General features: G+C 46.5%; 1 protein-coding gene across 2 annotated transcripts; it reads left to right on the forward strand.

Moving 5' to 3' along the window:
• The first annotated feature begins 247402 nt into the window (after positions 1-247402).
• On the forward strand, positions 247403-467140 carry C12H16orf78 (chromosome 12 C16orf78 homolog). 2 transcript variants are annotated; one of them, XM_078669856.1, is made up of 6 exons: positions 247403-247689; positions 345246-345389; positions 396304-396454; positions 421316-421426; positions 451093-451462; positions 466898-467140. In XM_078669856.1, exons 1-6 carry the CDS (start codon positions 247585-247587, stop codon positions 467046-467048), a joined length of 1032 nt encoding a protein of 343 aa, XP_078525982.1. In that variant the 5' UTR covers positions 247403-247584; the 3' UTR covers positions 467049-467140. The 2 variants fall into 2 exon arrangements, with proteins under 2 accessions (XP_078525982.1, XP_078525983.1); XM_078669857.1 differs by lacking the exon at positions 345246-345389.
• The last annotated feature ends 109576 nt before the right edge of the window (positions 467141-576716 follow it).

The following is a 576716-nucleotide window of genomic DNA, read 5'->3' on the forward strand; positions in this document are numbered from 1 at the left end:
TACAATTAACCTTCTGGCCCCACAAAAAATAACTAAACATCCCCCGGTGGTCAAGAGAGAGATGTGGTATACCGAATCGCTAAAATTAGAAAAACAAGGGTGTAGGAAATTGGAAAAACTCTGGAGAAAAACTCACACCAGCGACAGTAAGGCAAATTACCTAAAGGCCATGTCCATCTACTATAAAAACATCAAGAAAGCAAGAAAGAATAGTCTTGCATCACAATTAGCTGAAGCTGGCAACTCTACTAGAGAGCTGTATAAAATCTTGCAGACTTTTACAAAACCATTGGCATGTGAAAGTCCAGATGAATTTTCCCAAATTCTGTGTAATAATATCTCCCTATTTTTTTAGGACAAAATTGAAACCATTTACAAGAAATTTACTTCAGCTAAATGCCCTAAGGACACTGAGGCCCCCAGTATAATCCACTTTGAGACACAAGGGGACACCCTACTTGCTTTTCCTGAAGCCAGCCATAGTGATATTCTGTCACTAATAAATAATATGAAAACGGGTTCTCCCCTAGATCTGATCCCAGCCAAACTGACTGCCACACTGAGCAAGACACTTTGTCCAATGATTCATAAGATTCTGAACCTCTCCTTTAAAGAGGGGCAACTTCCTCAACAATGGAAGGAGGCAGTTGTGAATCCCATAAGAAAAAACTCGGCACTGCCATGGACAGAACTTTCCAACCTCCGTCCCATCTCCTTGCTGCCTTTCCTGAGCAAGCTGGCCGATAAGCATGTAAACATCCATGTTTCCAGTTTCATAGAGGCGACAGGGGGTCTGGAGCCTTCACAATCTGGGTTCAGGCCCAACTACAGCACCGAATCTGCACTCCTCTCCGTGACCGATAACATCAAGATGTCACAGGATAGAGGAGGGTCGATGATTCTGGTGCTGTTAAACCTGTCTGCCGCCTTTGATACTGTGTCTCATGACATTCTTCTTGGCTGTTTGCAGAAGATGGGTATTGGAGGTGTGGCACTGTCCTGGCTAGAGAGCTTCCTCTCCGGCCACTCACTATCTGTCAGCTTGGGCCCCTATCGCTCCACCTCTAGGTTGCTCACTAAGGGGGTGCCACAGGGCTCATGCCTAAGCCCCACATTATTTAATGTGTTTGTGGCCCCCCTCGCTGAGATTGTGAGAGAGTATGGGTTCACACCGGTGTCATACGCTGATGACACCCAACTCCTCTTTCCTTTCCACTCTCTTACTTCTGACGTTAAGAACAACTTTGCCGAGGGCATGAGAGCAGTGTCCAACTGGATGGCTTCCAACTGCCTCCAGTGCAATGTCGGGAAGACCGAGGTAATGCTTTTTGGGAAAGCCAGTATACTCTGGTCTCCCGACTGGTGGCCCTTAGATCTAGGACCTGTACCCTGCCCAAAGCCGTCAGTCAAAAATCTGGGAGTGAAGCTCGACCAGAATCTAACCCTAAAGGAGCATGCAAATTTTATTACAGGAGCATGTTTTCGTACAATTGGTCTGTTGAGGCGAGTCTTCCCTCTTCTACCTGACATCTACAGAAAGACCCTAGTACAGGCCTTGGTGATAAGCCGGTTAGATTACTGCAACGGCCTTTTAATATCAGCTAATGAGGATGCATTGAACCGATTGCAGGTGGTCCAAAACACGGCGGCTAGATTAATTCTTAATGCCCCCACAAGAACTCCGTCTAAACCCCTCCTGAGGGAGCTCCATTGGCTACCAATACGGCAACGTATTAAATTTAAAATTTGTTGTACAGTGCATAAATGCCTCTTTGGAGATGGCCCCAAATATCTTGCTCAAAAATTTCAGTTATACAAACCGGATCGTCTTCTACGATCAAGCAACCAACTTCTACTGGAAACTCCATTAATTAAGAAGACCAGACAAGGAGGTCGTGCCCTATCATTTATAGGACCGACTCTGTGGAACAAACTTCCCATCCGTCTTAGACAAATCACCAACCACCTCTCCTTTAGGAAAACCTTAAAAACACTACTGTTTCAAGAAATATAATTCCTCTATAGCTTTCCCGCAGAAGCACTGTAGTCTGTTATCCACGGCGAACAAAGCGCTGAGATACCCCTTACGGGGTCGAGTCCTGCGCGATACAAGAAATAAAATAAATAAAATAAAATGATTTAGTAGGTGCATGACTGGCTATATAAGTGATTAATCGTTTCTTACTGAATGCATGGGTTAGTGACTTAACTGTGTGAATGTCTGTATCAGTCTGTCAGTTGGTGTGTAAGCGGCTGCATGGGTTGGTAAGTAGCTACATGAGTGTCTATATGGGTTATTGACTAGTTATCTAAATATCTGTATGGGTGCCTGAGTCTCTGTGTGGGTGGGTGGGGGTGTGTGACTGTGCATAGATGTGTGAGTGAGTGATTCACTGGGTGTATGGGTTCAAGAGTGCATCTGTGAAGGACTGTATGGGTGGGTGAGTATGTGTATGGGTGTATTGGTGAGTGAATGGATGTCTCACTGGTACATGTGAGAGTAACTAAATATGTGAAAGGGAGTGTATGTGAGTGTTGGACTATATAAATGACTATATGTGAGAGTGAGTGATAGTGAGAGTGGCTGTATGGATGAGTGTGTGCTTGTATCAGTTATTGTATAAGAGACCCATTATGATATCAGGTGGATTGCCACTGCCGCTCCGGCGGTGGCGATCCACCAGCTAAATGTCCCTAGTTCACCCCCGCCATATTAGCATGGTGAGGGGCACCGCTGTAGACAGAAAGACCGTCTGCCACTTTTCCACCGGTCGGAATGCCGGCAGGGCAGAAAAGGGACTCAATATGGTGGCGGTGCCTTGCAGGCACCACCATCCATATTAGGATGCAAGCCTTTCCATGGTGGAAATTCCGCCATGGAAAGACTTGCGGGAAATCATCATGGGGGCCCATTGAGGGCCCCCAGGGGGGTGTGGATGGCTGCACTGGGGGTACCCATGGTACCCCCATCATTGCCATGCACAAGGTGGCAGGCAATGCACGGTGCCTGTCACCACCACATGGGCTTTAACATTGTGGTTGGTGCTGCTTAAAGCACCGCCCGGCACAATGTTAAAGTTGAGGATGAGCCCGCCAGCATGGCGGGTGCATCCTAATTTGCCTAGCGGGACCGCCGCAACTTTGGCGGTCAGTCCCGTGCTCCATTACGGTGGTGGGCAGACAAAGTCGACCCGCCATCGTAATAGGCCCCTTAGTATGTGTTAGTATCTACATGAATAAGTGAGTTGGTGTCTGTATAACTGTAGAGATGAGTAAATGGGAGTGTGATTCCAAACTGGAATGGCATGGTGAGAAAAAAAACAATGGATTTAGACCCAGATCTCTGTACTGGGGTGAATGTATGACATTGTTCTGCATTCTGTCCATCAATTGTTCTTTTTGCATTTGTCACCCCGAGTGGGACGGGTATGCCCAGACGTGGGTCTCGTGCTCTCCATGCCACTGGAGGCAAGCTATCCTGGCTGATGAGGGCTGAAAGCTCGAAACCGGTCCTAGGATGCTTGTTTACAGTCCAGGGAGGACCTGGCCTGGCAGTTCGGGCTGGACTGTTCCCATTGGGCGCAGGATCAAGACTGATTTGCACATGGCTAGGCCCAAACTTGAATGGCATGGTGAGCAATAAAACGATCAATTTAGGCCCAGATCTCTGTACTGGGGTGAATGTATGACATTGTTGTTCATTCTGTCCTTCAATTGTTCTTTTTGTGCGTTATGATGCTTTGCATGACTGACTAGGTGTGTGAGTAACTCTATGGATGAGTGGTGGTGTTTGAGCGTCTTTATAGATGTAAGAGTGCCTTAAGGAAGGCTCAGAGAGAATATTAGACTGCTATTAGGGAGGCTAAAAGCAGCTATTATGCTCTCAGAGTTTTTTAACTCCCAGCGCTGAAGCATTACCCTTCCTGCCTCTGCGGCATGGAATTTTGGGACCAGCTTCCCAGGGCAAGCAGGGTCTTCCATTCTGAATATCTCAGTCTCTAATCTGTCTGTTTCCCCTTTGCCCTACTTGACTCACTGTCTATCCTTAAATCTTTGAAATTGAGCTCTCCAGCTGACCCGTGTCTGGCTAAGCTGCTAGCGCCGGCTGAGGTGGTCAATCCTGAGGATAATACCATCATAAATATGTCACTTCAGACTGCCACAGTCCCACCTGAGTGGAAGCCGGCTAAACTACTACCGCTATTAAAATAGACTTCTCTAGATCCTGCTATGCTAGCCACCAATCAACCTATTTCTCTTCTCCCGGCCGTGGCAAAGGTGTGTGGAAAGTGATCTATAAACAGCTGGCCACCTTTGTTGAGCCATCTGGCTCCCTCCACCCTGCCCAATCGGGTTTTATGGCAACTTATAGTACAGAGACCGCCCTCGTTGAAATGTCAGAGGGGATAAGAGAATGTTTGGATGCAGGTGGCAGAGCGGCTCTGATTTTGTTGGATCTCTCTGCTGCCTTTGATACGGCGCCCCACCATCAACTACTTGCTCATCTTTCACGCATTGGCGTATCAAGACTGGCAGTGGACAGGCCCAAAACATTTTTAGAGGATAGAGCCCAGCAGGTATGATTGCTGCCGTTCTACTCCGCCCCTAGAAAGGTGACCACAGGAGTTCTGCCTGGGTCCGCTTCCTTTTAATCTGTATGTTACTCCCCTGATTTTTCTAGCAGAGGAGCTGGGAGCTAAGATCATAGCTTATGCTGATGATACTCAGATCCTCTTCACTTGGAAGGCAAGTGACTTATCCCTGGATCAAGCTAAAAACTGTCTTTCTGTCATTTTTAAATGGCTTGCACTGGTGCAGCTTAAGTGCAACGAGGACAAGTCGGATGTACTTCTGTATGGATCCTTCCCCCTCATTTTAGGGAGGCTCTGTGGCCCACAGAGTGCCCAATTCTGTCAGCAATCCTGTTAAGAATTTGGGGATCTGGTTCAGTGAGGACCTTAGGTTCTCCACACAGATAAAAAATATTTGCTCGAGTGTGATTTGGCACTCAGAAATTGCTCAGAAAGTTTTTCCTCTGCTACTCAGGCCAGTTATGGAAATGGTGACCCGTACCCTTATCCTGTCATGTATTGAGTATGCCAATGCACTGTATATTGTCCTGCCTGGATACCAGTTAAAAAAATTGCAAACAATGCAAAATGCAGCAGCTAGAGTTGGCATCCAGGAAGATCAAGTATGAACAACACCTACGGGATCTACACTGACTTCCTGTGGCCTGTTGTGTCTAGTTTAAAGCACTCATTCTTGCTCATGGAGCTCTACATGGATCTGGGCCACCCTATCTTAGGAGACGCTTTGGCTTCTTCGTGGTTCGAAGAAAATTGCGTTCAGCTGTGCAGCGTCTAGCAGTGGTTCCCCTCTTTCGCCTCACCCGAATGGGGGGCAGCTCTTTATCCTTTAAGGCAGCAGAAGCTTGGGATTCCCTCCCTTTTGAACTACAGAGGACCCAAGACCCCAGGCTGTTTAAGAAGCAGCTAACAACCTTGCTTTTTAGTTAAGCTTAGATGCTCTCAGCTCCATTGTTTTTGCAGATGCCCCCCGCGCCAGGACACTGTTGAGTAACCGTGCACGATACAAGTGCCGATAACATAACATCTGATAGTACTGTATTGATGAGTGACTGCATGTATGAGTGATTATATGGGTAAATGAGTGGATGTGTGTGTAGACCTAGGAATCAATGAGTGGGTATATAGTAACTGGTATTGTTGTGTCTATGGTTTCGAAAATGGTAGTCTGTATTTTAGAGTGGGTGTATCAAAGGTTATATTTAGGCCTGGGCTTAGTTTGCACAGTTTTGTTAAGCGAAACTCAGTGAAGTTGCAAAAAAACTCTGCAAAGTTCCACAAGTGGCGGAGTGCAGTGCCTACTACTGCAGTTTGTGCTGGTATTCCTGCCACTTGGGTAAAAATTCTACCCGAGCGTCAGCTCGCTCTCTGCGAGCGGGGAAAAAACTCTGCTGCACATCGCGAAGCGGAGTTTTTGGGACTCCGCGAACTCCGCAAAGTGAAAAAAATTCGGCAAACTCTGCAAACGGAGCCTAGTTCACCGCCCAGACCTAGTTATATTAAGGTGTGAGGAGGTGCATCAGATTATCACGTGGATGATGTCATCAGTGAAGTCATCAGTGATGTCATTTGAGATGTCATCAGTGATGTCACTGACAATGTCATGAATTATGTAATATGTGACGTCATCAACAGTGCATTGTGGGGGTGCGAGTTATAGTTAGCTCAACTAACTATAAAGACCAAATTTCTCTGGTTTTGTATGAGTAAAATGTCTAACTAACTATAACGTCTCAGAAACCTATGTTGTTTTCTGTGAATTGCAAACGTTTTTTAAATGCAAATTTTTACCTATATCGTCCATGAACCTATGTTTTTTTAATGAATTACAAAGGCTTTTAAATGCTTATTCCTAACTATAATGTCCTTGAAACCTATGGCTTTTCAGTGAATTTCAAAGGTTTTTTTAAATGCTAATTTCTAACTATGCCTACAGAGGTAGGACATGTGTAGAAAGAGGAAGAAAAGCGCAGAAAGAAACAAGAGAAATGCAGAAAGAGGCAACAAAAGTCCAGAAAGACGAAGAAAGGTACAGAAAGAAGCAAGAGATATGCAGAAAGAACCAAAAGAGGTGCAGAAAGAGGCCTTGTTTGAAAGTCATCTTGTGCCCCCAACTTTTTGCTGACTGGTACTGGTGGAAACTGACTCTGACTAACCAGACCCAGAGCCAGTCCTATGCTGAAAGACACTTCGAATACAGTGAAAACACCTACATACATTAGGGTACACTATGGGTTGGGGTACCCCTGTGATTGGCATGTCCTCCCATGTAAGGCCCTAGTACATAATAGGGCAGGGGGATTAAAACTACCTCTAAGTCAGAGGTGCAGAAAGAGGCAAGAGAAGTACAGAAAGAAGCAACAGAGGTGCCGAAACAGGCAAGAGAGGTACAGAAAGAAGCAAGTGAAGTGCAGAAAGAGGCAAGAGAGGTGCACAAAGAAGAAACAGAGGTTCAGAAAGATGCAGGATGGGTGCAGAAAGAAGAAAGAGAAGTGCAGAAAGAGGCAATAGAATTGCTGAAAGAAACAACAGAGGTGTAGGAAGAAGCAAGAGAAGTGCAGAAAGAGGCAAGTGGGGTACAGAAAGAAGCAAGTGAGGTACAGAAAGAGGCAACAGAGGTGCACAAATGGGCAAGAGCGGTACAGAAAGAGGCAGGAGGAGTGCAGAAATAGACAAGAGAATTGCTGAAAGAAGTAAGTTAGGTGCAGAAAGAAGCAAGAGCAGGGTAGAAAGAACCAACAGAGGTGTAAAAAGAGGCAGGAGGGTTGCAGAATGAGGCAAGAGTAATACAGAAATAGGCTCTTGAGGATCAGAAAGAGGCAAGAGAGGTACAGAAAGAGGCATGAGAAGTGCAGAAACAGGCAAGAGAAATGCACAAAGAGTCAAGAGAGGACAGAAAGAGGCAAGAGAGGTGTAGAAAGAAGCAAGAGAAGTACAGAAAGTGGCAAGTGAGGTGAAGAAAGGCATGAGAGGTAAAGAAAGAGGCAAGGGAACTACAGAAACAGACAAAAGAATTGCTGAAAAAAGCAAGTTAGGTGCAGAAAGAAGCAAGAGCAGGGCAGAAAGAACCAACAGAGGTGTAAAAAGAGGCAAGAGGGTTGCAGAATGAGGCAAGAGTAATACAGAAATAGGCTCTTGAGGATCAGAAAGAGGCAAGAGAAGTACAGAAATAGGCATGAGAAGTGCAGAAACAGGCAAGACAAATGCACAAAGAGTCAAGAGAGGACAGAAAGAGGCAAGAGAGGTGTAGAAAGAAGCAAGAGAAGTACAGAAAGTGGCAAGTGAGGTACAGAAAAAGGCATGAGAAGTGCAGAAAGAGGCAAGTGAGGTACAGAAAGAGGCAAGAGAGAGACAGAAAGAGGCAAGGGAGGTACAGAAAGAGGCAAGAGATCTGTAAAAAAAGCAACAGAGGTTCTGGAAGAGGCAAGTGAGGTACAGAAAGGGGCAAGAGAAGTGCAGTAAGAGGCAATTGAAGTGCAGAAAGAAGACAGTGAGGTGCAGAAAGAAGCAAGAGTAATGCAGAAAGAGGCAAGAGAGGCACAGAAAGAACAGAGTTTTGTGCACCATTAGTACCAGTTTAACACCCACATTCTGCAATAAGTAACACGTGACGATTCAAGCTTTGCAAAGGGCCTTCCACCATGTTGTAACAAGTGACACTGCATTTTTGGGAACATTGGAGCCGTTTGAGCAAGAAACAAGGCCTTTTTTGTTCAAATCTGCAGATTAGACAGCAGATGATGGAATATTTGGAAATGCGGAAAATGTGTAATTATGTGAAAATTGGTGCAGCAGAACAGTCTCATAATTCCAGTGGCCCTGCTCATACCTCCTACTCGGTCCATAAGTGCTCCTCAGTGGTTCCTTATTTTATTGTGTCTCATTGAGTTTATAGTTTAGCTTCTATGTAAACAGTACAGAAATAGGCATGAGAAGTGCAGAAACAGGCAAGACAAATGCACAAAGAGTCAAGAGAGGACAGAAAGAGGCAAGAGAGGTGTAGAAAGAAGCAAGAGAAGTACAGAAAGTGGCAAGTGAGGTACAGAAAAAGGCATGAGAAGTGCAGAAAGAGGCAAGTGAGGTACAGAAAGAGGCAAGAGAGAGACAGAAAGAGGCAAGGGAGGTACAGAAAGAGGCAAGAGATCTGTAAAAAAAGCAACAGAGGTTCTGGAAGAGGCAAGTGAGGTACAGAAAGGGGCAAGAGAAGTGCAGTAAGAGGCAATTGAAGTGCAGAAAGAAGACAGTGAGGTGCAGAAAGAAGCAAGAGTAATGCAGAAAGAGGCAAGAGAGGCACAGAAAGAACAGAGTTTTGTGCACCATTAGTACCAGTTTAACACCCACATTCTGCAATAAGTAACACGTGACGATTCAAGCTTTGCAAAGGGCCTTCCACCATGTTGTAACAAGTGACACTGCATTTTTGGGAACATTGGAGCCGTTTGAGCAAGAAACAAGGCCTTTTTTGTTCAAATCTGCAGATTAGACAGCAGATGATGGAATATTTGGAAATGCGGAAAATGTGTAATTATGTGAAAATTGGTGCAGCAGAACAGTCTCATAATTCCAGTGGCCCTGCTCATACCTCCTACTCGGTCCATAAGTGCTCCTCAGTGGTTCCTTATTTTATTGTGTCTCATTGAGTTTATAGTTTAGCTTCTATGTAAACGAGGAAGACTAAACCTGAGATTACCACTCCACAGACTACAATACTACACAATTACTCTTCAAAACACAGAATCGCACTTCACATAATTCCTATAAACTAAATACCACATACTTTCTATTAACATAATTACACTGCACAACATACCACATAACTCCACTACACACAACTTACACCCACTCTACACCAAAAACATTAGTAAAAAATGTTTACATTTACAACACCAATAGCTCTAACTCTCGCAAATGCGAAACCTATTACATTGCAAATGCTTCTTTAACTAGTAGTCGTGTTTATAGAGTGGTGGAGAAAGGGCGCTGGGTCTCCGACCAGCAATCAGGAATTCTGCTGCAAAGGACTTACAGGAGGTACTAAGAGGGCTTCTTTGCCCCCAACGTCCCTCAGGAGTAAAGTGGACTTCATCCCCATCCCATAGTCTGCCAGGAGTCGCGTTTGTACACTGCTGGAGAAATAGGGCGTGACCTCCAAAGACGTCTTAGTAATCCCACTGTGTGGGACTTACTGCAGGTATAAAGAGGGGTAATTGGCCCCCAAGGACATTTGGGGGCCAATTACCTCTCTTGTAACTTACCTCCAGTAAGTCCCACACAGCAGGATTGCTAAGTTTTCATAGCAGACTATGCCCCCTTTGCCCACCACTCTGCAAACGCGCTCCCGGGTGCACTCTTGGATGGAGATGTGTTTCGTCCGCATAAGATATGATGTTGAGGCCATGGGTTCTGACAATGTTGGCTAGGAGAGTCATGTAAGTATCGAATAGGGTGGGGCTGAGGGATGATCCTTGAGGGACGCCGCAGATGATGCTCTTGGGTTTCGAGGTGAAAGATGGTAGGTGGATTCCCCCGGTTCTTCCTGTGAGGACGCAGGTGATCCATTTGAGGGAATCTCCTTGGATTCTGATGTAACAAAGTCTTTTAATAAGGGTGTGGTGGCATACGATATCACCGCTGAGAGGTTGAAGAGGATGAGGACTGCTGTTTCCCCCAAGTCAAGGAGGGTTCTGATGTTGTCGGTGGCAGAAATCAGGGCAGTCTCTGTGCTGTGGTTGGCACATAAACTGTATTGGGCGGGCATCCAGCAGATTGTTGCTCTCCAGGTGTTCAGTGAGTTGGAGGTTGATGGCCTTCTTGAGGACTTTGGCTGGGAAGGTGAGCAAAGAGATGGAGTGGCAGCTCTTTAGTTTGCTGGAGTCACGGACGGTGTCTTGAGTAGGACTTTGACCTCTGCGTGTTTCATTCAATGGTATCAGTGGCTGTGGTGATTGATGTGTTGAAAATGAAAGTGAGTTTGTTGCTGATTTCCTTGCTTCCTAGGTTGAAGAAGTGGTGGGGGCAGGGGGCAGTGGGTTACTCCAGAATAGTCAGTTGTGGGAGGCCGTAGTTGGTGTGAGGATGCTGTAGAGGTTGGTGGTTTGGGGTTTGAAGATTCTGTAGATGGAGAATATCTTGCTGTGTAATTGTCCCAAGAGTGTCGCAGAGTTCTTATGAAGGGGAGATCATGTACGCAATGGCTTATGGGCAGGAGAAGTCTTTCATGATGTTGAAGAGTTGCTTGCTGTGGCTGAAGCTGGCTTTGATGCAGTTTGCAAGGGCGCATCATTTTGTGTCTTTATGGCATTGGTGGTATTTGTTGAGAGCTGTCTTGAAGGTGGCACAGTCCATGGGATTCTTGCTGGTGTGCCATCTCCTTTCAAGACCCTTGCAGTTGTGTTTCAGGGTCCTAAGTTCTGGTGTATACCAGCTGGCTTGTTTGGTGGACCTCGTGGTCTTGGTGGGCTTGAAAGGGGTGACTCCTTTGGCACAGTTGGTGATACAGGCTGGGAAAGTGTTCACAGGCTATACAAGGTTTGTTGCGGAGTCGGAATATCTCCAGGCGTCAGACTGGATCTGTAATTTTGTTTTGCAGCAGCACCTCTGTGCGCCGGGTGATGGCGCCACAAGACCCCGCCCTAACATTGTCCACGTACATGACGTCAGCGAGGTCATATAAGTCCCTCCCAGCGCGCTGACGTCAAATTCCTTCTTTTCCATGTGCAACGCGGATCCGGAGTGAGCGGTTCCCCTGGCCTGTTTTCAGGCCTCCTTTTCGACGCTTCCCGTCAGGAACAGTGTACGATGTCTTCGGCGTTAACATTTGTAATTACTGTTTGTGGCAGATGTCTACGACAGATCCGCATCTTATTTGTATGTGGTATCTGGGCAAGCACCATGACTCCACGGACTGCGAAGCCTGCCAACACCTGAAGCCGAAGTCTCGGAGGGTGCGCCATATGAACATTCTCTCAGCACGACTGTCACAGTCGGAGTCGTCTCGCCCCCTGGCCTCTTCATCAGCGGCAGGTCCCTCTACTGTCCGGTTCCGCCGTTGATCGCCCTCTGGGGGCAGGGGTCGTAGTTTAACACTTGGTAAGTCAAGGCCCTTGTCACCGAGGTCTTTGCCCTCCCCTTCTTCTGTTGTCAGAGGCACTGGTTCCCGGAACATTCCGGAAGTGTGCTCCCGACAGTCACCCCCCCCCCCTATCTGCCCTTTCCGGGTGTGGGGGCGACTCTGGCCCAGATGGAGGCATATGCCGCGGCTCTGCAGGCCTCCCTTGGGTCCTCTCCATTCCTGGGGCGTCCTCGTGGGCCTCCGCTTCTTGTGGGATCCCCTACGGACTCTCCGGCAGGTTCACCCCTGGCGTCAATTGAGCATTTGCCCCCCAGGAACGTCGGAGATGTGGTGTCATTAGGGCGCGGTCCAGTTGGGTCCCCCTCTACGGTCCACATGGAGTTGTTGGCTGAGGTGCAGCAGCCGGGGTGCACAGGTGCAGGCAAGTGATGTTCCCGTAGCTAATAATCTAATCTCTGCGGGAGGGTTTAGGTGCATCAGCCTGGCTGCGCAGGTACGAACAAGCAATGTGGCCGTCCGTAATGATGTGATCTCTGACCTCATTCAGTCACATCTCTGTCTCATTTTAATGACCTGCTGGACTGTACTGTAGGCCTGAGCCAGCGGGCAGCGCTAGCCTACAGACACGTGTAGAGCGCAGTACTGCGGGAGGGGTGGGGTGCTTCAGCCTGGGTGTGCATGTGCAAACAAGCGTTGTTGCCGTGCGTTTTGATGTGATCTCTGACCTGATTCAGTCTCATCACTGCCTCATTTTAAGGACGGGCTGGATCCTACTGTAGGCCAGAGCCAGCGGGCAGCACTTCCCTACAGACACGTGGCGTTGGCTTTTAGGGCATTGCAGTGAGCTCATTACTAAGTGTACATGCACACAGGCTTTCGCCACTGCATTACACACGCACATTATGCTTCTAGCATGCACTTGAAGAACTGTAATCTTCATTCTCAGGGGTCTCACTAATACAAAAGAACTTGGCACATAAGCTGAAATATGAAAAGACATCTTTATTAAACTTAATTAAGTGAGACTACGTCACACAGAAGCTTTTAGCAACTGAATGAGGCAGTCTAAAGAATACAGAACACAGAGGTCTTTTATATGCTTAGGATTACAAACTCAGCATAAAAGAAAGGGGCAGTCCTAGCTTCTGCAAGCATACAAAATACCTAATATGGACATACAAGATCTGCAAAATATTAGCCAATAGAAAAACATCATGTAACCAGAATGTCTCCCTTACGTCATGTTTCTGCCCAACCCATAAGTAAATCAATTACAGCACTTATAGGTCAATCAGTAATGGCAGAACGTGTCTGTATGCAGTTAGGGCAGCAGGTGTCTGAGACTGATTTCAAAGCAAGGACAGAGGGGGGTTTTCAACACGTTGCAGTCCAAAGGGCAGAGACACTTCATGAATAGAGCAGCCTGTGTAAAGGCAACGCAAATTGATGACAAATGTAAGATGGAGTCAAAATTAAAGAACCTCAGACCCTCCTTTTGCCATTACACAGGCAAATCCGAAAATTACTTTGCAAACATTATGTATTTCAGTAACTATTGACAATGCCAATAAAACAATAAGAATCAGTCTCCAAACACCCATTCTATGCAATTGCATGGGAAATACCCAGAGTCCGTCAAAGCCTCTCTGGCAGACTTCTATTGTCCATCAAAATCCGTTTCTGTTGTTTTCCTCCGCATGGGCCTCTTCATTCAGGCCTTTCATGAAAATGATGTTTCTCAGTATCCGTTGGAGTGCCTTCCTGGCAAAGACTCACAGCTCACTTGAAAGTCTCAATGTCTCAATGCAGTGCACCAATATTTCCTGTGCTGCAGGCACTACAGATAGTGTGCTCTTCATTGATCATGGGCACAGACCATCTCATGCAGACCCAAGTACTATCAAACGGGAAAGAGCAACAGACTGTCACTCTCAGCAACACTTTCAGGCTCAACACTCTCTATTCAGTGTCAGAGAACGCTCAGGCTGCTCTTTCACTTAATCATAGGTACCACAATGTAGTGACTTTTGCCAATCCTGGATCCTCCGGTGCACTGCACTTCCATTGGATCAAAGAAAAGGGGGGGTGTGGCCAAAACTCAGGCCAAGGGGCTCAAGGGACTGCACACTGTCAGAGGTTACCAGCACATGACAGGTCGCTCTTTTGCACTGAAACTCTGGTTCTGTGGCAAAACCAGCTCCTCCTTCTTTTCTGATGTTCAACGCCTTCTGATGAAGCAAGTACAATACGTTGGAGATACCACTGATGGCACGCTGGCGATCGCTGTCTGGGTGCTGGGACTTTTCATCTGTTAGCTGTCACTGATGGGATTGTGGGTGAGTTCCGCAGGTTATTATGACTTAATCCCGCAGAACGTAGTGACGTAGGAAATGTGACACAGTTTCCTTCAATTAAGTACAAAAACAGTCCAGTGTTTTAACAAGGGGATTGCAAGCAGGTGGCCTGCAATCTGCAAGGGAGTGGCCATACGCCATGGGACAATTCTGGTCTAGAACACACTGTCATTCTCAAAGGCAATACAAAGACAAAGGCAGTAGGAAAAACAGTGTCTCTAGCCTCTTCAATTGGGTTTCCGTGTAAGAGTATATCCTCTACCATTTAAGGGTAGATAGCGACATGGGAATTCTATCTAAATGGATGTCCTCACACATGGTGGCATTGTCTAATGGGGTAAACACATTTTTTCTCTCAATGATTACATATAGGTGTTCCCTAATTCCTTATCTACAACACCTCAAAAGAGAGATCACGGGGGCGTGGCCAAGACTGCAATGTGATCGGACGTGCCACGGGCGAGCTCTGTCGCCCCGTTGCCTGCATAAGCCTTTAACAGCGACATTTGGGGGCCACCGAACGGAGTACCTGCGCAGCTGCTGGCGCCTGGAGCGCGGGACAGTCACTGGCGAAACGGACCCGGCGAGGGAGACCGGAGAGCACAGGCCAGAGGGCTCGGAAGTTTTGCCGCCGGCGGGCCCGCCCGCCATCTTGGTCCTGTGACGGGGGACCGGCGCCTGGGTGACTGCGCCTCAGCGGATGCCCTAACCCCTGGCAGCGGCTGGGGATCGCGGACTGTGCTGTCCCACCCCGCGGGGTGCCCTCCGGTTACCGGGCTTGAGCCCATGCATGCCTGGGAGCCGACCTGCAGTCTCCTCGCGCTCCGGCAGCACATGAGGCCAAGATGGCGCCGCCCCATAGCTGAAGACTAGCCTGACGCCGAGGGCTGGACTGGACCCCCCAGGCCAGCGGGAGGCCCCTGCGGGACTGCGGGGAGGAGAGGAGCGTCCGGCCAACACCTTCACCCGTCCCTGAGGTGAGGGTCCCTGGGGTGAGCTGCAGCGGAGGGCCGGAGCCGGCTGGCCTTGCCTGACCCTAAGATGGCGGCGGTTCCCGAGGCCCGCGGTGACCTGCAGCGCTGCATCTAGCGCCTCCAACCCAGCGCTCGAGACGCCCCTCTGGCCCATCCTGCGCGAGGAGGGGAGCCCTTCGGACCTGCCCTGGCGACCCGACTGGGGGTGACGGGGGACTGCTGCCCGGCGCTGCTGGACTGCGGCGGGGGCCACTGCTCACGCCGCCTGCCGACTTGAGGCTCCTGAGTACACAACATCTGATAACTCATTAAAGGAGGTACAAATACTTACTGTGAGGCTCCTGGACTGGGCACTGCTTGGCATCCTGACCCCTCCGGCCGCTGCGACCACAGACATCTGTGCCCCCGGGACTGGCCCGACCGGGCTGGAGCGAGGGACCAGGGCTGCGACATACCAGTGAGTACCCCCGCGCTGACTGTGGGCCCCGGGGTGATCAGAGCTACTCCCCGAAGGCGACGCCATTCCCCGAGGGACGGAAGGAGTGACACCCGGAGCCCGAGGGGGGGCTGACCTGTGAGGCGTGCTGGTGGCGACAAGAGGACCCGGGCCTGCACCCTGTCTTGCGGACAGAGCGAGCTTGCACACCGGGGAGTGCTTGGGTGGGGAGTGAAGGTCTGGTGGCGCTCTGCACTATCTCCACACCCCGGCGACGCTATCGAGGAACTGCGCCCGCGACGAGGGACACTGCGCTCCGGGTGGACGATGACCCGAGGCAGAGGAGGGGGCAAGGCGGACCCGGCGACGGCGTCTAAGGGCACGTCGGTGGTGGCCATGTGGGGCAAAGCGGGGGCGTCGGCCCCAAACGAAGACACGCCGCCACCTGTCACCGACTCTCCCCCGGTGACCCAGGCCTTCATGTCCTCCTTCATGGCAGACTTAAAATCCGAGATAGGATCCCTGCGGGCGGAGGTGCACACCTGCGTCCAGGAAATGCGCAAAGAAGTCACAGAACTGGGAGACAGGGTCGATGGACTTGAAAAAATTGTCGACACACGCACTGAAGATGTCGAGCAGTTGTGGCAGAGGGTGGCGGCCCTAGAGGAGCAAAACATCGAGCTCCAGGTCAAGCAGGAGGACCTTGAGAATAGGGGGCGCCGCAACAACCTCCGAATCCGTGGCGTACCACTCGGAAAGGAAGGGACTGACATCATGGCCTACACTGCTCAGCTCCTGCACGAGGTGCGAGGCGGAGAGGGGGCCTCCCTGCCAATTCTGGACCGCGCACATCGAGTCTTTAGCGCGGGAGGCAGGACGGGCCTTCTCCCAGATATAATTACCCGAGTACACTATTTCACGGAGAAGGAGGCTATAATGAAAGCGGCAAGGGACAAACAGGACCTGCAATTCGGAGGGCATAAGATCCAAATCCACCAAGATCTGGCACCTAACACGCTACATAGAAGGAGGGTCTTCCGTCCTGTGACAGAAAAACTACGGGCTCTCGACATCCCCTATCAGTGGGGGCACCCCTTCGCCCTGATCTTTCGCTGGGGTGACAAGCGCAGGGCACTCCGCTCCTACAATGAGGCGGCGCAACTGATTGGGCTCTCGGAATCCCCGAACATAGTCCACCTCACCCCAAGCGACAGGAGAGACCCCCGGCTCGACCGGATTGGACCACAGTGACCCGGCGTCGCCGGACGACCCCGAAGGACGACCTCTCCACATCCCAGGCCAAGCAAGACATCATTGACCACATTCGCTCCCTTGAGAGCGACCGCGAGGAGCACCCCGCGAAACCGCATACACTGTGACCCCTGATGGGCCAGTCTCCACGTCTAGATGACCACCGATCGCCGAGGGAACTGCCACTGCAACCACGTGTGCGGGAATGGGGACTTCTGCGTCCGCACGCTCACTGATGGACATTCTGGCACCACCTGCATTCCTGCGGCTTGCGCGTACTCCCACACCCCGGCGACAAGGGGGAAGCGCATGCTTGGCCCTACACCCTGCCGAATCTCTACAGGGGGTCAACTGAACAATAGTGGCGGCTCGGAGGGGCTGTCGAGGCCATGGCCAGCGGTTGGGCCCCTTGGGGTGATCGAGAGGATACGCCCTGGCGGACCTTTGCTGCAGGACTTTGCCCCCGTCACTGGATCCAGGTACTCCTGTTAAAGTTATTCAACCTTCCCCGTTTTTGAGATACACTAGACTCACTTCCCCTGAACCCGCCCTGAGGCAACGGGGCAGACGGGCTCCGTGGCTACCGGGACCTTCATTTTCAACAGAACCCCCCCCACTCTGTCCCGTAGGAAGTGACATTCCTGAGATCATCCAAACCTTCGGGTAGAGGATGTCCGGAACATGGGACATTGTGCTAGGGCCCTGTTGGCCCGTCGTGATTCCTATCTCTTTCTGTTCTCTTTGTTTTCCCACTCTGCCTACTTATCCTACTTTTCTCCTGAACTGTCCCTATGCTGTCCCCTCTTCTGCCCTCGGGTGGGGTGGCAGTCCCGAGACCCTTGCAGATGCATATCTGGAGCTGCAGCAGTGGTGGCGGAGGGGGGTGATTCTTCCCACCCATGCGGGGTGGAGGGTGCTGGGTGATAAGGCGGCAGTATCCCCCCTAGTGTTATGGCGGTGAATGTACCCAGGCCCCTAAAGATCCTATCGCTCAATGTCAAGGGGCTGAACTCCCCCAACAAAAGGAACCAGGTATGGCGCTACCTTCTCCATCACTCCCCAGACATTATATTTCTGCAGGAGACGCATCTCCTACGGGGGGACACTAAGCGCATGGCACACCCTAGATACCCCACACAGTTCTGGGCATCGGCTGACACCAAGACGGCAGGGGTGGCGATCCTGTGCAGAGCGGGCTGTAGGCAGGGGCCCACCAAACCATACAAGAGCAGTGATGGGCGCTTCATCCGGGCTGCGGTGCAGTTGGGGGGGTTACAATACACCCTGGGTAATGTATACGCACCCAACCAGTGGCAGGACAAATATCTCCAGTCACTCCTGAGGGCCCACTTCAAGTCTGACGAACCGCGTACAATCCTGGGTGGTGACTTTAACCTAGTGTGGGACCCAGATATAGATCGCGGGGAAAACGCGGGTGGCGGCGCGGGAGCGATGTCCTCTGCGCTCAGGTCACAGTTCGCGGACTTGGGACTGGTCGACGCGTGGCGCTACCACAACCCGGGGGTCCGAGACTATACTTTTTACTCCCACTCACACCGGACATACTCGCGCATTGACTACATTTTCACCTCCCTAGACCTTGCTCGGGACACGCTGCAAGCTGCCATTTCGGATATCTCGCTGTCGGACCACGCACATGTGGAGCTTACGTTGCAGGACCCCCTGGCGTGCGGCCCTCGGGAGCGACGCTGGACTCTCCCACCGGGTGTCCTCCGAGATCCGGACGATGTGAATAGCATCCGCGAAGCCATAGACTCGTACTTCACCGTCAATGATCTGCCTGAGACACCCCTCCCGGTAGTATGGGACGCCTTTAAGGCCACCATACGGGGGCACATCACGTCCCTAGCGATCGCAAGACGACGGGAGACCCACAAGCTGGAGTCTCAGCTTACGGGCGAAATCAAGCAGGCGGAGACACGGGACAGGACTAGATCTTCCCTAGCGTCCAGAAGGGAGCTAGCTAACCTCAGGGGACAATTGCGTCTCCTACGCACTAACAAGGCAGAGTACTCCTTATTAGCGTTGAAACAAAAATATTATGAGGGCGGAGACAAGGTAGGGCATATGTTGGCCAGACGGCTGAGAGCGAGAACAGCCAGAGCCCATATCGCTAAACTCCACTGTCAGGATGGCTCCACGGCCGTCACGGAGAAGACAAAACAGGACGCCTTCGTGGCTTACTACACCTCACTGTACGCGGGGGCACCCACATCGCAGGAGGCGCGAGCGGCGGTCCTTGACGATTACGAGGGGACTCCGTTACCGCCGGCTTGTGCTGCGGAACTGGAGGAGCCCATATTGGAAGAGGAGATTTCGGCGGCCATTAAGGAACTCCCCACCGGGAAAACCCCAGGCCCGGATGGCCTCCCGCTGATCTTTTATCAAGTGTTCCTAACCCAGCTCCGTCCCTATCTGCTCAGGCTTTACCACTCCTTCTCTGACACGTCCGGCCCGTCCTCCGACATGGGAATGGCGGAGATTGCGTTGATCCCGAAACCCGGAAAAGATCCTGCGCTCTGTGCTTCCTACAGACCTATCGCCCTCTTAAATACGGATCTGAAGATCTATACCAAGATCCTGGCCAAGCGATTAGACCCCTACATGCCGGGGCTTGTGGACCCGGACCAGGTGGGTTTCATTAGGGACCGACAAGGGGCGGACAATGTACGCCGACTGGCACACCTGGTGGGCAAGACACGACACTGGGACATTCCGGCTTGCCTTCTCTCGCTTGACGCGGAGAAGGCCTTCGACCGGGTGGACTGGACCTTCTTGAGAGCGGTGCTCCGGAGGCTCGGTCTAGGTCCTAGAATGATAACTAGCATTATGGCCCCGTACCTTGGGCCGCAAGCCAGGGTCAGAGTGAACGGCCAACTAACACTGCCGCTGCAGATCCAAAGGGGCACGAGGCAGGGATGCCCGCTCTCGCCGATCTTGTTCGCCCTCGCGGTGGAACCACTGGCAGCACTCATACGACGCGACCACAGAATACATGGAATAGCCCACGGGGGGAGGGACAACAAAGTGGCGCTATTTGCCGACGACTTGCTCCTCACTCTCACACACCCCAGTGAATCCTTGCCTGCGCTTCACGAGGTACTGTGTTTATATGAACAGGCATCGGGCCTCAAAATAAACCACGACAAGTCCTGGGCGCTCAACCTCACTATACCCGCTGACGAGCTTCAACCGCTGAAGGCGGCGGTGCCCTACCAATGGGCGGAGGGCCAAATTAAATACCTGGGCCTCACACTGACCCCCTATCTGGACTCCTGGTCTTCGGTAAACTGGACGGAGTGTCGTAAAGCGGTTCTGGAGGACCTCCGGAGGTGGAGGCCTCTGATGATTTCCTGGCTGGGGCGCCTAAACGCGGTCAAAATGTCGATTCTGCCCAAAATTTTGTACGTTTTTCAGTGTCTGCCCACCCCGATTCCGCTTCACTGCATCCGGAGCCTCCAGCGAGAGATCACTTCCTTCATCTGGGGCGGGAAACGCCCCCGGTTCTCGCAGAAAATCCTTATGGAACCAAGGGACAGGGGCGGCCTGGCATGCCCCAACTTGGTTCACTACTACTGGGCAGCACACCTGCGCTTCGTAGTAGAGTGGGGTGCTCGTGCAAGTGACAAGCACTGGTTCCACATGGACCGGGCGGTCACGGGACGCACTATATGGGACCTGCCGTGGCTTCCGCGGGCGGCGCGCTCCAGGAGCGCCTACATAGCAGTCCCTACAAAAACGGTCCTGGATATATGGGACAAGATTGCCGTGCCCAGGGGTCTCACAACGTTCCCATCCCCGCACACACCGATAGTGGGTCACTCGCAATTCCCTCCGGCCCACAAAACACGTGCGTTTGAAGAGTGGACGCAGGGAGAATGCAGAGTCATTGGGGACCTTTTCCTCGGGGGCCTGCCCAAGACCTGGGAGGACTGCAGGGAAGAGTTCAGACTCCCCCCGTCGGCTGGTTTTCAGCACACCCAGCTACGTCATTGGACCGCGGGGGATGAAGTATATCAGGCGGCCACCAGGGCTTTCACACCCTTCGAAAAGCTGGCGCGCTCTCTCGGGGGGCTGAAGAGACTAATCTCGCAAATATACCACATACTGCAGCACCCTAAGTCAACCCCCGCACACCCGTATCAGAAGCAATGGCAACTGACGGCGGGAGCGGACATCGAGCCCTCCCAGTGGAGCAGGCTGTGGCGCGATATCCCCAAAATCTACCGCAGCGTCCCGCAGCAGGAAAATGCCTATAAATTGCTCACCCAGTGGTACTACACTCCGCTGCGCCTTAGCAAAATGTTCCCTAAAACCTCGCCGATGTGCTGGAGATGTAGCTCTGCGACTGGTGACTTTGTGCATATATGGTGGGCGTGTCCAACCTTGACAATCTTTTGGAAGGAGGTACTTAGCCATATCAGAGGGGTGCTGGGGTTCCCCATACCTGAAGAAGTGTCCACAATACTACTCGGCATTTTCCCTAGCACACTCAAGGCACTTACCCGCAGCGACTGGGTACTTGCACTCCACATGCTAGGTGCGGCTAAGCAGCTCATAGCCCTGTATTGGAAACGCACTGAAGCGCCGCCCATAGCATCCTGGTTTGTACGCCTTTGGCAGGTACTCGCGCTGGAACTGCTCACGGCTAGGCTACAGCTGAGAGACACACGCTTTACAGCAGTTTGGAAACCCCTAGTGCGATACCTCTGTTCGATACAACATGCACGACACATGCCCCCTAGACTCCGCACGCTACGCCTCTTTGAGGACGCCATTGCACCTGCGGACCCTGCCAGGCTGTGTCCTTGAGTGTTAGACACACTACGGTGTCCCGCGCTGCAGAGCAAGCCCCCCCCACCTTGCCCCCAGACACGCCACCCACAGCCACTATCCCTTCCCCTCTCTCTACTCTCTGACCTCAGATTCTCTTGCTCCCTATACTTTCTTTCCTCCTACTTGCCGCTCTGGCCTTCGTCTCGCTCAGAGACAGATGTGCCCTGTTGGGCTGTTTACTACGGTTGGGCTCGTTGCCCGCTATATACCTCCTATGACTAGTGGGCGTATGTCCGTGTGTGATGAGCCTCTGTCTACTCCTCCATAAGCCTCGCGGCCGGCTCTCCTGAGAGAGTTGTAGGCACGGCGCTGTGTTAAGGCTTTGAGCCGGCTCCAGTTGCTCCGCAAGCATAAGAACTATTGCAAACGCGGCCGGCCTCTACAAGAGGTTGTAGGCCTAACGCTGTGTTTCAGATAAATAAATGTGGCCTGTATGGGCCTGAATATAAAAGAGAGATCACATAATACAGATTATCAGGGAAATGTAGATACCTCACTTTTAATAACTGTGCATCAGGTGCACTATATAATACAAAGGCTAATGATCAAATGAGGAAACAAAAGACAAGAACTAGAGAGTCCTGGTATTTCCATTATTAAAACACATCTGGGCCATCAAAAATTAAAGCAGCAGAAAAAAGGAACTAAAAACCAAATTAGAATAGGCATTGAATTTGTCATATTCAAAAAAACGTAAGGTGTCTCCTATTGAGGTGGAAAACTTGTCTTACTATAGTAGCAAGTCAGTTAACCAGTCCATCACTACCCTGACAGTCAGACTGGAAAACATCAAAGTAGGCCTAAGGAAAATTCTTTTTTTTAAAAGTCTGGTTATACAAAAGGGAATTATACATAATATGGGGGTCCATGGTACATTACTGCAATCTGGAAGTGTGAACCTGAATAATACACCAACAATAAAAAATGGGCTAACTGGTGAAAGGAATATGGACAAGGGAAATGGAACTAGGACACAGCTAAAATCCCCAATAACTGGGCACAATGTGACATCAATCAGGGGAGAAATGGCAAAATAAAAATCTATAGGAAGAACAAGAAATTACTCAGGTGATAGTCAAGTTTGTGACACAATACCAAGAGTATGGGTGATACACAAAAAGTCAAAATAGTACACAAATTTAAACTCTACCGCTGGCCGCTACACCATATACGGTAATCTCAGCTAATGTTCCAATTCCTTTTTCAGGGAAAAAATGAAAAGTTTAGGTCACCTTAGCAAGAGCCACAACCCAAAACAGAATATTCAGGCCTGCTTAATTTGTCAGGCTTAACATCCTCACCCTCCTTTTGACAGCAGATCACCAGTTAGTGGAGATTTGGCTGTCAAATACAACTAACTGTGTGGCTGCTGACACACAGGAGCAGCAGGAACAATTCATAAAAGGATAAAATGCAAAAATATGTAAAACACTGCACATACACAAAATATCAACTGTTACCAACCATCTTTTGAAAACATGCTAAACCACCCCAATTTCGACGCCCCAAAAACTCTTTCACATACACTCTGCGTGTCCCGTGCGCCAACACCCTTTGAGGCCCTGCTTTTCCAAGCAATCATTTCTCCATCTGTTTACACTGACTCCTATCCTACCTCACTGACCTTAAGGTCAAAATCTGCCTTGTGGGCTCCTCAGCCCTCTAACTCTTCCTCACTCTTAAGGCTGAAAAAGACAAAAAACCTTCCCAACTCTTTCTAACCTGCAATAACCAACCCTATTTAAAAACACATGATATAAATAATACTCCTGTTAGGGGCTACAATTTATTTCTATACTTAGATTATTAAAACATTTACTGTGACTAATTCGCAAAACATAATAACACACATACCAGTTTTTAGAACAAATGCTTGTTTGCAATGGTACTCATTTCATCAACCTTAAATGGATGAAGGTCTGAGTTAGGTCCAGCAAAAGTTAAAACCTTCCACCCTGATATTAAACTCAAACCTCTGCACCAGGCACAGTGGCTTACTGAGCCATTTAAAAGCAAACCCAAATGGGAACAACCTGCAAATTTGTATTATACCCAAATATATGCATTTACTGAAGCCTAAAGCACTTTAAAGCTATTGTAAATGGCAAAAATGCCCAAATTTTACCCAAATTCGACTTTGATATTTGGGGCACTTAAAAATAAAGATCCTACAAGTGCATTACTTATTAATCATCCTCAGAATGTTCTTTACAAATTGCAGAGATTGGACATTAGACATATCTCATGCAAATCCTGAGAAAAATGAGTTTTTCACGCCTGCGCCAAGTGAAATTCTATATGCTAATGTCCTCATTATGCAGTATACCATAACTTAAATTAAATTATAATGCTTGGAGGTCACAGTATAAGTATTAAGCTTCATGAATAGTAAACATATTAAGGCTCATATTAAGGCTCTGTAATTCCTCGAATCTGACTTCATTTATTTTTTTTTTGTTTGTTTTTTGCTCTGTGCCACGTAGGCCTGCAAAGAACAAGGTGGCCTGGCCTCCCCAGGTCAGGTACACATTAACCAGTTTTAAACTGTAAGAAACTGACCTCTTCACCCGAAACTGACCTCGCAAAACCAATTTCCCTGATTGATCTTTATCTGAGATTGCCAATCAATGTTCAAGACATCGTTAACTTTTTAGTTTCCTTGGACTTACCTTATCTTGTTTCAGCATCTGTTACTGTTTCTTTCTTTTTAAATGTTTCTTCATTACATGGGTTAATTATTATTTAGCAACTGAGCCAAGAATATACTTACAGAAATGCTTAAAGAGAGGAAAACCCTTAATTGAAATGTCTTCCTATAATACAAAATAATGAACCTTAGTTTTGGAACCTTTTTAAAACAACATTCTGAAATGCAAATTTTCACCCATGCAACTGAGGAGAAAGTCCTGGCTGAATAAATATTCCTGTTTATGTAGCTTGTCTCTCAAGGTTTATAACATAAGCACGGTGGCTGTCTATTTAAAACTAAAACTAAGACATTTCAAGTTTCAAAATGCGTGTGCAATACAGCAAGGTCCAATGTATTCAGATAATGTGTTTGCCTGTTAATATCTAATACAATATATCTAAGGAAAATGCTGTAAGTTTATTTATTTTTTGCAAAACACCCAATTTCGTTTTTGGGGCATTTTTAATTCCTAGTGAATGTGAATTTACATTTTAGTTTTTAAGCATTTAGACATTTTTGCTTAATAGACTGAAAACATCAAAAAGAAACACAAACACACATTTGAGCTAATTTCAGACATAAACAAAAAGGGGTCAAACACTCAGGACACACAATACGGCACGCTTTAGCCATGCATTTCATAAATAGCGCCAACGCTATTCACTTACAGAAATTGCACTAATGGGAAAACCACATAAACATTTAAACACACATTTAACCCACAAACCAATACTCAGAACAGAATCAAAGTACAGCCCACAGACTGTACTTAAACCAAACCATTTGTAAATACTAGTTGTAAGTCATATTTACAAGAAGTGCTTCTCAATTGTGTTCCAAAAGACTGCAAAAACAGCCCAACAGACTGATGTATGTCCAAGAAGAGAAAATACACTCAATTCACTAGCTTTGGCTAGCAGAACACCAAAAATCGCTCTGCATATCTTCATTCATAAAATTGCACAGAACAAAGGATCCTTGTATGTATTATGTCCATATTTTAATTCCCTGGGGATACAGAATCACCAAGGAAGAAATATGTTTGTATACCTACCTATTTAGGTATTCCTTCTAGGAGAGCAGGCTAATTAATTTCACATCACAACATGGTACCTTTCAAATAAAGCCACATTCTTCTTATGTGAGCTTTGAAACAGGCATGAAACAGGAGAAAATTCTCCTCATTACCTGTTCTACACAAATTGCAATTCGTATATACAAACCTATACAAATCCAAAGTTGGCCAACACAAATTCCAAAGTTCTCAAGGCTACAGTAAGCGTTAATAAACTACCTTACTCTTACCAATCAAAAGGTTATCCAAATTCTAACTGTCAAGTTCTAAATGACCTAACGGTCTCTTTTTTTTTTTTTAATACTCATGCCAAAAAGGTTCTCAGTCAGGAGTGACATCATGTGGAGGATCAAAATCAGGAAGAGCAGAAATATACTGGGCTGCAGAAACGACGAATATCCAGAATCCCCGTGCACAGAGTACCTTCTTAGTAGAATCCTGTTCTTTCCTCCTCAGTAGATTTCAGTCTTCTGACAAGATCACTCCCACAGAAAGTCACTTCTCTGATGAAGCCCGCGTTGGCCGCGCCATCTGAAGAACTGTAATCTTCATTCTCAGGGGTCTCACTAATACAAAAGAACTTGGCACATAAGCTGAAATATGAAAAGACATCTTTATTAAACTTAATTAAGTGAGACTACGTCACACAGAAGCCTTTAGCAACTGAATGAGGCAGTCTAAAGAATACAGAACACAGAGGTCTTTTATATGCTTAGGATTACAAACTCAGCATAAAAGAAAGGGGCAGTCCTAGCTTCTGCAAGCATACAAAATACCTAATATGGACATACAAGATCTGCAAAATATTAGCCAATAGAAAAACATCATGTAACCAGAATGTCCCCCTTAAGTCGTGTTTCTGCCCAACCCATAAGTAAATCAATTACAGCACTTATAGGTCAATCGGTAATGGCAGAACATGTCTGTATGCAGTTAGGCCAGCTGGTGTCTGAGATTGATTTCAAAGCAAGGACAGAGGGGGGTTTTCAGCACGTTGCAGTCCAAAGGGCAGAGACACTTCATGAATAGAGCAGCCTGTGTAAAGGCAACGCAAATTGATGACAAATGTAAGATGGAGTCAAAATTAAAGAACCTCACACTCTGTTACTTTGTATGTAAACGTTGGCATAACATATTTTTATTTAACCTTCTGTATTCTCGTGCACTCCAACTCCTCTTTGAACCATGATTACCACTAACAGTTGGTAGATCGTACTTCTAAAACGAAGGATGCACTCAACTGATGTTTTCCATTAAGCTTGAAATAATCCTTCATTTACCCCCAGATATTTCCACCACTAAATTATTTCACCCTTTTCAGAAACTGAATTGATTGAGCCAAAATGGGCGGAGAGGGTACTCACCCAGTCATGATGCCCTCGGCATTCTGACGCCTTCAATCGTGGTATCAAGACACCGTCCCCAACTGGACACCTGCTCTCCCACCCTACAAAGGTACCCCGAACTCGGAGCTTGCACCAACACTTCGTTGGACACATTGATGGTGGCAGGTAAGCAGTGTGGGTGAAGGTGCTGGGGTGCAGCACCCTGGGTGCACAGGTGCAAGCAAGCGATGTTCCCATAGCTAATAATGTAATCTCTGGCCTCATTCATATGTTTCATTTTAAGGACTTGCTGGTCCACACTCTTTCTCACGGACCCCAGCGTCCTAGGCAAGCGGGTGACGGTGCTCTGTCTCCTAATCCCTCTGTTCGTTTGACTCTCCCTACCTTCTCCCTTCCACCCACTCCCTCTCCCTCCCATTCTCACTATCTTCCTTTCATTCAGGTTACCTTTTTTTTCCTCTTCCACATGGCACATATACTTATGTTCCATTTTTGTCTTGCAGGTTTTGTACGCTGCTTCCAGAGGAGTCCCACCCACGTATTTCATGTTATACTGTTGTTTGTTCTGATAAACTTGCATTTTAATTTATTTGTGTTGTTTTAATAGAGGTTATCTTTTTTTCTCCAATAAATAAGTGAGTGTATAGGTCTTCTTTTTCTGACAACACATGTCTGTAGTTTATTGTGAAAATCATCTGTTTATAGGACGTTATGATGGTAAACATTTGTAATTTTGCTGTGCACCTACCAAATATAAACCAACCGACTATTACATAAATTAAGCCTGCGTAACTCTACAACTGCAAGGGTTCTATGCGTGTATCACTTTATAACACCGTGAGTACTGCCCGTGTGATTACAGAACCAAAACGTCACTGCCTAGGACCACCGATGCTCCAGTGACTGCCGAGTCCCACCCTGCACATTTAAGTAAAGCCCGGAGGGTGGCAATTCCCGGACTTCAGTTGGCCTTGAAGCCCCCCCGAACAATTAGTAAACAATACCCGGGAAGGTGGCGATCCCCTAGGCTGCGAAAAGTCTCTGTGCCCTCCCGAGCCTAATTTACATGTGACATTAAGATCCCCAGTCCTACAGAGACCCAGCAATATAATAATAGGATTGGCCACGGAACATTACCTACCAGGGGTCTCATTTCCATCTCCTTGCGAGAAGTTTCATCCTATCAAATTTTCAGGAAACATTTAAAAGCCTTCCTTTATTAAGGCCTCCCCTTTCTTAGTTTTCTCCTAGGGCTGTGTTCTTAGTAAGCGCCGAGATGCCTCACGGTGATTCTTTGCACTATAAAAGAAAGCATAACATAACATAACAACAACATAACATTTAAATGAACGGGTGAGACCCCGCGTCTCTTTTTTTTCATTTTTACCATCTAGATCCGCTCTATTAAAGCGATACAAGGTTTTCCTCCCCTCGCTTCAACTAGTCGAACAAGGATTTGCCATAACAGGGTGGAAGCCATGCACCCGCCCTCTAATAGCAAACATAAATGTACTGCGGATGCACACCCCGGGACATTGTATGAGCTGCGCCTGGGAGGTTGCGCTTCCTCAGACCATGATGCATTGGTTAATATAAATGCATACTAACACTACTTGCACACGTGAAGTACAGCGACCAGAGTGTAGTGAAGAGACAGAGGAAGTGCAAAATCTAAAAATATAAATCCTACCAGAGGTCGGATGACATAGTTCACATAGCCAACGACCCTGGGGTGAGTAGGAACAGCTACACAAAGAAAATGGGTCTTCAGCACAACGCAAGCAACTTTGAAATATTGGTGAGTGATGCCTTCTTTTTACCTTTTCCTTCGCATTGCCAAATTTATGTAGTGAAGAGGCAGACAGCAGTGGATCCGATAACTAGATTCATTGCAGTAAAAAAAGACACCTTAAACACCCACCAACAGGAGCAGACAGCAAGGCAACCGTCTTCTCAAGCACTATGTAGAAACTCCCCAAGGTTCCCCTCATGACAGCCCTACATTCTAACATTAGATACTTACATTCTAGTAAATTACATACTAACATTCTACTATGACTTACATTGGAATACTACACATAGCACATGACTTTACAGTAATGAGCTCATGCTTTCATCCAGAAGTCTTGAGACTGGTAGGGGTGAGTAGTTCGCTTCCCACTCCTGGTATTATATAAACGCAAATTAACACTACTTCCACAGGTATACTACAGTGCCCAGAGCACATCACTTGACAGCAATGAGCTCATGATTTAGGCTTACGGTTTAATCACTGAGTCTTCAGACCAGTAGGAGAAAGTATTTTGCTACCCACTCCATATATACTATAAACTTATACTAACACTTCTTACACAATTATCCTACAGCGGCTAGTATCCTACAGTGCCCAGAGCCCATCACTTTACAGCAACCAGCTCGCTTTGATCCCTGAGTCTTCACACCGGTAGGCGTGAGTAGTTTGCTTCCCGCTTCCTGTATAGTATAAACACACGGTAGCAGTCAGTAGTTCGCTTCCCACTCCCGGTATGATATAAACGCCTACTAAACTACTTGCACACATATACTACAGCTCCCAGAGCCCATCCCTTTACAGCAATCACATCGGTTTGATCCCCAAGTCTTCACACCGGTAGGCGTGAGTACTTCGCTTCCCGCTTCCAGTATTGTATAAACGCACAATAGAGGTCAATAGTTTGCTTCCCAATCCCTGTATGGTATAAACGCCTACAAACACTACTTGCACACGTATGCTACAAAGACCAGAGCACATCACTTTACAGCAATGAGCTCACGGTTTAGGCTCTCTGTTTCATTCCCGAATGTAGCAGCATATCATCTCAGCACCATGTCACTCTGAGCAACACTGCACTTTCAGACCGGTAGGAGTGACTACTTCACTTCGCACTCCCCCACAGAGGTTACAGTGCTGCTACCCTCCTTTCCTACTTTTTTCGCCCTTTTTTACCCTTACTTGCTTCAACGGAATCACAATGGTGGCCAACACTTCCTAGTAGCAACCTCTTGCAGCGCTCGCAACCAATAAGCAGGAAGCTCGTGCTCGTAACGCCTCAGCCAATCAGATGGCAGAATTATCAAAAATCAATATCTGTAAATTTCAATATTTCTCCAAAACTACTGAATGGATTTACATCAAATAAACAAAAGTGTGCTTTCTAGAACAAGACCCTTCTCCCTGCCAAATTTGGAGTAATTCCGTTCACCCGTTCGACCTGTAGCCTTGTCTAAAGTTTCCCATGGAAATTAACATTGAGAATACACGTTTTGGGACCCCCCTTTTATCTTGCCCCCCCTTGACCAATCACTACCAAACTTTCAACACAGGAGCTGATATGAACAAAGAATTAATTTTGACGACGCCAAAGTTATAAGCAAAAAAAAAATGCTCTTCCTATGGAAACTTGGTCCTAAATATAACTATCTACTGGCGACCGCGCATGCGCGCCTTAGACTAGTGTTCCAGTCATTGCTCAATTGTAGTGCGCGGGACTCGCGCATTATTGGCCCCACTTTACCAACAATTATTCACTTAACCAATTACTAGCAGCGCTTAATAGTCGCACGAAACAGGATCCGGTTACCTTCACTCCCACTCGGACGCTGGTGTGAGGTACCGACGGAAAGGTAGGCTCCGTGACAATGGCTGTGATTTAGGTCTACATGTTAGCCGAGGAGTACTCTTTTCCTCTTTTCCTGTTTTTCATTTTAATTTCAATGTTTCTCTACATGAGAGTTTACTTGATTTTTCTACATGAGAGTTTACTGGGGATTATGTTGTAGCTCTGCCTCAACTAATAATTCGACTTGTGGAGTAAGAGCTATACTGGATCTTTATCAAACTCTGCCTTCCCAGCCTAGTTGCAGCCATTCTTGTTTGTTGGGGGTTAGTCTTCTTTTTATAAAACAACTGGCTTATGTTAGTTGATTATGGTAATGAGGGAGCAATGTATCTACACACCTCTGAAAAGTTTTTTGAGGTTGTTCTTTCTTTATATTTTCCATTTCCACTCTAACAGAGCGGGGCCTCATTTTTTCCCGAGCGGGTGCCGGGCGAGGTGAGGTTACTTCCCACAAAATGCTGGGTAAGTAGCACATTATAAAGAATGTTTTGATCACTTGTATCAGATTTACCAGGAGAACCATGAGCCTTCTGGGCAGTGTTGAGAATTCTCTTCGCTATGTTTGTGTTAATGGGTTTTTTCTTGTTATCACCGAGGGACCATCACACATTAGTTTATAGTATGTTTTGTGCAATTTCTTCTCTTACAGGATAGGACAAATTATTCAATATCCACCAGCATACATTGGGGATCCAAGTTCCTGGTAGGAGTAATTGAATGTGTCATTGCACGATATGAGTATAATTATTTTCACAACTTTCACATTTCTGTAAATGTTTGTCTTGCAGTCGCTATTTATTATCTGGTCCTAAAGAAAGCTGGACAGTGTGTCCATTAGAGCTGAAACATGTTGACCCCACTGCACTGTGCCATTGTATAGTTATAATTTCAAACTATCAGGCGTTGTTTTAAACTTTGACACTAGGACAATACTTATTAAACACATTTTTTGCCCTAGTAGCCAATTTTATTTTTCATAGTTTTTCACTTATCTTCACCAGCACTGCACAACATCAGCACCATCTGAAATACACTGTGGTTAGAAAAGTATTTCGATAATCCATCTCAGCATCATTACCAGATGCGCTGGGCGAGATTTGGATTTACCATTCGTATCCCACATGACGAAATTCCGCCTAAAGGGTGGGCTGATGGGAATTTTTCAACCCAGTGTCATTTCTTAATGTGTTCACATGGTCCTTTGGATTTCTAGTCTGAATACAGCACACAAATAGGTTCCTGGACCAGACATCTCTTAGTTTTTTCTAGTATATGTTGGGTTTTGAGATGTCGTGGTCGTTAAACAACCCCTCTTGACCCTCCTCATTCTTTTTCTTAGTATATATATATATGCCTGTTTGTTCAAATCAGCAGCTTGCTCGCCTTCAGGAACCGCAGCATGAAAAGAAACGGAAGACCCAGGATGCAGGTGAGTTTTTTATTTAGGCACACCTCGTCAGCATAACGTTTCGGCCTGCACAGAGGCCTTGGTCACATGATATATACACACACACACACACATACACTTTACAAATAGACCGTTTGGCGCCTGAATTGATACGTGGCCTTCTCCAACCGGCCAGCCACATAGAGTCCAGTGTTGCAAGCTCCTTATTGACCCCTCAAGCTACTGGGACCTTCCGGCTATGCACGTCACCCGAACGCAAAGCTGAAATCTGAAGAGTGACCCTTGAGGTGCCCACCAGGGAGCGCAGCCAGGATGTGATACCCCTGGACTAGACAGTAGGAACACCCACCTCACAGGGCGGAGTCGAAGGGGGATAGGTCTCACCCGGAGTCCACATCGGAGAAGGAAGGGTCCCGCACAACGCCCGCCAGACCCCAGAACCGCGATATGCAGACCCAAGAGGGACTGCACATTCCTGGAGGCACGATGGGGAAACCCAGGGCCACACAGGCCACCACGGTCCCAGAGACCGCGCCGGAAAATATGCCGCACCCCAAGATGGGGACAAAGATGATGACAACCACACCAGACCTGTCCATACTGGACAAGCTGGACTGCGTGTTGGCAGCCATCAAACTCTCCAGGGTGTCAATGGAAGAAAGGCTTGGCACCCTGATGACCACCATCAGCCTCATTAAGGACGAAAACCGCAAGCTTGCTGGCAAGGTAAATGAAGGGGGAAAGATCATGGCGCACTTGCAACCAGCAGTCAAAAACCAACTGAAGACGCTGTGTGATGTTCTAACCCGCCTTTCCACAATGGAGGAACGGGTGGTTGAACTGGAGGGATGGTCAAGGCGCTGTAATATACGGGTGATTGGCCTGCCGGAAGAAATTGAGGGACAGGATCCGGTGGGGCACATGGAGGAGTGGGTAAAGTTCTTTACACCAGTTGCCAAACCGATCAGTCTTCTTCTCTATTGAGCGCGCCCACAGAGTCCCGGCGTGAAGACTCCAGCCTGGAGCACCCCCAACCGATGCTAGCAAAATTCCTGCACTTTAGAGACCGAGATGCAGTGCTCAGCGCTGCCAGGCGATCAGGTCCCCCTCCGGGTTGAGGACAAGCAGGTGATGATCTTTCCGGATTATGCGCGGGCGGTGCAGCAACAGAGGTCAATCTTCTTGGAGGTGAATCGTCGACTAAGGACAAATGACATCCAATACTCTGTTATTTCCCGCCAGACTCGGAATTATCTACAACGACTATGCCCTGTTCTTTACGTGTACGGAGGAGGCAAGAGAGTGGGTGGACCTGCACTGCCCACAAACCGCCTGGGTCCGGAACTATGCGAGAACCGAGAAACAGAGCGCCTTGACCTAGAAGGCGCAACACGCGCAGGGGGCACAATGGCGTGACTGCGACACCGTGAGGCCCCGCACTAGATTCCCCGGATTTGGAGCAAATCATGCAGGAAGTCTGAGATGTGCTGTTAGATGTAACAGCGCTACAGGCCTCACCGCCTTCAGATGACATGGACAGAGCCCCACGTCTGTTCTCCTCAGCAGGTGAAGACGACAGCGACGATGCATCATCTAAAGGAGACTCGGTTACCCTGCCCCGAGTCACCCCCAGACTGCAGATCTCATAAGTTAGGAAACATGCAGGGCTGTATTTAGGGGACTGCCATAGGAACATTGTCCTCAGTCTCTTGCAGCACGTAGGTGAGGGATGGCCCTGAGTGCTGAGGGACGGGGCCCCTGACACAACCGTAATCCTCTCACTCCATGCATGTACCACTGTTTCGACACAGCTAGGTAACAGATGACACACACTGATCCTTCACGGACCTGCCCAAGGATGACCCTCGCATACACGTACCACCACCCCATAGTTGTTAATTTCTTGTGCTCGCTCTCCTTCCTCCAGGGCGCCAGTTTGGACGTATCGCTCCCAGCGACAGGTCTCCAGTATTGAGAATGATTCCCGGCCCCAGTTCTTAGTTCACTTATCCCACATACCATGATCCCTTGCGACCTCCCATATACCGGGAAGGGGCGCATACTTACAACCTCACATAGCTCCACATGCGACATCCATCGGCTAGAGATGGTGGATTCTGCTCCCCCAGTGACCCAGCGACACCAGGGCGCGTCCTTGCTTCCACCATGGCACACACAGACTTCCAATTTTTAACCCTCATGGGATGCACACCGCCAGGAAACGCAATGAAATTTACGCGTTTATTTAGCGGCAGCAGGCACAGATCATTTCCCTCCAGGAGACCAACATCACTAGGGATGAATTGCACAAACTCCAAAAGAAATGGTGCAGCTCTTTTGCGCCACTACCTACTCCACCTTCGCTAGAGGAGCGCTGATCTGGATTCGGCCCGGAGTGCCCTTTCGCGAAACTGTCAGGAGGGTGGATACCGAGGGCCGCTATAGGTTACTGGAAGGATTATTAGATGGGCAGCCCATCCTCGTAGGCAGCATATATGCCCCAATACTGATCAGACACCATTTTGGTGGACCCTAACAAACACCCTGGCGGGATTCACATACTCCCCATGGATGCTAGGTGGGGATTACAATTGCTCCCTGGATCTCATACTGGATAGATCCTACCCCCCCATGCAGTTCCCAGCCCACGGGCATACAGCCGCATTCCGCACCTGGGCTGCCCACTGGTCCCTAGTAGACACGTGGAGACATTCCCACTGTGCCACCAAACTATATTCATTTCACTCGACACCTCACAACTTACGAGTCCGCCTAGACCGCTTCATGTGCTCTCAGTCTCTGCTTCCTCGCATCAGACACTTGGACTATCTGGGCAGGGCCATCTTCGATCATGACGCACATATCGTGTCACTCACATGGCGACCCCCCATGTCACCGATCCCTACCTGGGCCTCCCCAAAGACTGCCGCTGAACCCTGTGTTCCACCGCGAACAATCAGACACCATTCAACACTACTTTGCCGACAACACGGGCACTACATCGACCAGGTCCATAGAATGTAGACTTTCAAAGTGGTCCTCTGGGGAGCATGCATCAGGCAAATCACGGGTGTGAAACGCACACTAGAGAGGGCGGTTCACAACGCGGAACAACAGGTGGCGCAACTATCTAAAGCGGCCGATCAACGGGGGCTCCCCACAGCTGGCGGAGGCCAAAACCAAGTACGAGGAGGCGTGTGCCGATCTATGGCGCTATAATTTTCACACATACACCACTAGGGTCCCCCAGGAAGGAAACTGCACCGGTACCTTGCTAGCTTGGCTCATTCGTCAGGGCACGCTAGCACAACCAATCAAAGGCATACGCAATGCCTCAGGGGAGGAGGTTTATGCGCCGGCGGACATTGTATCGGCTTTCCATGACTACTACACCACGCTTTACAGGGAGCCGACTCAGAACAGGGGGTAATACAATCGGAACATACTTACCACAAACACCATAGTTCAAGTCACAGACGAGCTACGCACGACATTAGATGACCCACTCACACAAGCAGAGATTAAATCCGCCATTCACCGCCTAGTCAAAAAACAAAGCTCTGGGACATGACGGTTTCCCGATAGAACTGTACTCCACATTCTCCCAGACATGGTCCCACAGTTTGACACAGTCTTTTGGGACGAACTGGACGTGTGTCTACTCCATAAGTTGATGCGGGAATCGGTCTTGTTGACATTCCCCAAACCCGATCGGGATCCTCTGCTCCGAGCTTCCTATCGCCCTATCACCCTCCTAACTACGAACTGTAAGATCCTAGGGAGGATCCTAGCAGATAGACTCACAGAAATTCTCCCCAGACCGGTGCACACAGACCAGAGCAGATTTGTCCCCGGGAGAAATACCTCCCAGAATATACGTCAGCTGTTCCAGGTCCAGGATGGGGTACGGGGCAGGTTCCCGCATGGGGCGTGCCTCGTACTGGATCTTGAGAAGGCTTTCGACACCCTGGCGTGGCAATACCTCTTTGAGGTGCTCCGAAGAGTGGGTATAGGGACCCAATTCATAGCGTACACCCGCCTGTTGTATATTGACCTTACCACAAGGGTACAGATAGGCCACTATGTCTCCTCTCCCATCCCGATCATGCGTGGCACCCACCAGGGGTGCCCCTTGTCCCCCGTCATCTTTGCCATCGCAATGGAGCCACTGGTGGCATGACTGCAGGAGGTGGGCGAGCACTGGGGCATCCCATTGGGAGGTCGCACACATTGCGCCTCCCTATATGCGGATGATCCCCTCATTTATGTTAGAGATATCTCAGCAGACCTCACCACCCTATGGACCACGCTTGCAGAGAGCTGCAGGGTTACGAGTGAACTGGGAGAAATCCTCGATCTATCCTCTACAACCTAATACCCCACACAGGGAAATTCATCTGGGAGAGGCCTCACTGGCGTGGAAGGGCAACACCCTGTGATACTTAGGTGTCAGACTTTACCATGAGCCCTGTGACCTCCTAGAAGGCAACGACTACTGGTCCTTCCGAGGACTTAAGAGTCAAATCAATTTTTGGAGGACCCTACCTCTGGCTCCCATTGGGAGGGTAGCCTTATCCAAAATTATCATGGTGCCCAGGCTTCTTTACTACTTCACTAATATCCCAGTTATCCCACCGCGAACCTTCTTCCAAGAGCTCAATTCATTACTAATCTCACTGATCTGGGGGAGGGGCTGCTGCAGAGTGGCCCTATCGGCCCTGCAGCTGCCACGGGACAAGGGTGGGATGGGAGCCCCGTCATTCGAAGCCTATTTTTTAGCGGCGCAACTACAGTGGCTATCTCGCTGGACAGCGCACCGCAACTTCGGGGAAACGGCAGCACAGGACAGACGGATAACAGTCCCGGAGTTGACCCGAATGCTCCTTCCAGGTACCAAACCCAACCCGGCTCATCCATTATTGGTTAAAACAGCCAGAACTTGCACCATGCGGATTCACTGCATGTCCAAGGGGACTCCGGTATACTCCCTGTTACTGCCACTAGCGGGACTCCCTAAAGGCCGTGAATTCTACACAGCGGGAGAGCTTAGGATTTGGACGGAATACCAGCGTACCGAAACTGAAGCCCTATTCTCCGACGGCCAACTGCTCCCGTTCACAGACCTGGCCAAAGGAAGTGGGCTTCCAGACGGCCAATTTCTGCTGCACTACTAGTAGTGGATTGCAGAAGGATCTGGGACCTAGGGGATGGGGAACCCATGACTCACCCGGTAGTGCACACACTACTACATATGATGGCTGGCAAACACCATATTACATGGATTTATAAATTCATCATGGAACTCACGCGTGCACCACTGACACAATTGCGACTCCGCTGGGAGGAGGACTTCGGGCGCATTTTCCATGATAGGGAGTGGCTGACAGCCCTAGAACACCACAAAAAAGTGTCCCACAACCAAAGATTAAAAATGTCCAGTTTAATGTACTACACTGGGTTTATCTTACGCCGGCGCGGTTGAAGCGCTTCTACCCGTCCTCCCCCTTTGAATGCCCCCGCTGCCACACTACGGAAGCCCCATTTAGCCATATGTTTTGGACTTGCCCCGTGATACAAACCCTCTGGACGACAGTACACACTACACTCCAAACAGTCACAAGCCTAACAGATTTTCACACATGGGAGGCAGGTGCCCTGGGCATCTTTAAACTCATTAAGAGGAAGAAGTTGGAGACCAAATGCGCCCTGCTAGCCATACTTCTAGCGAAGCGCAGTGTGGCAATGCACTGGAGAGTCACAGAGGGTCTCCCAATAACGGCATGGTGGGGGGCGGTGAAGAAATGGGCTGCGGCCGAAGAAGACCTCATCCGTCAGGAGGAGGCTTAAGGCATATGGCGACGTCCCATTTTGCTAGAATGGGCAATGCTCCTGCATTACTTTCAGCAAACGCATGCTAATAGCGTGGATCCCCCGCTAGACGCCCGGGTGGCATCGGGATCAAGTGCATCCTAATCTGCCTACACACTCCCCCTTCTCCCCCTCCCACCGCTACACCAGCCCTCCAACCGGACCACCCTCTGGGACACAGGATATTGCACAGAATAGGAATACGGCCCCCAGATGATGGAACATCATGGAGCTCCACCATGCGAGCCCCCATATTATGCGACCCCATGCCCACCCTCCTCCCTCCCTGACCCCTCATTCCCCGAGTTACAGTTACCCAAGTTCAGTTTAGAACCTGGATTGCCATTTGTTAACACCCCTTGCGGGAGATTATAAACTAGAGACTGTCATACGGTTCGGCGTGACGCGATAACCTCACCAACGGCCACCTTAGCGTTGCCTCCTGGCAGCTCTGACGGAGTTGGTCGGGAAATCTCCATCTATTGATTGACTAGTTAGCTACTTGATTTACCACCCCAATGCGCATTGTCACAGCAATGTTACGGTTGATTGTAATTCTGCAGCAGTCAAGTATGAAATGTGATTAATGTATGACATGTTTAATTATAAAATCCAATAAAAAGGTTTTTTTTAAAAATTGGTTGAGAGGGTTGGAAGCCCACTAAGGCAACAATCACAATCCTAAACAGGATGAACCACAAAGGTCACTAATTAATTAAATTAACCTGTGCCTAACCCTCTAGTAGACTGGCACAAACACAGTCATGCTTAACCTACAGGCAATGTGTAAAGTATTCATGCAGCACACAAAGAGCAATAAGGTGAAAACACAACACAATAATCCCAAACCAATTTAGTAAAACAGAGTACATTTTAATAAATAGAATTATACCAGAATAAGAAATATCCAACCAGTGGAACAAGAGTTGTGCAATGTTAAACTTTTAGGTAAGTGTGGCACCTAAAAGCACAAAGGGCCACTCACAGTCATCCTCCAGACTTGAATTGACCACTACATACTCACATGAATGGACTTATAAGCCATCTACATAGGGAAAGGATTTCAAGCGGGATTCTTGGCAATAAACCTAGTTTGGTTGAGTAGTCTCCACATTGTCAAAGGTCACCACTGGGTCTCAAAAATATCACTGTGACCCTTTATGACAGTATACTGGTGGTGTTTTTAGACCTAAAAGAGTCTTGGAATAACAATAAGCAGGGGTGGCTGCTCCATAAGGCAGACGAGCACCCCCCCTCTGCTCTTAGAGCAGTGAAAAAGAGAACAGTAAAAGGATAATAATAAAGTTATTTTCATTTTTTTGTTGTTGCTGTGGGCCTGGGTTAGGGTGGGGCAAGGCTGGTGGCTCAAGGAAGAGTAGAGATTTGTGTACACTAAGTGCACATGACTGCTTGGACGGCCGTTTTGGGCCGGCCAACCAGTCATGCACACTTTGCATGTTCCCCAACAGGCTGTAATGTACAGCCTGGTAAGGAACATGCACAGGTTCCTTGTCCCCATCTGATCGCCGATCCACAGCACTCAGACCAATCAAGATGCTATATTGTGATTGGCTTAGGGGAACCTGTTTGTTTCCTGCTTCTTCCGGACTGGATTAGGAAGAGAAGAGGAGGTGACAAGGAGAGATGGCGGAAAAGGTGTTTAAAAAATATTTATTTTTCAACCCCCATCTCCTCCCGACACCGCCACCCCCATTCCCTACGAGCCGCTACTGATAATAAGTCTGTATATCTTGCGCTTTAAGTACCCCTTGTTTAAATCCTTGCTTAAAGCATTGTTTAGATTAAATATGAATGTAGTTATTTTAAGACAAGCCATATTAAAAGGCCCGGGTTGGATATTGTATCTACCAATCCACTAACTTTTATGATTTTTGGTTAAATGATTCCTTCAGGAATACTTGTGTTTGTATATCTGTGCCCAGCATATTGAGGGATTATTAGGTTGCCATAGTGTGCTACACACCAGGAAAAAGTCACACATCCAGACTGACTGCAATAGAGTGTGGGTTAGATACAGGGGCAGGTTAGTCCTGCTTAAAAAGATACCTTCTTGCTGTCCGACATGAAGAGTATTATTCACAGTCGAGGAGGCTGCAAGGAACAGGGAGAGCATTGCAGATTGTTGCCAATGTAGCGTGGAGATCTGGTCAGGGATTGTTTACATTTGTTACTTGAGATTCACATTGGTGGTCACTGCGGATTGTCGTTGTTATAGTACAAAGAGCAGATCTTGCATTGCCTGTCATCACTGCCAGTCCCTGTAGGGCAAACAGTCAGTTTCACTGCAGCTGCGTGCTGGCAGACATCAGGGGCAGCAGAGCCTTGCCGTCATCGGGCTCATTTGTATTTGCAAAGAGCCCAAAACTTCAGAATTTCTCCCTTTCCTGAAGGAGTGCACTATAATGCCAGCCAATAGTCCAGGACCTGTGGCGGTACCTATGGAGATCAGGGACTCACTCTAGCAGAGACCAGCACATTTCAGGAAGCTCAAGTTGCAGGTCCAGGCAAACTGTTACAGCGGGTCAGCTGGGAAGTGTAAGGGATGCCTCTGGAGATTGTTGGGTCCCTGTAGCTCAAATGAGGAGGCTGGCCAACTGACCCTTAGAATCACTTGGTTAACCTGGAGTGAAAAGAGCAGGGCTTGTCTTCCTTCTCTGAGAGGAGGGCAGGCTTCAAGCAGCAGGGTAGCCCTCTGGCAAGCAAGGGAGGCCTCAAGCAGCATGGTAGTACTCTGGGGAACATGGCAAGCCTCAAGCAGCAAAGCAGTCGTCTCGTAGCAGCAGTGCAGTCATCTGAGGAATAAGCCAGGCCTCAAACATCAGGGCAGTGCTCTGGGGAACAAGATAGGACTCAAGCAGCAGGACAGTCCTCAGCAGAACAAGGCAGGCCTCAAGCAGCAAGGCAGTCCTCATGGAAAAAGGCAGTCCTTCGTCTGTAATGTCTGCAGGTCTAGGAGTATACTGAAAAGTGTCTCAGATGGTCCAAATATTTATACCTGGTGCCATACTTTGAAATGGGGGAATTTTCTAGGCTCACCCATATAGGGATCTGGAAAGTTCTTCCTTTCCCCTGCCAGAGCTCCAAGAAGTCTGGAGGGGACAAGAGACTAGTGTCAGGTTCTTTATGTGTGCTGGAGACACACCCTTTGAAATGTATGTGAAGGTAGGCATAGAATTAAAAATCCTAGCCATTGTTGAAGCATTCTGGGCCTTTGAGTGTGAAAAAAAAGAGGTGAATGAATGTATCCAGTCTGTATCCGATGCAAAACATCATGGCCATAAGGTGGTCAATCTTGAATTATAATTCTACTTGAGAATCTCAGCTGTAGTGACCTAAAAATCATACAGTATTCAATAACATTAAAGGAAGTGGATTGCAAGACTTAGGGTTTGATTTAGATCTTGAAGGATGGGTTACTCTGTCAAAATGGTGACGGATATCCCTTTCGCTGAAATATAAACTCCACTATATCCTATGGGATTTATATTTCGGCAGCCGGAATAGTCATCACCGCTGCAATGGATTAACCCTTCCTCCAAGATCTAAATCAGGCCCTTAGTTTTGTTAGACCATTTGAATTGTTAAATAAGTGTCTAACCAATTAAAAAAAGACTAAGGGAAATATACAGTTGAAGCTTAAAAGAGTTACAGGTTCTTCAGTAACAGAACCCATCAACATCAGCAGTAGATGTTCCAATTCCTTAGAAGGCCAACAATATCACAGATAGTAAGTTCATAATTATAAGACATTAACTTTGCATAGTTTTCAGTAAGACACACTCTTAAAAATTAAAAAATATTTACTATAATTTTCTGGGAAATCTGGGAGAAGGCCCCTACTGACAAATTATAGCCAGAGACTGCACCAAATTCTGAAGTTATAGCTTCTGTTGCCATCATTGCACTGTTTGTGACCAAACATTATTGAGCTACACCAGGATGTTGGATTCATCACTTGGTGGCAATATCAGCACTCTTTTGTAACATTCAGATCAATCGCTCCATGTAAAAAGCATAGGAAAAGGGAGAAAGAGAAGGGCTTGCCGGGATCCTCAAAGTATGGCAATGTTGCATAAGAAAGGAAATTGATACACACAATGGCCTGGGGGAGTCACACAGAGAGCCAGAATTCATCAAATCAACTGATTGGGAAATTCACAATGTTGCATCACGATCCAGAGAAATTACCAATCTGCCTGACAAAAGGCTTTTTCTATAATGAGAACTACAAAGGCAAATGGTTGGAGTTCAAATTAAGCCCAATCAGCTGCTGCAAGTAAGTATGGCCAATGGTATTACTTCCTGGGAAACCCTATGTTGGCATGAAGTAACCAATGAAGCAATCAATTTACTTATCGGATTTGTGACTAAGGGGAATTATTTCAATTTTCAGAACATAAAAAACAGCCTATATGAAGCTGGTATCCAACAATGTTGAACTTCTTGGGAAAATACTGTGATATGTGCTATTTATTAGTAGTTTGTATACTTCTGCAGGTAAACCAATAACACCAGCAACTTTGCATGTAGGGCCTCTATGAGTAGCCTCTTAGAACTCTTCTAGTAAATGGAGCTGTCAGCTTGAAATATTGTGCCTGGGACAATGATGGAGGAGAGATTGATTCTAATGTTCAAGCACCACTAAATGTGCTTCTTCCTCAATAAGCTCCTAGGTTTCAAGGTTTTTATAGTGTCATTAGAATATCACTATAATATCAGAAGATTTAAAGCAAATATTGCATTCACAGTTCTGAATCTCTTTTATTTTATTTTATTTGAAAACTTTTATAGAGCGCTGACTAGACCCGGAGGTATCAGAGTGAGGATCAACGACAAACATGATACAAAGTTACATCAGTTACTAGTGGCAGTTCATTCATGGGGCGCAGGGGCATTGACCCCCCCCCGCTGTGAGCCACAGGGAATTTAATTTAGCCTGATTCTCCATTCATTGTATTTCCTTAGGGGGCGGGGCTACAGAGCTCACAGTAGGTGAGCCAAGCAGCTGAAGCAGAAACTGAGCTGCGCAAGTCATGTTGGCCACATGGTATAGAATGTGTTGTCTATTACAAGTATCCCATGTCAATATAATGTTTGCAGATCTCCTGCCTTATTACCAAACTCAAACATATGGAACCTAGAGGACTGATTGTTGGGCATAGGTTTCATACACAGAGCTACACAGATTTAATGTTAACTCTTTTTAAAACAAGGTTTGTGGTGCATCCTCCTCAATGTGTGCTACCTGCACAGACACGCTGTAGACATCTGAGACCTCCTCGACACCCTCTCGCCAGATGTCACCTTCTTCACAGAAACTTGGACCAACTCCTCCTCCGTCCCTGATATCTCCACCGCCATCCAAGATACAAGATCCAGAGGAAGGACCGCCCCAACCGCCCAGGAGGAGGACTTGGCATTGTACACAAGAGCTCCCGCCGACTTAACACCTCGAGCTCAAGCCACAGCCCACTCACCACCGAACGCCTCCATTTCCAGATCCAGACCAACCCCAGAATGACCCTAAGAGATACCCTTGCCTTACAATATTATAGAACGGTAGTGATGTTTAACACAGTCGCACATCAAATTCTATAAGTGGCTTTGTGATACCCATTTCCAATCTATTTAATATACCTAGATTACGGTGCCATTCAAGGTTACAAAAGCATCACACTACCAACGATGCCACATCAACAGATATAAAATACCTGCTGTACAATGTTTTATAAGAAATAGTTGTACCTCGGCACTCTAAATTGTAGATTTAACAGTATCCGATTTGGATTACGCTAAATGGCCAATACTGAAAGTCATTCAATAGTAATTATTGCATTAGTGGAGAACATTACAAGTCTATTGAATAAGGAGAGAAGAGAACATCAAAATATCGAGTATTTTTCAATTTAATATTGCTGTTCAATCTTTTAAGATAATAGTTGGCAAATAATTTTTGGGGAAGCATAACATTCCTATATTTTTTGTAATTCAGAAAACAGTACATAAAATAATCATATTTTATGCATCTATGACAAATCAATCGATCACTATGAGCCTGGTGAATACTAGTGGCCCAACTGGAGGTCCTAATCGTAGGGCCTTCCTGGTCAAGGTGGTTGGTGAAGAACCGTTGACAGCCGACACGTGTTTCGTTACATGAATGTAACTTTCTCAAGGCTTACTCTCTGTATGTACAGTAGTTATGGCATAGAAACATTGAGGCATAAATTCTGGACGTTATGTTAACTTGTCGGAAGTATAGTCTGAATTCGATAGGTCGTATAGGTCTCCCAGAAATAATTTGCGGTTGTAAGACTAGCCGAACCGAGCATCAGGCGATTCCTAAGGAGGCTAGATGGGAAGAGGCTGATTTGTCAGCGGAGGAGGTTGGTTTTGTTCCTGGGGGTTGGTTTTGCAGAGGTGCTGCATTATCAGCCCCCGGTAACGAAAGCAGCAAGCAAGCATTTCCGGCCTCCGGGGGCCAGGCATGCTTTCCCATGGGCTGGTTCGAGAAAATTGCTAGGGCTGCTTTGGGTTCCAGTCTGGCCCTGCTTTCAAGCTCTCTCTAGGTTAACTTTCTTTGTCAGAAAGATTCTAGGAGAGCTCGGGATAGGAGGTAACACTGCAAGCTAATGTTTGACTCTTTCAAGATATGTTGGTATCTACTGTCTTAGTAATCTCGCCCTATCCACTACTATCTTCCACTTCACCTTGGGTATTCTTCCATCAATTTTAGGTTCTTATGTACTTTTGCTTCACATTTCTGCAGCATTTTCTGTTGAATTGCTTTCAGTGGCTTCCACTTGATTCTTGTATTAATCTCTAGCTCACATTGTCTGAACATGTTTGGTTGTGACATCTTATTTCCTCCTATATAAAATCCATTCTGGGGCCACACCATTCAAGATATACTCCTAATTACTAGTAATCCATTTTAGGTCCATAAAATTGAATGATAATGGTTTATCAAATGCTATCACAAGGAGAAAGATCTATTCATATCTTGCACTAGAATGCTTCAGTTATAGAATGTTTTCAGTCCTCACACCTTTACCCCACTGAATACAAGAAACTGAAGACAGTATTGATGTACAAAGTGGTTAGCAGTAGCAGATCATCTTTTTCACTCACCCCGCCACAGGAAGTGCAGAGTGGGCCAACTGATCAGGAAAAAACTCCCTGTAATGACCTTAAGGTCAAGACGTTCCAAAAATAGAAACTGTGGACCCCAAGTGGATTGCAAGACTGAGTCTACATCCAAATGGCAGGAAAACAAGTTGCTTTTCTATGTTATCTAGACTGTTCTAAGAATCCGGCAGGCCATGCATCATCTTAGGAAGTAAATGTAACATTGCCTTTGACCCTTTCTGGTCAGATCTCACAGCCGTAGCACACCTAACAATAATGACAGAACCCTGCTGAGAGACATTGAAAATGGATATAACCTGCTTTATCTCGCGAGGTTAGTTCACTCAATGGGCAAAACCTTTGTATCCTGTTACATGGTACAGCTTTCAGAATTTACATTCTTCACTCTGTGGTTCACTGCTGTCCAGCACTACTCTCTGAGATAAGCTAGTGGGATTTCAGAAAACAACTTAATACTGGTTGGTCTCACCCCTGTTGAAGAGATGCTGAATGAACACATCATAATAACTAAGTCACCAAATAAAAGACTCTCCTCCGAGATGCAGTACTATTTGGAAGAAAGTAAGGGTTTGGTCTATTACACTCAGACATTTTAGGTGACAGAGAAAGTGTCTTTGAACGTAGAGATAAGGGATTTTGCCCAAAGAAAGAATAGGGAAAACAATCCACAATGCACTCTCTTAGCAATATGACCAAATACTACAATAGAAAGCCTTCCAAAGACTAGGCATCTGCCTTAAGAAGAAATTTGAACTTATCTCCCCCTATACCTCCGAAGAAAATATGACTTCACTAAGATAAAATTGATTATTTGTGAGCATAGCAAGAAGGCAGCACTGTTGAGTCAACAATGCCTGAGGTTTGTATTGCATGAGGCAACTTACAATCTCATCCACTTTCTATTACAAACATTTTTGTTGCATTCTTTAAAGTATTTTAGAACTTTGATCACAAAGAAACAACTGGAATCGAAGGGACATTTTTGGAACTCATCTCTCAGCTGAAGGTAAAATCTAGGCCAGGCGACTGCTCAAAGGTGAGATTCTGTTCACTGGATTTGCATCCAGTATATGTCTTCTGGGAAGCTGTCTAGCAGGCATGGCATGCCCATTAAATTGTATTCTATTGGTGATCACTAATATTCCCAAGCTTGGAAAGCCCTTTTGTCATAGCATTGTAAAGGAGTACAAAAACAAGCCTTCCAGGTGAACAGTCCAGCAGAGTGTCTGTCCTTGATGCAGAACATCAGATCCTTTGACAGAGTCAAGTTGCAGGTTCAAATGTGTCTGATTTGTTGGGGTCAGAGACGTAGTATTTATACCCAGTTGTGTCTTTGAAGTGGGGGTGACTTCAAAGAAGGATCTTTTAAGTGCACATGGGTCCTTTCTTCCTAGCTATGGGTCCACACTGTCATTAGGGGATATTCAGCCATTTGTGTGGGGACAGAGCACTGCCTATTCAGGTGTAAGTGTCAGCCCCTCTGTTAGACCTGACCCTTTCTGCAGGGTTATTCCCAAAGTTTTTTACTTCCCCCACCTAATTTTCCGACCTTCTTTTTGTTTACTTTAGGACTGTGGGCACTTTACTTCTGCTAATTATTGCTAAAGTGCATGTGCTCTCTCCTCTAAACATGGTATGATTGCTTTACACCTGTTTGAAATATTTATTTACTTGTAATTCCCTTGTAAAGTGGTATCCCATATACCCACAGCCTGTACATTAAAAGCTACTAGTAGACATGCAGCACTGCTTGTGCCACCCACAGAAGTAGGCTTTCAAGCCTCTCTCAAGCCTGCCACCGCAGGGCCTGTGTACGTAGTTTACTGCCACTTCAACTTGGCATTTAACGCTAGTTGGCAAGCCTTAAACTCCCTTTTTATTATGCATAGGTCACCCCTAAGGTAGGCCCTGGGTAGCCATATGGACAGGGTGCTGTGAAGGTAAAAGGTAAGACATGTGCCTTTTTGTATAGCATGTCCTGGTAGTAACAAATAGCCTATTTCATTTTTCATTGCTGTGAGGCCTACTCCTCTCATCAGCTAGCATTGGAAATTTCATTATCCCGTTAACCGCGGCGTAAATTCAGCCATACTGCGGGCGTTCGATTGCGCGGGTGGGGTCGCTTTGGCCAACGGACGTGCGCAGCACTACGGAGGTAGTGCTCGAAACGGCCGTTGGCCGACGGGCACAGCAAACGGATAAAATACTTTTAAGTCGCAATTCTTCATCAGAAAGGAGTGGCAATGTCATGTTTGGTATGTTTAGAATGGTGGGGATACATAATACTTACTGGTGTAGTTGGATTTTATACTGCTGTCAAAGTAGGCATTTCTCTGTACTTATGACTCTTTGTGCTTTGCAGCCGGACTCCAATGTGTGGGCTGGGTGACAGCTACACTTTGTGCATAATTTCTAGATAGCTACAAATTAGAAAGGGCTGGATGTGACAGGGGATACTTCTGCATTCATCAGTATACTGATAGTCTTCCTGGACTGGGAGAGGGAGAGGTGATTCACACTGAATCTGAATAGGGTGTGTCCTGACCGTCATACCAGTACTGATTTACCCCCTACTGACCAACTGGAGCCATGGTTTGGCTGAAAGGGATTGTTGTGCACTTCTGAGGGTTCCTTTGAAGTCCCCCCTTCATCAAAGACATTTTTGAGAATAAGTACTGCGGCTCTTACTCCATGTTTTTCAGGTACTGCGTGAGACTTGTAACCAAATGTTGCTGACTCTACATTCTGCACATTGCCAGGACTGCAGTGCTGCCAGGAGGAACTGCCATTTGGACTACTTGCAATTTTGTGCTGGCCAGCAGCCTGCTGTGAGGCTGGAAGGGCTACCACTCTGCAAATCGACTGTATGTGCTGGCCTGCCTGCCCGTTGCTCCCTGTGTGCGCCAAGTATACTTCAAAGGTTTGTTTGCTTTCCCCCTGATCTTCTGGGATATCAGGGCCATTAAAGACACCTCCCCTCCTGCCTAAGCCATGGTACTCTGCAATCGGTGAGTCCAGAGGTGGGGCTGTTGCTCAATCAGCACATGGCTGATCAATCATTTGTACAAGGATAAATCAGGTGCTTCTTGCAGTGACAGAGAGCTTCAAGAAGGATTGGCAGTTGTATTGTGCCGAACTCACACTGCACACGCTGTGCACGCCGAGCCCCTCAGCTGCATTCTTTTTGGGCGCATTGCCTGGACAATGGGAATTACTATGACAATGTTAGCCCCACCTTGTTTGGCAGAAGAAATAAATGCTGCCCTTCTGTTGCAGCCCCGAACGAGGGACCTTGCTGGGAACAAGAGACCCAGCTCAGGGATCGTGCTGTTGTACGTACGGGACCGCTGAGACTGCCTCAGTGAGTGAGGGTAGTACAGCCTGGTGAGCCTGTCACCCCGTTGACTCAGCCAAAAAGAAAGGTACTAAGATTGGAAATCAGTCCTCTGTGGTCCCACTGAAGCCACTCCTCACTCCTTTACAGGAGGCAATATTCTTGCCAGAAAGTTATGTTGCCTCTTCTTTGCAGAGGCACATAGGGTACTGTGAATGGAAACTGGACCCGGTAGGCCCCATCAGCCGACATGCATGCTTGCGGTTGGCTGGGAACCGTCAGAAACCCTGGTCCAAGGGAAACGTGGAGAACTGTTCATTCAGTGCCGATCAAGTATTCTTTTAGACCCCCTCTCCATACTGTGTTGATTAGGAGGGTTGTTGTAACACCATGTTCCCTTGGGAGTAGGACGTGGGCCCTCCCACATGGAGGAAAGCTCCTTTGCTTTCCTTAAACTTACCGTAATTAACCTAAGAGAGGCAAATATATTTCAAACACTATGATTACTTGGATGCATTTAATACTTTGAACCAGTATAACTAAAGAAAAATACTTATGGGATTATTGCCATGTTTATCTTGTTTTGCTCAGGATAACGAGTGCTATATAGAACTATGCATATCTTGAGAAATGTATACTGTAATTCTATTAATTATGTCCTAATGTGTTTATAATGTAGAAGACTATTTTTATATACACTGGTGTTGAGACTCTTCTGTAGTGTATTCATTATGTTGCTGTGTGAGTGTGTTGCACAAATGCTTTACATATAGCCTCTGATGATAAGCCTGCCTGATCTGTACCAAGCTACCGGAGGATGAGCTTAGGTTATCTTTGGTGTGTAACTGACTTGCCCTGTCTAGAGTAGTGGGTTCTGCCTGGCTTAGGTACATACCTTAGCCAACCAGAAATCCCATTTGTAACACCCTCCCAGCCTTCCTGAACCGAAAGAGCCATCAGAATTCAGATGAGTGCTCAGACACACCTAACCTTCCTGTGTTTGTGACAGTGTAGAGGTAATGCGCAAAGTGTAGCTGTCACCCACCCCAGACGTGTATTTAAGACAGACTGCTGAGCCCAACAGCGGAAAGAGCAGAGAAATTTCCACTTTCTTAAAGTGGCATTCTAAAATAGTAATCTTAAATCCAACTTTACCAATAAAGAGGATTTATCATTACCATTCCAAAGATATGAAACATGATACAGCTAATCCCTTCTAATCAGGAATTACAGCTTAAAAGTGTGTTAAGGAATTCCCAATTTAACCTGTGTGAGGAGTAGGCCTCACAATAGAAACAAATGTAGGTTGTTTCCCCTAACTCGACATGCAATACTTAAAAGTACATGTCCTACCTTTTACTTACACAGCGCCCTAGCCTATGGGCTTCCTAGGGCCTACCTTGGGGGTGACATGTGTGTAATAATAAGTAAGGGGGTTAGGGCTTGGCAAAGAGTTTTAAATGCCAAGTCAAAGTGGCAATACAACTGCACATACAGGCTCTGGAGTGGCAAGCCTGAGACATGTTTAAAAGGACACTTGTGTAGGTGGCACAATCAGTAATGCAGGCCTATTAGTAGCATTTAATTTACAGGCCCTGGGTGTATAGTATTCCATTTTACAAGGTACATAAAAGTAAATTAAATATGGAAAACAGGTGTAAACCAATTATGCCATGTCTTTTAGAAGAGAGAGCACATGCACTTTAGCAGTGATTAGCAGTGGTAAAGTGCTCAGGGTCCTAAAGCCAACAAAAATAATTTTGCAAAAAGAAAAGGAGGAATGCAAAAGGTATGGGGTGACCCTTCAGAGAGGGCAATTTTCCAACACCAGTCCATGAACATACCTGGAATAGCAACTTGTATGTTTTCAGAAAACTCTATGATATTGACAAAGGCACACAAATCAATATGGTGGTCCCAAAACCTCCATTCCACATTTGTTGCCCCTAATTGGAAGCTTTTAAGCCTCCTCCAAGTAAAGAGTAAATTAGGAAGGAAGCAAGGGACTTCCAATAACCAAGCAGGTGCTAACATTGCAAATTTCAGCTTCCTCATAGTGTCATATATGTTGACATGCTGATTGACAGACGCCTGGATGTCATGGTGGCTTACAACGTGAAATCATTGATGGATCATACATGTTGCCACTGCATATTCCACAAAAGATGCTGTATTCTATTGAGCTAGACATTATAGGTTTCATGTATAAGGATGCTGCCCAAGACACAAATCATCCAAGCTACATGTGAGCATGACACTGGGAAGCCCAGAGCACCCAACAATGAAGCTCTACTACAGAGACCATCATCTCTGACAACTTATCTACATGTTGTCTTTTTTTAAGATATTTTATTGATTTTCTTAACGTTACAACCTCCATACCCATTGGTAAACAGTATATTGAATCTACATCAATTATCCAATCAATAAGGCTGGAGAAATATAATAAGCATCAAGTCAAATATCTCCTGAGCCGGTGGCATAGTACATCAAATTTAACATGTTTAGTACAATGTATTTCTGTGCCCACCTTCAGTCATTGTTCCAGCCTATATATAACCGGTTATAGTCACAATAGGAAACTAATCAGTCCACTCCCCCCGTATCTGAACACAACACAGCTATACCTAACCCCCCTAGACTCAGTTTCCCGTGATTGTACCTTTGTCAGCCAGCATATCAATATATAGCATTCGTAATTTGAGACACAAATACAGCAAATGGTTCATGCAAAAAGTCATAATGATACAACATCCTGATCTTTTCTTCAATAAATTGTGCCACCCATGGTGAGAAGAATATACTACTGATTCTCAGTGGCCTGAACCTCTGTTGCTATAAATTCCTCTAACATCACATTCCATTCCATTGAAATAGGTTTTTTTATGCAATCACCTATTTTCCTTCCTTTTTAATTCCGCACCTTCGGCATTGCCCCACCTAAACACCTCATTGTACCAGTCTAACGCTGCTGGTGCCCTCGCTGTCTTCCATCTCATGATTATGTGCGCTTAGCTAGTATCAATGCCAAGTTTGCAAATCTAGTTGTGGGGCTGCATTTCCTGCTACTAGGATTTAATCCCAGTATACAGCACTCAAATGGTACCCCCCTCCTCCCTGGAGCCACATCACTTAATATACTTTGCACTGTTCCCCAGTAGTGTGCCAATCGTGGACACCCTTGAGAGAACTTATCCTTATCTTAGTGAGAATTTCTATAGATTGGATCATTATCAAAATGAACACAATTCCAAATTTCAGAAAATAAATACCTTTTCAGATACATCTGATTCCGATGGCGAAAATAGTTCCAATTATCATGACCAGGAAAGCTCTTATAACCCCCCAAATAGTCATAGAAATATTCGTCAACCTTGTTTAGGACAGCGCGGAATGAGATGGGGCCGTCCACGAGTGAGATTCCAACCCCAATCCAGAGGGAATTACCAGAGCCACCAATACCCGTCGGATCCTCACCAATACTTAGAAACACGAAGCAAGCAATATTGGAAACAAGGAATGTAATTCCAATATTCAACTTATCCATTCACAATTTAGATACTGCTAGCATGTCTTTATTATCAAAAGGACTATCTTTTGTCCCACATGCGAATGCCAATATATTTGAATTGTATCAAGATATTCATTCCTTCTTTAGAAAAATCAGATTGAAAAAGTTTTTGGAGAATGAAGTAACTATTGACTTTGATAATAGAACTGGCAATATAGTATCCTTACCCTCCACCTTCACACCTACCTTGGAACAAATAGGCCCTGAAATTGCAATATTTGAGAAAGTTGTTCTTAAGCGCTTGGATCAAGCTTTGCAATTTATTCCAAAATCACTTTATAATATCACCAAGGATGAATTTCAATCCCTGGAAAACTTTAGAAATGATAAAAGCCTTTCTAAGGCAAGATGGCCGCGGATGAGTTGTGCTGAGAGGTCGCACATCTCCCTCTCTCCAGCATAAGCCGATTTCAGGGCTTACAAGCTGCGAACGGCTAGATGGCTAGATGGATGGTCTCAGTTGGTATAAGATAGCCCTAAAGGAATATACCCAGTTGATAAAGCGACTAGCCGGCTGCAAGTGGTCCTGGGCTCGACATTGGCCAGAAGTGAAGTGGCTAACTGGGTTGGAGAGCGGACGCCTGGGCTCGCTCCTTGAGATGTCCCTCCGAAGCGCCAAACCCGACAAAAAAAAAGGAAACACCGGTTCAGGCGGCAACAGCGATGAAGAAGAAAACGGCTCTTCCAGGTACCCCAAGTGTAGATCCTGGCATGGGTAAAACCGGGAGATCAACAGGGGCGGCACTGAAGAACCCGGTGCCCCCACCTCAAGCTACCAGAAGAAAGATGGAGCCGCGGGAGAAACCGGGAGTGATTGCGGGAAGCGTGGTTTCAAAGTCTGCTGAAATCCGCGCTCAGAAAGGGGCCAGAGCCGAAAACGCCATGAAGGGAGTGGAGACCCATAAGGTTAAAGACTCAATCATGCGACAACCCACCTTAAACGAAGTCTTCTCTGCGAGGGCCCCCGAGCAGATCGAAGACGCGAGGAATCACCAGATACAGCAGGAAAGCAGCGAGAGCGTCCTCGAGGACGCAGCGATGGAAGCCGAGAGCTTGGTTGCTAGGCGACGCTCGAGTCCCGAGCAGGGCAAGCAGCGCGCGCAAGGTGAAGAGAGCAACCAGACGCCCAAGCAGCCGCCTAACGAAAGGAACACTCAAGGTACTATCTTCGGGGGGGCGCCAGAAGTACGGACTGAAGCTGTGGAGGAGAACACGGGTGACCCCAGGGCCGAAGTGAGTGAACTGGGAGAGGGTGGCAGCAATATGGTGACAGGAGGTAGAGAACAGGGAAATAAAGACATGCTAGAGGTGATACTCTCAGTAGAAGAGGAGATGAAACGGGGAAAACGTACATTACAGTCGAACAATACAGAGTGGGGCAGAGATAGTCCCAGCACCAAAGAAGGGGGCAAATGTGTGTCACTGGAGGGTGAGTGCTTTTTTTCCGTGAATGAAGGCACAGAGACAGAGTCAGAGCTAGAATCATTAGTATCAGAAAGTTCAGAGGAGGAGGAGGAGGGGGAAGAAGGCTCAGGCTCAGGTTCAGATACTTCAGGAAAGAACTCTACCCAAAGGAAAAAAATCCCTAGATTAAGAAGACGTGGCACGGGGTCCCCCATGCAAACTGAAAGACGCTTGGAGTGGGACTATTCAGCTACCTTGCAGGAATACCAGGAATACCAGGATGATGGTGGAGTAGGAGCAGCTGGCGGGCCCACCCAGAGTGACTCCTTTGGGATTTTATTTTCCACACTAAAGCAAATGCAAGCTGAGGAGAGGGCCGATAGTCACAGAGCTAGACAGGATACGAAGAAAATTCAAGGGTCCCTCAGGAAGATCAATAAACAGTATAAAGCAATAGCAGACAGAGTGACAGAAGTGGAAGAACGCACTGGGAAGTTAGAGGACGATGTTGGGACATGGCATTCCTTCAAAACTGAGCATGAGAAAATGACGGAAGATCTACGATGGAAGATCGGAGACTTTGAAAATAGACAGAGACGGAATAATGTCAGAATTTTGGGTGTGGCTGAAGGGATGGAAGGGCAGGATATAAGACAATTTGTTGTGGATTTGTTAAAGGGGGCCTTTCCAGAATCCCAGTGGCAGTGGGAAAGGGAGATCCAGAGGGCGCACCGGTTCCCGTTCACTATAAGGAAAGGACAGGCCGGTGAAGCTAGAGAGGTCTTACCCAGGGCAATTCTAGTTAACATTGGAAACTATCTGCTAAGACAGGAACTTATAGACAAAGCAAGGCCCAACAAAAAACGCACATTCAAAGATGTTACTTTCTTTACAAGACCTGATTTCTGCCATACGACTGTAGAGCGCAGATGGAAACTGAGGCAGATGATAGTTCCATTCCAGGCTCTAGGGGTGGAAGCATACCTCCTTTACCCCTCTAGACTTAAGGTGGTGTTAAAAGGGAAAGTTTGGATGTTTGATTCAGGGATTAAAGCCTAGCATTTCTTGGAACAACTGAAGGATAAGAAAGTAGAGTAGAGAAGGGGGCAGATGAAACTGATTTAAACAATAATTGGATATGAAAGGTTATGTATGGTGATTAATTAGATGAAAGACAGTTCACTCTCAACTTCCAAGGGAATTCTTTTTGTTTTGGGCGGTTTTTCAAAGGGGAATTTTTTAAGTTTGCACTTAAGCTAAAGCAGCACGGGAATAGTAGGAATAAGCTGGAGGGGGAGGCGATGAGCAGAACTCAACACGGTCACATATAGGTCAGCAGACCTATTTGCCTGTAAAGGGGTGGGAGGGTGGGGGGGAGATAAAGAGGGGGGAGGGAGGGAAGGATTGGGGAGGGTAAAGGGGGGGAAGAAAAGAGGCTCGAAGAATGGAAGCTTTAAGTTTGGCACAGCGCACTGGGATAGGAGGAGACATGATGAAATACTTGTATGACATTCAAGCTGGACAAGATATACATAATAAACAGTTATATTTAGCAGTTATAGTTGTAGCAACTTCACGGTTAAGAAAATACATAGAGGTACCCACTGGGAATGGTAATAAAGCTAAAATCCAATGTCATGTAGGATAGGATCAATAAATGTGTGTGGGTTGAATGACATAAATAAAAGACACAGAGTAGCTGCATTGTTAAATACTTTGAAATTAGATTTGGTGTGTTTACAAGAAACACACATAGAAGGTAAAAATGCATCTCTTATGGAACAGCTGGGGTTTGCGGTGTTGGCAAAAACTAATCAAGGGACAAAGACTAGAGGGGTGGTAGTGTTGGGCAGAAAGAAGGACACGGAGGTAAAGAGGAAAAAGGAAGATCAATGGGGAAGATGGGTGATTTTGGAGCTTGCATTTAAAGGAGAGACAATAACGTTGGTCTCAGTGTACGGGTCTACTGATGACGATCCGGATATTTTTCAATACCTGGATGTAGAATTAGCACAATGGCAGGAACCAATTATATGTTGCGGCGACTTTAACTTACACGATCCTGGCAGCTCGTTTACACAACTAGGGTTTCAGTACCAAGGTAGCAAGAAAAAAACCTACAAAGCCCTGTCAGATATGGTGACAAACAACGCATTGCTGGATCCATGGTTAAAATGGCACCCGAATTTGGTTGGTAGTACCTTCTTTTCGGCCCCACACCAGGTTTTAGTCAGGCTTGATTACTTCCTTATTTCAAACAGCTTGGCAACAGGGTCGGAAATAGAAAAACACCCACGTATCGTATCAGATCATAGCCCACTAGTACTAACAATTAAATTAGGGCAATCCCAAAGAAAAGAGTCACAGTGGACCTTCGAAAGAGCTTTGCTGCAGGATCCTGAATATAGAACGGTCATGACAAACTGGATTAGGAGTTTCTGGGGGATAAATCGAAATACCGCACCCCCAGGCATAGTCTGGGATACATTTAAGGCGGGAGTAAGGGGGGAGACAATGAGTTATGTCTTCTCGAGACAAAAAAGGGAAAAACTGAAAATAGAAGAAATAAATAGAAATATTCTGAGAGTAGAGGGTGAGTTAGAGTTGGCTATTAGACATCAATCCCCACTAGACCAGATACTACTAAAAGGCATAGCACTAAAGGCAGAGGCTGTTGAAGGGATTGCTAAAAAGACAGTAGAGAAATATCTGGCAAGAAAAGAGAGTGTTTATGAACTTAGTGAACGGGTCGGGCACATTTTGGCTGTTCGAACAAGGCAGAGAGGGGCCACATTAGATATCAGGGATATTAAAGACACCCAAGGGAATATGGTTCATGAGCCAGCTCAGATAAGAGAGGTATTTAGGCAGTACTACTCAGGCCTTTATGATACGGGCGATGCAGCAGGATCAGAGGAGGTAGAAAGATACCTGAGAGACATACCACCTCCAGCATTATCAATAGAGGAGGAGGCTTACCTTGAGGAGGTTATCCACCTTAAGGAGTTTGGGATAGCATTAGGAGAACTCCCGGCAGGGAAAGCCGCTGGCCCAGATCAGATACCGCTGGAGTTCTACAAAACCTTTAAAGAAACTCTGGAGGGGGACATGTTCAATATAATGCGGCAGGCACAGAAAGGAGAGTCGATACCGGAATCATGGGGAGGGCGGTCATTATTGTAATTGCAAAGAAAGAAAAACCTACGTTCAACACAGGCTCGTATCGGCCAATTACTCTAATGAACTCAGACGTAAAAATGTATTCCAAAATACTGGCCAAAAGGTTATCAAGGGTGATAGAAAGTATGATCTGCCCCTCCCAGCATGGCTTTATTCCAGGGAAAGGCTCAACACAACACATAAGGCAGGTCATAACGATGCTGGATGCAGCAAATACCCTAGGAGACCCTATGGCCGCGTTATTCCTAGATGCTGAAAAGGCATTCGATAGGGTCTCCTGGGAGTATTTATGGTCAGTTATGAGGTGGAGTGGAATAGGTGACAGTTTTATTAAGGCCATGCAAACTCTCTACATGAACCCGTCAGCCAAGATCAAAGTTAATAGAGGGTATTCTGAAGAAGTTATAATAAAGAGAGGAACAAGACAGGGTTGCCCCTCATCTCCCTTGCTATTTGCCCTATATCTGGACCCTTATCTGCAAAGGTTAGAGCGTAATCCGGATATTCCGGCAATGAACTTAAATAGCAGCGACGTTAAAACACTGGCATACTCAGACGACGTAGCCATATTAACACCTGATCCCGGAGCGGCTATCAAGAAGGTGGAGGAGGAAGCACAGTGCTTTGGGCTGGTTTCAGGGTATAGCCTCAATAAAAGTAAAACCCAGATTGTGGTGAATAGTTGCGCCACTTGCCAGGACAGCAGAGTTGTTAACTCCGCAGTATATCTGGGGGTCTCAATAACGGCAAATTTAGATTCAGTGGTGGGGAACAATATGACACCGTTAATTACGCAAGTAAAAGGGGATTTGGAAAGAATGAATAACCTGCATTTGTCACTGGTGGGGTGTACAAACGTCATAAAAATGTTAATTTTACCTAAGTTTCTCTACCTTTTTAGATCAATTCCTTTATTTTTTGAGGCTACGTGGTTTAATACTCTGGAGGCAATCTGCAATAAGTTTATTTGGGCCCATGCCAAGACACGTAGAGCCTATAGATTCATGACCTTACCTAGAGAGCGGGGGGATGGCGCGCTCCGGATTTCAGGTTGTATTATATGGCCGCGGCACTCCAATATATGCAGGGATTAATTGGTGGGAATGATGGCGACCCTAGGATCAGATGTTTTTCTACGAAAATATATACAACGGTAGCAGGGGAGGAGGTGGGAAACTGTTTATTAAATTGTATAAACTATGGTTACTTTAAAAGAACGAGATTCAAGACACTACTGGCTGCTGTTAAAATATGGAATGCATTTTGTAAAAAGTGTAAATTGGGGAGATATAATCGATATGTAAGATTGTACAAAAACAAGTCATTCCCCCCGGAGATATTTGGGAATCAAACTATGTTGAATTAGGTGGAAAAGAGGATTGTACAAATTATCGATGTCTTGGGATCAGAGGGAATGTTACAATTTGTGGATTTAAGAAAGAAATTTGATTTGAGCAATAGAGACTTTTTTAAATACCTCCAGATTAGAAGCTTCTTAGGTGGTAAACAAAGGAGGACCAGGAGGTTTCAACAAGAACGAAATTTTGGAAAAAATAAGATTAGCAGGGGATCGTTCGATTCGATCAATATACGCAAGTTTGATAAAAGAGAAATCTGATGATTTAGAAAAATACAGCAATAAATGGGAGGCAAAATTACAGGGAGAAAGTGGTTGGTTTCAGGAGTCATTGGATCTAGGTCGCTCATTATTGTGTGCTTCCTCCCTTCAATCACAACACTACAAAACGATTTATCTGCTCTATATTACTCCTTCCAGGATTGCACAATGGGGAGGGACTGAGGGAACGTCCTGCTCGAGATGTAATGCCGCCGAGGCAGATAGCATACATATATTTGCCACATGTCCGCAACTCCACACGCTCCTCAAAGATATAGAAAGGTTTATGGACAACACATTAGGGATTCGGATAAAGCTTACCCCATCTTGGATCTTATTAGGAGTAGGCAGGGTTAATGACGGGATGCAGCAGGAATTTATTTTCGTGGCGATGGCGGTTTACAGACTAATGATAGCCAGGGCCTGGTTAGATAAGAACCCACCAACGCTACAGTGTTGGTTGGCTAACTTATTAGCGTCTTACAACATAGAGAAAAATATCTATGCTCGTAAAGGAAAAAGAGGGAGACTGATGGGATTGAGGATCTGGGATCCTATTCTAAGATGGAAGGAGGGAATAGGTTGACCAAATAAGTTGCTTGATTTTGCTTTAATTCTGTTTTAATAAAATGCTGGCATTATAAATGAAGAAATACAAGGAAATATAAGGAACGGAATAGTTGGTTATAGTATATCTTTGCTTTATATCTGATATAAGATATTAATTGAATGTGGAACAATGCATAATGTATAATGTATAATGTACAAAGTGTGACTAACTTTTGAAAATAAAAAATACATTTAAAAAAAAATTTAAAAAAAGAAATGTAAAAGCCTTACCATAAAGAGCTGTGACAAAGGTGGGGGGGATCGTATTGATAGATTCAAATGACTATGAAAGTAATATGTTAAAAATGCTTAATAACCGAACCTTTTACAGTAAAATTAACATCAATCCTACTGCTAAAATCATTAAAACCATTCAAACAATAATAACTAAAGCGCTTGAATTAGGCATTATTACCACCAAAGAGCATGATTATCTTAATAAGTCTGACAAGAAAATCTCCTGTATCTACGGGATACCGAAGATTCATAAAAATCAACAAGATCCTCCTTATCGCCCTATAGTTTCCACCATAGGCACACCTACAGAAGCGATATCTAAATATATAGATAACATCCTGAGGCCATATATCCCCCTTACCACCTCATATATTAAAGATACAGGGGACATTATTCTTAAAGTAGAACATCTACCATTTAATCCATCCACAGATATTCTAGTGACCCTAGACATCGAATCATTATACAGTAACATTCCACAGCTAGGAGCAACTGAAACTGTGATGTGGTTTATAGATAAATACCAAATACCATGCTATAAGACATTCATTTATGAATGTCTCGATCTAGTCCTGAAGCAAAATGTCTTTGAATTTGGTAATGTTATGTACCTTCAAACTAAAGGAGTTAGCATGGGGGCATCTGTTGCCCCATCTATAGCTAACATCTACATGTCACAGTTTGAGGCAAAATTCATTTATAACGAAATTGCACCCTTCTATGATCTGTTTCCCATTGGTATTGTTTCATTGACGATATATTTTTTATCTGTCTGGACGGATGGGGAACAAACTCTAGAAGAATTCTTGGTCTGGCTCAATCTGACAGATATTAATCTAAAATTCACTCCACACACCAATACTAATCAAGTAGAATTTTTAAATATTCTCATCAAACATAATCAAGGTAAACTCGAGGTAGATTTATATATCAAACCTACAGCAAGAAACACACTCTTACATTTTAAGAGTTATCATCCTAGATGCCAGAAAAATAGTATTCCGTTCTCGCAGATTCTTAGAGTCAGAAGGAACTGCACAAACCTGCGAGACTTCGATGCCCAAGCTGTGGATATGAAAAAGAAATTTTTAGATAGAGGCTACCCTCACCGGCTGGTGAGGGAGTCATACAAAAGAGCCCGATACTTTGATAGGGATCATTTACTTAATTCTAGCAAAATCCTAAAAGAATCTAAGCTTGTATGCATCACAAAACATTCCACACTTAATTCCAAAATTAAACAAATCATGTATTCAAATTGACATCTTTTAAATATTGACCAGAATCAGAAACAGATTGCTAAGCCTCTTTTTGCCCATCGCGGCAATAAAAATTTTAAAGACATGATTGTTCATTCAAGACATACTATGTCCACTACTAACTGTCCTTTCATTCAAAAGTCCATTGATGGAATGAAACCCATCAGAGGTACGATTAGATGCACAGCATGTCAATCATGCACTGGGGCGGACTGGGAACCAAAACCGGCCCTGGCAAAGTGCTCGGCCGGCCCCCCCTATCCCCCAGGGGGGTTGGGGGTGCGACCGCGCTCTTTGCCAGGGCCGGTTTTCGGCTGATTTTGTTACAGGGCCGTTTTTTGTAGCAACGCTGCAAAAATGGCCCTGTAACAAAAACGGCCGCCAGGGGCCCAAAACTGGCCCCCACCCTTGCGGCGCACCAGGGGATTGCCCGATGCCCGAAACGGCCAGTCCGGGCCTGATCATGCACCAGCATCCTTACAGGAGAAGAAATTACTTTTAACAAGTTTAAAATACAAGCAAAAGAACTGTGGAATTGCAACACACGTAATGTCATTTATTTCATTGTGTGCCCCTGCAACCTTGGTTATGTAGGGGAAACATCTCGAGCAATTAAAACTCGGTTGACGGAACACAGATCTGCCATAAAAACATTGAAGGTTTCAGCCCCACTAGTTAGACATTTTATCGATTTTCAGCACTCCTCCACAGATTTTAAATGGCGAATACTGGAAAAAATAAACATTCCCAATGAGAATGGTGGAGAACTGATTTGGATCTTTTCTCTTGATACCTTTCAATATGGGTTAAATAATGAATGCCCCTGGGAAAATGCAATTATGTAATGCAGTGTTCCTTAAACATTGCAAGACAGATTGTTGTGATATTATTAAAAAAACACCCTCTGAGATATCTTTGCATAAATTAGTATATCTATTATGTCTGCATAAAAGCTGTCAAATTTGATAGAATACATACTGTATGACACCCGTTTTTTATCCATATAGCATTCCACATTTAGTCTACCCTCAAAATAGAGATAAAGATTGTATCTCTTTAAAACAAGGTGAAGCCCGTAATGCTGTCCAATCACCGGTGTCGTTATATAAATGAGAGAGTCACACAGTAACTAGTTTTTGCAGCTGAGTTAAGACGAGGAGGCTGCTCTTGTCCCTCGCAGGTATGCTTGAATATTTTAAACTTCCATTGTAACGAGCTAAGGTCCCAACCTTTTAAATACCTGGGGCACTCACTGTTATTTTATTTCACTTTCAACAGACACGCGCTTATCCCGATAATCAACAGTTAGCGCGTCCTTCACATTAAGTCAACATCGTAACTGCAACACTTGTGTGTAGTATTTCGTTGAGGAGGCGGTTTATGCCCCTCTTAGGTATGTTTATCACCTTTTTTTTATTAAAAAAAATGAAAGGGTTTTTATTAAAAAAAAAACCTTCATTTTTAATTCCCCCTTTTTAGAAAACAGCCCATCACGAAAGAATTATGGTTTTCATGGCTTCCGTGTTTTATCTTTAACAGTTACGCGCTTGTATCCACAATCAACAGCCAGCGCGTCCTCCATATTAAGTCAACATCGTAACTGCAACACCTGTGTGTAGAATTTCGTTTTTCAGTTCCCTGGTGATGCCGTTATCGTGCACACATTTGAAAAGTGCATTTCGCTAGAGAACGTAAATGGCCCGTCTTATTCTTCATTCATAGGCCTCTAACACAAATTAACAATATTTATAGAATATATTTTGACACTCGGTTTCGTCTATTTTACATTTCAGCAGAGTTCACGCGATCTATAGTCTACATTCAAGAGAGACACGTGTACTTAATTAAAACGTGAAAGTCATTGGAACTTTCATTCTGCAACAGTTTCTTTTTAATTAAACAACCTCTCGGTACATCCTGCCTCATTGATTATACACATGCAGCTAATATATATTAGTGAGAAAGATATTAGACTTATATAATTGCAATTCTTTCCCCTATATTCTACAGTGGAATCTTTCAAGTTTTGGCAATAGAAAAGCTATCCACCGGGCAGTAGCGGTTTCTTTAATACATTCAAACCGCCCTCAATTTTTATATTTTATTTTTTATCTTATAGTACAGCTAAAATGATCTTCAATTCAGTCAAATGTTCAATGAAAAACCCTTTTTAGCGTACTTTCATTATCATCAGGAAAGGTTTATACCAACATTCAGCAACTGCAATGGTTGTTTAGACCCGATCACTACTTTTGAGACTAAACGATAAAATTAGCATTTCACCACTACTAGGTCTCTCAATTTCCTTCAAGCCTTTACCTTTAAGCATATCTATTCCCCCCTCTCCTCTTTTTTTGTTTATTGATGCATCTGTAATTGTTTATAAAGTTACTTTTAGTTAAGTGTTTGTCAGCGGCTCTTTAGTTTAATTATTTATTTATTTGGCAATGTTTCAGTAAAAATCAGCAATAATTTGTAAAGTGGTGTCATCTTTTATATATTTTTCAAATGTTTTATGAAATCGATTAAAATTTGTGATTTTTAACTTTTAAATAGTTTTGCGATTTTTGTCTTATTACATTGCCTGTTATTTCATGTCAAACATTGCCTGGGCTTGTTATTTGTCATTGTCCAATCGTGGACAATCCCATAACATGTGTAACAGATTTGCATTGGAGGCATGGCATCTAGGGCAAGCATCTGCTGTATCGGGCAACATCCCATGTAATTTATGAGGAGTCAAGTAAGCACGATGCACTATCATGAGCTGTATGAATTTTAACTTCAGCTTACGCGACGCCTTTCTTGGATACCCCAATATAATTCCACACTCTTTATCAGTCAGGTCACAGCCTAAATCAGCGGTCCATTTTTCACGGAGTGTCTGTAATGATACTGCAGCATGTGTACGGATCCCCCGGTACAACCACTTGGTCAAGTGACTGCCATTTCCTTATACTGCATGTAGACCATCTCGTGCGGAGGGAGCTCCGTCCCTTCCGGGGCCCATGTAGACCACACATCTAACAATATTCACAAGTAGAAGAAATAGTGTATATGGCACTCCCTGTTCCCTTGTAAATGTATCATGGTTCATCAATGTGTTATCCATAAACAACATGCCTATTGTGCTTACTCCTGCTTCCACCCAGGTGGATACATGCCGTAACGTGACTATCTCCATCAGTTGAGGGAGACCTAGGAGTGGAATATTGGGGCAAATGGATTCAGTGCCTTTGTGTAGCGCAGTGCCTGTTTCCAATACCACAATGCAATTTTCAGTAATGGGGACACGGTTATTGGAAGCCTACTATTAGGCAGTAACAGTGTGTGAAGTGCCCCCCTTTCACATTCACACTGAGTCATTCCAAGCTCCTGTAAATTACGTCCTGCGATCCAATACGTGAGCCACTGCAGCCGACTTGCCTAGCAATATGCTTTTAAATCTGGGACCCCCAAACCCCCATTCCTTGTATCCAACTGAAGTTTTGATAATCCTATTCTCCTACAGCCCGTCCCCCAAATCAATTCCACCTGTAGGGTATCCAGTATTTTAAACACACGAGCTGGGACCATGACTGGTAGATTTGTAAAGTAATAGAACAGTCCGAGGAGCATTACCATTTTGGCAATAGCTACCTTGCCTGCCACTGACAGCGGAAGGGATGTCCAGAATTTTATTTGAGTTCTAGGAGCTGTAGTAGCCCGGGTCAAGTTACCATCTAATATAGCTCATGTCTCTGTATAAATGGAAACCAAGATATCGAAAGGTGACTGTCACTGTTTGAAATGTCCAGTAACCAAATCGCAGTGGGTCTTCCAGTGCAGTTTCTGTAAAGAAATACGCATATGACTTGGTCTCGTTTATAGTAAGCCCTGAAAGCAATTTGAATTGATGGAATATTGGGGGAATTGGTTCATGATTGTCCATAAGATTATTGAAATATAATATTAAATCATCCGCATATGCTGAGATAAGGTGTGTGTTATTTCCGGCTCGTATGCCCTTATGCTCGGCCATGGTACGGATTTTGATTGCCAATGGTTCCAGAGCTAGGAGGAGTTGGGGAGAGGAGTTGGCCTAACGGCTAGGGCGATCGAACTCCAATCTGGGGAACCGGGTTCGAGTCTCGGCGATGACGCTGAACATTCTGTGATTCTGGGCAAATCACTTAATCTCCCTGTGCCTAACAAACATGAATGTGTCCTTATGTAACGCAACTGGTGCTATGTAAAGTTTTCTGATACCCGGTACCAGGTTAAGTTTGCGCTATATAAAACTCTGTAAAAAACAGATGAATAGCAAAGGTGAAAGCGGGCACCCTAGTTGAGTACCTCGCGCTACTGTCTACTGCTGTGAAATAAGCACACATGTTTGTGCGTGTGCCGTGTTGTTCGTGTACAGAAGGTTAACCCACTTCACATATCCATCCGGAATTCTGAATTTCGGAAGAGTGCGGAGCATGTTGCTCCAGTGCAATGAGTCAAATGCCTGACGAAGGTCTAGTGACACACAGCCCTGTGCATTGGTAGGGTGCTCTCTTCATGACCTGCTGTAATCTCCCAATATTAAGGGTCGTGCACCTCCCAGGCACAGATCCACACTGATCCGTGTGGATGAGTTTTGGTATGAATTGGAGTATCTTATTTGCTAACAACTTGCTTAAAATCTTATAATCCATGTTTAACAGCGAAATGGGGCGATATCCTGCCATGTCCTTACTGTCCCTGCCAGGTTCAGGCAGCAAAACCACTACTTCCTGCAGTATTGTATGCGAAGGGAGCCCGTGTCTATTGAATCTTGGTACAGTTTCTGTAAAAGGGGGAACTAGTAATTCCGAATACATTGCATAAAACTCTATCGGGAATCCATCCATACCTGGGGTTTTATTACGGGGTAATGCCTTAATCACTGCTCGTATAGGCCTCTCTGGCTCTTCCTTGTGATCCACCAACAATTGTGGGAATTGCAATTTCTCCAAAAATTGCTCATTTTCAGCGTCACTAGGCTCTACTCGCTTTTCGTATAATGTCTCGTAGTAATTTTTAACTGCTGTGTTGATCTCTAATTGAGTGCGAACGACAGTGCCCTCTTGAGTAGTAATTTCATTCAAGAAGCTGGCCCGCTCTGTCAGCCTCTGCATGCTGCTTTTGTGTGTATAGCCGGTGATCTATATTGCCAGGTTCCTCCAAGAGTTCCGCATATTTAATATGCGCCTCTTGTAAGTCTATTTTATGCGTGACACTTGTTACTGCTGCCCTATCCAGATTTCCCAGACTATTTTCAACTTCCACTAGTCTTTTGACTAGAGAAGTACGGGGCCCCACTCGTGTGCCTATTGCAACTCTTTGTATCACTGTTTTAAAGGTGTCCCATTCTACTTGGCGCGTACTAGCAGTGTCTGCATTTTCAACAAATTAATGCACAATCGCTTCGGAAAGGGTGTTGCTAAACACCTGGTCTTCAAGGAGCAAAGGTTGTAATTTCCAGGTCGGAATTGGGTTTCCCCATGTTAGTGGGACTTCAAGGGAATTGTGATCCAATAGAGTTTTACCTAAGTATGTGCTGTTTGTTACATTGGCAATTGAATGAATTGAACAAAAGATTCTGTATATGCAGGTGTGCAGTCCATGAGGCGGTGAAAAAAAAGAATATTCTTTACTAGTGGGATGAAACATACGCCATGCACCACCCTTTTTCCACCCCTCCGCTAAACCCTTGAGTGTGTCTGTTTGTTTTTTGCAACCAGTACCCAGTAGTGGTGGATGCAATCTATCTAGGTCTATATCTAAAACTGCATTAAAGTCACCCCCAGTGCCCAGGGATACTCCTCCCAACCTGCCAGTGCATTAGTAAGTATCTCTAAAAATGTATCTTGCTCCGAATTCGGGACATATATGCTTCCCACCACTATGTGTTCCCCATTTAACATCCCATGCAGAAGTACATAACTGCCCCTTTGAGTCTATCCTTTGTTCCAATAGTGCAAAAGGGATACCACTTCATATCCATATCGCGGCCCCTCGAGCAAACGCAGAGTAAGATATGAAGAATAGTTGGCCTCTCCACTCCTTTTGTAATTTAATGGCCTCTGAATGTGTAAGATGCCACTCTGGAATAAAAACAAAGTGTGCCATCCTGCGGTTAATCTGCACCAGAATTCGGTGTCTTTTGTGCACTGAATTGAGCCCCCTTACATTCCAGGATGTTTATGTATATGTACTAGATTGTGCCATTTCTTACTACCCAATATTGCATGACATGGGCCCTCGTCCCGGCCTGCTGACTGAAGAAAGGATTAACTGCAATTGCGCCTTTACCTACATATCCCATTATAACACCCAATATCAGGTTCCCCCATAGGAATTTAGAGGCCCAAACAATGAAAAAAATTCAACAGGAACTCCACATAATCTATACCATAGTGAAGTCGCCACTTGGGAAGCTGTAACCACCAATCTCTGAGCAAACATTATATGATAACCAACGTTTACATTCGCAGAGCCTCAGCCCAGGCCCTATCTCATTACAAATACTAGATACATCAGGGCCATACAGTGACCAATGTTAGAGCAATCCATACTCCTCTGATGAAGCTACAGACCAGCATGCAACCATTACAGCTGTCAACCCAGATATTCATTCGCAGTTTGCGGGGAGAACAAAGGAAACAGCACCATACTACTGTCAGAATCCGAGTGGGCGTTGGTATCATCCGAGGAGTCAACAGTTTCGACATTCGATTTCGCAACTTGGCCCACCAGTGCTGCCACAGTCAATATTATGTTATTCTGACTTTCTGTAATTTGTTCCTAGGAGTCATTTGCACTGTAGCCAGTGCGATTTTTCGGAATACGATTCATTTTTATTCCTTTTAATTTGTTGTGGCTTGGGTTGTTGTCGTCTTCCTGCTTGTGTCGATTCTTGGGACACATTAGGAGTGAAAGTAATTTCTGCCCATTCCGTCGCCTCATCCGGGTTATCAAAAAGCAAGGCTTTTTGTCCATAAATGACCTTCAAGCGGGCCGGGAAGAACAGAGCATACTTCAGGTTATGGGCTTGTAGCATTTTTATCACGGCTTGGAATGTGGCTCTTGCTCTCTGGACCGCCAGCATAAAATCCGTATATGCGGAGATAAGTTTATTTTCAAATTGAACTGACAGTTCGCAAGATCGTGTTGCGGTCTTTATAATTCAATATGCATACTATGATTGGCCTGGGTGGCGCATCTGGGAGTGGTGGTTTAGGCAGGACTCTATGTGCTCGTTCCACACTATACAAGTCAGTAAGGCCTACCAGTGTAATGTGATCTCAGAGCCATTGTTCTACAAATTGGGTGGGATTGGATCCTTTGCTCCATTCTGGAATGCCTAAAATGTGTACATTATTGTGACGGGATCTTCCTTCCGCATCCTCCACCAAATCTTGTAGCCCCTTCAGTTGTCTCCGCAGTTGCTCTAATTGAGAACTGTGAGCTGTTTGTTATGGCACCAGATCATTTATCACCATTTTGTTGGACTTTTCTGCTAGTTTTGCGTGGTCCGCCTTTAACAGAGTGAAGCTAGTAGTCAATGCCCCTACTTAGTTTCTATAGTCTCATATTTCCTTCAGAATCAAGTCCAGCTTATCACTAGAGCCTCCAGGTTCCGTGGGTGGCACCACGTCTTGATCAGGACTTTGTGGCCGAGCACTGGGTAGCGTGGGGCCTGAATCCTCTCTAGGTGGGGGTCCGGTTGCTTTGTTTTGGTGCGCCCCATTCTAGGTGTAAACAAAGAGTAGTTGCATCTCTTGGTCAACAAATCGTAGCTCCCCCTCCACACACCCCACCACTTTGTGTTCATTGTGGGTGACCTACTGCTAAGCACTGGCACACTCTCCAGTATATCTTTCACCAGGGATCCTGAGATTGATTAGGTCACACCGCTCCCAGCTCGTAGGTGTGTGTTTCTTCCTTCTGTGGTGTTGCCCACCACAATAACTGGGCTCACAGCGCCTTATATGAAGGGTTATGCCTGAATTCCCATCTACAGTTCCGCCCTCATACTTCCTGTTATTTATAGGCCAGTGCCCGCTGTTACTCGCTCATCCTCTGCTCCCTTGTGCTTGCAGTGCCAAGCGTTGCACCCCTATTCACTCTGCTCTAGGCCATCGCCCCAAATCCGGCACTTCCAATGCCCATGCCATCTGGATTAACCTATCATTCTGCGCTGATTCCACTCACCCAGTACTTTGTTACACTTGCAGTGTCTATAGGCCATTGATCAGCACAATATATGCGAACCTGTATTCGTGTGAAGGTCAGTTAACCCATTATCAGCGCCTCCTATTGCCTCCGTTCCCAGCATGGTGTTTAAGTCAATAAGCATACCCTATATTCAGGGCTGTCCCTTAATCGTTAGGATTTAAGGACACGGAGCAGAAAACCTTCCCCTTCCGTATCCCACACTCGATATTTAACTTGCTTGCCTTTGTTACGAAGTTCGATTATGACGTGTAGAGGCCACACTCCTCTCGAACTTGCCTGGTGCAGCTAATATATTCTCTGGGTCGCTGGTGCAATCTACTTTGCAAGGTACCACTTAAAGGGGCCTCTTCTCCCTCCTGATGCCGTCTACAGTCTTCACTCACTTCACAGCCCCAGGAAGATGCCATCCACCATTTTGTATGTCTTTGGGACTTCCCGTACCTGTAGCTCTTCACTCCCGAGCACAAAGTATTTGCGCTCACCGTCAACCATCACAGGAGGCAGTCAGGCTTGCTGGGCTCTTTGATTACTGGTGTTGTGCTGTCACTACCCGTATCGGAAGGCGCACACAGATACCACCAGGCCATCCCGTCTATGCCCATCACACAGCCCGGAGAAGCTCCGTTATTTGCAAGTCGGAGTCTGACACAGGCTCACTTTTCTGGGTTTGCTGCCCTCCTCAGCACCCCCGCCGTGCAGTGCGCCGCTGTTGGAGCTCTGATGGCCATCCGATGTCAGGATAATTGCCACAGCGTCAGGGCCCAGCTCGGAGCTCCGCTAGATCGTGTCCACCGCAGGGGCGGCTGGTGACATTTGAAAGTGGTGCGGCGTAAACTAATTTGCATATTGCACCGCAGCGAGCGAGCCCGAACCACCTTGCATCCATCCATACATCATTCATGCATCCACCCATCATCCATCCACCCACCCAACCATCCTGCATCCATACATCATTCATTCATGCATCCACCCATCCACCCATCATTCATGCATCCATCCATACATCATTCATGCATCCACCCATCCATCCACCCACCCATCCATCCTGCATTCATACATCATTCATTCATGCATCCACCCATCCACCCACCTTTCCATCCTGCATCCATCCTACATCCATCATTCATGCATCCATCCACCCATCATGCATCCACCCATCATGCATGCATTCATCCATGCACCCATCCACCCATCCACCCACCCACCCATCCACTCAACAATCATTAATGTACCGACCCTGCATCCATCCATCATTCATGTATTTTTATGACCATATAACTTGCACACAGCTTGTCAGTGTTCAAAACTTCAGCACCAATGATACATGATTAATATTAATTGTTTTTAAAACATGTATTTATTCGACACCAATTTCACACCTTAGTCGGAACATCATTTTCATTTGTTTTTTAAAACATCTATTTATTTAACACCAAAGTCATGTATAAATTTGTATGGCTCGATAATATTCTCGAACCTGGTTTCACAGCACCAAAGTCGGCGCGCTAACCGTCAGACCACATCCTCTCCCCTTTGGTGTGGCCCTGCAGCTTTGATGGTACATATTCACACAAGTCATGTATACATTTTTACAACTTCACACCAAAATGGGAACATACATATTGAGCCCAAAGTCGTGTATAAATTTCTACAACTTCACACCAAAATTGGAATCCCCGCTTTCTCCCATGCGAGCTAATTTTGTAATGCGCTGATAGTCACTGAAGAGGGCAGCGTCTCATGCTGCTTGGGAGGCACAAGCGAACCCTCCCCCCCCCCCCCCTCCCCCCACACACACAGTGTGACATATGTACTTAATGTATGTTACTGTAGCGGATGGCGCGAAGGATATGGCTCGCTGCGAGCTCCGTTGGGTTCTAAGAATGTGTGGGAGTGAGGCGTGGGCTGGGGAGTCACCTCCTCGGAGGCGGCAGAGGTGGCGTAGGGGCACGATGAACCTCATTAAAAAAAATCCCTGCTACTTGATGAGGGTCTTTCACTTCACACTTACAAGCGCGGCTAAAACTATGGCAACTGAGCCAAGGTCAGCAGGTCACACGACGAGGCCGAGCCTCGACCATTCTTTTGCCTCGCTCGCTGCACAAAACCTTTTCATTTATAATGATTAAATCCACGTAGCCAATAGTCGCCACTGCAACACCAGAAATGTTTTTGTACTGCACGATCAAAAAAGCTTGCTCATTGCAGTTTTATAGTTTTAGGTAGTAAGGCCATTGTTTTTGGTTTTTGCTGAGAAATTAAAAATTAGGTTACTCCGATCAGATCGTGTGTTGTTACTTGAATAACAACATTGCAAGAAAAACGGGAAACATTGCCTTATATAATGCACTGTGGCCTTACCTGTACCGTGACGGTGAGGCGGGAGTCACACACGGTCTGCTGCCTGCGCACGAGGCGAGCTCCAGGCTAGAGATTAATTTAAGAGTCGAAGTCACAACGTCACAGCGGCGGGCGTCCCGATGTCACACAGTGATTGGCCTGCACGTGGACCACTGGACCAGCCAATCCTGGCACTGCATGCAGCACCAGGATTGGCTAGTTGGGCACCATGACTGCTCGCCCAGTCGCCCTTTGCAACCCTGGGGCCTGCGGCCCGCCCCCTGATCCTCTCTCTAAGGGGAACTTCAGCAGGGAATCTATCTGCGCATGCTCGGGCTAGTTTCTGCCCAAACATTCATTTGCGCAGTACTGCTGCAGCTGAGTGGACTGTCACTCAAGCTGCAGCAGGCCCAGCCCCCCCCCCGTGCACTCTGGAAAAGTCGGGTGTCTCCCGGATTCCTGGCCGGCGGGTAGCGCGATCATTCTATATTTTTATTTTTATTTTAGTGACGACGCGATGACACGGTGGGTCCATGGGGCTTAGTGGGGCCATGCCCCTACGCCCCAATGGACGCACCGCGCCTGGTCCACCTTCCTTGCGGTTCGCCAAGCCCCCATTTACATGTTGTCTAAATTAATATTGTACCCCACTTAGTTAAAAGCGTGTAAGACAATAATGAGAATGCAGTGTTCTGGGACTGTTATGTAGCTTCAGGAACCCACCATTGTTAACCTTCAATCTGATCCTGTTTTGCATGTTTGAGTCATGGGCCTCTGCTCGTGAAACATGGATCATTGATAAATGTGTACATATTAATGCCCCCATATTAAACAAAGCCTTCCGGATTGGGGACCACACCTTAGGTTGGATGTCATTTGCCTGCGCATGTATTTCAGTTCATGTACTGAAAGACGGCTACACTTCTATTTTATTATATACTTGGAAATTCATTATGCAGTCTACACCTGACATAACACAGATAAATAAATCACTGGTGAATAGTCATATTTTCTATTTTTGTATGGAGTACTTCAATACTCTAATTATTTCTTTGGTAAATACCATAGTAAAATCTAGTCTTTCATCAATGGTACTTTGCATGAGAAATTCTAAATGTATTTTCCAAGGAGAGCATTTAGCATAATGCACTTCTATTTCCAGGGCACACTCGTCATTGGAATAGAATGGAAACCATCAGGATTATGGTTTCAACAGCTTTTCTTAAGATGGAATCAGGATGTGGTCCGGTCTCAGCAAATCATCCTAACTGTGTCCTTGTGCTAGTACTGAAACATAAGAAGTGGAACCGGAGACTTCAAGGAATATTACAAGTATATACAGAAGTACTCCTATGGTAATATTTCACTGTTCTTAAACATGTCATTCACAATGACGCAGGTGTAAATCCACTTCTAACCTGGTTCTTTCTCTTATATGTTGAGTTCTCCAGGGAGAGTGTGTTGAGCTCTGTACATTTACAGGCACATGCATCAACCCTTAAAAAAAATCACAAAAATTGTGATTCTCAAAAATAACCCATTTGCGATCACAAACTACCCTGCAGCAAATGCGTGAACAAAAATATAGAGAACATGTTTTCGCTAAAATAAGGAATCACAAATAATTCTGAGAATTGGATTGCAATTCTGTAATTGCATCTCCCAATTAGAGATTTGCAATTAAATTATCGCAATTCTATGCATGGAAAATCGCAAATTGCGTTTTTCTTGAAAATCGCAATTTAGCAAGTGCAACATAAGAAGGATAACAACCAGATGTAATCATGAGTGCAAATTACATGCAGCTCAAATTCAACAGAAACTTACTTAAACACACCCAGAATGCCACAAAACATTTCACAATGGCAGCGCTTTACCTGATGGCGAGGAGGATGAGGCTCCAGGCTGCAGCACACAGAAGGAGGAGAATACAGGAGCACATCTTCAGAGTCTGCATTACATTGCTAGGACAAAGAGAAGAGGAGATATACGACAAGTATAGGCTCACTGCTGCAATGATCATTGATGTAATCAATAAATTGGATCCCATTTTGCAGCATCAGACACGTAGGACCAATGCAATACCCACACATGTGCAGGTCCTATGTTGCCTGCACCTACTGGCGTCAGGCAGTTTTCAGAGGGTCATAGCAGTAGCTGGAGGTGTATCTCAAAGCACACTATTATGTTTCTTTAAAGCATTCCTTAATGCCATGATGGTCCCGGATCAACTCCCACAATAGCTTCCCCACAATCGCACATGACCTGACCAAGACCAAACGGGAATTTTATCAGATATCCCGCTTCCCACAAGACTTAGGTTGCATTTATTGCACCCATGTAGCAATATGTTTCCCTGCAAGTAATGAATACATATATCGGGATAGGAAATGTTTTCATTCCCTATACATACAGGTGGTATGCAATGCAAAACACATAATAACTGACATTGTGGCTCAATAACCAGGAAGCACCCATGATTGCTACATATTATGCCAGAGTAGCATACACACTCATCTTGTCAGGGGTGAATTTGGGGCGGGACATCTGCTTGGTAAACATGTGTTATTAATTCTCACAGACATTGTACGTATGCCATTGCATTACCGCCACTGACCCTTTGCTTACTTCCATGTAGGTGACAACGCATACGCCTTGCGGAATTACATCATGACGCCGTACCTAAATCCTACAACCCCAATGAGCAGAGGTACAATGCTGTGTATATCTCCACCGGGAACATAATTGAGCGCACATTTAGGCTGTTGTAGAGCCGCTTCAGATGCCTACACAAAACAGGTGGAGCATTACAATACAAACCAGAACAATGCTGCAGGATAGTGGCTGCATGTGCCATATTACACAACATTGCCACAAGGGGAGGCATTCCTAAAGAGGTGTCTAACAGTGAGTCAGATGACAGGCAGCAAGTGCCCCACCGACGTGCAGCACATGGGGCAGGCACTGCAGAATGGTGCAGGAGACGCACAGAAATTCCACAAAATCATTTCTGAGGTGAGTAATGATGAGACAATACACAGCTATTTCGATCAAAGTTTGTTTATCTCAAGTTAAAAAGATTTTAGTGTTGAAGCACACATCAGGTGCCCGGTAGCACATGAATAGCATTAATGACCAAAAAGAAATGGAAATAATATTATGACTTGAAAGTCATTCACAACTGTTGTCTTCGTCAATGGTTACCTCACCATGTCTGAATGTCTGTGGACATGCCAGTCTATCTCATCCTCCCACGCACACCCAGATGCCTTTTGGCAGCTGCATCTCCATCCCTCATGTTTGCTACAGAGGGTGTACTGCTGTGAGTGGTGCACCTTCTTCCAGTGCTGACAGGTATTGACAGACTGCTGAGGCTTGAGGCCTCTTCACTCCCCTCTTCCACCATCACATTTTCAGACCCAACTGTGGCAGCATGCATTTGTTCCACTGTATTTGTTACCTGGCCCAGTGCCTTGGCCACATCCCCACTCCAATGGGACATCTTAGTCTGCATTGTGACAGACCTACGTGCCAGCAGTGCAGTGTTGGTGGCCAGCCTATTTGATTTAGCATACACCTGCATGCGCTGCATCAACTGGCGATGGTGTCTTGTCTGTGACACATGTCCCTCCTTCATCAACCTGGTCAGTCCCCTCACGCAATCTGTCAGAACAGTGATGTTGCCTGACATCATTCCAATTTGTGCCTGCATTGACCGCATGTTTTTGCCTGCAGGCGCCGCATCCGGAACATCTGGCCCTATAGACCACCCCAGACATCAGTAGGGTGGTCCCCCTGCCATGTAAATTGTGACATCGCTCTCTGCCGCCTGCTTCGGACTGTGCTAATCCGGACCTGTGCTTGGGGTGTCGGTGTGGGTGTTCATTGAGCCTGGCTGGTATCTGGTGTTACATGTGCCACATCCTCTGTTTCCATAGTCTGCAGTGGTGGGACTGTTGCCCTGTGTGTAGTAGGGGCACGTGATGGTTGTCATGATACCACAGGTGTGTTCATCTCATCTACTGCGGTAGTATCCTGTGTCACTGTACTCTGCCTCTGCTTGTTCTGCATCTGTGATGTTAAACAGTGCAAATCAGCATTAATTTATGTCTGTGATGTAATGTCACATTAATCATTATTTTCCTGCAATTAAATATTTTGCTGTTACACTACTTTTGAGTCGTTTTATTTCTAATTGTGTGTATGCCAAAGTACCTGCCTGACCTGCCTTCATCTCCCAGAATGCACTTTTATGTGTTTGGAAAATTTGGAGTGGATTTGCATAAAAGACACTTGTGCTGTACTGAGGTGATGTGATACTTTTCATATGTAAACCAATGGTCACTTGCATGCATCTTACTTTGAGATGTGTTGGCCACTCCAGAGGTGTCCAGTTGTGTCACCCCAAAGATAGCTTCAGGCTGGAGTGTGGACTCCACCATGTCCTCCATGGGTGTGTTCCCAGTCTGTGTTGGTCTTTCCCCTCCTGTCTTCCTGGCTTCCTTAAGCCTCTCGGCAATCCTTTCTTCAGCACGACTGCGCAGGTCATACCATCACTTTTTTTATTCATCAATGGAGCGGTGTGTGACCTCCACAGCATTTACTTTATTTTGGATCTGGATCCATATTTCCCTTTTTTGTTGCTTAGGTACTTTCAGAGACAATTTGCCAAACAGCTTGTCATGGTTGATTACCACATCCTCAATTAGTGTCTCTATTTCCTTCTCTGTGGTTGCATCTATTTTGGACAAGGGACAGGTGTTGTTCAAAGGTTTTATTTCACTACTATTCAGCTCCTGCAGTCAGCTTCCTCCTCTCACTATGACTGTGCACTGACTGAGGCATGGGCTGACTTCCTGGTTGTGATGTCATCAATATGCATCAACTGTGCGACTTCGCAATTAGCGATTTCCCAATTTGCGATTTCCCAATTAGCGATTGCGCTACTTACTATATTGCAATTAGCGATTTCGCTACTTGCTATATCGAGAATTGCGATTTATAGCGATTCCCTTCATATTCTCAGAATTTATGATACATGGCTATTTGCGAATCCTTATTTGCGATTCCTTAATCACAATTTAATGTTTTAATGCATGTGCCTATTAGTCCTCTTTTTTAGGTGTATTGTGGAAGTGGCAAAGGAGAGTGTCAACATAATGGGGAATATCAACTACAAAGTGGGAGGGAGGATTAGGAAATTAGGAATGCGCATGTGGGTGGACACGCAAATTCAAAAATACACCTACAAAAAGGTAGGTCAGTTGCAATCCACAGTTTATATTGGATTTACTCCAGAAGTACTGCAATCCAAAGAGACTCAAATGCACTCAAGCCTCTCATGGCCACTCATGGGTACTGCAATGGAACCACATAGAAGTCAGTGGAGTCCGTGAACAACATTTCCAGCACAAAGCCCAGGAACACAAAACTAAAATAAAGAAAATACAATTTGAAAAAGAATGGTTACATACCGTTAGCCACAGCAGACAGTTACATACATCACATTGTACAAATGTAAAGCAAACATTTTTTTTTTAAATCAATGTAAATATTATTAATCGATGGGCATATAATGCAGACATTTCTACAGATTACATTATAACAATTTTAATGTGACTGATATGGTTAAAAATATATAAATTGTTAATGAATTCTAAAAAACAAATGGCTAATCTCACACTACTCTATACACACCTTACCGCAAGATGCCTCATAACTGCTTGCATTTCCCAAACTCACACCGACACACACAACACATTTTGCAAACCAAGCAGAAGAGGGCTTCTTGACTTATATGTTGCTGGTTTGTTCCTGTTAGTAATGTTTCCCAGATGTGTATTACGTTCCTCAGGTACTGATTGTTTCCTAGTCCGATATAATCTAAACAAGGCTCCCTGACTACACTAAATAGAACTACATTTGGTGAATTTCTGCCTAAAATAGACCATTCATTTTAATGGAAGTAATTTTACAATGGTATTTTGAGCATTACAAAAGAGTGTGGAGACATGTCCTCCAAATACGGAATGTAAACCTCCACGTGGAGTTAGTGAATTGCATTTAGCCGGAGATGTACAAATGTTTTTGTCGAGTTTATATTTTGTTCATTTATAATAAAATGTGCAATATATTTCCACACATGCTTTCTCATACATAAACTAAATTAACATAATAACAACTGAAACTAATTTCTTCTGATGCATAGAAGTGAAGTTATTAATATGTTTTGTTTATGCCACATATGTGTATCCCTCGTATACATCCTCTACCCCACAGGATCCTCAAAGCGAGGTCAAGCTGATGTTAGAATTGTTTTTTCCACAATTGTAGTTCCCCTGCTGGTGTTCAATCTTCCATAATGAGGATGTAGAATTGATATGTGTCCAGGATTTCTGTTCCTTAATTGATTCTTTTGATTCAGAGAAAGTCTTATTGGTAAATCGTTCATATTTGAACATCTCCGGATGACACTAATACAGAGGGTGTTATATAATTATTCAGAGAATTGGGATGGTGCTATGTGTTAAGGTAATGATGTTTATTATTCTTCTGTTCTGATTTGCTGATACTTTCGCTCATACCATGATGAATTTGATGAACCTTTCATATTTTCTGAGATATTTGTGTATAAAAAACCCTTGATTTTGGAAATCAGCCAGAATTTAGAGAAGAGATTCCTATTGTACTAGGGTATACTAGGGATACTGTTCGACTATTTCCTGATTTTGGGACTTAGAATAATTTCTGATTTTTACATACTCAGTATAACACTGTTTGTGAGAGACTTCATGGCATATATTCTGTATGGCCTATTTTCAATTTTGTATTAAAAACCTTTTTCATTTTTATTGATCGTGAACTCTGTAATTGAGTAATACCATCTCCAATCCAGTAACCTATTGGAGAATTGAATGAGGTTCATTTTGGAGTGTCAAAATCTGCAGTGCAGTTTTGGTCCCACTGAGATATCTAAGTGTATAAACAGAATTTCTTGCCCATAGCTGTACCGTTGTGACTTGTGCCCATCAAGTTTCTATTGCTGAGTAGTATCAAAGACGATTAATAGAGTCCAAAAGGCTACATAATTTTGTGATTTGAGTTCTGTTACCAAGCTATAATCTTTGTGCCTGAAAGTGTCAGGCTTAGAAAAACCCTTCAAAGATTAACCTGCAGTTCCGGGAAGTAGGTATAGTTTGAAAAGTCAGCAGCAAATGACCAAGTTTCCTTTTTTGTTCGGAAAAAAGTATTTAATCAACTTATATCTTTATAACAAAATGTCCAAAGAGCATTATACATAATATAAAAAATGAGGTGAGAGAATTTACAACTCTGCCGTAAATCTATTAATCACATTGCTCTGGGATCAGTGAAAGAAAATTAAAGTTGCTTAACATAAACTCAGAATTACAAGACGCTCTGGTTGCTTGCTGCTGGTGGAGACTACAGCCAACAGAATGCATTGGAGATAAGAAGACAGGCTCACAAACTTTAGAACGCCCTTTAGCTCTCTTTGACCTGCGAGCATGGGACGCGCCCGGGACACTGAACGGCCAAGACCGGGCCTGTCTGTGCCAAGCCTGGAGGTTACTGGGCTAAGCCACTCCCCTTGGCTTCTTTTTACAAACTTAGGTACCTTTGGCTTCCGTTCTTTGTGTTAAACCCTCCTTTTGTGCAACTTGTGCATCTCACTCCTAGCAGCAGAGGCTGTCCACTTACCCTCCAAATGAACCAAAGAAAAATCACTGGTGCCCATCCAACATCCGCCCCCTGTGACATGTAATTCCATTGATAGGATGCTGGAGAGGGTTATCAGTACTGAAATCGCCCTACCTGAAGACATACTCTCTATGAGCATGAACTCTGCGATGACTTCGCCAGTGTATACTTTGATTTCCAGCTTGATGCTACCCTCTCTCCATAAAACCTCAATTGCAAGAGCCACAAGTATGGGCAATTCAGCCATAACAGACAATAATTGCTCCCAGCCGGTAGCCAACATCAGGAGGGCCAGGCAGGTTACTCTCAACAAACTGAAAGAGGTTTCCAGCCAAACATGCCAATCAATTAATCAAATAATCTTTATTTGATCATTTCCCAGATGATCATAAAAGACGTACATGATTTAAAATACACATAGATTAATATAAAAAACAATCAAATATTTAAAAAAAATTACAGAAATGCATCAATAAAAATAATTAATTTTATGGCCTACAATGTCTAATAGAAAACTTTGCCCAATATATGACTATCATAGACTTACAGCTGAACTTAAAAAAAACATTTGTAATGTCATGCGGAGGCATGCGACAAAAGAGTAGACCGCATCACGTGGGAGGGGTTTTTATGAACAGAGCTCCGACCTTTTCATATTCGGGATGCTATTCTGTGAAAACAGCTCATGGAATTCACTCATAGAACTATGTAAAATGAAATTTTTAAAGACATCTGAGGGAATTTTTAGATTTGCGGCAAAACTTAGGAACAAACATTTACGCGAAATTTTTAATTTATTTAGGAGTAAGTGCGTCCCAGCTGTCAACTATAGAGCTGCGATATGGGGGAGAGCAAATACGATAACCCTCCAAACTATTGAAAATAAGTTTTTAAAAAGATTATTGGCAGTCCCTAGTGCAACTGCAAATATGATTGTACAGAAAGAACTGTGCGTGCCATATTTAAGCGATTCCTTGAATATTGATGCACTTACCCTTTGGCACAGCATATGGACAAAAGGAGAAACACAATTCTCCAGAGACCTAATCACAGACTGCCTAGCCTTAGATCATTGCAAAAACAACAATTGATGGACAGAATGCTGAATAATGTCATACATTCACCCCAGTACAGAGATCTGGGCCTAAATCCATCGTTTTTTTCCACTCCACACCACCCCAGGTCAGACATGGCCATATGAAAACAGCCTTGACCCTGTGCCTCATGGTAACAGTCCAGCCTGAACTGCCAAGCCATGTCTTTCCTGGACCGGAATCAAGCATCCAAGGACCGGTTTCTGGCTATCAGCCGTCATCAGCCTGAATAGCTTGACTCCAGTGGTGTGGAGAGCATGGGACTCACGTCTGAGCATACCCATCCCACTCGGGGTGACAAATGCAAAAACAACAATTGATGGACAGAATGCAGAACAATGTTATACATTCACCCCAGTACAGAGATCTGGCCCTAAATCCATCGTTTTTTTGCATTCCACGCCACCCCAGGTCAGACATGGCCATGTGCAAATCAGCCTTGACCCTGTGCCTCATGGGAACAGTCCAGCCCGAACTGCCAAGCCATGTCTTTCCTGGACCGGAATCAAGCATCCAAGGACCGGTTTCTGGCTATCAGCCATCATCAGCCTGGATAGCTTGACTCCAGTGGTGTGGAGAGCATGGGACTCACGTCTGAGCATACCCATCCCACTCGGGGTGACAAATGCAAAAACAACAATTGATGGACAGAATGCAGAACAATGTCATACGTTCACCCCAGTACAGAGATCTGGGCCTAAATCCATCGTTTTTTTGCACTCCACACCACCCCAGGTCAGACATGGCCATATGCAAATCAGCCTTGACCCTGTGCCTCATGGGAACAGTCCAGCCCGAACTGCCAAGCCATGTCTTTCCTGGACCGTAATCAAGCATCCAAGGACCGGTTTCTGGCTATCAGCCGTCATCAGCCTGGATAGCTTGACTCCAGTGGTGTGGAGAGCATGGGACTCACGTCTGAGCATACCCATCCCACTCGGGGTGACAAATGCAAAAACAACAATTGAAGGACAGAATGCAGAACAATGTCATACATTCACCCCAGTACAGAGATCTGGGCCTAAATCCATCGTTTTTTTGCACTCCACACCACCCCAGGTCAGACATGGCCATATGCAAATCAGCCTTGACCCTTTGCCTCATGGGAACAGTCCAGCCCGAACTGCCAAGCCATGTCTTTCCTGGACTGGAATCAAGCATCCAAGGACCGGTTTCTGGCTATCAGCCATCATCAGCCTGGATAGCTTGACTCCAGTGGTGTGGAGAGCATGGGACTCACGTCTGAGCATACCCATCCCACTCGGGGTGACAAATGCAGAAACAACAATTGATGGACAGCATGCAGAACAATGTCATACATTCACCCCAGTACAGAGATCTGGACCTAAATCCATAGTTTTTTTTTAACTCCACACCACCCCAGGTCAGACATGGCCATATGCAAAGCAGCCTTGACCCTTTGCCTCAAGGGAACAGTCTAGCCCGAACTGCCAAGCCATGTCTTTCCTGGACCAGAATCAAGCATCCAAGGACCGGTTTCTGGCTATCAGCCGTCATCAGCCTGGATAGCTTGACTGCAGTGGCGTGGAAAGCATGGGACTCACGTCTGAGCACACCCATCCCACTCGCGGTGACAAATGCAAAAACAACAATTGATGGACAGAATGCAGAACAATGTCATACATTCACCCCAGTACAGAGATCTGGGCCTAAATCCATCGTTTTTTTGCACTCCACACCACCCCAGGTCAGACATGGCCATATGCAAATCAGCCTTGACCCTGTGCCTCATGGGAACAGTCCAGCCCGAACTGCCAAGCCATGTCTTTCCTGGACCGGAATCAAGCATCCAAGGACCGGTTTCTGGCTATCAGCCGTCATCAGCCTGGATAGCTTGACTCCAGTGGTGTGGAGAGCATGGGACTCACGTCTGAGCATACCCATCCCACTCGGGGTGACAAATGCAAAAACAACAATTGATGGACAGAATGCAGAACAATGTCATACGTTCACCCCAGTACAGAGATCTGGGCCTAAATCCATCGTTTTTTTGCACTCCACACCACCCCAGGTCAGACATGGCCATATGCAAATCAGCTTTGACCCTGTGCCTCATGGGAACAGTCCAGCCCGAACTGCCAAGCCATGTCTTTCCTGGACCGTAATCAAGCATCCAAGGACCGGTTTCTGGCTATCAGCCGTCATCAGCCTGGATAGCTTGACTCCAGTGGTGTGGAGAGCATGGGACTCACGTCTGAGCATACCCATCCCACTCGGGGTGACAAATGCAAAAACAACAATTGAAGGACAGAATGCAGAACAATGTCATACATTCACCCCAGTACAGAGATCTGGGCCTAAATCCATCGTTTTTTTGCACTCCACACCACCCCAGGTCAGACATGGCCATATGCAAATCAGCCTTGACCCTTTGCCTCATGGGAACAGTCCAGCCCGAACTGCCAAGCCATGTCTTTCCTGGACTGGAATCAAGCATCCAAGGACCGGTTTCTGGCTATCAGCCGTCATCAGCTTGGATAGCTTGACTCCAGTGGTGTGGAGAGCATGGGACTCACGTCTGAGTATACCCATCCCACTCGGGGTGACAAATGCAGAAACAACAATTGATGGACAGCATGCAGAACAATGTCATACATTCACCCCAGTACAGAGATCTGGGCCTAAATCCATCGTTTTTTTTGCACTCCACACCACCCCAGGTCAGACATGGCCATATGCAAATCAGCCTTGACCCTTTGCCTCATGGGAACAGTCCAGCCCGAACTGCCAAGCCATGTCTTTCCTGGACTGGAATCAAGCATCCAAGGACCGGTTTCTGGCTATCAGCCGTCATCAGCCTGGATAGCTTGACTCCAGTGGTGTGGAGAGCATGGGACTCACGTCAGAGCATACCCATCCCACTCGGGTGACAAATGCAAAAACAACAATTGATGGACAGAATGCAGAACAATGTCATACATTCACCCCAGTACAGAGATCTGGGCCTAAATCCATCGTTTTTTTGCACTCCACACCACCCCAGGTCAGACATGGCCATATGCAAATCAGCCTTGACCCTGTGCCTCATGGGAACAGTCCAGCCCGAACTGCCAAGCCATGTCTTTCCTGGACAGGATTCAAGCATCCAAGGACCGGTTTCTGGCTATCAGCCGTCATCAGCCTGGATAGCTTGACTTCAGTGGTGTGGAGAGCATGGGACTCACGTCTGAGCATACCCATCCCACTCGGGGTGACAAATGCAAAAACAACAATTGATGGACAGAATGCAGAACAATGTCATACATTCACCCCAGTACAGAGATCTGGGCCTAAATCAATCGTTTTTTTGCACTCCACACCATCCCAGGTCAGACATGGCCATATGCAAATCAGCCTTGACCCTTTGCCTCATGGGAACAGTCCAGCCCGAACTGCCAAGCCATGTCTTTCCTGGACTGGAATCAAGCATCCAAGGACCGGTTTCTGGCTATCAGCCGTCATCAGCTTGGATAGCTTGACTCCAGTGGTGTGGAGAGCATGGGACTCACGTCTGAGTATACCCATCCCACTCGGGGTGACAAATGCAGAAACAACAATTGATGGACAGCATGCAGAACAATGTCATACATTCACCCCAGTACAGAGATCTGGACCTAAATCCATAGTTTTTTTTTAACTCCACACCACCCCAGGTCAGACATGGCCATATGCAAAGCAGCCTTGACCCTTTGCCTCAAGGGAACAGTCTAGCCCGAACTGCCAAGCCATGTCTTTCCTGGACCAGAATCAAGCATCCAAGGACCGGTTTCTGGCTATCAGCCGTCATCAGCCTGGATAGCTTGACTCCAGTGGTGTGGAGAGCATGGGACTCACGTCTGAGCATACCCATCCCACTCGGGGTGACAAATGCAAAAACAACAATTGAAGGACAGAATGCAGAACAATGTCATACATTCACCCCAGTACAGAGATCTGGGCCTAAATCCATCGTTTTTTTGCACTCCACACCACCCCAGGTCAGACATGGCCATATGCAAATCAGCCTTGACCCTGTGCCTCATGGGAACAGTCCAGCCCGAACTGCAAAGCCATGTATTTCCTGGACTGGAATCAAGCATCCAAGGACCGGTTTCTGGCTATCAGCCGTCATCAGCCTGGATAGCTTGACTCCAGTGGTGTGGAGAGCATGGGACTCACGTCTGAGCATACCCATCCCACTCGGGGTGACAAATGCAGAAACAACAATTGATGGACAGCATGCAGAACAATGTCATACATTCACCCCAGTACAGAGATCTGGGCCTAAATCCATAGTTTTTTTGAACTCCACACCACCCCAGGTCAGACATGGCCATATGCAAAGCAGCCTTGACCCTTTGCCTCAAGGGAACAGTCTAGACCGAACTGCCAAGCCATGTCTTTCCTGGACCAGAATCAAGCATCCAAGGACCGGTTTCTGGCTATCAGCCGTCATCAGCCTGGATAGCTTGACTGCAGTGGCGTGGAAAGCATGGGACTCACGTCTGAGCACACCCATCCCACTCGCGGTGACAAATGCAAAAACAACAATTGATGGACAGAATGCAGAACAATGTCATACATTCACCCCAGTACAGAGATCTGGGCCTAAATCCATAGTTTTTTTGCACTCCACACCACCCCAGGTCAGACATGGCATATGCAAATCAGCCTTGACCCTGTGCCTCATGGGAACAGTCCAGCCCGAACTGCCAAGCCATGTCTTTCCTGGACCGGAATCAAGCCTCCAAAGACTGGTTTCTGGCTATCAGCCGTTATCAGCTTGGATAGCTTGACTCCAGTGGTGTGGAGAGCATGGGACTCACGTCTGAGTATACCCATCCCACTCGGGGTGACAAATGCAAAAACAACAATTGATGGACAGAATGCAGAACAATGTCATACATTCACCCCAGTACAGAGATCTGGGCCTAAATCCAGAGTTTTTTGCACTCCACACCATCCCAGGTCAGACATGGCCATATGCAAATCAGCCTTGACCCTGTGCCTCATGGGAACAGTCCAGCCCGAACTGCCAAGCCATGTCTTTCCTGGACCGTAATCAAGCATCCAAGGACCGGTTTCTGGCTATCAGCCGTCATCAGCCTGGATAGCTTGACTCCAGTGGTGCGGAGAGCATGGGACTCACGTCTGAGCATACCCATCCCACTCGGGGTGACGAATGCAAAAACAACAATTGATGGACAGAATGCAGAACAATGTCATACATTCACCCCAGTACAGAGATCTGGGCCTACATCCATAGTTTTTTTTAAACTTTACACCACCCCAGGTCAGACATGGCCATATGCAAAGCAGCCTTGACCCTTTGCCTCAAGGGAACAGTCTAGCCCGAACTGCCAAGACATGTCTTTCCTGGACCAGAATCAAGCATCCAAGGACCGGTTTCTGGCTATCAGCCGTCATCAGCCTGGATAGCTTGACTGCAGTGGCGTGGAAAGCATGGGACTCACGTCTGAGCATACCCATCCCACTCGGGGTGACAAATGCAAAAACAACAATTGATGGACAGAATGCAGAACAATGTCATACGTTCACCCCAGTACAGAGATCTGGGCCTAAATCCATCGTTTTTTTGCACTCCACACCACCCCAGGTCAGACATGGCCATATGCAAATCAGCTTTGACCCTGTGCCTCATGGGAACAGTCCAGCCCGAACTGCCAAGCCATGTCTTTCCTGGACCGGAATCAAGCATCCAAGGACCGGTTTCTGGCTATCAGCCGTCATCAGCCTGGATAGCTTGACTCCAGTGGTGTGGAGAGCATGGGACTCACGTCTGAGCATACCCATCCCACTCGGGGTGACAAATGCAAAAACAACAATTGAAGGACAGAATGCAGAACAATGTCATACATTCACCCCAGTACAGAGATCTGGGCCTAAATCCATCGTTTTTTTGCACTCCACACCACCCCAGGTCAGACATGGCCATATGCAAATCAGCCTTGACCCTGTGCCTCATGGGAACAGTCCAGCCCGAACTGCAAAGCCATGTATTTCCTGGACTGGAATCAAGCATCCAAGGACCGGTTTCTGGCTATCAGCCGTCATCAGCCTGGATAGCTTGACTCCAGTGGTGTGGAGAGCATGGGACTCACGTCTGAGCATACCCATCCCACTCGGGGTGACAAATGCAGAAACAACAATTGATGGACAGCATGCAGAACAATGTCATACATTCACCCCAGTACAGAGATCTGGGCCTAAATCCATAGTTTTTTTGCACTCCACACCACCCCAGGTCAGACATGGCCATATGCAAATCAGCCTTGACCCTTTGCCTCATGGGAACAGTCCAGCCCGAACTGCCAAGCCATGTCTTTCCTGGACTGGAATCAAGCATCCAAGGACCGGTTTCTGGCTATCAGCCGTCATCAGCCTGGATAGCTTGACTCCAGTGGTGTGGAGAGCATGGGACTCACGTCAGAGCATACCCATCCCACTCGGGGTGACAAATGCAAAAACAACAATTGATGGACAGAATGCAGAACAATGTCATACATTCACCCCAGTACAGAGATCTGGGCCTAAATCAATCGTTTTTTTGCACTCCACACCACCCCAGGTCAGACATGGCCATATGCAAATCAGCCTTGACCCTGTGCCTCATGGGAACAGTCCAGCCCGAACTGCCAAGCCATGTCTTTCCTGGACAGGATTCAAGCATCCAAGGACCGGTTTCTGGCTATCAGCCGTCATCAGCCTGAATAGCTTGACTTCAGTGGTGTAGAGAGCATGGGACTCACGTCTGAGCATACCCATCCCACTCGGGGTGACAAATGCAAAAACAACAATTGATGGACAGAATGCAGAACAATGCCATACATTCACCCCAGTACAGAGATCTGGGCCTAAATCCATCGTTTCTTTGCACTCCACACCACCCCAGGTCAGACATGGCCATATGCAAATCAGCCTTGACCCTTTGCCTCATGGGAACAGTCCAGCCCGAACTGCCAAGCCATGTCTTTCCTGGACGGGAATCAAGCATCCAAGGACCGGTTTCTGGCTATCAGCCGTCATCAGCCTGGATAGCTTGACTCCAGTGGTGTGGAGAGCATGGGACTCACGTCTGAGCATACCCATCCCACTCGGGGTGACAAATGCAGAAACAACAATTGATGGACAGAATGCAGAACAATGTCATACATTCACCCCAGTACAGAGATCTGGGCCTAAATCCATCGTTTTTTTGCACTATACACCACCCCAGGTCAGACATGGCCATATGCAAATCAGCCTTGACCCTTTGCCTCATGGGAACAGTCCAGCCCGAACTGCAAAGCCATGTCTTTCTTGGACTGGAATCAAGCATCCAAGGACCGGTTTCTGGCTATCAGCCGTCATCAGCCTGGATAGCTTGACTCCAGTGGTGTGGAGAGCATGGGACTCACGTCTGAGCATACCCATCCCACTCGGGGTGACAAATGCAGAAACAACAATTGATGGACAGCATGCAGAACAATGTCATACATTCACCCCAGTACAGAGATCTGGGCCTAAATCCATAGTTTTTTTGAACTCCACACCACCCCAGGTCAGACATGGCCATATGCAAAGCAGCCTTGACCCTTTGCCTCAAGGGAACAGTCTAGACCGAACTGCCAAGCCATGTCTTTCCTGGACCAGAATCAAGCATCCAAGGACCGGTTTCTGGCTATCAGCCGTCATCAGCCTGGATAGCTTGACTGCAGTGGCGTGGAAAGCATGGGACTCACGTCTGAGCACACCCATCCCACTCGCGGTGACAAATGCAAAAACAACAATTGATGGACAGAATGCAGAACAATGTCATACATTCACCCCAGTACAGAGATCTGGGCCTAAATCCATCGTTTTTTTGCACTCCACACCACCCCAGGTCAGACATGGCCATATGCAAATCAGCCTTGACCCTTTGCCTCATGGGAACAGTCCAGCCCGAACTGCCAAGCCATGTCTTTCCTGGACTGGAATCAAGCATCCAAGGACCGGTTTCTGGCTATCAGCCGTCATCAGCCTGGATAGCTTGACTCCAGTGGTGTGGAGAGCATGGGACTCACGTCGGAGCATACCCATCCCACTCGGGGTGACAAATGCAAAAACAACAATTGATGGACAGCATGCAGAACAATGCCATACATTCACCCCAGTACAGAGATCTGGGCCTAAATCCATCGTTTTTTTGCACTCCACACCACCCCAGGTCAGACATGGCATATGCAAATCAGCCTTGACCCTGTGCCTCATGGGAACAGTCCAGCCCGAACTGCCAAGCCATGTCTTTCCTGGACCGGAATCAAGCCTCCAAAGACTGGTTTCTGGCTATCAGCCGTTATCAGCTTGGATAGCTTGACTCCAGTGGTGTGGAGAGCATGGGACTCACGTCTGAGTATACCCATCCCACTCGGGGTGACAAATGCAAAAACAACAATTGATGGACAGAATGCAGAACAATGTCATACATTCACCCCAGTACAGAGATCTGGGCCTAAATCCAGAGTTTTTTGCACTCCACACCATCCCAGGTCAGACATGGCCATATGCAAATCAGCCTTGACCCTGTGCCTCATGGGAACAGTCCAGCCCGAACTGCCAAGCCATGTCTTTCCTGGACCGTAATCAAGCATCCAAGGACCGGTTTCTGGCTATCAGCCGTCATCAGCCTGGATAGCTTGACTCCAGTGGTGCGGAGAGCATGGGACTCACGTCTGAGCATACCCATCCCACTCGGGGTGACGAATGCAAAAACAACAATTGATGGACAGAATGCAGAACAATGTCATACATTCACCCCAGTACAGAGATCTGGGCCTACATCCATAGTTTTTTTTAAACTTTACACCACCCCAGGTCAGACATGGCCATATGCAAAGCAGCCTTGACCCTTTGCCTCAAGGGAACAGTCTAGCCCGAACTGCCAAGACATGTCTTTCCTGGACCAGAATCAAGCATCCAAGGACCGGTTTCTGGCTATCAGCCGTCATCAGCCTGGATAGCTTGACTGCAGTGGCGTGGAAAGCATGGGACTCACGTCTGAGCATACCCATCCCACTCGGGGTGACAAATGCAAAAACAACAATTGATGGACAGAATGCAGAACAATGTCATACGTTCACCCCAGTACAGAGATCTGGGCCTAAATCCATCGTTTTTTTGCACTCCACACCACCCCAGGTCAGACATGGCCATATGCAAATCAGCTTTGACCCTGTGCTTCATGGGAACAGTCCAGCCCGAACTGCCAAGCCATGTCTTTCCTGGACCGGAATCAAGCATCCAAGGACCGGTTTCTGGCTATCAGCCGTCATCAGCCTGGATAGCTTGACTCCAGTGGTGTGGAGAGCATGGGACTCACGTCAGAGCATACCCATCCCACTCGGGGTGACAAATGCAAAAACAACAATTGATGGACAGAATGCAGAACAATGTCATACATTCACCCCAGTACAGAGATCTGGGCCTAAATCAATCGTTTTTTTGCACTCCACACCACCCCAGGTCAGACATGGCCATATGCAAATCAGCCTTGACCCTGTGCCTCATGGGAACAGTCCAGCCCGAACTGCCAAGCCATGTCTTTCCTGGACAGGATTCAAGCATCCAAGGACCGGTTTCTGGCTATCAGCCGTCATCAGCCTGAATAGCTTGACTTCAGTGGTGTAGAGAGCATGGGACTCACGTCTGAGCATACCCATCCCACTCGGGGTGACAAATGCAAAAACAACAATTGATGGACAGAATGCAGAACAATGCCATACATTCACCCCAGTACAGAGATCTGGGCCTAAATCCATCGTTTCTTTGCACTCCACACCACCCCAGGTCAGACATGGCCATATGCAAATCAGCCTTGACCCTTTGCCTCATGGGAACAGTCCAGCCCGAACTGCCAAGCCATGTCTTTCCTGGACGGGAATCAAGCATCCAAGGACCGGTTTCTGGCTATCAGCCGTCATCAGCCTGGATAGCTTGACTCCAGTGGTGTGGAGAGCATGGGACTCACGTCTGAGCATACCCATCCCACTCGGGGTGACAAATGCAGAAACAACAATTGATGGACAGAATGCAGAACAATGTCATACATTCACCCCAGTACAGAGATCTGGGCCTAAATCCATCGTTTTTTTGCACTATACACCACCCCAGGTCAGACATGGCCATATGCAAATCAGCCTTGACCCTTTGCCTCATGGGAACAGTCCAGCCCGAACTGCAAAGCCATGTCTTTCTTGGACTGGAATCAAGCATCCAAGGACCGGTTTCTGGCTATCAGCCGTCATCAGCCTGGAAAGCTTGACTCCAGTGGTGTGGAGAGCATGGGACTCACGTCTGAGCATACCCATCCCACTCGGGGTGACAAATGCAGAAACAACAATTGATGGACAGCATGCAGAACAATGCCATACATTCACCCCAGTACAGAGATCTGGGCCTAAATCCATCGTTTTTTTGCACTCCACACCACCCCAGGTCAGACATGGCCATATGCAAATCAGCCTTGACCCTTTGCCTCATGGGAACAGTCCAGCCCGAACTGCCAAGCCATGTCTTTCCTGGACTGGAATCAAGCATCCAAGTACCGGTTTCTGGCTATCAGCCGTCATCAGCCTGGATAGCTTGACTCCAGTGGTGTGGAGAGCATGGGACTCACGTCTGAGCATACCCATCCCACTCGGGGTGACAAATGCAAAAACAACAATTGATGGACAGAATGCAGAACAATGTCATACATTCACCCCAGTACAGAGATCTGGGCCTAAATCCATCATTTTTTTGCACTTCACACCACCCCAGGTCAGACATGGCCATATGCAAATCAGCCTTGACCCTGTGCCTCATGGGAACAGTCTAGCCCGAACTGCCAAGCCATGTCTTTCCTGGACCGGAATCAAGCATCCAAGGACCGGTTTCTGGATATCAGCCGTCATCAGCCTGGATAGCTTGACTCCAGTGGTGTGGAGAGCATGGGACTCATGTCTGAGCATACCCATCCCACTCGGGGTGACAAATGCAAAAACAACAATTGATGGACAGAATGCAGAACAATGTCATACATTCACCCCAGTACAGTGATCTAGGCCTAAATCCATCTTTTTTTGCACCCCACACCACCCCAGGTCAGACATGGCCATATGCAAAATAGCCTTGACCCTGTGCCTCATGGGAACAGTCCAGCCCGAACTGCCAAGCCATATCTTTCCTGGACCGGAATCAAGCATCCAAGAACTGGTTTCTGGCTATCAGCCGTCATCAGCCTTGATAGCTTGACTCCAGTGGTGTGGAGAGCATGGGACTCACGTCTGAGCATACCCATCCCACTCGGGTGACAAATGCAAAAATAACAATTGATGGACAGAATGCAGAACAATGTCATACATTCACCCCAGTACAGAGATCTGGGCCTAAATCCATCGTTTTTTTAGCTTGGCGGTTCGGGCTGGACTGTTCCCATGAGGCACAGGGTCAGACTGATTTGCATATGGCCATGTCTGAACTGGGGTGGCAGAGTGGGCTAAAGAACGGTGATGGATTAAACCCAGATCTGTTGACTGGGTGTGAGTGTTTGATTGGTTCAGATGCTCCGTCCCTCACCACCCCCTTTTGGACCACTTTGTTCGCCATAAGTTGGCAGGGTATGCTCAGACGTGAGTCTCTTGCTTACTTTGCCACTGGATTCAAGCAAGCCGGGCTGAAGACGGCTGAAATGCCAGGAACCGGTCCTCTGAAGCTTGTTTCCGGTCCAGGGAAGGCATGGCTTGGCGGTTCGGGCTGGACTGAACCCATGAGGCACAGGGTCAGTCTGATTTGCATATGGCCATGTCTGAACTGGGGTGGCAGAGTTGGCTAAAGAACAGTGATGAATTAAACCCAGATCTGTTGACTGGGTGTGAGTGTTTGATTGGTTCAGATGCTCCGTCCCTCACCAACCCCTTTTGGACCACTTTGTTCGCCATAAGTTGGCAGGGTATGCTCAGACGTGAGTCTCTTGCTTACTTTGCCACTGGATTCAAGCAAGCCGGGCTGAAGACGGCTGAAATGCCAGGAACCGGTCCTCTGAAGCTTGTTTCCGGTCCAGGGAAGGCATGGCTTGGCGGTTCGGGCTGGACTGAACCCATGAGGCACAGGGTCAGTCTGATTTGCATATGGCCATGTCTGAACTGGGGTGGCAGAGTTGGCTAAAGAACAGTGATGAATTAAACCCAGATCTGTTGACTGGGTGTGAGTGTTTGATTGGTTCAGATGCTCCGTCCATCACTACCCCCTTTTGTACCACTTTGTTCGCCATAAGTTGGCAGGGTATGCTCAGACGTGAGTCCCTTACTCACTTTGCCACTGGATTCAAGCAAGCCGGGCTGAAGACGGCTGAAATGCCTGAAACCGGTCCTCGGAAGCTTGTTTCCGGTCCAGGGAAGGCATGGCTTGGCAATTCGGGCTGCACTGTTCCCATGAGGCACAGGGTCAGACTGATTTGCACATGGCCATGTCTGAACTGGGGTGGCAGAGTGGGCTAAAGAACGGTGATGAATTAAACCCAGATCTGTTGACTGGGTGTGAGTGTTTGATTGGTTCAGATGCTCCGTCCATCACCACCCCCTTTGGTACCACTTTCTTCGCCATAAGTTGGCAGGGTATGCTCAGACGTGAGTCCCTTGCTCACTTTGCCACTGCATTCAAGCAAGCCGGGCTGAAGATGGCTGAAATGCCAACGACCGGTCCTCGGAAGCTTGTTTCCAGTCCAGGGAAGGCATGGCTTGGCGGTTCAGGCTGGACTTTTCCCATGAGGCACAGGGTCAGACTGATTTGCATATGGCCATGTCTGAACGGGGGTGGTAGAGTGGGCTAAAGAACGGTGATGGATTAAACCCAGATCTGTTGACTGGGTGTAAGTGTTTGATTGGTTCAGATGCTCCGTCCATCACTACCCCCTTTTGTACCACTTTGTTCGCCATAAGTTGGCAGGGTATGCTCAGACGTGAGTCCCTTACTCACTTTGCCACTGGATTCAAGCAAGCCGGGCTGAAGACGGCTGAAATGCCTGAAACCGGTCCTCGGAAGCTTGTTTCCGGTCCAGGGAAGGCATGGATTGGCAGTTCGGGCTGGACTGTTCCCATGAGGCACAGGGTCAGACTGATTTGCATATGGCCATGTCTGAACTGGGGTGGCAGAGTGGGCTAAAGAACGGTGATGAATTAAACGCAGATCTGTTGACTGGGTGTGAGTGTTTGATTGATTCAGATGCTCCGTCCATCACCACCCCCTTTTGTACCACTTTGTTCGCCATAAGTTGGCAGGGTATGCTCAGACGTGAGTCCCTTGCTCACTTTGCCACTGGATTCAAGCAAGCCGGGCTGAAGACGGCTGAAATGCCAGAAACCGGTCATCGGAAGCTAGTTTCTAGTCCAGGAAAGGCATGGCTTGGCGGTTCGGGCTGGACTGTTCCCATGAGGCACAGGGTCAGACTGATTTGCATATGGCCATGTCTGAACTGGGGTGGCAGAGTGGGCTAAAGAACGATGATGGATTAAACCCAGATCTGTTGACTGGGTGTGAGTGTTTGATTGGTTCAGATGCTCTGTCCATCACCACCCCTTTTGTACCACTTTGTTCGCCATAAGTTGGCAGGGTATGCTCGACGTGAGTCCCTTGCTCACTTTGCCACTGGATTCAAGCAAGCCGGGCTGAAGACGGCTGAAATGCCTGAAACCGGTCCTCGGAAGCTTGTTTCCGGTCCAGGGAAGGCATGGCTTGGCAGTTCGGGCTGGACTGTTCCCATGAGGCACAGGGTCAGACTGATTTGCATATGGCCATGTCTGAACTGGGGTGGCAGAGTGGGCTAAAGAACGGTGATGAATTAAACCCAGATCTGTTGACTGGGTGTGAGTGTTTGATTGGTTCAGATGCTCCGTCCATCACCACCCCCTTTTGTACCACTTTCTTCGCCATAAGTTGGCAGGGTGTGCTCAGACGTGAGTCCCTTGCTCGCTTTGCCACTGGATTCAAACAAGCCGGGCTGAAGACGGCTGAAATTCAAGAAACCGGTCCTTGGAAGCTTGTCTCCGGTCCAGGGAAGGCATGGCTTGGCGGTTCGGGCTGGACTGTTCCCATGAGGCACAGGGTCAGACTGATTTGCATATGGCCATGTCTGAACTGGGGTGGCAGAGTGGGATAAAGAACGGTGATGGATTAAACCCAGATCTGTTGACTGGGTGTGAGTGTTTGATTGGTTCAGATGCTCCGTCCATCACCACCCCCTTTTGTACCACTTTGTTCTCCATAAGTTGGCAAGGTATGCTCAGACGTGAGTCCCTTGCTCACTTTGCCACTGGATTCAAGCAAGCCGGGCTGAAGGCAGCTGAAATGCCAGAAACCGGTCATCGGAAGCCTGTTTCTGGTCCAGGAAAGGCATGGCTTGGCGGTTCGGGCTGGACTGTTCCCATGAGGCACAGGGTCAGACTGATTTGCATATGGCCATGTCTGAACTGGGGTGGCAGAGTGGGCTAAAGAACGATGATGGATTAAACCCAGATCTGTTGACTGGGTGTGAGTGTTTGATTGGTTCAGATGCTCTGTCCCTCACCACCCCCTTTTGTACTACTTTGTTTGCCATAAGTTGGCAGGGTATGCTCAGACGTGAGTCCCTTGCTCACTTTGCCACTGGATTCAAGCAAGCCGGGCTGAAGACGGCTGAAATGCCTGAAACCGGTCCTCTGAAGCTTGTTTCCGGTCCAGGGAAGGCATGGCTTGGCAGTTCGGGCTGGACTGTTCCCATGAGGCACAGGGTCAGACTGATTTGCATATGGCCATATCTGAACTGGGGTGGCAGAGTGGGCTAAAGAACGGTGATGAATTAAACCCAGATCTGTTGACTGGGTGTGAGTGTTTGATTTGTTCAGATGCTCCGTCCATCACTACCCCTTTTGTACCACTTTGTTCGCCATAAGTTGGCAGGGTATGCTCAGACGTGAGTCCCTTACTCACTTTGCCACTGGATTCAAGCAAGCCGGGCTGAAGACGGCTGAAATGCCTGAAACCGGTCCTCGGAAGCTTGTTTCCGGTCCAGGGAAGGCATGGCTTGGCAGTTCGGGCTGGACTGTTCCCATGAGGCACAGGGTCAGACTGATTTGCATATGGCCATGTCTGAACTGGGGTGGCAGAGTGGGATAAAGAACGGTGATGGATTAAACCCAGATCTGTTGACTGGGTGTGAGTGTTTGATTGGTTCAGATGCTCTGTCCATCACCACAGCCTTTTGTACCACTTTGTTCGCCATAAGTTGGCAGGGTATGCTCGACGTGAGTCCCTTGCTCACTTTGCCACTGGTTTCAAGCAAGCCGGGCTGAAGACGGCTGAAATGCCTGAAACCGGTCCTCGGAAGCTTGTTTCCGGTCCAGGGAAGGCATGGCTTGGCAGTTCGGGCTGGACTGTTCCCATGAGGCACAGGGTCAGACTGATTTGCATATGGCCATGTCTGAACCGGGGTGGCAGAGTGGGCTAAAGAACGGTGATGAATTAAACCCAGATCTGTTGACTGGGTGTGAGTGTTTGATTGGTTCAGATGCTCCGTCCATCACCACCCCCTTTTGTACCACTTTCTTCGCCATAAGTTGGCAGGGTGTGCTCAGACGTGAGTCCCTTGCTCGCTTTGCCACTGGATTCAAGCAAGCCGGGCTGAAGACGGCTGAAATTCAAGAAACCGGTCCTTGGAAGCTTGTTTCCGGTCCAGGGAAGGCATGGCTTGGCGGTTCGGGCTGGACTGTTCCCATGAGGCACAGGGTCAGACTGATTTGCATATGGCCATGTCTGAACTGGGGTGGCAGAGTGGGATAAAGAACGGTGATGGATTAAACCCAGATCTGTTGACTGGGTGTGAGTGTTTGATTGGTTCAGATGCTCCGCCCATCACCACCCCCTTTTGTACCACTTTGTTCTCCATAAGTTGGCAAGGTATGCTCAGACGTGAGTCCCTTGCTCACTTTGCCACTGGATTCAAGCAAGCCGGGCTGAAGACGGCTGAAATGACAGAAACCGGTCCACGGAAGCTTGTTTCCGGTCCAGGGAAGGCATGGCTTGGCTTTTCGGGCTGGACTGTTCCCATGAGGCACAAGGTGAGACTGATTTGCATATGGCTATGTCTGAACTGGGGTGGCAGAGTGGACTAAAGAACGGTGATGGATTAAACTCAGATCTGTTGACTTGGTGCGAGTGTTTAATTGGTTCAGATGCTCCGTCCATCACCACCCCCTTTTGTACCACGTTGTTCGCCATAAGTTGGCAGGGTATGCTCAGACGTGAGTCCCTTGCTCACTTTGCCACTGGATTCAAGCAAGCCGGGCTGAAGACGGCTGAAATGCCAGAAACCGGTCATGGGAAGCTAGTTTCTGGTCCAGGAAAGGCATGGCTTGGCGGTTCGGGGTGGACTGTTCCCATGAGGCACAGGGTCAGACTGATTTGCATATGGCCATGTCTGAACTGGGGTGGCAGAGTGGGCTAAAGAACGATGATGGATTAAACCCAGATCTGTTGACTGGGTGTGAGTGTTTGATTGGTTCAGATGCTCTGTCCATCACCACAGCCTTTTGTACCACTTTGTTCGCCATAAGTTGGCAGGGTATGCTCGACGTGAGTCCCTTGCTCACTTTGCCACTGGATTCAAGCAAGCCGGGCTGAAGACGGCTGAAATGCCAGAAACCGGTCGTCGGAAGCTAGTTTCTGGTCCAGGAAAGGCATGGCTTGGCGGTTCGTGCTGGACTGTTCCCATGAGGCACAGGGTCAGACTGATTTGCATATGGCCATGTCTGAACTGGGGTGGCAGAGTGGGCTAAAGAACGATGATGGATTAAACCCAGATCTGTTGACTGGGTGTGAGTGTTTGATTGGTTCAGATGCTCCGTCCATCACCACCCCCTTTTGTACCACTTTCTTCACCATAAGTTGGCAGGGTGTGCTCAGACGTGAGTCCCTTGCTCGCTTTGCCACTGGATTCAAGCAAGCCGGGCTGAAGACGGCTGAAATGCAAGAAACCGGTACTTGGAAGCTTGTTTCCGGTCCAGGGAAGGCATGGCTTGGCGGTTCCGGCTGGACTGTTCCCATGAGGCACAGGGTCAGACTGATTTGCATATGGCCATGTCTGAACTGGGGTGGCAGAGTGGGATAAAGAACGGTGATGGATTAAACCCAGATCTGTTGACTGGGTGTGAGTGTTTGATTGGTTCAGATGCTCTGTCCATCACCACAGCCTTTTGTACCACTTTGTTCGCCATAAGTTGGCAGGGTATGCTCGACGTGAGTCCCTTGCTCGCTTTGCCACTGGATTCAAGCAAGCCGGGCTGAAGACGGCTGAAATTCAAGAAACCGGTCCTTGGAAGCTTGTTTCCGGTCCAGGGAAGGCATGGCTTGGCGGTTCGGGCTGGACTGTTCCCATGAGGCACAGGGTCAGACTGATTTGCATATGGCCATGTCTGAACTGGGGTGGCAGAGTGGGCTAAAGAACGATGATGGATTAAACCCAGATCTGTTGACTGGGTGTGAGTGTTTGATTGGTTCAGATGCTCTGTCCCTCAACACCCCCTTTTGTACTACTTTGTTTGCCATGAGTTGGCAGGGTATGCTCAGACGTGAGTCCCTTGCTCACTTTGCCACTGCATTCAAGCAAGCCGGGCTGAAGACGGCTGAAATGCCAGGAACCGGTCCTCGGAAGCTTGTTTCCAGTCCAGGGAAGGCATGGCTTGGCGGTTCAGGCTGGACTTTTCCCATGAGGCACAGGGTCAGACTGATTTGCATATGGCCATGTCTGAACGGGGGTGGCAGAGTGGGCTAAAGAACGGTGATGGATTAAACCCAGATCTGTTGACTGGGTGTGAGTGTTTGATTGGTTCAGATGCTCCGTCCATCACTTCCCCCTTTTGTACCACTTTGTTCGCCATAAATTGGCAGGGTATGCTCAGACGTGAGTCCCTTACTCACTTTGCCACTGGATTCAAGCAAGCCGGGCTGAAGACGGCTGAAATGCCTGAAACCGGTCCTCGGAAGCTTGTTTCCGGTCCAGGGAAGGCATGGCTTGGCAGTTCGGGCTGGACTGTTCCCATGAGGCACAGGGTCAGACTGATTTGCATATGGCCATGTCTGAACTGGGGTGGCAGAGTGGGCTAAAGAACGGTGATGAATTAAACCCGATCTGTTGACTGGGTGTGAGTGTTTGATTTGTTCAGATGCTCCGTCCATCACTACCCCCTTTTGTACCACTTTGTTCGCCATAAGTTGGCAGGGTATGCTCAGACGTGAGTCCCTTACTCACTTTGCCACTGGATTCAAGCAAGCTGGGCTGAAGACTGCTGAAATGCCTGAAACCGGTCCTCGGAAGCTTGTTTCCGGTCCAGGGAAGGCATGGCTTGGCAGTTCGGGCTGGACTGTTCCCATGAGGCACAGGGTCAGACTGATTTGCATATGGCCATGTCTGAACTGGGGAGGCAGAGTGGGCTAAAGAACGGTGATGAATTAAACGCAGATCTGTTGACTGGGTGTGAGTGTTTGATTGTTTCAGATGCTCCGTCCATCACCACCCCCTTTTGTACCACTTTCTTCGCCATAAGTTGGCAGGGTGTGCTCAGACGTGAGTCCCTTGCTCGCTTTGCCACTGGATTCAAGCAAGCCGGGCTGAAGACGGCTGAAATGCAAGAAACCGGAACTTGGAAGCTTGTTTCCGGTCCAGGGAAGGCATGGCTTGGCGGTTCGGGCTGGACTGTTCCCATGAGGCACAGGGTCAGACTGATTTGCATATGGCCATGTCTGAACTGGGGTGGCAGAGTGGGATAAAGAACGGTGATGGATTAAACCCAGATCTGTTGACTGGGTGTGAGTGTTTGATTGGTTCAGATGCTCCGTCCATCACCACCCCCTTTTGTACCACTTTGTTCTCCATAAGTTGGCAAGGTATGCTCAGACGTGAGTCCCTTGCTCACTTTGCCACTGGATTCAAGCAAGCCGGGCTAAAGACGGCTGAAATGACAGAAACCGGTCCAAGGAAGATTGTTTCCGGTCCAGGGAAGGCATGGCTTGGCGGTTCGGGCTGGACTGTTCCCATGAGGCACAAGGTGAGACTGATTTGCATATGGCCATGTCTGAACTGGGGTGGCAGAGTGGACTAAAGAACGGTGATGGATTACACTCAGATCTGTTGACTGGGTGTGAGTGTTTAATTGGTTCAGATGCTCCGTCCATCACCACCCCCTTTTGTACCACTTTGTTCGCCATAAGTTGGCAGGGTATGCTCAGACGTGAGTCCCTTGCTCACTTTGCCACTGGATTCAAGCAAGCCGGGCTGAAGACGGCTGAAATGCCAGAAACCGGTCATCGGAAGCTAGTTTCTGGTCCAGGAAAGGCATGGCTTGGCGGTTCGGGCTGGACTGTTCCCATGAGGCACAGGGTCAGACTGATTTGCATATGGCCATGTCTGAACTGGGGTGGCAGAGTGGGCTAAAGAACGATGATGGATTAAACCCAGATCTGTTGACTGGGTGTGAGTGTTTGATTGGTTCAGATGCTCCGTCCATCACCGACCCCTTTTTGTACAACTTTGTTCGCCATAAGTTGGCAGGGTATGCTCAGACGTGAGTCCCTTACTCACTTTGCCACTGGATTCAAGCAAGCCGGGCTAAAGACGGCTGAAATGACAGAAACCGGTCCAAGGAAGATTGTTTCCGGTCCAGGGAAGGCATGGCTAAGCGGTTCGGGCTGGACTGGTCCCATGAGGAAGAGGGTCGGACTGATTTGCATATGGCCATGTCTGAACGGGGGTGGCAGAGTGGGCTAAAGAACGGTGATGGATTAAACCCAGATCTGTTGACTGGGTGTGAGTGTTTGATTGTTTCAGATGCTCCGTCCATCACCACCCCCTTTTGTACCTCTTTAGTCGCCATAAAATGGCAGGGTATGCTCAGACGTGAGTCCCTTGCTCACTTTGCTACTGGATTCAAGCAAGCTGGGCTGAAGACGGCTGAAATGCCAGAAACCCGTCCTCGGAAGCTTGTTTCCGGTCCAGGAAAGGCATGGCTTGGCGGTTCGGGCTGGACTGTTCCCATGAGGCACAGGGTCAGACTGGTTTGCATATGGCCATGTCTGAACTGGGGTGGCAGAGTGGGCTAAAGAACGGTGATGAATTAAACCCAGATCTGTTGACTGGGTGTGAGTGTTTGATTGGTTCAGATGCTCCGTCCATCACTACCCCCTTTTGTACCACTTTGTTCGCCATAAGTTGGCAGGGTATGCTCAGACGTGAGTCCCTTACTCACTTTGCCACTGGATTCAAGCAAGCCGGGCTGAAGACGGGTGAAATGCCTGAAACCGGTCCTCGGAAGCTTGTTTCCGGTCCAGGGTAGGCATGGCTTGGCAGTTCGGGCTGGACTGTTCCCATGAGGCACAGGGTCAGACTGATTTGCATATGGCCATGTCTGAACGGTGGTGGCAGAGTGGGCTAAAGAACGGTGATGAATTAAACCCAGATCTGTTGACTGGGTGTGAGTGTTTGATTGGTTCAGATGCTCCGTCCATCACCACCCCCTTTTGTACCACTTTCTTCGCCATAAGTTGGCAGGGTGTGCTCAGACGTGAGTCCCTTGCTCGCTTTGCCACTGGATTCAAACAAGCCGGGCTGAAGACGGCTGAAATTCAAGAAACCGGTCCTTGGAAGCTTGTCTCCGGTCCAGGGAAGGCATGGCTTGGCGGTTTGGGCTGGACTGTTCCTATGAGGCACAGGGTCAGACTGATTTGCATATGGCCATGTCTGAACTGGGGTGGCAGAGTGGACTAAAGAACGGTGATGGATTAAACTCAGATCTGTTGACTGGGTGTGAGTGTTTAATTGGTTCAGATGCTCCGTCCATCACCACCCCCTTTTGTACCACTTTGTTCGCCATAAGTTGGCAGGGTATGCTCAGACGTGAGTCCCTTACTCACTTTGCCACTGGATTCAAGCAAGCCGGGCTGAGGACGGGTGAAATGCCTGAAACCGGTCCTCGGAAGCTTGTTTCCGGTCCAGGGTAGGCATGGCTTGGCAGTTCGGGCTGGACTGTTCCCATGAGGCACAGGGTCAGACTGATTTGCATATGGCCATGTCTGAACGGTGGTGGCAGAGTGGGCTAAAGAACGGTGATGAATTAAACCCAGATCTGTTGACTGGGTGTGAGTGTTTGATTGGTTCAGATGCTCCGTCCATCACCACCCCCTTTGTACCACTTTCTTCGCCATAAGTTGGCAGGGTGTGCTCAGACGTGAGTCCCTTGCTCGCTTTGCCACTGGATTCAAACAAGCCGGGCTGAAGACGGCTGAAATTCAAGAAACCGGTCCTTGGAAGCTTGTCTCCGGTCCAGGGAAGGCATGGCTTGGCGGTTCGGGCTGGACTGTTCCTATGAGGCACAGGGTCAGACTGATTTGCATATGGCCATGTCTGAACTGGGGTGCCAGAGTGGGCTAAAGAACAATGATGGATTAAACCCAGATCTGTTGACTGGGTGTGAGTGTTTGATTGGTTCAGATGCTCTGTCCATCACCACAGCCTTTTGTACCACTTTGTTCGCCATAAGTTGGCAGGGTATGCTCGACGTGAGTCCCTTGCTCACTTTGCCACTGGATTCAAGCAAGCCGGGCTGAAGACGGCTGAAATGCCAGAAACCGGTCATCGGAAGCTAGTTTCTGGTCCAGGAAAGGCATGGCTTGGCGGTTCGGGCTGGACTGTTCCCATGAGGCACAGGGTCAGACTGATTTGCATATGGCCATGTCTGAACTGGGGTGGCAGAGTGGGCTAAAGAACGATGATGGATTAAACCCAGATCTGTTGACTGGGTGTGAGTGTTTGATTGGTTCAGATGCTCTGTCCCTCACCACCCCCTTTTGTACTACTTTGTTTGCCATAAGTTGGCAGGGTATGCTCAGACGTGAGTCCCTTGCTCACTTTGCCACTGGATTCAAGCAAGCCGGGCTGAAGACGGCTGAAATGCCTGAAACCGGTTCTCTGAAGCTTGTTTCGGGTCCAGGGAAGGCATGGCTTGGCAGTTTGGGCTGGACTGTTCCCATGAGGCACAGGGTCAGACTGATTGGCATATGGCCATATCTGAACTGGGGTGGCAGAGTGGGCTAAAGAACGGTGATGAATTAAACCCAGATCTGTTGACTGGGTGTGAGTGTTAGATTTGTTCAGATGCTCCGTCCATCACTACCCCCTTTTGTACCACTTTGTTCGCCATAAGTTGGCAGGGTATGCTCAGACGTGAGTCCCTTACTCACTTTGCCACTGGATTCAAGCAAGCCGGGCTGAAGACGTCTGAAATGCCTGAAACCGGTCCTCGGAAGCTTGTTTCCGGTCCAGGGAAGGCATGGCTTGGCAGTTCGGGCTGGACTGTTCCCATGAGGCACAGGGTCAGACTGATTTGCATATGGCCATGTCTGAACTGGGGTGGCAGAGTGGGCTAAAGAACGGTAATGAATTAAACCCAGATCTGTTGACTGGGTGTGAATGTTTGATTGGTTCAGATGCTCCGTCCATCACCACCCCCTTTTGTACCACTTTCTTCGCCATAAGTTGGCAGGGTGTGCTCAGACGTGAGTCCCTTGCTCGCTTTGCCACTGGATTCAAGCAAGCCGGGCTGAAGACGGCTGAAATGCAAGAAACCGGTCCTTGGAAGCTTGTTTCCGGTCCAGGGAAGGCATGGCTTGGCGGTTCGGGCTGGACTGTTCCCATGAGGCACAGGGTCAGACTGATTTGCATATGGCCATGTCTGAACTGGGGTGGCAGAGTGGGATAAAGAACGGTGATGGATTAAACCCAGATCTGTTGACTGGGTGTGAGTGTTTGATTGGTTCAGATGCTCTGTCCATCACCACAGCCTTTTGTACCACTTTGTTCGCCATAAGTTGGCAGGGTATGCTCGACGTGAGTCCCTTGCTCACTTTGCCACTGGATTCAAGCAAACCGGGCTGAAGACGGCTGAAATGCCTGAAACCGGTCCTCGGAAGCTTGTTTCCGGTCCAGGGAAGGCATGGCTTGGCAGTTCGGGCTGGACTGTTCCCATGAGGCACAGGGTCAGACTGATTTGCATATGGCCATGTCTGAACCGGGGTGGCAGAGTGGGCTAAAGAACGGTGATGAATTAAACCCAAATCTGTTGACTGGGTGTGAGTGTTTGATTGGTTCAGATGCTCCGTCCATCACCACCCCCTTTTGTACCACTTTCTTCGCCATAAGTTGGCAGGGTGTGCTCAGACGTGAGTCCCTTGCTCGCTTTGCCACTGGATTCAAGCAAGCCGGGCTGAAGATGGCTGAAATTCAAGAAACCGGTCCTTGGAAGCTTGTTTCCGGTCCAGGGAAGGCATGGCTTGGCGGTTCGGGCTGGACTGTTCCCATGAGGCACAGGGTCAGACTGATTTGCATATGGCCATGTCTGAACTGGGGTGGCAGAGTGGGATAAAGAACGGTGATGGATTAAACCCAGATCTGTTGACTGGGTGTGAGTTTTTGATTGGTTCAGATGCTCCGCCCATCACCACCCCCTTTTGTACCACTTTGTTCTCCATAAGTTGGCAAGGTATGCTCAGACGTGAGTCCCTTGCTCACTTTGCCACTGGATTCAAGCAAGCCGGGCTGAAGATGGCTGAAATGACAGAAACCGGTCCACGGAAGCTTGTTTCCGGTCCAGGGAAGGCATGGCTTGGCGGTTCGGGCTGGACTGTTCCCATGAGGCACAGGGTCAGACTGATTTGCATATGGCCATGTCTGAACTGGGGTGGCAGAGTGGGATAAAGAACGGTGATGGATTAAACCCAAATCTGTTGACTGGGTGTGAGTGTTTGATTGGTTCAGATGCTCCGTCCATCACCACCCCCTTTTGTACCACTTTCTTCGCCATAAGTTGGCAGGGTGTGCTCAGACGTGAGTCCCTTGCTCGCTTTGCCACTGGATTCAAGCAAGCCGGGCTGAAGACGGCTGAAATGCAAGAAACCGGTCCTTGGAAGCTTGTTTCCGGTCCAGGGAAGGCATGGCTTGGCGGTTCGGGCTGGACTGTTCCCATGAGGCACAGGGTCAGACTGATTTGCATATGGCCATGTCTGAACCGGGGTGGCAGAGTGGGCTAAAGAACGGTGATGAATTAAACCCAAATCTGTTGACTGGGTGTGAGTGTTTGATTTGTTTAGATGCTCCGTCCATCACCACCCCCTTTTGTACCACTTTCTTCTCCATAAGTTGGCAGGGTGTGCTCAGACGTGAGTCCCTTGCTCGCTTTGCCACTGGATTCAAGCAAGCCGGGCTGAAGATGGCTGAAATTCAAGAAACCGGTCCTTGGAAGCTTGTTTCCGGTCCAGGGAAGGCATGGCTTGGCGGTTCGGGCTGGACTGTTCCCATGAGGCACAGGGTCAGACTGATTTGCATATGGCCATGTCTGAACTGGGGTGGCAGAGTGGGATAAAGAACGGTGATGGATTAAACCCAGATCTGTTGACTGGGTGTGAGTGTTTGATTGGTTCAGATGCTCCGTCCATCACCACCCCCTTTTGTACCACTTTCTTCGCCATAAGTTGGCAGGGTGTGCTCAGACGTGAGTCCCTTGCTCGCTTTGCCACTGGATTCAAGCAAGCCGGGCTGAAGACGGCTGAAATGCAAGAAACCGGTCCTTGGAAGCTTGTTTCCGGTCCAGGGAAGGCATGGCTTGGCGGTTCGGGCTGGACTGTTCCCATGAGGCACAGGGTCAGACTGATTTGCATATGGCCATGTCTGAACCGGGGTGGCAGAGTGGGCTAAAGAACGGTGATGAATTAAACCCAAATCTGTTGACTGGGTGTGAGTGTTTGATTTGTTTAGATGCTCCGTCCATCACCACCCCCTTTTGTACCACTTTCTTCTCCATAAGTTGGCAGGGTGTGCTCAGACGTGAGTCCCTTGCTCGCTTTGCCACTGGATTCAAGCAAGCCGGGCTGAAGATGGCTGAAATTCAAGAAACCGGTCCTTGGAAGCTTGTTTCCGGTCCAGGGAAGGCATGGCTTGGCGGTTCGGGCTGGACTGTTCCCATGAGGCACAGGGTCAGACTGATTTGCATATGGCCATGTCTGAACTGGGGTGGCAGAGTGGGATAAAGAACGGTGATGGATTAAACCCAGATCTGTTGACTGGGTGTGAGTTTTTGATTGGTTCAGATGCTCCGCCCATCACCACCCCCTTTTGTACCACTTTGTTCTCCATAAGTTGGCAAGGTATGCTCAGACGTGAGTCCCTTGCTCACTTTGCCACTGGATTCAAGCAAGCCGGGCTGAAGATGGCTGAAATGACAGAAACCGGTCCACGGAAGCTTGTTTCCGGTCCAGGGAAGGCATGGCTTGGCTTTTCGGGCTGGACTGTTCCCATGAGGCACAAGGTGAGACTGATTTGCATATGGCTATGTCTGAACTGGGGTGGCAGAGTGGACTAAAGAACGGTGATGGATTAAACTCAGATCTGTTGACTTGGTGTGAGTGTTTAATTGGTTCAGATGCTCCGTCCATCACCACCCCCTTTTGTACCACTTTGTTCGCCATAAGTTGGCAGGGTATGCTCAGACGTGAGTCCCTTGCTCACTTTGCCACTGCATTCAAGCAAGCCGGGCTGAAGACAGCTGAAATGCCAGGAACCGGTCCTCGGAAGCTTGTTTCCAGTCCAGGGAAGGCATGGCTTGGCGGTTCAGGCTGGACTTTTCCCATGAGGCACAGGGTCAGACTGATTTGCATATGGCCATGTCTGAACGGGGGTGGCAGAGTGGGCTAAAGAACGGTGATGGATTAAACCCAGATCTGTTGACTGGGTGTAAGTGTTTGATTGGTTCAGATGCTCTGTCATCACTACCCCCTTTTGTACCACTTTGTTCGCCATAAGTTGGCAGGGTATGCTCAGACGTGAGTCCCTTACTCACTTTGCCACTGGATTCAAGCAAGCCGGGCTGAAGACGGCTGAAATGCCTGAAACCGGTCCTCGGAAGCTTGTTTCCGGTCCAGGGAAGGCATGGCTTGGCAGTTCGGGCTGGACTGTTCCCATGAGGCACAGGGTCAGACTGATTTGCATATGGCCATGTCTGAACTGGGGTGGCAGAGTGGGCTAAAGAACGGTGATGAATTAAACCCAGATCTGTTGACTGGGTGTGAGTGTTTGATTTGTTCAGATGCTCCGTCCATCACTACCCCCTTTTGTACCACTTTGTTCGCCATAAGTTGGCAGGGTATGCTCAGACGTGAGTCCCTTACTCACTTTGCCACTGGATTCAAGCAAGCTGGGCTGAAGACGGCTGAAATGCCTGAAACCGGTCCTCGGAAGCTTGTTTCCGGTCCAGGGAAGGCATGGCTTGGCAGTTCGGGCTGGACTGTTCCCATGAGGCACAGGGTCAGACTGATTTGCATATGGCCATGTCTGAACTGGGGTGGCAGAGTGGGCTAAAGAACTGTGATGAATTAAACGCAGATCTGTTGACTGGGTGTGAGTGTTTGATTGATTCAGATGCTCCGTCCATCACCACCCCCTTTTGTACCACTTTCTTCGCCATAAGTTGGCAGGGTGTGCTCAGACGTGAGTCCCTTGCTCGCTTTGCCACTTTATTCAAGCAAGCCGGGCTCAAGACGGCTGAAATGCAAGAAACCGGTCCTTGGAAGCTTGTTTCCGGTCCAGGGAAGGCATGGCTTGGCGGTTCGGGCTGGACTGTTCCCATGAGGCACAGGGTCAGACTGATTTGCATATGGCCATATCTGAACTGGGGTGGCAGAGTGGGATAAAGAACGGTGATGGATTAAACCCAGATCTGTTGACTGGGTGTGAGTGTTTGATTGGTTCAGATGCTCCATCCATCACCACCCCCTTTTGTACCACTTTGTTCGCCATAAGTTGGCAGGGTATGCTCGGACGTGAGTCCCTTGCTCACTTTGCCACTGGATTCAAGCAAGCCGGGCTGAATACGGCTGAAATGCCAGAAACCGGTCCTCGGAAGATTGTTTCCGGTCCAGGGAAGGCATGGCTTGGCGGTTCGGGCTGGACTGTTCCCATGAGGCACAGGGTCGGACTGATTTGCATATGGCCATGTCTGAACTGGGGTGGCAGAGTGGGCTAAAGAACGGTGATGGATTAAACCCAGATCTGTTGACTGGGTGTGAGTGTTTGATTGGTTCAGATGCTCCATCCATCACCACCCCCTTTTGTACCACTTTGTTCGCCATAAGTTAGCAGGGTATGCTCGGACGTGAGTCCCTTGCTCACTTTGCCACTGGATTCAAGCAAGCCGGGCTGAATACGGCTGAAATGCCAGAAACCGGTCCTCGGAAGATTGTTTCCGGTCCAGGGAAGGCATGGCTTGGCGGTTCGGGCTGGACTGTTCCCATGAGGCACAGGGTCGGACTGATTTGCATATGGCCATGTCTGAACTGGGGTGGCAGAGTGGGCTAAAGAACGGTGATGGATTAAACCCAGATCTGTTGACTGGGTGTGAGTGTTGGATTGTTTCTGATGCTCCGTCCATCACCACCCCCTTTTGTACCACTTTATTCACCATAAAATGGCAGGGTATGCTCAGACATGAGTCCCTTGCTCACTTTGCCACTGGATTCAAGCAAGCCGGGCTGAAGACGGCTGAAATGCCAGAAACCGGTCCTCGGAAGCTTGTTTCCGGTCCAGGGAAGGCATGGCTTGGCGGTTCGGGCTGGACTGTTCCCATGAGGCACAGGGTCAGACTGATTTGCATATGGCCATGTCTGAACTGGGGTGGCAGAGTGGGCTAAAGAACGGTGATGGATTAAAGCCAGATCTGTTGACTGTGTGTGAGTGTTTGATTGGTTCAGATGCTCCGTCCATCACCACCCCCTTTTGTACCACTTTGTTCGCCATAAGTTGGCAGGGTATGCTCAGACGTGAGTACCTTGCTCAAATTGCCACTGGATTCCAGCAAGCCGGGCTGAAGACGGCTGAAATGCCAGAAACCGGTCCTCGGAAGCTTGTTTCCGGTCCAGGGAAGGCATGGCTTGGCGGTTCAGGCTGGACTGTTCCCATGAGGCACAGGGTCAGACTGATTTGCATATGGCCGTGTCTGAAAGGGGGTGGCAGAGTGGGCTAAAGAACGGTGATGGATTAAACCCAGATCTGTTGACTGGGTGTGAGTGTTTGATTGGTTCAGATGCTCCGTCCAACACCACCCCCTTTTGTACCACTTTGTTTGCCATAAGTTGGCAGGGTATGCTCAGACGTGAGTCCCTTGCTCACTTTGCCACTGGATTCAAGCAAGCCGGGCTGAAGACGGCTGAAATGCCAGAAACCGGTCCTCGGAAGCTTGTTTCCGGTCCAGGAAAGGCATGGCTTGGCGGTTCGGGCTGGACTGTTCTCATGAGGCACAGGGTCGGACTGGTTTGCATATGGCCATGTCTGAAAGGGGGTGGCAGAGTGGGCTAAAGAACGGTGATGGATTAAACCCAGATCTGTTGACTGGGTGTGAGTGTTTGATTGTTTCAGATGCTCCGTCCATCACCACCCCCTTTTGTACCACTCTGTTCGCCATAAGTTGGCTGGGTATGCTCAGACGTGAGTCCCTTGCTCACTTTGCCACTGGATTCAAGCAATCCGGGCTGAAGACAGCTGAAATGCCAGAAACCGGTCCTCGGAAGCTTGTTTCCGGCCCAGGGAAGGCATGGCTTGGCGGTTCGGGCTGGACTGTTCCCATGAGGCACAGGGTCGGACTGATTTGCATATGGCCATGTCTGAACTGGGGTGGCAGAGTGGGCTAACAAACGGTGATGGATTAAACCCAGATCTGTTGACTGGGTGTGAGTGTTTGATTGGTTCAGATGCTCCGTCCATCACCACCCCCTTTTTTACCACTTTGTTCGCCATAAGTTGGCAGGGATTGCTCAGACGTGAGCCCCTTGCTCACTTTGCCACTGGATTCAAGCAAGCCGGGCTGAAGACGGCTGAAATGCTAGAAACCGGTCCTCGGAAGCTTGTTTCCGGTCCAGGGAAGGCATGGTTTGGCGGTTGGGGCTGGACTGTTCCCATGAGGCACAGGGTCGGACTGATTTGCATATGGTTATGTCTGAACGGGGGTGGCAGAGTGGGCTAAAGAACGGTGATGGATTAAACCCAGATCCGTTGACTGGGTGTGAGTGTTTGATTGTTTCAGATGCTCCGTCCATCACCACCCCCTTTTGTACCACTTTGTTCACCATAAGTTGGCATGGTATGCTCAGACGTGAGTCCCTTGCTCACTTTGCCACTGGATTCAAGCAAGCCGGGCTGAAAACGGCTGAAATGCCAGAAACCGGTCCTCGGAAGTTTGTTTCCGGTCCAGGGAAGGCATGGCTTGGCGGTTCGGGCTGGACTGTTCCCATGAGGCACATGGTCAGACTGATTTGCATATGGCCATGTCTGAACTGGGGTGGCAGAGTGGGCTAAACAACGGTGATGGATTAAACCCAGATCTGTTGACTGGGTGTGAGTGTTTGATTGGTTCAGATGCTCCGTCCATCACCACCCCCTTTTTTACCACTTTGTTCGCCATAAGTTGGCAGGGATTGCTCAGACGTGAGTCCCTTGCTCACTTTGCCACTAGATTCAAGCAAGCCAGGCTGAAGACGGCTGAAATGCCAGAAACCGGTCATCGGAAGCTTGTTTCCGGTCCAGGGAAGGCATGGCTTGGCGGTTCAGGCTGGACTTTTCCCATGAGACACAGGGTCAGACTGATTTGCATATGGCCATGTCTGAACTGGGGTGGCAGAGTGAGCTAAAGAATGGTGATGGATTAAACCCAGATCTGTTGACTGGGTGTGAGTGTTTGATTGGTTCAGACGCTCCGTCCATCACCACCCCCTTTTGTACCACTTTGTTCGCCATAAGTTGGCAGGGTATGCTCAGACGTGAGTCCCTTGCTCACTTTGCCACTGGATTCAAGCAAGCCGGGCTGAAGACGGCTGAAATGCCAGAAACCGGTCCTCGGAAGCTTGTTTCCGGTCCAGAAAGGCATGGCTTGGCGGTTCGGGCTGGACTGTTCCCATGAGGCACAGGGTCAGACTGATTTGCATATGGCCATGTCTGAATTGGTGTGGCAGAGTGGGCTAAAGAATGGTGATGGATTAAACCCAGATCTGTTGACTGGGTGTGAGTGTTTGATTGGTTCAGATGCTCCGTCCTTTACCACCCCCTTTTGTACCACTTTGTTCGCCATAAGTTGGCAGGGTATGCTCAGACGTGAGTCCCTTGCTCACTTTGCCACTGGATTCAAGCAAGCCGGGCTGAAGACAGCTGAAATGCCAGAAACCGGTCCTCGGAAGCTTGTTTCTGGTCCAGGGAAGGCATGGCTTGGCGGTTCAGGCTGGACTTTTCCCATGAGACACAGGGTCAGACTGATTTGCATATGGCCATGTCTGAACTGGGGTGGCAGAGTGAGCTAAATAATGGTGATGGATTAAACCCAGATCTGTTGACTGGGTGTGAGTGTTTGATTGGTTCAGACGCTCCGTCCATCACCACCCCCTTTTGTACCACTTTGTTCGCCATAAGTTGGCAGGGTATGCTCAGATGTGAGTCCCTTGCTCACTTTGCCACTGGATTCAAGCAAGCCGGGCTGAAGACGGCTGAAATGCCAGAAACCGGTCCTCGGAAGCTTGTTTCCGGTCCAGAAAGGCATGGCTTGGCGGTTCGGGCTGGACTGTTCCCATGAGGCACAGGGTCGGACTGATTTGCATATGGCCATGTCTGAAAGGGGGTGGCAGAGTGGGCTAAAGAACGGTGATGGATTAAACCCAGATCTGTTGACTGGGTGTGAGTGTTTGATTGGTTCAGACGCTCCGTCCATCACCACCCCCTTTTGTACAACTTTGTTTGCCATAAGTTGGCAGGGTATGCTCAGACGTGAGTCCCTTGCTCACTTTGCCACTGGATTCAAGCAAGCCGGGCTGAAGACGGCTGAAATGCCTGAAACCGGTACTCGGAAGCTTGTTTCCGGTCCAGAAAGGCATGGCTTGGCGGTTCGGGCTGGACTGTTCCCATGAGGCACAGGGTCAGACTGATTTGCATATGGCCATGTCTGAACTGGGTTGGCAGAGTGGGCTAAAAAACGATGATGGATTAAACCCAGATCTGTTGACTGGGTGTGAGTGTTTGATTGGTTCAGATGCTCCATCCATCACCACCCCCTTTTGTACCACTTTGTTCACCATAAGTTGGCAGGGTATGCTCAGACGTGAGTCCCTTGCTCACTTTGCCACTGGATTCCAGCAAGCCGGGCTGAAGACGACTGAAATGCCAGAAACCGGTCCTCGGAAGCTTGTTTCCGGTCCAGGGAAGGCATGGCTTGGCTTTTCGGGCTGGACTGTTCCCATGAGGAACAGGGTCAGACTGATTTGCATATGGCCATGTCTGAACGGGGGTGGCAGAGTGGGCTAAAGAACGGTGATGGATTAAACCCAGATCTGTTGACTGGGTGTGAGTGTTTGATTGTTTCAGATGCTCCATCCATCACCACCCCCTTTTGTACCTCTTTAGTCGCCATAAAATGGCAGGGTATGCTCAGACGTGAGTCCCTTGCTCACTTTGCTACTGGATTCAAGCAAGCCGGGCTGAAGACGGCTGAAATGCCAGAAACCCGTCCTCGGAAGCTTGTTTCCGGTCCAGGAAAGGCATGGCTTGGCGGTTCGGGCTGGACTGTTCCCATGAGGCACAGGGTCAGACTGATTTGCATATGGCCATGTCTGAACTGGGGTGGCAGAGTGGGATAAAGAATGGTGATGGATTAAACCCAGATCTGTTGACTGGGTGTGAGTGTTTGATTGGTTCAGATGCTCCGTCCATCACCACCCCCTTTTGTACCACTTTGTTCGCCATAAGTTGGCAGGGTATGCTCAGACGTGAGTCCCTTGCTCAAATTGCCACTGGATTCCAGCAAGCTGGGCTGAAGACGGCTGAAATGCCAGAAACCGGTCCAAGGAAGATTGTTTCCGGTCCAGGGAAGGCATGGCTTGGCGGTTCGGGCTGGACTGTTCCCATGAGGCACAGGGTCAGACTGGTTTTCATATGGCCATGTCTGAACTGGGGTGGCAGAGTGGGCTAAAGAACGATGATGGATTAAACCCAGATCTGTTGACTGGGTGTGAGTGTTTGATTGGTTCAGATGCTCCGTCCATACCACCCCCTTTTTGTACCACTTTGTTCGCCATAAGTTGGCAGGGTATGCTCAGACGTGAGTCCCTTGCTCACTTTGCCACTGGATTCAAGCAAGCCGGGCTGCAGACGGCTGAAATGCCAGAAACCAGTCCTCGGAAGCTTGTTTCCGGTCCAGGGAAGGCATGGCTAAGCGGTTCGGGCTGGACTGGTCCCATGAGGAAGAGGGTCGGACTGATTTGCATATGGCCATGTCTGAACGGGGGTGGCAGAGTGGGCTAAAGAACGGTGATGGATTAAACCCAGATCTGTTGACTGGGTGTGAGTGTTTGATTGGTTCAGATGCTCCATCCATCACCACCCCCTTTTGTACGACTTTGTTCGCCATAAGTTGGCAGGTTATGCTCGGACGTGAGTCCCTTGCTCACTTTGCCACTGGATTCAAGCAAGCCGGGCTGAATACAGCTGAAATGCCAGAAACCGGTCCTCGGAAGCTTGTTTCCGGTCCAGGGAAGGCATGGCTTGGCGGTTCGGGCTGGACTGTTCCCATGAGGCACTGGGTCGGACTGATTTGCATATGGCCATGTCTGAACGGGGGTGGCAGAGTGGCTAAAGAACGGTGATGGATTAAACCCAGATCTGTTGACTGGGTGTGAGTGTTTGATTGGTTCAGATGCTCCGTCCATCACCACCCCCTTTTGTACCACTTTGTTCACCATAAGTTGGCAGGGTATGCTCAGACCTGAGTCCCTTGCTTACTTTGCCACTGGATTGAAGCAAGCCGGGCTGAAGACGGCTGAAATGCCAGAAACCAGTCCTCGGAAGCTTGTTTCCGGTCCAGGGAAGGATGGCTTGGCGGTTCGGACTGGACCTTTCCCATGAGGCACAGGGTCGGACTGATTTGCATATGGCCATGTCTGAACGGGGGTGGCAGAGTGGGCTAAAGAACGGTGATGGATTAAACCCAGATCTGTTGACTAGGTGTGAGTGTTTGATTGTTTCAAATGCTCCGTCCATCACCACCCCCTTTTGTACCACTTTGTTCGCCATAAGTTGGCAGGGTATGCTCAGACGTGAGTCCCTTGCTCACTTTGCCACTGGATTCAAGCAAGCCGGTCTGAAGACAGCTGAAATGCCTGAAACCGGTACTCGGAAGCTTGTTTCCGGTCCAGGGAAGGCATGGCTTGGCGGTTCGGGCTGGACTGTTCCCATGAGGCACTGGGTCGGACTGATTTGCATATGGCCATGTCTGAACGGGGGTGGCAGAGTGGCCAAAGAACGGTGATGGATTAAACCCAGATCTGTTGACTGGGTGTGAGTGTTTGATTGGTTCAGATGCTCCGTCCATCACCACCCCCTTTTGTACCACTTTGTTCACCATAAGTTGGCAGGGTATGCTCAGACATGAGTCCCTTGCTTACTTTGCCACTGGATTCAAGCAAGCCGGGCTGAAGACGGCTGAAATGCCAGAAACCAGTCCTCGGAAGCTTGTTTCCGGTCCAGGGAAGGCATGGCTTGGCGGTTCGGACTGGACTGTTCCCATGAGGCACAGGGTCGGACTGATTTGCATATGGCCATGTCTGAACGGGGGTGGCAGAGTGGGCTAAAGAACGGTGATGGATTAAACCCAGATCTGTTGACTGGGTGTGAGTGTTTGATTGGTTCAGATGCTCCGTCCATCACTACCCCCTTTTGTACCACTTTGTTCGCCATAAGTTGGCAGGGTATGCTCGACGTGAGTCCCTTGCTCACTTTGCCACTGGATTCAAGCAAGCCGGGCTGAAGACGGCTGAAATGCCAGAAACCGGTCCTCGGAAGCTTGTTTCCGGTCCAGGGAAGGCATGGCTTGGCTTTTCGGGCTGGACTGTTCCCATGAGGAACAGGGTCAGACTGATTTGCATATGGCCATGTCTGAACGGGGGTGGCAGAGTGGGCTAAAGAACGGTGATGGATTAAACCCAGATCTGTTGACTGGGTGTGAGTGTTTGTTTCAGATGCTCCATCCATCACCACCCCCTTTTGTACCTCTTTAGTCGCCATAAAATGGCAGGGTATGCTCAGACGTGAGTCCCTTGCTCACTTTGCTACTGGATTCAAGCAAGCCGGGCTGAAGACGGCTGAAATGCCAGAAACCCGTCCTCGGAAGCTTGTTTCCGGTCCAGGAAATGCATGGCTTGGCGGTTCGGGCTGGACTGTTCCCATGAGGCACAGGGTCAGACTGATTTGCATATGGCCATGTCTGAACTGGGGTGGCAGAGTGGGATAAAGAATGGTGATGGATTAAACCCAGATCTGTTGACTGGGTGTGAGTGTTTGATTGGTTCAGATGCTCCGTCCATCACCACCCCCTTTTGTACCACTTTGTTCGCCATAAGTTGGCAGGGTATGCTCAGACGTGAGTCCCTTGCTCAAATTGCCACTGGATTCCAGCAAGCTGGGCTGAAGACGGCTGAAATGCCAGAAACCGGTCCAAGGAAGATTGTTTCCGGTCCAGGGAAGGCATGGCTTGGCGGTTCGGGCTGGACTGTTCCCATGAGGCACAGGGTCAGACTGGTTTGCATATGGCCATGTCTGAACTGGGGTGGCAGAGTGGGCTAAAGAACGATGATGGATTAAACCCAGATCTGTTGACTGGGTGTGAGTGTTTGATTGGTTCAGATGCTCCGTCCATCACCACCCCCTTTTGTACCACTTTATTCACCATAAAATGGCAGGGTATGCTCAGACAAGAGTCCCTTGCTCACTTTGCCACTGGATTCAAGCAAGCCGGGCTGAAGACAGCTGAAATGCTAGAAACCGGTCCTCGGAAGCTTGTTTCCGGTCCAGGGAAGGCATGGTTTGGCGGTTCGGGCTGGACTGTTCCCATGAGGCACAGGGTCGGACTGATTTGCATATGGTTATGTCTGAACGGGGGTGGCAGAGTGGGCTAAAGAACGGTGATGGATTAAACCCAGATCCGTTGACTGGGTGTGAGTGTTTGATTGGTTCAGATGCTCCGTCCATCACCACCCGCTTTTGTACCACTTTGTTTGCCATAACTTGGCAGGGTATGCTCAGACGTGACTCCCTTGCTCACTTTGCTACTGGATTCAAGCAAGCCGGGCTGAAGACGGCTGAAATGCCAGAAACCGGTCCTCGGAAGCTTGTTTCCGGTCCAGGGAAGGCATGGCTTGGCGGTTCGGGCTGGACTGTTCCCATGAGGCACAGGGTCAGACTGATTTGCATATGGCCATGTCTGAACTGGGGTGGCAGAGTGGGCTAATGAACGGTGATGGATTAAACCCAGATCTGTTGACTGGGTGTGAGTGTTTGATTGGTTCAGATGCTCCGTCCATCACCACCCCCTTTTGTACCACTTTGTTCGCCATAAGTTGGCAGGGTATGCTCAGACGTGAGTCCCTTGCTCAAATTGCCACTGGATTCCAGCAAGCTGGGCTGAAGACGGCTGAAATGCCAGAAACCGGTCCTCGGAAGCTTGTTTCCGGTCCAGGGAAGGCATGGCTTGGCGGTTCGGGCTGGACTGTTCCCATGAGGCACAGGGTCAGACTGATTTGCATATGGCCGTGTCTGAAAGGGGGTGGCAGAGTGGGCAAAAGAACGGTGATGGATTAAACCCAGATCTGTTGACTGGGTGTGAGTGTTTGATTGTTTCAGATGCTCCGTGTATCACCACCCCCTTTTGTACCACTTTGTTCACCATAAGTTGGCATGGTATGCTCAGACGTGAGTCCCTTGCTCACTTTGCCACTGGATTCAAGCAAGCCGGGCTGAAAACGGCTGAAATGCCAGAAACTGGTCCTCGGAAGTTTGTTTCCGGTCCAGGGAAGGCATGGCTTAGCGCTTCGGGCTGGACTGTTCCCATGAGGCACATGGTCAGACTGATTTGCATATGGCCATGTCTGAACTGGGGTGGCAGAGTGGGCTAAACAACGGTGATGGATTAAACCCAGATCTGTTGACTGGGTGTGAGTGTTTGATTGGTTCAGATGCTCCGTCCATCACCACCCCCTTTTTTACCACTTTGTTCGCCATAAGTTGGCAGGGATTGCTCAGACGTGAGTCCCTTGCTCACTTTGCCACTGGATTCAAGCAAGCCGGGCTGAAGACGGCTGAAATGCTAGAAACCGGTCCTCGGAAGCTTGTTTCCGGTCCAGGGAAGGCATGGTTTGGCGGTTGGGGCTGGACTGTTCCCATGAGGCACAGGGTCGGACTGATTTGCATATGGTTATGTCTGAACGGGGGTGGCAGAGTGGGCTAAAGAACGGTGATGGATTAAACCCAGATCCGTTGACTGGGTGTGAGTGTTTGATTGGTTCAGATGCTCCGTCCATCACCACCCCCTTTTGTACCACTTTGTTCGCCATAACTTGGCAGGGTATGCTCAGACGTGAGTCCCTTGCTCACTTTGCTACTGGATTCAAGCAAGCCGGGCTGAAGACGGCTGAAATGCCAGAAACCGGTCCTCGGAAGCTTGTTTCCGGTCCAGGGAAGGCATGGCTTGGCGGTTCGGGCTGGACTGTTCCCATGAGGCACAGGGTCAGACTGATTTGCATATGGCCATGTCTGAACTGGGGTGGCAGAGTGGGCTAAACAACGGTGATGGATTGAACCCAGATCTGTTGACTGGGTGTGAGTGTTTGATTGGTTCAGATGCTCCGTCCATCACCACCCCCTTTTGTACCACTTTGTTCGCCATAAGTTGGCAGGGTATGCTCAGACGTGAGTCCCTTGCTCAATTTGCCACTGGATTCCAGCAAGCCGGGCTGAAGACGGCTGAAATGCCAGAAACCGGTCCTCGGAAGCTTGTTTCCGGTCCAGGGAAGGCATGGCTTGGCGGTTCGGGCTGGACTGTTCCCATGAGGCACAGGGTCAGACTGATTTGCATATGGCCGTGTCTGAACTGGGGTGGCAGAGTGGGCTAAACAACGGTGATGGATTAAACCCAGATCTGTTGACTGGGTGTGAGTGTTTGATTGGTTCAGATGCTCCGTCCATCACCACCCCCTTTTTTACCACTTTGTTCGCCATAAGTTGGCAGGGATTGCTCAGACGTGAGTCCCTTGCTCACTTTGCCACTAGATTCAAGCAAGCCAGGCTGAAGACGGCTGAAATGCCAGAAACCGGTCCTCGTAAGCTTGTTTCCGGTCCAGGGAAGGCATGGCTTGGCGGTTCAGGCTTGACTTTTCCCATGAGACACAGGGTCAGACTGATTTGCATATGGCCATGTCTGAACTGGGGTGGCAGAGTGAGCTAAAGAATGGTGATGGATTAAACCCAGATCTGTTGACTGGGTGTGAGTGTTTGATTGGTTCAGACGCTCCGTCCATCACCACCCCCTTTTGTACCACTTTGTTCGCCATAAGTTGGCAGGGTATGCTCAGACGTGAGTCCCTTGCTCACTTTGCCACTGCATTCAAGCAAGCCGGGCTGAAGACGGCTGAAATGCCAGAAACCGGTCCTCGGAAGCTTGTTTCCGGTCCAGAAAGGCATGGCTTGGCGGTTCAGGCTGGACTTTTCCCATGAGACACAGGGTCAGACTGATTTGCATATGGCCATGTCTGAACTGGGGTGGCAGAGTGAGCTAAAGAATGGTGATGGATTAAACCCAGATCTGTTGACTGGGTGTGAGTGTTTGATTGGTTCAGATGCTCCGTCCATCACCACCCCCTTTTGTACCACTTTGTTCGCCATAAGTTGGCAGGGTATGCTCAGACGTGAGTCCCTTGCTCACTTTGCCACTGGATTCAAGCAAGCCGGGCTGAAGACAGCTGAAATGCCAGAAACCGGTCCTCGGAAGCTTGTTTCTGGTCCAGGGAAGGCATGGCTTGGCGGTTCCGGCTGGACTGTTCCCATGAGGCACAGGGTCGGACTGATTTGCATATGGCCATGTCTGAAAGGGGGTGGCAGAGTGGGCTAAAGAACGGTGATGGATTAAACCCAGATCTGTTGACTGGGTGTGAGTGTTTGATTGGTTCAGATGCTCCGTCCATCACCACCCCCTTTTGTACCACTTTGTTCGCCATAAGTTGGCAGGGTATGCTCAGACGTGAGTCCCTTGCTCAAATTGCCACTGGATTCCAGCAAGCTGGGCTGAAGACGGCTGAAATGCCAGAAACCGGTCCTCGGAAGCTTGTTTCCGGTCCAGGGAAGGCATGGCTTGGCGGTTCGGGCTGGACTGTTCCCATGAGGCACAGGGTCAGACTGATTTGCATATGGCCGTGTCTGAAAGGGGGTGGCAGAGTGGGCTAAAGAACGGTGATGGATTAAACCCAGATCTGTTGACTGGGTGTGAGTGTTTGATTGTTTCAGATGCTCCGTCTATCACCACCCCCTTTTGTACCACTTTGTTCACCATAAGTTGGCATGGTATGCTCAGACGTGAGTCCCTTGCTCACTTTGCCACTGGATTCAAGCAAGCCGGGCTGAAAACGGCTGAAATGCCAGAAACTGGTCCTCGGAAGTTTGTTTCCGGTCCAGGGAAGGCATGGCTTAGCGCTTCGGGCTGGACTGTTCCCATGAGGCACATGGTCAGACTGATTTGCATATGGCCATGTCTGAACTGGGGTGGCAGAGTGGGCTAAACAACGGTGATGGATTAAACCCAGATCTGTTGACTGGGTGTGAGTGTTTGATTGGTTCAGATGCTCCGTCCATCACCACCCCCTTTTTTACCACTTTGTTCGCCATAAGTTGGCAGGGATTGCTCAGACGTGAGTCCCTTGCTCACTTTGCCACTGGATTCAAGCAAGCCGGGCTGAAGACGGCTGAAATGCTAGAAACCGGTCCTCGGAAGCTTGTTTCCGGTCCAGGGAAGGCATGGTTTGGCGGTTGGGGCTGGACTGTTCCCATGAGGCACAGGGTCGGACTGATTTGCATATGGTTATGTCTGAACGGGGGTGGCAGAGTGGGCTAAAGAACGGTGATGGATTAAACCCAGATCCGTTGACTGGGTGTGAGTGTTTGATTGGTTCAGATGCTCCGTCCATCACCACCCCCTTTTGTACCACTTTGTTCGCCATAACTTGGCAGGGTATGCTCAGACGTGAGTCCCTTGCTCACTTTGCTACTGGATTCAAGCAAGCCGGGCTGAAGACGGCTGAAATGCCAGAAACCGGTCCTCGGAAGCTTGTTTCCGGTCCAGGGAAGGCATGGCTTGGCGGTTCGGGCTGGACTGTTCCCATGAGGCACAGGGTCAGACTGATTTGCATATGGCCATGTCTGAACTGGGGTGGCAGAGTGGGCTAAACAACGGTGATGGATTGAACCCAGATCTGTTGACTGGGTGTGAGTGTTTGATTGGTTCAGATGCTCCGTCCATCACCACCCCCTTTTGTACCACTTTGTTCGCCATAAGTTGGCAGGGTATGCTCAGACGTGAGTCCCTTGCTCAATTTGCCACTGGATTCCAGCAAGCCGGGCTGAAGACGGCTGAAATGCCAGAAACCGGTCCTCGGAAGCTTGTTTCCGGTCCAGGGAAGGCATGGCTTGGCGGTTCGGGCTGGACTGTTCCCATGAGGCACAGGGTCAGACTGATTTGCATATGGCCGTGTCTGAACTGGGGTGGCAGAGTGGGCTAAACAACGGTGATGGATTAAACCCAGATCTGTTGACTGGGTGTGAGTGTTTGATTGGTTCAGATGCTCCGTCCATCACCACCCCCTTTTTTACCACTTTGTTCGCCATAAGTTGGCAGGGATTGCTCAGACGTGAGTCCCTTGCTCACTTTGCCACTAGATTCAAGCAAGCCAGGCTGAAGACGGCTGAAATGCCAGAAACCGGTCCTCGTAAGCTTGTTTCCGGTCCAGGGAAGGCATGGCTTGGCGGTTCAGGCTTGACTTTTCCCATGAGACACAGGGTCAGACTGATTTGCATATGGCCATGTCTGAACTGGGGTGGCAGAGTGAGCTAAAGAATGGTGATGGATTAAACCCAGATCTGTTGACTGGGTGTGAGTGTTTGATTGGTTCAGACGCTCCGTCCATCACCACCCCCTTTTGTACCACTTTGTTCGCCATAAGTTGGCAGGGTATGCTCAGACGTGAGTCCCTTGCTCACTTTGCCACTGGATTCAAGCAAGCCGGGCTGAAGACGGCTGAAATGCCAGAAACCGGTCCTCGGAAGCTTGTTTCCGGTCCAGAAAGGCATGGCTTGGCGGTTCAGGCTGGACTTTTCCCATGAGACACAGGGTCAGACTGATTTGCATATGGCCATGTCTGAACTGGGGTGGCAGAGTGAGCTAAAGAATGGTGATGGATTAAACCCAGATCTGTTGACTGGGTGTGAGTGTTTGATTGGTTCAGATGCTCCGTCCATCACCACCCCCTTTTGTACCACTTTGTTCGCCATAAGTTGGCAGGGTATGCTCAGACGTGAGTCCCTTGCTCACTTTGCCACTGGATTCAAGCAAGCCGGGCTGAAGACAGCTGAAATGCCAGAAACCGGTCCTCGGAAGCTTGTTTCTGGTCCAGGGAAGGCATGGCTTGGCGGTTTGGGCTGGACTGTTCCCATGAGGCACAAGGTGAGACTGATTTGCATATGGCCATGTCTGAACTGGGGTGGCAGAGTGGGCTAAAGAACGGTGATGGATTAAACCCAGATCTGTTGACTGGGTGTGAGTGTTTGATTGGTTCAGATGCTCCGTCCATCACCACCCCCTATTGTTCCACTTTGTTCGCCATAAGTTGGCAGGGTATGCTCAGACGTGAGTCCCTTGCTCACTTTGCCACTGGATTCAAGCAAGTCGGGCTGAAGACGGCTGAAATGCCAGAAACCGGTCCTCGGAAGCTTGTTTCTGGTCCAGGGAAGGCATGGCTTGGCGGTTCGGGCTGGACTGTTCCCATGAGGCACATGGTCAGACTGATTTGAATATGGCCATGTCTGAACTGGGGTGGCAGAGTGGACTAAAGAACGGTGATGGATTAAACCCAGATCTGTTGACTGGGTGTGAGTGTTTGATTGGTTCAGATGCTCCGTCCATCACCACCCCCTTTTGTACCACTTTGTTCGCCATAAGTTGGCAGGGTATGCTCAGACGTGAGTCCCTTGCTCACTTTGCCACTGGATTCAAGCAAGCCGGGCTGAAGACAGCTGAAATGCCTGAAACCGGTCCTCGGAAGCTTGTTTCCGGTTCAGGGAAGGCATGGCTTGGCGGTTCGGGCTGGACTGTTCCCATGAGGCACTGGGTCGGACTGATTTGCATATGGCCATGTCTGAACGTGGATGGCAGAGTGGCTAAAGAACGGTGATGGATTAAACCCAGATCTGTTGACTGGGTGTGAGTGTTTGATTGGTTGATTGGTTCAGATGCTCCGTCCATCACCACCCCCTTTTGTACCACTTTGTTCACCATAAGTTGGCATGGTATGCTCAGACGTGAGTCCCTTGCTCACTTTGCCACTGGATTCAAGCAAGCCGGGCTGAAGACGGCTGAAATGACAGAAACCGGTCCAAGGAAGATTGTTTCCGGTCCAGGGAAGGCATGGCTTGGCGGTTCGGGCTGGACTGTTCCCATGAGGCACAAGGTGAGACTGATTTGCATATGGCCATGTCTGAACTGGGGTGGCAGAGTGGACTAAAGAACGGTGATGGATTACACTCAGATCTGTTGACTGGGTGTGAGTGTTTAATTGGTTCAGATGCTCCGTCCATCACCACCCCCTTTTGTACCACTTTGTTCGCCAAAAGTTGGCAGGGTATGCTCAGACGTGAGTCCCTTGCTCACTTTGCCACTGGATTCAAGCAAGCCGGGCTGAAGACGGCTGAAATGCCAGAAACCGGTCATCGGAAGCTAGTTTCTGGTCCAGGAAAGGCATGGCTTGGCGGTTCGGGCTGGACTGTTCCCATGAGGCACAGGGTCAGACTGATTTGCATATGGCCATGTCTGAACTGGGGTGGCAGAGTGGGCTAAAGAACGATGATGGATTAAACCCAGATCTGTTGACTGGGTGTGAGTGTTTGATTGGTTCAGATGCTCTGTCCATCACCACCCCCTTTTGTACCACTTTGTTCGCCATAAGTTGGCAGGGTATGCTCGACGTGAGTCCCTTGCTCACTTTGCCACTGGATTCAAGCAAGCCGGGCTGAAGACGGCTGAAATGCCAGAAACCAGTCCTCGGAAGTTTGTTTCCGGTCCAGGGAAGGCATGGCTTGGCTTTTCGGGCTGGACTGTTCCCATGAGGAACAGGGTCGGACTGATTTGCATATGGCCATGTCTGAACGGGGGTGGCAGAGTGGGCTAAAGAACGGTGATGGATTAAACCCACATCTGTTGACTGGGTGTGAGTGTTTGATTGTTTCAGATGCTCCATCCATCACCACCCCCTTTTGTACGACTTTGTTCACCATAAGTTGGCAGGGTATGCTCGGACGTGAGTCCCTTGCTCACTTTGCCACTGGATTCAAGCAAGCCGGGCTGAATACGGCTGAAATGATAGAAACCGGTCCTCGGAAGTTTGTTTCCGGTCCAGGGAAGGCATGGCTTGGCGGTTCGGGCTGGACTGTTCCCATGAGGCATAGGGTCAGACTGATTTGCATATGGCCATGTCTGAACTGGGGTGGCAGAGTGGGCTAAAGAACGATGATGGATTAAACCCAGATCTGTTGACAGGGTGTGAGTGTTTGATTGTTTCAGATGCTCCGTCCATCACCACCCCCTTTTGTACCTCTTTAGTCGCCATAAAATGGCAGGGTATGCTCAGACGTGAGTCCCTTGCTCACTTTGCTACTGGATTCAAGCAAGCCGGGCTGAAGACGGCTGAAATGCCAGAAACCCGTCCTCGGAAGCTTGTTTCCGGTCCAGGAAAGGCATGGCTTGGCGGTTCGGGCTGGACGTTCCCATGAGGCACAGGGTCAGACTGGTTTGCATATGGCCATGTCTGAACTGGGGTGGCAGAGTGGGCTAAAGAACGATGATGGATTAAACCCAGATCTGTTGACTGGGTGTGAGTGTTTGATTGGTTCAGATGCTCCATCCATCACCACCCCCTTTTTGTACCACTTTGTTCGCCATAAGTTGGCAGGGTATGCTCAGACAAGAGTCCCTTGCTCACTTTGCCACTGGATTCAAGCAAGCCGGGCTGAAGACAGCTGAAATGCCAGAAACCAGTCCTCGGAAGCTTGTTTCCGGTCCAGGGAAGGCATGGTTTGGCGGTTCGGGCTGGACTGCTCCCATGAGGCACAGGGTCGGACTGATTTGCATATGGTTATGTCTGAACGGGGGTGGCAGAGTGGGCTAAAGAACGGTGATGGATTAAACCCAGATCCGTTGACTGGGTGTGAGTGTTTGATTGGTTCAGATGCTCCGTCCATCACCACCCCCTTTTGTACCACTTTGTTTGCCATAACTTGGCAGGGTATGCTCAGACGTGAGTCCCTTGCTCACTTTGCTACTGGATTCAAGCAAGCCGGGCTGAAGACGGCTGAAATGCCAGAAACCGGTCCTCGGAAGCTTGTTTCCGGTCCAGGGAAGGCATGGCTTGGCGGTTCGGGCTGGACTGTTCCCATGAGGCACAGGGTCAGACTGATTTGCATATGGCCATGTCTGAACTGGGGTGGCAGAGTGGGCTAAAGAACGGTGATGGATTAAACCCAGATCTGTTGACTGGGTGTGAGTGTTTGATTGGTTCAGATGCTCCGTCCATCACCACCCCCTTTTGTACCACTTTTTTCGCCATAAGTTGGCAGGGTATGCTCAGACGTGAGTCCCTTGCTCACTTTGCCACTGGATTCAAGCAAGCCGGGCTGAAGACGGCTGAAATGCCAGAAACCGGTCCTCGGAAGCTTGTTTCCGGTCCAGGGAAGGCATGGCTTGGCAGTTCGGGCTGGACTGTTCTCATGAGGCACAGGGTCGGACTGGTTTGCATATGGCCATGTCTGAAAGGGGGTGGCAGAGTGGGCTAAAGAAGGGTGATGGATTAAACCCAGATCTGTTGACTGGGTGTGAGTGTTTGATTGTTTCAGATGCTCCGTCCATCACCACCCCCTTTTGTACCACTCTGTTCGCCATAAGTTGGCAGGGTATGCTCAGACGTGAGTCCCTTGCTCACTTTGCCACTGGATTCAAGCAAGCCGGGCTGAAGACAGCTGAAATGCCAGAAACCGGTCCTCGGAAGCTTGTTTCCGGCCCAGGGAAGGCATGGCTTGGCGGTTCGGGCTGGATTGTTCCCATGAGGCACAGGGTCGGACTGATTTGCATATGGCCATGTCTGAACTGGGGTGGCAGAGTGGGCTAACAAACGGTGATGGATTAAACCCAGATCTGTTGACTGGGTGTGAGTGTTTGATTGGTTCAGATGCTCCATCCATCACCACCCCCTTTTGTACCACTTTGTTCACCATAAGTTGGCAGGGTATGCTCAGACGTGAGTCCCTTGCTCACTTTGCCACTGGATTCCAGCAAGCCGGGCTGAAGATGGCTGTAATGCCAGAAACCGGTCCTCGGAAGCTTGTTTCCGATCCAGGGAAGGCATGGCTTGGTGGTTCGGGCTGCACTGTTCCCATCAGGCACAGGGTCGGACTGATTTGCATATGGCCATGTCTGAAAGGGGGTGGCAGAGTGGGCAAAGAACGGTGATGGATTAAACCCAGATCTGTTGACTGGGTGTGAGTGTTTGATTGTTTCAGATGCTCCGTCCATCACCACCCCCTTTTGTACCACTTTGTTCACCATAAGTTGGCATGGTATGCTCAGACGTGAGTCCCTTGCTCACTTTGCCACTGGATTCAAGCAAGCCGGGCTGAAAACGGCTGAAATGCCAGAAACCGGTCCTCGGAAGTTTGTTTCCGGTCCAGGGAAGGCATGGCTTGGCGGTTCGGGCTGGACTGTTCCCATGAGGCACATGGTCAGACTGATTTGCATATGGCCATGTCTGAACTGGGGTGGCAGAGTGGGCTAAACAACGGTGATGGATTAAACCCAGATCTGTTGACTGGGTGTGAGTGTTTGATTGGTTCAGATGCTCCGTCCATCACCACCCCCTTTTTTACCACTTTGTTCGCCATAAGTTGGCAGGGATTGCTCAGACGTGAGTCCCTTGCTCACTTTGCCACTAGATTCAAGCAAGCCAGGCTGAAGACGGCTGAAATGCCAGAAACCGGTCCTCGGAAGCTTGTTTCCGGTCCAGGGAAGGCATGGCTTGGCGGTTCAGGCTGGACTTTTCCCATGAGACACAGGGTCAGACTGATTTGCATATGGCCATGTCTGAACTGGGGTGGCAGAGTGAGCTAAAGAATGGTGATGGATTAAACCCAGATCTGTTGACTGGGTGTGAGTGTTTGATTGGTTCAGACGCTCCGTCCATCACCACCCCCTTTTGTACCACTTTGTTCGCCATAAGTTGGCAGGGTATGCTCAGACGTGAGTCCCTTGCTCACTTTGCCACTGGATTCAAGCAAGCCGGGCTGAAGACGGCTGAAATGCCAGAAACCGGTCCTCGGAAGCTTGTTTCCGGTCCAGAAAGGCATGGCTTGGCGGTTCAGGCTGGACTTTTCCCATGAGACACAGGGTCAGACTGATTTGCATATGGCCATGTCTGAACTGGGGTGGCAGAGTGAGCTAAAGAATGGTGATGGATTAAACCCAGATCTGTTGACTGGGTGTGAGTGTTTGATTGGTTCAGACGCTCCGTCCATCACCACCCCCTTTTGTACCACTTTGTTCGCCATAAGTTGGCAGGGTATGCTCAGACGTGAGTCCCTTGCTCACTTTGCCACTGGATTCAAGCAAGCCGGGCTGAAGACAGCTGAATTGCCAGAAACCGGTCCTCGGAAGCTTGTTTCTGGTCCAGGGAAGGCATGGCTTGGCGGTTCCGGCTGGACTGTTCCCATGAGGCACAGGGTCGGACTGATTTGCATATGGCCATGTCTGAAAGGGGGTGGCAGAGTGGGCTAAAGAACGGTGATGGATTAAACCCAGATCTGTTGACTGGGTGTGAGTGTTTGATTGGTTCAGACGCTCCGTCCATCACCACCCCCTTTTGTACAACTTTGTTTGCCATAAGTTGGCAGGGTATGCTCAGACGTGAGTCCCTTGCTCACTTTGCCACTGGATTCAAGCAAGCCGGGCTGAAGACGGCTGAAATGCCTGAAACCGGTACTCGGAAGCTTGTTTCCGGTCCAGAAAGGCATGGCTTGGCGGTTCGGGCTGTACTGTTCCCAAGAGGCACAGGGTCAGACTGATTTGCATATGGCCATGTCTGAACTGGTCTGGCAGAGTGGGCTAAAGAACGGTGATGGATTAAACCCAGATTTGTTGACTGGGTGTGAGTGTTTGATTGGTTCAGATGCTCCGTCCATCACCACCCCCTTTTGTACCACTCTGTTCGCCATAAGTAAGCAGGGTATGCTCAGACGTGAGTCCCTTGCTCACTTTGCCACTGGATTCAAGCAAGCCGGGCTGAAGACAGCTGAAATGCCAGAAACCGGTCCTCGGAAGCTTGTTTCCGGCCCAGGGAAGGCATGGCTTGGCGGGTGGGGCTGGACTGTTCCCATGAGGCACAGGGTCAGACTGATTTGCATATGGCCATGTCTGAACAGGGGTGGCAGAGTGGCTAAAGAACGGTGATGGATTAAACCCAGATCTGTTGACTGGCTGTGAGTGTTTGATTGGTTCAGATGCTCCGTCCATCACCACCCCCTTTTGTACCACTTTGTTCACCATAAGTTGGCAGGGTATGCTCAGACGTGAGTCCCTTGCTTACTTTGCCACTGGATTCAAGCAAGCCGGGCTGAAGACGGCTGAAATGCCAGAAACCAGTCCTCGGAAGCTTGTTTCCGGTCCAGGGAAGGCATGGCTTGGTGGTTCGGACTGGACTGTTCCCATGAGGCACAGGGTCGGACTGATTTGCATATGGCCATGTCTGAACGGGGGTGGCAGAGTGGGCTAAAGAACGGTGATGGATTAAACCCAGATCTGTTGACTGGGTGTGAGTGTTTGATTGGTTCAGATGCTCCGTCCATCACCACCCCCTTTTGTACCACTTTGTTTGCCATAAGTTGGCAGGGTATGCTCAGACGTGAGTCCCTTGCTTACTTTGCCACTGGATTCAAGCAAGCCGGGCTGAAGACGGCTGAAATGCCAGAAACCGGTCCTCGGAAGCTTGTTTCCGGTCCAGGGTAGGCATGGCTTGGCGGTTCGGGCTGGACTGTTCCCATGAGGCACAGGGTCAGACTGTTTTGCATATGGCCATGTCTGAACTGGGGTGGCAGAGTGGGCTAAAGAACTGTGATGGATTAAACCCAGATCTGTTGACTGGGTGTGAGTGTTTGATTGGTTCAGATGCTCCGCCCATCACCATCCTGTGGTAAATAAATAAATAATACCTCTATTTTTGAATGGATAAATGAATAACAGATAGCTCAATAAATAAGAGTCAAGATTCGAGGTAGTAGGAGTTTTGCAGGTTTAATACAGCATAAGGACAGGAACAGGGCAACCTGCACAGGAATAGGATGGCAGCGCTGCCGGGGGCAGGATCGGAATCGGCGTAACATTTAATAACAGTGCACGATCATATATACTAAAACAGTTGCATTACAATACATACGATAGGCGGAGCAGTGGGTGGAGCAAAGGGTGTGACGCGTAGTAGTCGCGAAAGATAAGGGTGAAAGTGGGTGTAACAGAGGCGTATACATAGACATGTGATGCAAACGTAACAGAATATGTCATGAACGGGGCGGAAACATGGAGGGGGCTACCTAAGGAGCCGGGACCTCTAACCTGATGATGCGCGCAAACTGGCAAAGACGTGTTACTAGGAGAAGCTGGGGGCTACGAACTCTGTGCTAGGAGCAGAGACTGAAGTCTGGAGAGTCAGGGCGACATGTACCTAAACAGTATCTAGTATCTGATGTTTAGAGAACATGTTGATAGAATCCAAAAGTTATCGGGGTAAAGGCTAACAGACTCTAAGACTGGAGCATGCATTATTCTACATGTAGTGCAAGATGAAGAATATTAAATGACCATAAATACAGTATTTCTCTTACATGGAGACGTAAAGGCTAGACAATGACGGAAACTATTGATGCGATTCAGTAACTTAGGAATGCAGAAAAGGAGGGCTGAACTGATAACTAGAATCATAACATACTCTTGGCAGACTCAGAGGCAGAGCCAGGCTGAACCGGGCACTGTGAGGCAGGAAGTAAGTGAAGGGTCGAGGATACAGGTGGGGGCTGTATCGCTCCTCAGCGAGGCTCAGGAGACAGGAGCTGAATCTGGTGTCCAGGCCCTTTTGAGGCCTAGAAACGGGAACTTTACAATGGAATAACGTGCACACTGAGAAACGTGGCAACGTAACTTTACATAGGCCTGATATTCGTAGTATTCACGAGAACTGGAAATTGACATACTAGAGATGGACACAACTATAATTGCGTCTTTAATCGAACATGGGGAATACATATGCATATTAATCATGCACAGATAACATATGATAGAGGACGCGTAGGGACACAGAACATGGCAAAATTTACTTTTCCACATTCCCTCCTTGTCACTACGTTTCCATCAGGAAACATCAATATTCATGATACCATCTATCATTTCATACAGTATCATTTGCTCGTCTCGAATTTTCTTGGAACGGGTTTTAGAACGGGGCTTGGGACTAGGAATACAAGAGGTAGCACAAATGCCGCAAATCGCAGGGCCACATTGTATACAGAGGCAGCAGCCGAATATGATCGCTACTGCAATACCTAAAAAGGACAATACTTTCCATCCCCAGGCGGAAATTATATTCCAGAACCAACCGGACCATGTCCAGGTGCCTGGGTCTTGGTGTAACAGATGGGCAATTTTATGGAGTCTGGTTATAGCTGAATAAACAGACTGAGCGTTACTAGGAATGAAAATGCAGCAACTAGATCCGATGACTCTACAGGCCCCGCCCCTATCGGCCAATATGACGTCAAGGACGAGACGATTCTGTAAAACGACAAATCTAATAGCAGATTGCTCTTCAGTTAAGTTACCTAGAGCAGAGGCAGTCTCATTTACTACAGCTTCAAGGGTTCTTGTTAACCTACGGATTAGCTTACTATTCTGGATAGGTCCTATAAAGAAGAAGAAACCTCTATTGAAATCTGTATACTGTTCTAGAGCAGTTTCAGTATAATCGACAATCGGGGACTCGATCTCCCTTCTATGTCTAATGTGTACTAGATGTGTGTTTCTATGATAATCAGGTGGGGCTAGGAAAACAGGTGGCAGTAGGAAGGCAATGTAACAGGTTCCCTCCCAATCGAGGGGCAGACTAACATATGCGGTTTGACCACAAATAAAATAAGAATGACGTGAAGCTTTAAAAATAGATTTCCCACTGTCACTATACTTGACAATAGTAGTACAATCACTATGTCCTACATGTACGGAACCATTATTTCGGACACATAATTCGCCTTTGACTGGTAATACGGAAATAGCAGGTAAGTCTGGAGTAGTATCAGACTGGACATTCAGGACCATACAATTCGAAGAATAATTACCTAACCCTGTTCTGTGGGGAAGACCTTGCTTGTCTGGGAAACATGTACTGTTGAGGAAAGACATATCTGTTGAGGATGACGTTAACGTGGACCATGCTCCACACGAACCATTATGTGAAAATGGATAAGGAAAGAGTGGCAGAACTCCCTTCGGTGTCTGGAAAGGGGGGAGTCGACCACACACCCAACAATTAGTGGCATTGCTGGTCTGGTGTGAGTAATGTAACATGCGGATAAAAGAATTGTTACGCATAGCGAGGCGGTAAGAGAGTTCATGAGGAGGCAGATCACTAAACGTGTGCTCTACTGTAACTTTAGAGGACTTATTTACATGAGAAACTGGAAAATACAAGTAAAATGCATAACTGGTGCAGGAAATCATAATGCTGAGAAATAATATGAAACTTAGAAAAACGATACATCGGATTGAGTTTTGACTAACTCTCTCACTATGGGGGTCTATTTTATACATGTCAGAAACCGGTCTAACCGTTTCACCTAGGGGAGGACTTAGACAATCAAACTGGCTGACTTATTTTACTAGACCTTAACTTTAATTTATACTCCTGTTGCGGAGTTTTCTCTAACAGGGAGGGTGCAGTAACAGTGTCTTTTGCGGGACAGTCCTTAAGAATAGTACTTTGGCAGTCCTTTAAATCCTCGGAAATGTTCTTTGAAACTGGTTTCAATCCATAAAACCTTTTGATATGCGAAAGATGCACCCAGCCTTTGCGTCCCTCCAACTTCACGGCTGTACGGGTGGCCAGGAGGACCTGTCGGGGCTCCTTCCAGCGAGGCTCCAGCGGACTTGAGCGATCAAAATTTCGCACTAGGACCATGGATCCGGGAACGATTTCATGCGGTGCCACCTCGGTATTGTCTGGAAACGTGGCAGCAACCTGTGAACGACAAGAGTTGAGGGCAGACATCAAGGAAGCTAGGTAATCTGTCAGCATATTACTTGAAACATCGGTAATACTTCGAGGTCTAGGTGTACCCCACATGTTAGGGGGGCGACCGAATACGACCTCATACGGGGACAGACCTGATCTGGAATGTGCGACCATGCGCATATAGAACAGAGCAACTGGCAGAGCTACTAGCCAGTCTACACCTTTCTCTTTACATACTTTGGCGATGCGAATTTTCAGGGTCTGATTATGTCTCTCTACGAGACCGGCTGCTTCAGGATGGCGTACACAATGGAACTTCCACTGGTACCCTAACAGAAGGGAAACATGCTTCATGAGTTCAGATGAGAATGGCTGGCCGTTGTCAGAATATACGACTCTAGGGAGTCCATAACGGGGGAAGAACTCACGAACCAACTGCTTGGCAGTGGTCGCGGCTGTGTAATCTGGGACTGGATATGCTTCTGTCCACCTGGACAAAGCGCATACAACTAAGAGGACATACTTGAAACCTCGACATCGCTCCATCTGAATGTAATCCATCTGGAGGACTTCAAAAGGGTGGTCAGGGGGCTGGAATCCACCTTGTTCCACCGGGACACTTTTACCTGGATTAAACTGACAACATATCATACAGGTACGGACTTTCTGCTTGGCTGCAGCTCGTAAATGCTTGTTGAACCAAATGTTCTGGATACTGTTTAACATAGCTTTTTCTCCTAAATGTGCTGGACTATGTGCGGTATTAATAATGACTTGAACCATAGAGTCGGGGAGAAACCATGTGGCTCTACCCTTCGTTAACCATCCTTGATCTGTCTGGACCCCTCCTTGTTCGGACCATTTCTTGATTTCATCGGGAGTAGCATGTAACTGGATATCTATGACATCTTGAGTAGGGTCCTTAACTGTCATACAGGTAGTCGGATCTGGAGTATGTGTCTGTGTCAGATTAACTGGAATGTCTGGAGTCTGAGCTGTAAGCTTGGCTGTGCGATCTGCTAGATCATTACCCTGGGAAATAATGTCAGTAACTTTCGTATGTGCTTTGCACTTCATGATAGCAATGGATGTCGGTAAATGTATGGCATCTAACAGAGCTTGAATAAGGAGACCATGCTGAATCTTGGTTCCATGAGAAGTCATGAAACCTCTCTCCTGCCAGAGCACTCCAAAGTCGTGTACGACTCCAAATGCGTAACGTGAATCTGTGTAAATATTAACTTTCAGGTTCTTAGCGTGTATGCAGGCTTGTGTCAGAGCAACTAGCTCTGCTGCTTGAGCAGACAGGGTGTCAATGCGGTGTGTCTCTATAACTTCAGTGTCAGTAGTCACTGCATACGCGGCTACTAGTTCTCCTGTACTGGTTCTCATGCATGAACCATCCACATAAAGTGTCAGGTCGGGATCTGGTAATGGAATATCTGTCAGATCTTGTCTTGGCTTTGTCATGATGTTAATTACTTCCACACAGTCGTGTGTGGCAGGATTCAAAGTAACTGACGGTAACAGTGTAGCAGGATTTAGAACGTTGCAGCGTCTGATTTCTATGTGTGGCTGGAACAGTGTCAATTCATAACCTGTTAAACGTGCAATTGTCAAGTGCTGAGTTTGTGTTCGGTTTAAAAGAACTTCCACGGAGTGTGGAACTTGTACTGTCAGGGAGTGTCCTAAGACTATGGAATCACTTTGTCTGATAGCTAGTGCTGTGGCTGCAACTGACTTGAGGCACGCAGGCAGAGCCTGGGCTACAGGATCTAATGTGCTCGAAAAATAAGCACAGGGCTTGTATTGTCCTGCTTGATCTTGTGTGAGAACAGATAATGCTGTACCTTCACGTTCAGTGTCGAAAAGTGTAAAAGGCTTACTGTAGTTCGGTGTAGCTAGAACTGGAGCTTGGCATAGGGCTTTCTTTAACTCATTGAAACTAAGTGTATGTTCAGATGTCCAAGGGAGGACAGTCGATACGGCTGCCTCCTGTGTCGTTAACTGTATCAGTGGCTTGGCTAGAAATGCATACTGAGGAATCCATTGTCTGCAATAAGAAGTAAGGCCGATAAAAGCACGTACCTCCTTCTGGGTCTTGGGCTGAGGAAGACTCGCTATTAACTGGATACGGTCAGGTGTCAACTGCCTACCCCACTTGGACAGTAAGTGGCCTAAGTAGATCACTTGCTGGACACAAAATTGAAGCTTCGAAGGGGACACCTTGTGCCCCATCTCGGCTAGGAAATACAAGACTGTAAGTGATGCTTGCTCACAAGCACGTTCAGAACGGGCTGTGATCAGGAGATCATCGACATACTGGAGCAGGGCAGTGTCAGTTGGCATGTGAATGTTGTCCAGTTGTCTCTTAAGTGCTTGACTATAAATACTAGGACTTTCTGTGAAACCTTGAGGAGCTCGTGTGAACATATAGCTCCTTCCATTTAAACAAAATCCGAAAAGAAACTGGCTGTCTGGATGAATGGGGACACTGAAAAACGCATTCTTGAGGTCTATGACAGTGAAAAATGAAGCTTCGGAATCAATGGCTGTCAACAGGGAAGAGATATCTGGGACAACCGGGTACTGGGGAATAATACATTTATTAAGTTCTCGAAGGTCAATCACTAATCGATATACTGGAGGTGCATTTGGATCAGTATGTTTCATGACTGGAATGATCGGAGAATTACATACATTGGAGTCAGTTTCTACAACTACTCCTTGAGCCATGAGCTCGTCAATAATTTTGGATAAGGCTGCTACAGCCTCAGGTGGCAATCTGTACTGTCTGATTCGTGGTAACACTACACCTGGCTTGAGAGTCACACGATGGGGTGTGATTTGCATAAAACCAACATCAGTTGAACCTTGTGCCCATAGATGCTGTGGGACATTGGACAATCTCGGATCAAAATCTCGTAATACATAGTGACCCTTGAAGTCACGTAGGAACAATCGTATTCCCTCTGGGGAGCAGCATATAACTGCACCTAATTCTTTCAGTGTTTTAATGCCTAACAAATTTTCTGGACATGACTTAGTAAGTAACAGATCAGTAGTGCGGGACAGTGGACCTACTACTAGGGTAACTGGCTTTGATATTTCATTTACAATAGGTTTTCCTGAAAATCCAAGGGAAACATTTCTAGAGCCTGAGAGCGGAGCCCCTGGAACTTCGGCGTGACTGATGGTGGTCCTACTTGCCCCTGTATCAATCAGAAACTTTCTATCTTTCCCTAATACTTGACTATGAACATAGGGACCTTCTTGATCTACAGGTATCTCGATGAGAGGCAAGCCTACCTCACTCTCTAGGCTGTTTCATGAATATGGCTGATACTCTGGATACTCGGACTGTGCATACTGGTACATCTGCTGGGTAACATGCTGTGTTGCAGCGATGGGCTGCGGTACAGTAACTGTCTGTTGTGCATTCTGTGGCTGAGGAGTCTGTGTAACTTGTTCTTGTCTAGGCGGACGTGGTCTTTCTTTAGTCTTACCGGTAGCTATGTTGTGTTTCAGAACTGCACACTCGTTTATGAAATGACCTGGCTGTTTACAATAATTGCAGTTCCCTTTAACGGGAGCTGCAGGATGACTGGCTTGATTCGGACCCCTCTTCTGACCGTCTTGTGGGACAGATTGTGCAACTAGTACTTTCATTTTCGTGTCTTTCATACGTTTTCTCTCGTGATCTTGCTCTTCTCTGATTCTATTCTGGTGGTATTGAAGCATCTGTAACATTTGGGACGGGGTATTAGCTTGCCAGGTACTTTCGACTTTCAAAACTCGGTTTTTAACTTGTGGACTTGAATTCTCGACTAGTTTAGTAACAAAAAGATGAGGGTATGACTCGCTACTTGTCTTGAGGCCACTGTTTATAATAAAACATTTCTCAAATCTAGAGTAAAAATCACTAGTGTCTTCATCTTGTTTCTGTTTACAGGCTGAGATTGCATCCCAGTCTTCCTTTTTAGTTGCTAATAGTCTGGGCAAAACTTGTATTAATAATTCTGGTAATTCTTTACATTTATCTCCAAGACCGGTACCTGGTACTCGTGCCTTGTCTTCAGCTTCTAGGACTGTCCAATCGATCTTTTTCTCTCCCACCTCCCATTCTTTTTCTTTGAGTTTCTCGTATACCCCTGCGGGCAACAGGACCTTTAACATTTTAATAATATCTGGATACGTGTATTCTCCCATACGGAGCATGTCTTTTAATTCTCGGTGGAACCCTGCTGGATCTTTATCATGACAGGGAATTAACTTTTTCATCTCTAAGAGTTCCATCTTTGTAATCTGGGTGTAAACAAACACTCGTTGCATTTCACCACCCTCTGTCTTAACTGGATGCACTTCTCGTAACGGATTCTGTCTGTCTATGTAAAAGGGTTTACTTTCTGGGGGTGAGACATGAACAAAATGCGGGTTCAGAAACATACTATATTTGTGGCGCTGTTCTAGAATAACACTAATTAAATCGGTACCTAAACCTTTCCATTTATACTGGAGTAACTCGTTCAGGACATCATGTAACGGACCTGGATCAGAATGTTGACCCTCATACAATGTAATGAGGTGCTGAATCATGTACATACCCGCCAGTCGTTGCTCGGCTGGGGGCAATTTCAGAAACATTTGTGCCACTATTTCGTCTGGAAAAGTGGTAGAATCAGTAATCCATCGGACTGCTGATCGGACTAGTTCTTGTTCATGCATAGTACTTAACTCGCTATAACCGATTCGTGATTTCAGAATGTGGTCGGTAGCTTGAAATATTTGTTCTAGAGAACCTTGTTCTGGTGCCGGGTGATGGAAAGTTGGCTTGTGTTCTAGGCGTAAATGGCGATCTGGAAATCTAGATTTTCCTACATACGCTATTCTAGTGGGATTCTCGTCCTCTACCTCTTCAGTAGAAGAGTCATTTTCTTTCTCGCTTACTTGTGCTGCCTTACGTTGATCATGTAACCTTATTATTTCCTTACGAATTTTCTTGTACATACTCTCTATACTACTGATAGTCTTGTGCTTACCCTCGGCTATATTATCACTCCACCTTGTCAGAATTTTCATTTCGGCCGGATCTTTAGTCGGGTAATCTTGTTCTCTTATTAGACAATTAATCAGAAACTTTAATATCATGAGCTGGATCTCAGCTTTCCTTTGAGACATGACGTCACTAATACTTTCTGGATCATCCCCTGTACGGATGAAACGATATATTCTGTCTAGATCTTCTTTCATATCTGGTAGGGTGACTAGATACTCGGTCACCTTTCTTACGCGTAATGAATATAAAACCATATTATCCTCGCCTGGAACTGGATCATAACAGCATTCAGTAAGAGCTCGCCTGATTTCTGCAATGGACTGATATTTAGGCGTACGCTGTAACGCACGTTCATGTAACTCGACTGCTCCTGGACGTCTATTTGGCGGCGGGGTCTGAGGAGGACCTCCTCCTGCGGCCCCTAAACTGGAACCATCGACTGATGCTCTTCGTGCTGGCAGAGCGGGAATTTGAAATACAGGCTGGACCGGGGGTGCCGTAGCAGGTACTGCAAGGGGTGCCCCGGTGTCTGGAGGAGCAGGAAGTGCCTGATTTACAGGGACTGGCGGAGCGGGATTTGCATATTCCGGGACTGTGTCGTCCAAATAGGACGAAATGAATATATCAGCTGCGGTCGGTTTGTGACGTAGCTTGGTCGGAACTAATGGTGGCGGAAAATTACTGGATGCCTCCGGGGTCGCTTTTGGCAAGCCCTCGGCAAGAAGAGGATACATACCCTTAATGAGGGCGTTCCTCTGTCTGTCTGACTGTTCGGTTTTAACTCGTTCACCTATCTCAATTAATTCCCTTTCTTGGGCTCGCTCTAAGGATTCTCTACTTAGTTCTGACTTTCTGATTTCTTTTTCGGTTCTTTTATGAGATTCTTTGCGCCATAACTCGATGGCATCTTTCTGTGACTGTCTGGCCTTCTTTTTCCATAATGCTTCTTCTACTCTCATGATGCACTCGGCATCCCATGTACCTGATACGGGCCATCTATATTTTTCCTCTAACTCTTTGGTATACTCTACCCATAAATCTAGATATAGTATGGCACTTATGCCATGCTTTTGATACATAAAATGACCTGGACTGTCCCTAGGCGGGACAGGAACTGCTTCTTCTAGCAGACCCTTTCTAGTTTTTAACTGACGTAATCTCGAAAAGAGGGACATTGCAAACTTGAATCTGAACACAATACAATACACGAGGAACAATAACAATTGAGAAAACAATTCAGGCATACCACGACATTGAAAATACATTGAATAACATTATGAAGCAACAGTTCGGACAGAATACTACCTGGAACACTGAGAACAGAAAACACATGAATTTCTCGAGAACGGAACAGGCTAGAATTACTGGATGCGCTGCTGAAACAGCACGGAACATACCGGTCCCATAAAGGGATGCATCAAGACCCGTATCCACCTAGGTGAACACTTCGTTTCAGATCTGCGTACCCAGACCCATCGGACCAGAGACAATTTAGATTGACCCTGTCTAGATACTACCCCAGTAACGGTACTCACCGGGCAGCAAGAACGGAAGGCCTCGGACTGGACTGGACTGCTTCGACGCCGGACGGACGAACTTCGGACTTCTGTTACGGGTGGGCCTCCGGATACCTCGGACCTTGGACTCTCGGCTTGGGCTCTGGTCGGGACTCGCCGCGTTCCTCCACCGTCTCGTCTGGATGCTGGACCGCCTCCTCCGTCTCCTCCGTGGGCCTGAGGGATACTTAAAGCAGAAATATCTGCCGGTGCGCAGAAGAGTTCCGTCACGACTGCAGAGGGTCAGGGGGTCGGCGTGGCTTCACCGACGCGTGGGGAAAGGGCAAGTCCCTATTCGGGCGCCATTATGTGGTAAATAAATAAATAATACCTCTATTTTTGAATGGATAAATGAATAACAGATAGCTCAATAAATAAGAGTCAAGATTCGAGGTAGTAGGAGTTTTGCAGGTTTAATACAGCATAAGGACAGGAACAGGGCAACCTGCACAGGAATAGGATGGCAGCGCTGCCGGGGGCAGGATCGGAATCGGCGTAACATTTAATAACAGTGCACGATCATATATACTAAAACAGTTGCATTACAATACATACGATAGGCGGAGCAGTGGGTGGAGCAAAGGGTGTGACGCGTAGTAGTCGCGAAAGATAAGGGTGAAAGTGGGTGTAACAGAGGCGTATACATAGACATGTGATGCAAACGTAACAGAATATGTCATGAACGGGGCGGAAACATGGAGGGGGCTACCTAAGGAGCCGGGACCTCTAACCTGATGATGCGCGCAAACTGGCAATGACGTGTTACTAGGAGAAGCTGGGGGCTACGAACTCTGTGCTAGGAGCAGAGACTGAAGTCTGGAGAGTCAGGGCGACATGTACCTAAACAGTATCTAGTATCTGATGTTTAGAGAACATGTTGATAGAATCCAAAAGTTATCGGGGTAAAGGCTAACAGACTCTAAGACTGGAGCATGCATTATTCTACATGTAGTGCAAGATGAAGAATATTAAATGACCATAAATACAGTATTTCTCTTACATGGAGACGTAAAGGCTAGACAATGACGGAAACTATTGATGCGATTCAGTAACTTAGGAATGCAGAAAAGGAGGGCTGAACTGATAACTAGAATCATAACATACTCTTGGCAGACTCAGAGGCAGAGCCAGGCTGAACCGGGCACTGTGAGGCAGGAAGTAAGTGAAGGGTCGAGGATACAGGTGGGGGCTGTATCGCTCCTCAGCGAGGCTCAGGAGACAGGAGCTGAATCTGGTGTCCAGGCCCTTTTGAGGCCTAGAAACGGGAACTTTACAATGGAATAACGTGCACACTGAGAAACGTGGCAACGTAACTTTACATAGGCCTGATATTCGTAGTATTCACGAGAACTGGAAATTGACATACTAGAGATGGACACAACTATAATTGCGTCTTTAATCTAACATGGGGATACATATGCATATTTAATCATGCACACATAACATAAGATGGAGGACACGTAGGGACACAGAACATGGCAAAATTTACTTTTCCACATGTTCCCATGAGGCACAGGGTCAGACTGTTTTGCATATGGCCATGTCTGAACTGGGGTGGCAGAGTGGGCTAAAGAACTGTGATGGATTAAACCCAGATCTGTTGACTGGGTGTGAGTGTTTGATTGGTTCAGATGCTCCGCCCATCACCATCCCATTTGTACCACTTTGTTCGTCATAAGTTGGCAGGGTATGCTCAGACGTGAGTCCCTTGCTCACTTTGCCACTGGATTCAAGCAAGCCGGGCTGAAGATGGCTGAAATGCCAGAAACCGGTCCTCGGAAGCTTGTTTCCGGTCTAGGGAAGGCATGGCTTGGCGGTTCGGGCTGGACTGTTTCCATGAGGCACAGGGTCAGACTGATTTGCATATGGCCATGTCTGAACTGGGGTGGCAGAGTGGGCTAAAGAACGGTGATGGATTAAACCCAGATCTATTGACTGGGTGTGAGTGTTTGATTGGTTCAGATGCTCCGTCCATCTCCACCGCCTTTTGTACCACTTTGTTTGCCATAAGTTGGCAGGGTATGCTCAGACGTGAGTCCCTTGCTCACTTTGCCACTGGATTCAAGCAAGCCGGGCTGAATACGGCTGAAGTGCCAGAAACCGGTCCTCGGAAGCTTGTTTCCGGTCCAGGGAAGGCATGGCTTGGCGGTTCGGGCTGGACTGTTCCCATGAGGCGCAGGGTCGGACTGATTTGCATATGACCATGTCTGAACTGGGGTGGCAGAGTGGGCTAAAGAACGGTGATGGATTAAACCCAGATCTGTTGACTGGGTGTGAGTGTTTGATTGGTTCAGATGCTCCGTCCATCACCACCCCCTTTTGTACCACTTTATTCGCCATAAGTTGGCAGGGTATGCTCAGACGTGAGTCCCTTGCTCACTTTGCCACTGGATTCAAGCAAGCCAGGCTGAAGACGGCTGAAGACGGCTGAAATGCTAGAAACCGGTCCTCGGAAGCTTGTTTCTGGTCCAGGGAAGGCATGAGTTGGCGGTTCGGGCTGGACTGTTCCCATGAGGCACAGGGTCGGACTGATTTGCATATGGCCATGTCTGAACTGGGGTGGCAGAGTGGGCTAAAGAACGGTGATGGATTAGACCCAGATCTGTTGACTGGGTGTAAGTGTTTGATTGGTTCAGATGCTCCGTCCATCACCACCCCCTTTTGTACCACTTTGTTCGCCATAAGTTGGCATGGTATGCTCAGACGTGAGTCCCTTGCTCACTTTGCCACTGGATTCAAGCAAGCCGGGCTGAAAACGGCTGAAATGCCAGAAACCGGTCCTCGGAAGTTTGTTTCCGGTCCAGGGAAGGCATGGCTTGGCGGTTCGGGCTGGACTGGTCCCATGAGGCACAGGGTCAGACTGATTTGCATATGGCCATGTCTGAACTGGGGTGGCAGAGTGGGCTAAACAACGGTGATGGATTAAACCCAGATCTGTTGACTGGGTGTGAGTGTTTGATTGGTTCAGATGCTCCGTCCATCACCACCCCCTTTTGTACCACTTTGTTCGCCATAAGTTGGCAGGGTATGCTCAGACGTGAGTCCCTTGCTCACTTTGCCACTGGATTCAAGCAAGCCGGGCTGAAGACAGCTGAAATGCCAGAAACCGGTCCTCTGAAGCTTGTTTCCGGTCCAGGGAAGGCAAGGCTTGGCGGTTCGGGCTGGACTGTTCCCATGAGGCACAAGGTGAGACTGATTTGCATATGGCCATGTCTGAACTGGGGTGGCAGAGTGGGCTAAAGAACGGTGATGGATTAAACCCAGATCTGTTGACTGGGTGTGAGTGTTTGATTGGTTCAGATGCTCCGTCCATCACCACCCCCTTTTGTACCACTTTGTTCACCATAAATTGGCAGGGTATGCTCAGACGTGAGTCCCTTGCTTACTTTGCCACTGGATTCAAGCAAGCCGGGCTGAAGACGGCTGAAATGCCAGAAACCAGTCCTCGGAAGCTTGTTTCCGGTCCAGGGAAGGCATGGCTTGGCGGTTCGGGCTGGACTGTTTCCATGAGGCACAGGGTCAGACTGATTTGCATATGGCCATGTCTGAACTGGGGTGGCAGAGTGGGCTAAAGAACGGTGATGGATTAAACCCAGATCTATTGACTGGGTGTGAGTGTTTGATTGGTTCAGATGCTCCGTCCATCTCCACCGCCTTTTGTACCACTTTGTTTGCCATAAGTTGGCAGGGTATGCTCAGACGTGAGTCCCTTGCTCACTTTGCCACTGGATTCAAGCAAGCCGGGCTGAATACGGCTGAAGTGCCAGAAACCGGTCCTCGGAAGCTTGTTTCCGGTCCAGGGAAGGCATGGCTTGGCGGTTCGGGCTGGACTGTTCCCATGAGGCGCAGGGTCGGACTGATTTGCATATGACCATGTCTGAACTGGGGTGGCAGAGTGGGCTAAAGAACGGTGATGGATTAAACCCAGATCTGTTGACTGGGTGTGAGTGTTTGATTGGTTCAGATGCTCCGTCCATCACCACCCCCTTTTGTACCACTTTATTCGCCATAAGTTGGCAGGGTATGCTCAGACGTGAGTCCCTTGCTCACTTTGCCACTGGATTCAAGCAAGCCAGGCTGAAGACGGCTGAAGACGGCTGAAATGCTAGAAACCGGTCCTCGGAAGCTTGTTTCTGGTCCAGGGAAGGCATGAGTTGGCGGTTCGGGCTGGACTGTTCCCATGAGGCACAGGGTCGGACTGATTTGCATATGGCCATGTCTGAACTGGGGTGGCAGAGTGGGCTAAAGAACGGTGATGGATTAGACCCAGATCTGTTGACTGGGTGTAAGTGTTTGATTGGTTCAGATGCTCCGTCCATCACCACCCCCTTTTGTACCACTTTGTTCGCCATAAGTTGGCATGGTATGCTCAGACGTGAGTCCCTTGCTCACTTTGCCACTGGATTCAAGCAAGCCGGGCTGAAAACGGCTGAAATGCCAGAAACCGGTCCTCGGAAGTTTGTTTCCGGTCCAGGGAAGGCATGGCTTGGCGGTTCGGGCTGGACTGGTCCCATGAGGCACAGGGTCAGACTGATTTGCATATGGCCATGTCTGAACTGGGGTGGCAGAGTGGGCTAAACAACGGTGATGGATTAAACCCAGATCTGTTGACTGGGTGTGAGTGTTTGATTGGTTCAGATGCTCCGTCCATCACCACCCCCTTTTGTACCACTTTGTTCGCCATAAGTTGGCAGGGTATGCTCAGACGTGAGTCCCTTGCTCACTTTGCCACTGGATTCAAGCAAGCCGGGCTGAAGACAGCTGAAATGCCAGAAACCGGTCCTCTGAAGCTTGTTTCCGGTCCAGGGAAGGCAAGGCTTGGCGGTTCGGGCTGGACTGTTCCCATGAGGCACAAGGTGAGACTGATTTGCATATGGCCATGTCTGAACTGGGGTGGCAGAGTGGGCTAAAGAACGGTGATGGATTAAACCCAGATCTGTTGACTGGGTGTGAGTGTTTGATTGGTTCAGATGCTCCGTCCATCACCACCCCCTTTTGTACCACTTTGTTCACCATAAATTGGCAGGGTATGCTCAGACGTGAGTCCCTTGCTTACTTTGCCACTGGATTCAAGCAAGCCGGGCTGAAGACGGCTGAAATGCCAGAAACCAGTCCTCGGAAGCTTGTTTCCGGTCCAGGGAAGGCATGGCTTGGCGGTTCGGACTGGACTGTTCCCATGAGGCACAGGGTCGGACTGATTTGCATATGGCCATGTCTGAACGGGGGTGGCAGAGTGGGCTAAAGAACGGTGATGGATTAAACCCAGATCTGTTGACTAGGTGTGAGTGTTTGATTGTTTCAAATGCTCCGTCCATCACCACCCCCTTTTGTACCACTTTGTTCGCCATAAGTTGGCAGGGTATGCTCAGACGTGAGTCCCTTGCTCACTTTGCCACTGGATTCAAGCAAGCCGGGCTGAAGACGGCTGAAATGCCAGAAACCCGTCCTCGGAAGCTTGTTTCCGGTCCAGGGAAGGCATGGCTTGGCGGTTCGGGCTGGACTGTTCCCATGAGGCACAGGGTCGGACTGATTTGCATATGGCCATGTCTGAACGGGGGTGGCAGAGTGGGCTAAAGAACGGTGATGGATTAAACCCAGATCTGTTGACTGGGTGTGAGTGTTTGATTGGTTCAGATGCTCTGTCCATCACCACCCCCTTTTGTACCACTTTGTTCGCCATAAGTTGGCAGGGTATGCTCAGACGTGAGTCCCTTGCTTACTTTGCCACTGGATTCAAACAAGCCGGGCTGAAGACGGCTGAAATGCCAGAAACCGGTCCTCAGAAGCTTGTTTCCGGTCCAGGATAGGCATGGCTTGGCGGTTCGGGCTGGACTGTTCCCATGAGGCACAGGGTCAGACTGTTTTGCATATGGCCATGTCTGAACTGGGGTGGCAGAGTGGGCTAAAGAACGGTGATGGATTAAACCCAGATCTGTTGACTGGGTGTGAGTGTTTGATTGGTTCAGATGCTCCGCCCATCACCATCCCATTTGTACCATTTTGTTCGCCATAAGTTGGCAGGGTATGCTCAGACGTGAGTCCCTTGCTCACTTTGCCACTGGATTCAAGCAAGCCGGGCTGAATACGGCTGAAGTGCCAGAAACCAGTCCTCGGAAGCTTGTTTCCGGTCCAGGGAAGGCATGGCTTGGCGGTTCGGGCTGTACTGTTCCCATGAGGCGCAGGGTCGGACTGATTTGCATATGACCATGTCTGAACTGGGGTGGCAGAGTGGGCTAAAGAACGGTGATGGATTAAACCCAGATCTGTTGACTGGGTGTGAGTGTTTGATTGGTTCAGATGCTCCGTCCATCACCACCGCCTTTTGTACCACTTTGTTTGCCATAAGTTGGCAGGGTATGCTCAGACGTGCGTCCCTTGCTCACTTTGCCACTGGATTCAAGCAAGCCGGGCTGAATACGGCTGAAGTGCCAGAAACCAGTCCTCGGAAGCTTGTTTCCGGTCCAGGGAAGGCATGGCTTGGCGGTTCGGGCTGTACTGTTCCCATGAGGCGCAGGGTTGGACTGATTTGCATATGACCATGTCTGAACTGGGGTGGCAGAGTGGGCTAAAGAACGGTGATGGATTAAACCCAGATCTGTTGACTGGGTGTGAGTGTTTGATTGGTTCAGATGCTCCGTCCATCACCACCCCCTTTTGTACCACTTTATTCGCCATAAGTTGGCAGGGTATGCTCAGACGTGAGTCCCTTGCTCACTTTGCCACTGGATTCAAGCAAGCCGGGCTGAAGACGGCTGAAGACGGCTGAAATGCTAGAAACCGGTCCTCGGAAGCTTGTTTCTGGTCCAGGGAAGGCTTGGCTTGGCGGTTCGGGCTGGACTATTCCTATGAGGCACAGGGTCGGACTGATTTGCATGTGGCCATGTCTGAACGGGGGTGGCAGAGTGGGCTAAAGAACGGTGATGAACTAAACCCAGATCTGTTGACTGGGTGTGAGTGTTTGATTGTTTCAGATGCTCCGTCCATCACCACCCCCTTTTGTACCACTTTGTTTGCCATAAGTTGGCAGGGTATGCTCAGATGTGAGTTCCTTGCTCACTTTGCCACTGGATTCAAGCAAGCCGGGCTGAAGACGGCTGAAATGCCAGAAACCGGTCCTCGGAAGCTCGTTTCCGGTCCAGGGAAGGCATGGCTTGGCGGTTCGGGCTGGACTGTTCCCATGAGGCACAGGGTCAGACTGATTTGCATATGGCCATGTCTGAACGGGGGTGGCAGAGTGGGCTAAAGAACGGTGATGGATTAAACCCAGATCTGTTGACTGGGTGTGAGTGTTTGATTGGTTCAGATGCTCTGTCCATCACCACCCCCTTTTGTACCACTTTGTTCGCCATAAGTTGACAGGGTATGCTCAGACGTGAGTCCCTTGCTTACTTTGCCACTGGATTCAAGCAAGCCGGGCTGAAGACGGCTGAAATGCCAGAAACCGGTCCTCGGAAGCTTGTTTCCGGTCCAGGGTAGGCATGGCTTGGCGGTTCGGGCTGGACTGTTCCCATGAGGCACAGGGTCAGACTGTTTTGCATATGGCCATGTCTGAACTGGGGTGGCAGAGTGGGCTAAAGAACGGTGATGGATTAAACCCAGATCTGTTGACTGGGTGTGAGTGTTTGATTGGTTCAGATGCTCCGCCCATCACCATCCCATTTGTACCATTTTGTTCGCCATAAGTTGGCAGGGTATGCTCAGACGTGAGTCCCTTGCTCACTTTGTTACTGGATTCAAGCAAGCCGGGCTGAAGACGGCTGAAATGCCAGAAACCGGTCCTCGGAAGCTTGTTTCCGGTCTAGCGAAGGCATGGCTTGGCGGTTTGGGCTGGACTGTTTCCATGAGGCACAGGGTCAGACTGATTTGCATATGGCCATGTCTGAACTGGGGTGGCAGAGTGGGCTAAAGAACGGTGATGGATTAAACCCAGATCTATTGACTGGGTGTGAGTGTTTGATTGGTTCAGATGCTCCGTCCATCACCACCGCCTTTTGTACCACTTTGTTTGCCATAAGTTGGCAGGGTATGCTCAGACGTGAGTCCCTTGCTCACTTTGCCACTGGATTCAAGCAAGCCGGGCTGAATACGGCTGAAGTGCCAGAAACCAGTCCTCGGAAGCTTGTTTCCGGTCCAGGGAAGGCATGGCTTGGCGGTTCGGGCTGTACTGTTCCCATGAGGCGCAGGGTCGGACTGATTTGCATATGACCATGTCTGAACTGGGGTGGCAGAGTGGGCTAAAGAACGGTGATGGATTAAACCCAGATCTGTTGACTGGGTGTGAGTGTTTGATTGGTTCAGATGCTCCGTCCATCACCACCCCCTTTTGTACCACTTTATTCGCCATAAGTTGGCAGGGTATGCTCAGACGTGAGTCCCTTGCTCACTTTGCCACTGGATTCAAGCAAGCCGGGCTGAAGACGGCTGAAATGCCAGAAACCGGTCCTCGGAAGCTTGTTTCTGGTCCAGGGAAGGCATGGCTTGGTGGTTCGGGCTGGACTGTTCCCATGAGGCACAGGGTCAGACTGATTTGCATATGGCCATGTCTGAACTGGGGTGGCAGAGTGGGCTAAAGAACGGTGATGGATTAAACCCAGATCTGTTGACTGGGTGTGAGTGTTTGATTGTTTCAGATGCTCCGTCCATCACCACCCCCTTTTGTACCACTTTGTTCACCATAAGTTGGCAGTGTATGCTCAGACGTGAGTCCCTTGCTCACTTTGCCACTGGATTCAAGCAAGCCAGGCTGAAGACGGCTGAAATGCCAGAAACCGGTCCTTGGAAGCTTGTTTCCGGTCCAGGGAAGGCATGGCTTGGCGGTTCGGGCTGGACTGTTCCCATGAGGCACAGGGTCAGACTGATTTGCATATGGCCATGTCTGAACTGGGGTGGCAGAGTGGGCTAAAGAATGGTGATGGATTAAACCCAGATCTGTTGACTGGGTGTGAGTGTTTGATTGGTTCAGATGCTCCGTCCATCACCACCCCCTTTTTTACCACTTTGATCGCCATAAGTTGGCAGGGTATGCTCAGACGTGAGTCCCTTGCTCACTTTGCCACTGGATTCAAGCAAGCCGGGCTGAAGATGGCTGAAATGCCAGAAACCGGTCCTCGGAAGCTTGTTTCTGGTCCAGGGAAGGCATGGCTTGGCGGTTCGGGCTGGACTATTCCTATGAGGCACAGGGTCGGACTGATTTGCATATGGCCATGTCTGAACGGGGGTGGCAGAGTGGGCTAAAGAACGGTGATGGACTAAACCCAGATCTGTTGACTGGGTGTGAGTGTTTGATTGTTTCAGATGCTCCGTCCATCACCACCCCCTTTTGTACCACTTTGTTCGCCATAAGTTGGCAGGGTAGGCTCAGACGTGAGTCCCTTGCTCACTTTGCCACTGGATTCAAGCAAGCCGGGCTGAAGACGGCTGAAATGCCAGAAAACGGTCCTCAGGAGCTTGTTTACGGTCTAGGGAAGGCATGGCTTGGCGGTTCGGGCTGGACTGTTCCCTTGAGGCACAGGGTCAGACTGATTTGCCTATGGCCATGTCTGAACTGGGGTGGCACAGTGGGCTAAAGAACGGTGATGGATTCAACCCAGGTCTGTTGACTGGGTGTGAGTGTTTGATTGGTTCAGATGCTCTGTCCATCACCACCCCCTTTTGTACCACTTTGTTCGCCATAAGTTGACAGGGTATGCTCAGACGTGAGTCCCTTGCTCACTTTGCCACTGGATTCAAGCAAGCCGGGCTGAAGACGGCTGAAATGCCAGAAACCGGTCCTCGGAAGCTTGTTTCCGGTCCAGGGAAGGCATGGCTTGGCGGTTCGGGCTGGACTGTTCCCATGAGGCACAGGGTCAGACTGATTTGCATATGGCCATGTCTGAACAGGGGTGGCAGAGTGGGCTAAAGAATGGTGATGGATTAAACTCAGATCTGTTGACTGGGTGTGAGTGTTTGATTGGTTCAGATGCTCCGTCCATCACCTCCCCCTTTTGTACCACTTTGTTCGCCATAAGTTGGCAGGGTATTCTCAGACGGGAGTCCCTTGCTCACTTTGCCACTGGATTCAAGCAAGCCGGCTGAAGACGGCTGAAATGCCAGAAACCGGTCCTCGGAAGCTTGTTTCCGGTCCAGAAAGGCATGGCTTGGAGGTTCGGGCTGGACTGTTCCCATGAGGCATAGGGTCAGACTGATTTGCATATGGCCATGTCTGAACTGGGGTGGCAGAGTGGGCTAAAGAACGGTGATGGATTAAACCCAGATCTGTTGACTGGGTGTGAGTGTTTGATTGGTTCAGATGCTTTGTCCATCACCACCCCCTTTTGTACCACTTTGTTCGCCATTAGTTGGCAGGGTATGCTCAGACGTGAGTCCCTTGCTCACTTTGCCACTGGATTCAAGCAAGCCGGGCTGAAGACGGCTGAAATGCCAGAAACCGATCCTCGGAAGCTTGTTTCCGGTCCAGGGAAGGCATGGCTTGGCGGTTCGGGCTGGACCGTTCCCATGAGGCACAGGGTCGGACTGATTTGCATATGGCCATGTCTGAACTGGGGTGGCAGAGTGGGCTTAAAAACGGTGATGGATTAAACCCAGATCTGCTGACTGGGTGTGAGTGTTTGATTGGTTCAGATGCTCCGTCCATCACCACCCCCTTTTGAACCACTTTGTTCGCCATAAGTTGGCAGGGTATGCTCAGACGTGAGTCCCTTGCTCAGATTGCCACTGGATTCAAGCAAGCCGGGCTGAAGACGGCTGAAATGCCAGAAACCGGTCCTCGGAAGCTTGTTTCTGGTCCAGGGAAGGCATGGCTTGGCGGTTCGGGCTGGACTGTACCCATGAGGCACAGGGTCGGACTGATTTGCATATGGCCATGTCTGAACGGGGATGGCAGAGTGGGCTAAAGAACGGTGATCGATTAAACCCAGATCTGTTGACTGGGTGTGAGTGTTTGATTGGTTCATATGCTCCGTCCATCACCACCCCCTTTTGTACCACTTTGTTAGCCATAAGTTGGCAGGGTATGCTCAGACGTGAGTCCCTTGCTCACTTTGCCACTGGATTCAAGCAAGCCGGGCTGAAGACGGCTGAAATGCCAGAAACCGGTCCTCGGAAGCTTGTTTCCGGTTTAGGGAAGGCATGGCTTGGCGGTTCGGGCTGGACTGTTCCCTTGAGGCACAGGGTCAGACTGATTTGCATATGGCCATGTCTGAACTGGGGTGGCACAGTGGGCTAAAGAACGGTGATGGATTAAACCCAGATCTGTTGACTGGGAGTGAGTGTTTGATTGGTTCAGATGCTCCGTCCATCACCACCCCCTTTTGTACCACTTTGTTCGCCATAAGTTGGCAGGGTATGCTCAGATGTGAGTTCCTTGCTCACTTTGCCACTGGATTCAAGCAAGCCGGGCTGAAGACGGCTGAAATGCCAGAAACCGGTCCTCGGAAGCTTGTTTCCGGTCCAGGGAAGGCATGGCTTGGCGGTTCGGGCTGGACAGTTCCCATGAGGCACAGGGTCAGACTGATTTGCATATGGCCATGTCTGAACTGGGGTGGCAGAGTGGGCTAAAGAACGGTGATGGATTAAACCCAGATCTGTTGACTGGGTGTGAGTGTTTGATTGTTTCAGATGCTCTGTATATCCACCCCCTTTTGTACCACTTTGTTCGCCATAAGTTAGCAGGGTATGCTCAGACGTGAGTCCCTTGCTCACTTTGCCACTGGATTCAAGCAAACCGGGCTGAAGACAGCTGAAATGCCAGAAACCGGTCCTCGGAAGCTTGTTTCCGGTCCAGGGAAGGCATGGCTTGGCGGTTTGGGCTGGACTGTTCCCATGAGGCACAGGGTCAGACTGATTTGCATATGGCCATGTCTGAACTAGGGTGGCAGAGTGGGCAAAAGAACGGTGATGGATTAAACCCAGATCTGTTGACTGGGTGTGAGTGTTTGAATGGTTCAGATGCTCCGTCCATCACCACCCCCTTTTGTACCACTTTGTTCGCCATAAGTTGGCAGGGTATGCTCAGACGTGAGTCCCTTGCTCACTTTGCCACTGGATTCAAGCAAGCCGGGCTGAAGACGGCTGGAATGCCAGAAACCGGTCCTCGGAAGCTTGTTTCCGGTCCAGGGAAGGCATGGCTTGGCGGTTCAGGCTCGACAGTTCCCATGAGGCACAGGGTCAGACTGATTTGCATATGGCCATGTCTGAACTGGGGAGGCAGAGTGGGATAAAGAACGGTGATGGATTAAACCCAGATCTGTTGACTCGGTGTGAGTGTTTGATTGGTTCAGATGCTCCGTCCATCACCACCTCTTTTGTACCACTTTGTTAGCCATAAGTTGGCAGGGTATGCTCAGACGTGAGTCCCTTGCTAACTTTGCCACTGGATTCAAGCAAGCCGGGCTGAAGACGGCTGAAATGCCAGAAACCGGTCCTCGGAAGCTTGTTTCCGGTCCAGGGAAGGCATGGATTGGCGGTTCGGGCTGGACTGTTCCCATGAGGCACAAGGTCAGACTGATTTGCATATGGCCATGTCTGAACTGGGGTGGCAGAGTTGGCTAAAGAACGGTGATGGATTAAACCCAGATCTGTTGACTGGGTGTGAGTGTTTGATTGGTTCAGATGCTCCGTGCATCACCACCCCCTTTTGTACCACTTTGTTCTCCATAAGTTGGCAGGGTATGCTCAGACGTGAGTCCCTTGCTCACTTTGCCGCTGGATTCAAGCAAGCCGGGCTGAATGCGGCTGAAATGCCAGAAACTGGTCCTCCGAAGCTAGTTTCTGGTCCAGGGAAGGCATGGCTTGGCGATTCGGGCTAGACTTTTCCCATGAGGCACAGGGTCAGACTGATTTGCATATGGCCATGTCTGAACTGGGGTGGCAGAGTGGGCTAAAGAACGATGATGGATTAAACCCAGATCTGTTGACTGGGTGTGAGTGTTTGATTGGTTCAGATGCTCCGTCCATCACCACCCCCTTTTCTACCACTTTGTTTCCCATAAGTTGGCAGGGTATGCTCAGACGTGAGTCCCTTGCTCACTTTGCCACTGGATTCAAGCAAGCCGGGCTGAAGACGGCTGAAATGCCAGAAACCGGTCCTTGGAAACTTGTTTCCGGTCCAGGGAAGGCATGGCTTGGCGGTTCGGGCTGGACTGTTCCCATGAGGCGCAGGGTCAGACTGATTTGCATATGGCCATGTCTGAACTGGGGTGGCAGAGTGGGCTAAAGAACGGTGATGGATTAAACCCAGATCTGTTGACTGGGTGTGAGTGTTTGATTGTTTCAGATGCTCCGTCCATCACCACCCCCTTTTGTACCACTTTGTTCGCCATAAGTTGGCAGGGTATGCTCAGACGTGAGTCCCTTGCTCACTCTGCCACTGGATTCAAGCAAGCCGGGCTGAAGATGGCTGAAATGCCAGAAACCGGTCCTCGGAAGCTTGTTTCCGGTCCAGGGAAGGCATGGCTTGGCGGTTCGGGCTGGACAGTTCCCATGAGGCACAGGGTCAGACTGATTTGCATATGGCCATGTCTGAACTGGGGTGGCAGAGTGGGATAAAGAACTGTGATGGATTAAACCCAGATCTGTTGACTGGGTGGGAGTGTTTGAATGGTTCCGATGCTCCGTCCATCACCACCCCCTTTTGTACCACTTTGTTCTCCATAAGTTGGCAGGGTATGCTCAGACGTGAGTCCCTTGCTCACTTTGCCACTGGATTCAAGCAAGCCGGGCTGAAGACGGCTGAAATGCCAGAAAACGGTCCTCGGAAGCTTGTTTCCGTTCCAGGGAAGGCATGGCTTGGCGGTTCAGGCTGGACTGTTCCCATGAGGCACAGGGTCAGACTGATTTGCATATGGCCTTGTCTGAACTGGGGTGGCAGAGTGGGCTAAAGAACGGTGATGGATTAAACCCAGATCGGTTGACTGGGTGTGAGTGTTTGATTGGTTCAGATGCTCCGACCATCACCACCCCCTTTTGTACCACTTTGTTCGCCATAAGTTGGCAGGGTATGCTCAGACGTGAGTCCCTTGCTCACTGTGCCACTGGATTGAAGCAAGCCGGACTGAAGACGGCTGAAATGCCAGAAACCGGTCCTCAGAAGCTTGTTTCCGGTCCAGGGAAGGCATGGCTTGGCGGTTCGGGCTGGACTGTTCCCATGAGGCACAGGGTCAGACTGATTTGCATATGGCCATGTCTGAACAGGGGTGGCAGAATGGGCTAAAGAACGGTGATGGATTAAACTCAGATCTGTTGACTGGGTGTGAGTGTTTGATTGCTTCAGATGCTCCGTCCATCCCCACCCCCTTTTGTACCACTTTGTTCTCCATAAGTTGGCAGGGTATGCTCAGACGTGAGTCCCTTGCTCACTTTGCCACTGGATTCAAGCAAGCCGGGCTGAAGACGGCTGAAATGCCAGAAACCGGTCCTCGGAAGCTTGTTTCCGTTCCAGGGAAGGCATGGCTTGGCGGTTCAGGCTGGACTGTTCCCATGAGGCACAGGGTCAGACTGATTTGCATATGGCCTTGTCTGAACTGGGGTGGCAGAGTGGGCTAAAGAACGGTGATGGATTAAACCCAGATCTGTTGACTGGGTGTGAGTGTTTGATTGGTTCAGATGCTCCGACCATCACCACCCCCTTTTGAGCCACTTTGTTCGCTATAAGTTGGCAGGGTATGCTCAGACGTGAGTCCCTTGCTCACTTTGCCACTGGATCCAAGCAAGCCGGGCTGAAGACGGCTGAATTGCCAGAAACCGGTCCTCGGAAGCTTGTTTCCGGTCCAGGGAAGGCATGGCTTGGCGGTTCGGGCTGGACAGTTCCCATGAGGCACAGGGTCAGACTGATTTGCATATGGCCATGTCTGAACTGGGGTGGCAGAGTGGGATAAAGAACTGTGATGGATTAAACCCAGATCTGTTGACTGGGTGGGAGTGTTTGAATGGTTCCGATGCTCCGTCCATCACCACCCCCTTTTGTACCACTTTGTTCGCCATAAGTTGGCAGGGTATGCTCAGACGTGAGTCCCTTGCTCACTGTGCCACTGGATTGAAGCAAGCCGGACTGAAGACGGCTGAAATGCCAGAAACCGGTCCTCAGAAGCTTGTTTCCGGTCCAGGGAAGGCATGGCTTGGCGGTTCGGGCTGGACTGTTCCCGTGAGGCACAGGGTCAGACTGATTTGCATATGGCCATGTCTGAACAGGGGTGGCAGAATGGGCTAAAGAACGGTGATGGATTAAACTCAGATCTGTTGACTGGGTGTGAGTGTTTGATTGCTTCAGATGCTCCGTCCATCCCCACCCCCTTTTGTACCACTTTGTTCGCCATAAGTTGGCAGGGTATGCTCAGACGTGAGTCCCTTTCTCACTTTGCCACTGGATTCAAGCAAACCGAGCTGAAGACGGCTGAAATGCCAGAAACCGGTTCTCGGAAGCTTGTTTCTGGTCCAGGGAAGGCATGGCTTGGCGGTTCAGGCTGGACTGTTCCCATGAGGCACAGGGTCAGACTGATTTGCATATGGCCATGTCTGAACTGGGGTGGCAGAGTGGACTAAAGAACGGTGATGGATTAAACCCAGATCTGTTGACTGGGTGTGAGTGTTTGATTGGTTCAGATGCTCCGACCATCACCACCCCCTTTTGTACCACTTTGTTTGCCATAAGTTGGCAGGGTATGCTCAGACGTGAGTCCTTTGCTCTTTTTGCCACTGGATTCAAGCAAGCCGGGCTGAAGACAGCTGAATTGCCAGGAACCGGTACTCGGAAGCTTGTTTACGGTCCAGGGAAGGCATGGCTTGGCGGTTCGGGCTGGACTGTTCCCATGAGGCACAGGGTCAGACTGATTTGCATATGGCCATGTCTGAACTGGGGTGGCAGAGTGGGCTATTGAACGGTGATGGATTAAACCCAGATCTATTGACTGCGTGTAAGTGTTTGATTTGTTCAGATGCTCCGTCCATCACCACCCCCTTTTGTACCACTTTGTTCTCCATAAGTTGGCAGGGTATGCTCAGACGTGAGTCCCTTGCTCACTTTGCCACTGGATTCAAGCAAGCCGGGCTGAAGACGGCTGAAATGCCAGAAACCGGTCCTCGGAAGCTTGTTTCCGTTCCAGGGAAGGCATGGCTTGGCGGTTCAGGCTGGACTGTTCCCATGAGGCACAGGGTCAGACTGATTTGCATATGGCCTTGTCTGAACTGGGGTGGCAGAGTGGGCTAAAGAACGGTGATGGATTAAACCCAGATCTGTTGACTGGGTGTGAGTGTTTGATTGGTTCAGATGCTCCGTCCATCACCACCCCCTTTTGTACCACTTTGTTCGCCATAAGTTGGCAGGGTATGCTCAGACGTGAGTCCCTTGCTCACTCTGCCACTGGATTCAAGCAAGCCGGGCTGAAGATGGCTGAAATGCCAGAAACCGGTCCTCGGAAGCTTGTTTCCGGTCCAGGGAAGGCATGGCTTGGCGGTTCGGGCTGGACAGTTCCCATGAGGCACAGGGTCAGACTGATTTGCATATGGCCATGTCTGAACTGGGGTGGCAGAGTGGGATAAAGAACGGTGATGGATTAAACCCAGATCTGTTGACTGGGTGGGAGTGTTTGATTGGTTCAGATGCTCCGTCCATCACCGCCCCCTTTTGTACCAACTTGCTCGCCATAAGTTGGCAGGGTATGCTCAGACGTGAGTCCCTTGCTCACTTTGCCACTGGATTCAAGCAAGCCGGGCTGAAGACGGCTGAAATGCCAGAAACCGGTCCTCGGAAGCTTGTTTCCGGTCCAGGGAAGGCATGGATTGGCGGTTCGGGCTGGACTGTTCCCATGAGGCACAAGGTCAGACTGATTTGCATATGGCCATGTCTGAACTGGGGTGGCAGAGTTGGCTAAAGAACGGTGATGGATTAAACCCAGATCTGTTGACTGGGTGTGAGTGTTTGATTGGTTCAGATGCTCCGTGCATCACCACCCCCTTTTGTACCACTTTGTTCTCCATAAGTTGGCAGGGTATGCTCAGACGTGAGTCCCTTGCTCACTTTGCCGCTGGATTCAAGCAAGCCGGGCTGAAGGCGGCTGAAATGCCAGAAACTGGTCCTCCGAAGCTAGTTTCTGGTCCAGGGAAGGCATGGCTTGGCGATTCGGGCTAGACTTTTCCCATGAGGCACAGGGTCAGACTGATTTGCATATGGCCATGTCTGAACTGGGGTGGCAGAGTGGGCTAAAGAACGATGATGGATTAAACCCAGATCTGTTGACTGGGTGTGAGTGTTTGATTGTTTCAGATGCTCCGTCCATCACCACCCCCTTTTGTACCACTTTGTTCGCCATAAGTTGGCAGGGTATGCTCAGACGTGAGTCCCTTGCTCACTCTGCCACTGGATTCAAGCAAGCCGGGCTGAAGATGGCTGAAATGCCAGAAACCGGTCCTCGGAAGCTTGTTTCCGGTCCAGGGAAGGCATGGCTTGGCGGTTCGGGCTGGACAGTTCCCATGAGGCACAGGGTCAGACTGATTTGCATATGGCCATGTCTGAACTGGGGTGGCAGAGTGGGATAAAGAACTGTGATGGATTAAACCCAGATCTGTTGACTGGGTGGGAGTGTTTGAATGGTTCCGATGCTCCGTCCATCACCACCCCCTTTTGTACCAACTTGCTCGCCATAAGTTGGCAGGGTATGCTCAGACGTGAGTCCCTTGCTCACTTTGCCACTGGATTCAAGCAAGCTGGGCTCAAGACGGTTGAAATGCCAGAAACCGGTCCTCGGAAGCTTGTTTCCGGTCCAGGGAAGGCATGGCTTGGCGGTTCGGGCTGGACTGTTCCCATGAGGCACAGGGTCAGACTGATTTGCATATGGCCATGTCTGAACTGGGGTGGCAGTGTGGGATAAAGAACGGTGATGGATTAAACCCAGATCTGTTGACTGGGTGTGTGTTTGATTGGTTCAGATGCTCCGTCCATCACCACCCCCTTTCGTACCACTTTGTTCACCATAAGTTGGCAGGGTATGCTCAGACGTGAGTCCCTTGCTCACTTTGCCACTTAATTCAAGCAAGCCGGGCTGAAGATGGCTGAAATACCAGAAACCGGTCCTCGGAAGCTTGTTTCCGGTCCAGGGAAGGCATGGCTTGGCGGTTTGGGCTGGACTGTTCCCATGAGGCACAGGGTCAGACTGATTTGCATATGGCCATGTCTGAACTGGGGTGGCAGAGTGGGCTAAAGAACGGTGATGGATTAAACCCAGATCTGTTGACTGGGTGTGAGTGTTTGATTGGTTCAGATGCTCCGTCCATCACCACCCCCTTTTGTACCACTTTGTTCGCCATAATTTGGCAGGGTATGCTCAGACGTGAGTCCCTTGCTCACTTTGCCACTGTATTCAAGCAAGCCGGGCTGAAGACGGCTGAAATTCCAGAAACCAGTCCTCGGAAGCTTGTTTCCGGTCCAGGGAAGGCATGGCTTGGCGGTTCGGGCTGGACTGTTCCCATGAGGCACAGGGTCAGACTGATTTGCATATGGCCATGTCTGAACTGGGGTGGCAGAGTGGGCTATTGAACGGTGATGGATTAAACCCAGATCTATTGACTGCGTGTAAGCGTTTGATTTGTTCAGATGCTCCGTCCATCACCACCCCCTTTTGTACCACTTTGTTCTCCATAAGTTGGCAGGGTATGCTCAGACGTGAGTCCCTTGCTCACTTTGCCACTGGATTCAAGCAAGCCGGGCTGAAGATGGCTGAAATGCCAGAAACCGGTCCTCGGAAGCTTGTTTCCGGTCCAGGGAAGGCATGGCTTGGCGGTTCGGGCTGGACAGTTCCCATGAGGCACAGGGTCAGACTGATTTGCATATGGCCATGTCTGAACTGGGGTGGCAGAGTGGGATAAAGAACTGTGATGGATTAAACCCAGATCTGTTGACTGGGTGGGAGTGTTTGAATGGTTCCGATGCTCCGTCCATCACCACCCCCTTTTGTACCAACTTGCTCGCCATAAGTTGGCAGGGTATGCTCAGACGTGAGTCCCTTGCTCACTTTGCCACTGGATTCAAGCAAGCTGGGCTCAAGACGGTTGAAATGCCAGAAACCGGTCCTCGGAAGCTTGTTTCCGGTCCAGGGAAGGCATGGCTTGGCGGTTCGGGCTGGACTGTTCCCATGAGGCACAGGGTCAGACTGATTTGCATATGGCCATGTCTGAACTTGGGTGGCAGAGTGGGCTATTGAACGGTGATGGATTAAACCCAGATCTATTGACTGCGTGTAAGTGTTTGATTTGTTCAGATGCTCCGTCCATCACCACCCCCTTTTGTACCACTTTGTTCTCCATAAGTTGGCAGGGTATGCTCAGACGTGAGTCCCTTGCTCACTTTGCCACTGGATTCAAGCAAGCCGGGCTGAAGACGGCTGAAATGCCAGAAACCGGTCCTCGGAAGCTTGTTTCCGTTCCAGGGAAGGCATGGCTTGGCGGTTCAGGCTGGACTGTTCCCATGAGGCACAGGGTCAGACTGATTTGCATATGGCCATGTCTGAACTGGGGTGGCAGAGTGGGCTAAAGAACGGTGATGGATTAAACCCAGATCTGTTGACTGGGTGGGAGTGTTTGAATGGTTCCGATGCTCCGTCCATCACCACCCCCTTTTGTACCAACTTGCTCGCCATAAGTTGGCAGGGTATGCTCAGACGTGAGTCCCTTGCTCACTTTGCCACTTAATTCAAGCAAGCCGGGCTGAAGATGGCTGAAATACCAGAAACCGGTCCTCGGAAGCTTGTTTCCGGTCCAGGGAAGGCATGGCTTGGCGGTTTGGGCTGGACTGTTCCCATGAGGCACAGGGTCAGACTGATTTGCATATGGCCATGTCTGAACTGGGGTGGCAGAGTGGGCTAAAGAACGGTGATGGATTAAACCCAGATCTGTTGACTGGGTGTGAGTGTTTGATTGGTTCAGATGCTCCGTCCATCACCACCCCCTTTTGTACCACTTTGTTCGCCATAATTTGGCAGGGTATGCTCAGACGTGAGTCCCTTGCTCACTTTGCCACTGTATTCAAGCAAGCCGGGCTGAAGACGGCTGAAATTCCAGAAACCAGTCCTCGGAAGCTTGTTTCCGGTCCAGGGAAGGCATGGCTTGGCGGTTCGGGCTGGACTGTTCCCATGAGGCACAGGGTCAGACTGATTTGCATATGGCCATGTCTGAACTGGGGTGGCAGAGTGGGCTATTGAACGGTGATGGATTAAACCCAGATCTATTGACTGCGTGTAAGTGTTTGATTTGTTCAGATGCTCCGTCCATCACCACCCCCTTTTGTACCACTTTGTTCTCCATAAGTTGGCAGGGTATGCTCAGACGTGAGTCCCTTGCTCACTTTGCCACTGGATTCAAGCAAGCCGGGCTGAAGACGGCTGAAATGCCAGAAAACGGTCCTCGGAAGCTTGTTTCCGTTCCAGGGAAGGCATGGCTTGGCGGTTCAGGCTGGACTGTTCCCATGAGGCACAGGGTCAGACTGATTTGCATATGGCCTTGTCTGAACTGGGGTGGCAGAGTGGGCTAAAGAACGGTGATGGATTAAACCCAGATCGGTTGACTGGGTGTGAGTGTTTGATTGGTTCAGATGCTCCGACCATCACCACCCCCTTTTGTACCACTTTGTTCGCCATAAGTTGGCAGGGTATGCTCAGACGTGAGTCCCTTGCTCACTGTGCCACTGGATTGAAGCAAGCCGGACTGAAGACGGCTGAAATGCCAGAAACCGGTCCTCAGAAGCTTGTTTCCGGCCCAGGGAAGGCATGGCTTGGCGGTTCGGGCTGGACTGTTCCCATGAGGCACAGGGTCAGACTGATTCGCATATGGCCATGTCTGAACAGGGGTGGCAGAATGGGCTAAAGAACGGTGATGGATTAAACTCAGATCTGTTGACTGGGTGTGAGTGTTTGATTGCTTCAGATGCTCCGTCCATCCCCACCCCCTTTTGTACCACTTTGTTCGCCATAAGTTGGCAGGGTATGCTCAGACGTGAGTCCCTTTCTCACTTTGCCACTGGATTCAAGCAAACCGAGCTGAAGACGGCTGAAATGCCAGAAACCGGTTCTCGGAAGCTTGTTTCTGGTCCAGGGAAGGCATGGCTTGGCGGTTCAGGCTGGACTGTTCCCATGAGGCACAGGGTCAGACTGATTTGCATATGGCCATGTCTGAACTGGGGTGGCAGAGTGGACTAAAGAACGGTGATGGATTAAACCCAGATCTGTTGACTGGGTGTGAGTGTTTGATTGGTTCAGATGCTCCGACCATCACCACCCCCTTTCGTACCACTTTGTTCGCCATAAGTTGGCAGGGTATGCTCAGACGTCAGTCCTTTGCTCTTTTTGCCACTGGATTCAAGCAAGCCGGGCTGAAGACAGCTGAATTGCCAGGAACCGGTACTCGGAAGCTTGTTTACGGTCCAGGGAAGGCATGGCTTGGCGGTTCGGGCTGGACTGTTCCCATGAGGCACAGGGTCAGACTGATTTGCATATGGCCATGTCTGAACTGGGGTGGCAGAGTGGGCTATTGAACGGTGATGGATTAAACCCAGATCTATTGACTGCGTGTAAGTGTTTGATTTGTTCAGATGCTCCGTCCATCACCACCCCCTTTTGTACCACTTTGTTCTCCATAAGTTGGCAGGGTATGCTCAGACGTGAGTCCCTTGCTCACTTTGCCACTGGATTCAAGCAAGCCGGGCTGAAGACGGCTGAAATGCCAGAAACCGGTCCTCGGAAGCTTGTTTCCGTTCCAGGGAAGGCATGGCTTGGCGGTTCAGGCTGGACTGTTCCCATGAGGCACAGGGTCAGACTGATTTGCATATGGCCTTGTCTGAACTGGGGTGGCAGAGTGGGCTAAAGAACGGTGATGGATTAAACCCAGATCTGTTGACTGGGTGTGAGTGTTTGATTGGTTCAGATGCTCCGACCATCACCACCCCCTTTTGAGCCACTTTGTTCGCTATAAGTTGGCAGGGTATGCTCAGACGTGAGTCCCTTGCTCACTTTGCCACTGGATCCAAGCAAGCCGGGCTGAAGACGGCTGAATTGCCAGAAACCGGTCCTCGGAAGCTTGTTTCCGGTCCAGGGAAGGCATGGCTTGGCGGTTCGGGCTGGACTGTTCCCATGAGGCACAGGGTCAGACTGATTTGCATATGGCCATGTCTGAACTGGGGTGGCAGAGTGGGCTAAAGAACGGTGATGGATTATACCCAGATCGGTTGACTGGGTGTGAGTGTTTGATTGGTTCAGATGCTCCGACCATCACCACCCCCTTTTGTACCACTTTGTTCTCCATAAGTTGGCAGGGTATGCTCAGACGTGAGTCCCTTGCTCACTTTGCCGCTGGATTCAAGCAAGCCGGGCTGAAGGCGGCTGAAATGCCAGAAACTGGTCCTCCGAAGCTAGTTTCTGGTCCAGGGAAGGCATGGCTTCGCGATTCGGGCTAGACTTTTCCCATGAGGCACAGGGTCAGACTGATTTGCATATGGCCATGTCTGAACTGGGGTGGCAGAGTGGGCTAAAGAACGATGATGGATTAAACCCAGATCTGTTGACTGGGTGTGAGTGTTTGATTGGTTCAGATGCTCCGTCCATCACCACCCCCTTTTCTACCACTTTGTTTCCCATAAGTTGGCAGGGTATGCTCAGACGTGAGTCCCTTGCTCACTTTGCCACTGGATTCAAGCAAGCCGGGCTGAAGACGGCTGAAATGCCAGAAACCGGTCCTTGGAAACTTGTTTCCGGTCCAGGGAAGGCATGGCTTGGCGGTTCGGGCTGGACTGTTCCCATGAGGCACAGGGTCAGACTGATTTGCATATGGCCATGTCTGAACTGGGGTGGCAGAGTGGGCTAAAGAACGGTGATGGATTAAACCCAGATCTGTTGACTGGGTGTGAGTGTTTGATTGTTTCAGATGCTCCGTCCATCACCAGCCCCTTTTGTACCACTTTGTTCGCCATAAGTTGGCAGGGTATGCTCAGACGTGAGTCCCTTGCTCACTCTGCCACTGGATTCAAGCAAGATGGGCTGAAGATGGCTGAAATGCCAGAAACCGGTCCTCGGAAGCTTGTTTCCGGTCCAGGGAAGGCATGGCTTGGCGGTTCGGGCTGGACAGTTCCCATGAGGCACAGGGTTAGACTGATTTGCATATGGCCATGTCTGAACTGGGGTGGCAGAGTGAGATAAAGAACTGTGATGGATTAAACCCAGATCTGTTGACTGGGTGGGAGTGTTTGAATGGTTCCGATGCTCCGTCCATCACCACCCCCTTTTGTACCAACTTGCTCGCCATAAGTTGGCAGGGTATGCTCAGACGTGAGTCCCTTGCTCACTTTGCCACTGGATTCAAGCAAGCTGGGCTCAAGACGGTTGAAATGCCAGAAACCGGTCCTCGGAAGCTTGTTTCCGGTCCAGGGAAGGCATGGCTTGGCGGTTCGGGCTGGACTGTTCCCATGAGGCACAGGGTCAGACTGATTTGCATATGGCCATGTCTGAACTGGGGTGGCAGTGTGGGATAAAGAACGGTGATGGATTAAACCCAGATCTGTTGACTGGGTGTGTGTTTGATTGGTTCAGATGCTCCGTCCATCACCACCCCCTTTCGTACCACTTTGTTCACCATAAGTTGGCAGGGTATGCTCAGACGTGAGTCCCTTGCTCACTTTGCCACTTAATTCAAGCAAGCCGGGCTGAAGATGGCTGAAATACCAGAAACCGGTCCTCGGAAGCTTGTTTCCGGTCCAGGGAAGGCATGGCTTGGCGGTTTGGGCTGGACTGTTCCCATGAGGCACAGGGTCAGACTGATTTGCATATGGCCATGTCTGAACTGGGGTGGCAGAGTGGGCTAAAGAACGGTGATGGATTAAACCCAGATCTGTTGACTGGGTGTGAGTGTTTGATTGTTTCAGATGCTCCGTCCATCACCACCCCCTTTTGTACCACTTTGTTCGCCATAAGTTGGCAGGGTATGCTCAGACGTGAGTCCCTTGCTCACTCTGCCACTGGATTCAAGCAAGATGGGCTGAAGATGGCTGAAATGCCAGAAACCGGTCCTCGGAAGCTTGTTTCCGGTCCAGGGAAGGCATGGCTTGGCGGTTCGGGCTGGACAGTTCCCATGAGGCACAGGGTCAGACTGATTTGCATATGGCCATGTCTGAACTGGGGTGGCAGAGTGAGATAAAGAACTGTGATGGATTAAACCCAGATCTGTTGACTGGGTGGGAGTGTTTGAATGGTTCCGATGCTCCGTCCATCACCACCCCCTTTTGTACCAACTTGCTCGCCATAAGTTGGCAGGGTATGCTCAGACGTGAGTCCCTTGCTCACTTTGCCACTGGATTCAAGCAAGCTGGGCTCAAGACGGTTGAAATGCCAGAAACCGGTCCTCGGAAGCTTGTTTCCGGTCCAGGGAAGGCATGGCTTGGCGGTTCGGGCTGGACTGTTCCCATGAGGCACAGGGTCAGACTGATTTGCATATGGCCATGTCTGAAATGGGGTGGCAGTGTGGGATAAAGAACGGTGATGGATTAAACCCAGATCTGTTGACTGGGTGTGTGTTTGATTGGTTCAGATGCTCCGTCCATCACCACCCCCTTTCGTACCACTTTGTTCACCATAAGTTGGCAGGGTATGCTCAGACGTGAGTCCCTTGCTCACTTTGCCACTTAATTCAAGCAAGCCGGGCTGAAGATGGCTGAAATACCAGAAACCGGTCCTCGGAAGCTTGTTTCCGGTCCAGGGAAGGCATGGCTTGGCGGTTTGGGCTGGACTGTTCCCATGAGGCACAGGGTCAGACTGATTTGCATATGGCCATGTCTGAACTGGGGTGGCAGAGTGGGCTAAAGAACGGTGATGGATTAAACCCAGATCTGTTGACTGGGTGTGAGTGTTTGATTGGTTCAGATGCTCCGTCCATCACCACCCCCTTTTGTACCACTTTGTTCGCCATAATTTGGCAGGGTATGCTCAGACGTGAGTCCCTTGCTCACTTTGCCACTGTATTCAAGCAAGCCGGGCTGAAGACGGCTGAAATTCCAGAAACCAGTCCTCGGAAGCTTGTTTCCGGTCCAGGGAAGGCATGGCTTGGCGGTTCGGGCTGGACTGTTCCCATGAGGCACAGGGTCAGACTGATTTGCATATGGCCATGTCTGAACAGGGGTGGCAGAATGGGCTAAAGAACGGTGATGGATTAAACTCAGATCTGTTGACTGGGTGTGAGTGTTTGATTGCTTCAGATGCTCCGTCCATCCCCACCCCCTTTTGTACCACTTTGTTCGCCATAAGTTGGCAGGGTATGCTCAGACGTGAGTCCCTTTCTCACTTTGCCACTGGATTCAAGCAAACCGAGCTGAAGACGGCTGAAATGCCAGAAACCGGTTCTCGGAAGCTTGTTTCTGGTCCAGGGAAGGCATGGCTTGGCGGTTCAGGCTGGACTGTTCCCATGAGGCACAGGGTCAGACTGATTTGCATATGGCCATGTCTGAACTGGGGTGGCAGAGTGGACTAAAGAACGGTGATGGATTAAACCCAGATCTGTTGACTGGGTGTGAGTGTTTGATTGGTTCAGATGCTCCGACCATCACCACCCCCTTTTGTACCACTTTGTTCGCCATAAGTTGGCAGGGTATGCTCAGACGTGAGTCCTTTGCTCTTTTTGCCACTGGATTCAAGCAAGCCGGGCTGAAGACAGCTGAATTGCCAGGAACCGGTACTCGGAAGCTTGTTTACGGTCCAGGGAAGGCATGGCTTGGCGGTTCAGGCTGGACTGTTCCCATGAGGCACAGGGTCAGACTGATTTGCATATGGCCTTGTCTGAACTGGGGTGGCAGAGTGGGCTAAAGAACGGTGATGGATTAAACCCAGATCTGTTGACTGGGTGTGAGTGTTTGATTGGTTCAGATGCTCCGACCATCACCACCCCCTTTTGAGCCACTTTGTTCGCTATAAGTTGGCAGGGTATGCTCAGACGTGAGTACCTTGCTCACTTTGCCACTGGATCCAAGCAAGCCGGGCTGAAGACGGCTGAATTGCCAGAAACCGGTCCTCGGAAGCTTGTTTCCGGTCCAGGGAAGGCATGGCTTGGCGGTTCGGGCTGGACTGTTCCCATGAGGCACAGGGTCAGACTGATTTGCATATGGCCATGTCTGAACTGGGGTGGCAGAGTGGGCTAAAGAACGGTGATGGATTATACCCAGATCGGTTGACTGGGTGTGAGTGTTTGATTGGTTCAGATGCTCCGACCATCACCACCCCCTTTTGTACCACTTTGTTCGCCATAAGTTGGCAGGGTATGCTCAGAAGTGAGTCCCTTGCTCACTTTGCCACTGGATTCAAGCAAGCCGGGCTGAAGACGGCTGAAATGCCAGAAACCGTTACTCGGAAGCTTGTTTCCGGTCCAGGGAATGCATGGCTTGGCGGTTCGGGCTGGACTGTTTCCATGAAGCACAGGGTCAGACTGATTTGCATATGGCCATGTCTGAACTCGGGTGGCAGAGTGGGCTAAAGAACGGTGATAGATTAAACCCAGATCTGTTGACTGAGTGTGAGTGTTTGATTGGTTCAGATGCTCCGTCCATCACTACTCCCTTTTGTACCACTTTGTTCGCCATAAGTTGGCAGGGTATGCTCAGACGTGAGTCCCTTGCTCACTGTGCCACTGGATTGAAGCAAGCCGGACTGAAGACGGCTGAAATGCCAGAAACCGGTCCTCAGAAGCTTGTTTCCGGTCCAGGAAAGGCATGGCTTGGCGGTTCGGGCTGGACTGTTCCCATGAGGCACAGGGTCAGACTGATTTGCATATGGCCATGTCTGAACAGGGGTGGCAGAATGGGCTAAAGAACGGTGATGGATTAAACTCAGAACTGTTGACTGGGTGTGAGTGTTTGATTGCTTCAGATGCTCCGTCCATCCCCACCCCCTTTTGTACCACTTTGTTCGCCATAAGTTGGCAGGGTATGCTCAGACGTGAGTCCCTTTCTCACTTTGCCACTGGATTCAAGCAAACCGAGCTGAAGACGGCTGAAATGCCAGAAACCGGTTCTCGGAAGCTTGTTTCTGGTCCAGGGAAGGCATGGCTTGGCGGTTCAGGCTGGACTGTTCCCATGAGGCACAGGGTCAGACTGATTTGCATATGGCCATGTCTGAACTGGGGTGGCAGAGTGGGCTAAAGAACAGTGATGGATTAAACCCAGATCTGTTGACTGGGTGTGAGTGTTTGATTGGTTCAGATGCTCCGACCATCACCACCCCCTTTTGTACCACTTTGTTCACCATAAGTTGGCAGGGTATGCTCAGACGTGAGTCCTTTGCTCTTTTTGCCACTGGATTCAAGCAAGCCGGGCTGAAGACAGCTGAATTGCCAGGAACCGGTACTCGGAAGCTTGTTTCCGGTCCAGGGAAGGCATGGCTTGGCGGTTCGGGCTGGACTGTTCCCATGAGGCACAGGGTCAGACTGATTTGCATATGGCCATGTCTGAACTGGGGTGGCAGAGTGGGCTAAAGAACGGTGATGGATTAAACCCAGATCTGTTGACTGGGTGTGAGTGTTTGATTGGTTCAGATGCTCCGTCCATCACCACCCCCTTTTGTACCACCTTGTTCACCAAAAGTTGGCAGGGTATGCTCAGACGTGAGTCCCTTGTTCACTTTGCCACTGGAATCAAGCAAGCCGGGCTGAAGACGGCTGAAATGCCAGAAACCGGTCCTCGGAAGCTTGTTTCCGGTCCAGGGAAGGCATGGCTTGGCGGTTCGGGCTGGACTGTTCCCATGAGGCACAGGGTCAGACTGATTTGCATATGGCCATGTCTGAACTAGGGTGGCAGAGTGGGCTAAAGAATGGTGATGGATTAAACCCAGATCTGTTGACTGGGTGTGAGTGTTTGATTGGTTCAGATGCTCCGTCCATCACCACCCCCTTTTGTACCACCTTGTTCACCAAAAGTTGGCAGGGTATGCTCAGACGTGAGTCCCTTGCTCACTGTGCCACTGGATTCAAGCAAGCCGGGCTGAAGACGGCTGAAATGCCAGAAACCGGTCCTCGGAAGCTTGTTTCCGGTCCCGGGAAGGCATAGCTTGGCGGTTCGGGCTGGAGTGTTCCCATGAGGCACAGTGTCAGACTGATTTGCATATGGCCATGTCTGAACTGGGGTGGCAGAGTGGGCTAAAGAACGGTGATGGATTAAACCCAGATCTGTTGACTGGGTGTGAGTGTTTGATTGGTTCAGATGCTCCGTCCATCACCACCCCCTTTTGTACCACTTTGTTCGCCATTAGTTGGCAGGGTATACTCAGACGTGAGTCCCTTGCTCACTTTGCCACTGGATTCAAGCAAGCCGGGCTGAAGACGGCTGAAATGCCAGAAACCGGTCCTTGGAAGCTTGTTTCCGGTCCAGGGAATGCATGGCTTGGCGGTTCGGGCTGGACTGTTTCCATGAAGCACAGGGTCAGACTGATTTGCATATGGCCATGTCTGAACTGGGGTGGCAGAATGGGCTAAAGAACTGTGATGGATTAAACCCAGATCTGTTGACTGGGTGTGAGTGTTTGATTGGTTCAGATGCTCCGTCCATCACCACCCCCTTTTGTACCACTTTGTTCGCCATACGTTGGCAGGGTATGCTCAGACGTGAGTCCCTTGCTCACTTTGCCACTGGATTCAAGCAAGCCGGGCTGAAGACGGCTGAAATGCCAGAAACCGGTCCTCGGAAGCTTGTTTCCGGTCCAGGGAAGGCATGGCTTGGCGGTTCGGGCTGGACTGTTCCCATGAGGCACAGGGTCAGACTGATTTGCATATGGCCATGTCTGAACTGGGGTGGCACAGTGGGCTAAAGAACGGTGATGGATTCAACCCAGGTCTGTTGACTGGGTGTGAGTGTTTGATTGGTTCAGATGCTCCGTCCATCACCACTCCCTTTTGTACCACTTTGTTCGCCATAAGTTGGCAGGGTATTCTCAGACTGGAGTCCCTTGCTCACTTTGCCACTGGATTCAAGCAAGCCGGGCTGAAGACGGCTGAAATGCCAGAAACCGGTCCTCGGAAGCTTGTTTCCGGTCCAGAAAGGCATGGCTTGGAGGTTCGGGCTGGACTGTTCCCATGAGGCATAGGGTCAGACTGATTTGCATATGGCCATGTCTGAACTGGGGTGGCAGAGTGGGCTTAAAAACGGTGATGGATTAAACCCAGATCTGCTGACTGGGTGTGAGTGTTTGATTGGTTCAGATGCTCCGTCCATCACCACCCCCTTTTGAACCACTTTGTTCGCCATAAGTTGGCAGGGTATGCTCAGACGTGAGTCCCTTGCTCAGATTGCCACTGGATTCAAGCAAGCCGGGCTGAAGACGGCTGAAATGCCAGAAACCGGTCCTCGGAAGCTTGTTTCTGGTCCAGGGAAGGCATGGCTTGGCGGTTCGGGCTGGACTGTACCCATGAGGCACAGGGTCGGACTGATTTGCATATGGCCATGTCTGAACGGGGGTGGCAGAGTGGGCTAAAGAACGGTGATCGATTAAACCCAGATCTGTTGACTGGGTGTGAGTGTTTGATTGGTTCATATGCTCCGTCCATCACCACCCCCTTTTGTACCACTTTGTTAGCCATAAGTTGGCAGGGTATGCTCAGACGTGAGTCCCTTGCTCACTTTGCCACTGGATTCAAGCAAGCCGGGCTGAAGACGGCTGAAATGCCAGAAACCGGTCCTTGGAAGCTTGTTTCCGGTTTAGGGAAGGCATGGCTTGGCGGTTCGGGCTGGACTGTTCCCTTGAGGCACAGGGTCAGACTGATTTGCATATGGCCATGTCTGAACTGGGGTGGCACAGTGGGCTAAAGAACGGTGATGGATTAAACCCAGATCTGTTGACTGGGAGTGAGTGTTTGATTGGTTCAGATGCTCCGTCCATCACCACCCCCTTTTGTGCCACTTTGTTCGCCATAAGTTGGCAGGGTATGCTCAGATGTGAGTTCCTTGCTCACTTTGCCACTGGATTCAAGCAAGCCGGGCTGAAGACGGCTGAAATGCCAGAAACCGGTCCTCGGAAGCTTGTTTCCGGTCCAGGGAAGGCATGGCTTGGCGGTTCGGGCTGGACAGTTCCCATGAGGCACAGGGTCAGACTGATTTGCATATCATGCATTGCATGTCTGAACTGGGGTGGCAGAGTGGGATAAAGAACGGTGATGGATTAAACCCAGATCTGTTGACTGGGTGGGAGTGTTTGATTGGTTCAGATGCTCCGTCCATCACCACCCCCTTTTGTACCAACTTGCTCGCCATAAGTTGGCAGGGTATGCTCAGACGAGGGTCCCTTGCTCACTTTGCCACTGGATTCAAGCAAACCGAGCTGAAGACGGCTGAAATGCCAGAAACCGGTTCTCGGAAGCTTGTTTCTGGTCCAGGGAAGGCATGGCTTGGCGGTTCAGGCTGGACTGTTCCCATGAGGCACAGGGTCAGACTGATTTGCATATGGCCATGTCTGAACTGGGGTGGCAGAGTGGACTAAAGAACGGTGATGGATTAAACCCAGATCTGTTGACTGGGTGTGAGTGTTTGATTGGTTCAGATGCTCCGACCATCACCACCCCCTTTTGTACCACTTTGTTCGCCATAAGTTGGCAGGGTATGCTCAGACGTGAGTCCTTTGCTCTTTTTGCCACTGGATTCAAGCAAGCCGGGCTGAAGACAGCTGAATTGCCAGGAACCGGTACTCGGAAGCTTGTTTACGGTCCAGGGAAGGCATGGCTTGGCGGTTCGGTTTGGACTGTTCCCATGAGGCACAGGGTCAGACTGATTTGCATATGGCCATGTCTGAACTGGGGTGGCAGAGTGGGCTATTGAACGGTGATGGATTAAACCCAGATCTATTGACTGCGTGTAAGTGTTTGATTTGTTCAGATGCTCCGTCCATCACCACCCCCTTTTGTACCACTTTGTTCTCCATAAGTTGGCAGGGTATGCTCAGACGTGAGTCCCTTGCTCACTTTGCCACTGGATTCAAGCAAGCCGGGCTGAAGACGGCTGAAATGCCAGAAACCGGTCCTCGGAAGCTTGTTTCCGTTCCAGGGAAGGCATGGCTTGGCGGTTCAGGCTGGACTGTTCCCATGAGGCACAGGGTCAGACTGATTTGCATATGGCCTTGTCTGAACATGGGTGGCAGAGTGGGCTAAAGAACGGTGATGGATTAAACCCAGATCTGTTGACTGGGTGTGAGTGTTTGATTGGTTCAGATGCTCCGACCATCACCACCCCCTTTTGAGCCACTTTGTTCGCTATAAGTTGGCAGGGTATGCTCAGACGTGAGTCCCTTGCTCACTTTGCCACTGGATCCAAGCAAGCCGGGCTGAAGACGGCTGAATTGCCAGAAACCGGTCCTCGGAAGCTTGTTTCCGGTCCAGGGAAGGCATGGCTTGGCGGTTCGGGCTGGACTGTTCCCATGAGGCACAGGGTCAAACTGATTTGCATATGGCCATGTCTGAACTGGGGTGGCAGAGTGGGCTAAAGAACGGTGATGGATTAAACCCAGATCTGTTGACTGGGTGTGAGTGTTTGATTGGTTCAGATGCTCCGTCCATCACCACCCCCTTTTGTACCACTTTGTTCGCCATTAGTTGGCAGGGTATGCTCAGACGTGAGTCCCTTGCTCACTTTGCCACTGGATTCAAGCAAGCCGGGCTGAAGACGGCTGAAATGCCAGAAACCGATCCTCGGAAGCTTGTTTCCGGTCCAGGGAAGGCATGGCTTGGCGGTTCAGGCTGGACTGTTCCCATGAGGCACAGGGTCAGACTGATTTGCATATGGCCATGTCTGAACTGGGGTGGCAGAGTGGGCTAAAGAACAGTGATGGATTAAACCCAGATCTGTTGACCGGGTGTGAGTGTTTGATTGGTTCAGATGCTCCGACCATCACCACCCCCTTTTGTACCACTTTGTTCACCATAAGTTGGCAGGGTATGCTCAGACGTGAGTCCTTTGCTCTTTTTGCCACTGGATTCAAGCAAGCCGGTCTGAAGACAGCTGAATTGCCAGGAACCGGTACTCGGAAGCTTGTTTCCGGTCCAGGGAAGGCATGGCTTGGCGGTTCGGGCTGGACTGTTCCCATGAGGCACAGGGTCAGACTGATTTGCATATGGCCATGTCTGAACTGGGGTGGCAGAGTGGGCTAAAGAACGGTGATGGATTAAACCCAGATCTGTTGACTGGGTGTGAGTGTTTGATTGGTTCAGATGCTCCGTCCATCACCACCCCCTTTTGTACCACCTTGTTCGCCAAAAGTTGGCAGGGTATGCTCAGACGTGAGTCCCTTGTTCACTTTGCCACTGGAATCAAGCAAGCCGGGCTGAAGACGGCTGAAATGCCAGAAACCGGTCCTCGGAAGCTTGTTTCCGGTCCAGGGAAGGCATGGCTTGGCGGTTCGGGCTGGACTGTTCCCATGAGGCACAGGGTCAGACTGATTTGCATATGGCCATGTCTGAACTAGGGTGGCAGAGTGGGCTAAAGAACGGTGATGGATTAAACCCAGATCTGTTGACTGGGTGTGAGTGTTTGATTGGTTCAGATGCTCCGTCCATCACCACCCCTTTTGTACCACTTTGTTCGCCATACGTTGGCAGGGTATGCTCAGACGTGAGTCCCTTGCTCACTGTGCCACTGGATTCAAGCAAGCCGGGCTGAAGACGGCTGAAATGCCAGAAACCGGTCCTCGGAAGCTTGTTTCCGGTCCCGGGAAGGCATAGCTTGGCGGTTCGGGCTGGAGTGTTCCCATGAGGCACAGGGTCAGACTGATTTGCATATGGCCATGTCTGAACTGGGGTGGCAGAGTGGGCTAAAGAACGGTGATGGATTAAACCCAGATCTGTTGACTGGGTGTGAGTGTTTGATTGGTTCAGATGCTCCGTCCATCACCACCCCCTTTTGTACCACTTTGTTCGCCATAAGTTGGCAGGGTATACTCAGACGTGAGTCCCTTGCTCACTTTGCCACTGGATTCAAGCAAGCCGGGCTGAAGACGGCTGAAATGCCAGAAACCGGTCCTCGGAAGCTTGTTTCCGGTCCAGGGAATGCATGGCTTGGCGGTTCGGGCTGGACTGTTTCCATGAAGCACAGGGTCAGACTGATTTGCATATGGCCATGTCTGAACTGGGGTGGCAGAATGGGCTAAAGAACTGTGATGGATTAAACCCAGATCTGTTGACTGGGTGTGAGTGTTTGATTGGTTCAGATGCTCCGTCCATCACCACCCCCTTTTGTACCACTTTGTTCGCCATACGTTGGCAGGGTATGCTCAGACGTGAGTCCCTTGCTCACTTTGCCACTGGATTCAAGCAAGCCGGGCTGAAGACGGCTGAAATGCCAGAAACCGGTCCTTGGAAGCTTGTTTCCGGTCCAGGGAAGGCATGGCTTGGCGGTTCGGGCTGGACTGTTCCCATGAGGCACAGGGTCAGACTGATTTGCATATGGCCATGTCTGAACTGGGGTGGCACAGTGGGCTAAAGAACGGTGATGGATTCAACACTGGTCTGTTGACTGGGTGTGAGTGTTTGATTGGTTCAGATGCTCCGTCCATCACCACCCCCTTTTGTACCACTTTGATCGCCATAAGTTGACAGGGTATGCTCAGACGTGAGTCCCTTGCTCACTTTGCCACTGGATTCAAGCAAGCCGGGCTGAAGACGGCTGAAATGCCAGAAACCGGTCCTCGGAAGCTTGTTTCCGGTCCAGGGAAGGCATGGCTTGGCGGTTCGGGCTGGACTGTTCCCATGAGGCACAGGGTCAGACTGATTTGCATATGGCCATGTCTGAACAGGGGTGGCAGAGTGGGCTAAAGAATGATGATGGATTAAACTCAGATCTGTTGACTGGGTGTGAGTGTTTGATTGGTTCAGATGCTCCGTCCATCACCTCCCCCTTTTGTACCACTTTGTTCGCCATAAGTTGGCAGGGTATTCTCAGACGGGAGTCCCTTGCTCACTTTGCCACTGGATTCAAGCAAGCCGGGCTGAAGACGGCTGAAATTACAGAAACCGATCCTCGGAAGCTTGTTTCCGGTCCAGGGAAGGCATGGCTTGGCGGTTCGGGCTGGACCGTTCCCATGAGGCACAGGGTCGGACTGATTTGCATATGGCCATGTCTGAACTGGGGTGGCAGAGTGGGCTTAAAAACGGTGATGGATTAAACCCAGATCTGCTGACTGGGTGTGAGTGTTTGATTGGTTCAGATGCTCCGTCCATCACCACCCCCTTTTGAACCACTTTGTTCGCCATAAGTTGGCAGGGTATGCTCAGACGTGAGTTCCTTGCTCAGATTGCCACTGGATTCAAGCAAGCCGGGCTGAAGACGGCTGAAATGCCAGAAACCGGTCCTCGGAAGCTTGTTTCTGGTCCAGGGAAGGCATGGCTTGGCGGTTCGGGCTGGACTGTTCCCATGAGGCACAGGGTCGGACTGATTTGCATATGGCCATGTCTGAACGGGGGTGGCAGAGTGGGCTAAAGAACGGTGATCGATTAAACCCAGATCTGTTGACTGGGTGTGAGTGTTTGATTGGTTCATATGCTCCGTCCATCACCACCCCCTTTTGTACCACTTTGTTAGCCATAAGTTGGCAGGGTATGCTCAGACGTGAGTCCCGTGCTCACTTTGCCACTGGATTCAAGCAAGCCGGGCTGAAGACGGCTGGAATGCCAGAAACCGGTCCTCGGAAGCTTGTTTCCGGTCCAGGGAAGGCATGGCTTGGCGGTTCAGGCTCGACAGTTCCCATGAGGCACAGGGTCAGACTGATTTGCATATGGCCATGTCTGAACTGGGGAGGCAGAGTGGGATAAAGAACGGTGATGGATTAAACCCGAGTCTGTTGACTCGGTGGGAGTGTTTGATTGGTTCAGATGCTCCGTCCATCACCACCTCTTTTGTACCAACTTGCTCGCCATAAGTTGGCAGGGTATGCTCAGACGTGAGTTCCTTGCTCAGATTGCCACTGGATTCAAGCAAGCCGGGCTGAAGACGGCTGAAATGCCAGAAACCGGTCCTCGGAAGCTTGTTTCTGGTCCAGGGAAGGCATGGCTTGGCGGTTCGGGCTGGACTGTACCCATGAGGCACAGGGTCGGACTGATTTGCATATGGCCATGTCTGAACGGGGGTGGCAGAGTGGGCTAAAGAACGGTGATCGATTAAACCCAGATCTGTTGACTGGGTGTGAGTGTTTGATTGGTTCATATGCTCCGTCCATCACCACCCCCTTTTGTACCACTTTGTTAGCCATAAGTTGGCAGGGTATGCTCAGACGTGAGTCCCTTGCTCAGATTGCCACTGGATTCAAGCAAGCCGGGCTGAAGACGGCTGAAATGCCAGAAACCGGTCCTCGGAAGCTTGTTTCTGGTCCAGGGAAGGCATGGCTTAGCGGTTCGGGCTGGACTGTACCCATGAGGCACAGGGTCGGACTGATTTGCATATGGCCATGTCTGAACGGGGGTGGCAGAGTGGGCTAAAGAACGGTGATCGATTAAACCCAGATCTGTTGACTGGGTGTGAGTGTTTGATTGGTTCATATGCTCCGTCCATCACCACCCCCTTTTGTACCACTTTGTTAGCCATAAGTTGGCAGGGTATGCTCAGACGTGAGTCCCTTGCTAACTTTGCCACTGGATTCAAGCAAGCCGGGCTGAAGACGGCTGAAATGCCAGAAACCGGTCCTCGGAAGCTTGTTTCCATTTTAGGGAAGGCATGGCTTGGCGGTTCGGGCTGGACTGTTCCCTTGATGCACAGGGTCAGACTGATTTGCATATGGCCATGTCTGAACTGGGGTGGCACAGTGGGCTAAAGAACGGTGATGGATTAAACCCAGATCTGTTACCTGGGAGTGAGTGTTTGATTGGTTCAGATGCTCCGTCCATCACCACCCCCTTTTGTACCACTTTGTTCGCCATAAGTTGGCAGGGTATGCTCAGATGTGAATCCCTTGCTCACTTTGCCACTGGATTCAAGCAAGCCGGGCTGAAGACGGCTGAAATGCCAGAAACCGGTCCTCGGAAGCTTGTTTCCGGTCCAGGGAAGGCATGGCTTGGCGGTTCGGGCTGGACAGTTCCCATGAGGCACAGGGTCAGACTGATTTGCATATGGCCATGTCTGAACTGGGGTGGCAGAGTGGGATAAAGAACGGTGATGGATTAAACCCAGATCTGTTGACTGGGTGGGAGTGTTTGATTGGTTCAGATGCTCCGTCCATCACCACCCCCTTTTGTACCAACTTGCTCGCCATAAGTTGGCAGGGTATGCTCAGACGTGAGTCCCTTGCTCACTTTGCCACTGGATTCAAGCAAGCCGGGCTGAAGACGGCTGAAATGCCAGAAACCGGTCCTCGGAAACTTGTTTCCGGTCCAGGGAAGGCATGGCTTGGCGGTTCGGGCTGGACTGTTCCCATGAGGCACAGGGTCAGACTGATTTGAATATGGCCATGTCTGAACTGGGGTGGCAGAGTGGGCTAAAGAACGGTGATGGATTAAACCCAGATCTGTTGACTGGGTGTGAGTGTTTGATTGTTTCAGATGCTCCGTATATCCACCCCCTTTTGTACCACTTTGTTCGCCATAAGTTAGCAGGGTATGCTCAGACGTGAGTCCCTTGCTCACTTTGCCACTGGATTCAAGCAAACCGGGCTGAAAACAGCTGAAATGCCAGAAACCGGTCCTCGGAAGCTTGTTTCCGGTCCAGGGAAGGCATGGCTTGGCGGTTCGGGCTGGACTGTTCCCATGAGGCACAGGGTCAGACTGATTTGCATATGGCCATGTCTGAACTAGGGTGGCAGAGTGGGCAAAAGAACGGTGATGGATTAAACCCAGATCTGTTGACTGGGTGTGAGTGTTTGAATGGTTCAGATGCTCCGTCCATCACCACCCCCTTTTGTACCACTTTGTTCGCCATAAGTTGGCAGGGTATGCTCAGACGTGAGTCCCTTGCTCACTTTGCCACTGGATTCAAGCAAGCCGGGCTGAAGACGGCTGGAATGCCAGAAACCGGTCCTCGGAAGCTTGTTTTCGGTCCAGGGAAGGCATGGCTTGGCGGTTCAGGCTCGACAGTTCCCATGAGGCACAGGGTCAGACTGATTTGCATATGGCCATGTCTGAACTGGGGAGGCAGAGTGGGATAAAGAACGGTGATGGATTAAACCCAGATCTGTTGACTGGGTGGGAGTGTTTGATTGGTTCAGATGCTCCGTCCATCACCGCCCCCTTTTGTACCAACTTGCTCGCCATAAGTTGGCAGGGTATGCTCAGACGTGAGTCCCTTGCTCACTTTGCCACTGGATTCAAGCAAGCCGGGCTGAAGACGGCTGAAATAGCAGAAACCGGTCCTCGGAAGCTTGTTTCCGGTCCAGGGAAGGCATGGCTTGGCGGTTCGGGCTGGACTGTTCCCATGAGGCACAGGGTCGGACTGATTTGCATATGGCCATGTCTGAACTGGGGTGGCGGAGTGGGCTAAAGAACGGTGATGGATTAAACCCAGATCTATTGACTGGGTGTGAGTGTTTGATTTGATCAGATGCTCCGTCCATCACCACCCCCTTTTGTACCACTTTGTTCTCCATAAGTTGGCAGGGTATGCTCAGACGTGAGTCCCTTGCTCACTTTGCCACTGGATTCAAGCAAGCCGGGCTGAAGACGGCTGAAATGCCAGAAACCGGTCCTCGGAAGCTTGTTTCCGGTCCAGGGAAGGCATGGATTGGCGGTTCGGGCTGGACTGTTCCCATGAGGCACAAGGTCAGACTGATTTGCATATGGCCATGTCTGAACTGGGGTGGCAGAGTTGGCTAAAGAACGGTGATGGATTAAACCCAGATCTGTTGACTGGGTGTGAGTGTTTGATTGGTTCAGATGCTCCGTGCATCACCACCCCCTTTTGTACCACTTTGTTCTCCATAAGTTGGCAGGGTATGCTCAGACGTGAGTCCCTTGCTCACTTTGCCGCTGGATTCAAGCAAGCCGGGCTGAAGGCGGCTGAAATGCCAGAAACTGGTCCTCCGAAGCTAGTTTCTGGTCCAGGGAAGGCATGGCTTGGCGATTCGGGCTAGACTTTTCCCATGAGGCACAGGGTCAGACTGATTTGCATATGGCCATGTCTGAACTGGGGTGGCAGAGTGGGCTAAAGAACGATGATGGATTAAACCCAGATCTGTTGACTGGGTGTGAGTGTTTGATTGGTTCAGATGCTCCGTCCATCACCACCCCCTTTTCTACCACTTTGTTTCCCATAAGTTGGCAGGGTATGCTCAGACGTGAGTCCCTTGCTCACTTTGCCACTGGATTCAAGCAAGCCAGGCTGAAGACGGCTGAAATGCCAGAAACCGGTCCTTGGAAACTTGTTTCCGGTCCAGGGAAGGCATGGCTTGGCGGTTCGGGCTGGACTGTTCCCATGAGGCGCAGGGTCAGACTGATTTGCATATGGCCATGTCTGAACTGGGGTGGCAGAGTGGGCTAAAGAACGGTGATGGATTAAACCCAGATCTGTTGACTGGGTGTGAGTGTTTGATTGTTTCAGATGCTCCGTCCATCACCACCCCCTTTTGTACCACTTTGTTCGCCATAAGTTGGCAGGGTATGCTCAGACGTGAGTCCCTTGCTCACTCTGCCACTGGATTCAAGCAAGCCGGGCTGAAGATGGCTGAAATGCCAGAAACCGGTCCTCGGAAGCTTGTTTCCGGTCCAGGGAAGGCATGGCTTGGCGGTTCGGGCTGGACAGTTCCCATGAGGCACAGGGTCAGACTGATTTGCATATGGCCATTTCTGAACTGGGGTGGCAGAGTGGGATAAAGAACTGTGATGGATTAAACCCAGATCTGTTGACTGGGTGGGAGTGTTTGAATGGTTCCGATGCTCCGTCCATCACCACCCCCTTTTGTACCAACTTGCTCGCCATAAGTTGGCAGGGTATGCTCAGACGTGAGTCCCTTGCTCACTTTGCCACTGGATTCAAGCAAGCTGGGCTCAAGACGGTTGAAATGCCAGAAACCGGTCCTCGGAAGCTTGTTTCCGGTCCAGGGAAGGCATGGCTTGGCGGTTCGGGCTGGACTGTTCCCATGAGGCACAGGGTCAGACTGATTTGCATATGGCCATGTCTGAACTGGGGTGGCAGTGTGGGATAAAGAACGGTGATGGATTAAACCCAGATCTGTTGACTGGGTGTGTGTTTGATTGGTTCAGATGCTCCGTCCATCACCACCCCCTTTCGTACCACTTTGTTCACCATAAGTTGGCAGGGTATGCTCAGACGTGAGTCCCTTGCTCACTTTGCCACGTAATTCAAGCAAGCCGGGCTGAAGATGGCTGAAATACCAGAAACCGGTCCTCGGAAGCTTGTTTCCGGTCCAGGGAAGGCATGGCTTGGCGGTTTGGGCTGGACTGTTCCCATGAGGCACAGGGTCAGACTGATTTGCATATGGCCATGTCTGAACTGGGGTGGCAGAGTGGACTAAAGAACGGTGATGGATTAAACCCAGATCTGTTGACTGGGTGTGAGTGTTTGATTGGTTCAGATGCTCCGACCATCACCACCCCCTTTTGTACCACTTTGTTCGCCATAAGTTGGCAGGGTATGCTCAGACGTGAGTCCCTTGCTCACTTTGCCACTGGATTCAAGCAAGCCGGGCTGAAGACGGCTGAAATGCCAGAAACCGGTCCTCGGAAGCTTGCTTCCGTTCCAGGGAAGGCATGGCTTGGCGGTTCAGGCTGGACTGTTCCCATGAGGCACAGGGTCAGACTGATTTGCATATGGCCTTGTCTGAACTGGGGTGGCAGAGTGGGCTAAAGAACGGTGATGGATTAAACCCAGATCTGTTGACTGGGTGTGAGTGTTTGATTGGTTCAGATGCTCCGACCATCACCACCCCCTTTTGAGCCACTTTGTTCGCTATAAGTTGGCAGGGTATGCTCAGACGTGAGTCCCTTGCTCACTTTGCCACTGGATCCAAGCAAGCCGGGCTGAAGACGGCTGAATTGCCAGAAACCGGTCCTCGGAAGCTTGTTTCCGGTCCAGGGAAGGCATGGCTTGGCGGTTCGGGCTGGACTGTTCCCATGAGGCACAGGGTCAGACTGATTTGCATATGGCCATGTCTGAACTGGGGTGGCAGAGTGGGCTAAAGAACGGTGATGGATTATACCCAGATCGGTTGACTGGGTGTGAGTGTTTGATTGGTTCAGATGCTCCGACCATCACCACCCCCTTTTGTACCACTTTGTTCGCCATAAGTTAGCAGGGTATGCTCAGACGTGAGTCCCTTGCTCACTTTGCCACTGGATTCAAGCAAGCCGGGCTGAAGACGGCTGAAATGCCAGAAACCGTTACTCGGAAGCTTGTTTCCGGTCCAGGGAATGCATGGCTTGGCGGTTCGGGCTGGACTGTTTCCATGAAGCACAGGGTCAGACTGATTTGCATATGGCCATGTCTGAACTCGGGTGGCAGAGTGGGCTAAAGAACGGTGATAGATTAAACCCAGATCTGTTGACTGAGTGTGAGTGTTTGATTGGTTCAGATGCTCCGTCCATCCCCACCCCCTTTTGTACCACTTTGTTCGCCATAAGTTGGCAGGGTATGCTCAGACGTGAGTCCCTTTCTCACTTTGCCACTGGATTCAAGCAAACCGAGCTGAAGACGGCTGAAATGCCAGAAACCGGTTCTCGGAAGCTTGTTTCTGGTCCAGGGAAGGCATGGCTTGGCGGTTCAGGCTGGACTGTTCCCATGAGGCACAGGGTCAGACTGATTTGCATATGGCCATGTCTGAACTGGGGTGGCAGAGTGGGCTAAAGAACGGTGATGGATTAAACCCAGATCTGTTGACTGGGTGTGAGTGTTTGATTGGTTCAGATGCTCCGTCCATCACCACCCCCTTTTGTACCACTTTGTTCGCCATACGTTGGCAGGGTATGCTCAGACGTGAGTCCCTTGCTCACTCTGCCACTGGATTCAAGCAAGTCGGGCTGAAGACAGCTGAAATTCCAGAAACCAGTCCTCGGAAGCTTGTTTCCGGTCCAGGGAAGGCATGGCTGGGCGGTTCGGGCTGGACTGTTCCCATGAGGCACAGGGTCAGACTGATTTGCATATGGCCATGTCTGAACTGGGGTGGCAGAGTGGGCTAAAGAACGGTGATGGATTAAACCCAGATCTGTTGACTGGGTGTGAGTGTTTGATTGGTTCAGATGCTCCGACCATCACCACCCCATTTTGTACAACTTTGTTCACCATAAGTTGGCAGGGTATGCTCAGACGTGAGTCCCTTGCTCACTTTGCCACTGGATTCAAGCAAGCCGGGCTGAAGACGGCTGAAATGCCAGAAACCGATACTCGGAAGCTTGTTTCCGGTCCAGGGAATGCATGGCTTGGCGGTTCGGGCTGAACTGTTTCCATGAAGCACAGGGTCAGACTGATTTGCATATGGCCATGTCTGAACTGGGGTGGCAGAGTGGGCTAAAGAACGGTGATGGATTAAACCCAGATCTGTTGACTGGGTGTGAGTGTTTGATTGGTTCAGATGCTCCGTCCATCACCACCCCCTTTTGTACCACTTTGTTCGCCATAAGTTGGCAGGATATGCAAAGACGTGAGTCCCTTGCTCACTTTGCCACTGGATTCAAGCAAGCCGGGCTGAAGACGGTTGAAATGCCAGAAACCGGTCCTCGGAAGCTTGTTTCCGGTCCAGGGAAGGCATGGCTTGGCGGTTCGGGCTGGACTGTTCCCATGAGGAACAGGGTCAGACTGATTTGCATATGGCCATGTCTGAACTGGGGTGGCAGAGTGGGCAAAAGAACGGTGATGGATTAAAGCCATATCTGTTGACTGGGTGTGAGTGGTTGATTGGTTCAGATGCTCCGTCCATCACCACCCCCTTTTGTATAACTCTGTTCGCCATAAGTTGGCAGGGTATGCTCAGACGTGAGTCCCTTGCTCACTTTGCCACTGGATTCAAGCAAGCCGGGCTGAAGACGGCTGATATGCCAGAAACCGGTCCTCGGAAGCTTGTTTCCGTTCCAGGGAAGGCATGGCTTGGCGGTTCGGGCTGGACTGTTCCCATGAGGCACAGGGTCAGACTGATTTGCATATGGCCTTGTCTGAACTGGGGTGGCAGACTGGGCTAAAGAACGGTGATGGATTAAACCCAGATCTGTTGACTGGGTGTGAGTGTTTGATTGGTTCAGATGCTCCGACCATCACCACCCCCTTTTGTACCACTTTGTTCGCTATAAGTTGGCATGGTATGCTCAGACGTGAGTCCCTTGCTCACTTTGCCACTGGATTCAAGCAAGCCAGGCGGAAGACGGCTGAATTGAAAGAAACCGGTCCTCGGAAGCTTGTTTCCGGTCCAGGGAAGGCATGGCTTGGCGGTTCGGGCTGGACTGTTCCCATGAGGCACAGGGTCAGACTGATTTGCATATGGCCATGTCTGAACTGGGGTGGCAGAGTGGGCTAAAGAACGGTGATGGATTATACCCAGAACGGTTGACTGGGTGTGAGTATTTGATTGGTTCAGATGCTCCGACCATCACCACCCCCTTTTGTACCACTTTGTTCGCCATAAGTTGGCAGGGTATGCTCAGACGTGAGTCCCTTGCTCACTTTGCCACTGGATTCAAGCAAGCAGGGCTGAAGACGGCTGAAATGCCAGAAACCGTTACTCGGAAGCTTGTTTCCGGTCCAGGGAATGCATGGCTTGGCGGTTCGGGCTGGACTGTTTCCATGAAGCACAGGGTCAGACTGATTTGCATATGGCCATGTCTGAACTAGGGTGGCAGAGTGGGATAAAGAACGGTGATGGATTAAACCCAGATCTGTTGACTGGGTGTTAGTGTTTGATTGGTTCAGATGGTCCGTCCATCACCACCCCCTTTTGTACCACTTTATTCGCCATACGTTGGCAGGGTATACTCAGACGTGAGTCCCTTGCTCACTTTGCCACTGGATTCAAGCAAGCTGGGCTGAAGACGGCTGAAATGCCAGAAACCGGTCCTCGGAAGCTTGTTTCCGGTCCAGGGAAGGCATGGCTTGGCGGTTCGGGCTGGACTGTTCCCATGAGGAACAGGGTCAGACTGATTTGCATATGGCCATGTCTGAACTGGGGTGGCAGAGTGGGCAAAAGAACGGTGATGAATTAAAGCCATATCTGTTGACTGGGTGTGAGTGGTTGATTGGTTCAGATGCTCCGTCCACCACCACCCCCTTTTGTATAACTCTGTTCGCCATAAGTTGGCAGGGTATGCTCAGACTTGAGTCCCTTGCTCACTTTGCCACTGGATTAAAGCAAAGCGGGCTGAAGACGGCTGAAATTCCAGAAACAGGCCCTCGGAAGCTTGTTTCCGGTCCAGGGAAGGCATGGCTTGGCGGTTCGGGCTGGACTGTTCCCATGAGGCACAGGGTCAGACTGATTTGCATATTGCCATGTCTGAACTTGGGTGGCAGAGTGGGCTAAAGAATGGTGATGGATTAAACCCAGATCTGTTGACTGGGTGTGAGTGTTTCATTGGTTCAGATGCTCCGTACATCACTACTCCCTTTTGTACCACTTTGTTCTCCATAAGTTGGCAGGGTATGCTCAGACGTGAGTCCCTTGCTCACTTCGCCACTGGATTCAAGCAAGCCGAGCTGAAATGCCAGAAACCGGTCCTCGGAAGCTTGTTTCCGTTCCAGGGAAGGCATGGCTTGGCAGTTCGGGCTGGACAGTTCCCATGAGGCACAGGGTCAGACTGATTTGCATATGGCCTTGTCTGAACTGGGGTGGCAGAGTGGGCTAAAGAACGGTGATGGATTAAACCCAGATCTGTTGACTGGGTGTGAGTGTTTGATTGGTTCAGATGCTCCGACCATCACCACCCCCTTTTGTACCACTTTGTTCGCTATAAGTTGGCATGGTATGCTCAGACGTGAGTCCCTTGCTCACTTTGCCACTGGATTCAAGCAAGCCGGGCTGAAGACGGCTGAATTGCCAGAAACCGGTCCTCGGAAACTTGTTTCCGGTCCAGGGAAGGCATGGCTTGGCGGTTCGGGCTGGACTGTTCCCATGAGGCACAGGGTCAGACTGATTTGCATATGGCCATGTCTGAACTAGGGTGGCAGAGTGGGCTAAAGAACGGTGATGGATTAAACCCAGATATGTTGACTGGGTGTGAGTGTTTGATTGGTTCAGATGCTCCGACCATCACCACCCCCTTTTGTACCACTTTGTTCGCCATAAGTTGGCAGGGTATGCTCAGACCTGAGTCCTTTGCTCACTTTGCCACTGGATTCAAGCAAGCTGGGCTGAAGACGGCTGAATTGCCAGAAACCGGTCCTCGGAAGCTTGTTTCCGGTCCAGGGAGGGCATGGCTTGGCGGTTCGGGCTGGACTGTTCCCATGAGGCACAGGGTCAGACTGATTTGCATATGGCCATGTCTGAACTGGGGTGGCAGAGTGGGCTAAAGAACGGTGATGGATTAAACCCAGATCTGTTGACTGAGTGTGAGTGTTTGATTGGTTCAGATGCTCCGTCCATCACCACCCCCTTTTGTACCACCTTGTTTGCCAAAAGTTGGCAGGGTATGCTCAGACGTGAGTCCCTTGCTCACTTTGCCACTGGAATCAAGCAAGCCGGGCTGAAGACGGCTGAAATGCCAGAAATCGGTCCTCGGAAGCTTGTTTCCGGTCCAGGGAAGGCATGGCTTGGCGGTTCGGGCTGGACTGTTCCCATGAGGCACAGGGTCAGACTGATTTGCATATGGCCATGTCTGAACTGGGGTGGCAGAGTGGGCTAAAGAACGGTGATGGATTATACCCAGATCGGTTGACTGGGTGTGAGTGTCTGATTGCTTCAGATGCTCCGACCATCACCACCCCCTTTTGTACCACTTTGTTCGCCATAAGTTGGCAGGGTATGCTCAGACGTGAGTCCCTTGCTCACTTTGCCACTGGATTCAAGCAAGCCGGGCTGAAGACGGCTGAAATGCCAGAAACCGTTACTCGGAAGCTTGTTTCCGGTCCAGGGAATCCATGGCTTGGCGGTTCGGGCTGGACTGTTTCCATGAAGCACAGGGTCAGACTGATTTGCATATGGCCATGTCTGAACTCGGGTGGCAGAGTGGGCTAAAGAACGGTGATGGATTAAACCCAGATCTGTTGACTGGGTGTGAGTGTTTGATTGGTACAGATGCTCCGTCCTTCACCACCCCCTTTTGTACCACTTTGTTCGCCATAAGTTGGCAGGGTATACTCAGACGTGAGTCCCTTGCTCACTTTGCCACTGTATTCAAGCAAGCCGGGCTGAAGATGGCTGAAATGCCAGAAACCGGTCTTCGGAAGCTTGTTTTCCGGTCCAGGGAAGGCATGGCTTGGCGGTTCGGGCTGGACTGTTCCCATGAGGCACAGGGTCAGACTGATTTGCATATGGCCATGTCTGAACTGGGGTGGCAGAGTGGGCTAAAGAACGGTGATGGATTAAACCCAGATCTGTTGACTGGGTGTGAGTGTTTGATTGGTTCAGATGGTCCGTCCATCACCACCCCCTTTTGTACCACTTTATTCGCCATACGTTGGCAGGGTATGCTCAGACGTGAGTCCCTTGCTCACTTTGCCACTGGATTCAAGCAAGCTGGGCTCAAGACGGCTGAAATGCCAGAAACAGGTCCTCGGAAGCTTGTTTCCGGTCGAGGGAAGGCATGGCTTGGCGGTTCGGGCTGGACTGTTCCCATGAGGCACAGGGTCAGACTGATTTGCATATGGCCATGTCTGAACTGGGGTGGCAGAGTGGGCAAAAGAACAGTGATGGATTAAACCCAGATCTGTTGACTGGGTGTGAGTGTTTGATTGGTTCAGATGCTCCGTCCATCACCACCCCCTTTTGTATCACTTTGTTCGCCATAAGTTGGCAGGGTATGCTCAGACTTGAGTCCCTTGCTCACTTTGCCACTGGATTCAAGCAAGCCGGGCTGAAGACGGCTGAAATGCCAGAAACCGGTCCTCGGAAGCTTGTTTCCGGTCCAGGGAAGGCATGGCTTGGCGGTTCGGGCTGGACTGTTCCCATAAGGCACAGGGTCAGACTGATTTGCATATGGCCATGTCTGAACTGGGGTGGCAGAGTGGGCAAAAGAACAGTGATGGATTAAAGCCAGATCTGTTGACTGTGTGTGAGTGGTTGATTGGTTCAGATGCTCCGTCCATCACCACCCCCTTTTGTATAACTCTGTTCGCCATAGGTTGGCAGGGTATGCTCAGACTTGAGTCCCTTGCTCACTTTGCCACTGGATTCAAGCAAAGCGGGCTGAAGACGGCTGAAATTCCAGAAACCGGTCCTCGGAAGCTTGTTTCCGGTCCAGGGAAGGCATGGCTTGGCAGTTCGGGCTGGACTGCTCCCATGAGGCACAGGGTCAGAATGATTTGCATATTCCCATGTCTGAACTTGGGTGGCAGAGTGGGCTAAAGAACGGTGATGGATTAAACCCAGATCTGTTGACTGGGTGTGAGTGTTTGATTGGTTCAGATGCTCCGTCCATCACCACCCCCTTTTGTACCACCTTGTTCGCCAAAAGTTGGCAGGGTATGCTCAGACGTGAGTCCCTTGCTCACTTTGCCACTGGAATCAAGCAAGCCGGGCTGAAGACGGCTGAAATGACAGAAACCGGTCCTCGGAAGCTTGTTTCCGGTCCCGGGAAGGCATGGCTTGGCGGTTCGGGCTGGACTGTTCCCATGAGGCACAGGGTCAGACTGATTTGCATATGGCCATGTCTGAACTGGGGTGGCAGAGTGGGCTAAAGAACGGTGATGGATTAAACCCAGATCTGTTGACTGGGTGTGAGTGTTTGACTGGTTCAGATGCTCCGTCCATCACCACCCCCTTTTGTACCACTTTGTTCGCCATAAGTTGGCAGGATATGCAAAGACGTGAGTCCCTTGCTCACTTTGCCACTGGATTCAAGCAAGCCGGGCTGAAGACGGTTGAAATGCCAGAAACCGGTCCTCGGAAGCTTGTTTCCGGTCCAGGGAAGGCATGGCTTGGCGGTTCGGGCTGGACTGTTCCCATGAGGCACAGGGTCAGACTGATTTGCATATTGCCATGTCTGAACTTGGGTGGCAGAGTGGGCTAAAGAATGGTGATGGATTAAACCCAGATCTGTTGACTGGATGTGAGTGTTTCATTGGTTCAGATGCTCCGTCCATCACTACTCCCTTTTGTACGACTTTGTTCTCCATAAGTTGGCAGGGTATGCTCAGACGTGAGTCCCTTGCTCACTTTGCCACTGGATTCAAGCAAGCCGGGCTGAAGACGGCTGATATGCCAGAAACCGGTCCTCGGAAGCTTGTTTCCGTTCCAGGGAAGGCATGGCTTGGCGGTTCGGGCTGGACTGTTCCCATGAGGCACAGGGTCAGACTGATTTGCATATGGCCTTGTCTGAACTGGGGTGGCAGACTGGGCTAAAGAACGGTGATGGATTAAACCCAGATCTGTTGACTGGGTGTGAGTGTTTGATTGGTTCAGATGCTCCGACCATCACCACCCCCTTTTGTACCACTTTGTTCGCTATAAGTTGGCATGGTATGCTCAGACGTGAGTCCCTTGCTCACTTTGCCACTGGATTCAAGCAAGCCAGGCGGAAGACGGCTGAATTGAAAGAAACCGGTCCTCGGAAGCTTGTTTCCGGTCCAGGGAAGGCATGGCTTGGCGGTTCGGGCTGGACTGTTCCCATGAGGCACAGGGTCAGACTGATTTGCATATGGCCATGTCTGAACTGGGGTGGCAGAGTGGGCTAAAGAACGGTGATGGATTATACCCAGAACGGTTGACTGGGTGTGAGTATTTGATTGGTTCAGATGCTCCGACCATCACCACCCCCTTTTGTACCACTTTGTTCGCCATAAGTTGGCAGGGTATGCTCAGACGTGAGTCCCTTGCTCACTTTGCCACTGGATTCAAGCAAGCCGGGCTGAAGACGGCTGAAATGCCAGAAACCGTTACTCGGAAGCTTGTTTCCGGTCCAGGGAATGCATGGCTTGGCGGTTCGGGCTGGACTGTTTCCATGAAGCACAGGGTCAGACTGATTTGCATATGGCCATGTCTGAACTAGGGTGGCAGAGTGGGATAAAGAACGGTGATGGATTAAACCCAGATCTGTTGACTGGGTGTCAGTGTTTGATTGGTTCAGATGCTCCGTCCTTCACCACCCCCTTTTGTACCACTTTGTTCGCCATAAGTTGGCAGGGAATACTCAGACGTGAGTCTCTTGCTCACTTTGCCACTGGATTCAAGCAAGCCGGGCTGAAGACGGCTGAAATGCCAGAAACCGGTGCTCGGAAGCTTGTTTCCGGTCCAGGGAAGGCATGGCTTGGCGGTTCGGGCTGGACTGTTCCCATGAGGCACAGGGTCAGACTGATTTGCATATGGCCATATCTGAACTGGGGTGGCAGAGTGGGCTAAAGAACGGTGATGGATTAAACCCAGATCTGTTGACTGGGTGTGAGTGTTTGATTGGTTCAGATGCTCCGTCCATCACCACCCCCTTTTGTACCACTTTGTTCGCCATAAGTTGGCAGGGTATGCAAAGACGTGAGTCCCTTGCTCACTTCGCCACTGGATTCAAGCAAGCCGGGCTGAAATGCCAGAAACCGGTCCTCGGAAGCTTGTTTCCGTTCCAGGGAAGGCATGGCTTGGCAGTTCGGGCTGGACAGTTCCCACGAGGCACAGGGTCAGACTGATTTGCATATGGCCTTGTCTGAACTGGGGTGGCAGAGTGGGCTAAAGAACGGTGATGGATTAAACCCAGATATGTTGACTGGGTGTGAATGTTTGATTGGTTCAGATGCTCCGACCATCACCACCCCCTTTTGTACCACTTTGTTCGCCATAAGTTGGCAGGGTATGCTCAGACGTGAGTCCTTTGCTCACTTTGCCACTGGATTCAAGCAAGCTGGGCTGAAGACGGCTGAATTGCCAGAAACCGGTCCTCGGAAGCTTGTTTCCGGTCCAGGGAGGGCATGGCTTGGCGGTTCGGGCTGGACTGTTCCCATGAGGCACAGGGTCAGACTGATTTGCATATGGCCATGTCTGAACTGGGGTGGCAGAGTGGGCAAAAGAACGGTGATGAATTAAAGCCATATCTGTTGACTGGGTGTGAGTGGTTGATTGGTTCAGATGCTCCGTCCACCACCACCCCCTTTTGTATAACTCTGTTCGCCATAAGTTGGCAGGGTATGCTCAGACGTGAGTCCCTTGCTCACTTTGCCACTGGATTCAAGCAAGCCGGGCAGAAGACGGCTGAAATGCCAGAAACCGGTCCTCGGAAGCTTGTTTCCGGTCCAGGGAGGGCATGGCTTGGCGGTTCGGGCTGGACTGTTCCCATGAGGCACAGGGTCAGACTGATTTGCATATGGCCATGTCTGAACTGGGGTGGCAGAGTGGGCAAAAGAACGGTGATGAATTAAAGCCATATCTGTTGACTGGGTGTGAGTGTTTGATTGGTTCAGATGGTCCGTCCATCACCACCCCCTTTTGTACCACTTTATTCGCCATACGTTGGCAGGGTATGCTCAGACGTGAGTCCCTTGCTCACTTTGCCACTGGATTCAAGCAAGCTGGGCTGAAGACGGCTGAAATGCCAGAAACAGGTCCTCGGAAGCTTGTTTCCGGTCGAGGGAAGGCATGGCTTGGCGGTTCGGGCTGGAATGTTCCCATGAGGCACAGGGTCAGACTGATTTGCATATGGCCATGTCTGAACTGGGGTGGCAGAGTGGGCAAAAGAACGGTCATGGATTAAACCCAGATCTGTTGACTGGGTGTGAGTGTTTGATTGGTTCAGATGGTCCGTCCATCACCACCCCCTTTTGTACCACTTTATTCACCATACGTTGGCAGGGTATGCTCAGACGTGAGTCCCTTGCTCACTTTGCCACTGGATTCAAGCAAGCTGGGCTCAAGACGGCTGAAATGCCAGAAACAGGTCCTCGGAAGCTTGTTTCCGGTCGAGGGAAGGCATGGCTTGGCGGTTCGGGCTGGACTGTTCCCATGAGGCACAGGGTCAGACTGTTTTGCATATGGCCATGTCTGAACTGGGGTGGCAGAGTGGGCAAAAGAACAGTGATGGATTAAACCCAGATCTGTTGACTGGGTGTGAGTGTTTGATTGGTTCAGATGCTCCGTCCATCACCACCCCCTTTTGTATCACTTTGTTCGCCATAAGTTGGCAGGGTATGCTCAGACTTGAGTCCCTTGCTCACTTTGCCACTGGATTCAAGCAAGCCGGGCTGAAGACGGCTGAAATGCCAGAAACCGGTCCTCGGAAGCTTGTTTCCGGTCCAGGGAAGGCATGGCTTGGCGGTTCGGGCTGGACTGTTCCCATGAGGCACAGGGTCAGGCTGTTTTGCATATGGCCATGTCTGAACTGGGGTGGCAGAGTGGGCAAAAGAACAGTGATGGATTAAAGCCAGATCTGTTGACTGTGTGTGAATGGTTGATTGGTTCAGATGCTCCGTCCATCACCACCCCCTTTTGTATAACTCTGTTCGCCATAGGTTGGCAGGGTATGCTCAGACTTGAGTCCCTTGCTCACTTTGCCACTGGATTCAAGCAAGCCGGGCTGAAATGCCAGAAACCGGTCCTCGGAAGCTTGTTTCCGTTCCAGGGAAGGCATGGCTTGGCAGTTCGGGCTGGACAGTTCCCACGAGGCACAGGGTCAGACTGATTTGCATATGGCCTTGTCTGAACTGGGGTGGCAGAGTGGGCTAAAGAACGGTGATGGATTAAACCCAGATCTGTTGACTGGGTGTGAGTGTTTGATTGGTTCAGATGCTCCGACCATCACCACCCCCTTTTGTACCACTTTGTTCGCTATAAGTTGGCATGGTATGCTCAGACGTGAGTCCCTTGCTCACTTTGCCACTGGATTCAAGCAAGCCGGGCTGAAGACGGCTGAATTGCCAGAAACCGGTCCTCGGAAACTTGTTTCCGGTCCAGGGAAGGCATGGCTTGGCGGTTCGGGCTGGACTGTTCCCATGAGGCACAGGGTCAGACTGATTTGCATATGGCCATGTCTGAACTAGGGTGGCAGAGTGGGCTAAAGAACGGTGATGGATTAAACCCAGATATGTTGACTGGGTGTGAGTGTTTGATTGGTTCAGATGCTCCGTCCATCACCACCCCCTTTTGTACCACTTTGTTCGCCATACGTTGGCAGGGTATGCTCAGACGTGAGTCCCTTGCTCACTCTGCCACTGGATTCAAGCAAGCCGGGCTGAAGACGGCTGAAATGACAGAAACCGGTCCTCGGAAGCTTGTTTCCGGTCCCGGGAAGGCATGGCTTGGCGGTTCGGGCTGGACTGTTCCCATGAGGCACAGGGTCAGACTGATTTGCATATGGCCATGTCTGAACTGGGGTGGCAGAGTGGGCTAAAGAACGGTGATGGATTAAACCCAGATCTGTTGACTGGGTGTGAGTGTTTGACTGGTTCAGATGCTCCGTCCATCACCACCCCCTTTTGTACCACTTTGTTCGCCATAAGTTGGCAGGATATGCAAAGACGTGAGTCCCTTGCTCACTTTGCCACTGGATTCAAGCAAGCCGGGCTGAAGACGGTTGAAATGCCAGAAACCGGTCCTCGGAAGCTTGTTTCCGGTCCAGGGAAGGCATGGCTTGGCGGTTCGGGCTGGACTGTTCCCATGAGGCACAGGGTCAGACTGATTTGCATATTGCCATGTCTGAACTTGGGTGGCAGAGTGGGCTAAAGAATGGTGATGGATTAAACCCAGATCTGTTGACTGGATGTGAGTGTTTCATTGGTTCAGATGCTCCGTCCATCACTACTCCCTTTTGTACGACTTTGTTCTCCATAAGTTGGCAGGGTATGCTCAGACGTGAGTCCCTTGCTCACTTTGCCACTGGATTCAAGCAAGCCGGGCTGAAGACGGCTGATATGCCAGAAACCGGTCCTCGGAAGCTTGTTTCCGTTCCAGGGAAGGCATGGCTTGGCGGTTCGGGCTGGACTGTTCCCATGAGGCACAGGGTCAGACTGATTTGCATATGGCCTTGTCTGAACTGGGGTGGCAGACTGGGCTAAAGAACGGTGATGGATTAAACCCAGATCTGTTGACTGGGTGTGAGTGTTTGATTGGTTCAGATGCTCCGACCATCACCACCCCCTTTTGTACCACTTTGTTCGCTATAAGTTGGCATGGTATGCTCAGACGTGAGTCCCTTGCTCACTTTGCCACTGGATTCAAGCAAGCCAGGCGGAAGACGGCTGAATTGAAAGAAACCGGTCCTCTGAAGCTTGTTTCCGGTCCAGGGAAGGCATGGCTTGGCGGTTCGGGCTGGACTGTTCCCATGAGGCACAGGGTCAGACTGATTTGCATATGGCCATGTCTGAACTGGGGTGGCAGAGTGGGCTAAAGAACGGTGATGGATTATACCCAGAACGGTTGACTGGGTGTGAGTATTTGATTGGTTCAGATGCTCCGACCATCACCACCCCCTTTTGTACCACTTTGTTCGCCATAAGTTGGCAGGGTATGCTCAGACGTGAGTCCCTTGCTCACTTTGCCACTGGATTCAAGCAAGCCGGGCTGAAGACGGCTGAAATGCCAGAAACCGTTACTCGGAAGCTTGTTTCCGGTCCAGGGAATGCATGGCTTGGCGGTTCGGGCTGGACTGTTTCCATGAAGCACAGGGTCAGACTGATTTGCATATGGCCATGTCTGAACTAGGGTGGCAGAGTGGGATAAAGAACGGTGATGGATTAAACCCAGATCTGTTGACTGGGTGTCAGTGTTTGATTGGTTCAGATGCTCCGTCCTTCACCACCCCCTTTTGTACCACTTTGTTCGCCATAAGTTGGCAGGGTATACTCAAACGTGAGTCTCTTGCTCACTTTGCCACTGGATTCAAGCAAGCCGGGCTGAAGACGGCTGAAATGCCAGAAACCGGTGCTCGGAAGCTTGTTTCCGGTCCAGGGAAGGCATGGCTTGGCGGTTCGGGCTGGACTGTTCCCATGAGGCACAGGGTCAGACTGATTTGCATATGGCCATATCTGAACTGGGGTGGCAGAGTGGGCTAAAGAACGGTGATGGATTAAACCCAGATCTGTTGACTGGGTGTGAGTGTTTGATTGGTTCAGATGCTCCGTCCATCACCACCCCCTTTTGTACCACTTTGTTCGCCATAAGTTGGCAGGGTATGCAAAGACGTGAGTCCCTTGCTCACTTCGCCACTGGATTCAAGCAAGCCGGGCTGAAATGCCAGAAACCGGTCCTCGGAAGCTTGTTTCCGTTCCAGGGAAGGCATGGCTTGGCAGTTCGGGCTGGACAGTTCCCACGAGGCACAGGGTCAGACTGATTTGCATATGGCCTTGTCTGAACTGGGGTGGCAGAGTGGGCTAAAGAACGGTGATGGATTAAACCCAGATCTGTTGACTGGGTGTGAGTGTTTGATTGGTTCAGATGCTCCGACCATCACCACCCCCTTTTGTACCACTTTGTTCGCTATAAGTTGGCATGGTATGCTCAGACGTGAGTCCCTTGCTCACTTTGCCACTGGATTCAAGCAAGCCGGGCTGAAGACGGCTGAATTGCCAGAAACCGGTCCTCGGAAACTTGTTTCCGGTCCAGGGAAGGCATGGCTTGGCGGTTCGGGCTGGACTGTTCCCATGAGGCACAGGGTCAGACTGATTTGCATATGGCCATGTCTGAACTGGGGTGGCAGAGTGGGCTAAAGAACGGTGATGGATTAAACTCAGATCTGTTGACTGGGTGTGAGTGTTTGATTGCTTCAGATGCTCCGTCCATCCCCACCCCCTTTTGTACCACTTTGTTCGCCATAAGTTGGCATGGTATGCTCAGACGCGAGTCCCTTTCTCACTTTGCCACTGGATTCAAGCAAGCCGGGCTGAAGACGGCTGAAATGCCAGAAACCGGTTCTCGGAAACTTGTTTCCGGTCCAGGGAAGGCATGGCTTGGCGGTTCGGGCTGGACTGTTCCCATGAGGCACAGGGTCAGACTGATTTGCATATGGCCATGTCTGAACTAGGGTGGCAGAGTGGGCTAAAGAACGGTGATGGATTAAACCCAGATATGTTGACTGGGTGTGAGTGTTTGATTGGTTCAGATGCTCCGACCATCACCACCCCCTTTTGTACCACTTTGTTCGCCATAAGTTGGCAGGGTATGCTCAGACGTGAGTCCTTTGCTCACTTTGCCACTGGATTCAAGCAAGCTGGGCTGAAGACGGCTGAATTGCCAGAAACCGGTCCTCGGAAGCTTGTTTCCGGTCCAGGGAGGGCATGGCTTGGCGGTTCGGGCTGGACTGTTCCCATGAGGCACAGGGTCAGACTGATTTGCATATGGCCATGTCTGAACTGGGGTGGCAGAGTGGGCAAAAGAACGGTGATGAATTAAAGCCATATCTGTTGACTGGGTGTGAGTGGTTGATTGGTTCAGATGCTCCGTCCACCACCACCCCCTTTTGTATAACTCTGTTCGCCATAAGTTGGCAGGGTATGCTCAGACTTGAGTCCCTTGCTCACTTTGCCACTGGATTAAAGCAAAGCGGGCTGAAGACGGCTGAAATTCCAGAAACAGGCCCTCGGAAGCTTGTTTCCGGTCCAGGGAAGGCATGGCTTGGCGGTTCGGGCTGGACTGTTCCCATGAGGCACAGGGTCAGACTGATTTGCATATTGCCATGTCTGAACTTGGGTGGCAGAGTGGGCTAAAGAATGGTGATGGATTAAACCCAGATCTGTTGACTGGGTGTGAGTGTTTCATTGGTTCAGATGCTCCGTACATCACTACTCCCTTTTGTACCACTTTGTTCTCCATAAGTTGGCAGGGTATGCTCAGACGTGAGTCCCTTGCTCACTTCGCCACTGGATTCAAGCAAGCCGGGCTGAAATGCCAGAAACCGGTCCTCGGAAGCTTGTTTCCGTTCCAGGGAAGGCATGGCTTGGCGGTTCGGATTGGACTGTTCCCATGAGGCACAGGGTCAGACTGATTTGCATATGGCCATGTCTGAACTGGGGTGGCAGAGTGGGCTAAAGAACGGTGATGGATTAAACTCAGATCTGTTGACTGGGTGTGAGTGTTTGATTGCTTCAGATGCTCCGTCCATCCCCACCCCCTTTTGTACCACTTTGTTCGCCATAAGTTGGCATGGTATGCTCAGACGCGAGTCCCTTTCTCACTTTGCCACTGGATTCAAGCAAGCCGGGCTGAAGACGGCTGAAATGCCAGAAACCGGTTCTCGGAAACTTGTTTCCGGTCCAGGGAAGGCATGGCTTGGCGGTTCGGGCTGGACTGTTCCCATGAGGCACAGGGTCAGACTGATTTGCATATGGCCATGTCTGAACTAGGGTGGCAGAGTGGGCTAAAGAACGGTGATGGATTAAACCCAGATATGTTGACTGGGTGTGAGTGTTTGATTGGTTCAGATGCTCCGACCATCACCACCCCCTTTTGTACCACTTTGTTCGCCATAAGTTGGCAGGGTATGCTCAGACGTGAGTCCTTTGCTCACTTTGCCACTGGATTCAAGCAAGCTGGGCTGAAGACGGCTGAATTGCCAGAAACCGGTCCTCGGAAGCTTGTTTCTGGTCCAGGGAGGGCATGGCTTGGCGGTTCGGGCTGGACTGTTCCCATGAGGCACAGGGTCAGACTGATTTGCATATGGCCATGTCTGAACTGGGGTGGCAGAGTGGGCTAAAGAACGGTGATGGATTATACCCAGATCGGTTGACTGGGTGTGAGTGTCTGATTGGTTCAGATGCTCCGACCATCACCACCCCCTTTTGTACCACTTTGTTCGCCATAAGTTGGCAGGGTATGCTCAGACGTGAGTCCCTTGCTCACTTTGCCACTGGATTCAAGCAAGCCGGGCTGAAGACGGCTGAAATGCCAGAAACCGTTACTCGGAAGCTTGTTTCCGGTCCAGGGAATCCATGGCTTGGCGGTTCGGGCTGGACTGTTTCCATGAAGCACAGGGTCAGACTGATTTGCATATGGCCATGTCTGAACTCGGGTGGCAGAGTGGGCTAAAGAACGGTGATGGATTAAACCCAGATCTGTTGACTGGGTGTGAGTGTTTGATTGGTTCAGATGCTCCGTCCCTCACCACCCCCTTTTGTACCACTTTGTTCGCCATAAGTTGGCAGGGTATACTCAGACGTGAGTCCCTTGCTCACTTTGCCACTGTATTCAAGCAAGCCGGGCTGAAGATGGCTGAAATGCCAGAAACCGGTCTTCGGAAGCTTGTTTCCGGTCCAGGGAAGGCATGGCTTGGCGGTTCGGGCTGGACTGTTCCCATGAGGCACAGGGTCAGACTGATTTGCATATGGCCATGTCTGAACTGGGGTGGCAGAGTGGGCTAAAGAACGGTGATGGATTAAACCCAGATCTGTTGACTGGGTGTGAGTGTTTGATTGGTTCAGATGGTCCGTCCATCACCACCCCCTTTTGTACCACTTTGTTCTCCATAAGTTGGCAGGGTATGCTCAGACGTGAGTCCCTTGCTCACTTCGCCACTGGATTCAAGCAAGCCGGGCTGAAATGCCAGAAACCGGTCCTCGGAAGCTTGTTTCCGTTCCAGGGAAGGCATGGCTTGGCAGTTCGGGCTGGACAGTTCCCATGAGGCACAGGGTCAGACTGATTTGCATATGGCCTTGTCTGAACTGGGGTGGCAGAGTGGGCTAAAGAATGGTGATGGATTAAACCCAGATCTGTTGACTGGGTGTGAGTGTTTCATTGGTTCAGATGCTCCGTACATCACTACTCCCTTTTGTACCACTTTGTTCTCCATAAGTTGGCAGGGTATGCTCAGACGTGAGTCCCTTGCTCACTTCGCCACTGGATTCAAGCAAGCCGGGCTGAAATGCCAGAAACCGGTCCTCGGAAGCTTGTTTCCGTTCCAGGGAAGGCATGGCTTGGCAGTTCGGGCTGGACAGTTCCCATGAGGCACAGGGTCAGACTGATTTGCATATGGCCTTGTCTGAACTGGGGTGGCAGAGTGGGCTAAAGAACGGTGATGGATTAAACCCAGATCTGTTGACTGGGTGTGAGTGTTTGATTGGTTCAGATGCTCCGTCCATCCCCACCCCCTTTTGTACCACTTTGTTCGCTATAAGTTGGCATGGTATGCTCAGACGTGAGTCCCTTGCTCACTTTGCCACTGGATTCAAGCAAGCCGGGCTGAAGACGGCTGAATTGCCAGAACCGGTCCTCGGAAACTTGTTTCCGGTCCAGGGAAGGCATGGCTTGGCGGTTCGGGCTGGACTGTTCCCATGAGGCACAGGGTCAGACTGATTTGCATATGGCCATGTCTGAACTGGGGTGGCAGAGTGGGCTAAAGAACGGTGATGGATTAAACCCAGATCTGTTGACTGGGTGTGAGTGTTTGATTGGTTCAGATGCTCCGTCCATCACCACCCCCTTTTGTACCACTTTGTTCGCAATAAGTTGGCAGGGTATACTCAGACGTGAGTCTCTTGCTCACTTTGCCACTGGATTCAAGCAAGCCGGGCTGAAGACGGCTGAAATGCCAGAAACCGGTCCTCGGAAGCTTGTTTCCAGTCCAGGGAAGGCATGGCTTGGCGGTTCGGGCTGGACTGTTCCCATGAGGCACAGGGTCAGACTGATTTGCATATGGCCATATCTGAACTGGGGTGGCGGAGTGGGCTAAAGAACGGTGATGGATTAAACCCAGATCTGTTGACTGGGTGTGAGTGTTTGATTGGTTCAGATGCTCCGTCCATCACCACCCCCTTTTGTACCACTTTGTTCGCCATAAGTTGGCAGGGTATGCAAAGACGTGAGTCCCTTGCTCACTTTGCCACTGGATTCAAGCAAGCTGGGCTGAAGACGGCTGAAATGCCAGAAACCGGTCCTCGGAAGCTTGTTTCCGGTCCAGGGAAGGCATGGCTTGGCGGTTCAGGCTGGACTGTTCCCATGAGGAACAGGGTCAGACTGATTTGCATATGGCCATGTCTGAACTGGGGTGGCAGAGTGGGCAAAAGAACGGTGATGAATTAAAGCCATATCTGTTGACTGGGTGTGAGTGGTTGATTGGTTCAGATGCTCCGTCCACCACCACCCCCTTTTGTATAACTCTGTTCGCCATAAGTTGGCAGGGTATGCTCAGACTTGAGTCCCTTGCTCACTTTGCCACTGGATTAAAGCAAAGCGGGCTGAAGACGGCTGAAATTCCAGAAACAGGCCCTCGGAAGCTTGTTTCCGGTCCAGGGAAGGCATGGCTTGGCGGTTCGGGCTGGACTGTTCCCATGAGGCACAGGGTCAGACTGATTTGCATATTGCCATGTCTGAACTTGGGTGGCAGAGTGGGCTAAAGAATGGTGATGGATTAAACCCAGATCTGTTGACTGGGTGTGAGTGTTTCATTGGTTCAGATGCTCCGTACATCACTACTCCCTTTTGTACCACTTTGTTCTCCATAAGTTGGCAGGGTATGCTCAGACGTGAGTCCCTTGCTCACTTCGCCACTGGATTCAAGCAAGCCGGGCTGAAATGCCAGAAACCGGTCCTCGGAAGCTTGTTTCCGTTCCAGGGAAGGCATGGCTTGGCAGTTCGGGCTGGACAGTTCCCATGAGGCACAGGGTCAGACTGATTTGCATATGGCCTTGTCTGAACTGGGGTGGCAGAGTGGGCTAAAGAACGGTGATGGATTAAACCCAGATCTGTTGACTGGGTGTGAGTGTTTGATTGGTTCAGATGCTCCGACCATCACCACCCCCTTTTGTACCACTTTGTTCGCTATAAGTTGGCATGGTATGCTCAGACGTGAGTTCCTTGCTCACTTTGCCACTGGATTCAAGCAAGCCGGGCTGAAGACGGCTGAATTGCCAGAAACCGGTCCTCGGAAACTTGTTACCGGTCCAGGGAAGGCATGGCTTGGCGGTTCGGGCTGGACTGTTCCCATGAGGCAGAGTGTCAGACTGATTTGCATATGGCCATGTCTGAACTGGGGTGGCAGAGTGGGCTAAAGAACGGTGATGGATTAAACTCAGATCTGTTGACTGGGTGCGAGTGTTTGATTGCTTCAGATGCTCCGTCCATCCCCACCCCCTTTTGTACCACTTTGTTCGCCATAAGTTGGCATGGTATGCTCAGACGCGAGTCCCTTTCTCACTTTGCCACTGGATTCAAGCAAGCCGGGCTGAAGACGGCTGAAATGCCAGAAACCGGTTCTCGGAAACTTGTTTCCGGTCCAGGGAAGGCATGGCTTGGCGGTTCGGGCTGGACTGTTCCCATGAGGCACAGGGTCAGACTGATTTGCATATGGCCATGTCTGAACTAGGGTGGCAGAGTGGGCTAAAGAACGGTGATGGATTAAACCCAGATATGTTGACTGGGTGTGAGTGTTTGATTGGTTCAGATGCTCCGACCATCACCACCCCCTTTTGTACCACTTTGTTCGCCATAAGTTGGCAGGGTATGCTCAGACGTGAGTCCTTTGCTCACTTTGCCACTGGATTCAAGCAAGCTGGGCTGAAGACGGCTGAATTGCCAGAAACCGGTCCTCGGAAGCTTGTTTCCGGTCCAGGGAGGGCATGGCTTGGCGGTTCGGGCTGGACTGTTCCCATGAGGCACAGGGTCAGACTGATTTGCATATGGCCATGTCTGAACTGGGGTGGCAGAGTGGGCTAAAGAACGGTGATGGATTAAACCCAGATCTGTTGACTGGGTGTGAGTGTTTGATTGGTTCAGATGCTCCGTCCATCACCACCCCCTTTTGTACCACTTTGTTCTCCATAAGTTGGCAGGGTATGCTCAGACGTGAGTCCCTTGCTCACTTCGCCACTGGATTCAAGCAAGCCGGGCTGAAATGCCAGAAACCGGTCCTCGGAAGCTTGTTTCCGTTCCAGGGAAGGCATGGCTTGGCAGTTCGGGCTGGACAGTTCCCATGAGGCACAGGGTCAGACTGATTTGCATATGGCCTTGTCTGAACTGGGGTGGCAGAGTGGGCTAAAGAATGGTGATGGATTAAACCCAGATCTGTTGACTGGGTGTGAGTGTTTCATTGGTTCAGATGCTCCGTACATCACTACTCCCTTTTGTACCACTTTGTTCTCCATAAGTTGGCAGGGTATGCTCAGACGTGAGTCCCTTGCTCACTTCGCCACTGGATTCAAGCAAGCCGGGCTGAAATGCCAGAAACCGGTCCTCGGAAGCTTGTTTCCGTTCCAGGGAAGGCATGGCTTGGCAGTTCAGGCTGGACAGTTCCCATGAGGCACAGGGTCAGACTGATTTGCATATGGCCTTGTCTGAACTGGGGTGGCAGAGTGGGCTAAAGAACGGTGATGGATTAAACCCAGATCTGTTGACTGGGTGTGAGTGTTTGATTGGTTCAGATGCTCCGTCCATCCCCACCCCCTTTTGTACCACTTTGTTCGCTATAAGTTGGCATGGTATGCTCAGACGTGAGTCCCTTGCTCACTTTGCCACTGGATTCAAGCAAGCCGGGCTGAAGACGGCTGAATTGCCAGAAACCGGTCCTCGGAAACTTGTTTCCGGTCCAGGGAAGGCATGGCTTGGCGGTTCGGGCTGGACTGTTCCCATGAGGCACAGGGTCAGACTGATTTGCATATGGCCATGTCTGAACTGGGGTGGCAGAGTGGGCTAAAGAACGGTGATGGATTAAACTCAGATCTGTTGACTGGGTGTGAGTGTTTGATTGCTTCAGATGCTCCGTCCATCCCCACCCCCTTTTGTACCACTTTGTTCGCCATAAGTTGGCATGGTATGCTCAGACGCGAGTCCCTTTCTCACTTTGCCACTGGATTCAAGCAAGCCGGGCTGAAGACGGCTGAAATGCCAGAAACCGGTTCTCGGAAACTTGTTTCCGGTCCAGGGAAGGCATGGCTTGGCGGTTCGGGCTGGACTGTTCCCATGAGGCACAGGGTCAGACTGATTTGCATATGGCCATGTCTGAACTAGGGTGGCAGAGTGGGCTAAAGAACGGTGATGGATTAAACCCAGATATGTTGACTGGGTGTGAGTGTTTGATTGGTTCAGATGCTCCGACCATCACCACCCCCTTTTGTACCACTTTGTTCGCCATAAGTTGGCAGGGTATGCTCAGACGTGAGTCCTTTGCTCACTTTGCCACTGGATTCAAGCAAGCTGGGCTGAAGACGGCTGAATTGCCAGAAACCGGTCCTCGGAAGCTTGTTTCCGGTCCAGGGAGGGCATGGCTTGGCGGTTCGGGCTGGACTGTTCCCATGAGGCACAGGGTCAGACTGATTTGCATATGGCCATGTCTGAACTGGGGTGGCAGAGTGGGCTAAAGAACGGTGATGGATTAAACCCAGATCTGTTGACTGAGTGTGAGTGTTTGATTGGTTCAGATGCTCCGTCCATCACCACCCCCTTTTGTACGACCTTGTTTGCCAAAAGTTGGCAGGGTATGCTCAGACGTGAGTCCCTTGCTCACTTTGCCACTGGAATCAAGCAAGCCGGGCTGAAGACGGCTGAAATGCCAGAAACCGGTCCTCGGAAGCTTGTTTCCGGTCCAGGGAAGGCATGGCTTGGCGGTTCGGGCTGGACTGTTCCCATGAGGCACAGGGTCAGACTGATTTGCATATGGCCATGTCTGAACTGGGGTGGCAGAGTGGGCTAAAGAACGGTGATGGATTATACCCAGATCGGTTGACTGGGTGTGAGTGTCTGATTGGTTCAGATGCTCCGACCATCACCACCCCCTTTTGTACCACTTTGTTCGCCATAAGTTGGCAGGGTATGCTCAGACGTGAGTCCCTTGCTCACTTTGCCACTGGATTCAAGCAAGCCGGGCTGAAGACGGCTGAAATGCCAGAAACCGTTACTCGGAAGCTTGTTTCCGGTCCAGGGAATCCATGGCTTGGCGGTTCGGGCTGGACTGTTTCCATGAAGCACAGGGTCAGACTGATTTGCATATGGCCATGTCTGAACTCGGGTGGCAGAGTGGGCTAAAGAACGGTGATGGATTAAACCCAGATCTGTTGACTGGGTGTGAGTGTTTGATTGGTTCAGATGCTCCGTCCTTCACCACCCCCTTTTGTACCACTTTGTTCGCCATAAATTGGCAGGGTATACTCAGACGTGAGTCCCTTGCTCACTTTGCCACTGTATTCAAGCAAGCCGGGCTGAAGATGGCTGAAATGCCAGAAACCGGTCTTCGGAAGCTTGTTTCCGGTCCAGGGAAGGCATGGCTTGGCGGTTCGGGCTGGACTGTTCCCATGAGGCACAGGGTCAGACTGATTTGCATATGGCCATGTCTGAACTGGGGTGGCAGAGTGGGCAAAAGAACGGTCATGGATTAAACCCAGATCTGTTGACTGAGTGTGAGTGTTTTATTGGTTCAGATGGTCCGTCCATCACCACCCCCTTTTGTACCACTTTATTCGCCATACGTTGGCAGGGTATGCTCAGACGTGAGTCCCTTGCTCACTTTGCCACTGGATTCAAGCAAGCTGGGCTCAAGACGGCTGAAATGCCAGAAACAGGTCCTCGGAAGCTTGTTTCCGGTCGAGGGAAGGCATGGCTTGGCGGTTCGGGCTGGACTGTTCCCATGAGGCACAGGGTCAGACTGATTTGCATATGGCCATGTCTGAACTGGGGTGGCAGAGTGGGCAAAAGAACAGTGATGGATTAAACCCAGATCTGTTGACTGGGTGTGAGTGTTTGATTGGTTCAGATGCTCCGTCCATCACCACCCCCTTTTGTATCACTTTGTTCGCCATAAGTTGGCAGGGTATGCTCAGACTTGAGTCCCTTGCTCACTTTGCCACTGGATTCAAGCAAGCCGGGCTGAAGACGGCTGAAATGCCAGAAACCGGTCCTCGGAAGCTTGTTTCCGGTCCAGGGAAGGCATGGCTGGGCGGTTCGGGCTGGACTGTTCCCATGAGGCACAGGGTCAGACTGATTTGCATATGGCCATGTCTGAACTGGGGTGGCAGAGTGGGCTAAAGAACGGTGATGGATTAAACCCAGATCTGTTGACTGGGTGTGAGTGTTTGATTGGTTCAGATGCTCCGACCATCACCACCCCATTTTGTACAACTTTGTTCACCATAAGTTGGCAGGGTATGCTCAGACGTGAGTCCCTTGCTCACTTTGCCACTGGATTCAAGGAAGCCGGGCTGAAGACGGCTGAAATGCCAGAAACCGGTACTCGGAAGCTTGTTTCCGGTCCAGGGAATGCATGGCTTGGCGGTTCAGGCTGAACTGTTTCCATGAAGCACAGGGTCAGACTGATTTGCATATGGCCATGTCTGAACTGGGGTGGCAGAGTGGGCTAAAGAACGGTGATGGATTAAACCCAGATCTGTTGACTGGGTGTGAGTGTTTGATTGGTTCAGATGCTCCGTCCATCACCACCCCCTTTTGTACCACTTTGTTCGCCATAAGTTGGCAGGATATGCAAAGACGTGAGTCCCTTGCTCACTTTGCCACTGGATTCAAGCAAGCCGGGCTGAAGACGGTTGAAATGCAAGAAACCGGTCCTCGGAAGCTTGTTTCCGGTCCAGGGAAGGCATGGCTTGGCGGTTCAGGCTGGACTGTTCCCATGAGGAACAGGGTCAGACTGATTTGCATATGGCCATGTCTGAACTGGGGTGGCAGAGTGGGCAAAAGAACGGTGATGGATTAAAGCCATATCTGTTGACTGGGTGTGAGTGGTTGATTGGTTCAGATGCTCCGTCCATCACCACCCCCTTTTGTACCACTTTGTTCGCCATAAGTTGGCAGGGTATGCTCAGACTTGAGTCCCTTGCTCACTTTGCCACTGGATTCAAGCAAAGCGGGCTGAAGACGGCTGAAATTCCAGAACCCGGTCCTCGGAAGCTTGTTTCCGGTCCAGGGAAGGCATGGCTTGGCGGTTCGGGCTGGACTGTTCCCATGAGGCACAGGGTCAGACTGATTTGCATATTGCCATGTCTGAACTTGGGTGGCAGAGTGGGCTAAAGAATGGTGATGGATTAAACCCAGATCTGTTGACTGGATGTGAGTGTTTCATTGGTTCAGATGCTCCGTCCATCACTACTCCCTTTTGTACCACTTTGTTCTCCATAAGTTGGCAGGGTATGCTCAGACGTGAGTCCCTTGCTCACTTTGCCACTGGATTCAAGCAAGCCGGGCTGAAGACGGCTGATATGCCAGAAACCGGTCCTCGGAAGCTTGTTTCCGTTCCAGGGAAGGCATGGCTTGGCGGTTCGGGCTGGACTGTTCCCATGAGGCACAGGGTCAGACTGATTTGCATATGGCCTTGTCTGAACTGGGGTGGCAGACTGGGCTAAAGAACGGTGATGGATTAAACCCAGATCTGTTGACTGGGTGTGAGTGTTTGATTGGTTCAGATGCTCCGACCATCACCACCCCCTTTTGTACCACTTTGTTCGCTATAAGTTGGCATGGTATGCTCAGACGTGAGTCCCTTGCTCACTTTGCCACTGGATTCAAGCAAGCCAGGCGGAAGACGGCTGAATTGAAAGAAACCGGTCCTCGGAAGCTTGTTTCCGGTCCAGGGAAGGCATGGCTTGGCGGTTCGGGCTGGACTGTTCCCATGAGGCACAGGGTCAGACTGATTTGCATATGGCCATGTCTGAACTGGGGTGGCAGAGTGGGCTAAAGAACGGTGATGGATTATACCCAGAACGGTTGACTGGGTGTGAGTATTTGATTGGTTCAGATGCTCCGACCATCACCACCCCCTTTTGTACCACTTTGTTCGCCATAAGTTGGCAGGGTATGCTCAGACGTGAGTCCCTTGCTCACTTTGCCACTGGATTCAAGCAAGCCGGGCTGAAGACGGCTGAAATGCCAGAAACCGTTACTCGGAAGCTTGTTTCCGGTCCAGGGAATGCATGGCTTGGCGGTTCGGGCTGGACTGTTTCCATGAAGCACAGGGTCAGACTGATTTGCATATGGCCATGTCTGAACTAGGGTGGCAGAGTGGGATAAAGAACGGTGATGGATTAAACCCAGATCTGTTGACTGGGTGTCAGTGTTTGATTGGTTCAGATGCTCCGTCCTTCACCACCCCCTTTTGTACCACTTTGTTCGCCATAAGTTGGCAGGGTATACTCAGACGTGAGTCCCTTGCTCACTTTGCCACTGTATTCAAGCAAGCCGGGCTGAAGACGGCTGAAATGCCAGAAACCGGTCTTCGGAAGCTTGTTTTCGGTCCAGGGAAGGCATGGCTTGGCGGTTCGGGCTGGACTGTTCCCATGAGGCACAGGGTCAGACTGATTTGCATATGGCCATGTCTGAACTGGGGTGGCAGAGTGGGCTAAAGAACGGTGATGGATTAAACCCAGATCTGTTGACTGGGTGTTAGTGTTTGATTGGTTCAGATGGTCCGTCCATCACCACCCCCTTTTGTACCACTTTATTCGCCATACGTTGGCAGGGTATGCTCAGACGTGAGTCCCTTGCTCACTTTGCCACTGGATTCAAGCAAGCCGGGCTGAAGACGGCTGAAATGCCAGAAACAGGTCCTCGGAAGCTTGTTTCCGTTCCAGGGAAGGCATGGCTTGGCGGTTCGGGCTGGACTGTTTCCATGAAGCACAGGGTCAGACTGATTTGCATATGGCCATGTCTGAACTGGGGTGGCAGAGTGGGCTAAAGAACGGTGATGGATTAAATCCAGATCTGTTGACTGGGTGTGAGTGTTTGATTGGTTCAGATGCTCCGTCCATCACCACCCCCTTTTGTACCACTTTGTTCGCCATAAGTTGGCAGGGTATACTCAGACGTGAGTCTCTTGCTCACTTTGCCACTGGATTCAAGCAAGCCGGGCTGAAGACGGCTGAAATGCCAGAAACCGGTCCTCGGAAGCTTGTTTCCGGTCCAGGGAAGGCATGGCTTGGCGGTTCGGGCTGGACTGTTCCCATGAGGCACAGGGTCAGACTGATTTGCATATGGCCATATCTGAACTGGGGTGGCAGTGTGGGCTAAAGAACGGTGATGGATTAAACCCAGATCTGTTGACTGGGTGTGAGTGTTTGATTGGTTCAGATGCTCCGTCCATCACCACCCCCTTTTGTACCACTTTGTTCGTCATAAGTTGGCAGGGTATGCAAAGACGTGAGTCCCTTGCTCACTTTGCCACTGGATTCAAGCAAGCTGGGCTGAAGACGGCTGAAATGCCAGAAACCGGTCCTCGGAAGCTCGTTTCCGGTCCAGGGAAGGCATGGCTTGGCGGTTCGGGCTGGACTGTTCCCATGAGGAACAGGGTCAGACTGATTTGCATATGGCCATGTCTGAACTGGGGTGGCAGAGTGGGCAAAAGAACGGTGATGAATTAAAGCCATATCTGTTGACTGGGTGTGAGTGGTTGATTGGTTCAGATGCTCCGTCCACCACCACCCCCTTTTGTATAACTCTGTTCGCCATAAGTTGGCAGGGTATGCTCAGACTTGAGTCCCTTGCTCACTTTGCCACTGGATTAAAGCAAAGCGGGCTGAAGACGGCTGAAATTCCAGAAACAGGCCCTCGGAAGCTTGTTTCCGGTCCAGGGAAGGCATGGCTTGGCGGTTCGGGCTGGACTGTTCCCATGAGGCACAGGGTCAGACTGATTTGCATATTGCCATGTCTGAACTTGGGTGGCAGAGTGGGCTAAAGAATGGTGATGGATTAAACTCAGATCTGTTGACTGGGTGTGAGTGTTTGATTGCTTCAGATGCTCCGTCCATCCCCACCCCCTTTTGTACCACTTTGTTCGCCATAAGTTGGCATGGTATGCTCAGACGCGAGTCCCTTTCTCACTTTGCCACTGGATTCAAGCAAGCCGGGCTGAAGACGGCTGAAATGCCAGAAACCGGTTCTCGGAAACTTGTTTCCGGTCCAGGGAAGGCATGGCTTGGCGGTTCGGGCTGGACTGTTCCCATGAGGCACAGGGTCAGACTGATTTGCATATGGCCATGTCTGAACTAGGGTGGCAGAGTGGGCTAAAGAACGATGATGGATTAAACCCAGATATGTTGACTGGGTGTGAGTGTTTGATTGGTTCAGATGCTCCGACCATCACCACCCCCTTTTGTACCACTTTGTTCGCCATAAGTTGGCAGGGTATGCTCAGACGTGAGTCCTTTGCTCACTTTGCCACTGGATTCAAGCAAGCTGGGCTGAAGACGGCTGAATTGCCAGAAACCGGTCCTCGGAAGCTTGTTTCCGGTCCAGGGAGGGCATGGCTTGGCTGTTCGGGCTGGACTGTTCCCATGAGGCACAGGGTCAGACTGATTTGCATATGGCCATGTCTGAACTGGGGTGGCAGAGTGGGCTAAAGAACGGTGATGGATTAAACCCAGATCTGTTGACTGAGTGTGAGTGTTTGATTGGTTCAGATGCTCCGTCCATCACCACCCCCTTTTGTACGACCTTGTTTGCCAAAAGTTGGCAGGGTATGCTCAGACGTGAGTCCCTTGCTCACTTTGCCACTGGAATCAAGCAAGCCGGGCTGAAGACGGCTGAAATGCCAGAAACTGGTCCTCGGAAGCTTGTTTCCGGTCCAGGGAAGGCATGGCTTGGCGGTTCGGGCTGGACTGTTCCCATGAGGCACAGGGTCAGACTGATTTGCATATGGCCATGTCTGAACTGGGGTGGCAGAGTGGGCTAAAGAACGGTGATGGATTATACCCAGATCGGTTGACTGGGTGTGAGTGTCTGATTGGTTCAGATGCTCCGACCATCACCACCCCCTTTTGTACCACTTTGTTCGCCATAAGTTGGCAGGGTATGCTCAGACGTGAGTCCCTTGCTCACTTTGCCACTGGATTCAAGCAAGCCGGGCTGAAGACGGCTGAAATGCCAGAAACCGTTACTCGGAAGCTTGTTTCCGGTCCAGGGAATCCATGGCTTGGCGGTTCGGGCTGGACTGTTTCCATGAAGCACAGGGTCAGACTGATTTGCATATGGCCATGTCTGAACTCGGGTGGCAGAGTGGGCTAAAGAACGGTGATGGATTAAACCCAGATCTGTTGACTGGGTGTGAGTGTCTGATTGGTTCAGATGCTCCGACCATCACCACCCCCTTTTGTACCACTTTGTTCGCCATAAGTTGGCAGGGTATGCTCTGACGTGAGTCCCTTGCTCACTTTGCCACTGGATTCAAGCAAGGCGGGCTGAAGACGGCTGAAATGCCAGAAACCGTTACTCGGAAGCTTGTTTCCGGTCCAGGGAATCCATGGCTTGGCGGTTCGGGCTGGACTGTTTCCATGAAGCACAGGGTCAGACTGATTTGCATATGGCCATGTCTGAACTCGGGTGGCAGAGTGGGCTAAAGAACGGTGATGGATTAAACCCAGATCTGTTGACTGGGTGTGAGTGTTTGATTGGTTCAGATGCTCCGTCCTTCACCACCCCCTTTTGTACCACTTTGTTCGCCATAAGTTGGCAGGGTATACTCAGACGTGAGTCCCTTGCTCACTTTGCCACTGTATTCAAGCAAGCCGGGCTGAAGATGGCTGAAATGCCAGAAACCGGTCTTCGGAAGCTTGTTTCCGGTCCAGGGAAGGCATGGCTTGGCGGTTCGGGCTGGACTGTTCCCATGAGGCACAGGGTCAGACTGATTTGCATATGGCCATGTCTGAACTGGGGTGGCAGAGTGGGCTAAAGAACGGTGATGGATTAAACCCAGATCTGTTGACTGGGTGAGAGTGTTTGATTGGTTCAGATGGTCCGTCCATCACCACCCCCTTTTGTACCACTTTATTCGCCATACGTTGGCAGGGTATGCTCAGACGTGAGTCCCTTGCTCACTTTGCCACTGGATTCAAGCAAGCTGGGCTGAAGACGGCTGAAATGCCAGAAACAGGTCCTCGGAAGCTTGTTTCCGGTCGAGGGAAGGCATGGCTTGGCGGTTCGGGCTGGAATGTTCCCATGAGGCACAGGGTCAGACTGATTTGCATATGGCCATGTCTGAACTGGGGTGGCAGAGTGGGCAAAAGAACGGTCATGGATTAAACCCAGATCTGTTGACTGGGTGTGAGTGTTTGATTGGTTCAGATGGTCCGTCCATCACCACCCCCTTTTGTACCACTTTATTCGCCATATGTTGGCAGGGTATGCTCAGACGTGAGTCCCTTGCTCACTTTGCCACTGGATTCAAGCAAGCTGGGCTCAAGACGGCTGAAATGCCAGAAACAGGTCCTCGGAAGCTTGTTTCCGGTCGAGGGAAGGCATGGCTTGGCGGTTCGGGCTGGACTGTTCCCATGAGGCACAGGGTCAGACTGATTTGCATATGGCCATCTCTGAACTGGGGTGGCAGAGTGGGCAAAAGAACAGTGATGGATTAAACCCAGATCTGTTGACTGGGTGTGAGTGTTTGATTGGTTCAGATGCTCCGACCATCACCACCCCCTTTTGTACCACTTTGTTCGCCATAAGTTGGCAGGGTATGCTCAGACGTGAGTCCCTTGCTCACTTTGCCACTGGATTCAAGCAAGCCGGGCTGAAGACGGCTGAAATGCCAGAAACCGTTACTCGGAAGCTTGTTTCCGGTCCAGGGAATGCATGGCTTGGCGGTTCGGGCTGGACTGTTTCCATGAAGCACAGGGTCAGACTGATTTGCATATGGCCATGTCTGAACTAGGGTGGCAGAGTGGGATAAAGAACGGTGATGGATTAAACCCAGATCTGTTGACTGGGTGTCAGTGTTTGATTGGTTCAGATGCTCCGTCCTTCACCACCCCCTTTTGTACCACTTTGTTCGCCATAAGTTGGCAGGGTATACTCAGACGTGAGTCCCTTGCTCACTTTGCCACTGTATTCAAGCAAGCCGGGCTGAAGACGGCTGAAATGCCAGAAACCGGTCTTCGGAAGCTTGTTTCCGGTCCAGGGAAGGCATGGCTTGGCGGTTCGGGCTGGACTGTTCCCATGAGGCACAGGGTCAGACTTATTTGCATATGGCCATGTCTGAACTGGGGTGGCAGAGTGGGCTAAAGAACGGTGATGGATTAAACTCAGATCTGTTGACTGGGTGTGAGTGTTTGATTGCTTCAGATGCTCCGTCCATCCCCACCCCCTTTTGTACCACTTTGTTCGCCATAAGTTGGCATGGTATGCTCAGAAGCGAGTCCCTTTCTCACTTTGCCACTGGATTCAAGCAAGCCGGGCTGAAGACGGCTGAAATGCCAGAAACCGGTTCTCGGAAACTTGTTTCCGGTCCAGGGAAGGCATGGCTTGGCGGTTCGGGCTGGACTGTTCCCATGAGGCACAGGGTCAGACTGATTTGCATATGGCCATGTCTGAACTAGGGTGGCAGAGTGGGCTAAAGAACGATGATGGATTAAACCCAGATATGTTGACTGGGTGTGAGTGTTTGATTGGTTCAGATGCTCGGACCATCACCACCCCCTTTTGTACCACTTTGTTCGCCATAAGTTGGCAGGGTATGCTCAGACGTGAGTCCTTTGCTCACTTTGCCACTGGATTCAAGCAAGCTGGGCTGAAGACGGCTGAATTGCCAGAAACCGGTCCTCGGAAGCTTGTTTCCGGTCCAGGGAGGGCATGGCTTGGCGGTTCGGGCTGGACTGTTCCCATGAGGCACAGGGTCAGACTGATTTGCATATGGCCATGTCTGAACTGGGGTGGCAGAGTGGGCTAAAGAACAGTGATGGATTAAACCCAGATCTGTTGACTGAGTGTGAGTGTTTGATTGGTTCAGATGCTCCGTCCATCACCACCCCCTTTTGTACGACCTTGTTTGCCAAAAGTTGGCAGGGTATGCTCAGACGTGAGTCCCTTGCTCACTTTGCCACTGGAATCAAGCAAGCCGGGCTGAAGACGGCTGAAATGCCAGAAACCGGTCCTCGGAAGCTTGTTTCCGGTCCAGGGAAGGCATGGCTTGGCGGTTCGGGCTGGACTGTTCCCATGAGGCACAGGGTCAGACTGATTTGCATATGGCCATGTCTGAACTGGGGTGGCAGAGTGGGCTAAAGAACGGTGATGGATTATACCCAGATCGGTTGACTGGGTGTGAGTGTCTGATTGGTTCAGATGCTCCGACCATCACCACCCCCTTTTGTACCACTTTGTTCGCCATAAGTTGGTAGGGTATGCTCAGACGTGAGTCCCTTGCTCACTTTGCCACTGGATTCAAGCAAGCCGGGCTGAAGACGGCTGAAATGCCAGAAACCGTTACTCGGAAGCTTTTTTCCGGTCCAGGGAATCCATGGCTTGGCGGTTCGGGCTGGACTGTTTCCATGAAGCACAGGGTCAGACTGATTTGCATATGGCCATGTCTGAACTCGGGTGGCAGAGTGGGCTAAAGAACGGTGATGGATTAAACCCAGATCTGTTGACTGGGTGTGAGTGTTTGATTGGTTCAGATGCTCCGTCATTCACCACCCCCTTTTTTACCACTTTGTTCGCCATAAGTTGGCAGGGTATACTCAGACGTGAGTCCCTTGCTCACTTTGCCACTGTATTCAAGCAAGCCGGGCTGAAGATGGCTGAAATGCCAGAAACCGGTCTTCGGAAGCTTGTTTCCGGTCCAGGGAAGGCATGGCTTGGCGGTTCGGGCTGGACTGTTCCCATGAGGCACAGGGTCAGACTGATTTGCATATGGCCATGTCTGAACTGGGGTGGCAGAGTGGGCTAAAGAACGGTGATGGATTAAACCCAGATCTGTTGACTGGGTGTGAGTGTTTGATTGGTTCAGATGGTCCGTCCATCACCACCCCCTTTTGTACCACTTTATTCGCCATACGTTGGCAGGGTATGCTCAGACGTGAGTCCCTTGCTCACTTTGCCACTGGATTCAAGCAAGCTGGGCTGAAGACGGCTGAAATGCCAGAAACAGGTCCTCGGAAGCTTGTTTCCGGTCGAGGGAAGGCATGGCTTGGCGGTTCGGGCTGGACTGTTCCCATGAGGCACAGGGTCAGACTGATTTGCATATGGCCATGTCTGAACTGGGGTGGCAGAGTGGGCAAAAGAACAGTGATGGATTAAACCCAGATCTGTTGACTGGGTGTGAGTGTTTGATTGGTTGAGATGCTCCGTCCATCACCACCCCCTTTTGTATCACTTTGTTCGCCATAAGTTGGCAGGGTATGCTCAGACTTGAGTCCCTTGCTCACTTTGCCACTGGATTCAAGCAAGCCGGGCTGAAGACGGCTGAAATGCCAGAAACCGGTCCTCGGAAGCTTGTTTCCGGTCCAGGGAAGGCATGGCTTGGCGGTTCGGGCTGGACTGTTCCCTTGAGGCACAGGGTCAGACTGATTTGCATATGGCCATGTCTGAACTGGGGTGGCAGAGTGGGCAAAAGAACGGTGATGGATTAAAGCCAGATCTGTTGACTGTGTGTGAGTGGTTGATTGGTTCAGATGCTCCGTCCATCACCACCCCCTTTTGTATAACTCTGTTCGCCATAGGTTGGCAGGGTATGCTCAGACTTGAGTCCCTTGCTCACTTTGCCACTGGATTCAAGCAAAGCGGGCTGAAGACGGCTGAAATTCCAGAAAACTGTCCTCGGAAGCTTGTTTCCGGTCCAGGGAAGGCATGGCTTGGCAGTTCGGGCTGGACTGCTCCCATGAGGCACAGGGTCAGAATGATTTGCATATTCCCATGTCTGAACTGGGGTGGCAGAGTGGGCTAAAGAACGGTGATGGATTAAACCCAGATCTGTTGACTGGGTGTGAGTGTTTGATTGGTTCAGATGCTCCGTCCATCACCACCCCCTTTTGTACCACCTTGTTCGCCAAAAGTTGGCAGGGTATGCTCAGACGTGAGTCCCTTGCTCACTTTGCCACTGGAATCAAGCAAGCCGGGCTGAAGACGGCTGAAATGCCAGAAACCGGTCCTCGGAAGCTTGTTTCCGGTCCAGGGAAGGCATGGCTTGGCGGTTCAGGCTGGACTGTTCTCATGAGGCACAGGGTCAGACTGATTTGCATATGGCCATGTCTGAACTGGGGTGGCAGAGTGGGCTAAAGAACGGTGATGGATTAAACCCAGATCTGTTGACTGGATGTGAGTGTTTGATTGGTTCAGATGCTCCGTCCATCACCACCCCCTTTTGTACCACTTTGTTCGCCATAAGTTGGCAGGGTATGCTCAGACTTGAGTCCCTTGCTCACTTTGCCACTGGATTCAAGCAAAGCGGGCTGAAGACGGCTGAAATTCCAGAACCCGGTCCTCGGAAGCTTGTTTCCGGTCCAGGGAAGGCATGGCTTGGCGGTTCGGGCTGGACTGTTCCCATGAGGCACAGGGTCAGACTGATTTGCATATTGCCATGTCTGAACTTGGGTGGCAGAGTGGGCTAAAGAATGGTGATGGATTAAACCCAGATCTGTTGACTGGATGTGAGTGTTTCATTGGTTCAGATGCTCCGTCCATCACTACTCCCTTTTGTACCACTTTGTTCTCCATAAGTTGGCAGGGTATGCTCAGATGTGAGTCCCTTGCTCACTTTGCCACTGGATTCAAGCAAGCCGGGCTGAAGACGGCTGATATGCCAGAAACCGGTCCTCGGAAGCTTGTTTCCGTTCCAGGGAAGGCATGGCTTGGCGGGTCGGGCTGGACTGTTCCCATGAGGCACAGGGTCAGACTGATTTGCATATGGCCTTGTCTGAACTGGGGTGGCAGACTGGGCTAAAGAACGGTGATGGATTAAACCCAGATCTGTTGACTGGGTGTGAGTGTTTGATTGGTTCAAATGCTCCGACCATCACCACCCCCTTTTGTACCACTTTGTTCGCTATAAGTTGGCATGGTATGCTCAGACGTGAGTCCCTTGCTCACTTTGCCACTGGATTCAAGCAAGCCAGGCGGAAGACGGCTGAATTGAAAGAAACCGGTCCTCGGAAGCTTGTTTCCGGTCCAGGGAAGGCATGGCTTGGCGGTTCGGGCTGGACTGTTCCCATGAGGCACAGGGTCAGACTGATTTGCATATGGCCATGTCTGAACTGGGGTGGCAGAGTGGGCTAAAGAACGGTGATGGATTAAACCCAGATCTGTTGACTGGGTGTGAGTGTTTGATTGGTTCAGATGCTCCGTCCATCACCACCCCCTTTTGTACCACTTTGTTCGCCATAAGTTGGCAGGATATGCAAAGACGTGAGTCCCTTGCTCACTTTGCCACTGGATTCAAGCAAGCCGGGCTGAAGACGGTTGAAATGCCAGAAACCGGTCCTCGGAAGCTTGTTTCCGGTCCAGGGAAGGCATGGCTTGGCGGTTCGGGCTGGACTGTTCCCATGAGGAACAGGGTCAGACTGATTTGCATATGGCCATGTCTGAACTGGGGTGGCAGAGTGGGCAAAAGAACAGTGATGGATTAAAGCCATATCTGTTGACTGGGTGTGAGTGGTTGATTGGTTCAGATGCTCCGTCCATCACCACCCCCTTTTGTATAACTCTGTTCGCCATAAGTTGGCAGGGTATGCTCAGACTTGAGTCCCTTGCTCACTTTGCCACTGGATTCAAGCAAAGCGGGCTGAAGACGGCTGAAATTCCAGAACCCGGTCCTCGGAAGCTTGTTTCCGGTCCAGGGAAGGCATGGCTTGGCGGTTCGGGCTGGACTGTTCCCATGAGGCACAGGGTCAGACTGATTTGCATATTGCCATGTCTGAACTTGGGTGGCAGAGTGGGCTAAAGAATGGTGATGGATTAAACCCAGATCTGTTGACTGGATGTGAGTGTTTCATTGGTTCAGATGCTCCGTCCATCACTACTCCCTTTTGTACCACTTTGTTCTCCATAAGTTGGCAGGGTATGCTCAGACGTGAGTCCCTTGCTCACTTTGCCACTGGATTCAAGCAAGCCGGGCTGAAGACGGCTGATATGCCAGAAACCGGTCCTCGGAAGCTTGTTTCCGTTCCAGGGAAGGCATGGCTTGGCGGTTCGGGCTGGACTGTTCCCATGAGGCACAGGGTCAGACTGATTTGCATATGGCCTTGTCTGAACTGGGGTGGCAGACTGGGCTAAAGAACGGTGATGGATTAAACCCAGATCTGTTGACTGGGTGTGAGTGTTTGATTGGTTCAGATGCTCCGACCATCACCACCCCCTTTTGTACCACTTTGTTCGCTATAAGTTGGCATGGTATGCTCAGACGTGAGTCCCTTGCTCACTTTGCCACTGGATTCAAGCAAGCCAGGCGGAAGACGGCTGAATTGAAAGAAACCGGTCCTCGGAAGCTTGTTTCCGGTCCAGGGAAGGCATGGCTTGGCGGTTCGGGCTGGACTGTTCCCATGAGGCACAGGGTCAGACTGATTTGCATATGGCCATGTCTGAACTGGGGTGGCAGAGTGGGCTAAAGAACGGTGATGGATTATACCCAGAACGGTTGACTGGGTGTGAGTATTTGATTGGTTCAGATGCTCTGACAATCACCACCCCCTTTTGTACCACTTTGTTCGCCATAAGTTGGCAGGGTATGCTCAGACGTGAGTCCCTTGCTCACTTTGCCACTGGATTCAAGCAAGCCGGGCTGAAGACGGCTGAAATGCCAGAAACCGTTACTCGGAAGCTTGTTTCCGGTCCAGGGAATGCATGGCTTGGCGGTTCGGGCTGGACTGTTTCCATGAAGCACAGGGTCAGACTGATTTGCATATGGCCATGTCTGAACTAGGGTGGCAGAGTGGGATAAAGAACGGTGATGGATTAAACCCAGATCTGTTGACTGGGTGTCAGTGTTTGATTGGTTCAGATGCTCCGTCCTTCACCACCCCCTTTTGTACCACTTTGTTCGCCATAAGTTGGCAGGGTATACTCAGACGTGAGTCCCTTGCTCACTTTGCCACTGTATTCAAGCAAGCCGGGCTGAAGACGGCTGAAATGCCAGAAACCGGTCTTCGGAAGCTTGTTTCCGGTCCAGGGAAGGCATGGCTTGGCGGTTCGGGCTGGACTGTTCCCATGAGGCACAGGGTCAGACTGATTTGCATATGGCCATGTCTGAACTGGGGTGGCAGAGTGGGCTAAAGAACGGTGATGGATTAAACCCAGATCTGTTGACTGGGTGTGAGTGTTTGATTGGTTCAGATGCTCCGTCCATCACCACCCCCTTTTGTACCACTTTGTTCGCCATAAGTTGGCAGGGTATACTCAGACGTGAGTCTCTTGCTCACTTTGCCACTGGATTCAAGCAAGCCGGGCTGAAGACGGCTGAAATGCCAGAAACCGGTCCTCGGAAGCTTGTTTCCGGTCCAGGGAAGGCATGGCTTGGCGGTTCGGGCTGGACTGTTCCCATGAGGCACAGGGTCAGACTGATTTGCATATTGCCATATCTGAACTGGGGTGGCAGAGTGGGCTAAAGAACGGTGATGGATTAAACCCAGATCTGTTGACTGGGTGTGAGTGTTTGATTGGTTCAGATGCTCCGTCCATCACCACCCCCTTTTGTACCACTTTGTTCGCCATAAGTTGGCAGGGTATGCAAAGACGTGAGTCCCTTGCTCACTTTGCCACTGGATTCAAGCAAGCTGGGCTGAAGACGGCTGAAATGCCAGAAACCGGTCCTCGGAAGCTTGTTTCCGGTCCAGGGAAGGCATGGCTTGGCGGTTCGGGCTGGACTGTTCCCATGAGGAACAGGGTCAGACTGATTTGCATATGGCCATGTCTGAACTGGGGTGGCAGAGTGGGCAAAAGAACGGTGATGAATTAAAGCCATATCTGTTGACTGGGTGTGAGTGGTTGATTGGTTCAGATGCTCCGTCCACCACCACCCCCTTTTGTATAACTCTGTTCGCCATAAGTTGGCAGGGTATGCTCAGACGTGAGTCCCTTGCTCACTTCGCCACTGGATTCAAGCAAGCCGGGCTGAAATGCCAGAAACCGGTCCTCGGAAGCTTGTTTCCGTTCCAGGGAAGGCATGGCTTGGCAGTTCGGGCTGGACAGTTCCCATGAGGCACAGGGTCAGACTGATTTGCATATGGCCTTGTCTTAACTGGGGTGGCAGAGTGGGCTAAAGAACGGTGATGGATTAAACCCAGATCTGTTGACTGGGTGTGAGTGTTTGATTGGTTCAGATGCTCCGACCATCACCACCCCCTTTTGTACCACTTTGATCGCTATAAGTTGGCATGGTATGCTCAGACGTGAGTCCCTTGCTCACTTTGCCACTGGATTCAAGCAAGCCGGGCTGAAGACGGCTGAATTGCCAGAAACCGGTCCTCGGAAACTTGTTTCCGGTCCAGGGAAGGCATGGCTTGGCGGTTCGGGCTGGACTGTTCCCATGAGGCACAGGGTCAGACTGATTTGCATATGGCCATGTCTGAACTGGGGTGGCAGAGTGGGCTAAAGAACGGTGATGGATTAAACTCAGATCTGTTGACTGGGTGTGAGTGTTTGATTGCTTCAGATGCTCCGTCCATCCCCACCCCCTTTTGTACCACTTTGTTCGCCATAAGTTGGCATGGTATGCTCAGACGCGAGTCCCTTTCTCACTTTGCCACTGGATTCAAGCAAGCCGGGCTGAAGACGGCTGAAATGCCAGAAACCGGTTCTCGGAAACTTGTTTCCGGTCCAGGGAAGGCATGGCTTGGCGGTTCGGGCTGGACTGTTCCCATGAGGCACAGGGTCAGACTGATTTGCATATGGCCATGTCTGAACTGGGGTGGCAGAGTGGGCTAAAGAACGGTGATGGATTATACCCAGATCGGTTGACTGGGTGTGAGTGTCTGATTGGTTCAGATGCTCCGACCATCACCACCCCCTTTTGTACCACTTTGTTCGCCATAAGTTGGCAGGGTATGCTCAGACGTGAGTCCCTTGCTCACTTTGCCACTGGATTCAAGCAAGCCGGGCTGAAGATGGCTGAAATGCCAGAAACCGTTACTCTGAAGCTTGTTTCCGGTCCAGGGAATCCATGGCTTGGCGGTTCGGGCTGGACTGTTTCCATGAAGCACAGGGTCAGACTGATTTGCATATGGCCATGTCTGAACTCGGGTGGCAGAGTGGGCTAAAGAACGGTGATGGATTAAACCCAGATCTGTTGACTGGGTGTGAGTGTTTGATTGGTACAGATGCTCCGTCCTTCACCACCCCCTTTTGTACCACTTTGTTCGCCATAAGTTGGCAGGGTATACTCAGACGTGAGTCCCTTGCTCACTTTGCCACTGTATTCAAGCAAGCCGGGCTGAAGATGGCTGAAATGCCAGAAACCGGTCTTCGGAAGCTTGTTTCCGGTCCAGGGAAGGCATGGCTTGGCGGTTCGGGCTGGACTGTTCCCATGAGGCACAGGGTCAGACTGATTTGCATATGGCCATGTCTGAACTGGGGTGGCAGAGTGGGCTAAAGAACGGTGATGGATTAAACCCAGATCTGTTGACTGGGTGTGAGTGTTTGATTGGTTCAGATGGTCCGTCCATCACCACCCCCTTTTGTACCACTTTATTCGCCATACGTTGGCAGGGTATGCTCAGACGTGAGTCCCTTGCTCACTTTGCCACTGGATTCAAGCAAGCTGGGCTGAAGACGGCTGAAATGCCAGAAACAGGTCCTCGGAAGCTTGTTTCCGGTCGAGGGAAGGCATGGCTTGGCGGTTCGGGCTGGACTGTTCCCATGAGGCACAGGGTCAGACTGATTTGCATATGGCCATGTCTGAACTGGGGTGGCAGAGTGGGCAAAAGAACGGTCATGGATTAAACCCAGATCTGTTGACTGGGTGTGAGTGTTTGATTGGTTCAGAAGGTCCGTCCATCACCACCCCCTTTTGTACCACTTTATTCGCCATACGTTGGCAGGGTATGCTCAGACGTGAGTCCCTTGCTCACTTTGCCACTGGATTCAAGCAAAGCGGGCTGAAGACAGCTGAAATTCCAGAAACCGGTCCTCGGAAGCTTGTTTCCGGTCCAGGGAAGGCATGGTTTGGCGGCTCGGGCTGGACTGTTCCCATGAGGCACAGGGTCAGACTGATTTGCATATTGCCATGTCTGAACTTGGGTGGCAGAGTGGGCTAAAGAACGGTGATAGATTAAACCCAGATCTGTTGACTGAGTGTGAGTGTTTGATTGGTTCAGATGCTCCGTCCATCACTACTCCCTTTTGTACCACTTTGTTCGCCATAAGTTGGCAGGGTATGCTCAGACGTGAGTCCCTTGCTCACTGTGCCACTGGATTGGAGCAAGCCGGACTGAAGACGGCTGAAATGCCAGAAACCGGTCCTCAGAAGCTTGTTTCCGGTCCAGGGAAGGCATGGCTTGGCGGTTCGGGCTGGACTGTTCCCATGAGGCACAGGGTCAGACTGATTTGCATATGGCCATGTCTGAACTGGGGTGGCAGAGTGGGCTAAAGAACGGTGATGGATTAAACTCAGATCTGTTGACTGGGTGTGAGTGTTTGATTGCTTCAGATGCTCCGTCCATCCCCACCCCCTTTTGTACCACTTTGTTCGCCATAAGTTGGCAGGGTATGCTCAGACGTGAGTCCCTTTCTCACTTTGCCACTGGATTCAAGCAGGCCGGGCTGAAGACGGCTGAAATGCCAGAAACCGGTTCTCGGAAGCTTGTTTCCGGTCCAGGGAAGGCATGGCTTGGCGGTTCGGGCTGGACTGTTCCCATGAGGCACAGGGTCAGAGTGATGTGCATATGGCCATGTCTGAACTAGGGTGGCAGAGTGGGCTAAAGAACGGTGATGGATTAAACCCAGATCTGTTGACTGGGTGTGAGTGTTTGATTGGTTCAGATGCTCCGTCCATCACCACCCCCTTTTGTACCACCTTGTTTGCCAAAAGTTGGCAGGGTATGCTCAGACGTGAGTCCCTTGCTCACTTTGCCACTGGAATCAAGCAAGCCGGGCTGAAGACGGCTGAAATGCCAGAAACCGGTCCTCGGAAGCTTGTTTCCGGTCCAGGGAAGGCATGGCTTGGCGGTTCGGGCTGGACTGTTCCCATGAGACACAGGGTCAGACTGATTTGCATATGGCCATGTCTGATCTGGGGTGGCAGAGTGGGCTAAAGAACGGTGATGGATTAAACCCAGATCTGTTGACTGGGTGTGAGTGTTTGATTGGTTCAGATGCTCCGTCCATCACCACCCCCTTTTGAACCACTTTGTTCGCCATATGTTGGCAGGGTATGCTCAGACGTGAGTCCCTTGCTCACTTTGCCACTGGATTCAAGCAAGCCGGGCTGAAGACGGCTGAAATGCCAGAAACCGGTCCTTGGAAACTTGTTTCCGGCCCAGGGAAGGTATGGCTTGGCGGTTCGGGCTGGACTGTTCCCATGAGGCACAGGGTCAGACTGATTTGCATATGGCCATGTCTGAACTGGGGTGGCAGAGTGGGCAAAAGAACGGTGATGGATTAAAGCCAGATCTGTTGACTGGGTGTGAGTGGTTGATTGGTTCAGATGCTCCGTCCATCACCACCCCCTTTTGTATAACTCTGTTCGCCATAAGTTGGCAGGGTATGCTCAGACCTGAGTCCCTTGCTCACTTTGCCACTGGATTCAAGCAAAGCGGGCTGAAGACAGCTGAAAATCCAGAAAACGGTCCTCGGAAGCTTGTTTCCGGTCCAGGGAAGGCATGGCTTGGCAGTTCGGGCTGGACTGTTCCCATGAGGCACAGGTTCAGAATGATTTGCATATTGCCATGTCTGAACTTGGGTGGCAGAGTGGGCTAAAGAACGGTGATGGATTAAACCCAGATCTGTTGACTGGGTGTGAGTGTTTGATTGGTTCAGATGCTCCGACCATCACCACCCCCTTTTGTACCACTTTGTTCGCCATAAGTTGGCAGGGTATGCTCAGACGTGAGTCCTTTGCTCACTTTGCCACTGGATTCAAGCAAGCCGGGCTGAAGACGGCTGAATTGCCAGAAACCGGTCCTCGGAAGCTTGTTTCTGGTCCAGGGAAGGCATGGCTTGGCGGTTCGGGCTGGACTGTTCCCATGAGGCACAGGGTCAGACTGATTTGCATATGGCCATGTCTGAACTGGGGTGGCAGAGTGGGCTAAAGAACGGTGATGGATTAAACCCAGATCTGTTGACTGGGTGTGAGTGTTTGATTGGTTCAGATGCTCCGTCCATCACCACCCCCTTTTGTACCACCTTGTTCGCCAAAAGTTGGCAGGGTATGCTCAGACGTGAGTCCCTTGCTCACTTTGCCACTGGAATCAAGCAAGCCGGGCTGAAGACGGCTGAAATGCCAGAAACCGGTCCTCGGAAGCTTGTTTCCGGTCCAGGGAAGGCATGGCTTGGCGGTTCGGGCTGGACTGTTCCCATGAGGCACAGGGTCAGACTGCTTTGCATATGGCCATGTCTGAACTGGGGTGGCAGAGTGGGCTAAAGAACGGTGATGGATTAAACCCAGATCTGTTGACTGGGTGTGAGTGTTTGATTGCTTCAGATGCTCCGTCCATCCCCACCCCCTTTTGTACCACTATGTTCGCCATAAGTTGGCAGGGTATGCTCAGACGTGAGTCCCTTTCTCACTTTGCCACTGGATTCAAGCAGGCCGGGCTGAAGACGGCTGAAATGCCAGAAACCGGTTCTCGGAAGCTTGTTTCCGGTCCAGGGAAGGCATGGCTTGGCGGTTCGGGCTGGACTGTTCCCATGAGGCACAGGGTCAGACTGATGTGCATATGGCCATGTCTGAACTAGGGTGGCAGAGTGGGCTAAAGAACGGTGATGGATTAAACCCAGATCTGTTGACTGGGTGTGAGTGTTTGATTGGTTCAGATGCTCCGTCCATCACCACCCCCTTTTGTACCACCTTGTTTGCCAAAAGTTGGCAGGGTATGCTCAGACGTGAGTCCCTTGCTCACTTTGCCACTGGAATCAAGCAAGCCGGGCTGAAGACGGCTGAAATGCCAGAAACCGGTCCTCGGAAGCTTGTTTCCGGTCCAGGGAAGGCATGGCTTGGCAGTTCGGGCTGGACTGTTCCCATGAGGCACAGGGTCAGACTGATTTGCATATGGCCATGTCTGAACTGGGGTGGCAGAGTGGGCTAAAGAACTGTGATGGATTAAACCCAGATCTGTTGACTGGGTGTGAGTGTTTGATTGGTTCAGATGCTCCGTCCATCACCACCCCCTTTTGTACCACTTTGTTCGCCATACGTTGGCAGGGTATGCTCAGACGTGAGTCCCTTGCTCACTGTGCCACTGGATTCAAGCAAGCCGGGCTGAAGACGGCTGAAATGCCAGAAACCGGTCCTCGGAAGCTTGTTTCCGGTCCAGAGAAGGCATGGCTTGGCGGTTCGGGCTGGACTGTTCCCATGAGGCACAGCGTCAGACTGATTTGCATATGGCCATGTCTGAACTGGGGTGGCAGAGTGGGTTGAAGAACGGTGATGGATTAAACCCAGATCTGTTGACTGGGTGTGAGTGTTTGATTGGTTCAGATGCTCCGTCCATCACCACCCCCTTTTGAACCACTTTGTTCGCCATATGTTGGCAGGGTATGCTCAGACGTGAGTCCCTTGCTCACTTTGCCACTGGATTCAAGCAAGCCGGGCTGAAGACTGCTGAAATGCCAGAAACCGGTCCTTGGAAACTTGTTTCCGGCCCAGGGAAGGTATGGCTTGGCGGTTCGGGCTGGACTGTTCCCATGAGGCACAGGGTCAGACTGATTTGCATATGGCCATGTCTGAACTGGGGTGGCAGAGTGGGCAAAAGAACGGTGATGGATTAAAGCCAGATCTGTTGACTGGGTGTGAGTGGTTGATTGGTTCAGATGCTCCGTCCATCACCACCCCCTTTTGTATAACTCTGTTCGCCATAAGTTGGCAGGGTATGCTCAGACCTGAGTCCCTTGCTCACTTTGCCACTGGATTCAAGCAAAGCGGGCTGAAGACGGCTGAAATTCCAGAAAACGGTCCTCGGAAGCTTGTTTCCGGTCCAGGGAAGGCATGGCTTGGCAGTTCGGGCTGGACTGTTCCCATGAGGCACAGGTTCAGAATGATTTGCATATTGCCATGTCTGAACTTGGGTGGCAGAGTGGGCTAAAGAACGGTGATGGATTAAACCCAGATCTGTTGACTGGGTGTGAGTGTTTGATTGGTTCAGATGCTCCGACCATCACCACCCCCTTTTGTACCACTTTGTTCGCCATAAGTTGGCAGGGTATGCTCAGACGTGAGTCCTTTGCTCACTTTGCCACTGGATTCAAGCAAGCCGGGCTGAAGACGGCTGAATTGCCAGAAACCGGTCCTCGGAAGCTTGTTTCCGGTCCAGGGAAGGCATGGCTTGGCGGTTCGGGCTGGACTGTTCCCATGAGGCACAGGGTCAGACTGATTTGCATATGGCCATGTCTGAACTGGGGTGGCAGAGTGGGCTAAAGAACGGTGATGGATTAAACCCAGATCTGTTGACTGGGTGTGAGTGTTTGATTGGTTCAGATGCTCCGTCCATCACCACCCCCTTTTGTACCACCTTGTTCGCCAAAAGTTGGCAGGGTATGCTCAGACGTGAGTCCCTTGCTCACTATGCCACTGGATTCAAGCAAGCCAGGCTGAAGACGGCTGAAATGCCAGAAACCGGTCCTCGGAAGCTTGTTTCCGGTCCCGGGAAGGCATGGCTTGGCGGTTCGGGCTGGACTGTTCCCATGAGGTACAGGGTCAGACTGATTTGCATATGGCCATGTCTGAACTGGGGTGGCAGAGTGGGCTAAAGAACGGTGATGGATTAAACCCAGATCTGTTGACTGGGTGTGAGTGTTTGATTGGTTCAGATGCTCCGTCCATCACCACCCCCTTTTGTACCACTTTGTTCGCCATAAGTTGGCAGGGTATGCTCAGACTTGAGTCCCTTGCTCACTTTGCCACTGGATTCAAGCAAGTCGGGCTGAAGATGGCTGAAATTCCAGAAAACGGTCCTCGGAAGCTTGTTTCCGGTCCAGGGAAGGCATGGCTTGGCGGTTCGGGCTGGACTGTTCCCATGAGGCACAGGGTCAGACTGATTTGCCTATTTCCATGTCTGAACTGGGGTGGCAGAGTGGGCTAAAGAACAGTGATGGATTAAACCCAGATCTGTTGACTGGATGTGAGTGTTTGATTGGTTCAGATGCTCCGTCCATCACCACCCCCTTTTGTATCACTTTGTTCGCCATAAGTTTGCAGTGTATACTCAGACGTGAGTCCCTTGCTCAGTTTGCCACTGGATTCAAGCAAGCCGGGCTGAAGACGGCTGAAATGCCAGAAACCGGTCCTCGGAAGCTTGTTTCCGGTCCAGGGAAGGCAAGGCTGGGCGGTTCGGGCTGGACTATTCCCATGAGGCACAGGGTCAGACTGATTTGCATATGGCCATGTCTGAACTGGGGTGGCAGAGTGGGCTAAAGAACGGTGATGGATTAAACCCAGATCTGTTGACTGGGTGTGAGTGTTTGATTGGTTCAGATGCTCCGTCCATCACCACCCCCTTTTGTACCACTTTGTTCGCCATACGTTGGCAGGGTATGCTCAGACGTGAGTCCCTTGCTCACTTTGCCACTGGATTCAAGCAAGCCGGGCTGAAGACGGCTGAAATGCCAGAAACCGGTCCTCGGAAGCTTGTTTCCGGTCCAGGGAAGGCATGGCTTGGCGGTTCGGGCTGGACTGTTCCCATGAGGCACAGGGTCAGACTGATTTGCATATGTCCAGGTCTGAACTGGGGTGGCAGAGTGGGTTAAAGAACGGTGATGGATTATACCAAGATCGGTTGACTGGGTGTGAGTGTTTGATTGGTTCAGATGCTCCGACCATCACCACCCCATTTTGTACAACTTTGTTCACCATAAGTTCGCAGGGTATGCTCAGACGTGAGTCCCTTGCTCACTTTGCCACTGCATTCAAGCAAGCCGGGCTGAAGACGGCTGAAATGCCAGAAACCGGTACTCGGAAGCTTGTTTCCGGTCCAGGGAATGCATGGCTTGGCGGTTCGGGCTGGACTGTTTCCATGAAGCACAGGGTCAGACTGATGTGCATATGGCCATGTCTGAACTGGGGTGGCAGAGTGGGCTAAAGAACAGTGATGGATTAAACCCAGATCTGTTGACTGGGTGTGAGTGTTTGATTGGTTCAGATGCTCCCTCCATCACCACCCCCTTTTGTACCACTTTGTTCGCCATAAGTTGGCAGGGTATACTCAGACGTGAGTCCCTTGCTCACTTTGCCACTGGATTCAAGCAAGCCGGGCTGAAGACGGCTGAAATGCCAGAAACCGGTCCTCGGAAGCTTGTTTCTGGTCCAGGGAAGGCATGGCTTGGCGGTTCGGGCTGGACTGTTCCCATGAGGCACAGGGTCAGACTGATTTGCATATGGCCATATCTGAACTGGGGTGGCAGAGTGGGCTAAAGAACGGTGATGGATTAAACCCAGATCTATTGACTGGGTGTGAGTGTTTGATTGGTTCAGATGCTCCGTCCATCACCACCCCCTTTTGTACCCCTTTGTTCGCCATAAGTTGGCAGGGTATGCATAGACGTGAGTCCCTTGCTCACTGTGCCACTGGATTGAAGCAAGCCGGACTGAAGATGGCTGAAATGCCGGAAACCGGTCCTCGGAAGCTAGTTTCCGGTCCAGGGAAGGCATGGCTTGGCGGTTCGGGCTGGACTGTTCCCATGAGGCACAGGGTCAGACTGATTTGCATATGGCCATGTCTGAACTGGGGTGGCAGAGTGGGCTAAAGAACGGTGATGGATAAAACTCAGATCTGTTCACTGGGTGTGAGTGTTTGATTGGTTCAGATGCTCCGTCCATCACCACCCCCTTTTGTACCACTTTGTTCGCCATACGTTGGCAGGGTATGCTCAGACGTGAGTCCCTTGCTCACTGTGCCACTGGATTCAAGCAAGCCGGGCTGAAGACGGCTGAAATGCCAGAAACCGGTCCTCGGAAGCTTGTTTCCGGTCCAGAGAAGGCATGGCTTGGCGGTTCGGGCTGGACTGTTCCCATGAGGCACAGCGTCAGACTGATTTGCATATGGCCATGTCTGAACTGGGGTGGCAGAGTGGGTTGAAGAACGGTGATGGATTAAACCCAGATCTGTTGACTGGGTGTGAGTGTTTGATTGGTTCAGATGCTCCGTCCATCACCACCCCCTTTTGAACCACTTTGTTCGCCATATGTTGGCAGGGTATGCTCAGACGTGAGTCCCTTGCTCACTTTGCCACTGGATTCAAGCAAGCCGGGCTGAAGACTGCTGAAATGCCAGAAACCGGTCCTTGGAAACTTGTTTCCGGCCCAGGGAAGGTATGGCTTGGCGGTTCGGGCTGGACTGTTCCCATGAGGCACAGGGTCAGACTGATTTGCATATGGCCATGTCTGAACTGGGGTGGCAGAGTGGGCAAAAGAACGGTGATGGATTAAAGCCAGATCTGTTGACTGGGTGTGAGTGGTTGATTGGTTCAGATGCTCCGTCCATCACCACCCCCTTTTGTATAACTCTGTTCGCCATAAGTTGGCAGGGTATGCTCAGACCTGAGTCCCTTGCTCACTTTGCCACTGGATTCAAGCAAAGCGGGCTGAAGACGGCTGAAATTCCAGAAAACGGTCCTCGGAAGCTTGTTTCCGGTCCAGGGAAGGCATGGCTTGGCAGTTCGGGCTGGACTGTTCCCATGAGGCACAGGTTCAGAATGATTTGCATATTGCCATGTCTGAACTTGGGTGGCAGAGTGGGCTAAAGAACGGTGATGGATTAAACCCAGATCTGTTGACTGGGTGTGAGTGTTTGATTGGTTCAGATGCTCCGACCATCACCACCCCCTTTTGTACCACTTTGTTCGCCATAAGTTGGCAGGGTATGCTCAGACGTGAGTCCTTTGCTCACTTTGCCACTGGATTCAAGCAAGCCGGGCTGAAGACGGCTGAATTGCCAGAAACCGGTCCTCGGAAGCTTGTTTCCGGTCCAGGGAAGGCATGGCTTGGCGGTTCGGGCTGGACTGTTCCCATGAGGCACAGGGTCAGACTGATTTGCATATGGCCATGTCTGAACTGGGGTGGCAGAGTGGGCTAAAGAACGGTGATGGATTAAACCCAGATCTGTTGACTGGGTGTGAGTGTTTGATTGGTTCAGATGCTCCGTCCATCACCACCCCCTTTTGTACCACCTTGTTCGCCAAAAGTTGGCAGGGTATGCTCAGACGTGAGTCCCTTGCTCACTATGCCACTGGATTCAAGCAAGCCAGGCTGAAGACGGCTGAAATGCCAGAAACCGGTCCTCGGAAGCTTGTTTCCGGTCCCGGGAAGGCATGGCTTGGCGGTTCGGGCTGGACTGTTCCCATGAGGTACAGGGTCAGACTGATTTGCATATGGCCATGTCTGAACTGGGGTGGCAGAGTGGGCTAAAGAACGGTGATGGATTAAACCCAGATCTGTTGACTGGGTGTGAGTGTTTGATTGGTTCCGATGCTCCGTCCATCACCACCCCCTTTTGTACCACTTTGTTCGCCATAAGTTGGCAGGGTATGCTCAGACTTGAGTCCCTTGCTCACTTTGCCACTGGATTCAAGCAAGTCGGGCTGAAGATGGCTGAAATTCCAGAAAACGGTCCTCGGAAGCTTGTTTCCGGTCCAGGGAAGGCATGGCTTGGCGGTTCGGGCTGGACTGTTCCCATGAGGCACAGGGTCAGACTGATTTGCCTATTTCCATGTCTGAACTGGGGTGGCAGAGTGGGCTAAAGAACAGTGATGGATTAAACCCAGATCTGTTGACTGGATGTGAGTGTTTGATTGGTTCAGATGCTCCGTCCATCACCACCCCCTTTTGTATCACTTTGTTCGCCATAAGTTTGCAGTGTATACTCAGACGTGAGTCCCTTGCTCAGTTTGCCACTGGATTCAAGCAAGCCGGGCTGAAGACGGCTGAAATGCCAGAAACCGGTCCTCGGAAGCTTGTTTCCGGTCCAGGGAAGGCAAGGCTGGGCGGTTCGGGCTGGACTATTCCCATGAGGCACAGGGTCAGACTGATTTGCATATGGCCATGTCTGAACTGGGGTGGCAGAGTGGGCTAAAGAACGGTGATGGATTAAACCCAGATCTGTTGACTGGGTGTGAGTGTTTGATTGGTTCAGATGCTCCGTCCATCACCACCCCCTTTTGTACCACTTTGTTCGCCATACGTTGGCAGGGTATGCTCAGACGTGAGTCCCTTGCTCACTTTGCCACTGGATTCAAGCAAGCCGGGCTGAAGACGGCTGAAATGCCAGAAACCGGTCCTCGGAAGCTTGTTTCCGGTCCAGGGAAGGCATGGCTTGGCGGTTCGGGCTGGACTGTTCCCATGAGGCACAGGGTCAGACTGATTTGCATATGTCCAGGTCTGAACTGGGGTGGCAGAGTGGGTTAAAGAACGGTGATGGATTATACCCAGATCGGTTGACTGGGTGTGAGTGTTTGATTGGTTCAGATGCTCCGACCATCACCACCCCATTTTGTACAACTTTGTTCACCATAAGTTCGCAGGGTATGCTCAGACGTGAGTCCCTTGCTCACTTTGCCACTGCATTCAAGCAAGCCGGGCTGAAGACGGCTGAAATGCCAGAAACCGGTACTCGGAAGCTTGTTTCCGGTCCAGGGAATGCATGGCTTGGCGGTTCGGGCTGGACTGTTTCCATGAAGCACAGGGTCAGACTGATGTGCATATGGCCATGTCTGAACTGGGGTGGCAGAGTGGGCTAAAGAACAGTGATGGATTAAACCCAGATCTGTTGACTGGGTGTGAGTGTTTGATTGGTTCAGATGCTCCCTCCATCACCACCCCCTTTTGTACCACTTTGTTCGCCATAAGTTGGCAGGGTATACTCAGACGTGAGTCCCTTGCTCACTTTGCCACTGGATTCAAGCAAGCCGGGCTGAAGACGGCTGAAATGCCAGAAACCGGTCCTCGGAAGCTTGTTTCTGGTCCAGGGAAGGCATGGCTTGGCGGTTCGGGCTGGACTGTTCCCATGAGGCACAGGGTCAGACTGATTTGCATATGGCCATATCTGAACTGGGGTGGCAGAGTGGGCTAAAGAACGGTGATGGATTAAACCCAGATCTATTGACTGGGTGTGAGTGTTTGATTGGTTCAGATGCTCCGTCCATCACCACCCCCTTTTGTACCCCTTTGTTCGCCATAAGTTGGCAGGGTATGCATAGACGTGAGTCCCTTGCTCACTGTGCCACTGGATTGAAGCAAGCCGGACTGAAGATGGCTGAAATGCCGGAAACCGGTCCTCGGAAGCTAGTTTCCGGTCCAGGGAAGGCATGGCTTGGCGGTTCGGGCTGGACTGTTCCCATGAGGCACAGGGTCAGACTGATTTGCATATGGCCATGTCTGAACTGGGGTGGCAGAGTGGGCTAAAGAACGGTGATGGATAAAACTCAGATCTGTTCACTGGGTGTGAGTGTTTGATTGCTTCAGATGCTCCGTCCATCCCCACCCCCTTTTGTACCACTTTGTTCGCCATAAGTTGGCAGGGTATGCTCAGACGTGAGTCCCTTTCTCACTTTGCCACTGGATTCAAGCAAGTCGGGCTGAAGACGGCTGAAATTCCAGAAACCGGTCCTCAGAAGCTTGTTTCCGGTCCAGGGAAGGCATGGCTTGGCGGTTCGGGCTGGACTGTTCCCATAAGGCACAGGGTCAGACTGATTTGCATATTGCCATGTCTGAACTTGGGTGGCAGAGTGGGCTAAAGAATGGTGATGGATTAAACCCAGATCTGTTGACTGGGTGTGAGTGTTTCATTGATTCAGATGCTCCGTCCATCACTACTCAATTTTGTACCACTTTGTTCGCCATAAGTTGGCAGGGTATGCTCAGACAAGAGTCCCTTTCTCACTTTGCCACTGGATTCAAGCAAGCCGGGCTCAAGACGGCTGAAATTCCAGAAACCGGTCCTCGGAAGCTTGTTTCCGGTCCAGGGAAGGCATGGCTTGGTGGTTCGGGCTGGACTGTTCCCATGAGGCACAGGGTCAGCCTGATTTGCATATGGCCATGTCTGAACTGGGGTGGCAGAGTGGGCTAAAGAACGGTGATGGATTAAACCCAGATATGATGACTGGGTGTGAGTGTTTGATTGGTTCAGATGCTCCGACCATCACCACCCCCTTTTGTACCACTTTGTTCGCCATAAGTTGGCAGGGTATGCTCAGACGTGAGTCCTTTGCTCACTTTGCCACTGGATTCAAGCAAGCCGGGCTGAAGACGGCTGAATTGCCAGAAACCGGTCCTCGGAAGCTTGTTTCCGGTCCAGGGAAGGCATGGCTTGGCGGTTCGGGCTGGACTGTTCCCATGAGGCACAGGGTCAAACTGATTTGCATATGGCCATGTCTGAACTGGGGTGGCAGAGTGGGCTAAAGAATGGTGATGGATTAAACCAAGATCTGTTGACTGGGTGTGAGTGTTTGATTGGTTCAGATGCTCCGTCCATCACCACCCCCTTTTGTACCACTTTGTTCGCCATAAGTTGGCAGGGTATGCTCAGACTTGAGTCCCTTGCTCACTTTGCCACTGGATTCAAGCAAGTCGGGCTGAAGATGGATGAAATTCCAGAAACCGGTCCTCGGAAGCTTGTTTCCGGTCCCGTGAAGGCATGGCTTGGCGGTTCGGGCTGGACTGTTCCCATGAGGCACAGGGTCAGACTGATTTGCATATTGACATGTCTGAACTGGGGTGGCAGAGTGGGCTAAACAACGGTGATGGATTAAACCCAGATCTGTTGACTGGGTGTGAGTGTTTGATTGGTTCAGATGCTCCGTCCATCACCACCCCCTTTTGTACCACTTTGTTCGCCATAAGTTGGCAGGGTATGCTCAGACGTGAGTCCCTTGCTCACTTTGCCACTGGATTCAAGCAAGCTAGCTGAAGACAGCTGAAATGCCAGAAACCGGTCCTCGGAAGCTTGTTTCCGGTCCATGGAAGGCATGGCTTGGCGGTTCGGGCTGGACTGTTCCCATGAGGCACAGGGTCGGACTGATTTGCATATGGCCATGTCTGAACTGGGGTGGCAGAGTGGGCTAAAGAACAGTGATGGATTAAACCCAGATCTGTTGACTGGGTGTGAGTTTTTGATTGTTTCAGATGCTCCGTCCATCACCACCCCCTTTTGTACCACTTTGTTTGCCATAAATTTGCAGGGTATGCTCAGACGTGAGTCCCTTGCTCACTTTGCCACTGGATTCAAGCAAGCCGGGCTGAAGATGGCTGAAAGTCCAGAAACCAGTCCTCGGAAGTTTATTTCCGGTCCAGGGAAGGCATGGCTTGGCGGTTCGGGCTGGACTGTTCCCATGAGGCACAGGGTCAGCCTGATTTGCATATGGCCATGTTTGATGAACTTGGGTGGCAGAGTGGGCTAAAGAACGGTGATGGATTAAACCCAGATCTGTTGACTGGGTGTGAGTGTTTGATTGGTTCAGATGCTCCGTCCATCACCACCCCCTTTTGTATCACTTTGTTCGCCATACGTTGGCAGGGTATGCTCAGACGTGAGTATCTTGCTCACTTTGCCACTGGATTCAAGCAAGCCGGGCTGAAGACGGCTGAAATGCCAGAAACCGGTCCTCGGAAGCTTGTTTCCGGTCCAGGGAAGGCATGGCTTGTTGGTTAGGCTGGACTGTTCCCATGAGGCACAGGGTCAGACTGAGTTGCATATGGCCATGTCTGAACTGGGGTGACAGAGTGGACTAAAGAACGGTGATGGATTATACCCAGATCGGTTGACTGGGTGTGAGTGTTTGATTGGTTCAGATGCTCCGACCATCACCACCCCCTTTTGTACAACTTTGTTCACCATAAGTTGGCAGGGTATGCTCAGACGTGAGTCCCTTGCTCACTTTGCCACTGGATTCAAGCAAGCCGGGCTGAAGACGGCTGAAATGCCAGAAACCGGTCCTCGGAAGCTTGTTTCCGGTCCAGGGAAGGTACGACTTGGTGGTTCGGGCTGGACTGTTCCCATGAGGCACAGGGTCAGACTGATTTGCATATGGCCATGTCTGAACTGTGGTGGCAGAGTGGGCTAAAGAACGGTGATGGATTAAACCCAGATCTGGTGACTGGGTGTGAGTGTTTGATTGCTTCAGATGCTCCGTCCATCACCACCCCCTTTTGTACCTCTTTAGCCTTAGATCATGGTAAGAAAATACCATGGCTGTGTCACATTTTTAAACTTCTGACAAAATGTGAAGTAAACACAGATAAGCCCCTAAGCATATGGGAACACAGCAAAAGTGACTTGAAAATAAGATATATCAGTGCCATAGAATATGATAGGGATAGGAAGGCTATGAAAAAACAGACAGTGGCAGCCTACTGTGAACGCCCATACACGAGAGGTACCCAGCTATATCTCATCTTGGTGCCGAACGTACAGCACAGATTTTATCTGACAAGATTAAGGATGAGCACCTTACACTATTTAATTGCCTTCCCAAGCACAGAGAAATGGCAGAGAATTTTGCCACCCTGCCCGTGTGATGGTAAAACTTCACAGTCCACCTTACACTTTATTCTCTTTTGCCCTTTTCATAAGGATATTAAAAAAACTGTATTAAATCCGCTCTTTTTAAAAAATATGCTTTTTAACTATAAACACGCATTTCATTTTATATGCAGCTTGGATATAATGAAACTTATTAGCTCTGCAATCCGCTTCATACAACAATCAATTCGAAAAAGAAAAGACTATGGACTGTTGGATGGTTTGCTGTATGAAAAAGAAGATGATTAACTTCTTTTTCCAACCGTATATTCTTGCACTGTTTGCACTTGCACTTTACTGTATGAATTGGAACAAGAAAGGGAACAATGTGAGTTGGCAGCAAGAGGGCGCGGACGAAACCGACCCCAGAATGAACACCAGAAGCATGACCGGTGCCCTCCAAAACCAAGCATCCACGAGCAAGAGAGGGACCTAGTGGTCAACATCACCCCCTGGCCGCTCATAGACATACAGAACCATGTACTAAACAAAGGACTTCGCTATGTTCCAACCAATAGGCTGAATTCTTTCAAATTACATGCATAAATACAGGAGTTTATCAGGAAAATCAAACTCCAAACCTTTTTTCGCAACCAAGAAACCCCCCAAAGCAACTCAGACACAGGTCTAAAACCAAAGTCTACCTTCACCCCACCAGATGCCTCACTACCAGTGGAAGTGCTGGCATTTGAGAAAGCGCTAATGCATGAGTTGAGCATTTTAAACACTTCTAATTCCAACTGCTATCAAAATACTAGCCATAAAGAACAAGAAGCTATGAAAGGACTATCAGCAAATAAAGAACTGACAATCAAGCCCGCAGACAAAGGCGGTGCGATGGTGGTACATACCACGGCAGCCTACAACAAGGAGTGTCTGAGACTCCTAGCTGATAGGAGGAACTACAATGTGTTACCATCAGACCCCACTGAAACATTACGTATCAGTATAGGGGCCATGGTAGAAGAGGCACTGTCACATGAGTGGCTTTCTAAAAAAGAGGCAGAATTCCTTATCCAAAAGAACCCAAAGACTCCATACTTCTACTATATCCTAAAGATACACAAAGACCTTGAGCACCCACCGGGGAGACCGATAGTCTCCTGCATCGGCTCTATTCTTGAGCCTTTGTCGAAATTCGCAGATGCTTTCCTACGACCCCTGGTCCAAGCCACCAGCACGTATCTTAAGGATACCAAAGCGGTCCTCCAACTACTTAAAGACTTACCATTCGATCCAGCAACTCAACTACTATTGAGCCTTGACGTGGAAAGTGTCTACACTAGTCTGCCTCACGATGAGACTCTTCTCATCATAGAAGAGGTCCTTTTTTCAACCACATGGTGTTTCCAGACACCACGAAGTGTGGTCATGGAATGCATTTTCATAGCATTGACAAAAAACTTTTTAGAATATGAAGACACGTTGTACCTCCACGGGACCAGCATGGACAGCACCTTTGCGTCGAGCCTGGCCGGACTCTACGTCCACCATCTAGAGTCCACAAAAATCCTCAATCAAAACAACCCTTTCAGAAACAAAATCTTGATATGGAAGAGGTACATAGATGATGTGCTGGTCATCTGGCAAGGGGATTCACACTCAGTGACAGAATTTCTCACGTGGCTGAACGAACAGAACAAATTCCTAAAGTTCACACACACAGTATCGAATGAGACAATGGTTTTTCTAGATTTAAATATCTATAGCAAGGATGGCTACCTCCAGACCATGACGCATTTCAAACCTACGGCAAGGAACTGTCTGTTACGATTTGACAGCTTTCACCCTCGGCACCTCCGAGAGAACCTTCCGTAGAGCCAGTTTCTACGACTACGTTGGAACTGCAGTGATGTAGGCCAATACAAAGTACACGCAGATGATCTAAAAACCAAACTACAATGGAGGGAATACCCTGACAGAATCATAAACTCCGCTATGAAGAGAGCTCGCAACAACAATCGCGAGGCCCTACTAGAAGACAAGATCAACAATGAAACGAACAAAAACAGACCAGTCTGTGTGACTACATATTGTACCCTTTCTAACGAGGTATCAAAGTTGATTAACAAACACTGGTGCATTTTAACTAGTGGTGAACTTGACTTTGAGAGACCACTTATCGCCCACAGACGGGGAAAAAATCTAAAAGACATTTTGGTGCATACCAGACCACAGAAAAAACACCAACAACAAACCACACTGCATGGGATACTGGGCCACCACCCTTGTGGCAACTGTAGCAGTTGCCACCTCACCAAGAAAAGTCAAGAACTGACTTTTAGGAATGGTAGCAAATGGGAACAACGCAGATTAACCAACTGCAACAATAAGAATGTGGTGTACCTGATAACATGTCCCTGTGGACTTGAATACATCGGAATGACCACCAGAGCAGCCAATATAAGAATAAATTAACACAAAAGCAATATTAGGTGCAAAAAAAGCACCACAAAAATGGCAGCTCATTTTCTGCAGGCTGAACATTGTGTTAATGACCTCAACTGGACAATAGTTGAACAACTGCAATCTGAAGTAGGACTATTCGAGAAGGAACAGAGATGGGTGTTCCGTCTGGGTACAAACAAGAATGGCCTCAACGATGAAATTCCTTGGGGGCAATTACGCTGAACCCCCTTTTGACCACCATCCCTTTCTACATACGGCACCTGGCAGCATAATGAATCCACAACTTCCTTGGGCTGCAACAATCCTTTTCCACTGGTTTGCTAACTACATCTTGTGTACCCCAGTGGCTATCACACCCCCATATGCCCACTATTTTTGTAGATTAATTGTCAAGACCATGATTTTCAACTTGTGAAAATCGTTTTTTATCACCTTAGGTAAAAGGAGTGAGCTCTTCCGAAATTTTGTTTACTAGATCGGAATAGATCTTGGAATAAATCCATATGCTAAACCTTAATGTTTTGAAACCTTTTGCCCAAGCAGCACGATTACCGCAAAATAGGACGTCCTCCTACAACAACCGCACATGCGCACCCATAATAACCTGACTATGCGCATGCGCGGTTACTCAATCTCGGGAACCAACTACCGCGCATGTGCACAGAGGAATCCACAGCTCCTCACCACGCACGGGGCTAAACAATTACCGGCATGCCCTTGTTTGGGCACTATACCTGACCCTTCCGCCTTCTAAATTACCGATAGATTGGCAATCAACTACAGTTTGCAGGTATAAATAGGGCGCGGCCCGCTCAGCAACCCATTCCAGCGGAGCAGTGTCGAGGGGAGGGAGATAGACCCAACTTTCAGTAATCGTGAGTACCTAACCGACAAGGATGATGGTATCAACAGAACCCTGTAAGTAAAAACCTTGAGCCCTAATCCTTGTTTGCCCACAGGTTGCATATTGGCCCGATTGAACCCCCAAGAACACTAGGAGGCTCATGAGGTTTATCAAGCTCAATACAGTAAGTAAGAACCAACTAAACAAACCTCCAATATTCATTGACCCTCCCAAAAAAACATAAAACCATGGAAGAAAGTTAATATAGAAGCGTGTGCTTTTTGTTTTGTGTGTTGTTTGTCCTGTCCTTGTTCCTTTTTTTACAGGGGGCACGATCACTAATAGAATGGCAAATTTTGTCTAGATATCGACTTCCCATCACTTTGCTGTGGACACTTTGCCAGGAGAACCGTGAATAGTTTTGTAATTACATTACTTTATTCCCTCCTTTTTCTTTACAGCATCGCCAACTGGGCGAGAAACTTAGAATACATTGTGAATTAGGTACAAATAGTCCCTTTCACTTTTCTGTATAATACACTTTTTATCTCATGTGAGTAAGGTGGGGATTTGCGCAACCCCGTCCTGAAGAAGGAGTTTTAGACTCAGAAACATGTCGACGCACTGGTGAGGTTAATGTACATCACTATACATTAGTAACCTCACACCACACCGATTTTAACAATACCAGCCGGGGACATATTAAAAAATGTTTCTTTATCCCACGGCCAGGTATTTTTTAATAATCACTTATCACTTCCAAACCCCACTACTCACATAAAATCACCACCCTACACACACCACACATAGTCTGTGTATAAGTGCTCCCGCGTAGCCGTAGGTAGTAGCACGCCGCATCCCGTAGAGGGGTGCGAAGACCCCTATGATGAAGCATGACACCAAGGGTCCTTTTGGTGTGTGAGGGGTATTTTAAAAACACTGAGTGCACCCCACCATTGTAGGGGCCACTGTAACTCCTAAGTGGATTCTGTTTTGTTTATGAAATTTGTGGCTGATCATCTTTTTATAAAACTTTGGATAATCGGGTTTGTCATTTTATTGTACATTCTCCTTACGAAGTCCAAGCCTGTATATATATATATATATATTCACTGAAAAAACCATAGGTTATAGACCATATATAGTTAGGAATTAGCATTTAAAAAACCTTATTTTACTCACACAAAACCATTGAAATTCCATATATAGTTAGTTGCACTAACTATATATCGCGCACCCGCAATTCACTGCTGATGATGTCACATATTACATCATTCATGACATGGTCAGTGACATCACTGATGACATCACTGATGACATCTCAAATGACATCACTGATGACATCACTGATGACAACATCCAGTGACTGTATGTTTCTGTAAAGTTAAAATATGTCTTACATATTGAAGAATGAGTAGATGTATAAGTGTCTGGACGAAGGATTTAGTAGGTGCATGACTGAATGTATGAGTGAGTGATTAAATGTGTCTCACTGAGTGCATGGGTTAGTGACTAAACTGTCTTAATTTGTGCATCATTATGTCTTTTGTTCTGTAAACTGCTGCATGTGTTGATCAGTAGCTATATGAGTAACTATATGGGTTATTGATTGATTGCCCAAGTATTTGTATGGGAGACTGAGTGTGTGTGTGGCTGCCTGGGAGGTGTGTGACTCTGTGCAGATCAATGTGTACTTGTATCAATGATTGTATAAGAGAGTAAGTATGTGTTAGTATATGTTTGAAAATGTAAGGTGCTCTATGTTTAACTGTATAGATTAGAAAATGGAAGTGTGATTGATTCTTTACAGGACTGACTAGGTGTGTGAGTAACTCCATGGATGAGTGGCAGAGTGTGAATGTCTGTATAGGTGTATGAGTGCATATGATAGTGTTCTAAAGATGAGTGATTGTATGTATGAATGATTGTATGGGTGAATGAGTGAGTGTTTGTGTAAACATAGGAATCAGTGAGTGCGTATGTAGTAACTAGTATTGGTGTGTCAATGGTTTAAAAAATTATACTCTGTATTTAACACTGGGTGTAACAGAGGTTATATGAAAGTGTGAGGAGATGCATTGTATTGTCACATGAATGATATCATCAGTGATGTGACCAATGATGTCAAATGAGTTGTCATCAGTGATGTCATCAGTGATGTCATTTGAGATGTCATCAGTGATGTCATTTGAGATGTTATCAGTGATGTCATTTGAGATGTCATCAGTGATGTAATCAGTGATGTCATTTGAGATGTCATCAGTGATGTCATCAGTGATGTCATTTGAGATGTCATCAGTGATGTCACTGATCATGTCATGAATGATGTAATATGTGACATCATCAGCAGTGAATTGCGGGTGCGCGATATATAGTTAGTGCAACTAACTATATATGGAATTTCAATGGTGTTGTGTGAGTAAAATAAGATTTTTTAAATGCTAATTCCTAACTATATATGGCCTATAACCTATGGTTTTGTCAGTGAATTTTCAAGGTTTTTTAAATGCTAATTCCTAACTATATATGGTCTCTAACCTATGGTTTTTTCAGTGAATTTCAATGGTTTTTTAATAGCAAATATCATAAGCTGTCGAATGTCAAGTACATGGTAAGTAAAAACATTTTCGTGTTTATGCACACTGATCTGCTTTGAATGCTGCCCCCCCTCCCCCTCATTTCTATTAGGAGTACTCTCTCTTTGCAGATAGTGAAGGGTAGTTAACGCAGGCCTTTGCCCCCGTTGTAATCCGTCGTGCCTGCTTCTCTCTCCATTTGATTGATTGTTATCCAAGCATTTACTGTTTTAGAATTGGTTCTCTTTGGTTCATTCTCTATTTACAAACAAGCACAGAGTCGCAATACTCTGTTTAGTCTTTGCAGATAGTGAAAAATCGTGTAAAAAAACAAAAGGAATCGAGCAAAATCAGTAGGCCACTAATGGGATCTCTTTTTGACCTCGTTAAAATAGAAACATTAGGAACAACCCCTCATGAGAAATACGAAACTAGTGAGATGAACTGAGCTCCACACCATGATGGCTGCAAGACAGCGCGGCTCCGCCACCCACCCCGCCCAAAATAACGATAAACTCTATGCAAATATTACAAATATATACAACACACCAGCAAAGTAACAGGGTAAAACATTTTATTAAATAACTATTTACATAACTATTTTATACTTTTTGGTGCCCGATCCGGCTAGCTCAATCGATCGAGCATGAAACTCATGCACTCTGATAGTTCAAAGTTTTGAGGAGTGCTTGTAACACTGTCTGAAGCTTATTTGCACTTGCTACAGCTTCACTATTCTCAATGTAAGTGGGGGCTGTTTGAGGACATGACTGCATTTGAAAACAATGTGATGCGGTGCCACCCTGAACCGCTTGACGGAGGCCCCCGAGGGACGGTGTGATGGCGCGGACTCGGAGGTGGCGCTTGGCTCCGGCCCCCTCCCCAAATCGTGTTGCCCTGGTGTGGCCTGAGATAGCCCCCGACATAGGTGGCCGGCTCCCGGGGTCAAGCGGAACTTTTTGCCTTTTGGTGACTCTTCCATTCTTGACCTTGTCCCACAATCCGTTTCACCTAAAGACACGCTGTAGTGGGGCGCCCCTTTACCGTTTCAGTTGACATTCCGCCCGCTTTTGCTACACTGTGCCTCTTCCGCTATTCAGCTGTTTACCGCCCGCTCTTTCGACTACAGCGTCTCGCTCACCATGTAGTTGAGTTGCTCCCGCTCTTGCGGTGCAGCGATAGGCGGCTGCCACAGGACTCTCAAAATGGCGGCCGGCTCTTCAGATTTGGCCGTGGTCCACTAAAATGGCCCTGCGACACCTTGGAACTCGGACGCTTGTCTGCTAGGGCTTGGGCTCCATTCTCGAAAGCGTCCCCTCAGCCTTGAAGATTCTACAAAAGTCTTGGGGGCCCCCGACTCCCGCAGGCTTCTGGTGGGGAGCGGCTGCCATGATTGCTCGTGGAATGGCCACGACAGAGCTACGAGATGGTGGTGCTCTCATGCTGATGCCAGCTTCAGTCTGAAACATCCAGAAACACTGTAGACTACCAATTCGATCAGTTCCGGTAGCGCCCCAACGTGACCCGGTAGAGAAGAACTTGCCCTCCCCTCTTTGACTGATGGTTCTTGTTGCCTGTCCCTTCTGTTGTCATTTAACAGAACTATTTAGCCTGCTGAAAGGGGTTGTGTTCCGACCGCTGGTTGGTGGAGACATTTTGACTATATTCTGGACCTGCGTTGTCGCGTAATGCGTCATATGACGTGCCGCGTTAGCGCATCCGGAAGTGCTCCGGTGCGCAAAGCGCAGCTTCCCGGAAGCAATCCGGGGCGCGGCGCGCAGCGCGTAACGTAAGCATAACAGATCATGTGACTTGTTAATAAAACTTTTCACTGGTTCATTTACTTTTCTTATTCTAATGATGAAAGGCTTGGTCATATGACCTAAAAATTACGCTTTTTATTACTTTCGAACATTATTTTTTCTTAAACATATGTTATAATGTTCCAGGCTAATGTACTTTCCCGGAAAATTTACAACTGTTCTGCAAGTAAAATATATTCCTTTTTCGAGAAAAAGGGTGTTTCTTCGTCCCATGACGGAGCCGTTGAGCAAAAGAGGCTCGGCCTGCTGTCTTAGTCGCCGATACGCCTGAATATCAGATTCTTATCGATCACTTTATGTTGCAGGAGTAGAAAACACAACAGCCCTTGACCATTTATCTTTACTGCGTTCCTGCGTATTATACCTTTTACCCTTCATGTAATTGGACTGCTTTATTTCACTTGCCTTTTACTGATTCTAAAACAGTGACTATTATTAAAAACTTTACCAATGTAAATACTACTACCATGTTTTCTTTTAAAAACCTTTATTGTGAAAATGTCAGTATACAAATACGGGCCTATAACCACGTGGGCCGGCCACGGAGCAAACTGTAATCGTATATGATGAGTAGACATTTACACTGTAGAGGAACGTAACGGGCGGGCCATTAGGTTGCAAGAACTAAGGTGTCTAACAGTTGCGGAATCGGTGGACGTACATTTTATAATTAAAATACGACAGGGCCAGTTACAATAAAATTATCTAGATATACATTTGCGGGAAAGTACCATGGGTGACGTTAATTCGAACTTTCAATAGTACAGTAATCAATAACACATCAGAACTTAATATCAATAGGGATGTCGAAATATTCAATCAATTCTCGTCCCCGCCCGCCATGTGCTTCAAAACTGCATACGTATCTCGTGATATCAAGGTTGTGCAACCAGTACACAACAAGGAGTTACGAGTCCCATTTATTCCGGCGCCATTTTGGGCGAGGACGGGCAGGTCCAGGATATAGTCAAAATGTCTCCACCAACCATCGACTATGATGATGTTCATATGCTGTATTTATTAGAGTAACACTCATCTGTCCACATGAAATTAATTTGCCACAATCTAAACATGTCATTTTAATCTTTCCAAAGTTCTTCTAAATATTTGGGACCGTTTCCCTTGCCTCTGATGCTGTCAGTGCCACTTCTTTGGTGAATGTACTGGCAGATCGGGGGTTCTCCTCCAAATCTCTCTTTTGTGCAGCACTATAATTAATCGGTGCCACCTCTCCATATGACGATGCATGGTATAATTACCATAACTATATTTTTTTTCGGTTCCTCTGGAGAGTACATCGTGGCAGATGAGGCAGGTAACGTACCGGGCATTTACCTTTTTTGCATGTAGAGGAAAGGAAAAAACAATTTGAGCGTCCGAGTTCTAAGGTGTCCCAGGGTCATTTTAGTGGACCAGGCCCAAATCCAAAGAACAGGCCGCCATTTTGAGAGTCCTGTTGCAGCCGCCTGTCGCTGTAGCATCAAGAGCGGCCGAAACTCAGCTGAATGGCAACTGAAACGGGCGCCCCACTACAGCAGACGAGCCTCCACCTGGGGAGGCCCGTTCACGCTGCCTCCCCCCCCCTTCGGGCACCCCACGCCGTTATTCGGAGCAGCATTGTAGGATGGCCACACCAGTGCGGCAACTTGCTAGACACCACCTCGGTGCCAACCGAATCTCAGCGCCTTGTGGTGTCTTCCATTCCGAAAATATTGTTGTGCTGCCTTCGGCCTATTCGCCGCAAGTGCGCACGCAACTCAGCTGCATAGCGAGTGAAACACCAAGGGCCGCCCCACTGCAGCCGAGGAACCTTCATCTTGGGGGCGACGCACAGCATCACATTGCTTTCCAATGCAGTCAGATCCTCAAACAGCCCCAACTGACTGACGCCGCCTCACAGGCCAACGGGGCGCCCCACGCTGACTTTCGGCGCAGCATTGTAGGATGGCCACACCAGTGCGGCAACTTGCTGGACCCCACCTCGGTGCCATCCGGATCTTGGCGCGTTGCGCTGCCTTTGGCCCTATTCGCACATCGGTCCGCTACTGACGCCACCTCACAGGCCAACGGGGCGCCCCACGCCGACTTTCAGCGCAGCATTGTAGGATGGCCACACCAGTGCGGCAACTTGCTGGACACCACCTCGGTGCCATCCGGATCTTGGCGCGTTGTGCTGCCTTCGGCCTATTCGCACATCGGTCAGCTACTGACGCCGCCTCACAGGCCAACGGGGCACCCCACGCCGACTTTCGGCGCAGCATTGTAGGATGGCCACACCAGTGCGGCAACTTGCTGGACCCCACCTCGGTGCCATCCGGATCTTGGCGCGTTGTGCTGCCTTCGGCCTATTCGCACATCGGTCCGCTACTGACGCCGCCTCACAGGCCAACGGGGCGCCCCACGCCGACTTTCGGCGCAGCATTGTAGGATGGCCACACCAGTGCGGCAACTTGCTGGACCCCACCTCGGTGCCATCCGGATCTTGGCGCGTTGTGCTGTCTTCGGCCTATTCGCACATCGGTCCGCTACTGACGCGAACTCACAGGCCAACGGGGCGCCCCACGCCGACTTTCGGCGCAGCATTGTAGGATGGCCACACCAGTGCGGCAACTTGCTGGACCCCACCTCGGTGCCATCCGGATCTTGGCGCGTTGTGCTGCCTTCGGCCTATTCGCACATCGGTCCGCTACTGACGCCGCCTCACAGGCCAACGGGGCACCCCACGCCGACTTACGGCGCAGCATTGTAGAATGGCCACACCAGTGCGGCAACTTGGTGGACACCACCTCGGTGCCATCCGGATCTTGGCGCGTTGTGCTGCCTTCGGCCTATTCGCACATCGGTCTGCTACTGACGCCGCCTCATGTGCCAACGGATTTTCTACGCTTTTTATACCCTATGCCGCATAACAGGTCATGTGACTTGTTTATAAAACTTTTCATTGGTTAATTTTACTTTTGGTTTCCTAATGATGGAAGGCTTGATCATATGACCTAAAAATAACACTTTTCATTGGATGAAAACTTTTTTTTTTCCCAAACGATGAAAGCCCCACCTTGTTTCTGGATGTTTCAGACTGAAGCTGGCGTCAGCATGAAAGCACCACCATCTCGTGGCTCCGTCGTGGTCATTCCGCGAGCAATCATGGCAGCCGCTCCCCACCGGAAGCCTGCAGGAGTCGGGGGCCCCCAAGACTTTTGTAGAATCTTCAAGGCTGAGGGGACGCTTTCGAGAATGGGGTCCAAGACCTAGCAGACAAGCGTCCGATTTCCAAGGTGTCCCAGGGCCATTTCAGTGGACCAGGCCCAAAAAGGAAAGAGCCTGCTGCCATTTTGAGAGTCCTGTGGCAGCCGCCTATCGCTGCACCGCAAGAGTGGGCGCAACTCAGCTGAATGGCGGATTTTGGCACAGTGTACCAAAAGCGGGCGGAATGGCAACTGAAACGGTAAAGGGGCGCCCCACTACAGCAGGCGAGCCTCCACCTGGGGAGGCCCGTTCACGCCGCCTCACCCCCCCCCCCGGGGCGCCCCACACCGTTATTCGGAGCAGCATTGTAGGATACCAAAACCAGTGCGGCAACTTACTTGACATCACCTGGGTGCCATCCACATCTCAGCGCGTTCTGCTGCCTTGGGACTATTCGCACAACAGACCGCTACTGACGAGCCACCCCCCGGGACGCCCCACGCCGTTATTCGGAGCAGCATTGTAGGATACCAAAACCTGTGCGGCAACTTACTGGACATCACCTGGGTGCCATCCACATCTCAGCGCGTTCTGCTGCCTTGGGACTATTCGCACAACAGACCGCTACTGACGAGCCACCCCCCGGGACGCCCCACGCCGTTATTCGGAGCAGCATTGTAGGATACCAAAACCTGTGCGGCAACTTACTGGACATCACCTGGGTGCCATCCACATCTCAGCGCGTTCTGCTGCCTTGGGACTATTCACACAACAGACCGCTACTGACGAGGCCACCCCCCCGGGACGCCCCACGCCGTTTTTCGGAGCTGCATTGTAGGATACCCAAACCAGTGCGGCACCCAGGCAACATCACCTGGGTGCCGTCCAGAACTCAGCACGTTGTGCTGCCTTGGGACTATTCGCACAAAACACAGCTACTGACCATTGTTGCTTCTTTTTTCCTAAAAATGTTTAAATGTTTTTACTGTTTTTGTTGCGTTGTATATATTTATAAGTTATTAAAGTTTTATAATCCTACTACTTTGTTGGAGTGCTATATATTTTTTATGTGACACATAATTGTAAAAACTTTGATGTACAAAGAGGCATCCCTCGAATCTTCCGCTTCAGGCTCGGTCCCCTCCCCAATCACAATACAGGATGGTTTTCGGATAGTAGGAACGCGTGTGGTGTGACGGATCTCATCGGGTGGGGGCCTTGATCTACTGTAACTCCTTTGAAGAGGGGTGATTCTTTACAGCTGGGGCCATAAACTACATCTGCAGGGCTAGGTGATAGCCTGGGACCGGCCTGGACAATCGGACACAGAGGAAGAGGAGTTTCAGAGGGTGCGGTAGTGAATAGGGCGAAAGGGAGGTGTCGGTCGGGCACAGGGTGTGATTCTCAGGGAAGAGCAGCGCAGATGGGGGGAGGTTTATTGCCCATGCATAAGACAGAGAGCGGGGGTGACCAGTGCCTGGGGGAGATGCTTGCGAGGGTGGGGAGCCATGCTAAGGATCGACAGCGTGCAGAGAGTGGGTCTGGTCAAGGCATCTAAAATGGCTGCCGTGCACGACAAAAGTGTGGCATTTGAAAAAAGGCAAGATGGCGCAGACAATGTTTATCAACACTTCCTGATTTCCTTCGAATCGAACGTTAACAGACGTTATCTCTCCCACACTACCGGTCCCCCTCGGCTTAAACGCCGAGATGGTAGGGACTGCATCCCGTGGAGATAGGCCGAGACGTCACTCAGCAGAAAAAAAAGAAAAAAAAAGTCTATAAACATACAATAAGTTAAAAGTCAATCATTCTTGTTTCCTTGTAGTACGCTCCCCAGTCCGCTTCCCGTTACGCGAACCGGGCGCACCCCACGAAAAAAAAACGATATTTTTTTTTTGCCCCGCGGAGCCCTTTTAAAGCCTCCACATCAAACCTAGGGGGTCAGGGAGGATCTACTATGCCCCCTTATGATCATTTGCCCCTTCGCTTTGGCCTCCTCTTGTCTCTCGATCCTACCGAGAGACAAGATGGCGGCCGCTCCGTACTGTTTGGAATGTTTACAGACACCGGAGAGCCAATCAGCTTCGCTTCGCAAAGCTCCGTAACGCGAAAAGTACGCGAAACGGAGCGCTACCCGGGACGCTGTCACAGATATATATCTTTTTTTAAACGTTAATTTCTCAAAATCCACTGGAGCACATTTATTGAGACCCAGCAAAGGCACATCGGGCTACCGGTCCCTACAATTTTGCCAAGTTTCATGCAAATCCATTCAGCCGTTCGATTTTTTTTCTTTTTTTTTTTTGCCCCGCGGGGCCCTTTTAAAATCTCCACATCAAACCTAGGGGTCAGGGAGGATCTACTATGCCCCCTTATGGTCATTTGCCCCTTCGCTTTGGCCTCCTCTTGTCTCTCGATCCTACCGAGAGACAAGATGGCGGCCGCTACGGACTGTTTGGAATGTTTACAGACACCGGAGAGCCAATCAGCTTCACTTCGCAAAGCTCCGTAACGCGAAAAGTACGCGAAACGGAGCGCTACCCGGGACGCTGTCACAGATATATATATTTTTTTGAACGTTAATTTCTCAAAATCCACTGGAGCACATATATTGAGACCTAGCAAAGGCACATCGGGCTACCAGTCCCTACAATTTTGCCAAGTTTCGTGCAAATCCATTCAGCCGTTCGGGCTAAAAGTGAGGCCAACCGCCCTATGCAAATTAACATGGGAAAAACGCGTTTTGGGACCCCCCTTTTTTCTCGGCCCCCCCTTGACGAACCCCCCCCCCAAATTTTCAGGGGCTGCTCAGAAACAAAATGTTCCATTTTCCTGAAAATGTCAGCCAATTCCGTCCACAAACGCCAAAGTTATTAGACATAGAATTTTCAAAAATCCCATAGAGAAAAAATCCTAACTATATATACCTACTGGCGACCACCAGTAGGTAATATATATATTTTTTTAATTATTGCATATGAATATTAATCCAATTGTATTTTTCTTTTCTTGATATAAAGGTGTTTGTATGCTTTTATGGTGCTTGTCTTGTTGTCACGAATAAAGCTGTTTTGAATTGAATTGAAATAGAATACACACCAGTCACAAAATGATTAAAAAAAGACCTGATCTAAAAATGTGAACTAATGTAATCCAATACAATCACAAAAGCCAGTACTTACGGTACAAGTAGAATTGAGCGGTCATTGTTTAAAATAACTTTTCATTTCTCACACGTAAAATGCCCTTCAAAAAATGGCCAACCAAGAACAGGTATATTGGTCATTTAGCTGCTGTAAGAAGCATAAAGCAGCTTTGCATTTAGTACATTTGTGCCTATGTAACAGAGGCAATAGAACTTTACTGGTACAAAGGAGATAAAAATTACAAAAGAGAACAAAGTGCAATAAGTTCTGGTTTGATTTGCTCATCACACAGGCAAATCCAGATAAAATTTGGAGAGTATTGCCCTAAGGGGAAACACAACATCCAGAGTATTATTGCTCATCTAAAATGAGACAGTAAGTTGTGTTTGTACATGTTCTGCACAAATATTAGGTATGCTGCGACTCCGGGTCATCTGAACCAAACGAATAATCTCTTACAGACTGCTTCACCACTTCCACAGTCTCCCTAGAAGCCTGTCTGTGTGTAGAAAAGCATTCCTGGATCCAGCTTTTGTCTTTCTTGGTGATACTTTCCGGGTTCTTTAACACGTGTGTACAACCCAGAGCCCAAGTGATATCGCTTATATACTTTAGCCACAGAATGTACAATCCATGGTCGCAAGCGAGACAATCTCTAACAACTGCACAGTAGAGTTTGGCTTCCTTATATGTCCAAACGGAACATCAAAGGGCTACAGGGGTGGCACAAATAAGGTCCTGAAAATATTTAAGGCCTAATTAAATATTTATAAATAAATATTTATGTCTATTTTTTCCCTTCAATCAATTGGGTACTAGTTTTGGTGTTCCTGGGACCACACACCATAACAAACCTCAATCTTTGACCCTGGGACAGATTCATCTCCCTCTCTTAACCATGGCAGGGGCTGAGAGTGTTTCAACATCAAGCTCTCTCAGCATTGAGTGATTCATGGAGGCACTTCTACAAGCTGAGCTTTCTCCCCTTATTAATCAATGAAACACTATTGAGTCTTATCTTGCAACTTTTTCTGGACAGCCACCTCGAATTTCCAGTGGCGTGGATGAGGCTTCTGAGGATACCCAATCTATAGCTGCATGTCAGCCTAATTCTCTCAGCTCCATTTTTTAATAAGAGCCCAGGCATATATTATCCAGAAGGAGTTGCCTTAGCCTTGTATCTCAGGCCCTGGGCCCAATTCTTCTCTTGGGTCCCAATCACTTGCTCCAAGATAGGTTACATCTAATCCAATGGGAGCTAATCTACACCCCACTAGGTATGTGGCAAGCGGGTTTGTTTTTAACCCTAGTTAGTCAGTTATCAATCTTCCTCCAGCAGCTTGCCCGATGATTCTTGCTGGAGTTCACCATTTAAACAGGTACCAGGGAGAGACCCGAGAGAAACTTCCTAACAAAGTCTTGGGTTGGCTTGTTGGACATAGGGTTTTTTTTCTTTTCCTCGCAGGCCATATTTTATTCACGTGGAGGGGCTGGATAGATTGGGGCTGGTTCAAACGATACCCAGCGAGACTGTTTCATCATAAGTGTTAGATCTCCCCACTTGGTGCAGAGTTTGTTGTTTAGCAGCTAGAGCAAAGTATTTGCCAAGAGTATATAACCCTAGTACCACTAGAAGAAAAAACAACGCTTAGAATAAATTGCTCACCTGTACATCAATGGAAATCACCATAGCAAATTAATTTTCTTACGCTATATATGTTTATGAAAATACTGAAATACTGAACTAGTTAACTTTCGGACTATAACTCCAGCCACATGGTCAGATCACCATTTGCTTGCTTTCCAACATAAAACAACACTAAGCAACTCACCTAAAACTACCTTACATGCATCCACCTATCAACCATGGAACAAACTCAATTTGGAACACGCAGAAGCACAACAAACATCCAGTACAGATCTGAAAATATTAAATTCTGTTCAAAAATTATATACCTGGCTACAGGAAGCTTTTGACATCCTGATACCACTTAAAATCACACAACAGAACAAAAGAAAAAAAGCACCTTGGAGAAATATAGAGATACAAGACATACAACAGCAAATTAGAAAGCTGTACGTACCTGGCTCCAAACAAGACAAACCACATATAGAAAATTAACATATTATGCAACTCAGCAATCAAAAATGCTAAATGTGCAAATAAAGAATTCTAAAAAATACTCAATGAATTTCATAAACCAAATTGCCTAGCAGGAACTCATCCCGTTACTCAACATTTCACAGACAAACTGGCAAATCATTACACGGACGTAGCAGACACGTTGGACTCATACTTAAAACAGAGACAAAGCACCAGCAGTAACCCTTTCACATAAGCAACAATCCAAGAACACTCTAACCCAGCCTCTCCGTTCCTTCTAACACATCTCGCACAATACATATATGGACCTGCTCAAAGCAAGCAGGCCTGTCGGCAGCCCTTCTGACCCGTGTCCACCGCATACTTTCAAGACAATTCTTTTAACAACCTCTGCTGCCACTCCAGTAAGAAGAATCATCAACAATTCCTTAACTGTCAGAATATTTCCAGAAGAACTCAAAAAGTCATACATACGCCCTTTACTGAAGAAAACAAACTTGGACCTGCTAAACCCTGACAACTACAGACCAATTATAAACTGATAGAAAGAGCAGTGTTCGATCAGATGTCACAATTCATTGAAGAGAATGCCATACTTTCAGACTTCCAAACAGGATTTCCTCCGGGAAGAGGCACAGAATCTGCCCTCCTTGTCATCTAGGATTACCTGAAAAACACAGTTGACTGCAACAGGGTTGCTGTGCTACTCCTCTTGGACCTCTCAGCTGCCTTTGACACAGTTGACCATGACACTCTGAAACAAAGACTCTATGAAGCAGACATAGAGTGGACTGCTCTAGACTGTATCACGTCCTATCTTAGAAACAGAACTAATGTCATCCATACCCCACCTTTCTGGTCCAAACCAAACTCCACAAAAGAAGGGGTCCCTCAAGGCTCTATCATCTTGCCCATGCTTTTCAACAACTACATGAAGTCATTACAAGTACTGATCAATCAATTTCACCTCACATGCTATAACTATGCAGAGGACACACAAATACTCCTTCAACTGGAATGCCCCTAAGATATTGGAAATTCTCCAATTTCCAGTTGTCTCAGAGCCGTAGATCAGTGGATGACTTGGAGCCATCTCAAATTGAATGCTTCCAAAACGGAAATACTCACATGTGGCGATTGGAAACATTGACCCACTTGCCGCCTGACCTGATGAACTGGGATTACCACCTAAAGCATCAAAGGAAGTAAGAAACCTCAGAATGACCATGGACTCCAAGCTATTGATGAATGCCCAAGTAGACAAACTAGCAAGATCAAGCTTTGTCACTAAGAAAACTCTGTGACTAATTTTCCCCCATTTGGGTTTTCCACACAAGATCCAAGCTACCATCTCGCTTGTTCTGCCAAACTTGATTACGCCAACAGCCTCTTCCATGGATCACCTTTAATGACCATGAAAAGACTACAACGGATTCAGAACACGGCTGCCAGACTACTCTTGCATATCAAACCGTGAGACCACATCTCACCTGCCTTGAAAGGCCTGCATTGGTTACCAGTTGACAAAAGATCCACGTGCAAGCTGCTTTGTATCACCCACAAAGCAATACATCTCTATCTATCAATATATCCTCTACATCCACGGTCTCATTTATCCCAAACCCCATACCACTACTATGATCTCCAAAATAACCCTTGCTAGACTCTACCCCTCCTTGCATCATGTGACATCTTTTTACCAAACTGATCCCCCAAAACAAGCCTTTCTAAACCCTCTCACTCTTCCCCTCCACATCCCTTTTTACTCATCCCAAGCCTCCCACTACTGCTATGACCTCTCAAAAAAAAAGGCTAAATCCTTCACTCTTCTATCCCTCCACTAGCCTTTTCAATCAAAATATAAGACTAACAAGTCCAATTCTCAAATTTTATATTTCACTATACTAATTCTCAACACTAATCCTTTATGGGTTCTGGAGTGCATGCTACTTTCCAAAAAAGCGCTTCAACACCCCATTAGGGGTAACAAGTGCTATATAAATTCAAACCTTTTTTTCCTCTTCTATCCCTCCGCTATCCTTCTCACGCCAAATAACTGACTAATATCCACCACTCAAATGACTTTCATATTTCACTATACTAATTCAACACTAATCATTAATGGGCTCCAGAGTAGGGTGCTACTCGTCGAAAAAGCGCATCCTAAAGGGGTAGTAAGCGCGTAAGCGCTAGATAAATCCAATTGTAATACAATACAATACACCACATCTCTCTTTTGTAAAATATAACCTATATACCCTCTCCGACCATGCACGGAAAGTCAATCAAAACAGAATTTCCAGTTAAAAGTAATAAGACGAGAATCAATACATCAAAAATGTGTATTCTTTTAACAAGCTGTCAATTCTTTAATAACGACTCAAAAACTGAGTCAGATAAGGTTACCAGAAACAGCATTCCAAAATGGCGGACCACTGCATACAAATTCCATCTCATTATGATGTACTTCGAGCTTGTAAACTTCTCACGATCTTTCAATCCATGTTTCACCTGACCTGTGATGTCATAGCCCACTCGAAGGTCAATATGTTTACATTCTAGTTGCTAGGAAGCATCTTTGATTCTGTTTCTATGTAAACCCAGTGTGCTGCTGCTTCGAAGAGTCGGCAGTTTGGTGCCAGGCTCTGTGAAGTGCTTGGCTGATTTAGCTCCTTTTCCCAAAGACCCGTTTAAGCCCCGCTTTGTAACCATGACGTGATCACAGCGGACCGCGCTGCCTTTAGGAAGCTCGGATTCACTTAGCGGGAATCCTACTTCGGGATGTAACCTGCCGTAGCATGTCAAGCCTGGGCAGGAAGAAGTCGGGCAGCGCGGTTGTAGACTGGTTAGACAGCAAGCAAGCCAAGACCTTACGGGTTTCAAATGAAAGAGAAACGTTTCACGTGGGTATTGTTGATCCTATTTTACTCAACTTTGCACCTTGCTGACCTGCGCGAATGTAAAATGCCATGATTTGCTTTGAAAGTAACGTCGGGCCTTTCACTCTTCCAAATTATGTGCTGTTAATTTACGGGAGTGGCTGACGATTAGGAAATTCGTCTAATTTGCCTTAGATCACACAGTGTCAAATAAGTGACCGTCCACACTCCTGGTTTCAAAATCAATGTTTTGAAAATGGTCATCTTACTAAAGATACTATATATTTTTAGGACAGTCCCATTAGAAACTAATAGAAAAAATGTCTATCTAGCCAGGAGAAAATATGTTCTAGAAGTTCGTGGGGGTATCAGAATCCAAGGCAGGCAGACAAATGCATGATTTTGCCAAATATTATGGCAGGGTGGTCACTCCTGAGTTTCACTTTTTATTACTGGGTTTGTTTGATACAACATATGGGCATATTGATCACGGAGAACAGGGGAGAGACAAATCCTGCAGAGACCCCTTTGATTTATGAACGGATCTTGGGGCATGAAGCAAAAAGCTTTTTAGCTAAGATAAGATTACTGTACCTAGCTATTACAAAAAAGACAGATTTAAGGTTCTAAAGGCTGCATACATTGTCTACAGGTTACATGTTTAGCCAGTATTCCTAAAGCGAATGTGTATACCCCTATGATGGCTTCAGCAATGCTCCCAATAGTGTTTCAAAATCAAGTGACATCTAGATGGGTGCAGAACCGGGTGACATTTTTGGGGAACTTATATATAAAAGGCCAACTCTGCTCCTTTGCGAAATTGAAAGAGCGGATTGGCTTGGGTAGGGGGGATTTTTTTTAAGTATCTACAGCTCCGAGGTTTCCTCCTTCAAAGTATGAAGGATTCTAACACAGTGATCCAGATTTCTCTGGTGGAAGCCATAAAACGCAAATATAAGAGAGGTACTCTTTATCAGTTATCATTACAGGAACTGCCAGATGATTTGGAGATACAAAATGCTAAGTTTGAGATCAGGTTAAAGGTTGAGGGCCCTATATCTACCAGTCATATGAGCTAAAGAATAAGACTCCCCTAACATCTAGTTTGAAAAATCAACACTTTATTGCAGCTTTTAATTTGTATTATACACCAGCAAAGGTGGCAAAATGGGGAGGTGTGGGGGGGCAATTGCAACAGGTGTGGGGTTCAGCTTTCAGATAGTCTCCACATGTTTTTGCATGCCCAGATTTGAGGATTTATCGACAAGAAATTAGGAGGTTCAGTATTACGTGTTCAGTTTCAAATAACTCCTGTTTTGATAATCTTGGGGGGTTACAAATAATACTTGTAACATCGAAGTAGACCCACAGTGGACATCTCTTTTATTTTTATCTATGTCAATTACTCAGCTATGTATTACATCCCAATGGGTAAGTCCGGAGCCTCCCACCTTTGCAGCTTGGAGATCCAGGCTATTTGTGATATATAATACGGAGGTTTCTTTGTATGACCTTAAAGGGGCTTGGAAAAGAAGTCTGGAACACAGAATCTGGGCACTGATTACCACCTGGACGAAGGGGATAGAAGGTTAAAAAAAAGAATTCTGAAGGACCTGCTAACTATGGAGATCTGGATTTGGAAATTTAGAAGGATATGATCATTTTCACATATTTAAAAGCCTGGGGGGTCCTTTTCTCTGTGTTTGTTTTATCTGTGATATTAACTTAAATGAATTTGTGGTTTCTATGAGAATACTACTCTACTTCTATCTATACTTAATGTAATGTGTTATAACACATATTTTATAGAGTAGGACTGTAATGACATTTCTTTGGAACTTACTGTGTATATTTATGCTTATAAAAGTGAATTTTTATCATGGGAAGCAACCATTAACACATTTTCCAAAAATGGAAATGTCACATTTAGAAATTGCTACAAACAAATGATGGACAGAATGCTAATTAAATCATACATTCACCCCCAGTCAAGAGATTTGGGTAAAAATTCATCGTTCTGGCTTGCATCATGTTTTCTGAAGTCTCAAGGGACACAAAAGGCTACCTACAATTATGCTGGACCCTGCGTTCTGTGAGTGCTACTCTTGCTTGAGATGCCCCTCCAAGCTCTGGGCCTCAGATGTGGGTTCTGCAGCTGTTTTCCTCAATAACTGTCGTTTTGCACTGACTGCATGACAAATTCCACTGCATTGCCCTTTTACGCCCATGCTGAGGCTGCTCAATGATGGCGTACCACTGGCTGCGTAGTGAGATGACTACGCTCTGCATGACTCAACAACAAAATATTGCATTCACTTTAACGGAGCTCAATGCTGACGAGGGACCCCCTTCACATGGCTTGACGTCGACACAGGAGACTCTTGACATTGACAAAAGTTCTATCCAATGTGTTTCTTCAGTGGGACCTGTTTGGATCCTATAGCCAGTCTGCCGTTGATCGCCCTTGGACTTAACTTTGGATATGCATCATTCCCTCACGATCTCAAGTATCCTTTTAACCGCTAATGACGTCTAAGCATTATTTTTGGTTTGTTCTTTAAAAATCATATCTCGACTTTTACTTATTGAACATTTGTTGTTTTGGTCTTGTTTTACTCAGATAAATATTCACTCTTTTTCAAAACCTGTGTAGTTATCTTATTTTGTTTTTAGCTTAACCTGACTAGAGAGTTGGTTCCTGCCTGGCCTGGGTGCATAACTCCGATAACTGGGAATCCCATGTCTAACACTGGCTAACTAAAGCCCCTCTGAGTTACTGATATCAAGAGAACTGGTAACTCTGGAAGCCTGGAGAAACCTGGGGAATACAAGTGGAACTCTGAAGATTCCCTTAGACACGAGGAACTACTGAGAACATTAGTAATGCAGGGTCGAATTCCTCCAGAAATTCCTTGTGTCTTTTTGGACTTTCACATGGAGATTTTGTTTGCTTTCACATGTCAAAATCTCCCTGTGGAAATAGACCGATTAACAGTGTTTCTGAAGATCTCATAATTCCAAAGCAAAATCAGGTCTAGGTAAACCCACTCATCAAACTAGCCATAAAATAATTTCCTTCAAAAACTTGGGAGCCACTCATTGAACTAGCCATTAAAGTATTGCTATCAAATACGTGGGAGCCTTCGTTTCACCAAATTAAATTATATAACCTCGGGCCCAATTTATTTATTGTACCAATGATCTACAAGGGCAACAGAGCAAATTCCCCTGTCACCACTCCAAAGGTCCCGATTGACAGGTTTATAAATAACCACCAAGCTGGTCGTCATTTATAAAGCATTGCCAGGACCTGCTGTGATGCTGTTTGGGCCAGGGATACATTAATATGACAGAGCCTTGCAACAAATATTTTTTTTTGCAAAAAGAAAATATGGAAATTGGTTTTTCTGTTTTGAAAATAAAAAGTTAATAACCCTCCGTCCCATGGAAGTAATCTCAAATGGCGAGGGGGCCTTTATTTCTTTGTTACTGCCCCTTAATGCAGGGTTTTCCTGATGAGGACAGATAGTTAAAAATATGGATAAATGTCCACTCATCCTAATTCCAGGGATGGACATATTGCCAACTCTCCCACAGCCCTTACTCTGTTAGGCCATCAGAGGAGTCTAACCATGATGGAGACGGAGAAGTCTCTAAAAACAAAGTTCCCTTCTCCTGTTAATATAGTTGGGAAGAGATTATCTCCTCCAGAGTCTCTATTCTCCCACGTGATAGAGGTGACTAAAGTGTAAGATAGAGTCTTATCCAGGTTACCAAATTTACAACCTATTAATTCACTACTTTGTGATTACACAATCAAATGAACCAACTACACAAATGCAAAGGAATGCAATGTTTACCTATTTTATTAACCAGTATATTCTTCATTATTAATCCATATCAATTAAAAATACTTTTCCATTGTTATTTATTAAAATATTACAATACAACACATAATAAAAAAAAAAATTTTTTAAAAAGACTGTCGACGCAGCGTTTTAGTGTTCTAAAATATCATCACCTTCTTTAGGACAATTTCAAGTTTAAAAACATCTAAACATGAACATTGAGTCATTGTAAAGAAAGTACCCCATGTACGATGGGTGTACGAGCCGTACCCCATGTACGATGGGTGTACCCATCGTACATGGGGTACGGCTCGTACACCCATCGTACATGGGGTACGGCTCTTACACCACATGATCGCAGGGGTACGGTGATCTTCTTCAGGACAATTTCAAGTTTAAAAACATCTAAACATGAACATTGAGTCATTGTAAAGGAAGTACCCCATGTACGATGGGTGTATGAGCCGTACCCCATGTACGATGGGTGTACCCATCGTACATGGGGTACGGCTCGTACACCCATCGTATATGGGGTACGGCTCTTACACCACAAGATCGCAGGGGTACGGTGATCTTCTTCAGGACAATTTCAAGTTTAAAAACATCTAAACATGAACATTGAGTCATTGTAAAGGAAGTACCCCATGTACGATGGGTGTATGAGCCGTACCCCATGTACGATGGGTGTACCCATCGTACATGGGGTACGGCTCGTACACCCATCGTACATGGGGTACGGCTCATACACTACATGATCGCAGGGGTACGGTGCGTACCCCTGCGATCATGGGGGGTACGCACCGTACCTGGGGGGCCGTTCCGTACCTGTTTCGGCGCGAACTCTGCTTTTACGGCTGTTTTCAGCTCCCGTAGAAAAAGAGTCATACGGTACGTACACGACACGTATCGTACTTGCTGGGTCGTAAAAACCAGCCGCGAACCGTACAGATGTCACGTACAGCGGGTTCCGAGGGAGAATCGTACGGAGATTAGAGTCGTACGGTCTCTGTACGACTCGTACGGAGTATGGCTCCTGGTACGAATCGTACTTCATCGTACGTGCGGGGGACGTTGCAGGGTACGATTTGTACGGGAAAAACGCTCCGAACGGCTATTCAGAGCGGTTTTTCCCGAATCAGAATCGGCCCCTTAATGTACCCACTCACAGATCCAGTCAGACAGTCATATACTTACAAATGCACAAAGGCACTCAGGCACCTACTCACAGACTGGCTGAGTAACTCATGCAACCAGGTTCCTCGCAGGAGCTGGAGCAAGATCACCGCTGACCAGCTCACCACCTCCCTCAGCCTGAACCCTCCCGCCAGCGCAACGGACCCCAACGAAGCAGCCCGCACCTTCACACAGTGGCTCACCAACTGCGCCGATGACCTCGCTCCACTGAAGAATCCTCCCTGCAGGACCGGCAGCAAGAAAGCCTCCTGGTACACCGACAAACTCAAAACATCCAAGAAAAACGGCCGCACCCTTGAAAAAACCTGGTGCCACGACCAGACCACAGAAAACATGACTGCCCTCAAGAACGCCACCCGCAAACACCACCAGCTGATCCGCACCACCAAAAGGACAACATTCAAAGAACGACTGGACAACAACACCCACAACAGCAAGGAACTCTTCAGCATCGTCAGAGAGTTCTCCAACCACAACACTGGAAACAACATCACACCCTCGCAAGACCTCTGAGTCTCACTCGCCACATTCTTCCACTGCAAGGTCGCCGACATACACAACAGCTTCGGCGCACATACCACGCACCCAACCGCCGAACCAACGCCCACCACCACCACCCTCTGCAACTGTACCCCGGTCAGCGACAAAGACACCACCCGCACGATGAACACCATCCACTCCAGATCACCAACCGACCCCTGCCCCCACCACGTCTTCAACAAGGCCGACTCCATCATCGCACCCCAACTCCGGGACATAATCAACATCTCCTTCAACACAGCCACCTTCCCGGAGAGCTGGAAACATGCTGAGCTCAGCGCCCTCCTAAAGAAACCAACAGCGGACCCCACCGACCTCAAGAACTTCCGCCCCATCTCGCTCCTCCCCTTTCCTGCCAAAGTCATCGAGAAGACCGTCAACAGACAGCTCGCCGCCTTCCTCGAGACTAACGGATCCCTCGACCCTTCGCAGTCTGGCTTCCGAGCCAACCACAGCACCGAGACCGCCCTCATCGCAGCCACTGACGACATCAGATCCCTGCTCGACAATGGTGAAACAGCGGCCCTCATCCTCCTGGACCTATCTGCGGCGTTTGACACTGTCTGCCACCGCACTCTAGAACAGCACCTCAGCAACATCGGTATCCAAGGGAAGGCTCTGGAGTGGATCATCTCGTTCCTCGCCGGAAGAACCCAGAGAGTCCGCCTCCCCTCCGTTCAGATCCCATCCCTCGCCACAGCCACATCTCGACCCACCTGAGAGACCTGCACTGGCTCCCCGTCAACAAGAGGATCACGTTCAGACTCCTCACCCACGCACACATTCGCCAATATACTCCTTGGAGTGGAAGCTGCTCGGTAGATATGCTCATTACATTACATTACATTACAAGGCTCTCCACGACATGGGCCCGAAGTACCTCAACAGCCGCCTCACTTTCTACACACCCACCCACCAGCTACAATCGGCCAGCCTCGCCCTCGCCGCCGTACCACGCATCCGCAGAGCCACCGCTGGAGGAAGATCCTTCTCCTACCTGGCGGCCAAGACATGGAACTTCCTCCCCATCCACCTACGGCTGACCCAGGACCACCTCTCCTTCAGGAAACAACTCAAGACCTGGATTTTCGAACAGTAACGGACCCCCCTCAGCGCCTTGAGATCCTACTGGGTGAGTAGCGCGCTATACAAATTGCTGATTGATTGATTGATTGATTGATTGAACCAATCACAGACCCATTGAGATACTGATACACCCAGTCATAGATGCACTAAGACAGTCATACAGTTCATTACAGAACCAATGCTAGACTCATGTACTGTCTCACAGATCCACTCAAATACTTATACAGTAAATAAGACACTTACTGATACAGTGAGGCATGAAGTCACAGATTCCACTGAAAGAGTTATACACTGTGTTATGGAGATATTAAGGGAGTTATGCATGCAATTATGGTGTCTTTTAGACAGTAATGTGTTTAGTGTATTGGTTATACGCTATTTTGCAGTGATAAGTTTTGTATGTGGTTGTGACTATTGAATGTGTCTTTTGTGTTTTTCATATTGCAATGTATTCATGGTGAACGCGGGTACAGATATCATCGTGATAACACAAAATTTGTTTTAAAGATAGTTTTTATACAAACATCTCTAGAAAAAATATGATTTTAAACAGTGCACTATTAAACCCCTTGTTAGACCTAGATTACCCAAGCCTACATATGGTAGCTTGGCACAGTAGTGGTCTACAGCTAACTCAAGGCGTTGGCTAAGTACTTACAAGTCTCCCTCACAGTAACTCAGTAATGAACCACTAAAATAAAGACACAACACCTCTGTTTGGAAAAATACCGTTACCTTTTATAAAAATAATATGTTTTTCTGTTATGCTATTTAGTCAGGGATGAAAGTCAATCAAATTACACCTTTTACATGGAATGCAAATCACACTTCAATATTTTTCCTGTTCAGAATTTAAGAATCAAAGGTACATTTAAGGTTTAGAATTATTCAGGACACAATACACTTCACTAGAACTTTACAGAAGGAAAATGCAGCCTGACAGTGCAATATGTATTTAAAGACTCATTAGCAGGTACATTACCCCACTCTCTAAAGCACTGCTCAACTCACAGAATGACCTGGATGTAGTTCTTCACTGCATAACCAACCCGCAATGTGACTAAAAAGGGGAGACACAATAATATTAGCCAAGTTCCACACACTCTAATTTAAAGGCTCAATTTGCTAAAAGGAGATCTATTCCTCCAATTTACCAAGAAACTACAAGGGTTTCTCCCCCAGGAACCCTGTAATTCCCTACACCGCTTCCTCCTCTTTGCTCCAATTACTTTTGGGCCACTGTAGTTATGATTAGGCTGAACACAAGCCCGTTTTCTTCACTTGGGCTTCCTGGTGCAGTTCAGTCTAAGTCTCAGTTATAGCCCCACTGTCTTGTCTCCTTTCCCTGGTGCTGCTGCCTCCCTTTCCCACACTACCAGCTTACTTGTAGGCTTCTGGGTGTGATGCGAGGGCTCTCCCCGCTCGCGCTGAAACCTGGCAGCAATCGGCGGTCGAGGAAGGTTGAGGAAGGCTTCCCTGGCCCCCAGGCTCCTTGCTGTGACGTCCGCTGTGGCGCTGGCCTCGTAGAGAGCGCTCGCACGCAGGGGGGGTCACTGTGGACGAGGCGGCGCCCTTGGGGATCTTCCGGCGTCTCCTCAGCTAAGCCGGCAGTCGCGCTGAACCTCCGGGCATGCGCAGACGTTCTCGTACCTCTTCCGCCTCCGCACTCGCTCATAGGAAGGACGCTGCTCCTCACGTTGACGCTGATCTCCTGGGCCTGCCCGACCCTAGGCCCCTCCTGCTCTCGATAGCGGGCGCGCTGGGAGCATGCGCAGAAGCACTACCTGCTCTGCTTGACGCAGCTGGTGCCCCCGGGGTCCCGCAATCCACTAATACAGCGCCGCTGCTCCTCCTCAGTCACCTACAGCTCCGGCCTCTCAGGAAGGTTGCGCAGACACGGCGCCCTCGCTCTTCAAGGCGCTAAGGTGCCACAGACGCCCACCTTTCCTACAGCTGATCCACAATACCGGTAAGCACAGCGCTGGATATGGTCAGTCAGGAATACCCACAGTTAAGGGTGTTCTGGGTGGTTTTGCTGAGGCCGCTGAGATAAAAGGATCTTCTTCTTTCAGTAGTTCGATTTCTTTGTTAGTAGGGGTTGTCTTGAGAGAGGGATCGGTCAAAGGCTGAAGGGGGAACAATCCTCTGAAGTAACTGTCAGCCTCAGTGACAAACTAGCTGCTCTCAGTGTGTCCACCTCCTCTCACCACTGCCTCACTCCTCTACTCTGGGGTCAGCACAAAATGGCTGCTGGTCACTGGCCTTATATAGGGTGGCCTGAGACCTGCAGAATTCTCTAGGGTATTCTAGAAAGTTCCCTAATGTTAACCTATGGACCTGTCCTCCAGTGGTGTCCGTTATGGCAGTTGGTGGACACCATCTTAGGTCTCTGGAGATTCCTAGATTTTCAAGGGGGCTGACTAGGCCTCACAGGTTATGAGGGAAAAATGGCGTCATCGCCAAGGAACACCTAGCCCCCTGACAGCATTAAAAAATTCCTGATGGACATATGTAAAAATAAAAATAGAAACTCTGGGAGGCTAAGGGGGACAAAAATAAATCACGATGGTTAGAGTCTTCCCAGAAGCAGACAGGTCTAACACGCGTCCCCCCCAGCTGAAAGTGGGGAGAACTACCCAACCCCTTGGGAGTCCTCATCACTAAGGCGGAAATATCTGGATAGACCGTCTGCGTTGGCATGGTCTGCCCCAGGTCGGTGTTCCACCCTAAAGTCCATTCCCTGTAGGGAGATGGACCACCTTAACAACTTGGGATTCTCCCCCTTCATTTGCATCAGCCAACGAAGGGGGCGATGGTCAGTCTGAACTAGGAAGTGCGAACCAAACAGGTATGGTCGCAGCTTCTTCAGAGCCCAAACCACCGCAAAGGCTTCTCTCTCAATTGTACTCCATCTCCTTTCCCTGGGGAGTAGCCTTCTGGACAAGAAGACCACGGGTTGATCCAAGCCCTCATCATTTAGCTGCGATAACACTGCCCCAATGCCATGTTCTGACGCATCTGTTTGGACAATGAATTCTCTAGCAAAATTAGGGGCCTTGAGAATGGGAGCGGAACACAATGCTTGTTTCAAGGTCATGAAGGCTCGCTGGCAAGCCTCTGTCCAGACTACCCGTCGGGGTTGCTTCTTGGAAGTAAGTTCAGTGAGGGGGGCCACGATAGTGCCATACCCCTTCACGAAGCGACGGTAGTATCCAGTGAGGCCCAGGAAGGCTCGGACCTCGGTTTGAGTCTTGGGGGGCTCCCAGGCGATGATGGTCTCAATCTTTGCCTGGAGGGGCTGCACCGTCCCTCTGCCCACCAAGTGACCTAGGTACACCACCGACCCTTGTCCGATCTGACACTTGCTGGCCTTGATGGTCAAGCCAGCCTGTTGCAGGGCATGAAGAACAGCTTGCAGGTGCTGCAAATGGTCCTCCCAGCTGCTGCTGAAGACAGCAATATCGTCCAGGTATGCAGCAGAAAAAGCTTCCATTCCCGAAAGGACCCTGTTCACCAGCCTCTGAAAAGTGGCAGGGGCATTCTTGAGCCCAAAGGGCATCACACGAAATTGGTAGTGTCCCTCAGGTGTAGAGAAGGCTGATCTTTCCTTCGCCTCCTCAGTAAGGGAAATCTGCCAGTACCCTGAAGTCAGGTCAAAGGTACTTAAGTATTGGGCAGCTCCCAGCCGGTCAATAAGCTCATCCGCCCGTGGGATAGGATGTGCATCAGTTTTAGTCACGGAGTTCAAGCCTCGGTAGTCCACACAGAATCTCAATTCCGGTGTGGTGCCTGGTGGGGCAGCTTTTGGTACCAAAACCACCGGGCTAGACCAAGGGCTACCAGAAGGTTCAATCACCCCTAGCTCCAGCATCTTGGCGACTTCACTTTTGATGTTGGCCTTCACCTTGTCCGACAGCCGGTAGATTTTAGATTTCACAGGTGGGCTGTCTCCTGTGTCCACGTCATGGGTACACAGGTGGGTCCTACCTGGGACAAGGGAGAACAGGGGAGAAAATTGCTCCAGGATCTGGCGGCAATCGCTTTGCTGTTCAGAAGTCAGGGATGGCGAGAGAATCACTCCCTCCACTGATCCATCTTTTTCTTTGTACGAGAGAAGATCAGGGAGAGGTTCACTTTCTTCTTCCTCTGCTCCATCGGTCACCAGCATTAAGACAACCTCGGGCCTCTCATGATGTGGCTTGAGGCGATTGGCATGCAGCACCCTGAGGGGCTGCCTCGGGGTCTTAAGATCCACCAAATAGGTAGACTTCCCCTTTTTCTCTAAAACCTCAAAGGGGCCTGTCCAACGGTCCTGGAGGGCATTTAGCTCGCCAGGTTCCATTACCCACACTTTCTGTCCAGGCTCCAGTTCCACTGGGTGAGCGTTGTGGTCATACCACTCTTTCATAACTGCTTGGCTGGCCTCCAAGTTGTCTGAAGCCTGCTTCCACAACTTAGCCATTTGGCTCCGGAAGGCCAGCATGTAGCTCACCACGTCCTGGGGAAGCTTCCTGGGAGTCTGTTCCCATCCGTCTTTCACCAGGCTGAGAGGTCCCCTTACAGGGTGCCCATACAAAAGTTCGAAGGGGCTGAAGCCCACTCCCTTCTGTGGCACTTCCCTGTAGGAAAACAAGAGACAGGGTAGGAGAATGTCCCATTTCTTTCGCAAGCTCTCAGGAAGGCTCCGTATCATACCTTTCAAGGTTTTGTTAAACCTTTCCACAAGACCATTGGTTTGTGGGTGATAGGGAGTAGTAAACCGATAGGTAACGCCGCACTCCTTCCACATGGCCCGCATGTATGCTGAAAGGAAGTTAGTCCCCCTGTCGGAAATGACCTCCTTGGGGAAACCCACTCTGGTGAAAATCCCCATCAGGGCCCTTGCCACTGCAGGTGCAGTGATGGTCCTCAGAGGTATTGCCTCTGGGTACCGGGTGGCATGATCCACCAAAACCAGTATGAACCGATGTCCAGCTGAAGTTGGTGGATCCAATGGCCCTACAATGTCGATGCCCACCCTCTCAAAGGGGGTGCTAACGACGGGTAGTGGTTCCAGGGGAGCTTTTAGCTTCACCCCAGTTTTCCCACTGGCTTGGCAAGACACACACGTCCGACAATATGTATCCGACGCCACTTTCATTCGAGGCCAGTAGAAATGGGGGACAAGCCGGGCAAAGGTCTTGTCCTGTCCCAGGTGTCCTGCCAATGGTATCTCATGAGCCAGTTCCAGTAGAAAGGCTCTAAAGCATTGAGGGACCACCAAGGCTCTGGCTGAACCGTGACCAGGTGTCTTGGGCTCACTGTAGAGGAGTCCATCCTCCCAGTAAATCTGGTAGCTCCCTTCAATGTTTCCCGCTGCCTGGGCGTTGGCCTGTTGCCGCAGCCCCTCGAGAGTAGGACACTCTTCCTGAGCTTTGCAGAACTCTTCCCGGGAAGGACCTCCCTCCACATGCCATTCAGTTGGGATGGGTAGGTTTTCCAGGGAAGCAACATTCTCCCCGGTGGACTCCAGATCCACCTCCGCAGGTGGTCCAGTTGTCTCACGAGGTGGAGATGTCGAGGCCGGGTCCTCCGGCCTCCTGTCCTTCTCCTCTCTGGCAGTCGGCTGGGCCATTGTTCCAGGCTCCAGCTTCAATGAACTCCCCCTTCGGGCAGTCGCGGACCTGGTGCTGACGCAAGTCCAGTCAGGGGGTCCCAGCATCTCAGAGTGAGTCTGGTACTCCACCCTCCTCCAAGCATTGTGCTCCATATCATTCCCTAACAGGCAGTCAACAGGCACGGCAGGGCTTACGGCAACTCGAAGTGGACCTGCAACCCCTCCCCACTCAAAGGGAACCTCAGCCACAGGATAGTGGCCCACTCTGCCGTCAGCCATTACGGCGGGATGGAGTACATCTGGGATGACCTGCTCTGGAGACACCAGCTGACTCCTTACCATAGTCATGCTGGCTCCTGTGTCTCTCAGAGCCTCCCCTCTACGGCCATTGATGGTGACCCACTGCTCATACTTAGTAGTATTAGAGGGCAGCTGGGTCTTGGGAACCATCTCCTTATCTCCTAGGGACACTAAGGTGACACCCGCCCGCTTCCCTCCATTAACCAAAGGCATCTCCTCCCCGAGCACTACACTAGTGATTCCCGGGGCTTTTCCTCCAGTGGGAGGGGGTGGTCTTTTTGGGCACCTCACATCTCCTTTATAGTGTCCCACACCACCACACTCAAAACAATGAACAACCCTTGGCTGCTGGCTTTGGCCAGGGGTAGGGTTGCGAGGGGGGTTACTCTTGGGGATGAATCCTCTGCCCCTTCCTTGCGAAGTATTTTGTGGCCCTTTTGAGAACTCCCTCTTAGTTTCCCCTCCCTCTTTCCTCTGGGGGGCGCCCTGTCCTTGCTTCTGGGAATTCCCTCCAGTCCCCTTAGTCGACACCCGGGTACTAACCCAGATGTCCGCCTCCTCAGCAAGCTTCCTGGGGCTGGTCAGCTTGCTGTCCACCAGATGCTGTCTTAGTTCGGGAAGACACTTCTCGAGTAGGTGTTCCTTGAGTATGAGGTCATATAGTCCCTCATAGTCTCCTACTTCGCTGCCTCTTACCCAACCCTCCAGGGCCTTCCTGGCGTAGTCCAAGAAATCTACCCAGTTTTGCGTGCCCAGCTTGTAGCTACCCCGGAACTTTTGCCTATATTTCTCAGGGGTCAACCCAAACTTCTTGAGCAGCGCTGATTTCATAGCCGGATAGTAGGTCTGTTCACTCTGGTCAAGAGCCAACAAAGTATCCCTGCCAGTGGGGGGCATGTATTTGTACAACCCACCTCCCCAGTGGACTTCCAGAATCCCATGGGCCCTTAGCGAGACCTCGTAGGCGGCTAGCCACTTAGCAATGTCGTCACTGGGTACATAACAAGCCATAATATCTTTTGGTAGGTACGGTCTAGGTTCTTTGATGTTGGTCTGGGTATCGCTGCCACCATTCTCTGATTTGGGGGATCCTCGGTTTAGGGCTTGTAAATCCATCTCTTTGATGGTTCGCTCATGTGCCAACCTCCTATCCTCCCTTTCCATGTCCATCCTGGCTAGTTCTATTTTCAACCTCCTCTCCTCCCTCCTATCCTCCAGCTCGGCTTCGGTTAAGCCCCTGTCTGAAACACTGCTGCTTGCCCTTGAAGGTAGCCTGGGACCTGTCAGAAGATTCCCTCTCCCCATTTGATTCAGCAATGCAGCCTCAGTAACAGTGTCCCCATCACCCACTTCCATTTCTGGTTCCTCCCTTAGGCGAGCTTCTAACCATGCCCTTATGCTTGTCAGCAACTCTCCTTTCTTGGCACCTTTATTGAAAAATACCCCGTTCTGCTGACACCAATCCCTGAGTTGGGCCACAGTATTGGCTTCCAACTCTTTAAGATTCACCTCCAGCTTTGCCATGGTATAAAATTACTCACAGGAGAAACCCACGAAGTGACTTGAGGTTAACCTCCACCCACCACCAGAAGTAAATTTAGAAAAATCAAAAATATAAATTAGGAGGGCCGCAGGGAGAAAACTCCAGGTGAGGTCTTGTGGTTAGCACTGCGTTACTAATAAGTGAGTGTAAGTACAAATCCGTGATCCCACCGCTGAAACACCAATTATGTTAGACCTAGATTACCCAAGCCTACATATGGTAGCTTGGCACAGTAGTGGTCTACAGCTAACTCAAGGCGTTGGCTAAGTACTTACAAGTCTCCCTCACAGTAACTCAGTAATGAACCACTAAAATAAAGACACAACACCTCTGTTTGGAAAAATACCGTTACCTTTTATAAAAATAATATGTTTTTCTGTTATGCTATTTAGTCAGGGATGAAAGTCAATCAAATTACACCTTTTACATGGAATGCAAATCACACTTCAATATTTTTCCTGTTCAGAATTTAAGAATCAAAGGTACATTTAAGGTTTAGAATTATTCAGGACACAATACACTTCACTAGAACTTTACAGAAGGAAAATGCAGCCTGACAGTGCAATATGTATTTAAAGACTCATTAGCAGGTACATTACCCCACTCTCTAAAGCACTGCTCAACTCACAGAATGACCTGGATGTAGTTCTTCACTGCATAACCAACCCGCAATGTGACTAAAAAGGGGAGACACAATAATATTAGCCAAGTTCCACACACTCTAATTTAAAGGCTCAATTTGCTAAAAGGAGATCTATTCCTCCAATTTACCAAGAAACTACAAGGGTTTCTCCCCCAGGAACCCTGTAATTCCCTACACCGCTTCCTCCTCTTTGCTCCAATTACTTTTGGGCCACTGTAGTTATGATTAGGCTGAACACAAGCCCGTTTTCTTCACTTGGGCTTCCTGGTGCAGTTCAGTCTAAGTCTCAGTTATAGCCCCACTGTCTTGTCTCCTTTCCCTGGTGCTGCTGCCTCCCTTTCCCACACTACCAGCTTACTTGTAGGCTTCTGGGTGTGATGCGAGGGCTCTCCCCGCTCGCGCTGAAACCTGGCAGCAATCGGCGGTCGAGGAAGGTTGAGGAAGGCTTCCCTGGCCCCCAGGCTCCTTGCTGTGACGTCCGCTGTGGCGCTGGCCTCGTAGAGAGCGCTCGCACGCAGGGGGGGTCACTGTGGACGAGGCGGCGCCCTTGGGGATCTTCCGGCGTCTCCTCAGCTAAGCCGGCAGTCGCGCTGAACCTCCGGGCATGCGCAGACGTTCTCGTACCTCTTCCGCCTCCGCACTCGCTCATAGGAAGGACGCTGCTCCTCACGTTGACGCTGATCTCCTGGGCCTGCCCGACCCTAGGCCCCTCCTGCTCTCGATAGCGGGCGCGCTGGGAGCATGCGCAGAAGCACTACCTGCTCTGCTTGACGCAGCTGGTGCCCCCGGGGTCCCGCAATCCACTAATACAGCGCCGCTGCTCCTCCTCAGTCACCTACAGCTCCGGCCTCTCAGGAAGGTTGCGCAGACACGGCGCCCTCGCTCTTCAAGGCGCTAAGGTGCCACAGACGCCCACCTTTCCTACAGCTGATCCACAATACCGGTAAGCACAGCGCTGGATATGGTCAGTCAGGAATACCCACAGTTAAGGGTGTTCTGGGTGGTTTTGCTGAGGCCGCTGAGATAAAAGGATCTTCTTCTTTCAGTAGTTCGATTTCTTTGTTAGTAGGGGTTGTCTTGAGAGAGGGATCGGTCAAAGGCTGAAGGGGGAACAATCCTCTGAAGTAACTGTCAGCCTCAGTGACAAACTAGCTGCTCTCAGTGTGTCCACCTCCTCTCACCACTGCCTCACTCCTCTACTCTGGGGTCAGCACAAAATGGCTGCTGGTCACTGGCCTTATATAGGGTGGCCTGAGACCTGCAGAATTCTCTAGGGTATTCTAGAAAGTTCCCTAATGTTAACCTATGGACCTGTCCTCCAGTGGTGTCCGTTATGGCAGTTGGTGGACACCATCTTAGGTCTCTGGAGATTCCTAGATTTTCAAGGGGGCTGACTAGGCCTCACAGGTTATGAGGGAAAAATGGCGTCATCGCCAAGGAACACCTAGCCCCCTGACAGCATTAAAAAATTCCTGATGGACATATGTAAAAATAAAAATAGAAACTCTGGGAGGCTAAGGGGGACAAAAATAAATCACGATGGTTAGAGTCTTCCCAGAAGCAGACAGGTCTAACACCCCTAGAGTCTAAAATACTTCGAAAGGTGTGCATATATGCGTTTTACACTTTATTAAAAAAAGGCACGGTTGTCACGACCACCAACATTATCGTGACTCTCCAGTGTCGCCGTGAACAAGGAAAATGCATTTCAAATATCGTTTGTTTGGCAAATGAATACAATGGGGAAAGTTAAGAAACCTCACAATCACGGGATGATGTCATCAGTGATTTCATTTGAGATGTTATTTGAGATGTCATCAATGATATCACTAACCATGTCATGAGTGATGTAATATGTGAGGTCATAAGCAGTGCATTGCAGGGTACGAGTTACAGTTAGCTCAGATAACTAAAACTGCTAAATTTCCCTTCTTTTGTCCGAGTGAAATGTCAGCCTAAATATAACATCCCTTTAACCTTTGGTTTTTTTCAGTAAATTTCTAAGTTTTTTAAAATTCTTTTTCCTAATTATAACATTCCTGTAACCTTTGGTTTTTTTCAGTGAATTTCAAATGTTTTTTTAAAATTCTATTTCATAACTATAATGTCCCTGTATTTTTTCTATAATTACATATTGAACATTACATCTTCACAGTGCACCACTTATTGTTGTATTTGTAAACTATTTATTTAAAAAGTCCATTATTCATCTTATTTAAAGATATTTTTGATTTTCATGATGATGTAATTGCCAAGGACATTTCGTGAATACTGTGTGTTTTTGGGAACGTGTAAAACACATACATAGACTTACTCTATATAAAGTTTCAGTGTAGCTTTTTCTCAAGATACTAAATGAGCTTTTCCCTTTGTATTCATTTATCAAAAAAAGACATAAAAATGTATTTTCCTTCTTCACAACTACACCAGAGGTCACGATGATGTCAGTAGTCATGAATACAAATGACAAAGTATAAAATAGATATATTTATAAACATATTTTGCACACGAGTCTGGCTGTTTAGTAACATATTGGTTTAACTTTATTTTAACAACACATTTGTAAAAAATAACAGTTTCAAACAATAACTTTCAACATAGGAACTAACGAATAGAACATAACTACCAAACAACCATCAAACGAACTATTGTAACCCAAGCAAATTTAGAAGAATTGTGCATTTTTACATTTTTGGGGGGCTATTTCTACAAAAATAAAATGGCCTCAGAAGAACTAGAGGAAGACCTACAACTGGTTAAAGATGGTGAACCCCAGGAGGTCTCCACTACACATGAACAGACTTCTGATGAAGAACCAGCAATTGAAGGCAGGTTTTGCCGGAGAGCCCAGCGAGTCGGGGGTTGTACCTGGCAGGTAGGCGGAGCAGATGAGTCCGGCCTAAGGCCAGTAGGTAAGACAAGTGAGTCCATAATAGAGACAGCTAAGGCCTTTATATCCAACCCAAATCCCATTCCTGAGCTCGATAGCGGTGAGATCAAAGATTTTACTTCCCCCTTCAATTGGACCCACTTGCTCAAGGGGCTGCCTACTGAAGTAACCTTTGTATGTGTGCTAGAGCTATTAAATCAGTTGCAACTGTGCAGATCAGTGCCCTCTTTCCAAGATTTACTTGTGTTGAGTTTCCATTTCTGTTTCACAGGAGGTGAGCATGACCCCAAGTGTGCACCCGCCTTTGGTTTAACCAAGCCCAAAGACGGGTCATTTCAGACCTTGCCAATGTAGCTGATGTCAAGCTGTTGTTGGCCTAGAGTGCCAATAGCCCTTCATGCCCTCCTTCAATGGCCTGAGGTGGTTCCATTGCAGCTGTTTGGGCTAGGAGATGAGTGTTAATAATGGGCATACCCGCCCCAGAGTTATCTCCTTCCTGGCTCCCAGGGCTGCTGGATCTGCCCTTCTCGGACCTCCTATATCAGAGATATCTGTCATAATAAACCACGGTGCTGGATCCCCTATTGAGGCCCTAGCCTTAAACTGGGAACCTTTACAGTTGCTACCAGCTTTATCTAGAACATTGTTTCCAACCTCTTGCAGCATGTCAGTTAGAAACATTGTATCTCCAGTTTTAAAATCCTTCCCCATGCGTCAAGCCACCTCTGCTCACTCAGATCCCTCCGAGAGCCAGACTGAGGGCTCCTTTTGGCTAACTGCGGTGCCTGCGGACACTGCTGGGATTGCCCCCAGAAGTGTGTCAATGATTTTGGACCCCACAGTCAGCTCTGTAACATCACTAGATAAGAACAAATCCGCCGCCTTTCCAGACTGCAGTAACTTCATCGCTGCTTACCGACACAGGAGGGTTCTCCTTTTGCTGCAGTCTCCTTCAGTGTTCCTGGTGATGGAACCTCTGTTCCTGCAAGGCAAGGCAGTTTCTCCCGGCATTGCCGAGACTCAAGCTGCGCTGCCTCCTCTTGCTGCAGTCTTTGGAGCCATGCCCCCACCCAGAGAAAGAGCCGGGGCTGTAACCAGGCCAGTCCAGTATATTGTTGAGGGGTGTGAGCCGGCAAGCCAGCAAGCGAGTCAGGGTGAGAGCCAGACCGCCTAGAAACCCCCGTCACTGAAGTAAGAATCCGCTCGTATACCAAGTTAATAAATCTTGTTTTTTCCTCTGTACTCAATTCTCTCTCTTCCCCTCCTGACGCCCTCACATTCTCATCCTGCGGTGTAAAGAGAACGGGAGCTGCTCCCGGTGCCTGTGAGCCGTGGCGTCAGTATCCTGCCGAGAATCAACTGTTAAAGGACACTTCGAGCACTAAAGAGCCATCACTTTCTCTAATTATACAGGCTCTGCAGGATCAAAGACTGGAGTCACACAAACACTACGCGCAAGCTAGAGCACATAACCTCAGTATCCAGCAGTCTCTAATTGAGGTGACAAGTAAGGTGGGGCACTAACAAGAGATATAGCAGAGCTGCAAAAACGGGTTGCGGATATGGAAGAGACTACTACCTCAACCACCAGAGTTGTACAAGTCCATGACGATTAGATATTAGCTATGCAAACTAAAATAGACAATTTAGAGAACTGACAATGTCGCAGTAGCTTGAGATTGTTCAGGGTCCCTGAAGTAAAGGAGGGCTCTGACCCTCGCACTTATGTGGTCCAGCTATTCCAAAAGGCCTTCCCTGACCTGGCAGACTGGGATTTTTGAATTCAGCTAGCTCATAGATAACCAGTATTCCTGCATAAGCTGAACCTTCGCTATTCTAGACCTTTGCTGATCTTCTTTGGCAACTTCTTATTAAGACAGGCTATATCTATTAAAGCTTGTCCCAATACCCCAGTAGTAGTCGATTCTCTCTCTATCTTTCTTAGATCACACCTGTGCAGAGCCCCCATGGATAGACGCTGGAAGTTGAGACAGCTTATCGATCCATTAAAGACAGAAGACGCTCATGTTTTTTTACAAGAGCCTGCTTCATTAAAGGTTATAAAAGGTGGACATTCGCAGTTCTTTCTCATTTAACAGAAGGCTAAGCAAGTGTTAAGCGAATGGCAACTGGATGGAGCCTCTAAAAAGACTTAGCAGCTTAAGACAATACGCGCTTTAGCTCTGAAACATGGCTTATTGATACATGTTTTTCCTTTTTTCACTTTGATTTTCTTCTTTTTTTCTCTCTCTTCTCTGCTGCTCATCCTGGGGTCGGGTGGGCACGGGGTCACTCTGGGATGCACTGCAGGCCAGTAGCTGTCAATCCAACGGCATCTCACAAGGAGGACGATTCCTTTTCTGTGATACTGTGTGAGTGGGGTTGTAGGGATTTCAAGAAGGGATTGAGGTGGCTTCGTAGAGGAAAAGGTCAAAAGGGCACACACAAGTGGGTATGGAGGGTGGCAGGGAGCAGTATTAGGGAACATAAAGACGGCTTGAGGCTAGATTATAGGCTCACACTCAAAGCACATGGTAGTGGCATAAGGTACCAACCCCCCATGGCTCTGATTAGATGTATGGCCTAGAAAGTTTAAGAGTATAAATAACAGAGTCAAGCACCAATTAGTTCGGGAGGAATTGAAAGTGTATTGACCTCACATTGTTCTTCTTACAGAGACACATCTAGCCTATAAAGATCGAGGTCTTCTTAAACCACTTGGTTATCAAACAATTATTTGTACATCCCAGAGTGCTTCTATAAGGAAACTGCTATATTGGTGGGTAAGACATTTGACCACAGAGTCCTTAAGAGCAGCTCGAGATAAAGGGTTCTAAGTATGTGTTCTGTTCAATATATGGCCCCAATGTCGACGACCCTGCTGTTTTTTAGTTTGTCAGCTTAGAGCGACTAGACTTGCAGGGGGAGCGTCTCATCAGGGGGGATTTCAACTGCGTGGTGAATTATGCTATCAATTCTACAAACTGAGCAGCTACTTCCAGAATGGGGAAGGTGAGAGTTTCAATCCTTGAACTGGGGTGGCTGCAGTCGCTTGGAGATCACTTTACCCAGCTTCCCCTGGGCATACTTACTACTCTGCTCCACATAGACAGTACTCTAGAATTGACATGGCTTTTGGTCTCTGACAACATATTGACATCTGCTTGTATGGAAGTATGTCCTAGGAATGCCTCTGATCACAATCCCATCTTACTATCCTTTCAGGCTGAGACTGTGCTTAAAACACCTCTACCTCATCATTCCCACACTATTTACTCACCAACACTGATTATTCAGCTTTCATTAATAAAAGATTAGTGGACTTCCTTGAAGATAATGTGGGGACAGCTTCCCCTCATATAGTATGGGATGCGATAAGACATACATTAGGGGGTCACCCAACAGTACATCTGGCAGCAAAATAAAGAATGGGAGGCTGTGGCTAGAGCCGCTCTTCAAAAACTATTAGTCATCGAACTACATCATGCAGATACAATCCGGTGAGGTGCCCTAGATTAGGACCTGCTGGTCACTTCCTTAATAGCAAGCGATTGTCTATAAGCAGGTCTCACAGAGAGAAAGCTGCTGTGAGCTATAACAAGCACTGGTCCTTAAAATATGAATATTATGACCGAATTGGTAAGGTGCTCTCCCATCAGCGAACAGACAAATGAGCTAAACTCCTGATAAAGGTCATAAAAGCGGAGAATGGCACATCACATATGCACCTGCAAGCAATAGTTGAGCAATTTCCCATCTTTTACCAGAAACTTTATACACAAAAGGTATCATTAGATGAGGAAGGACTTCAGAAATATCTTAAGGGGAACAACTTGCTGCTCTTGAGCGAGGAGGACTCGGTCCTGCTGGAACAAAATCACACACGAGTAAATCAGTGAAGCGCTATCTAGGTTACCATCAGGGAAGGTGGCTGAGGAAGACTCATTCCCAGCTGAATTCTATAAATCCTGTAAGAGTGTCATTGTCCTTCTGCTGGGAGAGGTCATTTAACTCATAGGGTCTAGGGGTCTGGATCCTGAATCATTCAACATGACAAATATAGCCTGTTCCTTAAAAAAAATAAACCACCTGAGGAATGCAGCTCTTACCAGACTCGAATTGCTAAGATCTTCGCTAAAATCCTGGCCACCCGCTTGGCTCCCATGATGCCAGGCTTAGTATCTAGCCAGCAGCATGGCTTTATTCCAGGTAGAGATACTACGGCTCATGTTAACACGGCAGTGGGGGCCTTCGATCTAACCAGGAAATCAGCGGTGAGTTTGAGCATGGTCCTGCTAGATGCCAAAAAGGCTTTTGATCGGGTGGCTTGGGAATATCTGTGGGCAACACTTTCATCATGTGGCCTAAGAGGGAGATATAGCAAATGAATGCAAGCTTTGTATAGTAGACCCCAGGCTAAATTGTCCTATGCCAGCTTACAATCATCTCCTTTTCTGATACAGTGCGGTACCAGACACAGATGCCCCCTTTCCCCCCGCTATTTACGCTATACATTGAGCCATTATCATGGTATTGCATACTGACTACAGGGCTGCACCAGGTGAAGGTCACTGCTTATGCAGATGATATAGCTGTCTGTAATAGATTCTATCGAAACTAAAGGAAATACATTTGGCCCTCTTTCTGACTACAGGCTAAACTTAAAGAAGACATACGTGTTTCTTAATTTCCAGCCTGGTCGACCTACATCAGGGGCCTGTCTGACAGCCACTTACTTAGGGGTACATATCTCTCCACAAATTGAATGCATACCTGCACTAAACTATGATCCTTTGTTGGAAGCTATAACCGAGAAATTGAGAAGCTTGCACAAGCTCCCAATCAGTATACTGTGGGGGTGCAACATCATAAAAATTAAGGTGCATCCAAAAGTTTTATATTTATTCCGGTCAATCCCACTGTGTGTTCCTAACTCCTTTTTCAGGAAACTAGATGGGGTATTAAGTAGTTTCATGTGGGGGTACAAAAAATCACGATAGGTCTAATGAAATCCGATAAAATCAGTGTGGGTTAGAGCTCCTGTATTTTAAAATGTACTATTGGGCAGCCTTCTTGGGGTGCCTTCATAGCCTCTTGGACCCCGAAAAACAAGCTTTCTGTCATCTTCTGGTCTTGGGGCCTGATAGTCGAATGTTTTTATATAAAATTAGTGACCTAACTATTTTAAACAAGTCAGTTTTAAGACCATCAGGGATAGCTTACATATATGACAGGGAATTGTAACTAAATGTTCTAGCTCTCTTTTCCTATAATAATCTCCCTTTATGGGGTAACCCCATGCTCACAGAAATATTTCAGGAACGTGCTGGTAGATGGTGGGCCAGCTATGGGATTGACCGTCTTGGCCACTTGAATGACCATAACGGCTTCCATTCATTTGAAAGCCGACAACTTATATTCGATCTCCTGTGTCAGATGTTTTTAAATACCTCCAGATCAGGGATTATTTCATGAGACATCAGGCACTATTAGCAGCATCAAGCACCGCGGTATGGGAATGTCTGCATGGGCAGAATCGGAAAGCTGCAATTAGTACCATGTACAAATGCTTGTGCCAGTTTAAGCCGAACAGCTGTGAAAAACTGGCTGCAAGTTGGAGTGAGACCCTGGGGATAAATGTTACTTCTGAAGCAATTAATAGTGTGCTAGGTACTATAGATCTATCGACACATTCTGTCAGCCTAAAACTGCAGCAGTTCAGTACGATCTGCACACTATATTACACTCCAGAGAGGATTGCTAGTTGGGTTCAAAGGGGGGAGGTCAAGGAGGGGTCCATAATAAATGCCGCAAATGCGGACTGTATGCTGCCAATATCGTGCAGATGTTCGCTACTTGTCCTGACTTAGATACATTTTGGCAGAAGATAACCCATGCCATGAAGCTAAGGCTAGGGCCGATTATTCTCTAACAGTGGTTGAAATCATGCTGAGCTACAAGGAGGATAGTCATAGACACCTTATTTTAATCATGCTGGTGTCACCTCGTTTCGCTATTGCCAGGGCTTGGATCTCACCCAAACCTCCCTCAGTAGCTGAATGGTGGGCAATAGTGAGAGAAACTTTTGAAATGGAGAAGGCTTTGGGTAAAGCTAGAGGAATTCGCTCCCTGAAAAGATTTGACTCCGTATGGGTTCGCTTAAAAGGCACTTACGGCACCAGACTAACCTGGGGTACTTATCCAAATATAGAATGGTAACCATGGGGGCGTAGATGGTTTTTGCAGTAAGGATATATAATTTAACTTACCTTACATTATGTTTTGGAATGTATTATTATTACTGTTTCCTGCTATGCCACGTTATTAACAAAAACTGTATTGTTCCTCCTTTTTTGACATTAACATTTTTTCAAACAAGAAACAGCAATGAAGAAACAAACTGTATCTTGGGATTTTTTTCTCTATTTTAGCTGGTAAATCGAAGACCACAACTAAATTGGTGAAATGCAGCATATCTGAGAAGATATTATCACAGGACACAGCAAAAAAAAATTCATGTGGTACAGCAAGCATGTTGTACAGCTTGAAAACATACCAGAAGAAGCAACTTAAAATTGCACAGAGAAAAAAAAAGGAGAGGGATCATGAGTCTCTAGACCTCCAGCCCCTGCTTCTGATGACATAGTTCATGCAGAAGGTAGCAAAATGTTTTTGTTCTGGTGACATTTCACTGCATCTTCTCTCCACTTAAGCTGGAACTTTAACACCATCGTAACAGCCAGGCAGCAGTAAGAGGATATCATTTTGCAGAATGTAAAAAAAACATACTCATTTTTTTCTTGTTTATTCCAGCAGTACAAGCATTGTGAAAACATATAAACAAACAAAAACGTATTAGGATTTCATTTTGAACATTACACAACCAAAATAAGATACAATGGTGAAGTGGAGAAGGGTCTTCTTAAATGCAACTTAAGGCTGCTGGTATTATAGTACCTCCATTTAGTTTGTATCTGTAGTAACAGAATATAGTCCTGTAATGTTTTATAAATTCCTTACCTCCAGTTAAAAAGTGTCTTACATTTCTATTACCTGCTGTAGACAATACCCCTAATAGGCCAGTTAATGTCTTATAACCTCATAATTATTATACATGTCAACATAATACCACATTTTGTTATCCTAAATTGTCCTTAGAACTTCGATTCTTGAAATAGGAGATATAGGTTAGGTAACTTTTATGTAGTCTTGATTTGAATGGCGTTTCTATGTCCTTTTACTCTGCCCATTCTTTTTCACATCTTAAATATATTGTTTTGTAGAGGTTATATTAACTCCTTCATGAAATATGATTGCTATAGTTGTGAAACTTCTTTTTGAAATGGAAATGTGTCCAGCTACAAAGTGTGTAATTTCAGTTTCTAATTTAGTACCCTCCATTTTGCATCATTGAAGCATGTCTATGACATATTTCCCATTACCTTTGTAGTAACAATGTGCACCTAATTTCTAATCTGCAGTTTGGACATGTCATATCTTGATGGGCATTTTGGTTACATTTTCAAAGTCCACAGCTTTAGAATCTGGTAACGTCAAGTAGAGGAATACATTTGAGTGCTAGAGGTGAATTCACAATGTTCACAGTTATGGTTCCATGTATAAGTTAAGCCAAATAATGTTTTCATATTCACATCCTCTTCCTCTAATAGTCCTGGCATTACTATTAAAAATTATTTAGCATCTTGGTGAATATTTGGAGAAAACACCATTACACTACTCTACCTTTTAGACCTTCCTGCAGCTCTTTTGGTGGTATATTGACTATATTTGGCACCACACATACTAAAGCCTGAAATGAAAAGTATACTTTGGAAAGAATTGACTCATAAACATTTAAACCTTGAAGTGGTTCTGGAATGGGAACCAGTACTAACTTGTTAAGCACCATTCTAGCAGGCATTTTATTATCCTCTAATTTATTGTAACAGTACTTACATATAACTTACTGTGTGGACAAGACAAAGCATTCCTCTATAAATAAGTAAACAGCAAACATTTCTTAGTTATAATTTTTTTTTCCTTTTCGCTTTTTTATCTCAAGTTAACAGTCCGTGTTTTTATCTTGTAGTGGGTGTGTCGACAACATACAGAAACATACTCTGGATTTTCAAGAGCACACTGTGTTAAATTTTGTAATCTCTTCTTCAAACTACCAACTATAGTACCTGTGTCATGTTCTGCAACTCCTCCTGTTATCAACTCTTCACTTTCTGTAGTGTACTGTTCTGGACAAAAGTAATGAAACCACATTATCACAAACCTCTGCTACAGTACCATGCAAAAGTGCTCTATTAATTTCTCCTAAACATAACAAAGGAGTTTTCACATAGTAAAGCCTCCTAAATAAAGTTTGCATTGTTTAGCGGTGTAAAGCCTACATCCTGCAATGATGAATGGTTCGTTGACCCACTTTCCGTTTTAAACAAGGCAGTGAGTGACTCTAAAAATGTGTGTGCTTTCTAACCTTGCAAGCATCCAATCCTTGTAAAGTACTCATTTTGTTTTTTAAACTTTGTCTAGGGAAGATATGTAGAATTTTTCTTAGTATATCAATGGATTGCTGTTGAATACTACAAACACTACCACAATGCCATTTATATACAGGGCCTGACTACATCCTCACCGTACCTCTTCTGCAATAACTTCTTCCACATTTCTAGTTACCATCACGTCTACAGCCATAGGAGTGCCATTTTTAATTTCAAAACATCATCCTCTTTAATCAATAACGTGAACTAATGTGTTATCCTGGAGATAGCTTTCTTCATTATAGAAAGAATCTATAGTAAAAGTATGTATCCATTTTCCACCAAAAACTGTACAAAAGTTACTTCTATTCACTAACCTTTTCTTCTGCTTTGTTCTCCCCATGTACAACACCATTATGTGAAGAGTCTTCATTCTATTTAAAATCAATAGGAAAAGCTTCCTCTTCAGAGCAAAAACCTTATCAATTACTCCCTCAACTTGTTCTTTCTGTTTCAGTGCCTCCCTCCTTCGTCGATAGTTCTTCATATGTCTCAGTAGATTTACAACCCCTCTACTACGAAACATCCTGGAACTGATTTCCTTAAACTATTTCTGTCTCCTGGTTAAGGTGTGTTCATCTTTGTTTCATTCTTTCCTGTTCTTGTAATATAGATTTTGCCCACTCTTTCTCATAGTTTGCATTTTATATTCATTATTTTATAATCTTTGCAGGTGTCCACATATACTTTTAAGAAATGACTGTGTCCTCTTACTATTAGGTCTTTTTTCTTTCACCACTTTTTCAGCATTTTCTCCCTTTTGTGTTTCAGTTCTGCAAAGATACTGTAGTGGCATCTGTTGCTTTTTCTTCCAATCTTTTGTAGGCATTCCAACTGTCTGCAGTTATGTAGATATTGTTGTGCAAAAAAAATAATATTTTAATTTTTACTTTAGCCAACGTAACAACTGCTTAAGCTACTGACTTACAAATAATACAAAAACTGTTTTTATGGTATGTTGCAGTTTAAAATATACAGATAAATCTAGCTATATAACTGCATGCACTTACTTCAATATACCAAAGCAAAGCTTAAAACTTGATTTATTAGTTACCTTTTAACATTATAGCACCCTTTCCTACAGCACAGCTGAACCATATCTTAGTTCTCAGTTATATATGGAAAAAGACCAGTTTAACCCTTCATTAGTACAACATCCATTGGCAATGCCGATGGTAGTGTTAGACAGATATCTAACACGCATTCCTCTCCACAAAGCAGGCATCGCCAGATTGGTCTGAATGACAGGACCCATGTGGTATTCAGATCTCTCAAACGAGCCAAGCCAAGGATCTGTGTTATTCTGTCACGATACCCAATGGCCCGGAGCGCATTTTCCATGCTGACTTGGGTATCGCTGGTGGCCGGATTTGCCATAACGGAGCAGGAGGAATAAAAATAAGATCCCCGCTAAGAGTCCCAAAATGAGAGGCAGGCCACCAAACACAGAGTGTACGAAGTTAGAAAAAATGCCCAGGACTGCTTCAAAGGGTGCTAACAGTCCTGAAAAAATTGTCTTAAATATATGTACAATACCGCTGGTATCAGATATGTTTAAAATACGATCTAACATTTCTGCGAAATGTACTGGGCAGTTTCTTGATAATAATGCATGTATCGCCTGCAGAAGTCCTTGCAACTTGCAGATCATACGTCTCTCTGGATGAGGTCAGTGGCACAGTTTTTTGCAAAAGAATGTCTTTCATTCTGCTTAAAGTATCAATTCGTATAGAAGAGATGTTCAGTGGAGGCCATAGCGGCGACTCCCCATCTGTCATGATTTTTGGAAACAATACCTGCATACAACAAGTGACCCTGGCTGACACAGTAACGAGGTAGACTATTCCTGGCATCATTCTACGACAGCTGTGATCATTTAACATAATGTAGCTACCATTGGAAAGCTTCCTAAAAATTGGATCTATCGCCGCTGCGGGCGAAACTTGGAGGTGGCAAGAAAGGTTATTGGAAGAACCCTCGCAGGCTCCGTGCAAATTAACACCTTGACATAATAGTGTACCGCTTAGTGAGCTTTTACAATTTTTACCGCAAAGAAATACCTCCTTTCCACCACGCCAACATTTGTGTGTGTATGGTAAATCCCAGGTCGACTTAATGTATTCTTTACCCAACCTTTCATACAGTCCTGCTGGTATGTGTTTTAAGCAATACTGAAACTGGAAAATCGTCACTGGTATCATGATGGTGCCATGTATTATCCATTCAACTGATGGTTTCTCAGAAACGGTCAATGGTAATCTCTCCAGTTTTTCTATGCTCAGCACGGTATAGTCTGCTCCCCTCTGTGCCAAAGAGATTTGTTTACCTGTAAGGTTAAATACAGTAAACAATGACGTAGTGTTGTTTAGAGGCCAAGGCACATAGCCAGAACGAAGGTTTTGTAACGTCCAGCCTAACAGCATTATAGAACGTAATTGAGACTGGCCATGTTGGAACATTAGCAAGTCCTGTTCCATTAGGTCAATGGCAGAGGGTACAATGCTGTCCAAAGAATAAATTCTAGACGACAGAGTTGTTAACCCATTGTCAACTACAGAGAGTGCTTTCTATAAATTAATACGATCAATTTCTCGTATTCTTTCAGCTGTTTCCATCTGCGTGACTTTCCATTCTTCATTGTATGCATCGTATATACCGGTGTATATGAAAACTTTATGACGTAGATTACGAGGTCCCAGTAAGAATTCTCGTAAATCAATGCCATCTTTAAGCAAAGATAAGTGTTGCTTTATTTCTGGAAGTGTGGATTTCTGCAGCCACTCAAGGCATAGTTTTCCTACACTATAAGTTGTTATTATCCCTGGATCTTGTCTTTGGATATATCTTGGATCTGGCAGAGTTACTGTAAACCCTTGTGTCTTGTTCAGGAATCTATCTTGACAGATATTCGTGTCTGTGGGCCAGATTAACCATTTTTCCCATTCAGGATTTGTTCTGTTTTGTAGTAAAATGTAATGTACGTCTACCTCCTCATCTGAAGTTAAATTACTATCAGGTGTGGGCTTAGGTATGGACGGTTTGTTTAAATCTTTTATCTTAGCCAGGCCAAGACAAGATGTCTGTTTAACAGTGTCATTTAAGAACATCATTTGTTCTGGGTGATGCAGGCTCTGAACAATGCTTCTAAACCTTGTACCTGCCAGTCTTTTGTGCCCCAAACAGTTTTTGTCTCAATGTTGTTTTTCCAAAAGTCAAAGCCTAAGGTGAACAATTGAGCAAAAAAGGCAGCAGAGTAAATTTGTTTAGTATTTGTCAACATACTTTTCATGCCAGTCTTATTAACATTTTTAAAGTAAAAACTTTCTGGGTTTGTAACATTAAAACCTGTAAAATATGGACATTTTCTTAAAAAATTTTTTAGAACTACCTTTTGGAGGTGTTGGACAATGTTCCCATTTATTATAAGTTAAAACATTTCTAGGATTTGCAGATTTGTGCAAGTAATGATGACCAAAATGATTAAAACAATAAATGTCTTCATAATTAGATGAACCTTCTAAGTATTCATGTTTTCTAAATTTTGCTGACATTTCTAAGTCTGCCATCATGTTATTAACAGTTTCAGAGTCCCAATCATCAGAAAATGTGCTGGGTGAAACAAAATCACTCAAGAAAACCTTAAATTGGTGTGGAATGTCATAATCAGTTGTATCCCAAGCTATTCCACCAGGTAGAGGAACTGCTGTGATGTTTACTGATGACAGGTCTCGTTGTTCATGATGAGATGATTGTGTGGCTTCAGAAGCAAGTTTTCCATCTATTAGCTTTCCTGAACTCAAAACAAGAATGAGCCATAGCAGGAGATAAAATACACCTAATCCAATCCAAAATTCATCCCATGGTGAAACCAGATGTGTTTTTGCAAGCTCTGGACCAAGTTCCGTTAATTTTTCCTTAAAAGTTTTATTTGCTGGCGTTGTTTCAGGTTCACTGGGATCCTCAGAAAAGTTATCAAAGTTGATAAAGTAGCCAGAGGCAGTTCTGTCAATAGTTGGTATTGCATCCGGATTCTTTGAAATCGCTGGAGTTGCTTATTCCCTTGACATGTTTGAATAGTCAGATGCTACATCATTGTAGACGGGAGTTTCTTGACAAACTGTTTTTTAGTTTTAAAGAGGCACAAGTTCCATGGCTTTGTTGCATAGTCCTTCTTTTCTTACTTTAGAATCTGCAAAGGTGATGAGTCTTTCAGTTTGAACCTCTTGGATAGTAGCAATATTTGGTCGTCTGCTACATCGTGGGAGCCCACTGGGCCTACTACTTATTATCGGCCACATGGTGTGGTTTTACCAGGTCAATTGATACAGACCGTTTCTCCTTTCTTCCAGCAAGGTGCGGCAGCAACACTGTTCTTGATCCGTGAACTGCTCGAACTGGTACTGGTTTTCTGTAAGAAGGCCCAAATTCCTTCTTGTCTGCTATTTTTTCCCTGAACAGATCCCCAATCTTTGGAATTCAGACTGGTCTTGCTGGGACAGGTGGTTTTTCTTCAGTGGTCGTTGGCTTTTTGCTGGTGTTGCTTAGACTTCTTCTTGTTTCATTTAAGTCCTGTAAAACAGCCAAACTATCTTTGATGTCAAAGGGTATTTGTTCCACCACTGAAGTATGATGATCGAGGTCTTCAACCAACATTCTAGTATCAAAAAGGAGTTCATATGGAGTGATTCCACCCAGAGAATTTCTTGGCAGGTTATTAAGACTACGTTGGACATTTATTAGATGTTTGACCCACCCGTCACCGAACCTAATACCCTAGTTGTTATAGATTGCTTTACGTCACGTTTTTTTCTCTCCACAACCGAATTTCCCTCAGGATGGATTGGACTCGAAACAGACGCTAGTGGTTTATCTGAAATCAGAAGGGGCGTCTGCGCCGGGCGTTTCACTGTTGAAACTTTCATTTTCTGGCAGATTTCACATTCCAAAACATAATTTCTGGTTTGTTTCCTCATGCGCAGCCATCAGTATCGTTTTTTTAATAATGAAACTGAAACTGTGGCAGAAACACCTGCGTGTGCAGAGGCAAGCCCTTCGTGTACTGCTAAGATTAGTCCTAACCTGTGTTCCAAGTTTGGGATTACTCTATCCCCCACTCCAGGGATTCGAGCAAACGGAACATTATTTGCATCAGTGATATATGAGTTTTTGAGTGGAAAGCCTTTTGGTAGTGTTTTACCACTGTCTTTTATTGAAGCAGTGACTGCTTGCATTATTTCGCTGTCTATTTTCGTTTTTGAATGAGTGATTGCAGCAACGGAAGCCGTTTGCACAGCTACCTTCGCGGCTTCATCTGCCAATGAATTCCCTTCAACGTGAACGCCATCATGCTGATGACTCAGTGTATGGATCACGTGAGTCTTTTGTAGTTCTTTCTGTAAAAGAACTACTTGTTCCCAAAACATTTTATGCTTGATTGTGCCACCTTTTGCGACTTTAAATCCATTTTGAACCCAGTTCTGCAGATATTCATTGTAAGAGTGGACGCAGTAATACGAATCACACACTATGAGTGTGGGGAATTAGCAATCAGTATTTTCAAGCACCATCTTGGAAGCCTGCAGTTCAGCTCGCTGAGCTGTACAGTCTCCGAGATATTGAGTTTTTGTGACCATAGGTCTGAATTTACCATCGCGCCAGCAACCTTTAACAATCGCACATGCAGCGCTATAAGCTTATTTACCCCCAATCGCGGGCTGTGCTGATCTGTCTGTATATATTATACAGCCGTAATGTTCTAGAGGCAGAATTTCAGTAGGCAGAGGAGATTCTTGTTCGTATTGGAGAAATTCTTGTGTAAGTAAGGGTCAAAAACGTTTTCAACGTCTGTTGCAGCAAGAGAATTAACCCATTGTATCCATCTTGGATGTAGAGCTTTTGCATTTGGAATGCTTACCTTTGTCACTGCCTCGAAGGCAGGTACAGGTGTAACGACTTTAATGCGTTTACCCTGTACGAGTGCTCTCACCTTTGCTACCGCAGTTCGAACCACTGTCAGAATGTTTTCTGTTGAAGTGAATTTCATTTCAGCTTGTGTGTACAAGTGTGATTTGTAAGCTATTGGAACCTTTTCACCTTCATTATAGGTTAGGTATGTTAATCCGCATCTCCCTGGGATGATTCGGATGACAAGGTTGCGTACATTGTCGCGTGTTTGTAAATGTTTTGTCGCTAACATGTCTGTTTGTACTGAACGCAAAGTTTCTGTGTTTTAGATTCCAATTAGTATGTTTGAAATCAGGTTTGATTAGTTCGTATAGAGGTTTAACCCTTTCTGCGTAGTTTAAAATGTAAGTTCTTCCGAAATTCAGGAATCCTAGAATTGACTGTAAGTTTTTCAGCATTTTTGGAGGTTGGAGCAGCTCACATATTTCTAAATAATTTGCTGCCCGGCTTTTGCCTTCACTTGAAAGTTCATATCCCAAGAATAGGATGTTGAGGTGGGCAATTCTTGATTTTTTAAAGTTGAATTGATACCCTTCAGAGGCGAATCTAAGTATTAGTCAAGTCAAGTCAAGTCATAAAATTTGTATAGCGCACTACATACCCAGAGGGTTTCAAGGCGCTTAGGAAGGGGAGGAGGATTATTTGTCAAATATCCACGTTTTAAGCTGCTTTCTGAACGCTAGGTGGTTCTGGGTGAGGCGAAGGTAAGCGGGGAGTGAGTTCCATGTTTTAGCAGCCAGGTATGAAAAGGATCTGCCTCCCATGGTGGTCTTGTTGATGCGAGGTACAGTGGCGAAGGCTTGGCTGGAAGAGCGTAGTTGTCGGGAGGGGGTGTAGAAGGACAGTCGAGAGTTGAGGCAATCTGGTCCGATGTCGTAGAGTGATTTGTGTGCGTGGGTAAGCAGTCGGAAAGTGATCCTCTTATTGACGGGTAGCCAGTGGAGGTCTTTAAGGTGACCGGAGATGTGTTCGTTGCGTGGGATGTCTAATATGAGCCTGGCTGAGGCGTTTTATTATGGTGTTCACCCTGGTCAAGTGCCTGTCCAAGTCATCATCTGTAAGATAGATGTAATTGACATAAGATAATGCCTCATCTTCATACGTTTGTAGTAACTCTGTTACTCTGCTGGCTGAAAATTATCCAGGACTGTTCTTGAATCCCTGGTGGAGACTACAAAAGAGTAGTTGTGTCCCCATTATTGAGAAAGCGGTCAATTACCTGCTTTCATGTGCACTGTTTTGACAGAAGAAACCGTTTGAAATATCTAATGTTGTTTTGTATTTCTTGCGATCGATGTTATTCATCAGTGCTGCACTGTGTGAATTTTGTACTGCAAAAGTTTTGCAACAAGAGTTTAAATGTCTGTAATCCAAAACTAGACGATATGTTTCGTCTGTTTTGGAGACAGGAAACAAAGGATTGTACATTGACGAGGTGCATGTTTCAATTAGCCCTTGGTATTCAAGTTGATCTAAGATCTCCCTGACCTGTTTTTTAGCTTGTTGCTTTACTGGATGCTGCCTCTGAGCAGTAGGTTGATTTTGTAACTGGGTTTTATGGTGAAGAGAGTCCTCATCCCATTCCACATTATTTTTATATATTGCTGGAGCCTGGGCCACAGCGCATTTTCTGGAATAGGTGTATTTTTTATGAATAGGAATATGATTAGAGAAGTCTGGCATAATGATCTATTCGCCATGTGGGCACTCCCTGACAAATTCAGGTGGCCAGTCTTTTTCAGCCAGAAGAATATCCTAACCCTTTTCTCAAAATAGTGCTTTTATTTTCCTACGTATATCCCCCTCTGTTCGGAGTGTTACTTCATATAACTTATGGGGTACACTAACCCTGGTGTCGGCAGTTTCAACCTGAATGCATCTATTCAGATCCACTGTCTCCAGATGATATTTCAGGATCCTGCAAGCAATGGTGACCTCTGCTGCGCTGTCCAGCATTGTCTGGGCGCACTCCCCATTCTTGAGTTGTGTCCTCAACATCCTTGGCATGTCTGATTTTAACACTTGCTACCTTCTTTTTGGAGAATTGAGTTTTCTTATTTTTTGTAACGTGTTGAACGTCTTTGGACTTCACTCGTTCTTCTTTGTGTTCTGATCGTCCTCTTCTTTCAGATTTCTGCAAGGAAGTCTAAAAGGTACCAGAGGATCGTGTATCAGTATCTTGAAAGCTATCAGGTTTTCTTTCTTGAATTATCCCTATTTCTAAGGTTATACCTCTTTTCAGAGTGCTCCTTTTGAGGAGATCTACCTCTGGACTGAGAGCGCTTCTCTTTAGGAAGTGACTGCCTACTTTTTTCCCATTTCTTTTTAGGAGTAGTTAGATTGTTTTTGATAAAAACTTTTTCAGGATTTTCTGTTAGTTCGGCTTTACAGGTTTCCCTCCCAAACTATCTCTTCCTAGTTCTTCATAGGATTTTTCAATAATTCTGGCAAATTAATTCGGCTGCTCAGTAATATCTAGTTCTTTTAATTTGTGGCGGATTGCCACCTATTCTGCTTCACCTTTAATGTTAGCTAATAGAATAGCCGAGACCTGTTTGAAATCTTTCAGTAATTTCATACCAAGATTCAAAGCTGGTTCTGGACCGTATTCATTTTGAATCTGTCTCAGAATGTCTGGTATTACCGCCATAGATGGGACACCATGTGTTTTTGTGTAGATTGAAGCAAAGACTGTACCCCAAGTGTCACAGTCCTCCACGTGTGGTGCTATCCCCATTGGTAAACAGATTGTTAGAATCCTATGTTTCTCATGAGGTGTACTATCGGGAAATACTGCCTCTATTTGAGTAATTTTCTGGGCTAACCAGAATGGAATTAGTTCCCTTTTTTGCAGGCAACTTACCGATGACTGACTGTATAGTCTGTGATGTGATTTTGTTTGTGTTCCCCTGATGAGGGGTGTGCTGTGGAATTCTTATTGCAGGTTGGACTGTTAAAGTCTGCATGACATATTGTACCAATTATCTATGTATTTTAATTAATTGTTTTAGCTGAGCTAACAGTTCTGGACCTGTCATTTGTTCTATGGCAGGATGTGGTGTATAGCTGGCTAGTACCGGCCATGTTGCTCCTGGTCTACCTAGTGGACCGAGCCTGGTAATGTGATTTTGATGTTGTAGTGCGCCTTTAATGCTTTAACTGCGGCGTTTTTCAGCCGCGGTGCGGGCGTTCTGGAGAGTTGGCCGGGCTGCGTCGCCCGTTGGCCGACGGCAGCACTGGGGAGCACAGAAGGGTTTAAACCAGAGCTGATGCTCTTGGTAAGTTAGTGGAATTTCAACGTCTTCGAAAGGAGCGTATTCCGCTGGAGGTTCCTCCATCTTGTAGAAGTGGAACACATGTGTTGTTGGATTTGCTTGTGGAAAGATAATCCATGAATAGAATACCTCTGTCTGCTGATATTTGGTATACACTCAAACTATCGAGTTTTTAATATCGAGTTACATTAATATCGAGTTAAAAATATAGAATGGACACAATATCGAATGGACAGAATATAGACTCCAAAAATATTGAATAGAATAGCATTAATATCGAATCAAAAATATAGAATGGACAAAGTATCGAATGGACAGAATATAGACAACAAAAATATAGAATGACAGAATATAGAAAACAAAAATATAGAATGGACAGAATATAGACAACAAAAATATCGAATTTGAGGTAAGTAAGCTAATATTAATTTTTTAAGTACTTTTTATGTTAGTATATGTGTGAAAAGTGTATATTCATTTTATAATTTATTTTAATTAATTATTAATAATTTTATGGTATTTAATTTTTGCGTAATATAATTCTGTAGCGGGTTCTGGGTTTATAGGGGAATAGGGTGGGAAGTAATTTAATTATAATTAATTAAATATGTTAATTGATTTATTGGTATTTATTTTGAATTAATTGTTAATTAATAATTAATTGGTAATTGATAAAAAAATAATTGGTAATTATTTTAATTAATTGATTAATTGATTATTATGTTAATTTTATTAATGTATTTTCTGTAGCGGGTTGTGGGTTTATAGGGGAATAGGGTGGGAAGTAATTTAATTATAATTAATTAAATATGTTAATTTATTTTTTGGTATTTATTTTGAATTATTTGTTAATTATCAATTAATTGGTAATTAATTAAAATTTAATTGGTGATTATTTTAAATAATTGATTAATTGATAATTATGTTAACTTTGTTAATGAATTTTCTGTAGCGGGTTGTGGGTTTATAGGGGAATAGGGTGGGAAGTAATTTAAATATAATTATTTACATTTGTGAATGTATTTATTGGTATTTATTGATATTTACATTTTTAATTGGTAATTAATTAAAAATATAATTGGTAATTGATTTTAATTAATTGATTAATTGATAATTATGTAAATTGTATTAATTTAATTGTAAGCAATTAAATATTGTTATTTATTTATTGGTTTTGTTTTGTTGTAATTTTTAATAATTTTTTAATTAATTAATTAATTGGTAATTGGTAAATAATTAGTATTAATAGGTAATTATTTGTAAAAAAAAATTGTATATTTAATGTATTAATTATTATATTATATATAATTGTTAATTACTTTTAATTATTTTTTTATTTGGTATTAATATTTAATTTATTTTTATTCATATATGAAGTATTTACTTTCCCTACTGTTGCACTCTCCGGAGTGTGAATACTAATTTTTACCCCTACGCTATCCACCGCTTTCCCTACTGTTGCACTCTTTGGAGTGGGAATAGTTATTTTTACTCCTACGCTATCCAATGCTTTCCCTACTGTTGCACTCTTTGGAGTGGGATTAGTAATTTTTACCCCTACGCTAGCCAACACTTTCCCTACTGTTGCACTCTCTGGAGTGGGAATAGTAATTTTAACCCTTCCGCTATCCAACGCTTTCCCTACTGTTGCACTTTCTGGATTGGGAATAGTAATTTTTACTCCTATGCTATCCAATGCTTTCCCTACTGTTGCACTCTTTGGAGTGGTAACAGTAATTTTTACCCCTACGCTATCCAATGCTTTCCCTACTGTTGCACTCTTTGGAGTGGGAATAGTAATTTTTACCCCAACGCTATCCAACACTTTCCCTACTGTTGCACTCTCTGGAGTGGGACAAGTAATTTTTACCCCTACGCTATCCAACGCTTTCTCTACTGTTGCACTCTTTGGAGTGGGAATAGTAATTTTAACTCTCCCGCTATCCAATGCTTTCCCTACTGTTGCACTCTCTGGAGTGGGAATAGTAATTTTTACTCCTACGCTATCCAACACTTTCTCTACTGTTGCACTCTTTGGAGTGGGAATAGTAATTTTTACCCCTACGCTAGCCAACGCTTTCTCTACTGTTCCACTCTCTCGAGTGGGAATAGTAATTTTTACCCCTACACTATCCAACGCTTTCCCTACTGTTGCACTCACTGGAGTGGTTATAGTACATTTTACCCTTTCCTCTATCCTATGGTAAAAATATGGACATTTTTTATTAATATTGTGTTTATATATATGTGTATTAACAAATCAATTTGTATTATTTATTTTTTTACTTACATTAATTATTTATTAATTTTAAGGTTATTTAACTATTTTAAGTATTTTTAAGTTAATTATATTTATTTTGTAATACATTTTTAATTAATTTAAAGCATTTTAAAAAATTTGATATTTTGACTAACTATACTTTTTACATTGATATTTTTGATTCGATATTTTTGTACTTACATGTTTGGAGATAGGAGATTGATATTTTGGTATTCTATATTTTTACCTCGATATTTTTGTAACTCGATATTATTGACCTCGATATTTTTTCAGTGATCCCTGATATTCATGTTCCTCTATGACAAATATGACTCTACCACCTCTTGGTGATAGGCCATTTTCTATAAGCTTTATTGCTATGGCTTTCGCACATTTTCCGGGATGTTTATAGCATCCACATCGTCATGTCGGAAACCTGTAGTGTCAAAACCTGGTTGGTTTGCATTTACTGCAGTTCCACTGCCCCCAGGATTGTCATCGTCTGACATTTTGTTAAGAAGTTCTGCAGAGCAAGTTTCAAGTAAACGAAGATAAGGTGCACAATATGTTGGAACACTGTATCCTTCAACGTTACCCAAAACCAAAACTAATACATAGGATTTTTCGTCCTGCTCAGTTTATGGCGGATATTTTATCCTTTAACCCACCCCAGACATCTATTGGAGTTTTTACGGGATAAAGGGGTCTCTGTGAAAAGCACAACTGAGTTACTCTAGTATCTAGCATTAAATTAGTGCCTTACCAAATGTTGGGCACCATGTAGTGTAGTTCCTATATTATTAATAGGCTCAGCGCATTGGAATATTATATCCTATAGATGTGACGTAGGACTTATGTCTACTAGGTCTCTATTGAACATATTAGACTCAATTGTGAGTGCCAGCTAGCTCAGAGGTCACTAGAAACTTTCTCGAATTCACAAGAAAGATTAGTCTCTGACAACCGCATAAACATGGCAACTTTGTTTCCCCAAGATAAAACGTATCTTCAGAGTCGTGGAAACAATCGATAGATATTTCACTTAGTCAATCGTGCATGCTTCGTTTCACCAGAGGTGCAGAGAAAATAGAAAGACGGGCGTTTTCAATAAAAGGATTTATTGAACAGTCTTCTTTCTCAAGCATAAGAAATGAACTGCTACAATCATAAACTGGTTGTAAAATATAATGCATACAGTAGAAAGAGTAGAATAAAATAACACTGTAAGAGCATTGTATGGTTATTAAACCATAAATAAATACATACATAAATAACAGAGGCTAAAAGTACTCAACTGGTGCTTCTAAAATACGCCTACCGCGATGTACCTAACCTAATCTTAGTACAAGGGAAGAAGTAAGTGAGGTGTAGAATAAATAGATTATTCTTTTGCCAAGAATCTGTCCGAGATGTCTCTTAGGGTCTAATCCGCTCCATACCTTAATTTGGAATGAAGAAGGTCAGGCTAAGGACTCGATTTCCCAACAACCCGCAAGGGTAGCTTGGAAACACTGGAGCTGGATTTCTCAGCAGGAGAAAAGACAGCATCTCTCTCCGTGCGTCTGCTGGGGGGTTGGCTTCCTTCGGCACTTAGCAGGGCGCGTCGGGCAAGTAGATAGTCGAACCGTTCCAAACCACTGTGAGTTTGCTATGGCAAGTGTGGGCATATTAATACCTTGAAGTTGCCGAGTTTGACGTAAAGGTGGACATAATAACGTAATTAAAGACTCTCAGTTCTTTGAAAACACCATGAGTTCTTGGGCAAGTCAGTATTCGAGCAAGGGGAAGTCCCTAGTCATTGAAGCTGAGTTTTCCAAGAAATCGTTGTAGATTTTCTGAACTAATGGAAGTAGCCCTGCCGTATTTGGACTGCATGAGCTATGTCTAAATATGGTTATGATTCTTATGCCTATATAAGGACATAGTGATTTATACCTATATAAGGGCACGAATCTGGAAATTTTCAATAGTGTCCTAAAATGGTTCACAACAGCATCAGTCCATCATTAAAACGTGAGTGATTAGATGAAAGTGAGTGTTCTGCTTGGGTGATTATATTAGTGCAAGAGACACAATCAGAAGGAACAAATGCGGCTGACCAAGGCTTAGCACCTCAATTTCTTAATTAATTGAATTTTTGAATGTCTGTGCAAACACATCCGGAGTACGCCGCACTTTTACTCCACTGGAACCCAGATAATGCGATTCAAAAGAAGGACGGTGCACAAGGATGAAGTCAATATAAACCGTGTGTATTCCAAAAATAGGTTCTTTATTAGATTTTCAGTTAAAAGTATGGATATCAGCCACTGATGTCCATACTTTTAATTGAAAATCTAATAAAGAACCTATTTTTGGAATACACACTGTTTATTTTGACTTTATCCTGGTGCACCGTCCTTCTTCTTTTCTATTAGTGCAAGAGTATTGCCTCAGTATTTGAATGAGTGCATAGGTACTGGAGGGGCGATAGGTTCACTCCAGTGGTATTCCCTGTGTATTTAGGTGAGTGCATGCATAGTGCCTGAGTGTGTGGATGAGTGCATGTGTTGTGCCTCAGTATTTTGATGAGTGCATGAGTTGTAATTGGGTGTTTGGACGAGCACATGGGTTGTGCTTGGGTGTTTGAAAGCCTGCATAGTTTCAGCCTTGGTGATTGTATAAGTGAATGGTTAGTGCCTGGGTGATTGGATGAATGCAAGGGTAGTGCCTGCATAGTTCAATGATTACATAATTAGTGCCTGGATGATTGCAAGAGTGCATGTGTAGTGCCTGAATATTTGAAAAAGTGGATAGTGTGTGAGTGATACGATGACTACCTGAGTAGTGGCTGGGTGATTAGATGAGTGCATGAGTAGTGTCCGGCTTACTGTGAAAGTACCTCTATTGCTGTTAGATACATAACAGTTGTGACTATACCTGTGACTCATTGTTTAAGTCCTTCTGGCAGTCTCAAACTACCTGTTTTAGTGTATCTATTCTTTTCTACTGAGCTATCTGTGTGAGTGAAGTCTAGATAGATATTATACTTGTATATAATTGGATGCATGGCTCTCTAGCAACATACATTGCTCTGTTACTCAGCATGCACATGAATCGGTACGTTTCTAAAACTGAAAACAACAACTCTCACTTTTTCAAAGCACAAAATCATTTCTTAATGGCATACCTACATCATTTCTCAAATATTTCCTGTGTCTTTTAAATATATATTCAGTATTTCGCAAAGAACATTACAGACCAAGTGAAGCTAGCACAAGATCTATCAAGAGACATTCTGCACTATTAACCCTCCTCAATTTTAAACACATCATGTTTAAAGAAATAATACCTCTCTCACCATATACATGAGAATACAATAGACATGTAAATCAGCCATGTAAAAGTATATATGATTTCATAATAGACATACACCTTCAGGCCATCTTTCCAAAAATATATAGTGCTCTACATCTTTAAGTAAACTCAACAACCTCATTGTACATATAAATATCAGCAACCAGAAAAACAATACCTCACAATATAAACATATGCAAACCAGTTGCATAGGTTAAAAACCACATCGACAAATACTTCCTAATACATACCTAACAAGTATTACTACTTTATCATTAAAATACAAGCGCAAAACATTGTTTTATTTTTATTCATGACTACACTACTCTTGTTTAATAATGTGACTAAAAGTACTACAATTCCCAGAATGCAAATAACATAGATCAGTCTGTTCTGCACATGATGCGTACACATTTAAAACATTGTACTTTTGAAAGGCATTGATCATAGTAACTTTCAACAGTACTAACATCTCAAACACAAACCCTTTATCAGAAACAGTTCATTGATATATATTTTTTCATATTACTGTGATACTCTTTTTTTATCAAACTCCCAAACACATCTCCATTTAAAAAGTTATGTGAATACCAGTGAATTGAGTTTGCAAATTATACTGTTGTTTTAGCTCTTTCTGGATAGTTTTGACACAGTTAAGATTTGTAAAAACTAAGCATAAGGATGGTAGACCACTCTCATGCAATGCAACTATAAAATGGCAACCCTTACAACTTTTCACTCTATGATTATAAGAAATACAGCAAATGAAATCATGTCTTTCATTTTAGACTACTCTATCTCCACTTGTGAATGGTTAGCATCTGTTATCCCTTTCCCTCGCTTTCAATATGAGATTTCTGTCTATACGTTATCGTGATGTTTGCATGATCATCACAGAGAAATCGTGAAAAAATGGGAGTCCAAACCTATATTTAGCTTCAGTTTTTTTAAATTGAAATAATAAACAACAGTTTATTACATAGTTGAGAATTGGAAATTAAAGTTTACAGTTACTTAACTTATGTCATAACTTCTCAAGGTAAAAAAAACGTTCTGTCTCTTTAACACCCTTCCCCCAATACACTTGTAGCTCAGTGTATCTAGCAACCATTGGAACCAGTAGATCACAAGTTCACAGCACATTCTAGAAGGAACATGCTACTTCCAAATGAGATACAGCAGGTGTAGTTTACTCCACAGATTGAAAAGCATATCCATGTCTGTATAACTTTCTTTGTTTAAACAACAGACAATAGGACTTCTTGCTAATGCATCCAAACACACTACCTACTTTTATTCACTTACATGCTGACAGCATCCAATGAAATATATTGTTTGTTTAAAAAAGAAATCACCTTAATTTTAACTGTTTTTCATTTGGAAAACTGCCTAATTCTGCTCCATACTTCTCCTGACTGCTATTGCTGGTTCACTTCAAAATGCTTAGTGTGGATTGTTGGCCACAGCTGTGTCTATTGGCCTAAAGAGGCTGCAAAAAAGAGAAGTATTGACAGGGAGTTGGGTTTGCCAAATGTGGAGATTACTTGGTTTGGCCAGAGAGGGTTAAAATGTCGTCAGTTGCTGGCTTTGGTCAAAACCTTTGTGGACTGCAAAGCTCCTCATTTCATGATTGTGCACTGTGGTGGCAATGACCTAGGCATATTGACTGGGGTAGGACTGGAAATCCTAATGGAAGATACTTTTGCACCTCTCGTGAGATTCTTCAGATCAGAGTACAGAGGCAAGATGGCCGCAGCTGGACTGTAGCGAGCAGTCCCATCCACTTCCTCTCCCTCCTAGGAAGATGCTGGAGTATTGAATAGGATGCTGTGCTCCCCTGATGGGCTTGAAAGTTGGATGCAAGCGGGCCTAAAGCAGTACAGAGAATTCAAGCGGCAGATATCCCCATTTAGCTTGGGTCTCGTCGGGCTAAAATTTAGTTTGAGCAGATTGATCGCCATTCTCTCCCGCACAAAGCTGGCCTTTAAAATGCCCCACGGCCCCACAAGCATGAGAAGGAGAAGGAGCAGCTGGAATCAATCGCAGCAAAACCCGCTGCAGAAAATACGACAAAGAAGGACCCACCGGCTACAGGTCCAGTGCAGCGGTCCCTCGGAGCAGTGCGGAAAACGATAATCCCCACTTTGAAGAAAAAGGTGGAGCCGTGGGGGAAAATAATAGTTTGGGGCAGCACGGAGGAGGTACGGGCCGCATTGCTGCAGAAGCCCGGGAAAGAGGGCAACAAGCAGAAAAACAAGGATTTCACAATGAGGCAACCTACCCTGGCTGAAGCCTTCAACCCGAAGCCCGCAGAGCAGCCGGACATCAACGCGACTGGGGCCGTCCTCGAGGACGCTGCGAGCGAGGTTGCTAGGCAACGCCCAGGCTCGAATTCAGGCTCAGCGGCGGGAGATCCCGCGGCAAGGCAGGCAATAGGGAGGCGATGATCGATGCAAAGAAAAGGGGACCCGGTGGGATTGAGGTGGCGCTGAATATCGCAGATGCTGGAAACGCAGGCAATACTGACACGCTGAGCGCTCTAATGTTGGGGGAGGCCGGATTGAATACTCCGCGCCGAAAAGTGGGTACATGGGGGAGCGATATTAGCTTGGCAGACAAGAAGGACATGTCAAATGATATTTTTCATGAGGGCCCGGAAAGAGGGGGTGGAGGCTCGCCAGAAGGGGACTGCTTTTTTTCGCTGAACGAAGACTCAGAGTCTCTACAAACCAGCGAAGTGAGCTCTGGTGAAGGGTCAGACACAGGGTCTAGTATCTCTGGCAATAAGGAAGATCCAAAATAAGGATGCATGGCCCTGGGTCCCCAGCAGGAATGGATAAAAGGCTACTTTGAGATTATTCCGCCACCTCACAAGTATATCAGGACGGAAACAACCTACCACTCACACCAGGGAAGGCTCCTGCTAATACCCCACCTTGCAGCATGCTTCACTAGACTTATTGTTTAATACCCTCAAACAGATGCAGGGGGAAGCAAGAGCAGAAAGACGCAGAGCTAGACAGGCTACAAAAAAAATCCAGAACACACTAAGGAAAGTGCATAAACTCTATGACAAAGTGGCGGACAGAGTGACACAGGTTGAGGAGAGAACGGGAAAGCTGGAAGACGACGTGGGTAGCTGGCAGTGCTTTAAAACGACGCAGGAGAAACTGGCAGAGGACATTCAGTGGAAACTGGAGGACTTCAAAAACCGCAAGAGGTGGAACAATGTTAGACTGTTGGGTGTGGCAGAGGGGGCAGAGGGGCAGGATGCCAGACTATTAAAGGGATAATTTCCTGATGCTCACTGGCAATGGGAGAATGAGGTGCAAAGAGCACATAGGTTTCCATTTGCGATGAAGAAAGAACGGGGAGGGGGAGCTGGCCAGGGGAGCATGCCCAGGGAAATACTGGTGAACGTAGGGAACTACCTGCTCAGACAGGAAATCATTGACAAGGCGAGGCCAGACTCCAAACAATCATTTAATGGCACCACCTTCTTTGCCAGAACCGATTTCTGCCATGTCACGGTGGAAAGAAGGTGGAAGCTCAGGCAGCTAATCACACCCTTCCGGGCCCTAGGTTCAGAGGCTTACCTTCTGTTCCCTGCTAGGCTTAAGGTAATTACAAAAGGGAAAGTAAGGATGTTCTTCTCAGAAATTAAGGCACAGCAATTTATGGAGGAGTTAAAGGGCCAGAAGGGTGGCTAAGCGTGTTAGTCCTGCTCACACGACAAGACAACCCACCACTTCAGTTGGTTGTGTAAATATGGCCCTTCACTTTAAATGCTGTGGGTAGGTGGTCATGATGCACAAAGGGGGTAGCACAGCAGGTATCATAGCGTTAGGGGGAGAGGGATGCGATAGTTGCAATTCAAAAGCGGTCACACATAGGTCATGTGTGATCTATTTGCCCGTAAGGGAGAGGGGGTGGGCTCAGGGTGGGGCAGGAGGGGTTGGGGAGGCGAGGGGTGGGCTTCAAGGGGGGGTGAAAGGTATATACAAGGTTGGCTTACACAGCACATCACAGCACAGCACAGCATGGTACAGACTGGATATGTATTGGTATATATTTGTTTGATAAAACTGGCATTAGGGTGGCAGGAATGCAACACAATATTTGTTAATGAGTATTAGAATTGCTTCGATAAATGTTTGCGGCCTCAATTACGGGAATAAAAGGCAGAGAGTAGCTGCACTTCTAAGAACAATGAGGTTGGATATAGTATGCATGCAAGAGACACATATTGAAGGGTCTAAAAGCTATCTTTTGGAACAAATGTGCTTTACAGTATTAGCTTTCACAAAACAGGGGACTAAAACTCATGGGGTGGCCATATTAGCCAAAAGGGGAGTCACTATTGTAAAAAGGAAAAAGGAGGATCTATGGGGGAGGTGGGCACTTCTTGAGTGCCGTATTAAGAATGAGACATTCACACTGGTTTCCGTTTATGGGTCCACTGAGGATGATCCAGATATCTTTGAGTTTCTGGACTCTGAGCTCCCCCTTTGGCCAGAACCTATAGTGTGCTGTGGCGATTTTAACATCAACGGCCTGTCTGGTTTAAGCACAGAGGATGGGCAGGTCTATACTGGCCGCAAGAGGCGGACCTGCCAAGCAATACTCAATTTGGCATACCACAATTAACTAACGGACCTATGTGCACGTTTGAATCCAGTGGGTTCTGGCAGTACGTTTTATTCAGCGCCCCACAGGATCTCTGTTAGTTTGGACTACTTCTTGATCTCAAATTCCTTAGTCACAAGGGCAAGGATTGATAAACAACCCAGAATTATATCTGACCAAAACCCTCTAATACTTTCGCTTAAGCTGGGGAGAGTGGAGGTTAAAGAAAATAGCTGGCGTTTGAGAGGGCTCTACTGAAAGACAAGAACTATGTTAAGCATATGCTCGTATGGTTCACTACGTTTTGGAAGGTCAATAGAGGTAGTGCCCCCGGGGGTCGTCTTGGACGCTTGTAAGGCCGGTATCAGAGGTGAGACATTAAGCTACATACTACACAGAAGTAAGCAGGATAAAAGTAGGATAGAAAGAAGTACAAAAAAATCTAGCAGAATTGGAGGAAGAGCTGAATATAGCTATAGAAAGGAAGGCGCCCCTGGAGGACATCCTCCTCAGGATCACGGTAAGCAAAGCAGAGGCTTGTGATTGTATCTCTAGTAAGGCGGCTACTAACTACTTAACTAAAAGAGAAAACTGCTATGAACTCAGTGAGCAAGTAGGGCATATTCTCGCGATCCAGACAAGACAGAAATTGGCGGCTGGGGAAATCAAAGAGATCTCGGATGGCAAGGGAGGCGTGACTTCAGACCCACTGGAAATAAGGGAGGTTTTTAGGCCTTTCTATGCGGATCTCTATGATCAAGACCAGACGGCAGATATAACACTTATTAAGGAGTACCTTGAAGGTATTTCAAACACGGTTATTTCTGAAGAGGAAAAAGTTGCACTGGACCTTCCTATAACGCTACAGGAAATAGTCACAGCCCTGGAAAATCACCCCTCTGGGAAAGCAGCAGGCCCGGACCAGATCCCGGACGAATTTTTTAAAGTTTTTAGAGAGTCGCTAGGCAAGGATATGTACATCACACTGGCACAAGCACAACACGGTATATCAATTCCAAAATCCTGGGGGGGCCGATATAAATAGTTATTTTAAAAAAGGGTAAACCTACCCTGGATCCCGGTTCTTATAGACCCATTACACTCATGAATGCAGACGCAAAAATATTCTCTAAATTACTAGCAACAAGGTTAGGCAAGGTGATTGGGAGTCTGGTCAGTTCCACACAGCATGGCTTTATCCCCGGAAGGGGTACCACACAGCACATAAGACAGATGACAACACTGTTCGATGCAACAGAGGTCTCAGGGGACCCTGCCTCTGCTATAATGTTAGACGCAGAGAAGGCCTTCGATGGGGTCGCCTGGGACTACCTGTGGATGGCTATGAGGTGGTGCGGAATAGGAGAAGGGTATGTAGGGGCGGTGCAGGCCCTGTATAGAAATCCGTCGGCTAGAGAAAAAATTAATAAAGGCTTCACCAATTTGCAACAGATTAAGCGGGGGACCAGGCAGGGGTGCCCCTCCTCTCCACTACTATTTGCCCTATATATGAATCCTCTGCTGCGCAGGCTAGAATATAATAATAAGATCCCACCCATCGTTATGCACGGATAAGAGTATAAAACACTTGCGTACGCAGATGACATCACCATCATTACGTCGTCCCCATCTGAGGCAGTCAAGGAGATTGAACTGGAGGCCAGGGGTTTTGGGGTAATATCAGGTTACGCGATCAACAGGGCTAAAACTCAGATAGTTAGAACATTGCCACTCCTTGCAATGACGATAGAGTGGTTCCTTCGGCTGTATATTTAGGGATAAGGATCACATCGGACTTAAATAGCCTGGTAGAGCAGAATATGGAGCCACTATTAAAGAAAGTTAAAGGGGACCTTGAAAATCTACATAATTTACAACTAACATTAGTGGGCCGCACAAATGTTATAAAAATGCTCAAAATGCCGAAATTCCTCTACTTGTTCAGGGCAATACCGCTGCTATTTGAGCCCAAATGGTTTTGCAGAATAGAACACATACTGAATAGGTTTATCTTGGCCCATGGCAAAATAAGGAGAGCTTATCGCTATATCACTCTGCCTAGGGAAAGAGGGGGCTGGGGGGCCCCAGATTTCAGAATATACTACTGGGCGGCGGCACTCCAATATATGCAGGGGTTAATAGGTGGAGCAGAGATAAGAGCAGGGGACTTGGGAAGCAGACCCAGGTATACCAATCTATATGCTATCCTGTTGGGGAGTGAAGCAGGGAACGGCTTTTTAAATTGCATTGATTTTAGCTACTATAAACGCACAAAGTTTAAGACATTACAAGCGGCGTATAAAATCCGGCCAACTTTCTCCAAGAAGTTCAGCATTGGGAGGTTCAATAGATACACTCGTATCTTAGCAAATGTCTCCCTGCCAGTGGAAATATTTAGGGACTCAGTGATGTCGGATTGGGGGATGTGTGGTATTCAGAAAGTAGGAGATATCCTGGGCCCTAACGGACTGCTTCAGTTCTCGGAAATACAGTCTAAGTATGGTATAGATAGAAGGAGCTTCTTTAAATATTTACAGGTCAGGAGTTTTATTGCTAGCAAAAACAGTGGACTCTTAGGGTTTGGCCACAATTGTATTCTAGACACTATTGAGGGCAGGGGGGACTGCACGATACGCCGGTTTTACTCAGAACTGATTGCAGCCAAATCAGACGACCTTGAGAAATATGCTACAACATGCAGAGAAATTAGGCATCACTCAGGAGGGGTTTCAGGTCTCCCTGGGCTTGGGGCGAACCATACTGTGCTCGGCCTCCCTATAAGCAAAACATTACAAGACAATATATTCTTTGTATTACATACCTGCAAGGATAGCACAGTGGGGGGGGGGGGGGGGGCAATTCAGGCATTACCTGCACACGCTGTGACTCCAGTGAGGCGGACATAATTCATATTTTTGCGACATGTCCACAGCTCTATACACTTCTTAGGGCGATTGAAAAATTTATGGACACCTCATTGGGGATCAAGATCACCCTCACAGCGGATTTAATCATACTGGGGGTTAATGCAGAACATGGGGGCCCGCATGCAGAATTTCTTTTCATGGCTATGGCGGTGATATGCATATGTATAGCCAAGTATTGGTTAATAAGATACCCCAAACTTTTCATCATTGGCTAGCCAGGTTGTTGGCCGCTTATAACCTAGAAAGTGCAATCTATGCCTGGAAAGGCTGCAGGGGCAGAATACTAGGGGGGAAAATCTTGAATCCCATCGAGCTGTGAAAAAAGGGATTGAACAGCATACCGGGTTAGGGATGTCTATCTCTCTTTATCAGGGGGTTTGTTTTGCAAGGTATGCCGATGGCGTTAAACCGCCCCTGTATTTGTAATTTGTAATTTTTTTTCCCTTGTTTATAATCTGCATCGACTCCCCTTTGTCGATTTTCCCTTTTTTCTTTTCTGTTTGCTGTCTTACTTGATTGAATTTGCAATGCTGTGCCTAAATTATGTAAATTGTGTTTAAATTGTGTGTAATATATGGAAAATAAATTATAATTTGAATGCACTGTAAAGTATTCTGCTGTGTGGTGTGCTGTAACACCAGGTGAAATAATTACTTAAGAAAAATTATTTTAAAATAAAATAAAAAAATTGAAAAAGGAAGATACTTTTGCAGAACTGATGTAACTTTTCCCTCATACTGTCTTGGTGTACTCTAATATATGTCAAAGACGGAAATGGAAGAGGTCACATAAATTTTGTCCACAGATTGTCAAAGCCAGGAAACATGTTAATAAAACTGGTTCTCGGGTCTCGGCTCAATCTATAACAACAAACTATGTTTTGACGTGCATGGAATTTATAGAAATGATGGAGTGCACTTTACAGACAAAGGCAACAGGGCATTTCTATGTAACCTGGAACTCTGCATCCGGTCTTGTGTAGCTGTCTTATACACACAATCAACACAACCGCTCTTGTCAGAGCCACCCTACTACCCAAAATATTTTTTTTTTTTTCAAAGATCCTTTTTGTTGTAGTTTTTGGGAATCTTTGTGATGACATTGCAATGGTTGTGAATAAGTCACAAAACAAAACCAGACATTCAACGGCCACCATTACAGTATTGTCTAAAGTCATGTTTTTCTAGTGAGTTTCTATAAAAACCATCTCTAAAACCAATTTTCTGTGTTTGTGGTGATGCCGGGAGTCGCAATGATGTTGGTAACCGCAACAATTGCATCTTTTTCGCCGACCGAAAAGCACATATATGTTCACATATTATAGTGTTTTTTACATTAGGGAATTATTACTGTACAGTCCAAACTTGAGTTTCTATAAAAACCAAATCTAAAACCTATTTTCTATTTTCGTGATGACGCCGGGAGTCGTGAGGACGTCGGTTCTCACGATCACCGAGAAGACGTCGTGGAAATGCAAAGCAAAAGCAGAAGTTCAGTAGCCACCACCGCATTCAAAATGTATATCTATATAAATGTTTCTGATTGTGTATGTAAGTGGGTGTGTGAGTGGAAGCATAGGTGTCTCAGTGCTTCTGTGTGTCAGTGCTTGAGTATCTGTGTGGGTCTGTGACTGTGTGCATGAGTCTCTGAGTGGATATGTGACTGGGTGTATCAGTCTATGTATGTGAGTGGGCGCATGAGTCTCAAAGTGCATCTGTAAATGAGGGCATGAGCCCATGAACGCTTATATGAGTACACACATGGGTCTCTGAGTGAGTGACTGCATTAGTTTGAGTGGGTATGTGATTGGGTCTATGAGTGTCTGAGTGAAATATGTGAGTAGGTACATAAGTCTGTGAATATGACCAACGAGGGTAGGTATATATATATATACACCTGGTCTCCTTTTGCCGAGCATTGGCGAAACAGGAACATTGTTGGATATATATATATACATATATATATTAGCTACTGGTGGTCGCCAGTAGGTAGTTATAGTTAGGATTAAGCATGGGTGGATTTTGCGAATTGCCAATCCGCGAACTTGCGTATTTACGGATTCGCAATCCGCGAACTCTCGCGAATTTGCGGATTTTTTTTTGTTTGTGTTCGCAAGGGTTTCTGCCAGTTTGCGAGGGTTGTGTACCAGTTCGCAATTGGGAACTTACTTGTCGGCTCGCAACGGCCGCGACTATGTTGTTTCAACGTCTGGTTCATCATCACAGGTTCACAGCACCCTCTGTTTCACCACTGCCACCCTCTGGTACACCCATGCCACCCTCTGGAACATCACTGCCACCCTCTGGTTGGTTTATCACTGTAGATTATGGGGGTGAAAAAAAGCAAGCACACCTGCCCTGCTTCAACTGACATGAATTAATTTGGGGTTGATTAATGTGTCACTGAATTTAAACTTCCAGTCTGGCTGGCACCTGCTTCCTTATCTGTAATTTGCTTTCTGTTGCAGTGCAATTTTTTTCACAGGACCTTTGTGGCCTACTTGTAACTATTCTCTGAGCCTGCTGTGAGGGTCAGAGCAGGGTCATAGAATAGTTGCTAGTAGGCAACTGAACTCTGAAGGGGCCCCTCAGGAAGCACTACAGGGAATGGTTACTAATGATAAGATTGAACTTTTGCACCTGCTGAGTGCTTTCGGTTTTGCAAAAATCCAAATATCCAGCAGCATCCACAAAAAGTAACCCTTCCAGGTCAAGATCCAAATCAAAGTGACCAGCACATGAAGAAAGCACTGGGAGAAGCCTGCTGGACAGGAACAGGAAGTTGGAGACTGTGGGGCACTTCCTTCCTCCCACCCCCCCCCCCCCAAAATGTACTCCTTGCAAAGAAAAAGTGCAGGCAAATGTCAACCTGAGGAGTTATTCTGATAAAAATCATAATTTTCAAGGTTTATGCTGCCTGCTGGTGGATTTCTTGTGCGAAATTGCAAATTTTGCAATCTCGCAATTGCGAGATTGTCGCTGCCCGCCGCCTCTACGTGTTCACAAGTGTTTACTCCCCGCGAAATTGTATAGTATTCTAGTTGGCAAGTGCGACCAAGCAAAAAATCCGCTTCGCACGGATTTTACGAATTTTCGGCAAGTTCGCGAGAGTTCGCGGATTGCGAATTTGCCGAAAATCCGCGAGCGGAACGGATTTTACGCCCATGCTTAGTTAGGATTGGCTACCATAGGAAATCCGCAACATTCTATTGGGAACAGCTCTGGCGCCGGTTGAGGAATTTGTGTGTAATTTTCCAAAATTTGGGCCAGCTCCGCTCTGCTCCTTCCCTGGACGTTTCGGGGGGATTCGTGAAGTGGGGGCTGAGAAAAAAGGGGGGTCCCAAAATGTGTTTTCCCATGTTAATTTCCATAGGACGTTCTGACACGGCTACAGCCCGAACCGCTGAACGGAATTACGCCAAACTTTGCAAAATTGTAGGGACCAGTACGCAGATGTGCCTTTGCTATATTTGGTGAAAATCCCTCCAGTAGTTCCTGAGAAAATCAAAAGAGAAAAAATATATATATCTATAGCAGCTTACGTGTAAGCTTACTGTAAGCTTACCTTTCCGAGCATGAGCTGCATTCTGACTGGCTGCCAATGTCTGTCAACACTCCAAACCAGAAAGTGTTGGCAGCCATCTTGTGCCTCAGTAGACTGAGGCACAGGAAAGCAGAAAAACAAACATGTAGAACTCAAAAAGGGGGCAGGGTAGAAGCAACCTGACCCCCTAGGCCTGCTCATGGGGTCCCACAAGGACCCCCAAGGCAACAAAAAAATTGTTTTCAAAATTCAAATTCTTCATCCAAGAAGTGTTGGCAGCCATCTTGGGACCAATATACACTTCCAAAGCTTTTCCAGACCTACCCCAGTCAAAGTGCCCAGGTCATTTCCACCACAGTGCACAATTATACGGTCAGGGTGTGGTAAAAACAAAATTGAAAATTCAAATTCTTCATCCAAGAAGTGTTGGCAGCCATCTTGGGACCAATATACACTTCCAAAGCATTTCCAGACCTACCCCAGTCAAAGGGCCCAGGTCATTTCCACCACAGTGCACAATTATAAGGTCAGGGTGTGGTAAATGCATAAAGGATTTTATCAATGGTATCAATTGGTGACTCCTCAATCCTCTCTGTCCAATCCATACAATGTCCACATTTGGTAAATCAAGGTTGTAACAAAGTAGTGCATCACAATGTTTGCATTTGATTGAGGCCTCATTAAAAACAGGCTGAATATTTGGGATCAGCTGTTCTGGTCGCCCCCTCACCGATGCAGTTGCTCCTCCAGTTGAAGTAGAGGCACCATCCCTTGGAGCCTCTCGTGCCAGAGCCCTGACACTCTCCCGGGCATAGTTCTGGTGGTGCCTCCTCTGGACGTGCCGAATCATAGTTGAATTACCAAAACTGTACTTCCTTATGGGATCTCCTCGGGAAAGTACAGTATGGCAGATCTTACACTCCACCTTTGAAGCATTTACTTTTTAAGTCCCTCAGGTATAGAAAAAAATTTCCAAATGAAATGTTCTTTCACCTTCGGCTGAGGAGGCTCTTCATCTATGAAACCATCTGACTCCTCACTGCTGCTGGATGCTCTGGCAGCCATTCTATCCACAAATTGTTAGCACAGAAAAAAAGAGGTCTTGCTCTCACTAAAATGAAAGAAGAAGTGAAGGAAAAGGGTGGGGTTTTCATTCTTTGTGAAAAAACTGTTAGCAACCAATGAAAATTGTTATTTTAAGGTCACATGACTTGACGCGCTTACGCTGCGCGCACCAGAGCGCTTCCGGGGGCGCTTAAGCAGCGCGAACGTAGGCGCTTCGGGGGGCGCTTACGCTGCGCGCCTGAGTGACGTTTTGGTAGCTTTACGGAAATGCAAAATCATTTTCATTCGGAAAATCAAAAATACTGCTTTTATAAGTGTGGTACTGAATGTCTTGCATTATTATTTAGTTTTCATACATATTTTTTTACGAATGCAGAATTAGCGCTTTCGCTGCGCTCTCAGGAGAGCTTACCGGTGCGCGAACCCTGAGCGCTCAAATACCATATGATGCGGGTAAGCTTACCGGTGCGCGCACCGTGAGCGCACCAGGAAAAAATTATAAAAAAATATATATACATTGAACAAATAAATATAATTAATAGTTATAAAAAACAGCTAATAAAAAAATTTAAAGAAATCGTAGGTTACAAAGTCGATATACAAAGGAATTAGCTTTAAAAAAAACTATGAAATTCACTGAAAAAAACATAGGTTTCACAAACGTTATAGTTAGGTATTAGCATTTAAAAAACCTTTGAAATTCACTGAAAAAACCATAGGTTTCACACTCGTTATAGTTAGGAATTAGCATTTAAAAAAACCTTTGAAATTCACTGAAAAACCATAGGTTTCACACCAGTTATAGTTAGCTGAACATTTTACTCATACAAAACCATTGAAATTCCCACGTTATAGTTAGTTGGACTCACTATAACTCGCGCGCCCGCAATCCACTGCTGATGATGTCACATATTACATAATTCATGACATGGTCAGTGACATCACTGATGAAATCACTGATGACATCTCAAATGACATCACTGATGACATCATCCATGTGAAAATACGATGCACCTCCTCACACTCTAATCTATTCTTTGATACACCCAGTGTTAAATACAAACTACCATTCCTGAAATTATTGACACACCAATACCAGTAACTACATACGCACTCACTGATTTCTAGGTCTACACACACATCCACTCATTCACCCATACAAACACTCATACATACAGTCACTCATCAATAGAACACTATCATATGCACTGATACACCTAAACAGACACTCACAAGCTGACACTCATCCACAGAGTTACTCACACACCTAGTCAGTTATGCAAAGAATCAATCACACTCCCATTTCCTCAACTACACAGTTATACACACTAAACCTTACTTATTCAAACATATACTAACACATACTTACTCTGTTTCTCAATCACTGATACAAGTACACATTGATCTATACAGTCACTTACGCAATCACAGGCTCTCACGTATAGTCATTTATATATGCCAACTCTCACATGCACTGTGTTTTACATATGTACTTACTTGGATATGGAGCACTGAGATAGCAATTCACTCACCAGCACACCCATGCACACAGTCAACCACCCATACAGCTCTTTCCACATGCACTCTTGAACCCATATACCAAGTGAATCAACTGCTCACACATATATGCACAGAGTCACACACCTCCCAGCCACCCACACACACACTCACCCTCACATTCAAATACTTGGGCAACCAATCAATAACCCATATAGCCACTCATATAGCTACTGATCAACACATGCAGCAGCTTACACAACAACAGACATACTGATGCACACATTCAGACAGTTTAGTCACTAACCAATGCATTCAGTAAGACACATTTAATCACTCACTCATACAGTCAGTCACACACCTACTAAATCCTTCATCCAGACACTCATACATCCACTCATTCTTCAATATATAAAACATATTTTTACTTTTCAGAAACACACATTCACTGGATGATGTCATCAGTGATGTCATCAGTGATGTCATCAGTGATGTCATTTGAGATGTCATCAGTGATGTCATCAGTGATGTCATTTGAGATGTCATCAGTGATGTCATCAGTGATGTCCCTGACCATGTCATGAATGATGTAATATGTGACATCATCAACAGTGGATTGCGGGCGCGCGAGTTACAGTGAGTCCAACTAACTATAACGTGGGAATTTCAATGGTTTTGTATGAGTCAAATGTTCAGCTAACTATAACTGGTGTGAAACCTATGGTTTTTTCAGTGAATACATATATATATATATGCATTCGCCGCCATCAGTTCTGTAACCGGGTGAATAAAGGCTGCCTTTCCTGTTCTCCTCTGGGCTTCCGACTGCTTCTTCTTTCCTAGTTGAAGCATTTCCTCACATTGTTCGTGCGGTTTCCAGTAACGCACTTCGGACAGCCCCTGCCACGTTCTGGGTTTGGACTTCTAGTGGTGTGCTTCACGGCATATTTCGCTTCCAGGTATGGATCAGTCCTTTTCCCGCCACCCGCGCTAAAGGAGAGGAGCAGTGGAGGTAATTTACCTCTCTCGTGGGCATTCTGCACTCGCAGTTTAGCCCCTGTACTATTGACTTTGGCGCAGGAGGCTGTGGCAGTTTGAGGAGACCCGAGGGGAGTCCGAGTACACTTGGGACACTGTAACATGACATTACCCTGCTTATTCAGTGCATTCGGCTGTACCAACATAACCCCCCACAGATTCATCTCACCATTCCGGGTTACCTGCATTACAAGGCATCCTGGGAGTTGCAGTCCGGAGCATGGAAAACGGACTGCACCAGCTGAGAGGCATCATTTAGGGGGAGTGGCGAACTTGTGCACACCGTGAAAACGGCAACAGGGAAGAACTTTGTGTCATGCTGATGCTGGGCGCTGACGAAGGCACACGCCGAAATGCATTCGCCGCCATCAGTTCTGTAACCGGGTGAATAAAGGCTGCCTTTCCTGTTCTCCTCTGGGCTTCCGACTGCTTCTTCTTTCCTAGTTGAAGCATTTCCTCACATTGTTCGTGCGGTTTCCAGTAACGCACTTCGGACAGCCCCTGCCACGTTCTGGGTTTGGACTTCTACTGGTGTGCTTCACGGCATATTTCGCTTCCAGGTATGGATCAGTCCTTTTCCCGCCACCCGCGCTAAAGGAGAGGAGCAGTGGAGGTAATTTACCTCTCTCGTGGGCATTCTGCACTCGCAGTTTAGCCCCTGTACTATTGACTTTGCCGCAGGAGGCTGTGGCAGTTTGAGGAGACCCGAGGGGAGTCCGAGTGCACTTGGGACACTGTAACATGACATTACCCTGCTTATTCAGTGCATTCGGTTGTACCAACATAACCCCCCACAGATTCATCTCACCATTCCGGGTTACCTGCATTACAAGGCATCCTGGGAGTTGCAGTCCGGAGCATGGAAAACGGACTGCACCAGCTGAGAGGCATCATTTAGGGGGAGTGGCGAACTTGTGCACACCGTGAAAACGGCAACAGGGAAGAACTTTGTGTCATGCTGATGCTGGGCGCTGACGAAGGCACACGCCGAAATGCATTCGCCGCCATCAGTTCTGTAACCGGGTGAATAAAGGCTGCCTTTCCTGTTCTCCTCTGGGCTTCCGACTGCTTCTTCTTTCCTAGTTGAAGCATTTCCTCACATTGTTCGTGCGGTTTCCAGTAACGCACTTCGGACAGCCCCTGCCACGTTCTGGGTTTGGATTTTCTACTGGTGTGCTTCACGGCATATTTCGCTTCCAGGTATGGATCAGTCCTTTTCCCGCCACCCGCGCTAAAGGAGAGGAGCAGTGGAGGTAATTTACCTCTCTCGTGGGCATTCTGCACTCGCAGTTTAGCCCCTGTACTATTGACTTTGGCGCAGGAGGCTGTGGCAGTTTGAGGAGACCCGAGGGGAGTCCGAGTGCACTTGGGACACTGTAACATGACATTACCCTGCTTATTCAGTGCATTCGGTTGTACCAACATAACCCCCCACAGATTCATCTCACCATTCCGGGTTACCTGCATTACAAGGCATCCTGGGAGTTGCAGTCCGGAGCATGGAAAACGGACTGCACCAGCTGAGAGGCATCATTTAGGGGGAGTGGCGAACTTGTGCACACCGTGAAAACGGCAACAGGGAAGAACTTTGTGTCATGCTGATGCTGGGCGCTGACGAAGGCACACGCCGAAATGCATTCGCCGCCATCAGTTCTGTAACCGGGTGAATAAAGGCTGCCTTTCCTGTTCTCCTCTGGGCTTCCGACTGCTTCTTCTTTCCTAGTTGAAGTATTTCCTCACATATATGTATATATATGTATATATATGTATATATATGTATATATATATATATATATATATATATATATATATATATATATGTGAACCGAACTCCCGGAGACCAGGAGAAGAAGGGTCGCATACGCCAAAGGATTCCGATTGCTTATTTAATTTTCAGATTTGCATGATATCGGTTCACTCGGCCAGACGAAACAAAAAGCCGACGCGTTTCGCAGCAGCCGCTGCTTCATCACGGTAACTTACAAACAAACAGTTACTATTGGTTTACATATGTTTGAAAAGGTGTAACATCATTTCCTGCATATATATATGTATTTATTTTTTCCAGTGAAAAAACCATAGGTTTCAGGGGCGTTATAGTTAGCTGGACATTTCACTTGTACAAAACCATTGAAATTCCCCCGTTATAGTTAGCTCAGCTAACTATAACTCGCGCACCTGCAATGCACAGCTGATGACGTCTACCTATCTCCGGTGCTCTGGGGATAGGTAGATCACAGCTTTGGGTCCGTGGTACAGGGGTAGACAGCCTGGTGCTCTGGGGATAGGTAGAGCACAACTCGGGGTCCAGGGTACAGGGGTGTACAGCCCGGTGCTCTGGGGATAGGTAGATCACAGCTTGGGGTCCAGAGTACAGGGTTGTACAGCCTGGTGCTCTGGGGCCAGGTAGAGCACAGCTAGGGGTACAAGGGTATACAGCCCGGTGTAGTGCACAGCTCAAGGTCCAGGGTACAGGGGTGCACAGTCCGGTGATCTGGAGCTAGGTAGAGCACAGCTTGGGGTCTGGTGCAGAGAGGTACAGCCTCGTGCCCAGGGGATAGAAAGAGCACAGCTCGTGGTCCAGGTTACAGGGGTGGGCAGCCTGGTGCTCTGGGGCTGGGTAGACCACATCTTCGGGTACAAGGGTGTAGAGGGGTGGACAATCTGGTGCTCCCGGTATAGGTAGAGCACAGCTCAGGGTCCAGGGTACAGGGGTGGACAGCCTGGTGCTCTGGGGCCAGGTAGACGACAGCTTGGGGTACAAGGGTGTACAGCGGTGTAGAGCACCGCTCAGGGTCCGGTACAGGGATGTACAGCCCAGTGCTCTGGGGATAGGAATATCACAGCTTGGGGTACAGGGGTGTACAGGCTGATGTAAAGCACAGCTCGGGGTCTGGTGCAGGGAGGTACAGTGGGGTGCTCTGGGGATAGTGAGAGCACAGCTCGGGGTCCAGGGTACAGGAGTGGACAGTCCAGTGCTTTCGGGATAGGAAGAGCCAAGCTAGGGGTCAGGCACAGGGAAGTACAGCCCAGTGCTCCGGGCATAGGTAGATCACAGCTTGGGGTTCGGGGTACAGGGGTGGACAGCCTGGTGCTCTGGGGATAGGTAGAGCACAACTCAAGGTCTGGTGCACGGAGATACAGCATGGTGCCCATGGGATAGATAGAGCGCAGCTCGGGGTCCAGGGTACAGGCCAGGTATTCTGGGGCTGGGTAGACGAAAGCTTGGGGTACAAGGGTGTATAGCCCCATGTAGAGCACAGCTCAAGGTCTGGGGTACAGGGGTGTACAGCCCGGTGCTCCTGGGATAGGAAGGGCATAGCTCTGGGGTACAGGGTGTGCAGCCTGAGGATCTGGGAATAAGTACAGCACAGCTCAGGGTCCAGTACAGGGTTATACAGCCCTGAGCTCCAGGGACAGATACAGCTCAGCTCGGGTCAGGTCCAGGGGTGTACAGACTAGTGCCCTAGGGATAAGTAGAGCACAACTTGTGGTCTAGTACCGGGATGTACCAGTGCCCCGGGGATAGGGAGTGCACAGCTCGCGCTCCACCATACAGGGTTATACAGCCCTGTGCTCCAGGGACAAATACAGTGCAGCTCGGGTCCGGTGAAGGGGTGTACCGCTATGGAGCTGTTGGAGCAGTTACTGTAATACATACCATACCTTTCCCATATAGGGGTGAATTTACAGCCCAGAACTCCGAGGTATGCGCTGCAGTATCTAGTACAAGCCGGGTACCTTATAGAGTATACAGCATAGAGCTGTACAGTTAGGTTCTGCAGTGTATAGCGCAGCTCATAATCTGATATAAATGTGAATGCACTCCCTCCGGCTGCAGGGGTCAGTCCTGCAGTGCATGGTGCAGTCCGGGCGGTGGTACATAGGTAGCTGCCTGCACCACCCAGAACTTTGGGGCTCGATACTGCACCATGCAGCACAGTCTGGGGTCCAATGTTGAGATGCACAGTCTGTAAATAGAACCTGCAATATATAGAACAGCCTGGGCCCATATAGGGATGAATGCACAGCTTAAAGACATCTCGGGGGCTGCTCATGTACACCTATCCATAGCACTGCTGGTTGGTGGTATATGGACATACAGTCTGGAGCTAGGAGGCTAGATAGTGCTATATACAGCACAGACTGGTTTGTGTACGTGTGTACAGCTCGGAACCGCAGCACTGCAGGCCTAGCACAGCCAGGGTGCTGCGTTACAGCCCAAGCTATGGGGCAAGATAGCACAGTATTATTTAGTACAGACTGGTCGGTATGGATATTTACAGCTCGGAGCTACAGCACAGCAGCATGTAGCACAAGATAGGGATCTGATACTGCAGCGCTCAGTACAGCACTCCAGGGTATAGTGCTGTATAGCTTGATTCCCTCAGATAGGGCTCTTGTGCTGCAGCATGCCGTGCAGCCCCTGAGGTCCAGCATACAGGCTGACCCCATTGGTAGCACGCAGGTACTGCAGCACACAGCACAACCCGAAGGGTGACGTATAGCGATGTACAGCCGGATCGCATCAGTAGTGTGCTGATAATACAGCACAGAGCACAGCTCTCATAGGGGCCAGTATAGCGATGTAAGCCAGGTCCTAATACTGTAACACATAGCACAGCCCGGACCTGGAGGTGTGGGTTGAATACCATAACTTATAGCACATCCTGACTCTGGAGGTTTAACTGAAAAGCCCCGGGGGTGGCAGTCCCCGGGGCTTGGGGGGGACTGTGAGCCCCCCTGCACTTATTTTTTTAAAAGCCCCAGCGGTGGTGGTCCACGGGGCTCCCTTTACTATATAACAATTGCCCCCGGGACTTGGCACACCCGGGGGCTAAATAGTAACGAAGCACGGGAGCCCGCACTTTTTTTTTTGCGTGGCCGGATCCACGGATCCTCTGCGGATTTTGCTGTTTTTAAAAAATAAATATTAACAGGCCTAAGGGGTCAGGGTGTTTCTACCCTGCCCCCTTTTCGCGTTTTGCAAATTTCTTTTACTGATTTCTTGTGCCTCAGTTCTACCGATTCTACAGTGGTCGGGTCCCACTTGGGTGACCTGAACTCAAACGTGCACAGCTGTGTGGTTAAATACTAACTTGATTTTCTGATTGACCTTTCTTTAATATCATATTAAACCAAAGTTTTTCAAATTTAATTTCACAATTTATTCTTCATTGAATTATTGACATTCTTTTAATATAATATCTTTTGTGTAAATTAATTACTCAATATCATCTGTGTTAGATATTTACTGTACATCATTGTACGGCGATTGGGATTTCATGATCCAGCCCAATGCATTTTGGGACTGGTGGTTCCTTCGTCAGGGTCTAGCTGAGCTATAATCACCTAGATGTCGCTTGCTCTTCTTATTCAAACAATAATGTGCTGACAGAGGCATATTAAAAGAATCGCTATGTTCGTAGCGAATTCTGCTGAATAATATGGATATATTCACATTTCTCTTGTTTCCCACTCAGATTGCATTTTTACTGCCGTTCCGGTACAAGATGTGATGCAGGATTATCTCCTTCGGGAGGCTTTTGCTTTTCTAGGTATCGGATTGCAGTATGTTGCCGTTCCGGTTTCTTTCGTGTTGTGAAGTATGCGGTCAGTTCCTCCTTAAGTGGCCTCTACCCCTCTAGGTTATCTTCCTAAGCTTTCCATAACTCAGCAATTCCATTCACGATGCAAGAAACTCAGTTCTACCGAGGCACAAGATGGCTGCCAACACTTCCTGGTTTGGAGTGTTGACAGCCAATTACCATAATGTTCGTGATCGGGAGGGTGACCGGATCCTGCGCGGCCATAGATATATAAAGTTTTTTACTTTTGATTTTCTCAGCAACTACTGAACAGATTTACACCATTTAATAAAAAGGGATCTTTCTGAACCAAGAGCTACCATTTTGCCAAATTTGGTGTAATTCCGTTCAGTAGTTCGGGCTGTACCCGTGTCTAAAGTTTCCTATGGGAAATTGCATGGGGAAAACACGTTTTAAGACCCCCTTTTCCTTGGCCCCCGCTTGACGAATCACCCCGAAATTTTCAAGATAGAAGCGGACCTGAGCGCCCCACGAGTTTTTGAGAATTTTGTGAAGATTCGTCTACCAGGGCAAAAGTTATTGGGAATATAATGTTGCGTATTTCCTATGGAAAAAAGGTCCTAACTCTAACTACCTACTTGCGACCGCCAGGAGGTAATAGATAAAGATACGTTTTGTTTTATATTTCCACCAATATTCATGAAAACTTTGCAATAGTCGCGACGTCCTTGCTATGGTACACGGGGGGTGTGGGACGCTGGTTGGTGAACGTGGCATCATTGTGTATATCACATGTGATAAACTATTTTGGACACATAACACTAACACCTCCATTTCTCAAACATGGGGTCAGAGAACCTCCACCCTGACCCCTTATGTTAGACTTGACACAAAATTTCAACCCTGGGAACTGTTCCCAATCGATATATTGGTGGCTGCAACTTTATGTTCAGATTGCGTCCAGCCAATCAGAGCATTCCAGCTGGTGTGCGCATTCACAATTTTCAGCGAAATTGTGCGAGTTATCTGCAACCATTGCAAAATCACCACGAAACATCCACGCCCAGAGATATTAATATATTGTTTGGCTTTAATTTCTCAAAAACTACTTAGTGGATTTACACCACATTACAAAAAGCACAATCTGCGTAGCGAATTTCTGCCAAATTTGGTGTAATTCCATCCAGCGGTTCGGGCTGTAAGTTCAGCAACACATTCCTATGGGAATTACCATTACACACGCACCCTTATTTCGCGTTTCTATTTTTTGGTCGCCACTGCACGAATAACCCCCAAACTTTCCATGACACATAGAACCCACTTTGCCATTTTATTGGGGAACATTTCATGAAGAAATATATATGTGTAACCTACTGGAAGTCACCATTAGGTAGTTAGGACCATTTTTCTATAGAAAAAGCTTTTTTTTACTTGCCTATATCTCTGGTGCTGTTGGACGGCTCTTCACAAAATATTCCACAAACAGTGCCCCAGTGATTTTTGTTGTGCATGGAACGTTTTGGGTCGATTCGTCAAGTGGGGGCAGAGAAAAAGGGGATGGTCAAAAAAAGTGAGTCTTTTGACACACCTGCAGCCCAACTGCTGCATGGAATTAAACCGAATTTGGCAGAAAGGTAGCTTTTGGTTCAAAGGTTATGCTTTTAGTTATTTGGTGTAAATCCATTCTGTAGTTTGCGAGAAATTAAAAGAAATCTGAATTTGTATATATGAAATTGCGAAGCCTCGTGAATAATAACAAGATTGTGCAGAGACCTGCAGAGCTCTGATTGGCTACCAACATTTCAATCAGGATGTCATGGCAGCCATCTTGGGACTTAGCTTCTGCTGAGTCCTGAAAAAAATAAAAGGGGGCAGGTTAGGAATACCTGAATCCCTAGTCCTGATCCTGGAGTCCCAGAGGGACCCTGCCGGAGCTAAAAAGCAATTTATTTTAACTTCATAACAAAATTTTCAAACATTTTGTAATATTGCCGTGGATTGAAAACAAAATAAGCGCAGGGCCCAGGTGGGCCTCTGGGTGGGCCAGGTTGTAGGGGGCATGCTGATTTTAACTAAAAAAAAAAGGGTTCAAGGGCCCGCTTGGAGGGCTTATTTATAACCAGGGGCCATCACCTCTCCGCGGTTTCTGTTTTATTAATGCTAGGGGGCCACGTGGACCCCCCTTGGGTCTTTTAGCTCTAATGCTCATTTCACAGAAATGAAACCTCAACTGGAGGCACTTACACATATAAACATAGCATGTGCCCCAGTTAAGCTCCACTTCTGTAAAAGACAAATGATCCTAACTCCTGGGCTTGGCAAAGGCAAAACAAGTCTGTTTTTTCACCAATTCCATTTTGAAAACAATCTGAAATCCTTAGTGGAGGTGACTGCATCATTGATTGATTGGAGCACAATCTGTAGTAACTGTGATGAGTGGGTTCTATGTTGTCCTGTCCTGGTGAAAGCAGAGTCCATAGTTCTCCATTCAAACTTCTTGGAGTATGCACATGTACAAATCACTTGGAAGCTTCCCTGTTTGGCCCTTCCCACCTTAGTAGTATCCAAAGGTCTTCTTGCATTTTACCAGGAAGATAGACAGCTTAACAAGCAACCCCTGGGTGTTTTCCTCTGATTTTGGGGAGGAGTTCGTGATGCTGTGGAATATGAGGACATCTCTGCCAAACAAACAAGCACTTATTTCATATAGTTAAGAAGAAGGGCCTTTGTTTGGCGGAGATTTACCTCATTGTAGTTTCATCATCTTCTCTAATGGAAGATTCATGTTATAACATATTTTTGGATAAAAACGCATCAGGCACAATCACATTGTCTAAACACACATAAGGTCTCTGTTGACATTCCCTTGTGCTTCATTGCACAGCTGTAGTGTAGAATAGGTACTGGACATTTACCCAAGAAGGTAGCACTTATTTATTAACCAGTAGATATTTTGGGCAAATCTGTGGACTCTAGTTGGATGAAAGGGCACATGTGGTTCCTTTTTGGCCAAGTCACTCACACAGCTACTGACACACCCACACAGATGCTTAGACACCCACTCACTCACACATCCAATCACAGATACACTCACACACTCAATCAGATATTTGTTCACCTACTCATAGGCCCATACAGCCACTCACACAACCACTAACAGACACACACAGAGACTAACACACCCACACAGACACTCATGCACTCACTCAAAGACAGAACTCACACACTCATGTAAGCACTCACAAACCCACTCAGACACTCTCACTTCTACTCACAGACCTACTGAAACACTCACCCAGATACTCATGCACCCACTCCGACAACCATGCACTAACTCACAGACCCAGTCAGGCACTCACATACCCTCTCACACTCCCAGTAAGGCACTTATGCAGCCACTCCCAGACCCATACAAACACTCACACACCTACTCACACACCCATTGAAACACTCACATACCCACTGAGTCACTCATACACTCATTCACACACTCACTCTGAAAGGTTACAGGCTACAGTTAGTAAATAAAATTAAAGCAACCTTAGAGCTGTTTTACAATGTTGGAAAACAAAAACTGTTCTACTATATCATTAATGGTATAATAAAATGATTAGAACACAAGCCTTTTAAGAGACTTATGCTAAACCAGTAAGGGCACTTCAGAGATTTAAGGCTGTCTAGGAGGCCTTTATGTTGCTGTAACCTGTTTCAAAGTTCAGTATTAGAATATAGCCTAATGTGATTTTTTATTATGCATGGAGCCCAAGCAAATTTGTATACTCGATTTGATCTGAATGATGTATCACATTTTATCTATTTATCTTTCATACCTATGTTTTAAGCTGGTAAACCTTGTTATATAATGCATTTTTATGCACTGGTGCACCTTAAAGATATTTGTAGCTGCCAAGGTCTGCTATCGATGATTCTGACTGATGAAATGCTTTTTGCACTTTTGCACTTTAAGTTTTTCCATTAGAATTTCGGCATTCATGAAGACTTTTTTTTAACAGATTTTATTGTTTTTTCTCCAATGCCGCATGTATCAGTTACTAACATTTATCATCAATTGTTATACAGTAGGTTGACACCATATGTACTAGTAACACAGCCACCTTCTTTTCCCTTTTTTGAAATAATATATATATGCGATACATTGCTTTAACATTATAAGTGTCCATATTATGAACAAAAGTAACAACTAAGAACAACTACCTCCTCATCCCACCTTTTTCTTCACTCCCTCGTTCTGGCCCTTCGTGATTGCAGACAGGTTTAGTAATGGCTCCCCAGATGAGCTTGAGTAATGTGTTGGACTTCTGCGGGTGCGTGTAAGCACTAGTAGCACTGTTGCAACCCAGGGTGCTGCCACTGGACATGCGTGTTACTGCGTAGCTGGGGTGCCAAGAGGAAGGTCGAGGTCTACGGTTTTAAAGTTCTCCAGCATTACATCCCACTCCATGGATAACGGGTTTTTACACAATCCACGGGCCTCCTCATGCCTTATAGCTGCACTTTCTGCTCCGAATCATCGCACTACATCACTATGCCAAGTGTATATCGCAGGAGGTCTCTTTGACTTCCAGCTCATAGTGAAGGATCACTTTGCTATTATAAGTGCAAGATCAGAGTTGAACTTTCTGAGGGCCTGTGCTTTTACGAAACCGTAACAGGCACTCTTCAATATTGTCTGCGACATGCAAGTGTGTGGTTGCCGCCAGGGTACGACATACCTCCTCCCAGAACCCTCTGAGGTGTGGACATGCCCACAGCATGTGAATGAGATCTGCCTCTTCCATCTTACAGTGGGGGCAGCAGAGTTGTGTGTTTGGGAACATCCACTGTAGACAGCGTGGTGTTAGGTAAGACCTGTGGATAACCATGCATTCTATGAATTTAAATTTTGCATTACGGGTCACCCGTTTAGGATGTTCTAGTATAACGGACCAGTCCTTATCAGACAATTCCTGCCCTAGTTCACCTGACCATTTGGTTCTCAGATCAGTGAGGGTCACTGCTGCATGGGCTCTGATACCCACTTAGAGCCAGTTGATGAGGTGCCTTCCCTCGCTGATATAATATAGTGCGCAAAATAATTCATGTAGCGGGGGCTCCTCACGCTGAGGGGTCCAATGCTTCCTTACTTAAAGCAGTACCGTGGCATGTGTCGAATATAAATGGTTTGGTGCTCTGGTTACATGTATGAAACTATCATGATCTAAGAGGATTTTGATGCTTAACAGTGCTCCTACTGTATCGACTCCTACATCAGCCCAGGTCTGTAGCCGGCGCTTCGTAAGCCTTCAACTAGGTGTCGGTATCCCCAGTAGTGGGATATTATCAGCGTATGGGATGAGGCGGGACATGTATTGTTCTTTCTTTCTTCTGAAAAGCTAATATTCCAATTTATTTGGAAGGCACAATGGGCTAGACTCTCATACAAACACTTACAGCTACTCAAACACATGGGGGGGCTGGCACTACCAGACTTTGTCACTTATTATAGAGCCTCAAACATAAGAGTCATCACAGACTGGTCCCTTCCAGAGATGGAGATGCACTGGCTGCATATGGGTAAGGCAATAATCAAAATCAAATTCAACAACTCTGGTTCCTATTTTTACATTACATTTTTTACCTTTTTTTCTGTGTGTTTTTTTAATCTAACATAAAATCACTTCCGTTTCAAGGAGTGTATCGATCAAAATTTCTATACTACCTCTTTTCAGGTATATAGACTAATATTTACACACCATTGCCAAAAATTAAATTAAAAAAAAAATGGTTTCGGTCCTGATGAAGTCCCTATAAGGGATGCAACGCGTTGGCTGGGTCTGTTTTAAAGGTGATGGAATTTGATACTTGATGAAAAGAACTTTATGAAAACACATCAACGTCTGAAAATGTATTGAAAAACGAGATATGGAAAGTAATTGAAAACTACAGATACATGCAATTCGAATTGGAAAGTTCAATGTGAACAAAGAAATTAGGTTGCCCCCTAATATTTTGAAAGCATTTAAAAAGGATTGAGTTTTGAATTTTTTGAGCAGTCGGAACTTCAAGAGAGAGCATAAGTGAACTATCAGATTGGGATATTTTACCTGTACCATCCAGAAGCCCCACTGCTGGCTGTCTTTTTTAAATGGCCCTCAGTAAAGCCCAAAACCTGCTTATTTGCAAACTTCTCCATAATCATGGAGAAGAGTGCTAGCAGCTAAGCCGGATGATAGTTTTCAGGCATAGTAGGATCCAGTAAAGGTTTTTTCACCGAGTGGAACCACCAACGCATCCTTCCATCGCCTTGGCACCTGACAAGAGGCAAGGGAGATGTTAATCAGTTCACTTAATACTGAGTGGACCACCTCCACACCTCGCTCCAAAATGGGTGGGGCTGTTGGGTCCAATGGAGAGACTGACTTCACTGAAGCATGCAGCACATTCAGCGCCTCAGGCTTGATGGACTTGAAATTCAGCAGCTAAGATCTGTCCTGTGAACAATCGAACCAAGCCCTTAAGCAAGAGGCATCTTTTGATTTTGAAGGAAAGTGGGCATATATCCTAGCCACCTTTTCCAAGAAGAAATGGGCTGAGACATTACATTCCTACTCTGATAGCAAGGTCGAAGCTGAGACTAGAGATAATGAAGAAAGTGACTTCAAAATAGGGAACAATTAGCAAGAAAAGTTTTGAGCAGACTGAATTTTATTGGTGTAGAAGTCACAATGGGATTTCTTGATACAACAGTGCTGCCACATAATCTATATTGCAAGTTGGATCATAAGCACTGTGCCAAAGGTGCTCAAGGTGCTTACACTTCTTTTTTAATACTAGCAGATCCTCATTCAATCAGTCAGCCAACGTTTTTTGTCTGCAAAAGATGTGGTTCAGTACTGCAGCTATTTGATCTAATGCACCATTCATTCACTTGTCCATTTGTGCATCAACTATGTCAGCTCAACTATCCAGAATAGGCTAGCTAGTCGCCAGAGCAGGACAACATTTTAGAGGGGGCACTTTGGCCCACCTCCGTGCCTATTTAACATGAGCCAACACTTTCTCATTTAAAACCAGAAAAGGGATGGCAAAATGATTGTTCCAGGTAAGTAGAATATGATGATCAGTCACTATACCAGCCACATTTGAAAAAATAGGCTCAATAATGTGTCCCAGTCTATGTGTAGTGGAGGACACATGTTGAAGGAGCTGTAAACCCTACAAATCTGCAGCCAAAGTCGTCACTGCTACACAGGTAGTATCATAAAAATGCAGATTAAGAACTCCAACCTCTATGAAATTAGAGTAGTGAGATACCAGTGGGGACACAACAGCCACTAACAAGGAGACAACATTAGAAGCAGGTCCAGGGAGATGATAAATTGAAATTCCTGATATCGTACAATTACTGGACAAGGCCAGTGAAAAGAAGGCTGCTTCGCTTCCCCTCAATACCAAGCTCTGAGAAGGTGCACTCTAACGATCACTTAAAAATTATCACAATTCCACCTTCTCCCTGCATTTGCCTATCAAGTCTCATAATGGCAAAACCTTTAGGGATGACTTACAGAAAGGTCAGTGGAAGAGTCCTTCATGAGCCATGTCTCAGTTAAGAAGACTGCATCTGGCAGATTCTCTTCCAGCAACTCATACACTTTGTATTTTTGTTAAACTAATGACCTACTGTTGATAGAAATAAACTTATCCGAGGCCTGAGGTATGTGAGTTACATTAAATTCTGTGTTAGTCTTTAGTGAATCTGAGTGAGACCTGCAATTCTTACAGCATGTCTCTGCCTTGGCGAGGTCTAGCACATGGTAGCAGGCACTAGGCAGGAAAGTGACAAGATCCAGCACACCTAATTTGGAGTAATATGTAGGGGCTGGCTCAAAACCACCAGGGGCCTGGCCCCTGGTGCGATCTAGGCACGAGCGTCCACGATGACATGCTCTTAATATAGGCAAATGGGGAAGGAGCACTAGAGCGCTAACCTCTAAGACGGCAGAATCAACCAGGAAGTGGAGCAGTAACAGCAGTTTCCCAGTGAACCTAACGATTTAAACCCTAAATGTTTTTAGACTACATTATAAAACAAAACTGCACTTATTTTAAAAAGCCAATTTAATAGGATACATCTTTGTGATTTTAAAATGAACTGAGAAACTGTGTTTGTGATACGCTGGTTTTATTAAGTATGCAGATCTATTTTATATTGATTTTGTATTGCAATGGTTTTAATTAACTATGCTAATAAAATATTCATTCATTCATTCATTCATTCATTCAGTGAACCTAACCCTTTCCACTCAACCAGGCAATCTGCGAGGGACTGAAGAGTAGGTTCCTGCTTACGGTCCATAAAACAAGGCATTCACCCTTCCCCAAAACAACGCCAAACTGATACAATTCGGAGACTTTTACAAGCGTGAAGATTAAAAATTAAGGGTCATTAATTATTGTAGAGGGTATGTCAATTGCGAAGAATGCAATAGTAATTAAACTATTATTTATTCATTGAGTGCATGATTTATCCCTGATGAACTTCTTTAAAGTGAAATTTAAGTAACAGAGACCACGCACTGTTTGCCAGATTTTTTAAAGTAATCATGATTATTTCCACTCTCACTGAAATATCTCATACCAACCCTAAATATCTGAAGTAGTTTACCTTTCTTCCAATGACAGTGCATGTTGGGATAGATGGTTTTTAGCTCGCACCTTTCTCTGATTATTATCACTTCCATATTGGATCTTTTCGGTTCTCTTGTAGTGAAAAACTTTTCCTCAGCACATTATGTTGGCCGATCTCCTACGTGTTGTGTATGAGCAATGTAAAGAATACCTCTGCTATAAAAAACTATTGCAGTCTGGTGTAGAACAGCAATGCCCACAGCGCGAATTGTGTTGTTAAAATGTTTGCAAATTTTGCAAAGTGCCGGTGTAAAAAAGTTGTTTTATTTTTTCTTTGACAGAGGTAAAAGGTTTGTGCTGCTACTAGAGGAAGTGGGTAGACTTCCACCACACAGTGGGGCATCTCAATCAGAGCCAAAGTCTTAGCATTTCCCTTGACATACCCCAGCATCACCCTCAGCCACTTTTCCAATCGCCAAGGTTCCCATTAGCACCATCCCAACCGCACAATATACAGTTCAGTAGGTTTGCTACCCACGCCCAAGTCCCAGCATAGATGGCATACAAAGTGCACTCACACCATCAACATTTTCTCCCCTCCTCTCAAGGATACACCTGAGTCCTGTTTGATTTTTCGCAGTGTGTCCATTTTATTAAAATATAGTTCCTGGCCAATTACTCCATTGGCTTCATTTATTTATTGTAAAACACTTTAAACTCGTTTGTCAAAATCACAGTATTCAAATTACTCACACGTATATACATAGACATAGTCATTCTATTTACATCCCGTTCTCCAACGGGGCTTTGCTTAACCTTCGGGCTGTGCCAGCAGGCCACAACCAAGTTATCCTGCTCCCTTTAAGTTAACCGCCCTCCGGTCAACCGGGCCGCAGGTAAATAATCTGCCACCACTTGTGGCAACCAACGGCCTCCAGGGTAGCGCTAGAGAATCCAGGGCCACCAGCAGGTCAGTCCCAAATCTCCCGCCGGCCCAGAGCTCATGATGATTTTAAGACCTGTTCTAGGGTAAGAAATGGCACTGACCAAAGGAGTCCCTGTGATACCTCTTGTCCCGGACCCCGCCTAATTGAACCTTAGTTCAGGGATGGGTGGGTGGGCGACTTCTTCTGCGACGTCCGACTCCCGGGAGGTGATGTGAACAAAAGAGGGGGCGTATACTGAGGCGCTGGCTTTTCAAGCCTCGCGCTATTGAACAGCTTCCGGGTCCCTCTGACCCCTCTCCTGACGCGCTTCCTGTTTACCTACCCGTAACCCTTCCGGTTCGGGCGACCCGGAAAAGGAACCCCTGCACTATCTGGTTGGCCCTTTGATTGCCACTAACGGAGCCACGCCCCTTATGTGGGGTGGCACCTTGCATAGATGGAATACAAAGTGCACTCACACCATCAACATTTTCTCCCCTCCTCTCAAGGATACACCTGAGTCCTGTTTGGTTTTTCGCAGTGTGTCCATTTTATTAAAATATAGTTCCTGGCCAATTACTCCATTGGCTTCATTTATTTATTGTAAAACACTTTAAACTCGTTTGTCAAAATCACAGTATTCAAATTACTCACACGTATATACATAGACATAGTCATTCTATTTACATCCCGTTCTCCAACGGGGCTTTGCTTAACCTTCGGGCTGTGCTAGCAGGCCACAACCAAGTTATCCTGCTCCCTTTAAGTTAACCGCCCTCCGGTCAACCGGGCCGCAGGTAAATAATCTGCCACCACTTGTGGCAACCAACGGCCTCCAGGGTAGGGCTAGAGAATCCAGGGCCACCAGCAGGTCAGCCCCAAATCTCCTGCCGGCCCAGAGCCCATGATGATTTTAAGACCTGTTCTAGGGTAAGAAATGGCACTGACCAAAGGAGTCCCTGTGATACCTCTTGTCCAGCACCCCGCCACGGGGCGAGGCGCTTACTGGTGGACTCGCCCCCCCCCCTGCACTCAAGAGCTTCAGAGATGGCCCCTAATATCATTTGTATGAAGAGTTCATTGCCCATTTCCGACAGGTGTACTCCATCTGCAGCATATAGCTCTGGCCTTGATGTGTGTATTAATTTGTGCCTAATGGTACGAATGCTCGATTTCCGAAGAATTTCCGCAACTGACTGGTTTAATCTTTTCACTGACTTATTCACCGCTTTTTGAGGGGCACCCCTTGCCCACTTCTGCCTTGGAATTACCTCGGACCATACCAAAATCGTGTTAGGCAACATATTCCTAACTGCTGCCAAGGCAGTGAACAAAGCCTCCTTTACGCCCCTCCTGCCCGCCGGAATCATGTCGTTACCTCCTGAGTGTAGTACTAGTAAGTCGGGGGTGGCCATACCTCTGTTCATGGCCGCCCTCAGATCGCTAGGAACATCAGCTAAATGTTGTCCTCCCACCCCCACCCAATGATGGTCGAGTCCTTGCGCCTCCCCCGGTCTCAAATTGGGCGAATTCTTGAAGACTGAGCCAGTCCTGCGGATAAAGGAGTGGCCGCACCAGCATATCTGGGGTCTGTGTGTTGTGGTATCTGCATAAGTATGGGACCCCCTCTGAGATTACTTTAAAGGTCAGGGAAATAGCAGAAACAATATTACATAACAGCGCAAATTTCCCTCACGACCTACTAATTTCTGCAAATCACAACATTTCTACTTTTAATAAAGATTTTCAACACAAGGTGGTTACTTTATCATTTGAGATTTTTTATTTTTTTTTATTTTTTTGTTATTTCTTTATATTATTCTTTTAAGTTTGCATCATTATTTTACAAAAAAACACATATGATTCAGCATTTGAACAATTAATATACAGATATCATACAGAGAAAACAGAAACCTAACACATATTTACCAAAATATCATACACACACTTTCATACAATCTACATTCACTCTTGATTCTGTATCAGAGGAGTCACAAGTTGTTATGTGATTTAATACGCAAGGTCGACGCGTTTTGGTGGGATAAAACCACCTTCCTCAGGACCTCTTAGCAGAATAGCCGATCTTTCTCAAGAAAATGATATACTCTGTATAGATATCTGTAATAATAAATAACATTACATGTAACTGTTACATTTATATATCCGTTTCACATTTATTACATATCTCTAACATGTATTCTGTCATTTCTACAGTTGTAACTTTAAAAACACACCCCTTGTGGAGAGTTCATGACATGCTAATTCCTATTTTCAATAAATTTCTTTTTCACTTTTGTCAAAATGCTTTGCTAGTCAGCAAAGACAGCACAATTATCTTAACACAGGTATTCGTAAATGATTGCCAGTCAAAGAAGATGCAAAATGCAACATAGGTTCTAAAAATCATTAAATAAATCAAAGAAAGAAAAAAGAAAAAAGAGAATTTTCAAAGGAACTAATGAGAGACAACAATTAATAAATACCTTTACATTACACAGATTGTGTTTTTTAATTATTACCCAGAATATTGTGTTGGGGCAGGGCACCACTTCTATATGTACTTCGTTTTTTGTCAGAGTGTATACTGCAAGTTGTACCTATAACGGTCTGTATAGAATAAATACTCATTCCAGAGACCTGTTCTAGTATTGAGGAATTTATTTCTATTTGAAAACACATAACAGTTTACCTGAGTAATCTCGTTCGAAGGTAAATCACTTTTGGAAGTAGAAAGCTGCAGCCTTTCCTGTATTGTTCACACAAATAAGGATTTCTATAAAAGATTTTTAAAGTAAGGATGATGCTGAGTCTAGTAAATTCAACCATCCTGGTTAAATTAGTAATATGAAGGGAAACTAACCTTATAAATAGATAAAAAGCCGCTCATATACTGTCCATATATATTTTTCAGATAATTTCGGCGTTTTCTCAATATCTGTGGCAGTCCACTACAATTTGATTTGAAAGACTGAAACGAAATGACAGATAAACATTACCAAGAATGCATTTCGTTTCTGTTTGCTATAATACAGTCTTTTTTCAAATTATAACGAGTTTATTCAATCCCAGTGTCACTATTTGATTCAAAAGTTATATCTAGTATTCCAAACCTAATGACGTAACTTCATCACGGACGGGTCATTAATCTTACCCGAGATTAACGTAAGTATTAGATGAAATATCCTCGGTTCCCTCTGTTATTTAAAGTTTCATAATTTGAGGCATACCTACTCTAAGGTTCGTGTGTGTAGAACGATTTATGCGCCAAACATTATAATTGCAGGTCTTAGCGTGACTGTTAGAATGAACCTAGCGCGCCCTTGGAAAAAGGGGGGGGCTCCAAACAAAACGATTGCCCTCTCTTTGTATTCCCGCTATCCGGCATATCTACTTAAATAACTGTCCCGTACAATCCCCGGTTGTCAGCTTACCTTGATATGCCAGCGGCGTGGACGCCAGAAAGACCAGGTTTCGAAGTCCCGCAAGTTAGGGCATAGCTGTTCACGGAAGTTCATTTAAATAATTTGATTTTCGCGCCAAACGTGCATTAACCTAATTGGAGAGTGGCCTCAACAACCAGCGCCATTTATAAGTGGTGAATCTAGAGTAAATGCGCACGATTGCGTGTTTTGAGCCAAAATTATTTCTTTGTTGTTTGTCAACTCATTCCGATATTTAAACAGGTCGGATGTTAAATTTAAAATCAATAATGTTAAGTTTGAAGAAGTTTTAAGCTAATCATGTTAAACATGCAACTCATACTAACATGAGCGCCATTTGTGAACGGGATCGGAATCTAATACCCGCATTGCTCTACAAATTTCATATGAGCAAAAAATCTTGTAAATGTGTTCAACCTAATTTAACGTCATTCTAAAACGCGGTCTAATGCTAGAGCCCGCGTTATTAGGCAAGTCTCATACAAACTAGAATTCATGTAAGCGTAGCAAAGCCTAATATGCCTGAGTATATATGAGATAATAACAGATAATAATTCTTATTACTCTCATATCTTCTAAATATATTTAAAACAAAATAATTATTTGTGAATGTTAGCCAAACAATATCAGAAGTGTTAATCCTCTTTTATTCAAAATCGATCAGAAATAGTTTTCATAACGCGGGCAGAGATATTTTTCATATTCCTTTTTTTGGACTACTACTAGAAAAAGGCGACATCTGCGTAGTGACATCCTGTATTGATTATTGATTATTACCAAAACGGTATCCTGAACCTATATGTTCATACATACCTGCATCATGTGTGTTGTGGTACCTAGGGCAAAATCGAGATAAAAAACCAGTCAGGACTACCTGTTTGCTTATCAGAGTGGGGGGGGGCGCAATACGAGATTCAAACTAACTGGGGGCGAACATAACGCTCATAACAGGCTGACTTCCAACTACCTAATCTCTTAATGGTTTCCTCTGGGAGACCCAAGCCTGCTGCTGTAGTTGCCACCCCAATACGGAATGAATGGGAAGTGAAGTCAGCTGAATCAACGCCTAACCTAGCCAGTGCCAGTTTAACCACCCTTGTGAACTGGAATCTGGTGAGAGGTAAACCGTTGTTATGTAACAGGACTCTGTCGTCGCCCCCATGCGGCCGCATTTGCAAGAATTCCCTTGTCAGTCTTACCGGGCAGTATGCCACTCCCGCTACTCTGCCTAATGGTAACCAGATTCCTTTACCCAATGGGTCTGTCTTAGATCTCCGGACCCTGATTTTTAGGACGTCCTCTGCCAAGATCAGGTCTCCACACCTTAAGCCACCCTCCCCGTCCGCCTTAGAGGAAGGTAACAATTCAGATATCCTGAGAGCCCCACAAAAAGCTAGTGTGTAGGCTGCCCTGAACAACTGAGTTTCGTATAGGAAGAAGCAAACCTTGGGCAGAACATCCAGGATATTTACCAACTTGTTCAAGTCTATAGGTCTCCTCGCATCTTTCGCTCCTGGTGTTAGACGTTCCCACCCCTTTACTGCTTTCCTCACTCTCTGGTCCTTTGTTGGGTCCGCCACCCCCTTTAAGGCAGCATAAAATGCCAATGCCGACAATTGTCTCTTCATCATCGCTACTGATTTCCCGCTAGCTCTCTGGTGCACTATGAAACCCAAGACATTCAGGGGAGAGAAAATCTCTACTGCACCTGCCCCTATTAACTAATCTTTATAAAACTGCCACAACCTCTCATACATACTCTTGGTCTTGGGGGCAAGGGATGCTGTTATCAGTTCAGGGGCTGCGGGGCACCAAGCTTCCATAGCCCCACCGGGAAGTTCGTCATCTCTCTGTCTGCTTGCGGCCAGTGTTTGCGGAATTCTGCCAACTTAAAACGGGACAAAGTGTCAGCTGCTTGGTTGTCTACCCCAGGGACATGCTTAGCAGTAAAATGTACATTGCGACGCAGACATTGCAACACTAATTCCTTCAGTAGGCGCAACACCCATGTGCATGTTGCCCTCTGGTTAATAATCACCAACACCACCGACATGCTGTCTGACCAGAATACAATGTGCCTGTTAGCGAGCATATCCCCCCACAAGTGCAGTGCCACCACTATGGGAAACAGTTCTAAGAAGGTAACATTGCGTGTCAAGCCCTGTCGTGACCATTCTTCCGGCCAATGCTGCATGCACCACCTGTGACCCAGGATTGCCCCGAAGCCTACGCTACCTGCTGCATCTGTGAACAATTCAAGCTCTGCGTTCGAAGCACTCGGTCTATGCCATATCACGGAGCCATTGAAGTTTTCCAAGAAGACCTTCCTAATGTTCAGGTCCTTCTTCACTTCCGCAGACAGCCTAACTCTATGATGCTTCGCCCTCAGCCCTGACATTGCCCTAGCTATGCTCCGGGAGAAGGCCCTGCCCATTGGTATGGCTCTCAACGCAAAGTTCAGTTGTCCTACTAAGACTTCTAGCTGGTGTAGAGTGACCTTCCTTGCTCCCAAACAGGCGTCAATAGCATCCTTGAAGGCAGTCACCTTCGACCTGGGCAGCCTGCACACCCCTTCTCTCGTGTCGATTTCAATGCCCAAGAATGTTAGACATGTAGTTGGTCCCTCAGTTTTTTCTGCTGCCAGCGGAACTCCAAGGGCTTTTGCCAGGTGCTGGAAGCCCAGCAGGGCCTTCCTGCATGACTGCGAACCCTGTGGACCCATGAATAAAAAGTCGTCCAGATAATGTACCACTGCATGGGATTTGTCTGTAGAGAGAAATAGTTCCACTGCCCATTCTAAAATCTGGCAAAAGACTCAAACACTGCACAAGCAATCGAACAACCCATGGGCATGCAAAGATCAATGAAATAATCTCCTCGGAAGGTGAAGCCTAAGAACTTAGTGTCATCTGGGTGCACTGGTAGGAGCCTAAATGCAGCCTCAATGTCGGATTTGGCCATTAAGGCCCCATCCCCCATTGCCTGCAACTTTTGGATTGCGGTGTCAAACATCGTGTAACGCACTGTGCATAAGTCTGGGTCAAGTTTGTCATTAACTGACTGGCCAGGAGGGCTAGACAAGTTGTGTATCAGGCGAAATTTCCCTATCTCTTTTTTAGGTACTAACCCCAGAGGAGAGCAAACAAGATCAGGCTTTGGCAAGTGTTTGAAAGGACCCGCTACCCTACCCAAGGCAACTTCCTTCATTATTTTCTATTCAGCTGTTTCCATGTTCTGCAACACTGAGCTCTGGTTGCGCGGGGGGACCTTGCCTGAGGTAGCCAAAGACGGGATACGGAAACCAAACGTGAAACCATTGTGTAGAAATTGGGCATCCTGCAGCTTGTCGTACTTGCTAAGGAGGTGTGTCAGCACATGAATCTTAATGGGAGTGGCAGTTTTTTCGGATGTCTGAGCGGGCCGCCCTTTAGCTGGGGCCTGGGCCAGCTGTTCTTTGGGCCTTCCTGCCTTCTTAAAACATCTGACCTCGGGGTGTGAAGGACCCCCACAGAAAGAGCAGCAGTGCTTGAATCTACACGTAGTTCCTCTTGTGCATTCATTCTTGTTATATAGCCAGCAGGCCTGTTTTTTATCTCCTGCCCCCCTGTCGCTCCGAAAGGACTGGTTGTGTGAAGGGTAACTAGTCTTAGCCACTGGAGAGGAATGAAATACCGCATACCACAAATTAATCTCGTGTTGGTCCCATGCTATGTTGGGGTGTACTGCCTTCATTTGCCTGAACTTAGTGTCATACTGTAACCACTAAGCATAGGCGGATTTCACGGATCCACGATCCGCGAATTTTGCGGATTTGCGTATTGTTGATCCGCAAAATTTGCGGATTTGCGGATTTGCGGATTGCGCTCGTGAAAGTCAAGGATGCAAAGGCCTCTATCCAGCATCACAGCTGATTTTCGACGGTAGATTTGGGAAGAAAGCACACCTGCCCAGCCTCGACAATGCTCACGATTGTTTTTGGGCTGATTTATGCATCACTGAATTTGAGCTTCAACTGTCCATCATAGTGGGTAAATGGCGGGAAGACGGTTCACACCGCAAGTGTGTGGGCGGGGCCAAACGTGCGGGGCTTCCATGCGAGCACACATGCCTCTGGTGTGTATAAAAGGTCAGAGACCGATCAGAGCAGCAGATGAAGAGAAAGAAGCTCCTGGTCACAGGAACAGCCAGGGGATTGCGCTCGTGAAAGTCAAGGATGCAAAGGCCTCTATCCAGCATCACAGCTGATTTTCGACAGTAGATTTGGGAAGAAAGCACACCTGCCCAGCCTCGACAATGCTCACGATAGTTTTTGGGCTGATTTATGCATCACTGAATTTGAGCTTCAACTGTCCATCATAGTGGGTAAATGGCGGGAAGACGGTTCACACCGCAAGTGTGTGGGCTGGGCCAAACGTGCGGGACTTCCATGCGAGCACACATGCCTCTGGTATGTATAAAAGGTCAGAGACCGATCAGAGCAGCAGATGAAGAGAAAGAAGCTCCTGGTCACAGGAACTACCAGGGGATTGCGCTCGTGAAAGTCAAGGATGCAAAGGCCTCTATCCAGCATCACAGCTGATTTTCGATGGTAGATTTGGGAAGAAAGCACACCTGCCCAGCCTCAACAATGATCACGATTTTTTTTGGGCTGATTTATGCATCACTGAATTTGAGCTTCAACTGTCCATCATAGTGGGTAAATGGCGGGAAGACGGTGCACACCGCGAGTGTGTGAGCGGGACCAAACGTGCGGGGATTCCATGCGAGTCCATGCCTCTTGTGTGTATAAAAGGTCAGAGACCGATCAGGAAGCACTAATAGATAAAATAAAGCAGGTGCTCGAGCACCTGCTTTATTTTATCTATTAGTGCTTCCTGTTAAAGCTAACTTAGCTGACTTAGTAACTATTTTAGGATGGCGCTGGCAGCTTGCCGGCGCCATCCTAAAATAGTTACAACTTCAAGCTTGAAGGCTTGAACTTTTGCCCCCCGAATCCGCCACTCGCGTATTTGCGGATTTTCGGTAAATTCGCGGGAGTTCGCGGATTGCGGATTTACCGAAAATCTGCGAAATCCGCGAGCGGAGCGGATTTGACGCTCATGCTTAGTAACCACCCTGTGCCTGGGAACTCTGAGGCCGCACCGTGTATCAAAGATATATAACTGATTATCTGAGGAGCCAGCGCGGGGTACCTCTCTACCATGATAGCAGCGTAAATGGCGAATCCTGTAATCCAATTCTTTATAGACCACTCAACCCATGCTTTCTTCTGTTTGTACTCGCCTTCTTTACCAACCCTCGTCTTACCTGGAACAACCCCTGCATTAATGAGGTCGAATACGTCAATAAATTCGCCCTTTAGAATCTTTTCTTTGATGTCAGAGGGTACATGCCAAGTTATCCCGGCAGATGGCGATAAGGTCATGGACGAGGAACCGTAAATTAAAGGGCTGTAAGCTAACGATGGCTGACTTGTCTGCAATGTTCCTCCTTGAATCTGATCACCTGCTGGCCCTGTCACATTTGCACCGTTGTTTGTTTTTTGCACCTGGGGGGACAAGGTTACTACGTTTGGGGGTGCACCCATTTCCATTGGCCCTACGAATCTTGGGTAGGCTGTGGAGAAAACCATTGCGCTGGCAGGACAATTACTAACTGCCTGCCCCTGTGAAGTTGACGCTAGCACGCCAGGGGATTGCGCTACCCCTCCCGACTGCACCCAAACATTGTGCTATTCCGCTACCCGGCTGAGCGACCACTGGGGGTAAGGATGTTTGCACCATGGGCACCTCCGCATTTGCGGCAGGCGCCACCCCCGACTGCGTAATATTAGTCTGATTGTGGCTTCCCCCAACTGCGCCTGCCTGAGGGATACTGTTTTCCTTCATAGAGTTCGGTATCAAGTCTATTGTTTCGAGCACCTCCTTCTCACCTGAGGCTGCTAAATGGGTCTCGACTGCCCTCGGCCGCTTCGAGGCCTCTTTGAACCTTTCCGGTGTGCGTCGCGCTCGCTTGCCTCGTCCTCTTTCTTCTTGAGAATCTGCTTTTGCCCCTTCTCTCATAGTCTTTAATGCCCAATCGACGCCTTTTTCTTTTGTAAACTCAAGCAGTTCCGTCAACGGCAGGTAGTCATCCCTTTTGGCCGTTGTCCCCTTGCCCTTTGTTGGCCTTTTCGGTGGCATTCTGCACTTAATAGAATAGAAAAATGTTAGACCTTCATTTTTTGACAAAAAACGCTTTCTGGTTAGCCGCCCATTTGATACCTGGTGTCTAGAACCCATAACGCCCCTTATGTGGGGTGGCCCCTTGCAATCACCCCATCTCCTGTCCTGCCCCATGTCCTGCCCTAGCCTGTTACATATCATTAAGTACAAGCTGTTTTTCATTTGAAGGACAGGGGAATACTTTGAATGAGAACTATCCTAGCAATGTGGGTAAAAGTCAGGACAACTTTGCATTGGCAAAAGGGTTATCTTTATATGGCCCTATGGTTAAGGCACACGTATGCAAATGCTCCTAGACCTGAAAAAGATGTTGTGTTCTTCATATTACATGATATGAGAGCTTATCTCGGCCTTCCCTCCCTATTGTCTAGGTGATGGAACGGGGAGCAAGGTCAATAGGGTCAATCTTGAGCTTGCTCATTCTTTCGTTGTGGAAGCGCCATGTTAGTCCAAATGCATTATTGTATTGCATAATAATTGCATTATGCATTATTACATTCAATTAAATGGATCCAACTTATCTCCATGATGTCGGATCCATAAAAGATTTTCAGGAGAACCACTACGTAAAATAGTTTAATTTAAACGCACTGTTTGTGAAAGTATCCTGTTGGGATATATTGAAAACCTGGCCTGGATCCATTTCTCGTAGGCGTACAATGGACACAAATATTTTCAACCGACCCATCACTTGGGACCAGAAGTACGACCATTTTTTTGCGCTTGCAAATGGGAGATCGGCCCGTTTGCGAGCGCAAAAAGGGTAATGTCCTCTACAAACGCTATTTTGCGAGTCACTGATTCCCAAAATGTCCTTTGCGACTTCTTAATACAATGTGTTAAGTATGAAGACAGATCTCGCTGAGGTACCGAGGCATATGCAGTGTTTCATTTCAATAACATTTGCAATCATTGTTTGCTTAGTGTTTTCTATTGACTCTTGGCTTTGCATCCCACATATTAAATATATTTCTGATGTTTATTATTTTTGACATTGAGGTCGCTTTTACTCTGAACTGAGGGCTTCAATTATTTTCACCGATATCTGTGTAATGTGAGAACAAAATCTGTTTATAGTCTCATTTATGTATCTTTTGATGCTATTAGGATCTCACTGGTGTGTCATTTTTATACATTGATCAAACTTCAATCTATAGTCTGCAGTTACCGAGCAGACCTGCTCTGCACTAACAGAGTACTGCAAGCATTCATACTGAAGGTCATTTAATATCAACAATATAGTATGGAAGACAATTAATGAGTTTATATTGAATGAAATGTGGTGCAAACGTAAGAGTGGTGTCCCAGTAATGAACACGTAATGTAAGAGTAGGGGCCTGCAGCCTTCAGTGACAATAGAAGCAGGTAACAGGAAGTTAATCTGCCCCCTTTTAGGTCCAGTCCTCTGTACCACTGTGTTTCACTAAAAGGGATCGTAAATGCTAAAGGAGCTCCTGAAGGAATAATTTAGGGCACAATATAAATGAATAGAACGAGGCTGGTTATCGTATGATTCAAGCCTATTCAACTTAATTGATCGTCATCAACAGAGAATACTTAAATGTAAACATAGATAGGTGTACACTGTACAAATCAACAACAAGATGAATTAGACTATTCACTAAGTAACCTGCACTTGTTAGTAATTTACATGCGTAATTTACTCTTACACGTTTGACTAACTTTGCTACTTTTGACTTTTTGCAAAATCTAAGTGTTAAAGTGTAGATCTACAAGTCTCCACCTCTGAAGAAGGGGATGCAGACAAATGTACGAATAAGTTACTACTGCCACAAAGAAAACAATAGTAAGCCCAGCATCAGTCATCAGCACCACTGGTACTTCAACACACTGCCATATAAATAAATGGAGTTTGGGGCTTAAAATAAAACGTCATAGGAAATAATGGTAAATTAAATTAATTTAAACAGTTAAATATATAAAGAAATATCATTTAATATTCAAAAATATAAAAAATAGTGCATATTTGTAATTGAATTATAAAATATGTTAATAAACTTATTGGCATTTATAAAAACAAATGTAATATTACGTGTTATTAATTATAGCTAAATTACTTTAAATTAATGCCATGAATCACTTTTAGTAGTTATTAGTCAGCTAGAGGCCCTAATTAAAGGGAATCCTGGCAATAGACCACTGATAGTTGCAGATTTCAACAACACATACGAACCAGTCAATGCATTTACAGAGGATGAGGATAAAAAGTGCAGAGTCCCCGGGTTGGAACTCCCTTCAGTTAAAAAATGGTCAAAAGTAGCGACCCTACTAATGGGCACAACTATTAGCTACAGTCGTAGGGCCTGCAATGGGTGAACTATGTCTGATGTTGAAGGAACTCCTTCCTTTAGAAGGGTTAAAGTAGAATTGATTGCATAATGCTAGAATCACGATTGTGGGCATTTTTGAAAGACATGGCCATGCTTTAGAGGACATACAGTGATTCTAATGCACACCATCTAACGATGGAGGGCTTCTTAACTAGGTTTCATGGGAGCCTGAGTTCTATTGATCATAGAGGCCTGCTTCTTTCGAACAATAGGGACACACTGAAGAGGTCTCAGGTCGCACATACTACGCGCTCACTAGTTCAAATCTACAGTAGAGTAGCCACAGTATTAGAACAATTGGGAGATAACACAAACTCTTTTCCCAATTCTAATGACATACTGACTATCCATGAGAAACATGTTGAGGATATAAGGGTAATAATTACCAGAGAAGAGAATGCAAAACTAGACAATTTAGAGTGACCTCTTAGTATAATAAACAATGCAGGGAGAGTAAAACTGCACTTAGAAATGCAATAAAAAGTAAGGATCAGAGTGACATCACAATAGCAAGGAAAAATGTAAAGGGGGAACAGAAGACTGCAAGGACTGAATGAAATTATGAGATGTGGAATGACCTTGTAGCTGCTGGCAAAAGTGGGGACAATATAACTTTTTGGCACATTGATGCAAATGGAGGTCGCCTGATAACTCCTTAGGTCGACTTCCATATACAGCCTCAAGCTTGGGAAGGCCATTTCCAGGGGCTATATGCCGGCCCGAAAAGTGAGTACTTATTTAGGATAGATTCAGCAATGCATTACTGCCACAATCGTTAAAACTCTAGTAATCTCTCTAGAAGAAACGCATGGGCTATATATAATACAGTATGTGGCAGGTTGCTGCGACCAGATAAAGTATCAGGTGACCTGTTTGTCGCAGAACCACATATCTATATCAATAGGTTAACCAATAGTATTCTAGTATTGAATGAAATCCTACAGTCCTGGCACAGTGTAGAAATTGTGTCAATCAATAAAAATGGAGCTACAGATGCCCTTAGTAACTGCAGACCTATTGGCCTAATCGACTGTCTCCACATAAACCTTTTGCCGTCAGATACTTGGGAATCTAATGTCATGGATGAAAAACAATAGGATTCTATCAGATCTCCAAGCTGGCTTTATGGAAAAGACAAGTACAGTAGATCAGATCTTCAGGTTTCATACCATATATTAGAAGACTGTTCATTAGAGAAGGGTAATCTATTTGATCTTATTCCTAAATTGTGGTGTGTGCTAGCTGCATAGTAACAATCATGCACAGGTGCAGTGTAGTAACTCTGGAGAATAGACAAACCATATAACAGTAAATAAGAGAGGAAGACAGGGGTGAATCCTTGCCCCAATCTTTTTTTCACTGTACATAAATGTTATGGTTGCTTATTTGGATATTCCATGCAGTGATGCCCCTAAAATTAGAACATTGATAGTTCTAGCTCTGCTCTTGGCAGAAGATATCTTTTGTAATCTATAACCCCATTAAGTCTCCAGGTCTTAGAAATTGGCTTTAGGGATTTTTGTAGGCGGTATGGGTTTGAAATGAATGCAGCTTAAAAAACATATGGTACTTAACCAATACCAGTCTTATAAGGCCAGTCCCTAGGCTGAGGGTGAAAGATTAGGACGGGTTATGGCTTTTAAATATTTAGATGTTAGCCTGTCTCGTAATATGAAGTGGTTATCTCAGAGTTTCAAGAGTACCCTAAAACTACGGAATCCATCAAAGAACTCAGGAAAGGTCGGGTCAGCAAGATCCAAAGTATAAAATGAGAGAACAATCAGGCATGAATTGTCTTCCAGGTGTCAGTAAGAAAATGCCTCAAACAGCTCAAAAAAGAGCACATTCTGCAACTGGTTTTATACATTCACTACAACTGTACTGGGATTGACTTTTTGGCTCAAATCCCCCTGATATCAACCTCCTCCTTGGACACTTTTACTCACCTGGGGTCACGTTGGACTGTGGTCCTCATCTCTCCAATCTCCCACATTTGGCCACGAGATCCTTGGAGGAAAACTTGATCCATATTTTGATCACAGAGCCCTAGCAACCATGGCCTATGCCCGGTGGAGCACACTCTGCATCTGGTTTTGTACATTCCCTACAACTGTACTGGGATTGACTTTTTGGCTCAAATCCCCCTAATATCTACCTCCTCCTTGGACCCTTTTTCTCAATTGGGGTTATGTTTGACTGCGGTCCTTGTCTCTCTAATCTCGCGCATTAGGGCTCAAGATTCTCGGAGGAAAACGTGATCGATGTTTTGACCGTGGAACCGAGCAACTATCGCCCATGCCAGGTGGAGCTGCCTAGCCAGCTATAGGGAAGATTGTTTCTGGTTTCAATGCCTCGGCCGTCACCTATCCAGCCGGAAATCAGGCATAGTTCTCCTTGTCTCTCTGCTGTGTCTCCTTCTTCCCCCGCATTCCTGATGAAACTCCGATGATTTTGACATTGATGATCGGCAAAATGTCTTTCTTCCTGGGTGGCTGCTGGGGAGATGGCAGGGGATCTCTCCTCCAGCCGTCGCCTTCCTTCCGGACCTGAGACGCAGTTGCCTTTCATCCCGCTGCACAGGAACAAAAATCAACGAGAACGCAGCAAAGAGAACTAACCGACGCTGCTGCCCTGCACCACTGTGCTTGTTTTCCTTTTTGTTTTTTCTGAGTTGCTCACCCTCCTGACTCTGCAGCTGCCTTCCTCTTCAGGGACTGCTGCCTGGGTGCCCGCCCTGACCTCCCCTGACTTGGATGATTTAGGAGAGATCGGTGACCATCAACCTTTCCTCCCACCAGAACCGACTGCTGTCTTCCCCATTCAGCTCTGCTTTTGGGAAAGTTTTAAATTCTGGCTTTTTCCATCGGATTTTTGTTCTACTCAAAATCCCACCATCTTGTTTTTGTTTATGTAACTTTAGGTTCCTTGTCCTGGTTCCTCCATCTTGCGATTTCGACTTCCCGCTGATTGATCCTTGTCACTGGTCAGCCCCCTTTGCCATCGGAGTGACTTTTGCCCTTGTAAACCTCCTCTAAGTCATCTACTCCCCTCTTTGCTTGTTTGGCCACTGTGAGGCACCCTTTCGCTCCCTCCTTCACACCCCTTCCATTTCTTATTTTCTACCCAACCCAATCAAGCAGTCCGGCACTGGTTGTGTTGATCTCTGGACCCTCTCCGGTTTTGTTCGAATTGCTTACTCTGACTTTTTTTATATCCACTGTACTACTCTTTCTCCATGACTGGTCTTCCTGATTTGATATGTATTCCAACCCTTTTACTTTTCCCCCTCTACCATCTATGCTCCTTAGGACTTATTTTCTAATTTATCTTATGCTCTAGCAACTGATGTATTAATGTAATCACTGTCTTTCTCTATGCTATGAAACTAAACTAACTTTGTAACAGTGTTCTTTTGTAACGATATCCTCATGTAAAGTGTTCTAATACCTCTGGGTCTAGCCAGCACTATATAAAACTCTTCAAATCAATAAATAAATACGTTTCCCAAATTTTAAACCAAGCAGAGTGAAACAGTTGCAAACAAATACGTTTCCTACATTTCTCATAATTCTTCAACAGAGAACTTCTCATGAACACTACCAAATATAAAAATGTAAATGTAAATGTGGGTGTATTTGTAAAGCGCACTGCGACTCCAAGGAGTATCCTGGCGCTGAAGACCGCTGGGGAACCCGTCCTGGTATTCCCTGTGAGATGGTCCCTTTCTGGGTATCTCCAAGGTGAAACCAGGCATCCCCGGCGTCTGTGGGGGGCCGTTGTAGAGATGAGGCAAGCTTAATGCCCAGAGTTGCCGAGTGTGTTCCCTAGTTAGAGTAGGCACCGAGGCGAGAATTATCGAGTCCATTTTGACCCTGGTCCACGACCCTGCCGAGTCGAGAATTGAACCCTGGTCCCGAGCCGTTCTCTGCTTACGGGTCTGCCGCCTCTAACCAGTGAGCCACACCACTCCATTGTTTCATCACATGTGATTCTGCTAAGGCAGCTAGGTGTACCCTTGAGCAGGAACAGTTGTACTAAAGCAACCTATAATTTTGTTGTGCAGGTCATTGCCTTGCCTGTGAAAAGTACATTGAAACATTATTATTTTGGGATATGAAAATGCAAGTTTATTTAGTTGATATGGGTCACTGGCTGTAGACATGAAAAACAGAATGGACTATGATGCCTAAAATGTCTTAATTAGCTAGAGTTCAATTTTCAATAGCGTGGTGCATTTAAATTTCAGATAAAAACTCTAACGGGGGCACTTCAAAGGAGGTAAACAGAATGTCAAAACAGTTTGTTTGCGTCTACTGTCTGATTGCTGAAGACTCAACTTTGTCCTATTAGACTTAAGTCTCTGAGTTTCTTGGTGGTACAGGGACTGCCTCAAACTTGATTTTAGTGTTACATGTCGGAGAACACTAGAATTACTATAGTGCACTCACCACACCCCCCCCCCCAGCCCTCAAAGCTCAAATGTAATGCAGTCGAAGATTTTAGCCATCTTGAAAATACCCAAAGTGGGTAGGTTTAGCCCAGGAACTTTACCACATTGGTTAGATTATCTCCAGGTTTTAATCCCACCCACAATCTTGTGCTCAGCATAAATGTGGTATCTCGAGGCACACACTTACAAAAACTCTAGGACCTTCGGAAGATCAAAAGAGGACTAAATCGGCTTTCTGTGACTCAAAGAGAGTCATTGAGGACTAGACCCACTCTCTCTGTTGTATCAGGACAAGAAGTAGCTTCCAAGGATCATACGACTGACATCCTTTTCAACCTATGTGGATCCTACAAGCTACAAAATGCTTTTTCCAGCAACTGCCCAGGTGACCAGGGGACCTGGACCTGGCCTGATTGTTCTGTTAATCTCTGCCTTCCATTCAATGAGTCTCTAAGTGCTTACCATGAGGTCCTGTTGACTTTAGAAGTACACTCCTCTGGTGGATTCAGACTTGGAGGTCTAAAGTCAGAAGGTAACTTTTTTTGACTAGGGCGAACCTGGTTGATGTATTTGACCCCTGCTTCCTACCAGTCAGCATCAAATTCACCTTGGTCTTGTTCTACCACATTTTTTATTATACCAAGGAGCTTAAGGGGATAACAGGAACAGGTCGTCCCCCTCTCTGAATATTCGCCACAACACAGGACCTGTTCCTTAAGGTGCTATAATTGTCCCTAGTCGAACCCTCCTATATTCCTCTCAGGATTGGGCAAAGGCCTGCCTTTCAGGCTATTTAGTTTTCTGGACCAGGATCACCACTTTCAAAATATTCATTAAAAATTCACAAACAGAGAGTGCACAGTTCATCCCTAAACCTCTATGGGTCTCACCACACCCTGCTAACAAACTAGGGTGAAGGGAAAAGCAGAGGAAAAGGCTAGAACACCAAAAATAGTGAGGAAAAGAGTGGTGTCGCCTCACGGGAGTAACACCATGGAGGCTCTGCAGGAAGGTACTCGCCTTCCGCCTAGGTTCTCATCATTAGCGTACACCACTCGAACAGAAATTGTGAGGTGTATGAGAAAGAAATCAAATGGTGAGGGTGCTAGGGCAACAGTGACTGCCGGTGCACTAGACTTAGTACACTGCAGGACTGGACCCAACTTAGTGAAGGGGGGTGACGCAGAAGGTGTCACACCGCTTCCGTGAAAGTTAAAAATGAGTTATACCTTGCTGGCCCACTCAACTTTATTCTTGGCTGTGAGATTACTCATAATTAAAACGCCGACATGTTTTGTTGCCAATTAGAAAGACTTACGGCAACTTCTTCAGGGCTTTGGTCTGTCGTTACGCCCTGCACCCATTCACTGGTGTTCCTAAAAAGTTAAATATATAAACAGGCCCTCTCTTATTCAATGTTTGTTAAATGACTGGCTGACTCACTCTTTAGCAACGACACGTGCCCAAAATTGAGCACTCAAGTATATATCACAACCCATTTACCTTTACACCTACTGTTGAAGGCATACCTATACCTCCTTTCAGGTAGTGTCTGTGTCCCTTATTATGGATATTTTTGCTGCGAGCTGCTCCCGTCAGTCTCTGTAATGATTAAAAACACAAATCATGTTGTTACCATCATGTGCTCGTGTTCTGGACCCATACATTCTGGTCATGTATTAGAATGTCATTGTCCATGCTCGCCATGTACCTACATGCAAAACCGTCCCTTTCAACTTCCTTGACGGTGGCTATAGAGTCTATTGCCCCATGTTAAATAGATATTAATGGCGTTATGTCATCGCTGTTTTAAAAGTTTACATGTGTATCTGGGGCGGCTGTCCCACAACTGCTAGTTCATGTCCAAACGTGCCGCTCGCACGCTCGTGTGGGCACATGTCCCTGTGTGTGCTTAGCACGTGTATGTTAACCGGCACACAGACATCGGCAAAAAATCATATGTCCGTTAGTCGACCCACTTAAGCGGACGCACTGTTGTCCCCCTTACCGCATGTAGAGCTGGAACCGGGCATTGTCTCGGCAGCACCCGGCTCCTATTGCGGTTCGATTTTATACGTAACTGGGACATGCGCGGCGTCACAGTGTGGAAAAGCTCCTCCCGGCCGAGAGAGCAATTTGACGGCCGCCATCTTGGAGTGTCTCCGGACTGTGCCGTGTTCCCTTCTATTGCCTATGTGGTCGTTAATAAATATTATGTTGTCAAGGTGTTGACCAGTTTGTTACTTATTTTTTGTTTGTGTTTTTTTATTTTTAATTACCACTAGTGCGTGTCTACTGAGTTTCAATAGTGCACCCATATCTATGTTGCACCCTATAGGTACAACTGTGTGTTGGATTTGTTCACATTTGATTCTGCTCTGTTAAACTGGTACTGCATAGCTACCAAGTGGACATTCCTATAGTCATGTAACCTGATAGCTAAGGCATTGAGTAATGAACCCTGTGTCCTTAATCGGGTTAGTGCCCATACATATATAGCAGCTGGCGTATAGCTGAGTGTGTAAACTTACTGAATATTTGGCGATTTACAACACTCTCAGCTATGTTACAGATGTTACGCTAACAGGTACATTTATTTATAAACTAGGTGAAGGCCCCTCTGATCTTCTAACACACGGAGTGAGGCACTTGGAAGATAATGCTCCGTGTGACTTGCCCAGTGTGCTAGGTCGGTATGAACCCTGTGTCCTTACTCGGGTTAGTGCCCAATACATATATAGCAGCTGGCGTGTAGCTATGTATGTAAACTTACTGAATGTTTGGCGATTTACAACCCTCTCAGCTATGTTACGGACGTTATGCTAACAGGTACATCTATTTATAAACTAGGTGAATGCCCCTCTGATCTTATAACACACGGAGTGAGGCACTTGGAAGATAATGCTCCGTGTGACTTGCCCAGTGTGCTAGGTCGGGCCAATGCAAGTTACATGTATCTATGTAGCGGCTGTCATATAGCTCTGTGTGTACACTTGTTAAACTTAAGGTGAATTTAGCTAATAGTCCAGATGTATCGTAGTCGAATACATCTATTTGTGTGGGATTAGACATCTACTTTGCCCCATTCAATAAAATCATTCAGGCCCATCTCATCCGCTTTCTCTTGGTATATCCAGCGAGCTTCTCTGGTGCATAGTTTGCGTTCAATGCTGAACTGGTCACCTTGCACTTTTTCCAATACTACCCATCGGAGTTGTTTAGGACTGTGTTGCATTGTTCTGTAGTGTTGGACCAGTTTGGTGGTTAGTTTTCCCGCTCGTATGGTGCTTAAATGCTCCTGTATCCGAACTTTCACCTTTCGTGATGTTAACCCAATGTAATGCAATTCACATGGGCAAGTTAGTCTGTATATCACATTTGTTGAATTACAATTGCTGTATTTATTCAGGTGCCACGTTTGTTTACTCCTCAGAACCACCGTTTTAGTGGTGGTTGTGAATTGACATACCGAGCAAGTCCCACAAGGATAGTGTCCATGGGGGAGGTTGGATTCTCTCACTGTAGTTTTTGGGCGTGTGTGTACCAGCCGGTCACGGAAGTTGGTAGAGCGCTTGAATGCAAACCTTGGTTGCGGCATAGTCATATTTTGAGTGCTCAACAGGTGCCAATGTCGTCTGATAATCTGGCGTGTTTGAGTTGATAGAGGTCCAAACGTGGTTACTACTGGTATACACTCTTCACGCTACGTTCTAGTAGTGCTGGTCGTGGAGTGTTTAGTGCTTGTTTCTGCGCCTGCCGAATGATCTTTTTGGGATACTCTCGTTCCCTCAGTTTAGTGGCCAACTGTTGTGCTTGCTCTCTAAAGTCATCAGTTGAGGAACAGTTTCTCCGATATCGTAAAAACTGTCCTACAGGCAGGTTATCTCGCAGGGCACGTGGGTGACAAGAATTATAATGTAATAGTGAATTCTTGTCTGTTGGTTTTTGATGAACCCCTGTAACCAGCTTATTGTCCTGGACACGGATGTCCAAATCAAGGTAGGTAGCCGATGTTCTGCTCTTAGTCCATGTGAATCTCAAGCTTGGGTCTAAGGTGTTTATCCAGCTGAGAAATTCCATCAGTAGATCCTCCGTTCCCCGCCAGATACACAAGACATCATCAATATATCTCTTCCAGAGGATAATATTCCCCTGGAAGAGATTGATCTCATGATTGATGTAATGTGCCTCAAATTGGCCAACATAAATGCATGCTAGGCTCGGGGCAAATGTAGCCCCCATCGACGTCCCAGAGACTTGTAGGTAGATCTGGTCTTTGAACGCAAAATAGTTGTTAGTGAGGGCTATCTCAATGCATTGCATAATGAATGTTTGTGGCGTATCGTAAAACCATTCGCATTCCCTCAGGGAGCGCGCTGCTGCCACCAGCGTCGCCTCCTGAGGGATGCTGGTGTACAAAGACTCTATGTCTATGGTGACCAATCAGTTCTCATGTTCGTCATAGACAACATCTTCCAAGATTTTCAACACATCCGTAGTGTCCTTGACAAATGATGGTTGTGTTACGACACATTCTCTAAGAAAAAAATCTGAGAATTGCGAGAGGGGTTCCAATAATGACTGTATACCGGAGACGATCGGCCGCCCGGGTGGGGGTCGTTGTGCCTTGTGTATTTTCGGCACTATATAGAATGCCGGCATTCTAGGTTTTTGATTGACTAAGAACTCAGCTTCTTTGTAGGTCACCCATTTTTTCTCTTTAGCCTCCGCAACTAATTTTGTAATGATGTCTTGTAGTTCTTTTGTTGGGTCCCTAGCTAAGGGTTTGTAGTTCTTGCGGTCTCCTAGCAGTCGTTGAACTTCGATATCATAGTTTGTAGTGTCCATGACCACCACCGCTCCACCCTTATCGGCCGGTTTTATGGTGATGGCCATATTCTTTTCTAGATCTCTTAATGCTGCCCACTCCTTTGTGCTCATATTAGTGTGGGAGTTCTTGTTCGTATTCTGTTCCAATTTGGTGATATCTTGTAACACTTTCTGTTCAAACACAAGTCTTTCATAATTGGCAACGAAACATGTTGGCGTTTTAATTATGAGTAATCTCACAGCCAAGAATAAAGTTGAGTGGGCCAGCGAGGTATAACTCATTTTTAACTTTCACGGAAGCGGTGTGACACCTTCTGCGTCACCCCCTTCACTAAGTTGGGTCCAGTCCTGCAGTGTACTAAGTCTAGTGCACCGGCAGTCACTGTTGCCCGAGCACCCTCACCATTTGATTTCTTTCTCATACACCTCACAATTTCTGTTCGAGTGGTGTACGCTAATGATGAGAACCTAGGCGGCAGGCGAGTACCTTCCTGCAGAGCCTCCATGGTGTTACTCCCGTGAGGCGACACCACTCTTTTCCTCACTATTTTTGGTGTTCTAGCCTTTTCCTCTGCTTTTCCCTTCACCCTAGTTTGTTAGCAGGGTGTGGTGAGACCCATAGAGGTATAGGGATGAACTGTGCACTCTCTGTTTGTGAATTTTTAATGAATATTTTGAAAGTGGTGATCCTGGTCCAGAAAACTAAATAGCCTGAAAGGCAGGCCTTTGCCCAATCCTGAAAGGAATATAGGAGGGTTCGACTAAGGACAATTATGGCTTGTTCTACCGCAACTATTGACTCTCATTGGCACTTAATGCTTCTTTTCACTATTTCTACATTACAAATTATGGATTTTTATCATTTTGGTGTAATTTTGTTTAATACATAGTTTTATACTGTTTTTCTAAATCTGTTTTGGGATGTTACTTTTTTGCATTTTGACTTTATTACTGTTTCTGTACTGCATAAATACTTTAGACATTGCCTCTAAGCTAAGCCGGTATACTCTGTCATACCTACTAGAGGGTTGAGCTCAGGTTTATTTAGCGACCTTGGTGGTTAATCCTGACAAGGATTGCAGCTATTACTCTAGGTAGGCATTTACTCCCCTCAACTAATGTTGCAGGGATTCTGCGTAGTCACAAAACAATGCTTGGGATTATGGGACCATTGTAGGCAGGGAGTGAGCCATCCTACCACCTGAGTATCCATGAGCTACAGTGTCTCACTTGCCCTCCTACTAACTCACAGAGGCACAAATAATTAGACACCCCAGAACACAACACTCCCGGCTCTCTCTCAGGAATTACGGTTGCAGGACACACCTCTTTGCTTACACACTCGCACTAGTTCACAATAAGTTCAGACAGAGACACATGGAAAGTTTAAAATGTTTATTTTAACTATCGTGCTCTAGTATGCAGTATAAGTACCACAACAAGTAGGAAAATGCCTAACACAAAGATCGTTAGCATAGCTAGTAATCCGTAAATCATAAACAGAGCTGTCATTCTATACAACAGTGTAGCCTAATCTTCCTGCCCTTCTACAGAAGCAAAATTAATATATATACATCAGAAGATCTCTGGGTGTTAGAAGCAGACCCCGTACCTCAGTATACACAGATGAAAGCTATACATCCCAGATGTTATCACGGTCCTTTTCCTCGAAAGTTCCCTCTCCAAGTGTATGTTACCTATCTGTGCATACCTATATGACAGAAAGTACGTGTTCCCAAACAACAGCTGTATTTGCATGTTCTGTCTAGGTGCTAGGGCCTGACCAGAACAGTTGATCAACCTTTTCTACATGTTCAGACTAAATCCCAGGAGGAAAAGATCAGAGCGCAAAACAAGAGCATGTTTTGTGGCATAAAACAAAATAGGTCTGCACGGTAACATGTACAAAGCAGAGGACAGTTTGCAACGTGCTTGTGCAAACATTGGGAAAACAACGATGGTCCTGCATGGGATTTATGACTCTAATAACTCAATTTCTTACAACAGATACATGCTACCACCATCTTAGAACGGACTGCAAAGTTAGTACACAAAAGAAAGGAGCAGCAGTGGGATCCATTTCTGCTCATGATATTGTGACTATCTATGTGGCTGAATTGGGAATGCTACCATTTATGCAGATAGCAACCACTTTAAATCTAACATAGGAAGCTGCTTTTGATTGATGATGCCCTTATGATCTGGAAGTGGCCGTTAGCTACTTTACAATCCTTTGCTGGATTAACAGATAAAATATGAACATGCAATTTGCTTTAGAACACAATATCCCTAATATTAATTTTTTAGACTTGATGATCCTGGTCTTCTACATCCGCCTCACAACTGTTTTTTTTTAACTAGAACAGCCATCATTCCCACAACCTTAAGGATAATCTACCATTCAGACAATTCTTACAGATCAGGCATAGCTGTACCAAAAAACGTACTACTTTAATGAGGGAAAAACCTCAGCCTGGAAGCTTCTAGCTAGAGATCACCCTTATGGACTTGTTATAAAACAACTTAGAAAAGAGGTTGGCATAATGATCGGAAGTCTTTACTCACTGTGAAAGAAAAACTATAGGGCCTCAATTGGCATGAGTCACCACACTTGACATCAAAAAGATTATTTTAAAGGATTGGAATCTGTTACACAATGAGAATTTTCTGTTAAAAATCCCCTTGTGTGCTTTGAAAAGAGGTTGTAATCTATGTGATATATTAGTACGAGCCTACAACGAACCCCATAACTTCATGGTAGCTGCTTTGCGTGCAATACAGCATGTACTTTAACATCTTGTGGTATTAATGGCAGCACTTTCAAACTCTGCTACTAAAAATGTAGTTTATCGCATTGAATAGCCACGTGGTATGTATTATATTGGGAAAATGTCACAGGAATTGGGATGCTACATATTAAACCACCAATCAAAAATTTGATTTAGTGTACCTTTGGTTGAACATTATCAATTGAAAAAATCGTCTAGCATATGAAGTGAGATGTGTGTACTTCAAGTTGTTCAAAGTACCCTCAGGAGAATTGATGTGGAACAGTTACTGAACAATTAAGGGGACTAAGTGGATATGACAACCTAAATCTGTCAAAAGGGTCATAACTCACTTGCTTCCCTGAAATAATCTTGTTTCACGAACTGTTGCTTATTGCTTCATTACAAATTGCGGTTTTCCATCTAGGTATACCCCATACATGTGACTGACTCTGCTCGTGTTTTTCGGACATGCGTCAAGTATTGGTATATAACCTTAGGCATATTAGGCATCCCTTTAGTGGCACGCTGTGACTTCCTTTCTTCCCCGCCTTCCCTGCTTTAATTTGCAAGAGCATTCAATTGTCAACATAATGTATCTGTTTTTCAGCATTTGCATTAGAGTACGTTACTCTTTCTATTTATTTTGTCACTATTCCCTTTCAAGATAGTGACACTGTGGCTGTCTTAAATTCATGCACATTTTATTGGGTGCGATATGTCGCTTTTCAAAATGGTGCTACATTCGGCCCTCTTAATCAGCTGGTCTTCAGTTAATTTATTGATGCTCTTTTGATTACTTTGGTCAATGACTATACATTCATGTATCCACTTCCCAGTACTTTCCAAGGTGGTGGGAGCATTTACCCGTAATTAACAAGTCTGATCCCAAAGACGAGTACTTTAAATGACTGAGCAATTCCAGCATCCGCTGTTGTGTTTTTGCTACCCTGCGTAGTGGTCCAGATAAGGTGATGTTTTTGAATGAAACTCATAGACCATAGTTTGTAAGTGAGGTTTCAATATTCTGGAATTGACATACTTTAATGGGGAGACTTAACAACCTCTTTGCACTTTTTCTATTGTTGTTTTTCGGGCTCCTTTTTGTTATAGTGTATATTACCTGTTTCCAGAATATATTATTTGAACCCAATGTCGTTTCTCAGCATAGCAATTATTGTACTTCTACTTTTGGCATTCAGATAAGATGGATTGTTTGTTGCTGATTTGTACAGAGTATGCCTATCTCGATTTACATTTATGCATTCCGTATAAAGATGATCAATTCAGCTGAGAATGCTTGATTCATACAATACCAGCCTTCCTGTATTCATTCTAATTGTTTCCTAAATTATTCCTTTGCAAGTTCCTTTCATACCCAGTCCCCTGGACATTTATTGGGTTGCAATATTTGTGTTCAATTAATCAGTAGAGGGGTGGCTCAAATCCACTACACCCAAGAATAGAGAGAGCCCTCTGCAATTTCTGCAGTACCAGGCCAGACGGTTCCTCAGTGGATGGGGAGTTGTACAAGCTGTTCTAATGCATGCAGACCTGCTGTCTTTCCTGATGACTCTCTCCACGTGTGGAGAGGCTGAAAGTAGGCTTGTGAGCTGGGTCTCCATCATCTTTCAGTGCATTGGTCTCACCACACATGCATCCAGTAGCAGATCAGAAGAGCAGATATTGTTAACTTGCATTTACCTGCAAGGTTTAGTACATTAAGAGTTTGTTCTAGGGGTGGGTGTTGAATTCTGCTCCGCTGGCAGACTTAACAGAGTTTTGCTCACTTAAGATTATGCGTATAACATGGAGTTTCGGCCAAATTCCACCAACCGCCGCATGGCGTAGTTTTTTCTCACACGTGACTCTTCAACATTAAGTTTGTGAGCAAGAATTGGTGTCCCCTAGTGTGCTTTTAAGCTCTAGGAGGGCAGCCGCTGAGATCTTTCCCAATGTGGCGGTCCCAAATGTTAGTGGTAAGAAAGCTGCCTCACAAAATCTACTTGAGCGGCAGCAAAACCAACTCGAGAAGCAGCGCCCTCTGGCACGCTCGTGGTGCCATATGTGCAGATATTTCAGCATGGAAACATGCACCCGGCACTAAACATTAGCATGAGAAGCACGACATGCCGATTACCGCCTGTTTGTGGAACTCCACAGACTCTTACAGAGTTTTCATGTAACTCTGTGGAATTCTGTGAAATGAAACTTTGCGAGTTTCGCCGATCCCTACCTAATTCTCTTGTCTCCGGCAATCATATGTATTTCTATGGCGTCACTCCATGAGTATTCTGGCCTACCAAATCCTCAACATATCTTGGGAATTATATCACTTAGACAAGATCCTACTTCATTCTAAGCCCTGGCTCAAGGTTGACTTGAAACATGCTTAGACACACTGCGTCGTTGTTTTGGAGCGCCTGTTATGTGACTGGGCATATTGAATTAAAACTCTTGTCTGATACAATCCATATATCTCTGAATACTAGTCCTAGGAGGTTTGGGCTTAAACCTCCCCTGACGGGAACACTGTTGTTCTTTTGTGCAAAACCTAGGGAGCAAAAACCATTTATCTAGAAACCAGAGTGACTGTGAGTACTGTATATGATTTTGATTCTCATCTGAAAAAGTGTTTACAGGTTTTGCATTATTGAACCCTGACCTATAATATGTATGCTTTCCTCTCTCTAGCTGAATAAGCTTACACGATCATTAAATAGTATGAGAAACCTGAGTGACAACCTACTGAAACAGGAAGAAAAGAAGGTTAAGAGGAGCCTAGCAAAACTTGCCGAAGTTTCGCCACCCTCAGCACTCTATAAAAGCTTAATCAAGGTACTGAAGCCGAGTTAAAGTCTGAGGAATTTCCAATAACATGCAGCCTTAGAATTACCATCCGCTTTTCCCTATTCCGGGAACAGTCCACGTGTAAAGACCACACCATATTGGGCTTCATCTTATTTGTAAATCCAGTGATTTGACAGTCAGTTGAATTAATTTATTGCATCATGATATCAGCATGATAGTCAATTTTATAAGTGCCTGTTGAGCATTACAACCCCACTACTAATGGCAGTTTAAAATTAGAAAGAAGTACTTCTAAACCTGAAATCCTGGTGGAAAATATGTGGGTGATGATTTCCACACATGCACATTTCCCTATAAGTCCTGTTGGAAATTCCAGCCCAGATGGTATTCAGCAATTCTGAATAAACCTATCTTATAAATCCGATAAGGGTATTGTTTTGACTTATTCTGGATGCTCCCTTGTGTCTGGACAAAGCTGTACTTCTCTGAAGACCTAAGAGTGTCGCTGGTGTTGTAGGTTACTCCATAAAAAGGATCTGCTCTCCATCTAAACTGGGTAACTACATAGAGTCCTTGCTTTCTTTTTTGCACATGTAGATATGGTAGTTCTGGCGGGTTCTGTCCTTTGCTACGGGCAAGGTAGGTGGTGAGTTGGCCTCAGGCTGCCCCTTAAAGGGAGTATGTTTAAATTGTTCAAGCCTAATATTTGTGTGTGCCCCATGCATGTCAGCTTGAAGTTGCTAAGAGACATCATTTGGATGCATGCAACTGGACTGCATGTTGGGAGTGTAGTAATGAGATGTTTCAGTGTAAGACCTATGGCAGGGTGACATAGCTCTTTTGGCAGACTGAGGAAAACAGCCAGGGTCATGTACATGTGGAATACAGAAATATCTGATACTTTATAGACAGACAGGCAGGCAGGCAGACAGACAGATAGATAGATAGATAGATAGATAGATAGATAGATAGATAGATAGATAGATAGATAGATAGATAACAAAAGGGCAGTGTGAGAACACATCATGCACAGCAAAGCCTCACTAATGTATTTTAATGATACCAGTTGCAATAATACAGGTTGTCAAAGAGAGAGGAGTGGCCACCCAAACAGGCCTGAATCAGAGCAATGTCCAAGTACAAAGTGCCTCCAAGCACTCCAAGGCAGCAACAGGGATATCAAAGGCCTATAGCAATCATCAAATTGTTTATTCATGAGATGTCTTCAGTCCTTGTGCTGCACAGTGTTTGTCATTGTTGCAGCACCAACTCTTTTCAATTACATATATTCCTTTCTTATTGACCCTTACTTTACCATTGGATGTGCAGCAAGTTCTTTCCCAAAGCTACCATATTTGTATATGGCTTTTGGAAATTATCAGTGCCTTTTACTGAGCATGTGGAAACTATAATATTACCTATAGTGTGTGGTGATCAGGTTAACTGGGTATGTAAACATTCTCAATTTCTACTTTCTTCACGTTCTTGGAAGCATTTAATTTCTCTTGTTTCAGCGTTGCTATTGGTATAAGATGGATTCTCCAATTAGTTTCTGAAGGGCAGGATCCATGCCAGATTTTTAGCATATCCACATTTAGATAAATTTAGTTATTTAAAAAATAAGGCATGGGTCCGGCCCTACAGGACTGACATTGAGGAACCCTTGTATAATATTTAGATAAGAAGTATGGTGAGAATCAATCAATGTGTGAGGAAATGCACTAACCTTGCAATCCAGATCTAACAGGAATGATTTCAGCTTCCACACTTATTCGATACCACTGCAAACCTTACATCCAAAAAATGCAGGTTGGAAGTAGACCAAGGGAAAGAGGGAAAAAAGAGAGAAATGGATAAACCGGATATTGTCATGTTGCATATGCTTAATCTGCATTGCAGGGGCACTGACATTTAAAGACGAGAGAAAAATGTTTGTATGGTTTGGGCCTTGGGGGGGTCTAATGTTGTAAATGATATACTTGCTGACAATCTGTATCTCCAGTTCTCTATTCTGGATTGAAAGTTGATATGGTATCTACAAAGAAAATCTTGAGTAACTGGACAATATTTGCTTAAGATATTTGACTTCAATAGTATTTGATAACATAATGTGAACTTTGAGTATGTTTAATATAACTGGTTCCTAACTGTAACATGAATATCATTCATTTATGTCATATAGTTTGCAAATTCAATCATCAATCATAGATAAAAATTGACACCTTAATACTGCGTCATGTGCTGTAGTATAATTACACGCAGTCAACGTCAAAGTGAGCTTTATTCGATTGTTGACAGACAATCATGAAAGCACATAAAACATATAATTATTACAACATCATGGGGTCGATTCCGATTCGGGAAAAACTGCTCACAATAGCCGTTCGGAGCGTTTTTCCCGTACTAATCGTACCCTGCAACGTCCCCCGTATGTATGATGAAGTACGATTCGTACCAGGAGCCGTACTCCGTACGAGTCGTACAAGACACTGTACGACTCTAATCTCCGTACGATTCTCCCTCGGAACCCGCTGTACGCGACATCTGTACGGTTCGCGGCTGGTTTTTACAACCCAGCAGGTACGATATGTGTCAGGTACGCACTGTACGACCCTTTTTCTACGGGAGCTGAAAACAGCCGTAAAAGCAGAGTTTGTGCCAAAACAGGTACGGAACGGCCCCCCGGGTACGGTGCGTACCCCCCATGATCGCAGGGGTACGCACCGTACCCCTGCGATCATGGGGTGTACGAGCCGTACCCCCATTGTCCGATCGGTGTTCGAGCCGTACCCCCATTGTACGATCGGTGTACGAGCCGTACCCCCATTGTACGATCGGTGTACGAGCCGTACCCCCATTGTACAATCTATGTACAAGCCATACCCCCATTGTAGATCGGTGTACGAGCCGTACCCCATGTACGATGGGTGTACGAGCCGTACTACCATTGTACGATGGGTGTACGAGCCGTACCCCCATTGTATGATCGGTGTACGAGCCGTAGCCCCATTGTACGATCGGTGTACGAGCCGTACCCCCATTGTACGTTGGGTGTACGAACCATACCCCATGTACGTTGGGTGTATGAGCCGTACCCCCATTGTACGATGGGGGTACGGCTCGTACACCCATCGTACAAGGGGTACGGCTCGTACACCGATCGTACAATGGGGGTACGGCTCATACACCGATCGTACAATAGGGGTACGGATCATACACCGATCGTACAATGGGGGTACGGCTCGTACACCGATCGTACAAAGGGGGTACAGCTCATACACCGATTGTACAATGGGGTATGGCTCGTACACCCATCGTACATGGGGTACGGCTCGTACACCGAACGTACAATGGGGGTACGGCTCGTACACCGATCTTACAATGGGGGTACGGCTCGTACACCCATCCTACAATGGGGGTACGGCTCATACACCCATCGTACATGGGGTACGGCTCGTACACCGATCGTACAATGGGGGTACGGCTCATACACCGATCGTACAATGGGGGTACGGCTCGTACACCCCATGATCGCAGGGGTACGGTGCGTACCCCTGTGATCATGGGGGGTACGGACAGTACAGTGTGTATGTGTTGGTGCGCTTTTCCGTACGACTCGCCCTTTCCTGACGTGGACCGTACGAATCGCATCCTCATACCCCGGTCCGGATCGTACTCGTCGGGTCGTACGGCATGTGTACGAGTCGTACAGTATGTGTACGAGTCGTACGGTTCACGGTTTCAGCCTTGCAATACGTACGGATCGCGACGATTCGGACGGATTCACGGAATACGGATCGTACTTCGCGACTCGGACGGACGGGTACGATTTGTACGGAGAGGGCTCCGGATGCAAATCGTACGGACGGTTTTTTTCCCGAATCGGAATCGACCTACATATGTGTAACAGATTCATACAAATTCATTACATTAAAAAGTATTTAGCATTCCATGAGAAATAAAACATTATTAAATTGTCAGGGCTCACCTCGAATTAAAAAACAACTTTACTATACATAGAGCTAGTTCATATTGAATTTGTTTAATCAATTTTATATTCTTACTATACATTAAAAACAATTAGATAAGGATTAGTTTCCTTGAACTAAGAACCTTTTTAAAAAATAAGACCATCCTGTAAGCACTATATACATTGTCTAAATATTGCAGTGCCAAAAGGGCGGGTCGACACTGACAAAGCCCGAACATTTTCAGCATATGGACCAGACACAGTTTCCTAGCAGAGGAGTAAAATTTACAAAAAATGATAACATGGTTCATGATTTGTTTGGAGATGTTATCACAAGGGCACAACTGGAGGTTTTGAGGCCAGTCATTTACTATGGGGAAGTTGACTAGTCTATGGAAACCCCCCAGTCAAAATCGATTTAAAAGGAACCTGTCATATGACATAAGTACTTTAAGGTTGAATCTTAAAAGTAATTAAAATCGTCTGATTATGTAGGACAATGGGCATTACTATCTCAGATGTCAGTCTGATAGTATCCAACATAGATAGAATCATTTTTTAAGTATCCTTCCTGGATATGTCACCAATGGAACTAGGATTGGTAAAGTACTCTGGATGGTCAAGATCTTGTAAAAAGTTGCGAACATAATCTATCCATGGAATCCTCAGGGCCCCGTCCATCCTCAGGACATCCAGAAGTATATCTCTGTTTAATTTTGCCTCTTCTTTTGTCCAAAGATCGTGCCATAACAGCACAGGCTCAAGCTTAATCAAGTCAGAAATAAAAGTGAGGCCCAGCTCAGTGGCGGTGCGTCCATTGGGGGCATTGGGGCGTTGCCCCCCCGCCCGCAGCTCCCTCGGCGTCTCTGAACTGAAGTAAACTCTCAGTTTACTTAAGTTCAAAGACGCCGAGGGACAACAATGCCTGTCAGTCAGCATGATGCAGCAGGACCGCCCACCCCCTTCGGAGTCTGAAGGGGGTGGGCGGTCCTGTGTCATGTTGACTGACAGGCATTGTCAGGGGCAGGCAGCAGCATAGGTGCGCATGAGTGGGGACGGAGGGCACATTTTTCAGCCGTGCTCACGCATGCGCACTTGTGCCTGCGCATGCCCATTATTAGAGCGAAACCTCGCTTTCCTAATGGGCAGGCGGGCAGAAAGCAACCATGCCCTGTGTCAATCCTGGCGCTGCTCCAGCGCCAGGATTGGCTGAGGACGGAGGGCGGGATTTCCGCTCCGGTGAAGCAAGGCGCCAAGGTCCCAGAAGATGCGGCGCTGACCGGCGGTCAGGTAAGTTTTCTTCCTTTATTATAATTCACCGGCCGCCCCCCCCCCCCCCCCCCCGACCCCCCCACCACCACCAGTTGACTATCGTGAGAAAGAGGAACGAGACTCGGGAGGGTAACGCAGATGCACTGATGATGTGTGAACTAGTTCAGGTGGGAGGTCCGCGCGTGCCAGCATGCACAGGACCTAGGGAATTCTTGCCCCAGATTAATCACCGCGGTCTTGTTTAAACGGGAATCCCTTCGATGAACCTATGTGAAACCGGGCATACATTTTCTAAAATTCGTGAAATCCCAGCGCTTTGATCATGTTACTTTTTACGAGAGGCAGCCCCAAGCAATCCATCACTGGGTGACTTAAACTTTGAAAATAAATCTCACCTAACTTCTGGTTAAACGGCAAACCAGGACATTTAAACAAGTCAGAGTGAGCGGTGTGTAAGTAAGCCCAACCACAACACGCCTCATGCTGCCCGGTTCCGTGTAAACTGAAGCAGCTGTTGGAGCCCGGCCGCCTGCAGCACTGCTGGCCCTCATTCCTGGACACAATCGGGTATTCTTAGAAGCAAGTACAAAGGCATTGGCAACTCAGGGCAAGACTCCTTGAATTCCGTCCGCCGCCTGCCAGCACCCTGTCAGCTTCCTGCGCCAAACGTTTTTAAGAGATTTTTTTTAGCATGAATTGTAGACTATCTAACGTGATATAAAAGCAAATGTTTTTCATTTCAAATGACGAATGATCTTTTTTTAAATTTAGTAACTGATATGTTCTTCGTGACTGTCTCCGCGCTCGTGCATAATTTTATAAATGACTAAGTACGTTTCCATGTTTATAAAAAAAATACGTTGGTGTTTGTTAGTACCATAAAGTGACACTGCTGGTTGCTACTTTGACACGGGGCGCCTCAAGCACAGGCCTTCCTTGATGTGAGCTGCGGACTCCATAGATTATGCCTTCCATGGATGGGGTGTCAAACGGCGTTCTACAGACCGAAAATAATGATGTCCATGTGTTTTTTTTTGCTAATGTACTACAGCAAGTCCGGTTTTGTTTGTGTTCTCTGTTTTACTGAAGTAACAAGTTGTTTTTTCGTCGTTGCTCCCTCAAATGTGTGTGCCACTCTGTTTTGCTTTTTAACAAAGTCATAGAAATGTCTAGGTCTATTCCATTCGGGCTGATGGAAAAATTAAATGAATAAGTACATGTTTTCATGCACCAAAAAAAACGGAAGAGTTTTACATATTTGTGATTTCCTCTGCTAACAGTATATACTTTTGTGTATTTATGCTGTCCACGTTTTGCTTTTCTCAGATGGTGCAGAGAGATGTGTCTTTATGAGTAGGTTGTGCTGTTATTTCACAGTGTGAATTTGATTCTGTGACTTGAATTCACGGTGCGTTGTTTATGCTGTTCTGCCATGATTTTACTGCTGGATGTTTCTGTACACGTTTGCAGCGCTTGTACACTGACATGGTATATTTTTGTGCTGTGGGGTCACAGTGAGCTATTACTGTTGGTTTTCTAAGTTATGTGTCTGTCTCAGTAAAATCATGTTTCTGTAGGTTCACTCATACCTATGGAGTTTTTACATAAGGCTGGCCATGGGCAACAGTAGAAGTGTAGGGCATTCCTTGGCGCTTCTGGGAAAGATTGTCCTCTAGAGCTCATAAAAATTGGCAATTTCTTAAATGACATAATTCAATTGTATTGCTTTATTAACCTTCCTGCTTTCTCAAATTTGCTTAAAAATGCACCATTTGTCCACTCTTTTTTCAATATGTTCTCCCCCGAGGCCCCGGAGGTTGTACAGGCTCACTTGCTACGCTCGCTTGCCGCCATGCGGGCCGGCAATAATTTGCCGCCTCACCACTTTCAAATGTCACCAGCCGCCACTGGCCCAGCTCCGCATGACATATGTATGTTGAGGTACCATTCGGGACAGATAACATATATTTTAAAAAGGAGTTTTCTACTTTTTGAATGTGAAGCAGATCAACAGGCCCCCATACCCAAGTCGCGAAAGCTGCAGCAGAAACACATTTTGATTCCTCAGGAGGCCTCTTGCCTAATTTTTTTGCAAAGGAACTAATTGCAGATGTACTACATAATAATACCAGTATTTTTTGCAGCCACAGCCTGTGTCCACGTTTCATTATTGGGAAAGAGAATGCCCAAATAAGAAAATGTTTTAGGAGGCCTAACCTTTTGTCCAGCCACAAACATATCTTTGGGTTTTCTGATGCCAGTACCTCAACGCATTATAAAAGATTTAGAGGTTGTTCTTCCGGACCAATGCGGCTTTATGCCGGCCAGAGGAACCCGTCACTGCATCCGCCGCCTCCATCTGGCCTTAGCCCACCGTTCCCGCCTCTCTCCCTATCTGGCCCTCCTCTTTCTCGATTTCGAGAAAGCCTTCGATACGGTGGGCTGGGAGTATCTGCAGGACGTGCTGAGGGAAATGGAATTTGGCCCCCGGTTCCGCAACTATATTGGGATCCTCTATGCGAACCCCAGGGCCCGTGTACTAGTCAACGGGACGCTTTCACGGACGTTCTGAATTCGTAGAGGGACGCGCCAGGGGTGCCCACTGTCTCCGTTTCTATTCGCGTTAGCGATGGAGCCCCTGGCGACGCTCATCCAGCACGACCGCCTTATCCGGGGGTGGGCCTGGAATGAGAGTCACATAGATAAGATCGCCCTCTACGCGGACGATGTGCTTCTGTACCTGGCAGATCCGGCAAACTCGGGCCCCAGATGCCTGCAACTCCTCTGGGATTTCGAGCGAGTCTCCGGCCTCTGACTTAATGCGGCCAAGTCCACTCTGGTCCCCCTACACCCCACCCGGGAGTGTTTTCACTGGCAGTCGTCCATTCCTCTTCATCATCATTTGGTCAAATATCTGGGGATATGGGTGACTCTTCTGCCAGAGTTGGAGTGGGCACTGAACGTCGCACCCCTGGTGACGCGGATGAGATCGGACTTGAAGAAATGGCACTCCCGTCTCCTTAACCCCCTGGGCGGAGCGCGCTGTTCAAGATGATGATTCTTCCCCGTTTCCTTTATACCCTGCAGAACACCTCCATTCCACTCCCCCGTGCCTGGTTTCGGGAGTTGGACGGCACCCTGTCCAGGTTCCTCTGGGGCGGCAGGCAACCGCGGATCTCCCTCGCGCACGGCCTCATCCCACCTTACGACGGAGGCCTATGGGTGATTCATCTCTACCTTTATTATCTAGCAACCAAACTAATAGTCATCCACGACTGGTATGCGGGCGGCTGGTTCGACCCGGCATACCGGGTGGAGCTGGAGGAGACAGACTTCCCTCGGATCCAGGCGTACCTCTACGGATGCCTGATTCCGCAAACTCTGGCCCCCAATACCAGGACGGTCTTGACGGCTTGGCGAACTGCCCTGCGCCATACGGGATGGGACCGCAAACTTACCCGCCAAGTGCCTTTATGGCATGGGAACTGGCTCCGCGAGGTGTCTTCCCTGGGTGGGTTCCGTCGTTGGGATCTCATTGGGGTATCAGTGCTTGGGGATGTATGGGTGGGAGACCACATTCGAACCTTTGCGGACCTGCAGCAGCGCTATGCCCTTCCCCATGCCCAGCACTTCCGCTACCTGCAGCTGCGTCACGCCCTCCAAACGCACCTTCTCGCGCCATATGCCCTCCCAGAATTTAGCCCACTGGAGGCCCAAGTAATGATGGGGGACCTGGGGAGACGGGGAGTGTCCCGAATATACCGTGCTCTAGTCAATAACAACCCCGCGTCCCTCGACCACCTACGTGCCCGATGGGAGGAGTGGGTGGGACCCCTGGAGGAGGCGGACTGGAGGGAGGCTTTGATGGCCCCATGTACCCTGACCACGTCCTCCAAGCTGCGGCTGGTACAGATATATTACCTGCACACGTCCTACCTCACCCCGGAGAGGCTGTTTCGAGCCCGCCTAAGAGCCTCCCCTGTGAAGCCTGCCCTAGATGTGGATACTCTCCGGCGGATTTTTTCCACGTGGTGTGGACGTGCCCGGGGCTGGAGAGGTTTTGGGGGGGAGTGGAGAGAGAGTTAACACAGGCCTTGGGGTGGGAGGTCCCTCATGACCCGATTTGGATGCTCCTGGGGGTATTTGATGGCCTGGATGGTACCAGATCAGAAAAACGCCTGCTGGGGACGGCGGTGGCCGTGGCTAAGCGGGACATAGTGCACCACTGGCTTCGAGACTCAGCTCCCACGGTGAAGGGCTGGAGGAGAGGGGTGGGCTGGTGTGGGGCCCAAGAGGAGGCCCTTTGTCAATCCCGGGATTCACCGGAACGCTTCTCCGGAGTCTGGGGGAAATGGTACAACCTGCTGCCACCGTAATCCTGGAGCAATATTTTGTTTCTTGCCCAATTCAAATGTTGTGATGTCGGACTGGATTGCTAATAACTTTTTTATGTATGATGCTGATTTTCTCCATCTGTGCCTAATGATTGTCGAGCTGCTGCCAATGAATTGTCCTTGTTGTTTTGAAATGCCAATAAAATTGATTATAAAAAAAAAAAAAGATTTAGAGGAGATAACTCTTAACCCTAAATCATTCATAAAATTGGTAAAATTATTCAGTATCTTCTGAAGTCCTACTTGTGTGTGAGACATGAGCATGTCTACATACAAGAGGGCTGGGATCGGGTATCTCGTCACTTGGGGGAGGTCATAATTATCATTTAAAAGGGCCTTCCCCAGTCCGTTTATATACAGGTTAAAAAGAAAAGGGGCAAGAACACACCCTTGCCTAACGCCACTTCTTGTATGAATGGGCGCTGATCGTTCACCCTTTAAGCCGCAGCACACTTGTGCATTAACGTTGCAGTAAAGACAATAAATAATCTGTAGATTAACCCCCATTACTTCTAAAATTGACAAAAGTTTATTGAGGATCACGCAATCAAATGCGGCTGTGAGATCCACAAATGCTAAAAATAGGTTCCCCTTCTTTGCCCTTGTGTATTTGCCAACTAGGAGAGACAAATTTAATCCCTGCTCTATGGTTCCTACACCAGCTCGAAAGCCGTATTGCTGGTCTGATAGGACGGAGTTTTCTTCTGCCCAGTCCTGGAGACGCTCCAGTATTATTCTACCCGCTACTTTTGTTATGGCGTCTAATAGGGAGAATAGCCTACAGAACGCTGGGTGTTGTCTGTCCTCCTTTTTAAAAATGGGCACAATAGTTGATTCTACCCAAGTAGGTGGAAAGACTGCACTACAGCTAGCATGTAGAACTTGTGCTAAAAGAGGGGCCCATGGAAGAGTGTTAGATTTAAACATACCTACAGGGACCCCGTCGGGACCAGGCGCTTGGCCACCCTTACTTGCAGTAAGAGCCTGGACATCTAACCTGGGCTTCTATTGAAATTCTATAACGCATTTAAGCAAGCCCATTATCGCTGTTTTTGCGGCAGTTTCCTGCCACTAAAACTGCGATCATTTTAACGAGGTTCTTGCTAATATGCCCCATAATTATTAAGCAGGTAAATCTGAATATTATCAATGTTTCGACTATGGCTAAACCAGTCTGGCTTGCTGAAGAAGTGGGGATAACATTCATTAGGCAACTCTGCCCCACCTTTTTATAGATGCAGCAAGTGGTAAAGAAAATTGTGAGGTTTGTAAATTGTTAGGATTTTCCTTAAAAAAAGAAGATAAATTGTTTTATTGCTTTACTAAATGACAGCTAGCAAAATGTGTGCTTATAATACAAGTTAAAAAAAGAGGAGCAAAGAGAGGAGGAAAGTAGAGGGAAAAAAGGTGAAAAGAGACTGCAAACTAAAGAAAGGAGTAGGAAAGAGAGAGAACACCTATCCATTGTCATCAGAGTAAACTAGGAATTATAAGTCAATAGGCAGGGTCTATCAGTCACTGGTAGGGCCATGGGGCTTTCTTACTTTACTGGGATCTCCTCGGTGTTTGTTCAGATGTTAAATCAGACTTCTGTATGTATTAAGTCATGTTTATCCCAGAGCTTCCTTACTAAAATATTTTTGAAGTCCGACATTCTTAGGATATGAGTGTTGCCTCTTTGACCTCAACATGCCCAAGTCTACCAAGAAAGATACGATAACCTACCTATTTTCCCACAGAATGCAAGTGAATTTAAATCAAGAACAACAAAGAGATCAAGGAGTTGTAGTAATTGTAAAAGAAAGTAGGTTGGTAATTGGGGTATACATGAGTCCAGTGCAATGAAAAAGGCCACAAACTTGTCAGGGGAAAAACTATTTCAATAACTTAACCACTTGGCTGCTAAGGTACATCCCCTCTTCCCATTGACTTTCCATTGAAATCAATGGAAACTCCATGACGAGTTACCCTTGTCATTAGCACTGAAGGGGTTAAACCTTAGTCATCCTATAGGTACCTGTAGCACAGATCCACTGGCTCCCCATTGAGAAGAGAGTAACTTTCAAAATACACACCCATGCCTACAAATGCCTCCATAACACTGGACCCCAATATCTCAATGATAGAACCTTCTTCCACATACCCAAGAGGAACCTCCGATCTGCCGACCTCGCCGAAACCCCGTGCATCTGCAGAGCAAGAACGGGTGGAAGAATCTTCTCCTACATCGCGGGCAAGACCTGGAATGAGCTCTTGATCCACATCATACGCACCCCCACTGTGCACATCTTTAGGAAGACCCTCAAGACCTGGCTCTTCGACTGACCGGAGTTGCCTCTCTGACTGATTGATTGATCAGACAAGGTTAACCTAGAAAAAAGTATAACATATTTAGCAGTAACAAAACAGCTAAAATGTTAAAACCCAAAACAATAAACTACCAAAACCAATTGATACAAGTGGAGAAAAATTATATGAGCAAAATCACAACAAAATGACAACATCAGATTTAGAGGAAAAAAGCCTCAATAAAAAGTAAAGTGCTAATCTGTAGTCACTGTTTGCATGTCTCCCACACACTGCCTAACACCTTTTTTATATTCTCTCTTCTAAATTTATTTATTGCTCTCTTTGTCCTCCTCCATCATTCTCCCCTTCCCTTTATCTCCTCCTTCTCCACGTTACCCCTCCCGCGCCTGACCTCCCTGCCCCCCGAACTCCCTGCCCCCTCTGCCTACTTTGCTGTGTTAATCATTCTTTCATAGATCCCCCTTTCCTTTATTCACTCTTTTGTTATTTACCTACTCTTCCCTCACTATACTTCATTTTACCAGACTCTCTTTCTCTCTTTATCGTCTCCCGCCAGTAGTAACTTGAACAGGATGTTTTATTTTTACTCAACATGATGGTACCAATTTTTACCCTCCCAAGTCCACCTAGCCACCTCATGATCCTCCTCTCAAACTAGAAGAATGAAAGTCTGAACTAGCTGCGTTGGAAGTAGGGGAGGGTGGCGGAAATGGCAAAATCCACCATGCTTCACAATCATATGTTTTTGCCAAACTGAGTTGGCAATAGTCTGCCAACTCTGCAGGCAGAGCAGAGTTCACTGCCCACACCTAATTTTGAGTTTGCCGGACATTGTATTCCATCAGAAATGCTGAGTCTGCATCTATAGTTAGAGTCGGGCAGACTGCCCGGTTTAAGCCAAAGCAGTAAAATGTGCCCCATCGTCATAAACCTTCAGTGGACTGCTGAAGCAATTGCATACCTTTGGAGGTAAGTCATATGATCACCTGCCTCAATTAGAGTGGCAGTCAGATGTGTTATTTTTACTGTCCATCACCTCCAGAGAAGCAGCAGGCAGGTCATCCTGGTCAGAGTTTTTACCTTCTGGCTTATTCTTATTGTTTTATTGAAGTCGAAATCCTTCAGCAGGACAATACTGAAGGCTGTATCTGACAAGGTCCTCTCAAAGTCAAAATACTATAGGATGTGGCCACACTGAAGCTGTTGGCTTTGGTGGAAATAGCTGCAGGCAGGAAATTAAGATTTTGAACCTGGCGGAGTGCTCTCATTGGCTGGATTCAAGTTTTCTACACTGGGACTTAGACTTTTTTTTTGGAGCTACAAAACGTCTAGCAGGATAAGTCTAGGTGTAGCTTGACAGTTTGTAATGAACCTAGGTAGCACCTTGGACAGATAGCCTTTGGTGATTAGCCCGGTCTTCCAGCGAAAATTGTCCTAGTCCTAACTTTTTCCTCTTTTTAAAACAGTCCCTCTTAGTCAAGTCTAAAACCCTGGGGACCTCAGGGACGCACTTATGGTCCAGGAATCACTCCAGCAAAGGCCGCCAGCTTGGTGCAGTCCAGAATCAGTTCCTATTGGTCAGCTAATCACTCCAATAAGGCCTCTTGAAGATTGGTAAGTTGTTCCTGACAGTAAATCATGTCATCAAGCCAGGTCTTAAATTTGGGTGCCCTCCCCCTGCCACACCTACAGGCCACCCGTCTTTTGGCCATGATCAGTGCAAGGGCTACATATTTGCGATGCGTCACCTGCACATTTTAACATACCCCAGCAAGGCTGTCAATGGCGTAGGCTCGATGTTCGTATTCCTCTTCAGAGTCAAGGCCTCGAAGACATGCCTCCAAAGTCACACACCCCTGAGCAGTCCCAGGCCAGGTGCAGAAAATCAGCGCTCGGAGCCTGACACCTGTCACATCTGTCTGAGTGTCATAGCTTATATTTGTGCATCCTGACTGGTGTATAATATAGTCTATGCAGGTATTTATAATGAATTATTCGCAACCTACTGGTAGCCGAAACCCACTCAGTCTGCGAACAGCAATATTCCCAGTGATCATCCGTCAGGGGAAAGCCTAGCTTCTCACCCCAGCGTGTGCAGGATGGAGTGGTCAGTACTTCCCTCTGTGTGTGAACCGTGCGGTATATTGATGAAATAAGGCGCTTGGCCATCGTATTTTGGAGGATTAGGTGCAGTGGTGCAAGTGTTAGGGGCTCAGCTGGGAATTCCGGAGTTAATGACCTGACTCCCTGTCTAAGCCCTATGTACAAGAAGACGTCAAGCAGAGTCTGTCGTATGTCCTGAAATACACTCCCGGAATCCAGAAACCGCCCATCCCGGTACAGGTCACTCCAGGTACTAATTCCAACTCGGTCCCTAAAGTTATGAAATACTGCTTCCTGGAGAAGGGGCATGTCCGGGTGATACGCAAGCGGCAACAGCGGGGAGTAGGTCATAGGGGTGATCAGCAGTTGTCCAATGCGTCGCCACGCTGTGAACGTAGCATTAACAGCGGTTTGTGTCTTCTCCTGTGCACCTGGAACAGCTTAAAGTGCACCTTCGATCGGTATTGGGTGTGTAAGCCAATGTTCAGTCGCAACCTGTGGCATATATTTCGGTTGATTCACCCAAAAGAACACATAATGGGCCTGTGCGCTAATATAGTAAAGTACAAAGTCTGGAATTCCAAACCCCCCTTTCGAATAAGGCCTTATCAGAGCATCCCAGTGTAACCTTGGTTGCTTACCTTCCATACTAGTCGTATCAGCTCCGTTTTAAGAGCCTTAAAAAAATGTCTCCCCGGCTAAAACGGTATATTGAGGAAAAGGTAAAGCAACTGGGGGAGTATGACCATCTTAATTAGGGAAGCCCGACCTGCCATAGAGAGCGGTAATGTAATCCAGCAGGCAACACAGTCCACTATGCGATTTGGTGCAGTTCCATAATTAAGACGCATCAGCTCCTCTTTATCCCTGGTAACACGGATACCTAGATAACGCAGTTCGTCACTGCACCACTCCAGTGGATAGTCTAGGGAGAAGCGTTCTACAGATGTTGTCAGCAGGAAGAAACAGGACTTTTCCCAGTTTATTTGGATCCCAGACAGCTTCCCAAAGACAATGAACTCCCAGAGGAGTGGGTTTAAATTATGTTTGGGGTCCCTGACATATAAAGTTATTTGATCGGCATATAACGAGATTAGTATCTGCCTCAAGTTACACTGCAGAGCTTTGTCATTGTGGCGTTGTCTCAGCCTTGCTGCCAAATTCTCCATTGCTAAGCAGAAAAGCAAGGGGGACAGGGGGTCAGTCAACTGATCCTTGGACTCCACTTCTCATTCTTGGGTACAGGTAGTTGCAGGCACAGGTCTTTGGGTTTCTACCAAGGTTACAGACAGCAGGTCCACACTCTCTTCTGTTCTTCCAGAGATGCAGATGTGGTCTGTCAAGGTGGGGTGCGGTACCATTTTTCTACAATTTACTTCCCCATGAGTGGGTGTGACATCAGGACACTTCCTAACCCTTGGGCAAAAATAGGTTCCCACTGCAACGATTCACCCTTTTCCAGCATATCCTGTTTCTCTTACGAAAAACTATCACAAAACTAACCATTCTCAAAGCCCTATCCCGACCCCAAACGGCCTTAGACAAGGATGCCTTCTTGCACCCCTATTGTTTTCCCTCTACCTCAGCGATATGCCTCAACGTCTTCAGCAAGTATCCAATTTTCCACCAAAAATAGCCTTCCACAATATACATACTATGTTATATGCAGATGATATAATTATATTAGATCTAACTCCATTTGGTCTACAAAGAAGCCTTCATGCACTGCATAACTACACGGAGGAAAATTATCTAAAACCTAACATCACAAAAACAAAAATAGTTTCATTTTCAGGAAGGAAAAAGAGCACAAAATTCAGCTGGACCCTAGGGGGAAAAAAGGTGGAAGAGGTAAATGAATAAACCTATTTAGGCAGAATCTTCACTGAGGGCCAGATGTAGGTAAATCTATTTTACTGACTCAAAAATACCGAATTTTACCGATTCGGTATTTATGAATCGGTAAAACAGAAGTACTGAGATGTAGGTAAATGCAGATGTGCATTTACCGAATCGGTAATATTCGGTATTTACCGATTCGGTAAATACCGACCGGTAATGCCCATTCATTCCTATGGGCTTTGAAGCCCATAGGAATGAATGGGCATTACCGATTCGGTATTTACCGAATCGGTAAATACCAAATTTCACAAGGGTGCAGGGGGTGTCACTTTGACACCCTCTAGCACCCCCAAAACAGGTTTGGGTGCCATGTGGCAGGCATACATGCCCTAAGGGCAGGTCTGCCTGTCATATGGCACAGGTGTGCATGCACACATGTGCATGCACACCGGAATCGGTATTTTACCTTCAAATTTAATTTGATGGTAAAATACCGATTCGGGAAGGCTTGTGGGACTCAGAAGAGTCCCACCTACATATCAAATTTACCGATTCGGTAAAAATACCGATTCGGTATTTTACAGAATCGGTAAATTTACCGATCGGTAAATTTACCGATTCTGTAAAAATATGCCCCCTACATCTCAAATTCCATTTACCGGTCGTAACGGCCGAATTCGGCCGTTACCGACCGGTAAAAGCCTACCTACATCTGGCCCTAGGTCTCTTCAAAATCGGCCACACACTCTGAATCTGACCCGGAAATCTGATGTACACGTGGGAGCTCTTTCAAGGTTATATGCAGCATCAGGACAAAGGCATTTTTCTTCTTTGCTTACGGTATACAGCGTCAATATCCCGCAAGTACTGTCATATGCCCTGGAATATATTCCAATAAACCAATGGAGTTTCTTGGATTTAAAAGAAGGAAAAATCCTACGGAAGTTAACGAAGGTGTCTCAGGCAGTACCAGTACAAGCCCTCCGCCTTGAGTATTCACTAACCAGTTCCTATTCCCGAGGAATCGCCAATATCATCAGGTGGGTGTATAATCTCCTTCATGCGGAAGAAGGAACGCTTCGATCTTTGCTCAAAATAGAAACATTTGACTGCGATTCCTCCAAACATGTATTCTCAAAAAATGCGTTAGCTGCTTTTACGTTATCAGAGACTAACATCAACTTGTTACTAGCTTGGACACCAGCCTAGTTGAAACTCTTTTTAAAGCACTTCACTCCAAGACTTAGTTTCCACCTTGACTCTCTGTATTGCTCTAAACTGTCTCTATATAAGAATCTTACTGAAACTATAGTATTCAAGAAACCTCAGCAATATATTACTTTTAATCTAAATCATGGGGTCAGGAGATCGATTGTTTTGCTTCGATTTGGGATACTACCTGTAAAAACCGTAACATCTAAATGGCATTTAAAAGAAAGCTCTATGTGTAATCTGTGTGAAGGCGGGGAGCAGGATTTGGAGCACTTGATATTTATTTGCCCAAATACGAAAGTGGTATTGGCAAGAAAGAGGTTTTTACAACCAGTTTATACCAAATGTAGAATTAACTCAGCAAAGGAACTGATTATTTTATGTAAAGCTCCCCCTAACGAATTTGTTTGTTACAATTTTTACAATTTTTTAAAAGCATTTTTAACTTTGTATTAGAATGAAAATTTTAACAAAATGGTGTAAAAAATTGATTATTATGCATGAAATATTTGTGGTTCTCAGGCGAGTACCAAATCAAATAAATAAAAACTTGATTATGAACCATTCTCAGGGAAAGTCAAGAAGGCAGAACCTTTCTGCCTCTGGAGGAGGATTGTGGCCCAGTAAAGTGCATGTCTAGGGATACGAGCAGTCCCTACCTCCATAACAACAACAATCTGCTCTAGGACTGCGTCCCACTGAATGGAACCAAGCTTGCTACAGTGGGATCTGGAATCAAAGATACCATCCTTCCCAAGTCTCACTTTTTATTACCTATAGTCAGGTCTTGCTCTGGTCCCTTTAAAGTTAATGAAATTCCTACATAATCCCTGACTACTTTTCCTGGGAGAGGACAAGTGACATACCTCACACCTAGGTCTTCCTGTGAAAAAGCCCAACCGTTTCTGTTCTTGGAGCAGTTCGCACACCCCATGAAGGTAAAAGCATGGACAGGGAGGGCAGCTGCAAAAAGACTAATTTTTAGCCTGCTATAGCTTCAGATAGCTAAAGTCTAACTTTTTAAAAGTTTTTCTTTCTGTATAGTTTTCAAAACTCCGACCTCACCATTCAACTGGTTTTTTAATAAATTTTTATTTATTTATTTACTTTATTTATTGAAGTTTTGTATAGCGCTAGCTGGACCCGAGGGTATCAGAGCGCTTCACAGCATGTACAATTATGAGCACACAAATTCTGTAAGAAAAACAAGAGCAGAGAAGAAACAAAACCAAAGACAAAAAACACCTTCAGTATACCAACTCAAAGGCAATATGTAAATAGTTGCGGAACATATCTCCAGGTGGAGGGGTTTCAAGAAGTGAAATAGTAATCCTTTCCCAAGTCCTTTCTGGGTTACTCTTTATGGTCGAGAGCGCTCTAGGAAGAGGGCTTTGAGAAGTGTCTTGAATTTCGGGAAGGAGGTGGTCATTCTGATGTGAGGTGGGATGGAGTTCCAAATCTTAGGCGCATTACCCACGAAGGATTTATTTGCGGTTTTGAGTTTCCGATATTTCAGTGGGATGAGTAGAAGCGTGTTGGAGCTTCTGAGGTTCCTGGACTGACCGGCCCTTTTGAGTTTGGCGGCCAGATATTCAGGTTTGCCTGTGTGCAAGGCTTTATGCGTGAGACAAGCTGTGCGGAAGCTGGCTTGTTGATCAATAGGAAGCCACTCAGTTCCCTAAGTCCCGGAGAGATGTGCTAAAATTTCTTCGTTCCTTTGACCATTCTTGCTGCGGCGTTGAGGGTAGTGGTCAGGGGACCTAGGTGAGATTTTGCTGATCCGGTCAATGCTGCGATTCCATAGTCAATTCTGGAAAGCACCAATGCCTGCGTGGCCTGTTTAAGATCTTCTGGAGGGAGGAAGGGTTTTATTCTGTACAGCAGCTTCAGGTTTAGGAACGCGCTTTTTGCGGCTTTTGAGATGTGTTTTTTCATGTCCAGCTTGGGGTCGAGGGTAAAATCTAGGGATTTCACTGAGTCCGTTGGTGCAAGGGCCCCATTGAGGGCGTCTGTGGCTTTGAGCCATTCTTCGATTTGAGGGGTTTTGTCTCTATTAGAGATGAGGAGAACGTCTGTTTTCTCTTGGTTGAGTTTGAGGTGGTTCATTGAGAGCTACTGTTGGACCTTTTTGAGCGTGACATATAGTCTGCGGATGTCTTCGATCAAGGTAGTTTCCAAATAGAATTGTGTATCGTCCGCATAGAGGTGGAAGGAGATGTTGGAGTTCCTTAGAAGTGTGGTGAGGGATTCCATGTAGATGTTGAAAAGTTGTGGAGAGAGTACTGACCTTTGTGGAACTCCTCTACTGACGGGAAGGGGGTCAGACTCAAAGTTGTTGATTTTTATTCTTAGTGTGCGGTGGTGAAAGAAGGAGGAGAACCATTTTAGTACCGTCCGTTCAATGCCTGCTCTCTCCTTGAGGACTTTGAGGAGCAGGGTGTTGTCAACTGTATCGAACGCGGCCGATAGGTCAAGTAGGATGAGAAGGCTACATTGGTCAGAGTCAAGTGACCTGTGAAGATCGTCTAGGGCATTTAAGATTGCGATTTCGGTGCTGCATGCCTTTCTGAATCCTGATTGGTGTGGGTCTAGTAGTTTGATGTTCTCTAGGTGTTGGGTTAACTGTGGGAGAACACATCTTTCAAGAATTTTGGATAAAAGAGGAAGGTTTGATACCGGTCTGAAGTTGTTCAAATCCTCAGTGTCCAGATCTGTTTTTTTTAGTAACGGAGTGACTTGACCTACTTTGAGGCAGTCACGAATGAGTCCCGTGCTCAGTGAACTGTTGATTATCTTGCACCAGATTGGGGCTAGGGTAAGCTTCAGGTCTTTCGCCAGGCTCGAGGGCAGCTGATCTAGGGAGTGAGAAGAGGGTTTAGCGGCGGCTATCAGCTTAATAATCTCTTCTTCCTGGATGGGGTGGAAGGAGGACCAAAGAGTAGGAGTGATCACTGGGGTGTTGCATATTGTTGCTGGTGTCGAGGTCGCCGTGAGGGTGGAGGGATAGGTGTTGAGTGATAGATCTATTTTGGCGATTTTTTTGTTGAAAAAGCTGGCAAAGTTGTCACAGAGCGTTGTTGACGCCACCATGTTGGTTGTCGACGGTTTGAATGTTTGGTTCCTAATGATGTTAAAGAGTTCATTGTGGCGGTTGTTTGCATTGTCTAGGGCAGAGCAGAAGAAAGATGTCTTTTTTTTCTTGATGTGCTTGTTGTAGTTTCTGCGTGCTGCCTTGAGTTGATCACGATGGAGGGAGGAGGGAATATTTCTCTAAGCTCTTTCTACGGTTCTGAGGTGTCTTCTTTCCTCATTGATGTCAGTGGTGAACCAGGACCTAGAGGGGGTGCTTCTGGTTTTTTTTTAGTTTCAGGGGCGCCAGCCGGTCCAGGGTGAGCGACAAGTTAGATTGGTAGAGCGAGGTAAGTTCTGTGGTTGAGAGGTGCTCCGCTTCAATTGAGAGGAGCATGCTTAGCCCTTCTTCTAGTTTGTCTCAAGGGACTCAGGGTGTGTTCCTGGTCCATTTCGGTGGTGCCAGAGTGAGGGGTTTGGATAGGGCCGGTTGGTTGATATGAAAAAGAATAATGTGGTGATCGGACCAGTCAATGGGAATGATGTAGTCAATAGTGATTGATTTCGTGTCCGAGATGATTGCATCCAGGACCGCTCCTCTGAGGTGTGTTTCTTCTGAACAGTGTTGGATCATACCGTTATCTAGCAAGAGGCTGAGAGATAGGATGAGCAGGTTTTTTGTTTCATTCCATCTTAAGTTGAGGTCACTCAGAATTATGCTGTTATCGTTCCTGAGAGCGCATTGAGTGATCAAGTTTGAGAGCTGTGTTCCAAATTTGTTGTGGTTACCAGGTGGGTGGACAGGAGATGGCAATGTAGCGAACTGTTAGTACGCGCTTTGATGATGACCGATAGGCATTTGAAGGTGTTATAAAGGCATGGCAATGGTTGAATTAATGTGGAAGCTTAATCCAAATTAGAGTTAGGAGCCTTACCTTCTGAGTTACAATTCTAACTTGGGAGTGACTTACTTATTATTTAAAGTAACGTTCTTTTCTTTCAAAATGGGCTATTTTTACACATTTACCTGTACAGCCATGTTTTGCTAGTCTGGTTGGTGTCATAAAACATGCTACAGTCCACAGGTTACATTTACTTCCATAAAATTGGTGTATTTCCTTCACCATATGTTATGGCCTCAATCGAAAGTTTAATATTTCAGTTCAAAGTTGGTTGATTTTAACATGTTTTTTCAGAGTCACAGCGCACACAATGGAGACTAGTCAGCAGGGCCTCGGTGTGCAGAATTAGAAAAACATGAATAGCAAGGGGAGTTAGGCCCTAAGGCACGAGGGTTAGGCAAGGCCGTTTTGACCCATAATCTCTGGGAGAATAGCCTGCATCTCAATATTATTTAAAAAAAGCTTAATCTATTTGTGCTAAAAGGCAAACACTTTGCTTCTGTTTATCCTGATATTTTAATTATACCTTTTAACTTGTATATTTCATTTTAAATTTCATACATTGGTGTACAGAGAATGAAAAACATCAATATTTCACAACAACATCTCAAGATATTTCGTTGTCCATTTTGTAAAACAGTCTAAAAATAATAATAATCATGCTCTAAAGGACAATATCACAAAACATACAAAAAATAATTGTGAATAAATATTGTCAATAAACAACAATAGCAATCTTTTGGATGTCAAATGACACTATTCAATCCTTCCTTGAAATAATCAATAAAGTTTGAACAAGGAAAAAAATATTCTTTTGAATCCCTTGATTGTACAGTGAAAATCAAACACAATGTCTTAGCCTATTTTGCAAATGTGCCAACGCGTTTTGAGTACTGGTGTTTCCTTCTCAGGACTCTCATCAGGACTGTCTCATTCTTTTCTGCAATGGATTGTTTATGACAAAAAGTAAATATTAAGAACTCTCTCACTCTACATCTACTGTAACTTAAAATACCTAAATATAAGCCATTGTACCTGAATAACATGGGTGCACTCTCTCAAACTGCAGCTGCTTACTTATTCAGTATATTTCTTGGATTGAGGGCCTCCCAGTTTTCTGAGGACAATAGTAAGTATTACATTTAATGGTTTACTATGAGTAATGACTTAGTCGCATCTGCGATAGTCTATTTGTTATATCCCACCTTTTTGGGCGATGTGTGTTTCAGTGCTTATACAAGCATTTTGAACCCATTAATGCTCCTGCAAGAAAGCGTACCAATGCTTAGTTTGTTTTCCTTTAACAAACAAACACTTGCACCATTAGCGCTGGGCTGTACGGTAAATACCTGTGTTCAAATGCGCTAAATCCAGCCGGATTAGCTCCTAAATAACTTTTCGTTAGATGCTTCGTATTTCTTTTCTGCAACAAAAGAAGGGAACAGGTAGCATTTGTAACAAGCATTGGAAATGCAATAGGTCTCGCATTAGGAAAGTTTGAGCTATTGGTCTTATAAATTAATTTTTTATTTATTTATGTGTTTGTTAAAATAGCTAAATTAATAGCTCTGTCATTTACAATGCCAATAGTTATAACTTTCGCAAATGTTACACCGATTGCATTTGTAATGCAACATGTTTTTTATTTACGTGACTTAGATGTATTAATATTACAAATAACAATGGCTTTTATTTTTTTGTTAAATTAATTGTTAAATAATTTATTTAATTTGTAATAGCCGAGTTTAAAGGAACAACACGAAAAGCCTTATGTGGGTTCTTTCGTCATTGGGTGCTCTTCAAATAGCGCGCTGAACGCATTTGCTTTTAGGTGACCTGGTTTGATGTTTATGCCCGATGATTTGCAACCCTGTAGTATCCTGCGCACACATTGAATACATTAATAATTGCATGCATATTCAGATGAAAGCAGCTTTCAGGAAATAGCTCTGTGAGCAGGGAGAAGCGGCAAGTAGGGGAGAGGAGGGGAGTGCGAGTAAGAGATATTTAAAGGTACAGGCTTGCCTTGGCAGGTTTAAGTATCCATAGCAACATGCACCGAGAGAAAGTAAAATGAATCTTAAAGGCACCGCAGGAGAATTGTGAAATGGACAATCTGGTAGCTTGTTTTCTGCGGTCGCGTGAATGTTCGTATGAAGCAGTGATTAAAAAATTTAAACACTGGAAAAATGTCCTACTACGGAGCGGGTAAAAAAAAAACAAGACGGAGGGAAGGCAGAGAAGCGGAGGGGGGAGGAGAAATGCGACACGGCGGGCAGGGGAGGGTTTTTGTTAAATTAATTGTTAAATAATTTATTTAATTTGTAATAGCCGAGTTTAAAGGAACAACACAAAAAGCCTTATGTGGGTTCTTTCGTCAGTGGGTGCTCTTCAAATAGCGCGCTGAACGCATTTGCTTTTAGGTGACCTGGTTTGATGTTTATGCCCGATGATTTGCAACCCTGTAGTATCCTGCGCACACATTGAATACATTAATAATTGCATGCATATTCAGATGAAAGCAGCTTTCAGGAAATAGCTCTGTGCGCAGGGAGAAGCGGCAAGTAGGGGAGAGGAGGGGAGTGCGAGTAAGAGATATTTAAAGGTACAGGCTTGCCTTGGCAGGTTTAAGTATCCATAGCAGCATGTACCGAGAGAAAGGAAAATGAATCTTAAAGGCACCCCAGGAGAATTGTGAAATGGACAATCTGGTAGCTTGTTTTCTGCGGTCACGTGAATGTTCATATGAAGCAGTGATTAAAAAATGTAAACACTGAAAAAATGTCCTACTACGGAGCGGGTAAAAAAAAACAAGATGGGGGGAAGGCAGTGAAGGGGAGGGGGAGGAGAAATGCGACACGGCGGGCAGGGGAGGGGGCGGAGCGGGTAAAAAAAAACAAGACGGAGGGAAGGCAGAGATGGGTAGGGGGGAGGAGAAATGCGACACGGCGGGCAGGGGAGGGGCGGAGCGGGGAGAGCGGCATGAGGGTGTGAAGCAGCAGGGGCCTATGAAGTGAAGCTAAGCTTCACTTCAAAGGTGTGGGAGGAGTGCTGCTGGTGATTGACTGGCGATTTGATGATGTGCACGCGCATTTTAGGTCAATGCGCTTGCGCATTGACCTAAAAGCGCACGGGCACAGCATCAAATCGCCAGTCAATCGCCAGTCTAGGTAAAGCTTATTTAAGCCCCTATAGTCTCGCTCTGCTCAATGCGCATGCGCATTGAGAGGCGAGACCTAAAAAGGGGACCGCAACATTGTTACTCACGGTCTCTGCAGTGCAGAAGCATACCTTACTTTATGGACGTTCTCAAACAGCCGTTCTTTCTTTCTTCGCGTTTGTTTCCTTGGATCCATAGTTATCTGAAAATATATACGCATGTGATGGTTATTAAACTAATTATCTTGAGCTCTATGTGGGGCTATATTTAGTGCTTGCTGCACCAGGTACTCACCCGGCGAAATGTCGTGAGCAGTCTATCTCCCAGTCTTTGCAGTCCTCAAACGGTTGTCACCATTTTTTTTTCAAAAACCCAGCGCGGTGAACCCGATGTCTATGGGCGTTTTTGCTTTCATTTACCAATCACTTTCAAGCATCTTTGCTGATCCGGGACAGGGCATTATGGGAAGTGGTGTTCCTTACTCAATTGTGTTTACTCATACAATGTAGCTGAACTAGATTTCACTATTCGATCTTTCCTAAAATAATGAATAAAGTTTAGACAAAGAAAAACTTGTTTTTTGAAAAAAACATTTGTTGTACATTGAAAGTAGAACACAATATTCCTGTTATTTCCATGTGCCCATACACTAAATATGTATTTAGCCACCACATGCAATCTAACATCTTTACAGTCCATGCATGAGGCTGGTCTTTTGTTGTTTCTACGTGTCAACATTGGTGAAGATCTGCGAATAAACCTTTTATTGTTCATATCATTGGAGTTGTGCTATTGTTGCTAAACTAAATTCTGACTTGTTAGAGTCAGTTGTGTAACTTTGTTGTGTTGTGCTCTGTCAACCAATATATTGTTTTGTATATATGGAGGGTATCCTGCATATAGAGTAGCATTGTGGATGGCACAGTGCTAGACATTGAGCATGCTGGAAAAAATCCTGTTTATTTTATAACTGTGTGGCAAACAAATACAGAGGTGCTGGTTGTTGCGAACCACTGCCATCAATTGTTTCTTTTTAATATACACAACTTTAAAGGTTATTCATTATTTAAAATATTAAAATACAGATTTTTAGACTAACATAGACATAATACACATATAGTAAACTAGGCACATTTTATTTAGTTTAAAAAAAATCTAAAATGGTTGTATATTTACATATGAACTGAAATATGCTTTAATTTAATAAACATTGTGTATTAAGTACAATAGAAATTAGTTACATTTAATCAAATATAAAATGCCTTTTTTGAAACAACAATCTACAAATTAAAAATAATCTTAATATAATATAATACATTAATCACACATTAAATACTGATAATAAATTATGTTGTCAATTAGTATGCATTATTAATTCATAAATCACCATGTTAATTTAGAAAGATTTGTGATAATTGTAAAAAATGTATTAACAATATATGGATTTTTATAAAACATGTTTATATTATTAAACAATTGTTTTAATAATCCTTGTATTAATTTTAGTAAAGTATTTTTTTTATTCATTTTGCTGCCATTTTTATTTATTGCTTAGTGTATTTTATTTTATTTTATTTTATTTTATTTTTTCTTCCTCAATATGCAGTGGTAGTCGATGAGGATAGCAGTTACAAAGATGAAGGAATGCGTTTTCGATAAGGGCATTTCATTTTTGATTTTTTTGTAGCAGTACTAAATTGGTTTTGGCTACAATAAGGTTATCGAAAGTTAGTGGATTAGGTTTAGAGCTTTGGTTGGTTGGGTTAAGAAATTGCTATGTTTGACTCTAGTGTATTGTGATGTTATGTGATGCAGGATGTACTTGTCTGCTGACCTTCTGAATGTGGGTACTATCATTTATAGGAAATGGATTGGATTATTTTATTTCCACAGTTTAGTAATCATTTTCCTTGATTATTTTCAGTTTTCCTGGAATCGTTCTTTTTTTAATGTTTTTTTCAGATTTTAAAGGGAGTTAATTGTTTTAAAATGGATGTTTTCTACAGAGTATATTTTTGTATTTTGGGGAGCCTTTTTAACATGGGTAATAAGATGTCTTTTCCACTGTATCCCCATACATTAAACTGTAAGTAGCATTTAATTGTTTTATTAAAGCCTAAATGTTAGTTGGGATAGAGTTTTTTTAAGCAATTCACATATGTTTGTAGATGTTTATTTTTATATGTTGCTATTGTGTAGCGTAGTATTAGCTCTTGTTTTGTATTATGCACTTTGTATTCCACAATGATACTACCCATAAAGCTTCATTAAAATGGAAATACCATTGTTGTATTGCTCTGTGAAGATACATTTACAGGGTTGTTTCAATCACTGCCTGTTCAAAATGAATAACACTGTTTTGTGGGTTGTAGCTATTAGCTGTTTTCTTTTAGAATTACTAGTAATTCCTCCTATGTGGATGTTTGTTATTGAGCAGAAGTACATAACTTAGTGGTATATAAGTCATTTGTTGCTGCATGGAAATTGTATACCTAGCTAGATTGTGTTGTACGGGATTTAAAAGTGCCATCCATAAGCAGGATAATGCATTGTGTTATAATTAGTACATTATTGGCTGTTCTGAAAATAATAACCCTTTTTCATTATTTTCCATATCAGATAGAATGAAGTTCTCCTCGGAGCGAGTTATTTTTAAATGGCCAAGAATATTTTTTTCCTCAAATCTTTTTGCGACTTGTCTTTTGGTTTGTTTGGTTCTAATAAATATTCTTTTTCAATTTGGTATGGATGTCAACTGTCCCATTATTCCCATAAGAGCATTGGGAATATAGGGCCTGATTATGAGTTTGGCAGAAAGGGTTACTCTGTCACAAATGCGACGGATAGCCCATATGCAAAATGACAATTCCATTATATCCTATGGAACTTATAATACGTTGTACAAAATATCTGTCATGTTTGTGACAGAGTATTCCATCTGCTAAGATCCAAATCAGACCCATAGTCTTTTTAAGTTATTTTTCTTGAAGCTGAAGAGCTAGTGCCTGCAAGTTTGGTACTGTATTAGAAAGTGTACTTCACCTAAGTTTGATAGATGATTGGGTTCTTCCATTTTCTCAACAGTATTACTTATGGTAGTTGTGCAACCACAATGGTAGTTAGAATCAATAATTTTAACCCACTGATGAGCACTACAACAGGTTTAGAAGCCCCAAATGTGGGCTATAGGTCAAAGCTGCAGGCAAGGGTGTATAACAAGGGGGCGGGCCTTTAACAACTGGTATAGACCAACGCAGAAAACCATAGTGCTATTAGAGCACTCGAACCACTGATGGTAAAAAAACAACAAGGACAAGCAAAAAACAGGCAAAGGGATGTTGGAGCAGATGCTCTGTGCCAGTCATCACTGGTCCTGAGCCACTTCATTGTCTTTAATTGAGTTTGGAGGGGGCCAATGTTAAAAAATAAATTAATGACATGCCAGCATGTTACGTGTGTTGACCTGTGTAGGTCAGTGGTGGATGCCCAAGGCGTGTAATCGAGTAGGTAACTCTGTGGAACATTTTGAAATCTGTAAATGATTTATGTTTGAGAAATAAAACATGTATTTGATTTAAATTCACATTAGAAAGAAACGTTTTGGTCAAATCAAATTAACAATACCCATCCTCAGTATCATTTTTATGTAATTTGTAACAAGCTTTGTGGTAAGTTATGTTGTGATTAAGTAACCATGATTGTTGGACTTCTACTTGCTCATGACTATCCCCATATTTTGTGTGATGTTCTCTAACTGTGGGCACTGTCTATATATTAAACTCTACTGATCTTTCCAAGCAGTTGACTGACCCACATTTGCTGAGTGCCATTATGAAATGGAAGCTCATGAATTCATAATTATGGCGCTTTTAAATTATATGTGTTTATGATAATTTTAGGATTGTTGTGTGAAAAGTCTTATAAGAACGTATAATGGAATATGATGCTCACTGGATAGTTGCACTTGAGGCACGTCAACCCTTGCATATTGCTCCCACAGATGTTCCTTTTCTATAAGAATTATGATTTTTGTAATCTTTTAAGTACATGGAATTGAATGAATTGTTATAAGATCCACACAGTAGCACATGCAACTTTAAAATGTTGCAAAGAATACTAGCACTTTAGAGTTAGAAGCCTAGCACCACAATACGCGAAAGTTCAATAGAATAACTTACATACCTATATCCCTTTTTATTACTTTAGTTCCCTGTGCTATAAGTATTACCAATAAACTTGAGTTTTATAATAACCTTTTAGATAATGATTCAGCGCCCCTATATAAGAATGAATTGTACTTCCGTACAGTTTGCATGTTACCGCGTATCACTTTAGAGCAGTTTGATTGCACTTAGGAAGTAGCACTTTAAAATGTACTCCATTAGAATATGAATAGTGAAATTATTAACAACACTGGTCACTTTACATAATACTGTATTGCATACAGACATTTCCACTTTGAAATCAGAGACCTTCGGTACATATTTATAATTAATTGAAAATTGGTTTGCAAATATTCACAAATATTTCTGGAATATGTTTACATTGTATTGTTTCAAAATACTTAAGAATGCCTTGAACATCAGAGACATTGATTTGACAGAATATGATGTGATATTTTGGTGAGGCACTAATCTGGGAATTGTGCAGTTTACATTCTGCTCTTAGAAAAAAGAAAATATGTGGCATAAATGGGGAATGTGTGTGCTGCAAATTGGACGAATCAAACTAAATAACATGTTCATTGAACTATTGTTTGCAGAAGTATTGGATATGTGAAAGAAATGGGAAGTGCAAATAACCCCGATTGCAAATTTTACAAAGTGGCATTGGTTGTGCAAAATTAGAGATAAACTCTTAAATGACAAAATGGAAGACAACATTAATCTGAACTGAAACATAAAATGTGGTGTTGAGAGTTCTAGCATTTTGGGCTAATGAGATTGAGAAAGGATTATGTGCTATAACAGTTGCCATCATCACAAACTGTGAGGCCTAGTTGAAGGTGTGGAGCCGGAACAGATCTCCTCTTACAATTTCTTGTATATATTTTGTTTGCATTGAGGAATAAAGGGGTGGTATTCATCAACTGCATAGTGATTCTGGGCCAAATTTTTTAGGCTACAGGCCTATCCATACCTGTGCCACGACTTCATGAGTGCGTTTGAGGAGCGGTGTTACCTGCTTGTTAAGCGCAAGTGAAGCTGCATGAAAAACGTGGAATGTAAGACAAACCCAATGGAAATTTTAATGAAGGGATGAAAATGCAGCGAAAGCCATTACGGTTATTAACACAAGACTAAAAAAAACAGCATGCACTATGAACATGCCCGGATGGGCGGGACTATTTAAACTTGAAAATTCGCGAGTGCAAGTTAATCTGAAGGAGCAAGTCACCCGAAGCCGTGCCAGTGATCAATGGAATCTATCCAGAAACGCGTATGGCAAGTTGGCGAACTCTGTGCTAGAAAAGCCATGTTTTGATGTGCAGCTGCTTTTTAAGCATTAAAGGTGAAATCTTTTACACAGCGAGTGGCGTTTTCTATGTGGGGCAGCATCATTTGGAACATATAGTGTCCCTCTCTGGCCACGAAAATGCCCCACTGCAATGAGCAGGTCCTTGCGTTTGGAACTGCAAGCGCATTTGAGGAGCGGTGTTACCTGCTTGTTAAGCACAAGAGAAGCTGCATGACAAACGTGGAATGTATAGCAACCCAATGGAAATTTTAATGAAGGGATGAAAATGCGGCGAAAGCCTCTACGGTTATTAACACAAGACTCAAAAAACCAGCATGCACTACGAACATGCCGGGATGGACTGGGCTATTTAAACTTGAAAATTCGCGAGTGCGAGTTAATCTGAAGCAAGCAGCATGTCACGCGAAGCCGTGCCAGTGTTCAAGGGAACAGCATGGAGCAGCATCATTTGGAATATATATATATATATATATATATATATATATATATGCGAAATCACAATTCCGGTATTCGGCCAGTACCTGCTCGCGAGTGGGTCGTCGTTGGGGTGCCGGCGGCCCAATTATCAATAAACAAATCTCCCATGTACAAGGAAAACGTACAACGACACTCAAGGTGTTGCTGTGCTTCAAAAGTATTTAATGGCAGCAAAACAAACAACGCGTTTCACCAACAGGCTTGATCACGTTTGTTATGGATTCAGAATCGTAGTCCTTTTACCAAAAACAAAAATATTGACATAAACAAAGGACTACCTCACACTCACCCCCATGTGTAAATGAATGGCAGACATATTGGAATGGTAAAGTATTAACAGCCAACATAATGCGATTTCATGTCCAAATGCAAATTGAAACATACAGTTTATGTATCGTTGCGATGTCATGAGCCACCTTAATGTGGTAAAACCAAATCAAATTATTTGCCCTAGTGGGCATTTTTCATAAACTTCGAATATTACTGAACACAGACTGGTTGAAATGATCATACTATTTACAGATATCGCCCAAGTGGGCATAAATCGATGATCTCTGAGGCTCAAAATCCAGCATATCACCCCCTCATTTGATTAAAGTATCGGCCCATCAAAAAGTGGCTAAGTAGAAAGGACACCTGTGTACAGAAATACTGGTTCTGTGTCCTCTAGATCAACGTATTGTCATATACTTCGCATGGACAGATCGACCTATGTTTCCAATGTTGAATCCTCTCCCGGATTCCACCATATCCAATAGTCCCCAAGTGCAAAACATCTGTGAATGTTTAAAAGAAATTATTTTAAAATCAAGGCATACATTTGTTGCGACAGTTCAGGACATAGTAATGTTCGACAATCATAGATCAAATAATTCATTTAATTTCTCATTGTTACTTTTACATGCCAGATTTACTTCTCGAGGTGAACAGACAGTTCTTCATGATTATTCAACCCCTGTGGATATGTACATTCAAAATCAATAATCAATCTTGATTCCAACTTGCGTAAGCATGTGGTTCTGTCTCCTCCACGTGTACCTAGGTCTACTTTATCCAACACCACCATTTTAAGAAGGCTTTCATTTTGGAAGTGCTGTTCGAAAAAGTGCCTCGCCACTGGGTACTGTGTATTATGATTTTTTATAGCTCTCATGTGTTGAAGCACTCTTTCCTTTGCTTTTAACGTGGTGCTACCCACATACCATTTGTTGCAGGGACATATTAGCAAGTAAACACAATACATGGTATTGCAAGTCAGAGCTTTGTGTATTGTAAAAGTTTTGCCTGTGCTGGGTACAGTAACTTCTTTGCGATTCTCACTATTACGACACGCTTTACAAGATCTACAGCATTTGAACCCTGGGGTGTCTTTAGGTTTCGTAACTCCTACCACTACATTAGGACTTAATTCATCCCTTAGTGATCTGCTCTTTCTGAAGGTTACTTGGGGGTAGTTTTTAAGGTGTGGTTTCAGATGCTGGTCTGTAAGCAACACATGCCAATGTTTGTTAAGAATCCTTTTCAGCTCACTCGATTGCCCTGAAAAAGTAGTAATGAATCTGATATTAGATTCCTCTTCTTTACCCACATTGGTATCTAGGAGATCCCTCCACACTCTAGTATCGGCTCTTGCAACTGCCCCTTGTATGGTTTGGTTGCTATACCCTCTTTCCCTGAATCGTGCAATCATTTTAGTTTTTTCTGTTTCAAACAACTCAGTTGTACTGCAGTTCCGTTTGGCACGTAGAAGTTCCCCATAGGGGATACTGTCTACCAGCTGCCTGGGATGCGCGCTTCTCGCATTTAGGAGACTATTACCTGCAGTACTTTTTCTGTACAGGCTTGTGGTCATTCTGGTCCCTTGTATCTCTATCAAAACATCCAAAAACTCAATTCTAGACTTGTCTATTCCAGCTGTAAACTGTAGATTCATCGAGTTTTTGTTGAGTTGGCATACAAATTGTCTCGCAGAATCCTCTGAACCATTCCAAATCATAAAAATATTGTCGATATACCTCAGCCACAGGACAACCTGGTTGTTAAAGGCGCTCAGTTCATTGGACACCTGCTACTCCCACCACCCCATAAAGATGTTGGCATAGCTGGGGGCGAAGCAGGTGCCCATCGCCGTGCCCTGTGACTGGAGGTAAATCAAGTCATCAAAAATAAAATGATTATGCGTGAGACAGAACTCAATAAGATCTAATAACATGTTGGAGTGTTCCAAAAATGCAATGGATCTCGCTTTAAGAAAGTGTCCCACAGCCTGCAGTCCAATATTATGTTTAATACATGTATAAAGACTGCTCACATCCAAGGTGACAAGAATGTAAGTGTCCTCCCAGACAATACCTTCTATACTCTTGAGAAAGTGTGTCGTGTCTTTCAAGTATGTGGGTAGAGCAGCTACAAATGGTCTCAAAAATTGATCTATGTACTGCGAAGTACTCTCCAATAGTGCGCCCATAGATGATACTATGGGCCTCCCTGGTGGATCAGTGGCATTTTTGTGCACTTTGGGGAGAAGGTATAGAATGGGATCTTGGGGTGATCACATTTTAGAAACAAGTACTCATCCCATGTAAGCAGACCTTTGTCACGATAATCATGCAATTTAGCCTCAAACAAAACCTTAGTAGCTCTAAAATCTGCAAAGGTACTCAGTTCATAGCAATTTCTGTCTTCTAATTGTCTATGCCCCTCTGCTAGATATTTATTTTTGTCCAAAATTACAACATTGCCACCTTTATCCGCATTGCGGATAACAATGCTCTCGTCCGCTTTCAGATTTTTAATAGCATTCTGTTGTTCAAAAGATAGATTTTTCTTATTGTGAGGCATTTGTTCTGATCTCAATTTTTTAAAATCAGAAAGAACACCTTTCTCGAAAACTTCCACAGCCTCACATACAATCTGGGGAATAAACTTTGATTTAGTTTTAAAGGTGCTTCCTGGATTAGCATTAGTGTCGACACACTCATCTGACAAGTAGCTATTACCATCAACCACCCCAGAGGAAATAATTTCCATAAGCTCCATATCATTCAAGTCCAGGTTGCTGTTTGAATTAAATCCCCCAGTAGGTGCAGGTTTGAAAGGGTGAGTTTCAAACCATTTCTTAAGTTTCAGTTTTCTTGAAAAGTAAAATAAGTCAATTCTTGTTTGGGCATAGTTGAAATTGCTAGAGGGGCAAAACGACAATCCTAGGGAAAGCACCTCATGCTCATGTACAGTTAGTGTTTTAGTAGATAAATTGATTACCGTCATGCTTGAGTTTTGCTGCCCCTTGTCATCATTCCCACGGGCTGTTTTCCGGCGTTGCTGTCTGATTTTTGCTTTTTTGTTCCTTTGGGTCTTCCCCGATTTCCTCTCCCGCGCCCTCTTTGGTTTCCTTGCTCCTGTTGTTGGTCTGTCCTTCCCTGGTTTAGAACTTGGAATTGCAATAAAAAACGCTTCCTGATTTCATCTTGGCTGCCCTTGGAGGGTTCGTTTAAGCCTGCCACGTTGATATCCTGCAGGCTTCCATCTGAGGCATCACTCTCCACCGGCTCTGCTTGCATCTCTTGTGGCACACTCATTATCTTGTTCTGAGCTGTTTTATTATAAAGTTGATCATATTTTCTATGAAATGTTAAAGTGAGGCCGCTTTGGTAGTCTTTGTAGTCCCTCAAGAATTTTCTTTGTTTTTTGAGGGTTATTTCTTCCTCCAGCTTTAGTAGCTTGGTTTCTAAATTCTTTGCATGAATATCAAAAGCCTCTTTACCCATCATTGGGATTATTTCCTCAATCAGAGTCTCTATTTGTTCCAGCAGCTTTTTCCTATCTTTGAGGGCATATTTGACCAAGATGCGCATCATAATTGTGGAACAAGCAGCCGAGTTGTTGGACCACTCATCTAGCATTTCTGGATCCGGATCCTCAAAGGTGGGAACCGTGAAAATTCTCAGGCCCCGTGGTGCTCTCCCTGCATCCAGGTAGCGCTGGAGTGATTCAGCTTCCCACCATTTTCCCAGTTCCTTCCTTTGGAGCTTTTCTAGTTTAAACAATAACGTTTGCAAGTGCACTTCCTTGCTCATATTGGCCGCTTGTACTTTCGGGTCAGACACTGCACCACCTTGCATGAAGAACAATTTGTCCGCTGCCGCTTTACGCCTTACATCCATTGCTGCCATTCTGTAATGTATCACGCACTTCTGGAATGGTGCAACTCCTGCCAATTTCAGAGGACGCCTCCTCCTTTTAAATTTTGGCTCTCTACTCTCGCTATAGATCGTCTGTGTCAACACGCTTGCGGCAAGAGACCCGTAATACACAAACCGCAGTACGTTGCCCTCACCCCACCGCGAGCACAGTACCGCGGGTAGCGCCAAGACCGAAGTCTAGCAACCACCCGTTTCTTGCGCAAGCACGTCCGGGGAGGACAACAACACAGTTCGTTGTTCCGAGTCACCTTACCTAGGCGTATAGAACTTCAGGCACCAGAATCCCTTGTGTCTTGTGGCGTTTCAGTAGTCCAGCAAATAGTAGATCACTTGTTGGAAAATTCCAATGCGGTTTCTCCGTGTCCGTTTACCGCAGATAAGAGACGCTTCACAAGCCTATATAGCGGGGGAGCCGACCGGCCATAGATCCAACTGCGAAATCACAATTCCGGTATTCGGCCAGTACCTGCTCGCGAGTGGGTCGTCGTTGGGGTCCCGGCGGCCCAATTATCAATAAACAAATCTCCCATGTACAAGGAAAACGTAAGACGACACTCAAGGTGTTGCTGTGCTTCAAAAGTATTTAATGGCAGCAAAACAAACAACGCGTTTCACCAACAGGCTTGATCACGTTTGTTATGGATTCAGAATCGTAGTCCTTTTACCAAAAACAAAAATATTGACATAAACAAAGGACTACCTCACACTCACCCCCATGTGTAAATGAATGGCAGACATATTGGAATGGTAAAGTATTAACAACCAACATAATGCGATTTCATGTCCAAATGCAAATTGAAACATACAGTTTATGTATCGTTGCCATGTCATGAGCCACCTTAATGTGGTAAAACCAAATCAAATTATTTGCCCTAGTGGGCATTTTTCATAAACTTCGAATATTACTGAACACAGACTGGTTGAAATGATCAGGAAAAATGGAAAACTCTGCTTCAGTGTCTTTTGTAGCGTAGATGGTATGACTTCTTAGATGCACCCGCGTCACAAAGTTCCTCCTCTGCTCCCCTCGGGCTGCTGGGCCAAGTAGACAGGAATGTTCTTGTGCGGGGACAGCCGTGTGGCCACAGGACGTCCTAACGGGGGTAAATACCACTCACCGCACTGCTCCTCCTGTCTGCTCCGGCGTACACCAGACCTCTCGATCCCTTGAGCACAACAAACACTGCACGCAGTGCGATGCCAGTCTAATCTGGGTAACTTGGCAGCAGGACCTTCTGAAACGCGCTCCTGGCTTGGCGCGAACATATGAAGAACCACTTCCCTGAACAAAAAAGTGCAGAGGTCAGAGGGGAAATCTTTGGAGGAGCTTTATTTTTCAGATGCAAGCATTGGTAGCGGCAAATGCATTTCAGCATAACACATGCCTTCCTCAGTGCCCATGCACCAACAGAGAGTCTCGTAATGGCTTCATCAGTGCTACTTCGCTATATGCTGCGGTTGACACTAGGCTCCGCCCCTAGTGAATTTAGCTCACCTGTTGGAGATCACGTGAGGGTATGGGAACTCCAACTCCCAGCATGCAACATGTTCATGCTGCTGGGCCGGTGGTATGGGGGGGCAGGAAAAATGGAAAACTCTGCTTCAGTGTCTTTTGTAGCGTAGATGGTATGACTTCTTAGATGCACCCGCGTCACAAAGTTCCTCCTCTGCTCCCCTCGGGCTGCTGGGCCAAGTAGACAGGAATGTTCTTGTGCGGGGACAGCCGTGTGGCCACAGGACGTCCTAACGGGGGTAAATACCACTCACCGCACTGCTCCTCCTGTCTGCTCCGGCGTACACCAGACCTCTCGATCCCTTGAGCACAACAAACACTGCACGCAGTGCGATGCCAGTCTAATCTGGGTAACTTGGCAGCAGGACCTTCTGAAACGCGCTCCTGGCTTGGCGCGAACATATGAAGAACCACTTCCCTGAACAAAAAAGCGCGGAGGTCAGAGGGGAAATCTTTGGAGGAGCTTTATTTTTCAGATGCAAGCATTGGTAGCGGCAAATGCATTTCGGCATAACACATGCCTTCTTCAGTGCCCATGCACCAACAGAGAGTCTCGTAATGGCTTCATCAGTGCTACTTCACTATATGCTGCGGTTGACACTTGGCTCCGCCCCTAGTGAATTTAGCTCACCTGTTGGAGATCACGTGAGGGTATTGGAACTCCAACTCCCAGGATGCAGCATGTTCATGCTGCTGGGCCGGTGGTATGGGGGGGCAGGAAAAATGGAAAACTCTGCTTCAGTGTCTTTTGTAGCGTAGATGGTATGACTTCTTAGATGCACCCGCGTCACAAAGTTCCTCCTCTGCTCCCCTCGGGCTGCTGGGCCAAGTAGACAGGAATGTTCTTGTGCGGGGACAGCCGTGTGGCCACAGGACGTCCTAACGGGGGTAAATACTACTCACCGCACTGCTCCTCCGGTCTGCTCCGGCGTACACCAGACCTCTCGATCCCTCGAGCACAACAAACACTGCACGCAGTGCGATGCCAGTCTAATCTGGGTAACTTGTCAGCATGACCTTCCGAAACGCGCTCCTGGCTTGGCGCGAACATATGAAGAACCACTTCCCTGAACAGAAAAGCGCGTAGGTCAGAGGGGAAATCTTTGGAGGAGCTTTATTTTTCAGATGCAAGCGTTAGTAGCGGCAAATGCATTTCGGCATAACACATGCCTTCCTCAGTGCCCATGCACCAACAGAGAGTCTCGTAATGGCTTCATCAGTGCTACTTCGCTATATGCTGCGGTTGACACTAGGCTCCGCCCCTAGTGAATTTAGCTCACCTGTTGGAGATCAAGTGAGGGTATGGGAACTCCAACTCCCAGCATGCAGCATGTTCATGCTGCTGGGCCGGTGGTATGGGGGGGCAGAAAAAAGTGGAAAACTCTGCTTCAGTGTCTTTTGTAGCGTAGATGGTAAGACTTATTAGATGCACCCGCGTCACAAAGTTCCTCCTCTGCTCCCCTCGGGCTGCTGGGCCAAGTAGACAGGAATGTTCTTGTGTGGGGACATCCGTGTGTCCACAGGACGTCCTAACGGGGGTAAATACCACCCACCGCACTGCTCCTCCCATCTGCTCCGGCGTACACCAGACCTCTCGATCCCTCGAGCACAACAAACACTGCACGCGATGCCAGTCTAATATGGGTAACTTGTCAGCAGGACATTCCGAAACGCGCTCCTGGCTTGGCGCGAACATATGAAGAACCACTTCCCTGAACAGAAAACCGCAGAGGTCAGAGGGGAAATCTTTGGAGGAGCTTTATTTTTCAGATGCAACAATTGGTAGCGGCAAATGCATTTCGGCATAACTCATGCCTTCCTCAGTGCCCATGCACCAACAGAGAGTCTCGTAATGGCTTCATCAGTGCTACTTCACTATATGCTGCGGTTGACACTTGGTTCCGCCCCTAGTGAATTTAGCTCACCTGTTGGAGATCACGTGAGGGTATGGGAACTCCAACTCCCAGCATGCAGCATGTTCATGCTGCTGGGCCGGTGGTATGGGGGGGCAGGAAAAATGGAAAACTCTGCTTCAGTGTCTTTTGTAGCGTAGATGGTATGACTTCTTAGATGCACCCGCGTCACAAAGTTCCTCCTCTGCTCCCCTCGGGCTGCTGGGACAAGTAGACAGGAATGTTCTTGTGCGGGGACAGCCGTGTGGCCACAGGACGTCCTAACGGGGGTAAATACCACTCACCGCACTGCTCCTCCGGTCTGCTCCGGCGTACACCAGACCTCTCGATCCCTCGAGCACAACAAACACTGCACGCAGTGCGATGCCAGTCTAATCTGGGTAACTTGTCAGGATGACCTTCCGAAACGCGCTCCTGGCTTGGCGCGAACATATGAAGAACAACTTCCCTGAACAGAAAAGCGCGTAGGTCAGAGGGGAAATCTTTGGAGGAGCTTTATTTTTCAGATGCAAGCGTTGGTAGCGGCAAATGCATTTCGGCATAACACATGCCTTCCTCAGTGCCCAAGCACCAACAGAGAGTCTCGTAATGGCTTCATCAGTGCTACTTCGCTATATGCTGCGGTTGACACTAGGCTCCGCCCCTAGTGAATTTAGCTCACCTGTTGGAGATCACGTGAGGGTATGGGAACTCCAACTCCCAGCATGCAGCATGTTCATGCTGCTGGGCCGGTGGTATGGGGGGGCAGAAAAAAGTGGAAAACTCTGCTTCAGTGTCTTTTGTAGCGTAGATGGTATGACTTATTAGATGCACCCGCGTCACAAAGTTCCTCCTCTGCTCCCCTCGGGCTGCTGGGCCAAGTAGACAGGAATGTTCTTGTGTGGGGACAGCCGTGAGTCCACAGGACGTCCTAACGGGGGTAAATACCACCCACCGCACTGCTCCTCCCATCTGCTCCGGCGTACACCAGACCTTTCGATCCCTCGAGCACAACAAACACTGCACGCAGTGCGATGCCAGTCTAATCTGGGTAACTTGTCAGCAGGACCTTCCGAAACGCGCTCCTGGCTTGGCGCGAACATATGAAGAACAACTTCCCTGAACAGAAAAGCGCAGAGGTCAGAGGGGAAATCTTTGGAGGAGCTTTAGTTTTTCAGATGCAAGCATTGGTAGCGGCAAATGCATTTCGGCATAACACATGCCTTCCTCAGTGCCCATGCACCAACAGAGAGTCTCGTAATGGCTTCATCAGTGCTACTTCGCTATATGCTGCGGTTGACACTAGGCTCCGCCCCTAGTACATTTAGCTCACCTGTTGGAGATCACGTGAGGGTATGGGAACTCCAACTCCCAGCATGCAGCATGTTCATGCTGCTGGGCCGGTGGTATGGGGGGGCAGGAAAAATGGAAAACTCTGCTTCAGTGTCTTTTGTAGCTTAGATTGTATGACTTCTTAGATGCACCCGCATCACAAAGTTCCTCCTCTGCTCCCCTCGGGCTGCTGGGCCAAGTAGACAGAAATGTTCTTGTGCGGGGACAGCCGTGTGGCCACAGGACGTCCTAACGGGGGTAAATACCAATCACCGCACTGCTCCTCCGGTCTGCTCCGGCGTACACCAGACCTCTCGATCCCTCGAGCACGACAAACACTGCACGCAGTGCGATGCCAGTCTAATCTGGGTAACTTGTCAGCAGGACCTTCCGAAACGCGCTCCTGGCTTGGCGTGAACATATGAAGAACCACTTCCCTGAACAGAAAAGCGCGGAGGTCAGAGGGGAAATCTTTGGAGGAGCTTTATTTTTCAGATGCAAGCGTTGGTAGCGGCAAATGCATTTCGGCATAACACATGCCTTCCTCAGTGCCCATGCACCAACAGAGAGTCTCGTAATAGCTTCATCAGTGCTACTTCGCTATATGCTGCGGTTGACACTAGGCTCCGCCCCTAGTAAATTTAGCTCACCTGTTGGAGATCACGTGAGGGTATGGGAACTCCACCTCCCAGCATGCAGCATGTTCATACTGCTAGGCCGGTGGTATGGGGGGGCAGGAAAAATGGAAAACTCTGCTTCAGTGTCTTTTGTAGCGTAGATGGTATGACTTCTTAGATGCACCCGCGTCACAAAGTTCCTCCTCTGCTCCCCTCGGGCTGCTGGGCCAAGTAGACAGGAATGTTCTTGTTTGGGGACAGCCGTGTGGCCACAGGACGTCCTAACGGGGGTAAATACCACCCACCTCACTGCTCCTCCCATCTGCTCCGGCGAACACCAGACCTCTCGATCCCTCGAGCACAACAAACACTGCACGCAGTGCGATGCCAGTCTAATCTGGGTAACTTGTCAGCAGGACTTTCCGAAACGCGCTCCTGGCTTGGCGCGAACATATGAAGAACCACTTCCCTGAACAGAAAAGCGCGTAGGTCAGAGGGGAAATCTTTGGAGGAGCTTTATTTTTCAGATGCAACCGTTGGTAGCGGCAAATTAATTTCGGCATAACACATGCCTTCCTCAGTACCCATACACCAACAGAGAGTCTCGTAATGGCTTCATCAGTGCTACTTCGCTATATGCTGCGGTTGACACTAGGCTCCGCCCCTAGTGAATTTAGCTCACCTGTTGGAGATCACTTGAGGGTATGGGAACTCCAACTCCCAGCATGCAACATGTTCATGCTGCTGGGCCGGTGGTATGGGGGGGCAGGAAAAATGGAAAACTCTGCTTCAGTGTCTTTTGTAGCGTAGATGGTATGACTTCTTAGATGCACCCGCGTCACAAAGTTCCTCCTCTGCTCCCCTCGGGCTGCTGGGCCAAGTAGACAGGAATGTTCTTGTGCGGGGACAGCCGTGTGGCCACAGGACGTCCTAACGGGGGTAATTACCACCCACCGCACTGCTCCTCCCGTCTGCTCCGGCATACACCAGACCTCTCGATCCCTCGAGCACAACAAACACTGCACGCAGTGCGATGCCAGTCTAATCTGGGTAACTTGTCAGCAGGACCTTCCGAAATGCGCCCCTGGCTTGGCGCGAACATATGAAGAACCACTTCCCTGAACAGAAAAGCGCGGAGATCAGAGGGGAAATCTTTGGAGGAGCTTTATTTTTCAGAGGCAAGCGTTGGTAGCGGCAAATGCATTTCCGCATAACACATGCCTTCCTCAGCGGCCACCCGCGCATGCGCATTTCTTGCGAGAAATGCACATGCGCCGGCGGCCGCGCATGCGCATTGGTGTCCAAAATGGCAGCGACGGCGGCGCGATCGAGCAAAGGGAGCCCTGGGACGCAGCGGACAAGGTAAGTGCCTTTTATTTACTTTTATTGCTGAATTGACAACAATTAGGAATGTAGGGAAGGGCGGGAGGGAGGCGGGTGGCGGGCAACTTCGCTACGCCCACGAAGTGGGCGTAATGTTGCCTGCTACGCCTACTTTGCAAAGGGTGAAGTAGGCAACACTATGCCCACTCAGTGGGCGTAGCGAAGTCCTTCGCCCAGGGTTAATATATTTTCTGTTTTCCCACCACCCCTATTTGTCCCTCCCACAATTTTTACTAAATTCTTTCATTTCTAGTATAGTGATTTCCATCACCGAAATGGAGATCTCCATGCAGAAAAGCTAGGCGAAGTGGAGGTGAAGATTTGTGAATTGCATTTTATAATATGTGAAGTAGTGTTATTAAATGAGTTCATTATGTACTACAAAATGTCTTTTGTGAATCAACCCCTATGCGTTTCCATAGATGGTTTGTAACATATTGGATCTTCCAATCACTGTTTTCCATTATATTAAGGCAAAATCGCAACTGTGTAGCTTAGCAGCTTTTTCTTTGTTGGTCTTTCTTCAATTACCTAAAATATCTAGTTTCTGCAAACATTTTGTCACTAATCTACTCTCCTGTGTAAATTCTGCAAAGTAAATCAAGATTAGATAACCTCGTGTTTGTGGAAATAAACCAATCTACAAACAAGCCTTTCATGCACGCCAAGGCAAAGCAGCATAGAAATACATATTTTGGTAAGGGATACCAATAACATTTACAAATGTTAGAGTTCAAAAGGTCAAGGGTTTCATAAAATAGGATATAATAGAAAAGTCAGACTGACCCCACATAGATATTCCAACATTCTAATATGTAGAATAAAACAATGCACAACTGTACACCAAGCTCATAGGGTGCCAATGATCGCCATGCCATATTAAAGCGAGTCATACTTTTTAAAGAGAAGATTATCATTCTAATCGATAACCTAGCTTTATCTTTCTACTAATGGATATTTCCTATTAAGTCAGGCCTTTCAAAGTAGATCTATTCCCTTCTACCGAGAGTCCTGCTTGTTTAATGGAAACTATCTTTTTGTAACAAGGGTCCAACTTTTCTAATGACAATGGTTATTGTCTAATCAGAGCTCTTCAGAACATTGGTCTTCAAACAAGATCACTGCAAATCTAATAAATGTTTTGCACTTTGAATGAGAGCCCTATTTTAAGACTTACCCTTAAATTGAGAACCTTAACTTTCTCTTCAAATCAGAGCCTTGGCTTTTCAGTGCGGCCTAGTCCTTCTAGCGAGTACCCTACTCTAGAATGTGAGCCCTTTGCTTTACTTAAGGTTGTTCACCTTCTAATGAGAGTGCAGCATTTATTGCCAGATTCCAAGCCTTCTGGGAATTCTGTCCTACTTATGAGATCCGTGGCCTACTAACAAGCGCCTGGTCTTTCTGAATCAGGTCACACCATCATAATAAGAGCCTTGAACATTTAATAAAAGCAAATAGATTCCTAACAAAGTCCATAGCTGCTTGAAAACTATCTGTCATGTACCTAATTACGAAAGGATATTACATTAAGGAACCAGAACATTTTCTTCTACTCAAACCTTCAAAAAGGTGCCTTTATCTAAAAGACTGAAATGTACTTTGTGAATCTTATTATGACGTTCATGAACTCCTTGAGTGCTTCCAAACTAAGCAGCCCTTCCTCTACGTACATTGTACCACCTTGCCCACCACAAGTGTTTCAGTGGGTAGCAATCAGATGTCGAGCACTTTATGAAACCTTAAAACACAATTTATTTGTTACAATGTTCTTCTAATAACAACTATGCCCCACAAATGCACGATTATATAAACTTCTAAATGGGACCAATGTACTCAGTCGCACCAAATCACATATGGTGAGTGTTAGAAATATGATAACAATTGAATCACACAGCCCCCCACAGTTGTTTTTACCAAGCTACCCTTTGCCCCACCATCCAGTGCCTCACACAAGTACCCAACACCACTCTCCTGTGAGTGGCAAGACAGTGTCTGACTGTCTCTGTCACTCAACCCACACTCTTCTGGGTGGTCTCCACACTCACACACCAGGAATCCTACCATGGGGGAACCCCTCTCTCTGCACCTCTCATCTTGGGTCAGTAGAGTGTCCCTCCCACCACTATGAAAATGAACCCCGGTGTCAGTTCCCCAATCCACTTCAGGGACTCTGCACACCACTAGAGCTACCTCATAGACCTGAACCCCTTGGTGTATTTGAACCCCCTCCTTCAAGTCAGGTGCCACATCTCTGGATGCGTGTACTTCTCCCTCACCACTACACACTTCATTTATGTGGCCACCATTTGAGTTGGACTCTACCTCCAACCCAGCCAAGCTACTTCCTGGGCTACACACATCTCTTTTTGCTAGGTTGAGACACTCAGGTCCTCAAGCCTCACAAACTCCTCATTGAGGTCTCTCATTCTCAACTCACATGCCAAGATCACTTTCTTTTCTTCCAAGGCATAATTCTTCTTGCTCTCCTCTGCCATCTTTTCTCTTTCTATGGCAGATTATTGGCTCTCCATTTTTTATATTTTCATCTTGAGCCTCATGACTTCTAACTCCTGATCTCTAACCCTTTGGTTCTCCTCCAAATCTTCTGGAGAAAAACTTCCAGTGGAATGCTTGCTGCCAGCACTAGAGGCTACTCTTGACACAAGAAGATCCTGTGACCTGAAACTATCCCCTTGTGCATCCTCAACCACCTCTGCATCATCTGCCTCCCAGCCTGGCTGGCCTCCCACTAAGCCCTTAAGGCCTTCAGTAGCTCCTCTTTCCTGAAACTGCTCTTCATGGGACATCTAAAGTTCCTGCAGAACTGCTTGAGTTGACCTACTTTGTAACTACTTAACATTTCAATATCAAACCCAGGTCTGCCATCTCACTTGCTGGTTTACCCTTCTGAGGCATTCTGCTGGATACTTTAAAGGTCATTCAAAAACAGAACCAAAAAATAAAACACAGTATGTGGTTGTATAGTGGTCTGCACTAAACTAGTGATCTACACCAATCTCTGTGGGTCAAGTACAAATACAGGTTCAAATCCTCACCGCTGACCACCAATGTTAGTAATGGGGATTTCTAGTTGGCGGAGGTAGGTACCTTTGTTCAAATAGGGACCCTTGTTTCTAGTCATGGTAAGGGGGATACACATTTAGATGACCCTCTGTAGCTCGGCACGAGCAGACAGGCTTATCCCAAAGGCAATGTGTAAAGTAATTGTAAAAACACTCACAGTAACACAGTGAAAACACCACAAGTGAACACCACACCAGTTTAGAAAAATAAAGTATCTTTATCTAAACTAAACAAGACCAAAACAACATAAATGTGTTACTTTTCAACAATGTACCTGTAGATGTGTCAAAGTTCCAAAAGCCAAACAGCAGCAGAGTAGGAAAACAAAGAGATGCGACATTCCTGAGTCCTTGGGGAGGGGATGCAACAGTTCTGCAACACACTGAGGATGAGTTGCTTCGAATCTGGGCTGTATGGGGAGTGATGCACCGATTCTTCGTGGCGGTTCTGGTTCACGCACTCGAGAGACACGATTGTAGGCTACATTGATGACGCAGATGTCCTTAAGGCAAGAAATAATTGACTGTGGATACATTGCTAAAATTTGAAGGACTACACTAGCAGTTTGAGATAGTATACTTGTGCGATGGACAAATACGAATTGGGCATGTGTTATGAAGGCATGTTTTAAATATCTTGGTGCCAATTGGGTGCAGTACATATGGATTTGGGTTGGGATTGTGATGAGACATATACGGTTCAAATTAGCTAAGTTTTGGATGACGAAGTGGGATAGTGGTGACGGTGGATATTTTCTGAGACGTGAGATATAGTTTGATACATGAGCGCATGTTCTGCAACACTTGACTATGTAATGGATATGTAATGCAGGGACACACGTTTGAGTTTTGAACAATTAAGCATGACAGCATAGAGGTTGCGACTGTATGGTGTGTTAGGATAGCGAGCTTATTACACTCCCTTTAATGATTGGGATTAACAAGGCGGCATCGCGCACAGGTGTCTAGTGATTTCTGGCTCAAAAGTTGATATATGTGCATTTACAGTATTGTATGGCTCTTACCTAATGATAGATTCAAGTATTGTCTTTGCAGGAGTTTACGCATTATTATTTACACCCAGATATACATATATTTTCAGAGCTTGTGGATTGGTCAGACGGAGACCTTTCCTGAATGAAGAACCCATTTTAACACAGAAGACAGATATTTTACCCATTGTGGGATGGAATTATCTCCACATAAGAAGTCGGTTTTCCATCTGCGTGCCAGATTTGGAAATGGAAGTAGGCATGCATATGAGGAGTGTGTTCTAATGATAGGTTTCTTTAATTTCACAGAGGAATAGACCAAAGATTGTAGAGGTGTTTGAAATGCGTTATCACACATGCATGACTTTTGGTTTTAAGGTGGATATATTGATCACTCTTCCATCACCTATTGACTGTTTTTTTGTGGTTTTGTTTGTGCTTGCATCTGACAATCTACAGTCTTTATTTTAGGCTGTTCTTTAATCAATGTTAGATAAGTGTCATCACAGTTTTTTGACCAGCACACGGTCATAGATTGGTAATTGGTAAGTGTATAATTATACCTCTAGACATGGGGAACTTCTAATGCGACGATGTACACCAGTGTATGTATGGTGTTACATCGGTCTTTTGTTTGCGTTTATACAGCCTTGAGAAAGTCGTGGGACAATTTCCCAGTGTATGCGATGAAACACGTGTTGCCTGAAGAGAAACTATGAGAATAAAGAAAGAAAAACAAGAAACTCCAAATACTGTGTTAATATTTATGCATACAATGTGCAGATAAATGTTTAGATACACTACAGACATGTGCTACAAATTTCCTTTGTTCCCTCAAAAATAGAACTAAATAATAAATCACAGTATGTGGTTGCATAGTGGTCTGCACTAAACTAGTGATGTACACCAATCACTGTGGGTCAAGAACAAATACAGGTTCAAATCATCACAGCTGACCACCAATGTTAGAAATGGGAATCTCTAGTTGCCAGAGGTAGGTACCTTTGTCCAAATAGGGACCCTTGTTTCTAGTCAGGGTAAGGGGGATACACACTTTAGATAACCCCATCTCACCCCCTCTGGAGCTTGGCACGAGCAGACAGGCTTATCCCAAATGCAATGTGTAAAGTATTTGCAAAAACACTCACAGTAACACGGTAAAAACACCACAAATGGACACCCCACCAGTTTAGAAAAATAGGGTATCTTTATCTAAACTAAATAAGACCAAACAGACATAATTCCAACTTAAAAACTATGACTTTCAAAAGAATTCAAGAATTTGTACCATAAAAAACTTTGGATGCATGACTTTTCACCAAAGTACCCATAGATGCGTCAAAGTTCCAAAAGCCAAACAGTTGCAGAGTCGGAAAACAAAGAGATGTGACCTTGAGGAGGCGATGCGACAGTTCTACAACACGCAGAGGACGAGTTGCTTCAAATCCGGGCTGTATGGGGAGTGATTCGCTGATTCTTTGTGACAGTTCCAGTTCGCAGGTTGTGCATCGGGACAGCGTGCCGCACAGGTACGATGCGTGAAAACCCCAGAATCATTAGTGATCAATGTTGCGGCGGCCAGCTGTGCTGCGTCGGTCCTCTGCAGCGGCGATCCGTCGATGCGTCGATTCTTGCAGTGGCGATAGGCGCTCCAGCATTTTCCCTAGCAGCACAGCGCTGCATGGAAATTCTGCTCACACTGTGGAGATGCGTCGAGTGAACAGCTGCATGGAAAGCGATGCGTCGATTTTAGCAGTTTTTCACGTTTCTTCTTTCTTCCAGCTCCCAAACAGCAGCAACAACCTCCAGAGGCCCACAACTGGTACAGGCACCTCTTGACAGGCAAGAACTCACAGAAACAGAGTTCAGGGGAGCTGGTGGTGAAGTCTTTGTGTCCCTGAGACTTCTGAACAGACTGCCAGCTCACTTCAGGCCCTTGGAGATCTCCTTCAAGCAGGGGACACAGCAAACTCATTCTCCTTTCCTTCGCAGAAACTGCAAATGAAGGCCAACCCCAGACAGACAGCAAGGGCAGTACTTCTTCTTAGTCTCTCCAGCTCATCTCCATGGCAGAGGTTCCCCTTGAATGAATTCCAGGAATGATCTAAAGTCAGGGGTTTTAGGTAAAATACTTATACCCCAAAATGTCTTTGTTCTCTTTGTGCAAAGAGCTCTGAGTCCATTTCAAACCAAATCTGGGGGGCACTCTGCAAGTGCACAACAACATCCATTGTCAGTGTGAGCCTTGGCTCCAGACACACCACAGGGAGCTGGAGCCAGCATTGTGGAAGGCAGGCACGGCCCTATTCAGGTACAGGTGCTAGTCCTCCCACCATCCCAAATGCAGATCAGGCCTATTCGACCTTGTGCTGACTCATTTAGACACTTGGAGTCATTACACCTCCCCAGCCCCTGACACTCCAAAGCCAGAAAGTAAATCCACAAACAGGTAGAGGCACACAGGATGGCTGAACAAGAACAAGAAAATAGCCACTTTCTAAAAGGGCTATTTTCAAACACCCAATTTAAAAAGCATCTTTGCTTAAATATGTGTTATTAAATCCTGAGTTGAGGGATACCAAACTCCCTTTTTCCATCTTATCCCTATGGGAAGATATGCTTGTAAAATGTTACAAAGCATTCCCCATTCTGTCCTTAGGGGCAAGACTGCCTTTCAATGGTGAAAAACAAAATTGGCAGCAATTCACTATCAGGACATGTTATACACACCAGTACATGTCCTGCCTTTCACGTACACTGCACCCTGCCCAGGGGGGTACCTTGGGCCTACCATAGGGGTGCCCTATATGTAAGAAAAGGGAATTGCCAAGTCGACATGGCAGTCAACAAACTGCACACAGGCACCGCTGTGGCAAGCCTGAGACATCTTTTCAGGGCTACTCAAAAGGGTGGCACAATCAGTGCTGCAAGCCCACTAGTAGCATTTGATTTACCAGCCCTGGCACACTCCGTGTACTTTACTAGGGAACTACTGGTAAAACAAAAAAGCCAATCAGGGAGAACTAATCACAATAACAATTTACACAGAGACCGTATGCTCCTTAGCACTGATCAGCAGTGGTAAAGAGCCCTAAAGCCAACAACCACAGGTCAGGAAAAAATAGAAGGGAGAAGCAAAAGGTTTGGGGATAACCCTGCAAAAAGGGCCAATTCCAACAGTGAGACGGTGCCATTTTCCCTTTTCCTTTTGCCTTTTCCCATTTCATGGAGAATAAACCCAGACATTGATTGTAGCTCATCAGAACAACCCAAGTCACCCCTAGAGACAAAAATGTAAAATGCAACTAAACCGCATTTTGTTGCAAAGGAGAACTATGGGGCCACTATGTAAAATCTGTCCCATAATGAGAATGATGGCCTATAAAGTTTGTTATTACATCCCTCGAAATAAAAGGCCTTCTCAATCAAAAATTAGGTTGTTCACGTGCAAAATTGGGAAACGTCCTTGCCTTCTTCTATTGCTGGATGAATTAAAATCAATGTGTTACTAACATAAACTATAAAAACTCATTTGTGAGATGCATTCATTAAACTCAGGTACTAATATGTCTCCCGGACTGCACTTTTCTGGTCACTACTTCCACCAGTTATGTATTTGGATGTGCCATGTTTATTGCTTCACTGAACACAGAATGTTATTCAATGGATTGGCAACAGATGGCAACAATGACTGCTGTTAAGATACTTAGGCATGTGTGAGAATATAGACTATAGTTGGCATAAGAGATGTGATGTCCCTAAAAAGAAGGTAGTGACAGAGCACAAATGGTTACATGGCACAGCTTCCCGCTAACATGGGACTATTTTATATCCAGCTCAACTGACTTCTCCGAAGTAGCGCTATTATAACTAGTGATACAAAGGATAGCAATTGCAACTTCTTGAGAGTTTGGCATAAACCTGGATCCTTTTCCACACTTCTTAACACCCGCACATCCACTATCTGTTCTGCTCCTTAGTCCCCGGCCAGCCTTCCACAAACTGTTCATATATGTCCCCAAGTCACATCTCTGGCCTAGCTGCATTTCACAAAGACACAGAAGACCCCGTCAATGCACACCCATGAGTACCTAATCTCCATACCGCTTTGCCTTTGCCAAGCTGACTGTTCCACCAATGCCTCTCTACACCATACCATCACATCCATCTGCCATTCTGTCTGCTACATAATCTCTGTAATACAGCTGCAATCCCTTCTCTGTATTTACTCAAACAATATGTTCTGCTCTTATTACTGTCCCCGCAAAACAAAACCCTTCTCATTCACCCATAGTGCTGGCCGTATTCTGCTGCATAAATGACAATTATAGTGAACATTGAACACTATGGGCCAGATGTACGACCAATCCATTTTGCGAGTCACAAATTGTGATTTTTTGCGACTTGCAATTTGCGTCTTGCAGAACATAATGTACTAATGTGTCTTAGACACATGTAGCGATTCTCAATGGGGTCGCAAATTACCTGCCTCATCACTATTCACGAGGCAGGTTGCAATTTGCAACCCACTGGGGATGGCCACCACTCACAGCAGACCACCATGTCTGTGACTGCTTTTTAAATTAAGCAGTTTTTTTTTAATGCAGCCCGTTTTCCTAAAGGGAAATGAGATGGATTTTAAAAAAAAATGAAACAGAAACTTTTCATTTTTCTAAGGGCAGTCAATGGTCCATGGGACCGCTGCCTGCTCTCGTAAAATATTTTCGCTTCCCAACCCAAAGGGGAAGGGGTCCACTTGGGACCCTTTCCGTTTGCGACTGGCTTACCATCTACTTAAAGTAGGTGGTAACTGTGATAAATGCGGTCGCAAAACAATTGTACGTAGCAATGCGACTCTCTATTAGGAGGGGACGCCCTTGGCACACCGCTTCCTAATAGAGACTCGCAAACGCTAGTTTGCGAGTGGGTAAAAGGTTACTGACTCATAAAATAGGAATTGTACATACCACAAACATTTTGTAGCGATCGCAAAAGGGCCAAATTCTCATTTGCAACCGCTAAAAAGGGTCTTACATTTGGCCCCGTGTCTCCGCCAGTGGAGTTGCTTACTCTGATGTCATGAACTCCCTTGTTGATTTTTACAGACATCCATTCTATGCTGTAGGTTATGCATATGAATCGTGTTGTTTATTATTGCCACTTATTGATATTTTAGAATGTTCTAAGCAGATATATATATAGTGACATAGATGGGTTTAAATTATGCCCTCAATTGCAACCATCAAGCACATTTTGCTCAAGGAAAGCAAATATGTCTCAAAGCAGATTTCCTGAGCGTAACTATTCAAAAATTTTATTTAGCACCAAACTCTGACAGTGTCTTATTTTACAACAAAACAACGTTATACAGAATACGCGGTGCATGCCTGCTCTATTGCTTTTCTATTGACTCCATTTTGCACAGCAAAAAGTATGTGAACTCTTTAACGAATAGCATTCATTCTATAAGTAATCTGAACTAGTCACAAAATTGGAAAGCACTCCTTCGTGCATTGGTCCCTTAAGAACATATTCATAGGGCTTTTCCCAGGGGGGTAGCATGGCAGCCTCGTTGCAGAGGGCCCTCCGGGATCTGACCCACTTCCAAGTTTACCACAGACTTCCACTGACAAACGGTTTCCTTGGTCATTCGATGCAATTTCATTTCCCTGCACTTTTTCATATATGCTTTAAGCAAATTATCGTTCACGATTTAAAGAAAAGTACTTTTTCGACAGATACCCAGCAGTATGGCCGACCTACGGCTAAACGAGGATCCCCTGCAAGGATCGGCACACGGTTCGGCCGGAAGTGCAGCGAGTTTAACCTTTGACCAGTTACCCAGGTATAGGAGCTTCATGCAGCAATCAACAAAAACAATATCTAATGGTAGGTGATGTTTAACAGAAATGTACGAAATGCATAGCTAATATTGATATAAGTTGGTATCTTTTTCTAGTCTTCAGAGAGTGTATTTTAGTGATAGTTGGGTAGGCACAGGCAATGAGCAATGCCTTTTATGGACAGGATTGGGCTGGAGTAAAAATCTACTTCATTAATTCATTTTCATACCAGGCCCACATTGAACCATCTGAAGGGCTGTCAGAAGCAAAACCGACCCTCTCCTTGAGAATCTGGGGGAATTCCCCTAAAAGAAAAGAAGTGAGGCAGAACAGTGCATTGAACTGTTAAAAGTCCATCAACGCTGGGAGGCAAAAGTAGCCATGGAAAAAATATTCAATGTCAGGCCCAAATACACCGCTGTGCTAGGGAGTCTAGGAGGAAAGCCAGCTATCGTCTGCTGGATTTGCGTAATTTTAGAAAAATATAGGAATAATTGGTGCATTTTATTGCAATTTTTCAAATGCATTGGTTAAAAAGGTCTTATGATTTTCACTAAATTAAGATGAAGACCTGGTAAAGTATTCTAGCATTACCCGGTTTGGCAGTTTATTTGTAGCATTTTTTTCTCTGCATCAGTAGATCGTATGTGCCTAAAAATTATGTATACTTGAAAAGCGGAAGAGAAATATCAATAGCAAAGAAGTTCCTATCTGATCCAACAAACCCTACTGTAAGAAATGCTCAACGTGGGTTCTATTCTGGGCAAATGTTGTGCCCGGTGATCTACTGTTCTTTACTTGTTCTTTGCCTGTTAAACATGGTGCATCATTTTCAAAAGTGATGTTAACGCTCAAAAATATGAATGCAAAACCGTGGTGCTATTAAAATAATCAGGGAAGCTTATTGTGCAAGCTTGCTTCTTACAGTGCCAGGGACCACCCAAATAGCCTCAAAATTTAGAGAGCTGAACTATCCATCAAATAACAACAAGTAATGCAGTGGGGCTGGTAAGTTTTGGCGGGAAGGGTCGGACGGGACACACACACGCACCCACACACATAACACTCACAACCATGCATTCACACACATGCGCACACACACACATAAACCCATTCATTCACAACACTCTTTTCCAAACATTCATAAATGCGTTCACGCACACACCAAACAATTTAAAAAGAAAACAATGTGCTGCCTCAGCGGTTCTAGAAGGCTTGGGACTGGTGCCATCCCTCATTGGCTGACCTAGGTCAGCCAGTGAGGGAAGACAGCAGTCCCAACGTCATCACAGAGTGGAATTAGGGTCAGTGAGACTACTGAGCCCCATAACCCTGGGCGCTTCAGGGCTTAAAGCTGAAGCGCCCAGGTGCGAGGCAATCTGTGATGCTACCCCTCGTCACAGAGGGGAGGGCCTCAGCAACCTGTGCTGAGCTGAGAACGTCAAGCCCACCGTAGCTGTGACTTTCTCAGCCCAGCAAAGTTCAGTTCAGGCAGCCAGAAGCCAGCGCTAAATGAGCATGTCTGGCTCCTGGCTGCTTGAACTGAAAGTGAACAGTGTCTGTCAGGCTGACCTTTGTTCAGCCTGACAGACACTGTTCCTATGGGGCCAAAGGTGGGGTGGTTGGTGTGGCCCCTCTGCCCTAATGGACCGGCTGCACCTGTTGTAATGCCTATTTCAACATTAACCAGTATGTAATACATGCAAGTCGATTCCAGTTATCACATTGCTCATTATGTAAACACACTGCTGTTAAATCTGTTTCTTTATTAACCATTTCCCACACACCATTGCCATGCCATCTTCCAGATTAGTCACCATGGAAAGCACAATTACATTACTCATTTCCACATTAATGGCCCTATAAAACTACATTGTTATATCAGTGTCTATATGGCTAGTATGTTAAGGTTACATTGCTCTATATGTAAAGCATCTCTGCCATGTCAGGTTGCCACAGTTTTTCACCACCCTGACACACTGATGGGTGCTAGAGGTAGGACATAGCTATGTCTGTTTCCACATTGCTGAGCATGTAAAACACTATTACCACATCCTTTTACACATATTACATCACTCATGACATGTTAAATGACATAACTGATTACATCTCAAGTGACATAATCATGGTGACACCATCCTGCAGGGTTTGTGGACTTGTAATAATTTAGCACGCTACACCTGTCGATAATTGTATAACCACCTTAATTGGATTGCTCCCCTAAAGACTTATTATGCCAGCAAGCTAAATTCAAAAGGTTGACAGGTATTTATTTTGCCATGAAAAAGATACCTTCCTCCAGGCCCAATGAGCAATGCTCTGTAGTTCAGTAAAATACACTACACACGTTCCTGAGATGGGCATAATGGCATACGACCTTACAGTCATGCTTACAGCACCAGTTAGAAATAGCTCACCTCAAAGTGGGACACAACTACAATCTACATCATTCAATATTCTGCAATGCCTCAAAACCTTCACTGACGTTCTGGAAATACACATGCCCAGCTTATAGAATATTTACCATAGGCACATGCCTAGATATCAAATTGTGGTTAATGTATTGTCAACAGCAGCTTTGGTCTTTATAACAGATTATTAGAATAGGCTTTTGATGTAAGCTACAACCTATTCTCCAGTATTACATCTTTCATAGATTCACATGCTTGTATCTTCCCCGTCGTCATGGTGGGAGTCTCACGGTAACAGAATGACCAAAGCAGTATCATAGAGAAGATAAAACTGCATAGAAAATCCCATAGGGACTATAGCATTTGGTAACCAGACCATGTCGTTATTTGGTCCAAAAGTCAGCCAATCAGCATTGCTGCCCTGACCTCACACTCCCCAGCAGAAGCTTCCTGCCTCAGATTTCCAACCGCCTTCGTGTGAGAAAGGAGTCTCCCTGAGCTCTGCTCAGTTTACTGTTCCTGAGTGAACTTTTGACCTTTTGATTCTTATATCCTGACTTCTGGATTAAGGTATTGTGTGACTATATTTCTCAATATGGCTGAAAGCTCTAAGAAGAGGCTGTTCAGGCCTTGCAGATCCTGTGGGAAGGCCAGGCTTTTCTCAGAAGACCCTCATAAGGACTGCCTATACTGTCTTCATCCTAAGCATGTTGCTAAGGATTGCAAACACTGTAGAACTTTTTCTGTCAAAACCCTTAGAGACAGAGAAGCTCGCTTGCTGTTATGGCTTCAGAAGAAGAAGGCCATATCAGACTCAGATTCTGGGGAGGAATCTTCTAAACTAACACCTAAGAAGAGAAAGGCCTCTATTTCTGAGGAGAAAGTGGAGCCTAAAAAGAGTAAACCTAAGGAGAAAGCAATGTCATCTCTCCCTATTACTCCTCTGAAGAAGCTGTCAGACCAAAAAGGGACAGGGTCCGCTCCGTCGACCAGTTCCCTAACTTTTGTTTCAAAATCTGTGGAAAAACCTTCAGTTCCGTCGACGACTGCACCGTCGACGACGACTTCGTCGACGACGACGGCTTCGTCGATGACAGGATCTAAAGCAGCGTCGACGTCGACGACGTCGACGACCACGACGTCGACGAGTAAGATTATCCCGTCGACGAAGAGACCGTCGCCGACCACGACGACGACATCGTCGACGAAGAGCTCGGCGACGAGGATGTCGACGGGGGCCCCGTCGACGGTGGACCCGTCGACGACGGTTCCGTCGACGGTGTCGTCGACGGCACCGTCGACGAAAATTATACTGAAAACGGCAAAAGCTTTCAAATCTCCACAGTCGAAGACTATGATTTCAATCCGGTCTTTTCAGTCGTCCAAGGGTTCGGCGACTATCAGCAAATCGGCGGAGTTCACATCATGGACGAAGATTTCACCTCTCCCACCATCTTCTCTGTTAGAACAAGACTCAGATGGAGAGGAGTCCTCAGGTGCTGCCTACAGTCCTTCACAGCTCCAAATAAAGAGCCAAGACACAGATGAGGAGGAGGTATTCTCCTTTAAGGACAGAACTCAATCTTCCAGGTATGAGTCTTTCCAAGACACATGTGAGTATAATGAGGAGGAAGAACAACAAGAGGAATCACGTGAGGTAGAGCGGCAGGACACAGTTTCCATTCCGATATCTCTTGTATCTGACCTCAGATTCATGATAAACGACTACTACCGTCGTTTCCCGGAGGCAAACGCCCCTCAATCAGCTACGCCAATAGACTCTTCGCAGCAAGCCAAGGCGAAGGACACCATTCAAGATCAAGGGGTGAGATCACCGCCTTTGGTTACAATACGAGATGACCTAACGGAGTCCGACGAGGATGAACAACCCGAAGAAGGGGAGCTTGTTCATGATGCTTCGGGACAAGAATGGAATGAATACATCTTGCCATCGGCCCCGTCACCATCTCCACTGCCATCCACCTCTCCTCCTCAAGACATCGGAGGTTTCCACGACATCATGGAAAAAGCGGCGAAGAGGTTTAAATTGGATATGGAGGTTAAAGAAACAGACTGTTTCTTGTATGATTTCAAGGACGATGCCAGGAAATCAGCTAGATTTATTCCAATTATCCCTCATATTTGGGAAGAGGGCCTAAAATTTTTGAAAACTCCGGCTTCCATAGCGGTTTCAGTCCCAAGGATTGAAAAGAAGTATAGAGCACCAGAGTCTGCTGCAGCCTGTCTAATAGGACACCCCAGACCAGAGTCAGTTGTGACGCAGGCGGCGCAGAGAAATTCAAAGAACCCGGTGGCTACTTCCTTGGTGCCACCAGACAAAGAAGGAAGAAGGATGGATGGTGCCGGTAAGAGGTTTGCAGTCATGGCAGCCTCTACTATTAAGGCAGCCAATGCTATGGCCCTAATTAGCCGGTTCAACAGGCAAATGTGGTCAGATCTGGCACCCATACTGTCTGCGCTTCCGGAAGACAGGAAAGAGGAAGCGGTGGCCATCCTCAAAGACGGAGCAAAGTCCGCGGCTGAATCCATTGACATCGCCATGGATGTCTCATCTATGGCTTTCAGACAGATGGCTGGAGCAGTTTTGCTTCGCAGACAAGGCTGGCTTAAGGCTACCTCATTTCGTCCAGAGGTGCAATCGAAGATTGTGGACATGCCGTTTGACGGCGAAAATTTATTCGGGAAACATATAGATGAGGCGTTGCAAGGCATCAAATCCGACACGGATACTGCTAGAGTGCTGGGATCTCTTCAACAAGGAAGGTTTCAGTCCTTTCGTAGAAGAGGTACAAGAGGTCAATTCAATCAGAGAGCCTCATATCAGACCAACAGATATCAGCCGTATAACCAACAGAATTATTGGCAATACAATTCAAACACCCAGTTCAAGCCCTACAACTCCTCTTACCAGCAGCAATCTAGGGGCAAGTCTGGCGCCAGAGGGAAGAATCAACAGTCTAACAGACGTCAATGATTTCAGGCCGGCGCTCCCCACAATGCAGATCCCGGAAAACGACCACTATCTGTCTCAATACTTCAACAACTGGAAGTCCATAACATCGGACAAATGGGTTCTAGATGTCATCAGCAGGGGTCATACCCTGGAATTTGTAGAAATACCACCGGATCATCCCCCGGTGCTCAGGCTCTCTCAACATCGTCAGGAATTGCAGAGGGAGGTCCTCTCTCTTCTGCAAAAGGGAGCCATAGAGGAAGTGCCACAACATCTCAGAGGGAAAGGCTTCTACTCGCATTTCTTCCTCATCAAGAAGAAACAAACCCTGAAATGGAGACAGGTATTGGATTTGAGGGATCTGAATCAATACATAAAAAAGATTCCATTCAGAATGCTATCATTGCAAGAGATCCTGCAAATGTTAAAGGAACAAGACTACATGGCGTCTTTGGATCTCATGGATGCGTACTTCCATATTCCAATTCACTGGAAGCACAGAAGATATTTAAGATTCATCGTGGAGAGTCGCCACTTTCAATTCAAGGTCCTTCCATTCGGCCTCAAATCGGCCCGAGGGTGTTCACCAAATGCATGGCCCCGGTGGCAGCCCATTTAAGATTGCAAGGGCATTACATTTACCCATATCTGGACGACTGGTTAGTGACAGGTCCGTCTTTCAGAGAAACAACAACATCTCTCCAGTGCTGCATTCGACTGTTCCGACGTTTGGGACTGAGGACCAACTTAGAGAAGTCCTCACTGACTCCAGCCCAGGGCATTCACTTCCTAGGAGCGTGGATATGCACCAAGGCAGTGAAAGCTTATCCTTCCAAGGAACGGATGAAAAAGATAATGGGTCTGGCCACGACCCTTCAGTCAAAAAGGTTCACTTCAGTGAGAATATACAAATCCATGTTAGGGATGATATCTTCTTGCATCCCACTGGTACCAAATTGCCGTCTTCGAATGAGACCTTTACTGGAACACCTGGACGAGCAGTGGGTTCAGTCCAAAGGCACCTTCGAGGATCACATTACCATCACGAACCGTATGAAGGTGGCCATGTCATGGTGGAAAGTACAGAAGAACTTGGATCAGGGCTTACCCTTTGTGACTCAGACTCACGATTTCGTGATGACAACGGACGCCTCCTTACAAGGATGGGGCGCACATCTTCAGGAGCTGGAGATCCAGGGTCTCTGGTCAAACTGGGAGGCACAGCTTCACATAAACATGCTAGAACTCAAAGCTGTGTTCCTGGGGCTCCAAGCCTTCCTACCCAGGATACGACATGCATCGGTGCTTATTCAAACGGACAGCACCACGACTATGTTTTATCTGCTAAAGCAAGGGGGAACAAAATCCAAACAACTGTCGATGTTGGCGCAAAGAATCTGGAAGTGGCTGATAATCCACGGCATTTCAATCCAAGTGCAACATATACAAGGCATCCTCAACACGCGGGCAGATGCCCTGAGTCGCACACCGAATGTGACGCACGAATGGGAACTGCACGACACTCAGCTCCACAGAGTGTTTCAAAGGTGGGGCACTCCCACATTAGACTTGTTCGCAACCAGGGACAATTCAAAGTGCGTCCAGTTTGCGTCCAGGTACCCTCAACAAGATTCCAGGGGAAACGCATTCCACATGGATTGGACGGACATGTTTGCCTACGCGTTCCCTCCGTTTCCACTGATACCACGAATACTTCGCAAAATGAGGGCGGAACCGTGTCAGGTCATACTGATAGCACCAGCCTGGCCGAGGCAGGCATGGTATCCAGAACTGCTACGGATGTCAAAGGGCAACAAAATTCAGTTTCCGACATTCCAGAACCTCATTTCCATGAAAAACGGTCAGATTCTTCATCCGGACCTGCAATCGCTAAAATTGTCCGCATGGAACCTCATGAGCGGGAATTCCAGGAACTAAACATTCCTCAAGAATGCAGACATATTCTGTCACAAGCCAGAGCTATGTCAACCAACAAGACATATGCAGCTAAATGGTCTCGTTTCTGTCACTGGTGCGACAGTCAAAACTTGCATCCGTTAACAGTACACCCTGAAGGTATTCTACCCTACCTGTTATCACTATCTAAGGCAGGACTGTCGCATGCCTCGGTAAAGGTACACTTAGCAGCAATATCACGCTTCAGGAGAAAGCCAAACGAGCCATCTCTCTGGTCTTCCAGGCTAATAAAGGAGTTTATTAAAGGACTTTTTAGAGTTTTTCCACCCATTCGGCGCCCACCAGTGCCATGGCACCTCAATACAGTCCTGTCGCAACTTATGAGGCCTCCTTTCGAGCCTATCCACAACACAGACTTACAGTTTCTTTCATGGAAGACAGCCCTGCTCCTCGCATTAACATCAGCAAGGAGGGTTAGCGAAATTCAAACCTTTTCAGTGGAAGAACCCTTTTTACAATTTCGCCAGGACAGGGTTATTTTAAGGACAAATCCTACCTTCATACCTAAAGTCCCTACGTCTTTTCATCTCAATGAGCCTATTATTTTGCCTACCTTTTTCAGCAATCCCTCAACTGATGCAGAAAGAGCATTGCACTCTTTAGACATTGCTAGATGTTTGAAGTTCTACATTGAACGAACAAAGACATTCAGCAAATGCAAACAATTATTTATTGCTTTTGAAGGCCAAAGGAGAGGCCTTCCTCTTTCAAGACTGAGTATTGCAAGATGGATATCATCGGCTATACTGAAATGTCATGAGAAAGCGGGAAAGCCGCTCTCTTCTACGGTGAATGCACATTCCACAAGAAAGATGGCGACATCAATGGCCTTATTCGCAGGAGTGTCGCTGCCAGACATCTGCAGAGCAGCGACGTGGAAGAGTGTGCACACTTTCACCAAGCACTACTGTCTGGACACTGCATGGAAAGAAGACACGGCAGTGGGACAAGCTGTTTTGAAACGCCTATTTCAATAAGGTACAATTTGATTATTTGCTAATTTGTCTATTCAGTACTTTTGCCTTATACTTGCATGTATTTTCATATATACATATGTCTCTGCATACTTGGTATTATACGGATATGTATTATTCTAACATTGCTTTATTGCAGAGCTTCCTTCTGGGTTCTGTCCTGGAAACGCTGCAAACCTTTGTGAGCACTGCTTACTTATCTGATACAAGCATGTGAATCTATGAAAGATGTAATACTGGAGAAGGAATTAGTTACTTACCTGTACACTATAGTTCTCCAGTATTATCTTTCATAGATTCACATGCGCCCACCCGCCTCCCCGTTTCGCAGGCAGAACCTGTTTCTCGGTATTTATCCATGTCTCTCACTCGGGGACGGAAATCTGAGGCAGGAAGCTTCTGCTGGGGAGTGTGAGGTCAGGGCAGCAATGCTGATTGGCTGACTTTTGGACCAAATAACGACATGGTCTGGTTACCAAATGCTATAGTCCCTATGCGATTTTCTATGCAGTTTTATCTTCTCTATGATACTGCTTTGGTCATTCTGTTACCGTGAGACTCCCACCATGACGACGGGGAAGATACAAGCATGTGAATCTATGAAAGATAATACTGGAGAACTATAGTGTACAGGTAAGTAACTAATTCCTTTTGAAACATCCCTGCATCCCACATTAGGTGCATTCAACTTTTACCTGGTCTAACAGGGAAAACATATTATACCTCAAAATTCAGTAATTTGTAAAAGGTGCACCATATACCTTTTAGAATCCAGTTACACCTGTCTCCAGGGCTTGCTCTATTTCCATGCTATCGACCCACAATGGTACGCTCAATTATGCTATGCTGTGTATCACTATGATGTTATTGCCATTAGAGATGTTATGAATTATATTATCATTGATGTAATTTAATATGTTATGAGTGATGTAATATATGAGCCCATCAGTAGTGCATGGTGGGGTTTTGTAAACTATAACTGGTGAATTTCAGATTTTTTTGTTTTTTACACATTCGTTTTTACCATATTACAACCTGTAACTACAAAATCACTGTTAGAAATGGGATTCTTGGTTGGCTGAGATATGCAACCAGGCCAGGCAAGAACCACCACTCTAGGCAGGGTAAGCTACATACACACTTAATGACAAGCTGTGCTCACCCTCTGGTAGCTTGGCACAGAGTGGCTAGGCTTATCTAAAGAGGCAATGTGTAACGTATTTGTGCAACACTCACACAGTAACTCAATGAATTGATCATAAAAAGAGTCCACACAGGTTTAGACAAAAACAATATTATATTCTGAACAAAAGAAGACCAAAACAACAAATTGAATTTTAAAGGAATAAATGCAGTAAAACGCTTAGAACCAAGCAGAACTAAAAACGTTACTTTAGGTCGCCCTGGACGCGAGCAAAGACATAGTTCAGATCGACTGCGATGAAGCACCAGATGGCTAGAGGACCCACGCAGGGCTCTGCGAACAAAGTATCTTTCCTGGTCCCAAGTAACTAGATGCGTCTAACATCTCGATGCTGTGAAGGTGATGTGTCTGTTCCGAAGAAGGGTGCTGAAGTTGAGAGGCATTGAGCAATGCACTAGATTCTGCCATGAAGCCCGGGGGATGCATCGATCTCACCGAGCTGCAGTGGCGGTGGTACGCTGTCTGATAGGTCGACTTTAGGAGGCAAATCGCTGATTCCGATGCGATGCACCGATTTTACTCCTGCAACCAGGTCAATGCATCGGTTCTGTTACACACAGAGAGGAGATGCATTGAAATCCATGTTGCAACTATCTGGGCCACTTCCAGTGAGCCAAGCATAGGAGCAAAAGTAGAAAATGTGATATCCCTAAGTCTCAAGCAACATGAGGCAAGCCAACAAGCCCTTGAAGATTGCTTGCACTGAAGACATAGTCCAGTTCTCTTACCACAGAGTCAGAGAGTAGCAGGCAGCAGGGCAACAAACAGAAAGGCAGGCCTTCACAGAAGTGCCTCCGGCAGAGCCTAAGTTGCAAGTCCAGTAGTGTCTGGAGTTAGGGTGTCAGAGACCCGGTACTTATACCCAAAAGTGCCTGTGAGGTGATGGGTGACTTCAAAGCCGCCCTCGTAAGTGCACAAGGATCCCTTTCAATCTGGTACTGTCTGCCAGGCTATCTGTGGGGATAGTCAGTCCTTCGTGTGGGGATAGGACACAGCCTATTCAAGCAAACTGATAGTCCCTCACTTCCATCCTGCTCAGGCAAGGCCATCAAAATGCAGATGTATGTAGCTGGGCACTTAGGCACACCTATCCTTTCTGTTTTGAGACTGTCTAGAGGGAATGCACAAAGTATAGATGTCACCCACCCCAGATGTGTATCGGAGACAGGCTGTCAGGCACACAGAGTGGTAAGTGTAGAGAAATGTCCACTTTCTAAAAGAGGCATTTCTCAAACAGTAATGTTAAATCCAGCTTCACCAGTAAGAAGGATTGTATCCTTACCATTCCAAAAATATGAAACGTGACAAAGCTACTCCTCTCTGATCAGGAATTACAGATTAAAAGTGTATTACAGATTCCTAGGCATAGTCTATTCGAGGAGTAGGCCTCACAGTAATGAAAAATAAAATAGGATGCTTGTCAGTACCAGGACTTGCAAAACATAAAGGTACATGTCCTTCCTTTTACTTACATAGCACCCTGCCGTTAGGGTTACTTAGGGCCTACCATAGTGGTGACCTATATGTAATCAAATAGGAGTTTGAAGTTTGGCAAGTAGGGACCCTCACTCTAGTCAGGGTAAATAGGCTGCATCCTCAGAAAAACCAATGCTCACTCCCATGGTAGCTTGGCAAGAGGAATCAGTCTTATCTCAGAGGCAACGTAAAAAGTATTCGTACACACACACAGTACCACAGTGAAAACAGTACAAAAGGACTCCAAACCATTTTAGAAAAAGAGCCATTTTTATCTGAATAGAATAAGGCCAAAACAACATCCAACATGCACAAGTCAAGATTTGAATTTTCAAAGTTTTAGCTTTTAGAAATCTATGATTGCGCTTCACCAAGACAAAGTACCTTAAATATGTTAAAAAAACAAAGGGGATGCGTCGCTTGTAGCGAGGGATGCATCAGCTCCTTAAGGTTGTGCAGAGTCATTGAGCCGTCCACGTCTGGGGTCGATACGTGGGATAGGGGATGTGATGCATCACCTGCAGGCAGGATACCTTGGTTCCTTACTGCTGTGTGGTGTCAATGATGAAATCGGCACCCAGCGATGATGCATTGATGATGCCTCAAAAATCAAGTCACTGCGTCGATTCCACAGTGTTGAAGCATGCCCTTTGTCAGAGTTGGAGCGGTGCATCATGGACTTCAGTGATGCGGTGCTCTAGACTCACACAGCAGTGGTTCTTTGAAGGCACTGCAACGAAAAATTGAGGTCTGCTTTTTACGCTACGATTGTTGCATCGAGCGGGGACCAAGTTTCTGTGCAAGGCAGAGGTGATGCATTGAGTTTTGTGATGATGCATCGATTTCGAACAACGCTTGGAGTTGATGCCTTGATGTTTCTTCTTGATGCACCAGAACTCACTTTCAGGGACCCAGGAACTGGATTTGGCACCACTTGGCAGAACAGCTCTCTCAGCGGAGGAGCCCAGATACCGGCAATTGAAGTCTTTGATGGCCCTGGGACTTTCAACAGGAGGCATGCTCAGCTCAAGTCCAAGAGAAACTTGGAACACAGGATGTGGAAAGCAAAGTCCAATCCTTTGACACCCAGGACAGAGCAGCAAACAGCAGGCCAGCACAGCAAAGTAAACAGCAAAATGGCAGTTCCTCCTGACAGCAACACAGCTGTTCTTTCTGGCAGAATATCATCAGTCCAGAAGTGTTCTGATTATACAGTATCAGAGGTCCAGTATTTATGCCTAATTCAGCCTTTGAAGCAGGCAAACTTCAAAGAAAGGTATTTGCAGTGCACAAGACCCTGCCCTTCCTTGCCTTGGCCCAGACACACTACAGGGGATGGAGACTCCTTTGTGTGAGGACAGGCACATCCCTATTCAGGTGTCAGGGTCATCTCCTCCCTCCACTCTAGCTCAGGAAGGCCCGTCAGCCTGGTGATGGTCCATCAGGATATTCAGGGCACTCCTCATCTCCCCTTGTGTGACTTTCTAGAGTGAATGCACAAACACTCCAACTGTCATCCTGACCCAGAAGTGTATTTATTGGCAAGCATTTGCACAGACGGGTTAAAGTAAGAAAATGACAACTTTCTAAAAGTGGCGGTTTCGGACCTGCAATTTGAAAACGAACTTCACTAAAAGATGTATTTTTAAATTCTGAGTAAAGAGACACCAAACTCCAATTTTCTAGCAGCTCCCGATTGGAAGATACGCTTGTCCGATGTTACAAGGCAGATCCATTGCAGACCTATGGGAGAGATAGGCCTTGCTATAGTGAAAAACGAATTTAGCAGTTGTTCACTACTAGGACATGTAAAACACAACAGTACGTGCCCTACCTTCTAAATACACTGCACCCTACCCATGGCACTACATCGGGCCTATCTTAGGGGTGCCTTACATGTAACAGAAGAGAAGGATTTGGCCTGGCAAGTGGGTGCATTTGCCAGGTCGACATGGCCGTTTAAACTGCATACACAGATATTGCAATGGCAGGTCTGAGGCATGGTTTCAGGGCTACTCATGTGGAGGGTACAATCGATTTGATTTACCTGGTGCAATGTACTAGGAACTAATTAGTAAATCAAATAGGCTAACCATGGTGAAATCACAAACCAGTACATTTTAGACCAGGAGTACTTGCACTTTAGCACTGGTCAGCAGTGGTAAAGTGGCCAAAGTCCTACAGCCAACAAGATCCAGCACACAGTCATCAACAGAAGATCAGAGGCGAAAAACAGGGGAAACTATGCCAGGTCTAACAGTTGTGATGAGACTAAAGAGTTGTGTAAAGGAGCATCTTGTCAGGGCCACTCATCTACCGCGTGGCTTTTTAGCGATTGTGTACATCTGTGCTGAGCCAAACATTTATTCTGGATTCTCAAACCCCCTCACAGCCTTTGCACCTGCCATGCCAACAGTGGCTGCTTGCTTAACAAAAGTCTTACCTCTAGATTAAAGGAGGAGTGTGAAATTCCAATCTCAGCACAGGAAATCAGAATTATGAATAGTGCATTAAACAGGGTTCCCCCGCCACCCCCCCCCCCCCCCCCCCCCCAAATATCCTCCCCTCCCAGATACATTTCTACCTTTAAAACTGCCAACATTTACCTGGTGAAAAATGCTCTGTAACTACTACTGAGAAAGGTTGAATTTAGTGCTGGCAACCCCAAATTTCACATGTAATTCATCATAAGAAAAATCCATAATCAGAGGTAAATATCGCACCAAGCTACCCGTATTTACCAGATGCTATAAATACATTCTTCATCCAGTCTGGCTCACTGTATAAAGGGCCTGGTGCTTTCAAACTTTCTTTTAAAACCCCCTCTCACACATCTTGCTTCATGCCTTCCCCCATTACACCAGGTCTGCCAATCAACTAGTTTCACTGTCTGTGCCAGGTCTGCTGACGAGGTGCTTTTAACGTGAGGGTCGTGACAGAGCTCCAAGCAAGAACTGCTGCGTGTCAGGGACACACAGCAGGGCGATTGATAAATCTCATTTACAATTTGTCTCCATGGCGCATCTATAAATAAACCGTCAGTAGTGTGCACTAAAACATGGCACACTGTCATGTTAAAAGGCCTGTGCCGCTGTTCACAATAGCAAAACATATATTACCGCGGAAGACTGACATTGCAGACCCGCGAGGCACAATGTCAAAAGCCTTGCAGAGAATCAGACGGGCTCATGAGTGTCTGCTGGCCCGTTCCGCCAATTCCCGGCTGCATTTCTCTGTGAAGTGATGCTGCAGGTTGGTCTGACAGGACAGGCCATTAGTTCTGCCCGGCTGGATGCTTGACAATCTTATCCTCGTCCACGTGTGGAAGATGCTCAGAGGTCTTCGCTCCAGCAGGACAGATGCGAAGATCAGCAACCCGCCAGACTCACGTGCCGGGATGTAAACAAGCAAAATGGCCCTTTCAACAAGCGGGTATAATTGAGGTGCAGTGGGCCTCTCAAACCCCCTGGGCCCCGGTGCCACAGCAGCACTGTTGATAGTTCTGCCTCTGAAAGGTGCCCCCAAATCTTTCTGTCATCAAAGGTCACCTGCCACCCACAATCAGTAGCAAGTATCCATTTCAAACGCCTCTAATTCCAAAATATCACAGACTTTTTAGCAGATACTACGATCCATGACCTGGAGCAATAAAAAAAAAATATGTAGGTACAAGGAATTTTTAAACGATGATGTGGGAGGGAAAGGTTCTTAGCTCGCATTAGGATATGGACCGACAGTTGCAGGTAGCTGACACTGGTAATAATATTTCGGGGCTGGGACTTATTTTGTGTCTTCAGAGTTTGACGCAAAGCAAAGACAGAAAGGGAGAAACGCGAGAAAAAAGTGATAGAAAAGTGGGAAAGGTGGGACAAAGTGAAAAACAGGGATGGAAAAGGTACCAGCGGTAGTGGGATAAAAAGCCAGGACGTATAGGGTGATGGAGAAAAAAAGGCATAGAGTGGAATCAAGATATAGCAAACTTGGTGTTCAGCAACTCCTGGATTCAACAAATCTGGTAACTGACTTATTGGAAATATTTTACCCGACTGCATTTTATTTTTACTTATTAAGTCTTGGTTTCCATTATTGACATGAGATGACCCACAATAACCATTACACCTATAATTGGGTGGGTGTCCATGGGTGATGTCAGACGGGAGAAGCACTGACATTCTATCGTGGAACATACAAGTGGGTAGCCTTTTAAATGATTTGTGTGACCCGTAAGGTTACATTCACCAGATTGTCCAATGTCATATTTGGAGTTAGGCCCTTATGTATTGTAGTAATAAAAGCAGTGCCTGTGTGTCAGCTCAAACTCGCTGCCCACTAATTCAGCGCATTAGACATATTATATCCCAACATGCCATAAATATTTGTGGCATGGTATTTCAATATATACTTTTATTTTTGTGTGCCTTCTCCTGGGGTTACTTACAAGGCAGTTGGTAAACGTTAAATGAGGCAACTAGCAGTGAGATCAGACAGGTCGATGGTCCTGTATTGAGTAGGTCAAAGGATAAAGCCAAAAGTAATTAAATAGACAAAGGAAACGTAGCCTAAAGACTCGCTTGATCACCTCATGACCTTTCGTGGTCTGAATTTTCGTAAGCAAATTCATTTATCAATGGCAAATCAGTTCTTATAGCGGGCTGAAATGAGGGGCTCTTTAACTGCTTGAAAGACGCTAGATACAGGTACAGGAATCGTCTGTCACCTTCATTAGTGGCAATTGGAGCTCATTCCCATCCTAAAAGTGCCTCTTCTACCTTTTTCTGGTAATTAAACACTGAATTCTAAGTAAGAGGACTTCTTGTCATTTGGGGGGGGGGTTGCAGTTGGTCTGAATCATTGCTCTTAGGAAGTTGTATGTGCAATAACGGCTGCAGTGCGGGAGTAGTGGTGGGGCATGGTGGGGATGTGGGGGATGACTGATGACGTTGAGGTGGGAGAGAAGAGAAACGATAACAAACATATAAAAACAAAGCTTACCTTCCGCCTGCTGCCTGGCGCTTTTTTCTGTGTCCTCGCCCTCGCTGCAGCACAGGCTCCCAGCCTCCCGTGTGGCAAGTTCTGGTGCTGCTTTCATGTTAGAATTTGCGCTCCCAGGAAGACTGGGGGGGCATATTAGCAAGAACTTGCAATATTTGTCGAAAAACGCGCTTAGCGCGTTTATTTTTATCGTTGCCTGTTGCTGGATATTTTAGTGGAGAAAACATGCTATTAGCTACCTTTATCTCTACTGTGATAAAATTGCCAGCGAAAGCGGCGAAAGGCCTGAATATCGCTGGAAATCCAGTGATATTCACGCATTAACGCCATGGTGGACTTAGCCTGAAAATCTACCTCCCATTGAGGAATACAGTTAACTCAGGTTTTCAGCAGGTGTTAAATACTAACCCTGGGCGAAGGACTTCGCTACGCCCACGGAGTGGGCATAGTGTTGCCTACTTCGCCCTTTGCAAAGTAGGCGTAGCAGGCAACACTACGCCCAGTCCGTGGGCGTAGCGAAGTTGCCCACCACCCGCCTCCCTCCCGCCTTCCCCTACATACCTAATTTTTGTAAATGCGCAAAGAAAAGTAAATAAAAGGCACTTACCTTGTCCGCTGCGTCCCGGGGCTCCCTCTCCTCGTTCACGCTGCCATCTTAGATACCAATGCGCATGCGCGGCCGCCTGCGCATGCGCATTGGTATCTAAGATGGCGGCGTGAACGAGCAGAGGGAGTCCCGGGACACAGCGGACAAGGTAAGTGCCTTTTATTTACTTTTCTTTGCGCATTTACAAAAATTAGGTATGTAGGGGAGGGGGGCAGGCGGCGGGGAGGGGGGCAGACAGCGCGTAGTGGGGCTACGTGAAGTGCGCAGGTGGGGGGTAGTTTCTCGCCCACTTTGTGTAGCTTCGCTTAGCCCCACTACGCATACTACGCCCAGGATTCAATACTAGCGATAATCGCGCTTAGCGTGACTTTTTTTATTGCTTCGCCTGCTTTGGTAATAGGGGGAAGTAGTTTTAGCGACTGTTTTCAGTCGCTTCTAGTTGGGAACGCCCACTTTGCATGTCATTAGCGATAATAATCGCTGGCATGCAAGGGGATAGGAAAACCGTCTGAAATCGCCAGAAAGATGTCGCTAACGCCGGTTAGCAACAGCTTGCTGAAGGAGTAATAACACAATTGCTGCTTTAGCGGCAAAAAGTGCCGCTAAAGCGGCAATAAAGCCCTTACTAATATGCCCCTGGGTGCCTGTGTTTTGCTGTTTCTAACCCAGCAACGCAGCTGGGTTGGAAACAGCTCAGTGAGACAGCCCACCACTCCCTCTTCTGACTCCCAAGATACAGGATGCACAAGTTGAAAAATAAAATGATAATAACTTGTTTTATTATCATTTTATTTTTCAACTTTGAGGGTGGCAGGAGGCCGACGCTCCTCCGTCCATAGCGTAGGAACCACCACTGAGCATTGATGGTCATTCTGTGCAAGAGCATCAATGCATGCAGTGTTCTGCTGTTTCAACTTTGTGCTCAGTACACATAGCAAAATGTTCACCTCATTTTACCTTCTTCAAACGACTACCTATTTTAGTAAAACTAATCTCTACATTATGGCATAGGGATGATTCACTGTGGCCTCAGTGAAATGCCATAATTAGTGAATCCCATGAAATCCCACTCAGAGAATTGCAAAATTATTCAGATGTATTAATTAGAACCTCTTCCGACTGAGTATCGTGTGGATTTTGAAGTCTGCCTCATCAAATCTTCTTGTTCCGGTTAATGCCAGGCCTTTTTCTCCAGTCAAATTCCAGCAGTTTTGACCTGCTGAAACTAAACAAAAGTTGAGATCTTCTTCTGTGCCTGTGACTTACCAGGCGGGATAAACATGCACCATTTCTAAGTATGGACCATAATTTAACAGGCCGCATGTAATCAGGCCTCACTATTCGGCCTCGAACAGAACCTGGCAAACTCTGTTATTTTGAAATAATGCACTTAGGCCTGAATACGAGTGGTTGCTTAATTCCGACCCATGTGTAAACCCCTGTATGTGCAAGGGTTGAAATTCAGAGTTTGGAGGTAATTAGCGCATCTGATAATTATCGGCTGCATTAAATAACTCAACTCAACCTTCTTTAAATTTCCAAAAATTTAACGTGGGAAAAGCGTACGATTTGCACCATATCATGTGGATTTTGGTGTGTTACACACCAAAATCTGCCTGGAATTCCCCAATAACTCATATTAGGTGTTATTTATCCCACCCGATAAATAATGCAAAATGTGATATTGTTATTTATTAATTGTGATAAATAGCACCTAAACTTGACATCAGGCTCTTAGTTTTGTGGTTTGCCGTTGCGGGCAGAATAGTTTCTCGCACAAGCATGCTTCATAATAGCTCCATGCCCACCACAGCCAAGGACCTGGTGGGGTGCTCTATAAATAGCTCTCTGGCAGTAGAGCCCAAAGCACTGTTGCTGATATTGAAGCATTTTGTGATGTGGCAATTTGAATGAGTATTATAATGGTCACCAAATGCCAAGTCTTCTCTGATTCCCACGGGGTAATGCACATCTTACAACTGACCCACTGTCTGCTGACAACATTGTGCATAGAAAGAATCCTAATTCAGTTAATCTTTTTGTCTCTGTCATATACAAAAGCATCCTAAATGTTGCACAGCTCTTAGAGAGGATACAGCAGGCTCTGTGCCAGCAGGATATCCAGGGAACAAGAGCGCTGACCTCCTGTCAGGGAACTCTGCTCTCCGCCCCAGCAGCTCTGTTGTTGGGCCGCTGCCGCTGCGTCCTACACCTCTCTTACCAGGTAGGTGTTCGAGGCCATCCTCCACCAGCAGGCTCTTGTCTTTGCCTCACCCCTGGTTGTCCAGTGGAAGAGCCTTGCTCTTCTGCTGGGCCGCTCAACCAGACCTCTCTGTTTGACTGTCTTTTTGTCTGTCCTTTCTGTTTTTACTGTAATTGTGCCTGTTTTAATGTTTTTTTTTGTATTTTGTGCCTTTTGTTGTGTCCTCCGTTTCACTGTGGCCATTTTTGCTGCCCTTTCCCTGCCACTGCTGCCCCCACGGGCCCTCTCCCTGCCAGTTCCCGCCTCCCAGTTGCGTTTCCTTCCCGTTCCCTTTTTAATGGCAGCCACTGTGGACTGTGCGCAGCAGGTGTGCTGCTGGTGCACCTAAGGCAAGCTTGTCTGCACCTGTCCGTGACCCGACCACAACCAGCACCAGCGACCCTGGTTCTCCGACCGCCCACCGCTACGACTCGGCTGCCCTCCACACACTCAACCCCGGAAGGAATAACAACTGCCAGCTGTCTACACTGAACAACATCCAAGGCCAGTTCTCCTGCCAACATTATTGACAAACTCTCACCAACCTCTGCACCCTCACATCTGCCACCCTCCCGCTGGACGCCAGCACACCCAAAGCCCTGAGGTGCATCCTGCTCAATGTGCGCTCCCTGCATAGACACGTAGTAGAAATCTTGTACCTTCTCGTCAGATGTCGCATTCTTCATAGAAACCTGGACCAACCCCACCTCCGCCCAAACATCACTACCTCCTTCCCCAACAGATAGAAGATCCAGAGGTAGGGCCGCCCCAACCACCCAGGAGGAGTACTCACCCTTGCACACAAGAACTCCCTCCGACTCACGACCTCCAGCATGAAAGACTCCTCATTCCCCACGGAACACCTCCATTTCCAGATCTAGACCAGCCCCAGAACAATCCTATGCGGCACCCTCATCTACAGACTTCCAGGACCTTGAACCACTTTCACCACAACCATCACCGACCTCATCGCACCCCACGCCATCGCCTCCATGGACTACATACAGCTCAGAGACCTCAACTTCCACCTCAACAACCTCAGCGACCTCAACTCCTCCACCCTCCTGGACAACCTCGCCAACATCTGACTGAAACAGCTTGTCACCACCCCCAGCCACAAGGGAGGACACACCCTCAACCCCATGTTCGCAGGAGGTAACAACATCCACTTCAGCCACACCAGGCAACCCCCCTGGACTGACCACTACTGCGTACACTTCTCTTTTGACAAAGCCACCACTCACAAACTTACACCACGCCCTCCATGAAGGAACTAGATCCAGGTCACTGAGGAGCACCTCAACTCCACCCTCAACCATGATCCCCCTCCCACCTCGATGAACACTAACTCCACAGTCAAAGAACTACACAGATGGATCACCAACTACGCAGACAAGCTCATCCCCCTCCGCAACCCCAACAGACAGCGCCTCATGAAGGCCACCTGGTTCACCACCAACCTCCAAGAATCTGGACACACTTGGAGATGTCTTGAGAAGCTATGGAGAAACAGCAAAACCACGGAAGATTAGACAACCTACAAGAACCCCATGATAGAATACCACCAACTCATCAGATCCACCAAAAGGACCTTCATGCAGAACGAAATCCTCGCTAACTCCAGCGACTCAAAGGAACTCTTCAGCATCATTCAGGAATTCACCAAAGCCCCCGGTGAAGCCATGGATGTCATACCCTCCCAGGACCTTTGCATCAAACTCAGCTCCTAATTTCTTCTGAAAATCAAGTCCCTCAACAATAACTTCCACAAACAGACACCAGACACGGAAACCAATTCTTCCTTCAGTAATGACAACCAGCCTCCTATCTCTGCCTTGACCCTGGTCACCACCGAATACACAACCACGACCATGAAAAGCATTCACTCAGGAGCCCCCAGGAACCCCTGCACTCTGCACATATTCCAGAGAACCACCGCCACCATAGTTCCCGAGCTACGATGCCCCATCTATACCACCTTCCAATCCAGCACATTGCCCAATGACTGGAACCGTGCAGAAGTCAAGCCCCTCCTCAAGAAGCCCTCTGCAGACCCAACAGAGCTCCAAAACTTCTGACCCATCTCTCTCCTCCCCATCGCGTCCAAAGTCACTGAGAAGATCGTCAACGTCCAGATAACGGACTTCTTTGAAGAGAACTCCATTGTCGACCCTTCCCAGTCTGGATTCCACAGAAATCACAGCACCTAGACCACTCTCTTCGCCACCACAGATGACATCCACACTCCCCTCGACCAAGACCACACTGCGGCCCTCATCCTACTAGATCTCTCTGCAGCCTTCATCACCGTTTCCCTCCACCAGGCTCCATGACGCCGGCATACAGGTACCTCCCTCAACTGCCTCCTCTACTTCCTCACCAGCAGAACGCAAAGAATCAGACTCCCGCCCTTCCTCTCTGAACCCACAGAGATCAACTGCAGAGTACCCCAAGGATCATCGCTCAGCCCCATGCTCTTCAACATCTACATGGCCCCCCTAGCCGCCATCGTCAGACAGCATGGACTCAGAATAGTATCCTATGTCGACGTCAACCCAGCTCATCCTCTCCCTCACAAAGGACCCCCACACCACCAGACTTGGCTTTCAGGAAGGAAAGAAAGACATTGCATGCTGGATGAGCAGCAACTGCCTGAAGCTCAAATCGGAGTAGACAGAAGTCATCGTCCTCGGCCCCACCCCCTCAGCATGAGACTACACTGAGGGCCCACCACCCTCTGCACCCACTCCCACGGACCACACCTGAAACCTCTGCATTACACTTGACTCCTCCCTCCCCATGACCCAATAGATCAACGCCGTTGCCTCCACCTGCTTCAACACCCTCCTCATCCTTTGCAAGACCTTCAAATGGATCCCCTCAATCCAGAAAGATCGTCACCTACGCACTCATAACAAACAGACTAGACTACAGTAACACCCTCCATGCCAGAATCAACAAATCCCTGTTCCACAAGCTCCAGACCATATAGAACACCGTGGCCAGACTCGTCCTCGGCATCCCATGACAAGAACATGTCCCCCAACACCTGCGAGATCTCCACTGGCTCCCCGTCAAGAAGAGAGTAACCTTCAAGCTACTCACCCACATCTACAAATCCCTACAACACCAGACCCTAACAACTGAACGAAAGGGTCTCCTTCCACGTACCTAAGATAAACCTCCGCTCCACTGACCTCGCCCTCACCGAAACCCTTCGCATCTGCAGAGCCAGAGCGGGTGGAAAAGCCTTTTCCTACATCATGGCAAGGACCTGGAACGAGCTCCTGATCAACATCAGACACTCCCCCACTCTGCACACCTTCAGGAAGAGCCTCAAGATCTGGCTCTTTGGAGGACTCGGAGCTGCAACCCCCGCGCCGTGAGACCCTCATGGGTGAGTAGCGTGCTTCACAGTACCCTGATTGATTGAGGTTAACTCAAGAGAGTCTGCTTGCTTGCCCAAGGGTCAGGGCATACTGTTCACTGCACAGGACACATCTATTCTTCTAGTTTTAATCTCTGGCCCCTCAGCCATTTCCTTTGGTTCTTTTCATTCCCTGTATTGTTCAGTGTTGTACTTACATTATCTAAGACACTCTCTCTCTTGTAGGAGCTAACACACTATCACACTGTAAATAACTTGATCACACCTCAGTTGTGTACACATCGAGGGCCTGATTATAAGTAGCCCAGCTAATTCTGACGTGTTCGTAAACCCCTGTTCAAGCACAGGTTGGAATTGAGAGTTTGGCTTTATTAAACACATCCGATAATTATCAGATGCATTAAATAACTCAACTTTGGATAAATTCCGGCAGGCCAAACCTGATCAAATGTAACGGGGAAAACACACAGTTTTTACCATATTATGTGGATTTTGGTGTGTTAAACAACAGAATCTGCATGTTATCCCCCCACAAACTCACAATAGGTGCTATTTATTGCACCCAATAAATAACATACCCCAGGGTAATTAGGCCCTCGATGTTTCTCTGGCAATATTCATATTTCCACCTTTCAAAGTAGATTTTTTCCTTCAAGTAGAACTCGGGGAAAATGAGAGTCATATGAGATATATATTCAGTGTTTGACTATAGGTCTCAAGTCATTAATATTCATTATTAGTAAATATTGTCACCATATTTTACTTCAGAATCTAGCAGTCTTTTCAAATGGACAGTGCTTAATTTGCAAAATAATGAACGCCGTTGCCAAAACCTCTGACCTTTAATAGCACTGTCCTCGAGCCCCTGAGTAGTGTGCCGAATACCAAAGCTGCATAGTACTGATTACACCTCAAAGTCTCTTTAATCCAATGTAAGGCATTGCCTGCCCCTTTATCTCTCTCTTTAAGGCTCCTGCTTTCTCCCCTAGTAATGTTTTAATTGTCTTTCTCTTCCTCCTTTTTACCATTTGTTTGTTTTAATTCTCTTGCTCTCGGGAAATGTCTGATGCAGAAAAATAAGTGTTGGTCCACAAAAACGAGTGCCGGTGGCCCTTAACCACATCCACCAGTCAAATTAAGCATAGCACGTGGCACCTGCTATGCTGCTACTGCCAGTGATTAATTTGTAAAATAATAAGTGCCACGGGTTTCGCCAGGAGGCCACTGCAGTTTGAACCACACATTGCCCCTACCAGCGCTGCTCCTGATAGTAACAATACAACTACTAACCATCACACTCCTACAAATGTGTCAATTCGGACAATTCCAGGCAGACAAAGCTAGAGGAATGGCTTGGGTGGCAGGTAATAGTAACTTGTATTGTACATTGAATTAATAATTAGCTGTTGTTGTGGTCATCTCTAAATTAGCCAGACAGCGCCACCATTGTGGCAGACTGTCACAAGCGCCGGTGTTCACAAATAAGTACTGGTGTCGAGCACCGGAAACCACCTGCTCGAATTTAGCATTGGTTACTGCTGCAACTCAATAACCTTGACTTTTGTCCTTTGACCTCTAAATATGTCCTTACCATCGGGCCTGCCATGGTGCATTGCTTACTTTGTCAAAAAGCATGATGGTTCTTCCAACCGATTGCCACTGTCACGTACAACAGTAGTTTTGGTGGAGGTAGCACTTCAAGAAGATAGAGGTGGCAAGGTCAGCGGGCTTTCATGGAAAGGTCAATACAGTGCCCCTACAATGCTGTGAAATACCCCATGCATGCTGGGAGATAAGATATGAGGGCAATGCAAATATATCTACAGGTACATTTCCAATGCTCAAATTGTAGAGAGAAATCGCACATTGCACCTAGGGTATCAGAAGTTCCGCCTCGAAAGTGACCCACGCTGGCAGAGAAAACTCCACAGCCAGGATGGACAACTCAAAATGTAGTGGGGATTTCCATTGCCATTGTGGGGTGGGGTGGGGTGAGTACGTGCTACATTGACCTGATAGAAATGTTGACGGACAGGGGCTTGTGTCTACACTTGTTTGAATGTCAGTGCTGGCAAACACCCTTCATTTCGTACCTGTTGTTTGAGTGGCATCTTTGCAATCATACAATAAACAACCCAGATTGCCATTGAAACAATGCTTTTAACATTTCAACACCGCAGTCTACAACCTGATACATTCCTTTGCCCGACCCACTTTGTAGCACTGCCAGTAGGAAATGTTACTTTATTTATTTATTGTGCTCATAAAGTGTGTCTTACTGCTGAGAAAGAAAAAGAGTGCAGACTTTGTTAGATTTCAGTAGTCATTACGTGAATATCGAAATTTGCGTCCAAACGATACCACACCTTTTACTAGTGCAAACTTTTAGATTTCATGTATCTTGACTTCAATCTAGAATTTTGCATCCAATTAGTACCACACCTTTCACTAGTGAAAACTGTATTCGATTTCAGGATTCGTAACTTGAATTCCGAAGTTTGCAATCCAAACACATCCCTATCAATTCAAGTCTATACCTAAACTGGTCCTCCTAGAGGCCAAATACATATCCGGTCTTTCATTCAACAGATGTAAAATGTTTCAGTGGTGATTTATGTTGCAAATTTTTTACAATGGATAATTATGTTTGTGTTTTCTTTAGAGCAGAGAAAGAACAAGGTGTATCTGCCCTTCAGTCATGTCGATTTGTCAATGAGTGCTACAGCACCGAAACCCCCCGACTTCTCAAGAGGAAGTAACTTTACATTGCAAGGTAAATATCAAAAACACTTAGAGATTGAACTGAGAGCAGTGTACAGCATTACACAGCACTCACAAATACACTCTGTGCCAACATGGACTTCCACAGCAACCTCACATGGGTTTGCACCACTTAAGATCTTATATCACCAGCCTATTGAAAATTAGACACCAAATACCCAATGCCCCCAGAGAATCGTGCATGTATACATATTAGTCATTACCACTCCAGCCACCATCCATTTTTCTTATCACAGCCCTTACAAGTCTGAGGTGTGTCAAAGCCCATGAGACATGCACTCTGGGGCACATGCATCAAGCCCGCATTTTGCGATTCCGAAAAAGCGAATTTAACTGATTGGCTATTTGGGAATCGCAAAATGCAGTGCATGTAGGAATCACAAAAAAAATGTGATTCCTTAACATTATCCTAATAGTGATACAAAAATTGCGAATTGCTATTAAGTACTGTGACTCAATTCATTCCTATGTACCTACAGGCCGTTAGGAATGAATGGTAATGCTTTCGCAAATTGCGATTACCAAATTGGTAATCGCAAACAGCAAATGCAAATCCAAGGGTGCCTGGGGACCTAAGGTCCCCCTGAAGCACCCCACAAAAAGGTAAGTGTGCACATCCAGGGCGCACACATCCCCTAAGGGCATTTTGTGCACATTTGTGCACTACATGGCACTCTGAAAAATGAATTTTCGATTTGCTGGTAAGTCCCAAGTAAAGTGCACTGAGTGTGACCAGGGCCTGTAAATCAAATGCTACTAGTAGGCCTGCAGCACTGATTGTGCTACTCACACAAGTTGACTTTCAAATAGGTCTCAGAACTGCCACTGCAGTGTCTGCATGCACAGTTTTAAAACTGCCATGTCGACCTGGCAAGTGCACTCACTTGCCAGGTCCCAACCTTCGCTTTTATTACATGTAAGTCACCCCTAAGGTAGGGCCAGGTAGCCCCATGGGCAGAGTGCACTCTAGGTGAAAGGTAGAACATGTCCTGGTGTGTTTTACATATCCTGATAGTGGAATACTGCCAATTTCGTTTTTCACAATTGGAAGGCTACCTCTTTGGAGTTGCCTTGTAACATATTGCAAGATTTGGGGGTTAGGTTTCCAGAACTCAGAATTTAAAGATACATCTTTCAGTGAAAGTGTTTTTTAAATTACGGGTTTGAAACAGCCACTTTTAGAAAGTGGCCAACTTCTTGTCTAACCAGGGGCTGGTTTGCGCATTCCCTCTAGACAGTCACACAAAGGGAGCTGAGATGTGTCCTGCAGATTGTGATGGGCCTTCCTGGGCTAGAGTGTTAGGAGGAGTTGTCGCTAACATCTGAATAGGCTGTGGCTGCCTTTTGTGATTCTGTCTCCACCTCCTGTGGTGTGACTGGACATGGGGAGAACTGGTTCTTGTGTGTATGAGAAACTTTCTTTGAGGTATGCTGTCTTCAAAGGCCAAGAGGGATATACACATTGGATCTAAAACCCCAGACCTTTACAATACTTCTGGATCAAGAAGAACCTCAGACAATGAAACGAGCTGAAGAGCTGTGAGGAGTACTGCCCCTTTGCTGTGTGTTGCTTTGCTGGGTTGGCTTCTGCTTTGGAGAGGACATAGACTGCACTTTGGTGTGTATCCTGCTTAAGAAGATTGTCCAAGGGCTTGATGTAGAGCTAGCCTCCTGTTCAGACATATCAGGGACACAAACACTTCATCTACAGCATCCCTGAACTCCACTGCCTTGTGGTGCCAACTCCTGTTGTGGACCCCTGAAGGTTGTTTTGCTGCTCCTGTTGCTGAAACTCCATGCATCACCCTTCCAGTGCTGTTTTTCCTGCTGCAAGCTGCCTTGGGGTTGAAAAACACACACGTCACCACGGTGCAACTGGAAAAATCAATTCAGAACCTGTTTGTGACCCGAAGAACTGCTGCAGCCTGAGTCCTAAGCACTGAGTCCTAAGCACTGAGTCTCTGAAGTCCGAGATCCCCACTCAAACTCCAGCGTAGGCCCTTCTGTGTGCCTGGAAGCATCAACGCATCACCTGTCTGTGGCTGCAGGAAGAGACACAGCACCTGGATCGCTGCCACATAAACCTGCAGGGTCTGGATTTTCTCACACATCTCTGCACCAAACTATTAATCAACAAAGCCACGCAGTAAGGAACCAAGGATGCATGGCTGGATTTCGATGTATTACCTTCCCTCGCAGTCTCGCAGTAAGAACCTGACAGATCACCCCCTCTCACAGTAAGGAACCAACGCACATCACCTACCCTGTAAGCAAGGAACAGATGCATCACCTTCCTTGGGAGTGAGGAACCAAGGCACCGCTGTATTTCCGGCGTCTCCCCTCCCCTACGCCTGTTTTTCATCAGTAATTGTGAAGCATCTCAGGTACTTTGCACCAAAAGTGATGCATCATAAGTTTCTATGAATTGAACTGATTTAAATCTATTTATAATGATATCTTGATGTCTGTATGTTGGATTTCTGTTATTTGGCTTCTTGTTGTGATTAGATAAATAGTTGCTATTTTTTCTAAACTGATGATGATAAACAATGTTTATTTAGACAACAGTCTATAAACCATACATAAAACAATGGATCCACATAGCAATAAGATAATTAACCACAATTCATTTTAACACTCTATACAATTTTAAAACCGATAAAACACAATATTGGGATAAAATCTTAAAATCTTAAACTCTCCCGTCCTCCTTAATTGCCTCATTACAGATTCTCTTGTTGCTTTCAGAAACTTCCCCAACGCAATTGTAATATCCAAAAAAGACATTTCTGTAAGGAGATCAATAGCATCCGTACGTGTATTTACCTTGTACTTTAAAAATATTGGACGTAAAAAGGCCTTTCGAACAGCTAAAATCCATGTACAATCAAGCAATATATGTAAAATATAATTTCTACTTCTAGGCCACATTTACAAATACCATCTGGTTGGATCAGGGTTGCTTTTACTTTACTATCAATCTTACATGGATTTAGGCCCACCCGAACCTTCATGATTTCGTATCTTAACCATTTATTGGGCAGCAAATCCAAATATGGAAACCGGGCCTCCTTTTCCCATTCATTCCTTACCCAGTTAACTGATTTTTTTTACTTCAGGTACTCCAGATCTTGTGATCTAGAGTATTCGCGCCCTAGGTCTCTAAGCATTTTCTTAGTAAAGACTAAATCCAGCGAAGGTTGTTCGAGGTTCAATTTTAAATGAGCAGCTACTAACTGGAGGGTTTTCCTCACATCCCGTGCCCAGCGTAAGCTGCTTACTTGTATTTCCTCTCTTCACCAAATTGAGACCTTCTGTTCACCACCAGGCTCCTGACGGTTCCAGAATCTTAGCAAGGACATTTGTGATTTTCATCCCATGCCGTTAGTCCTATCTCTAATCTGATTGCTTGAATCATGGAACCGTTAGATAAAGACAGCAACATTTTAAGTATCTTTCCTTCTTCCCGGTCCCATCCCCTTTTGCCACTCAAACAGAGCACTTCTGCTCCATAAAGGACTTGTGGGGGGATCATAGCTTCATATGCCTTTAAAATCGGTCTGTGTGACATGTCACCATAATCTTTATTACATTTTTTTCAATCCACAGACCGATGAGAACGCCTTTGAAGTTTGTGCCACCACGTAGGTATTCCACTTTAATGTGCTGTCAAACCAAAGGCCTAGATATATATATTCGCCTACTACATCTAGTTTGTCCTGACCTAAAAACCAATTAAAAATATTTACCCTCTGTCAAAAACATAGGATCTTTGTTTTCTCCATATTTACAGTTAGAAGCTTTTTATCACAGTACTTTTTAAAAACATTTAATTTCCTTTGAAGGCCCATTTCCGTTTGGTCCAAGATCACGAGATCATCAGCATATAAAAAGCATGACACTTTATTACTGCTCATGCGCGGGCTCGCACTCTTCTCAACTTCCAAAACTGCAGGAAGATCTGCTAAGAAGATAGAAAAAAGCAAGGGTGGCAAAACGCACTCTTGTCTCAGGCCATTCTTTATAGGGATTTTCTGGGTTAGTGAATCTCTAATGACCTGGGCCCAATTATCACTATGTAATTCTTTTAAAATATTTAGTATGCCCACCGGCATTGCATAGTTTTCTAGCACTTCCCAAAGGCTACTTCGGTCCACTGAGTCAAAAGCCACCCGGAAATCGACGAAGCAGCAAAATATTTTGCCATTTTGCTCTATCGATTTCCTAGCTAATGCCCACAGGGCAAAACAATGGTCAATCGTGGAGTGGCCTTCTTTAAACCCGCCCTGTTCTACTGGCACGATTGATCGAAGTTCCACCCACGCTTTTAGTTTACCAAGGATCATCTTAGCAAAAATCTTTTCTCCTATATCTAATAGGTTAATTAGCCTGTAGTTCTTGGGGGCATGTACATCCCCTTTCTTATGTAGCGACCTTATTATTGCACCCTTCCAGTTTAAAGGTAGTTCCCCTTGTTCTAAAACTAAAGCAAACATTTCCGAGAAGAATTCCGCCCACCAATGCTGGTTTGAATTTAGTCTCAGGGCTGGCATATCATCTGGGCCAGCGGCTCTTGTTAAGTTTAATGTCCTAATTATCCTTAGGACATTGGTTACTGAGCAATCTTGTTTTAGTTCCTCTACTAGGCCTCTCCAATCCCTTGATGCCACATTATCAATACACCTCCCAGGGGCGTATAATTTCTGTATATACTCTATCCAAACATCTTCCTCCACTACGCAAATCATTGGACCTACCGAAGGTTCCGTAGCTGACAGAATTAGCTTCCAGAACTGCTGTATATTTTTAGTTTCAATTGATTCCAATAATTTGCCCCAGCAAGATTCTTTATAACTCCTTTTTGCATTGCGGATTACCGTGGAATATTCTCTCTTTATTTTTACTAAATTTTCAGCCTTTGCTTGCACAAATTGTTTCCGAAGGCTGCGCTCTTCTCTCCTGACTTCCCTTTTATTAATTAAATAGTCCTGGTTAAACCATGTTCCTTGCTTAATTTGTGCTCTACCTTTATTAATATGGGCCCTTACAACAGGCCTTAGTTTTATACTTAAGCTTTCCACTACTTGTTTTATTTTTTCAACAAACCAGGGTAAATTTTGGCCCCTCATGCAGCCTAACTGAACCTTTTGTTGTAGACTTGTTAACCTCGCGATACATTTTTCAGATAACCGGGTGGTTATCCGCTTTGGATACTCTATTTCTTGAAAGATAACTCTATCACAAGCCAAATGTTGGTTAATTCCCAATTCTAATTTTATTAAATTATGATCACTACATTGCATGGGGTTAATACTAAAATCTTTTACCAACTTGAAATTCCATGCCAGCATAAAAACATAGTCTATTGGGCAATTGCGTGTCCCATGTTTTCAGGTTTTTTTTGCCGGACGGTCCTGGGCTACCCTACCGCTTAGACAAAAGAAACTTTTTGTGGCTAAAATTGTACCCAATTTAGCCGCGTCAGTCGATATTTTAGTTTCCACAAACTCTGCTTTTTTTACCTCATATGCCTCTAGAATTTCTGAGTACCACTGATCAGACAATTTTGGATTTAATTTATGATTAAAATCTCCCAATAACACAATCAAATCATTCCCATACTTATCACAAAGTGCATCCATATCATTCTTAAAATGTGACAATTCGACCCCATATTCCTTCGATGAACTCCATTGTATATACACATTTAGGATCAACATATTTTTATATTTCTTGTCTGCGAATGTTGTTTGAATTCTGCAGGCCAAAAGCCACTTACACTTCACAAATATCTGAGAGGCCTTAGTCACTAAAGTTGTTGAAATCATGGTCAGCAAGCCACCTGCTGAACGACCAGAACTAGATTTTACTGCTGGTCGGTGTACTTGTCGAAACTAACCCTGGGCGTAGTGGGGCTTGGCGAAGCTACGCGAAGTGGGCAAAAAACTACGCCCACCCACGCACTTTGCGTAGCCCCACTACGCGCCACCCACCTCCCTCCCGCCCTCCCTAAATGCTTAAATGAGATTATAAATGAATTATAAAACCACTTACCTTGTCCGCCGCGTCCCCGGGGCTCCCTCTCATCTTCGCGCCATTGGATACTAATGCGCATGCGCGGGCGGCCTCACATGCGCATTAGTATCTAATACGGCGGCGCGATGACGAGAGGGAGCCCCAGGGACGTGGCGGACAAGGTAAGTGGTTTTACAATTCATTTATAATCTCATTTAAGCATTTAGGGAGGGCGGGAGGGAGGCGGGTGGCGGGCAACTTCGTGGGCGTAGTGTTGCCTGCTTCGCCTACTTTGCAAAGGGCGAAGTAGGCAACACTACGCCCACTTCGTGGGCGTAGCGAAGTTGTCCGTCCCGGGTTAGTCGAAACCCTTCCACTACTGGGGGTACGCCACTGAGCCAGGTCTCTTGTATACAAATTATTTCATTCTTTTTTGCGAGTTCTTTCACGGCTTCTTGTTTTATGTGCGTTCCTAGCCCATTTATATTCCAAGAGACCATTTGTGTGCTCCGTGGCTGTCCCGTTTCCTATTCTACATCGCTTAAAGGCTCATTCATTACGGAATCCTCCCTATAGCTGTATAAAGGTCCTGCTGGGCTTAAAGTATTACTCCAATTCTTCCATGCCTCTACCATGTCTGAATTGTTTATTATTATATTGAAGTTTCCCTTCCTGGGAGCTTCACTTGTCTCTTTCCTAGCCCCGCATGGTACCTTAGGAAAGATTTCTTCTGGGTGGCCTTAAGCACTAGCGCTAACTCTTATTTGTGCACTGGTCTAATCCCCTCTTTTCGGATTTCCTGCTCTGTGTTTACTATTGCAGTTATGACCAGCGCTGAATAAAACTGTACCTTGGTGACCTCCTTACCATCCTCAGTTACTTGGAATCCCACCTGTCTAAGGTCTCCTGTGCCTATTCCATTTAGACTTGGGCAATGAGCAAAAACATTGAGTAGGTATGATCTGTTTAAGTACCCACTCTTTTTTAGTTTTTTACCACCCCTTCCCAATTTCACCTGTTCAAAATAGAGCCACTTATTCCCTTTATCTACCTCTTCCTCCAACTTTGCATTCCCCTGATAAAATTGTGTGTTTAATCTAGGGACCTTTTCCGGGCTACTTTCCCAGTATACATTATTTTTAAGGGGGGCCCTCTGGGCCGGTACATTTACAAGTTTTGTGGCTACATGGCTTTTATTTTTTATCCCCTTATCCTGGTGGATTTGCTTCCTACTACAGTTCTCCTTATTTACTGGTGTCCTAGCCCAATTCTCAGATCTTATATTTATTTTTCTGTGTTCCTTCGCTATTTTAAACGGTTTTGTCTTAAACTCTTGTGTTACCACTTCTGTTGGCTCCTTCTTCCTCACCTTTCTTTTTTTAATCGCTCTTAAGTTAACCTTTCTTTGCACCTTTCTTCCTGCTACTCTTATTCGATTTGAGTGGCCATAGTTCCTAAATTCGCCTCTTCTTTTTACCAGCATAGGCCATCTTGACACATAAACTTCTTGATCATCGGTGTGAGCTTCATCAGCCTGACTTACTAGGGGGTGGGGTTAACTATTCCACCTTCCCCCTCCCTCCCTTGACCCATAACCACCGGATCTAAGACAGGTCTTAACATTGCAGGCATTTGTCCCCTAATACCCTGTAATTCTCCCTCAATTTTAGAGAGGTACATTTTTTGGCTTTTCAGGATATCATGGTTTCACATTGATACTTCTAACAATCCTTGTAACGATTTTTGCACCATTAGCATCAATTCTAGCATTGAAGATGCAGGAGTTTCTGAAGCTTCCAAGTTTAACCCAAGTGACGGATTTTCGCCGATTGTGTCACCATTTTTGTCCAGACCTATCCGGTCATTGACTTACACTAAAACCCACTTTTCAGTTCCATCTGGAGTTCCATCTAGATTCTGGGCAAATTCCTCACTTTACCTGTGGTTCAGACTATCTTCCTCTTCCGACGTCTGTTGTATTAGTCTCGGGGAAGAAGAAAGTCGCGGTGACATTATTACCCCCTTATGGCCTATCAAGGACTGAACTGATCGGTTGACCAGATCTATGGAGTCTACCAAATGTTCATCAAAAATTAGGGAGGATCCCCCTTTCCATGATTCGTCCACTTCTTCAGTTGCCATAGCTTTAGCAGGAGAAAAAACCCATTTAAAGTGCTTTCCCACAAACTCCTTAATTGTATTCGATGCTACACTCCCCTTAATTCCTCCATGTTGTAGTTATTTGGGAGCTTTCTCTTTTTTCTTTTGGGAGCATTTTGATTTTTCCTTTGCCCCCAGGGATGACAGGCTCTCTTGGGCATCTTGTTGATTACCACCATTCAGTTTTGCTTTCCTTGTTATTCCTAATGTGCTTTTATTTTTCCGTGGAGCCATTTTTTTCCTTATGTGCTTCCCTCGAGCATTTCTGAGTAGGCTCTATTTTAATTAATTAATTATTTATTCAAAAAACAACAAAGACAAATATTTAACTTACCTCTGTTGTGCCTTCTTTCTTGTCCTTGCGCTCGTGTTCTGTGACCCGTGCCCTTTTCCACTTCTCTTTCTTAAATTAACCCTGACTTAATTAACAACATGCAGGGTTTTTCCTTTTCTATGAGGGTCGGGTCACTCCAAATACTGTTGGTCCGTGAGTGACCGCTTTCTTTGCACTCCCTTTGCCTCCTCCTGCTTCCTTACCCCCCCTCCACCCTTTGGCCGCACGGGTAAACTCAGCCGGGGGCGGGGGAATTTGCCTATTTACCCGTTTTTAGAGTTTGTGCCTGTCAGTGTCTGTAAAAGTGGCGGGACTCAGGCGGGTGCCGGGAGGGTTGTTTTTACCGAACTCACGGACCCCGAGTTTCTCGTTTCCTCGGTTCTGTCTCCGCTCAGTTATTGTTCCTTTCCGTTTGCCAACCTCTAATTACGGCTCAGCTTGTAATCACCAAACCGCTCCGGCAGCCACTCTCTTATTCCTCTCTCCTCTCGCCCGTCGGATCGTGCTCTGCTCCGGCATCCACAGCACGTCGGGATCACGTTGGGGTCACGGGTCACTAGTTACGTACGCGCAATACTCTACGGCAACAACAGAGCAACCTTTCAGGGTGTCCAAAACCACCTAAACTGTGTTACTGTGTGTGCACAAATGCTTTTCCCATGCCTCTGTAGTTTAGCCTGACTGCTCTAGGCAAGCTACCAGAGGGTGGGCTCAAGCAGATGTAGGTGTGTACTTTACTCACCCTGACAAGAAGGAAAGGTCCCTACTTGGACAGGCTGCAAACCACTGCCAACTAGAGACCCCCATTTCTAACAATAGACATACAAATGTTCATAAAAAGGCAGCCGTAGAGGGTCCTACACAAATCTAACTTCCTCTCAAAAACCTCTGTTTGACTCATAGCTATGGCCCAGCTGCATGGGGTTGCTGGACACATCTTTCATTTATCACTTTAGTTTGCCTGCCTTTTACAGTAAGGGCTTGCATTCATTTACCCCTTGATATCACTGTGCCATGCGGCAAAGGGGGCTAAGTATGGTCTCCAGGCACTCATCTGTTTCTTTTAGATTTCTGAAAAGGGTTGAGCTTGTGAAACTGGATTTTGCTTTCCCTTTTCTCCTTCTGGCTCCTGCCGTGTCAATTGAATTCAAATGGAGATACTCAGTAGGCATCATGTCTCCTTCAGAGGATGGAGAGAAGGGAAGCCTTCTCCCCAAAGGTCGGTGGCTCCCTCCATAAGCAAATGCAGGTAGCAAGGGAGCCAGCATGTCAATACATCTTCAGGGCTCAGCTTTCACTCATCTTTGCTTAAATAAGACAATGTAGTTACCAGACATATGAGGATGAATATACCAGCTCATTCATCATCATTGAAACCCGTTTCATCCATATTGATTTCACTAAGGCTTATTCATCAGGAAAGGGAATTAAGGAGGAAAAACATTCTGATCCATTTGGTATATAGCCTTGTGTTTTTAATACCCTTTTCTTACCTTGGTCACGTATTGGCGGCTCTTTCTTGGGGACATTTTGTAATGAAGTGAATTCTACCTCATGAAAACCTAAGCTTTTTTGCTGCTTCAGAACTGTTATTTTAGGGGCTTTTGCTGTGGTTTGTTACCACAAAAAGGGGAATCACCCACTGTAAGCTTTTTGTCAAAATGCATTTGAGCTGTAATCTCCAGTGATCATTTCTGAAAATATGGTCTACTGCTGCAAACTTGGAGTAAGAGGCTGTGTTCAGGTTGCATATAAACATGTACGCAGACGTGTGCAAGGTTACAAAGAAAATAGTTGTCTGCTTCAGCTTGTATCTGTGCACAGGTGGCACTGTCACAGAATGGATCCAGTTTAAATGGTTTCCCAATTGCTGAGATGTGTCCTGCAATTGGGAATCCGAAAATAAATTCCCCATTTCTTTTTTCTTCTGAAGTTTAGATCTACGGGGGCCTTTTCATACACTGCATTTTGTAGTATGTTTGTAGTATTACAATAGTACAACAAACAAACTACAAGATGTTATTCCCAAAGCTACGTGCAGAGTTTATGCATCCGCTTTTACTATATTTTTCTGTGCAGAGATGTCTTCTCCAACTGTGGTGTCTCTGCACACAAACGTTTACGCTTTAGTAGTAAATGTTGGAGGTACAGGAGGAGTGGCTGGGAAAATGAGAAATACTTACTGTTAAAGCCAAGCGGTTTAGGGAGGAGTAAGGAGGGGTTAAAGGAGGGTCAACATGGAGTTTAGGGAGGTATGTGAACCCACCCACAAAAGAGTAAGTCCATTGCTATTTACAAACTGCACTAACTGCAGCCAAAAAGGGCCCTAAAATTCTAATACATGTCTCCAGCTCAGAGCAGAAGTTAGTCCTGCACCACACTGGCACTGCAACACTCTCCCATAGAAAATAACTGGCTTCTGGGCCTAAAATAACATAAGATAAAATAATGTAGGAAATATTGTAAATTACATTAAATACATTAAAATAGTTAAGAATAAACATAAATATAATGTAATGTTAAAATATATTCAAAAGAATACTTTTTTATTTCTAAAATATTTTAATAAGGTTTTTGCATTTAAAAATGCATGTAACAATACATTTAATTAAATTATAATTACATTTCTTTTACCTAGTTCTGTGTATCACTTTTAATAATTATTAATGCAAAATAAAAAAGATGTTGTTTACTTTAGGTGTGAATTTATTTTTTCATTTAATCTTCTGAAAAATAATTTCAATTTAATTTAATGTACCACAATTACATTAAATACATATTTATTTCAAAATGAAGTTAACAGTTTGCTTCAGTTATGCATTTAAATGAATCATATAAAATTAAAGTACATTATTATTCTGCGTCAAAATATTTGTATCTACTTTTTCAAAGTTAAATGAACTTTTTTATTTTTCCCTATACTTTACCAAAGGGAGACTCAGCAGTTAGGCAAGAGGGCTTCGTATAGTAAAGTATAGAGAAAAGCAGTGGCGTCACTAGGGGGGTGCGGACCGCACCGGGTGACACCATCACATGGGGTGACACTGTCACCATGACCGTGACAGTCAGTGAGCATCCTTTCATCTCCAACATGCAAGAGCATTGAATTACATTGTATGCAGCAGCATTTTCACTTTCACTTTTTACTGCTAAAACATCGCTTCCGCTCCGGTTGTCTGCTCCTCGCTCTCGAGGGTTGCCATTCGAGATGACAAGTCAGAGCGTGGGGGCTTTCCGGAGGCATTTTAACTTTTCACCTTCGGACACTAGTGACTCACCAGCCTGCCTGAATCCATACTTAAACACTGCACTACCGCAGAGACTTCCTACAGTCCAAAAAATCTTCCACACACACACCTGAACAACCGTCTCCAAAAGTCCCTCATAACCCATTCCGCTGTGTACTTCCCGTTCTGTAGCCTCACTTGTCATATCTTCTGGGACAAGTTCATTATTTCGTCATAATAGTGACTGCGGTTTGTCCCATAATGACATCAACGTTTCATTGAATCGTGAGCAGTAAATATACTTCCCACCTCCTTACATTGCCAGGCTTTTAGGCAAATTAATTTTTCCTTGCCTCAAACTCTTCTTTGAAACCGAAGCAGTGCCGCCGTTTCCCAGCAGCTCAGATACCGTGACTCGCGAACTCAGTTACCAAAAAGCACCTCCTCGGGCAAATGGGAAGAGGAGCTACAATTAAGCATGACATATTTGAGTGCGCTCATGCAGAGCTGAAGTACAAAAAGCGTTAGTGTTACCCGCAATGCATGGCACTTGGCAGAGCTGAATGTAGCAGAGGGAGTGCTCTCCATATGATGCCAAGATGCCTTGAGTGGGGAAATCCGTGCCGCATGAGCCGAGGCGCACCAAATGTTTGCCTCACATCCGGATCCTCTGTTGATTCTGCTTTGTTGGTACCCTCCAGTAGATGTAAGAGAGATGCTCTAGGTAGAGGCCCGAGAAGACTCAGCCACAGTGTACCACCTCACTCCAAGGCACCAAGAACACCGTTCTGAGTCCTCAACTTTTACCATGCAAATCATTAATTTCAAGAGTGCTAGCCCCATTAGTGAAATGGGTGCAAAACAGGGCTACAACAATTAGAATGCATTAGGCTGTCACACAAAAGTCCAGGGCTAGGAACAGTGTCCCTAATGACCTGGAAGGAGGTGGTCACCATACACAACCCTCTGCCCAGCAGGCACCTCACCCCCAGATTCCTTAATTTATTGGGAGGAATTGCAAGTCGCAGTCCTGTTTCACTACTTTATATAATCTGCGAGTCTTCTTTATAGTCATTAATGTCTACATTTATTTAGATTATTTTAACATCACTTTTGTTGTAATTGACTTCAGTGAATATGTGACATCACTTTCTGTGATGTCATGAAATATACTATTAGGTTCTCAAAACTACGATTTTTCAAAACTTGAGTGCTCAACTTTGTGATGGAAAATGTGGTCACCCGTAAAGTGCCCTGCCCGCCTCCCCCATAGGGTGACCAACTGGTATGGGTGCAAATTCAGGACGGTAAGTTTAAAAATTCAGGACAAAGGGTCAAAATTCAGTACAGAAGGTCAAAATTCTAGACAAAACCAGTGGTGTCAGTAGGGGGTGTGGGGTTATCGGTTGTGGTGGACAGATTTTCCATGCTTGCTTCCTCTATTAATATCACCATCGGCCTCCATGATGAATGCAGTCTTGAGCCCCTCGTGTAAAGACCACTCTGTGCAGTGGGAGAGGTGTGGTGCAGTGGCCAGGGCAGCGCTGATCTCATGCTCAACATCAACAGTGGGTGCACCCTTGATGCACAACAGTCCATGCTCTCAGGTAGCACATTGTAATGTGCATCAAACAGGGGGCTCATCTGAGGGTAAATCCTAGTCCTTTCTATTTCTGCTGCACATCACCCTGTCTGTCTCTGTTCACATTACCCTGTGTCTCCTTCCACGCATATCACTATGACTCATACTGCATATTGTAAAGAAAAGCTTTTAGTCTCTGTTCAGCTGTATATTTGTTGACCTGCACATATGAATGATTTTATATCTGCTGCATTTAGTGAAATGTATGCCTGCCGGTGTTTGTTTGGTATTAATGTGTGCAAGTTCGATGTGTGCAAGTAAGCATGAATGTTGAGTGTCTACTTCCTACACAATTTGAAACTCAACCTTATGTGCTATGACAAGGCTTCGTAATGCCTCTATTTTACATCATCAGCTCTGGCTGGAATTATGACAACAGCAGCAGTGGCGTCACTAGGGTTGGTGTCATGCCAGGCTGGAGGGCAGGTGAAGGGAAGCGAGAGAGACGGAAGTGAACCAGGGAGGGTAGTGATAGCAAGATGGGTGGACAGGAATGTGGCAACACTGCAGGGTAGACCGAAAGCAATCAGGGAAATACTCTGAGTCTTGGAAAGGCCCCAGAAGAAGAAAGACCCACTCCGTGGGTGCTGCACAGATGAATACATCTCCTAGAGGAGGTCCATCATGGATTCATGAGGTAAGTCGGGAGGGGGTGACACCATGAGTTACCCGCACTAGGTCACATCAATCCTAGTGACGCCACTGGAGAAAAGTTCTCTCTACTTTACTATAGGGAGATATATTCGCAGTTGGGCTGGAGATCGCCATATGTTAAACTATGGAGAAAAATTTCCCTACACATACGCTTCTGATATACCTTGTGACAGTCACTGTGTTACCATCTCTCTATGGTTGGTTGAACCTCTGTGATTCCCTAGAGCTGAAAGATAATAAAATAGAAAAATAAATGCATTAAATAACCTGAACAATACCAGGTATCCCTGTATAGATAACAATGCTGAGTTCAGTCAATTTCAAATATGTCTGTGATCGGAAGGATTCTCAGTGTACCATGTTCATCCCCTATACCAAACTTACTTCTGATTAGGTTTATGCTTTCATTCCAGATAATACACCAAAACAAATTCCCACAACTAGCAATACCTTAATGCTAAACTGGCTCATAAGTTGTACAAACAAAGTCTGTATTTGTTGAGGACTACTCTTGTTCCTCTTGTGAATTAAAAAGTGAAAAAGAGTTTGTAATCCTTAGAAGGAAGTCTCCAGTACTAGTGTGAAAATCAAAATCTAAATCCAGGATCTTATATGTTATCCAGAAAGTCATTGCTAACTCTAGAGAAAGTTTAAGTAGTTTCATTCTCTTGGATCAAGGTTCTGACTGCACCAACCAAGTCTCATCACTGCCTAACGAGGAATGCTTCAAACATGAGGAATGTATACTCTATGGCTCCAACATGGCTGCCACTATCACCAGTCACATGACACCTCTGGGACATGTAGTTTGCCGTGACTCTGCTTGTGTATTTCGTGCAGAGCAGATGTCATAGCCCCGTAGCCTCACACCAAGTGGCATCCACACACTACACAGCACCAATCTCCACTGCCGTGGAAGACCTGAGCACTTATGAAGTTACTAGGAGTGCGTCTCCATGCCAACCCAGCATAAACAGGTGAATGTGGGTCATAGATCATTACATTTTGCTTTATTGTTGGAGTCCCACCACAATTGATGTGATTACTGGAAGTTTTTGTATCTGCCTAAGATGGAAGAGTAGGCATGGGACATCTCAAATTCCTCACTTAATGCAATAATGCAGTTGTTTTATGTGTTTTATAATCATACCCATCTGCACATATATGTCGTCCCTTGTGCCTGTGTGTTTTCTTTCTGTAGTCTCATCTGGAAGTTAAAAACAATGTGGAGGGCAAGAGTAGAGAGTCTGAAAGACAGACGATTTTACTTTAGTGTTCCAGCATTGCTCACTATGTCAGGACAGAGACCTTTTAATGCCCAATTCGGAGAAAGTTAAGATTCAGGCTTGCAAAAAATCTGTTTCATATTTCCGAATGTCTGTGTATTTTTTGGTTATGGTGCTGGGTTGCTGGACATTTGCTCTTGAGTCATGAGTCAGGCAATTCCAAATTCAGGAACAGCGTTGGGACAACTTGTATATCATACTCAAAAATATGCCCCTTTCAGCAGCAGGGGCAGCACATTTACTCCATTGCATGTGTAATCAGAAAGATGTCTCATCTGATATCAACAAAAAGGATCTGCTTCTTATAGTTATCCCCACTTTTGCTGATGTTTTACTGCTTTCGACTTAGACTGGCTGGGATCCTGCTATCCAGGACCCCAGCCTAGCTGCTTTCTCCTCTGAATTGATTGCATGTTCTTTAGGTACATTCTAGATTGGATTCTGGGGTACCATTATAAGTCCCTAGCATATGGTATAGTATGTACCTAGGGCATAGGTAACCCAGAGGCCTCCCAGAGGCTGCAGCATGTATTGTGCCAACCCCGAGAGACAACTGAAACTGACACCACAGGTCTGCTACTGCAGCCTGTGTAAGTTGGTGCATGCACCCCTTACTTAGATATATGTTCACTGTATCTATCTTATATCACTGCACATATAAACCTATCAGTTACCCCTATGGCAGGCCTTTTCAATCCTGAAGGCAGGGTGCTGGGTTTTATGTGAGAGGGTGCCCATGCATGAGCAGAGCTCCTCTGCAGCCTTCGGAGCCTATTCTCCAGGGTTGTTTGTGATGCAGCCAACCATATACTTTTAAGTGCATTATAACCTCGCGGTAAATGCTAACTTTAAAACGGCTGCTTAGAAACATGTTGTGTTTGGTGTCAAACACCTTGGAATCATACCTCGCTGCCAGTAACTGGCAGGAGAGGTATGATTCCACCCTCCTAACCTACCTCCCAGACAGGCTTTAGTGTGTTGGGGCTGGGTGGGTACCCTCTGAGAGTGCTTTGATGTCTGCACTGGGGACACATTTGGTGTCCCTGTACATAGTCCAACTCAAACCGATTGCAGGAGCCTTTTCCCATGCTCTGGCATGAAACTGGACACAGGACATAGGTGTATCCAGCCCTCTGTCCTTACCCTCCCATTGGTGGGTCCCCAGAGTTTGTCCCACCCCTTCCTTGGGTATAAAGTAGGAACCCCTGACTACAGGACTTTAGATTTACCTGGACTAAACTCTACTACAGAAACCAAGTACTTCGACGAGCTGCACAATGCTGGACGACTGAAGAATCTCCGGCATCTAAACACATCTGATTGTTATGTTATGTTATGTTATGTTAAGGAATATTTATATAGCGCCTATCACCGCCGGTCTCTAAGCGCTTAACAGAAGAACATAACACACTGATGCCCATAGAACCGTCAGCTGCTCCACCGCCTAAACTGTCATGAAAGCCTTTCTAAAAAGATGGGTTTTTCGTTTCTTTCTGAAGAGTAGAAGCTGCGATTCCTCTTTCAAGGTGGACGGGAGCTCGTTCCACAGTTGCGGGAGAAGCACAGACAGGGCTCTGCCTCCTTTAGTTTTTAATTTGAACCTAGGTTGAATCAAATTGGAGGCAGTTCCTGAGCGCAAGGGTCTCCCGGGAATATACCTCTTCAAACATTCCTTAATGTACTCTGGGGCTTTCCCAAAGAGTGCCTTATGGGCCACACAGAGACATTTAAACTGGACTCGAAATTTCACTGGAAGCCAGTGCAGCTTCTGAAGCAAGAGGGTTGCGTGCGAGTTTCTAGGCAGGGAGTGGATCAGCCTGGCTGCATCGTTCTGTATCACCTGCAGCTTCCTCAACAGCTTCTGTGGCAGGCCAAGATATAAGGCATTGGCAAAATCAAGTCTCGAAATGACTGTGGCGGATACGATCGACTGCAGGGTGGGGGCAGATAAAATGGGGACGAGCTTTCGTAGTTGCCTCAACACACCTATGCAAGATCCGACAACAGCAGAGACTTGAGGGGCCATTGAAAGATCCGCGTCAATCCTTAATCCTAGGCTTTTTACTACAGTACCAGGAGACGGGGTGGTTCCCAACTCAGGGGGCCAGTACAGGTCACACCAGGGATCCTCTTTGTTGCTGATCACCAGCACCTCCGTTTTGTCAGTGTTCACTTTCAACAGATTGTTAGTCATCCAGTTGACCATGAAGCTGAGCAGGTTCCTCACTGATTCCTGGGCCTCTTTGGTGTTATCCAGCCGGACTAATAACTGGGTATCATCTGCGTAGTTGAAAATTTCGCAGTTCATACGCATAAGTTCCTCCACCAATGGTTGTAAATAGATATTGAAAAGCAGGGGGGATAGAGCCGACCCCTGGGGCACCCCCCAAGTCACTTCACTGATCCCCGACAGTTGGTCTCCTAGCTGCACTCTCTGGGTTCGACCTGACAAGAAGGATTCTAGCCACTTCAGCACCTGGCCTGTGATCCCCAATTTCGCGATACGGTCCAGCAAGATGGTGTGGCAGACCGTATCAAAAGCCGCCGATAAGTCTAAGAGAATCAGGGCGCATGGCTGTTTATTATCTGCCCTGACTCTCAGCTCATCGGCGACCGAGGCCATGACTAGTTCTGTGCTATGTTGGGGCCGGAACCCAGCCTGCCTGGTATGAAGGAGACGGTGTTCTTCCAGATGGCCGGCTAGAGTGCTCAGGACGTGCTTTTCTAGAATCTTGCTTAGAAAAGGTAACTGCGAAATGGGCCTGTAGTTTTTTAAGGCTTTCGTGTCCGTTCCTGCTTTCTTTAAAAGTGGGGAGACCCTGGCTTCTTTCATCTGACTTGGCAGATAGCCTATTTCCAGTGAATTATTCAATAAACTCAGTACCTGGGGCTGGATGCCAGGCAGAGCCATTTTAAAGATTTTAGGGGGACATGGATCTATATTTGAGCCTGACTTGATCTGTCTGACCAGTTCCGCTAGGCACTTGTCGTCGATGGAAGGGAAGCTATTCAATGTCCTGGATGGCACCTGAGCAATCTGGCTAGGTGGCATGGTTATAGCTGGCCGTGCATTGATGTCAGTGATAATATCCTGTACCTTCCGAAGAAAGAAAGTTTGGAAGGAGTTACAGTCTGGTTGATCGCACGCAGAGATTTTCCCTTCTCGTTGTGTGAGTTCCCTTAGTATCGTAAAGGTCTCTCGCTGTATGTTTGTCGCCTCCCTAATTCTACCCTCGTAGAAAGCAGCCTTTCTTTCCAGGATGTCTGCCTTATATTTTGAGAGCAAGGTTTTAAAAGTTTCAGCCTCTGTTTGACAGTAGTGAAGTCTCCACCTTCTCTCTGCCTTACGCAGGGCTTGCTTCTTCTGTTTCAAGGAGGCGTCAAACCATGGCGCTCCTTTCCCTTTGGTTCTAGTACTCTCCATCTGCTCAGGGACAAGTTTATCCAGAGCGGCGAGCATCCAGGTCTTTAGCATCCTAGCATCATGGTCCAAATCTGTACCACTCATGTTAGGGGGGGTAGAGGAGAGCAGGGTCATAGTTAGAAGGTCGGCTTCCACATTGTTCCAAGGTCGAATTTTCCTCCGGGACTTATTTGGGGCAGCTCTCACAGGGTCACCTGGAACCCAGCATTTTATCATGAAGTGGTCCGACCAAATGCATTGACTGACCTCCGTTATTTCTGTGTTAGGCAAAGAGGACCAAACAAGGTCTAGTGTATGGCCTTTCACGTGAGTCGAACCCACCATTAACTGTTGCAGGTTGAGCACAGAGAGATTGGCTTCGAACTCCGTCTCCGTGGGGTCTCTGGGTACTTTATCCCAGTGGTTACTGAAATCGCCTACCACCAGAAGAGACTTGTATCTGGTGGCCAAGTCCGTCAGAAGTTCAAAAAGAATATCATTGAAATCCGGAGAGCTGTGCGGCGGGCGATAAACTACCAGTATTACTATGCATGAGGATTTAAACAAAACTTCAATCCCTAACAGCTCTGCACCAGCACAGTTTTGTGCTATAATGTCTTTCACTACGAGACATTTTTTTAACAAAAAGGCCACCCCCCCCCCCCTCTACAATCATTTGGGCGATTATGCCAGATCGCGTCGTAGTCTGGGGGTAGGGCAGCCAAGATGTCAGGCGTAGAGGCGGAGCCAAGCCATGTCTCTGAGAGGGCGAGAATATCAATGTCTCCCTCGAGCAGTAGAGAGAAGACTTCTAGGTGATGTTTTTGTAAAGAACGCGTATTAAGTGTCGCTAATCTTAGACCATATGACTGCCGGCCAGTAAATGTGGGAAGAATCCTGGGGCCTGTACCTGTGGTCCGCACCAGGGCATCAGCTTGCAGGATGGCCAAGGTAACTTCATCTAGACAGATAGAGTCTGTCTTTAGTGCCCATAAGGCATCAGGCGAGTATGTACGGATTTGACCAGAGTTTATGGCCCCTGGGCCCGTCCTGGCACGGACGGGCACAGACGGGCTTTCCTCTGGCGCTCCTCCGGCACGATGCTGCGCGCGATTGCTGCGCGCCTGCATACTGATGAGTATTTATGGTATATGGCTAAAGGCACTTGCAAAGACTAGCCCGCTAACCCCCCAGAGCGTGGTGTGAGCGTCTCTAGCCCACACCCAAGATGGCGGACGGGCGTGAGGCGGCGAGGGAATCACCAAAGTGGTGAGATGTGCTTTTATTTCCAATTTATGGTGCAGGCAATGCGAGAGATGGGGGAGCGTGGGGACATTAAACAATATTCGAGCAAACCGATCTCTAAAGAAATTTTTCAAGCATGAGCAAATTTTAACAGGAACACAATTTAGACATTTTTTCGAGCATGAGCAAATTTTAACAGGAGCACAATTAAAAGGAGCTAGCCTCCAACAATATAAAAGCAATAGCGGTTCTCCGATTGCAACAGCGGTATGTCGTTCTAAATCTGGTTTGCATCTCCAAAGCTCCCGAGGACTCAGAAGATTTCTGCAACATAGGAGGTGGGTTCCTGAGGTTTCTGATGTTGATTTGCACTCTCAGCTATTCTGAGGCCCGTATCCCTCGTGAGAACCGTGCAACCCAAACCCCTGTGCACCTTGCTCTTTTGCAGCAGCATATGCTTTTCGGCGACCCCTGAGACTGTGTTTTATCCTACTTGTAGTCCTGACCTCCAGCAGTGTTTCCACTGAAGATTTCCGGCCTACACTTCAAGAGTGTTCCGTGGGCTGGTATTTCGTGATTCCTCTCGAGGTCCCTTTGAGATCTCCGGTCCATTGGCCTGTGGGTTCCTGTGAAGGTAACTTTGACTTTCCATGGGCTTTTCCTGGTTCCTCCAGACATGCCCTGACCCTCCATTGCTTGGAGAGTCCCCAGGACCTTGCTGGTTCTCACCGAAGCTGATTTACTCTAACAGCGTGTGTTGCAGTTGCAAAGGCTTTCTGGTGTTCTATCCGGACACGGACCCCCAGCACTCAACATTCTTCATGGGACAGCTCATCTTCTGAATTTGGTAATACTCAACATCTCCTGGTCCCCGTGTCTGCAGAGTCGAGCATCGTGTCATCTCACCTGAAGCACCGACATCGGTGGGCATTAGTCTATCAAGCTCCTGGTCACCCTGAAGTGACCCAGACTCTGTCCCCTCTGCTTTCAGGTTCTTTTCACCTCTAATCCAGACTTGAATTCCACCGGACACTTTTCACCTTCCCGGCAGCAGCACTTTTCAGCATCACTCTATCGAAAACGATGAAGATTCCCGACATCACTTGACACCTGTTCACCCGGCTTTCTTAGGTTAGGTAACGCGGGTACTTCAGAACTCACAAGGGTGCTGGCCTTAGAGCCTTGTATGTTTGAAACGGTTTGCTCAAAGTCCTCTCCGAAGTGTCCTTAATCTTTAAAATTCCAACCGCGAATTTCACATAGAGTTGTACGGACCTCGCGCCTGTGTTCTCACACTGCTCCAGTCCTCCGTGGGTCAGCTATGTCACTACCTTAGGTGGTTCCTTGGGATCCCAGTGATTCCACGTGGTTAGGCACTGTGGCTAGTCAAGTTGTGGTGTTATACCACTTTCTTAGTATGTGGTTTGGTCTCCCCCTGGAGCCCGCTGTGTATTGTGCTATTTACTGTCATTCTAGTGATTTAATATTGTGTGATTTTTCCTCTATCTCATAAAAAGGTTAGTAGAGAGTGTATAGTAATAAATACATATATTTTATATACTCCTTGTGTGGTTCTCCTTTCATTTGGTAATTCAGGAGATTCTGATATGGTAAAAATAGCTGCTTTACATTCCTTCGAAACTTAGCCTGAAGGCTGCTCTCCTTAGCTACCACTAGGATAGCTTTCAATAAAGGTTGTCTTTAACCTATCATCAATAAGGCTTGTTTGGACTGGTGCAAGGTGCCCACTATAATTAGTGGTCTACATATACCAGGCCAACTTCTCACAATAATCACTTGCATTCACAGTTCCATCAACTTGATAAATTGAGGTGGCATCTTTTCAGCTCCCTTTAAAACAAACCCCTTTGCACCACGTGCTTTCTTTCTGGCCTCAGATGTGTCAAAATACTATTTTGAAGAGGGCCATTGTAAAAAAGTTGTATCTTTCATTCAGGATAAGCATTGAGGGTTGTATCCAGGCAATTTAGAAGGGTTACTATTTCTCTTTTCTTTGTGGCTTGTTCATCCAAGTGGAGAGAACTGGCTGGTGGTCTTCAGGGCTCCAAGTGCTTTCCTGGGTCTAAATCAGGTATGATTAGTTGTGTTACAACACAAATTTCACCATTTCGCCAATTTCATAGCGGTAGAAGAGATCAGGCAGATTAGTTGAAACTGAACAGAGGTGTACAAATTATGCTGCGTAATTCTTTTAAAACCAAAACTTTGACTAAACACATCGCTTACCAGTCCTCCGTTTTGCAACGTGTGTTTGTTTGTGATGTTATACTAGTTGGGCAGCAAATTCGGACTCTAATGAAAATTGTCATTTAAAATACATTAGGAAAATATATAATGAAGGAAATAAACAAGAGATGCACTGGTTTGGTACATGTGGGTTGGGAAATTTTAATACTGACTGGATAGAAACTTAGGGCCTGATTACAACGTTGGTGGTGCTGTACCGGCTTTGAGCTGGGGCAGTACCACCAAAGCCGTGCAAAGACCACCCGCTTGATTACGAGTTGAACTCGTGCAGGCAGATGGACCTTTTGCCATTCCCACAGCGGTGCCCTGAAATAGGGCACCACAATGGAAACAGCAAAAATGTTCCAGCATGTCATGGACTGTGAAGTCCCTGCCGAGCTGCAAGCAGCCCTGTGCCCCCCTCCTCAATGCATCCCTTTTGGGGGTGAGAATAGGGGCCCTGACTTTTCATGGCTGGCTCACAACTATGATAAGGCTCGTGGTGGAGGAACTCGAAATATGCTAGACGGTACTCCGCCAGCCCCGCTCTGTAAATTGTATTGCCCCCCTGCTGGGTCACCAACAGGGAAGGCAAGTTGTTCCTGATGCAGCTGGTGGTTTAGCACTGGAACGAAGCAGACAGTCATAATTCGGCAGTAGGACCACCCTTACTGTGAGTCTGGAGGTCCATGGACTGCCAGGTTCGAAGTCAGCCCCTTAGTAATGAGCATAGGGCCTGATGTATGAACTTTTCAATTAGTGAGTCACCAATTGCGTTGTTTTGAGACTCACACATTTGAATTTTCAACAGTGTCTCAGACACTGTGTGTGATTTCTAATGTGGTCACAAGTTGCCTGCCTCATTAGTATCAAGAGACAGATGCAATTTGCAACCCCATTAGGAATAGCTAGCACTCCCAGGGATGGTGGCCTGCAGAGGACAGGAGACCAACATGTCTGTGACTGCTTTTTAAATAAAGCTGTTTTTTTTAATGCAGCCCGCTTTCCTCAAAGGAAAATGGGATGCATTTAAAAAAGAGAAATGAAACATTACTGTATAATGTTTTAAGAGCAGGCAGTGCCTTATGGCTGACTACATGGACTTAGAATTTTGATTACTCCCCTCATCGCTGGGTGTTAAATGTGGAAAGTGTCCCTGCATCAATCTGATGCTGTCTCACCCTTGGATGAGGGGGGATCTTTTTTCAACACCCTCACCTGATTAAGTCGCATCTGACTGTCTATATGGAAATCTAAATGTTGCAACCCTTTGGTGAAGGTCTCTATTTGCTCACCATGCATTGCCACGAGGTCCTGATAGCTGCAACCGTGAGGTGTTGGTGCTGCTGTGTCCATTGCCAGATATGTGGTTAGCCGCCTACTGGCAACTTGAACTTCCTGTGAGGCGGGGATGCTTCAGAAGGCCAGCATGCGATTATTGACCTGCTTTGGCTTCTGTAGTGAGGATGAAGAAACCAACACATACCTTCTGGCACAAGACTGCAACTGCAGGACCAGTGGACTTCTCCCCTGTATGCGAATTGCTATTTTGAATTGGGACAGACACATCTTTATTATGTACTGTGACATTATGGATACATCATCTTTGATTAAGAAGAACTGTCTGATGCAATTCAACATTCTAACAGTAGCTTGTGCCTCCTCCTGTAGAAGGTGTACTTGAACTGCACCCTCCTGCACCCCCCTGATGAAGAGCCTCCACTGGCTTCCGGTGGCCAAACGCTGTGCATTCAAATTGGGCTGCACCATTTTTATAGCCCTCGCTGGCCAGGGACCAGCTTTCATCTCATCTAGGATCCATCGCTATGTCCTCGTACGCGAACTCCGCTCCTCCCACCTCAACCTGCTCATGATCCCCACCTTCAAACGTAAAAAACATGGTGGCCTCAGATTCTCCTTCCTGGCCCCTCACTTCTGGAACTCCCTCCCGACTGGACTGAGATCAGTAACCTCTTACACCCAATTTAGAACACTTCTTAAAACCCTTCTCTTCTCGCAAGCATACGAGTAAAGCTCCTGTCTTCACTCCGCTGCCGCCCTCCCACTCTCAGCGCCATGAAACCCCTTGGTGTAAGCGCACTCTACAAATAATTTTAACATAACATAACATCCTGTTCTACGAACCACTGCCTACTCTTCAAACATGAAACTTCAAAGTTATTCTTTTTAAACGCATTCTGTTTTCCTTTAGAGAAAAAGTCTGCATTTAAGTTTGCTTTATTAAAAAGCAGTCACAGACATGGTGGTCTGCTAACCTCAGCAGGCTACTGTCTATGTGATGGGTGCAGTTCCTAATGGTTTGCAAATTGCAACAGACCTCATTATTATTCAAGAGTTAGGAATCGCTCTTTAAAAGATGTAATTTTTCCTGTATCAGAAATTGCAATTTCCTTATTGCAATTTGGTAAGAATTGCAATTAGAAAATCACTATTCTATAGTTTTGTACACCTTGCCCTAAATCGTGAAAAACAATCCACTGGAACAGTTTCCATATGTTATGCTTATGGTGCCCCTCTCCCCTTGTGAACTATCAGCCTGATTCATGAAGCGAAATTGCGCCCGCAATGGCTGCGAAAATGCAATTGCGGGTGCAAAACACGGAATCGGCATTCAAGTACAAAATAGCAATTTCGCAAACACAGAATAGCGATTAAAATAGCGATTACGCTATAATAGTCGCAGAGTCCCGGTAGTCGCGCATTAGCGATACGGAAATAGCGACCAACCACGGAATCTGCGAAATGAATAGCGAAACGCAATTTATTCTCAATCGGCATTCATGAAAAATAAACAATAGCGGAAAACCCCAAAATCGCATTTTTGCGCGGCGCAAATTAAGGACAACTCAAAGCAGGTGGTAACCATAAAAGCCATGATTAAGTAAAATTTGAAAAACAGTTGGCCAATCACCAACAGGTCCAGGCCTGACCAATCACACATAAGGACATTCAGCAGCAGCATTAGGCGTCCCACAATGCCAGGAATGTACATGGTGGTGAGGCGGCGAAGGCTACAGCGAGCAGCACGGAGGAGACGCATGAGGCAGGAAAGGATTTACCGGCAGCGGGTCACCTTGCTGGGCCAAACCAGAGAACAGATTTATGCCAAATACAGGCTGAATGGGGAAATGATCACCTGGCTGATAAAAGAACTTGACCCCCTCATGCAGCACCCAACAAGGCGAAACAATTCTGTGCCTACACATGTGCAGGTATTGTGCAGCCTGCACCTCCTGGCCTCCGGCAGTTTCCAGGGCATAGTAGCGGCTGCTGGGGGGATATCCCAGCCCACCATGTCACGCTGCCTCCACACTTTTGTTGACGCCATGCTCACCCAGCTCCACCGCCACATCACATTTCCCACGAGCCAACAGGAATTGGACCTGACAAAACTACAATTTTACAATGTAGCCAATTTTCCCCATGTCCTCGGCTGCATCGACTGTACCCACGCCGCCATCTGCCCACCAGCTGCCACGGAGTATATGTACCGCAACCGGAAGTCCTACCACTCCCTCAACATACAGATGGTCTGCAATGCCAAGACCATCATCACTGACATTGTCGCACAGTACCCAGGGAGTACCCATGATTCCTTTATCTTCAGGCACAGTGGACTCCACACACGACTGCTCAGAGGAGAGTTTGGGGAAGGACACCTACTTGGTAAGTACACTTTGTCGACAATGTCACATTGCAATGAAGTCACTGCGCTGCACAGGCAATCAACATCTGCTCCTCTCATTCAGGTGACAGTGGCTACGCCCTACGGGAATACCTCCTGACCCCTTACCTCAACCCTGCCACACCTCAGCAACGGCGCTACAATGTTGCGCACATCCGGACAAGGAACTGTATAGAAAGGACATTTGGCCTGCTCAAGAGCAGGTTCCGTATACTGCACAAGACAGGTGGGGCCATGTATTACAGTCCTGCTGCGTGCTGCCGCATTGTGGCTGTCTGTGCAATGCTCCATAACATTGCAACCAAGCGCCGGATACCTGTTGACATCTCAGGCAGTGAATCTGAAGGGGACGACCGGCCACCAGCACATGTGCACCATGCACGCGGGGAGAACCCAGCTGAAGGCCACAGACGTCGCAACCACATCACAGTGAACAATTTCTAGCCCACCCTCTTCCCCCACCCCACATATCACAATTGCATGCAAAATGTAATGATTACACAAGGCTAATGTGTGCAGCAAAATATATATATTTGTTTCATTCACAACAAAAAGGTAATCAGTCCAACTATTTACAAATACCAGTATTGCGTCATACTGCAGTGTGCATGTACTTGGCAGGCTTAGCGTCAGCCTGTGCCAGTGTTATGCAGACAGTGTCAATGGCGCCTCCTGCGCGTAATGCCCAAGCGCCTCTGAGGCTCTTCCTCTTCCTGGGCACCTGTACCAGGCGTTGCCCTGGTGCTGCGCCTAGGTGGCGGGACCAGTGTGGCCGATTGGCTGCTCACGCTGGAGGCACCCTCACTGGCATCGTCGCCCCCTACAGTGGCCGGTAGCGCAGGTGTGTGTAGTGCCGTTACCGCGGTGGTTAGGTGCTCCAGGACCCTGGTGATGTACTCACAGCACTGCACTAGTTGGTGCTGCTGGGTGAGAGAGCGCCGCGACAACTGGGTGGTGGCATTTGCTGCCACATAATTCGACCTGCTATAGGCCGACAGCCGGCTCATCAGCTGGTGGTGGCGCCGGCTCGCTACACTGCGGTGCTTGAGCAGCGCAGCAGTGTTCTTCTCCATGGCTGCAGTCATGCGGCCCATGGCCGCCGTCATGCGGTCCATGCGCTCTCCAACTCCCGCCACATTGCGCCCAATTTTGTGCAGCTGGAGCTGGATGGCACCTTACTGCTGTGACTGGCGCTGGTGGATACGGAGCATGCGTCTCTCAACGCTCATGCAGGCATAGCGATGTCCATTGCCCCTCCTGCTGATTGCCCGCGGTGTTGCCGCTGTCGCAGGCCCAGATCTATTGGCACCAGCTGCAGGTGGTGTTGCAGCAGGCGTTGCTGGTGCGGCAGGGACTGGGGGCACATTAGTGGGGTGCCTGGCTCTGGCTGCGGGTGGGGCGGCAGATCCAGATGCAGCCACGGTGGGGGGCCTGGCCTTGGCTGCGGGTGGGGCGGCAGATCCAGATGCAGCTACGGTGGGGGGCCTGGCCTTGGCTGCGGGTGGGGCGGCAGATCCAGATGCAGCAACGGTGGGGGGTCTGGCCTTGGCTGCGGGTGGGATGCTAGATGCAGGGGCCACAACGGTGGGGGGCCTGGCTGCTGGTGTTGTTGCAGCGGCAGGGGCTGGTGCCTGGGTTTCTGGTTGTGATTCCTCCTCCTGGGCCTCCTCATCTATCAGCAGCCTCTCGCTGTCACTGCTGTCTGCGCCACCTGTGAGGGTAAGTGGATACTCATTAGTTGCATGTGACTGTCAGACGTGCTGATGTTACATGCATGCTGGGTGACATTCCCTGGATGGCTGTGGATTTGCGTACTTTGGGACCTGTCTGGCTGCTTTGGGGTACTACTACATTGTGGACATACTACATCTCCCACAATGCTTCAGGGCATTCCCTGATGCGCAACAAAGGCATGACTAAGGGCCAATAAGTGAGCCTATTTGGTCAGGAACGGTCATAGGGGACAGGGTCGCAGTCGCATGCCACTTACCTTGGGTGTCTTGGGTGGGGCGGGAGGAGTCCAGAGGGGTCACGCCAACACACGCCTCCCTCTCAAGGGTGTCCTCGACCTGGTCCTCCAAGGGTGTGCTGGGTGGGACTGTCGGTCCGCCACCTCCAGTGCCCGATGCCTCTCCAAGGCGCTCCGCCACCCTCTCCTTGGCACGACCTCGGAGGTCATACCAGCGCTTCTTTAGCTCCTCCAATGACCTATCGGCCACACCCACCGAGTTCACGCTGGCGGCTATACCCAGCCAGATCCTCCGCTTGTCTTGCTCTGGGACCTTTCTGGAGTTGGTCCCGAAGAGCCGGTCATGGTTGGCCACCACCCCTTCAATGAGGTTCTCGAGCTCCTGATCTGAGAACTTGAGCTTTCGCTTTCGTCCTGCGCTGTTGCTGGGGCCAGGGACAGGTTCCTCAGCCATGGCAGCAGATATGTCGCTATTTCAGTCGGTAGAGAAGTCGCTATCGCTGGTTTGGCGTCTGCTTTCCGACTTGCTCCCTCGGAGGTTTGCCTCGCTGTGGTGTTTGGGGGTGGGAACTGCCTGCTTCCTGGTTGTGATGTCATCACTGTGCTCGGAAAGCGACTTCCCGTTTTCCCGATCGCGCGAGAATGCGAGTCGCATTCCCGATCGCACGGGATTGCGAGTCGCATTCCCGATCGCACGGGATTGCGAGTCGCTATCCCGACGCAGGTAGCCGGGAATAGCGATTTTTCTGCGTTTTTAGTTGGTCGCTAACGGATTTAGCGCCCGCGTGCGAGTCGCTATTTTTTCCCCGAAAAGTACATGAATGCCGTTTTGCGTTTCCTCAATAGCGAGTCGCTATTACTCGCTATTAGGGACACGCAAAACGGCCCGTACATGAATCAGGCTGTAAATGCTTCGTTGGAATGGTATTGCCAAGTGGAACATTCTTCTAAATTGTACACTTTAGATCTCAGGATTGGTTCTTGCCATGGACTGGGTACTGGAAAAGAGGGAATATGTCCTAATGTAAATCTCCTTAAAAGACACATAATAATTACATGACACTATCACCCAGCGATTACATCTAAATGTAACCAGTTCATCTGAATAAATGTCACAGACTCCATAATGCAGCCAGCTTTCTGGGGATGTATCTGCATGCATGTTTGATAACTGTTTTAAAGCAGGCCCGCCCACTGTCGGTCTAGGATGACCAGATCCATGGCAGATTTTCAGCATATCTCCAAACAATGAAAATGCATTAATTTACATACCAATGTCCTAATTGGGAGTACCTCTGATTAATAACTACAAATTCTGCATCCCCCAAAATGTAAGATGCTGGGGGTACAACAAACTCCATAGAGGTCCACGGAGGCAAAGTTAGTGGGGACCACAAGTGGAACCTTAAGGTTTAACTGAAAATTGGGGAAGCTGCAAGGGAATCAAGGACCACCATGTCTGATTCCGATAGCAATTCCTCTTTTTCACCCAGAGTTTCTTGGGCAATTCGAAGGGGCTGGTAACTTGCATTGATGACCATAACAGAAACTTGAGGGTTGACTGGTTACTCTGAAAATCTATCATGGAACTTGCCTTCCTATAGGATGTACCTCCATGGTCTAAGCTGAACCAAAGGTTTTGGCACCAATTGCTCTAGCATATATTGGAGCCCATGTGTAGTGATGACAATTTTTACAAATGATTTCAAAACAACTGTAAGTATATATTTTGTTAAGAGCAAAATAAAATTAATGGTTTTATGTCCTCAGGAGGAGTAGATTTGCCTAGACCTTCTGCAGCCATTAAGTACCCTGAGGGTTTACGGACAAACACCATCTATGCGCAAGGGAGCTCATCACGGTACAAAAAGGCCAGCTATAGCAAGAAGCCCACTGCTGTGGACAGCAGCATTTCACTCCAGGAGGCCATTCAGATATTTCCATCCTTGCAAAAATTGTCATCTTCAACTGGTAGAAATATCCCTAATGAAAAGATCCAGCTGTCCAAAGCTATGTCAGGCTTTCCTGGACTGGAAAGAAGATTGAAGGATCTGCTGGTGAAGGCATGGGAGGAAGAGGAACGGTCGCAGCGGGCAGTGAGCCTGCCACATATCAGACCCGAGGAGATTTTAAGATGCAGGTAATCATATCTTTATAGCAAGAGAAAACTAATTAGAATACCAGAGATACACAATTAAGCCAATATATACTCTTATGTGAGATTAGGAATAGGCGGTAATGGGAGATGGGGTCAATTAACAGTTTCAATGCAATGGCCGTAGAGGGCAATACGTCTATTGGAACATTCCAGATAACAAGGTAAAGACTGTTCTGATAAAAAAACATTCACTCCAAATCTTAAGAGGTTTGAAACATCCCCATGGCTATCAGGGACCTTTCCTTCCACCCCCAGTGGTCACTGTAAGTGAATAAGAATGACAGCAGGCGCATGCAGTGAATGGTTCTTCAAAAAATACGTTCAATTAACAAAAAAAGCCAGAGAGAGGAGGAAACTCCTTTTTGAGAAATTAACTTGCAAATATGATAGAGGATAGCATTCAAATACATTTAAACATTTTATGATAAAGCACCCGTAATTGCCTTAGTGGTGGAACATAAACATTCCTCTGCATAGTAATGGACATGCACCCTCGCCTTGAATGCCCAATTGTACCAATGTCTGGGTCCCTAATGCTGATTTTTGTGGTCATAGGCAAATAGGGAGCATGCGTGTGAGCCATGTCATAGGCCTGTTTCACAAATTGTGGTGTTGTTGAATGTCGAGGGTCACCCAAAGCGCTACTCTTAGAGTGATGAAAGGCCACTGCCTTCAACAGGAATTAATCAGCACGAGCACAGTGTTGGCAGCATACCATGTAGTGATCAGCAGGAGTTAACAGGTCCTTTTCAACCTGTGTCACTGGAGGGAGGCATAAAAGCTCACTCAATTTTTAAAGTTCTACTGCTGTGTGCTTTACTCACCCTTGGCATACATCAGTTTGGTGTGAAGTGCTGCACAGTGTAGAAGTGGTGTATCTGCACTGGGTGTGTGTATGCCTGGGAAGGGCGCAACACAGGGATGATGCAGCACTAGCTAGTGAGTGCATGGTGAATGCATGTTATGGATTTATATGTGCCTATGAGTGGTACAATACCTGAAGGATGTGGTGCTATGGAGTCCATGCAGGATAAATGCATGTTCTAGGTGTATGTGTACCTGTGAGTGGTACAATTCATGACGGGTGCACTGTGTGCATGTTAAATGCATGTTAGATGCATGTGTGTCTATGAGTGATACAGAACCTGAAGGATACAGTGTTGGGAAGAGCATGCATGTAAAATGTTGCTGGATATATGTGTGCCTATGAGTGTTACAGAGCGTGGAGGATATTGTACTGTGCAAATAACGTATGCTGTATACATGCACTGAGTGTATGTGTGCCTATGGATGGTACAATACCTGGATGGACCTAGGTCCATTATGGAAGACTCAGGCGTGCATAGTGAAAGATGGAGAGGAGAGAAAGAGATCCCCCCCAAGACAGACTTGTGTATTGAATGAATGAATGAATGAATACACATTTATATAGCGCATGGCTACCCAAGGGCATCCCAGCGCTTAATGTGACACCTTAAAAACACAGAACCAATCACGGAAAGAGAAAAATTTCAAGCTGTTTTCTGTATTTAAGATGATTAGATTCCAGACGTAGATAATCTAGGAGCTGGTTCCAAAACTTGGCTGTATTGTATGAGAACCGCCGACCTCTAGTTCTTGAGAGCTTGATCATAGCAACTACGAGTAGTCGTTTATTGGCAGATCTCAACGTCCTATGGGGTGGTATAATTGCACCATTGAATGAGACAATGGGGGACCTTTCCCAGAAATAGATTTATGGACAATACACATTGCCTTAAACCTAATTCATTCCTATATGGGGAGCCAGTGCAACATAGTAAGGGCTGGTTTGGCTTAACTGCGTTTGGGAATGTTTATTAAAAGGTGGGCTGCACAGTTCTGGACAATCTGCAGTCTCTTAGTAGTTCCCTGCGGTGCTCCCAAATAGACTGCATTCGCATAATCCAGCTAAGACAGTATGAGTACTTGGACTAATATTCGTAAAAGGAAGGAGAGGGAGGATCTTCCTTATCATCCTAAGAAGTCCACAGCAATTGCCTGCGACTTTACGATCTTGTACTTGTGCTTGTATTGCTGCATTCCTGTAAGCTGGATGGGACACGCACTAGGAAGGGGAGAGCCAGGAGTCCACAGTACACTTCAAAGGTTGCTCTTTAATTCAGTGACGTCACAAGAAAGGGGCCTGGGCACAGCTCAGGAAGGAGAAGGGCTGATAAGAGAATTGTAAAGAGTTAGGCTGGGGGCCATGGGCTAAACTTTTGATGCACATATCACTGTGGCTGACATCCATGTGTGAACTCTAGCCAGTTACAGGGCCTGTGTTCTAGGTCTATCTGCTTTGGAGACACTCTTGCTGTGATGGACTGCTTTTCAAGAAGGAGGAGAAGACGGAGAACCATAACAGAAAACTTCAAAGACTCTGAACCTAAATCACATTTGGTGTCTCAAAAGGGACTATAAGAAGTGGAGTCTTGGTCCCAAAAGTTGTCATCTACCAAGCAGGTCGACATGCTGTGTGAGGCCTGCTAGTCTCCCTGCTGGGTGAGGGGACATCATTTTAGGATTGGGGAATCCAAAACTGCTTTCCATGGACCCTGAAGCCCAAGTGACTGCCTACTTGCCAAGACCAGTGTGTCCTGTGAGGAAGAGGAGAGCACTGGAGGGAGAGAGGTCCAGCGGGAAGCGCTGCTAATGGACTCCCTGTGCGAGGAGTGAGGAAACGGCTGCTGCACCAAATGGGTCATTGCCTGTGTGCAGGACAGTCAGTGACCCTGTATGCCAGGAGAGGGCCACCTTGAAGTGAGCTGTATGTCGTGCTGCACTGATCAGACTAGAGCCCTTGCATAGTGCTGAGTTAGCACCCCCAGATGCTAGGAAGGGCCACAGTGAAAAAGACTGCCATGCAGCAAGGGTCTTAGACTTGTGCAAGCGAACGTTTTTGACCCTGTATGCCAATAGGGGCTGCCATAAAGGATTTCACTGGGCAGGAGCCTGTATGCAATGAGATACAGTGACCCTGTGTGCACGAGGGGGTCACCAAGAGCATCAAGTACAGTGACCTGATCTTCCATCCCCAGCTGAAGAAGTGAAAACACCTGCACACCATCACCCAGGTGAGGAACCAAACACAGGATCATCGCAACCAGCCCTCCATACAGAGCAGAACCACACACTTACTACTTAGGAGGATCCACAGAGAGCCTCCATTTGCTTCAGGAGCGTGATCGCGAGTGAGAGATTCTGTACCTGCTGAGCGTAGCCATCTGGGCTGCTTTTTGCGGACTCACCAGAACTCAGCTGCAGCCCACTGAAAATGCTCATGGACGGAGCACACTCAGGAATTCCAGATGTTTAATACCATCCACTCAGATAAAATTGGTTTCATGCTTAACGTGTTGCTAAGTTAGCACTTTAGCACTGGAACACTGTTGGCTTTAACTTGGAGTCAAAGTGGACTCTTGAGACTCAGACTACTATTGAGGCATACCCAGGATGTTACCAATAGTGAATGGGAAATAACCAATATTGTTAACGCGAGGAGGGAGTGGGACAGGGAATCACCACAGAAACACTTGAGACCTTATCACAAGGAGGACTGTGTATTTTTTTGAGATTGTCATATTTTTCCTTTGTGTGTTATGCAGTAGAAATAAAATACTTTTCAGAAATTTGAGTATTTGGATGGACAATGATTTATTGCTGCTGCTGCAAACATTTTAAGCTGTGAGCCCATTTTCACTAATCTGTATTCACATTTCCCCCACTCAAAGGAGCCTTGAACTGCCCGGCCCACGCAACCTTTGGAGGTGCCTGCAGAAAGGGTCTTGGATCAGTTACTCAGGATCCTGGAACATCATGAGTAAAAGTCCTCACCCCTGCAAGGCCCTTGGCCCTCTAAAAGGCGTTCTTACATTGAGTCATAATTTAAAAAAACGTAAAGTATCTTTACCCCACCTTAAATTGGCATAAGAAGACCTTATGACTTACTCTGAAGGTTGTATGTTGTTTTCAAATGTAAATGTAAGTCTAATTTACAAATTTTTGAACTTTTGAAATTCATAAAAATGTAGGTGGAAATCTCTCGAGAAATCCTACTATTATCTGTGCGAAGGGTTTACTATATTTCAATTGTACTTAGTTTGCAATTGTGTATTTAAAATAAATTTATATTTCTGTAATCAAACTGTTTCATTTACTTTTTTCTCCATGGGGTGTTATTTTTTCCCCAGAAGAAATCCAATCATCCTAGGTCTAGATAAAAATTGTTTTCAGAAACGTTCGCATCCAGGAAAGGTTTTTTTTCCCTGACAAGAGAGGAGTAAATATCCAACTATCTCCAAGTCATAAATAGGTTTGTAAATATTGAGTTCCCAATCTTCCCACACCATCCCCATCCTAGAATACACATTCCCCAAACATGGAACAGGATTTATGCATGCATAATGTAACACTATCCTAGGGAAATGTTACAAATGCAAACTCAGTGTTTGTGAATAACAACCTTGAATTCTTACTCATAAAACACACCATGTATGCTGGCCATTTATGCTGGCAGTGGTAGAAAAAGCCAAGAAACTGCTAGACCATGAAGGCTCAGCAGCCATCATCCTCCTAGACCTCAGCTCAACAAGATTACAGAATTCTGGAATTTCGAGATCCGCCCTGAGCTGGCTGATATCCGTTCTGGAAAAAAGATCTTTTCAGTTTTTTGATAGAGAGTGTAATCAGATATCTTTCCTTTAGAATGTGGTTTACCACACAGATTGTCTCTGAGTCCTACTCTTTTTAATGTTAATATGAGGCCACTTGCAGATGTCATCCAACCGATATCAGATATTGATCGTCTCATACTCAGACACCAACCAATTGGTCTCTCTCTCGGAAAGCCAGGCCTCCCCTACCCTGCATTAGGGAACTGTCTTGAAATAGCTGCGGGCTGGTTGAACAGCTCATGCCTTAACTTAAACAGAGATAAATCAGAGCTCATGATTCTTGGAAATCATTTCATTCCCTCACCAACATTTTAGCTGGCCTAGCTGTTTAGCCCCCCCTCCCATCTCAAAATCAGCAATACAGAGTCTAGGCATGTGGCTGGGCAAACTGCTGGGAGACTAACAGGCCCCAATAATAAAACAAATTAGCTATTCTATCAACTAGAATAATTATTAAACCACAACTGTACGAATCAGATGGTCACACACAAACAAACTAATATTAATTTACTATTTGTGAGAGAGGCAAGGTAGAACTGAATGTAGTTGCAAAACATATAAATATGACCAATATCCTAACTTCAAGGTAGGCAGACAGACTGTTGTCAACAAGGTAAAAGTTTGTAAGTATTTATTACATACAGCTGTTTAAAGACAGTTTGGAATTTATAATGTGTTTAAAAACTTATTCATCAACATAGATATATAAAAATCACAATATTTAATAATCAATAGCATCATACACAATTGCGCAAATTACAAAAGATATTAAAAAATATCGAAAAAGGGATATAAAACAAGAATCAGGAACAAATAAATGTCGACGCGGCGTTTCGTTTTTTTTTAGAATACAGACACCTGCTTCAGGACAGATTCTTAATGTTAAAAATATATATTTCAGACTCAGTTATATGCTGAAGTCGTTGCGCTACTTCCAGATCTCTGTCTGGGTAGATCGATCTGCTAGCATGTATGTCCTTGGTTTAAGGAACTTCGAAAGGTTATTCCCAGATAGACTGGCTGTCCGGGAGAGCCACAGATACAGTAGAAATATTTCTCAATTGAATTTCATTGCTACGATGTAGAAATCGCTGCAGCAGAGAGCCTTCTTATATTTGTGGCACTGCGGACTTGGGGGTTGACCTCCCTGGTTACCGTCTTTAATCTTTTTAAAAGGGTACGGCTTTTGAAGTGGGAGGAAAAGTCTGCTGTCCGGATAAGAGCAGTACCCTTTTAAAAAGATTCAAAAGATTAAAGACGGTAACCAGGGAGGTCAACCCCCAAGTATCGGTTTCGGTGGCTCTCCCGGACAGCCAGTCTTTCTGGGAATAACCTTTCAAAGTTCCTTAAACCAAGGACATACATGCTAGCAGATCGATCTACCCAGACAGAGATCTGGAAGTAGCGCAACGACTTCAGCACATAACTGAGTCTGATATATATATTTTTAACATTAAGAATCTTTCCTGAAGAAGGTGTCTGTATTCTCAAAATAAACGAAACGCCGCGTTGACATTTGTTTGTTCCTGATTCTTGTTTTTTATCCCTTTTTTAATATTTTTTAATATCTTTTGTAATTTGCCCAATTGTGTATGATGCTATTGATTATTAAATATTGTGATTTGTATATATCTATGTTGATGAATAAGTTTTTAAACACATTATAAATTCCAAACTGTCTTTAAACAGCTGTATGTAATAAATACTTACAAACTTTTACCTTGTTGACAACAGTCTGTCTGTCTACCTTGAAGTTAGGATATTGGTCATATTTATATGTTTTGCAACTACATACAGTTCTACCTTGCCTCTCTCACAAATAGTAGATTAATATTAATTTGTTTGTGTGTGACCATCTGATTCGTACTGTTGTGGTTTAATAATTATTCTAGTTGATAGAATAGCTAATTTGCTTGATCACGGGACAACCCTTGCTTCTCTACATGACTATCCTACGCCTTAACTCCCCCGACATCTCTTAGTGAGTTCTATGAATTTAGCGCCGAGACACCCTCACGGGTATTTGTTTGCGCTTTAAAAATTGCTAAAAATAAATAAAATAAATAAATAAATATTTCCCCTGGTCCCACAAACCGAGATAGGGGGCCTCCTAACCTTTTTTACACAATAATAAAACTACAGATGGTACAGAATTCTGCTGTTCGGATTCTCTTTAACCTACCTCAACATCAATCCACCTGACACCTGAGTATTGGCTCCAAATGGCCAAAATAATTAAATTTAAATCTGCCTGTATAGCTCATAGGGCGCTCCTTGATAAGGGCCTTTAATCTCCCATAATACATTTCTGTTGCAACGCTGCTAAGCTTTGGAACAGACTTCCGTTCCCCCTTGAGATCAGCCAAAAAAGAACTTCCTTTTCAAAAGCTATAAAAGACCTGGCTCTTCCAGAACAATCCTCTTAAATCACTCTAATGGATATGCGTTGTGATATCAATGCTAGGATGCCTATGGCTAGTTTTTCTCTATACAACTGCTGTATAGAATAGAATAGAATAAATACACATACATTTAAACTGCTTTGAGAAGTAGCCCCAAAGATGCAAGCTTCAAAGCAAGTCCCTAGTATCGAAGCTGGTTTCATCCAACTGCCACAAAACATTTGTCAAAAATCGATAGAGGGAAACTGGAGAAAAAATAGTCTTGCAGCTTCAGTAAAAAAAACAGTGGTGTCAAAAGTTAACATAGTGGTCCATAGAAACCAACATTGTCCTAAGGAAAACTCAAATGCAGTCTTAAAAATTCCTAACTGTCAGTATAGGTATTTTTTGTTGTATTTGGCCAAAAATCAGACCAATGCATCAGTATGCGTGACCGAATAAGGGTTCAGGAGTTAAGCCAGTGATTGGTCAAGTTATTGCTTTGGAGGCTGCATCGTTTCTGGACAGTTGAAGGATGTTCATTCAGTAGCCAGATGAGGGGTTCAAAGTACTTGCCATGAAAACTTTATTGGTGATGGTGATGTCCAGCAGTTTTTAAAATATCTCTAAGTAGTTAAGAAGATGGTGGCAGATTTTAAATTTCAGGTAAGCATGATTCTTCAGGCTATACCTCTAATGTACAAGCTTGTACCAATGTGCACTAATGCCTGTCTCAAACTCTTCCACACTTAGGAGCAACCTGGGTGGCACCTTAAAAGTGGGATTAAAGATTGCAGGGGGTGGTTAAAAAGCACGAGTGGCCAGATAAATGAGAAAAAAAATCAGAATGAGGAGGAGGATTAGTCTTGGGCAGTAAGGAGATGAAGGACAGGTGAGTCTTGAAACCTTTTTCTATGGAATTGGAAAGTCTTAAGACTAGGTAGAGCTCATTCTACAGTCTAGGCGTGCGATAACAGAATGCCCAGTTCTGTATGTTTTTGTGAGTTATTTTTAATTTAAAATTAGCAAGCAAGAGAAAGTGCCAGTGGTATAGCACAAATGTATGGGGATCTCTGCAGAATATGGTGTGAGGCTCCTGACACTCCCATATCTCACAGCTATTGAAAGGCATTTGAGTGACCCGGGGCCTGCTGAAGGGGTTTCAAGGACCTGTGTTATGTAACCTGGATTGTCCATTGTACAGGCACAATCGGAGATTTTGGTGATTATATATTTGAACTTCTTGTGGTTTGTTGTTAGAGGGGCTGTTTGAAGCAGTAGAGTTTTTAGTGATGTTATGATGGTGCTCAGGACGCTGATCATCAAGCAGTACTTGTCAACATATGAGATCAAGAAAGCCTCTTCTGCACTGTTAAAACTCTCTTGTAAAGTGAAGATGGTCAGTAGAACTTAAGGTATGGTTATATGTAGTAATCAAGATTTCTTCAGGTGAAACTTGAAGAAGAGACGGGAGTCTATGAAAACTCAAACATTTCTTAAAACTTGAGAGAAGCTGGAGACGTGTTTCAAATTCATGCTGTTAGGTAATACCTGGACTCAAGATGGAAGTGTGCCAGACATTACTAGGGTTACAATGAGATGGATAGTGGAGATCCATGTCTGTGTTGTGACCCAGCATGTCCTGCAGTGCGTTGATAACAGTTTGAACTACAGTTATTTGTCAGTCAAGGTTGATGTTTCTTGGCTAAACAATATTCCTAGTGGCTCCAATTATATTTTGAATAGCAGAGGATTGAGAATTTAGGGCGTGAGCTAGACCTTAATAATACGTCTGCCACCCTGATGGGCAGATGACTCCCATATCTTTTTTAAAGTATCTTTATTGATTTTAAGATATCCGTAATATCTATTAAACAAGATACAACTGGATTGGCAGTGCTATGAGTAAACATTTGATGAGTATCTAAGTACTTCATTTTCTGTTTTCATTTTACTTTTACTACTTTGGCTTTTATCCATTCCGGATACATTTTGTTTCCTTTTCCCTTTCTTTCAGTGTTTTTGTACTCTTATTTCAATCATAATGGCTGTCTGGTATCAGATTGGTATAGTGATACTGTGGCCAATACCTTCTAAATCTCCAGAATGTCTTCTAGTTTTTCAACTTTTCCTGTCATTTTAATTTTAATTTATTTCACAAATAATTTATATCTTTGTTTTAGCCATCAACTTTAGGCACATTAGAACGGAGCCAGTTTATTGCTTTGCGACTCTTGGCCAGTAATACCATAAATTATACAAATTCATTTTTTACTTTGAATTTCATATGGATGACACCAATAATTAAGAGGTTACATCAAACAGGGGAAGCCCTATTACCCGATCATGGGCCAGATAATTACTATAACAACTACAATGGTTCAAGAAAAAAGTTACATAGAAGCAAAAATAAACTATTAAAGTTTTACATAAATACAGAAAAATGGATTAGAAGACAGTATATTTATGAACCACAACAGAAATCATACAACAATGAAAAAAAATCATGAGAAGGTACCCATAATAAATATAAAAAACAATTATTTCTGCAAAAATATCTTTTACTAAAAAAGGCAACTATATAAAATGACAATTGAACAATACAATGGTGGTGCTTACACTTACACAATACATAGCAATGAGGACACAGTTAATAGTGTAAACAGAAAAACAATGGCATAGGAAAGAAAGTTCCCAAAAACAACAATTGCAATAAATGCTTCCTCTTCTATATGTGCCAAGGACAATGGTCAATGGCGTTTTGACCTATTTAGTTTGTAAGGTCATCATCAGGGCAGAAAACTGAATTTTTGAGCAGCCCTGAATTTAGAGGGGGCTGGTTTTAAGTTTGCACCGGTCCCTTTGTGGGCACTGTGATTTATACGTGCGTGTTTCAAATATCATGGCTGGACTCCTGATTAGGATCTAGGTTCCATAGGAAAGCCTTTTTAGTTTGGCCAATGACTTTGGCAAAGTTTGATGAATCTTCACAACATTTTACATATTAGTACAACACTCAGTTCAGCTGCTGTGTTGGAAGTTTTGGGCTGATTCGTCAAGTTGGGGCCGAGAAAAAAGGGGGTCCCAAAGCGCTTTTTCGCCATGCAATTTCACATAGGGATTTTGAACACAAAAACAGCCCAAACCCCTGTAAGGAATTGCACCACATTTAGCAGAAAGCAAGCTCTTGGTTCAGAAAATAACCTTTGTGTGATTTGATGGACATCCATTCATTATGTAACTGTACATATTACTATTTCGATATACTTACTGTTTTTTGATGATATTCTATTTTACAATATTGTTCAACACAATATTTAGCTAGATTACAAAATGTACACATTATGAAATTTACATGTTAGGAAATCTACATGTGTAATTTACTTTTTTTTGTAGTAACTTCATTACTTTTGGTTATTCACCATTTTCAGGTGTAAAGTTGCTAAAGAGTGAAGAGTTACATGTCCCCAGCCCATGAATCCAGGGGCTGGAGCCTAATTTATGAGTGTAAAGTTACTACGAGTAACTATTCACACATAGACAAAGGCTGGTGAAGGTCTTGTCACTGGGGCAGAGATCTCTCTCTGGTTAATTCATGAAAATTGTGTAAAGTTTATTAAACTTTAAAAAATATATTCATATTGTACATATTAAAGCAAATTAATTTTATATATTCATTTTAATTGTAGCAAAATATAAAAATGCTACAGCACTATTAACTCAATTTTGAATTAATTATTTAACTAATAGAAATGCCCACCTAAAGTAATATATTTATTTATTATGCATGAAAGCTTTCTAACCATTATGAATGAAATGAATTAGAATCAGTGTAATTATTTTTTTTTAAAACGCACATTCAATTTTAAACTAAAATGCGACTTAACATACTTTAAAATAAAATGATATTAATATGCATTAGAAAGTTTTTTAACATTTATTTTAAATGTATATATATTTTAAAAAAAATCAAAAAACAATTAATTTACTGTAACTTACTTTCTATGTTGTTCTTTTTAAAGTTCTTGCCTCCATTATTTTCAGTGTCAGTGGTTTGCTATGTCTGGTGATGGACTTGCTCCAGGTCCCAGATGAAGTACATTTACGACTCTTTTGGCTGTAGTAACTATGTAAGCCCAGTGTGTGGAATGCTATGGGCTTAGTTGTTTGTGGGTGGGTGCATGTCCCTCTCTAAACCCCTCCTTGACCCTCCCTAAAGCCCTCACAACTCCTTTAACCCCCCCTGTTTTGTGGTTGGTTTTGCTCATTTTTCAGTCACTTCTCCTTCCTCTCCCCCATTTGCTTCTACAATGTAGGACTGCTTTTGCGGAGATTGCTTCAGTCTGCGTAGAGGTCTCCCCATACATAAAATAGGAGGGACCATGGTGAAAACCTCTGCATGTAGGTTAGTGAACTGTATTTTGTAGTATGTTAGTAATACTAATGTAGTATTGCTAAATGTACTAAAAAATGCATTTTGTAATTCGCCCACTGTGTCTGTAGGTCTCTACATCTCCCACTCAAAAGAATCCCTCGTTTGGAGGAAGCCAGGCTTTTTTGCGTTGCTCCCTCGTTGACCGGTCACTAGCACATTTTGAAATAATTGAGAATTTGTTTATGTTTCCTGTGGTAGAGGGCCAATTTCTGCCCCAATAATAATGTTTTTTTTTTTTTTTTTTTTTATTGAGCAAAGCAAAGGACAAACAGAGAAAGACAAATGCATGTAGCAAGAGTTTAAGTTGAAGTCAGCAACTTTGAGCAAAATTAAATATAATCCAGTTCATCATGTATTCAAAAATAATCATTTTTGTACACAGCAGCAAAAGTATCACTAAAAAAGCCTACTACATTCCATTTCCTAAAACGATTTCACTAGTCATAAGTACCAATAATTCAACATATCTAGCCGGAACCATTGGCATTCATAAAGTGTCTTGTGCAAAAGTGCTTAATATACGCAATCGTCATACTCCACTAGACCCAATTCGAAACGTTATAATCTGTCCACAGCTACTCATGTAGTGACATATCCAAAAAAGGATGTTGACTAAACTGGCCCAAGTTGGTAGTATACATAAAGTGCCTTTTGCTAAAGTGCTTTAATATATAGTGTACCCCAATACTATACGGAAACAAAGGACATAAAGTGCATCAGTACAGGAAAAAAAAGAATTCCTCACATTGACATGTTTTTACTATAAAACTATATTGCAAGGAGATTAAAAATTCACTGTTTTTATAAAAACTCCAACTTTTAACTAAGTTTCTCATGGATCCTACTCTTTTGGCATATGCCTCTTCAAATTTTTTAACCCGCCTCATTTTATTCCCCCATTTAAAATAGGATTGTATCTCCTCGGACCTCCAGTTTTGAAGTATTAAGGAGCAGGCCACCAAAGTACAAATTGCCATAGAAGATTCTTATGACCTGGACAAATCGCTTCTCTTTTTTGAGATACCAAAGAACGCGATCTCAGCTTTGGGTTCGCTTGCTTTATTAATATCCCGAATAATTGAGGAGAAAATTTTAAGCCAGAAATTAAGCAGTTTGGGACATGTATAGAAAGTATGAAGCCAATCACCCCCCTCCAGGCACTGACATCTAAAACATCTATTCTCTACTCCCGAAAAACACTTGTTTAATGCTTTGGGAGTTAGATAAGCCAACCAGCGTGATATGAAAGACATTCTCTTAAAATTGGCTGCACGAATCGTTTTGCTGCCTAGCTGGGCGATCCGTTCCCATTCCTGTCTTGAAAAGGAGCAATTGGTTTCCCGAGATATTCCAACCAGAATTTCCTCAACTAAGGGAGATTCTTCACCCTTTCTCAGAAATTTGTGGCAGTTACCTATTCCTGTTAACCCTATTTTATACAAAGCAGTGGCCAGAGGTGTTATGCCTGACGATAAGTCATATTTATTTATAAAATTCATAATCTGATTAAATTCCAGAAATCCCGATTTTAACCTATTGTCAGTTCTGGCCATAATTTCCTGCCAAGTGATAAGTTTCTGTACAGCAAAAAATGAAGCTAGATTCCCAAAGCCAAGATCTTTCCACTTTTGAAGTTTATTCAACTGAATAATAATGTCATATCATAGAATTTTTCCAATGTTTCACTCGAATAGATCTGAGTCTCTTTATCTCAATGTTGAAAGTGATATTCATTCTGATCAGTGTATTGCTGCTTTCGAAGTTAACTTCACTGGAAACCGTAAACTGGAGTTCCTGTTATTTCACAAAATGCAGGGACACATTTAATATGCGTATATGCCCAAAAACTTTTGTGACTGTGTCTCCAAACTACAAGTTTTTTTCTTCTATCAACAAGTAATCATGTTATTCCGAGGATATTGTCTATATTCCTGGAATAGAAAGGACATCCGGCTTTGTCTGGGAGTGGGGGTTAGTCAGTAACGAGTAACACTAATTGGCGAGTCAGGGTGTGTGGGCAGAAGACACCTTACATTTTTCAACTTGCTTGCACTTTTCTGTGTATTTGTCTGTACTTATAAATGCCCTCGCATATTACTGCAGTGGAAAGGTCAGATTCCATCCTGGTAGGACAGTGTAGGACAGTGTAGCTAAACTGAAGTGGGAACAACTTTGTTTCCTCCCTCACAGATTTCACGTTACAAAGAAACAGCTCTGTGAATAGTCAACAGATCAATGTGACTGTACCTCACTTTACGAATGTAAATCCGTGTATCCTTGCTTTGGTTATATACTTTTTAAAACAGATAAATAGGAAACCACATATGCAGATTTTCAGTGTGCATTATATTACTTGTAGTCATTGCTAAAGGAGCATGAGGCAAAAAAACTCACTCGAGGCTTCGCCTCTCATGAGGCTATGACCTTCACTACTCTCAAATGTGATACCATTTCCAATGGTATGACATATTTGGAAGCTTTATCAAGTCTATTTGAGGCTAAACTATAATCTTCCAAATCCATATGTGCCACACAGTTCTAATTTACTCTTTGTCATAAACCACCTAATCTTAAAAATCTAATCTTATTGGAAGTTGGCACTATAATCCTACATTTGCAGTGTAATGTGTGTAGAGTTATATTTAAGGCTCCCTGTTTTCTGTTACAGATTTTTACAGATAAATACAGACAGAAAACATTTATTTTCTTGTCTGTATTTATTTTTATATGTGGATAAAAACGGAAATTGGGTTCCTTTTGAGTAATTCTAAATACTGTTTGTTATGACTGCCAGGCCAGTAGCAGTGTGGATTGATAGGTAAGAGGGCTGGGTGAAAAAGAAAGGAGTTTTAGTAAAGAGGCTTAAACAGCAGTAGATATGCACAAGGTTGATACTGAAATTTGCATATTTCTTTGTAAGTGCAGTGATTTATCTTCTGCGGGTGCTTATAGCATTGAAACCTAGTAGGCATTCATACATGAGTGCATTTTTACTTGTTGAATAAATGTGGAAATATACTAATTTCAGCTTAATTTTTCGACAAAGCCCAAAATAAATATGAATAAATACAGATAAAATTTGCAAAAAATAAATGTGGATAAATGCAGACGGAAATGTCAAAAAAGTAAATACCATAAACCCGGGAGCCTTAGTTATATTGTAAGTGACAGAACGGTTGTAACTCGGAATGTCTTCAGCAAAAATATCCTCGGAAATCTATTAAACTGTATCCTAAATATTGTTGATAGACAATAAGCCCTTTGAGTGTAGCTGTATAGTCAATGATGGATTATTTTTGCAAACAATATTTATAACTCAAGATTTGTGTCAGATAATATTTTGGCTACGATATTTTTATTTCATACACTTAGGTTTCCAGACACAGGTCAGAACTTTTTGAAGAGAGTGTTCTATCACCCAGTTTATCCTGGGATTTTGTTCAGTATAGTTATATCTTGAAGAATGAATGTTTCAGGTTTTCAGATACACAACATTACTGCTGAGCAGTTTCTTGTTTTCCTGCGCTGCGAGTGTTATCATAAATAGTGTGAACATATATAGTGTTGATTGATTGTGTGTATCAAGGAAGTTGAAATGTCATAGAAACATGCCCAACCACTCAAAACAAGGTTATTAAATTGAATATAACTTAAATTTAGCATGTCTTTCATAATTAAAAATCACAAAGTTGAGGTTAACTATGACCATGTTTCATTTTGAGCTTTTCCTACCAGACGACGTGAATGACCTATGCCAAAAATGTTAATAAAAATGCTGTGTTATATAGTTTGCAATTTAACTTTGAGTGCTTGAACAATTGGGTATTTACATTGCAAATAACTAGTAATAAATACCATACAATGCATCTTTGAAGCTTTTACTTTCTTTATGTTTACTTGATCACAGGTATCTCCGTTTGTCACAAAACAACATTAATACATTGCTAAAGCTCTGTAGGGAATCAGGACTTGACGTAGACCTCCACCCACATATGAAGGAGTCTGACATTGACCTAAACGCTGTGATGTGCTCTACAAGCAATTCTGTTTCACTGTAACCCCCCTTTTAGCCTGTATTCCTATTCCTTTAATTGTTAAAACTTGGGTTACACTTGCTGGCTTATGATGTTTGAATCAATAAAATGCAGATTTAAGGATGTTATAAGTTTTGTTGTGTATATCATTTTTGTCAAAACATAAGAGGAAATTAGCAGTATTGTGATATCTGTATGGTTAAATGATTCTTTGTCTCCCAACTTCTCCAGGAATTGAGAAACTCAGAGGTCCTGAGCAAGCCACGTCAGGGGTGGCTCCTCCACAATGGCGAAGGAGCGTCACCCCACTGACTCAGAGCCAACAGCTAAAATATAAAACGATATTTTCACTATTGTTTTATTTTTAAGCTGCTGGCTCAGCCAGCATTTGCATGAAAGGGAGGGGGAGGAGTGCTATGTGCACTCTCTAAGTGCTCATGTGTGTTTGGCCGGCCGTTTCAGCTGGTCTGGAGAAACCCGAGAGACTTCCTGAGCAGAGCGTCTTTTCAGCCGGCTTAGGCAAGTCCCCGCACTGCTCTCATAGCATGAGAGCAGCATGGAGATTGGATGGGGCGACTGTGACGTAGTCCTAGTGTCGGCTGGTACAAGGAAGACCCAACAAGGAGGCACCTGGCAGCAGCTAAGTTCAACTTTTAAAATGTTTTAATTATTATTAACCCCCCCCTCTGTCCCCCTCCCAAAATCCCTCTGGATCCCCTGCCCCCGCCCGAACACTTTTTCAATGTGGCGGCTGCCACTGAGCCATGTGCCAAGTATTGCCTTTTATCCCAAGTGACCAGGGGCCTCGTTCTTCTTTGCATCTAGGAAAGAAGTGAGAAGACAAGACTTAGGCTCACATAATGAGTGGCTAGTTAAATTCTGGTGTGTTTGTTCACGTATATTACTGCACATACCAGAATTCTGAATCCTGCAGAAAAACACCACACAAGTGAATTTCAGTGGCAAACCTGATGACATTTTCTTGTACAAAAATGGCCAGTGAATATCAGGGGACACAGAATTCTTAATGTAGTAAACATTAACATACATTTTATGCCCCATCTTTGCAGGCAAACCTAGGCTATTTTACAGCTCCTGCCAAGAGAGAGCTAATAGTAAGTTAACTCCCAGCAGGCAGGAGCAGAAAAACTGCTACAAGACGCTGGGAGCAAACTTTTAATTTGTTTTCCTGACCGCTGTGAAGAAGGCAGGAAAAAAGATGAAAGAATTGCCCCTGCACAAAGTTAGCAGCATTTTCGTCGCTACCTGTGTTCAGGAGCCAAGCCGTATCCCGCTTGAGGTGGGGGCAGGCAGGGACCCTAGGGTCATTGGGGCTCCCCCTGTGGTCCCTAACAGAACAGTGCACAGATGATTGTATGTGTATTGTCGCCCCCCTGTGGCCTTTCACTTTTTTCACTCATAAACAGTGATCTGCTTTCTAAGATAGACTTTTGACTTTCCCTTTAATAAAGGATGTACTTGTAGTGTGGTGCTGCACATAAGAAGGGTCATAGTTTATAGACAATGAGTGATACTGCATGCTAGGCTGATTACAGCGACTTTCGCTAACATTGAACTACTTTTTTAAGCATTACCGCGTCACCCGGTAGTTCTTTCCCTAGCTTCAGCGCTCGAGCGCTCGAGTTCTGCTTCAGAGGGCGGAAACGATACGAATAAACTACACTAGACTGACGCGTGACGTCATTTTGTAGTTTCGACTAGGTAATCTCGCGAGATTACGCGTGCCAATCTCCTGAATACTGCTGACAGTCGGGGACACAGACCCGCTTTCCCCCCCTGGTCTCAAATCTATCTCGTACACCAGCGGATGCTGTGAAATAAGTTGTTGGGCAATGGGAACCAACGCAGCCTTTTGGCCCTGCCCCTCCCCCACCGGCACCGATTGGTTCATTTCAACAAACCGGGCGAATGAAGCAGGGAGAACGAAGGAGGTTCGGTGCCTCCCCCTGACTCAGTCTCACATCCTGAGACAACGACGGACAGGTAGGACACATATCTCTACCTCTCTTAATAGTTCTGTATCAAGGCTGTTGTCACCTGATGTCTGACCTTAGTGACTATTACACCAATGGCTTCTCAGTTTGTGGCTTGCAAGGGTGTGGATAGCTGGTTGTAATTGAAACGTTTTGATAGATGTAAGTGTATTCCATGCACAGAAGACCTTTTGACTTCATATTGTTTAAATGCCAGAGTAGATCAACGCTTGATCCCTCTGTCCTTTGTATTTATGGAGTCGGTTTCTGTAATTGTAGAGCGGGGTCTCACATATCCTGAGCCAGGTCCAGGAAGAGGTGAGGTCCACTCCCCGGACACCCTGGGTGAGTAAAGAACTTGTATATTTGAGAAATGCTGTATCTCTTCCAACAGACCATGATAGCTGATCGTGATTCACCGGTATGTTTGTCTCCAAAACACAGTACTAAATCGACCAGGTGCCGAAGAGAGGAGTTGATACAGTTGAAGGAAAATAATATCCTTTACTGGTTTTTCACTTGTTTTTTTTTTGTATAATTTTTTCACACTTTATTCACTCATAAGCAGTAGCATATTCTTAGAACAGAGACCCTGACGAAAGCCTGGGGATCTTTTCCCATTGGGGCTGAAACATGTTGGTCTCCTCGCAGCTATTTGTGTGGACTGCGTTGATGATGTTATACTGTTCTTGTTTTTAAAGGGGAAGGGGCTAACATTTATTAAAACTGGTTCATGTTAAGTTCCCTATCCTTTTTTAATCACCACTTTTTGCTTTTGCACTGCACTTCCCATCGTATCAACATCATATGGTAGTACCGAGTGATTGTGGGTCGCTACCCCGAACTGGCTATCTGGGTATGCTGGTCTCAATGATCAAGAGACACAATACCCGATAAGGACTACCAAATGAGAATATTGATCCATACAAGACTTTTGATGGGAATCCTAAACTAGGGGTGACTCACGTTTACTGGTTCTTCACTGTTGGTGGTATGGTTTGTTGGATTTGCTGTGTTTGTCCTCATGTACTATTGACATGATTACAAAAGCATGGAATCATACTTGGATTTCTAATTAGACCCCTAAGTTTGTTGTTTATTGGGTTCCAGGGCACCCAGCATCAAGTAGCCAGGCCTCAGGGGATGGGGTCCCTGAGGCCAAAGTCAGCCTAGGGATGGGGGGCCACGGAGGACAAATATTTCTCATGACAAAGAGTTTGGTTAGTACCTTGGCTTCTATGTTTATAAGCAATATCAGGCTGCATGACAAGCAGAGATCATGGTCCTTCTGAGCTTCGATCTCAGAGGTCAGGCTTCAGGAATCCTGAATATGCAGCCTCCTCAAAGGTGTGCCACAAATGGGGCACAAGATGCAAATGAAATTTCTTCTAAATTCCGCAGGAGACCATTGGTTCTCAAGGCTTTCTCTGATGTCAATCCTATTGCTTGATTAATTTAGTCCACCACGAGAGGAAGGTTTAGTGCATCACTGTCTGGATTATTGAGAAGTCTGAACTTCATAATGTTGGCTGCAACATTCACCAAACATTCCCGCTTCCATGGGGGTGTCCATGATCGGCGTGTCAGATGAGTCTGTAGAGGTAAAGATTATACTAAGAGACACATCTCTAGTAGTCAGCCTACACAGTACTCAGGCTGACTTGTTAATGTATTCATAGATGTGATGATGTTTTGCCAATCATGTTGACCTAGTATTGTTATTGTCCATGGAGACTTGCTTCATTTTAAATTTGGTCATTTCTCAAAGGTGAAGCACTTCGTCTTTGCATACAGCCAAGAATTATAATTTCTGATAGATACATCTGCCGCGTGGATTCCTCACGTTGTGAATATCCCCTTGCGTCAGCAACATTCGGAAATTCTTTTTGTAGCTTCGCGCCGACGTGGATCCGGACGTCACAGAGGCACGGCACCGCTCGCGACTCCGCTGACTTCACCGACGCCTATAATAGGCCCACGCCGGCGTGATGACATCAGTTCCATTCTCCGGTTCCATCCAATCCTTCTGTTCAGGAGGATGAAGGTGAGGAGCAGGGGGCTGGTGAAGTCGAAGTTCCGGTGCCTGCGGGTTCGTCGACCCCGGTTCCTGGACTCGATGAAGAGGTCGACGTCGTATCGACTCCACCTCCTCAGGAACAACCCAGAGGTCCATATCCTGATTTTCCAACTCCAGGTCAGGATCCTTCTCAGTTCCTGAACGCCATGTTTGGTGTCTATTCCAGGGCAATGTTCCCGTCTGGTGCACCTGTTGGTCCCACGGGTCCTATGGCTTTTAACTTGGGTGTTCCCCAGGCTTATGCCCCTGCGCCCTTCATGCCTTTTATGCCGGCTATCCCACCGCATTGGCATTTTCCTGCACCTCCTGTGTCGTCGACGCCGAAGCGTACGACGCCGGCTCCATCGACGCCGATTCCATCGACGCCGATACCTACGACTCCGAGACAGGATTCTGCTCGACCTCGAGTGAAACGACCTCATCCGATTTTCGGGATCAACGCCGGTCCCGACTCCATCGGAGTCGATTGCGAATTCTTCGACTTCTATCACGAAGGAAAGATCGCGAAGAGAGGCCCAGAAACTTCTGGAGGAAGAAAGATACCAGTATACAGATACTGAGGAAGGAGAGTTACATGATTCTGAAGATCCTTTTGAGGACTTGGGTGAAGCCAGTGGACTTGAACTGTCCCCTGAGTGGGATTTGGCTTCACTTTCAAATGTTACTTCGAAAGATGTGGTTCCTTATCACACCGTTATTAAAAAGGCAGCGAGTTTATTGAACATTACTCTGCCCACTGCTGATTATAAACCAAATATTTTAACTGAGTTTCTTCATTCACCCTCTTCTGTTATTGAACCTATGTTACCCTTTAATGATGCCTTATCTGAGCCCATCTATGAAGTATGGAAGAAACCTTTGTCTGCTCCTGCAGTTTCTAGGACAGTGGCGAGGAGGTACAGAGTTCCTCCGGGTGACCCTGAATTCTTGTCAACACACCCCCTACCTGAGAGTTTAGTCGTTCAGGCTGCCTGTTCGAAGAGGTCTGCTGGGGCTTTTCCGCAGGTTCCTGGAGATAAAGAATCCAGGAAGCAGGATCAAACTGCTAAGAAAGTCTTCTCTTCAGCCAGTATGGCGCTTGAATCAACTAACGCAACTTGTCTGATGGGGAGGTATATTCATGCCTTGATGGATTCTGTCAAGCAATTGGTTCCGAAAATCCCTGAGGAACAGGGGAAGGATTTTCAGGAGGTAATATCGGACACTCAGGCAGCTGCGAGGCAAGTAATCCAGAGTGGTCTGGACACTGCTGATTCGGTGGCAAGGGTCATAGGCTCATCCGTGGCCACTAGGAGGGCTGCCTGGCTTAAAACTTCAGAGTTCTCTGCGGACGTCCAGTCTGTTTTGATGGACTTGCCTTTTGATGGCTCAGGATTGTTTGGTAAGAAGGCTGATGCTGCCTTGGAACGTTTTAAGGACAGTAGGGCCACTGCAAAATCTTTGGGTCTCCAGTCCAGAGGTACTACTGGAAGACGCTTCAGAGGGTTTGGCAGATCTTCCTTTCGTTCTTACAGACCATCTCAGCAGCAGCCACAACAGCAGCAGAATACGCTGTACAAGTCGTACAGGAGCAGGCAAAGATCCCGCCCTAGAGGGCGTCAAGCTTCCTCCTCCTCTTCCTCCTCCCCTTTCCAACCCCCTGCCAACGCAGCAAAGCAGCCCTAGATCCGCCATTCCGGATCATGTGGGTCCAGTGGGGGGTCGGCTTACACATTTTCTACACGATTGGGCATTAATAACATCGGGTCTTTGGGTTTTCAATCCTGTAGAGTATGGGTATGCACTTCCTTTTCAGGAATTCCCTCCCAATTACCCTCCTTGCCAGGGTTATTGTTCGGAGGACCACCTGCTTCTCCTGCAGGAAGAAGTTCTGGCTTTGTTCCGAAAAGGTGCGATAGAGGTGGTTCCAGAGCAGGAAAGGGGTCAGGGGTACTACTCCCGGTATTTCCTGATCCCCAAGAAAGATGGCAGGTTTCGGCCAATCCTGGACCTCAGGATTTTGAACCTTTACCTGAAACAGGAAAAGTTCAAGATGCTCACTCTTGCGCAGGTTCTTCAAGCGCTGCTGGAGGAAGACTGGATGGTGTTGATCGACTTGCAAGATGCGTATTTTCATATTCCCATCTTGAAGTCGCACAGAAAGTATCTCCGTTTTACGGTTGGGTCACAACACTACCAGTTTGTGGTCCTTCCGTTTGGTCTTACTACTGCGCCTCGAGTCTTCACCAAGGTGATGGCAGTGGTGGCAGCTCATCTCAGGAGAACGGGGGTACATGTGTTTCCGTATCTAGACGACTGGCTGATCAAAGCGGAGTCGCCGGAGAAGGTGCTCCATCATCTGCAAGAGACAACTCAGTTGTTGCACAGGTTGGGTTTTTCGATAAATGTACCCAAGTCTCACCTGGTGCCCTCACAGCGCAACCTGTTCATAGGTGCGGTACTGGACACTACTGTGTGTCGTGCATTCCCTCCTCCGCAAAGGATTCGCGACATACAGGAAATGATTCCTTTGTTTTACAATGGAGCGGTCGTTCCAGTCCTGAAGGTCCTTCGCCTGCTCGGTCTGATGGCTTCATGCATTCTGTTGGTCAACCATGCACGCTGGCATATGAGGGCGCTCCAGTGGTGCCTCCGCAGGCAGTGGTATCAGCACAACAGAGATCTCAGGGAGTCAGTGAAGATCTCCAGAGAAACTGCAGCGGATCTGTCTTGGTGGAGCGTGGAAGGCAATCTGTCTCAAGGGAAGCCTTTTCAGATTCCTCCATCGGTTGCCACAGTGATATCGGATGCGTCCTCTCTCGGGTGGGGTGCTCATCTGGGGGACCTGGAGGTCAAGGGTCTTTGGTCTCCAGAGGAAAGGTTGCTTCACATCAACCTTTTAGAATTGCGGGCGATACGTATGGCACTCAAGGCCTTCCTCCCTTCCCTTCGCGGTCAGTCTGTTCAGGTCCTGACGGACAACAGGACCGCGATGTGGTACATCAACAAGCAGGGAGGAGTAGGGTCGCAGTGTCTCTGCAGAGAGGCAAATCATCTGGCCGGAGTTCAGAACGTTCGTGCAGACAGTCTCAGTCGGCAGTTCTCTGCCGATCACGAGTGGAGGCTCCATCCGGGGGTAGTTCACAACATCTTTCAGATGTGGGGGACTCCTCGGGTGGACCTGTTCGCCACTCGCGAGAATGCTCACTGCCTGTCATTCTGCAGTCTCCAGTATCCGATACAAGGAGCCTTGGGGGACGCGTTTCAGTTGAGTTGGAGCTCGCAACTCTTTTACGCGTTTCCTCCCATACCATTGATTCCTCGGGTTCTGAGGAAAATTCACCAAGACCGGGCCCAAGTCATATTTATACCCCGGATTGGCCAAGAAGGGTGTGGTATTCAGACCTTCTCCACCTCTCCTCTCACCCGCCGCTCCGTCTCCCTCACCGGGCAGATCTCCTCTCTCAGATGGAGGGGCAGGTTCTACACCCCCACCTCCAGACCTTACACCTTCATGCCTGGAGATTGAACGGGGCAACCTGATTTCTTTTTCTCTCCCTCACGATGTGGTGGATGTCATTTTGTCAGCCAGGCGTGACTCCACTAAGTCCATCTATTCTTATAGGTGGTCTAAATTTGTTACTTGGTGCAGAGGGAAGTCTATAGACCCTTTGAGGGCCCATTTATCTGATGTTCTCCAGTTTGCCCTTTCTCTGGCACAGCAAGGGCTTGCTGTTGCCACGGTGAAGGGTTATCTTTCTGCGCTGTCGGCTTTTATCTGTTTGCCTGACCAGCCTTCTCTTTTTAAATCTCCTATAGTTTTAAGGTTTTTGAAGGGCCTCACAAATAAGTTCCCTCCTACCCCTTTTATTGTGCCTCAGTGGGATTTAAATCTTGTTTTGACATTTTTAATGGGTGCTCCTTTTGAGCCTCTTCACAAATGTCCTATGAGGCTTCTGACTTTCAAAACGGTTTTTCTCGTTGCAATAACCTCGGCAAGGAGGGTAAGTGAGCTTCAAGCTCTTAGTCACAAGCCCCCTTTCTTGTCCATTCATGCTGATCGAATGGTTCTTAGGACCAGGGCTGCTTTTCTGCCAAAGGTGGTGACTTCTTTCCACCTTGGTCAATCCATTACCCTTCCTACCTTTTATCCTCCCCCACACCCTTCCAAGAAGGAGGAGAGATTACACCGTTTTGACCCCAAGAGGGCGGTGTCTTTTTACCTGGACAGGACTAAAGACTGTCATTTGGATGACCAGCTCTTTATTGGCTTTGCTGGCTGCAAGAAAGGAAGAGCGGTCCATAAGAGGACTTTGTCAAGATGGATCGTCCTCTGTATTAAGATCTGCTACTCTTTGGCCGGTAAGGAACCTCCAGAGGGTATTAGGGCTCATTCTACGAGAGCTAAATCATCAACTTCAGCGTTGGCTAGAGGTGTGCCTGTTGAGGATATTTGCAGAGCGGCAACTTGGTCTTCCCTCCACACTTTCGCGAAGCATTACTGCTTGGATTCCGAGGTGAGGAGGGAAGGTCATTTTGCACGCTCTGTCCTTCAGGATTTCCTGGTCTAGAAGAGTGGACACCCTCCTCCGGGAGTGGGGACTGCTGTGGGACTCTATTCACAAGGTGAGGAATCCACACGGCAGATGTATCTATCAGAAGAACAAGTTACTTGCCTTCGGTAACGCTTTTTCTGGTAGATACTATATCTGCCTGTGGATTCCTCACTGACCAACCCGCCTCCCCGTTGTCCACTCTTCTATGCCAGAAGTTTCTATAATGTATTATTTTATTGTCAAGGAGTTGTTTATTTCAAATGTTTTATTGCATTTGCTTCACACTGTGTGTGTTACCTTGATTTCTATACTGCGTATACTGTGTATATGTCTACTGTCATCGGTCCGTCCGTGTGCCTCTAAGGCACGGAAAAAAGGGCGGAACTGATGTCATCACGCCGGCGTGGGCCTATTATAGGCGTCGGTGACGTCAGCGGAGTCGCGAGCGGTGCCGTGCCTCTGTGACGTCCGGATCCACGTCGGCGCGAAGCTACAAAAAGAGTTTCCGAATGTTGCTGGCTGACGCAAGGGGATATTCACAAAGTAAGGAATCCACAGGCAGATATAGTATCTACCAGAAAAAGCGTTACCGAAGGTAAGTAACTTGTTCTTTAAGTCTATCCTTTATTTTCCTTTCTAAAATTGTGATAATGGAATCTTGTTTTTTTCCTATGTACCAAAGCCATGGCTTTCTCCCAGATGTTTGCTTTGATTGCCCCCCAAAATATGGCCACCAATTGCACCATACCGTGATTGTGCTGAAAATGGGTCTAATTTCCCACACGATTTTGATCAGTAAATTTGATGTCCAAGAACCATCAGGTTTTTAGACTGCAGACACCCCTAGGGCTTTATTTAGTAAAGTAGTACTCAATAGGGTTAAAGTGCCACAGTCTGATAGAAATCGAAGCACAATGCTTGAACTGTGAATAATAAAGATTTTGGTGGATAGCGTCCAAAATCACAGTTTAAGTAAGTGCACTGTAGAATGCAAAAATAAAATGTCACGTTTGAATTGTGTGGCTTTTACCTTTCATTTAAGAGTTCTAATGATGTGCTGCCAATGATATCACCGTCTCTTTCTGCACAATGCCAGAGAGTCTGAGTTGGCAAGAGGAGACATAACTTCTTTTTTACTCCCTTCCGCACTGTCATACAGAAATACCTGGGAAATCCTTTAGTCTGCACATAGATGCGTGGGACATGCTCCCTAATTAAGTCCAAAGAAATTCTCCAACCAAGTGAGCCACCATCCCTACAGGGCGCCTTCACGGGCATGGAGTTTCCTGTGATTTGGCACACCAAAGCAAAACAACAAGTAGTGAAGCCCAACTTGGTAACTTGTAACTTGGTAACTTGTAGCCTTTATTGTGTCACAAGGAAGACCGAACATCCATCCTTAAGGGTTTCGGCCATTGGTCATGGCCTTGCTCACAGGTGAGGAAAATCTCAGTGAATGAACTCACACTTTTTAAAACACAATGCTCACGTGACCTGGTGCAATCCTACATTTTCCAAAATGCATCTGGAATGTTGTTGCCCCCGCAATGCACTGCTGATGACATCACATAATACATCATTCATGACATGGTCAGTGGCATCACTGAAGACATCACTGATGACATCTCAAATGACATCACTGATGACATCATCAGTGGAGAAGTGTGGCTCACTGGTTAGAGGAGGCAGACCTGGAAGCAGAGGTCAGCCCGGGACCAGGGTTCAATTCCCGGCTCGGCGGAGTCTTGAGTCCTAAAATGTCCATGGACTCGACAATTCTCGCTCCGGTGCCTACTCTATTCACGGGTTCACACTCTGCGACTCTGGGCAATAGCTTGCTTAATCTCCACAACGGCCCCTCGCGGCGGGATCCCTGGCTTTCACCTTGCGGATACCCTGCCAGGGCTATCTCACAGGGGAATACCAGGACGGGTTCCCTAAGCAAGCGCTTAGAAACCGCTTGGTGATTTGCGCTATATAAATTCCTGTACATTTACATTTACATTTACATTTACATCATCCAGTGACTGTGTCTTTCTTTAAATTTGAATATGTTTTTTATATATATATATATTCAGCCAAACACTCTCCTCCGTGATAAAGCAGGTTTACCTGCGAAACGCGTCGAGAGAAAGCCTTCTTTATTAAAGACGCTGTGCAAACTCTAAAGTGGCCCAGACTTCTTTCTTGTATGGAGGAGAGTGTTTGGCTGAAAATACAGGGACTCGCTATCCCGTCCGAGGCCCGCCATTGAAAGCGGCAGGAATCTAAAGCGACTTTTGTTGGGTTTGAATGCCCGAAGTGGGAAAATGCGGCTGGAAGTAGGGGCAAGCAAGGCAGTTTGTTTTACATCAAGGTTGCCCGTCACACTTGACCTATGCTCACAATCGGCCTTCCAGTCTATGTGGACATGAAAATCCAGGCCATTCTCATCTCCTGCCCCAGCCAGACAACGTGCTGCATTGTGGTTATTGCAGTCTTCCAACCTTAGCTGCAGTGGATATGAGAGAGCACACGAGGGCCAGGTGTGTGTAATTCCAACGAAGGAGGGGCTGGACTGTTCAAAAGCACCGAAGCAGTCCGAACAAACATTTGTAACGCTGGGCATTTGATAAAGGAAGATGTTACTTCCGAAACGCGTCATGCTACACCAGTGAATAAAGCTGCCTACCTTGCTCCGTTGTGTCCCTTCCATCCTTTCGTGATTGAGAAGATGTTCTTTGGTGATATATATATATATATATATATATATATATATATATATATATATATTATATATATATATATATTACCTACTGGCGGTCGCTAGTAGGTAGTTACAGTTAGGACCTATTATGCATAGGAAATCCGCAACATTCTATTCCCAATAACTTTGGCGCCGATTAATGAATCTTTGCGAAATTTTCCAAACCTTTGGTCAGCTCTGTTCTGCTCCTATTCTGAAAGTTTCGGGGTGATTGGTCAAGTGGGGGTTTAGAAAAAAGGGGGGTCCCAAAACGTGTTTTACCAATGCAATTTTTCCATAGGACCTTTAGCCACAGCTACAGCTCGAACAGCTGAACGGAATTACGCCAAATTTGGCAAAGAGGTAGTCCTCAGTTCCAAATTGTGCCTTTTGCTTATATGGTGTCAATCAGTTCAGTAGTCCCTGAGAAAATTACAGTTAAAGTCATTTATATATCTATCGGTGCGATGGGTCCGAGGAGTGTGCGAGGATTGTCATCGTACCATAAGCGCGCCGTCCCGATCATGCACTGAATGCTGATTGGTTGTTAAGTGGTTGTAAACATTCGAAACCATAAACTGTTGGCAGCCATTTTGTGCCTCGGTAGAAGCGAGGCTGAGGAAGTCAGTGGAATATGTGCAAAACGGAGAAAGGGGGCAGGGTAGAAATAATTTTACCCTCTAAACCTGGGCCCACAATTTTTTTTAAAACCCGGCAGGTGTGTGTAGGGTGCGTGGACTGTGCCGTAAAATAAATAAAATAAAACAGAGTTTTTAAAAATAATTAGTCCCCGAGGTATTAAATACCGGGGGCAAAATGATTAAATTTTATGTGGGGCCCAGAGGGGCCCCCTCCAGCCTCGGGGATCATCATTCTCTGGGGCTAAAAAGAAAAAAATGGTGGGGGGAGGGTTCGAAGGTCCTCAAAGCCACAGGGACCATCACCCCCTGGGGCTTTATGTATTGTGGGAGGGGGACTGCGTGGCCCCCCTCCTGGAGCACTTGAGGGCCCCGTTACCCCCTGGGGCTGCAAAAAAAACCTGGCTGGGGGGGGCTGTAAGGTCTCCAAAGCCCCGGGGACCACCACTCCCCGGGGCTTTATGTATAGTGGGAGTGCCGGCTCCTGCAGTGTCCCGGGGTGTCCATCCCGCCCTCCCATAGCAAGGAAATCTGTTCTCTCTTTCAAAATCTAAATCAGATTGCTTTTCCACATGGGGAGCCGCATGTTTGTAGCTCCCGATGTAGAAAAGTAATGCCAGCTCCCAAACGCGTAGGAGTTGTGCACCAAAGGCGCTGGAGTCGCGCACCCTACATATTATGAGTGGTGCATCCAGCGCGTGCACACCAGGGGGCCGAAATGAGAACTGCCTTGGGTGTGCGACTTTTACTTTTTCCGTAAAAATCAGGTAGTGGTGGTTCCCGGGGCTTGAGGGGCGTCATTGAGGCCCACACACTTTCAATTAGGAGGGGGGGCCTTGGACACGAAAGTGGTGCAAGGGGGTTGTAAATCTGGTACACAGTGTTTTGTTTTACTTTGCTTTCCTTTCTGTCATGTAGAGGATCCATGATAAATATAACGGTTTCTGCACAGCCAGTACCTTTCAACCCTACCCCCAAACGGCTATCTGCCTGTTAGCATAGTAACAGTTCATGGAACACTTATGTGAGCACAGAGGTTAGAAGTTCACCACACCATGTTGCTAACGGAAAAAGTTACTGTGCTGGAGTTTTAAAACTTTTCCATAGTAACCTTTAGTCATAGCTATAGACTCTGGTAAAGATCTGGTAAAGAGTTAGCCTCAGAATTATACTTCAAATTAAAAATATTGTTTCTATTGCGGACCGCCACCCCCCAAAAAAGAAGACGTATATACTTTTTTTTATTAACTTTTATTAAAACAACAATAAATAACTGGAAACGTAACTAAAAGATAACAATATAATAAATAACTAGAAACATAACTTTAAGAAAAAAATATAATAAACAAAATGTGATATGGACTCCAATAGAAGTACGGTAGGTAATCTGCAAAACAAAAATGAAAATTAATGTTTAACATTAGATCGATGTGACTAAATGAGGTAATACATTACAAGTCAAGGTAGCACTTGGCGATATTTCCTTATTTTTACGTGTGCAGTGTGCCTGATACATTTCACTTGTCTTATAGGCCCGCGTTCAAGAGGTTTCTGTATGGAAGTGCCTACTGCGTCAGATTTACACTATAGATAAACAGGTCTTTAAAATGATTCAGAGTTGAGACAGAAGTATGTGAGAGATCAAGTCATTATGCGGGACAATATTCTTCAGGGCTTATTTACAAGACTCTTGCGCCACTTTTGTGTTACTTTTCGCATGTTGAAAGTGACACAAAAGTGGTGCAAGGGGCTTGTAAATAAGCTCTTTTAATTCTAATGTATTTAATCGGAGGGATTGTATATCTAGGCCGCTCTGCTTACCTTGTGTAAACACTGTGACCAATAGAGATCACAACTTGAACTCAGCTTTGGTTCTACACGTCAGAGTGGACAGCAGCGTCCATAACTTTAAAAGAGAAAGAGAAACAATGTGAGAGAGAGTGGGAGAGAGAAAGAGAGAACAAAAACGGCATTAAAAGTGTGAGAGAGAGGAAGTTATAGATGTAGCAGTTAATACTGGAGTAAATACTTGTGGCTCACCTTTTGCCTCCGTTGTGTGTCCGTGCTGGTTCAAAGTGCACCCTCCAGTTTAGTGATCTGAAAGATAGTATATAGAGTTAGTAATAGCATAGTATATCCAAATGCACACGTATATTTTTGGTTTATTTATTTGTACACTCAGGGTACTATATTACAACAAGTTCCACTGTAAGGAGGTGTCTGTGCGCTGTATTTTTCCAAAGTAGTATATCTCATGCATTCCCACTGCATAGCGGTGAGTTCTCAATATTGGGTATCTAAACTGTTGCACCCCATGGACCCCCAGTGACTCTGAGTGTTTTTCTTGGGAAGTCAAAGGCAGATTTAGAAGCTCCTTGCACCACTTTTCCTATGTTAAAAGTGACACAAAAGTGGCACAAGGGCTCGTACATCTGCCCCTCAAACTGTTCTATTCTCACCGCCCGGAGGTAATTGAACATTCCTACGCAGTCAAGCTGCTACACACTACTCACTCTCTCCTTTCACAGATGACTTGTCGTTGTTTTGGAAACAAGCTTCTTTGCTCAAATTGTGCCATTGGCCTGATTGAAAGAGGGTGCACTAGGTGTCAAAGCAGCTTTCTCAGAAGTTGTTACGATGGCCACGCATCATCGCAGAATCCTCGAATGTTGAGTTTCAGAGGTGTTGGGGGGAACGCCAATTTGTGAAACACAACCTGTAAGCTAAAAAGGTAGTTAACATTGTGTGTTATTTTTTATCAAAGGAGAGAGGAAGTGAGAGAGTGACTGCAAAGAATATTTGTAGCTCACCTTTCTGTCACCAGTGTGTTTTTCACCACGTGCCGGGACATAATGCACCCTGAAGCTCTACATCTAAAGGATAGTAAAAGAAAGATGTTATGATTGGTATGTGTTACTATCTTAATGTGAAGTTGAATAACATCGCCCTTTCACACATGTTCCCTCTCACATTTAAAAACAACTATTTGTATAGTTTATATTCTGGACGTTTGACCGATTATAAAAATGTTCCTGCCATTGGAAAAAAATATATACCTGCAGTAAGATACGCTATATAGGACTGCGTACACCTAAATCGCTGCGTCGCTTTTTTGTATCCTGTTTGCTGCAGCCCTTCGACTTCCTCCGATGCGCACCCAGGCCTCACTGCTCACCTTTTCGTGGACAGGACACCTTTACATCATGCAGTCCCGCTCTGCCACCAAGAAGTCTCACATATGGTGCTGAGTCTTGATATCACTATGGCTAACAACATACTCGTGCTCCCATCATCATCATCACATGTTCTTCACCCGCTCAGTCCTTCCGAAACCCATAACTCAGTAACCAAAGAGGCCTCGCATGTGGTGGTGGGCCCCCTGTATGGTGGTTTGGGCATGAGGCGTCTGAACCACCAGGACGGGCTATCACAGAGCTTGCGATGGGAAAAACTCTAAAATGGCATACAGCACATGCGTCCCCCCTTTTTTTTAGGTATGGTCACGTGTGTAGTGATGGATGCGTTGGATGCGTGTGGTTTGGGTGTATACCAGCCATGAGGAAATGTGTGTGCCATTCTGACAACTAGACCTGGAACTAAGAAATCACTAAAATGGAAATCTGGGCAATGTTTCATTTTTGTTTTTTCCTGGTAGCGTAAGTCGAGTGGGCTGGCCTGACGTATGCTAGTGCTGTACGAGGCTGTGAACCATGATTCTGGAGCTATGGGCGTGGTCCCGTCGTGAGCTATATGAGAAATCAAGTGATTCAGGTGTCCGTTTTGTAGTGCTGTCGTCACCTGGGTCTTAAAAGCAAATGTGTCATTATATATGTAAAGTTCCACAAATTGGCCAACATGGAAGGTACGGGGTATCACTGACTCTATATTCTTTCAAAGTTCAATACATAAAAGATGGTAGACATGACGTATTTCTGCAATAATGAATGTTTATTGTACATTCAATGGAGTGTTGTCGCTGTAGTAATACAGGGTTGTGAAAGGTTTAAGTTGTAATTTTTGGCACATGAAGGGCAGCTGAGATATATATACGTATGAGGTCATTCAGGTAGACTGTAGAACTTGATGCTGAAAATCAGTGTTTGAGTCTCGGAGTTGCGTCCACATCCTGTTATTGTAGAGTAATGACGTAATGTACGCGTGCCTGAAAATGTATTGTAAATACGGTGCTCATGTAAATAGCTGATATAGTTTTGAGTTGATTTTTGCGCTATATAAATATGCTTTTTTTAAAAAAAAAGAGGAATAGCCCACGGGGAACATCCTTTACGACGCGGATGTTACCCCGCAGTACCTTTACAACGCGTATTTTAGAACGCAAGTCGTAACTACGACTTGCGCTGGAGGGCGCTAAAGGACAAGGAATAGTATATTTACTATTCCAACACATTCCCTACTGTACGTACGTAGGGTGGTGTTGGAATAGTAAATTAAACTATTACTAAGTCCGCACCCCTACAGCGCAAGTCGTGGTAACGACTTGCGTTGTAAAATACGCGTTGTAACGGTATCCGTGGTAATACCACGCTTCGTAACAACGTTCATCCATAGCCCACACTGACTGTCACAGGTAAGTTGGTTGCATACGCTATTTATAGCACAATATAATATGGTAGGTCGCAGAAGCAGCATTTTACAAACACCATAAATACACAGACACAAATCGATAGCTGAAGTGGGTACGGGCAGGTGTGCTCGACTCCATTTTATTACGTTGTTGTTGGTAATAAGTAGAATAGTAATCACGTTATATACAGATATTTAATCATAACGGTTTATGACTTCTGTTGTACAAATGTAGGAACATTGTATGTGAAATAATACACAGAACAGTCTATCGTAAAGGGTTCATGAGTTGTTGTGCACTGAGGTAGGGGCGGTTTGTGTGGAGCCTGCGATGATGCATGGTTCAGGCAGACCGCATTGGTAAAAATGTGTTTTGACCTTGAAATTTTGCCTTAACAAGGTCATGTGGCGATTATTTACAGAGTTAATGGTACGTGTGGTGTTTATCGTGTGCTCACCCTGCGATGATGCGTGATCTGACCGAGCTGTACTGAAATCATTCACTGTTGCATACTCGACTATATGAACTTTGAGGGGGAAAAAAAAACTAGCATCGATGGTTATCAATTGTTCTGTAAACTAGGTCTACTGATTGCCCCCCATAACAAATTAAACTATTGCATTTCACGTAGTGCATTCTAACTTTCTCAAAATGGGGACGTATGTCTGGTGGCGATCTTGAAGGTGATATCCCAGAGGTAGTTGGTATTGCCGGTGGTGGAGGTACATTTTTAGGCAATTTTAAACATTCTTTGTTATCATAGTTTACAGAATGCAAAGATTGAAGGTGCTTGCGCATACTAGCAGTGCAACAGCACTATTTTTTTCTCTGCTTTAAATAAATTGAGGCTGAATTTAATGCTGTCTGTAGTGTAGATGAAAAGGTAAATTCAAGTTGTGAACCCTACTGTGCCCAGTGTATATGGCAGCTAGTAGTCAGAACAGTTATAGAACAATGCGTTTTTCACATTTTTTTTAACAAAATCTGAATACATACAGTATAATTGTCTCTGCATTACATAAATCAAGGTTGAATGTCCTACTGTCTATGGTGTAGATGCAAAGGTGAATTGAAGTTGTAGACCCTGCTGTCCGCAGTGTACATCTTAGGGTGGAGTGCATCATCAGCAATCATAGTGGAAGATTGAACATGTATGCAGCATGTTTAGTTCTGCTTCTCGGCGTTAACTATTCATTTAGAGACTACTTCCTTGTTTATTTTCCAGCGCCGTTTACCACTGCTTGTTATTATCAGTGGTCCCTTTTCTGAGGTAAGTGCCGAAACAGCACTGAATTCCCAACAGTATCTCTTCAGCATGTACACTGTGCATAGCTTATGAAAAGTGGCGAGGTTATGGCATTAGGGCCACAGCTGCCAACTTTGGAAGTCTTGGCTTCAATGTAACGTTCCGTTATTCTGGGCGAATCACTAAATCTGCCGCCGCTAGTCACTGCTTGTTATTTTGTTTGTCCCTTGGCTGTGTTAAATTTGATTTGTTTGCTATATAATGAAAGCTCATCACCTGCCTCAGCCAACAAATGCTAGATCCTCACAATGCCCTCAAATGCCAAATCCCTGTCCAATGTCTAATCCTCACGTTGAACTTTAAAAAATGCCACTTCGTTACTACATGTTTTTGAGTGGACATGCATTTTAATTTACCGTTTCCATTCAACCAGCATGTCATGTTGCTATTGCATGCCTCTTCCTTCTCGTTTTTTCACTTCGGGTACCCTCGTGCTTAACCGGTTTGCTGTATATACAGTACACCCACATCATCCCTGTAAAAAGCAGAGATGGAAAGCAAACAAACGCCCAGTAGTATGATGCAGAATGGATGCCTTGCGTCACTTCCGACAAGGCTTTGGCGCGGCGTTATCAATTCAGGTTAGCTGCGCCTGCCTCCCTGTGATGAGTGGATGCAGTGGTATCGGCAAGCTGACTGATTCGCCTCGAATCCACCTGATAAAGACGTGTCCTCACTCAAGTCCTTAAGGTAAGCAGTAAATATTCTGCGATCAGCAAAGAGAATGACTCTTTATCCTGAATCTTTAATCCCCGTCTAACCCCCTTCCCTTATATCAAGCTCAGCAGCACCAGCCTTTTCCACTGCAAACTTCCAAGCTGGCTAGTCTACACACCCACAGTCTTGGTTATTGATGGTGGGGTTGTCTTTCTCCCTAAAGTACAATTTTTCATGGCTGTGACGGGTTCCCTAATTTACCCAACTCCAAAGCATTTGTTTTTACATCATGGTAATGAACCTTTTTTTCGAAGTGGTGCATTTGTTTTCGACACCCCTCGCTGGGTTAACGTATATGTTCATACGGTCTCAACACTAGGAGCGCTTTAGTAATCACAGCGACTGGTATGCAGTTTTTAAACACAGTCCCAAAAATTGAAGTTGCCCTTGAACTCTGGAGATGGTGTGAGATGAATCATAGATTGGGGCAAAGGTGATAATTGATATACTTGCATTAAACAGTACGTTTACAAGTCACAGACTCTTGCAGCTGGCATCTTCAAAGCCTCATTCCATCTAGAGCATTGACTGTCATGATTAATTCAGGGTCCTGACACACGACACTTGTTTTTAATACTGTTCCACCTTACTTAAACCTTAAACCCGTTTATGTAGCCACCTTTTCCCCACACCTCCTTATCTCAATTTCATTCCTTTATATGGTTGCCTCATAATTTTCCCTCTAGCCATGAATTTTCCCTCTACCCGCTTCCGAAGCCAGCTTTTTAAATAACTTGCACCAACATTTTCAAAAGCCAAACCTGTTGATAATTATCAAAGCTTGCTTCATCCACTAATGTGTTATTCCACAAACCACCGAAAGTGTTTCACTTCTCTGTTGCCATCCCTTCTGTCATGTATCTCGGTAATTCGGACCTTGAGAGTCTGTTGCCACACCCAGTCACCATCTCTGTTTTTGAGGAGCCCCAGTTGTAGTATTGCGCTCTAGTTGCCGCACGCTGCGTGATGACGCAGCGCGCGCGGCCATCTTGGCATTCACCCGCGTTCTAAACTTGGAGAGCACCAGACGCCCGACGCTCTCCTGATGAGCCTAGTTAAAGATAATTCGTGCACATCCAACCCTGAGTTCGAGTCTTCTGTGGGGGGCTACAGAGGCAACATTACAGTGGCGACAAGGACGGGATCCTGGGAAAACAAAAAGGGAGAACAGACCGGGAAGGAGCCTACACATAAAAAGGCACCAGACCCACGAAACAAGAGGAGTCCCCACATGGAACAAGGTCGAGAGGGGCCATCAGTACAGTAGGAGAACACGGCAGGGGATAGCGCCAAGCAGCGCAGGCTACCAGAAAGAGCGGGAACTTGCCAGGTACGGAAGACAGAGGACCACAGCAGTGGGGTGAGCAAGGAGCCATTTCCACTGTGACCCCATCTTCCTTAAGGGCAAAGAAGAGACAGGATAGCCAGACACCACACCAGGAGGCTACGGCCGGGCGCAAACACCCAGAATACTTTTAGGCCCTGGCGGAGTCGGGGCAACACGCAGAATGAGGCGCCGGAGGGCCCCAACCGACCCAGGCACAAGGGGAGAGTGCAAGTGCGCCGGGCAGCCTGAGGGGACAAGGAAAAGAGCCAGAAAGACATGCCGAGATGAGTGCGCAAGCATCATCGCTCACGACGCCTATTCTTTTTTTACCGAAACCGGGGGAGCCGGTGATGAAGTGGGAGGACTGGAGAGAATACTTCATGAATTACATAGAAGCCCTGGAAGACGAGAATGGAGAAGCCTTCCCCAGCACGAGGAAGAGGAGAATACTACTACACAACTTGGGCCCAGAAGGGATCAGGGTCTTCCAGAACCTTGTACCCACCCCCAGGCCTGCAGCAGACGATGATGTATTCTGCCACGCGATAGAGGATTTAAAGAACCATTATCGCCCCGCAGTGTGCACGTCCATAAATAGATAAAATTTTCAGCAGCTAAAGCAAGAGCCTGGTGAATCGATAGACGACTACGTAGCCGCGCTGAGGAAACTGGTGATCACGTGCAAATTTGGTGTCCTGCATGACGAATTTATAAAGGATCAAATAGTTATACACACAACGAACAAGACCGTACAGGACAAACTATGGGTGAACGGCGACGCAACGCTTAAGGAAGTGATCGCCATGGTGAAAAAGGCAGAACTGTCAAGAAGATGTGCGGACGCAGCAAAAAGAGAATCCACCCTGAGGCCCATGGTAAATAGGGTCGATGATGCAGAACCGGCAGAGAGAAGCAAAGCCACGGCCACAGGAGGAAAGGCACCTAACAGTTGGACAGGGAAGAATCCACAGCAGAGAAGACAGGACAAGGAAAGTACGAACACGTGCTGCCAACTTCGAGAGGATGAAAAGTGAGTTCCCTAAGGTGTTCGGAGGGATGATAGGCAAGCTAGTGAAGTTCACACATCGGATTGACCTCAAGGAGAACACTACGCCGGTCTCCCACAAAGTCAGGAACATACACATTGCGGTCAGGGAGGCTTGCAAAGGCTGGAAGAGAATGGAATCATCGAACCAATAAATTGTTCCGAATGGCCGGCGCCCCTAGTGGTGGCCATGAAGCCCAACGGCAAAGTCCGTCTCTGTGTAGATCTACGCAAATTGAAAAAATGCATTGTTGTGGAGAAGTCCCCACTGCCACGAATAGAAGAGATGCTTGCGAGAACAAAAGGGATAAAGTGGTTCTCCACCATTGATCTCACCTCTGCATATAACCAGATAGCTCTGCAGTCCACGAGCAGGAAGCTGACGTCATTTATAACACCCTTTGGATGCTATCAGTTCCGACGCATGCCGTTCAGACTTGCATCAGTGGCAGCGGTATTCCAGAAACTGATGCATAGGTTGTTTAAAGAGATATAGGGAGTGCAGTACTTCCAAGACGACATATTGGTGATGGGCAAAGACCAACAGGATCATGACAGGAAGTTGAACAAGGTGCTCCGGATCCTAGAAGGCAATGGCCTCACGGCGGAATGGGAAAAATGCCAATTTGGGATGACGTCTGTCACGTATCTGGGTCACGAGATTGGAGAACAAGGCATCACACCCAAACAAGCCAATGTTAAGGCCATATGTGAAGCCCCAGCACCAAAGGACAAAGAAGAGGTGAAGTCCTTCTTGGGGATGCCTGAATACTACAGCAAATTTGTGCAACACTTCGCCACCAAGACGCACCACCTTAGGCAGCTCATAAGGGACAAAACGTCATTTGAATGGAATGAAGAGACTCAAAAGGACTTCAACACAATAAAGGAAGACATCAGCAAAGCTGTCCAAGGATATGACCCTAAGGGGCAGTCGGTACTGACGACAGATGCCAGTGAAAAAGGGCTGGGAGCGGTCCTTATGCAGGAAAGGAAGGACGGAGAAATGACGACGCTCAGCTTCGCGTCCAGGTCCCTATCCCCCACTGAACAGAAATTCAGTGTAATAGAAAAAGAGATGCTAGCAACAGTGTGGGCCATGGGGAACTTCCGCCAATTCTTGTGGGGCACAAGGTTCAAACTCAAGACGGACCACAAACCCCTTGTTAAGGTACTCACGTCGAGTGGCCATGCCAGCGCAACCCCCCGCATCGCTAAGATGACGTTGAAACTGCTAGACTACAGGTACGATGTGGAGTACATCCCAGGTGCGAGGAACAAAGTAGCCGACTACCTCAGTAGGGCCTCAGCAATGGAGGAAGCTCCCAGCGGGACAGACGAGAGTAAAACCCTGGTGGGTTTCACTGAGTGATAAGTGGCCAAGAATGGACTAAAGCCTATGAAGAAGGCAGTGACCTAAGAGACGTCAAGGAATGTCTGATACATGGATGGCCGGAAAAGAAACATCTCCGCGTAACCCTTAGAAAATGTTATGAAGTGCACGAGGAACTGTCCATAGGAGATATGGGGATATTCGTGTACAGAAGGGACAAAGTGGTTCCCCTGACAGCCTTGATACCTCACCTGCTCGCTGTACTACACAAGGGGCATCTGGGGATCGTGAAGACGAAGATGAGACCGAAACAGATGTACTGGTGGCCAGGAATGGACATTCAAGTGGAGAGGCATGTAAGAGAATGTGACCAGTGCCAAAGAGCGGACAAGACCCTAACTCCTCTGAGACCAGCCTTGGGGAGGTTTACCAATCCGATGAATCCCTGGGCAGAAGCATTGATAGACATCCCTGGACCTATACTAGACACCAAGGGCACACCAAAATATGTATGTGTCCTGATTGACCGGTATTCGAAGTGGCCTGAAGTGCACATACAGGAGGAAATGGACACCGAAATGGTTCTACAATTTCTCACGGCCACATTCCTCATGGAAGGCATTTCCCGAACCATCCTGAGTGACAATGGGCCACAATTCACCTCGGAAAAATGGTACAAGTACATGGAGCGTGACGGGATCAAGACAAAACACACGTCAGTATACCACCCTGCTGGCAACGGCCTAGTGGAGAGGTTTAACAGGGTCATAATGGGATCCGTGCAAGCAGCCATCTCAATGGGCAAAGACTGGGAAAAAGAAGTACAGAGCATGTTGTGGGCATACCGCATAACTCCCACCAGCACAGGTTACAGCCCATTCCGGATCCTGAGAGGACGTGATCCCTTCACTAAGGATAACCTGGAGTGGAAGGAGAAAACTGTCATGAGTAAATGGTCTCCAGCAGTGGTGCAGCACAACTTAGAGAAAGCCCAAAGGCTATACACGGAACATTACAACAGGAGACGGAACATGAAAGAAGCATCCCTGGAAAAAGGGGAGTGGGTCAGGGTCGAACTGGCCATGTTACAAAGGAAAGGGGACAGTAAATACAGCCAGCCCTTGCAAGTGAAGGAGGTGTACGACAGATGATGGAAATGTCTGGTACCAAGACCGCAAGTCCAAATGCAATAAGATTTTGAAATGGACCAACGAAGAAAGAGTGAGATCATCGCAAGACCAAGTCCCACCTGAGGGGGAGGAACCACAGGATGAGAGGGGAATGGACCCTGGGGTAGGAGTGAGCAATATGGAGTGTGAAAATGAAGACAACCCCCCAACAGGGGAACATCAGAGAGAGGTGAGAGAGACTCCGAGAGGGGAGAGCCCTGGGGCAAGTGATGACAGGGTGATGAAACCAGAAGAGAGCAGCCCCAGGAATGACGTCACCACTCCGGTAAGACGCACACGGATAGGCAGAGCGGTGGTGAAGCCTGCCAGGTACCGAGACTTCGAACTGGGGGATGGGAGATAAGATAGAATTGTTGAGAGACTGTTTATTCTCCTTTGAAATGTAAAAGGGGGAGATATGTAGTATCGCGCTCTAGTTGCCAAACGCTGCGTGATGACGTAGCGCGCGGTGGCCATCTTGACATTCACCCGCGATCTAAACTCAGAGAGCACCGGACGCCCGGTGCTCTCCTGCTGAGCCTAATTAAAGATAATTGGTGTACATCCACCCCTGAGTTCGAGTCTTCTGTGGGGGGCTACAGAGGCAACATTACACCAGTGCCTGTATTCTTTCACATGCTCTCAGAGTTAGTTTACTACCACAGTATTTAAGACAGTCGAAGTTAAGGCGATCATATGTCCGCTACTTACCCGGACCGTCGGTAAATTCACTCCAATGTTCTTTGTCCGTTATTGGTGTTTTTATGCACACAAGTCCATAATATTAGTACTGTTGGGTCGTAAGCTAGCCAGTCCCTCGTTTTTAACATACTCTGGCAGACATGACGAAGAAGGGAGGAGCATAATATGTAAAGTGGCCTCGAATTAGATCATCTCGCAAGTTGTAGGCAATTGGTAGCACTCTACAGATATTCAAAAGTGCTCATTAGCAGGGCCCCGGGCAGCTGGTGCAACAACCACAGTAGTAACAGCCCTGGTAATTAATAAGGCCCGATAACAGGCCTCTTTCTAATGTGCTCCTACGGGAGTACAACTATATTCAATGTCATGTCCAGTCTGGCAAACTGCTAGAACCATATCCCTGAACTGGATCACTTACAGCATTACCTGCTTTTAGGCTTGACATGGTCTCGTCATGGAAGTGCAGCTTGATTCCTGTGGTACTGCAGACAGACATGGATCGACGGCAAAGCACACTGATTGCCCCTAGAAAAACAAACTATTGTTAGTGAAACCAGTAAGTCTGGGTTTATTTTGAGAACATATGAAGATACGTGCAGAACTACACAGATTGTGCCTTCCTATGCAAATAAGATGTTTCTGTGTCTTTTTTTCCTATTTCTTCTTAGGCAACTTTGTGGTGCTTAAATTCTGCGTGTTGGCACATTAATGCCAGACCTGATGCCTGGTGGTTTCGCTGATGCCTGTTATGTTTTGGAATACTTCTGAACCATTCACACATGGTTTCATCTCCCTGCTCCCAAAACCACCTGCTGCAGAGTAAACCAAACAGTTCATCATACTAAAATCAAAACCCTTGGCCGCTGCCATCTTTCATGTTGTGTTCAGCATTTAATTTTATTGTAGGTTATAGACGTTAAGTATTTTGGTACTGCACTGTGGAACCTTTTTGTTCCTGACTTTTATTTTTGGGGCATTTTACCTAGTAACTTATTCTGCTCTGAAGTGTATTACACGCATTTGTCTAAAAAAAGTGACTATAAAGGTTTGCAGCAGCCCCTTGCCAGACTATATTCATATAAAATGGACCTAGTTACAGGAGGTTGTTCTGTGCAAGGCTTTACTTATTCATCTAGAATGTATTGAAGTTTTTTTAATTCAGAATGTCATTTTGAAGAGAGAGTGATTTTCTATCGTTATTAGTAGGCTAAAACTCAGAATGCATTTTTATCTAATTTTCCTTTTGGCTTTTATTTATATGTTTTGAAACCTGCAGGCCATTCGTAAACACACACTTTGTACTTATAGTCCTTGCTTACCACAAGCAGATGTAAAGCTTCTCATATGCAACAACAAAGTGTGTGTTTACGCACCACTTCCAGGTTTTCAAAACACAAATAAAAGGCATTGCAATTACCATTAGCTCAAACTCTAACAAATGCGAGACCTATTGCATTGCAAATGATTGTTAATACTTATTTCTCAGCCCTAAGGCAGGTCCTAACAGCGCACTTGGCATAGTATCTAAAGATATGTGTTCCTTTCCTGAGCAGGAGGTTTGTATTCAGCTCATTCCTAAGCATCCAAGGGTAGCCTGACAGCCGTACCTAGCCCCTTCCTAACTTCAGAAGACACATGCCTTCACTGGAAAATTAGAAAAAAAACTGCCCTGCTGTCTGAAGAAGAAAGACTGGACCTGCTTGCCTTGAATCCAGGGTCAGTTGGCTGAACTCCTGTTTGAGCTACAGAGACACAGCAAGCTTCCAGTGGACCTTCCTGCTTTCCATCTGACCAGATCCATCTAGACCTGACCTGGCACCATCTGCTAGCTTCTGTGGGAGCGAGACCTGACACCATAAGTGCTGTCCTCAAGAACCTAGACCCTTGGCTGAAGTTCCCATCAGACTGGATGCGAAGCGACTCAGACTCTAGCAGAGCCATACCACTTCCACTCAAAGGTTTCGCCCAATCGAACGTCCAGTGATGCTGAGCTCCACAGAGCCTCACCACACAGCTGGACTCTTCACAATATCCATTGCCTATTGATGCAAAGCCCTGCAAAGCCCCGCACAGCCATGTCATGCAGCTGAAAAATTCAACACACTCAATGCTACGCAATGCAGAGCTCCGCATAGCACCAGCACACAAACCTCGCATCAAGGACAGAAAGTACTACTCCTAGAGGGCCAAACTCAGTCCTATACCCTGCCCACACTCCATCAGGGTCAGCCTGAACTTGTGGTAAGTTTGTCCTGGTCCAGCACAGCCAAATACCTGCAGTTGGCACTTCACACTTCTTACCGCTATTTTTAAGTTAAACTTTAAAAGCTCAAATACTCTGGATATACTGATTGGATTTTTGTTGTTTGTGTCATTTTATGTAATCAAACTTTCTTAAAATTCTTCTAAATTGATATGGGATTTTTCTTGTGTTGCATTTTCATTTTATTACTTTTTGAGTACTCCATAAATACTTTATACATTGCCTTACTGCTTTTGTGCCAAACTATCAGAAGGTTAAGTACAGGTTTATTTAGCGATGTTTGTGGTTCACCCTGACAAGGACTAGGTTTTTTACTTGATTGGGGCTCTCACTACTCTCAACTAATAAACCGATTTCTTACAGTATGCATATATTGAGTCTGCTATTCTCAACTAGAAGATCTTTAAAACTACACAACTGCAACTTCCCAACTATTCCACTCTAAAAGTCCACCCGAGAAATACCTGTTGCTCAGTACACCTTTAAATTGCATTAGTGAATTTGGCCACTCAAAAGGCCGCTAAGGGTGTGAGGTTTCTATGGTACCTGCTCACCTCATCAGAGTAAGGGTGTTTGAAATTTCATGACCACTCAATTGAAACCACTCATAGCTCATCTATCAAACCTGGCATACCCTGCTGCTGTTATTTATTCAGGTTAATTTTTGTTGTTGAACTGGGTATGATCCCTGACATGCAAGCATCTGGCTATGGTTCCCATCCATTGATCATCTCCACATCAAAGCATCTATAGAACCCTAATGGACTGCATTGTCTTCACAGTCTGGTTCCCTTATTCCAGGAATAAACCTTCTCCAAATCTTTGAGCACAGCTCCGTGTCAAGTATACCCCTTCCGCACCGTCTTCTTGTCAGTGGTCTCTTCAGGGGGACTGATGGGAACATTGTGCAGTGCTTGATCTGGTAAAATTATCCATTGTTTCACTTTACAGCAGCTCACCTTTCTGTGTTCAACCCAGTTCCATGCTGGTGTTTTAAAGAAGTATGTTGTCTCTCCTAAAACTAGCCTAAGTTTCAATGGGTAAATTACGGTGTTGATAAGTTACATTGCACATAAATACTGCCAAACAAAAATGTATTAGTTGTATTAGGTGAGTGCAGCCTGGAAAAGATGTTCTTACCATCCAGAGCCACCTGCCAACCTGGTATAATAAATTGACTATGTGTAGAATCATAGGTCAGGTGGTGCACCTAGAGGGGGCCCAGGCCAGTGGTTCCCAACCTGCCGTCTGGGGACCCCTAGGGGTCCGTGAAGCCTCCTCAGGGAGTCCACGATCACTTTGCATTTTAAATAATATTAAAATAACATTGAGAATTGGATTTTCGGTGGGGGAACATGGCAGCAGTAAGCTAAGAGGCTGTAAGCTCCCAGGGAGGAAAGCGTTCCTTTCCATGCTGGTGGCTGCCTCCGCTCAGCACTTACATTGTTCCTGGTCGGGACCTTGTTCACACTCCGTGCCCATTGGTTTTGCTGAGGTAGTCCTCTAGGGCGTCTGTAGTTGAGTTAGCCACCTGGATGGAGAGATCCCATGCTGGGAAGCCACTGTGAAGGAGTTGCATCGGAGCAGGGCAGCTTGAGGGCAGGCTCGTAGTGGCGGAGGTAGAGCCAACACAAGTCAGCGGGAAGGTCAGGAGAACCTTCACAGGCTGCAGCAGTATCACTTGAGGTGTTTAGCAGCCCAAAGGGCCAAGAAAAGAACTGGGAATCTATTCAGAGGAGCACTCAGCACTTAGATAAGGCAAGTAAGCTCGGAGGCAAGATCTCAAGATACACTTTGCGTACCAGAGCTATAAAAGCAGCATCAAGGCTAAGTCCTGGGCTTGAATTTCCCCCGGTCTATGTGGCCCCCGGTACTAAGGATATCGCGAAGGGGCAGAACCACTTACCTGGTAAGGCAGTGGACATGGAGTTTGTAATGAAATGTGGAAAACCTGCAAAGCTGTCGGGAAGAACCAGTGGGGAAGGGGCAAAAGGATCCCCCCTCCCCAGATTAAAGTAAACCCTTCCCTTAAATCCTTCTATAAAGTTCTGAACCTACTAGCCCCACAAAGTGAAGAGAGAGGGGCAGAAGAGGGTGTAAGCCAGAGGATTCTTAGCATAGATAACTACATCACTGTGCCTGTAGCTGGTAGAGACACCCAATGCAGCAAAAGTATAAATACTGAAGTGGATAGCGGGCCCGGTGAAGACTTAAGTAGTGTAGCTCAGGTTCCTACATGCATTGAGGTTCTTGCAGTGCTGGATGAAACAAGATCAGGCGTAGGACATTGTCTGCAGGTGACCAAGACAGGAGGCATAGTTAGGGAGCAACCGGAGGAGTCTTTGGCCTCCATCCTCTTAGGTTTAAAATAGGAGAGGAAGAACAGATTTAAGATATCGGAGGCCCCTCAGACAAATATTCAAGCCACCTGTGCTGCCTTAGCACAAAAACTAGAAGAACTGGCCATTCTGACTGGAGCATTAGAGTAGGAGGGTGTCATGATGAGACAGCATATTGCAAAAAACTCCTCAGGGATAGGTCTGCTGTTTAAACAAAACCAACGATTAAGGGAAGATCTTGAGAGGATTGAGAATCATTCACGAAGGAACAATCTTAAGTTTCTGAAAGTTCCAGAGGCTGAGGACGGGTCCAATATCAAGGCTTTTATAATTACGTTGCTGTGAGACACAGCCTTAAAAGATCGGCCAGACAGTTATCTCAACCAAGGGATAGAACATGTGCACAGAGACCCCTTTAAAAGAAACCCTTATAGGCAAAAGCCATGGGTGATTCTAGTGAACTTTCTCTCATTTGCAGTAAAGGCGATATTAAGTTCAGCCTGAAGAAATTGCCCTTTCTGAGATGGTACTTATTCCCTTTCTGTCAGATGAGATGTCTGCTGGACAACAGATCAGAAGCAGTGGGAATTAGGCAAAAGAATGGAGGAATTGCATAAGTTGGGGCAAAAGCACAACTGAAATTCCCAGCAATGCTTTGGGTAATGTGGAATAATCAAATGTGTAACTACCGATCAGTGGAAGAAGTAGGCACCCTGATTCAAGCCATCAAAAAAGGGGCAGTATCCTGAGCCTCAGTGAGATAATGAGTGCCCTGTCACGGGGAGTGGGGGTGGAGGTGGAGGGGGGCTCATCACAGTGAAGTTTATCTTGAACATAACTATTCCTCCACGTGGAAGCTCATTAGGCAGTTCATGCCTGTTAGTTATGGGATGGTTACTGCCGGGTGGGATGGGGTGGGGAGAGCACTGGGTGGGGAGCATGGGGAGAAAATGAAAAAAGTATTTCATCCTTATCATCTAGACATATCCTCGTAGCTGGCTGGCCGAGGATAACACACTTAAATAAGGGTCCTGAATTTGCTGATGATGATGGGGGGTAGTAGAGATCTATCATTTTTTATGTGGAACATTAATGTTCTCAGAACTAGAAGTTGGCAGAGACTGGTGATGAGATATTTAGAAGAAAGCTGGGCCCACATTATCATATTGCAAGAGACCCATCTAATGGCTAGCGCGAGTAGAGCCCTAGTTTTCTAAATTTAGATGGTTAGAAATGTATGTTGTTTCAGATCAAGCAGAGTACTGTAAGGGGGTGGCTATCCTGACAAGGAGGTGAGCCGGGGTTGATGTAATTTCTTCAAAAACCAATAGCTCAGGTATGTGGGACCTGGCAACTCTGAGATGCATTGATTCTGAGTTTGTATGTGCTGAATTTTACAGCCCGAACTTGGATGACCCCCAGCATATAGTAAATGTGGAGTGGAACCTAGTGGAGGTAACAACCCTGTTGATTATTGGGGGAGATTTAAATGTCCTCCTGGACCCCATTCTAGATAGCTCCACCCAAAAGAGTTGTGTCCTAGCCCCAAGGGTGAGAGAGGCCCTTAAAAACCTGCTTCAGGACATAGGCTGGGTAGATGCATGGAGGTATTTAAAGGGTTCAAGGAGGGCCAATACTTTCCACAGTAAAAAAATATGGACACTTCTCAAGACTGGATTATATTTTAATGAAGCTGTCAACATGCTACCCGGGCACATCTCGGATCATGCTGTAGTCAGCATGTCACTTAAGTGTTTTGGTGGCCAACATGATGCAAGGTGGACGTTAAAATGGGTTATCCTCCTAGACCCTGAGGTAGTCACCACTCTGAAACAAGCTAATGCTGATTTCTTTCTTGATGCTGTTGGAATTGCCCCTTTAGATGTAAGTTGGGACACTATTAAAGCATGTATTAGAGGGGTGTTGCAAAGTCAGGTACACTCCAAAAAAAATGCCGTAAGAGCAGACCTCAGTAGATTGGAGGAAAGAGTGGGGACACTGGAGGTTGAGATCCTGCAGCAAAGTGCAAGGCTAAATAGGGATAGGGAGAGGTTATCAAACCAGCTGGAGAAGGCAATGTTAAATTACAATATTAAATTGATACGAAGCGCAGAGAGTGTTGGCAAACCGGGTGCATGAGACAATGGCAAGTGCATGGAAGGCAAGGGTTGAGAGGTGTAGGATTACATTAAGGAATTGGTCATCAACCCGCAGGGAGATGTCTCAAATAAAGTTGAGGAGATGCAGGCCCTCTTGGTATCCTTGTTAACTGAATTGTACACAGTAGAGGTTCAACCTAACTTAGAGAGGCTTAGAGATCTGCTGAAAAGTGTAGAGCTTCCAGGGCTCACAACGGAGGGTAGAGAATGCTTGCAAGCCCCAATAACTAAGGGGGAAATCAGGAGACATCTCCTATGGACAAAGAATGGGAAGGCTGCCAGTCCGGATCTAATATCATCAGAGCTCTATAAGCACTTAATAGAGGAGATGGTTTCAGAATGGGGACTACTGTTTAACTCAATATATCAGCATAGGAACAGATCCCAAATTCATGGATAGAGGCCATAATTGTTTTGGTTTTAAAACCCGCCAAGGATACTAAGAAGGCAGATTACTATTGTCCAATCTCCCTGTTAAATGCAGACTCTAAAATCCTTATGAGCATTTTGGCTCCTTATGAGCATTTTGGCAGGGAGATTGGACAAGTTAGCCCCCCAGCTGATACATCCAGATCAGAAAGGATTCATGCCAAAGAGGTAAATCAAAGAACTTACGTAGCAGTTGCTATGAACTATTGATCTTGCCAATGATCATTCAACCCCCCTGGCCGTGTTCATGATCATGATAGATGCAGCCACGGCATTCGATCGGGTATGTTGGACATACTTGTGGATGGTCTTGGATTTAATGAGATTAAGTGCTGGTTTTATCTCTATATTCCAGAAATTCTATGAAAACTTGGCGGCTAGAATTGTCCTTAATGGCTCCCTGACTAGGGTTTTAGTATTCAAAGGGGTACAAGGCAGGGATGTCCGGTGTCGCCTCTTGTTTGAATTCTACATTGAACCATTAGCACAACTGCTTAGGAAAGACAATCAGATTATCCCTTTTTACCCCCACCATTCTTTAGCAGCAGATTGCACTAGTTGCAGATGATTTGATAATCTATACATCAGACCCTTTTCTAACCATGCCTACGGTGGAGAGGTTGGTGGAGGAGTTCAGGGCTTTGTCTGGATATTTGGTGAACAATTCCAAGATGGAGGTAATGTGTTGGCTATACACGGCTGAAGGGGGGGGATGTGTGTGCAGAGATAAAATATCTAGGGATTGTCATTGTTAACCCCTGTGGATGATATACCATTACATAATTTGAAAAGGGTGGTTAAGGTGGTAAATACTCTATTGTCTAGAGAGAAGAACTTACCATTAACAAACTATGGGCAAGAGAATCTTATTAAGATGTCGATTGTTGGAAGTGGAGGTCCCTGTCGCTTACCGTTGCCACCAAATGCTTGAGGTGTGCGTCCCGACCCCTCGCTTCAATTTTAGGCTAAGTAAGGACACCGCCTGAGATAGCCCTGTTCACCCCCTTAATAGCTGGCATGAGCAGCCAGGCTTATCTCCAAGGCACGAGTGTTCAGTATGTGCAACCACGCTCACAGTCACCCCATGATGTCATCACAAATAGACTCCACGCGAGTATCGATAATATTAGAATAATCTTTATATAAGGAATTATATGATACGACCACACAATACAAAATCAACATATAAGAATGGGTAGTATTATTTCCGGTGGGTTGGTAGGTTCTAATCCCAATCACCGCTTCTAACCATTAGTAAGCTCACGTCTAACCGTTTCCCAAAAGGTTAGGCAAGTCGTATTTGCTAGAATCACACATGTTACAAAAGGAAACAATACTGCAATGCGTAATGATATTCTCTTATACTGTGCAACAGAGAAACAATACGATACGTAGCACCACAGTCATGTAATTTGCAATTGAAGGAATAATGCAATGCGTATCACCACCAGAATGCCCTGTACAAGGAAGAAACAAAGCAATGCGTCACGCTACAATCCTGTGTGGTGCAGTGAAGAAATAATACACTGTGCCACACTATACTCAGATACTGTGCACTGAAGAAATAATGCAACGCACCACGTTACAATCAGGTAATATGCAAGGGAAAAATAACGCAGTGGGGGATATTCTCAAGAACGTGTGAAGTACCGCAAAATTAGCTTAACGCAACTCTTCACATCACAGTCTTTTGAAGGAAATAATGCCGTGTTAACGTTGTATTCACAACACTGCAGTACCATGCAATAGGCTCACTATAACGGGTCAAATGTCAACGTTATAACCAACGCAACACCGAAAAATGTGAAACACTAATGCCAAAATAGTAGCGATGAGGCCAATCGCTATACAAACATTCGCAATAACCAGCGACAGGCCTGCGATTCCCACGAGTCATGCAGGAAAATTCTCCATAAAAGCAGAGTAAGAAAATGGTGAGATGACAACGTACAAGCACAACTCCAAAGCCCTGATCTAGAACAAATTACCATTGTCCTGCATCAGATAGGCATCTCCTCACAAACAGTCACAATGTACATTGACATGCATTCTGTATGTAAACTGCACCAATGCGGAAACACACATGGAACACACTGTGAAAGCGCATCTCTTCTTCACATTGCAGAGGGACAATCAACACCCCCTGCACACAGACGTGCCATGTCCATGATCAAACAATAATGAAAGCATGGACTAATGTAGGGGCAGTGACACCCCTTACGTACATGTCGCCCATGTCGTGGGACTTGAGTTACAAGGTGCATCCCTTCATCATGGCAGCACATATCAGAGCCCAAAAGAAGCTCTGTTGTCACTTGTAGGCCACAAATGACAGCCACAGTGGAATGATTTGGGACACATGTGAAACGCCGAAGAGTGGGATACCATACCAACTGTGACACACAGAACTGGCAGTGCGAATACGTGACACCCAAAACAGCCTCACTGCACAGAGGTGACACACCCACCATCCATTAACAAATTCCATAATTGCTAGCACTACATGTCACACTCACACTTGTCTGAGTCAAGTGCCTGTACAGATGAGTGACATGCACGCAAGGAATGTGTCTTGGAATACATTTATTCGCACATGCTGTGCCTGTGGTCATTCATCGTACTGTGCCATGATTGCTAAGGACCATCACAATGTGACGTCAACATGAGAAGAAATTGTCAATGATGGTGTTCCTACGGGCAATTACTGCTGCGGCTGCAGTGGGTTGTGGTCCATCTGCCTCAGCTTCCTCATCATCATCCGGTGCATCTGGCACTCATATCCATGGGGCATTGCTGCATACACATATGTTGTGCAACACACAACATGCAACAATCATCTTGCACACGGTGTCTGGGCTGTACAGGAGCCTTCCACCTGTGACATCCAGGGCACCTGAAACGTGACTTCAACACTCCAAATGTGCATTCCACGATGACCCTGGTGCGTTTGTGGACCAAATTGTACTGCCTCTGGGCCTGTGTGTTCGGGGCTCGGAGGGGTGTCATCATCCAAGCGCAGAGTGCATATCCTTGATCACCTGAGACAGTGCGGAGAGACATGAGTCAAGACTACGTACTGCATGATGTGTTGGCAGGCTCACTGGTTCATTGGTGTGTGATATGTGTGACTTAGTGATTCCTGTATGACCTGTACTGCTTGTTGCAAATGAGCGGCATCAATTTGTATTACGTAGCCTCACTGCTGCTCCTCGCTCAACCCGAGCATATTTACTAATGTGCGCAGCGCGGTTGCATCACTTGCACCCCTACGGCATACCATTGTCATGCCTGTCTGCGCATGTCCACAAGCCAGACTATGACACAGTGAGAATGTGCGCTGAAGGTGGCCGGCCACGTGTGTGTAGTTCTTTGGTAAGGAAAGGGCTGACACAGATGTAGAGCACATGCTTGGCTGAACTCGCCATGCGGTTGAGGGTAGACATTTGGCGCATGCTTCCCTAATAGCTATTCTAAAGGACAGTGGTCTCTAGACAATTACAAGATTTGAGCAACCAATAAACATATGCTAAATAGACTATATGTTGTTTGTCCAGCCGGACAGAATTTTTATGATTAGATAAGTGCATAAAAGGAATTTTATGTACAAATTCAAGTGGGACACAACCTGCGTCCAACTTGCGAACATAGACAGACAACATGAATAGGGGAGGGTTTTTCAGGCAAGGGAAAAAGAGTCTGTATATTGTGCAATTTCACAGACTTAAATGACATTAAAGTGCCATTGTACAATGCAATCCACATTTTTTTAAAATACATATGGTACATGGGATGTCGACGGCGTTTCAATCCCGGAATGAGAGCAGGAGGTTGGCCCACACGTCACAGTAATTGTTTCAATATAATGCGCCAGCACAGGGTGTCCCGGGAAAATGCCTGTTCCAAACGGCCGGAATGCCGCGAGATGCACACGGAACACGAGTGAGTTAAGTCTTTAGGAATCCCTCTGGCAGGGAGCAGGTGCAAGTGTTCCGCTTGCCGGGGGAAGTTAATCGTGGTAGGTTAACCGCCACGAAGGGGACCGAGACGGTGCTCGGATGAGGTCCAAACGGCCTGGCTCCAGGGGAAGATTCAGGGCTCAGCCATATATTAGCAACACACACAACATCTGGCATGTGTGATCCCTGACCCCGAGCGGGCATGCCCTCCCTCATGTACCCCTTTAGCCGAGCCCGCACTCCGGGGGCATGATACATAGCAACATTGTCCATTGAGGGATGGGAGGCGCAGACACTACAACAGAGACACATGCATTAGTAACTTCCTTGGCACGGCATAAACCTAACCACACCCAGAACCACGTGTTGAAGAGCCACACACCTATGTTGTACTGTCGTACACCTGTCCACTCCGCTTACTCTCACAGGGAGGTACCACACGGCTATATGTCCCAGGTCTACCCCACTGCCTGTGGTGAAATGGTTGCGCCCACTGTACACAGTACAATGGAATGTGGTATGGCCCGGGGCCCTCATGCATACATAATGACCACACGGACACGCTGAGTGAGTTTGTGAAACTGGCTATGGGCACGTGCGCCCGCCCCCTTTTATTGCCAGGGTCACATGTCCAGTGACGCCTGTGCTTGATGGGTGTTGGGTAGTGTAATCCACCCCTCAGGGGTTGGTTGGTGCTGGCAACAACTACAACAGTGATCAGACAATCAGCAGTTCAAGGTTCAAACAACAAAGGTCCATGACTTAGGCTGCACAGAGTTAATGGCCCGGATGCACTGTGGCCTGCACAGGCATACCACCACGGGATGGTGACTTGCGGTGCACTGAGGTTGGGCCATGCGAGCCCAGCGAGTCCTCGTCAATGTCCAGGGTGAATGTCACGGAGAGTTGCTGCGGGGGACAGTGGAAGGTGTCCTTCCAGGGCATGAAGCAGAGGGCAGAAGCAAGCAGAAAAAGGCAAATGGAGGAGTTGAATGCTACAGACTCCTTTTTACCACCATGTCAGTATCAGCTACATGATAATGAAGACAACCCCCATCTCATAGACTCAGATGTCACCAAAGTTCAACCAGAGAGTGCCCATGCATTTCAGAGCACAGAGTTAGTGGCACCAGAGCTGAAAGGGGTTGTAGTCTGCAATGAGGCTTGTACAATGACATAAACCCTGCCATGAAGAGATCAGGACTCAGTTCTAATTGTGTGACCTACTCAACTGCAGTGTTGGCTGGAGACAGCGGCAAGCAGTGGCTTACAGCCACGTGTCATTGATTTGCGATGCACAGAGTTAGTAGCACCAGTATAGTTGTTGGTAGTGTCCAATCACCTACGTAACAGCTAGCCTTTTCTCCTCCGAACTAAACCGCGTCTTCCTCTTACTCCTCTCTTCGCTTACTGTGACATTTACACTAATTTCAAAAAGGGGGTGGTGATGGACAGAGTATCTGAGTTAATCAGAACACTCCTACCCAGTCAACAGATCAGGGCTTGATCCATCACAGTTTTTAGCTCACTGCACCATCCCAGTTCAGAACCTGGCTATATGCAAATTAGTCTGTCCCTGGCCCAGTGCATCATGGGAACAGGGCAGACCAAACTACCAAGCCAATTCTTCACTGGAAAGGAAACAAGCTTCCGGGGACCGGTTTCTGGCATTACAGCCGTCTTCAGCCCGGCTTGCTTGAATCCTGATGGTGCAGTGAGCAAGGGACTCATGTCTGAGCATACCCTTCCACACTCATGGTGGCCAAAATAATTTCAAAAAGGGGGTGGTGATGGACAGAGTATCTGAGTTAACCAGAACACTCCTACCGAGTCAACAGATCAGGGCTTGATCCATCACCGTTTTTTAGCTCACTGCACCATCCCAGTTCAGAACCTGGCTATATGCAAATTAGTCTGTCCCTGGCCCAGTGCATCATGGGAACAGGGCAGACCAAACTACCAAGCCAATTCTTCACTGGAAAGGAAACAAGCTTCCGGGCGTCCGGTTTCTGGCATTACAGCCGTCTTCGACCCGGCTTGCTTGAATCCTGATGGTGCAGTGAGCAAGGGACTCATGTCTGAGCATACCCTTCCACACTCATGGTGGCTTTTGACTGGGTAGGAGTGTTCTGCTTAATTCAGATACTCTGTCCATCACCACCCCCCTTTTTGATTCGTTTTGGCCACCACAAGTGTGGAAGGGTATGCTCAGATGTGAGTCCCTTGCTCACTGCACCATCAGGATTCAAGCAAGCCGGGCCGAAGACGGCTGTAATGCCAGAAACCGGTCCCCGGAAGCTTGTTCCCTTTCCAGTAAAGAATTGGCTTGGTAGTTTGGTCTGCCCTGTTCCCATGATGCACTGGGCCAGGGACAGACTAATTTGCATGTAGCCAGGTTCTGAACTGGGATGGTGCAGTGAGCTAAAAAACGGTGATGGATCAAGCCCTGATCTTTTGACTGGGTAGGAGTGTTCAGCTTAATTCAGATACTCTGTCCATCACCACCCCCCTTTTTGATTCGTGACATTTACACTGCCATAAAAAAATCAAGACTCAGTTCCAAATGTGTGATCTAGTTGACCGCTGTGTAGGCCAGAGGCTGCGGTCAGCACGGGTCAACCGCTGTCCAGCCAGCTCCTCCTGGATGTCTAACACACGACGTTGGAATGGCATGTGGAGAAGAATTGTGGCTGATGGAGGTACTGGCACCAGAGCTGAGTGGGTGTGCAGCCTGTAACGATGCTGTGTCCTGCCCAATACAGACTGCATTGGATTGATGTGAGGCCTGCAGGACCGCAGTGTAGGCCAAGGGCAGACGTCAGCAAGGGCCCACAGGCACGTGTGCTTGGAATGCTATGCAGAGTTGGTAGCACCACATCGAAAGGAGTATAGTCATATGAACTCTGCCATGAAATATGTGCTCTGCCATAGTGTAATCAAGACTCAGTTCAAAATGTGAGACCTACTTGTGCGCTGTGTCAGTCGGTGGAGTACGTCCATGAGAAAGGAGTACTGCGGGCCTTCCTCGCAGAGGCCATGCTGGTCTGAGAAGGCTGCCAAGTTCGGGGACCTCGGGCTACATTTACGTGATCTCCCCCACTGGCTGGGGTGACATGGTTGCGTCCACTGTCCACTACACATATTCGACATGGATATGTCTGTGGTCTGCATACTGCAGTCTGTCCAGCACATCCACGCCACATTTGGCATTGTATACATTCTCATTCATGGGTCACCTGCTTCCTTCACACATGCCTGGTTCCCACCACTCCCCACATTCTGCTAATGTGTGGCTGAGGTGCCATACCATTGATGGCTTGTGTACATGGCTAGCCCAGGTTCCCACAGTAAGTTATGCTTGTCGTGTCTGGTGGGTGAGCATGTTGTTTGGCATGTTGTATGTGAGTTTGTAACGTGTGCATTCCCAGAGTTGTGAGTTGCATGATTGTGGAGCTGGGGTGTGTGATGTGTTCATTTGGCACATACCAACGTGCAGTGCATTTCCATAGGTGCCAGACTGGAAGCACTGGTTGATGATGGACTGTCGGTAGATGTAGGAATCATGCACACTGCCTGGGTAGTTGGTGATGACGTTGGTGAAGAGTCCCGGGTGGTCCACTATTGCCTGCACATTGATGGAATGTGTATGCTTTCTGATGTGGTAATTGTGTGCAGTTTCGGCAAGGGACACATGTAGGACATGTGTGCAGTCAATTGCCCCCAACACGTGCAGGAAGCCAGCTATGGCGTATAAGCCTTGCTTGGTCTCTAGCTGTTCCTGCACAGTGTGGGGGAAGTGTAGGTACTGGGGTCCCAAGCTGATGATGGCATCCAGGCCAGGTTTGAGGAACTTTGATAGGGCTGGCTGTGAGACTCCTTCAACTCTGGCAGTTGTTGGTTGGAAGGTACCAGAAGCCAACAGATGCAACACAGCCAGCAGCTTTGTCTGAGGTGGGATGTTGGTTGTCCGCAGTGTTGGTACCGTGATGTTCAGGATGCGGAGGATGGTTATCCTTTTGAGCCTGTAGTGGGCAATGACATACTCTGGTGTTAACTCTGTGAAGCTGGTGCATTTTCTGAAGGTTTGCTGTCTTTGTCTGCGCTGCCTCTGTGGTGGTCCGGGGGGGAAGGAGTCGGGGGGTGGCAGGCCTGGGGGTGGTGGCAGTGGGTGTTGTGGCCCTGTTGGGGCTCCAAGCTGCATGATCGGTAGCTCCATGTATACTGTTGGTCTACAGGTGTGGCTCTAGGCTGGGCTCCCGTTTATGTTGCAGGTTGTCGTCCGACTTTACACCAGGTCAGAGCAGGTGTTAATTTCCTGCTGCTAACACGCCTTATCGCTAGTTTTGTGATCTTATCGCCGATCTGGCTGGTCGTTGAGAATGTTGCGGAGTGGTGTTGCCACTGCTTTTAGCACATTAAAGCCTACTCTGCATCTCATTAGGGTTAGTTGCCTGGGTCATCTGTGGCCATGTTTTTTGTGGCTGCTATTGCAGGAAACATTGTGATATGGGCTGTTATCACCAGCTTGTGAATGGGGCGATGAATTTATCGCAACTTTGGCAGCAATAAAGCGCCGTTAACAAGGCAATAAATCCTTGAGAATATGCCCCAGTGCATAGCACACCCAGCATACAGTTTGTCAGGCACAAATGAGGTCAGACGTCATACAAGAGTTCGATAGTTCGTTATTTTTTTAGCAGCAGTAATGCAAAGTGTAATATGACAGTTTTACGTGCTCCATTAACAGTGGCCCCACTATGGATCAAATGATGACACAAAAAGTACTGCTTCCCACTCCGGCCCCAGTACTGCCCCATCTTGGGTCAGCACGGGCCCGGATCCGAGCCGAAGCAACAGCTTGCGCAGTTGACTGAAGCGGGACACCGAGAGAGTGTCCCTCCAGGTCCGCACCCCACGTGTTGATCCTAGTTACCTGGGGGGGGCGCTATCCCACTCTCCTCCCCGATGTCATCGACTTGCGCCTTTATCCAGAACTTGGTGCAGAGACTCACTTCTTCTGTTGGTGAACACGATGGCCAAGCTCTTCTCATCAATGCCCTGGATGCACCACGACATGCACACTGAGCGTCAGAGTCTTGCTTCTTCCTTTGGTGTACACGAGGCCCCGTCACTCTTCACCAACACCCAGGCTGCACCACCACATGCACCCTTGCACGTCCGAGCTTCGCCTCGTCTCCCCGTGCACACCACAACCAGACGATCCTCACCAACTTGTTGGCCTGTACCACGACACGCACTCTGTGAGTCTGAGACTTAGCTTACTCCTGCATGCCCAAAATCACAAGGCACAACTTCTGTGGGTCTCAAGCGGCAAAAAGAATGCGCACAACGCGTTGCTTGGGACTTCTCCAGAAACTTTTATGATCCTGTATTCCCAAACAGGAAGCCAGCTCACCTCGAGCCCTTGGGGTTAAAAGACACAGCACAAAGCACAGTCTTCTTCAAGCAGGGAGACCCAGCACCTCCAAGCACAGTCCCAACCGCCTCTTCCTTAGTTAGAACAGCAAACTGGATACCAGCCCCAGATTACAAAGCAAGGATTGGTCTATCCACAGCAGTTTCTTCAGTTGTTCCTTCCTTAGCAGAGGTTCCTCTTGACCACAGAATGGGTCCAAGCCTTTTCAGTCTCAATCCATATCTCTTTCATTCCAACGATCAGGGGTTTCAGCTCTCATAGTTATTCCCCTTAATGTCTTTGAATTTTTTATGTGCTCAGGGGTGCCTGACCCCTCCCTAAATCAGTTCTGGGTGTCTCCCTCCCTGTGTCACCTCACTCCCTTTGATACGGGGGTCTGTATCCTTAATCACTCAGTAGGAGATGGGTTAATTGGTTTATAGCACCAGCCCAGGCCTTTTCACCTCCCGGGCATCTACTCCCCCTTCTTTCCAGATGCAGGGCAGCCTGGTGCCATCTCAACCCCTCCCTGGGTCAAGACCTTTCCCAGCTCCTCTCACCTTTCAGTTCCAGACAGACAATCCACATTTCAGAGACACACAGAAATGCTCAGAGCACAAAACTCAGCCTCTTTCGAAAAGAGTGGTTTATAAACACACAGTGACAAAACCACCTCCACAAAAAGATGCATTATGACACTGTGAGTCCATACATACTAAACTTTACCTCTCCATTATAAACTGACAGGAAACTAGGCTAATAAACATGACAACATCCAGCCTCCCCCATTCTGTCCTATGGGCAGAATGGCCTTTCAGCAGTGAAAAATTAAATGGAGAGTTTTTCACTGTCAGAACATAACACACCCCTCAGTTTATGTTCTGCCTCTTACCTACACTGCACCCTGCCCAGGGGTTACCTGGTACCTACCATAGAGGTGCCCCATGTGTATGTAAAAGGGAAAGTCAGGCCTGACAAGTGGTCGCACTTGTCAGGACTACATGCTAACTTAGCATTCTGCGCGTGGGCCCAACACTGAAGGCCTGAGTTCCCTTCTCTGCGCGCCCTTGCATTACTATCCCTTGCACACACAGTGCATATCAATAGGGACTTTTACTAGTAAGGCATACATACCAATCATGGCCAACCAATCACCATTACATTTTAAACAGGGAATTCTGGTACTTTTTGTCACTGACCAGCAGTGGCAGAGAACCCACAGCATCCAAATTGGCTATTCTATGTCAGCGGAAAGCAAAACGTTTAGGGAACTTTACCCAAAACGGCCAAGTCCTACACAGATCCTTCCCAAATTGATGTACCTTTTCAATTGCATCCCTCCTACATTCCCAAGATCAATTATCAATAAGATCCAGGGGAAAATAACTAGCTTTATATGGGCTTCCTGTGGGGCAAGGTTGGCATGGAAAAAGTTGAGGCGTAGGCTTGAGAAGGGAGTATTAGTCGTCTTTGATTTAAACTATATGGTATGGCTTTTCAGTTTAAAAATCTCTGAATGCTATTGGGAAAGCTGGATAGTTCAACATGGGGAATGCTTTTAAGAGAATTGATATGGGATTTTGGAGCTGCTGGTTTTTTGTATAAGTTTAGTGCCCCAACACTTTTTAAAAAGGTATGACTGAAGGTTCTAAAGACAGTACTAAACCTTTGGTGCAGGGTGAGGAAGATACTTAGTATTGGGTATAATAGTATTTCTTATTGCTCAGACTTTGCTCCAACATGGGACCCTCCTGGCACCCCAAAATGCATGAAGGATGAGCTAAGTCTCGCATTAAAAATGGCACGGACTGCTACCTGGGATGATATGATGACAGTGCAGGGGACTATCCTGGGAAGTCCTCAGACCTAAAACTGGGGATGGTCTATTTAGGTTGAAGTATGTGCAGCTGTCATCCTGGCTTGCAAATTTAACAGTGGAGACTGGGGGCGACTGTGAATGTGAGTCCTCACTCAAGGATGTGAGTTCCAATAGAAAGAAGGTAGCCGCATGGTACTGGAATCTCCTGGAAGCTGAAGATAAGAAAATTATATAACCATACATGGCGTAGGAAGATACTTTCCAGGGCGTGGACTTACAACCAATATTTAACAACTCTTTGAAATTACTATATTCTGTTGTCAAGCATGCACATATTAAGTGAAATCACTTCTTCACAATTAACAGAGTATACTGGACACCCCAAAAAACTCACAACGTTTGTATTGCAGCCCACCCCCAGGTGTAGAAGGTGTGGTCTTTTAAAAGCTAATGAAGAACACGTCTTCTTTACTTGTCCCGTGATTAAGGCGTTTTGGGCAGACACTGGGAATATTCTAAAAGACATTCTGGGGTAACCATAATATTAAACCCTGCATTAATCCTATTGGGGTAGACAAGACCTCACGTAGCATATTGAGTAGGAAGCAAAGAGGCCTCATGTTTTATCTGATACATTTAGTTAGGAGCGAGATCTGGAAACTCTGGTTCGACCCATCTCATCCAAACATTACAGATTGGATTAAAGGGATAATATGGATTTGTCGCCTATATATGGATGTGAATCAGGAAGACCGTCTGAGGTGTGGGCTGAGTTTTTGGTTAGGAGGGAGATCTGGAAACTCTGGATTGATCCATCTCATCCAAACATTACAGATTGAAAGCCGTAATATGGACTTGTCGCCTAGATTTGGATGTAAGTCAGGAAAAACGTCTGAGTTGTGGGCTGAGTTTACCAGGTGGAGTGGAATCAAGGGAAGAATCTCAGATAGAACAATAAGGTCCTAAGATTCCCCTCTTCAAAAATGTTCGGAGAACATGGCAGGTGCACATTATCCGGTTGCTGCTACATCCGCTGAGGCCTCGCCGCAGAGAAACACCTTGAGGATCGGCTGCACATCGATGAAATGGCGATGAATCAGGGATTTTAATTCCCCCTTTTTTAGGTCTCGTGACCTATCAATGCGCATGCGCATTGAGAGAAGCGAGACTATAGGGCTTTAAACAAAGTTTACCTAACTGTGGCGATTTGGTGCTGTGCCCGTGGCTTTTAGGTCAATGCGCAAGCGCATTGACCTAAAATGCGCGTGCACATCACCAAATCGCCGTCTGTTCCCTCAGCCGCACTCCAGGCCCCTGCTGCTTTCACACCCTCTCCCCGCTCCGCCCCCTCCCCTGCCCGCCGTGTCGCATTTCTCCTCCCCCCCTTCTCTGCCTTCCCTCCGTCGCTCGGCCCCCTCCCCTGACTGCCGTGTCGCATCACCAATTTAGGAGCCAAAATCAGAATTGAGTAAAACATTCTCAGCGAAATATTTAGCAACACAAACCTGCTACACCAACTTGCGCAGAAAGTAGTCATACCCCATAGATCACGTGATCTACCAAGACTTCAAACAAACAAAGTGTCACAACTCTATAGGTTAGCTTAAGGAACAAAGGACATGCACCCCACTGCATACATTATGGAGAAACAACACTGAAAATACTCTAGCCCCACACGGCTTTGGCTAAGGTCACAATGGCGCACCCACCATTTGGAAATCTTAAAGTCCAATGGCCGGCGGCCGCCTTTGAAGTGAAGCTTAGCTTCACTTCAAAGGTATCCGCTCCCCCCGCCCCCTGCTTCACACGTCTCACGGCCGGCAGGCCGGCTCGTATTTCTCCTCCCTCCCTCGCCTCCCTCCCTCAGCACTGACGACGCGAAAGATTTACCTCCAGCAGAACGTGTCTCATCGAAATCACAATTGAAAGAAGCCTGCAGGGCCAGGCAGAGATACCTGAATCGTGCACCAACACAAGATAACGTACAACAATTAGCTGCCATTTTTTTCAGTTAAGTGAGGCGAGTTTCACATGACCGACACCGAGCCACCTTGAAACCTGCTGGACGGGAAGTTCCAGTTTTAAATCCACGGCCGCTTCAGGGGCGTGCACCACTCTCTGTACACAATAACAGAAGCACACATGCACTGCGGGTCGCGCGCCTCTCCACGCCTGACTGCGAGGCCTGTTTACGTGCATCCTCTTACCTGCGCTCACCCCGTCTCGTGGTGCTTTGTTTTTCTGCCCATCTGGTGCCTTCCTGTCCAAGTACTTTGTGATGTGCTCGGGCAATCCCTTCAAAGGGGCGACAGGTGGAACCAGAATGAAGATTGAGCGTTGTCTGATTGCGCTTAACCCACCTCATCACGGAAAGGTGTTTTTGGCGCTATTTTTTTATAGGCTTAACAGACTTCCCGTTCAAATCCTCAAGTTACAATACATTATGTATAGGTTAAATATGAACTGCTACGGTCTAATTTGAAAAGGTATATTTTTAATATTGGTTATTCGATTCTTAATTTATGAATAGTTCTACCAAATGCTTTGATACCTACGTGCACCCAGGGCTCACATAATGTGTGTCCTTCATTTATATGTGCAGTTTGCATCCCATGAGCTGCAGCATTTGATGCCCTAATGGTTAATTTTAGAGCACAAACTTTGTTGGGTTAACAAACCCCAAGGCTCCCCAGTCTTGATTCCACAGCTTGTATCTTTGAATGGGTGTTGCTGAACAGTCCTCAGATCGGCATGTTGTGGTTCCTGCTGTAATTGTAGTTACGCATCCACCATGACATCCACCGCCACATCCACCACCACATCCACCACCGCCACATCCACCACCGCCACATCCACCACCACATCCACCATCACCACCACAACCACCATCACCACCACATCCACCACCACCACCACATCCACCACTACATCCACCATCCCCTCCACATCCACCATGACATCCACCACAACCACCACCCCATCCACCACCACCGCATCCACCACCACCACTGCATCCACCACCACCACCGCATCCACCACCACCACATCCACCACCAACGCATTCACAGCATCCACCACCACATCCACCATCACCACCACATCCACCATCACATCCACCACCACATCCACCATCACATCCACCATCACCTCCACATCCACCATGACATCCACCACCACATCCACCACCACATCCACCACATCCACCACCACCGCATCCACCACCACCGCATCCACCACCATCACCACACCCACCACCACTACATCCACCACCACATCCACTACAACCACCACACCATCCACCACTACCACCACCACTGTATCCACCACCACCATTGCATCCACCATCACCACATCCACCGCATCCACCACCACCACATCCACCGTATCCAACACCACATCCACCATCACCACCACATCCACCATCACCACCACATCCACCACCACATCCACCATCACCTCCACATCCACCTCCACATCCACCTCCACATCCACCACCACATCCACCACATCCACCACCACATCCCCCACCACATCCACCACCACCATATCCCCCAGATCCACCACTACCACATCTATATGTGTGTGTGGCTCTGTGTGTGTGTAGGTGCAAATGCAATGTTCTTGGATTTTCGTCACAATAAAATACACTGAACATAATCTTCACAAAAGTTATTTACAAACGTTTAAGCTATTGCCATTATAAATTACAATAACTTTTATTGAAGTATTAATTATTTACAAAATTAAAAGCCATTGTTATTTGTAATATCAAGACATCTAAGTCACGTAAATACAACACACATTGCATTACAAATGCAATAGGTGTCACATTTGCAAAAGTTAAAACTATTGACATTGTAACTGACAAAGCTATTCATTTTGCTACTTTCAAAACCAACACATAAATAAAAAAATTGTCATTTACAATACCAATAGCTCAAACTTTCCTAATGCGAGACCTATTGCATTTCCAATGCTTGTTTCTTATTGCTGTCACTGCTGCCGCATGGGATGTGCGTGTCTTGTGCCGTATTCGATCCTCCGGCTGGTGTGGGGAGGACGCACTGGGCCTCAGGCACCCTGGAGCTGAGGAGAAGACGCAGGGCAGCGGCACAGGATTGGCTCCATGGCATAGGGGGCAGCAGCAGCACAAGCTCTGTTCCAGCTGCACTGGAGGGGTGTGAGAACAGGAGGAAGGTGGTGGAGCCCCAGGAGTGTCTCCAATGCGCAGATTTGCAGGTGGAGTTTCATGGAGGAAACTTGGAGCCCGCAGAATATGGAGAGAGTATTGGCGGTAGGCGGAGGACAGAGGAGCACTACAAGCCTCCTAAGCAAGTTATTGGCAAACTAAATAGTAGTGCAGGAGGGAAGAATCTGGCTCCCCCATTTTGTAAACAGTCCTTGCAAAAAGTGGTTGGTATGAACCCCCAGGCTCTTCTGGAAGTAAGGCGAAAGGACAATCGAGTAGAGCGGGAAGGGGGAAAATCACTCCTTCATTGAGGTCTCTTTTTAAGGTGCAGCCCATTGTGGTCACCATAAGAAAGCAGGCAGAAAAAGTCATAAAGCAGACAGCTGGTCAAACTGTAACGTTACACATGGAGGAAGAAAGGGTTTTTCCGTTATCTGGGACTTTGACCTACAGCAGGTTCAAACTCGTCTGACGGGGGAGCAGGGCAGTCCAGAGGAGTCATCAACAAACTCCCAAAAGGATACATTACTAAGTGCAAGTCAGAATGCGCCTACAGCACCTACCAAACAAAAATATGTAACGTAAGACGATTCACCTGGGTCATAAGAGACTATGGGGTAGATGTATCAAGATACCCTTTTGCGATTCTCAAATAGCAATTTTTAAGGAATCGCTATTTGAGAATTGCAAAATGGTATGTATGTAGAAATTAGCTATTTTTTAGCGATTTCTTAAAATTCTTTAATTGCGATTAGCAAATTGCTAATCCCAATTAAGGAATAATTTCCCATTCATTTCTATGGGCCAGGAGGCGCATAGGAATGAATGTGAAATCATTCTCAATTTGTGATTCGCAATTTGCTAATCGCAAATTGAGAATAATTTCAAGGGTGCAGGGGTGTCTCAAGGACACCCTGCTGCACCCCCTGAAATTGACATATGTGCGCATATGGCGCACGTATGAGCGTCACATGGCACCTTTACAAATTGCAAAAAGTGCATTTGTAAAAGAATTCGCAAATTACCACCAACTACAAGTTGGTGGTAATTTGCGATTTCTTAGCCTAAATTCGCTAAACTGAAATGCTTAATACATAGCATTTAAGAAATCACAATTTGTGATTTCTTAAATGCTTACGCAATATTAAGGAATCGCAAAATTTGCGATTCCTTAATATTGCAAGGTTTTTTGCATGATACATACCATTTCCCGTCTTTTTTTGTCGCAAACGCTGCTATTTTGCGATTTGCAGCGTTTGCGACAAAAAAAACGCTTGATACATCTGCCCCTATGTTCTCCTCCATGTCAGAGGAAATTAAGAAGGGTTTCTGAGTTTCCAAAACATACCAAGGCGAGACTAGGAGTTTCTGTGAATCCTTGGAAAAAAAGATTGACCTTCTAAACCTCAGGACACAGACCTTGGAAAACTCGGTAGGGGAGCTTAAAGAAGAACTAAACAGTGCAAAGGCAGACATTTTGATTTTAAAATGGGGTAGCAGGATGCACAAAAAAATTGGAGCAATTGGAAAATAACTCAAGGAGGAACAATCTACGAATTCTAAATGTCCCGAGGGCAGAGAGGGAGAGGATATAAGAGCTGTTATTGTCGCTCTACTAAAGGAAGGAGTACAGGTTGAACAGAGTGAGCAGGAGTTAAATAGGGACATTCAGAGGGTGCACTGAGACCCCTTTAGAAGAAATCCAAACAAAGTTAAGCCTCGTAAGATCCTGATTAATTTCAATACTTACAGACTGAAAGAAGAAATTCTGAGCAAGGCATTAAATTTGAAGTCGCTAAGAGCAAAAGATTTTTCATTTGAAATCAGATCTAACCTTTCTCGTACAACTCTGGACAGGCAATGGTAGCTGGGAAAACAATTAGATGAGTTTAAGAAGTTAGGGGCCACAGCACAGCTCAAATTCCCTCATGGTAATGCATAATAATAAAATGCACAATATAAGGAACCAGATCAAGGCAGACAATTTGTTGGAAAGCATAAAACAAAAAGGGAGCTGTTAGCCCCAATCTCTGGTAGAAGAAAAAGACCACTTGTACAAACTTGATATTATCCCCTCCTTGAGATATTTCAAGGGGTGGGGGGAGGATGAGGTGGGCTAACTGTAAAATGTCTGTTTTTAGTTTGTGCGGTTTTAGGTAACGCGTGATTGTCCAAATGGCGGTGGGAAGGGGTAATCTCAAGACGTAGCAATCAGGACTGGCATCAAGTCCAAGAAGATGTTGGGTTAGGTTTTCCTGGATGGGGGGCAAGGTGGGGATGGATGAGGGGTGCACAGGGTGGGAAGCATAAGGGAAAAAAGTTAAAAAAGACCCCTTTCACCTCAGTTAGATGAACCAAGGTAGGAAAGGTCATAAAGGTCCAGACAATACGCTGTGAATATTCTAACTTGGAATGTCAATGGTCTACAAATAAGACACAGTAGGGCAAAAATTATACAATATCTTAGAGATTCCCCAGCACAAAAAATTGTTTTACAAAAGACCCACCTATTAAAGAGTGAGTCTGTGTCAATTTTCTTAAATTTTAAGATGGGTCAAGCAAGTGGTATGTACCGATCAAAGTGCTAACATAATAGAAGTAGCTATACTCATTAAAAGGCAAGTAGACAAGTTGGGTAGGTGGGTTATTGCTAAAATTAATCTGCTGGATAAGTTGGTAACGTTGGTGGGATATTATGGTCCGGATTGCGATGACACAGAGCCGCTGAAAACAGTTTTCACAAATGTACTGGATTTCCTGGATCTGGTAATTATGGCGGTTGTCTTTAATATAGTTTTGAATCTAAAATTGGATAAATCCAAGAACAGTAGAGCGATACCCACTCCCAAATCATGTAGCTGTTTGCAGATGATGATGAAGGATACTGGGCTTTGTGATGTTTGAAGAGAGAAATCTGGTCTGATGCCAGGCGCTTCTTATCACAACAAGAAGTATGGGCATAGATCCACAATAGACTACTTACTGGCCAGCTCAAGTAAGACAACAGTAATATGGGATATCGAGTATCTGACTGCCACCTGTCTGATCACTCGGGAATGTCTATGGACCTGGAAATAAACAGTGGGCACTTGAATAGACGTTGGACATTAGAAAGGACACTACTTTCTGATGCGGATGAAATGAATTATCTGCGGGGGCGACAGTGGAATTCCTAGATCACAACAGGGGTTCAGCATCCACCTGGGTAGTCTGAGAGATGCTTAAAGCCTACTTTAGGGGGAGAATTACGAGCAGACTCTGTACTAAAAATTGGCGGTAGGTAGAAGAGGTTAGCCGCTTAGAAAGTGAAATGAAAACAAGGTGGACTGTTAATAGAAGTGACGGAATAAGGAGTAGGGAGGAGGAAAAGTTACAGAGTTTGAAAGAGCAGTTAGAGGCAATATTGCAGACAAGGGTTCTGCTGAAACTGACTGTCCTTTGGCTCACCAACAACCAGCTCAAACTGAATACCCCAAAAACATATTTTCTTCTCATCTCCCCTCCAAACAAATCCATCGACATCCTGAAAGGGACAAACTTGATCACAGCACTCAACTGCCCCCTTACCATAGTGGATTCTGTCAAATCTCTCGGGATTACTTTGGACTGTAACCTGAATATGATTGAACACTTCAACTCGATGGCCAAGACTGCCAGATTCCATCTGAGCTACTTGAGAAAACTAAAACCTTTCCTTGAAACTGCGAACCTCAAAACTGCAGTGTAGGCGTTAGTTATCTCCAGAATCGAATACAGCAGCTCCACACTATCTTGCCTACCTAAGACTTCAACAGCCCCCCTAAAAGCTTGCCTCAATACAGCAGCTAGACTCTTATCTGGCTCAAGAAAATTGAACCACATTGCACCACATCTGAAGGCCTTGAACTGGCTTCACCTCGAAGACAGAATCCAACTCAAACTGACCTGCATCACTCACAATGCCTTGTACACAAACTCCCCGGCATATCTTGCCCAGAAATTTTTTATTTCTGGGAGTTCCAGAAACTCCTGGTCTGCCAGAGACTGTGTGCTCCAGCCACTCTGCTTCCGCAAGGCAAAAACATATAATCGAGCATTCTCCGGGGATGCACCAAGAATCTGGAACTCGCTTCCTTCCTCCATCAGAAGAATACCTTCTCTGGTGCTCTTCAAAAAAGAAGCTAAAACCTTCTTAATGAGCAAATTCCTCCAATAACGCTCCCTTGGTGCGCATACCGCCTTTCTTGGTTTATTTCTGTGCTTAATTTCCTTTATTGCTTGGCCTTCTCTGTGTATCTACTCTCACTCCTTCTAATGCTCTGCCAGTTCTCTCCGATCTTCGCCTCCTCTGTCCCTTCCTATACAACTGCTGGTCTTCTCTTTTTGAGCTGACATGTCGCTCACTGAGTATGGAACTGGACCATTTATTGTATATTTCTCTTTCTTTTGTCCTATTGTAATCAAGTCACTCGCTGATTTTTTAACTGTATTGACTCTTGTATATGTCCATGGCTTTGTCCCACCATTGTGATGTCCCTGACCCCCATCCTTGTATTTTACCTATGCCATCCTGTACGTAACGTATCTTTCCCTGTAAAGCGCTCAGATACCCTATCGGGTCATGTTCGCGCTCTATAAAACTTCAAATAAAAATAAAATAAAATGATGAGTAGCCTCAATTGAATTTTGAAAAGCTCTGACCTTCATATTGAAATTGAACTTTTGATTTTCGTTTTTATTTATGTGTTTGCGAATTAAATAAAATGTGTCATCATTTGAGTATTTGTTTGAATGTTTTTTCTGTATCTTTTGTTTATTGTTTTGCAGTTCAAATCATCAAAAATATGCAGACTGCGGCCCCTGACTGACAGTCATGAATCAGTGAGGGGGGTCCTGTCATTCTAATAATGATTCAGGGAGAGTCCCTGGGTTCCAGTAATGATTAATTGGGGACCCCAGAAGTCTGCTGGTCTAGGAAACAGTGCACAGGGAGCCCTCTCGATAATCAAGCATTGTAAAAGTCTGAGGTAAGAATACAGGCCTTTAATCACTTGCTAAGGAACTCTTCTTGTTGTGGCTCCTATGTCTCTTTAGGAATACCTGCCAGCATGACATTCTTGCAGTGGACCTTCCCTTACGTGTCTTCAATCCCTCCCTCTATTCATGTGGCAGCATTTGTGAGATGTGAAACAATGGTTTGCTATGTTCGAACTTGTTTGAACTGTGTCTTCTGTTGCTGAGAATGTGCTCTATTCCTCTCTAAGAGAGTCAATAGTATTGCATAGGTCCTGGCGAGGAAGGGTCCCATCCAACCATGCCCCTTCAATGTGGCATGCCAGTGACAGCCTCAGGTCCCCGATCACTTGTAGAATCACATTGGCTATATACACTTTTTAGCACTGTGTCGTGTAGTTTATTTTCATATCACTACCTGTACGTGCCTTATGGGAAAAGAAGAAAGGCAGGGGTACTCCTACACCATGGCAGTGCAACACTTAGTGATTTAGAGGTTTTTACAGACCTCTGCTCCCCGATGATGGTGAAGGGGTCTCAACTAGGATTCCTCAGGCTCTCCTGCTGTAGTTCATACTTCCTCCAGCCCCTGGGCAATTTGTCTTTGGCCAAAGTGAGCCTTTGTCTGCCAGCCAACCTCCTCCCTCACCCGTTGACATACTTCTAGTTGAGCGTCCACATTCGGGTTCCAGTCGCTTGCATTGAGGCCCTTGCTGAGGCTGCAATGAAGAAGTTGCTTCCTGGGATCTGGCCTTTCGAGATGAGGTCCATACCACACCATCAGGGAGAGGGTTGATGGTCTGCCGCCTGTTTCTCCTTTCCCACTTTCCACTGGCAGTGACCCAAAATCTTCCTTGCAGCAATAATCCCTGGGGGCTGGCTCCTCCGAAGGCCCACATCAGTGATCTGACTAGTTATTTGGCTTCAACTTGCTCTGGAGAAGCAGGGCCTCAGCCTCGGAGCAGAAGGGTGCACAGAGGAGTATGCTCAACTCCATGGTAAGCAACCAGGTACTGCTCATCCCCTCCACTAAGGACACTCTCCCAGCCCTCTGGTCATTATTGTATGAGTGCAGATGAGATGCTGCAGTCTCTTCCACTCCTGACCTAGGGCCATGCGTCTGCAAGGCATCATTATGGGGGTGGGGGGACAAAGGCTGCTGCTCATCATTTGTGACTTATGGAAACAAGCAGCTGACAATCAATCCTCTCTCCTGCCACATTACCAGTCTTATGCGCATAACAAACTTAACTGCATACACCAATCACATAATATGTGTTAGGATGCTTGTGGTCTCGGACAGGAGCCAGCCAGAGACCAACCGGACATGCCAGACACAACAAGCTCACCAAGGGGAAAAACAGAGGTAGGAACAGAGAAACAGTCTCTCTAGTGGTACTATGCCTTGGAAATGCTAATCAGTGATACACATGCTCTCCTGCTGGCACAGGTGTCTCTCTTAGGCAGTTTTTCAAGCAGTTTTCTCTTAGGCTCTTCAAGCCATTTTTAAATCTGTGATCAGGCTTATTCTCTTTTCTTATGGCAGTCTAACTCCTTCCCCTCAGGTGACTGTCAAGGATGGCAGCGATGTGGAGGCCTGCTCCTAGTATGTTCCTTCCTCTTTGCTGGTGCATAGAGATTCCAAGAATATAACGGTGAATTAGCGGAAAATCAACCACACTCTCAGATGCTGAATTACATTGGAAATCAAAATCACATGGAACAGCTTTCAAGGGAAAAGTGAGACAAATTGACATGAAAACATAAACAGATGTAATCGGCCAGAAATGATGCAATTCCAAAATAACCCAAAGATAGAAATGACAAAAAGAATAAAAAGTATGTGTGCGCCCACCTCAGGCTCATACACAGTGACATATGGGTGCCAGTTTTGAAGAATGTCTTCACACACCTCAGCCACTTCATCACATATTGGATAAACAAGACCAAACATTCTTTCAAACTTTCAACCTTACACTCTCATGAACGCAATACAAATCAGAGCACTTTATGGCCTGTTTAGGTGTATTAAGTGGTATATAAATGTTACAATACAATTCAGTCAAGGAATCAGCTACCATTTCTTTCTCTGTGATGGGTGACTGATCAGTTGCCTTAAAGGTCTCTGAGATTCTTGTGAGCCTGTGAGGAGGAATATTGCCAGAACTGTAACAGCTCTGGTAGACAATGGTAAAGCTCAGTAGAGGAATGTTTTCAGTAGCTTCTGTCAGACTGTCTTTGCTTCTGCACCCTTACTTAAGCGAATTCCTTCCCTAGCTATGGATACTTTAGTCTCAGTCTCACCATGGCTTGATCCTCTGATTAGTTCCTCAGTGCTGTCCCACCCTTTCATTAAGGTAGCTAAGAGGGTCACATAAGTGTCAAGGCCCCTATACAACAGAACCCTTCTACACAAACTCAAACCATCCAGAACGCCGCAGCCAGACTCATTCTCGGGATACCACGTCACTAACACATGACCCAACACCTACGAGACCTCACTGGCTCCCCGTCGAGAAGAGGGTCAGCTTTAATCTCCTCACCCACGCCTACAAATCTCTCAACAACATCGGACCCAAATACCTCATTGAGAGATTATCCTTCCACACACCCAAGAGGAACCTCCGATCCGCCGACCTCGCCCTGACAGAGGTCCCCCGCATCCGTAGAAACAGAACAGGCAGGAGAGCCTTCTCCCGCATCGCAGCCAAAACGTGGAACGAGCTCCCTGTGAACATCAGATGCTCCCCGACCCTGCACACGTTCAGGAAGGACCTCAAGACCTGGCTCTTCAACTGATCCAGAGTTGCCCCCCACCACCTTGAGACCCTCGTGGGTGAGTAGCACACTATATAAATCCCTGATTGATTGATTGATTGACATGATTGACAAGCCCTAGAAGGACCTAATACCTCACATTCCTCATTGCCCTGACTCTCCATGCTGCCTGCTGTTATGAGTGAGTCTTTCTATGCAGACTCCTACCCACCCAATACCCATTACTGGGCTTGAACCCCTGCCTTACCTCCGGTTTTATCCAACACAATCCTCTGAGATCTGCAAGTTGTCTGCAGGCATGAACCCCTTCTTGTACTTTTTCTTATCACATGCCTTGCAGATTATGTACTGCTCAAATGTGTCCTTTCCTTTCCTATTCATTTCGCTCTCTTATGTAATTCATCCCAACCCCCAACCTTACAGGACTGTACTGTCTGAAGTCTTGGCCTCTGAAATGGTAATTTTGCCTAAAAGCTAACTTCTGCATGAACCTTGCCACCTGGGTGATAGCTATGTACAATTTTTTTTGTCTTCTCTGAAACCTAGCTTGTATGCAAGTGTTCAAAGTGGTCTCTATGCTCAGCCTGTATAGGTTGTTATTCCCTGAAATTAAGAACTCTATTGTATCCCTCACTTTGGTGGATTCCTGGGGATGAATTTTCTTTTGATGTCTGTATGATGTGTACAAAAGGCTTTCTCCCAACAACCAGTACTAAGTAGTTGGTGCCTGCTAAGCTGTGTTTTGCACAGCCCCGAACATACCACATGCACACAGCACAAATCTCTAAAGATGCAGTCAGCCTTAATGAGCTCAGACTGAAAACCCGGCGGGACATGTAGTTATGCTTACATCTCAGTTAATTTAAATTTGGATGGTGCTCCATAGAAAAGCTAGATATCCATCTTGTACACTGTTTTTGGCTCAATTTGTGCTTGGAGAATGCTTGTAATGTACAGCAGTGATTTGTCTCCAAACCTGGATGGGAATTTATTGATCCGTTTCCTTCAACCTCTACTCTTTGGATTTGGTTACCTGGAGGAGCCCTGTGTGCCAAGGTAGGAGATTTTGTCCCACTGTTTAATGGGTTGCCTTCTATCTTGAATGTTGTGTGTTTGAATCCTTTGTCTGATGTTGCCCATGTTGAAATGTTTGATTTGTTGTAGCTGATAAATATATGATTAATGTTGCAATAGAGTGCCGCTAAATCCACAAATTACTTCAAGGTCCTCATTGTTTTTACAAGGAACCCTTATTTGTCTATATATAAATCATGTGTCTGTTCTCCTCTTGTTTTTGGGTCCTCATCAGGTACTGATTGGAGAAATGTTGAGAGATCCTTGATGTAGGGGTGGAATCAGCTGCCATACTTGTTTGCCTCCATTGGTTAATTGGGCGATTTGTGCACCCTATACTGTAGTGTTTGCATACTGTTGTTTGAGGAGGTCGCCTTGATGCACATTAATTCCCTTTCACTATAGTATATATCTCTATATTGAATGCAGAGGAAAAGTCCAGCAATGCAACATGGAGTTCTCCTGGGATTGCATATTGTGATACTAAGGCCAGTCAATATTGGTCAACTTCAGACCAAACAATCCTGGCAGACAGCGATCACCGTCTTGAGGTCCTAATTAAAAGTACTTTTGAAGTATATCTCTTTGTTCACTTTAAACTTCTCAGCTAAGCGTAAAGAAATTCATACTAAATATGGTCTGGTCCATAATGCACGTATAGTTTTTAATTCTGTTCAGGTTTGTTCCCTCATACATTGTCGCTCGTGGTGGCCTAGCATCTGGGGATCTGTCAATTACAATAATGCCAGTTTGGACAGATCCTCCTTGTGTTGTTCATACTTTCTAGTTTTTTTCATCTGTGTTACTTCAGCCATCACCTATTCCCAGGCATCTTTGAGTAACTTTCCATTTTGTAGTGGCCTATGGTATTTCAAGTGCATGACAAAGCGGTGTTTGTGAAGAAACAACACCAATGAAATTGTCTTTTAAAATTTGAATTTATCTTTTAATTATTCATTTCTTTTTGTCATGGAGTAAACCATAGAGACACTGTTTCTTTGCTAGCCAGATATATTTCTGCAACTCTTCAACCACCTCCTACCAGACGCCTGATTTTTCGGGCAGTGCCAGGCCATGTGGAGGAAGTAAGCTAGACATTCCTCACATCTGGGGCCCTGTGCGGAGCTTTCACTGTCAATTGTCCTCATTTTAAGCAATGTAAGATAGGCCATGCACAGTAAATGGAACATCAATAATTTAAAATATGTCTTACTGGATTTATCGTTAATCATCTGACATACCCTTCCCCATTTCCATTTGACAAGAGGTTCATTACACCCCCATGATCATCTATCCCTTGCTGCTTCAGCTTACCCAATCCTGCCCCTTTGCAAAGCTTTGAAATATTAGCTACAAGTCTATGACAGTGTCACAAACCAAGCAACATGGATGACATGTGTGTGCACAAAGGTGACTTCAGAAACATGCACTGAATCTCACTGGCAGTTTGTGCAATTTTATCAGATTACTTGAATTGAGCTGTCCCAATGCCCAACATTTCTTCAGTGTAGAAAAGTGAATATTGTGTGGTATGGCTGGGAGGCCTTACCTAGTAATGTTATCACAAAACCCCAAAGATTTTCTTTGGAGTCACCTTAATAAATCCTTACCTCAATCCTGATAGAGTGGCAAAGAGCAGTCAGACTTTAGTAGAGGAACAACTGTTAGGTAATTTAGAGTAGATAAGAAATTGACATCGAGAGAAATTCAACAACAATTTATAAAAATAGAGTGTATTTATATCTTAATTTAGACACAAAAACAAATGGTATAGCACACATATAACCAGAGTTATATATTTTTTAAAGCAATATTAAATCAGTGCAGTAAAATACATAAGCAAAATAACATTGTGGTCAATAGCAAAATCCATTTGTGGCAATCGGTCACTTGCAGGCCGAGTTATTTGAAACTCTTATAGGATTTAGGTCATGCGGGCCCCAGGACCAGGCCACAAAAGTCAGATCAATTATGCCTAGCGGTTGGAGTCCAGATGCAGAGTTGTTCTGGCTGTCCTTGGTGCTGAACAGGAGCAGCTGGTGGTGTTGATTTTACTGCTTACACAGTGCTGCCAGAAACAAAAGACAAAAATACAACAGGTACACAGCTGCTGATGATGGATGATGGTTACCCGGGGTTCTCTTCAGATGCAGCATTGAGTGTGGGGGTCGGTTACTGGATTCATGTTCGACAAGCCATGGCAGTTGTAAGAACAACGAAAAGCTTTTGGAACTCCATGGAGTCCAGGGGAGTAGCTGCCTGAGAATTTGGGGCAGGTGAGACTACAACTCCCACAATGGTCAGTGATTCTTTTGATCTGGTGAGTCTTTTTACCTGCAATTTGCAGGGTACTAGTCCAGGTGAGACTGAAGGTGCTTCTGGTTTCCACATTGGTCCCTCTCTTCAGAAGTGTCAAGTTTTAGCCAATGACAAGGGTTGTTTACTCAGTTACAAGTCATTTACCTCAGAGACAAAATATACCGCTTTTGCTTTGTGTTAGTGGGCAAACTCCTGTTGTTGGCAACATGGGTCTCCTCTTGGTCCTTCTTTGAAGTAAGTTATTCAGATCTGCGTTTCTGGCATCAGGGTAGTCCCTTAAATCCTAGATTTAGGAGATTTAGAGGTGTGGGGGACTAGTAGCCAATGGGCAGCTTGTCCCTGCAGCTAGTCCGTCCCTGAGGTGACTACATTCGGTGGTGTAGATAGCCTTTTCTACCCAGAACCCATTATTTCTGCCCTCCTAAAGAAGGTAGATATCCATTTTAGGTGTACAGACCAGGCTGCCCACCCTAGAGGTGTGTCCAGCCTTCCAGGGGTGTACACCTCCTGCGTAGCTAATATCCCACCTTTACCGGGTGCAAGCATGCCTGGGGCAAAGGAAGGGCTGTTTCCTCCTCAGGTGGTCAGCCCAGAAGGATATCAGAGGAGGTGCAGCCTGTGAAGCTCACCGCTCTTCTATGCTAATTCAATAGACAGCTGGGATGAGGGGTGTGACAGCAGGTGTGGGAATGCCCGAGCTGGTCAGCCAGAGCACAGTAAAGCTGGGTGCAACATCTAAGGTGCCCTCTGTCCGCATGCCACATCACCCAGGGCACGAGAATCATGCCAGGGATGAGAAGGCATGTTGTTTGATACCAAATATTACTTATTTTAGTGGTACCGTAATGGAGTTGCCCATCTTAAGAGTACCCAGTTGGCAGCCCATGTCCTTCTATGGACTGCTAACACAGATAATAGTTTCCAGTGGGAAACACCACTATAGGGACATATAGGCTTGCACTTATATGTTTACACCTTTAATATAATGAGCCCTGTCTCTAGGGTGAGGAGGCCTACCTTAGGGGTCCCTTACATACATTAAAGGCAGTGTAGGGGACTGCGCTACATATGGTGAGGGCACAGCCGAGTTTGAGCAGTTTGCACTTCTCCTGCAGTCTGCAATGGTCAGACCTGCTGTCAGTAGTTTGCATCGGTCACCCAGAGTGGCAAAAAAACATGCTGCAGCCCTCGGGACCCCTTTACCACCAATGCCCTAGATGCCCCTGGTACCTTATACTAGGAACTTATAAGGGGTTAAAGCTTTTGCCAATTTGAGATTACAAAGCCAAACATAATAGTTTTAGATGAGAGCACATGCACTGGGGTCTCGGCATCAGACTCCAGTGTAATTTCAGAGTCATAACCATCAGCATTTGTAGCAAAAAGTGGAGGGTGACCATACAAAAAGGGGCACTTTCCTACATTAAACCTCTTGGTATGTAATACATCTGTCGTCTAGGGAAAGGTCACTTTATATCTGACATCCACCTGACCTCCAAATGAATTGTAGAACACACCACAGGATACAAAAGGGTGGTTTTACCTAAGAAAAAACCTTCTCACTTTGAACAACCCCTCTTCACTCCCATACTCTACCAAGTAGCAGTACTACAGGAAGATTAGTTAGGAGCCACTCCTAACAAAAATACATATTTAATTTCTATAGCAGCCTTGTCTCCTTTGTCCTCACTTCACTGTCTAGTTTGTCTCCCTCCTGCATCTCTCCTCATACACTTTCACTGTCTAGGAAAACAACACCACCCCTTTTTGTGCACAGGAACAGGCCAAGAGCTTTCAAAATGGAACCCACAGGCCTCCATCACTCTGCTTCACTTATACATACATTGCATATATTAAAATTGCAAAATCAAAAAGGGGGGAGGTAGAGGGATATGCTAGGTCCACCCTCCTATGTCACATGTAGTCAGACCAAATCTGAACTCTCAGATCAAGAACCTAGCAGAAGAGAATCGCTCAGTTATAGGCAAACATCTGTAGTAAAGAAAGGGAAAATGTCCTTTCTTGAGTCCCCTCACTCACCAGGGTCTCCCCACGGTGACATGCTTCCTCATAGGGGCCATCCCAATCTGCTGCGGGTTGAGGCATGCTATGACTTGCGGAGATAGTCTACTTCTCCTTCTGGCTTATATAAGCAAATTCATCAGTTAGTCCGATTCCTCAAAAACTTGTTCTGTAATCAAATATGCATTCCCCTGCATTGTATGCAAACATTTGGGTAAGTGTACCATTTTACGAAGTGCTCCGTTACCCATTATAGACAGTGAAAGGGTGGTCTGGAAGGTGATGGCTGATCTTAACCTGGTTAGTACTTTGTCTATATTTAAAGCATATCCCAATTCAGTTCTATAGAAGATCAGTAAGCAAATGCACCAGAAGTGTTCAGTGATTCCTCCAGGAGCTCACATATGTTCACCTGCCTGAGACCGCCCAATGTGAACAGATTAGTTTGTCTCCTTCAGTACACAGACCGGAGATTTTGCAAACATTTTTAGTTCCCATAGTTAGAGGGCAGAATTTATGAATCATTCATGTAGAAAAGTGCCCTTTTTGGTAAAGCACACCTACACACTTTTTTCTCCAATGCTGATGGTTATTACTCCGAAAGGGCACTGGACCCTGCTCCCCAGGCCCCAGTGCTGTGCTGTCTCCCCAAAAATGATGTATTTGATTTGGCATCCCCAATTGGCAAGGGCTGTACCTCCCTTATAAGTCCCTGGTAAATGGTAACAGTGGTACCCAGGGCATGGGAGTTAAAGGGGTCACCAGGGACTGATTCTGCCACCCTGAGTGAACCAAGAAAACAGATAAGAGCAGGCCTGCCATTGCAGACTGCAGGAACAGTGCAAACAGCTCCAACTCAACTGTGCCCTCACCATAAGATACAATGTCACAGCACTATTTTTAATATATATCAGTCCCCCAAAAGGTAGGCCTTCTAAGCTCAGAAGGCAGGGTGAATTATATTAAAGCTGTGGACTTATAAGTGCAAATTTATATGTTACTATAAATGCCTCTTTTGATTCAGGGCTACTATGAGTGTACCTGGGGCCATAGGCAAACATGGGCTGGCATCCGGGCACGCCTGAGGTTGCCAGTTCCATTATGATACCACTGAAATATATCATGTTTGGTTTCAAACAACTTGTCTCATTAAGCCCGATCTTATTCTAAAGTCGAATTTTATGTGACATGAAACTAGGTGGCTTCCTTCGAGGATTCCCATCTTACAATCTACAATGTAAGGGGCACCGCTGGCACCAGAACCTCAGATCTGGTTCGACTTGAAATGAAGGACAAAGAAGAGACCGAGTCTATGACTTCTGGACCTTGCACAAAGCAAAGGCGTGATATCCTGCACCTGTGACAACTCCCTGCAACTGCATGACTGTGACTCGTCCGGGACCAGAGACTGGTCCCACTAGCATGAGGAATTCTCTGAGAGCCAATAGCAACTCCAGAACTCCCTTGGACTAGAGGCACGAGTCCCAAGTATCCAGCAGTTACCGATCACTCCTAGATCTGAAGAATCACTAGGCATCGGGTCCACTGAGTGATTGCACAAAAGCAGAGGGTCCACTGCATTGTGGGAGACGTAGTGCTGACATCCAGAAAGTTTCAGGTGGCTACCATTTTCCCCCAGACTCCAAGGCATGGAAATAACTCAATGTTGTGTTTGTCGCTGCAAATGCTTGTTGATGGTCAGCCCAGCTACCACTACCTTTGTTAGTGCTGCACCTCAAGTGAAGCAGAATCTCCAACTCTTCACCTCAGTGGCCCAGTTGTCGAGTTTTTGCATCCGTGTCCTCACCAGCACCGTCTGAGCTGTAAAGCCAGCTCCTCTGCGGATCCCACTTCAGCACCAGGGACAGACAGCACCAATCTGCATCCAGGCACTATGGTCCTTGGAACAAGGGTTCACATGGAACTCATTTCTAAAAAAAGTTGTGGTTGCAGAGAGCTTTCTGAGTAAATTCAATCTTTATATCAACATTTTTAATCCACTCAACAATGATATTTGTAGAGAATAGTGGAAAATATTGAAGCACAGCCAGTATATTTGAATAACTACAGTTCACCTGAACTGAGTTTTATTAGAAAACCGTTTTGTAGTGTAGCTCCTATTTTCCCAATAGGCTCTGCGCATTGGAATAGTACCTACAGCAGTAAAGGCCTAGACCAGACGTTAACTAGGTCTACTACTGTCGATACTAGACTTAATTTTTGGGTTTGCCAGCTAAGCTCAGAGTTCGCTAGAAACTTTCTCGAATGTTCAAGGAAGGATTAACTCCCCTGATTAGACAAGAAGGGATTTAGTTTCTGACAACCATAGAACATGACAACTTTGCTCTCCCCTAATCAAGAGTCAATCTCAAGAGTCGTGTGAGCACAAGGCAATTATTTTACTCAGTCAGTACGTGCATTCTTAGTCTCATCAGAATGTAGAGAAAAGGAAGAGACGGGCGTGTTCAATAAAAGATGTTATTTATTGATCAGTCTCTTTTCTCGTACAAGAGAAATGGATCGATATTATTGCAATACTTATAGTTAAGTAAAGTGCATACATTAAAAGCAATAGTATAAAATAATACTGTAAAAACATTGATATGGTTTCTGAGCCATATGATGTTTAAAATGATTAAAATATATTTACATACACATATACATTTGACTAAACGTACTCAACTGGTGTTTCTAAATACGCCTACCCCGTGTACCTGACCTAAGTCTAATGCGTGGGCGGGAATAGAAAGTTACAGTTTAAGTTAAGTTTGTTTTTGCCAAGTGAATAACTAAAGAATTCTCTAGGAGGGGTTATTCAGTTCTGTACCTGGAATTTAGGATGAATGAGGAATGGTATCTCTTTCTCTGCTCTCGATATTCCAGGCTGCCTGCGAGGGCTGCCCAGAAACGCCGGTGCTGGGTCTCTCGGCTTGAGATAGCAGCGCGTCTCTCAGCGCGTCAGGAAGGCGGGGCTGCTGCCTGCGGGGTCTGCTTCTGCTCTCGGCTTCGGCAAGTATGGCTGCTCCGTCTTGTCACCACGCGTGTGTTTGCATAGGGCAAGGTCGGCAATATTTATACCTTAAAGGTGCCGGGATTGACGTAAGGATGGACATAGGTACGTCAATAAAGATGTCATACGACTTGCTCGTTAGCACATTCTTTACTAAAGTTCTCTGTGAAATCAAAACAATGGCCGCACGGATTATCCAGTTTGTCATAGGTTTGATTTGTTATGAGAACGTCGTATGCCTTATCAGGGGCTGGAGGAATGTCGCTTGTCTAATTAGATCTCAAGCGTTATGACCTAATCAGATAACACGTTCCTGTGCCGTAGTGTGACTGCGTCAGATAACGGTATCTGCATCATGGGGGATTTCTTGCCTCATGGGCTGACTGTTAGTTAACTAGCTAGTTAGTTTAACCAGAATAGGGTCAGGAATAGGGGGATCGATTCAGAACCTATAGAAATACACGACACCCACTCCACGCTAACTATGGTCATATCTACTAATCTATGCATAGTATAACATAGTACAACATACTATAGAGTATAGTGTATACCTTACCACCCCAAAATACATAAATGCATTTCGAAATTTTCAAATATACTGAAAAATTGCAGTCATATATATTGTATGCACTTAAGCTATGGATTAAATGCAAAAGTAAACACGTATTTTATGCATTATTGCTTGTTGGTATATGAGAAATACACATGAAATGGCTCTTAATATGGCTATACAGAAAAAAAGTCGAAACCATTTCATCACATAAAATATTTTGTGAACATACCAGCGGGCAGCTAAAGTCTATAAAGTCTATAAAGTATCTAAAAATAGAAATCTTAGTTCTCTAGGAATAGTTTCTTACTTTAAGCAGAAGATCAGTGTCCCGGTAAAAAATATATTGAAAAATATTTTAAGGGCTTGCTGAAAAAATTGCTGTCCGTGAACTGGATTGTAATTGTTTATGTGACTTTATTTTTAAAGTTGAAGGCCGAATTCAGGGAACGCCGTGTGCGAGTTTACTCAAAAGTCTCTATTTCTGTTCTGGAGAGAACATCATATCATTCAGGCTTTCGAAAAAACTGTCAACAGCTTCATGGGAAAGTTCCTCTAAGTCGGAAATAGGGGTAACCATGCATTCATGCGCATGATTGTCTGCATTGACATTCTGATTTGCATTGCTGACAGAAGGTCGTACCTGTTCGATGCTGCTTTCATCTTGAACTTCACTACCCTTCAATCGCAGTGGTGAAGATTCCAGGAATGCCGTCATCAGAATTGGCAGCCTTTGAGGGCAGCACAAAGCGTGAACCTTGGTAGGAACCAGCAGTGTATCTGCATCCACCGGCGCATCCGATTGTAGCGTCAGACAGGTGTCTAACACGCATTCTTCTCCGCATAGCAGACACCTTAGTACAGGTAAAACACACCTTTGCCACATTGGTCGAAATGATAGAAACCAAGTCATGTTCAGGTCTCTAAGCCGGGAGAGTCCCAGGATTTTTGATATCCGGTCCCGGTATCCAATGGCTAGGATCGTATCTTCCATTGTCGCGAGAGTTTGATCTGTGACATGGGTTGCCATAACGAAAAATAAGGACTAGGAATAGGATTCCTGCAATTAGTCCCAGGATCAGGGGAAGTCCGCCAAAAATCGAATGGACGAAATCTGGAAAAATACCCAGTATGGCTTTGAATGGTTTTAATGCCATCGAAAATACTGTCTTAAATACCTTTGAGACCCCAGTGGTATCAGAAATATTTAAGATTTCGCTCAGGATTTCCGCGAAATGTACGGGGGAATTAGTTGATAATAATGTATGTATCTCTGCAGTCGTCCTTGCGACTTGTAGATCATACGTTTCTTTTGATGACGTGAGCCTTGTAGGCGTCTGAAGAAGCACTGTTTTCATTCTGCTTAAAGTGTCTATTCGAATAGAAGTAATTTTCAAACTGGGCCATGCCCTCGCCTCCCTGTCTGGAGAGGAGCTGGGGAACAAAGAACGTCCACAGCACTTGACCTTCGCCGTCGTAGTGACGAGATAAGGAGTCCCGGGCATAAGACTACAACATCTGCGGTCTACAATAAGAATGTAACTCCCATTATAGAGTCTTTGAAAGAATGGTTCTATTTCAGTTGCAAGTGCGCCTTGCTGGTGACATGAAAGGTTGTATGAATTCCCTTCACAGGCTCCGTGCAAACTAATACCGTTACACAGAAGCGTGCCGCTTAGTGACATAGCACAATTGTTGCCACCAAGAAACACTTTCTGTCCTTTATTACTGACACATGCATGTGAATAGGGCAGGTTCCAAGTTGTTTTAAGGTACCCCTTTCCCAATTTCTCGTACATGCCAGCCTGTATATATTTTTGGCAGTATTGAAACCTGAAGGTTGAGATTGGAATATTTATGATTCCGTGGATTATCCATTCACTGACAGGTCGTTCTGACATTGTCATTGGTAATCTTTCAAGTTTTTCAATGCTCAAGATTGTATAATCAGCACCCTTCTGCGCCATACCGATTTGTCTATCAGTAAGGTTAAAGATTTGGAATAGTGACGTTGTGTTGATTAAACGCCAAGGCACATAGCCTGAACGCAGATTCTGTAACGTCCAGCCAAGCTGTACAATAGAACGCAATTGTGACTGACCATGTTGTAATAACAGTAAGTCTTGCGATAATATATCGATTGCTGAAGACACAATGCTGTCCAATGAAAAAATTCTGGAGGACAGAGTCATTAACCCATTGTCCACTACAGAAAGTGATTTTTCCAAATTAATACGGTCTATTTCCCGTATTCTTTCTGCTGTCTCAATTTGAGTAACCTTCCAGGCCTCATTGTATGCTGCATATACAGAGGCTGCTATGAAACGCTTATGACGCTGTTTGCGTAGTCCCAGTATGAAATCACGCAAGTCAGCACCATCAGTAAGTAAAGTTAGGTGTTGCTTAATTTCAGGCAGTGTGGAAGTTTGTAGCCATTGAAGGCATAATTTGCCCACACTGTAGGTTGTTATTATCCCTGGGTGATGTCTTTGGGGATATCTAGGGTCTGGCCTGGTCATTTTGAAACCCTGTGTTTTATTCAGGAATCTATCTTGACAGTTATTTGTATCTGTGGGCCAGATCAACCATTGTTTCCAATCAGGATGTGTTCTGTTTTGGTTAAGTATATGGTTTATGTCTATTTCTTCATCTGTATCAGAGTTATTGCTAAATATTGTTGGCTTTGGAATAGACAGGTTATTTAAATCTTTGATTTTGGCTAAGCCAAGACAGGTGGTTTGTTGAACAGTGTCATTTAAAAATATCATTTGTTCTGGGATCATGCAGGCTCTAAACAAAGCTTCTAAACCCTGTACTTGCCATTCTTTTGTACCCCAAACGCTTTTCAAATCAACATTTTTGTCCCAATAATCAAATCCAAAAGTATTCATTTTTTCAAAGAATGAATCTGAATATATCAATTTCGTGTTGGTTATCATGGTTTTCATCCCTGTCTTGTTTGACAATTTGTAATAAAATGTTTCAGCATTAGTTATGTTAAAACCTGAAAAATATGAATATTTGTCATATACGGTTCTAGAACTCCCTTTTGGAGGTGTAGCACAATGTTCCCATTGATTATAATTTAAAACATTTCTAGGTTGTGCAGATTTATGCAAGAAATGGTTACCATAATGGTTATAGCAATACATACTATCATAATTTGTAGAACCTTGCAAATAATCATGTTTTGTAAATTTAGCAGACATTACTAAGTCAGACATCATATTGTTTATACTTTCAAAGTCCCAATCATCAGCAAATGAGTTTGGTTTTGCAAAGTCACTCAAGGAGATCTTAATTTGGTGTGGATATTTCAGGATCTCGACCGGACCATAAATTTCATAGTCAGTGTTGTCCCAGGCTACCCCACCAGGTATTGGAATTGCTGTGAAGTTGGCTGAAGAAAGTTCTGAAGAAAGTTCTCTTTTCTCGATGTGTGAAGATGTCTGTGGTTTGAGGACCAAGTTGATGTTCTGGCTTGCTGTGTCCATTTTAGCATATTTTCCCTCAATGAAGCGTCCCAAAGTAAATACCATGATGAGCCAAAGTATGAGGATAAATGCACCAAAACCCACCCAAAATTCAATCCATGGAGAAACCAGATATGTTTCTTTCAGTTGTTTCATAAGTTCCTTCGCTTTGTCTTTAAAGGATTTTGATGATGGCTGTGTCTTTTGTTCGCTGAAACCGTCAGAGGAATCATCAAAGTTGATGAAGTAACCAGATGCAGTTCTGTCAATTGTTCCAATTGGTTCAGGATTTTTGTTTTTTGCATTTTCACTTGGTACTTCAGTATAGATTGGTGTGTCTCTGCTAAATGTCTTAATTTGGGTTTTCAGAGGCCTTAGTTCTATTGCATTGTTGCATAGTCCTTGTTGTTCTTCTGTAGGCGTTTCGAATGTGATGAGCCTTTTTGATAGAACCTCTGTACTGGTAGCAAACCTTGGTGTTCTGCTACTTATTGGGAGTCCACTTGGCCTACCGTTTGTTATTGGCCACATGTTGTGGTTTTACCAGGTCGATGGATACAACTCGGTTCTCCTTTTTTCCAGCAAGTGGCGGTAGTACAACTGATCTTGTCCCGTTGATAGACAAGACAGGAACTGCTTTTCTGTAAGAAGGCCCAAATTCCTTCTTTACCGCGATCTTCTCCCTGACTAGATCCCCGACTTTTGGAATCCAGACAGGTCTTGCTGGGACAGGTGGTGATTCTTCAGTGGTTGTTGGCTGTTGTTTCAACTGTATGTTGCTCAGGTCTTTTATTGTTTTGTTTAAGTCCTGCAAAATAGCCAAACGGTCTTTGACATCAAAGCTTTTTTCTATTACCACTGAAGTCTGACTATCAAGGTCAGAGATCAACATCCTAGTTCCGAATAATAATTCGTACGGACTGAATCCCTTCAGAGAATTTCTTGGCAGGTTATTTAGGCTACGTTGGACACTTATTAGATGTTTGACCCACCCAGCTCCCGAACCTAATATCCTTTCTATTATAGATTGCTTTCTGCCTTGGTTTTTTCTTTACACCATCCCATACCCTCAGGAAGGAAGTGAGAAGATTCCCGCTGGGCTGTGCTCATTTGGCCATTCTTTCCCCCCCCCAGGCTGGATTGCCTGAGTGAGGAAAAAAAAAAATGGTCGAACGTAGCATGCTCTTAGCGTATATGCCATTTAGACTCGCAAATCTTGTATAACAGTCCGGACGTCAGCCGAGTGCTGTGGATCTACATTATAAGTGGAAACTAGCCTGTATATGTTAATCGCAAGCCATTCTTTATGCTGGTAATATTATCTGCCTTGATACGACGAGGTATTAAACTGCTTCTCTCACCACTGCGATCTCTGTTGCAGTTTGGGCAGTTTTTTACAAACATGGTGTAGTGCAGGCTCATGCCTGGCCACCAGTACCGTGATTGTAATTCTTCCAGAGAATCTTTTAATTTAAGGTGTCTGAGACCCTCGCCCATGTGTGCGTCTGCGATTAACAAGTTTCTCCTGTCCATGTTTGGAATTACTCTATCCCCCACTCCAGGGATTCGAGCAAAAGGGACGGAGTTTGCATCGATTATGTATGTATAATTGAGTGGATAATTGATCGGTAACGCTGAGCAGTCGCCTTTTGATGACGTTTTCACTGCCAGCAATGTTTCGCCGTCAATGTATTTTAATGTACGCTTTTTTCGATCTACGGGAGCCGGTTTACTGGCTGCCGCTGCGGCTGTCTCAGCCAATGAATTCCCTACAACGTGAACGCCATCACGTTGATGACTCAGTGAGTGAGTCACGTGAGTCTTTGGTAGTTCTTTTTTCAAAAGAGCTACTTGTTCCCAGAGCAGTCTCTGCTTTATTGGTGCATCTTTGTCATCTTTGTAACCGTTCTGAATCCAGGTCTGCAAATCCTTGTTATATGCTTTGACGCAGAAATATGAATCTGACACTATAAGTGTCGGGAATTCGCGATCCGCATTTTCTAGCGCCATTTTCAAAGCTATTATTTCAGTTTGTAGTTCTGAATTAGTTTCTACTGAGTGTGATTTTGTTAATAGAGGTCTTAGTTTACCTCCGCGCCACACTTCTTTTGTGATCTCACATGTGGGATTGTATGCATGTTCTCCCCAAACGGAGGGTTGGGCATGTCCGTCTGTATAGATTACACAGGCGTAATGTCGTAGAGGCAGAATGTCGATTGGCAGAGGATACGTCTTTTCATATTTTAGATTTTCCAATTCTTCTAGTTCTGGATCAAAGACGTAGTATACTTTGTCCGTTGTGATTGAATTTACCCATTGTAACCATTCTGGATCCAATGTTGTTGTTGGTAAATTACACAGTGTTGTTAGTGCCTCGAAGGCTGATTCAGCTGTTCTGACTGTGATATGTCTACCGTCAGCTATGTCTTTTTCTCTAGCTATTGCGGTTTGAACTGCTTGAACAATTTTTCCTTTGTTGCTGAATCTCTGTTCAGCTTTTGTGTATAAGTGTGATTTGAATGCAATTGGTACCTTTTCTCCCTCATTAGAGGTCAGGTATGTGAGTCCGCATCTCCCTGGGATGACTCGGATCACAAGGTTGCGTGTATTATCACGGGTTTCTAATTTTGTTTTAATTAGCATGTCTGTTTGTAAGGATCTCAAAATTTCTGTGTGTGCTTGAGTCCAACTGGATCTTTTAAAGTCTGGTTTAATTAGATCGTAAAGGGGTTTGACCCTTTCTGCGTACTTTGCAATGTATGTTCTTCCGAAATTTAGGAAGCCTAGAATTGACTGTAGGTTTTTTAGTGTTTTAGGAGCTTGGATTACGGCACATTTCTCTAGGAAATTGTCTGCCAGGCTTTTACCTTCACTTGATAACTCATATCCTAAGAATAGGACCTGTCAGATGGGCAATTCTGGATTTTTTAAAGTTGAATTTGTAACCCTCTGCAGCGAAACCAAGTATTATGGTGTTCACTCTTTTCAAGTGAGTCTCCAAGTCATCATCTGTTAAGTAAATGTCATCGACATAAGATAATGCTTCATCATCATATAGTTGTAGTAATTCTGTTACTCTCGCTGAGAATACCCCCGGGCTGTTCTTGTACCCCTGGGCTAACCGACAGAATTGTTTTTGAGTGCCATTTACTGAGAATGCAGTTAAATATCTGCTCTCTGGTGCTATATTTTGACAAAAGAATCCATTGGAGATGTCCAAGGTTGTTTTGTATTTTTTGCGCACTATGTTATTCATTAGTGCAGCACTGTGTGAGTTTTGCACTGCAAATGTTTTGCAACATGTGTTAAGGTGTCGGTAATCCAAAACTAGACGGTATGAATTGTCTGGTTTGGAGACCGGAAACAAAGGATTGTTCATTTGTGAGGTGCAAGTTTCAATCACCCCTTGGTATTCTAGCTGATCTAGTATTTCATTTACTTGTTTTTTAGCTTCTTGCTTAATTGGGTACTGCCTTTGTGCAGTTGGTTGTGATTTTAACTGGATTTTGTGAGGAGAAGAATCCTCATCCCATCCTACATGATTTTTATATAAAGCAGGTGCTAAGGCCACTGCCCACTTTCTAGCAAGTGTATATTTTTTATGAATCGGTATTTGATTCGAGAAGGCAGGCATAATTACTTCTTCGCCATGAGGGCACTCCCTGACAAACTCTGGTGGCCAGTCTTTTTCAGCTAGAAGGATGTCATAGCCTTTGGATAGGTTATCCCAAAATAGTCCCCTTATTTTCCTAGTCTTATCTCCCTCTATACGTAATGTTATCTCGTATATTTTGTGGGGCTTGCTAACTCTAGTATCTGCAGTTTCCACTTGAAGGTATTCATTCGTGTCCACTGTCTCCAGATGATTCATAAGGACTTTGCGAGCTATGCTCACCTCTGCTGCGCTGTCTAGCATTGTCTGAGCCCACTCTCCGTTTTTCAGTTGTGTCCTCAGTATTCTCGGCATTGTTAACTACCTTGATACTGGCTACCTTCTTTTTTGGAAATTGTAATTTCTTTTTCAGTTGAGCAGGTTCCTTGTCTTTGGACTTGGCGTGCTCTTCTGATCGTCCTCTTCTTTCCGATTTCTGCGAGGAATTCTGAAAAGATTGAGAGGGACGTGTATCAATGTCTTGATATCTATCAGGTTTTTTAATATTATCCCTATTTCTAAGGTTATATCTATTCCCAGAGGGGTCACTCTGGGGTGACCTTTGTCTCGGGTTTGGAGATTTCTCTCTTCGCCTAGGAGACCTTCCTCTGGACTGGAATTTCTTTTCTTTAGGATTGGATTGTTTGTTTCCATCCCAGTTCTTTTTTGGTGAATTATTATTATTAAAAAATATTTTTTCTGGACTTGTAGTCAGTTGCGGTTTTACTGGTATTCCACCTAGACTATCTCTGCCTAGTTCTTCATAGGATTTTTCTATGATTCTGGCGATTTCAGCTGGTTGGTCTGCTATATCTGTCTCTTTTAACCTCTGGCGGATCGCCACGTTTGCTGCTTCACCTTTTATGTTGGCTAATAATATAGCCGAGACCTGCTTGAAGTCTTTCAGTAATTTCATACCAAGAGTTAAAGCAGGTTCTGGACCGTATTCATCTTGAATTTGTTTAAGCACATCTGGTATTACCGAAATGGATGGAACACCGTGCGTTTTTGTGTAGATGGAAGCAAAGACTGTACCCCAAGTGTCACAGTCCTCAATGTGTGGTGCGATTCCCATTGGGAGACATATAGTCAGAATCCTGTGTTTTTCCAGCGGGGTGGTGTCAGGAAACACCGCCTCTATTTGGGTAATTTTCTGTGCCAACCAGAATGGTATTTGTTCCCGTTTAGCTGGAACTTTACCTAGGCAGGATTGGATGTTCTGTGGTGTAATTTTATTTGTGTTCCCCTGGTGAGGGGTCAGCTGTGGAAGTTTAATCGCTGGCTGAATTGTTGAAGTCCGCATTACATACTGAACTAATTGTCTATGAATTTTTAGTAATTGTTTTAGCTGTATTAACAGCTCTGCTGCAGGCATTCTACCGATGTCTGGATGTGGTGTGTATCCGGCTAGGACCGGCCACGTTGCTCCTGGTCTTCCTAAAGGACCGAGCCTTGTAATGTGATTGTTATGTATTAGGGCGCCATCAAATAAGAGCAAATGCTCTTGGAATTTGAGTGGTACTTCCACCTCCTCGAAGGGAGTGTACATTTCAGGAGGTTCCTCTACTTTGTAATAGTGGAAGTACTTTGTTACAGCATTAGCTGCTGGAAAATGTATCCATGTATAGTATACCTCTGTCTGCCGATATTCGTGTGCCTCAATTACGAATATGACTGTGCCACCTCTAGGTGTCAGTCCATTTTCTATAAGTTTTAAGGTTATAGATCTCCTTTTGGCGACCTGGATGAGTATTATATCCGGGTCTGCTGTTTGCATGGTAGCATCAGCATCTGCTATTTCAGTAGCTAATCTAATTGCCTCTCTTTCTTCATCACTTTCAGCCATTTTACTGACAGGATGGTATTATGTTTATTTGCAGATCAGGTTTCTTTATGGATCAAAGATTAGATGCACAATATTCTGGAACTGTTTTATCCTTCAACGTTGACTAGACCAAGAACCATACATAGGAGTTCCCTCCTGCGAGGTTTTGGAGGATATAATAACCTTTCACCCACTCCAGACGTCTTTGGAGTATTTGGGAAAAGGGGTCTGAGTGAGAAAGCACGACTGAGTTACTCTAATTGTCTTACGTTAGTTTTATCGCCCTTTCCAAACGCGTTGGGTGCCATGTAGTGTAGCTCCTATTTTCCCAATAGGCTCTGCGCATTGGAATAGTACCTACAGCAGTAAAGGCCTAGACCAGACGTTAACTAGGTCTACTACTGTCGATACTAGACTTAATTTTTGGGTTTGCCAGCTAAGCTCAGAGTTCGCTAGAAACTTTCTCGAATGTTCAAGGAAGGATTAACTCCCCTGATTAGACAAGAAGGGATTTAGTTTCTGACAACCATAGAACATGACAACTTTGCTCTCCCCTAATCAAGAGTCAATCTCAAGAGTCGTGTGAGCACAAGGCAATTATTTTACTCAGTCAGTACGTGCATTCTTAGTCTCATCAGAATGTAGAGAAAAGGAAGAGACGGGCGTGTTCAATAAAAGATGTTATTTATTGATCAGTCTCTTTTCTCGTACAAGAGAAATGGATCGATATTATTGCAATACTTATAGTTAAGTAAAGTGCATACATTAAAAGCAATAGTATAAAATAATACTGTAAAAACATTGATATGGTTTCTGAGCCATATGATGTTTAAAATGATTAAAATATATTTACATACACATATACATTTGACTAAACGTACTCAACTGGTGTTTCTAAATACGCCTACCCCGTGTACCTGACCTAAGTCTAATGCGTGGGCGGGAATAGAAAGTTACAGTTTAAGTTAAGTTTGTTTTTGCCAAGTGAATAACTAAAGAATTCTCTAGGAGGGGTTATTCAGTTCTGTACCTGGAATTTAGGATGAATGAGGAATGGTATCTCTTTCTCTGCTCTCGATATTCCAGGCTGCCTGCGAGGGCTGCCCAGAAACGCCGGTGCTGGGTCTCTCGGCTTGAGATAGCAGCGCGTCTCTCAGCGCGTCAGGAAGGCGGGGCTGCTGCCTGCGGGGTCTGCTTCTGCTCTCGGCTTCGGCAAGTATGGCTGCTCTGTCTTGTCACCACGCGTGTGTTTGCATAGGGCAAGGTCGGCAATATTTATACCTTAAAGGTGCCGGGATTGACGTAAGGATGGACATAGGTACGTCAATAAAGATGTCATACGACTTGCTCGTTAGCACATTCTTTACTAAAGTTCTCTGTGAAATCAAAACAATGGCCGCACGGATTATCCAGGTTGTCATAGGTTTGATTTGTTATGAGAACGTCGTATGCCTTATCAGCGGCTGGAGGAATGTCGCTTGTCTAATTAGATCTCAAGCGTTATGACCTAATCAGATAACACGTTCCTGTGCCGTAGTGTGACTGCGTCAGATAACGGTATCTGCATCATGGGGGATTTCTTGCCTCATGGGCTGACTGTTAGTTAACTAGCTAGTTAGTTTAACCAGAATAGGGTCAGGAATAGGGGGATCGATTCAGAACCTATAGAAATACACAACAGTTTATGTATTTTCAAAAATTCTTCAAAAAACTAATTGTGAGTATATTGGTTGCTCTATATCAAAATACAGCAGTTCATATTCAGTACAATTAATGACACAGGGAGTTAATCATTGTATCACAGTTATAGAAACCAGTCTGTCTTTCTACTTATGTCAACAGTGTTTCGACACTTAAGAGAATACAAGTGTCTCATCGGGACTGAAATGGCCTGGGGTCTGAGAAAGGAATGATAAACATTGGTTAGGATGCTGGGGGATTGGGTTTTAGTTAAATGGTGGAAAAGTAAAGGAATACATATTGGCTGGTTAGGTAGAAAATCAGGTCCACATGGTAGGGACCCAATCAAGAGTTGCAAACAGTTATTGTGCCTGGTTGGTAAAGTTGAGTTCTATTTTGAACTTGCGCGGGGTGAAAGTCCCATTATTAGTGCCTATAAAATTGAAGGAGCTTGTGTAAAACTAATTTCTAATTTGTAAGAATTTAAAAAAATCTGATTGGGTTAATCCAAATTCCGCTTTCAGTTCGTCAAATGATTTAAATCCAATGTTGGAAAAAAGGTTACCACACTGGGTAATCCCCGACCTTTGCCACTTTATCATGCACATATCGTTGAATAGTTCTGGTAAATTGATATTTTCCACTAGCGTAGTATAATGAGAAAATCTCCCAATCCCACACAACTTTCGAATATTGTTCCAAGCTGAATATACACCCCTTAGAGTTTTAAACCGTACTTTTTTATAATAGCAGTTGTAGGTTAGTCGCCAGAGGTGTGTTTTTGTTTCCCTACCTAATATTAGACCCTGTGGTGTCGGAATCGTTCCTTCGCATACTGTTTCGCTATATGGAGTCAGAAGTGTTTTACTATACTGTATGATCGTGGCCCACCAATATATTTTAAAGTTCGGTAATGAAAGCCCACCTCTGTCTTTCGGAAGCATAATATATTTGAGTGCCATACGTGGGTTTTTGTAATTCCAAATAAACTGTGAAAATAAGTTATCAATATCCTTAAATATTTGTGTAGTGATATCTAAGCAGATCGTCCGGAAAAAATATAAGAATTTTGGGAGATAAAGCATTTTGATGACATTGCATCTGCCTACTAAGGTCAGATGAACGTTATGAATTCGCCGTAGGTTTTTAGATGTTAGATTTATCAGGGGTTCAAGGTTGATTTTGACCAGGTTGTCTAGGTCTTATGTTATATTTACTCCTAGATATATGGCGTTGGTGGCTACCCGTTCATCAAGATATGTAATCTTTTTATTGACGACTATTTGAGTTTTCCCTTGGTTAAGTTTGTATCCTGAGACCTCCCCAAATCGTACTGCTTCCTTTTCCATTGCTTTAACTGCAGTATTCGGGTCTCCAGTGACTATTGCTATGTCGTCTGCATAGGCTAGTGTCTTAGTGTTGCCATTAATAGTTTTGATCGGTGAAATTTCCACGTTGGATTCTAGTTGAAGAATGAAAGGATTAATGAAGATGGCAAACAGTAAGGGAGAGCACGGGCAACCCTGTCTTGTCCCTCTGGTTATTTTAATGCTTCCGGTCATCTCTCCATTTATTACGATAACCGCTTCGGGGTTTGTGTATAACATACGGGTGGCTTTGATGAAACGGTTACCGATACCACACCTCGACATTGCTGTCCACAGATATTGCCAGGAGACCCTATCAAAGGCCTTCTCGGCATCTAGTAGTATTAGAGCCATAGGGTCTCCTGCCACTTCTGTAATGTCGAAAAGAGTGATGACCCTTTGGACGTGATCAATGGTTGATCGGCCTGGAATGAAGCCGTGTTGTCGTGGGGAGGTGATTTTATGTATATGTTGCGCCAATCTTGTTGCCAGTAATTTCAAGTATATTTTCGAGTCGCAGTTAAATAATGTGATGGGGCGATAAGATCCCAATTGTGCAGGGTCTTTATCTTTTTTCGGGAAGACTACAATTTTAGCCCCGGCCCATGACCCTGGTGGTTGCCCCCTTTAAAAATATGCATCATTAGAGTTATGAAGATTTCCTTCAGTGGTTTATAGAATTTGGCATAAAATTCGACAGGGATCCCGTCCAGCCCTGCAGTTTTCCCCTGGGGTAGGCTATTGATTGATAATAAAATTTCGAGCCATTCTAGGCTTTGCGCCAAATTTTCTTGGTCTTCCATAGATAATAGTGGGTTATTAGAATGTTCTAGATACCGTTCAATTTTATCTTGATTTTTATCGGTTTCTGTGTATAAGTCCTGATAATAATCTTGAAATGCATTTCTTATTTCTAGTCTGGTTCGTACCGCCAAGTGATGTCCTACTTTTTCACTAAGTTCGTATATGCGTTCTTTATTTACCATAGCCTTTTCAATTGCTTTTTTAGTAAAGATATCTGCCACTTTATTTTTTGCTATAGCTACCTTGACTAATTCTTCTTCTATGTTGTGCCCCTCTTGTACTGCCCTCATCAAATCCTCCTCTGTATTGATTAATCTATCCTGTAGAATTTTCATTTCATTTTTTGCGTCTCGATTGAGATTGAGGGAGAATCTTAGTGTCTCTCCCCTTATTCCTGCTTTTAGGGTGTCCCAAACAATCTCGACTGGAGCGGTCCCCATATTAAATTCAAAAAATTCAGGGATCCACTTATTTAGGCAGTGACAGTACTCTTCATTCAGAAGTAAAGCCCGCTCAAAAGTCCATCGGTTCTGACTAGGGCCAGAGCCTTCGATGTCCATGCTGAAGATTAGTGGATTATGATCCGATAATACTCGGGGAAGTTTCTCTATTGAGCAATTTGATAAAATTGTATTTGATATCAATATATAATCTAGCCTTGTCAGTTTATTATGTGGGTGGTAGAAAAATTTATGGCCCGGGTCTGTAGGGTGTTTGGCTTGCCAGCAATCCCCTAAACCATGTGTGGTGCATATTTCCTGAAGTACAGTAAATACCCTTGGCTTCCTTCCTTTGTATATAAAGTCTGGCCTTGATTGCCAGTCCGGGGATAGGTTCAAGTTAAAATCACCACACATAATGAAGGGGGGTGACCAATGGGCTAATTCGTTTAAGATAAATAACCATAAATAACCATAAATAACCATAGTTCTCATCTGTTGTCATCTGTTAGTGTCCCATATATAGAGCAGATAGTGAACGTCTTCCCTTGACCGAATAAACATTCTGTTATTGCCCATCGCCCTAGTTTGTCAGCTCTAGACCTGGTAAACTGTAACCCCCGCCGGTTGGAAAGATGGCTACCCCCCTTGTCTTTGTTGCTTGTGATGTTGAGATGATCAACCTATAACCCATGTTGTTTAGTAATTGTTGCTGTGACCCTTCCACATGTGTCTCCTGCATGCAAGTGTAAAACTAATTTCCATCGGAGAACATAATGACTTGCTGTGGTACTGCACTGTAGGCTTGACAGGGCTCACCTTGAAAATCGAAGAGCAGCTGTGGTAGGCTCCCATCAATATAACAATGTCCTGCAGATTTAAATTTTGAAAGAGCAGCTGATGTAGGCTCTAATCAGTACGGCAATATCCTGCAGAATGCAAACACTGTGTATGGGTGGGTAATCAAAATATATTGGCACTATATTTAGAATAGGGTTCTGGTTTGATGCTGATAAAAGCCTACCACAGCTGCTCCTTGATTTTCAAGGTAAGTCTTGTCAAGCCTACAGTGCTGTACCCCAGCGAGTCATTATGCTCTCTAACGGATTTTTTTTTTACACAAGCTCCTTCAATTTTTGACTGCTGTCTTTTAATATAGAGCAACCAATATACCATGGATGTTCCATTTGAACTCTTGTTCCAAGGATCACTTGGTACCCATGTTCACATTGACATGAGAATAGCTCTTGTTCTTGTTTAAGCATACCCTGGCCCTATGTACCATATAAAATTAATTTGACTAGCGTGACATGGTTCTGGGACTTACATCTGCTTACCCCCCAGTGGATCCACTGGACAAGACATGCAAGTGACCGATTGTCTTTAGTGCTTTTCTCCACTGACTGCAACAATAACGTTTTGTTGTAGTGAATTGAACTGATTTATTTTTCCTTCTCAAATCCATAGCTCCAATTATATTAATCTGATTATGTTAGATTGGTGTCTAAATGTATATAAAATTCTGCTTTATTTGTATAAATTGGTGTTGGATTTATTTTGCTTCGTGTCAATTACTTACCGTCCATGTTGGTACTCTGAAATGGGATTGAGCAGGGGATTTTTTTAGTGTCAATTCAAAAGACCTATTTTAGGGTATTGTGAGAGTATTTCATAGGGAGGACTAACCAGCCTCACTGCATACTACTCCATTTTACAACAGTTCACATATAAGGATACTATGCTCTACTATTACTATTTAATATATACTATTTACCCTCACCCAATTTTCTACCCTGTTATTATACAGGTGTCCACAATCTACGTGCCAAAGAAGAATGGCAAGAGTGGACATCCCTGCCTCATTTCCCTTTGCAGTGAAAATGCTCTGATATTGTCCGACCTGTTCTGACTGTCTGAATGAGACCGCAGTTTTAGATTGCTTACCTTAGAATTAGCCCCAGGTGACAGACTGGATCTGGAGCAAAACACTTTTCATAGCAGTACCCCTGCTCGTCAGCAGGTGGCGTTGGTCGACTTTGCGTTTGTCGTGAGCGTTGTGGTCGCCGGGATGATGTTGTGGTGTCTACTTAGATGCCGCCCCTGCACGCTGACGTCAGTTCTTTTTTTTACCATGCCAGCCAGCGCAGATCCGGAGTGAGCTTGCCCCCTAGTCACTTTTTGACTAACTCTTTTTCAACTCTTGTCGGCATCTTTTTGAGTCTTCGACTCCTGGTACACGAAGGATGTCCAGCCGTCGGCCGGTTTCAAACCCTGTGACTCCTGTCAAAGTTGATGTCAGTCAATGATCTGCACCTTGTGTGTCTCTGGTGACTCGAGCGCGACCCCGACCGGAAGTCGTGCTCCGACTTCTGGGCCGAACTCTTTGCTGGAGCAGTCCCGTAAGTTTTTGAAGGCCTAGCAGTCCGCTCCGCACCATTCGAGGTCCCGATAGAGGGGAAGGTTTGGGACTGGTCGCAGAGCCACCACCATTCATCCTCGAAATCTTTGCACTTGTCAGAAAAGTCAAAGCACAAGAAGAAGATGAAGAAGCATCATCGCTCCCCACCTTCTCCCTGTCGGCCAACGTGCAGCGAGAGCCGGCGCGTCATCACTCTCTGGCTCCTTCCTCGGAGCCTGCTGGGAAGGCTTTGCACTTCCCTCTTTTTCCCAGAACCAGAGCGTCCCCTGCCCAGCTTTGAGCATTTTATGAAGCGCTGCACAGCATCGTTGGACATCCCGACTCCGCAGGTGCACCTTTGGGCCCCACGGACTCGGCTGGAGGCCCTTGGCCTTCGATGTCGGTGCCTCTGGCCTCGGTGCCACAGGGTCCCCAAGTATCCAGGCCTGGATCCGGATCAGTGCAGGTCGACCTTACGGTACCTTCCCCGGCACCGATTCCAGTCATGATGCCCCATGATGCCTGTTGCCCCCTTCCCGCTGGCATCGACCCAAGCCTCCCCCTCGATTTGGACACACCGCCGTTACCGATGTAGGATCAGCCCCGAAGAGTAATTTTGTACCACAGTTCATCCCAGGCGTTCCCTACCGCCCTGAGTGGCAGCCAGAGGAGGGTGAGGAGGACTGGGAGGGGTCTGTTGACCCTCTAGTAGACCAACTTGAGGAGCCGGACTGGCTAGAGGAATTGGCTTGTGCCAGTGGTCCGGACACCTCCCCATACCTTGGTATGCTTTCTCCCCCTACAAAGGCTATGGAGGAGGGAGGTTATTATGCTGTGGTGTTGCGTAGGGCGGCTAAGGCCTTGGGCCTTCTGACTGAGGTACTTCAGCCGACAGCAGACTCTTTGGAGCCCTTGCTGCCTTTTAATGAGGCTCTCACTGACATCCTTCTGGGCCCTTGGTCCAAGCCCAGCACAGGGGTCCCGGTACACAGGATGATTGCCCAACGCAACCACCCAGCCCTGGGCGACCCACTTTTTCTTTCCCAACACCCTACCCATGAGAGCTTGGTGGTCCAAGCCTCATCCTCAAAAGGTGCATTTCCTACTGCTCCCCCAGATAGGGAATCCAAGAAGCTAGAACATCTTGGGAAGAAGATGCTTTCTTTCTCCAGCTTAGGACTGCGGTTGGTGAACACCGCATGGTTCTTGGGCAGGTATACGCACATGGTGTGGGATACTGTCATGCAAGTGCTGCCAAAGTGCCAATCCATACTTCTGGAAATTCCCTTTGATGGCCGTCGCCTGCTTGGTGCAACTAGGCGGACAGCGCGCTCAAGCGCTTCAAGGACTCTAGGGCTATGGCCAGATCCTGGGGCCTTGCAGCAACTTCTCTGTCCATGCAGTCTGCCTAGCGCCCCTTTTGTGGCTACGGAAGGGGTGCCCTACTGCGTTCCACCCAGAGCCACAGGACCACGCAAGCTACCCAGCCTATGCGTGGCTGGGGAAGTGGGACCCAGCATTGCAGGTCTGGGGCCAGCGGGCAGGCCAGTCCACCAATGCCCCCCCTGCAGCAGCCTCCAAACCTTCCTAGTCGGACTTTTCAGGGCCACCAGTTGCCAGTGGGCGGCAGGATCCGCCATCACCTCCCCCACTGGCACACCATCACGTCGGACAGGTGGGTTTTGCAGATAGTGCAAAGGGGCTACTCCCTCCCCTTCGAGACTACTCCTCCATCCATGCCACCAATGTCCATCAGTCCCGAAGAAAAGATGGTGCATGATTGAGATGGCCGCACTAGTCACCCCTTGTTGCAGAGAATGCTCTAAGTGCTACAAGGACCTTAATCACCTAAAACATATTAAATTCATGCCCCCATGACTCACCAGCTGGAGGTGAACAACCCGACATGCTTCAGCCTCTTGAGGCACTTCTGATAGTGGTTTTGGCAGCAGTCTGGGAGACGCCGAGAGTGCTTCGATCGGAAAGGGAAGCAGAAGACAACATCAGACTCAATGCAGACCCTAACTTAAAATGGGACTACTCTGCTACCCTGAGTGTTTATCCAGATCTTTCGGGACAGGAGGAGGATACTGGACCCTCTTTGGAAATGATTTACAACTCTTTAAAGCAACTGCAGGAAAATACCCGAATGGATGGAAAGGAAAATTGACTGGCTACACAGAAACTTCAGGATGCGGTGAGGAAAATGGCTATAGCTTGCATCGATATAAACTTGAGACTGACGCATGTTGAAGAGCGAACTAGCACACTTGGAGATGGTAATGTATGCAACTCAGTTCCCGGATCTTCAATGGAAGATGAAAGGCTTTGAAAATAGGCAAAGGTGTAATAACCTGCGGGTACTTGCTATTGAAGAAGGAATAGAAGGGGATGACATACGGGCCTGTATACTGAGACCGATAAAGGGAGCTTTTCCAAAACTCCAGCACTGGAATTGGGAAACAGAGATACAGCGGTTTCACTGCTTTCCTATGACCTTGAAAAGACCATTGCAACCCGGAAGAGAAGGAACAGCAATGCAATGGACAATAATAATTTATTTCGGGAACTTTTTGCTTCGAGAGGAAGTGTGTGCTAAGGCCCATCTGAATGCCAGATGGACCTATGATAATCAGTCCTTCTTTACTAAACCAGATTTTTGCCATGTTACCTTGGAACGACGATGGAAATTAAGAGAACTGATCCAGCCCTGTCAAGCCTTGAGAGCACAAGTGTTTTTGATGAACCCAGCACGATTAAGGATTATCCACAAGAACATTACAAGAGTCTTTACCTCAGAGATCCAAACTAAAGACTACATTGAAAAACTAAAAACCTTATGGCAAGACCCTGTATGTTTCTCTTTCGGTTAGCTAGACTGAAGTACGGTGGGGGTGCATCTGCTGGTACCTTATTTTTTTTTTCACTGTAACAACCCAGTACTTTGGTGGACTACCCTATGGAAGAATCACCAGAATGTACAAATTTCTGATTGGATGACCACAGGAGGGTAGCTCTTCTTAAAAGGGAAGGAAAGGGGGGAAAATGTGGAAAAAAGGGGTGGTAAAAACACTTTATTGAAAATTAAAAGGGAAAAAAAGGGTGTGGATAAACCAGAAAAACATCTAGTAGTTAGACAACAGGGGGGATGACTCTCAGGCTCCACCACAGAGACCCTAGATCTGCTTGTCTCACGTTGTAGGTGGGGGGAGGGGAGGTGCCACGAGGACAGGGAGGGCAGGACGGAGATAAGCGGAGGATTATCGGGAGGGGGACTGGGGAGGGGGAAATGAGAAAACACCATAGTGCAAGGAAGGTAATGTGGGTAGGCAAGAAATGGAAAAAGGAAGAGAAAGAATGTGGGGACAGGGTGGTAATACATATACACCATGTGCATAGCAACGATTAATATATGTGGGTTGAACTTAGCTGCCAAATGCAGGATAGTGAAGAAACAGCTTACGATATTACATGCTGACATAGTTTGCATACCGAGACGCATGTTGAGGGGACGCGTAATTCTCTTAGAACAGTTGGGATTTCAATTGATTGCACACACCACACAGGGGACTAAAACATGGGGTAGCAATATTGGCACAGAAGGGGGATTGTGTTTAAATCTTGTTTAACTGATGGATTTGGTCAATGGGTAATTATTGAATGTCAAGAACAGGGATTTAATTCTACGCTATGTTCAATTTATGGGTCAATCGGGGATGACCCCGAAATATTCAATTTTTTTAATGCTGAACTGGCAAAGTAGCCTTTACCGATCATTGCATGTGGCGATCTTAATGTAAATGGCATAGAGGGATTGTGGAAGGGGAATCCAAGTAAATATACAGGTCGGGAAAAAAAGTCTACAGGGCCTTATTCAGATGATGAGGGATAATGGGCTCATAGAAGCCGGGACACAAGTAAAACCACAGGAGGGGGTAGTACATATTACTCAGCACCCCATACAGCCATAGCGTGGCAAGATTACTTTTTAGTTTCATGTTCTTTCCTCCCAACTTGTACCATTAAGAAGTCCCGTCCGGTTATCTCCAACCACAATCCCTTGGTCCTGGAGGTTCAAAGTTTTGCAGGGGGGGGGGGGCAGAACGCAGCTGGACTTTTGAACGCGCCCTGCTACAGGACCTGAACTATGTTCAACATATGAACAAATAGCTTGAGGAATTCCTAGAGATCAACAGTGGTAGTGCTGGGTATGGGATGGTATGGGATGCTCTCAAGGCTTGAATCAGAGGGAAAACCCTGAGCTACTCGCTGAACCGGAATTTTTAAAAAACCAAGCGATTAAGACCATGCATAGAACAATGTTAGACAAAGAAGAAGAACTGGTAATTAGGGGTGGGCGGAATTTGTGGAATTCCATTACGCAAATCTCCGCGAAACAGTAAGAAAACTCCGCGAACACGCAGAAATTCCACGAACATGCAGAATAGCTTGTTTGCAATGCTTATTTACTGTTCGCAATCACTGTTTGCGTGCTAGGGGGGAAATATCCTGCGAACACGCATTTGAGAACGTGAACAAGCAAATAAATTCGCAAAGTGGCGGAACGCAGAAATTTGGGCAATTTTTTGTTCTCTTCGGAACGCGAAATTACCCAAATTCCGCAAATTCCGCGAGCGGCACGGAATTTGCCCCCCAGGCCTACCGGTTATGGCTATTGCCACTGGCTCAAATACAGATGAGATCCTCCAGAAACTAGCACTAGCAAAGGCAGCAGCAGATAAAATCATGGCAGCCAGAGCAGCTGGAACATTCTTGACCTGGAGCCAATCTTGCTATGCTATAGTGAACAAGTTGGGAAGATGTTAGCTGCAAGGACTAGACAGAAAACCACTGGGGGAGACATCTTAGAGATTATAAATGCAGAGGGGGAAGTAGTCATAACACCCAGTGAAATATGCATGGTTTTGCAAAGATATTATGATCATTTTTACAGGGAAAAAGTGCTCAGGGAACCCAAAAAAATAAAAGAATATTTAAAATTGCTCACTGCAGAGACATCTTCCTTAGAAGACTCAAGGGCTTTGGAAGACAGATTCTTAGATGAAGAAATTCAGAGAGCCCTAAAGGAACTTCCTTCCGGCAAGGCTGTAGGTCCTGACCAAATCCCACTAGAACTTTATAAGGTTTTTTCACAACTTTGCAGGGTGATTCAAGTTTTGTATTGCATTAGGGACAGAAAGGAGAAACACCTCAAAAATCATGGGCAAAAGCTAGTATGAGCATTTTTCTAAAGAAAGGAAAGCCCCCTAACGAACCTGGATCTTTTAGACCTATTAGTCTAATGAATAGTGATGCAAACATTTTATTTTGGTTTAAGGAAATGGAGAGGCTGAATACACTATTTATTTGGGCTCAAGGGAAAAACGAGAAGAGCGCTTAGATACATGTCCCTATCTAGGGAAAGAGGGGGCTGGGCGGTCCCTGATTTAAAAATATATATCATTGGGCAACAGTGATCCAATACATCCTAGGGTTCTTGGGTGGAAAGGTCATTGATCAGTGGAGGAACAATATTCCTTCGGATATATATATAAACTACGGTTAGAAGGAGAAGCCCATAACCGTCTTTTGAGATTCAGCAAAACCAGTTATTATAAAAAAGTTAAAATCAAGACCCTTGGTGCAGTAGTAGCAGTCTGGACAGGCATGAGGAAAAAGCTGGGGTTAGGAAGAATAAATTATTATACTACTTTATTTGGGAACCCGTCTCTCCCCGAGATTTCTCCCGATGGAATTATGCGGCGATGGGATGCATTAGGGGTGTAGACGATGGGGGATCTTTTTGACTCAGATGGTATAATCTCATTTGATATAGCCCAAATCCTTTTTAACCTCGATCGCAGGGAGTTTTATAAATTCCTCTAGATTCGTTCCTCTACCTTAAGGAAGAAGTGGGGAGTGAAAGCTTTCTCTGGAGATCCAGTTATGGAAGCGGTCCAAAACCCTGATGGGTGTACTATCACCCAGATTTATGGAGAGCTGAGACAACTACAGGGCGGTGATCCAGAAAAACACTCTGAGAAATGGCAGAGGAAGCTGAATGTTGAAGTGGATGAGTTTAGGGCGACACTTAAGCTTGGCTACACCGTTTTAAGCGTAGCGAGCCTCCAAGCACAACAATTTAAAATGATTTTTTCGCTCCATTACTTCCCAGCTAAGATAGCTCAATGGGGTGGGCTGATGGTATTTATAGTTCATATGTTTGCCTCTTGCCCTGCCTTGGAACCTCTTAAGAGAGCTATAGAGGATTTTATGGGGCAACCCCTGAGGATCCAAATAAAACTGTTTGCCGAGCTGATGGTTTTAGGTGTGGCTCGAAATGGAAAGCTGTTAGCTCAATGGGAATTTCTATTTCTTGCCATGGCTGTGATTAGAATTTGTGTGTCATCTGCATGGGTGGACCCTAATCCCCCCACATTTCAACAATGGCTTAAACGACTCTTAGCTTTGTAAAATTTGGAAAAGAGACTATGGGCTAGATGTAGGTAATTCTAATTTACCGACTCATAAATACCGAATTTTACCGATTCGGTATTTATGAATCGGTAAATTAGAAGGAGGTAGATGTAGGTGAATTTATTTTTTGAAATACCGATTCTGTAAAAATCGGTATTTACCGAATCGGTAAATACCGATTCGGTATTGCCCATTGATTCCTATGGGCCTTGAAGCCCATAGGAATCAATGGGCAATACCGATTCGGTATTTACCGATTCGGTAAATACCGAATCCTGCAAGGGTGCAGGGGGTGTCACTTTGACACCCTCTAGCACCCCGAATACAGGCACGTGTAACATGTGGCACACATACATGCCCTAAGGGCATGTCTGTGTGTCACATGGCACAGGTGTGCATGCACACCTGTATTCGGTATTTTACCACCCAATAGGATTGGGTGGTAAAATACCGACTCTTACGGGCCTGTGGCACTCTTTGAAGTGCCACCTACATCTCATTTACAGAATCGGTGAATATACCGAATCGGTATTTTATCGATTCTGTATATTTACCGAATCGGTAAATTTACCGATTCTGTAAATGACATGCTCCCTACATGCCAAATCCTAAATACCGGTCGGTAACGGCCGAAATCGGCTGTTACCGACCGGTATTTGGGCTTCTACATCTGGCCCTATATGAGAAGAAAGGGTGGAAGGCTCGGAAATTAGAGAAACTTATTTGGGCCCCTGAAATAGATTGGAAAATCATAATGAATGCACTTCAGGTATAATTCAGTGATTTAAACATATTGGAGTAACTTTCTTTACTGTTTATGTCTTGATCTCTGTGTAACCTTTTTTGTCAGCGTTGCTATATTATGTAACTTAGTCATAATGGTACAGTTCTGCACCTCTGTAGGTTCTTAGGGTTTGTTTTTTCTTTTCTTTTTCCTTGTTTAAGAATGTTTTATTATTTACGGATGCTTCTGTGTAAATTTACCTTAATCGATGCTGGAATAAAAAATAAAAAAACTTCTCCATTGCATGTTGGAGGATCACTTGGCTCTTCTCCACCAGGATGTTAGCCAAGGGGGCTATCAAACGAGTCCCTGTGCCAGAAGTAGGTCATGGTTGCTAATCCCACTACTTCCTGGTACCCAAAAAGGACAAGGGCCTGCATCCTATCTTAGACCTCAGGGACGTCAACCACTTATTCTGGAAGGAGAAGTTCAAAATGTTAACCTTGGCTCAGGTACAGTCTGCCCTCGACCCTGGAGACTGGATGGTAGCGTTGGGCTTGCAGGTTGCTTATTTTCACATCCCCGTCTTGCCTGCCCACTGGCATTACCTACAATGCACGGTAGGCCCGAGCATTTTCAGTTTACCATGCTCCCCTTTAGTCTTACCAGCACCCTTCAGGTGTTCACTAAAGTGGTGGCATGGTCATAGCTCATCTGCGTAGATCAGGCATTCTAGTCTTCCCCTATCTCGACGCCTGTCTGTTAAAGGCAGGCTCACCCCAGGCTGTCGTCTCCCACTTCCAGGCTACAGTAGACCCCTGCATGCCGAAGTTGCACCTGATTCCCTCTCAGAAGCTCCTTTCCATCAGAGCAGTTCTGGATACAGCACAGTTTGGGGCTTATCCTCCTGAGCAGCGAGTCCGGGATATTCGGGCTATGATACCGATGTTTCAGTCTCTATCCCGTATTTCAGTGAGAATGACTCTGAGGCTGCTGGGCCTCATGTCCTGCTGCATCCTGCTGGTGAATCATGCCAAATGGCATAAGCGGGCTCTGCAGTGGAACCTGGAGTTCCAGTGGGTGCAGCATCAGGGGAATCTTTCCGATGTCATCAAGATCTCAGAGGGGACTGCGAGTCAGTTGCAGTGGTCTCTAACGAACTAACATTGGGTCAACTGCAGATCCCTCTCCGTTCCCCAACCAGATTTCACAGTGGTGACAGATGAATCACTCCTGGGATGGGACGGCCACATGGGAGATGCTGAGATCAGGTGTCTCTGGTCTCTGGCAGAGTCCGGGCTCCATATTCTTCTTCTAGAGCTTCAGCCGATCTGTCTTGCACAGAAGGCATTCTTTCCTTCTGTCAGAGGAAGAGTGGTGCAGGTGTTCACGGACAACACCACTGCCAGGTGGTACTGCAACAAACAGGGCAGGGTAGGGTCGTGGACCCTATGTCAAGAGGCTCTTCACCTTTGGACATGGCTGGAACATCAGGGCATATCCCTGGTGGTTCAACACCGGGCAGGTTCCCTGAACGCCAGGGCAGACAAACTCAGCTGCTGGTGCATGATGGATCACAAATGACGTCTTCACTCGGAGGTGGTGCAAGGTCTCTTTCAGCAGTGGGGAGAGCCTTGGTTAGATCTATCCGCCACCGAAGAGACCACGCAATGTCAGCAGTTCTGTGCGTTGGCGTTTTCAAGATTGCATTTGCTCGGCGACGCCTTTTGTCACAAATGGAATTGCGGTTTCCTGAATATCAAGCGCGATCGGGGCCAAGTCATTCTTGTGGCTCCGGACTGGGCATGAAGAGTCTGGTACCGCGAGCTCTTGAGCATAGCCATCCATCTTCCGATCAGACTGCCACTTCAGGAGGATCTTCTGTCGCAGCAGCAGGGGATGGTTCTCCACCCGAACCTGTCCAGCCTCCACCTCTTTGCGTGGAGATGGAGCGTCGACAGTTGACAGCTTTCAACCTTCCTCATGAGGACTGTAACGTCATCTTGGCAGCCAGGTGTTCCTCCACTAAAACGGTATATGCCTGTAGATGGAACAAATTTGTAGCATGGTGCACAGCAAAGGCTGTGGATCCCTTTTCGGCCCCTCTTTCTGAGGTTCTACTCTTCATTCTTTCTTTAGCCCAGCAGGGCTCTGCTCTGGGAACTCTTAAAGGCTATCTTTTGGCCATTTCGACCTTTCTTCACCTTCCTGATCAGCCTCCTCTTTTCAAGTCCCCTATTGTTAACAGATTTCTGAAGGGCATTACTCATCTCTTTCCTCTTTCTCCTTTCGTAATGCCCCAGTGGGACTTGAATCTTGTCCTTACTCATCTTATGTGTGCGTCTTTTGAGCCACTACATAATTGTCCTCTTCGTCTTCTAACTTTGAAAACTGCTTTCCTGCTCGCCATCACCTCTGCTCACAGGGTGAGTGAGCTTCAGGCTCTTTCTTGCAAATCTCCCTTTCTTGCTGTCCATCCGGACAAAGTGGTCGTTTTATACTAGCCTTCTTTTCTGCCCAAAGTGGTTACCTCTTTGCACATAGGCTAGACTATCACATTGCCCACCTTCTTCTCACCTCTGTACCCTTCCAAGGAGGAGGAGAGACTCCACTGTCTGGACCCACAACGTGCGCTGCCCTTCTACCTTGATTGCACTAAAGACTTCCGGGTGGGTGATCAACTCTTCGTAGGTTTTGTGGGTGCTAAGAAATGTCGGGCAGTACACAAACATACCATCTCTTGATGGGTTGTCTTATGCATTAAGATCTGTTATTCTTTGGCAAAAACGTGCTTCCTGTAGGAATGTGCGCCCACTCTACTAGGGCGACGGCAGCCACGACTGCTTTGGTATTTCGAGTTCCATTGGTTGACATCTGCCAGGCAGCCACGTGGGCATCCCTGCACATGTTCATGAAACATTACTGCCTGGACAGCCATGTCAGGAGAGATAGCTTTTTCAGCCGTTCTGTTCTTCAGGACTTCCTGGTGTGATCTTAGTTCGCAGACCCACCTCCAGGGTTGACGTTGCTGGAGTATCCATTCTAAGGTGAGGAATCTATAACTACGGTCTCTTTCAGATGAAAAAGTTACTTACCTTTTGGTAACGATGTATCTGTAAGAGACATTAGTAGTTATAGATTCCTTACCTCTCCACCCATCCTCCCCGTTCTGCGAACTGACTTCTAGGGATAGGGACTCCCTTACAGGGCCCTAGTTATATGCACCAGTGGTCAGTGTCTTTTGTGGCTCTGCACTTCTGGCGTGGAAAGTCATGTCAGAACTGATGTCAGCGCACAGGGGCGGCATCTAAGTAGACACCGGAACGTCATACTGGTGACCAAGACGCCAACGACGGATGCGGAGTCGACCGACACCAACTACCGTCATGCAGGGGTACTGCTATGAAAAAACAAAATCTCCGGATCCAGTCTGACGCCTGAGGGTAATTCTAAGGTAAGGAATCTATAACTACCAATGTCTCTTACAGATACATCGTTGCCGAAGGTAAGTAACTTGTTCGATCGTGGGTTTTAAATACAATACCTTAATCCACTTTAAATATCCTTACCAAATCCCATTTGACTCCCACATATACTCCCATCGGATTGTATTGAATGCATTTTTGAAATCTATCAATACCACCACACTTTGGATGTCATTATTCTGCCCACTGGAGTATGTGTCTGATGTTATGTAGTGCGCTCCAATGTGGTATGAAGTGACAGTCGTCGTCATAATTCGCTTGATACATCACCGGCATCGGATTGGTTTATTGTAAAAGACACCAAAAAAGTTCATCTGGTGTAGAATGCTGCAGCAGGGATGATTTGCAATCAAAGACACTTTAAATGAGCCACGTTCACTTTATCTGCTTTGTACGTGTTAGCTTTGCACGTGTGCCAGTGAAACAGAGTATTATTTTTAAGTATTCTGCCTATTTCACTAGGCATTCCACAGCCTTCAGATAAACCCTCTATCACAAAAAGTCTCAAGATATGAACCAAAACGTGAACTACCCAGTGCTTTTGCTTGTCTACAAGTTTTGGTTTTTCGTCTTAGGTGTCAAGCCTTCTTGATAGTCTCCATGAAGCACTGGAATGCCTTGTCTTTTATTCTATGATCGAGACCGTCTCTATTGTCCTTTAAGATATCAGTAAAAACGAAGGGCCTCATTTACAAAGCCATTGTGCCGCCGGTGCATAATTTTTTTGACCCACCGGCGGCGCAGTGTGCCTGCCCAGATTTACAAGGCTACATAAAGTCAACCTGCGTGACTTTGTCTGGCCTTGTAAATATGAACTCCTTTCATGTATTACTCTGTGTGAAAGGGGCGTTCCATGGGTGTTGCTCTGGGTGTGCTCAATCAACACCCATAGAACCTAACACATACCCAGATTTACAATGTTTTCTAAAGTGGGGAATGCGTCGGAATCCTACATCTCCCTAGGGGAGGCATAGGAGGGGAGCAACGGGGATAAATAATTTCATTTCTCTTCGTTTTTTCCTCTTTCTATGCATGGTGCATTCTGCAGCACGCATAGAAAGCAGAAAATGTCATCAATGATTGTTTTTGTGCAGGAAGGTGTCCCTTCCTGCACAAAAAAATAATCCCCAGAAAGCAGGCACCCTTGGAACATGACGCAAGGGTTTCTGCACTGGCGCCTGGCAGCCAATTGTGCACCAGCACAGGGGAAAGCACATACATGTGTCGTATTATTGTTAATACGATGCATCCCTGTGCTTTTAAAATGATGTAGCTCGGTGCAGCAAAATGGCTTGAGGCACCATGCTGAGTCATATTTTTGCAAATAAGGTCCTTGTATTTTATCATCCATATTAAGGATGATAAAATCCACTGTGTCCAAATCCACTGAGGAGTGGATTTGGACATTCCCAGTGACGCCGGTCTGGATTACACACAAGAGAAACTTCTGCCCGAATTAAGGCATGGAAAGAACAGGTTCTTCTGCTTGAAATAAGGGACTGTGCAGGATAGCACATGGTAATTGCCAGGGTGACTGTACTTCATTCATATATTGAGAGATCCTACAATAGAAGGAGAGAATTTGTGCTTTAATCCAGACCTGATTTGATTGATTCATGATATATCATAGAACACTCTGAATTCTGGAGTCCATTACTGGCCACCCTTGTGCTGGGTCATTTATTATCTGTTAGAGATCTAAATTTTTGGGATGTGGGAGACCAGAGTGCATTGTTCATGCTACAAGGATATATATAAAAAATCAGCAACTCACGTGGTCTATACACAGCTCACTTATGAGCCCTGATGATGTCCATTCCGGACGAAACGCGTTGGCTGTATTGATCTCTATTTGATTTCTTGGATTTGGACTGATTTTTGAATCATTGATTGTGATGAAATGGAACCATTGTTGCTAATTACTTGATGAACTGCGCTACAATAAAGAACTGTGGAAATCAACATTTGAACCTGAGAAATTATTGCAGTAATTACGGCGCTCCTTCTGTTTTTTGACTTTCTGGATTGCTTGGAGCCCTGACGGTAAACTCATGGAAGTTGAGCGCAAGGATCCTTTATAAATTAGTGGACATTACCAGCATTTGATATTTCTCTCTGTGCTTTTTCTTTTTCGCCCATACCGTCCTGTCTAGTTGTGTATCATTTGAATATTAATGTGACTATCCATTGCTTGGTGAATTAGCACTAAGGTATATTCTTAGTTTTATATAGTGCGAACTTGACCCCCACAAGGTATCAGAGCGCTTTACATGAGCACCAGTTGCGTTACACAAGGACACATTCGGTGTAAGTGTGCTCTATAAATATCCCAAAATAAATAAATTACAAAGTTTGTCCAAAAGGTGGAAAACTTAGGGATGACCGTGCAATAGGTAAAAAAGGGTGTGTAGGAACTTGATTCACCAATTGTTTTTCACTGCTTGAACAGTTTTCTTGTCGTGAGATTATGGATGGTTGTTTTTTTAATTTAAAATGTTTTGAGATTTTCTCCATGGTAAACCAGCTGATAGAAGTGTTTTTTAGTTACCATCATGCAGATCGCTGGTGCTTTTGGAGGGAAGGTATACCAAGCTTTTGAGACAGCCTTGAGTCATCCATTCTATATGTCTGTGACACCATTTAATCCTGTACGATTTCACCAAGCCAGTTTCGGCCTTCAGAAGCATTCACAATTTACTTTTTTATGGTCCTCGACCTTCCCCCTACCTATTTTTCAAATTTTTCCTGATATGATTCCTTTCGCACTATTAGATACGCTACGGGCTCATTCTGCAAAAAGGAATTCATGAACCTAATGATATGCATTTGTTTATTGAAGTGAACAGTAATCCCTAACTCTGTCTTTTTCTATAAAATTGACATTGGAGCTGCCATATGCGTATTGACAATCTCATAATATTTTATTGAATAAACACAACACTTTTCCAAGAACCTGACACAAATAGCCAACTGTACATTTTTCTGCTTATAAAATCGAAATAAAACATTTTGAAATAAAGAAAATCAGAAAATAGAACCTCAAGTGCAATATCGAGGGTTCCATCATGACGGGTCTTTTTCAAATCTTGATGATTTAGGGCGCCCCAGATCTTAATTTCTTTAAAAGATTTGCTATTTTTTTCCTTTTGGCATGGTTTGGAATTTTCTCAATTTCTTCGCCAGTACAGCTTTTCTTTTATCCTTCACCAATTGTTTGTATCGTTTGCTGATTTCCTTTAATTCTCTTTGGTCTCGGCCATTTTCTAGCGGGCTCTCAAGATTTCTTTTCAACTCTTGGCACTCTCTGTCAAACCACCCAGGTTTTGCTATTGTGGGATTCGGGCATGTTTATGTCTTTGATGTCTGCTTCATTATGTGTTGTTCCCTTGAGACCCGCCTAGCCATTTCCTCTACTAATGATTTGTGTCATGCATGGGCCTCAGCCATTTTGGGCAGTGGTTGTTGTATTATCTTGAAGTCTTTAATTACTCTTTCTTTCTAGTGAAGGGTATGTTGATCAATTAGCCACTTAGATACAGTTTCTGCATTGAACATATTCCATTCCTCATCTCCGCAGGATCCTTGGTTCCCAGCTGAAGATCCTCTTTGCCAGAGTCACTCACATGGAGGGTCAGTGTTTGGCGATTGTGGTCACTGTCAACACACCACCTTAGCTCTGTTTCTCCAAGTTTCCCCCAGTTGGATAGTGCCAAGATCACTGACAAGGACCACTCAATGGAGAATGTTGTGATATTTTAGAATTCTTTGGCTATCACATGGATGGTCGGTATGAGGTACTGGGTTTTTAAGAACCGGTACAGAACCGGTAACCCAGCGGTGCCAGGGGATCAACACACCAGAGACCTCGGGTTCTCCTGAGTCAGACCCACAGAAACTTCATAGTCTTCTAGGTGAAGTCAAAGATTCGTTTATTGGCTGCAACCAAGGTGACAGGGTCCTAGAAGTACAATACCAGTATATTCAGGAGACTGCACACTTTCACTAAGTTAGGCTTCTCTTCTTATACACAATATTTACCCTTTGGCGAAACATTCCTTGGGGGCGTGGTATTTCATTTATGGTTACTGATTACAAAAGGAAAGCAGAGTCATGATGACATGTACATATTTCACGTCGTGCTGCCCATAACAAAGCATCCGGCAAGGCCCAACATTTCATCAGATATCGCTGGACCCCTAATAAAAATGGTCACCTCCCCACCATAAAATAAGTGAGGAAAAAGGAGTGGAGAAAGATGTGAGCGAGATATGGCAGGTGTGCGCGCTGAAATGGCTTTATGGCCGGTTGGGACTAGATACTATCTTGCTTGGCCACTGGGAGGGAACTGACCTAACGAGCTCGGCCTGGGGCAATGGTTCTAACTTGTACTGGGGTCAGGAAGAAGTCGATTAAGGAGTATGTGTCCTTGTGGAATCAAATTCGACTGGATTAAGGCCTATGTAGAGGGCAACATGCAACTAAGGGTTCAGAAGGTAAATGACGATTTCGAGGTGAAATTGTCACTCGAATATGCCGAAAATACATGTACTTGATGTACTCGTCATTTCCGGTCTTTTGATACCAAATTCGTCCTGTTTCGACGAAGTTTTTATTCTCGAGTCCGGTACTATTACGGATCCATATTTTTCAGAACCACAGACCCTCCTTTTGCCCTTACATAGGCAATTAATCTATCCTCATGTTAATCTGAGTCCAGATCTATATTCCTAAAGTCATTGAGATGTTGCTGCAACATCATTCTAGTGCTGAGTTCGTGTCTTGACACAGGCTTCCTTACACATGATGTAGCACAGAGGCCACATATTGCAGGAGCACACTGTATGCATAGACAGAACAGGAAAAGAATGGCTAAGACCATCCCAATGACCATCAGAATTTTCCATCCCCAGGCAGATATCAGCCCCCAGAACCACCCCATTAATGACCAATCTCCTTTGTCCACATGGATAGATTCGGAAATCTTATGTAGTTTGGAGATGGCCCCGTACACTGTTGGAGCATTATCTGGAATGAAAATGCAACAACTGGACTGGATCAATTTGCATACTCCACCCCGGTCCGCAAGTATTACATCCAAAGCGACCCGGTTCTGAAGGGTCATCAGTCGATCCGACTGGAGCTCAGCAGTCAGGTTACTAAGGGCACCGGCAGTTTCAATCACGGTGGATTCAACTACCCTTGTCAATTGCCTTATGTTTCTGCTGTTAACCATGGCTCCCCAGAACGGCAGAATACCCATTGCAAAGTCACCAAATTCTTGACCCGCAGTGTCTTCTTTACTCAAAACACCTCTAACTACCCTTGTCCGATGGTAATCCGCCGCTGCTGTGTAGGTGGGAGGTAACAGGAATGAAACAAAACATGAGCCCGAGAAGTCAGGGGGCAACCATGTATAGGCTCTATCGTGGCAGATGAAATAAGTACCCTTTGCGGCTAAGAAGGCAGGGGAAGTCTGAGATCCAAAAACATACGTTTCTGTGCAGACACTCTTCCCTAGCTGAGCTCTGGGATTCCTACCAATACCTTGCAGACACAGGTGACCTTGATGGGGTACGATCCAGATAGGGGACGATCTCTTGGCTTGCTGTTTCTCACTTAATGTAGTGCCATATCCGGTCACATTCCATCCTACATATGCAAGTATCTCATCGTCCGGGGTATCTTCGTAAGAAGTCACTTCCTTGATCATGTCAACTATACCCTTCACTAGGGCGCTAGTCTTGAGGTTGTCTTTTACAGAACGTAGGGGTTGGATTTCTCGTGCATATATGAACATTGTCCTATATGCCCATACTGACCCATTGTGACTAAATGGCAGGACCAAATAGGGGATACCTCTATCCGTGGTGTGGGGCATGAGGCCACACACCCAACAGTTGGTTGTATTCATTACAAGTTGGTGTTGGTGTAATAGCTGAACGAAGGAGTTATTAATGAACTCTAATCTCCTATTTGATTCGTGGTCAGGCAAAGAGTGGAAAGAATGAGAGGAAACAGTAGGGGGAGGTATGGGCGATGTAGTAGGCGTGAATGTCATATGAGAAGAGAATAAAACATAGCTTATCAAAAACACCATTACGCTAAATAGCATAAAAATACACATCATTATAAAAATTTTCTTTCTCATTGTTCTCAAAAGTCTCTGCTTAAAGTTCATTTGTTTGGCAATTCTCTCCACATCAGGAAACTCCATCCTCTCTAAGGTGCTGCCCGCGGCGGTAGGTTGTTTCTGCTAAAGGATGCTTCCGTCAGTCTAGGGTGGCTCCCTTCGACCAACTGGAACCAGCAACCTATTGTTGTCAGCTACACCCAAAAGTCTTTAATCAACCGCGACCCTAGCAGCGGAACCCGGATGGCGGTTCGAAAAAAACAAAAATAAGCAAGTTACCTAGATGGGAGAATCTGCATTTTCAAAATAGCATTTTGGAAGGAAGAACTTATTATTTTATTAGTCCACAGGTTTTTCTCTCGGATCAAAAAAATAAATCACTTTTACTTTAGTCTGTTTTTCTCGGTCGTAAATTATAGCGTCTTTTCCCGGGTGCTGTCTGGTCCGGAAATAGTAGCTCAGGTTCCACAGAATTCAATTGTTCTGATGGCGGCGTAGTTTCTTGAAAAATGTTCTTACTGTCACAATCACGTTTAGCTTCTTTCACGCGTTCATCAGTTGTGCGCTTTGAGTCAGTGCCTTCTGTCCGGACCCATTGGTCATGTGGCAGAGGGAAAGGTATTTTCTTACAATGGATCCCGTGGACCCAATTGGCCTTCCCCTCCACTTTAACGGTCGACCTTGTAGACAGGAGGACGAGGTGTGGTCCAGTCCATCTGGGCTGGTCGTTCCTTGTCCTCTGGAAATTCTTGACCAGAACCCAGGAGCCAGGGTCAATGGAGTGACCCGGTGTCTCGGAAACCGGAGGCAAGGTGTTGTGGACCTGTTGATATAAAACACGCAATTTAGCCGTCAATTCATACAGATAGTCGAGCAAAATGGGGTGTTGCAGCTCGCTAAACTTCGTGGGCCTAGGCACTCCCCATATGTTGGCTGGCCGACCAAAGATTATTTCATAGGGGCTGAGTTTCATTCGCGAATGCACAGTCATTCTGGTGGATAGGAGTGCTAAAGGTAGAGCGTCGGGCCATTTAAGACCCGTGCTCGCTTGGATTTTGGCCAATTTAAGTTTAAGCGTGCCATTGTAACATTCCACTAATCCAGCTGTTTGGGGGTGATTTGCAGCGTGGAATTTCTGACTAATGCCTAGCCCTTCACACACTCGTTTCATCACACAACCCACAAATTCACTTCCGTTGTCCGACCAGATCATTCTAGGCATTCCGAATCTGGGGAAGAACTCTTTCACAAGGGCTTTCGCTGTGGACAAGGCAGTATTGTCCCTTAGGGGATAGGCTTCTACCCACCTTGAGAAGGCGCAAACAACCACGAGCACATATTTTAAGTTGTTGCACCTCTCCATGTGTATGAAATCTAGCTGCAAGACCTCGAACGGATACATAGGAGGTGCGAAATGACCAGCTGGAGTTGGGGTTCCCCTACCAGGATTGTGTTTCAGACATACCATGCAATTCTTGACAACATTCTCTGCACACTTGGGAATCCCTGAATTCTTCCACACTGGGGCCAACAACTCGCAAATCCCTTTCGCGCTGATATGGGCCATCCCATGAGCCATTGTAACCACTGCAGGCACATATGCATCGGGTAACATCCATCTTTGTTGCTCTGTCGATTCAATCCAACAACCATTTACATCCATTCTCCCTGTACTTTCTTTCCACATGCTTAACTCTTTCTCCGTGGCCTCAGCTTGGATGGACTTCACACTTTCTATTGTGTCTTCACATATTCCAACATCACCAGTCCATCTTTCTGGGCTCGCAACATACATTCGGCTCATCACATTCTTTGCCGTTTCTTTAGCAGTTTCATCAGCAAATGCATTTCCACGACCAACATCATCGATCACTTTCTTGTGTGCACTACATTTTACAACTGCTACTTTCAGGGGCAACGTCAGTGATTCAAGAAGCTCATTCACCAACTGACCGTGCTGAATCTTAGCTCCATGCGAAGTCAGGAACCCACGCTCTCTCCACAATCGACCAAAACTATGAGCCACTCCAAAAGCATACTGACTGTCGGTATAGACAGTCACTTTCATTCCTTTCGATAACACACATGCTCTCGTTAACGCCACGAGTTCGGCGGCTTGAGCCGAACCATGTGGTATTCGCGCAGTTTCAACGATTGTGTGCAGAGTTGTGACAGCATACGCTGTAGTCACGTTACCATTTGGGAGTTTAAAGCATGAACCATCCACCCATAATGTACCATCACATTCAGCGAGTGGAGTATCGAATAGATCAACTCTCCCTTTTGTCTCCTCCTCCGTTCTGAGGAAACAATCGTGCTGTTCTGAAGCATCCGATTCCTCAGCAATTGGTAACAATGTGGCTATGTTCAGAGTACTGCACCTTTTGATGTGCACATGGCTTGCTAGTAGTGTCAATTCATAACTGGACAGTCGAGCACTAGTTAAGTGCTGTGTCTTAGTCCTATTTAACAATGTGTCTACTGCATGCGGGACCATCACGATTAGTGTATTATTCATTACTAGACCTGCCGACTGTCGAATAGAAACAGCTGCTGCTGCTGTGGCCCTTAGACAACTTGGCAATGCTCGTGCTACCGGATCCAAAGTTGACGAAAAATAGGCGCATGGCCGTTGTCTATCTCCGTATAACTGAGTCAGCACAGACAATGCACAACCCTCCTTCTCGTGGACGTATAATGTGAAAGGTTTACTGTAGTTGGGGTTACCTAACACAGGGGCCGAACATAATGCTGTGCGTAATTCGAGAAAACTTTTCTGACACTCATCGGACCAAGGAATGGGATTGGGTGTATTTGTACACGTTAGTGCCAATAAGGGTTTGGCTAATAACGAAAAATTTGGAATCCACTGTCTACAGTACGATGTAATGCCCAAGAAGGCGCGTACTTCTCTCTGCGTTCTTGGCACATTTAATTTCGCTATTGCCTGAATTCTTTCTGGGGTCAGTTTCCTTCCCTCCTTCGATAAGAGATGACCTAAGTAGGTCACTTCTTGTCGGCAATATTGGAGCTTGGAAAGTGACACCTTGTGATGTAGATCACATAGATGACGCAGTAGTGCCAATGTGGCCATTTTACATATTTTCTCCGTATCCGCGGCTATGAGCAAATCGTCCACGTACTGTACGAGAGTGGAACCTTTGGGCAGAACCATTGCGTCGAGCTGGCTTTTCAGAGCTTGACTGTATATTGAGGGGCTCTCACAGTAGCCTTGAGGAGCGCGTTTAAAGCGGAAACTGCGACCACCTAAACTAAAGAAAAAAATATCCCTGCTTTCCTCAGCAATCGGGATACTGAAGAAAGCATTCTTCAGGTCAATCACCGAAAACCAGGATGCAGAGGCTGGAATCATAGTCAATAATGTTGTAATGTCGGGGACAACTGGGAATTGTGGCACCACTATCTTATTTACTTCCCTAAGATCAATCACAAATCTATACACAGGTGGCTGAGAAGGGTCAGTTCATTTTAAAACAGGCAGAACAGGACTATTGCAAACATTTCCTCGTGTTTCCTCAATTACGTCTTTCTCAATCAACTCGTAAACAATCGCTAGCAAAGCTTTTTCGCCCTCATTGGATATTCTGTATTGGGGAATTCGTGGCATTTTGACATTTGACTTCAATGTTACAACATATGGTGGAATTTCTAAAAGACCTACATCATTCGGACCAGTAGCCCAAAGAACATCCGGAAGGAGTGCCAATTCTGCTGGAAGCGTATTTCTCGACAAATACATGGGAGAAACCACTTTCTTACCTAACGTCAGTTGTACTCCCGAGGGAGAACAGTACAAAGTCGCATACAATCTTTTTAGCAAATCTAATCCTAGCAAATTTTCACCACAACCTGTTGTCAAAATAAGGGGTGCTTCGAATTCACAAGGACCAACAGAAAGAGATAAAGGGTCAGAAATCGGATTTGTAACCGGGGCGCCAGAAAAACCTACGGAAACGTTCATTTCGCCAGACAAAGGTGCGCCAGGGAGTTTGGAGTGCATAATAGAACTCTTTGTAGCACCAGTATCCAACAGAAAAGGTTCTGACACACCCGATGTAATCACCTCAACGTAAGGTCCATTCTGATCTACTTGAACTGAAACAACTCCCTCTCCTTGTCTAAGGCTGTCCTAGCAATCGTTATTCTCCCACTGCTCATTTTCTGTGTAATACTCATCGACGTAGTATTGAGCTGTCCTGTCAGGTACGTTATTTTGCTGGTCAAACCTGTTCATAGAGTTTTGTGGTGGAAGGGGACGTGCGTCCTGAGGGGTGTTTCCACGCCCTCTACCTCTGGGCGCTTGCTGACTACCACGACCTCTTACACCAGAAAATTTGTTTGTTCGTTGTGGCAGGGCAGGACAGTCATATTTGTAATGACCTTCTTGTTTGCAGTATAAAAACTGATTGGGACCTACGCGGTTTTGATTGTAATCGAATCTCTGCAAGTTTCTCTGAGGCTGCTGAAAAGTGTTCCGGTAGTGATTCGGACCATTATTATTTTTATTACCACCACCACGTGGAGGATAGGCTTGCTGTAGCAAAACCTTCGTTTTGAGTTCTCTAGTTTTCTTCTCTACTTTATCTTTCTCATCCTTGTCTCTATTCTCGTAGTACTGTGCGGTAGCTAATATCTGGGCTGAAGATGAGACTGCCCAAGAACTTTCTGAATCTTTCAATTTTCTACACAAGTCTGGAAGCAGATTGTGCACAAATTTATCGACAAACAATCTCTGGCCACCTTCTGTGGTCATATCTTGACCGCTGTGGTCAATGAATGTTTCTTCAAATCTGGTGAAGAAATCTGAAACAGTTTCTTCTTTCTTTTGCTTGCATGCAGATAACTTATCCCAATTTACACGTATTGCAGGCATTATTGTCTTCATGTAATCTACTATCCTACCAGGTAATTCCGCTATCAGGGGCTCAGGCTTGGCACCACCAACTTGTCGTGCATCTGCAACAGTGATATTAGCCCATGTGTCACCTAATTCCTGGTCATGATCTTCATGACGAATTTTTCCCCATAAAGGCTGCGGAACGACGTTCCCGAATAACATATCGATATCTGCTAAATTCATAATACATGATCCAGCAGTTTGCGACAATTCTTTATAGTAGCCTGCAGGATTTTTACGCGGATCTGGTAGCGTTTGTTTGAGTGCTAAAACTTCAGCTCGCTTCCATGGAACATGTACCCATACTCGGTAAAAGTGGGGCAGGACAGGTGGGACAGCTGTCGCGTCACCCTCTCTCCACTGTGGGGGAACTTCTCTCATAGGGTATTGTCGCGCCTTTTTCCTACTAGATGCACTACATTCTGATGGTGACCCAGAACTACTTCCCTTACTTCGATATGATAATAGCATTTCAACTGCTTCTTCCACATCGGGACCTACAATCATACCCAGACTAAACTTAAACCTTATACGACACATCTCTTGTGGGAGGCAATCCTGATCATTGTCTTCTAAATCTTCGCAAAGAAAAACACACATCTGTTCGAACACATATCTCTGTGTCGCTGTTTCCCATTGATGGAAAACTTCCATGACAGACTGTAAATCATATTTTGCAGTGTCCATGACCCATTTCCGAGCTAAACTATTCAGGGAATCTCTCTCTTGATAATCGGGCAGTTGACTTCGCAACTGTCTTCTTCCTATGTTAGGGGTCGTGGCAGGCGACCCGAAAAGTGGTAAAAGAAGATTAGTAACAGTACTGGCCATTTTCTGCCGAAGGGAAGGTGAAACGGAAGAACAAACAGATGAAAGAACGGGGTGAGGTAAAGCGGATGCAGAGATGGCAGAAGAGGTATGAGGAATAATAGATGTGGTACTAGGCAAAATCATAGAAGGGGCATTTGTAGAAAGTACAGTAGGCAAAATCGTAGAAAACACAGGAGCAACAGAAGTGGTCGGTGGGCCTGGAGGAGGCTGCACCGAAGAAGTAGGAGCCAGTTGAAGAACAGCTGGTGGGTGCTGTGGAAGAGCCAGAGGCGCAGCTTGTGCAACTAAAGGTTGCGGGGGTGCTGTAGCATTCTGCGCATAGGGCGGTGGCGAAGTTAACAATTGCGACATTAATTGGTCTTTTTCACGCTCTTTTGCTGTCCCTTGCTGAAGAGACGGCAAAACTGGATAGCACTTATCTATTGCCATTTTACGTTGCCTGTGCAATTGTTCATTTATCTGCTCTTCCTCATTATCTTTAAACTGCACGGCAGCTTGCATTACTGAAAGTCCCTCTTCTCTCTTATTTCTCTTAGCTAATTTAATTTCTTTTTGTTTGGCTTCTTTGCGCCATATGCGGAAAGAGTCAAACATCGCCGGCCGGGCTTTCTTTTTGAAGATTTTAACTTCAAGGTTGTCTAAGATCTCAGAATCAAAGCTACCATATTGGGGCCATTTTAAAACACCATCTTTCCTAGTGTATTTAATCCATACCTCGTTGTAAACGATGGGGCCTACCCCATGTTTAACGTACAGCTCGTAAGTCGGAGTTCCAACTGGAGGAACCGGACATGAGTCCTCCAATCGGGAGTCCCTATTATTACCAAGACACAACAAATTCCCGAGTCTAAGACTAGGCATCCTTTCTCTCTAGTCTAGTTCCAAAACTTCAAAGGATTTATCGATTACGATATTTCTCGTGAAAACCTGAGTCCTTCGGTTATGGTACTTGCAAGAACCAATAAAAAAAACCTTTATGTATCTCTAAGATATCACAAAGTAAGTCCAACTAAGGACTAGGAGACGCTCCACTTATACTTAACTGAAAATTATCGATGGCTTCACCAGAAGACTCGTCTCAGCGTTTCGCTCTACCGAAAATTTCAAGGGTCCAACATCAGGGCGATAGCCAGGGCAGCAGTCCTTGTAGCCGTCGAGAAGCGGGGAACCTCGCAGTAAAGACCTTCGGACCACGTCGACATGCAGGGGTCGATGAGGTGGTGGGCCCTCCTCCGGAATTTTCACACGAAGCTCCTCATGATCTTCAGGCTGATTGGTACCACTGGAATCGCCCCACGTTGGGCGCCAAATGAGGTACTGGGTTTTTAAGAACCGGTACAGAACGGGTAACCCAGCGGTGCCAGGGGATCAACACACCAGAGACCTCGGGTTCTCCTGAGTCAGACCCACAGAAACTTCAGAGTCTTCCAGGTGAAGTCAAAGATTCGTTTATTGGCTGCAACCAAGGTGACAGGGTCCTAGAAGTACAATACCAGTATATTCAGGAGACTGCACACTTTCACTAAGTTAGGCTTCTCTTCTTATACACAATATTTACCCTTTGGCGAAACATTCCTTGGGTGCGTGGTATTTCATTTATGGTTACTGATTACAAAAGGAAAGCAGAGTCATGATGACATGTACATATTTCACGTCGTGCTGCCCATAACAAATCATCCGGCAAGGCCCAACATTTCATCAGATATCGCTGGACCCCTAATAAAAATGGTCACCTCCCCACCATAAAATAAGTGAGGAAAAAGGAGTGGAGAAAGATGTGAGCGAGATATGGCAGGTGTGCGCGCTGAAATGGCTTTATGGCCGGTTGGGCCTAGATACTATCTTGCTTGGCCACTGGGAGGGAACTGACCTAACGAGCTCGGCCTGGGGCAATGGTTCTAACTTGTACTGGGGTCAGGAAGAAGTCGATTAAGGAGTATGTGTCCTTGTGGAATCAAATTCGACTGGATTAAGGCCTATGTAGAGGGCAACATGCAACTAAGGGTTCAGAAGGTAAATGACAAATTCGAGGTGAAATTGTCACTCGAATATGCCGAAAATACATGTACTTGATGTACTCGTCATTTCCGGTCTTTTGATACCAAATTCGTCCTGTTTCGACGAAGTTTTTATTCTCGAGTCCGGTACTATTACGGATCCATATTTTTCAGAACCACAGGTATTAGGATGTACTTGGCACAGAAGGTCGCGAGAAACAGACCTTTATTGGCCAACTTTTTTTGAAAATATGGGATGTTGGTAGGTGATCAAGCTCTTTCAGGCTTCAAGAGTTCTCTTGATCTATATCTCAAGCATTCATCTTAGAGCTGAGGATGCCATTTACAGGTAGAACATAATTCATCATCCCCTCTTACTCCGGAGCTTTGAATGGAAGTTCAGATTTTCTCCAAATCATCGGTGAATGCCCATAGAGTGGGCATTGGGTATATCTTTTATGAATCTGACAGAGGAGGTGTGCTTATTCTCCAAGCAATTGATTATCTTGAAGAGTTTCTTTCAGGAATTCATCAGAGTCCCATTCTGTCCCTTGTATTTTTTGTTGACATACTTTTTGATGTGAAGCCTGTAATGTTTTCAGCCAAGGATATCTGGTGAAGGATTATATCATCTGCTGAGAAGTGATGGCATACTTCTGGGTCACTGATCTTTGTAACCAGTTCTGACACATTCTAGGGCACATTATTTGCTCTGTTATTTGATTAATCCTTCTAATAGACGAGATTTTGATGGGCCTGAAGAAAATGGTTGGTGTGATAGACAGAATACCCAAACAAGCCTCGTATGCAATTACCTCCCTCCTGCTAAGTATGAGTACATGTCGTCAACACAGTTTGTTTTCTGGATGTTTTTTCACCCCTTTGTTTCATTTGAGGTAATCATTGATTTTGGAAGTCGTTCAGTTCAACACAAGTTGTTTGGCCAGTAAAAGAGCACAGTACTCGCGCAGTTAGTGTGAAGCTGGTTAGTTCTTTTTAATGGTGGGCGGTAAACTCTACTCCGCTGGTGAAGTTCACAGTTTTTTTCACTCAACACTCCACTGGGAGGGCGGAGTTTGGCAAAAACTCCCTCTACGCAGGAGTAACGGAGATTACCGGCAGCCACCACCACTACATTGTGCACTCCTGTACGTGCTCTCTGTGCAGAGGAAGAATGTGCAGCGGCCGGCTATGCCCTACAAACCTGTCTTCCATGGTTGATGCTTGATCCTTTGACCTTTGTGTGCATATGCGTCATGAAACGCTCCATTAATTTCCCAAACCTAACATGGGCTCATGCATCCTAGTCTTCAGGATTAGTTAAGTCCATAGGCCTCAGTTCCGTATGTTGTTCCGCTCTTTCTCGCCCGTACCCGCATGACGTCGGTCTGTAGTTCCAATGGCAGCTGCCGGAATGTACTGCATCCTGTCAGTCAGCGGGGTGAATGGAACCTTAGCAGAAGCAGTGCTTGTTCACCGCCAGACCCTCTGTAGTGCCGCGGCATATCCCCGGACATGCCTTAAGGCAAGGCAGGAGGATTATCGGGGCACCTGATGGACTTGGGGGTGCAGGCACAGATCCGGCCCTGGTGTCTGAGAATGGAAGGGGGAGTGGCACTATATGTGTTTCTCCTTGCAGTAGGGTGGGCCTAGTTTCAGTGGATGAGACAGCATGGGTTTAGCAGCTAGGGTGTCAGTGGCCAGCCTCGCAGTGCACGTGCTGTCCCTGCTTATCTTGTAATAACTAATAAGTAACATGACCAATTCCTAGCTTATGAGCTACAGCCCTGGCACCCCGAAGAGCTCCTTGGCACAGTGAAACATAGTAGTGCGTATCTCAGGTGAATTCCATATTTGGCCATTTTTGGAAGAGCCCCTGTGATAACCGGCTCTGTGCCTCTGATAATGCTGGGCCCTCAGCTGGGCAGTGCACCATGCACCTTTCAAAAGTCACCTCTTAATTTTGTTATTTCAACAACAGTTTACACTGTTTTCATCTTTCCTGTTGCCAAATTTATATCAAACGATACTGTTGTTTGTCATAAATAGTGTATGAACTGTTCAGTTTAGAAACTGATCAAAATATATTGTATCTCCTTTGGCCAGATAAGTTTGTTAGTACTGTCTAAATAAATAAGGGGCCTTGGAAAAGTGACATTTCGAGATGGAACGGCCCCTCTGCAGTAATCTTAGGCTAGGGTTGGGCGAGTGGAGCAACTTCGCCCTCTCGTGGAGCTCCATGGGATTCCACAGAGTTTTTATGGAACTCGTGGAATTCCACATAGTGCAACTCCTCAAGCTCCGCCCACCTCTATTCTTTTTGAGGACCATACCATACTTTGACATTGCTTGTTTTAAACAAATTTGGTCTAATTGGTGGTTTTGGACAGGTATTGATGCAATTCTGTTTTCCATTTGTCACAGGATTACCTGTTTTAGGAATTTGAAATACCATTTTTCAGATAATAGGGAAATGGTTGACTGGAGGGCTAGATATCTTTATGCACTAAAGGGCTGAGTCCAGTTGCAACAAAGATGCAGTATTTATTTTGGGAGTTTTTCAAGGGCCAGATGTACGAAGCATTTTACCGTTCCATTTGCGACCAGTAAAAATTATTTTGCCATGTACAGAAGGCAAAATGCGACTCTATAACTTATTACGGAATTGTATTTGGCTTTTTCAATTTGGTATTAAGAGGTGGAGTGTTTAGGGCATCCCTTCCTAATACTGAATCGCACTAGTAAATATGAATGTTTTGTGACATTCATAGTTACCACCAACTTCAAGTTGGTGGTAACCCATTTGCAAACAGGAACAGGTCAACAAAGGACCCCTTCCAATTTGTGATCATGGAAGACAACTTTTTTTAAAAGCAGGCAGTGGTTCCATGGACCACTGCCTACTCTAAAAAAATGAAAAGGTAGCTTTTCGTTTTTATTTTTAAAATGTATCCCATTTCCCTTTAAGGTAAATGGACTGTATTGCAAATAAAAATTCCTGTATTTAAAAAGCAATCATAGAAGGGACTCCTTCCCATTTATGAATGTGGAAGGCAACTTTTTTAAGAGCAGGCAGTGGTCCCATTTTCTGATTTCGAGAGGACATCCATCCCTTCAGAGACCAACAGTTCAGCTCCGTAAAAAGCTGAACCTACCACTTTGGAGCCGTAGATCTGAGTTGTGGCTGCTACTGGTTTCCTGAAGCAGGTCCTATGTTCTTTAAAAAGGGCCCCTACTATTTGCCTGTGCTTCAGGGACAACTTGTTCATGTGAGGTTCCATGACATATCTTCTGAAAGTGTAATGCCTAGATAGTCAAAGGTACTTACCCTTTCCAGATGGACACCTCCTAGGGATAATTTACCTCAAAAGAATTTATGAGGATTAAGCAATAAAAGCTTCGTCTTTGAAGTATTAACATCTTATCCACGTTAATCGCAAAAATCTTTAAAGTGATTTAGAAGCAGCTAAAGCCCTCCTGGTGTTTTGGATACATTATGTTATGTTAACTCTTTTTATATAGTGCACAATTGGCTTAGCAAAGAGGCACCCCAGCACTGGTAGCAGTGTAAGTAAAGAAACTAGGGACTAAGCCACAGAAAAAAGGTAGGTTTTGGCAGCCTTACGAAATGTCAGCAGGCTATCCAGACAGCGGATCTGAAACGGCAGGGAGTTCCACAATTTAGCTGCTAAACAGCGAAAGGACCGTCCCCCAGCTCGGAGACACTTCACTCGAGAGACCGTAACCAGATATTGCCCTGCAGAGCGTAACTGGCGTGTAGGTACGTATGGTACCAACAAATTGGACAGAATCTCAGGGGATGAAGGTTTTAAAATTTTAAAAGTCAGACACAGGGTTTTTAATTCGATCCTTTTGGTCATAGGCAACCAATGTAAACGCTGAATAGCCCCCGTCGTAGAGCAGCTTCTGGGAAGCCTCAGCAGGAGTCGGGCTGCTGCATTCTGAACTCAGTGCAGATGAATCACCTCTGCCTTATTTGCCCCTAAAAGGTGCAAATTTGCATAGTCTAGTCTAGACAAAATAGCCGCCTGGACTATCGTCTGGCGAGAAGATGGATCGAAAAACCCCAACAAGGGCCTTAATCACCGGAGTAAGCCAAAGCGAGTGCCTGCTACTTTCTTGATGTGCTCCTGAAACCTAAGAGTGGAATTCAACCATACCTCAAGATGTTTTACTACCAACTTAGGGGTGAGAGCACTACTCAAGGTCTTGGGCCACCATTGCTCACTCCATAGTCCCTTATCTCTCCCCACCAACAACACCTCGGACTTATTGGCGTTAAGTTGAAGGCAGTTGGTGGTCATTCACTCTGCGACTGCCGCCAGGCCGCTCCGAAATTTGTAAGCGCCCTGCCTACGGTCATCAAAGAGGGCCACCACCAATTGCGTATCATCGGCATACGAGACCATGGTAAGACCATTGTCCCTGGCCACCGCAGCTAGGGGTTGAACGTACAGATTAAATAATATGGAGCTCAGGGCCGAGCCTTGAGGAACACCCTGTCTGATGAACTGGGCGCAGGAGAGAAAGGGAGGGGCAGTTACTTGGAATGTTTTGTCCAACAGGAAAGATATAAACCCTTCCAAGGCTAGGCCAACAACACCGGCCTCCACCAGACGATGTAAAAGGATCCGGTGGGAGACCGTGTCGAACACAGCACTTAGATCAAGCAGTATCAGTGCCGGGGTGTGCCCAGCATCCAGAATGGTCCGCAGATGTTCGGTCACAGCTAGGAGAGCAGTCTCTGTGCTGTGACCAGGGCAGAAGCCATTCTGGGACAGATCGAAGACGCCGTTGTAATTCAGAAAGTATGGGAGGGTGTTATTGGTGTGTGCCTCAGTAATTTTAGCTACCCATGGCAATATCGATTAAGGGCGGAAATTTTCAAATTTTGCCGGATCAAGTGAGGGTTTCTCAAGTAGAGGGACTACCCTTGCCTGCTTCCACAGCCTCAAGACAACTGCTGTGGGAAGGGAGGCATTAATTACCTGGCACAATAGTGCAAGAAGCACAGGTAGGGAATCCCTAAACTGGGCTGGCTTCAGGGGATCTGTAGGAGAGCCAGATTTAACTTTCCTACTTAATAGGAGAAACTCATCCTGGGAGATGGGAGGGATGGCTGCCAGAGTATGAATGGGAGCCAAGACGCCCCGGCATAAGTGCGCTTTATAAATGCAGTCAGTCAGTCAGTCAGGAAGACCGTGCGACACAGCAAGATCAGTAGTGTCCTCAGGAAAAGACCTATAAATGGCTTCCACCTTCTTAACAAAAAAAGTAGCCAGGTCCTCACACTGCTGTCCAGACTTAATCACAGAAGTAGAGGAGTCTTTTCTACTTTTAAGATCGTTAAGTATTTTAAAAATACACTTGGCTGGATTATTACTGGACTTGAGATAGCTCTTGATCGCATCCTGGAAGTATTTCTTGGCCACAAGGTCATAATTCCTTCTCCAGGCCTATTCTAGTTTTTTTACAGGATTTAAAAAAAATGGCCAGATCAGCGCACCGGACTAGGTGTCTTAACAGTAGGTTGGAAAAAACTGGATCAAGCAAGTGACCAGCAATATGAGTAGGGCCAACAACGAACTGACTTAATTGGCAAGCGTCAAAATCTGCAAGTAAGCTGCTAATTTCAGGGTCAGAAGAGCAATCAAAATGCAAATTCAGATCTCCTATAATAATCAAGTTAGCTGCAGTCAATACCCTCGATAAAAGTGGATTTAAACTCCACGGCTGGCCCAGGGGGGCGATATACTAACAGTCCCGTCATGGTAAAGTGAGCGCTAAGGGAGATTCCAAAGTGAGCGCATTCGCAGCCAACCACATCCTCCTTAACAAATGAGCAGCGGTAGCAAGATTTAAAAATAAGTTTGATGCAGCAGCCTCTGGATTCCCTATATAATGTTAAAATACTAAAACTCAGCGGGAGCGCTAAACCAGGTTCAGCCACCATAACATCAGAAAACCAGGTTTCAGTTAAAAAAAATACATCAGGTAATTCA

The sequence above is a fragment of the Lissotriton helveticus genome, chromosome 12 (assembly GCF_964261635.1).
Source record: "Lissotriton helveticus chromosome 12, aLisHel1.1, whole genome shotgun sequence".
NCBI classification, from domain to species: Eukaryota; Metazoa; Chordata; class Amphibia; order Caudata; family Salamandridae; genus Lissotriton; species Lissotriton helveticus.

What these genes read in the sequence shown, in the direction of transcription:
- C12H16orf78 (XM_078669856.1), top strand. Translation starts at nt 247,585, where the DNA reads ATGTCAAGCCTGGGCAGGAAGAAGTCGGGCAGCGCGGTTGTAGACTGG. An exon ending in AACAAAAACAATATCTAATG is followed by an intron (nt 396,455 to 421,315) that starts GTAGGTGATGTT and finishes TGTTTTCTTTAG; the next exon opens with AGCAGAGAAAGAACAAGGTG. An exon ending in GAGGAGATTTTAAGATGCAG is followed by an intron (nt 451,463 to 466,897) that starts GTAATCATATCT and finishes ACTTGATCACAG; the next exon opens with GTATCTCCGTTTGTCACAAA.